Raw genomic sequence first — 576,716 nt, forward strand, 5'->3', positions numbered from 1 at the left:
ATTGTAAATGATTTTGTTTTTCCTGTAAGCCTAAAATGTGTTTGGTCCTACAAAGCCATGTGACCATGTCACTTGGTACTAGAATCCATCTTAAATTTGGTACTTTTGCATTGGGATCAAGAGAATGGAACAAAGATGCCCTTAACTGGGGAAATGTTATTGAATGGACAGGAAGCAAACAACGATGAGCAGTCTTCAGCTGGCTTTTGAAAACTACCTCCCCACCCTAAGTGGCTACACAAGAAGCTGTTAGACCCAACCCAAAGAAAAGATCAGCTCTGACTTTCTTGATTTTTCCTGAAATCAGGACTAGGCTGAGAAAAATTATCTGTAATAATCTCTGTTAGTACATTAGGCTTAGCTGGTGTGCATTACTTATCTTAGGGCTCATCTACACTAGCCCCCTCCTTCGAAGGGGGCACGTAAACAAGTCGAACTGGTGAATAGTGATGAGATGCTGTGCTGCATATGCATCACCTCGTTAGCATAATTCTCGCCACATGAACTTCGAAGCGGCTAAATTCAAAGCACCAGCAAGCCATGTAGCCACAGGCACTTCTAAGTACCCACACAACTTTGAAGTTCTCTTACTCACAAAACATTTTAGGAGCGAGGGAACTTCGGAGTTGCACAGGTATGTTGAAGAGCCCACAGCTAGACTGCTTTGCCGGCGCTTGAAAGTCATCAGCTTCAAAGTTCGCATGGCGAGCATTATGCTAATGAGGTGCTGCATATGCAGCGCAGCCCCTCCTTGCTATGCACTGGTCTGGCTCATTTACATGCCCCCTTTGAAGGAGGGGGCTAATGCAGAAGAGCCCTTACATTAGTAACTTGCTTTCATCTGTTTGTTTTCACTTGCAGCCACTTAAATCCTACCTTTTATACTTCATAAAATTCTATTCTTTACTATCAAACCCACAATAAATACTTGTTACTGGGAGGGAGGACAACAGGTGTGTATATCTCTTTCATTGATAGAGAGTGCAAATTCATAAGCTTTCCTTGGGTAACGCTTTTATAGAGAGAAAAATGGATTTATTTGGGGGTTTGGACCCTTCTATTCTTTATCTCTTTCCTAATGGTTACTAATATTCTGTTATCTTTTTAAACTGCTGGTGTAGACTGAGCAAATCTCTTCTGAGAACTTTTCTGAGGGCTCTGCTTCTGAATGCTGTCAAGTCCCTGTGGCTGAGCCCTTCCACAGCTTTTATTGGCATCTCTGTTACTCTGCTGGGGAACTGTTAGCCCAGCTCTGTGCCTTTGCTGGGAGAGACCAGAGCTCCTGCCCCAGCAGGACAGGATGGTACGGTGCCCCAGAGGGCCGATAGTAGGGTACAGTGGTATGATCAGGTGACAGTCTCAAGGGGACCTCTGTGATCCAACCCACCACAAGGGTAACTATGGACAGTTCTCAGAAAAGATTTGCTCAAACTACAGCAGCAGTTTAAAAAGATAACAGAATATTAGTAACCATTAGGAAAGAGAGAAAGAATAAAACAGAAAATATCATCGTGCCTCTGTATAAATCCATGGTGTACACACACCTGCAACAGTGTGTACAACTCTGGTCTCCTCATTTCAGAAAAAAAAGATATTAGAATCGGAAAGATGCAGTGAAGGGCAAGAAAAATAATTAAGTGTATTTAAGAGCTATGATATGAAAAAAATATTTAAAAGGCTGGGACTGTTTAGGTGAGAAAAGAGATGACTTGAAGGGCAATATAACAGAGGGCTGTCAAATCATGAATAAGGTGGGACAGATTAACAGGAAAGTATTATCTGCCCTTTCAAATAATATACTAACTGGGGTCATCTAATTAAGTTAACAGGCAGCAAATGTAGAAGGATTTGTTCATACAACTCATCATCAGCCTGTGGAACTCACTGCTGGAGGATGTTGTAAAGACCAAGCATATAAATGGGTTCAAAAAAGAATCATGCACATTCACGTTGGATAGGTCCATTGATGGCTATTAGCCTAGATGATTGGGGATGTAATCCTTTGTTTCAGGTAGCCCTAAACTGAGCTAAAGGTGTCCCATGGTGGACTTCAGTAGAACCTTGCTAAGGATGAGTCTGGTCCCATGTGGTGTCTGTACAAAATTAATCTCCCACCCAGTGATGTGCTGCCAATATTGTATGGGTCTCCAACACCCTTTGCCCCACATAGCCTGTTTCAAGAACAAACGTGTTTACAGACCGGATGGGTGAAACACAGCAGAATCTATTTCATTTCCTGTTCAAACCAAAATATTTTCCCATAAAGGAAAGGACAGAGGCAACATCCCTGGACAAATAAACACTTACCAAAGTGCATAAAAAGGTTTATGCTTTGTTCCTGAAAAAGTATGTTAAGTAAATTGACAGCGCAGCACTGTTCAATAGGGTGAGATGGAACTGGGATTTGGGGGGGTGTGGAACTTTTAGAGGTGGCAGGAGAGAATGTCAATCCCACCATTTTTTTTTTTTAATTCATGCCATTTTGGGTGCAATCAGCTGCTTAGAAAAGAGGAACTCTGTTCTTCAGAAGTATATTTCAGGACAGGCCACCTCTGCCCAGAGTGATTCAGGGTATTGAGATGGGGAGTAGAATTGCCACCTATCCAGGTTTTCCAGGATTTTCCCTGTTTTGAAGTAGCTCTCCTGGGAAATCTGTAAGGCTGCTTATTACACCCTTGCAGCTGCCCAGTTTTATGAACTTAGCCTCTTCCCAGATGTGCAGGCTTATTGCCCCTCCAAAAAGCAGTCATTCCATCACAGGCAGCCCACTTTGCTTCTTTCCTTCAGCACAATTCTTGTGGCAGTGGGCAGGTGGCTGGATTTATTTTCCCCCTCTTGTCTCTCTGTGTCAAAAGTGATTTGAATCTAACGTTCTCTTCAGTTTAGCAACAAAGCAAAGAGTGTTTAAAAGATTCCCCTATTTCAGTCTGCAGATCTCTTCCAAATTTACCCTTGTTAGTAGTGTGTGTCATTCTTTTTCACAAGATGTCAGTTTCTCCACAGGCTGATCTGCCTCACTCTTCCACCAGTATGCTCACACTCTTTCTCTCTTCTCCAGCTCCATTTTTCTTTCTCTTTCACATCCTGTTTTACTCCTCTTCCATATCTCTCATTCCAGCACTATCTCTGTCTCTAGCTGTACATGTTCTCTCCACCTCCTTTTCTCTGCTTATTTTTCTCACTCCCTTTTCATTTCTTTCCCTCACTCACTCATGCTCCATGTCTCAGTGCAAGGCTGATCCACTTGCATCTCTTCATTTTGTCAGCCCCCTGTTACTGTTTCATTTAGAGCAGCATGTCAAACAGCCCACTTAGTGTGTATGTGGCCTGCAGGGCATGTCCAGATTGTCCAGAAGGTGAAGATTAAAAGGAAAGGGAAAGGGAGGACTAGATCACACCCTGCCAAGCGGAGAACCAGAGAAAGGAGAATGAGGAAGAAAGAGAAACAAAGAGCAGGTTTGACTTCTCACCCACTAACCCCTCCATGACCATTGATCACCTGCGTCCAAAAAAGCAAAACTCTGAAGCCTTTGCTGATATGTGACTACGTAAATAAATAGCTCCAGGGAAAGCCTAGTTTCTTAGCCCTTTACTGGCATGCCACTTGACCCATACCACTAGCTGCATGCAGGGTGTAGCTTCCCTGTGTGAAACTGACTGTGATGGAGCTATTCAAAGCCAGGCCATACAGCAGCATGAAATGATTCAACTTGTTTTGGTGGCAACAGAATTTTTTAAGGTTAGTCTTTTGTTTAACTTTGCCATCCCAGCTCTTACTGACAAGGATTGTTTCCCAAGTGGAAACCCTTTACTAGGAGGCAGCAATTTGGCTGGGTTGGGGTTCCCACATAAGTCAATGCAGCAGTGCAGCTGTGTACCTATTACAGCAGAGGGAAGGCTCCGCCTTCTCCCGTGCTAACTAAACTTTTGATTCTTAAATAAGATCTTGGGTCATGAGAAAAACATCAACATTTGTGGAAATATCAAAACCACAACTCCCATAAGGTTGCAGCTCCGGGGAAGCTCCAGATTGGCCACCATAGGGTTGCCAATTCTTCAGGATTCCTGGAGCCCACCAATTAAAGATTAGTCTTTCATTCAACAGTATGTCATGCAATGAAACCACCAGAATATATCCATTCGAAACAGGCAATACTACCATGGTGCTGGGGCTTTTGGAAGAAAGAGAACTGCATAATTTGCAGCCTGTCCAAACATCCTCTGAAGCCCATGGGAGCATTCGATTGACTCATACGAGATGTGGGTCAGCACCTTATTTTGAAACTGTAACCTCACATATTGTGCCAGGCTTCTGGGGAGAGTAGGTGATACAAAGAGCTAAAGGTATTGCCTTTGGGTTATATCTTGCTCAGACATTCCTGGGTCTGAGATTAAGCTGGCTGGGAAAAGTATCATGCTTTTTTCCCTAAAAAAAAATCCTTTCCATCCCCACCAATCTCTTCCCTAAATGTTGACATTTGAAAAACTTTAAAACTTGAAACACTTCCATGGTTGGTTGGAAGATGAAAAAAGCAGTGGAAATGTTAGCCACGCTTTTGCCACTTTGTTTTCAAAGTCCAAAATTCTGAATTCTGAAAACAGTTGGAGCAGCCCCTTGTGGGGTCTGTAGAATCTCACAGGTGAGCCTGCTGGAAGCACCCAAATACCAGTGATCCCTGGGTCTCTAGCTTGCTGACAGAGGTGCATTGCCTCTACTGTACAGTCACTGCACAAGGACTTCCTAAATCACTGTGGAGGGGGACTGGTCATTACACTGAAGGATACAGGTGAAAGTGGTGGATTTAAATATCTGCCAGGGTCACCAAGGCGCTCAGGCAGGCCCCTCTTTTTAAGCTTCTTTTACAACTTGAAATAAATAAAAATATGGAATTGTATGGATTTTACTAAGCCATAAGAGAAAAAAGACAATCCTATTTTAGGCTAGCCAACCACATGCCCCTGGACGCAGGACTTGCGCTGAAGTACAGAAACAAATTAGCTTGACTCTTAATTCTATGAAATTCCATTAGCAAACAATTTGTGCACTGCCATGTATTAAAGTTCCTTTGTATATCTAGTGGCATGTACGTACAATGAACCACCCCTGCCTTAGAATAGGAAATCCCTTCTTCAGTTCTCTCATATTTATCCCACCCCACCCTGCCTCCCACTAGTCAAATAAGCAACACAGTTCAATTGTTAAAACATACACCAAAATACTGAAACATAAGAGGAGGCTGCTAAAAGCAGCAGGAAGGGTAGACCACAGGCATCAAATGTATGAGTGGGTGATACTGGCGACATAAGTTACACTGACAGTAACAGGAATCACACCCTTAAAGGCAGGACTCATGTCAGCTCAAATAATCCACTCAGTGAAGAGTGAATGAAGCAAGTGAGGGGTGAATGAAGCCACAGGCAACCAATCCAGTGGAAGTGCAGTACCCACTCTAAACGTTTTGATGGATATACTAGATACAGAGGTGGGTGAGCAAATGCTGGTCTGACTCAGGACCGTTCCTAACTGGGAATTTCTTTCATTTATTTAGTTAGAACAATGGTTCACAGCCTTGTCCATGCTCCCTTGTTGTATCAGAAAAATGTTTTGGAATATACCTTCCCCTCTTCCATTTAAATCCACAGTGCCCCATACATTGTCCATTCACCACATGAGGTGAACTGAACAGTGCAGGGTGGAGAAGCTGCTCGTTTGAGCCCCTCACGTGGAGCGGCCTCCACCCCCTGTGAGCACACCCCACCACTTGGTGGGACAAGCTTGGTGGCTGTAGTGGAGGCAGCTCCTCCTGCAACTCGCTCAGGCCGTGGGACAGCTCACATGGAGTAGTTTGGGGCTGGGTGCTGTGTGGCTTGGGGCTTGTGTGGAACAGCTCAGGGCTGGGCAGTTCAGGGCTGCAGGGTTCTGGTGGTGGCTCTGGTGAATCACCGGAAGTTTGCAGGGGGGTGGGTAGTAGAGGTGACTGGCTTGGGGCCGGGGGGAGAGAAGGGTGCTTGGCTGGGGGTAGTGCCTCGGGAGAGCAGCTCTTGGCTGTGGGGAGGGCGGGTACATATGGTGATCCATTCAATTGCTTTTGGACACCACTGATCTCAGTGTACAGAAAAGGCAAGAGTTCATGACCCCCTGAAACTTGCGATGCTCAAAAGCTACCGTGTTGAAGTGTGAAATGAGTGCTTAAGAATTAAGTGTTAGCAAGAGACATTTGTGGGACAGATGGGTGCTGTCCATGCCCCACAATTCCCATAATCGGACTGCTGCACTCCTTGGACATGTAAACAGAGGCTTTGGTATTGCTCAGCTATACAGCAGGATATGAATGAATGCTCATGTGGCTAGAAGAAGACACTGACCTCCTTTTCATTAGATTAGAACAAAATACAGTTGAACCTCTCTAATCCAGAATACTCCAGAACTTCATAATCCATCATGATTTTAGTTAGCCAGACGATCACTTACGGAAGTGGCAGAGTTTCCAAAGGTCCCATAACCCCACTTAAAACCACCAGTCCTGGATCTCAGAGTTCTGTGCTGTTATTTAGCTATAATTTACCCCTAAATGTCTTCTCAGAGCCAAGTAAGCAGTGGAAGTGTTAGTAATGTGATAGAAAATATTGACCTCCCATCGTCCCACAAATTCTCTCATCTGGCATTGGTCAGGTCCCAAGAGTGCCAGACAAGAGAGGTTCAACATGTAGGAGTTTGAATTTGGGCCTCCCAAAGTGAGCAGTCAATGACTTGACCAATAGACTCACCCAGCTGCCTGAACACTTCTGTTAGCACTTAACAAATATCCAGTGACCAAGATACACCAGTAATGGGAAAAATCTTAAAGGACTCAAATGTCATCCCCTGGTATCCCTGGGCCTTAACTTCCTGCTCTGGCTCACCCTGCTATTAGAGGTAAGAGTGGATTTCGGGCTGTTTGTTCAAGGCAGTAAAAATCCCCAATGACTGTTCAGTGCTCTGCATTAATGTGGGTGGGAAAAATATGATGTCAAGCCGTGACTTTTGTTTTCCGCTTTTGGACAAACATGGAGGAGAGAATGACGTGCCCATTTAATCTTAATAATGCAAAGCCTTCTGCACTCACATGAGGAGGTCTGTTTATTTAACCAGCAGCATTATACACAAGCTCTTGGCAGACTATGTCAAGAGACCTTTTCTTAAATAAGAAAGAGCCTGCCACGCCCTTCAATGTTCTCCAGTGGAAGTGTTGACAGGACTCATGCTGCAAGGTTATTCACCCTCCAGTGTGATAGAGCCAAGACTTCACAGGCCTTTTAGGGTTGTAAATCACTTAGAAGAGGCCCCTGCCAGGTTTATAATTGTATTTATTTAGGTTGCATTGTATTTGTTGTCTCCGCGCAGCTAGAAAGGCTGATGAATAAATAGATGAACATCTGTGCTCCTGCAGTCACACTCTTTATAGCTCACAAGTGGTTTCATTTCCAATTAATACATAATATTTTTACTACTTTCCCATCTACCCCCACCCCACCCCACTCCCAGGCCCCATATTGATTTGTGTTGATTTATTAAAACCTCTGAAATATCCTGGGTAAGTGTCTGGTCAGGATTTTGGAACTCCCTCCCAAGGTAATCCACCCCTGTTTTACCCTGAACCTGCATAAGTTAGGTTAGGCTTTGGAAGTTTTGTCAGTGGGGTGTGAATCTTCATGCGTGGCAAATAAGATCAATAGCATTTATTGTGCATGGCCATTCAGCTCACCTCAAGCGTATCTGTGCATATGCCAAACACATGTTCACAGTTTAGCAAGCCTGTGGACAGGTTTAAACTGACCTTAAGCTGTTTATTAAATGACCAAGAGCAGATATTCAACTACTTACCTATATCTGTACTGAACACGTTATTTAAATTTCCCTCTTTTGCACTGCTGTTGGTATAGCTCCACTGGTGGGACACCCACATTTTTAACCATGTCACCAAGTGCTGCTCAGAGCAAGTTTAGATGACAAGGTGGTAGAAGCTACCTTGGGAATGCCAGGGCTTCCTCTGCAGCAAACACAGGTGGGAAATTGTAAAGAAAAGCTCAGGGTAGATAAAGTTGGTATTTAAATCATGCAAGTGGTCTTAATTCAACTGAAGACAGGGCCAGAGAGATAGAGGTCTGCACCCTTAATCAGATCGAGCACTGTTGAGAGTATGGAGAAAAGCAATGAAAGAACTCTTCTCTCACTGTGCATTCAAAACAAGGGAAGAGAGGAAATAAGGTAACTCAAAAGGTGTTGGATGGAAGTTCTAATTGATTTTTTTTCTTATCTAAACCAATTTGCTCATCTTATTCAGGTCTGTAGTTGCATTTCAATTACATTTTATGTCACAATTAGCCTTGGATATAATCTGGTGCACTCGCTTAGTGAATGCTTGGTGAGATCTATGTAATACTGTGTAATTGTTAGGGGTGGTTTTGTTACAAAGCAAGTTAATCTTTTGCTGTTGAGCATTTAATATAAGAAATCCAAAAACAAATTGGGTTTTGCTGCAGATTCAGTGATCTGTTGCCAAGTGATAAATGCCTTTTTTATAAACCTTGTAAATATCCCTTTTTCTGCTTTGCTTCGGTATAATTCGATTTTATATGGTACACTTTGTAGTTTACTCAAATAATAATTTCAACAACATAAAGTTTCGCCTGCTGGACAGCAATATTATCAACGGCTGAGTTATTGAGAAAGCCAGAAGCATAATCTAATTGCATCTGAGCTTGCCCACAGGTCCCATAAATATGTTCCTAGAGATCTGAGAGCTATTAATTAATGAATGACATAAATGATTTGGAAGTTCCCAGCTTGGCTCCTTCACTCCCTGCCAATGATAATCAGTGCTTTCATGTCTGACACTGCAACAAAAGGCGACAGTCCACATTGCACAATTAAATACTTAGGCCCTGATCCCATGAATGTGCACACACAAAGCACTAGATACATTTATGGAGGATACGTCCATCAATGGCTGTTAGCCAGGATGGGCAGGGATGGTGTTCTTAGCCTGTCTTTTCCAGAAGCTGAGAATGAGCTACAGGGAAGGGATTGCTTGATGATAACCTGTTCTGTCCACTACCTGTGGGACACCTGGCACTGGCCACTCTCAAAAGACCAGGTACTCATCTATGGACCTTTGATGTGATACAATATGGCATTCCTATGTTTTTACAAGTATCTTTCTAGATGCTAGTGGTGCCATTGGCTTCAGTGATATGCATGTGTAAATTTGTAAGTTGAGACTTAGGACAAAATTCCAGCCAAATAAATGACAGGTCCCCCTCACTAAACATGACACAACAAAACAGCACACCAAGGATTTGATCCAAAGCCCACTGATGTCAGGAGTTTTTCCATTGAATTTCATGGCTTCAGACCAAGCCTAAATCAGAAGTCAAATAGTTCTGCAATCTTCAGAGCTGTTCGGAGGTTTGGATACCACTGATACCTTTTTAAAAGCACCTCCAGAGCCTACTTCCAGTCTGGAGTTTAATTCCTGGAGGGGCCCATGCATGAGTGTGCTCCCTTATCTGGGGCTTAATTGACCTCAGAGCTTTGCTAGTTCACGAGCCATCTGGCCAAGGGGCGTCATCCTGTGCACTTTCATAGAAAATTATATTAACTGGATAAACTTTCCAGAGATTGTTATTTAATCACCCAATAAACTTTAGCAGAGATTTCAGTTCCTGCTATAGAATTCGATAGGATGAGTTTAAAAAAAAAACCCACAAACACAAGTAATAAAGGCAATAACTCTGTGCTTGATAGTACAGGTGTTTTTTTCAACTGTTACAGAATTGCTTTTGTTTCATCCCTATCAACATGCATAGTGTTTCCCCACATAGGTGCTGACAGCTTCTTCATGGATCATCATTGATTCTCCTTGATTGGGGATAGAAAGACCATAGATGAGTATCATGAGCAGACCCGGACAGAACCACTGGGTAAATAATGCTTGCCCCATGAGCCACTCTGCTTCCATTTGTACACACAGACCGGTTGCTTAATGTGAGACCTCTCCTTCTGCCACATCAGCCATGCTCTGAGTGAATCCAAGTTTATTCCAATAGTCCCTCCTCTTGCTTTTGCTGCCTGTGACTCACCAGACAGAGCTTAGCTGAGGAGATTCCCTCAGCTGTAGTCCCTCAGCCCCTGCCACCCATCTTCATCAACAGGCACAGGCAGTGGCAGACCTGGGGGCTCTCTCTCTCTCCACACCATGTCAGGCTGAGCAGACCCAGGGCTGGTCGCACTTCACGACACCCAACAATACACCTGCCGTGTGGCTGAAGAGTCACCCCCTCCCCAAAGCACCAGCTTTCATTTTGTTTGGCCAGGCTGCAGCCTCAGTCCTGATTCTAGAGCCAAGTGACTGGGGATACGTAAGAGAAGGGCTTGTGCGGAAAGGAGTCGAGAGCTGGAGTCTGTGTATGCCACAGAATTTCTCACGTGTAACTGCCGGGTTCACTAGTGTTATTGAAGGGAACGATCATTGGGAGTGTTTGCCCACAAGATACTTCTCTCCCCCTTCCAGTACAAGCCCCCATCCTCTATAGGAACAGCAGGCCTGACTGGCAGGGACACATAGGTATCTGGCACACAGTCAGAATCCTACTATCACTGTGTGCACAGCATTTTCTCTATTATGGACGGGCAAATTGCCTGGGGGCTGCGTTTGGCGACCTCTTCAGATACTATTAGGGGTGTGCAGTGGTTTGGTGAAGAGCTCCGGAACTTCTTTCTGTAATAAAAAAAGAATTTTGTTTAATCCAAAGCTGATTCTTAAGAAAGTACTTTTTGATTAGGAGGTACCTGAAGGGAGCCATGGGCTGTGTGTTAAGGCAAATAGAACCACAATGTCAAATCTCAGCCAACCTAGTATGTGACTTATTTAGTTCATTTTTTGTATTAGAATTTCACTCTCTCCTACTCTGCTCCATTTTGGAATCTTGTCATACTGTGGGTTGTTGTGGGTTTTTTTGTTTTCATTTATTTTGTTGTGTTTGTTTGTTTTGTCTACTCTGCTCTTTACTGCATTTTTATTATTCCTCCAGACTCTCCCTTAATGGAAACAACTCAGTACTAAGGGTCTCTTTAGGGCTCATCATTCTAAAGGGGTCTAAAATGAGACATGATGTGGTCTGGTGTATAGTTCACTGGGTTGGGACTCAGGTGACCTGTGCTCTAATTCTGGCTTTGCCACTAACCCATTGGGTGACCTCGGGAAAGTCACAAGCCACTTCACTTCTATGAGCCTCTGTTTCCACTTCCACCATTCTCGGTCTTGACCAGAAGCTCTTCAAGGCAAAGACTATCTCCTCCCATCATTTTGTGCAGAGCACAGTGGGGCACAATCTCAGTTGGGAGGTCTCTAAGCACTACTGTAATACAAATAATAAAATCAGGCAAAATGTTTCATTCTGAATATCTATAGCGGACAGATAAAATGGGCAAAAAGCAGCCCAGGAATAAATAAGCATCTGTAGACAATGAAAGATACATCTGCTCATAGCAGGGTAGAATTATGGTCCTAGTAGAAGTTGCACCTCCCTGATCCAGCACCATCAGGACCTGACTGGCCCTGAACGAGAAAATTTGTCAGACCAGGGGAGGTTCCCTGCCACTGGCCTCTAAGCACCTGCTGCAGACTCCCTGCCTTGCCCGCCCACCCCAGCTGGGCTCCTTGCCTAGCTGCTGAACGTGTCCTTGGTGGCCCAGGTTCTGGCTCCTGCTGCCGAGCTCCAGCCTAGGCCTGCGCTCCCTGAAGCTGCTGGGGGCTCCAGTCCCACACTGTAGCGGGACTGCCACCTGGCTGTGGTCCCAGCCCTGGACTGCTATGGGGCTGCCACAGGGCCCTGGTCCAGGCCCCATGCCACCTGATGCTGCTGCAGGACTCTGGCCCTGGCCCTCTACTGAGGGACTCCAGCCCTGGCCCTGCACTGTTGCTGGCTGTCACAGGGCTCCAGCCCCTGTCCCTTGCTGCTTCCAGAGACCTGGCACTCCAACCCTTAAGCTCCTGGGCTCTGTGGTCCAGGGGCATCCATAGTCCTACTGGACCACATATGTTGCTGTACCAGAGTGCCCATTTTCTGAGGTGCAAACTGAAGTGCACTCATGCAACTCCCAGTCAGCTGTGTGCAATGACGTCCATGTATCAGCCATGAATTTGAACAAGGAACAGATTTTTTAGGAAGACTGGCTTGAATCATAACGTACATACATGTACTCAAAAAACCTCAGTACTGTGTATCCCTTCTAAAACCAAAACTGTGAAGATTAGTGAGCAAGCTAGGCATTGGCCTGCTAAACCCAGGGTTGTGAGCTCAATCCTTGAGGAGGCCACTTAGGGTTTGGGACAAATAGATGTCAGAGATGGTGCTTTGTCCTGCCAAGAGGGCAGGGGACTGGACTAGATGACCTCCAAAGGTCCCTTCCAATTCTAGGAGGTGTGTATGTGTAATTCTGCCTCCTCCCCGCTCCCCTGCACACACCTTGATAAAGAAAAAGACAAAAGAGCAGGAATTTGTAGTGAACGCCACCTGTGCCATTTCTGTACCAGGGGAGCTAAAGAGGCAGAGCCGGGGGATAGTTGTACAAACCCATTTGCTCCTTGAGTTCACCCCACACAGCCAAATGCTTCTTGTTGAAGACAAAAGTCTAGTCTCAGGGAAGCTGTACAGTAAACCCTCAATTTAACGGAGTAATAGGGGGAAGGGGCGTCTGTTAATGCTGAAAGTCCACTGTATCTGAATGGTTTTACAACATGACAATGCACTGACTTTCCCAGCCCATCACTCAGTTCTGTCCTCTGTCCCCCTCTTCCCTTCCCTCCTCCTGCCCCATTCTTCCCCCCACACCTCCAGCTCCCTCTCTCAATTACCAGGAGAGGAGCTGAATGCCGGCCTGGCTCTTTCCACCTCCTGCAGCTCTCAGTGCCGCAGCTCCTCCAGCCCCCTGGCTCTGAGCTGCCTGCTCAAAGGTAGAGCGTGGCCGCCCCCAGCCTGCCAGCAGGCAGCAGCCTCCAACACCAGGGCTGCTGCTCAGCACCAGTGCAGGCAGCGGCAGCTGGGCGCCAACATGCTCCACGCACAGGAGGCTGGGGGAAGAGAGCTCCTATGCCCCACCACACACACAAGCGCCAGCTTCTCTGGCCATGGTGGCCCCTCCAGCCCTGGCAGCCCCAGCCGCTCCAGCAGCTCCTCCAGGCCCGGCAGCAGCTCTGGTGAGTCTCCAGCATTTATTTAGGGAGGAGACGGTGGGAGGGGAGGGCTGGCAGACGGCATCCGTTATTTCCAAAGTCCTTTATATCAGCGTCCATTAAATCAACGGTTTACTGTATTTTCCGATGTGTGCTGCCATCTACAGGTGAGAGATACTAGTCCTAGAATACTCAAATGAGGAAAATACAGTACAGTATTAATTTTGCCATGTCTGATCAGACCCACGCTCTATCTAGGTCACCAGCCTGTCCCTAACAACACCAGCAGCTTCAAAAAAAGACGCAAAAGAGCTCAGAATTGTTTCCTCCTCATCCCAGGGAATTAATGGTAGTCTTTGTTCCTTAAGTATGAGGGTTTATAGCTCTTCTACAGTTTTAGCTTATCTAATGAAACTTTGGATGTTCCTATTATTCATATCAATATTTAACCACAGAGGTAGAGAAAGTATCCAAAAAGTTACTTGTCAACATGAACCTGCTTTAATTTCTGGATACTCGAGTACAATCTAGATGGGATGTGTGTGTGCCCTTGTGTGCATACTTTTTCTCAAGTAGTTTCCAGAGGGAAACTGGTGACTTGTACTTAAGCATATTCCTCCCAAAGCAGGTGTACTTTTACTCAAGTAACTTTTGAGATATTTTTTCCAGCTCTGCGTAAGCCTTTCCCTGATTACTGCTGCTGAGCTCTTCTCTTCAGTATTACCTTGTGTCAGTGATTTCCACAGGTTAATGACACTAGAGCTGTGTCTACACGTGCACGCTACTTCGAAGTAGCGGCACTAACTTCGAAATAGCACCCGTCACGGCTACACGCGCCGGGCGCTATTTCGAAGTTAACTTCGACGTTAGGCGGCGAGACGTCGAAGTCGCTAACCTCATGAGGGGATCGGAATAGCTCCCTACTTCGACGTTCAACGTCGAGGTAGGGACCGTGTAGACGATCCGCGTCCCACAACGTCGAAATTGTGGGGTCCTCCATGGCAGCCATCAGCTGGGGGGTTGAGAGACACTGTCTCTCCAGCCACTGCAGGGCTCTATGGTCACCGTGGGCAGCAGCCCTTAGCCCAGGGCTTCTGGCTGCTGCTGCTGCAGCGGGGGATTCATGCTGCATGCACAGGGTCTGCAACTCGTTGTCGGCTCTGTGTATCTTGTGCTGTTTAGTGCAAGTGTGTCTGGGAGGGGCCCTTTGAGGGAGTGGCTGGCTGTTGAGTCCGCCCTGTGACCCTCTCTGCAGCTGTGCCTGGCACCCTTATTTCGATGTGTGCTACTGTGGCGTGTAGACGTTCCCTCGCAGCGCCTATTTCGATGTGGTGCTGCGCAACGTTGATGTTGAACATCGACGTTGCCAGCCCTGGAGGACGTGTAGACGTTATTCATCGAAATAGCCTATTTCGATGTCGCCACATCGAAATAGGCTACTTCGATGTAGGCTTCACGTGTAGACGTAGCCTATTTGCGCTGATGGGTGGCCTGGAGGAGGCCCACAGGCACAGCTGCATGCACTGACTGGTTGCTTAGTTTTGGCTGTACTTCAGCATCTTAAGCAAGGCTCCCAATAAGTAGCCAGCTGCTGCTTGACTAGTAACCCTTTGCCCATCTCCTATGCGTAGGAGCTGCACACAGGTAGTTGACTTTGCACTTCAGTACAACCATATTAGAATATCATCATCAACAACAACAACCATGGGGTCAGCGTCCATTGGTGTCCAATGCCTCCCTCACTATTTCCTTCCATCTTTCCCTGTCCAGTGCGGAGTGGCTGAGTTTCTGAAGACTAGCTCTGCACCAGTCTACTATACCATCTATCCATTCTTTGTGGGGTCTGCCTCTCCTGTTCAAGCCGTCCATTATGCTGGATACTAGGGTCTTGACTTTTCATTCATCATTCATTCTGCACATATGCCCCAATAGCTGTAACTTGAGTTGTATAACCTGCTGCAGTAGGCTCTCTTTCCACTGTATCTTCCCATATAATCCCTTGTTGGTGACCTTCTCCATCCATCCTGTTCTCAGGATCTTTCTGTAACAACTCCTCTTGAACACCAATATCCCTCTCTTCAAGTCTTTCATTATCACCCATGTCTCACATCCATACAACATGCTGCTGAATACATGTTTTTAAGACACTCAGTTTCATTCCCAAGCTAATTGCTTTGCTTTTCCAGATCTTATCCATCGCCTTCAAACTTGCACTTGCTTTCACTCTTCTAGTCTCTATTTCCTTCTCACAGTCTAGCTCGTACATCATGTTGCTCCCCAGCTACGTAAACTTCTCTAAGTTCTCTAGTTGAATCCCATCTCCACTGATCCTACTTCCTATTTCCTTATCTCCAAATACCTTTGTTTTTGTTTTATTGATGTTCATAATCAGTCCGTACCGCTTCCTATCCTCTTTTAACACCTGCACCATTCTCGCTAGCTTCTCCTCACCTTCCTCAACTCTATATCATCTGCGAACCTCAAGTTGTTAATTCTCATCTCGTGCATCAGCACCCTTTCTACGTCTTCCTTGATCTTGTCCATCGCTCTCCCTAGGTGCGTGATGGAGATACGTGGCGATATCGGATTGTCTTGTCTCGTACCTCTACTCATTCTAAACCAACTTCCCAACTCCCTGCGTGTTCTCACCAGGTCCTCCACTTGACGAATGAACATCTACAATTGCTTTATCGATTTTTAGAGGGCATTTGACATCATATATCAGAAGGTGACTTGGGTGGTGTTGGAGTCATACGGAGTGGATAGCATATTAGAATAACTCTCCTATATATTCACATACTGGGAACTGCAGGCAATTGGTCCCTTGTGTACTTGCTGCAGTGGGGGTGGCACAGATAGCTGTGCTTTTGTAAGGAGGCATGTGACACTGGGGCACTCTGAGCAGCGCTCTGATCACGGAGGTTGGTGCAGTGATGGGAGGTGTTCAGGTCTAATTGGGACCAATTAAACTGCCTCTGTTGGGGATCACAAATACTTGGGTGTGACTAGCTTGACTAACGAGGCAATTGGCTCAATAACAGGCAGAATATAAGGGAGAGGAACTGAAAACAGAAGGAAGCTCAAAAAATGATCCTGGTCTGAGGAATGAGAGCACCGTGTGGCAGTCTCTGAAGAGGCCTCACCCAGACAGCCTGCAAACCATGAAGGGGGCTGATGGAGAGAGGGGAGCTCCCCAGCCAGCTTGCAGGACATAGGAGATGATACTGGAGGCCAGAGACAGACCCCAGAAGTTGGCCCTACCTGGACAGCCAGCAGGTCATGTGGGGAGCTGGCGAAGGGGGGGATCGATGGAGGGGGACAGCCCCCAGAGCCTGACCTCCCCCACACCAGACAGCCTGCAGACAATGGGGGCAGCTGGAGCAGGACAGCTGGAGGGGGCAGCCCACCAAAGCCTGCCCCCCCAAAAGAGCCTGCAGACCATGGGGAGGGTGTTCCTGGAGGGGGGACAGACAACGGAGCCTGTCCCCCACCCCTGACAGCCTGATGGGGTGCAGCTGGAGAGGAGGCAGTCCCTGGAGCCTCCTCACAGACAGCCTGTTTACTGAGGGTGGGGGCAGCTGCAAATGGTGCAGGCCCCCAGAGCCTGGCCTCCCTTAAACAGCACACAGTGGGGGGGGGCTGCTGGAGGGCTGCAGCACCCCATGCCTTCCCTCAAAGCCTGGCTCTCCCCGACTCACCAACTGGCAGGTCATGCAGGGAAGCTGGAAGGGGGCAGCTGCCGGAGCTTGGACCCTCCTCACACAGCTAACAAGCAATGGAGGCCATGTAGAGGGTGGCAGCCCCTAGAGCCTGGCCCCTCCTCAGACAGGCTGCAGGCTGTGGGGCAGTGGGGGGCTCTTGGAGGTCAAGGCTGCCCCTGGAGCCTGGATCCGACCCAGACACTCTACAGGCCAAGGGGGAGGGAGAGACCATTGGAGCCTTGCCCCCTCCCCCAACCGCAACAGCCTACAGGCAGTGGGGGTGGGGGTTCTGCAAGATGGAGGAGCAAACTCCAGAGCCTGGTCCTCTCCAGACAGCCTGTAGGCTGCCAGGGCTACAGGCAGTGGGGGCAGCCCCTGGAGCCTGCCCAGCCCACAGCATCCCTCCAAACAGGCTGTCAGATGGAGGAGGCCACTGGAGGCTGGTGGTAGCCCCCAAAGCATCACCCCCCCCCACAACCTATGCAGATCTGCGGGGAGAGGGCAGCTGGAGTCTGGGGTCACCCCACAGAGTGCTGTCCTGCCTCCAACAGGCTGGAGGATGGAGCAGCCACTACCCCAAGCAAAGACCCCTGGAGAAGCTGCAGGCTGGGGGGGGTGCAGCAACAGGCTGGGAGCTGCACCCAGAGTGCTGCCCCCTTGACATGCTGCAGGCTCAGGGGAGGAGTGGTGGCATCTGGAGGCCAGAGCCAGCCTGCAGAGCCCCAGCCCTCACCCAACGAGTGCGCAGCTCTGGCCCCCTCCTTCCCAGGAGCGGTCCCTAGCTGGGGAGCGCAGCCCCAGCCCCCTCAGGAGGAGCCGCTGGCGAAGAAGCACTGCCCTGGACCCCTGGGAGGAGCTGCTGCTGGAGCAGCATTACCCTCAGCACCACAGGCGGTCCCAGTTATGCCCCCCTACATCTGCCAGCCCCCTGTCCTGAGACCCTTGCCCTAACTTCTGGACTCCCATCCACTTCCTTGAGCCCCCCCTACTTTGAGCCCCCACCGCCCCTCCGCCCTAATCCACCCACCTCCCTGTCCCTCCTCACCCCTGAACCCTCACTCCAGCCTTCATTTTTCTTCATTTTTGTACAATACTGTCATTAAAACAAAGTGTACCTCTTCATTATTTGCCAAAACTTACTTCAGTTGGACCAAAGCAGCAGGGTCTTTTCGTAAAGCATGGAGAATGCCGCATCACTGTGCTATCCGCGAGACAGCTCTCCAGATATGGCTCTGCTGCCAAATAAGCAGCTCAAGAGACTGCTTGAGACATGTATGTTAAAATTTCAAACATTAGTGATCTGTTTGGTTTCTATCTCTTTTAAAGTAGTGTATTTCCAGTCTGGTTGATCCCACCATATCCCACATTAGCCTACTCTGCATCACTCCTTCCTGGTTCTGCTCCTCTTTTCACCAAAATCAGTATGTTGGAAGATAAAATCTCTTCTCTCCAAAACAGTCTGACTCCCACCCTTTAGAACTCCACAGGATCGCTGCCTTCCAGCTCCCCCAGCAAACAGTTCCTTAACTTGAGGGAGGGCTTTACACCTTCCAGGAGCAGGGCGGAAGTCAAGAGCAGAGGAATTCCACAGTTTTTTTCTCCCAGAAGATTACTTGTCCATCAGAGCTAAGCAAAAGGGGGAGAGGGGACGAGTGGTTTTTCCAGTGGTCATTCAAATTCAAAAGCCTGTTGTCTCCTCTCCTTCATGGTCTATTGTCTCCTGTCCTCTGTGTTTTCTTATTCACCAGTGATGCCAAACATACGTGCCGGATTGTAAGCCTATCTCATAACCAGGTCCGAGCTTTCTTCCTTACTTCTCCTTATTCATAGAACATCCTTCCCCTCTGTGCATTAATAGGAACAGAAAAATTACTAGACTGGATTAGACCCAGGTAGTCACCGTCAGTGACCAATACCAGCTACTTAAAATGGAAGTGCAAGAAGCCCGACAAGGAGCAGATCTGGCATTATCGACCACTGAGGAGTCTTTTCCTGACCCCCAGTAGTTTGAAAAATTGGCTTCTGACCCAGCAATGTGAGATTTCGCACACCTTCTAATACTTTTTTATGTTTATTATTCCCTGTATCCATACAAATAAAAACCCATTTCCTATTTGAATCTGGCAAGTTTTTTACTTCAGTGATTTCCCTGAAGCAATAAGTTCCACAGTCCAGCTGTGAAAACATTCCCTTTAATCAATTTTTGAATTTGTCACCTCTAACTTTCATTGAATGTCCCCATGTTCTTGCATTGTAATACAAGGAGAACAGACACTCTTGATCCACTGTCTCTGTCCCATGCATGATTTTGACATTCTTTTATTATGTGTCCTATTATTTGCCATCTTTCAGAAGTAAACAATGCCCGTCCTTTCTCCTACTCTTCATAGGAGAGATTGTCTGTGCCCTTAATCATTCTTATTGCACCTCTGAGCCTCTTCTAGGTCTTCAACATCCTTTTATTTTTTTTCTGAGACACTGCACTCAGTAATTCTAAGGAGGCCATTGCATTGATTTATACAGTGCATCATCATATTTTCTTCATTGTTCTCCATCCCATTCCTTATGGCTCCACATATCTATATCTTGTTTGCTTTTTTTAACCACAGTTGATCAGTGCACAGCTGTGCACAATGCCATCCAGGCCCTCCTCTTTAAGTGACAGTGTGAATATAAAAGACAGAGTAAGAAGCGGAAGTTCATTTTTTTGCTTTCCAATTTGCATGACATGGCACTCACCAATACTGAATTTCCCTTTGCATTTTGTTGGTAGATTTCACATGTAGGGATAAAATCCTTTTCTGCATCTCTGTCCTCTCGTCTCAGGATCCTCCAGTGCTTTGATGCTTACATGAAATCAGCCAGTTAACAGCTGTCTGGTTGTGTGTCATTTGGGAAGAGCTGACTTTGCCACCTCTGGAAACAATCAGCTTGTACATTAGTCACCTATGTAACCATGTGATCTTAGTGGAAGCCTCTAAGTACTACTGTAAGATAAGCAATTGTTGAAAGGCCTTTGAAATCCTTCATTACATAGTTATTCTGTGTGAGTATCCAGCAACCTGTAAACCAACTCATCATTGCATCACCCCTCTGAGGCTAGTGGGTCTCAGGGTTGTGTATTCCAATGCCTCTAAGGGGCTTCGTTATTTTACACATTGATGCATAATACTCACACCCAAAAAGATGAATAAACTAAAACGTAGTTGGAAGTACAGGAAGATCTGTATTCACCTATATCTTTATTCCATAGAAAGACAAGACTTGTATTGCAGGATGAAATTTTGCATTGATAAACAGTGAGGTTAAACTTTGAAAAGGGGACTCAATTCCTGCAGACGCAATGTTGTATATAATATGTTAACATTTACACAGTATTTCATATTTAAAAGACCATGTGTAACACTGTAAAAAAGATTATCAAAGTAATGTGTGTGTCGTTAATTCTGACAGTGAAACTGTCTGCTGCATTATAATATACTCACCACAAGGGGGAAGCTGAGTTTCATTTCTGGCTTCAGGAATCCAGGCTAAATCAGAAATACAATTACTGTACACTCTGGCCACTAGAAAAAGCTTCCCTTGTTGTGACAAGGCACCACTCCTTAAACATCTCATTCTAAGAACTGAAGGTGACAGGCACTGACTGATTGTGGGTTTAAATAAAACTGATTTCAGAACAGTATGATTTGCTCACCTTGATTCTCTTTTTCTGATTTGTCCTCCTTGCTTACTGTTTTTGGTTCTCTGTGTCTTAAATATTGAGTCTGGTCTGGTCTGGATATGGTCTGAAGAAGTGGGTCTGTCCCACGAAAGCTCACCTAATAAACTATTTTGCTAGTCTTTAAAGTGCTACTTGACTGCTTTTTGTTTTGATTTCAGAACAGCTTGCATAAGTCAGAACTTGTTAAAAAGGGAATGTGATTTTGAAGGCAAAAGAACCAACAAAGCTGTCAGCTTTCATTTTGTTTCATGGCAGTCCACCATGTCATTGCCCCTCCCACTTAACCTATTACAGTGGCACCCACCAGCTCCATGGCAATTCATTATTGGTTCATGTGTATATGTAAATGTTTGGCCGTACTGGCTGATCAGACTGATTGCAATTCCTTGCCCATGTAAAAATGTTCCCTCATTTAAAAAGAGAAGAATTGTTTGGAAGAAAAAAAATTGTCAATCTGAACTGTAGGCTGATGAATTCGCCTACAGGCTTCAGTCTAAAAGGCAAGAGGTTTTCCATAGCACCTCTTTTTTTTTTAGTTCTTTAAATAAAGGCCCTGAGACAAACAACTGAAACTCAGATGTTTTCTGAATTAGATCTTTCATTTTCTGATGCGATTCAAGAAAGTTGTTTGTCAGCAAGTATCTACCTATTCTTGCCTCCACTGCTTAAAGAGTTCTGAAAAGTGGTGAAGCCTCCACAGAGGAATCTGGGGACTTCTGTGGGATTCTACAATAGAATCTGCCTCACAGTTTCTAGATTTCTATTGAAAAGATACATCATAACCATTATTATTGTACATTACTAAATATCAATTTAAAAGCAATTTCAGGAGCAAATAAGCTCTTCTCCACAGTGTACTACATACATTGCACAATCCCTCAGCATGAAGATTGTATGAGTTAAAATATCTCTTCTGCTGTTATAAAAAGAGAAAAGAAAACCTCCCGCAGAACTGGTCAAGTTCTCATCTTCTACTCTTTCCCCTATGCTCCAAACATGTGGCTTTATGAGTAGGAAAAGCCTATAAATGGAGTAAGCCACCCTGTATGGCATTATCCTCTTCTAACTCAATGGAGATTTCCTACCATGAAACCAGCTCCCTTACTACTATCTTATCTACAAGAAATAGGTGTTTTCTGAGTTTAGTAGTAAGCTCATTGGAAAGATTGAGGCATGACTACGGAGGGAGACGTTAAGGGACAGGAGAGGCCTACAGAGTAGTATGAAAGCATTGGGTCTCTATGAGATATGCTTTAGCCAGCTGTGAAAGTCCTAAGGGTTTCCTTATTCATTGTGAGGCCTCTGCAGCTGAGAATTTTTCCCTTGCAAGTTCCCGGAGGACTCAGCCCACGTGACACAATGCTTTTAAAACCTCAGCAGGCTCCTGGCTTCAACAAGGTTGTAACTCCAGCTTCCTCTGGGGGTTTTCCACAGGAGATCATAGCTGGCCCAGTGCCAGGTTAACTCTAGCAAGTAGACATCATGTAATGGGAGCTAGAATTCTAGAACTTGCCTCCAAATGGACTTGCTGTTTAATCACGTAGAAGAAGGGAACCTTTCTCATGTCCCACTTCAAAATGGGACTGCAACTTCAATCAGGTGAGGGGCTAGAACAGTATAGAAATAAATCTGAAAACTGTACAATGCCAGATTTCCTGAAACTCTGGGGGGAGAAGGATGGTCTCAATACCTGGGATCTGATCTTGGCTCTGCCACAGTCTGTGTAGCCTTGGATAAATCATTTAACTGCTCTTTCCTATATATAAAAGAGGGATAATTTTCTGTATCTGGGGGTGTTTTATGGCTTGGGTACTATAGTCATGAGTACCACTAAAAAGCCTCTAATTAAATATAAAAATGCTAATGTCTCAGCCAGAAGTTTGAGCACTCATGCAATTCATCAGCATCTCATATTGGTTCCCACGCAAAGATGAATCATAGGAGAACAGGGATTTAGCATGCTGTATCATCAGTGTGATGGCACAAGCACTGTCACTCGCTGCAATCAAACAGCAAGGCCCAGGTTGGACAAGCAAAGACGGCAAGCTAATATCTTAATAAAAATGGAATCCTGTGCCACACAACTCTGGGCCTGCTAGGTGATTTATGGGTGTGTCTATGCTGCGCCGCTGGCCACTTGAGTAAAGAGGTTATCCCTCAGATCCTCCTGCCACAAAGGCACAGTCCTCTAACACTTGTTCTAAAGGAAAATCTCGCATAGTTGTTGGCACTATAGAGCTTCTGATTCACAACTGAACAATTCTGGTGCCAGATCATTACACTGTTATGTAATACAAGTACTGCTGGAAGATATAACTTGTTTAACTGCTGAATGCTTGTTGATGGAAAACAAGTAAAGAAGAGTGAGAGTAATCCTAATCATAAAGTATCTGAATAAGTCTTACCTACAAACACAGAAAAACAGAAGTTAAGGAACTTCACCAAGGCCTTAGAGGGACTCTGTGGCAGAGTCATGATTAGGACTGGGGAAATCTTAAGTGTTCATGCCAGAGCCTACTACGTACCCTTCATAAAATGTATCAGAACAGCATATAGTACTATAGCCTTCAAAATAAAAAACTGAGTTTAAAAACACCCATTCATCAGTCTTCTGTGACCTCTTCCCTGAATTACAAGTATATCCAGAAGTATTGGGCCAGTGTGAGCCTCCTATAAATTTGACTTTGGCGCACAGTGGGTAGATTTACAACATTTTGAAGAAAGTGGGAGTGGGTAACCCAACCCTGTCAACAGCCTAAAATCTATAACTCTAAAAATAACTGTATAGACAGCTCTTCAAAGTTGCAGCTTAGGTGCTGAAGCCCTCCCCTCCCCTCACTAGTTAATTTAACTCCTATTAAATGCATTAATAGGATGTGTTTTTAAGCTTCATTGGGTAGGCTATGCCATTTAGCAATCACTGAGCGAACAGCCCTTTTTAGTGTGTAACCTGAATGTCAGGGTCATTTCAGGCTGACATTCTCAGCCTGCAGAGTTAAATTTCCAGACTCCAGGGCCAGGTCCACCCTAGACCTTAAAGGCAATCATAGATAGGTAATTCCAGATATGGTCAATTACATAGCTGGAATCAACGTATCTACGATCGACTTACGTGGCCATCCTAACTGAGGGAGGTCGATGGGAGAAACTCTCCCGTTAACGTCCCTTACTTCTTGTGAGAATGAAGAGTACAGGGGTTGACTGTCGACCCCTGACAGTTCAATTTCATGTGTCCTCACTAGGTGCAGGAAATTGAACCCGAGAAGATCGCCTCTGACTGGGTCAATCTCCAGGACAGTGTAGGGTCACATAATCTCTCTCAGAAATTTTTAATTGTAATTACTTCTCTCCATAGTAGTTCTGTAATTCTGAACAAAGTACATGAATCTTCTAAGCCTTTCATGAAAAGATTTGCCCTGATTATCCCTATGTTCTGGGTAAACACTAAACTAAACAGAAATTTCCAAATGAGAACTAACAAAATATCTGGACAACTGGCATGAATCATATCTTCTTTGTTTTGTAGTTAATTCTTCTATCCTCCCAGGCACTTCCTCATCTCTCGCAACTAATGAGCTCTTTACTTTCAGATTCAACCCATGTCTTCAGGGAGAGTATCTCCCTAGTGTGTTTTTTATCAATCCTGGGCTTCATGCTAGCTCCAGACTAAGTGAGATGCAGAGCACCTTCCCCTCTCTGAAATCAAATGGGAGCTGAAGGAGCTCACCATCTTGAAACAGTGAGCCCTACGCCTATTTCACACATTTATTTGGGATATTAGTAATATTCGTAATTAGTAACACATGCATTTACCTAATGGTTACTCAATTTCTTTTAAAAAGTTGCTAATCCAACCCCTCCACCCATCCAATCTAGAAATACTGCATTTGTCAGGGAATGTTTGTTCCTTTGATTTTAGCAAATTGCAGTCCCATAAGCAGCTAAGATTTTTTTTAATTAAGAAAAGTATATCAGCACCGTATTTTCAAGCAAGTAGAATAAGCCACATAGCTTTTGTTTTCTGTTGCCTTTTGGTGAGGAAAACAACTGACTTCGTCCCACCACATTCTTGTAGGGATCCTAATTCTCAGTCTGTTCACCATATTTTTTTTTCCTTTTTTGCACTGTTTTCTCTTGAAATTTTCTGAATTACTGCTGGGTTGTACTGAAAAGCAATAAGGCGTCTGACAGCATGTGAACCAAAACTCTCAAAGTGTACCATGAGGTTGAAACTGAAATGACATAATTCTTTTAGATGAGACACCAAAAAGCCCCACTTTTTTCACAGCACTGAAGGCAGCTATTGGCTGATGGCATTGGTGGTAGCAGAAGTGACTTTTTGAGTTTTTAATCTGAACTGGCAATTTATTAACTCAGACTGAGGATTTAATAAATAATGGTTATTAGTAAGAGACTGAATTTGTGTGTGTGTATGTGTGTTTGCACTTGTGCATTTTCTTGTGATGGCGTCTCGATTATCTAAATTATTTGGAAACTAACCAAACATTAAGGAAAACAAACCACACAAAAGAAAAAGTAAAAAACCTTAAATAGAAATAAAAAAATAAACCTCTTAGAGCTTAATCACTTCTACCCTGCTAAGACTACTGCAAAACAGACAAATCAAAATTCACCATAAAAATCTGGCATAATAAACAGAGATACTATGGGGTAGAAAACAGGCTTGTGTTCTTGTCTTGTGATCCAAATACAAACAAACATATTATTCTAATCTGGAATATTATTCACAACATTCTGTTTCTGCATTATGAGTTTTCTTTAAGATAGCAGTTTTATATGCCCATCTGTATTTATTCCCAGTAGCAAATATCTTAGACCAGATATAAATTGATATGAAACATAAACATTTATTTATAATAGTTGAATATATGGTCTCTCTCCTTATACAAAAGGGTAAAGAATTTTTGCCTGAGGCGCTTGAGCAAAATGAATGCATTTTATTATCTAAAACACCAAAGTATATAAGGAAGAAGCTGTGATTAATGGTTAGAACAGAGAAGCATTTCAGTTTTCCATTTTACTGCTGGCTGTTGACAAATGATCTGTTCAGTATATACTTCAAGTCTTCCTGGATTCCTCACTGCGGCTAAGCTCTTGCACAATAGCATCCACAAGTAATGCTTCCTACCACCACTGGTTAGCTGGGAAACTCCTTCCCATCCTGGTGGACAATGACCTGGCCCTTTGTGCTCACCTGCCTACACTTCAGCAGGGCAATACACATGCACATGTAGACATCAAACATTAGGAAGTTCCAGCTAGTACAGAATGCATATCAGCAGCAATGGGGGCTACTGTGAGCACATCGAAGATGCCCTCTGCTCTCAAAACTGTCTTTCTGTACAGCAGCGATGGGCAACCAAGCACAGTGAGTGAGCCACATGACTAGTGATGGGCAACCTGAAGCCTTCAGGGCACTACGGTTCCACCTGTGCCCGCTGGCTTTCCTCACGTGCCTCTCAAGCACTGTGGCGCTGGAGCTGCACATTTCCTGTCTCTCCTACTCCCTCCCAGCATTTTCAGAGTCCCACAAATCTGGTAATTCATGCCTCATCCCCTCTCCTTCCCCTCCCTCTCAGAACTTGAGAAGCCACGGACAGCTGATTCATGCTGTTCCAGCTCTGAGAGAGAGGGGGGACAGAGCACAAATTGGTGGATTCATGAGGCTCCAAACAAGCTGTATGGGAGGAAAACGAATAGGAAGTGTGGTGCTCCAGTGCCCGCATGCGTGATAGGTGCCTGTAGAATTGCGGCAGACAGGGGCTCCACAGGTCACAGGTTGCTCACCACTGCTGTACATGATCAATTCAAGATGAAGACCTTGATCACTCCCTTCAAAACACCAAATGGCCTGGTCCCCAGAGATCTAAAACAATCACCTAAAGTTCTGTATTGAAGAGCATAATTGGCAACTCTGCCTCTTATGCATAGTGGAACTTTGTACTATAAAGCCATGCAGGAGATAGAGTGTTCTCAAAGTCCAGTTTGTGAAATGAACCCACCTGACAAGGTGCATTTCTTCAGTCTTTCTTCTATATTATACATATATGCTGGTCTGTGGTTACATCAAAACACTACTGCACATCCGGTTTTCTCCTTGGGGAGAAGCTAAGACAAAAATCGTGTGTGACAGATGTTAGTCACTTTGCTTAATACACTAGTGGAAGGTGCTCAGGTATTACAGTGATGAGGATGATGTATGAAATTTTATTGACTAGAAAATAGAATAGTCAGTGTGTGAACTTCTGCAAGTCACTTAATTTTTCTAGGCTTCAGTTTTTCACTGGTGAAATGGAAATTGTAACACTTTTTACCTTGAACATTATTTAACATTTGCAAGGTTAATTCAAATCCTCAGTATGCACTGAAAATATTGCAGCAGTTTATAGACTCAGAAGGATTACAGATGTGTGTAAGTACTCTACTCATATGTATTTAGTGCAATATTTCATTTGCTAAAATAAATTACACAAAAGCCTAAATAACACAAAGGGCCTGATTTAAAACACAAATCAGGAGTATAACTGTACAACCAAAACCGTGTAACTAATTTATACATGCATGACAGGCACGATCCCTGTCTGGCAACAATATATTTTGTGCACGTACACCATAGCTGTACCTGCACATGGTGCAGTTTGTCAGTTTTGAGGAGGTGCTGCCCTTAATCTGTCATAATAAAAGTCCTTTGTCCCCTTCTAATGCCTCTCATCTCAAATACTTTTGCAAAGTCCAATGCCACTTCCATATTGCTGAAATTGGATACTGTCTGCCTTCAGGTATCTTATGTCTGATTTAGAACTTAAGCCTATAAACCCTCATGACTGTAAACATTCAGGTGAGTAATCCCATTGAAACTAATGGGACCATTCTGATGTACAGAGAGACTCCCAGCCCTGAACAGTTGTAGGATCAGGCTCTTTTATTGTACAGTCCTCATCTTCTGGCTGTAACATGAAGAGTCTCTTAAGTGTGGGACATAACAAAGAGTACAACAATTAAAAGTAAATCATAGATCAAGTTCGGTTCATAATGAAGACTAAGGCCTCTGCTCTGAGATGAGGCTGCCCTCATATGGCTCACTGTCATGAAGGGTGAGTTACCCTGGGTTCCTGGCACGGGTACAGGCAGGAGGTTATCCTAGGCTGACCACGGTCCATACCACAGTGGGGATCTGCATGTGTGTGTACTGGAGAGTGATTCCCCAACTGCCTGAAGGCTTCTGGCAGTGGTAGAAACAGAGAGGGGTTGATGGTGGTAACCTGGGCTGCCCACCCTGCTTCCTATGCCAGGGTAGACATTGGGGCTGTAGTCCAAAGCAGAGGAAAGGGTGCTGGGGAATGCTGCCCCAGGCAGAGGGAGGGGCACTGAGGTGTGCTGACCCAGGGTGTTGTTCCAGGAGGGGATGCTGCCCAAGGCAGAGGGAGGGGTATTGTCCCAGGTGGGGGAGGTGCTGCCGAAGGTGGGGAAAGTGGTGCTGTGGGGTTCTGCCCAAGGCAGCACTGATGGGTCTTGTCCCAGGCAGGAGAGGCGGTGCTGGGGGTCGCTGTCCAGGGAGAGGGCACTGCCTGAAGCAGTAGTGGGGGATGCTGTAAAGGGAGGGGAGCTGGGGGGGGCGCTGTCCCAGGAGGGGACCTCTGGGGGGAGCTGCCTGAGGTGGCGCTGGGGCGCACTGTCTCAGGAGGGAGACGCCGGGGGGCGCTGCCCGAGGGTGCGCTGGGGGGCGCTGTCCCGGGAGGGGGCCTCTGGAAGGAGCTGCCCGAGGGTGCGCTGGGGGGCGCTCTCCTGGGAGGGGGCGCTGCCCGAGGCGGTACTGGGACGCACTGTCCCGGGAGGGAGGCACTGGGGGGCGCTGCCGCAGGAGGGGGCGCTGCCCGAGAGTGCGCTGGGGGTCGCTGCCCGAGGCGGAGCGAGGGCCCGGCAGGAGGTGCGGCTGTCCCCAGGTCCCTGGTCCGGGGCGGGCGACCGAGCGACCGAGCGGCCGGCAGACCCGCCCCGAGGCGGGGTGCGTGGCGAGGCCGGCCCGGCGCAGCGCGGGGGGCGGAGGCAGAGGCGGGCCCGGGCGCAGCGCTGCGGGGCGGGGCGGCCAGGGAGCAGGAGGCGCGGCGGCTCCGGAGCCATCGCGCCTGCCCGGCCGGTGGCGGAGCTCGGAGGGGAGCGGCGGGTCTCCGGGCCGGGCGGGCCCCATGGGCGGGTGTGTGGGCTCCCATCACGACTCCTCGGGCAGCCTCAACGAGAACTCGGACGGCACCGGAGGTGAGAGGCGCCGCGGCCGGGCGGGGCTCCGCGGGGTCCCTCGTTCCTCACCCCCGGCACCGCGGGACTCGGGCCTGTGGGGTCTTCCGGGGGGGCCTCCGCATGCATCGCATCCCTGTCCGCTCCCGGGGCCTTCCGTCCCCTCCCCCGCTGTGAGGGAGGGCGGCCCGGCCAGGCCCGGCCCCTCAGCGCCCCCGGGGTGCGGTCCCCGTGTCTCCCACGTGCCCTGAACCCCTCGCTCGCTGTGCCGGGTGCCGCCGTCCCGTCCCGTCCCCGGGCGCATCCCCTGGGCGAGCCTCGCCCCTAGCGCCTTTACTGCAACTTTCCCGAAGTCAGCTGCCGCCAGCTGCCTGGCCTCGGCCCTCTGCTGGGGCTTCTGAGCAGGCGGGGGCCGTGCGCTGGGGCGTGGGGAGGCAGCGGCGAGCCCCGGCCCAGGCCGCCCTCTGGCGGCTTTCCTGGCCGCTTGCGCTGCCCAGGGGCGGCGGGGGCTTTCAGAAGTGCCCCTCGGAGGCCAGTTCTGCGGGGTTGAAGAAGGCTTGGGACTGGAGTGGTCGGGACGGACCTGACCCCTCGTGCACTGTCTCGCCGCGAGGCCATCCCCGAGAACTTCAGGGGGTTTCAGAAGAGGAACATTTAAAAATCACAGAAGTGAAACATTTGTAATGTTGAAAGATTTCAGCTTTCCAGTCCACCCCATACAGAGCCATAACTAGCCTGCAAGCCAGTATCAGACCTTCAAATCTCGTCTTGATAACGTTTGTCCCTTCAATGAAGATCAGGCTTCACTCACACCAGAGGGCAGATCAAAGTGGTGCCTTGTGTTTTATTTGGCTTTTTATCCTATAAAGTAACATCTGAACTCTGTTCTCTGTATTAGTACATAGAAAATCGTTTATGTTGGGGTGTATCTCCTGATTACATTGCTTCTCTGCTTTCCAATAGGTAAACACTTTCCCTCAGTTTATATTATTGTTGTTAAATTATAATTGTAGTAAAAGTGCTGAAGCAGCATGTGTTAACTATCATGTTAGTTACCTGTCTGTTCAAAAGGCACAGATACAGAGGAAACAATTCTGCAAAGTAAATACTCTGTACTTAACCACTTCAAATTAATTTGTAGGGGAAAAGTAAGATGGAAGTATGACCTCCTAGGTCACCTAAATCATCTCCCTGTTGCCACAGCGTTGTTCTTGGTGGTATACTGTGTATTACTTTGTTTAGACTTCTTTCAAAGAACACAACTGATGAAGCATTTTATGTGTGCATAAAATATAAAAAGTACAGCTCTTAAACCAAATGAGCTGCCTGCTCATTTCGGTGGCTCTTCGAACCATGTGTCTCTTAAATCAACACCTGTTTTGAAGTTGCATAGGATTTAGTGTCACAATTCCTGTTAAAATAAAAGGGAATTACGTAGCTCTTTCTAAATCACCTTTTTTCCTGAGACTTTAGGAGGGAAGTGAATGGGCTAACATGGTTTTTCAATACCAACCTGTTGTTATGTGACCAGTTATTAAAATTTTAAGGGGGTGGAGTGAACAAGTTCGTGGCTGTCTTTCAACAATACAACTTACAAGAAAAAGAAGTTTTATAACTTTTAAAACCATTTACAAGGCTTGGATTTTTCATAACATCGATGCAGTGTGCAGCATTGTTTAGTAACTAAGCATTTTAAAGTGAGGCACAATTGCGAAAACAGCCTTGAATAAATCAGAGAGGTAGTTGAGTTAGTCTGTATCTTCAGAAACAACAAGAAGTCTCCTGTGGCACCTTATTGAATGACATATTTTGGAGCATAAACTTTCATTGCATCTGACAAAGCGGGTCTTTGCCCACGGAAGCTTATGCTTCAAAATACCGATAGCCTCGACTATGAATTTCCTCACTTTTAGCTCATCTTTGATATCTATTCGATTAAATACAGTAGCCACAAAACTGTTACAGTTCTTCAGCGGAAAGTATAATGCCCTCTTATTACACTCTCAATGGTAGTGTATAAAGCGGACAATTTCAGTAGATGGTAACAAGTATCAGAGGGGTAGCCATGTTAGTCTGTCCGCAAAAACAAAAAGAAGTCCTGTGGCACCTTATAGACTAACATATTTTGGAGCATAAGCTTTCGTGGGCAAACACCCCAAAATATCTGTTAATCTAGTAGAATGGTAAAGTTTATTGTCCCTGATTTAGCTAGTAAGGACTTGCTTCTGCTTGCATTTAGAGAGCATGTATCAGTATGTATTTTGGAGCAAATAGCCTACTGTGCATGACTGCGTTAGCACAGCAACTGGATTTGCCAAACCCACAATTACAAACTATGGGAAGGCAGGCTCAAACTCTAAGAATTATGCACTCTGACTCTGTTTCATGTAAATTACTCGATATTGCAGTTGAATTATATGGAACTGAATAAAAATATATTTACAAACTGCCTACTACTTTGTGTGTAGCCTAGTTTGAAATGTTATTTCTCTTTTTTTAAAAAGGTAGGTATAGTTCAGATGAAAATGTATCAATATACGTTTTTAATACACCATACTATCAGTCAAGATGTCAAAAACAAACTTCTGAGTCTTGGATCTAAAACTTTATAAAATGGTTGATTGTGATAAATACAAAATCTGACTCTTGATATCTCAAGAAAACTTATTACTTGAGACATCTGACACCAGACTGGCCAAAGCAGTGTAGCACATAATGTAAAGGGAATCCTAAATGAGGAAGAGGATAAGATAAATAATCTAGTAGGTCATTTCTGTTTCTAATTTAAGATTCTGTGATCTAGTACAATATATCCACCTTTCGGCCTGCTATAAGTGGATAGGGTCCTATAGTTAATTGATGAAGTAGGTTTTATCCACAAAAGTGCATGACTTAATAGATTTGTTAGTCTCAAGTGCCACAGGACTGCTTGTCATCTGGAAAAGCAGAACCAAAACATCAGTGTTAACTGCTGAATTGCCAGTGTCTGAAACGATGTAATAATTGTTTGTTGCAAAGCTTTAGACTTTCTCCTAAAGAAAGTTAAAGTTGCTTCATGAGCTAATACTAGTAATGATGAGACTGGTTAACCATGCCTGATCCTGAAGGACTCTGACCCAGATCCTGATTTCACTTGCACCGGTGTGACTCTATAACAACTCAAGGGAAATTGATGGAACTTTGTGGGATTAAATCAATATAATGCACGTGAAAATCTTCTCCTGTAATCTCGTGAGTTCAAGCAATTGCTACCACTTTACGTATCCATTGCTGCTCAGTGAAGTTGCTAAAATGGCTTAATCAAATACAGTTTCATTCTCTTCTGATTTGCTGTAGAGAAATTAGCATACTTCAGGGTCAGCAAGATATTTGCATTAGTTAGTCCTTAGGGTAATTTCATTAAGGTATGTGTATGTGTCTACACTAGGGATCAGCAACCTTTCCAAGACCAAGTGCTGAGATTAGACCTTTTGGCCTCTGTGTACAGTCTGAGTGCTGATACTGAACTTCAGTAATAGTCCTACTTAACAGCAGCTTTTTAATAAATTAAAGTGCAGATCTTTACTGTTTAGGTGGTGGTTAGTAGCATTAGCTGGTCTTCTGTTAATTCACGGGGAGCATGAGTTTGAGCAAGCTCCCAGCTGCACAGGGGAGGAGGGGTAGGGCTGAGCTCCCATCTTGCATGCCAATGAAAATTGGTTCTCATGACCTGCTTGGCACCAGTGCCGGGGATTGATGACCCCTGGTCTACACCATGATCTGGCCAGAAATATTGACACATGTCTCTTGTTTGTCATAAGTTAGTATGTAGTGCAGGCTTAAGGCCCAATCCTGCTCCCATTGGCTTCAATAGGAGGAGCAGGCTTTTACTCCATAAACCAGCAGATGCTGCTTTGCCCACCCTACTGGACAGGGAACAGTCTCTGCAGGCTGTCTCTATTTTTTTATGGTGCTATAGTGATATACAGTGCTCTATAATAGGGAAAAACAAGCGAAGTGTAAAACAGAATTGCTGCTCCAAAATGTTGCATAAAAGCCAGCAGAGGTAAACAGAGGTACCATAGTCAGTCTTCATGGAATGGGGAGTTTCAGGAGAAATGTGGAAAGAAGAGAGGAAGGATCATTCTCATATACTAATCACAATAGTCCTTCACAAAAACCCATCAAATAATTTACTCAGGTTTCCCTTTTATATGTCTTGTTAAAGATAATGGTGAGCTTTTACAACTCTGAGAAAACTGTCTTCCAGTACATTGATCTGGGGTTAAATAATGGAGGGTTTTGTGTTTTTTGTGCCTGCTTTTTGGAGTTTCATAAAGATCTGCACCACATTATGTTCAGCTTGGTTCAACATTCCATAAACATTTAAAAGAATTCTTTTTGCCAAAATGGGCTACATCTGGGTCCCATCCCCTTATGCAAGCTATTTATTTTACCTTCTGGCCTTTGAGATTTCCTTTTTATTTTCTTCTGGTAAGTCTGTTAAACTGTCTTCTGTTAGGCATTGCACAACGGTAGTTTGTGTTGTCTTGCTGAACTTTGCAAGCAATAGAAAGGCAGTTATTTGTACAGAGGGAAGAGAAGGCGAGATACCCAACTTCTTGAAATTTAGGCACCACAGGTCATTACAGATAAGTCTTTGGGCTGCAGCTGTCTCTTTGCTGCTGTTCTTTCTGACATGTAGCACTTTAAAGACTAACAAAATGATTTATTCGGTGATGAGCCTTTGTGGGACAGACCTACTTCATCAGATCAATTTCATTTCCAATACAGACTGACAAAAAGAATGTAACGAGATTACAGCGAGAGATTTGTGAGTTAGTGTTCATATTCAGATTCAACACATGGTATGAACAGAGACATCAGTTACCTCACACAGAACAAGGGCTGCTTCCCTTCCTTTGATGCTCATAATTATCTCAGACAGGACAATTACCATTCCCCCACCCTCACCCCCATCCTGCAATCCTATTTGATTTGTCAGTTTTTATTGGTCCTCTGTACTTACATATGTCAGTCTGTATTGGTAATGAAATTGATCTGATGAAGTGGGTCTGTCCCACAAAAGCTCATCACCAAATAAATCATTTTGTTAGTGTTTAAATTGCTACATTTCTGCTGCTTTGTTTTGTTGGAGTACAGACTAACACAGCTACCTGTCTGTTACTCCTTCTGATATGTTAGCCTGCCCACTGGAGTTCTCTGTTGGTAGAAAACATTCCAGTAGTTGTGTTTTCACCTTTTGGCTTTTTCTCCTGCTTCTAACTTATGATGGCATCAGGAGCAAATAGAACCGTGATTGCATGCTCAACTGGTGCTTTGGGAGAGATGATTGTTCTGAGTGCTAATTCTTATTGCAGTGCTTAATATTGTGCCCTTGGCTCAAAACAACGAAGGGCAAATTAGAGCTCTTGGTCTAAACTTTGTCCACCTTAGAAAAGATTGTGTTAAAATATCTTTATTTGATGCTAGTGTAGCACTGCAGTGAATGCTTCTGCTCTGAGGTGATAGGAACTGCTTTCATAGTGTTTGTTGAAGGTTTCGCTAAGTGGAGTTTAAGTAGGTAGCAGTCAGAGGTTAGTATCTCAGTCTGACCAATGCACTAACTCAAACCATGGGTAACGTAGGTTTTTAAAGAGAGGGCTAGTGACTGAAAGGTAAGAAGCTTTTTGGTATACACTTTTTAGATAAGAATCCATGAAAAGAGTACTCTGCGTCCATATAATGTTGCCTGTCTTGTTTCGTTTATTTAAGCTGTAAACTAGCGTGTGCCAGTACAACACATGATCATAGGCAAAGAAGAAAAAAAATGCTTGCTTCAGCATTCTCTAGTCTACAATATGTACCAGGTATATTTTTGTAAGAAATGGTCTCAAATTTGCAGTTGATGTGTACTGTTGGCTTTCATCATACTTTTTGATATGTGGTATTTTTTTGTGAATTTTGTGAAGATATAGTATAATTTGTTTTTCAAAAGCTATGTTGTAAGGAAGGTTTAAACATGGACTCACACTTTTTATAATTTGCTCCAGATCTGTCATAAGAATGTAGTGCGAAGTGTGAAGCAGTCATATGTCAGGTTTATACCAAAAGCAGTCTAATATTTCTTGTTCAGATAACCTAAAACTCCTGATTTCAAGGGGTGTGGAGTTCCGACACAACACCCGTTGAAACCAATGGCATCTGCAGTTATGTGCAGTACTTCAGAAATCAGGCCCTGAGCATTTTTTTTATTGAAGTAAAAGTGTCATTTGATCAAACTAATGGGACAGATTTAGATTTATGCAGTTGTTTCAGTGTCACTTCAGTATTGTTTTACCAAGTGAAATAAGGTGTTAATCTCTTTTGTCAACAATAGCTGACTGACGATGCAACTGATTGTTCTTTTCATTCGCTTGTTAACATTGGCCACCTCCCCCAATAATTATTTGCATTCAGACACTGGTTAGAGTGATATAGAAATAATATAAAAAAAAAAAAAAGGTTTGATTACTCTATTTGGGGTTTCCAGTGCTACAAACAGCAAAATTCTCCACCATTGACTATTAAATACAATAAATGAAACATTAGTGGTGCTTTAAAGATTTGTAACTATAGTAAATATTAAGAGACGATACTACAATTAGAATTCTGGTCTATGAATAGAATTCGCAGAAGAATTGATCTATTTTTATTACCATTTTATTACACTTTAGCTATGTGGTTTGAAGGAATTTTTGTAACCTTGATATTAATCTAATGTCCTTGTTTAAAATGGAAAGAAAAAAATACTCTTGAGTGGTGTTTGTTTTCTGAAAGCAAAGAAATATTGAAGTACTTGAAAGAGACTGAAAATTCTTTTATACAGTAAACTCTGTTTTAACTGGTATTCAAATAACTGGCATTCCATCCTGTTTGTAAGCAGCCAGCAGCTATTCCTCCCTCCCACCCAGTGCCTGCCAGGCAGAGCGGCTCCCCGCGTGGCATGCCCCCCCCCCAAGGTGCGCAGTGTGGCTATGAATGAGCTGGCCAGAGTGGCTATCCATGCGGCATGGTGCTCCTTTCCAGAGAGGTTTGCAGCCATGCACAAGCCAGCCAGAGCAGCTTCCTTCACAATGCCCCACCCAGAGAGGTGTGTGGTGCGGCCATGCGTGAGCTGCCGAGAGCGGCTCCCCACGCAGCACAGTGCCTTCACTCAGAGAGGCTCACAGCATGGACATGCATCAGCTGCCCAGAGCAAACTGGAATATCCGGTCCTGGGGCTGCCAGATATGAAAGAGTTTACATAAGATCTCTCATGAACTCAATCATGCATTGTTGTATAAAAAAATCAGTTAAGTTCTTAAGCAATTGTTTTTCATTTGTTGTCTCTACTTCTCTAAAACTCACATGGTTTTGATGTGACCACTTCAGTTTTCTCCTTAGCACTTTATAGGATGGCTCTTTGAAACCTGTGAATATATAAAGCCACAAATTAATTGTTTGCAGAAGTTTCATATCTCCAAATTGCTCTTTCATCAGATTCTGGATGGGTTTATCTATGCTTTTGTTTAAAACCTGGGCAGTGAGTCTCTCAGCCCAGGTCTGTCGACTTGGGCTTCCACTGTAGCTCTGAAAACAGTAGTGTAGATATTTCAGCTCAGACTCTGGAAGCCTATGAAAGTGAACCTCTGTGCTGCTCCTTTTAGATCCATTCTACAAGCTTGATTCAGTAAATATAGACTGAGGATTGCAGCAGTTTTAAAACACAGTGAACACAGCAAGTAACTCCTTGAGCATGACCCATTGCAATACTCTTTCCTCTTGCCGTGAGTTGTTTCCTTATGTGTAGGTTGCATATTAGTCCCGTGGATTCTTTAATAATACTCAAGCAACACTCTGCGGTTTGGAGATCAGGCCTAGAGTTGCTAGAATTACTAATAATGTGAGAATAGAAGTCACTCACTGAAGAAAAACCTTTTGGATTCGCAATGGTTTATTTAGTCAGTTAATAAAAGCACAAATGCTCTAACCCAGCAAGTAGGTAAATTACCCAAGAGAATTGTCCATCCATCCAGCATTGGACCCGTCATACATTCACTTAATAGTTGCGGAGACCAAGACTTGATGGTCTATGAATGTCATCCTCCCCTGTATCTGGGATGCTAAACGATCCCAACTGCTTAGGTTAATCCTATCAGAGAGTTGGTGACCACAGTGAATATTAATAAGAGCAGCAAACGTCTTTGGTCCATTATTAAATTTCCTCACCCTAATAATGTTGAGGTCTCTCTTAGAGTTCACTTGATAATGAGTAGGATGTCTTCATGTCTCCCTCCTATTTGTGAGTCCATTGGTGGCTGTTCAGCCCGATTGTGAAGCTGCAGGCCTTATCACAGAAGGGGCAAGTGTCACAGTAGCTGTTGGAGGGGTGCAGGACGATTTTTACTGCTCTCCTCTTCTTTTCTGCCTCACCTCATCTGCACTGCGTCAGGACCTCTCAGATTGTGCCACCCCCTCACAGATTACTGCTCTCCACTGGGGACGGTCCTGGGCAAGGTCTTCCCAAGTGTCGACACGGATGTTGCACTTCTTCAATGTGTGCCTTCAGCACGTCCTTATATCGCTTCCTCTGGCCCACAACGCTCCTCCGTCCTTCCTTCAACTTGGAAAACAGAATTGGTTTTGGGCGTTGCTGATCAAACATCTGAACCATGTGACCAGTCCAACGAAGTTGTTGATGAATGAAAATGGCTTCAATGCTGGTCATGTTCAGCTCTTCCAGGACATTAGTGTCTGTGTGTCTATCCTCCCAAGAGATATTTAGGATTCTCCTGAGGCACCATTGATGATATTATTGAAGTGCCTTCACATGACGCTTGTATGTTGTCCAGGTTTCACATGCTTACAGTAGCTTTGGAATAACCACTGAATGGTACACAAGGACCTTTGTCTTGGAATAGATGTCCTGGTTTTCGAAGTCACTTTGTCTCAGGCATGCAAAAGCAGAGCTTGCATAGCTCAGACGATGCTGGATTTCTGCATCTATGTTGAATTTAGCAGAAAGATGACTTCCAAGGTATGGGAAATGCTGCAGATTTTCCAGCAGGTTTCCATTGACCTTAATATAAGGTACACAAGATTGTCCCATTGGCAGGAGTTGGTGGAGCACCTTGGTCTTTTTAACATTCAGTGGGAGGCCGAGATTCTCATATGCTTTTGTGAAGGTGCTTAAGATGGTCTGAAGGGCTCTGTGAGAAACAGCAGCAACCTTGTGGTCACCACCACAGTAGAGGGGTGGTTCAGGAGCTCATTATAGTGCTCCCTCCAGAAGTAAGGAATTACTTCATTGTCTTGCAAGAGCTGAGTACCATCCTTTTATCTCAGGGGATCAGTTCCATGGTTCTTGGTCCATAAACAGCTTTGGTGGCTTTGAAGAAACCTCTTGTGGTGTTGACGTCTGCAAGATGCTGGAGTTCTCATGCCTTCTCAGTCCACCATTGGCTTTTCAGAGTCCTTGTTTTATGTTGGACTGCTGCCTTGGCCTTGATATGTACTCCTCTCTTCATTGTGCAGTTGCTACCACTTTGCCAAGCCCTAAAGGTTTTCCTTTTTGCCTCAATCATGTGTTCAATTTCCACATTGTTCTCATCAAACCAGTCCTGATGCTTCCTGGACTGGTAGCCAGTGGTTTCTCCATAAGCTCCAATGATGGCATTTTTTCAATTGACACCAGTGTTCTTCCACATCTTCGAGGTGTACTGCTGACAGCTTCCTTTGTAGAACTATCTGGAAGTCACTTCATCTGGTAGGGTCCTTCAAGCCTTGTACATTGACCTTTTGTCAGAGCAGTTCCCTTGGAGTTCTCCATTTGGTGACAATCCTAATTGCCATAATAGATCAAATAAGGCAGTGATCAGGCCAGAAGTCATCAGCACTAGTCATTGCTAGTTGAGGTGTTCTCATATTGTAGGTTAGTAGTTACCTCAGACTTATTGGCACATGGATCAGTGATATTAAGGCAGTCCTGCAGTTTGACTTCTGCTAATGTTCATATCCTAAAATAACAGCAGAATACCAATTTATGGGTGTTCGGTTGCATGTCAGCAGTTTAGTCATACATATCACAGCATTCTGTCTTATGCTGTCTTGCAATTTAAGATCACCATTCTTAAACTACTTATGCAAAAGCCTTCAAAGTTTTGTATCCACATGCAAAGTTGTTATATTACAGGGTCAGGTCTGTAGGGCTCTATGAGTTACCGTATTACAGTAAACCGTTGATTTAATGGACCAGTTTCAGGGGAGGGTTGTCTGTTGTTCCCAAAGGTCTCTTAAATGCAGGGTTAACTGCCTCTGCCAGGCTCCCAAATCTCCAGTTGCCCCTACCCCACCTCCCCCCCAAAGAATAATCAAAACAAAAGAAACCACTCTGACTTACCAGAGCTGTTATTGGAGAGACCATTGGACCTCCACATGGCTGGCACCCTGCTATGCGTGGCTGGCAGCACCACCGCGCCTCTTGGAGGAACCACAGCCAGAACCGCCACACGCTCCTCCCAGCAGGGTGGGCATGAGTGCTCTCTGCCCGTGTACACCCCACAACCCTGGAGGGAGGACTGCGTGGCGGCTCTGTTGGAGGGGGTGGGACCTCCTCCAGGCCATGGCAGAGGTAAGTACCTTTACTTTTGGGGGGTGGTGCGGGAGACGGGGAGAGTTAGGATTTTACTGATCCCAGCGGACTTGGGGAACAATGGGGAGACATCCGTTGTTCCCAAAGTCTGCTAAATTGGGATCCACAAAATCAAGGGTTTACTGTATATCTATATTTTAATTAAGCAAATCTCTATTATAGGCTGTAAAAGCAGCATCAGTACTCATCTGTTCCTCATAGCTTCTCCAAGCTTTACTCAGAGTGAAACTGAACAAAAAGGTTGGTTTTACTGCTTATATTAAGACACTGGCAGGGGACACTTAATAAGGGCTGGATAAGGTGTCAGGTGACAGAGGCTGCCAGTTGAGGCCTAATCAGTGTAGATTAGAGTGGAAGAATTACATCTTGTGTCTGCTGAGTCATATTTAGCTTGTGGTCACCTGTGACCATAGATCCTTTTCCACAGTACTCCTTCCTAGATAGTCATTTCCCATGTTGTATGTGGGCACGGATTGTTCCTTCCTAAATGAAGTATTTTGCATGTTCTCAATAAGTCTCCAGGCCTTGGGGAAGTTCCAGAGGATTGGAAGCTAACGTGCCCCTAGTTAAAAATGGAAAATGAAATGATCCAAGTACCTCTAGGCCTGTCAGCCTGACATCTGTTCCAGTCAAAATAACAGAGCAGCAGATAACTGGTTTCTTTTAATAAAGAATTAAAGAAGAAGAATATAATGCTAATCAATATGACTTTGCCTACAATGAGCCCTAGTGCCAACAGTATGATGCAAATTAGCAGTCTTGAAAATGCAAAAGATGGCTCATTTGCATATTTGCCTGGGTAATGTGCATATTCATGAGACTAATTTTCATACTCACACCGGAGAACAAGGGCTACGTCTACGCTTACCAAAAACTTTGAAATGGCCATGCTAATGGCCAGATCAAAGACTACTAATGAGCTGCTGAAATGCATATTCAGCGCCTCATTAGCATGTCGCCGGCCATGGCACTTCAAAATTGCCACGTTTCGCTCCTGTGTGGCTCGTGTACACAGGAGTCCTTTTCCAAGGGGATTTCAATGTTAGTGGGGTCCTTTCGAAAAGGCTCCCCCCCACCCCAGCGGCCGCGCTTCTACACGTTGTTTTGGAGTCCAGAAGAACGCCTTCTGGACTCCAAATCACGTGACCTTATGCTAATGAGGCACTGGGAATTTGCATCCGTGCCTCATTAGCATATTTCAGGCTGTTTATTAGCATGCTCCGAAAGTGGCATGTGTAGAAACAGCCACAATGTAATTATAACCAGATTAACATGGTCAAATGGATGTTTCTAGTGGGGTCTTGCAGGGTTCAGTTGTTTGCCTTATGTTATTAAATATCTTTATCAATGATCCACATGTCATCATTTCTGATAAATTTGCACGTGACTCAAATGTGGGGGACTGGTAGATAGTGAAGAGGTTTTGTATCCATATGCAAAGGTCACTGATACAGAGGAGTCTGGATTGCATGGTAAGCTGACCATAAACTACATACAGTGGACCCCGACTTACACGATTTTGACTTACATGTTTTCTTCAATAATGGCTACGTCTACACGTGCCCCAAACTTCCAAATGGCCACGCAAATGGCCATTTCGAAGTTTACTAATGAAGCGCTGAAATGCATATTCAGCGCTTCATTAGCATGCGGACTGCCGCGGCGCTTCGAAATTGATGCGCCTTGCCGCTGCGCGGCACGTCCAGACGGGGCTCCTTTTCGAAAGGACGCCGCCTACTTCGAAGTCCCCTTATTCCCATGAGTCCCATAAGGGGACTTCGAAGTAGGCGGTGTCCTTTCGAAAAGGAGCCCCGTCTGGACGCGCCGCGTGGCGGCAAGGCGCATCAATTTCGAAGCACCGCGGCAGTCCGCATGCTAATGAAGCGATGAATATTCATTTTAGCGCTTCATTAGTAAACTTCGAAATGGCCATTTGCATGGTCATTTCGAAGTTTGGGGCACGTGTAGACACGGCCAATGTGAGTCAAAATGGTGAGCGGTGGGGACCTGGGAACCAGGTGGCAGCCTGGCTCCTGGGAGTGGCAGGGATCCAGGAAGCAGGCAGCAGCCTGACTCTGGTTCCCCGCCACTTGTAAATGACCAGAACAGCAGAGCTGATCAGTTTCTCAGCTCCCGCAAGTGGAGGAAAGCTGGGAGCCAGGCGCAGCCAGGACCGGGGGACGAAGGCGGCAGGGCCCCTCTCCTACCTGGTCCTGATTTGTGTGACATTTGAATTACGCCTGGTTGCCTAGAAATGCATTTTAATATGGCCAAATATAAATTTATACATCTAGGAACAAAGAATGCAGGTCATTCCTATAAGATAGAGGACAGTGGGAAGCAATGAGTCTTAAAAAGACTTTGGGGTCGTGGTGGATGGTAAGTGCATATAAGCTGCCAGTGCCAAACGGCTAATGTAATCCTTGGATGTGTATACAAAGTCATGATTCAGTGGTGACGTTATCACTGTATTTAGTACTGGTGTGAGAACTGCTGAAACGTTGTGTCCATTCCTGGTGTCCACAAGTCAAGGATGTAGTTGGTAAATTTGGAGAGAGTTCAGACAGACCAAGGATTGAATAAAGCGGGGTTTCTCAAATGTCATTGCACTGCAATCCCCTTCTGACAAAAAAAAATTACTAAATGGTCCCAGGGAGCGCCTGAGCCCTGCTACCCTGAGTTGAGGGGTGTGGATGGAGTGCCTGTGATTGAGCCCTGCCACCCAGGGTTGAAGACAGCCTGAACCTTGATGCCCAGCGCTGAAGCCCTTGGGCTTTGGCCATGGGCATCAGAGTTCAGGCTTTTGCCCTAGGCCCCAGCTGTTCTAATGTCATCCATGACAACGCCAACAGGGATCTCTGCAACCTGCTGCCCTTTAAGGACTTCTTTGTGGCTCCCGATGCTATAATTGCAAAATCGGGGGGGGGAAAACCTCTCCCGATTATTTTCAATAAACAGGGAATGTCTAAATGTCCAAAAATGAAAACTTATGTCTAAATAGCAAACAATAAGTCATCTCAAAATGTTGGATAATTCTCCCTCAGCGTCTTCCAGAGAGAGAAGGTTCAGGAGTGAAAGTCAGGAAGACAGTGGTAAAAACACACATGCAAAGTGTGAGGAAACAGAATATGTAACAAGTTTGTGAATGTCCTTCAGTAAACATGTATTACCGTACAAATCATTGTGTGTATGCTGTTCTTAAAATAGACGCTACAAAAAGTACGGTTTGATGTTATTTTCGAAGGACTGTCTCATATTCACATGCATTGCAGCCCTTGAATTACTAAGTTCTTTACCAAATTTTTTTTTGCTATTTTGGTTGCTGACCCCTGCCCCCATTTACATGGAGTTGCAACTAGTATTCCTTTGAATTTTTTCCATCCGTGAGTGCAGAAATTTTATGTGCACCTGGGCATGTGTGGATGTGTACCACCAGTAGAGCGAGACATGCTGCCAAGTGTGGGTGGTCTGCTAATCAGCTGGGCACTTTGGTCTGAAGAAAGATAGAACAAGATCAAATGATTATAACTTGAAACTCTATGAATTCAGACTAAAATAATTATTAGTGACAGAGAGAGAGCCGTGTTCATCTGTGTTCTATCAAAACAAAAAAGCAGTCATGTAGCACTTTAAACAAAATAACAAAATAATTTATTAGGTGATGTTTTTTCGTGGGAGAGACCCACTTCTTCAGATCATAGCCTTACCAGAACAGATCCAATATATAAAGCACAGAGGTCCAAAAATTGTTATCAAGGGTAACAGATCAGAAGAACTGTTATCAAGATTGGCAAATCAGAAGAGCAGAGGGAAAGCGGGGTGACGGGAGGGTTTAAGAGTTAGATAAAACATCAAAATGTGTAAAAGAGTCTTTATAATGGCTCAGGTAATTGCTGTCCCTGTTCAAACCACGTGCTAATGTGTCAAATTTGAATATGAATGTTAGTTCTGATCATTCCCTCTGTAGACAGTTGTTTCAGTAGAACACAAACTTTCAGGTCTTTCACAAAATGTTAAATGGTTTGTTTTATTTATTTATTTATTTGTTTATTTGATACTACAGCTCTGAATTTGCACATGCTGAAAGTCATCTGACCAGAGCTATAGGTTGTTTTATGCATATATTTGGCTTTTGGAGTCCCATTTGTTTTGTATATCAAACCAAATGGTATTTAGTATAGCTGGTGAATCTGACTGTTGGGCTGACGCACAAGGAGTGTTCAGCTAAATTCTTTATGGAATTGGCTGAACCACGCAGCAGATTTTCATAGTAGTTGTCACATGACATCACTCTGCATAAAAACTCAGTGAACAAGACAGTCTTCAAAATTACCCTAAATCTAAAAGTCAAAGGCTGTAAAATGACCCACTGCATGGGCATAAGGAAGGGAAAAATACCTGGAGTCAGTTACTCTAATACTTCTGTCTTGAATGGTTGTTAAACGAGACATTTAAACTGTAACTAGAGACCTGAAAGTTTGATGAATTGGCCCTCTCTGTTATCTGGCTGAAACCTAAGACTTAGTGAGGAAAGCTACTTTCCCTGGGACATTTAGAACAATAAAATACTATTGCTGCATTTTTGTTTTGTAGTTCTATCTCAAACACATAAAAAGTATCAATCAATCGTTGAAGTTTTAATATAAATTATCAAAAATTGGCAAATGCAACAATTAAAGTTCCAATAGGACCTTTAACTCTCTTACTTTGCAAAGACTGTGTTTTTCTGGACTCTGCTTTACGATGTGCGGTGTAGTTTGATATTTGACTATCTTGAGCTCTGTACAATAAAATATTCAGGAGGTTTCATGTGGTCAACGTAATGTTCCAGCTGCAACATTAATTTTGCATTTGCTGATTTTTTGCTATCTATAGGCCTGGTCCTGCAGCCGTTACTCACTGTTGTCCTGTTTTATTCCTGACTTAATGGGACTGATGCTATTCCAGTGAATAATGGCTGAAGGATGTGGTTGTATAAGCTGAATTACAATTTTTAATTTTCTAGTTTTCTTAAACATACCTAAGGCAGTATGAATACTTAGGGTGTATCCACATGAGCCTCCTCCTTTTGGAAGGGGCATGTAAATGAGGGAGTGTGAAAGAGGCTAATGAGGCACTGTCATAAATATGCATAAATAATGGTGGCCACAGCGATTTGAAAATGCCACTTTCGAATCGTGCGCCGCCCATGTAGCTGGGGGCCTTTCAAAATGACCCCCAGGACTTCAAAAGCTCCTTGTTCCCATTTGTTTTGAGAAGGGGCTTTCGAAGACTGGGGGGTCATTTCAAAAGGCCCCCAGCTAGACAGGCAGCGTGCAATTCGAAAGTGGCACTTTTGAAATGCTGTGGCTGCAGTTATGCTAATGAGGCGCTGCATATTCGTGACACACCTCATTAGCATCTTTTGAACTCCCTCATTAACATGCCCCTTCCAAAAGGGCTCCTGTAGACATCCTTAGACTGCTCAAAATACTGAAGACACTGTCACTTTTAAAGCTACGTTATTTTCTTAGTTAAACTTGTTGAAATCTTAGTGGTGCAAAATGAAGCGGTACTGTAAATTCTGAATTAAAGTATAGAAATAGCGAATAATATCTGCCAACAAAAGTGCATTTATTAGTTTACTTGAACTGTTTTAAGACCTTATCATCATTTTAGGGCCTTCTTATAGCAGAAACTGCTCATGAACTGCAAACAGTAACTGTAAACTTTTCACTGTATATGTGTAGTAGCTAACTTTCAGTTCATACTTTTTTCCAAAATTGGGAGTGGAATTACTGACTTCTCAATGAGAGATTATCAGGAAAACATCCAAATGTGGCTGTTTCAAAGTCATCTGTGAGAGGGCCATGGGAGCAATTTGTAGCAGGTTAAAGAGTTAATGTTTCCTTCTCTTTTGCAGATGTCCAGTATGATCTGGGATTAAAAAAAAACTGCCCCAAAAGATGATCCTTTTTAAAAGAGGAATAATTACATACAGAAATTTGTAATAGAAACAGTTGTGGTTCTACAACTTACGTGCTATTAACCATTAAAGAACTAACTTTGATACTTGTTGTGTAAACTATTTTTCATTGAATACAGCCAGTAGTAGAGAATTTTTTTAACGGAGCTGATGGTTGGAGAATCCTCAATGCAAAAACTGGAATTTGAAGTCTGAATTCCCAAGCTTATGGTGTAAACAAGGAAAGGTTTTTATTGAGGAGTTAAGAGTATGTGTATGTGTGACCTCTGATTTCCCAGTGTTAAGTGTGAGAGATCAGTAACAAAGAAAAGTATTTGGAATTCTCTCAGTGAAAGTGTACAGAAAAAAAATCTTAGATTAAAATGTTAACTACCTGTGTTATGGTGTTGCATATAGTATGTATGATATCATACAGCCTTAGTAAATAGGAGAACATAGAGCTATGATATATCTCTTGGACTATTATAACTGGTGCTTAGAATTATTATGTGTAGAGAAATTGACAGATTGGCCACCATATTAAAAGGAGGACGTTTTTCACCATTGCAGGCTTCATCTACACTGTCATAAATATGCAGTGCCACCCCTTTTGGGAGGGGAATGTAAACGTGGCTGATCAGAAATGCAAATGAGGTGCTGATTTACATATCATATGCCTCCTTTGCATGATGGCAGCCACTTGCTATTCCAGAAGTGCTGTTTTGGGGGGAGGGGGGAAGCAGCGTAAACGGTGTTCATTCAAATGGGAACCCTGCTTTTGAAAGCACCGTTCTTCCTCATATTTTTCAGGAAGAAGGGTTCTTTGGAAAACGGGGTGGGACTACACATGTTCTCTTTGTGGGATCAATATCTTGCTCACTGTTACAATGAGTGTCCATAGTACCAGTGTTAGTAGGATTCCACTGTGAATCCAGAGTCAGGTCACTTTCAGCCAGGTTGAAAAGGGAAGGTGTAAGACATGACTACACAAGTACTGAAGCCTATTTCAAGACTTTTAACCTTCACTTTCATAATGGACTGTCTCCATAGGTGGAGTCTCCAGTTCTAGTAATCATGGCCCCCAGTCCTCTGTACTTCTCAGTGTTCTAAAAATAGGCCCGTATTTAACTGTTGCTCACCCTGACCCATCACTTTACAAAGATTAGTCTGACATTTAATTCGTGTTTGTCTTCATTATGTTGCTCCCATAGGCCATCTTTTTTTTTCCCCCATTCACACTTCCTTACTGCATGTTCCCTGTCCCTCATCCTCACTGAAATCTTCGTGACATCCCTTTCTTGAGAGCACTTCAACTAATATGAAATCGTTTTATTTCAGAATTTGGTGGTATGCTCTGTTAGAGATAGTACCAGAACTTCCTGCTCACTATAACAATAACAAATAATTTCCTTTGTACACTATATTGAATGCATTAAATATATTATGTATGCTGAACAGGTAGAAGTGAAGGTCCCAGCTGTGCTCTGGCACATTAGAGGAGAAAAAAAGCTGCTACTTTTTCTTAGTGCAAGCTGTCAAATATCTGTTAAAAGAAAACGTTTGTAAAAAGGTGTAGCATATTTGAGTGCCATTGCATTAGGCTTTACTTTGTTTGACATCAAATACACAGCAGTATTTGGTGATGTAGGAGGGCTTCTAAGGAATGCATATTTCTACAAATACAAAAAATAGTATTTGAACAAATTTGCCAACACTGTGTAATGAAGATTTTATGTTTGCCAATTGTGTCCTATTCCAGTGATCTTTTTCAGATGTATACCTTTCCATTTGCTGTCCAAATGCAAAATTAATTCTGTATCCAGAAGAGGTCAAAGGTGGTAGTCATAGTATTGGTTATGTATTAGCCACATCACTACTTGGTTAGCTAAGTCCCCATGATTTAAACTGGTTACATCAGCGATGGGCAGCCATGAATTGTGAGTGGGTTTAATGAGTGTCCCTCCTTCACCTCAAGTCAGATGCAGCAGCCCATATCCTACTGGGGTTCCACCTGTGGCCCCACCTGTCCGCTCTTTCCCATGCCTCTCACACACTGGGGCACTGGAACCCTGTATTTCTTACTCCCCTTCCTCCCTCTCTGCACTTTCAGAGCACTGAAAGTCACCTGATTTGCACTCCATCCATGCTTCTCCTCCCTCTAAGAGCTTGAGCAGCCATGAGTAGCTGTTGTGGCTGTTCAACGTCTGGGAGGGAGAGGGAGGAGCAGGGACAGAGAGCCAGTTAGGTCATTCACAGCACTCTAAAGCTGCGTCTACACGTGCACGCTACTTCGAAGTAGCGGCACCAACTTCGACGTTAGGCGGCGAGACGTCGAAGTCGCTAACCTCATGAGGAGATAGGAATAGCGCCCTACTTCGACGTTCAATGTCGAAGTAGGGACCGTGTAGACGATCCGCATCCCGCAACGTCGAAATTGCTGGGTCCTCCATGGCGGCCATCAGCTGGGGGGTTGAGAGATGCTCTCTCTCCAGCCCGTGCGGGGCTCTATGGTCACCGTGGGCAGCAGCCCTTAGCCCAGGGCTTCTGGCTGCTTCTGCGGCAGCTGGGGATCTATGCTGCAGGCACAGGGTCTGCAACCAGTTGTCAGCTCTGTGTATCTTGTGTTGTTTAGTGCAACTGTGTCTGGGAGGGGCCCTTTAAGGGAGCGGCTTGCTGTTGAGTCCGCCCTGTGACCCTGTCTGCAGCTGTACCTGGCATCCCTATTTCGATGTGTGCTACTTTGACGTGTAGACGTTCCCTCGCTGCGCCTATTTCGATGTTGGGCTGAGCAATGTCGAAGTTGAACATCGACGTTGCTGGCCCTGGAGGACGTGTAGACGTTATTCATTGAAATAGACTATTTCGATGTCGCAACATCGAAATAAGCTATTTCGATGTTGGCTGCACGTGTAGACATAGCCTAAAAGTGCTAGGAAGGAGAAGTAAGAAGTGTGGGATTCTGGTGCTCCAATGTGAGAGAAGTGTGCGCAGGATAGAGAGGGGCAGCCAGAGGATCTGCAGGCCTCAGGTAAACCTCCAGTGGGCCCCAGGTTGCCCACCACTGAGTTCTTCTTGTACACACTTGCACTGATGGTAAATAAGCAGCATTCCATACAACTCCTAGTCCAACTGAAATAAACAAATACATTCATTGCATGAGTCCAAAATTCTTTGAGTGCTCCCTGGTAGTCAAAACTTAAGCATAGTGCTTCAGAAATAACTGAAGATCACTCTTTTGTTTTGAATGAAATGCCTTCAGGCCTGAAAGTGGGGAAGGCATATTGCAATCTTGTAACTCTTCTAGCAATAGAATCACTTTGGCATTTCTAAAGACAGGGAATAGATATTATAATCTGATAATATATGAAAATGCTAAGAAATTAGTGCACTTTAGATTCAAATAAGCCTCTAGTTTTTATAAACATTCTCAAGTATACATTAGACACTTTAGAAGATGACTTTTTTTTAAGTGCTGAATGATTCATAAAATACACAAAAGGATTATTTTTCTGTTGAAGCCAAATTAATTACATTTCCATTTGGGGAGTGTTAGCCAATTGTCGGGTGGGATACCACCTATGCCCTTGTTTTCATCCGAGTCTTCAACTGCTAGGACAGAGTCCCTTCACAGCGGGCAGCCCGGGCAGGATGACAGATGCCCCAGGGTCCTAACACCCAAGTTTTTAACTGCTAGGACGGAGTCCCTTCACAGCGGGCAGCCAGAAAGGCTGACGGATGCCCCACAGGTTGTACTGAGAGCATCCTACACCCCTGTCTTTAACTGCTGGGATAGAGTCCCTTCGCAGCAGGCAGCCAGGAAGGCTGACACGTGCCCCAAGAGTCTGCTCCATAGAGGCAGCACAACTCAGTGCTTGGCTCTCAATGCGCCCCACCAGTGACCAGGCTGTTACAGCTGAAAAGCAGCTGGGCTCTTTGTTTTGTGTTCAGTTTGCACAGTAACAGGAGGAATCAGGTTACCACTTAATCAATTACTTGTTTATTTAACTCACGAGTTAAGCTCTTGTGGTTACAAGGTTTATACTTTGATTGTGAAGAGCTAGCACACACTTCAATTCACAGATCTGTACTTGTTAAATGCGCGCAAAAGCAAAAGGTAAAATACCTACAGGTCTTATTCTCACCCCTGCGTTGCCAGCGTGGCTTGGCCAGATTCTTCTCTCAATCCCTTGGGAAAAAGTTTTGGTTTTTTTCGAGGAAACGGGCGTCCCCTGGGACCTCAGGAAGTAAAAACTCTCCTGTCCGGCAGGCAAAGGTAATTGGAGCTCAAAAAGGGGTCTGCCAGACCCTCCTCTTATACCTCTTGGGTCACGTACGCTTCTCCCTTATCTAAAAGGTGCCAATTGAATTAAATCGTCCCGTGATGCTGGTTCTCACAGGGAGTTCAAGGACGTAGTTAGCACCTGTGTGGTGGAGACAGTTTAGGGCATTTTTTTCTTAATGGGCCGGAGATTCCTCCATCTGGGACCAAGTGAGCATATTACACTGGTACCAGTCAAGGGTAGCCGGAGGCCCTGGCGGTCTGTTAGTCCATTGTCCTTTGTTGTCTGGTTTCGGACCATTCAGGGTCAGTCTGGCTCTTGCTCTGGAGCATCAGAGACTTGTGCTCGGAGGTAAGCACATCTGCGCTCTCGGGCATTCCAAGATTGGGCTGTTCCTTTTAACCCTTTCGTGCCTGAAGCACCTAAGGAAAGCAAGATGGAGTATAGCAAAGGTGGGGGGGGGGGCTCTGTCTGGTTACAGGGAGCTTATACCCTTATCTAAATGAAGCGATTGTTGCAAATTTCTCTGCCTTTGTTTTTTCGTTTAAAAAAAAAAAAAAAAACTTTGACGGTGCTGTTGCCCAGGTCGCTTTCAGGAATGAGAGGGCATTATATGAATAATTCTCCACTCATCAGCATCCAAGCTCAGTAGTCGTCTTTGCTCTTTCTTACTCAGAAGTATGCCTTGTGTTGAAATGTGCTTTCCGTGTTTTCTGAATAGAGGTTTTAAATATAGCAGGAGGATGGTTAGGGTTTTTCTATGGAATCAAAATTTGGAAAGAATACATATAAGTATCACAAGGATATGTATGTATTTTTGTATAACTGCAAGAGTCGAATGTGTTCTGAAGGTTGATAGTTATGTGTCGCATATGCCATCTGGAGCTTCGGGCAGCACCTAGCAAAGCAGCTATAGTGGCTGTACCAGACTAAGGTTTGGTCTACGCTAGGAGATTAGTTCAAATTTAGGTGACTTAAATCTAATTTCTAAGGAATCAGTCCACACTACAGGGCCCATCCTGTCAGCTTTAAGGGCTTCTAAGGTCAACTTTTGTACTCTGCTTTTCATGAGGAATAACGCTAAATGCGACTCTGCATTACCCTAAGGTCAGCCATGCTGACAAAGTGTTGTGAAATTTGACATTCTTGGCCTCCTGGAGGTGTCCCACAGTGCCCCAACATGACCATTCTGGCCAGCACTTTCAACTCCACTGCTCTCCAGGTGAGCAGGAAGCAACACAGGAAAATTTGAATGTCATTTCCTGTTTAGCCAATGTGACAAGCAGAGCAGACAGCACATCTCAGATGCGTGTTTGGTCATGAATTTCCAGAGTTGCAGAGGAGCTCCAGGATGGTGGAGCACGCAGGAGATCTAGGACTTCATTGCTCTGTGGTGGGGAGGGATGAATCTGTGCTGGGAAAACTAAGAAGCAGTACAAGAAATTCAGACATACATGCCAAGATCTCATGGGGCATGGAGGAAGAAAGATACCTCAGGGATGTCCAGCAGTGCCACATGGAAATAAAAGTGCTCAGACAGGCATACCATAGAACAAAGGAAGCAAACAAACGTTCCAGATCATAGCCGTAAGCATGCTGCTTCTATGAGCAGCTGCATGGGATTCTAGGGAGTGATCCAACCACTACCCCAAATAGCGTGGAGACCTTCAAGGAGATTCCTCCGGAGTCCTGTGGCAACATCGAGGAGGACTTGGTAGATGAAGAAGAGGACGACGACAATGGTCATCAAGCGAACAGAGCAGCTGATCTCACTGACAGCCAGGAACTTTTTGTGTCACTAGATCTCATACCCTCTTCCCAGGACATTTCGAAGCCAGACCCTGATGGCCGGGCGGGGGGCGCCAACTCTTGTGAGGTCTCCTTTTTAATCATACTACAAATAGGCTAAGGCATAAAGCTGTTTTTCAAATCCTCCTGGATTAGCAGTGCTCTTCACTGTGTTCACCTTATTGCCCAGGTGTCTGGCTGCTCATCGTTACTGTCTAGGTGATCTGCCTCTTTCCTTCATCTTGGCATGACATTTTTCCCTTTGCTCAAGAAATTATGAAGCACACAGCAGGCTGCAGGTACAAGGGGAATGTTGCCTTTCTGGAGCTCTGACCGAGTCAGCAGGCTCCTGAGCCTGGCTTTTAAATGGCCAAATACACATTTTACAGGTTGAACCTAACTCATCCACCACCCTCAGGACCTGATTGGTGCCAGACAAGGGAATCTGCCAGATCACAGGAGGTCAATATTTTCTAGCATATTAACAACACGTTCATTGTTTACTGGGCTTTTAGAAGACATTTAGGGGCAAATTATAGCCAAACAGCACGGAACACAGAGAGCCAGGATTGGTGGCTGTAAACAAACTTTATGGGACCATGGGAAACTTGACCACACCCATGGTGAATGGTTGTCTGGCTAACTAAAATCATGCCAGATTATGGATATTGCCAAGAGTTCTGGATTAGAGAGATTCAGCCTGTACTACCATTCTGTACTTGCTCAACCTGTAGTTGAACTGCTCCTTACTGCAGTCCAGGCTGTCTGTGTATGGCTTCATGAGCCAAGGGAGAAAGGGATAAGCTGGTTAACCCAGAATTGCCATTGGTATCTCCATGTCTCCAGTGGTGATTTTTTCGGTCTGGAAAGAAAGTCCCATTCTGCACCTTTCTAACCAGACCAGAGTTCCTAAAGATGTCTGCATCTTTGCACTTTTCCTGACCATTCCACATTGCTGTCTTTGAAACAACCTTTGTGATCCAACAGCACATGCAACACCATGGAGAATTAACCCTTGTGGTTCGTGTGCTCTGAAGCCAAGTGGTCTGGTGCCCAAATAGGGATGTGAATTCCATTTATCACCCCACTGCAGTTAGGGTACTGTTAGCCGATGGCCAAGGATGTTTGGTGAGGTGCCAGCTATGCCCGTTTTACACCACCCGTGACTTTAACCCCTAGGACTCACTGTCCCTTCACGGCAGGCAGCCCGGGCCAGGCTGACGGATGCCCCAAGGTCCTAAACACCCGTGACTTTAACTGCTAGAGCTCAGAGCCCCTTCGCAGTGGGCAGTCAACACTGACTGACAGGTGCCCCAGTGGCAGCACTAAGAGCCTTTCCACACCCGTGACTTTAACCGCTAGGACGCACTGTCCCTTCCCGGCGGGCAGTCAGGATTGACTGACAGGCACCCCAAGAGTTTGCCTCGTGGAGGCAGCACAACTCAACGCTAGGCTCTTAGTACTCTCACCTAATGGCCAGGCTTTATAGCCAAAACGGCTGAGGTTCTTTAATTGTATTGGCTGCTTTACAGTAACCCAGAGGAACTAGTCAGGCTTATGCACAAACGGTTACCCAAATTTATTAAACTAGATTCTAATCATGTGGTTACAAAATTGCTAGTGCCTACGTATTTAAATGTATAGATGTTACACACACAAGTTACAAAACTGAAGCCACGATCCCAAAGAAGGAAAACAAAGTATAGAGCTCTATTTCAAAATATGTGTACACTAAAGATAGGAGATCAGGTGTGGGTGCTTCTTACCCTCCTTGCATCTCTCGATTCCAGCGGTGCCAAGCCAGGATCGGTCACTCAATTCCGCGGAAAGACGAATAAGGGACAAGGCTTAGGGACCCTTTTAGCTGCAGAAGCCTTGGGAGGGTGTCACTTATCTGACCAGCAGATAGATAGTGAAAAGCACTCAAAAATCATGGTGCTGTAGGTCCCATACTTATACCTCTGTAGTCCTTTATTCTCTTTCTCCTTTCTTATGCCAAATTGGGGCTGGTCTGTCTGGGTGACGCCAGCTCTCGCAAGAGTAGTTTACACTTGCAAGGGAGAGAATAAGTTTCGACTACTGGACATTCCTTTTATTAGGGTAAATATTTTCCCACCTAGGATGTTGGTGTGTGTGCATCACGTTATTTAGTAGGGGCTAAGAGCCATGTCTGTCACAGCTTCTCTGTCTGCTGTGAGCCTAATCGTTGTATATGTTCCCAGAGGCACATCGTAGCAGCACACCTATGCTTTCTCACAGCTTCAAAGGCTGTGCTGGAATTTATGTTAAGTGCCCTGTTGTTTTGGCTCCCTTGTTTTCCCAGCAATGCTGGTCCGAGAGGGGGCTGGCTGACTGGCTACATGTACCCCATTGCAGCAAAACCATCCACTATATCCTGCGTGTTTCCCAGAGTCAATGTCTTTCATAGCAGAAGGGTATTGATTGCCTTGGCTACGTGGGTGACAGCCACCCCCACTTCAGATTGTCCACTCTGAATGGATTGCTTGTTGACTAGAAGGTGTCTGGTGTTGCAAGCTTCCATGGAGCTAATAGACACTCACTTCTGAACTGTCAGATCTTGTCTTATTTTGGTATCACAGTGCGTCAGGGTGTGGGAAAGCAATTCAGAGTTTCATGAGTGGCCTTACGCATATGGAAGTTTTGTCGCCACTGCTGATCATCTGATGCCCGCAAAATAATGCGGTCCCACCAGTCCAGGCTTGTTTCACAGCGCCAGAACTGTGTACAAAGCATCGAGTGCAGCCAGCATCTTTCCATTCTTCCTCCTCCAGTGTCACCCATATCCTCCTCGGCATCTTCTTCACTTTCATGGTTGCTTAGGCTGCGCACATACCACAGCATAATGCCTGAGGTGCTAATAATACTTGCCACAACAGTTTTAAGCTGCATGTTAGTCTTGCAATAGCATCTGCATGGATATGCAAAAAGGGTGCAAAAATACATTTTGCTGTTTCTTTCTAAAGGGAGGAGCAGGAAAGAAGTGCACTAAGGTATACTGACGATACACACCCAGAACTCATGCAGCACGTTTTTGTCCCATCACACACTGGGACAGAAACCCTCAATGTATCGGAGCAGCAGGAACTGTGGAATAGGTACCCACAATGCATTGCTCATAAATTTGAACCTGGAAATGCTAATAGAGATACAGTCCATCAACTTTATGTACCAATGTGGATATGCACCTTTGACTCTACAAAACTGGGTGCTAGAAAATCAACGTTAAGAAATTCAACGTAATTTCCTAGTCTAGAGACATACCCTAGATATCACGCATGCAGAGTCTTTTTATTTTTATGGTTAAAAGATGCATGTTTGACACAGGTGACAATTCAGAACAATGTATGTTATGAGAAATATTGTTGAGATTAGCTGTTTTGACTGGTACGGGGTGCATAAATTAAAGTTGCTTGGGCTCACCCTGAACGCTTCCTACATTTTTCAGGATGATTGGTCCTAGCCTAAGGAAAAATCTGACGCTTGAAGTGTGAGCATCTTGCTGTTGCTCTGATAAGTAATCCTGAGTGGGCAAGATAATAATATGAGCTGGTCTGAGGTTTTACCGTCTTTGGAGTTGGACAGTGCCTCATTCCCATGTCATTGGAGACTGTCAGCTTGTATTCCTGTATCTTGATATTGTAAGTGCTCACAAGATCCCTCACAGGTAATTATATTCTAAAAAATAAAAACTGAACTTGGCCATGTTCTGTGTCACTGGAGACTGAATAATAGTGGTCAGGAACAGAAACAGTATTCTGGTATGTCTAGGGGAAAGAAGAGTGCCATTATTTCAAGCAATGGATCTGTGTAAAAGCACTTCGTTAAATGAGCGTACTAGTTGTGGTTTTGTGTTTGTGTGTGTTTGTTTTGTAGGCAGTGATGCATGATAGAATTTTTATTTGGGGTGGAGAAGTATTGAGAAGAGGGATGAATATAACAAACCGGTTTCAAATATGAGGCGTCTTTGAAAATCATTAAAACATACTGGGTTGCATTAAGAAGGAAATGATGCTTTCTTAAAGGCTGCTGCTATCTTCAGTTGCTTTAGTTTCATTAGCAGAGAATTCCAAACACAGTGTGTGTTCAGTAAGGACTTCATGCAAGCCCGGTAACAGAGATGGGGAGTGTTGCATTTGCACATGGACACAAAATGGAATGCTACCCTTTTTTGCTGAGTAGAAGCAGATGTTGAGGTCTCACTGGTTGGGTTCCTGTTAGAAGAGGGATTCCCAGTGACAGGAGTCTGGTTATGTTTGTAGTTAACTCATTTTATCTGCAGGCTTGCACCTGATCTGGAGCAGGGTACTCACAAACCGCAGGCTGGCAATCCTGTCTGTCAGAGCTCTCAGCTCAGACAGGGTTGACTAGCTGTTTTTCAGAAATCGTTTAGGGAAGTAAGGGAAAGGATACTCTCCCTTGCTGATTACCACAGCTCTACCAAGGCAATGCATTAGAAGACCAATACAATCGCTTCTTCAAAGACTGGCTTTGTTCTAACGCCAACATTTTTGAGTGGTCATCATTTCATAACTGTGAATTGTAACTTTATCAGGCTTGTGTAAGTCCTTCAGGTTTGAAACAGTGTTGCAAAGAATCGGATATTAGCATTGGAAGGGGAACCTTCTGTATTATGTAATTTAGCAATTTAGGAATTTCACTAGTTGAGTTGATCTTGACTTCAACAATCTTGAATTTGTCTAATCAGGTAGAGTCGCTTTTGATTGTTCTTCCTGCTGGCAACGTCTTCCAAATTTCCATGTTGAATTATTCTTTCATTAACATAATCGCTGCTAACCTCCAACATAGTCACGTTTCCATCATTTACACTTATTGCCCTTTCAGAATTTATATAATTATGATTTTCTTAATAAAATCTTCCCTTTACCATGAAATTTATGGTCTCAAGTGCCCATGCTATTTATCTTGCTTGTATTTTATACTTTTCTGCTGTGTTGTCTCTTGCTTGTTTGATATTAGCAAATGAGGAACACTGTTAGGGCAATTTGGAAACACTTAACATATCTTATAAATAAATAAGATGTTTACATATAGACATTTATGCAAGGTATAGGATGAACTTTATAGACTCTGCTCAAATAAAGAAGGCACTGATCAGTGTGTCTGGAACATTACTGAAATCTCCAATTCAACAAGAAAATAGATTCATGTTACAAGCTAATAAAAATGAACAAAATTAATGTTTTGTTCATGATCCAAAAATCCCCAACTTCCATACAGCATGAAATGGAACAGAAGGTTCAAAAACATATGTTCCAACTGGTCTATCTTAATTTTTAATTTGGCATTAATTGTTATGATATTGAACAACTATCCTGATGTGATTCTGGGGACTAAGGAATCAATTTTGCAGTTGCTTAGGCAGAGACTCATGGACGTCATTGGGGAGGTTTGGCCGCTTCAGTCTCGCTGTGGGACTGAGGCTTATATGTTTAATTTATTATGGACACTTCTGTTCCAAAGCACATTTTTGCTTTGCAATGTATTATGTAGCTGTGTTGCCCTTTGGCATTTTTAAGACCAACTTTATGGCCAATTATCATTATATTTAAAAGCAGCCCAGTTTGTATTCTGTTGTTCAAAACTGTTACAGCCATACACTCTCCAGAAGACAAATACTCAAGTCCTGAATGACCGATTCTGTACCATGTGTACTTACTTTACCAGTCAGGCTTTAATTTTATACATTGGTAAAACTAGTTCTTCCAAACGCATTTTCTGTGGTCACACTGTGCATTCAGTTGCTTTCATAAAGCAATAACTAGTATTAGACGCATGAGCTGTTTGGATCGACTCCTGCCATTCCAGATGTGTGTGTCTCAAATGCCACATTTTTTCAGTTTTTTTTTTTTAATTTGCATTTGATAGTTTTTCTTCTTTCTGAACAGTTATTTGGCAACCATAAGGAGTAATCCTAATCCAAAAATGTTATCAAAGGTAATATGGCTATTGTTTAAAACTGCCAGGCTAAATATTAAGAAAAATAATGGTAGTAGATTGTTTTATTTAATACGTATGAGAAGTCTCAAAATTTCAATAATCGAAATTTTGTACAAATTGACTTTCAACTTTTTTCTTGGCCACGTTCCAGACAGCTGTAGCTAGAAATCTGAAATTTAACCAATATGTGAATGTTTGCAGGAGAGCTAGCTGTCACAGGATGAGTAGCAAGTATCGCCATATCTACTTGCAACCAATTCAGTTTCATTTTACATTTTTCTGTTTATTCTTGATAAACTTGTACTGGTTGTAGTTTATGCAAGCTGCTCTGTAGTTGGAACAAATTGTTGCGGTGGAGCAGTTTTGTCCAGTTCTTGCCTAAGGAACACTTTGCAAGATGAAATTCTTCCTGGATTCTGATCCAATAACAATTAGTTTTACAGTGGGAGATGAATTTACTGCCTTAACATATTTTAAAGTTTAGGTCCGGTACATTTTGCCCCTTGTGTAATAATAGAGAAGTCCTCTGTAACTTGTCTGAAGCTTTTCAATCTAAAATGATGTACAGCACTTACATGTTCTTTGACTGAATGTTGTGTGTGATGATGTACGTAGATTGCTGAATACCAATAGTAATCAATCTTGAGGCCTGTTAATCATCACTAGATGTTTCTCTAATCTCTTGGCCACAATTTTAAAAGAATTATGTTTTGCCATTACAAAGCATTACAGCAGTGATGGGCAACTTAGGCTAATGAGTAGGCTGCATGAGTGGCCCTTCTTCACTTTAGTGGGTTGCAAGATGGTCATAACAAAGGTGGTCTCCCAGGATAGGGTAGTTTGCTAACTGTGCTCATGTATCTAGAATTTGTGGTGTGTGCCAATTGAACTGTAGCAGCTGTTTGATTGGATGAAGAGGACGGGCATGGCTGTCACAGTCAATGTTGTGTGCAGCCAGCACGCACCTTACTTCGCATATCCCTTGCTGTACATGGGTGTCACTTTAATAATACTGCAGGAGAAAACCTATGTGAATGGAAACCAGTGGAATCTTGCAACCTGGTGCATGGGCAGTAGTAAACAAATAAATGTCTTGTGGGCCACACTCAGAATCCTGATGGGCCATATATGGCCAGCAGGCTGCAGGTTGCCCAGCAGTGCATAGAGGGCTTAAAGATCACTCCAGTAAAAGTTAAGTTAAATTTACCCTTCTGAGTTATGAGAATTTTTTGAAAACCTGTACATTAAACTCAGATACTTGCTAAAGAAGTTTGGTTATTTGATATGTGTGTTTTTCGGTATAGCTGATGGCAAATTCATCCTGAAATTTACTTACATAAGAACTGCCAAAGTAAAAAAGACCAATATTTCAACTAGTCTGAAATTCTGTTTGAAGGGAATATACAGCATAAATCAGACGATGTTAACCTTCACGTGAAGCACATAGCTAGTTGTGCCCTGGGAAGGGGAGGGAATGTAACTTCTAATTTCAGGCATGAAAATAGCAGCATTCAAAGTCAAGGAAAGCATAAACGTTGACATAGTTGGAATAATTGAGAGGATTATTTTCTGTTTCATTCTAGGCTTCTACCCCACTTTTAAAGAGTTTGCATCTTTTTTTTCTTCATTTATGCATACATCAGAGAAACTTTTCTGTTGTTGGGGAGAGCAGCTATATATAATACCGGATGATTGGAAAAAGGCAAATGTCGTGCCCATCTTTAAAAAGGGAAAGGAGGAGGAGCTGGAAAATGACAGACTGGGCAGCCTAATGTCTGTACCTGGAAAAATCATGGAACAGATCCTCAAGGAATTCATTTTGAAGCATTTGGAGGCAAGGAAGGTGATCAGGCACAGTTAACATGGATTTGAGGGCAAGTCATGCGTGACCAACCTCATTGCCTTCTGTGGCAAAATAACTGTCTCTTTGGATATGGGGGACTTGATGGACATGATGTACTTTGATTTTAGAAAAGCTTTCAATAGAATCCAACAGTATTCTTGCAGGAAGTTAAAGTGGTATGGCTTGAGTGAATGGAGTATAAGGTGGATAGAAAGCTGTCTGAGTAAGGCTCAACGAGCAGTGGATTAAAGACTCAATGTCTCTTTGATAAGCAGAGTGTCCTAGAGGTCATTCTTTGGGCTGATTTCATTCAACATCTTCATTAATTATCTGGATGGTGGGATGGAGTGCACCCTCTGCAAGTTGACAGTTGACAGTCAGTTGGGGCAAGAAATTAATATAATGGAGCATAGAAATAGGGTCCAGAGTGATCCAGACAAATTGAAGGATTTGGCCAGAATACATCTGAGGTTCAACAAGGCTGTAGAATAACTGACTGAGCACCAGTTCCCCAGGAAAGGCCCTGGGGATTACAGTGGATGAGAAATTGAACACGAGTCAGTAGTGTGACCTGGTTGCCAAGAAGGCTAATTGCATGTTGGGCTGGATTAGTAGGAGCTTTGCCAGCGGATTGCAGGGAGCAATTATTCCCCTCTGTTCGGCACTGGTTAAGCCACATGTAGAATATTGCCTCAGTTTTGGACTCCCCACTTCAGTAAGAATGAGAAGAAACTGGCAAAAGTTCAGCAGAGGATGACAAGGTTGACTAGGGGGCTGGGGCAAGTGATTTACAAGGGAGATTGAGGGAAATGGGCCTATTTAGACTGCCGAAGAGAAGGAGGGGGAATTTGACAGCAGCCTTCAGCTACTTGAAAGGGATTTCAGAGGGGATAATGCTAAGCTATTTCAGTGGTGGCAGATGACAAAACAAGGGGCAGTGGTCTCCAGTTGCAGTGGGAGAGATCTCTGTTGGATATTAAGAAACACTACTTTACTAGGAGGGTGGTGAAGCACTGGAATGGGTTACTTAGGGAGGCATTGAAATCTCCATATTTAGAGGTTTTTAATACCAGGTTTGACATAACCACTTGCTGGAATGATTTAGTTGGGGTTGGTCCTGCTTGGAAGCAGGGGGTTGGACTAGATGACCTCCTGAGGTCTCTTCCAACCCTTTTTTCCACCCCTATGATTCTATGAATGCCAACAATATCTGATTATTTGGTCCTTGCTACTCTTCATATGGGTTTGATGTTCTGGTCTCTGTTCTTCTGGGTCCCAACCCCAGCCACTCCTGAGTGTTCTTGGTGGTGTTCTGATACACAAGTACTTGTCAGTGCCTCACCTGGTGCACTTCTTCCTGGCGAAAGTATCATTGGCTATTTTAAAGGAAAAAATTCTAATGACTATCTAACTCTGAAAGCAGACAGGACTCTGAATACTCACAAACCTGTCAGCGAGCATTTCAGTGGAGTGGGCCTTATTGTTAAAGACCTGAGAATATGCATCTTGCAACAGAGACTTTAACAGCAGATTACAAAGGGAAATGTGTGAACTGCAGTTTATGCTCAAATTTGATATGTTGAGGCTTGACCTTAATAGAAATAGCAGTTAACCTCACACATTACAAAGACAGCTTCCTGGTCTTTGATATTTGTAGGGATCTCAGGCAGGACACTTAATATTTTGCTCCTTTCCTCTCTACCCTTCATCCGTCCCACCCTTCAGTCCTATGTATCTGATTTGTCAGTTTTTATTTCAATTTTTTTTTTTTTTTGGATCTCTGTGTTATAAAGCCATCAGTGCTGTACTGTATATCTCCAGATCTGAAGGAGTGGGTCTGACCCACGAAAGCTCATCACCTACTAAATTATTTTGCTAGTCTTTAAGGGGCTCCATGACTGCTTGTTTGTTTTGTTAGCATACAGACTAACACTGCTATCTCTCTGTTACTCTTAACTATATAAGGTGTTCAAAACTATATTTGAGCTGTTGCTGAGTATGTAGTGGCTGATCCCGCTTCTGTCACAATCACTGTACTGCCACTTTTTATTTCACTGTGCACAGCTCTTTGACTTCTTGAGTATTAAAGGTGCTTTATTAAACCCCCCGCGGGTTCTTGGGTTAAGGGTCAGGGTCAGACCACGGCTCCTGGCCCCCCTTCACCTATGTCTGGATTGGAGGGGGGCCCAGTTTAGGCCATGGCTCCTGCTCTCCTGCCTGTTGTTGGGAGGGGTTGGTTTAGATCACACCTCCCAGACTCCCTTGCCTGTCCCCTGGTTGGGGGAATACTTTGGGCTGCAGCTCCTAGCCCCCCTCCCACCTGTGCTCAGATTGGGAGGCTGTTTGAGCTGCGGATTCCAGCCTCCCGCCACCTATCCCAGCCAGGGGGTGGGGAAGTCCTGGTCTGGCCCCAGGGCAGGGAGAGGAGTAGGCCATGTCAGCCCCAGCTTGAGTCAGGGGCCTGTGACTGGGCTGCTTTCTCCAGCCATGGCGTGAGCTCCATGCAGTGCTGGGTGCAGCCTGAATCCTTGGGGGAGGGGGCATTATCCAGAGGGGGCTGGGCTAGGCCATGGCCTGAGATTCAGGGTGACTCGGGATGGGCGGACAGCAGTGGGGACTGGAACTGCGGTGAGCCATGGGTCCCAGGCTGGGGTGCTGTGCCTAGCTTCAGCTCCCCGGGAGGTCAGGGGAGCTGTGGTGGTTGGTGCTGGGTTGTGGCACTGGGCCTGGCCCCAGCCAGAGCCTGGTGGAGGGTGGACAGGGGTCCATGGCAGCTGGGGCTGTGCCGCAGTGCTGGGCCTGGGCCTGGCCCTGGCCTGAACACTGATGTGAGCTGGGGAGTCAGGGGGAGTTGCTGCAGCCCCGAGCCAGGCCCAATTTCCAGCTCCGGAGCACCAGGGATGGCTGGTGCTCCAGTTTTGTGCCTGGTCCTAGCCAAAGCAGTCAGGAGAGGGGGAGCGTTTAACTGATTATTACATTATCACTTAAGTCCAATTAAATTTAGTGGCACTTCCTTTTAGGGGAGTAAGAAAGTGAAAGCAAGCATGTGCTAATTGCAAAAGTCGTCTTGTCTGAAGTAATTTCTTTTCATGTATATACTCTGTCATCAGTAAATATGAGACCTGTTCAGTCTACCCATTGAGTCTTCTGGCTACATCATATGATGCTTATTCTGTGCCTAAAATTTTCACTTGTCATTTCAAGTTGCAAATCTGAGATGCTGTTTCAAAGTAAGTTTTAACCTTGACAGCTGAACTCTGGCACATTTTGCTGTTGTTCCAAGATCCACATATTCCAGGATCCATGCAAGTTAGTTGATAGACAAATTAACAATTGTCATCCTGTCTGCATGGAATATAGTCCAAAGAGTACATATTGGATATAAAAGTAGCATACCGTATGATACCTTGATAACATACCTTCTCTGATATACAGCCTCTCTTAACACGTTGTAGAAGAAATTTCAAATTGTTCTTCCTTAGCACTTTTATTGTAGCAGGGTATAACTTGTGTCCTCAGCATGCTGTCAGAAACCCTAACTGCCTGACAATTCTCAATTTGAATGTGCTCTTCTTCGTCAGTTTGATTTGCCTCGATGTTTCTTAGTCCTCAGACTCAGTTCGAATAGGATTGTCCATTATCTCTCTGTTTTCAATTTTTCTTTGACTCTTTCCTTGTGCTTCCACATTTTACTACTCACTGAATTTATTGTTATCTCTAGTCAGGTTCTAGTAACTGTGGTTTCCACTGGTTAGCATTGACATTATTTTGATAAGCAAAGGTTGCTTGCCACAGATGGGTCAGAAACTGAAAATAGGCTGCTCTTTCAACTCATGGAAGCTTTGGCATTCTACCAGTACATGAAAATAAATTTAGGAAGGTCTGTGTAAGTATCCTCTATCATCCTATGTCTTAATAGCAAAACAAACCAGCAATAGCAGTAATTTGAAATCTGATACCACAGGCAGTACTGATGGCTCATACCACGCTGAGATGACTGAGAGCATTGGCAGCTGACCTCTATATTCCTTTTTACCCGTTCACCCACAGCTGTAACACTTCAATTACTGAGCTTACTCTGTTGTTAAATGTCAGATTTTCTGACACTTGAACCTCTTTAATCCAGCTACCCTGGGAAGCAGGGTTTGGCAGATTAAGGAATTTTTCAGACGATGGAGGGTGGGGGGGAGTGTGTGAGGGGAGTAGGGGTGTAGTGCTTACCTGGTGCCCCACTCCCAGGAAAATCCTTCTGTTGTTATGGGAGCAGCAGGAAAAGCCTCTGGAGGAGTGCATTGCAGCTGGAGGGTGGGGGAAGCAGCAGCACACCGAGCTGCTTCCTCCTCTTCATGTCATGGTCTATGCCATGGATCTTCCCAGATCAGGGACACCTGGAGTATGGAAGCTCACATGTTTAGAGTAACGGGCCAGAACAGCAGGTGGGAGTTTATAAAAAAAAAAAAAAAAAAATACAGTTTAAACTAGTTTTCTGTTTTCTCATTTTTATTTCTGTGGATGTGGTTGTTGGAGGATGTTGTTGGTCAACTTCACGCTTCCCTGGAGTTAACTCAGGCCAAACATTCATACCAAGGTACAAAATTTCAGATATACTAGTTGGCTATCTATTCCAGAAACATTTAGCAAGGAGAATGAAGTAAATTGATGATCTGTCTCTCTCTTCCTTCCATACATTATTATCTTTGACTTACTATGGAGATTAGAGTTGTAGCAGCTTTATTTGTGAACAGTACAATTTGGGAATGTTAAAATTATGTTCTTTTTATATATTGCTATCTGAACTACTTGGAGACACAGCAGTGACACTAGTGAACTTCTGTGTTTTCACTAGTTAGTGTCAAGTACAACTTGTTTTTTAAAGTGACTTTTTCCCTTTATAGTAAATTCAGAACAAGAAAAAATTGAAGTTCTGTTGTTTAAGTTCCACCTTCCTGAGGAAAAGAATGTCAAAAAGGTGAAGTTTGGTACTGTAGGGCAGAAATGTACCCCTACAGGACAGGCTCTGTGATTCTAAACATCTAGGTTCCCAATCCTGAGTGGAGTGTTAAATGACGCTGCAGTACCACAATCAGTTAGTAGTTAGCTTAGCATCTTAAACTTATACAACTAGTAATGGGCGCAGAACAGGTATTAGGAATCTTAATACGCATAATCCTAACAGCGGTCATGTAGCACTTTCGAGACTAACAAAATAATTTATTAGGTGATGAGCTTTTGTGGGACAGAGCATTTCAATGGTGTGGGCCATTCCATTAAAGACGTGAGAATATGCATCCTACAACAAAGAGACTTTAACAGCAGATTACAAAGGGAGATGTATGAACTGGGGTTCATACTCAAATTTGATACAATAACACTTGGTCTCAGTAGAGCAGTGGTTCCCAAACTTCTCAGCATCACTCCCCCCATCTGATTTTTGAGACACCCTCACGTCTCCCACTCTTCTTTACCATCATCCAACCCCCCCCTTAACAAAAAATTCAATTTGTAATTTAAAATGAACACAAAAACTTGACATAAAAATGTTGTTTAAAATTAAAAATAGGTACAAATAATTATTCTTGGCCCTTGTGGGTGCCTGATGCAGCCCCAGCTGCCTGAGCCCTGTGCCAGCTGCCAGAGTTCCTGCACTAGTCGTCTGCCCGCCTCAGACCTGAGCTGCCTGCCCAAGCTTTGCACCACTGGGGCCAGCCACTCACCTGCCCACCGGTTACCCGAGCCCCACACTGCCAGGACCAGCCACCTGGCAGCTGCCCGCCCAAGACCCGCACGGCCGGAACCAGCCACCAGCCCAAGCCACCCAAGTCCCGCACTGCGGGAGCTAGCCACCAGCCTGAGTTGCCTGAACCCTGTGCTGCTGGGACCAGCTGCCCGAGTCCTGCAAGGTGGCTGGCCACCCAAGCCCCTCCCTTCCCACAAACCCAGGCACCACCAGCTCCCGTCTAACCCCATCCTCCTCCTTTCAACACCCCCAACCCACACTCACACTTTTGCACATGGGTCTTCCTCAGCTGCCTGTTTTGTTTTTTTTTTAGCAGCTATGCTGGTCACCCGTGTAAAAGGCGAGGTCTGAGAGCTGGAAGCAAAAGCTGGCTCTTTCTTCGGGTGGGAGGAATGATGGGGGGGCTGGGTTGCCTCGTGCTCCCCTGGAATTTCTTTATGCCCCCCAGGGGGGCACACCCCCCAGTTTGGGAAACCATGTAAAAGAGAGAGCAGTTATCTCACGCATTGCAAGGACTGTTTCCCTTCTTTTGGTATTCTTAATGATCTCAGAAAAGATACTTGTATCTCATAACCCTCCCCACCTGATTTCTCCCCTCCCCGACCTTCAGTCCTATGTATCTGGTTTGTCAGTTTTTGTTTGTTTTTTTGGACAGCTGTACTACATAACTCTGTTTGTACTGGAAATGCTATAGATCTGAAGAAATGGGTCTGTCCCATGGAAGCTCATCACCTAATAAATTGTTTTGTTAATCTTTAAAGTGCTACATGACTGCTGGTTTGTTCTAATACAACTCAGTCAGTGTTAGTTGGCTTTCTGTCCCTGATTTACTGTTGTGCCAAGTCTCTATATTACCATGCCTTTGTTGATAGGTAAAATTGGAGAGATAGGTGATAGATTATTTCACAAAGGGAATTCTGACATTTGCGGAGAGAAAAGAGTATGTTTTGTCAGTGTATTCAAGTCTTTTTTGCAGCCTCAGTGATCAGCGTAGTTGTATGCACACCCAATTGCTGTGCAGATCTCAGTGACAGAACCATATTTCAGAAATTACAGCAGCATAGGATTAAGAAAAATGAGAGGAGCAGGTTTGAGCAAGACACTAGTGTAAAAATAGCTATGAAAAAAGCTAGAAACTTACATATTATTTCTATTAGTAATTTAAATGAGCATGAAATAGTAATTATAGTATTAAATATTGGCTTGTCAAATGGGGAGAGAATTCTCTTAATGCCTAGAAACAAGGAATTTCAATCGGATAGCCTTCTTAAGAAACAAGAGAAATAAGCACATTTACTTTCAAGTGAGCAGTTGTTTTTCTGTTTCCTTTATGGTGTGAGTGGATCTCCATTTCCAGCTATAAAATTGAATCTTTAAATTTACTATCGAGTGGATTTGTCAGGTGAAAAACCAAGTTCAGGATTTAACCAGTCTTTTAATTAACTGATGAGCTTAAGTAGCTGAAGCAGGCTGTTAACTGCATTTAGTTAATTGGCTGAGGTGAGACTTGATCCCTGCTTATAACTATCACAGTAGGATGAAACTCAAGGTGTGGAATTAACTGAAGTTACCCAATGCCATCATTGTAAAACTGCTATTGACCTTGAGGGTTGCATGTTTATTTTAGTTCATTTCTTTATGGAAGTCATGCTTCTCACGTGCTAAAAGTGTTAGTGGCTTCACAATGAATACTTGAGCTATGATATCACATTCTTCAACTGCAGTAAATGGGACCTATTTTCATATCACTTTGTTTGTCCTATGTAATGTCGTACTTATATGAAAAGTTACCAACGTTACCATAATATGCTCTGCATGGCACTACATATTGAGATCAGTTGGAAACTGAAACTAGTGTGAAAACAACAGATTTTTAATAAGCGATTTCATATCAGGAGCGCATTATATTACAAGTACTGGATCTGTGCTTGTTGAAAAGAGCTTTCCAATTAAAATTCAGGACATCAGCATTGACCCAAAAGCCCAAAATTGTTTGGGAAGTGCTTAGTTGAGAGTGTCTACCTTCCTGCCATGGTTTAGATCAGTAGAGGCATTTAAGCTGAAAACCCTTCACTGAGAGAAATGGATCTGCCAGCATCTATGAATGGGTCGCTTGACTCCCCGCCTTGCCTTTTAATTTTCTCTCTTACTTCCTTCCACTTCCCCCAATTTCCATGGAAAAGAGAAGTGAAGTTTATAGTTTGGTTGGTTTTGGGCTAACGAGTCATCTTCGTGAAACTTCAGCACTCTTGAGTCCTTAAAAGTTGCCTCATGCCTACATGTTATATATTAAATTGTATTTGGTGTTTTTATTTGTGTATGGGTTTCAGGCATGTGTACTTAAATTATGCAGGAAAATCAGCAGAATTTCTTTAAAAGAAAAGATTGTTAAATGCACTCTTCTAATTATTTTCATTTTAAAAACTGAAAAGTGTCTACACAGTGTGCTGGCTATTATAATTATTCAGTTTGTGGCGAAATATAGGCCTGATATATAACAGATGTCCCTGCCTATCACTGGATTGAATTCCTTTTGACCTTGTGTAGTGGATAGGAATCTGAGATAACTTGTTGCTCAGCCAGTATGCTGCCATTATAAGCTTTGGTCATCATAAAAGCAAAGGTTTCTTTACAATACTTCCAATTTAGCTTAATCTTATTTTCATTTTGCAAGTGCACAAGTAGGTAGCTGTTTGCATTTCCATGCACAGGAAACACCTTTGAACGTCTTGAATTGTAAGTTACTTTTAACAAAAGATATGTTTTATTTCAGATCCCAGTAAATGTCGGGTTTTTTTTTTAAAACCCTTTTCCTTGTACCTCATAAAAATGATGTGCAACAATTAAAATTCTGGGCCAGGGCAGCATTCATTTGCAACAGGAAGCGGCTTGTCTGATTCATGACTTTCAAACTACACTATTTGAACGAGCAGATGGAAGCCAGAGTATGCTGTTAGCTTTGAGTGGCAAGCAGGCAGTAGTATAACTGTTAGCATAGATTTGCTAGTTGGTGGAACTCCACCTAATATGTCTAATGCTTCTCTACAAACTGAATCTATGAGAAGATAGAAAAGCATTTAATGCTGTTTTTAATTTTTTTCTTGATAAAACTGTTAAATTTCGTTTTTGATGGAGACTGAAAGCAATATGCAGTTTTTAAGTAATGTCCGTGTAAGCTTTTTCTTGCATTCCTGAAGAGGTTACTAATTTTACTGAATGAATTGTGCTAGGTACTGTGTGGTGTTTTCTCTCTTGAAAGAACCTGCACTGGTATCAGCATATTCCTTTTTGGCTGTGATCCTAACTTTAAACCTCTCTCTCTCTCTCTCTCTCTCTCTCTCTCTCTCTCTCTCTCTCTCAAACTAAAAATGTGTATTTTCTAGCTTAAAAATGGTAGTTGTCACGTTCAGTAAGACTATGTGCTTGCCATTGATCTCAGAAGAGTTCAATTTTGGGATTTTGAGTGGTTCAAGTGAAGGTATTGTAGCAGACGCCTCATGTTTTTATCATGGACTAAGTTTTAATCTGTTCTTTTGTTCCTCAAAGGCAATGTTTTGCTGTTGCTAGTATCAGTCTAGCATGTGTATAGGTCTACCAATGGTAACAACTTTATGAGCTCTAGTGTAAGTGGTATTAAATAACACTGTTGAAAATGCCTGCACGCAATCTGTTGTAGCACTTACACCATAGGCCTGAGGCAGCTGCACTAATGGTTGAAAAATGCTGAAAGTAGCATATCCATTCAGACAAATGTTGCTATGTAGACAGTGTAGCTGAAAGCAAGCAGGTTTTTACAAATTGAATATTGTTCAGGCACTACTGGTGAGGAGATGCTGGTGCATCGTACATGTATCCTCTTCTCTATCATGGCTGAGGATGCGCTTGCTACATTTGCTGCAGGAGGAGAGGAACTGTGTGTCAACCCTGAACTTGATGTAGTGAGTCTACAAGATGCCCTGCTTGCTTTAATGATCACAGTTTTTCAGAAGGAGCTAAACTTTGTATTGTGAGTTTGGCTAAGAAGATTAGCAATGTCTTGTTCATTGTGCTGCCATTAGGCAAACAGCCAAGCAGGCAGGCTTGGAAAATAAGCCTAATACTTTTAAGTTTACAAATGAATAATAAATACTCACTCCTCCCTGGAAAAGAGGGTGTTGTTTCCCAATGCTAATTCATTAGTTTCTAGCCAAGTCACTTGGCTTTTGAACTCCTTCCTTGACAATGAGCTGTAGAATCAAGCAGAATTGCGCCCTTGCTCTCCCCCCCGCCCCCAGCTGGCCTGCTGTAATACATTTATTCAGAGAATTTTAAAAATTCACATTCTTTGTCTTACTGCAGCACTTTTGTGATGACGAGGAACTACAACTATTTTTGTTGTCCTAAAACCGTGGATGAGTAGACCATACAGAGGGACTGATCCTTTCCATTTTTATGGATACTGTCTTGCTTCCTCTTGGGAGGTGGGCTCTCTTGCTATAAAATTAATTCTACCTCTACATGTAAGTCCAGTATTACAAGCAGTTTTTCATGCTTTATACCCCTCACTTGCTTCCTTATTTCTTTGGTAGATCTTCACAAGGAGACTATAGTGGTGGTGAAGGATGAAGAATAAAATGTAATTACTGGTAACTAGTGAGTCATTTTCTTCTCTTTTCCACCACACTTACACACCTTCCACTTCCCTTGTGCTTTATTTCTTATGCCGTGAAGGAGCCCTTCAAACTGATGATGCAGTGATTCACGGCCTGGTGTGTGGAAAGAAGGAATGGAGAGGAGGAAAGGGGTGCACGCTTTCTTGACTTTTAGTTGGCTCCAGCTGCTATAATTTACTGTTTTTATTCAGCGGCTAGCAGCAACGGATTTATCATGCAGTTAATGCAACTTTTAAGGAGGAAAAGTCCAGATAAATACTGAGATTCCTTATCTTTTCCTCCTATATCTATAGTGATGCTTTGTGCCCTAGGTCTGAGAACAGGTGAGCAGCTAACCTTCTGATTGCATAGTGCCATTTACTGTGGTGGCCAACAACATAAGGATGCCACAGATGATTGATTTCCCTCCTCTGTGGAGACCGTGCACATCATTTAACACTGATACATGAAACATCTGGCAGTCTAGACTTATAGGGAGTACAAGCCTTGATTCAAGGGCACGGTGCATTGTCTTCCACTGTCTACTGCCTTCATTTCATTAGCCTGCTTTATAAAAAAATCATTTCCGGTAGTTTCTGAGTTTGCTGAGTATGGTATCTCTTACCGAGGTTTATTATTCTGAAACATTTCACTCTGTTTTCATTCCCTGGTATACTCACATTTACAACTCATCCCATCTTGTCGTTTTGTCTTTATCCTACATGCCTTACATTTTTATTACCAATTAATTGGAATGGGTCACTCAAGCTGCCATCAGAGAATGCCGTCTTGCCTATCTTCTTTGTTCCCTTGCCTCCTGCCCGACTGCCTCACACAAGACCTGTACTTAGTTTCCAAATTCATATATTAGCTTGTGCACACGTTCATAGAACTTTTGAAACATGGTGACCTCAGTAGAAAGTCTCTTGGTGTGTGCATATGTTTCTTTTCCTCCCAGGAAGCCTTCAGGAACAGGACACCTCATTGAGCCTCATAAGGTATGTCTATACTGCAGCTTAAAACAATTGGCTTGTTCGTGCCTGCTGACTCAGGCTCACAGGGCTCAGGCTTCAGAGGCTGCTTAACTTGAGGTACACATTAAGGCCTGGGCTATAAGACCTCAAGAGGTGGGAGGTCTCGCAGCTCAGGGTGCAATATGAGCCTGAATGTCCACACAACAAACACTTTCCTATCCTGAGTCCCTCAAACTTAAGTCAGTTTGGCTGTGTCTACAGTAGCTCCCTACTTTGAAAGGAGCATGGTAAATAGGGTGTTGGGAGATTATTAATGAAATGCTGTGGTGCATATGCAGCACTTCATTAAGTTAATTCTCCCCCGCAGCAACTTCAAAGCGTTGAACTTCGAAGTGCTGGCTTCAGTGTAGCCATGGCTAACCCACCGGTACTTTGAAGTGCCTTGGGGGAGAATTAGCTTAATGAAGTCCTGCATATGCACCATAGCATTTCATTAATAATCTCCCAACACCCTACTTACCACGCTCCCTTCGAAGTAGGGAGCTAGTGTAGATACAGTCTTTGAGTCTTATTTCATTGTAGATATGTGCATTGGGTATCTTCTGTTGATTGTATGTAGTAACTCTGGGTCTCGGTAAAAATAAAAATTCATTAGAAAAGTTAACAACTGAGAATAACCAGAAGTCGTGGGTCAATTTATAGACTAACGGATTTATTGGAGCATAAGCTTTTGTGTGCAAACACCCACATCTGACAAAGTGGGTCTTTGCCCACAAAAACTTACGCTCCAATAAATCTGTTAGTCTATCAAGTGCCACAGGACATCTCATTTTGTTTTTGTACAAACTAAAACGTGTACCCCTCTGATGCAGAAATGAGTAAGTTTCAGTGGTCTCCTGTTTGCATCTTCCACCCTAAACACTGCAGCTTAAAGCAATTGTCTTTTTATTAAAAAAAAAAAAATCAAATATTAGAATAAATGAACAGCTGATCTTATCAGTCAGTTCTCCACTTCTGGGAGATTCGTCTCTGTATATCATCCCTTCAAGTAGTTAAGCTGTTGATTTAATGTGGGTAAAAATATCTTTCCATTTCTCAGTCCTTTTAATTTTGTGAATTACATTTCTTTAGTGAGTCTTGGATGTTTTTTTTCTTTAACTGCAGTAGTGTAATTCATTTGGTAATAATGTAGAAACTGATGTTAATATGAGAAAATGGCCCGAATTAATAATACTCCAGATGCTGTATCAAACCTACAAAATATGTGAGGGGGAAAATGGGACGCAAATAATTTCTAAAATAAGTCTCTTTATTCCAACTCTGTTCAGTGGCAGAGAAGAAAATTTCATCGAGATTATTTCTTATTGAAATTTGGGAATAATAAATTCAGTTATCTAAAGGATTTTGAGTTGGTATTTTCGCCTTAACTTAGCAAGAAGAGAATTTTATATTCAGATCATTATTTATGTTCACAATTGTTTCAAATTCACCTTTAATGCAAAGTTAGCCTCTTCTGACCTTTCTTTACTTGAAGCAAACCATTCTTTTCTGTCTTTCAACCTCCTTATCCCCAGAGAGGATGTGGTATTTATTTCTCCAGTTATACTTGTGTGGACAGTTTAAGCAGCTAAACACTTTGGTTTCCTTGCTGTTCCCTCCCCACTAGCTCCAGTCTCCATTATTAAGTTCAGTAGATTCTCCTGCCATAAACCCAGCCTTGAAAATGAATTCCATGCTATTCTGTATAGCCAGGCATTCATAGAATGCTGGAAAGGGTCTGGAGGTTAAGTCCAGTCCCCTATTCTCATGGCAGGACCAAGCACCACCTATGTCGGGTGTGCAGTTTTGTAAGTGGGGTGCAGCATGATTGGCTGCTGGGTCTTATGCTCATCCCTCTAATTAATAATGTTAAAATAACTTGCTGTTTTTATCTATATGTATTCACATTTGTATGCTGATTAATATAGTTTTTACAGTCTACATACTTATTTTCTTACATGTGGTGAAAGGGTTTTCTTCACATGAACATAACCAAAATTTCCATTGGTTTGGATTGCTATCGATAGGTGATGCTGCCTATCCCCATTGCAGGGATGAAAAGTGGGGCCCAACATAAAAGGTTTGCTCACCCCTGTTCTGTACCCTGTTAGGTATTTATGCAAACTGTTCTCAGATATCTCCAATAATGGAGATTCTACAACCACCCTCTGCAATTTATTCTAGTACTAGTCACCCTGGCAGGAAATTTTTCCTAATGTCCAGCCTAAACCTCCCTTGCTGCAATTTAAGCCCATTGCTTCTTGTCCTGTCATCACAGGTTAAGGAGAATAGTTTTTCTTCCTCTTCCTTGTAATACCCTTTTAGGTACAGTAAACCCCCAATATGTGTCATTTCGACTTGCACTTAATTTGCGTTAATGCAAGTTAAGTGCAAGTTGAAATCCCCTCCCCACCTCTGTGCTCCAGCCTCCAGCTCCCCCAGCTGGGGGAAGCTGGTGAGAAGTCACTCTGCAATGGCTCCCCCAGCTGGGGGAAGCTGGGCGGACAGACAGCTGTCCTGCTGTGGCTTCTTCCCAGCTTCCCCCAGCTGGGAGAAGTTGTGCTGCCTCAGCTGTCTACCCGCCCAGCTTTCCCCAGCTGGGGAGAAGCCTTGCCTGGTTCCCCAAGTCACAGGGAACCAGGAAACTGACCTGCGCTGGTCAGTTTCTGGGGTTCTGCAAGTCGGGGGAGCCACCAACCAGGTCCCACAACTTGCGCGAAATTTGAGTTATGTGAGGATGTACAGGATTGCATGCCTCATGTAACTCGGGGTTCTACTGTACTTGAAAAACTACCATCATGTCTCCCCCCAGCCTTCTCTTTTTCAAACTAAACAAACTAAATTCTTTTACTGTTCTCTCATAGGTCATATTTTCTAGGCCTTTAATAATTTTAGTTGCTGTACTCTGGACCCTCTACAGTTTCTCCACATCTTTCCTAAAATTTGGTGCCCAGAACTGGACCCAGTACTCCAGCTGAGGCCTAATCAGTGCAGAAGAGAGTGAAAGAATTACTTCCTGTGTCTTGCTCACAACAATCCAGTTAATACATCCCAGAATTGTTTCCTTTTTTGCAGTAGTGTTACACTGTTGACTCATACTCAGCTTGTGTTCAGCTTTGACCCCAAGATCCCTTTCTGCAGTGTTCCATCCTATGGCATAGCTTCCCATTCTGTATGTATGAAGCTGATTGTTCCTTCCTAAGTGGAGTACTTTGTGTTTGTCTTTATTGAACTTCATCCTATTTGCCTCAGACCATTTTTCCAGTTTTACCAGATCATTTTTAATCCAGACCGTATTCTGCAAAGCACTTTCAACCCCTCCTAGCTTGGCATCATCTCTGATCATTCATTGGATCCTGTACTTGCTCCTTTAAAACATGCATTAAAATCCTCTCCTTCCCATACTAACTGCTTCCAGCTTTGTGTTCCTTGGTCATCTTTTGTCTTAACAACTGTAACGTTCTTCTGTTGGAGTATCCCATTTCCTCCCCACCCAGTCCATCCAAAATGCTGCTTCAAAATCCTGCCACCTCCAAACAGCTGTAGCAGTTTGTTCCTGTGTCATTTTTCCCCATCTCCATTGACAATGTTCCCTCTAATTTTTTCCATCTATGGGCAGAATAAATGTTATGTGCAACAAGGCATGTGTGGATGTGCACCACCAATAGAAGCACATGGTGCCAGCTATGGGGGTGCTGTTAATAAATTGGGCAGCACCTGAATCTCTCCTGGGTGGCTGCCCAAGTACTTAGCTTACAGGGAACACTGCCTGTTGATCACCCCTTCGTACACATCCTACCTTAACATGCTGCTTCTGTGAAACCTCCAGTCATATTCTTTGAAGTAAATATTGCATCCTAGAGGAAAACCCCTAAAATACGTGTTGAACCTCCCTGACCTGACTGATGCTGGATGAGAAAATTTGCTGAACCACAGGAAGTCAAAATTGTCTGGCAGCTTTACCAGCACTTTCACTTCTTACTCTCCTCTCAGAAGACATTTAAGGGTAAGTTACAGGACAAAACACTGAGAGCCAAGTCTGGTGGCTGGAAACAAACTTTATAGGTTCACAGGAAACTTGGTCACACCCATAATATGGGGTTTTCCAGCTAACTAAATTCATGCCTTATTACGCATGTTGCTGAACGACAGAGCTCTGGATTAGAGAGATTCAACGTGTAATGTTAATATGACAATATCAAGCACTCAAGTTGCAGAATGTCAGGCTGTTTTATAAAACAACAAGAAGTCCTGTGGCATCTCATAGACCAACAGATATTTTGGAGCATAAGCTTTCATGGCAAAGATCTGACGAAGTGGGTCTTTGCCCATGAAAGCTTATGCACCAAAATATCTATTAGTCTGTAAGGTGCCACAGGACTTCTTGTTGTTTTTGAAGATACAGACTAACTCGGCTACCTCTCTGAGGCTTTTTTATTTCATTCAGGATGCAAGGTACTTTGAGAGTGAATAGGGTTGGATACTGAATGCATCTATTTGTCTGACCCAGGCGTAAGTTGTTCCAGAAGGTAGAGGGGGTATAGTGAGGGAGTCAGGGGACTGCAGGAAGGAAAAAGGCAGTCTCCTAGAACAGGCAGTGGGATGTCAGACTCAATTCCCAGTCTAATCAAAAATTCACATGTTCTTCATTTTCTGGGTACCCATCTCAAAAGCCCTGTAGTCTGGTTTTGTAGAATTGCTAAACACTCCCAACTGCCAGTGAGATCAATTAAGAGATTTGCTTTGAATGTGTAATAGGATATAAAGTTCTAGATACTGTGTGAAAAATTAGGTCATGTACGTCTCAGATTGAGCTTCCAAAATATTTGACTGTTGTCAATTTTGGCTTTAATCTTTGTGCCTCTGTTTTCCAGGTTTAAAATAAAGATAGTGCACCCTCATGGAGGGGTGTGAAGATAATCTATTATGTCTTTGAAAGAGTTTGTCTGTGTTTGTTTCTCTGTTCAAGAGCTCATCCTAAACGTAAGAGCTAGGACCACAAAATTTGGTGTACAGCTTCCTCTTATAATAACTTAAACCAAGGTTAGGGTTTGGATGTTCTGGAATTGGACTGCTTTTCATAAAGCTGTACAGACAAGAGACCAAATCACCAGGGAGGTGAAAGGGGCTGGGCGAGGATGGTCCCAGCCCCAACCCACCAACCCCCACAACCTCCTGCCAGTTTGTACACAAATATTGATGGGTGTTCCTCTTCCTCACAAAGTGAGGGCAAAGTGCACAGTGTACTGCATTCCTTACTCTGGCTGGGAAGCACAGGGGATGTATGAACCTGGATCTGCCCCAGCTGGGGTGCGTGCACTGCTGCACCAGCTGTGCCTGTTAGAGCTGTAGTAGCCGTGAAGAGGCACTTCTCACCTGGCCCCAAGCTGCTGTAGTGAGAGATGCCTGAGGTAGTCCTCTCTCCCTGGGGCAGCTTACACTCTGAACCCTTCGTCCCCAGCCCCACCTCAGAGCAATGATTTAAAGTAAGGCAAAAATAAATAAATAAATAAAGATCTGGGAAACACCAGGTAAATCTTCTAGTTCATTAATATTCACAAAGAACAAATACTCAGTAATGTGAGCATCATAGAAAAGCCTAGGAGAAAATTACTAGCTTTTATTCAGTGTAGGGGAAAGGATGGGCAAAATACAGCCTGTGGGCTGGATGTGGCCTGCTCAACAACTCGCTATGGCCCACCCACCTGATAAACAGAACATGCTGATAGCGTGCCCCTCCGCACACTTTGTCTACGATCCTCCTACTAGCTCGGGGGGAAGGGGCAGGGAAGTGCTGAAGTCCGGGTGTCCTCTTGCCCCTGTATCTTATCTCCACTCTGGATGTTGGTGTGTTCTTGCACCAGCGCTTGGAGATTCTTCTACAGCTGTGGTTTCCTGCGCCACATGTGCGCAGTGGTGCCTCCTTGGGCTATTCGTGCACACGTGTGGCGTGGGCCCCTCAGTTTTTTCTCTACCATCCTCTGCAGCAGACAGAGCCCTCACTTGCACTGTCTCTTAAAGACAAAAGAGAGTTCTTGTTCTACCCTTAGCCATTCTTATCCAAGTTATCTTTCCTGTCAAACTTTAACAAAACTAAAAAAGTTATGTTTAGTGTAAGCATTTAGTTGCTGCATCATCCCCATGCCACGTTCTCCTGGCTGCGTATGATGCGCAATGTGCAGGGAAACCATGCCAGCCTGTGATGGCCACGTGTCCTGCATTATGTGCCTGGTGAAGGTCATGAAACCCAATCCTGCACCCAGTGCTCCAGCCTCCCAGTGATGGCCAGGAGAGACCAAGCCAATAGCCTCAAGACTTATCTTTACGAAAAGTCCCTCCAACCACCGGTCCCAGAGCATCCCTCTGCCAAAAACACTACCACAAGAGACCAAATGCATGGACTCTGCACATCCCTCTACTTCAGTCAGCATCCCAACCAGCAAGGTGGGCACTTTCCTCATGCATTCCTGGCCTCTGGTGCCATCTTCACAGGCCACACTACTCAAAAGGGCTGCCGTGATGCCCCTGGCACTATCGAAGCCAGCATCGCTCAAGCAGGTGCTTTTGGAGCCGAAATGTCAGCATTCAGCGCCTCCAACGCTGTCAGCACCATCGGCTCTGCCAGCTTCGGCTGCTTCTACTCCAGGCATAAGCGGTCATCAAAACTGAGAGCCCACCCTCGGTGCTGGAGACAGAGCACAGTTGGCACCGCTCGAAGTCTCCAAGCTGTTTGCACAAGGCACCAGACTTAGCACCACACACATCCAGGTCCGAGGCACCCCCTCCCTCTCACATGGCACTGGAGAAGGCACCGAAGCGCCACCGGGACACCTCTTCACCTAAGCCTATGACGTTGGAGCACAGTATGGCATCCAAATGGTGCTGCAAAGACTCTCCGCCACAGGCATACACAGAACCAACTTCAGCACCTCCCCGCTCACTATACCGTATATCCCTGGCACCGCCTCCATCTCCGTGCTCATCTAGGTGTTCGAGGTTCTCATGTGGTTCAGGATCCAAACCACCCACCGCGGGAATGGGCAGTTCTGACTGACAGTGTGTCTTTTCATTGCAGCTCTCCAGTCCCACACACTCCAACTGTGAAAGACATGCCACCAATAATGGTTTACCCACAGCCAGCCCCATCACGGTTGGCACATCACTGTCCATACCCACAAGAGCCTGCTCCTCACTGGCCACTTTGGCAGCCATGATCACCACATTCCCATGCTCCACCAGCACCATCCACTGTGTCCAGAGATACTATTGCAGCAACCCACCACATCAGTGACATATCCCCTGTCGCAGCATTCTGAAGCAGAGGACTCCCTCTTGGAGGGTGAAGACAGGTCCTTCACCCAATGATGCCGTGGGCTTTGTCTTGCCTCTCCCTACGGATGACTCTCAGGCCTTTCCGGAGTTGTTTTGGCGGGTGGCCCAAGCTCAGGAAGGAGACCTGCAGGAGGTTCAGGTCAAACAGTACAGGCTCTCCACATCCTGCAGCTTCCAACCTCCTCCAGAATTGCAGTGCCAATGCTCAATGTAATAATGAATCCCAGAAACGTCATCTGGCAGATGCTTGTGTCTGGTGTGCCCACGAACAACAGGGCAGATGATCAGTATTTTGTGGCCTTCAAGGACACAGAAGTTTTATTCACCCATCCACAACCAAATTGACTGGTGGTCGATGCAGTCTGGAGCAAGTTGTTTTGTCTTCGATTGCTTCTTCCGTTCAAGTGGGTCAGGCAGTTCTGTCGACTGTAATCGTTACTGGGCTCCAAACCCCCTCCAAAGTACGACTACATCTTCATAGTCACCCAGAGTGGAGCACCCCTTGGGACACCACTCGAAGAAGAGGAAGTTACTCACCTTGTGCAGTAACGCTGGTTCTTCAAAATGTATGCCCCTGTGGGTACTCCACTTCCCTTCCTCCTTCCCCTGCTTCTTCGACACTATCCTAATTCATACACACAAGGGCTCAAGACTATGGTTGTACAGTCAGCTTTATTTTTGGCATTGCCTACCTGTTAAGTGTTTGACTTTGAAAACTGAATACTCTCTTAACGTGTGGGATTTTTTTTTGTAAATTTTCTAGATTTTTTTTAAAAAAGCAACAGGAAAAATAAAGTGTACTTTAAGGGAACAGCAAAAGGCATGTGACACCATTACAGCACTCCACCCTGTCAAATTCTAAGTTTCTGTTGCAAAGAAAAGAGTTCCTGGGAGTAGAGCTTCTCAGTGAACTGTATTAAGAATATTTTCACATGAACAAATAGTGTTTTCTCTTCCGAATCTCCATCTGAGAAATGATCAAACATTTTTTTTTCTGGAATTTTCAGGGGCTGCTGGGGAGCATGAGACAGACATCATCAAGCATGGAAAATTGGAGCTCATCTGGTTAATATTTGGCAAAATTATAAGCAATTAAGAATGGGGTGGTGATATGGAATGCAGTGAGCAGCCGCAACCAAGGATTTACTACTTGTACTGATTCTAATGGTGAAAATATATTTTGTATATATTTTATGATTGTTTCTCCACTTAAGGACTGGTCCTCTTTTTTTTTTTTCAATAGGCTGTGTTCATAATCTGATTGGACAGTAAATTCTTAGGGCAAAACCATTGTTATTTGGTTGCGAAGTGTCTCAGACCTGTTGTGCTCTGTCAGCAAAGTTGGAAGTCAGAGCTGTACACGTGTAAAGTTGTTTCATTTTATTTGTGAAATTCACTGACACACGTTTTGGGCTTTAGTCTGGATAGGTTTATTCAAAAATCCATGATCAACAGTGCAAGCAGCTGCACTGAATGAGTCAAATTGAAGACAATAAGGGGGAAAATACCTTCATAATCATCTGCAGAGGGTTGGAAGCTTTGTCCTCCAAAAATAAGATTCTATGGCTATGTCTGCACTAGCCCAAATATTCAAAATGGCCACGCAAATGGCTGTTTCGAAGATTACTAATGAGGTGCTGAAATGCGTATCGGGCGCCTCATTAGCATGCCACCAGCCATGACTCTCTGAAATTGCCACTTTTCGCTGCCGCACAGTTCGTCCAGACAGGACTCCTTATTGAAAGAACCCCACCAACTTCAAAACCCCTTACTCCTATCAGCGGACCCACTATCAGCAGATAGGCGTAAGGGGATTTCGAAAATCTGGATGAGCTGCATGACAGTGAAAAGTGGAAATTTTGAAGAGCGGCGGCCAGCGGCATGCTAATGAGGTGCTGAACATGCATTTCAGCACCTCTATTATCTTTGAAATGGCTTATTTGCATGGCCATTTCGACGATTTGGGCTAGTGTAGACACGACCTATAACTTGCAAAAAGTAGAGTTTTAGGATTGCAGTCTTCTGAAGGGTTCACTACTGTCCAAAATATAAAGCAGACCTGATGGACTACATGTTTGTGTGGTGGTGAATTCTATTTATGGGGCTGTTTTGTCTGATGTATTCACCTTCAGCATGTTAATGATGCAGGACAATGGCTTAATATTTATAACTGAAAAACATTTTTACTGAAGAATTAACATTTTTGGTTTTGTGTGTGTTCATTTGCATGCAGATGTGGAAGAGAATATTATAGTAGCTGTATAAGCTTTTAGCCAGAAGGCTTAGAGGAAGAGATTAACATTTCACATCTGAAGTTGCCAGATGTTCCTACTATAAATCATTACTGGCACCCCGCCCCTCACTAGTTCGCATTCTAGATTTCCCAGTGTCTGGCTTACTGGTTTCCACCTCATGCTGCTTTTTGAACCCTGGGAAATTCACCACACTCTGGTAATTACTTAGAAGGGACAATATGTTTTGATGGATTTTCTGTTGGGAAAATATCCTAAACAGGATTTCAGTGTCTTTAGTAAGTGTGTGTGTGTGTGTGTGTGTATAATGTGAGAGTGGTGGGGGGTGGTTGTCAGGGTCCCCGTGATTCGTGATGTAATTGAAATATGAATGCTGGCTTTGATTCTTGTGGGAGGGGTGCATCTTGAAATGGAGCTAATGAGAGCAGATTAATACCAGAGGGTAAGGAATGCTTCTCATGTGCTTGCAGTGACTCCTCACACCATTCTAGGAACAGCATTGACAGGGTTGAAGGAAAGTCCCATCTTATCCTCCATTGAAAGAAGGCTTCTGTGACAAAGGGTCTCTGGGGAAGAGGGAGCAGTACCTGCTAGCCGTGGGGAAAGAGGACCTTTCATCCTTGAAGATGGAGTGATATACACGTGATACATTGACTGTAAGGCCATATCTACACTAGCCCAAATCTTTGAAATGGCCATGCATATGCATATGCATGGCCATTTTGAAGATTACTAATGAGGCACTGAAATACATACTCAGCGCCTCATTAGCATGCCGCTGGCCATGGCACTTCAAAATTGCCATGTTTCACTGCCGTGCGGCTCGTCCAGACAGAGTCCTTTTTGAAAGGACCCCCGCCAACTTCGAAATCCCCTTATTTCTATCAGCAGATTAAAGGTATCAAGCAGGAAGAATGGAAATCTAACATAAGTGACAGAGTTTCCAAACAGATTGTCTATTTTCTGTCTTTTGTTGTTTTAAATACCCATCTAAGTTCAACAGGGTGAAGAGAGGTCAATGTCAAATTTATACGTATTGGTCAAAATACAGTTGGCTGCACAAAGATATTTAGTCTACATCTACACTAGTCCAAATCTTCGAAATGGCCATGCGAATGGATGCAAATGGCCATTTCAAAGATTACTGATGAGGCGCAGATCGGATTAAGGGGATTTTGAAGTTGACGGGGTCCTTTTGAAAAGGACCCCCGTCTGGAAGAGCCGCATGGCAACAAAATGCGGCAATTTCGAAGTGCCGCAGCTGGCAGCATGCTAATGAGGTACTGAATATGTATTTCAGCATCTCATTAGTAGTCTTCTAAGTGTCTATTTGCATAACCATTTCGAAAATTTGGGCTAGTGTAGGCGTAGTCTAAATGTCTGTGTGCAGCAAACTCTTGACCAATGCATATAAATTTGACATTGACCTCCCTTCACCCTGTTGAACTAAGATGCATATTTTAAAAAAAATAAATAAATAAAATAAAAGACACAGAAATAGACAGTCTGTTTTGAAACCCAGTCACTTACGTTAGATTTTGTTCTTCCTGTTTGATAGCTTTAATCAGATGTAACTTCAACATAAAAATGAAAGAAGCCATGAAAGAAAGCCATGGCTAGCTCATGTTGTTTACTATGTCATGATAGTTGTGGTAGCTGTGTACGTCCAGAATATGAGGAACACAGTGGGTAAGAAGATCTTTTAGTAAACCAGCTTTTGTTGGTGGAAGCAACACAGACAAGCTGAGCTCCATTTATGTGAGAAGCTTGTATCTGTCTCTTCTGCCAACAGAATTTGGTCCGATGAAAGATCTCTACCACTTTGTCTCTGCCTATAGCTTGACTGTTCTGCTCATATAGAAGAAACTGGGCTGCCTTGTCAAGATCAACTTGTTCTAGACTGGCAGTTACTTTAGGTAGAAAGATCAGATCATCCATCCAGCGCAGACTAGTTTTGGGGCCAAGGAGGGTGGGGGGAACTTACGTGAGTAGAGGAGAGGGGGAACAGAGTGGCTGTTCCTACACTGTAATACGCTATTGGATTGTTTGCAAAGACCACCACGTATTTGCAGAAAAGGACACTGATAAAAAAAATGCAGAAGGTACTTCTAGCGTCCTTTCATAATTAATATTTGGGAGAGGAGGGAGATGGTCCCATGAGATAAATTATCATTTGTTGGTTTATATGCAAACACAGATTAGGTTAGCTAATGTTAAAGCAAACGTGTACTGACCCCAAACTGCCTGTGTCTTGCCAGAGGCCATACAGGTTGAACTTCTCTAGTCTGGCACTCTTGGGACCTGACTGGTACCAAACAAGGGAATTAGCTGAACAACTGGATGCCAATATTGTCTAGCAGGATTACCAACACTTCCCCAGCATACTGGGCCCTTAAAAGACATTTAGGGGTAAATTAGAGCTAAATAACAGCAAAGAACACTCAGAGCCAGGATTGGTGGCTGTAAAAAACTTAATGAGACCATGGGGAAACTTGGCCACACCCAGGATAAGTGGATATCTGGCTAAATAAAATCATGCCGGACTACAGATATTGCCAGACGAGAGAGTGGCAATAGAGCGGTGCAGCCACTTCTATGAAGAATCTGTGTTCCGACTACATGTCTAAAAATTACTCTTCCATTGGCCTTTTAAGTTTATCTGGTGAGATACGTTTTCATACATTGTCCGCAAACCACTTTTCAAGAAACAATTAAAGTTTTCAATTTAAGCTTGTTTATTTAGCCTTTCAGAATCTGCTGCGTAACTGAGACATGCATCTGTTTCGTCTGAACTGTGTGTGCCACCCTTTTTCCACACAGAGCCTTGGTTAGTTTTTAGCTGCACGTGCTCATAAAAACCTGGAACATTAACATCTGAGCTTTGCAAGCAAACTCAGTATTTATTCTGTAAACTGTTAAGTTTGCGGTTTTTAAAATCTGGTAGATAGCACTTCCAAATCAAATGGTACTAGTCCCATCTTAACTAAAAGCAATTAATGTATCTGGTCAATTAAACATCTGAAATAATACCCATTTTGGAACGGCAACACAACCTGTGTGCTGAACTGCGTTGGCTTTCTCCTGGTTTCATTCTTGCCATTCATTGATTCTGCATTATCTGTCTTAAGGCTTGTCTACACTGACAAGTTTTGTCATGGAAAAGTGTTTTGTTTACAAAATTGCATGACCATGCACACTGCAATGCAATTTTTGTTTGTTGCAAAAAGACCCCCATTTTTTTTTGACAAACTTCCGGTTCCATGAAGGGCTGTGTTGTTTAAAAATATGCAGTGTGGTGTTCTGTCTTGGATTCTGGCCTCCAAAATGTGGCCCACAATTTCCAAGCAGCTGCTGTGTTCAGCATTTTGGACTCAGCTGCCCTGAAGCCAAGTGACCAGCTACCTGCCCTGCTCCTCGGCAAAGTCCACAAAACTTAAATCCCATTTACTACAGCATGCGCATCTGGGCCTAATCATTGCTGGTTTCCCTAGTCCAGAAGCAACAGTCTACCCTGTATAGCTGTCTGAGTGCTAAATGCAACAGCAGGTTGCCACTGTCCCTATTGTGAACACTGTCAGGCTCCTCTGCGTCGTCTTCATCTGTGAGCAACTTCGAGATAATCTCCGCTGCCATGTGTGAGGTCTTAATGATAGTTAACAGAGCAGGCAAGGAAAGTGTGGGATCCATTCTTTTTTGCTGCAGATGCCAGAGTGCACAGCAGAGAATGGCAGTAGGAAAAAAATATAAAAGGATGCTAGAAATCCCAAACAAAGCATGGATGGAGGGTCAGGGCTGAGCTCCCACCAAGCCTGCTGATGAAAATTGGATCGCATGCCACTCTTAGCACACGTGGTGGGGTTTGTCAACCCCGGCGTACACATAACTGTAGGCACAACTCACATTTCTCCTGATTTTTTTTTTTTTTAAATCTGAAGAACATTTGCTGAACCTACATATATTATGAAATGCCACCTTGATGTCTGAAATGTTTAATTTTATGAATTAACATCTGAAAACATGAATGACATTTTGAATTCATGTTTCAAAGAGGTATGGCATTGGTGGTGTAAAGTCAAAATATAACTCTACTATCAGTTATCTTGGTGTATTTCTTCTTTTTTGAAAAATCATGTGTGGGGATATAACTCTTTCTGCAGCACCATTACAGACAGTGAGTAAATCTGCCGCCTTAAATGCATCCTGTTTGACATCTGAAGTCATTTAAACACTCTCCCTCCACCTTCTACCAGCAATGGAATGGGCATTTCATTATCATGTTTTTTGGGTTTACTTGATCAGAGGCCATTTGGCTTTCATTGTACAGATCAGAGGTAACATATTAGGTCTTTTACTGCCTGCCTAACCAGTGATGTTTTTGGTTCTTCCACAATATAGGTTGAACCTCTCTAATCTGGCACCTTCAGGACCTGAACAGTGCTGGAAGAGAGAGTTTGCCAGACTATGGGAGGTCAATATTGTCCAGCAACGTTACCAATACTTCCACTGTTTATTGGCCTCTTAGAAGATGTTTAGGGGTAAATTAGAGCTAAATAACAGCACAGAACGCTGTCAGCCATGAGTAGGGGCTGTAAACAAATTTTATGAGATCACAGGAAACTTGGCCACATCCAGAATAAATGGTTGCCCAGCTAACTGAAATCATGCCAGATTTTGGATGAGAGAACTCCAGATTAGAGAAGTTCAACCTGTACTAGAAATGTAAAGGCTGCTTCACTAAAAACATGTCAAAGGAATCTTCCCACCCTCGTAGGTACTGGTCTCCTAAACTGACTGATAGACTTGTGTAGACTAGTGCTTAGAGGACATAAACATGTAATAATCCTCACCAATCATATGCCTGAGCCCCACATCTAGAATAATGCAGTTCAGCCACAAGCATCCCTAAGTTTGGCTGGAGAACATTTGTTCCCTTTATGAACGCTGTTTTACATGCTCAAGTCTTGTGGTATTTGACCAGGATAAGGGTTCCCTTCTGTTTTTCACTGCCTTCCCAATCTGCTGTCAGGGGAAATGGTCCATTTTGACAAGGCTGCTGTTGCTGGTGATGGATTCAAATACTGCTTCTTTTGTTTTAAACTCCTACTGATACAGAGGCTTTTTCCCCCACATGAGATCATTTCCGCCAAGTTCCTGCCCTCTCTATAGTTCAGATTGTTTTACTAAAATAAATAAATAAAAACAAGATCATTACATGGTTTCACACTTGTACAATTTGTAAACAAGGCAAAAAGTCCCAAAATAACTGTCCCAGATTTTTAATATACTCTATGAAATATTTAGGAAAAAACTCTATTAACCCTAAATACTTATGTGGTCCCAACTATTGTAGTATTAGAGTGCTTAGGAAGATGGGGACATTTTTAGGCTTCCAAAACAAACAGGGTTCTTTCATGTTAGTCTTAATAACTATTCTGCTGGATCAGCTGCTTACAAACCCAAAGGGATAATTTGTTCGAGAACCATTAAAGACTATGTGGTTCACCAAAAGGCTTAAGAACTGAACAAGCAGTCCTAATATTATGTCAAGAAAAGTTTATGGTTCCTTTTTAGCAGTCTTTCTGTCAAACAAATATTGCTGTAATTAAAATGAAACGAACCTCAAATATTTCATGTAAATGAAGTATCCACTATGGGAAATCTTGTAAAGTTATACTACGTCTGTAGAGATTTTTGCCTGGACTAAGATCTTAGCTTCGGAATCATAATTTCTTAAAAAGCTGAATAAATGCAAAAAGGGAAATAAGACGTACAAAAAGGACAATAAAAATACTTTGTTTTGTAAATTCGTACAGTTAGTTAAGAAGCATAATTTGTACAGACCTCACAGCCAGCAGAATAGAAAAGAAGGTATTTCCTCTGTGGCAGTAGGATGCCATTAGTTAATATGCTTTTCTCACAGTATAGCTGCTGTAGCAGGCTGAAAGATTTCTGCTGTTTTATGAATAAGTCATGTAGGCTGTAGCAGATGGCATAAAAAGTGAAGATACAGTTACCAGGGGAGCATGGAGAAGAGTTCAAGGACACACAGGAAATCTTTAGACATTTAGAGAGGCAAGTATAATTGGACAGTGGAAGGGAACCCTCAAAAAGAATTAGAGTAATATCTGATGTGGGATAGGGGAGAATTTTGAAATGACCAGAGAGCCTTAAAAAAGGAATTACAGCTCTGTACGAATCATGTGCAGGATTGGAGAGCTTACAACGAAACAGATTTTCCAGGAAGTTGAAGCTGCTCCTAACTAAAATATAACCAAGTTGGCTTTAGTAATATGTTTGTAACTTTTTTTTTTTACAGTTGCTTTAGGTCGTAATCAGCCCTTGAAAAAAGAGAAACCAAAATGGAAAAGCGATTACCCAATGACGGATGGACAGCTGCGCAGTAAAAGAGATGAATTTTGGGACACAGCACCAGCTTTTGAAGGCCGCAAGGAGATTTGGGATGCCCTCAAGGCTGCTGCACATGCGTTTGAGAGCAATGATCATGAACTGGCACAAGCAATCATTGATGGTGCAAACATAACACTACCACATGGTAGGTTTGTCTGAGATGGACACAACCTGAGCAAGAATAGTAACAGGGTAAATGAGAATGGAAGGCTTGTGAGTATAGTTTACCATCTGGGAATAAATTTCTGAGACATGCAGTATCCTAGAAATACTTGTTTGTTGATCTGACTGTAATTATCAAGTGGTCTTTTTTTCAGTTTACAGCATGGAGCTGGAAGAAATCAGAATTTTGCTGGGATGCAAAAGGGAGCTGACAACGTGTAGATTGGGGTCAGCAACCTTTTCAAGGTGGAGTGCCCAAATTTGACCTCTGTGTAGGGTCCGAGTGCCCATGATACTTTTTAAAGTCACTAATAGTCCTACTTACAGTAGCTTTGTTAATAAATAAATAATGATGCAGAGCTTTACTGTTTAGGTGGTGGTTGGTAGCATTAGCTGGTCTTTTGCTAGTCCACGGGCTGCATGACTTTGAGCAAACTCCTGGGGGAGAAGGTGCGGGGCTGAGCTCCCACCTGGCATGCCCATAAAAATCAGCTTGCATGCCACACTTGACACTCATTCTGGTGGGTTGCTGACCCCTTATGTAGATCTTTATAATTAGCCAAGCCTTAATGGTTGCTGTTTCAAATGTGTATTGACACCTGCAATAAGATCATGACATGCAAAGGCACATTGTGTTTCCAGAGGTTACTTCAGAACACCCCCAGTTGATTCCCAGTACAATTTTATTGTACCTTCAAAAGCCACATCTTCTAGACCATCATATTTGTATTCTGGTCAACAGGATAATTGTATATAACAAATTTCATGATATTTTGATTCTTTGCTGGGGAAGAACATCATCAAAATCATCTAGTAGTGTTTGGAAACTGCTTTGAGATCTTGGATGCGCCTATTTTATTGATATTTTTTGTTTTTAAACATCTGCTTAGCTTGTAGGTTGACTTCTGATCTCCTTGTGAAGTTGTCTTCTTTCCTTACATAGAGCACTCAATATAAGAAATAAACTGCTTCTCCTGTTCATTATTTTTAGCTTACTAGGATTTTGTTGCTTGCTAGGTTTGTTTGGGTGTTTTAAGTTTTGTTGGTGGTAGATGCTTGAATACCCACTTCCAGGAAATCAGAAAGTATTTGAAGTATCTGATTGAGGATTCAGGAAATATGGAGAATAGGATCAAACTGGACCACAGACTTCGAAGTTTGCATGCTCTGGTTAGGCTCTACTTTTAGTCTCCCATGTGTAAGATGGAATGATGAAGGCAGCGTATGCAATTCTGGCCTTGTTTTCCGTGTAGTGTAAATTCACAATACAACCCAAAGGAACGGAAGTGAAAAGTGGCTATCTAGGAGCTTCACTTAACCTGGGATATTGTATATGTTACTTTTGGGAGGGATCATGTTCACACCTAATTGACTTCTTGAATCTATTTTGTTTCAAGCTTCAAGGTCCCTAGTGAAGTTCAGGTCCTCTCCTGTTATGTTTTGGGGGCTTTTTTTTTAGCTTTTTTTGGTTTTGGGCTTCTCTGAGTTTCTCCTGCTGTAACCTGCTGTATATGATGCAGCTAAAAACACTTTCCTAAATGCATCATTATGTTTGCTTCTCAAGCTCACTCTCAGCAGAATTAGTTGGATTCCTTGAAGGTTGTTGAGATTTGGAAAAAATTATTAGGTAATTTTCCCCCCCAAGATTCTCTGACTATCCATTTAATGCACCCCTCCTGGAAACAAACAAATAAAAGGGCTTTCTGTGAAAACATAACCTGTTGCTTTGATTTAAAACCCAAATGAATTAATATAGCTGTCCTTAATTATAAAGCTTAAATTCAGATTATATGTCTCTAGAAAAATCCAAAGGCAATCATTTTCAGAGTTTTTCAGTGTTATACAGGACAAAGGAGAATCCAAGTTCCCTTTTGATAGAAACATTCCACCAACCAGGTATCAGAAACCAACCAAATCTGAGACAAGAAAAATATTCCTCTCTCGTGCCTGGTACAGTGGTCCTTATTCTGTCTGCCACCGCCCTCTTTATAGAGCGTGCTTCCCTAGCAGAAGGAACTTCTTCAGCTCTAAACAGACATTTAGCAGTTCCATTAGGCAGATTTCAACTGAGCTGTGGTTGGTTATGGTTTCCAACTGTCCACATTCTTCATACCCAAGAGGAGCAGTGTTCTGAATAAGTAGTTTGTGTGAATAGGAAAGAGTCAGAACTGCCTAATGTGGTACTGATTAATATCTCAAAGGCCTCTCTATATATTTGCTTTTCATTCTGTGTCCCACTATCATAAGCAAGCTCCTGTGCTTGATTCTAAATTCTGTTGCAACGCTTCCTTGGTTTGCATGTCCATGCTGAGTTCTGTAATAGTTTCTGTTAAATTCTAAAATGGGTCATGATGAAATGAGGTGTGGTTGAACTATCTCATTTAATGTTTTGTTATCAAGTAGAATTTTACTGTGCCGCATTAATTAAACTCCAGTTTAAAAAAAGACTAAGGCCCTGAAGAATAGGGGCCCTTTCTTAATGTGTGTGTAAAACCCAGCACAATGCAGTGCTGATCCTGGTTGAAGCTTCTGGATGCTACCATGTTTTGATTAATTATTTATATTATAACAGTTTTAGAAAATGAAAGCTTAAATCCAGGAGCGCATTTCTGCAATCAGGTGGATTCTGTGTCAAATTCAGTGACTGGCTTATATAGGACACTGATCATGAGCTATTTTGACAGCATTAGGTCATATGTTTGGTTTAAATTTTGCATAAGGATGCAGATGAATTTTCACTTTCAGATGAAACTTTAGACAGCAGGCCATGCAAAAGGATGGGCTGACATGTTAGATCTTTGCCATCCTAAAAATAGGACAGAAGGCCAGAAAGTGTGGGGAAGGATTCTGTAGGGGTGGGATGGTTAGCAAGTTGCTGGGAGGGACAGGGCTGTGTGTAGATATCCATATGTGTGAATGCTTAATTGTGTATTTATACGTGTCATCATAAATCATAGATGTCCCTGTACCAGCCCAGTGCCTTGCACACAGATGGTTTGCGGGGTATATACATATTTATATGTACGCAGACACATATTTTAATACTGGCATTCAGCGGGTAATGCTGTGGAATAAAGCCTGCTATAGGGAGGCTGAAGCCTGTTTTCTGAGGCCCATACTGGAAGTGTTGCACACAGAACATTTCTGAAATGTAGGCATTAAAATTGCATCACATGCACACTGTTGCCCAAAATAGTATATAATTTTAATGCTAACTTTCAGTTACAGGTAGTCTGTAGTTACAGAAAGTTTAGCATCCATGTCACGTTTCAAGGTGAGAAGTTTTTGATCTTTACGTGGAGAGCATAGTCAATATTAGACTGTCAAGTAAACTGCTTCTCCCTCTCCCCCCGCCCCCACGTTACCCGGTTGTTTTCTGGTATGCCAAATGTCTTCCCAGGTGGTGTTTCAGTCTGTGCCTTGAACAGCTGGGAGCCTTGCTAGTTTGAATGACCTTTACATCACAAAGCAACATACTTACTTCAGAAATTAATATCTCTGCCAATTGTCAAGAACCTGGTGTCTTACATCAATAAATTATTAATGGAAATTATTTCTATTTATAGGTTTAGTAATCTGTTATTCATTAATTTAGCTGGACTAGGGGAGGGAGATCATATTTTAATTTACGAGTGCTTCAAATAACATTTTAAAAGAATGCATTACTCACAAGAAATCAACTACAAAACTCCCAAGATTAGTCTGGAAATGAGCAGTTAAGGATCGCCCCTTCTGCCGCATAATCTGCCAGCACTCTTGCCTGATTTGATTTACACTGTCCAGCCATCTTTTATCTTGCCTTCCTGGGTTTGCTTTCGGGTTCCATTCAATGCTTGGCCAGTCTACTATCTTGCAACCCGGATTCTGAAATCGGGGAGCATGGCTCTGTGCCCCTCTCCTTGTTCCTCCAAGGCTCCACTTCCTTTATTCTTTTCCTTCTACCTGTCTTTACAAATACTGTCACCACCTCCAGCCAGCAGCTTCTGCGAGACAACCTTGGATTCAGTAATAGTATATTTATAAAGTTTTATTTGTATTTTAGACGTCTCTGTACATTTAAAGAATTATGTCTGTTAGTAATTTTCCTGCACACACACGCCTTAACCCAAAAATATAAAACACTAAAAGATACTGCTCAGGAATGCCAGCATGACAGAATGGAGTTTAGTTTGTAGTATTTCACATATATAATTCAGAAAAATAGTAACATTTTTAACTCTTTAAAGCAGTATGGCCTTAATTGTGTACCATGACTATTTGAATTTAATGAACAGCACTTTTGGCATTTTTTTCATTGCTATATATAGAGAGCAAATATATAGAGAGGCCTTTGAGATATTCAAAGTATACAATAGTTAATGGAGGTCATGGGAAATTTGTGTTTATTAGAAGATTGCAATGTTGCTGTAACGGTTTTCAGTACATGTTGTGAGTATTTTGTGTGTGTGTGTGTGTAAGTGTAAGTGTAATTGAAATCTATCTTACTAGGACTACCTGAACGTTGTGGCTTGGTATTTTCTGTAGTATGGAAATTTTTTGTGTGTTTCTGTATGCAATAGACCTAAGAAGGCTGCTCTACTAAGTCCAAGAGCATTCTGTTCAGGAACAGTCCATGTGTTGTAAGAAAGTGAATTCTGCACCAGTAGTACACAGAAGGGTTATATCATCTTATCTATATATTTGCCTTGTTTTATAACACACTGTGTTAAAAATATTAGCAAAGTCAGTGCAAAGATTTGTTTATATGTTCTATATACCAAACACAAAATGTAAGTCAATATGTGTATATACTTAAAATATTTATATTCCAGTTGCTTTATTTTATAATTATAAGGTAAATGTGAGAAAATCAGTGATTTTTTTTCATTAACATTGTGTGGATTTTTTTTTTTTTGTAAATCTTATGTCTGATTTTGTAAGGAAGTAGCTTTTTAATGGACAAATCAGATTTCTGAAAAGAATATATTAGAAGGGATATAAGAGAAGATCAAGAGATACTTCCATCTACTACATAAAAACACAATTTTTGAACAAGTAGTCTTGTAGTATTTCTTTGTACAGAAGCATAACTGTCACATTTACTTACTTAACTTTTATGTTCTCTAAAAGTGGAGCTGATAATGCTAAATATGTTGATGGACCTTAGAAAGAACCAATTAAGTAAACCAGCTGAATCTTGTTGACCTTTGTAAAGAATTTTCTATCTCTTCACAAGAAAACATGTCACAGGTAATACAGACAAACATAAACTGTGTAAACAGAAAAGTGAAAGACAAAATCATAAGCGTGAAAGAAATGAAATTTTATCCATAAACATCAGAAAAAATATTAAGCACATCTAAGGAGCCTGCTCACATTCCTGGCATAATTTCCAATCTTCCAGGATCAGACTGTAGTTAAATAGTGTTTCCTACCTTTGAATTTAGTTCACTACAGTAAAGAGTAGCTTTTCATGTAGAGGCCTAAGTACTGTATCCCACTAGTGATTTTCCTTTATGCATTTTGCTTTAACCCAAGTGATTCTCTTAGAACAAGGCATTTTAGTACCTTATATAACTTGATGTGTATATGCTTTTTCAGTACTGCATTTTCTCTCAGCCTAATGGTTCCATTACAGAATATACTGAATTCCTGTTATTCTGTGACCATTGACACACGTGTTTCATATAGATGCAGATTGGCTAATGGTTTTTAGAGTATTTGAAATTTTGAAAAGTTCTACATGACAGTGCTTGTTAATGCATATTGGACACTTCACAAGCAATGTTACAGTCTATCCTGTTGTTATCTCTGCTGAAGTGGGATGTCTGAAGTGTATTAAATACAGTTCTCTGATTTGGAAGTGTACATTGCAAATGGAAAAAAGATATTCATGTAATAAGAGCAAGAATGACAGGTAAAATAGAACAGCTGACCAAACAGTATGTATCTACATAAATGGAAAGACAGTCCTTAGGGTATGACTACATGACAGTCAAAAATATTCCCTGCTGGCCTATGTCAGCTCACCAGGGTTCAAGTTACGAGGCTGTTTAATTGCAGTGTAGATTTTCTTACCCAGTTTGGAGCCTAGGTGCTGGGACCCTTCATGGTGGGATGGTACCGGAGCTCAGGCTGCAGGCTGAACCTCATTTACACCACTATTAAATCGTCCTTTAATCTAACTCATCTGGCACAGGCCAGCAAGTACTAATTGCAGCGTAGGCATCCTCTTAAAGAATGTGGATACAGTGGTAATGGGTGTTGATTTTAATGGAAAATAAAATTAGATGCTCAGTTGTTTTCTCATTGGGGATTATAATGGGCTTCCTGCAGAACTGTTCTGTCTGATACTATTATGTTATCAGTTAAAGGGGAAAAAAGTAATATATAGTTCAAATACCTTTTGCATCTCTCTTACTTATGACTGCTTAATGTTTTTCAGTGGGGTCCAGAATAGATCACAGGGAAGGGTTATGGAGCTTTCCTGGTGACTTGTCGGAGTTATTAAACAGCATCAGAGAGATATGGGGTATTAATGAAGATACTTTTGTGCAGAGGAAGTGTGTAATGCACAGTTATGTGAACTCATAACTTCTGATCAATTTAATGCATATTTTAAAACTCTGTATACCATCAGCATTTTTACTGATATTGTTCTGATGCTTAGGAGATTAGTATAGAACAGATAAGCCTTTTGATATAAATACACTGCTTTCGTCTCATACCTTTATCCTAGCTTATAAAAGCTCAGGTATCAAGAACACAACAGCGCCAGAAACCAGAATAGATAAAAATTGATTTTTTTTAAAATAATGCAGTTAGTTAGAATTTTTGAATGATGATTACAGTGTATTGAATAATTAGTCATTTAAATTTAATAAGTAATATTAAGCAGTACATGTTTGTTTTTGAAGTTTTGGTGAAAGTTAAATAACTATACTAGTGGAAATTACTAGTTCAATACGTGGCACCACAGTTTTTTGAGGTGCTAAATCAGCTTTTTAACAGCTGTAGCCTCTTGTTCAGAACGAATATTTTCTTCATGTCGTTTATTCAGTTAGTTTCTTTGGGGGACTTATTAACTCACTACTGAGAAACAGATTGAGAGTTGGAAAAGCACCTTCTGAAACCAAGTATGAGAGGATGAGATCTACTAGTTCTTAACTCCTGAAGGACGTAGTGGTCAGAAGCAATCAGTTCAGCTCACTGAGTACAGCTACTACTTCCTGAATCAGTCAGTTTAAAACAAACACGTTTTGTTGTTATCTAAAGTATTTAATAGAACATTTTAGTACTCATTTTGATGGTCTTTCAATTTCCAAATGTGGCTTGACAAAAATGAGTAAAAATGAATAATCTAGCAAGTGCATTTTCCGCTACTTTAAATATAATTAAGCATTAAGAATCTGAAAATGTCCATAAAGCTATATTATGGATTATATAAATGCAGTGCTTTAAAAAAAAAAAACAACAACAAAAAAAAGGGAACCAGTACTCAGCTTGCTCTCCCCTGCCAATCTCAGAGCTGGGGCTGCCGAGGTGAAGGTAGTCCATGCTGGCAAGTACTGGCATAAAAAAGCACTGTATAATGTGTAAGTGTATCCTTCTGGTTAGCAGAAAGTACCAACTTTTTGAGGAAGGCTAAATTTTATTAAAATCAACATGTTATAATGATTAAAATCGCTGAGAGTAATAAAAGAGCAGATGTACTAGATCAGATCAGTGGTCCTTCTGACAGTGCCCAATGCCAGGTGCTTCAAGTTATGTGTATACTTAGTATGTGTTCTAGGCACTGCGACTGATCTCTTTGGGCTCAGCTGTCGACCCTAGCACTGCATGTTATCGCATTGACTAAGGGACATTGGCGTGAACCTGAAGAGCCCCAATCTACACCAAGGAGGTAGCTAGAATTGCATATATGTGATCGACTTTGTTCCCTAGTGTAGACCAGGCTTCAGAGGGAATGAACAGCATAGGCAGTCATCAAGGGATTATCCCCTGTTGTCCATTCTCAACTTCTGGGAAACAGAGTATGGTATTGCATTACTGCTTATCGTGACTAATAGCCTTTGACAGACCTATCTTCCGTGAACTTAGGTAGTTCTTTTTTGAATCCTGTTATAGTTTTGGTCTTCACAACATCTCCAAGAATAGAATTCTACAGATTGACTGTGTATTGTATGAAGAAGAACGTCCTTTTATTTGTTTTATACTGGCTTCCTATTAGTTTCATTTGGTGATCTCTAGTTTTTGTGTTCTGTGGAAAAGTATATAACGTTTTTTCTCCATACCAGTCAAGATTTTACAGACCTCTACCATATCCACCCCTTAATTGTCTGGAAAATCCCAATCTTTTACTCTTTCCTCATTCCATACCCCTAATCGTTTTAGTTGCCTTTCTTGCTACCTTTTCTAATTAGGTTTTTTATTTTTTTTATTTTTTTATTTTTTTGCAGTGGGGCAATCAGATTTTGCAGTGGACCAATTAGATCAAGATAGTGGCATACTGTGGATTTATATAGAATCATATGATATTTTATCTTTTCTATACCTTTCCTAGTGGTTTCTAATGTTCACTTCAGGCCAGCAAAGAGGGGAAGAGCTTCCCTGCACAGCTGTTCCCAGTGCAGAGGTTCTTCCTCCCCCACCAGGCAGATCCCATGGTCCGGATGTGCCAGGCAGCTTGCCTTGATCTGGCCTATGAAGTTCGGGGCTCCTCCACAGCAGTAGGAAGCCAACACTTGTACTCCAGCCACACTGGGATGTGCTAAGGTTTGTGCCACCCCATGTGGCTAGAGCACTGGCACTGCTCACCCCGCTGTGCAGTGTTGGAGTCTGGAGCTTTATGTGCCCCATATAGTCAACTCCCATTTTTCACTGTTTTTTTGTGCATCTTTCACATAGCAACAGGAGAAGGAAGGATGCTTGAATTAAGGGCCATTCTGAAGGGGGTGCAGGGCCGGGCCCACATCCCCACAGGCCACATTCCCTTCTTCCCACCCCCTTTTTCCCTTCTCCAAGCACCACAGTCCAGAGGATGATGGGACATGATGAGGCAGTAGCAGTGGCTCCTCCACCCCTTAATCACATGGGCAATGGGAGCCGGAGTAGCCCAGCAGTCTGCTGAACTCCGGCGCCCCCTCCCCTTCTTTGGGGCAAAGGGAAGCAGAAATCCCTGGGGCCAGAGTGCTCTGCTTCCTGCCACCATTGAGAAGCCGAGCACAGTGGGACGGAAGGATGGCGCAGCAGAACAGCGTGGGCTGCCAGACTACTCTAGCTCTGGGCGTGCACATAGTGGGTGGAGGCAACCCCTGCCGTCACCACCATGCACCAGACCCTGTAATCCACTGGATGCCTCCTGTCCTTAGTACAGTTGAGTCAGCCACCACTGAGCCCCCAGAAGTGTGGACCCTGGGGCAGCCCCCCCAGTTTATCCTATGGATCAGACGGCTCTGCTTGCATTGGGAAAGAAATGAAATTACTCCAGGGAAAATTATGGAACACTAGAACTGGAAAAGACCTCAAGAGGTCATCAAGTCCAGTCCCCTGCCCTCCCAGCATGACCAAGCACCATCTATATCATCCCTGTTAGATATTTATCTAACCTGTTCTTAAATATCTCTAATGATGAAGATTCTACAACCCCAGTAGGCAATTTATTCCAATAATTAACCACCCAGACAATTAGGAAGTTTTTCCTAATGTCCAATCAAAACCTTTCTTGCTACAATTTAAACCCATTGCTTCGTGTCTTATTTTAAGAAGTTAAGGAGAATACTTTTTCTCCCCCCTCGTAATACCCTTTTAGGTACTCAAAAGTTAATTTCACATCCCCTCTCAGCCTTCTCTTTTTCCAAAATAAACAAACCCAGTTCTTTTAATCTTCTCTCATAGGTCATATTTTCTAGGTCCTTTAATCATTTTAGTTGCTCTTGTCTTTACCCCTTCCAGTTTCTCTACGCCTTTCCTAAAATGTGGGGCCCAGAACTGGACACAGTACTCCAGTTGGGGCCTAATTGGTGCAGAGTAGAGGGGAAGAATTACCTCTTGTGTCTTGCTTGTAACACTCCTATTAGTATTTCCCACAATCCTGTTTGGTTTTTTGCAACAGTGTTACACTGTTGACTCATACTCAACTTGTGGTCCACTGTGATCCCTGGATCCCTTTCTGCAGTACTCCATCCGATGGTGTCCCTTCCCATTTTGCATGTGTGAAATTGATTCGTCCTCCCTAGGTGGAGTACTTTGAATTTGTCGTTATTGAACTTCATCCTACTTTCCTCAGACCATTTCTCCAGTTTGTTCAGGCCATTTTGAATTTTGACCCTATCCTCCAGAGCACTTGCAGCTCTCCTCAACTTGATATCATCTGCAGTCATTTTTGAAGATATTGAACAGAATTGGCCCCAAAACTGATCCCCACTGGAACCTCATGTGTTATTCCCCTTCCAGCCTCACTGTGAACCATTCTCCGTGAGCAGTCGTCCAACCAGTTATGCACCCACCTGATCTGAGTCCCTTGTAGGTTGCATTTCCCTAGTTTACTGATTAATGTCGTGTGGTACTGTATCAAACATTTTGCTAATGTAACACCTAGATCTATTTTAACTCCTGTGTTTTTAAATGGACTAAGATTCAGGATGGCAGTGTCCCTTTGAGGGACTGCATGTTAGTTGGAACCAAATATCATGTAAATATCTGTGAAAGACAAGGCCTAGGTTTCTTGTTTTCCCATCAGGAAATACTTCAACTCCATAGAATAAACGACATTTTAATATCTAGCTTATGTAGCTTACTTCACAGTAAACTTTTTAAAATTATGCTATGGATTCTGGTGCTTTAAGCACTCCACCTTTTATTTTCATTCACTGCAACACTCATACATGGTAAAGCAAAAAAGATCATCTTTGATCTTCATATAGCCAAGGAACAGAGCAGCATTGGACAGACTAAATAGTATGTCCTTTAAGATACTTGATGATGTTCCCATGCAGCGTTGCCCTCCTTGATTGAAAATAGTATGGAAGGAGCCCTCTCCTGCACTGTGATACCAGATAGCATATGTCGTTTTTAGAAAATGGTTTACAATGGTTTTGTTTTTGTCGAAACCAGTCATGAAAATAACATTCAATACTTTTATTGAGCTAGAACCAGGCAGTTTTCTAGCCTGGACAGATAGTTAGCTGCAAAGTACCACCAAGCCCTTTTAAGGTTGAGCCAGCTCCACATGACAGTGCCATTTGTATACAGTAATTACTTTTTTATCCCATCACAAGCATATAAAGTAGTTAATTTTAAATCTCTACTGAGATTATAAATAGACTAGCCTTTTTTGTCAAAGCCTCTGAGGATGAAATGAGTTATTTTTTTTAATGATGAGATGAAGCAAGTCTAGTGGCTAAAGCACAAGACAGGGAATTATTATTGGCTGTACCACAGATTTCCTACATCATCTTGGGAAAGTCCTTAACACACTACATCTTAGTGTGTCAGTCTGTAAAATGGGGATACTTACACGGCTCATATTGCCTCTTAGTGGGGGCCTTCAGACGCCTCCTGATGGAAACAGAGCTCAGGTGTGCTACAAAGCTGCCACGTTTAGTTGCTACTATTTGGCAGCTGTCCTAAATAAGCCCTGTATAAGGGCCCATATGCAGCAATCTTTACTTTCCATTTAGCTAGTCATGTAATCCCTATAAAAAGCCACCCAAGAGACATGCACGCTAGAGGGAGGAAGGTGGAGAAAAATGCCTTTGTCTGGAGGCTTCGGTTGATCTATTGAGGCTAATCTGAATCAGGCAATAACCTATTTTTTCTTCTTTGATTGTTCATGTGTGTTCCATGTCGGGTGTGCGTACATGGCAGCAAAAAGATTTTTCCTCTAGCAGATATCTGTAGGGTCAGCCCAGGCTCCCCCCCCGGAGTGGTATCTTACTCTAATAGTTATGCAAGCTTATGGGTCCCTCTTTTGAGCCTTTATCCACCTTTTTCTTCCTATACCTATTTTACATGGTGGTATCATCAGTAGCTATCATTGAGAGTGTCAGAGTTTAGGGTGCTCACAGTGGATCTACCCTTGTCCTCATAGTTTTCCAAGAGGACAAGGTCAGATTGCAGCTACACCCAGCAGTTCTGCCAAAGGTTGTGTCCTCTTTCCATGTCAACCAGGACATATTCTTACTGGTCTTTTACCCTAATCAGCACACTAATACTAGGGAACAGAGTTTTCACTGTCTGGATGTGCACAGTGCCTGAGCCTTTTATGTAGATAGGACTGGGCCTTTCAGGAAATCACAACAATGAAGGGTCAACCTGGATAATGTGCATTAAGGAATGCTATAAGCTAGTAAGGGTCTCCCCACTGCGTATTGGGGCTCACTGCATAGGGTCCCGTCATTTTCTACAACCTTCTTGGCTCAAGTTCTGATACAGGATATTTGTAGGGCAGCAGCGTTTGCACTTTCACGGCCAACTGTGCAATCACTTGGCGTGCAAGAGATGATGCAACCTTTGGTACAACAGTGCTTCAGACAGTCCAAAACTCCAACCCCACCTCCTAACATCAGCTTGGTGTTCACCTATCACAGAATACACACAAACAATCACTCAAAAAAGTTGCTCACCTCCTAACTGTTGTTCAAGATCATGTTCATGTCCATTCCAATATCCTCCCCCATCTCCTCTGCTGGATTAGCCAACAAGAAGAGAATGAAGGTTGGGGAGGGTGGGTCAGCAGTGCCACAGGCTGGATTAAAAGTCTGGTGAGCCTGATCTGGCCCATGGGCTTGATCTTGCTCACCCCTACGTAGAGAATTGCCTTCCTTACTAGTGCAATGAAAAAAGCTTCCCTTATGAATGGCATACAAGCTTTTTAAATGCCAGATTGATAGTCAACAAAATCAGCCTTCGTAAGAGACATTGTGTTGTCTCTTCCCTAAAACACAAAACTGCATTCGAACAGTATCTTCATTAGGCCTTGGAACCATCAGTCATGGTTTCTAATGTGTTTCACTTCAAAATGCTGTTGAATGGTTTTTCAGTGACTGAAGATGTATCTGTGCTTAATTTTAGACTTGAGCAGCATTCTGAAAGCTCTTGGGAACTCTGGATATTAAATCATCTCCATCAGTGTCATTATCAAAAATAGCTTTGTGTTTGGCCTGTTGTCTGTAAGAAACAGGTTATGGACTCTTTCTCCATTGTAAAGGATGTGATATTCATACACAGTCAACTCTTAACATAGGTTTGTGGAAAATTAGCTTCCTATTTATTATTAAAAATCTAAAAAGGAAAACTGTAGACTGTTGGTTTAGAGCCAGGCTGCCTTATAAAAGTATCAAAGGCATGAATAGGAAAACAATACAGTTGGCAACGTTTGAAGTTCAGTGATGTACTAATCTTATAATTCAAAATTACTGCCCAAGATCTCACAAGGAATAAGATTCACCGCAATGAGCACTGGGCAAAAGAGAATTCTTTAGGACATTCTGCAGCTGTGAAGGATTGAGTTAGCCTACACTTTTTTTCCATTGCCGATACTTTTGTGTAAGATAGTACAGAAGTAGCTTACTGATGTCTGATGCTTTTAGAAAAGTTTCTTGACATATCGGGTTACTTAATCATGTTCCTTGTTACTCAGATGCTTAGCAAATAAATTAAAATCCCCATTAACGTTAATACATTTTGAATGTTTTTCCTACATTTATTTATAATTGTTACTGCTGGCTTTCCTTCTACAGCATTCAGTACCTGGACTAGTTCACTAAAATAACAGCTAAGACACCTGTCTCTTTAGACTTTGGATGTGTTGATGTTATAATTTTGTTAGCTTTAGTTTATTTACGGGTATAGCAGTAATTCAGTGCTTGACAATAAAAATAACATGACAAAAATATAGTACAGGTTGAACCTCTCTAATCTGGAACTCTCTCATCTGGCAGCATCCGTAATCCAGTGTGATTTTAGTTAACTGGATGACCACTTTATCATGGATGTGGCCAAGTTTCCATGGTCCCATAAAGTTTGTGCATAGCCACCAGTCCTGTCTCTCAGTGATCCGTTCTGTTATTTAGCTGTGGTTTACCCCTAAATGTCTTCTAAGAACCCACTAAGCAATGGAAGTGTTGGTAATGCTGCTAGACAACATTGACCTCCTGCAGTCTGGCACATTCTCTCATTTGGCATTGGTCAGGTCCTGAGGGTGCCAGATTAGAGAGGTTCAACCTGTAATCATTTCACTTCGTTTTCCTTTCAACTAAAAGGCTGTCTACATGGGCACAAATCTTCGAAATAGTTATATTTTGAAGATTACTAATGAGGCGCTGAACTGAATATTCAGCACCTCATTAGCATTAGGACACTTCTGGCAACAGCACTTCAAAAGCCCTGCTTTCGAAAGCGCATGGCTTGGCACAACTACACGGGCATCCTTTTTGAAAGGACCTGCCCCTTTTGAATCACCTTATTCCAATCAGTGATCTGGGTTAGGGGATTTCGAAAGGGACGGGGTCCTTTCCAAAAGGACCTCTGTGTAACCGCGCTGAGCCTCATACTTTCGAAAGCAGGGCTTTCGAAGTGCCGCAGCCGGAAGTGTCCTAATGCTAATGAGGCGCTGAATATTCAATTCAGCGCCTCATTAGTAATCTTCGAAATGGCTATTTCGAAGTTTTGTGCCCGTGTAGACACAGCCGAAGAGTATGCTTTATTTTTTGTTATAGAATAGAGAGAGATTGGTTGGGAGAAGCTCTTCTGGTTTCTCCAGTCTGCTTAAGAAAACTATTGCCTTCCATGTACGTTTCTCAACATATTGTTTTTGTATGAAATTTTTGGTTGGTGTTGGTTATGATCAGGCATAGTAATTGCCATTCCTTTGGGAGATTTCACCAAAATTAACATTCTCTTAGGATTTCTGTGTGTTGTACACTTTTGAAAATACTATTTTATTACTGATGAATAGAGCTTTCCTGGTCTTCAGAACTAAGAGCAAACAAAAAAGCCCCTGACTCCCTAGACTGCAGATGGCTGTGGGCTGGCAAGGTACTTTGAAATACCTTGACAAACTCCTTTTTTTTAACAGTAGGGGAATGTTTCTTTTAATTTGCAATGTTATTGGGGTCTTTTGTAAAATCTAATAACTTCATGAACTATCATACTTTCTGTCCTGTGGAAAGGGTAATATGGGCATAGCTGTAGAGTGAGTACTGTGAAAGGTTGTGTGATTTTTAAAGTAATTTCTTTTAAAAAAATCATTTTTCCATTCTATTTAATAGCATTGTCAAGTTCATAAAGCTTCAGTACATGGTATTTACTGATCTGTCTCTGCACATCCTCTTGCTACTACTGTAGAGCAGTGGTGTTCAATAATTAAATGTGAAAGAGAAAATAATTCTTCATGGCTAAAAGTATGTCATGTTAGAATCTATTAGTTCCTGGAAACTCACTTTACTTGAGCAATAAATTTCCTAAGCTTTCCACTAAAAACAGCAGGTCTACAGCAGTAGTTTATCAAAAATCAGTTTGGAGCACCTCTTTTTCTGATTAAGCAAATAGTTGGTAGTTGTGCACTTTCTGGTAACCTTCAGTTTTTCTTTTAATCTGCTGTTTGAATTTTGAATTTATTTTAATTTTTGCTAAGTATTTGTCTCTCTCAAGGTCCCTGATATGGTACCAAGCACCAGGACCTTTCCTGTCATCCTTGTGGTCTTACTGAGATCCATTGCAGGCATATAGACATGGTGCCTTCCAAAGCTCTAGCATGGCTTACCAGGAGCCAGTAAGACACCTTCCTTTGTCACTACTTCTAGAGCTTCTGTTCCAAGCTTCATGAACAGATGAGGGAGGACTAAGAGACCGATATTGAGGATGAAGTTACAACCCATGCTAACTTCTCATCTTCCTCACCAGATGAGACAGTTTTGCTGCCTCCAGGTTGTTAGACTACCTCATACTCTTCCAATTAACCCTATAAGGTGTGACAGAATTCAGCCGTAAATTACAGGACATTTTACATTTCTTTGCCTCATCCAGAGTAGCTCTCCCTAGCAATGAAGTTCTCTTGGCCCCTACCAAACTTATACAGCAGACCCCTGCATTGATCTCACCATCATGTAAGGAGACAGAGAAGAAATATCACATGCCAGTGAAAGACTTGCAATTTCTCTTCTCCCATCTGCTGCCTAATTCAATGAATGTGGGTGCAATAAACTCCAAGGTTGACTTGAAATCCACTTTGGCTCATGCCAAACTTCAAATGAGATGTTTCCAGTCGTGGTTAAGTTCAATTTACAGACCAAACAAAGACAGCCTAGACAAACCCCTGTTGCTACCCACCAAGATTAAATATTCGGTGAATTGGTGAAAGGACCCAGTAGACATCTGCACAGGGATCCTGTTTGAATAACCTACCCCACTGCTACGTCTCCCCACCAGTGCATCCCTTGTAAGATGGAGTGCACATCTCAGTGACCTTACAGTACAGGCCAAGGTTGCCTGCTGAGGCATGTATTCACATCAGCCTTCAAAAGATCCAAGTGGTTAGGAATGCCTGCATTTGATTCCTCCCATTGATTAGAGGCACACACACAAAGGTTATAATGGACAACATAGCCTAGATAGACTACATAAATTGCCAAGGGGTGTAAGATCACCCTCCCTCTATGTGGAAGCAATAAGCGTACAGAAGTGTTGCATCTTCTGGTATTAAAATATCAGCAGTCTACATTCTGGGTGTTCACAGCATGACAGTAGACATTCTCTGCTGCAAAATTCCCAGATGACCACAAATGAGAAATAGATCTGGTGAGGCTCCATGACATACTCTGAAGATCAGGGACACTGATAATAGACCTATTTGCCACTTACCAGAACAAGAAGTGTCCATGATACTACTCCAGAGTAGGCATTGTCCAAAACTCCTTGAGGGATGCTCTCCTTGCATGGGACCAAGGGTCTGTTTAATACCTTTCATCTTTCTGATTACTCCCACCGGTTGAGACAGACATGGTACCCTTACCTGTCGCAACTGGTGCTGTCTCTGCCGATGACTCTTCAACCCACCCTTACCCCCGAACAAAGGACGGACACTCCATTCCAACCCACAGGTGATATTATGGCTCAAAGCCTTACTCCTTCCCAGTCCTGAGACATCGTATTCAGAGGAGATGCAGAAAGCTTTACTGCACAGCAGGAAAGTGGCTATCCTTTGTACTTAACTAAGAAGTGGACCAGATTTCAGATGATGTGCCATTCCGGAAGAACTTCTGCAAGTACAGCCTCTCTACCAATACTCTGACTGTTTATCCGTCCTTAAGAAACCAGGAATCTCTGTTAGGTTGCTGACGGTGCACTTAGTGGTAGTTGCTACTTTCCATCAACAAATAGAAGGGTGTTCAGTTTTCTCAAAACTGATCACAAAGAGATTTCTTAACATGCATAAGGAGCCTCTTTCCCCAGTCCAGACATTCTAGTTCATAACAGAGCCTGAATCTAGAATGAAAAGGTCACACTAAGCCACACTTTGGACACTGGCCACATATTCACTATTGCATTTTTCAGTGAGGACAGAATTCTGATCACCATTAATAGGGGCTATAGCAACTCCAATGGTGCATCCTCCACCACCACCCTACAGTGTTTTTGTGACAAAGACACACACAAATCACAACCAAAATGACTTCTGCCTTTCACATGAATCAACTCATTCACCTGCTAATCTTCTACCCCAAACCTGTGTAAAATAGGGAAGAGAATAGGGAAACCAATGTACACACTTTGACATAAAAGAGATATGTGCTGTCCACATAGAATGCCAAAGGTTTGGAAGAAATCTCTTAAATGCTTCCTCCTCTTTGTGGATAGGTCTAAAGACACAGCAATTTCAGAGACTTTCTAAATGGGGTGCAAACTGCATCGAGACTGTTTATCAGGTTTGCAGTTTAACACCTCTAACTACAATCCACCCACATTCTACAAGATCAATTTCCATCAGTTTCCTTCAAGAGCATCCTCATACCAGAAATCTGCAGAGCAGGTGCTTGAACATCTCCAGTTACCTTTACAAAATACAGCCATCATGGAGAACTCTGTTGCAGATGATAAAAGATCCTGCTCTGCAGCATTATACATAACAGACTCCACTCCAAAGCCCCAGCTTCCTCTTCAGGATACTGCTTGGGAGTCACCGACAGTGCAACATACATAGAGGGACACGTTTCAAAGAATCAGTAGTACTGAACAAGATGAATGACTTTATCTTCTGCCTCTCACCCCTAAACACGTTAAGACTTGTGATTTGGGATTGAAAAGCAGGGCAATTAACTACAATAAACCATGGTCATGTCTTTAATTTTTTACAGGTCTGAAATAATTTCATTATTCAGTTTTGCTGCCAAAAACCGAGACATGCTGTTCGTTACTTAGGAATTCTTGAGTACTGTACGGCAAAGGAATCCTTAATAGTATCAGTTAAATGGGTTTACCCGTTTTTCTTCACTGTTTCCACTGTAGAGGTATAGGCAGGATTCCAACTCCCCAGCACTTGAATGGCTCCAGCTTTTATCTTATACAGTCAAGTAACTGAATCTAATGAAGGCAGTAGAAAGATGCAGAAGCAGATACTTCTCAGCTGCCCCAAAAGCACCTGATTGGTTTCTCGTTAGATATGTACTGTGCAAAGTGTGACCAAATTAAAGCCCTTATTTGTATGCTGCTTTTTACTATTTAGGAAGTTTTCTTTAAAAAAAAAAAAAAAAAAAAAAATGTGATTCCAGAGGTCTTGTGACTGAAATTAGAGAAACATGAATAAATTTGGTTATATTTAATGATCATGTTTCAGGAAGTGAGTATTTTACAATGGTTAGCACTGCTCTCACAGGTTTTTTCTTATGCTACAGTAATAACTACATGGTATGGTATTTAATTAATGCAGTTTTTCCTACATTGCAACTTGTGTATTATGTGAGTAGCAATGCTGAACAGAGAGATTGTTGTAGGTAGTTGATGTGACAGTATTATGTGTTGGGAAAATAGCAATGACTAATTCGTGGCACAGTTAGGGATAATTTTTTTAAAATGTGCTTGACATGGCAGAGGCCTGTTTCCACTGTAATCACCATGGTCATAATATTGTATCCCTTTCTCATACTTACATATTCTGTCCTTTTTAAATTCAGAGTTTACAGTGGGGAATGTCATGAATGGGGATTAGGGCCATGGACTAGAATATTTAAAGCCCTTCTGATCATTGCTTCTGTTTATCTTCGGGAACTTGTTCATGACTTCATTCCTTTCATCTTCTTTTTCCTTATTTCATCTTCATTTGTTCCCATGGATTACTGAGTACTGTGGTCGTTTTCTAGGGGAACACCCTTTTTATCCAATGTATTTGATGTAAAATGGGCAAAGTTTATTTGTCCCAGAGTCATAGCCATGTTAGTCTGTATCTGCAAAAACGAGTCCTATGGCACCTAAAGACTAATAGTTTTATTTGGGGATCAGCTTTTGTGGGTAAAAAACACTTCATCAGATGCACCCCTGAAAGCTTATCCCCAAATAAATCTGTTAGGACAGGTCCACACTAGACCTTAAAGTCGATCATAGATATGCAGTTTCAGCTAATGACAATTACGTAGCTGGAATCAACATATCTACGATCGATTTACCTGACTGTCCTCGCTGAGGGAGGTTGACGGGAGAAATTTTACCATCAATCTCATTTACACCTCACAAGAACAAGCGCAGAGCTCGACTGTCAACCCCGATAACTCAATTTCACGCATCCCCAATAAGCACATAAAATCAAAAGTGTAGGTGCACCCTTAGTCTTTAAGATGCCACAGGACTTCTCATTGTATTTAAAGTTTATTAACCATGTCTGCTGAGTAGTGTTTGCTTTCCTTATTCTTCAGCACATTGACAGCAATTAAAGTGTTTTTTGTGGTGTATTATGCAGGAGATCAGATCAGACTAGATTTTATAATGGTTCTTTTTGGTTTTGAAATCTATGAAAACTGCCTATTTCAGAGGACATACAGCATTCATTCATGCTGTTTGTTTAACTTTGCTTGTAATTGACTTGTGTACTTATTAAAATCTGTCAGACACACGACTTTCATGTTGAACATTAAATCATTATTTTTTTCTTCAAATTGGGAGACTAAGCAAAAGGCGTAAGAGGCCTGGTGTCAAATGGAATGTTTAGATATTGTCTAAAAACAAATCTAAGTTTTCTGATAAGTCCCCTCTAACTTGGTATGGTTTGAACTATTTCAGAATTCCTATATCGTTTTGCTTAGGCTCCTGTTCCCTGACGATACTGATGGGCTTTTGAGTCAATCCTCAGTCCATAAACACCGCCACCAAACATGCTTTCTGTATCTGCATATGCCTTCCTATCGCCTCTTCAGTTTCTGCTTTTGTGCTGGGAAAGACTGTGCAAGAGCTCTTTTCAAACAGAATAAATAACATGCTAGTACACGAGATGGGAAGGGCAACTAACTATCCACAAATCTTGAAAACCGCTTATATATAGTGCACGGTTAAATGCATCAAGTAAAAACTGGAAAATGTAGAGGGAAATTACTTCCTTCAGCTTCCTGTTAAGTCATCTTACAGGTCACTTGTAATACAAGATACAAAACTTTCTGATGGAATTGTTTTTATTTTTCAAGTTGACAGTGTCCCTTTGTTTAAAACATAGTCAGTAAATGATCCTTAGATGGTGAGTTAATTCATTCAATGCTGAATATTTCTAGCATTTTTTTCTTTTTTGAAAGAAGGTGAAGAAATGTTTCCATTTCCAGTCTGCTTTCTGATAGTTTTATATAATTTCTGTCATGAGTGATAGGCATGATTAAGGTGTAAGGGAGATGTTTTAAGACGCCACATCCAAGTGGAAGATATTTTCTTATAGTGAAAACCTATTTGTTTCCATCAAAACAGCAATCGGAAATATTTTGTCTTCTGAGTCATTCACAAATATTTCTATTTCAAAAGTATTTTCAAAAGTCTATTCTGCATTTAAAATATGCCTCCTTTGAGTGTTACAGTGATCCTAAGACTTCAGGTGCAATTCTATATTCTATTCTTAAATGTCCCAAAGATTACTGGGGTATTTGAAGCATGCAGTTAATCAGTAGATTTGTTCTGAATGTATTTTCTCCACTGTAGCTAGCTTATAATATGTAACAATAATAGCACTTATAACTACAACCTTTGCAACTCTTAAAATAGTGGCTGTGAAAGTGATTGTCCATATGGATTTCACTCTTGATGTGCAGGCTCACAAGATCAAACTCGTTCGATCATCAGTATCCACCAATGTTCTCAGAACCAATCACCCAAGAGCAAAAAGGCAGAGCCAACACCACTGATCCAAAGTTTCTTCTGACTTCCATGACTCCAAATTGCATTTTAAGCACTAGCAATCTGTCTTTTGTAGCCGGCTTCCTACAGTAAGTCCACTCAAGCCTGGCTTCCACAGAAGTCTGGTCTTGGACCTTCAGGGTACAATAGTTCAGTAAGGTTTTGCACTGACACCCTTTTTTTAAAAAAAACAAAAAAACAATATATTGGTTACCTGGCATAAAGAATCTGAAAGTCCATAGATCTGCCAGAGCTTCATCCAGCTGAGCTGCTGTAAAATCTCTTTTTGGTCATTTCTCCTTTCACCCCTTTTTTTAAAATCATCCCATGTCAGAGCCCTTTATATCAGAGAGCTCAGCTCTTAAAACAGCCGTGTGCCATCTTTTCCCTTTGTTTTTCAGCTCAGGGCATCTTTCCTGCACTCCTCCAAAGATGAGGGAAGTCTGCTTCCTGTTGGTTTCGGGATGTGAATACCTTTGCCATTGTGGTTTTCTTTTCTCTTAAGCTCCTCCATTCACATGGTGAGGCTTTATTCATCTCGTTGTTGGCTGCGATTTCCAGCCAGGGTGCTATGATTTACACACATCTGTGCCTTCCCTTTACACTCAGTGCATAGCAGTGAAAAGCCCAGAGGGAAATTGAGACATGCTTCAGGATCATAAAAATATTACTCAAATCCCCACATTCCTCACACAGGCATTCAGAACTCCCTGACAGATCACCACAGCAGGCGGTTCTCGGGCAACCACAAGTTGTGAGCTGAAGACTCAGTGTTTAAAACACTTTTTTCGCAAGTAGGGGCACCTGTCAAACAGAACAAGAAATGCAAAGTTTTTTGCTACTGAGAAAATTGCAGTCAGTCTTCCTGATGGATGCTTTTGTCATCCTCGTCACTTGGATTTAGATATGCCTTCCCCAGCCCTTAGATTCCCATAACACCAAGAGTCCTGTGAAAACTCAGACAAGAGGTGCGGTTGCTGATCATGATAGTCATGACATATGCCAGGCAACTCTGGGATTCAAAACTGAACTCAGTGTAACAATTTTGCTAATCCTGCCTGACAAGGTGTTATTAAACAGAAGTCAGCCAACACCTGGACCCAGCTTTATTACATCTGACAACTTCAAGGCTGTATATCCCCTTGAAAATCAATTGAGCTGAAGTTCAGAACATTCTGCTGTAAAAGAGGAAAGCTTTAACTGCAGTGATTTATGAACGCTAAGTAGAAGAGATTTTCTATTTGAGGATCTCTTACCCCAGACAGCTCCCTTGCCAACACCCTTTTCAGCCATATCCAATTACTTACTAGCCCTGAAACAGTCCGAGATTTCTGTTAACTCCATAGAGTATAACAGTAGTACCTGTCCATCGCCCTCTTATTCAGCACTCCATTATGTCTCATTATACAGCGGTTAGATTCGTTAAGGGTCTTTATCCTCATTTTTCCCCTGGTTCCACCCCCTTCAGACCATTGTATTATATTAATAGCATTGATGGGTCTGTCACTAGGAGTAGTCATTTTCAGCCAGGGGTCTGGAGCAGGTTTCAGATGCTTGTTTTGACACTAAATTTACTTCATGATGTATTTTGTTACATAGAGGTAAAGAATAGCATACTGAGACTTCAGAGTTTGTCTGATAACAAATCAGGGTCTTAAGAAGATGCTACAGATGTATTACGGCCTCGAGTAATTAACCCATCCGAAGTTTAATTATAAGTATACAGGTCCCTAAAAGTGTCCTCACTAGAAGTGTGCTGCAGAAGAAGAACTAACCTTGATCAAGACATTTCACGTAAAAATTAAGAAATATACTTAGTATAACAAAATACAGAAAGGTGAAAGGTGTAACTAAAACAGATACTTTACAACTAAGTTAATTTTAACATATAGTCCACCTCTCAGATGCATTCACCAGGAGAACAATGTTTGTTTTTTTTGTCATAAGTGAATCCCCCCCAGTTTTTTAAAACAATTGTATATTGTATCAGAAGGGTAGCTGAGTTAGTCTGTATCTTTAAAAACAAGAAGTCCTGTGGCACCTTATACACTAACGGATGTTTTGGAGTATAAGGTTTCCTGGGCAAAGACCCCCTGCATGCATCTGACGAAGCCGGTCTTTTCCCACGAAAGCTTATGCTCCAAAATATCTGTTTGTCCATAAGGTGCCACAGCACTTCTTGTTGTTTTTGTATATTGTAGATCTCTTTATATTTGTACCTAGGTAAGTGTGGGATTGTGACCATTTGTTTGGCTTCCCTGGAGTGTTGTTGATTGGTTTTTCCTTGGGTACTGTGCAAACAGGTGCATTCATCTTTCCCAGAGATGTTGCATAAATTGGTGACACACTGCTAGGAAAGATCACAGAAAGCTCATTTTAACTGAGTTTCTACATTGGAAGTAGAACAGGTAACCTAGATGTGTGCTGAAAAAAGAAAATCTCATTCTTAATGCTAATAGGTTTATGTTTTCTAAATATCATTTTGCAAACAGGCAAGCACACTTGGTACAGCTGTGCCAAATAGACTAGACACCACAGCTAGCTAATTTGATTTAATTTAAATAATGTGGGTATTCTTTATTTTGCAGCTTAAAAAAAACATGTCACTGACTACTAGATTCGTAGTATCTTCACTAACATTGAATAGTTTCGCTCCCCTTGTAGTTTCCTTGGCCTCAATGTGACTACATGTAAAATACAACATGGAGCAGGCCTGTCAGAGGCTGGTCTTGAATGTCTACTTGGTAATGTGGGCTAGTATGAGAAGACTGACACATTTGCAAGTGGGAACACACGCATGTCTGTGTTGCCAAGTTCTGCATTGTATGTGTGCCTTTCTGATCTGTTGTGTTAAGGCAGAGAGTATGCAGACAATTTTTAATGTATATGTCTTATTCTGCCAATCTTTTTCACACAGTGGCTGTTTAACACTGTATTGGGACTTCTCCTGCCCATAAAAATTCTCATTTGGTCACATGTAGTTCAAGTCTTGGTCTTCGCTTTGTTTAATGTGTACTGTGATATGAGTGTTGCTCCTAATCCAACTCCCATCCCCCTCCACACACTAGCTGAAAGTGTTGCTTTTAACTCAAGATAACTGGCCTAGGGAAATGAGAGGATTTGACGATCAAGTTTGTTCACACAAGATGGAACAGCATTGAGGATCCAGCAGCTGAAATTACAGTTCATTAACTGCTAATCCAGTCCCTCTGGGTATGTGTATACTTACCCAGCATTCAACATGCCATGATCCATCTTTCGGAGTTTGATTTTGTTGCTTGTGTGAAGACAGGGCAAATCGATCTCTCTGGGCTTGGCCATCAACACTGGTACTCCATGCAAGAGACATTGGTGCAAGCCCAAAGAGCCCCATTCTATACTAGGACATAAAGTAGATTCTGATACATCAATTCTAGCGATGCTAATGACATAGCTAGCATTACATAGCTGGGATCAACTTTCTTCTCTAGTGTAGACCAGGCCTCTGTGTTTGAATGTTTTTAAGTATTGACATACTGAGATTCTCCACTGTTGAAAAGCTTTGTTTTGGGGGAGCTAATGTGCTTTGAGAGATCCTGAGGTAAAGACGCAGTGAAGACAAGGCACTTTAGTTTGACCGAGGTAAACTATTGACTTACCTATCCAGTGGGGTATGGTGTACTACAGGGACATGAAGTCGAAAGCACGTTTATCTTGTGCATCAACTGGCTGTGTAGACTCTGCGGGTGCACTTTATGTGCCTGTGTTTACCATCAACAGACCAGTTAGTGTGCTTTAGAAATTACCCACTAATAGGCAAGTTCCAAGCTCTGCGTGAGGTCAGCCTTCAGGGAGGTATAATGCTGACCTGACCTAATTTATCTCACAGGAAAACAGAAGTGCCTGTTTTTACCTCAGCATAGCTTGTGTGTGTTTGTTTAAAGTAAGGCAGAAGTTATGCCTTTTTTCAGCAGTGAAGACAAGGCCTCGCTCGAGTGGAATAACTTGAGCTAACTGCTGTAGAGAAAGCTAGCTGCAGGTGAAACTTGATTGTATTCATGTGTATGACTAATTTGTTCATACAGTTCCACAATAGATTCTTGTCTTACCATTAATCAGGTCAGGAAGAAGCTTTTTTGTGGTCTTGTCGAGTTTCACACTGATATTCAGCCTTACTCATAAAAGGATTTTACTTTTAAGAAAATATAAGATGCAGATCTAATGTGTTTATCTTAAGTTACAGAGGGGAAATTAATACCGAAGTCATTAGAACTCAGCTTAAGCTTCTTAAATTGAGTGTCTGTTATGTTATTCTGGTTTTAGTGAGCACATAAAAATGTTGCTTTCTCTGTATTGAGCACTTGGCCTCTGTCTTGATGGGCAAAAAGATGGATGATTTAAATTGATGAAATTTACTTAATTGAACTAAAACAATTGAAAAATGCCTCTTTTGCCAATAAAGGGGCTTGGGAGTGCTGGACTCAATTCCGTGCTCTGCAGCAGACTTCCTGCGTGACCCTGAGGGAAGTCACTTCGAGCAAGTCTACACTACTGAGTTAGGACAACCAGTGTCACATCGACGTACAGCCACAACGGTAATTGAACTGGTTTTACATGTCCACTCTGTGCTCCTTGTCTTGGTGGTGTCCGTCCTCACCAGGAGCACTTGCACTGATTTAACAGCCAGTGTCAAACTTTGTGGGGACAGTTTCTGGAAGGCAACAACAGTCTGTGTAAGTTACGCAGTGTCTACACTGACATTACGTCAACTTGCAGAGGTGGGGTAAGGTCAGCTTAGTGAGCTGCTTATGCTGGTGGAAGCGACGTTTTGGTGTAAATGCTTACAGAATGAGGACAGCATGAGCTGCCTTTCATCTCCCTACCTCTGCATTATGGACCAGGACTCAGTGTCTGTTTCTTCACCTGTAAAAAGAAGCTGCTCTTAGCCTTTCCCATATACACATCCCCACTGCATTGAGCCACCCCCACCCCCTTCCTTGCCTCCCCATGCTCCTAGTAAGTTTGGAGGAGCTGTAGGAAGGTGGTTAAGTTGTAGAGCTATGAGGAGTACATGATTCTGTCAGGAACCAGGAGAGGGGAGTTGCAGAGCCCCTGACCCAAGACTAACACAACAAACTAATGTAGGCCTGAACATGGGAAAAAGAGTGCCACAACCTAAGAGGCACAGAAAGGTGTGAAACTACCCATTCATCTCAATCATCCATTCTCAGCTGCAGGGCAACATTCCATGGAAATGAATGCAACTGCTTTGAGAGGTGATCTGTTCCATCCTCCCCCACCCCATGTCAGTGCTTGTGTGAACCTGTCACACGCCAAACATACCTGTTCTCAGCTCCCCACCAAAAGGGACAGATCCCAGGACCCCAGGTCTCCCACAAAGAAAGGGGGTCGCATTCTCTTAGGAGCAGGAAGCTCAGATTCTAGCTTCCCCACCAAGGACAGGGAGAAAGATTTGGACTCCCCAGATTACAGTGCACATGGAAGGAGAGAATATGGGACTGATCATCCCACTGGCCTGAGCCATCAACCCGTATCTCCTGCTCACAGTACTGCTCCCGCACTACTTCTGTATCTGCCCTCAGCTGCCCCAACCTCCCATATTCCTCAGTTTTGCACTCAAAAAGTTATAAGAATCTAAAAAATGTGAGCACCTTCTGTTGAGTTCCATTGTTCAGAAGCATGATTACATTATCCTGTCTTTCATCTTCCCTCCGGTTAATCAATGCTAATGGATTAATGTTTGCTTGCACGCTGGTATAATAATCTCCCAAGTGGAAAAGTAGCAACATGTCCTGCAGTCATTCTCTCATATCTGCACAGAGCATGTGTCATTTGTTATCTTTCAGAAAATAACTAGACCCTTTTCTAAAGTCGCTGTGAAATGAGCAGGGCATAGTTCCCAAAAGTAAGTAAATAAAACACTTCATAGAGGCAAATAATAGCAACATGGCAACAGGTCATCCTGTTTTCTGCCACGAGTATGTCAAATTTACAGTGCATGGGAGCAACTCAAGTTCAATGATCACACTATGTCTTCTTGAGCCACAAATTTATTGTGTAAATCAGCTCCCTGAAAATCCTCTCTTTCCTAGTCTTGCTGCACAGGCTTATTCAGCCTTTGGGGTGTGTGTTTGACACACGTCTTTCTTGAGAGCTAATCTCTTCCTTTAATAATGATTTCCATAATATAAAGTTAAGAACGGTTATTCTGAGTCAGACCAAAGGGCCCACTAGCCCAGTATCCTGTCTTCTGAACAGAACATCAAGTGATCCATCCTGTCACCCATTCTCAGCTTCTAGAAAGCAGAGCCTAGACACCCTTCAAAGCATGTTTCTTCCTTGAGTGCTCATGTACATTCCAATAGAGGTGTACACAAACTGTGCACTCAGTCATCAAAAGGTTTTTCCCATAGCAGCACCTGCCAGGCCAGCTGTGGAGCCCCCTAGAGTGGCACCTGCATGGCAAGATGTATAGGGCTGAGCCAGCCCTCTTTCCTCTCGGTTCCTTTTTGCCAGCAGTGACAGTTGTTGAAGCACTTGTTCTCTTGCTCTGCAGGTCCCTAGCTGTGCTTTCCTTACAGATTTCTTCTTTATGGTTAGTTCTTGTTGTCTGAAGTTAGTTGATAGGTGTCATTGTGGGGTTCTCCCCTTGTTCATTTTTCATTTCGTGGTTGAGTTCCTCCTGGGACATGCAGCAGGGGTTTTAAGAACTGCATCACTTGTGGCAACCTGTGCCCAGAGGGGATCTGCATATTGCTTGCTGCAAGTGCTTTAGGTGAAGGACGCTTTGCTGGTAAGTACAGTATTTGCAGGAGTTTCAAGCCTCAAACTGGGAGCAAGATCAGCATTTGAAACGCCTGTTTTTGGAGTTGGCACTTCATTATGCAGTGCACCAGCATCCATGCAGAGGGCACCAACTTTGATGCCAGATACATCGGCACCTCCTAAAGAAGCAAGGGCACGCTGCTCCCTGGCCTGTAAGATTAGCTCCTCTGCCCAGCACCACTCTTCATCTCTAGTGCCACATAAGGAGACCAGGCCTATCAAGAGCTGGTCTGTAGCCAAGTAGGCCAGCAGTCACTGTCTGTTGGTGTGCCTCTTGGCAGGGCATCTAGAGGACAGTATAGCCATTGAGTCTGGTGGTCTTGGACGCCCTGGGATGGAAAGTCTTGGAAGAGGACCTGGACCTCCCCTCAAAGCCAAACACTTTTGAGGTGTCAAGGAACCTCATCAAGATGATGGAGTAGGTGTCAGTGGCTGTGATCCAGTACTCCTGTACCCCAGCCTCCAGCACAGTCCACAGTGCGGTACATTGCATTTTATCCAGTGAATCATCTTTAGGATGAATGATGAGTTTTCATTCTTCTGGGCAGAAGAAATGGGGTTCTAATTGCCTCAACACTTTCACCTTGAATGCAGGTGCAGAAACAATTTTCACCATCATTTCTCTTTTTTTCGCTAACACTTTCCACCACTACCCGAACATCCTCAGGTCCCCGTGCTGTCTTTTTTTTTTCTTCTTCTTCTTCTTCTTTTAATTATGAGAGCTATCTCTCTTTCAAACTGACTAAAGCTACTGGGTACAGTTACACTAGACAGTTTTGTCGACAAAACGGGTGGAGTGTGTTGACACACTTTCACCAGCAGTGCTCTGTCTCAGAACTTTGAGGCATAACGCTGCTGTCAACAGACTTCTGTTGACAAAACAGCTGTGTAAACGCCCCGAGGGGGCCTCCCTTTCAGATAGGGCGTCCACAACAATGGGCAGCCCCGTCTGTTGTGCTCCCAGGTGCCTGTTTCGTCAAGAGAGCAGCCAGGCAGTCTGGCTGCTCTGTTGACAGAGCAGAGCACTTTCCCAACTGGCTTTCATCTGTGCATGTGATCTGTCGACAGAGGTTTTGTCGGGAAAACTCTTCTGACAGTGAGTTCTGCGGACAGATGGCTGTAGTGTGACCGTAGCCGCTCCGAACTGTCCAGAAGGTGTTGCTGTGAGTGGAAGTGAACTCTTCTGCCTGTCAGCTTACACAGCCCTCAGAACTCCTGCTGGCTCAGAAAGTAGTTTCATTTTGTGTACTTAAGCAAGACCTGTAACGTTCTTTTAATGGTAGTGCTCTTTTCCAGTGAATTTGGAATGTGAATTATTAAATGCTTAACATTGTTGTCCACAAGCCATTGCTTCAAATTGCTTGAGTAAGTGGTTTGTACTAAAAAGAGGATAAAGACAGGATCCTTTTGGTTATTTAAGCAGTTGTGAGATTTGGATTCTCAGGAGAGCTTCATGAGCAGTTGATGAAGTAATGCAGCTTACAGTTGCTTTACAGATGTTAACATTTGCATAGCAGGGGTAGGCTTAATGTGGCTGGCAACTGAACATGAAAAGAGGATGGGGAATTCACATATTTTTATGGTAGAGTACTTCACCCACACCATTGATATTTATGGTTGGTTTTAGAGCAGCACATAGGCCTCCACAAATTTTATAATCCCCTACCTTCCAGAAAATTGAACTACAGCTTACCTTTTTAATACTGTTCCAATTACTACGTTGTATGGGTTTGACTTCAAATTAACCATGGTTTTTACTCTCCTGCTTAGAGTGACCATCTCTCCCTGTCCCATATACAGGACAGGGGGATACAGGGTGGTGGGCTCCACCCGGCTCCACTGATGCATGGGCAGCCGGGAAGTGTGTGGCAGCCCCTGGTGTTCCCCCGGCTTCCCCGAGCCTCAGGGAGACAGGAAGGAGGCAGTAGCCACGAGTGCTCCCCCAGCTTCCCAAAGGCACAGGGACCTGGGAAGTAGACAACCAACCTGCCCAATCTTTGGAGAGCCCCCTGCTGGCTCCCTCTTCCTATGGCAGGAGAGCACGTAAGTTCTCCACATGCTCTCCAGCCAGCAGCTGTGCCTGCGCCAGCCGCTGAGGGAAAAGGTCAGTTGGCGAGGCGCCAAATATGGGGCGATTAGCCCCTTTTAAAAAATAAGTCAGGATGCTTTTCTGGTGTCTGATGTATGAGGCTGTCCCGCCCAAGATGGGACGGATGGTCACCTTATTCCTTCTTTATTGTAAGGGTGGGTTTCATAAATGTAAAATATCACATACGATAGTTCAAATTTTATGTTAATAGTTCTTGCTCTCAAGGAATCCCTAACAATTGTGAACTAGAATAAGATCAAATTGCTTCACACAAGGCCCTCGAACCACTATCAGATGCTGAGGTCTTTCAGGAATTGGTAGCTGAAGCTAGTTTCAGAGCAGTAATCTATAGATGAAAGCCAATGTTTTGAGCAGTTCAGGCGTTCTTGAGTTGAATTATATACATGCTTTTGAAATGGGGATTTTTTTTTTCAGCCCAAGAATAAATGAACCAGCTGTTTCTAGGATGATTGAAATGTAAATACACAGATGCTCAAACTCTTTAGATGAACTATTTGTCCTTTGCGTGCAAGGGGGGAAAATTCTCCTCAGACAGCAAATCTGGGAGTTTTGTTTTTGTTTTTTTAAAGTCTGGTCAGGCCTAAATTTTGCGTTCTTAAAGATCTATCTTGATACTGATGAGGATCTATATGAGATTGAGCCACCATTCAGAACATCAGATCAGAGTTTGCTGCATCTTCCTGAAGTTAGTGTGTCATGGTAGGTTGAAAGAAAGGCTGTTAGAATGCCTGAAATATTCTTTCTTAGCTTTGAATAAGTGTGGGCATACAAATTTGATTCCATTAACTGTTTCAGAATTTTTTGATTCATTATGTTTTATGTTTAACACATAGAACAGGGTAGGGAATCTTTTTTTGGGCCAGGGACCACTGACCCACATAAAAATCAGTTGGGTGCCACATGAGTGAACAAGGAGAATAACCCTCAGTGACATGGTCCTGAACTGAAAAACTAAAAACCCGCTACCCTCATACTCTTCGCACACCAACTCCACAGCATAGGGGGGCCCAGACTAATATATTTTGTGGCCCCCCTCAGCACTAGGGTGGGGCCAAAATGAGGGGTCCATTGTGGGAGCAGGCTGTCCAGAAGTGCAATTGGGAGGGAAGGTGCTTGAGCAGGCTGGAGAGGTTGGGAAGGATGGTGGGGTGCAGGTCTGGGCAGGCTTGGGGCTCAGAAGCAGCTAGAAGGTGGGGGGACTGGGCAGGAGACGTGGTGCAGCAGCAGGATTGGGATATAGGTGAGGTGGGGGTTGCAGGAGCAGTTAGAGGTGTGGGTCTGGAAGCTGGGAGCAGGTGCTTACCTAGTGCAGTTCCCCAACTGCTCCCAGCACTGCACACCCTTGCTATGATTGGCTGCAATTCAGGCCAATTCTCAGCATTGCTGTTCCCCCAGCCAGGGGGAGGAGGACTGCCAGAGTCACTTCTTCCCTCTGCAAGGCAGCTTGTTTGATTGCAGCCCAAGAGGGTCAGGGCTCCACACCCTCTACCTCACAGCAGACCAGATGCTGGGGAGGGGAGCCCCAAACCTCGGGGTCTGGATTCTGACAAACTGTGGGCAAGATGCTGACTGCAGGCCAGGTGTTCCTCACTCTGACATAGAAGGACAGATACATGCAAATTCTGATAGCATTATACCTATTTAAAAAAAAGTGTCTTTTGTTCCCTAGAGTTTTCAGTTACTAGTCTAGGAAAAAGTTCTTCACATTAATAACTACTTAAGGCACCGTTTTATTGCCTATATAGTGCTTCATCTTTTTGAAAAATCCTAGTACATTGTGCTAGATATTAGCTTAGATTTTTATCAGTGTTGATTAGTTTTCTGTTTAAACCCCTAAAACTGTTGCATGTCTGTGTAATAACTAAGAAGTTTTCTGTGCTGCCTTCTGACTTTGGCCAGAATGTCCCTGCTCTCCAATAATATTTCTTCCCTTAAATAAATAGGATATTTTCCCCTTGCCAGTGTTTGTAAGCCTGTGTTGCATTTGTAAAACGTTCAGCTTTGTTTGCTAGTCTCAGTCAACTGACATGACTCAAGTTCCAAAGGTTAATGCATGTTACTGCCATATGGCAAGGTCAGTTTTCCTATGGTGCGTTCACTGTAACGTGAAATGCTCAGTCTTTGATTCATAAATGGCCCACATAACACTACTTGGTGCTCCACAAAATTCTATAAATTCTTATATGGTACTATCTTCCCTTTTCTCCACCTGTTAAATTGTATTAGAAGATAAAAATATACCGCTTGCCTAATACCGTTCCTTGGAAGCAATTGCTGTAATTGCCAGATTGATGTTAGGTGCCCAGTGGAGAAGGGATGTGATTTGCATTTTAAATAGTTTTAAAACTGCTGCTTAAGAGAAGCATGCTGCCAAAGGAAATATACGACTGATTTTTACTTCCTTCAGATAGTGACACAAAATTATAGTAGGCTATCTTGCAAGTCACTGTCTCTAATGAAGCTTCATCCACCCCTTTATTCCAGTTATTGCCATAGCCGTCTGTGTTTCCAGCCTCTTGCAGATAGTTGTATACAGGGCAGTTACCTTGCTGAGAGAGCTTCTGTTACTCCTGAAATGCTGGTTCACTGTCAGATTGTTTTAAAATAGTCTTATTACACCCTTCCCCCACTCCTAAAATACAGTATCACTTTAAATTTTTACAGCACAGGTTAATATAACTGACCAAAAGGGAGTTAAAAGTTGTAAGAGCTTTCTAGCTAGCTATTGTGATATTTTTAGACCATTGTTTCCTTGCTAACTGTACTGAAATACCTTGATCATTTTTCTATATACCTTTCATGTAAAATTCTCTCCTTTTCCTTATGTCACAATCATCCTTCCTTGGTTTAATGTCCTTATAAAACAATCCCTTCTCCAGACCCTCTTGGGAGTGACTCAAACCAAAAACATATCCTTCAAATTTTCAGAATTGTCAGTTGAGTCCTCTTTTGTTCTTTACATCTGTCCTCCGGTGTTGCCTAGTCTGTCTTTGGTGAACAATACTAGACTTTTCGGGCCATGACTGTGTCTGAGAGTTCCAGCTTTGAGCATACAGTTGGTACTCAGTTAATAATGTTATTAGTGGAAAAAACTTTTAACGGAGTTGTCTGACTTTGAAATTTCTGTTTGTGTTGCTGTATGTCACAAGTTTAAGGATGTACATAAGGTTTTGGAGGTACTTTTGCTGGCCCCCACTTCTGCATTTGTCTTGCTAGAGTGGGGAAGGAGCCATGACACAGTGTTCTTAGTGTATCCAAATCGGAATCCCCTTAACTGGTTTGTTACACTCCATGTTACCTAGTTGATGAATTGTCCTCTTCTTTTTCTGCTGAGAACTTAAAATTTCATCAATGCCACCTCTTGTTAGTTGTCGTTGGGTAGATCTACACAGCAAAGCTATTTCAAAATAACTATCTGAGCATCTACATAATGCATCTGCTATTTTGAAAAAGTAGTTGGCTTATTTTGAAATAGGCAAACCTCGTTTCATGAGGAATGGTGCCTATTCTGAAGTAAGCAATAGTGCATCCAATGGCTCTATTTTGAAATAGCTAAGTCCTATTTTGAAATGCATTTTGTGCGTAACATCATTCTTTCAAAATAAGAGCTATTCTGGAAGAGCTTATTTTGAAATAAAACTGCTATGTAAACATACCCTTTGTGGCCTAAACCAGTGTTTGTCAGCCTGTGGTTTGAGGAACCCGGGGTCCACAGACTATGTCTATGATTTCCAAAGAGCTCTGCACTTCCATCTGAAATTTTTTATGGGCCCACAGATGAAAAAAGGTTGAAAACTGCTGGCCTAATCATAACAAAACGACCTTTTAGTATGGACCAGTAACAGAGTTTTCTATTGTAACAGCAAAAATAAGTTCTGAGCAATGAAAAATGTATTAAGTTCTCTATTTATTTATTTATTTATTTTATTTGCATCTGATGAAGCGGGTCTTGGCCCACGAAAGCTTATGCTCCAAAATATCTGTTAATCTATAAGGTGCCACAGGACTTCTTGTTGTTCTCTATTTAGTTACTATAGATAATCAAAATACACACTGCCAGGAGTCTGAAAAGTATCCACCCATTCTTAGTAAGATGGGCTTTGTAATGATAGCTGATGTATAAAATCATTTGAATTTCACTGCATTTTCTTGAGGGGGGAAAAAAAAAGAATTCACCTGCTTCTAGTAGTGAATATAATCAAATATTATTTCAGTTTTGAACTCAAGCAGATAATGATGCTTTTATATTGACTTGCAGTACAGTGTGTAACTTTTTTTAGTGCAGCGCTGCTGGAGGGATTGTTCTTTGGGATTTGAACCTAGCATTCTGAGATATAAATCTATGAACATCTACCATCTTAGCTAGAGAACCTAGTTTCCTTAGTCCAAAGACTACATTTGTTTCATAAATATCTGTGTAGATTAGATGCTTAAATGGGATCAGAACTACACTGAAAATGTGGTTTCTAGTTTCTAAGGCTATGTCTACACTACAAAATAGTAAAATTTGTTCACATGAAATCTATACCACTAGATTTTATGAAGTTGAAGATGGCACAAATGTCCAGAAAGTCTAGTGCAGGTCCATTGCCTTATCTAGGTTTGACTGTGTCAGCAATGCATTGTGGGTACCTGATCCACTGTGCCAGCAGCCCCTTTGCATTCTGGGGTTTTGTGCCATTGTGTTATGAGAAAAAATGCACCGCAATTGCTTGTGGGTGTCTGATGTCATCATCCCAGAGTGCAATTGCCCCCCTTCCCCTGCCATGGGAAAACAAATGGCCCAAGGAATTTTGCATCATTTTTGGGGCCATTTTTCCAAAGTCTGTGCTGCCTCACATCGCTGCACAGAGATAGCATGGATCCTGAACAGCTTAGAGTTGTTGTATGGTGTGTTATGACTACTTCCCAAAGTGTTGTGCAGTATTTTATTAGACATAGCCAATGGAAGGATGAAGTGGATGCAGATGATTTGGATGATGATGATGATGATATTGCAGAACTGGAGGCCAGGAATGCAGAGCTGCTGGCTGCCTTGAATGCATTGCTTGCAGTGGAGTGCTGATTCTGGAGACATGAAACCAGCACACACTAGTGGAACTGCGTTGTTTTGGAGGTCTGGGACAACCAGCAGTGGCTGCAGAATTTCCACATGAGCAAGTCCACTTTCATGGAACTTTGTGATTTGCTGTCTCCTTCCCTGAAGCACAGCAGTACCAGAATGAGACCTGCTTTGACAGCTTACAAGTGAGTGGCAATTGCTTTGTGGAAGTTGGCAATGCCTGACAGCTACTGGTCAGTAGAAAATCAGTTTGGGGTGGACAGATCTATAGTGAGGGCCACAGTGATCCAGGTAACCAAGACAATCTGTGCCTGTCTGAAGCAAAAGACCATGACTCTGGGAAATGTGCAGGACATAGTGAATGGCTTTGTTGCCATAGGGTTTCCTAACTGTGGTGGGGTGATAGAAGGAATGCACATCTCCATCCAGGTCCCAGACCACCTGGCACCAGAGTACATAAACAGCAAGGGGTGCAGGCACTGGTGGATCACCAAGGTTGTTTCACCAACATCTACATGGGATAGTTGGGAAGGGTGCCTTTGGGAAAGTTGGGAAAGTGCCTTTGGATACTTAAAAGCCAGATTCAGATGCCTTTTGGACCTCTGCCAAAGCCAACATCTCCCCCTGCCCCCATGGTTGCAGCGTACTGCAGTCTCCATATTTGTGACTCAAAGGGGCAAATTTTCATGCCAACCTAGATTGCAGAGGATTATGCCCTAGGCTAGGCAGTGCTTATGCATAGCCAGGCACAAGGGCATTCAGCAATGCAGAAGCAATGGCGATCAGGGAGGCTTTGAAAAATAGCTTTGTGAATGAGCAGACAGACACATGAATCTGCTGCCTTTAGCTATTGCAATACCAGCCCCACACACAATTACCTGTGCTTGACCTTTGTGAAATCACTTCCAATTGCACCCCACCCCATGTGAACCAGAAAACAACAATATGGTTCGTTTTATTTAGGGGTTGAGGGTTAGAGAGTAGGAAAAAGAAGGGAATCTTGACATCACAGGTGGTAGAAAGTCAGACTTTTGCAGTGTGGAGAGGTTCTTGGAGTGGACTGCAAGACCATCCTTGCCCTCTTCCCCACACCCTTACATTTGGGGCCAGTGACATAGGGGTTGGGGGGGCCTAGCAATATCAAGGGGAGGCTGATAACTGAGAGTGCTGTGGTGGTTGTCCCTCCGCAGTGCTAGCATGGACTGCAGGTTGTCTGTTTCCTCCTTGACAGTTGTCAGGAGTGCTAGAGTCCTTGTTCCTGCACTGGAGCATGCTGTCACCACTGCTGGGTCTGCTTTCTGTCACCACTGCTGGGTCCACTTTCTGTCAGCAGCAGCTTTGGCTCACTCCCTCTCTGCCTTTTCAAGCTGCTGCAGGATGGCGACCTGTTTGGATCTTTCCCTGTGGTACATTGCACCAACTTCATCTCCCCAACTCACACTGCCTGTTGAAGACAGTCAAGGTCAAAATTTAGATACAGTTTTTAAATGCAACACAGCACACTGACCCATACAATTAATGGGTCTCTGTTTGACAATCACTGCCACTTTTGTTTTCGAAGACCACTTTTGGCTTCTTCAGGATGACAGTGAATCAGCCTTTGCAGAACAGAAGCTGTTAGTTATCCAGACGATTTCATTGTGGACATGGTAAGATCCTGGTGGCTTATGGATGGCGGGGGGCGGGGGCGGGGCGGTATTGAAATAAAGCCCTGTAAAAAGTAAAGCCTGGAAAAAAGACTTCCTTGGCAGCTCCTCATAAATATTTCATAGCCTTGTGGTTGTGGGGGGGAGCCAGGGAGCCTTCCAGCAGGGTGATGGAAGGGGAGAAGACCCGTGTAGCTGCAAGGAGGTGCAATAATGTTCAGGGGACAATCTTTAATGAAACTTCCCATGCTGCTTCTAGGTTGCAATAAGAGACATCAGCCTCCTAAGAATAACAGAGTGAAAAAGAAAATGTGTGTGTGAGCTGTGAGCACAGGGTTGGAAAATTTGCCGGAATGCTGTGTGGTGCCATGATGCCAGGTTACTTACTGATTGCTTGGTATGGCAAGGTGTGCTATTGTGGAAGCCAGAATAAATCACACCTCCCCAAAAACCTCATGTGAAAAATAAGAGTACGTGGCTGAGACCTTTGTGGATATCTCCAGAAAGAATAAGTGTTCCATTCCCAGAAATATTAACAAGCTGTTCTAAGAAGCATAGATCTGCCAGACCTAACCCACAACCCACTTGTATCAGTTTAGAAAATATGCCCAACAGAAGAGCCCTCTCTAGCACTGCTGGACTCTGGAGTATCAGGTGCCAATTAGGGGACTGTCTGCAGGGAGACAAAGAGCTCTGAGTTGGCAGGATCAGCTTCCTTGGGCTTCTTCTGTGTGGTGGCATCTTCCTCGTCATTGGCCTCCACCTCTTCCTCAACCTCTTGGGTCTCACCAGAGACCTGAGGATGGTCTCCTCAGGAGTCCATTCTGCCCTCGAGAAGCATGGTTGAGTCCCTCCCAAGAATGGCATCAAACTGCCCATGATAGAGGCATGTTCTGGGCAAGGTCCCAGATCACCTGTTGCCTTCTCTCACCTTCTGATAATTCTGCCTGAAATCCTTGATTTTGGCCAGGTGTTGCTGAACATCCCTGGCATACACTTTCTCCATCATGCCCTGGGAAATCTTCCCATAAATGCTCACGTTTCTTTTGCTGATTCGCAGTCTGCTCATCACAGATTCGTCATCCCACACAAAGTGAGATCCAGAATCTCATTACGGCTCCATGTTGGGGCTCTTTTGTGACCCTGAGAACTCAGATCAGACCTAGGACCCTGAGAACTCATGATGGCTAGATGTGATGGCTCCTGAGGTGCACCATCCACACTGGGTCAGAAAGAAAAAGAATTCAAATTCCCAGGCTTCCTGTTACCTACTTGCTGCACACCTAGAGAGCAGCAGAGGTGAAAGCTGCCAGAACGGACACGTGGGACATTGTGGGATACCTCTGGAGGCCAATAAAATTGATTTAAAGTAATGCTGTTTCCACGCTAACATTAATTTGACCTTTTAAAAATTTGAACTTGGCATTACGCTGCATGGGGACAAGAAAGTCAGCCTAATGGTATTTGCAGTTAAGACAGTTGCATTGTAAAATCAAGCTAAATTACTTAAAATCAACTTTATGATGTAGTGTAGACATTGACATAGTTCTGTTTTTTTTTATTTGAGCAGACTGAAAGCTCCTTGTAACAAAGACACATGCTGTCTTCTGTTATTTATTATGCTAAGTATTTGTGGCATTCAGCAAATAATGTTAAATGCATAACACTCTAAGTATATTGTGTGATGGATTGTATTACAGAAATCCTCTTGGGGTTGTCTCCCAGTGTGGTAATCAAGCTGTTGATGCCCCCCTTCCTGCCTTCTTGGGCTCCCCACCACCCTGTCTTGCTGGGCCAGAAGCTCTGGTCTCCCCCCAGCCAACACAGAATTGGGGTAACTGCCTCCCCCCCCCCCCCCCCAGCAGAGCTGCACGGACAGTGAACCTGCTCAGATCTGGGAGTACTCTTCTATAAGTCTCTTAACAGCATCCAGGAAACCAAACCCACAAAAGGAACCAAAATCTCAAATAAATCCGCCTTACTCTATGTAAAAGGCTTTACACAGAGAAGGCTCATAAAGATGTCCACTCCCTTTATCAATGAAAGAGAAAGGTGTACAGTGGTTGCCCCCCACAAATTATTTACACTGTGCTTCATAACAAACACAAGTGTTTTAAATGTAAAAAGTAGGATTTAAGTGCTTGGAAGTGAAAACAGATCAAGGTAAGTTCCTAAATTAAAATCAACAAAAGACACCAACTAATTTTAAGAAACTTGATAGATGCAAATTCTTACCCTAAACAATTATTCTTATTTCAGTTCAGAGTTGATTCTTTTCGACCTGGGCCCTCTCTATGCAAAAATGCTAGATTCAAGATGGATTCCAGTATCAGGTGACTTGGTCACACAACTTTCTAGAACCAACCACATTTTGGACTTAAAGGAAAAAACAAAACTATTCACAGGTCATTGGTTTGAGTAATTAGCTATTAAGTTCCTAAAGTATCACTAATGGCCCTTGTTAGCACATTTTAGAATTAAAAGCAGGGTCATACTTCATATTTCTAACTTCACATACAAGAATTATATATGCACAAAAATAGGATAAACAAACTCAGTATATTGTAATTTTAAAAGTGATATATGATGCATTTTGCATAAATCATCTTTAATTATTCATATTCATAAGTCAGTTTTCATAAAGTCTGGAGTGGGCCTATGACAATGAACTTCCATCCGATGACAACCAGCTTTGTCAGAGGATGCTTCAGTTGTATCTGTTGCATCTGACAAAGCAGGTCTTTGCCCACAAAAGCTTATGCTCCAAAATATCTTTTAGTCTATAAAGTGACACAGGACTTCTTGTTGTTTTTGAAGATACAGACTAACTCGGCTACCTCTCTGATATTTGTCAGAGGATACTTCAGTTTTATCTAATCTGCTTTCATGTTGATTTGTTCCTAGTTAAATAAATATTTCTGTGCTACAGCCTGTGTCCGCAAAATTTACAGCATTCGGAGTGTGAATAAACCACACCCTTAAACTACGTGAGTAGCAGCAATTATAAGTGCCTATAACACTGTGTCAGTGGGTGAGTTTTCTCCTGCTGTCATAGCCTCTGTCGTTCACTAAAGCGGTGTTTTCATATGAACAGGAGAGCTCTCTCTCCCATCGGCAGAACATCTTTACCAGAGGTGCTGGCTTGGCGCAGCTGCATTGGCACATTTAAAGATTTCCAAGAATCTTAAAAATGTCACAATGGTGAAGGAGAATTAAAAGTTTTCAGGTCGGGGTTCCAAATAAATTGCTTTATACTTAGTTTCTCTTAAACCAGGGGTTGGCAACCTGCAGCTGTTTAAGGAGGAACTTGCAGCTCCAAGAGGGGCCGCCACTGCCTCCTCTTGCAACTCTGGAGGCAACTGCTGTTTTAAACAGAATTTATTTATTTAAAATAAATTCCGTTTAAGCAGTGGCAGCTCTGGAGCTGCTGAGCAGTCAGGCAGCAGGGAGCCAGGAAGTGAAAGCCGCCCAGCAGGGGGACACCCCACATGGGCAGAAGTCAGCCAGCAGGAGTGTCGGGGCAGTTGAGTCTGCCCCTACGGGAGCTGCACAACCCACCAAGAAGGTAGTGGGGAGCAGCAGAGAAGCTGCACACGCTGAGGCAAGTTAGTCCTGGGGGTAGAGGAGGGAGGATGGGGCTCAGTGGGGTTAATCCTGGGGCTGGGGGGAGGCTGGGGATGAGAGGAGTTAAGCCTGGCTGCGAGGTGGGGAGTGTGATGGGGGGGTAAAGCCTGGGGAGTGGGGGCAGATTTGGGGGCTGAGGCAGGTAAAGCGTGGAGATGGGGGTAACTCACCTTTCTAATTGGTACACTAATTGTGTGCATGCTGTTATTAAAATAGGGGTGTTAAAAAAGCACAGTTTGATGTTATTTATTAAGGACTGTCTCATATTTATGTCCATTGCAGCTCTTGCAGGATTGATATTGTAACTGAATTTGACACACTGGTTTTTCTCGCAGTTTCACTTGCAGACCCGTCTTAAGCCATTCCAAACCCTAGCATGAGACTGCAATTTTCAGCACAAGATGGCAACTTCAGATACCTCTTTCAAAGAATTGAGTGCATATTCCAAGAAAAGTATTCCAAGTTACCTGTAGTTAGTTTTTAATATTGTTTACTTGACTATGATTAAGCAACTTGCTGTTTATAGAATATGTGTTGGCATTGGTGTTGGTTCAAATGAAGAAGGAATGTGACTCATGAAGAAATCTATGGGCAAGCCTTTTCAATTGTATGCTACCATTGTGTTTCATGCTAACCCCTTGATGCCCCTGTCCTGCCACAGACTGAAATAGCTTACTTTTAGGGCAATTTTTTAAACTGAGAATGGTAAATAGTTTGGCTTTCTTGGGCCCACACAACTTGTTTGGTTGTGTGTAGCAAAGCACTCAAAAATAAATGTATTGTTCCCAGGGAAAATTAACCTTGCAGTGTTGGATATTTGCTACACTTGATTAGTTACTCGAAATAAAAATGTATACTTTTTCAAGGCAATAAAAAGAACAAAAACCCCAGCTTTGGGCCATGAGAACTGAAAGAGTTTTTCCTGTCATACTTTCATACAAAGCACCAGCAGAGCTATAGATAAAGTCGTAGTTAGTCCTGCTTGGTTTAGTGTAGGATATGTGGCAGTGCAAGATTAGAATGGATAGTGTAGCCATTTATCTTCCTTCATCTAGTGGAGCTGCCCTTCTGAACGTTTTAGGGGGAAGAAATCTACTACAGGCGAAAACGCAGTTTGGGGAGACAGCTATCACCTACAAGTTCAGTACAACTTTGCCAATGACTAGAAGTGCTTCATTTCTCATAGAAGTTTGTCTAATCAAAATACCATTCTTTCATGTTTTGTTTGCTTTTTTAAAACATACATTGCTGTTGGAAAGTCATATTCCAGTGGATTTCTTCTGAAACCCACAGAACAGGTTGAACCTCTCTACTCTGGAACTCTCTTGTCTAGCAACAGCCATAATCTGGCATGCTTGAAATTAGCTGGATAATCACTTATCATGAGTGTGGCCAAGTTTCCCATGGTCCCATAAAATTTGTTCCAGGCACAATTCCTTGCTCTCTTTGTTTCCTCTAAATGATTTCTAAGAGCCCAGTAAGCAGTGGAAGTGTTGATAATGCTGATAGGCAATATCGCCCTCCCATGGCCCAGCAAATTCTCGCATCCAGCAAGTCCCAAGGGTGCCGGATTAGAGAGGTCCAACCTGTATAATGATTGGTGCTGTTCATGCAAATAGAGATGAAAGTCCTGAAATGTGACAGCTCTTGGAAAAACTGCATTTTAATGAGTCCATGCTCATTGTGTGGTTAACTTATGTTGGTGAGGAAAGAGCTAAAAATATCTTTAAAAAACAATCTTTAAAAAGACTGTGTAGGTTTCCGTTTCAAAGAAAGTAGTTCACAGCATCAGATGTGACTGTTAGAATGAAAGGAAAGAACTATGCAATATGTCCCCAAGTTGTAATTTCATGTTGCAATGATTTTTGCTGATCAACCAAACAGGGATGTTTAAAACAACTCAGTGACAGCATGGAAAAAAGCCTCCAACTAAAAAAGGCCTAATTTCTAATGGGGAACAGTTGGGGTGGTGTGTGAAGAACTGCAGAGTCAAAGAGTTTTTAAAATATTCTGTAGCTCAGGGACTTGGCTCATCTTCAAACATTTGTAACTACAAAAAGATGGATAATCTTCCAAGTGCATGTGCCCCATCTATGGGCAAGAATGAGAAATTTCATTACAATCAGGTCAGTCAGCATATCCCAAACAGTGTTGCATGCAATGTGAATAGATGTTCAGGGAAAAAATTTCAATGCTAGGGTTATTTTTTCTTCTAAAATAAGAAATTGTGGATATCAAAATACTAAGGTATTTGAATAGTATTTAGATTGTGTGTATGTTAATATTTATAACACATTCATAATAGTACATTTGTCATACAACTCTTGCCAAAAAACAGATGCGAAAAACACTTCCCATTTTAAAAAACTCTCGAATGTTATTTATTTTAATTTTCCTGTAGTTTTATGTAAAAATAACAAACTTATAAAAATGAAAAACGTAAAAATATTTGTCCATACCGAATTTGTTTTGCATTTCTTTTTCCTAAAAATGTTTTTAAGCTTTAAGGAAAGGCAGTTCTTTTTTGACCGATATTGTGCTAAAGAATGACACTAACCATCCTTCTTTCGGCTGTTATATTGATTTTTTGTTTTGGGTTTGTACTGCATTTTTAATTTTTATACTTAATTGCTAACCATCCTCCTGTCAGAAGAACCTTAGTTATTCATTCAGATGATTTTCTTTTGTTGTTTTTTATTCTTTGTAAAATAAAACACATTTTAAAAACCTAACTCTTTTAAATGAACTTTTGAGCGTTACGTGTGGCAATTTTTCGATATGAACCACCAGATCCCCCAGACCATCATGTATGTGTTCTGTCAATATATTCCAAGTCCAAAAGTGTTCCATGAGCAAATTAGTTTAGGAAACACTGAAGTAAATGCAAGACAAAGTAGTAGTATTTCCTTTGTGTGCAAATGTATGCTTTTTTGACTCCAGTAACTGAGAGGATTTCTGCTCCAGTTTAGGAAACCAAAAGCTGGTTTCTGCTGTATTTCATTTTCCTAACTAACTGCATGAATGTGATATATGACATAAGTAATCAAATTTGAATTCTGGCTGTAATTTACTTTAAATGAAAACATAAGTGCTAAAAATGTAGCTTTGCCATATTTTTCTCATGTAATTCTCTAAAGTCCCATGGTGAGGAGCATGTCTTGCAATATACAGACTATAATTCATATTAATAACTTTGTAAATGTAAGTTATAGTTTCTGAGTTGTCTGTTGAACCTCATTTACAACCTCAATAGTGAGGGAATGCCATATCCAAGACTGCAAACAAGTTTCCTTTCTGCTTTAACAGTGAATGCTGAAAGGTATTTTTGTTCTCATTGTGGTGGGCACTATCCAGAGGTTTTGGAGAAAAAGGATTCTAACTCTGGGCATTTCAGACAATATAGGCTAAGTCTACACTTAGGAAAAGCTTCGAAATGGCCGTGCTAATGGCCAAATGGAAGAACACTAATGAGGCGCTGAAACAACTATTTAGCGCCTCATCAGCATGCTGCTGGCCACAGCACTTCCGAAGTGCCGCATTTTGCTCACGTGCGGCTTGTCTAGATGGGACCCTGTTTGAAAGGACCCTGCAAACGTTGAAATCCCCTTATTCCGTAGGAATAGGAATATTTTGATGTTTGCAAGGTCCTTTTGAAATGGGGCCCCATGTAGATGAGCTGCATGTGAGCGAAACACGGCACTTTCAAAGTGCTGCGGCCAGCAGCGTGCTAATGAGGCGCTGAATATTCATTTCAGTGCTTCATTAGTATTCTTAGATATGGCCATTTTGAAGCTTTTCCTGCAGTGTAAACTTACATCCAAAACTTTGTCATTTTAATCACACTCATATAATGCAGTCTACCATTTTTCTATTAACAGAAACAAATGTTTTAGAGATCGCCTCTAGTTTGATTTCAGTGTAAAATGCATCTGTTTATACAAATTTTTTCTGTTTCCCAAAGGTGCTCTTACAGAGTGCTATGATGAACTGGGCAACAGATACCAGCTTCCAGTCTACTGCCTGGCCCCACCTATTAACATGATAGAGGAGAAGGGAGACCTGGAGACTCTAGATATTCCTGATCCACCGCCCAATTCTGGACATGAATGCCAGCTTCGCTTGCGCCTCTCTACAGGCAAAGACCTCAAACTTATGGTCCGCAGCATGGACACAGTGTATCACATGAAGAGGCGATTGTATACGGTGGAAGGAGTGGAGCCCAGCAGCCAGCGCTGGTTCTTCTCAGGCAGGCCACTCGCTGACAAAATGAAACTGGAGGAGCTGAAAATTCCGAAGGATTATGTAGTGCAAGTCATTGTGAGCCAGCCCTTAGCAAATCCAACCCCAGTGGAAAACTGATTCTGCTTGTTTGTTGATTCTCCATTCCTTCTCCTCTAAACACGTGGGATTTATTTTCACTGCTCTTATTTTTACTGATTACGGATTGGCTCCAAGAAATGACAAGCAAAAGTTCCATCTGTGATGGAGATCTGCAGAAACAAAACACAAATGTAAACTGTCCCTTGGGATTTGCCTGATCTGATATTTCTCTAACGTCACAAATAGAAACACGTGGCAAAGGCAATGAAGTTTGTGTGTAAGGCAGAAGTCTGTCATTTTAAACAATGAAAACCTGTAATGATGCTTAGAACTATAAGTGGAGCATTGATCCATGGAGAAAGCACTTTTAAAAAAAAAAAAAAAAAGAGAGAGAGAGAGAGAAAGAAAGAAAGGAAAAAAAATAATTAAACCAAGTTGTAGTACTCCATGAAACCGGCACCACTTACAGTTCATCGGAGAAGTGTATCTGCTCTAGTAGATCCACCTTGCTAGGTATTTATGGTGATTGTTTCTGTTTTGATTTAATTCTTGTGCTGTATCAGATTACTCCTGAGGCCTAGTGAATCTCATCCAGAGAGAGATGGACTGAAGATCAGATTTTTGTGTTCCAACCCAAATGTGGCTCCTCTTAATGTTCAGACCAACCAGTTTTAGCACATTCCAAGATGGTGATAAATGGGTTTGTAGCATTTTGAGGCTTCAGCGTTTGGTAAATACTGCCTTCTGAAGCATTAGGCAATAATTTAGGAAATCTATACACATTTTAAAAAATCTTTTATGTACTGTACTGTAAAGATATTTGCTATGTGGTTGACTTTTGCTGCCATTTTCTGACTCCTTGGTACCTGTGTGTGCCTACTAAATTACTGTACCCATCTTGATCTATAAAACAGACTATTAACAAAAGGCTAGCTAATTACAAGAGAGACACTGATACAGGATTAAAAAAAATAAATGCACGACCTTTTCCAACTGACATTGGTGTACTAGCCTAGACTATTTCCGGATAAAACACAAAATTACGCCCTTATATGATTGAATGCAATTTTTCCCTTGCTGAATTCTGAGGGCACACGCTATGGAAAATCATAAAAAGAATGTAAATCGCACTACATCATTGTTCATGTGCCTAACAGTAGTAACAAAAGCTACTTCCTGCCTCTGTGTTGGAGGACTTGATCACTTTAAACATGTTTACTGTAATGCATCAGGAGCTTAAAGTCTGGTCACCAGGTTTAATATCTGGCACTTTCCCTTCAGAATGTAGAAGGGTCTTTTTTTCAGGGACCAGACACCTTTGCTTCAATGTGTTTTGGATAGTTTTTCACCTAAGGAAAGAAATTAGTAGGGTAAGCTTGAAAAAAAAGTAATGTAATTATTGAGTAGTTGTTCCCATGATAAAAGAAACTGGTCTAGTTCCTTTGGAGACAGCCTCTCTCTGAGTCTGAGGTGTACGACACATCCTTCGCTGAAACTATGTACCTCATTCCTACGATAAACACAGTTGTTTTTAGTTTTTCAGTCCTCATTCACTCAAATGACTTAATTCCCATGAAACCCCTGTTTTGCCTATTCAGATGTGGTTTGCTGTATCGCTAGATTGCTCTTTCTGTCTTCCACACCTACATGTAAAATAACCCAATGTGGTTTTTATTCCGAAGTGAGTCTGTGCTCATGAAAGCTCATGCTCAAAACTTTTCTGTTAGTCTATAAGGTGCCACAGGACCCTTCGTTGCTATTTTAGGACCGACACTCTTACATTTGAGTGAAGACAGCTACGTTACTTGTGTACAACTTAATGGGGGGTTGTTTACTTAACGAATAGCAGTATAAAATTGGAACTCGCACAGGTCACTTGAAATTGCCAGCTCCTGAGGTTTTCCATGTTACTTTAACCTTTTATCTGTTTATCTGTTTACTTTTGGAAACTGAAGTTCATATTTGATACCAAATCACTCATGGGCATGAGCTTTAGTTTTGTCATAGTTCCCATGTTGTATGTCTCAAAAAGCCACAATGCTTCTTGATACATCTCACTGTCAGATTTACTCAAAGTAGGTTGAAGCATAATAACACAAGTGAAGTGAAATGACAGCATTATATGGGGGAAGCCATATCATTTAGTACCTTGGTTTTGCAAGCATCAAATGGACTTTTACATTGTTTTGTTTAAAAAAAAAAAAGAAGAAAAATGTGACTTAATCCCTGACTTGCACAAATCCTTTGGATTCTTGTTTTTAAACAAAGGATGTTAAATTCACAACAGTCAGATTTTTAAGACAAAATCGAGCTAATATGTAGTGATTGTTTTGCATCTTCCAGAGGGAAATAATACTGGATTTCTGCACTACACCTTAAACATCTCAAGGATTTTCACTGTTCAAATGGTGCCTGGTAAGACTAGATTGTTTCATAAAATAAATGTTATATTATACTTTATCTCTAGCAACAGAGAGTCATTTCATATCTGGGGCAGCATGACTTGTAAAACACATTTTTTAATCACTTTTTATGATGGAGTATGTCTAGAATCAATTCTGGAAAAAGGGAAATTATAACTGTAAAGAAACAAAGCTGTAAGCAGGATAATGAATTGGTAATTCAGTGTCCTTTTGTAGAGGCATTTTCAGAGCTCATTTCAGGTGATAGACTAAATATTTTTGTATTACAGCTTTGTGACAATTGCAGTGCATTTTTACACTGACTTTGTAAAAGCATTAGCTGTAGTATATTGTGCTGCAACATATCACAAAGTTTTATGTTAAGTATGCTGGTGTGGGAAGGTAATGTGAGGGAAGTCTGTGCAATTTTGAATGGGCCCTCATGTATGTAATGGTGGATGACCATTGCTGGATTTGATCACCCATGGGGCTATTGCATAGAAAACACGCTCTTCCCATCTCCCTTCCTCTAAGTGCAAATCTCAAAAACAGGCAATCTGATGGCAAACCTTTTTTTCAAAGGTGAAAATGAATACTAGCCCTGATCGCCATCTTGATAAACTGATAAATCGTGACCATACAGCTTCATTTTTGAATATCGAAATATAACTGGAAACAGAGAAATTTCATAAGATCCATATTAATGAAAAAATGCTTCAAACGAGATCATTTCAGAAAATGTGCATGTGTCTGTATTCATATGCTGATGAACATGTTGCATATGGCTAATTCGTTCACGGAATCCCATACTTCCACTTATCTGTAAGATGACCCAGTTTTATTTTCCTATAAAAATCAGAAATAGGACAAGGATCTGCCCCATGCAAACTTACACCCTTTCCACTCGACTCAGTGAGAACTGGATGCTTGCATTCCAGAGGAAAATCAGGGCCCATATGTAGCATTAGGAAATAGACTGGCATGGGACTCCTTTCTGAGGCAAGGAGGAGGAAAAGTAGAATTTCATGGGTTGATTTTTGGCTTCCCAAAGTCTAAGTAGTGATAGCAGCTTCCTGCCTTGCTATGCTCACGCTGCAGTTGTAGTAAGAAAGCCTATCTGGCTGAATTACTGATGGCCACAAACTCCAAGCAGTTTCTGTTCAGAACTCAATGAAAGTAGTATGAGCATATGCTGTTACGTGCATTCTTAGTTGAAAAGGTATGCTCAGATTCAAGATGGCCTTTGTGCTCCTGACACGTTTCCTATGTGGCCGCCTTGTCTTGCAGATTGGGCACTCCAGTAAATGTGCATTAACCTCAAACAAGAATGTACAATTTGGGAGATTTTCTAGACCATATACTCAAAAGCTCACATAACCAAGTGAGGAGGAATAGGATCAAGTTTTCATTAGGCCTATGGGCCTTGTATGTGTCACTCTTGATTAGCTATGGCCAGGAAGTGGTGGAAGTAAATTATATCTTTACTTTGTCAGTGACAGGTCTATTTAACACAGAGCCTGAACTTTTGTGCTTGTTATTGTAAAAGTGTCCCTGGTACCTGACCCATAATTAATGGATTGACTGAAGTCTACACCCTCAAATAGCTTGAATGGCAGAGGATCATTATACACTACGTATGGTCTGATGAAAAATATTACCAGCTCTGGGACATACTGGATGTGTATTGCTAACTGTTGCAGAAGATTTTGTTTTACAAAAGGAACAAGTGGTCACATTTTTCATAGTATATAAATTTGAATTTTGTTTCCACTATGTTAACCTTTTGCACATTGCATTTTGTGAATATCATCTACAGAAAACTCTATTTGTGACTATAATATTGTGAAAATTTTCAATTTCCTACTTAAAACCATCAACCTCTACTTTTCTGGATCTGGGAAGCATTTGGAAAACTTGTGAAAGTGTAGTGTAACATTTTTTAATAGTCATTGGGTGGCAAAGGGTACAATGTAAAAATAAAACCACTTCCCTTTGTGTTTCTCAGAAAGCCGCCTCCGTTGATTTAGTAGAGGGGGAAAAAGCAATTAGAATTAATATTGATGTGACAAAGCCACACATTCAATTTACATCATAATTTTTTTAATAAAGTGAATGGCCTATTGATAAAACATCACTATTATATCAGACTTGCTTCTGCACAGATATGCCTTTTTAGCAAAAATATTTTTGTTTGATGCAATGGTGGGCTGCTTTTTAACAATCAAATTTTGAAAGCATTTTAGCTGCTTAAATATTGACAAATTAAGTGCTACAGATTTGTTCGTTATTCTGTTCATAAACATGCTGAAGTAACATTGATAATTCTGATTTGAATTTTTTGCAGAATCTTTCATACATCATTGTAAATATTCCCAAAGACCCTACATCTTATGCAAAGATGTTTGTTTTTAATCTTTCATAAAGAAAATGTCACTTTTTTGTAACCTGTCCGCTTCATAGATCCATGACAAGTGTTTGAAATGGAAATAATTTCCATTCACCAAAAAAGTTTCCTTTGTTTTCCATTGTCACAGATTGCAGGCCTGTTTGTGAATATTTGACATAAGGTGTTCTTTTGGATTGGATACAGGCCGTCCGACAGTCGGGGGACAAAGGGGCACTGCCCCAGGCCATTTAAATTCTGCCAGAGCCCTGCACATTGTGATCTGGGAGGCTCTGAGGGCTGGCAGGGTTGTGGGGGAGGGTAGTGTGGTCCAGGATGTTCTGACAGCTGGCTTCTAGCCCATCCTCTTTTGAGAGCATGGAGCAAGGCACCCCACCTGGCCCAGGAACCCGGCAATTCAAATGTATGTTTAAAAAGAGAGGCCCAAAGAACTTGCTTTGGGAAACTGGGTGAATTCCATGCGCTTGGCATACTTTTCTTTTCTTTTTTTCAAAAAAAAGAAAAAGGGGAGGGAAGACATCAATTTTGGGCCATATCAGTGCCTCTTAAAACTTCTTTAATATCCCAGGAAGTCCAATGAGTTAAAACAAGCCATCTTGTTAATAACCTTGCTTCTCTCTTCTCCCACAGTAGATATCATACTATTGCAATTGCAGTTACAAAATTGTCAATATAAATTCACTCATTTAAAACTGTTCCATTTTCATAAAGCATTTTTAGTTGGTTCACTGTGCACCTGACTTTTCTCCTTTCACATTTCCTCAGGTTCAACAAATATTCCCTAGTGGTGTGGATTCCACTTCCTGTCCATAGACGTAGTATACCATCCATGATAACGCTAGAGCTATAGTTCTCCTTCAAAGGGAGAAGTGAAATAGTTTATACCACTGAGGCTACAAAAGTTTGAAGAGTTTTTTTTTAATAAGCTGAGCTTTTTACTATGGACTTTGAAACACTTATTAAATATGGCCATTGGATTATCCATGAAGAAGTGTGTTCCTATCCTTTTGGGCAGGGCCATTTGTTAGGTATCTGCCTAATGGAATGCTGTCTTTTTACATTTAAATATGAAGACCAATGAATCTGAACCATTTGGCAAACTGGGAACTTAAAACCCTGACTCTTGCCTTAAATTTTGTTCACCTGGAACCCCAAAGAATCCAGTTTTGTTACCTTTAATTCTGCTTTTTCCCCTGCCGCCACCCACCCGTTCCCCCCCTCCCCCCAGCCAATTTGAAACTAGCCAAAGACTGGGAACAGGTTAAGGAAATTTAAAGTAAATAAAATCTCAGTTGATGTGGCTTTATTAAAATAATCAAAGGGTTTCATATCATTGATCCTATTTGTGCCTCTCTTCTCCAAGGCCAGAGAATGTCGACAAACCCAGGTGGACTAGAGCAATGAGTGCAATCTTGTGCACCAGACAGTCGGAGGAGTGTAAGACGCTTCTGTCTCTTATCTTATCTGCAAGGGACTTGCATTTATGTTCTCTTTGCCTCATGGTAGTGACTTCCACAGATGGCTGGTACCATCAAATTTGTACTTCTTGAAATATCTTCACTTTTATGATAAAATCTTTTTTACTCAGTTTGTGTGCCATGTATCAAAGAATTATTCATAATATGTAGGATAAGGTGCTAGATCATTTGGTACTGATGCAGACAAATATGATTCCAACAGCTATTGAGAGAAGGATGAGGTGATTACAGTGATGTGACTTTTTCCCTGTGCCCCTCTAACTTTTATAAGATGAAATCTTTTAGAACTGAACACACTGGTTGTGTGAAGCAGGCTTTTTCCTCCCGGGCTAGTTCAATCCAAATGATGAATTCTTGGCCTATCTGGAGATGCTGTGAACATTGGCTTACATTAAGATGCATTGTGTATTATTATGTTGTATCGCTCTTATTTGGTTGACATATCATAGTAGTGTGCGCACATTTTTTAATCAATTACAAAGCACAAGTAGGCTGTCTTTAAACTTAAATTATGTGAATTTTTTTACATAGTTAAACATCTATAACATTGAGAGCAAAACGTCATGAATTTCTGAGTCAAAGTTCTGTACAAAACTTCTTGTATTAAAAAAGCAAAAAAAAAAAACAATTTTTTTTCTGGATTTGAAAATAAAATGAATACTGGAAACATCATGCCTTAAGAAACAAACTGAGTGTTGTTTTTCTCTAAGTTACTTGAATATGACTTAACTCCCAGCTGGATTTCTACAGTCTTTTTATTGTATTTTTGCCCGTAGGAGGTTCAGAGGCTCAGCTTATGAAAACAATGTGTATCATTCAGCAGCATCTCACACAATTGTCTGTCAGGAATACTGGAAAATAGAGTATGCAATCAGTGGAAAGATCCAGATCCCCAGGGAGCAGGGTGGGGAAGCAAAGGTCATATTTCTCCCAACACCCCCAATGAGCAGTGTGGAAAATTACACACACATTCTGGTATTGTGGAATTTATGGACCAGGGAGAGGGGGAGCATTACATATTTTTTTCTGTAATGTTGCCATTTAATATGGCAGTGAAATGGAGCTCTGACTTTGGACATGTCTATGTGAGGCTTTAGCCCACATCAGAAGGGAGTCAATTTGAATATGAAACATCATGTCATGCACTAGCTGCCTGTGTGGAGCCACTGGCGCTGTTTCCTAACGCGTATTAATGTAGTTTCGTTTCAAATAGTACTCCACAGTGTGCACCGGTGGGGGCTGCACAAGCCAGTTAATGCACACAAGCAGTTGCGCCCCTCTAGTGTGAACTATTACGCCACGTACACAAGCCTCTGGTTTGGCTCCTTTATAGCCTTAACTGCCTACACGTCAAAAGAGCTTAAATGATCTTGGTTAGGTTGCTTTGCTCCCTTTAGCCTCGCTTGTTTTCATTTCCTTTGCAGAAAGCGTTTTCATATCAGAACAGAGTAAAAGGAATGCAAGAGCTAAATATAAGGAAATGAACGTGAGGATTTTTCTGTGTCCTTCCTGACTCATTCCTGTTTTCTTTTTCTTTGGGTAAGGAAAGATTAAGAGCATGATCTGTTGCCACCCACCTTTCAAGAGCTGGCAGAGTTCCTATTCCTCCTCTGGAAGGGGCAGGTGTTCCCTTGGTGCCCAGCAAAGGTAGCTTCTTTTGGCCTTGTTAACATGTTGAGACAACACGATCTCACCTTTTGGCCATGCCCTTCATTCCAGTAACATATGGTCTCTTGTAAAATGACAAACGCGCAACCTGTCATTAGCATCTAAAAGCCCAGTGTGAGAAATGGGTTTTAGACTATATTTACAACTGATGTACCACTCAGTAGGACACTGAATTTCAAGGCAGAGGTGCACAGAAGTTGAAATTGCTCAGATGTTGTTGCCAAAAGACACCAACAGACACAGAACAGTGGGCTCTGTGCTCATTTACTCTGAGCATTTAGTTTTTGTGTATAAGACTGTACCAATGCAAACCACTGGCTAGTTACAACGGCTCTGACTTTATGGTCCATGTGTCAAAGAGTCTGCCCACACTCCTAATGAGTATGGAATAAGTGTACTATTTGTATTCATGAACGTGTGTTCCTTTTTGTTTAACTCTTCAGCTCTCTCTCACCCTATTGGGTTACATAATTTACTACCAATGACACAGCACTGCTTAACTGCAGCAGGCGAAACCCTACTGACCTGGATGAATTCCAAAAGGGTAATTACATTCTGCTTGCCAGCACTCCTCGCAAGCTTTGGCTATTGTATTCCCTTCTGCTTCTGAGCTCTTGTGTAGCGAGACAGTGTGTTGTGTCAAAGGCAGACAGAGTTTGGTCTAAATGGGTCATGTTACAGTGGTAAGTGAATTCCTATGTTGAGGGCTTGATTCTGTTTCTTGTCGATGGGGCTGATCAAGAAAATTTTAACAAGTGTTTTTCTTGGGAAATTCTGTTTCTGCACAGAGTTTCTGTTTCAATCAATCAATAAAGGTGAAATGTCCATCACATTTGGCAGACATGGGCTGGAGTTCCTAGTCAGAGAGGCATTCATCCCAGAATCACCACTAGCCTGATGGTTAGGGTACTCACTGGAATGTGGCAGACCCAAGCGCAAGGTCTGGCTGGGAATCACACAAGCCAAAGTGGAAACCACCATTCCTGCAAAGTGGAATTCTTGTTTTCTGGCAACCCATTGGTCTTGCATTTGGAGTAATTCTATTGCAGCCCATGCAGTCTGACTCCAATTTAAACCAGTGTGTACAGGAGAGGAATCTGGCTAAAAGTTCAGAGTCTGAAGGCCCCTCAGGATCTTTGGAGCAAAAGTGATAAACACAAAGGTAACTTACGAAAAGGCACCAGTTTCACAACAGCCATTTATCTTTGTCAGTTCTGAAAACATGATGTGATCTCTCTGAATAACCTCAAAGCTTGGGCTTCTGCAGTTTCATTGTCTTGATTCCTGGGAATAAAGCCGTGGGAGTAGGGAAATAAAGGGATAGGGTCCTAATTCTTGTTACATGTTCCTCTGCCACTATTAAAGTAACAACACTGGACCACAGTGGCAATTCCTCGGTTCAGAAACTGGGGCTTTATATTTAAAGCAACCTTGTTATAGCCTGGCAGCCTGTAAACATCAGTTGGCAGGGCCTACAGCCACATTTGAGTATGTGGTTAAGAAGGTAAGGGGTGAGGTGGTCATCTTTGGTGCCCCAGACTTACATATAAGGTGGAAGGGAACTGGCTTTAGTAAACTGCTCCATTTAGGGTGTAACCAGTCAATATTTAAGAAGAGAGACTGCCCATCCCTTCTGTTCTCTCCACAGATGGATTTAATTTGAGGGTTTATTTTGACAAAGACAAAAGCATTGCCTTTGGCTCGATTCACCACAACAACAGTAATGAGCTGAGCTAAATCTTATTCCTTCCCCCGCCCCGCCCACCAATTTTTAATAGAAACAGTTTAATACTGACACAAATCAGCAGGGCAGGGAGGGGAAGCCAACAGACATGACTGAATGCAGTATCAGAGGGGATGGATGAGCCTGTTGGGTATCGTATTAAACTTTATTTCCTCTGCCTCTTTAAAGGTGATAAAACAGTTGTATCCGGAGGACCGCTCTGTCTCAAGGAAGCTGTAATGTAAATAAAGGGCGGGGCAGAGTTGCTGCCCTAAAATACTTGAGCAATGGGCTACAACAAGGAGGGGTGACGTGAATAATGATAACTGGCAAGGGATGAAGTCCAAGTTGCATCAGCTATTCCACGTGGAATGACATCAGAGCCAATTATGGACTTTCATACAGTGTCTGAGATTGGATCTGGGGATAAAATTATCTAGCAGCAATTAGCTGGGCCATTGTTTGTGTGACATGTTTCTTAAAAGTTGGACTTTTAAGCTAAGCTAAATTTTCTGTGGCTGGGGCCTGGGTTATACTTGTTTTGGGGTGAATCAAACTATTGTTTTACAAGTGTAGCTGTTGCATGTTCAGCTCGGTGAGGTCTGGTCCCGATGATTCTGGAATCTCTTCATGCAGCCTCCTCTTCATTCTCTCCCTTTTCTTTTTCTGTTGTCTATCAATGCAGAAGATGGTAAACATCTTGAACTCCTTGTAGTTCAGTTGCTAGTGTTGCGGGGAGAAACGAAATAGCAGCCTTAACAAGACAGCACTGTGTGGTGCCACTTAAATGTCTGGGAGAAGACTGGCCCGAGATGTGGGATCTGAAAGAGACAGCCCAGGCCTACACACCCTGCTCCTTCCACCCAAACTTTGGAGATATGTAGATTTGAACTTCACAGGCTGGGCTACTCTGAAGGAACATACTGCAGCCTGGAAGGGCATCACCCTACTATTCTGCAATAGTTCCAGATGTCATGATGCTCCTGCGTTGCAAATCTCAGTGCTTTTAGAATTACAGTAGAAGCCCAATTATCCGACCTAAACGGAGCTGACGGATGGTCAGATAACCGGAAATACTGGATAATGCAGGGCCAGCTGGCAGAGCAGGGCCACTTGCTGTGTGGCTGGGACCAGTTGCTGTGAGGCTGTTGGATTGGGCCAATTGCTGTGGGGTTGATGGAGCATGTGGGATAACATGGAATGTTGGATAACCGAAGGTCAGATAATTGTAATTCTACTGTACATCAGGCATTACCACACAAGCAAGCTCTTACAAAATGCCCTCTAACCAAACAGCCCACTCATCTGCAAAACAGAAATAAGGAGAGGACCTGCAAGTGCTAGCCAAAAAAAGATTCTAGGGGAAAACTGGGTTCAGCTCCATTATATACATTATTGTGCCCCAAACACTGTTGGAGTCTCACTACTGGTCCCTGTTTGCAGTTATCTGAAGGGCAGGCTCTGCATCACCCCCCTTCGCTCCTCTAGGACAGGATAACAGGGCACCGAGCTGGCAATAGAAAGCATCTCTGCGGGGAGCTGGAGCCAAGAGAGTTTTTCTGCTGAGCTGTGTGGCCAGTCAGTGGGACTCACTCACCCTGAGATCAAGGGCAGCCCTGCTGTGTGGCCCTGGAACAGTCTTTAATCTTTCAGCCTCTTTCCCCTGCCACGTAGTGTTTTTCTTGTCTATTTTCACTGTGCGCTCCAGCTAGGAACTGTCCACGGGCAGTTACAGTGGGGCTGATTTCAGATGGAGCCTCTGAATGCTAATAAATGAAAAGTGGCATTGTTAAGGGCTTGTGAACTGCTTACTGCTCTAACCTCACCTCATCTCCGGAAACATCAAAGTCCTTGAATATCTTCTCAAGCTCTTGCTTCTTGATGTTAAAGAGGAAGCGAGTGGCTTGGAACTCCCGCGGGCTAACTGTGTGTCCTCCATCCATATCCAGCAGTTCAAATACAGCCCCGGAGTGTTGATAAATGAACTGCTTTTCCAAGTGGTTCTGTTTCAGAAGAGAAATGCTTAAGTGCAAATAATGTGCAGAGATGCGCTGCTTTGGAAAACACTCTTCATGTCAAACACCGCTCAGGCCGAGAGGGTAAACAATGGGGTCACGTTCCTTGTCCCAGTTCTTTTCCTGTTTTGTTGCAAACTGGGATTAAGAAGGTGACCCTGGCTTTTAACACAAAGAGAGAAGAGCTCAGTGCTTCCTTGCGCACACACACCTGTATCCAGGTTTGCTTGCCCCAGGGCTTCAGCCCCTGCCAGTGTTGTGAAATAATTTTGAGCAGGTTGGCCAGAGAATGAACAGAGCATCCTACTTTGCTCCATGTAACCAGCGAAGCCACCGGTTGCTCTTGAAATGAATCTGTTTACTCAGCCCAGTTGTTGACTCTTGGATGATCTTTGCCCTCTAAGCAGTGCTTAACTGTGCCAGGGTTGAGCCCTGGCACCTCCGGGTTGGGCAGTTCATGGCTCTCACACCACTAGCTTTGCCACATCAATTATTAAAGTTTTTTTTTAAAAATAAAAAAAAAAACTGCCTGAGTCCTGGCACCTATTGTTTGAGCTCCTGCACCTCTTATGCCTGCCCAAGATGACACGCAAGTAGCCTGCCCAACAAAGGTGAAGGTTGGGTACACTGTCTGAATCCTGAAAAGTGGGGAGCTGTGTATAACTCTGGTTTGCGTTAACATCCTCTCTCCCCACCCCACACCCCTTTAATTCCCACCCCACACTGCTGGCTTCTTTCTGAACAGGTCTGACTTCCAACAAGCATCACGAAGACAGAACTGCAGTATGTAAATTGAAGGAGCCTCGTGTTCTATTGCACAACAGGGAGTGCCAATGTGTGAGGGGCAAAAATGGTCACGTGCCTCTACCCAGCTGTCTGTTGCAGGGGGGAACTGCAGTGATGAAAGGAGCAAAGCATGGGGCTGACAGATGACTCCATGCCAGCAGGTCCCATGGCGCAACTGTCCCACTCCCAGCCCTTCCACACAGCAGCATCTCGGGGGTCTGTTCAGCTCTGCTGGAGGACAGGGCTGCAATCAGTACAGCCATGCCTGAGGAGCTGCTGGTGTGTGGCCAAGAGGTGGCCATATGTTCCGCTCCTTTCACTGCTGTGGCTCCTGAAAAATCCCTGCATCTCAATTCCTCCCTGCCCCCAGCCCCGATCTCCCATGAGGCTGTACAGACCCAGGAGATGCAGCTAAGTGGAAGGGCAGGGGCAGTGTAGCCATGAGAGAGGAGCTACTGGTGTGGAGCCACCAGGCAGCCTGACGTTCTGCTCCTTTGGCCACTAGAGTTCCTGGGAGTGCTGAGCTGAACTGCAGGCCTCTCTTGGGAACCACAGCGACCAAAGGACCAGAACGTGAGGCTGCTGTTCCCAGGGACCACGGGTGTTACAGTGCTGTCACCGGCCTTGTTCTCCAGCAGGGCTGTGCAGGCTAGGGGCAGTACAGCCTCACTGGAGCTGCCAACATGAGCCACCTGACAACCCCATGTTCTGCTTCTTTTGCCACCATGGTTCCAGACAGCCCTGCAGATCAGCTGGCTGTACCTGGCACAGTGGGAGGACAGAGCCCCTGCCTGCGCCTCCAGCCTCCAGGTTATGTGAGACGTGGAGGGAATGGGTAGACAGTGAGAGTCCTGGCACCTATTGTTTGAGCTCCCCCACCTCTTGGGCCTGCGTAGGAGGACACTGCAAGTAACCTGCCCAACAAAGGCAAAGGTTGAGTCACCCAGTCTGACCCCTGAGAAGTGGGGAGCTGTGTATAACTCTGGTTTGCGTTCACATCCTCTCCACCCACACGCCACCTGTAGGGGTGGGGTGGGACAGAGCAGACTCACATGCAGGGTCAAATGCCTCCTTTAGCTGGTGCCCCCCCTTGTGCCCCTCCCATGCATCACTTACCCAGTTCCAGTCTCTTTCCCTGGCTATTTTGAAAACAGAAGCAGGTGCCTCCAGCTCATCTTGTGAGCTGAGGTTTTTATTTTATTGAGCTGCCTCCAAACATATGAGCAGTTAGACCAGGTGTGGAAAGTTCCCTTGTGCTTCCCATGCTAAGGGCAGCTGCGACTCCCAGCCAGCTGATTCGATTACTGCAGGCTCTGCTACACCAACAGGGCCCCCAGGCTACCTGCCTCATGAGCCATCAGAATGCACACCAGCATGTAGAACTCATCGAAGCCGAGCTCCCCGGTGGCATTCCAGTCCAGCAAGTCAAACACCAGCATGATCTGCTGCTTTGTCAGGTCAGTCACATGGTGGAGAAAGTGATAAACCTGGAGGTCTGGAAAACAGTGAGTCGTTAGGCCAACTCGCGGAAAGCTGCTGGTAATAATTAACAGGGTTTGTAATGCACCCACTGCCCCAAGGTGCTCAGGTTACTGTACAGCTACATAAAATACAGTGGTCAATCATAATACACCCCGGTGACTTCAGTTGAGTGACAGAAGCGGGGTGTGTGTGCGCGCGCACACATGCACACACGCACCCATGCAACAAGGGCCAGTGGGGCAAGGTTCCTACAGCAGCCAGTGTTAAAATGCTGGTTAGAAGTATTCCATCGCTATTTCATCCAAAGGGAAATTACTGTTTTATTAAATGTTAGCAACAAACTTTCAAATGTCTGGGGGCTTGAAAATGATTTTCTGATGTTGTGTCTGTTTGTTCAGTGCCCAGACCTGGCATTGTTCCTTTTCAGGCGTTTGAAATGACGCCCCAGAAATTTGCTCAAATGTTGTCATTTTTCCACTTAGAAGTAATTTCATATACACTGACTAGAAGATCTTTGCAGGTGTTCTTTTCTTAACAGGATGGGCCAGCAGGTGCCACATCTTCGAGGCAACTGCAGCAAAGATTCAGTCGTGTGGTCTCCTGAGCTGTGCTGCTGGAGTCCCTGCAAAGGAATCTCATCTACCCTGAGGAGGTACCAGGCCATGGATTTGTACTCTTTAGGGTTTTATGGAAGAGAAACAGTAACCGTTTTGTTCTGAGTGATACTTTCCATGGTTTATAGTTTTGGAAACCTGTGAGATGCTAAGTACACTCAGCTCCCATTGACATCAGCCGTATTTAGGGGCACTCTGCATATCTCAGGATTGGCGCCTGTGTGTCACTCCATGCTGATTTTGAGCCAGAATTGCATGTGCATATTATGAGGCCAGAATTCACACTTTACATGGCAACTAGCCCCACTAATTCCTTGGCTGCTGTCTGGGCTTTTTTTTCCTTGTATTTTGTCATTATCATGGGGTGCTGGTTCCAGCAAAGTTCTGGGAAATGAGGTTCAACATCAACATCACGTTAGTTCAACCACGGCCATTTCACACGCAATGAGGGAACTCTCGGCGCTTGTTTCTTTGGTGGAGTCTGATTCTTTTGCTTTCTTTTAAAAGACACTTAGGCTCCAAGCCCTGTTCTTCATCAGATGAAAATGACAGCTGAATCCCAGGCATGAAACCTACATCCAAACATTCCCTTTACAGAGTAAAAGAATTTAAGCTTCTGATTTGTGTCCCTTGAACAGGTGTGAATTTGGATCAAAATTTCCACAAAGTTTTTTTAGGGATTTCAGTTTGATCCCATTGCTCATTTTAACAGTCTTCAGTCAAGCCAAAAACTGGGCTTACGCTTCCTGCAGGTACTGCTTATTTTTTTAACGACTGAATCATTGTTTTAAACAATATTTAGCTTGACAGTGATTTAGTTCAAGCATAACGTGCACCTGAAAAGCAGGGAAATATCCAACTTTTGCAATGCCTGTCAGTGCTCAGCATGGATTTGTCCCAAAGAGTTTCAGAACAAATAAGACTGTCACCCATTGACCCCATCACCCTGCGTGTCTGACCCCTCCTTTTGCCTGAGCCTCCAACTGCCATGTTGGTTTAGATGAGTGATGCTCAGGCTGACGCTCAGGAGCCGCAAGTGGCTCTTTAACGTGGCTCCAGCAGCTCTTTGTAGCGCAAGATATTAAAACACTCGGTGGATGAGTTAATTATTAACTACTCTACGTTATTTACCAATCAATGCTTTTATGCTTTTACAATGTTACTAACCAATTATAGTTGATAAAATAATAAAACTTGGTCAGAACAACCCAGATTTTTGCCTATATATATAAAAATGAGAGAGCGAGACAATGTGTGCATATAAAACAATGAATTTACACTCTGTTTTGGGTAATGCTGCTCACTAATTTGGCTCCTGAACCAATCAGGTCTGACACCAGTGGTTTACACTGTAAGCTCATTTGCTGCAGACGCTGTTTTTGTTGTGTTTGTACAGTGCCCAGCACACTGAAGCCTTGGTCCAGATTTGGGGCTTTTTATTGCTACTAGAGTGCTAATGATAAATAATAATGATGATTGGTGATGACGCCACAGAGTAATTTGAATTGCAAGGCTTTTAGCTTTAAGAGGAACCAGGTACAAGGAGGAAAAAAAAACTTAACCTCTTAGGCAAGAGCTGAACACATTTCAGCTACAGTAGCATGCTACTAAGTTGGGCCATCTTCTGCATCAGATGTTACTAGTCAGGCCATATAACCTTTCAGAATAGCTGGCCAATGCTATATTAGTCGAGACACGGTGATGTTTGCTCACACTGAAAGCCACCTATTCCAAACTCCCCTGATGTGATCCTGATGAAGGTTCACAGAGGTGTGATCCCAGGAGGCAGAGGAGCTTAACCTCCAAGAGAAAGTGGACCCCTGAGAAAGGGATGTCGCAATGAAGGGGGTTCCCCATGGGGACTGTACAGGCCAAGTATGAGTGTGACCTCTGAGTCTGATCGATATAGAGATTAACAGATCTGCTTTTGCCAGCCTCAGATAAAGGGTCTTCAAGAACCGGGACGTCTATCCCAAGACAAAGCTCCTTGTATACATTGCAGTGGTTGTTCTAACGCTACTGTGCACATGTGAAACCTGGACAACATACAAGCATCATTTGAAGGCACCTGAACAATATTATTAATGCTGCCTCAGCAGAATCCTAAATATCTTTTGGGAGGATAGGCGCACGAACACTAGCGTCCTGGAAAAGTTGAACATGACCAGCATTGAAGCCATTTTCATTCATCAACAACTTCGTTGGACTGGTCATGTGGTTTGGATGTCTGATCAACGCCTCCGAAAACAGATTCTGTTTTCCAAGTTGGAGGAAGGACAGAGGAGTGTTGAGGGCCAGCAGAAATGATATAAGGACATATTGAAGGCACACATGAAAAAGTGCAGCATTGGTATCAACACACGAGAGAACCTTGCCCAAGACCATGCCCAGTGGAGAATGGTAATCCTCGAAAGGGTGGTGCAATTTGAGAGGTCCCACCACAAGGTGAGGCGGAGAAGAAGAGTGACAAAAACTGCCCTGTGCCCATCCCAACAGCTCCCACAGCTACCAACACCTGCCCCTTCTGTGGTAAGACCTGCAGCTCCAGAACTGGGCTGATCAGCCATCAATGGACTCACAAATAGGAGGGTGACATGAAGGGATTCTACTCATTATTGAATGATCACCAAGAATCTTAGTGATAGCAGATTCCAGGGCCTATAGAAAGTACTTACCATTCAGAGTATTCTTTTTATGAACATCAAGGAGTTGAAAATACTCTGCCAGTGCCCTAGCATTTCTCACTGATAACAAACAGTATATTTTATCTAAATCCAGAAACTGCAAAAAACATCCAGGTTTCAGCCTCATCTTGACAGTGACTAATTCTCTTTATCTATGAACATTCCCACTTATCTGAGGCGATGCCTACATCACAGTCAAGGAATTCCATCATGGAAGCTGAACACAACCGTATGCCCTCTTGATTATTTGGTTGGGGTTTTACTTGTTTGCTTGGGTTGATTTGTTTGTTGGTTTGTTTTGCCAAGCATCATTAAAATGTGCATGTGGTCTTAGAGGCTGTGCTTTTTAGGGGCTGAACTTTTCAGGCAAACAGACTGGGTGAGTTGGAGCGAAGGTTTTGTTTTCCATGCACCATCACCCAGCTAGAACAGGGCAATGAACAGAGCGGAGCTCTTCCAAGTGCCTTAGGGATTGAGTGGTCCACTGAACAACATGGAGAAAATGGCTCTCTAGCATGGAAGAGGCAAGGTACGCATTAAAATCGAGCATCAGGAATGAGCCTTTCATCGAATGTTTAAAAAATGCATTCTAGAACATCAGAATGAGAGTGAAACTCACATTTGCGAGGAAAGGTGGATTTCAGGCCTCAGTTCAGCAAGATATGTAAGTGCATGTGAGTTTACTGAGTCCATTGTGACTCCAGAGGGACTGACCACCCCTACGCTGAAATTCCATATGTGCTTAAGCACCTTGCAGAATCAGGGCCCTAAGGTCTTGTCTACGCTGGAAAGTTGTAGCACTATAACAAGCCCGGTGCGAGAACCCACAAACTGTCCTGTGCCACCTTAGAGACTAACACATTTATGAAGTTGATGGATTTCCACTTCATACGGTTAAATGCGGTGCCTTGCATGGTAAAAAGTGTCAGTGGGATAGCCCTGTAACTTCAAAAACAGCAAGCAGCCCTGTGGCTCCTTAGAAACTAACTACACCAGTCTAAATTTCTTAAGAGAGCGATACTGCCCCTATGGTAGAGCCGGTCACATTAGTATAACAGTGCTTTATACCTGTACAGGAAGGGGGACTGCTATGCTAGTGTAAGGCATTGTTATACCAGTATAACTGCAGCTATGCCAGGGATTGTATTGATATAACTCTATCAGTAAACAATCCCACTGTTCACCCATCCTTGATTCCTGGAAGTACCTATTGCTGAGAGTAGTACTTTCTACTGTGAGTAGTTTTGCTGAAGTACTGTACACAGAACCACTCATAATAATAAGACCCATGACTTCAGGATCAGTCTTGTGAATCTAAGGCAGCTTTTCAATGCTTTTTGAAGTTTTTTTGTGGCCTACTTCTTTGTCAGTGTTTTTAAAAGACAATAAAAAAACCATTCCTGGACTGGTATGGCAGATTTCCCAATATGGATTTAGATTTGCAGATTCCAGGAAATAAGTGAGTCTGAGGAGGTGAGTGTATAGCTATTTTATTTTATATTTAAATTGTAAGGACTTTTAAGTGTCTGTTTGTTCAAAATTAGCATACTGGGGTCCTAGACCAGGGCTGAGCTCCTGGGTACTACAGGTTGAACCTCTCTAATCTGGAACTCTATTGTCTGGGAACATCCGTAATCCAGGATGATTTAACTCAGCCAGATGACCACTTATGATGGGTGCAGCTAAATTTCCCAGGGTCGCACAATGTTTGTTTACAGCCCCCGGTCCTGGCTCTCATTGTTCTGTGCTGTTATGTAGCTGTAATTTACCCCTAAATGTCTTCTAAGAGCCCAGTAAGCAGTGGAAGTGTTTTTAATGTGCTAGACATATTGACCTTCCACGGTCTGGCAAATTCTTTCGTGTGGCACCAGTCAGGTCCCAAGGGTGCTGGATGAGAGAGATTCAACTCATACTGCAATATGAATAATAGTTAATAATAATGAATGGGTAGGCACATGGCATGCTGGGAAGAGATGTAGATTACCTGATATAAAATTCTGAAAACAATTGGTGGCCTAATTCTCATCTCACTCCAGGATTGCCGAACTCAAACATTGTATCAGCCCACCAAAATCATGAGAGTAGCTGAAAAATAATGAGCTCATAAAAACAAATCAATGTTGGGTAATATTCATTTGCCTTTTGCTTTCACAAGTGTGCTCTGGTCACTTTTGCAAGCTTTTCTCCACAAGCCTGAGGGCTAGAAACTCATTTTTTCCTTTAGTGAAACCGAAATCCTCAGATGAGCACTTTTTTCCAGCAGTTGGGTGGTTACATAAAGCATCAACTATCATGAGGTTCCAGATAATCATAACAGCTGACTACATCAGTATAAGTCCAGAATCACATCAAGAAACTGAGTGTGACAGGAGATTCAGACTCGGTATTCTAGGACGGAACTGTTCCAATAAACAAGAAAAAAAGAGACACACAATGTGGATGAGGTTAGGTAATCTCTTTCATTGGACCGGACTTCTGCTGGTGAGCGCATAAGGCCTCCTCCCTCGCCAACAGAAGCTGAGCCAATAAAAGACACCTTCCTGACCTTTTGCCTCTAATATCCTGGGACCGACATGGCTGCAACAGAAAGTCCTGTGGTACCTTATAGACTAGCAGATATTTATGCTTCAAAATATCTGTTAGTCTATAAGGTGCCACAGGACTTCTTCTTGTTCTCCAAGATACAGACTAACATGGCTACCTCTCTGATACATGGCTACAACAGTGTGCTATAAATTTAAAACCTGTTGGGTCAAGACAGGTTAAGGTTATTACTGTAATACCAAGTAATTCCTCTAGATGCCCCCATTTTATACCAATTTTAAATGCGCTGTAGCTAATGTAAAGTCTGTGGCCTATTAAGACTTTAAACAAGTTCATTTGTTTTAAAAAAAAAAAAAAAAAAAAAAAAACACCCAGAAGTTAAATATTTAGAGTCTATATTTCAGAGCTGAGCCTGAGGAAGGAGAAGTGACTTTCACTGGTGACAACAGTTTTAGATACATTTTTTCAATCAGATGATTTAAAAAAAATCTTCATTTTACAACTTCTAACCTGTGCTCTGATCCTATATAAGCACTTATGCAGATTAGTACATAACCTGTGTTCAGCTCGTCTGGTCACCTATGTAAAATTCCTTACCTGCACAAGTGCTGGCAGAATTGGACCCATGATAAGTAGCCATGGATTAGACTAGATAGCTGTGACTTATCTGACGTTGTTTTAACTACAGTTTATTTTATTTTTATAAAGTATGAAGCACAGACACATTTTAGGAAAGGAGTGGGAGTGAAGCCTAAAGTTTAGAGTAAACGGTGAGTCCTGGATTCTATCTCCCATTCTGCCCTGGACTTGAGACAAGTGACTTTAATCACCTGTGCCTCAATCCCTTCCCATCTGGGAAATGCTTGCTTCAGAGCAGTACTTTCTTGCATCACAGGACTAGTGTGAGGCTAAGATAATTAGATGAAATATTTGGGTAAAAGCTATATAAAAGAGAGGAACAAAAATGTCACTCTTCTAAAAAGACACAATGGTACAAATTTTGCAAAGACTTATGCATGTGAATAAGCCCACTTAAGTCAAATAGGTCTCTGTGGGATCACGGCTTATATAAAAAAATTACTTAGACCTCAGTAGTTGTAATACAATAAATGAAAAGTGTTATGTGCTTGGAAGCAGATTGCTAACCTACTCAAAATGTTTTGGTAATTATGATTTTCCCCTGCACTGTGTCTTCAAAAGTTTGTTTTCCATATACTATTCCTCTTACCCCAAGACATCTTTGCAGACTCAGGAAGAAGAACAGTGCTTAATCAATTTTCACTTTGATGGCATATATAATGTTTTTATGAGTCCATCACGTAATCAGTTTTGTGCAGCAGCACTTCTTGTGTAGGTTATGGTGGATTTCCTCCGCTCTACTTCTTTTAGCCATGGGCACTGATCAAGCTTCCTAGGTGCACATAAGATGTGACCTCTATTGCATTTCAACCCTTTACCTATTGTCCTGTTTCCAAGGTGCACTTGTTTGGTATTCTTGGCATTTGTTTTAAGTACATGTCAGCTGCACCAGTTTTCCAAGGTAGCGATGAGTATCATCCCTCTACACTTAATCAAATGCCTCTGTGAGGCCAATAACAGCAATGCATATATTTAATCCCCATTCTTGTTATTTTTCCTCAGCTATCAGAGCGTCAATATCTGATCAAAGCAACTTGAACCTGGTGTGAACTCACAGTGTTCATCACCTACCACTTCCTCTAAAACTTGTCCTAATCTTTCATTATCATTTCCCACTACTGATAATAAGCAGACACCTTTATAATTATTCAGATTGGTAGTATGTGCTTCCTCTTGCTCCCATATCTTCTTATATCATTTTTCCTAACAGTTTGATTGCATTCTCCTGCTGGCTAGTAGCAGCTCAGCTGTTAGATTGTCTGTTCCTGGCAGTTGCTTTCCCATTTTTTAATTGTTTCACTGCTCTGTTTTTCTTTTCTTCTGATTGTGGATCTGTGCTGATAATCTGCCCTGTTCATCTATCACGCTGAGAATGCTTGTATCCTGAACATTACAGCAATAGTTCAGATTTTGTCAGAACGCTCCTTCCGTTCTTGTATGCACCTCATCAGCATTGATATCCCCAGAAGTCTTCCTTATGGCTTGCAGCACTGCTTCCATACAACTTACTCTTTTGGTATGTCATTTTTACATCTTGTTTTCTTCATGCTTCATTTAGTTGTGGAACCCCATCTTTCCAGAATTTTTGTGTCCCCAATTGTAATTTCTTCACACTTTGATACAATTTTCACTTTCCCAGTAGTCTTGACTCGTTCACACTTTTCCTGGAGCAACATTCTTTCACCGATTGTCCAGATCTTCCCCCTTTTTGCTTCTACCTTCAAATAACTTCCTCTGCTGTGCTCTACTTTGTTTTCTTGAATATTTCTGATCCAGACTGGTGTGCAGTTTCTTCATCATTGCACATTAATGCCTTGAAAGGACCTCCAAGTCTCACCTTGCATGCCCTCCCCACATAGAGACCACTGAATTTATAAGATCAAATTGGGCTTCAGTTGCCCCCATCTTTTTCTTGGAATTTAACTTGAATATTCATCTTTCCCTTTAGCAGTTCAAGGTAACTTCATACGTCTATAGACATATCACTATCTACAGACATCACTTATCCATCATTGATCATCTTTGCCTTTTACTGATAATATTATAAGGTCAATCTGTTTTTTTTTATATGACCATCTACAGAATTCCAGGTAAACTCGTATATATCTTTGTAAGAAAACAAAGTACTGCCAATAATCAGATTATACATTTTACAGCAAGTTCTTAACCTTTCTCCCTTATCTGCTATCTCAATGCCCCATTATGCACTACTATTCATTTTCTGACCATGTCCATTACCCACAAACATCATATTATGATTTACAGTGCTACCCAATCTTGGATACAGTCCATCTTTCTTTTCTTCTATTGATGCATAACAGTAGTTCACAGTTATGCATAGTCTATAGCTACCTTGGTATGACAGTGTCCTTGGACACCGGCTCCCAGCAAGCTGTTCACTAAAGTAACTGTTCCTTGTTCACTGCTATAGCAACTCCATCTCTATGCTTCACTTGTCCATAATGAAGAAAAATAACATTTCAACTGTGACCGGTCCTGGGTACCCAGCCAGCAAAGGAGACCTGCACCTCTGAATGCCTCTGCTATCAGCTCCGTCTGGCTGAGAGTGAATGGAATTCTAACGTTCCAACATACAAGATATGTCATATATTTAACCATTATCTGAAATCCAAGTTTATTTGCATTTACTAGGTTTGTGTCTGAATCCATACATCAGTTTGGCTTGCTTTATGGTTTCTGAAACTAAGCAAGCTCTGGCTGTAATTTCTTGTGAGGCCAGTTCATTCCTACCCACCACCCAGAATAGTTGCTGGCCTGTTAGGAACAGGTATCAGCAATTTCACACTAGCCCAGTTACATTAGAAAGCAGTGTTTTATTTCTCTGAGCTGCACTTTATGGAAAAGGAGCCCAGTCTAAATGAAGCCCATTTCCCTTCTCCTCCGTGCAGTTGGTTCACTGAATCTGATTCTATAACATCTGATGTAACCCTTCCAGGTTTCTGCAAGACAGGCAACCTTTGTGCCTCCACTCTGGGCTAAGCCTTACTATAGTATCCCAGTACCAAGGGTGAGAGAAAAACACCCTCACTCCCCAGCTCAATGGTTCACAGGCTGCTGCTGCTTCTGTAGCTACTATGGAAAAGCAATTCTTCAAATCGTTATTTCTATGGCCAAGAAGCGAAGACCAAAAAAAACTACACCTCCCAGGGTCCACTGCGAAGGGGCGGGGCCGTGCAGCTAGATGGCAGGGGATACCCAATGGTCTTTAGGGTAAACGCCAGCTGGGGCGGGGCCAGCACACTATAAAGTTATCCGGCGGGCTAGGGGCGGGGATAGTAGAACTCTGGGTGTATCCAATGGGCGGGCGCCGGCGAAGCTCCGGCAGGTGGAGCGGTGTTGGCTCCATGTGCGCGGGGTGAGGCTGCGCCGCCCTCCCGCGTGTATTGGTGCTGGGGAAACTCCGCGGCGTACGGGGCGGGCAGCAGCTCCGGCTGCTCTGAACGCCGCGGGCAGGCGCCGGCCGCCGCTTCCCCTTTGGGAGCCCTGTGCCCGGCGGCACCACGCCCAGGTCCTAGCAGCGGCTGCGTGTTGTCCCGCCCCGCAGGCAGCGCCCCGAGGGGTATCTGCCGGGTGCTAGGATCCCTTCTGCCCGGGTCACGGTACTTTCCTCAGCGGCTCAGCAGCTCTCCCGGCTTGTGCGGGGATCCTGGATCTGGACGCGCCTGCGGCTCCTCAACTGCTCCCTGTCTGCGCCCATCTCCCGCGGCGGCCCCTGCTCCGCCAGCCCCAAGCGCGCCCCGGGGGTGCAGGCGCCGAGCCTCCCCGCCTGTTGTGTGCTCGGGGGCGCCCAGGCGGCCACCATGGCTTTCGCCAACTTCCGCCGCATCCTGCGCCTCTCCACCTTCGAGAAGAGGCGCTCCAAGGAGTACGAGCACGTCCGCCGGGACCTGGACCCCAACGAGGTGTGGGAGATCGTCGGGGAGCTGGGGGACGGCGCCTTCGGCAAAGTGTACAAGGTGGGTCCGGCGGGCTCCGGCCGAGGGACGTGCGTGGCCCCGGGCTGTGTGCGCTGCTGGCCGCCCCGGGCACGTGGGTGGGTGTCCCGGCCTGGGAGGGGATTACAGCCCGAGCGGTGCGGCGCAGCCTGGCGGACGGGCGGGGAAGGAGGTTACAGCCTGGCTGGGGGGCCCCACGTGCTGCCCGCACTACAGCTGGGTCGCTCTGGGCGGGCGAGGGGCGCTAGGCTGGCGCTAGGGCGAAAGCTGTAGCTGCCGTTTGTTCACAGGGTGCTTTGGCAGACCTCTGACAGCCCCTGGCCCGCAGGTCCCCGAGGACTGTGCGTGCAGCCTGGGGAAGCTGGAAAAAAGACCGAGTCACTTTGTGCAGGCGGCCCGAGGGGGCGTGTTGGGCCTGAGCCTGGAGCAAACACGGGGGAGATGCAGGTCCTTCGGCCTGGGTGGGCCCCCATGGCATTGTGCTGGGCAGCAGCTGGCTGGGAGCAGGCAGGTACTGGTGCCCTGGAGTGCTTTGGGGTGTTGGGGATGATACGTACAGATACAGAGAGAAGATGTATATTCCTCTTTGTTTTTGCCATATTTTCCACTTCCTCCCGCCCTTCCCAAACTCTCTCCTCCTGCAGCATGTGTCATCTGAGGTAAAGGTGTGTCCTGCTAAATGCAGGAGGTGACTGAGGAGCGGTAAATCATCTGAGGAAGCTGTCTCACAGCAAATCACCTTTGGTGCTTTCCTCTTCTGTCCTACTTTTGCAACAGCGCGGGCTGAAAGTGCTCATGTCTCTGTCCTTTCTTGTCCAGGGCTTGTCGGCAGTTTGTCTCCTTACGTGCTAAACAAACATAGAGCTGTATGAGGAGTTAGGCTCCCAAAAGCATTTTTCCTCTGAGTCAGCTCTGCAGAGCCTCTTTCTGTCTAGAAACTAACAAAAAGCTACATACTTTGCATTAGAGGTGCGAGAAAGGAAGCGTCCCTGTGGGTAGGTGCATGGAGAAGTGAAATGCTGTTTCCTGAGTGATACTGTGTAGTGCTGCTAGGCTTTCCTTGTCCAACTGCTAGATCAGGGGTCAGCAACCAAAAGAGTGACAAGGGCCTTTTTTTTTTTTTTTTTTTTTCCAAATTCGGTAAAAACCTCAATAATTCGAGAGCCCCAGTGCATGTGAATACAAGATAGTCCTTAATAAATAACATAAAAACATACTCTTTGTACCCCTATTTTAAGAACAGTGCACACACCCATCCTGCAATGCACTGCACCCATTAAAGTGGGAGTTATCTGAAGTTTTGGCATCGCATATCATTAGCTGTTTAGATATGAGTTGTTCATTGTTGGGATGTTAGACATTCACTGAAATATTGAAAATAATCAGAGGTATTTTCTTACTTTGCAATTATAGCTTCAGGAGTCACAAAGAAGTCCTTAAAGAGCCACATGTGGCCTCGGAGCCAGAGGTTGTAGACCTCTGCACTAGATAATATGAATTAAGAGATCTTATTTAGAAGTCCACCCTCAAAGATTGTGTGCAACTTTTGTATGCTTCCAGCATTAACACACTCCTGATCCACAAACCGGTCAGTGACCACTTTAATGGAGTGGGGCATTCTGCTGATGACCTGAAAGTCTGTGTCTTACTGAAGAGGAATTTTCACAACACTTTGGAAAGAGAGGCTGCTGAACTCTTTTATGTTAAAATTCGACACATTAACACGTGGCTTGAAGCGGGATGGGAATGTTTTAGGTCATTATAGGGGTGCTCTTGCACACTTGGCTTAATCTAATTCTTGACTCTCCCCTTGCCCCTCTATTCTCTGATTTGCTCACCTTGATAATATTTTTCTATTTGTCAGTGTTGATTACTATTTTTGGTTCTCTGTGCCTTAAATATTGAGTCTGTTCTGGTATGGCTATGGTCTGAAGAAGTGCGTCGATCCCACGAAAGCTCATCACCTAATAAATTATTTTTAGTCTTTAGAGTGCTACTGGACTGCTTTTTTGTTTTGATAGCATTAACACAATTCATGTTACAATGGTCTTTGGTTAACCTTTTTGTTAAGGGACCATGTTTTCAAAGGCCAGGTACTCAGTTGTGCTTTCTAGTGCATGTCAAACAGCAGACTTGTGCGATATGGTTAGTAGGCAGACAAGCCTGTGTGGGTGACACTTAAGAGAGTAGATGATGAGATGGGGTTGCTCCAATCATATTACAAGACCTGGCTTGAAATGGTGATCACAGGAGTCAGAAAGAATGAACTTAGGAATCTTATTGAATCTACTCCAAGTCATTAGTGCCTGCTGCAAAACTGCCAAAGAATTTGGTGGTTAAGTAAATGCTGCTGAAGAATCAGTCAAAACCTGTAAGTGTGAAGGAAGCAGGTGGGCTACAGGTCAGGACTGAGTGTTTTGCCAGAGCTGCTGTCTGTATCGTGTTGTTAGCAGAGCCTAATTTTCTTAAGCACTAGCAATTACCTAATAGGGCACAACATGTGCAGAAAGCTGTCCCATCTTAACAATTACCCTTATGGATTTTTCCTTTGCTGCTGTTACCCGAGGATAGAAAGATAGTTGAATGTTTTTCTCTGGTGTCATCTTGCTTTGTGTATTGGAAAACATTTGTTCAGATTCAGTAACTTTTTGCCTTATATAACCAGTTGTCCCTGTTTTGAGAGTCTTTCAGACAAAGAGGAGGGGAAAAAATGTTTTCAAAATAGGAAAAATATGATTGTGGGGAGAATAGCAATAAACTGGAACAGGGTCTCTGAAGCAGGCATTATTGCTTTGAATCTAGCTGACTTGAGAGAGAGAGAGCCCTTTTAGAAAAAGGACAACACATTCACCACTCTTGAATGCCATTGTCATACAATAAAATATGGACTCAAATTATAAAATTGCTATACTCAAACAGGCTGGCTGTAGCTGAAGTCATTACATGCCTAATCGTGAAATCAAACCTTACCCCAAATACATCTGACCCTTTCACTTAACTTGTCTTGATGTCCCTCCCATAGTATAGGCTGCCATACTGAAGTGCGCATTAAAGTTAAACCCTCTACCACTAGAGTATTTGACCAAGTGTATCAGCTCCCAGTATTTAAGATGTATCTCTTTTTATGTATGTTTCATTTTTAAACATGGGCTTCTGAACTGGAGCAGTGGTCCAAGAACTTTTTCAGTCTCCACCCAAACTTTTTCGCTGCCTATCTTTTCTCTCTTTGGGTTTGCCCTCCTTCATGGTAGAAAAGCACATTGTGGGGGTATAAATTGTTGGTATTGAAGTATTTTAGATTCAGGTGCAGGCAGTATTGGATATTTTTAATGGAAGGTTTCAAAAATAGTCACTTTTAGAAACTAGACGGCAACATTGTTATAAAGATGCAGCCTGTGTGCCACTAAGCAGAATTTAATCCCTCTGTTCTCTTCCTTTTCCCATCTTCTAAATCAACAGTAAAATCCAGAGCCAAGAGCCATGGGTGTGTGTAAGCAAAATGGCCTTGCATAGGATGTTGATGTGAAATGTTCAGGCATCTTATTGTTCCTGTTCATTTGTGTAAGTACATATGTGTACAAACACAGAAAAACTGAAGGTAGTGAAGATACAGAAAACAGTTGAAATCAATCTCTGCTGAGACCACTTCAGACACATCTTGCTATGTACACCAAAGGGGATGTTTAAAGTCTTGTAAAACTTCTTGTTCAAGCAACACGTTTATTATGAGGAAAATGGGACATTTGCCTTAAGTTTGTGTACAAAGTCTTGTACTTGGCCCCTGCCTGGCTGCAGTCATGGTCTTCTGCTCTCTCAATTCTGATACTGTGCCCATCATCAGGATATCTGATTATAATGTGTGGGGTGATTTAAATGCCTCAGCATCTTACTCCAGACTGAAACTTAACTAGCAAGGTTCAACTCAGGAGCAAACTTTGGGTAAAAGAAAAAAAGTGGGCAACGTTCACATTTTGGTTTTACAGGTTGAACCTCTCTGGTCTGGCAGCATCTCTGTTCCAGGACGACTTTAGCTGGCCAGATATCCACTTATCATGGATATTGCCAAATTTCCCATGGTCCCCGAAAGTTTGTTTACAGCACCAGTCCTGGTTCTCAGTGTTCTGTGCTGTTTAGCTCTAATTTACCCCTAAATGTCATCTAAGAGCCCAGTAAGCAGTGGAAGTGCTGGTAGTACTGCTAGCCAATATTGACCTCTGGTGGTTCAGCAAATTCTCTGGTTTGGCACCAGACAGGTCCCCGGGGGTGCTGGACTAGAGAGGTTCAACCTGTAGTTAGCAGTGTTCCCACTAATTTTTTCCATCCATTGGCAGAATAATTTTTTTTATGTGCATCACCAGTAGAAAGACATGCTGCAGCCCATGAGCGCTCCGCTAATCAGCGAGGCAGCTGCTTAATGGCTTAGTTTACAGGGAAAACTGGTAATAAGGTTTTATGTTGTTGTAGTAGACTGGGGGGCGGGACGGACCTCAGCTGTGTGCTAGCTTCATTGAGTGCTCTTAAAGTGTAAAATACAAATCTTCATTTGTCACTTTCCTACCTGCACAGCTGAACAGCTTTAAATTAGTTTGATACAATTTTGACAAAAATAGGAGTAACTCTAAGGGCCCCTGACTGCTTGATTATTTTAAATGATTCCTTTTTAAAAAAGTTTGACGGAGCCCTTCTAAATAGCATGTGTTGATTTATAAAGACTTCTCTAGTCAAATGAAGTATGATGGGGGTGCTCTTGCTCATTATGCCTTGAGAAAATTCTGCAGCAGAGGAGAACCCGGCTGCAAAGGGGAAACAGGGAAACACTGCACCCAATAATAAGGTTGAAAAGTGGCAGGGGAGGATGAAGGCTGAGAAGCAGTTTCCCCTCTAACTTTCAGTTGTAATAATCTCTGGTATTAAAAGTAACCAGCACGGTTAATGCATTGTCAGAGGGAAATGTGACTTTTCAAACATGCTTTGCTATTGGCCTGATCCAAAATCCACTGCAGTCAACGGGAGCCTTCTGTCTTTTGGATCTGGCAGTATAGAAGCAGGCCTGATCAACAGGAAGTCTTCATTAGCTGTGAATGCTATTCAGTTTATTTTAACGGGTCTTTGAAGCCTGCAGTAACTCTAGATTTGGAGACCTTTAAACACAAAGGATAATTGTGCAGTTTTAAAATCATAGCCCTTTTACAGAGGAAATGATTGCTAGAGAAAAAAGCCTGGTGGTGATCATGGTTTATTCACATTCTTCACTCTGGCTGCACTAAGACAAGTCTTGTAAAACTTACAGCTATGGCTCCATTGACTTGGTTTCCTGGAGTGAAGGTAGTTGCTTCAACTTCAGGCAGCTGAGCTGGCTCCTCTATATACTAATCTCGGGGGCACTATATTCACATTGTATTAAATCATCAGTAGAGTTGAATAGGGAAGCCCTTTTTGCTTTGATCCAGCAGTTCCATCTTGCAGATACTATTAGGTATAGCGCTTTCTATGCCAAGCAACTGCACTAATATCAACAGGACTAGTTACAATAGTATAGCGCATGTATAAGCGGTCAGGCACGCCTCTAACGACTCCATCTATTAGAACTTGCTGTATTTAATCATGTATTGTTTATGCTGCTTACGAAATGCTATCGCTGTGCTCCAGTATGCACAGAGGACACCTACGCCCCGATAACGCTTGCTGTGGCAGGGTGTGGACAGGATGTCCCCTTCAGTGTTGTGGTCTCTCCTGCTACTTGCAGTGCCAGTTCTGCAGCAAGCGGAATGCACTCATTAGAATTCCTGAGTGAAAGGCTTTCAGTAAAAGCTTCTACGTAGATATTACTGTGCCGTAGCCAACCCCAGAGGCCATCTGATTGCAACTTTAGGAACACACCTTAGTGTCTCCTTTTATAAAGAGATTGTTACGTTTCCTCTTTCTTCCTCTCCACCTCAGTTTTTCTTAAATAAATAAAATCCATTTTGATAACGTAGTCTGGTTGACAGTAGGGTGTGTAATACTGTGTAACTGGTAGAATGTGCCTAATGTTTTAAACTTGGTATGAGAAAAGACAATGAAAATAAAGCATCATTTTTACTTTGCGGCATACACCAGTAGGTTGTGCCTGTATGGTGTGGTGAGAGGTATGTGAGAAGTGCTTAGACCGGGAACAATATAATCAGGTCTGGGGGCTGGATCCAGCCTGCTAAGCATTTCTCTCCAGCTCACCCAGCTGATTAGCAGAGCAGCCAGCAGCATGTGTTCACCTCCCCACTCCCCCCACCATGTTCCATCTGCAGCCGAGCTTCTCCTGGGATCCTCCTGCTAACTGTGGAGGGGAGAGGGCTGTGCTGAAGTCAGTGTTCCCTCCCCCAGCACCTCATCTCTGCAGAGCAGGGATCCTGGAGAAACACAGTGGAGCCACTCCAGTCTGAAGTGTGGTGGTAAGTGGTTTGGTGCAGAGCAGAGGAGGTGGGGAGACAACGGAGCAGGACAGATTCCCTGTAGAGACAGAGAGGTGGCTTCTCTGAGACTTATCCCGCAGCAGCCAGCGCGCGCGCACAGTCACTGTCACACACACCTGTCAGCATGCACACAGTCCATCAGACTCTGTCTCTCGCTCCTCATAAATGACGGCTCCCACAATAACCCCAAGCCCAGCTCTCCACCCCAGCTCTGCACCCAGCAGCCAGCCCAATCCTGGAATGTATAGTGCAGAGGGGGCCGGCCCAGGCCAATCAGGAGTGCGCAGGCTGCGGGGAAGGCTTGCTGCTGAGACAGCAGCCACACCCAGCAGGCTGGACTGGCCTTTTAGTGGCCTTGGGCAACTGCCCGACTCACAGGCCCCTACGAATGGCTCTGCTGTCCCTGGCTTGGACTGTTTCCTCTCTGCCTGCCTCAATGCTCTCTTATTAATACTGCAGCTCACTGACTTTGGTGTGGGTTTGGGTGATTCAAGCTCTGCTCTTGCCATTTGATTCCACTAGTACCTTTCCATGCTGTTGTGCATGTAAATTTCAAAGTTACTGGCTGTCCTAAAAACCCTATTTGTTTTCCAGCTGAACCACAAAGCATTCACAATATATCTGCATGTTTTGTAAGGTCATGTTTTGGCCTTGTCTCTTCATGCATCATGGGGGCTATTTTCTATTTAAAATAGGGGATGGGAAGAAGCTGCTTCTTTGCTACTAAATGGATGTTGTCATCCTAGTGGCCCTACAATAACAAAGCACTATGGGTGCTATTCTGGTCCCAGTAAGTTCAAAGGGAAAACTCACTTTGGCTTTAGTAAGACCAGAGTCCCCACGTAAGGCTCTGAGTACTGCCCATAGAGCTCTCTGTGGTGTAGGGTCCCAAATCCCTTGCACAGTTTTGTAACTGAAGGTGCGGATTAACATATTGATACAGTAGTCAAACCTAAGTGATTTAGGCACCTATGAATTTTCAGTGAATTTTAAATTCCTAAGTGTCTGTCATTTCTCGAACTTTAGCCCAGGTATTTTAACCTTTTGTGGCAAGTTGCAGCTGGTATTTCTCATAAAGTGATGCAGCATTGGCATGCTTAAAGTAATGGAGGGCTTAAAGGGTGAAACACTTTTGGTATTAAACTAGCAAAGGCCCCTGCTTAACTGACTGTATCATTCACACTATAGTTGGTCTGGCCTGACACCAAGTATTCTGGCTTTGCTTAGTTCTCCCTCCCTCTGAAGTGATGCCTCAGCATTGTGTCTCAGGGCAAACGCAGCGGTGTGGGGTCATGGAGGGACGGTCTGTCATTTGTGAGGAGAATACTGATGGAACTTCTTCTGCTTAGAAAAAGTCTGCCAGACCATCTTCTTATTTTTCTATTGCCTTAATTACAGGAAAAACAACTCCCAGAGTGTCTACCTCACAAAATGCAAAGGCCATAAATCATCTCTGTCAGCTGTAATAGAATGCTATTTCCTGTGCATTCACTTCCTCAGTAGCTACCTGTGACCTTGTGCAAAATTAGTTGGTTAACCTAATTTGAGCTACTTCTGCCTTCCATTCCTGTAGGTTGGAAGTAGCTACTGAAATTGCACACACAGGAAGTCTTGAAGGACCTGCTGGGCAAAATGTGTGTGTGCTGGAACTTGTAACAGCCTACATTGCTGTCTCTGGAATTTCATGTAACATTTGCAAACAGATTCAAGCATGCCACCGCAGTCTCCGTCTCCAAAGTCCTTCAAGAGGATCTGTGCTGTGGAACAGAAGCAATGTGCAAGCCCAGTTCACCAGCAGGGGTTGTTGGGGTTTTTACTGTGGAGGTATGGAAGTGAAGGTCTGATCTTTCTCCTACAAGGGCCTAGTTTGATCAGACACCTATCTGGCACATTACAAAAAGGCTGAACAAAACATGCACAAAATACTGCAGCCTTGGCTGCCTAAGCCCCATTCCCTGGCACCGATTCACAGCAGCTATTCAACCTGCTGCTCAGCTCTGCGCTTTCTCTGCACCAAGCTCAACGTAGAAAGTTGCTAGGAAACCTCCAAGAAGTGGTCACACTTTTTTTTTTTTTTTTTTCCCCTTTAGCCTCTAAGGCTTTTTGACAAAATAACGGCTGAGGGTTGGGCGTGAAGCAGGCAGGCTTGAAAGGGGGTAACAGTGAGCAGGCCTGACAGCTGAAGGGCCTGGTAGGTTGGGAAAGTTTCCTGTTAAAAAGCTCTTGGGTCTAGGCTGACTGAGCATCTCCAGGAGACTTGTGGGATTCTTGTTTAGTAGATCCTTGCCTCTTAAATCTCCCTTCACTCCGCTTCAGAGCGAGGAGCAGATGCAATATCAGATAAAGCCATTTGCTAGTGATGCTTCTCCCCAACCCACTCAAAAATACGTCCACAGCAGAATGGACACCTGCAGATGCTGCAGTGCTACTCTTTAAAAGTACCAACAAAGAAAAACCTGCTTGTCTTTTCCCTTGCACTCAGCCCCCCAGTACCTGGGAATGATCTGCTGAGCAAGAACCAATACTGAACTAGCCTCTAAAGGCCTGCAACTGCCACTCCTCTTTGTCTGATGTACCATTGCTGTTATCTTTTTCATAGCTCCTCCACTCTCTGGGAGTCATGATGTCGGGATCTCCTTCATCCCTCAGTGAGGAAACTCTTGTGTGTTGGGATCTGACTTTTGGTGCTTTGAAGCTGGGAGAGTCATAGCCATTGCGGGGGGTGTCTCTGTGTGACTTCCCATTGCACCTAGGCTGCAAAGCTGGGGGAAGCATTTCTGCTTCTCATTAAGATTTCCATGCTTTGTTTTCCGAACCACTTCTAATCCTTCCAAAAAGTTTCCATGGTTGCCGGAGTAACTGATCCTGGTGCAACTCATTAAGAGTTGGACAGTGGTTTTTCTAATCCTGGCTGAAATTACATTCATGGGACAGAACCCAATATGTTGCACCATATTTACCAGAAGACTAAATAGTTTAGAGAACAGAAGGCTTTTGCTTATGCATTTTGTGCAGGAGGGTACCTGAGCTAGTGCTTAAGGTCCAGGACTCCTGAGCCGAAGACCTGCACTCCTTTGTCTCAGAAGTGCTATGTGGCTTTCTTGCTTGCTCCAGTTTCTTTATTTTACAGACAACACCCGGGGTTGTCAGTCTGGGAGGACTGATGAACTGTGGCTAAGCAGTGCTATTGAAAAGTAGAGCATCGCTAGCTCTCTTCAGCTCCTCTTGCATCCCAGCTCCTCCCCTTCCCTTAGAACAGTTTCCCAAATGGTGTTTGAGGTTCCATGAAGTGAAAATAAGGGTTCTGTGAGAAAATCCCATTACAACGGGTGACTCCTCTGCAGGTCCCTGCCCTGCTGCCACTCAAACGTTTCCCTCCATCCAGCAGAGCACTCGTGCAGAGCTTTTTTACGCACGCACACACTGTGACATACATTCAAAATATCTGTTCCTGAAAGGCCCTATAGCAAGATAGGCCCTGAAAACAGGCCACGCTCCTTTACTGATAGCCTGGAAACTGGAACAGTCTGTGGCTGTGATTTATGGTGTGCTCAGTTTCTCACCCAGTGAGCCTACTGCCAAATAAAGCACTGCAGGACTTGGCATAAGTAAACAAGGAGGGAAACGTGCTAAGGAGACTAAGGAAAGAGTTGAACAGAGGGAGTCTTAAATTCAAATGTTGTGTTCAGCTGTCAGCCTGATGCTTGTTTAGAGAGGCAGAGTTGGGCAGATTAGTGATGGTCACCATAACTTAATACAGTGGTTCAGTAAGTGGGGGGGGCTTTCCATAAGAACACGTGAACAGGAATGAAAGCGCACTCACATTGCAGCAGCAGTGGCTGCTGAGTAGAATAAGGTTTCCTCCCTCTGATTTGGGTTAAAGCTTTGCCAGAACTAGCCTGCTAGTGGTTCAGGGTGGTGGTTTTGGAGCTAGGGAGGAATATAAGGAAAGCTGGTGAGCGTATTTATGTAGGCCTCGCTTCCGGTAGGCTAAAAATAGCAAGGGGCATGTTGAACCTCAGAGCTGATTGGCATTAGAAGAAGGGTAGGAAGGAAGTAGAAATCAGGCCTGCTATTGCCAGTCTGCCTGGTTATCCTTGGGTAGATTCTAGCCAGTGCTATTAATCTTCCTTTCATGTGCAGGGTGAACGACTGGGCATTTGCTCCTGAATTCCTATCATCTTTTGTATATAATCTTCGTAGGGAAGCACTCCCCTTTTCCTTCCTGTGTCTGGGGAACAGCTCTTTGCAAAATTTATCCGCCAGCTCCTGTAGTCATGCTCTCAAGCCCTTGTGGTACATCTGATGTCGGGTAAGAACCTAACACACGCAGGCTACCGGGGATCCCCTTGGGCTCACAGGCCAGCTCTCTCCGCATAGCCAGCATGTTGCTGGCAGAGGTAGTGAGGTTAGAAGGATGGTGACCAGTGTTCCTTCTAACCTTTTCCATCTGTGGGCAGATCACATTTCATGCGCCCCCGCCATCACGCACAGATGTCCACCACTAGTAGGAAGACCTGCTGCTGGCTTTGGGTGTTGGAGGGGCTCTGCCAATCAGCTGGGCAGCGTTTGAATCTCTCCTGGGGGTTCCCGAGCACTCAACTTACAGGGAACACTGATGGGGTCTTGAGGGGAAAAACCTGAGACTGTTGAGGTCACGTGAGGTTTTCTCATTGATTGGGACAGCCAGGATTTTCACCTCCCTTGTACAAATGAGTTCATAGTCCCCTGGCAGCACAGCTCTGTCCATCGCTCCACGTGCCTTATATAAACACAGTAAAATTCCTTTAATCCAGCCTCTGATGAGTAGGAAATCCTGGTGGTCTGGCATCTGGCAAAAATAGTCCCATTTGCAGAGAGAATCTGGCAAAATCTGATGGTCTGGCATACAGTAGTCCCCCTCGCATACCTCAAAATTCACATAAGTCGGGGGGGGGCGGGGCTCGGGTGGTGGGTTGTGGCCATGGGAGGGGGTTAAGTCTGGGGTTGGTTAGGGCACCAGGGGTGTGGTTGAGCCAGGGCATTGGGAGGTTGGAGCCTGGGCCTGCGGGAGTAGCGAAGAAGCAGGAGGAGCCGGGGGTGGAAAGCCACAGCTGGGTGCTGGAGGGGTGATCTGAGATAGTGGGGTTTGAACTAGGGCATGGGGGTTATGGTGACATCCAGTAATCTGAGAAATTTGGTAATCCAGCACCTGTCTGGTCCCAGATGTGCTGGATTAAAGGCCGGGGGGTGGGGAGTGTGCGCGCACATACACATATATCATAGAACTGGAAGGGACCTTGAAAGGTCATTGAGTCCAGTCCCCTGCCCTTTTGGCAAGACCAAGCACTCTCCCTGACCGATTTTATTTTTTTAAATCTAACTGCCTCCGACCCCTAAATGGCCACCTCAAAGATTGTATTCATGACCCTGGGTTTGTAAGGCCAATGCTCAAACCACTGAGCTTGGAACTGATGAAGGACATGAATAACCAGTGTCATTGTATGCAGAGAGCTGCATAAGGGCAGTCAAGGTCTCATTCTGCTTCCAGGTGCTGACAAGTGTTAATTCCAATGCACTGTGGAGCTTGCTGGGAATTCCACTTAAAAAAACAGCTAATGGGCATTGGCATACATCTCTTCTCCCCTGCAAAGGGTCAACGAGTTCTTGTGGAGTTCACCAGTTCACTCATCGGGGCCAACCTCTCCACCTTCCCAGCATGAGTTTAGGTTTACCTGTGCCCTGGTGCGCGCCCGCCCCCCCCCCGCCCCAGGTAGCAGGCTGAGAGCCTGGGATGCTGTGTCCCGCAAGTTTCTTTTACCTTCAGCAATCCGCAGCATGACCTTTGTTGTATTTCTATCTCTTCCTGCTTCTCCTAGTTCTTTCTGCTGGGTGGTCCCAAGCACTGAGGTCAGAGGGTATCGAAGCACGTTGTTTATTGTGACAAATCTAAGTGTCTCTAGGGGGCTTGTCAGCTAGGAAACTAATTTCAGCTCTCATTGATTATTTGATTGTTACACGAACATTACATCTGCCTTCTCCATAGCGCATTTATTTATTGATGCGGACAGCCCAGGCTAAGTTCATTTGAAAGCAGTTAACCATTGTATTGTCCCTGAGAAATATTTGCGCGAGCAGTTACTGGATTTATACAATGTGACCATACTGCATGCCAAGTCTGATTATCGAGACTATCAACCCTGAAATGCTGCTTTTGATGAAGGGAGGTTATTTTAAAAAAAGTTTGTTTAAACAAAGTAAGTGGTTTTCGAGTTCAGAGACTTAACAACATCCTACTTCTCTTGACACCGAGACAAGGCTTTTGGGGTAGAGGGAGGAAGCACTAGAGAATGCTGGCGTCACCCTGAAAATGGTGTGATATTATTCCAATAACGCTTCGAACTGTGGTGTCCTGCACACTAGCCGCTTACTGCCAGCTGCGTGTAGCGACATGGCCAGTTGAATGTGGCTAGTTGGTTTGAACAATAAATATGTTTTTTCAAAATAAAGTGGCTTGTTCGCTCTAGCAGTAGCTGCTGTGGTGGTTACTGCTTCAGAACTGAATGGACACCACTGTCTTAGAAAGATCAGCTTTTGCTTTTGAGCGGGGAGGGGCAGGAATAAGTGGGTCATATGGCAGTGCTGACAGGCAAAAGGAAGAAGATGCCATAGTACTGGTAAAGCTTTGTTCTAAAAAGACACTCTCCATAGTGAGCAGCCCTTTATCATGGAAAAAAATAACTTCCCTTGGAGCCTTATGTTTATATCACCTCCACACCTACAACTCCCTTGTTTTTCAGAAGAGCATCAGACCTAGCCTCTGGTAGAATATTTGTTAATGTTTTGGGTCAAGATGGGCTTGTCAGCCTCTGAATTTTGCAATAGCTGAGGAGGTGATTCAGAAACAAAGATGACTTCTTTGGTCTTTCACTTGAATGAGGGTTTGTGCAATCCAGTATTTCTACTTCTGCATTCTTTTAATACAAGGTTTTACTGGAATCCAGACAAACCTTTTGCCATGGTTGATAGTGACGGTATGTGTAAGAAGATAGGATCTCTACCAATGACTTTCTTCTACAACAGGGGTCAGCAACCTTTCTGAGGGGGAGTGCTGAAATCTGACCTTTTGACCTCTGTGTATTGAGAGTGCCAGTGATACTTCTAAAAGTCACTAATAGTCCTACTTACAATAGCTTCATTAATAAATTAAGATTCAGAGCTTTACCGATTAGATGGTGGTTGGTAGCATTAGCTGGTGTTTTGTTAATCTCCAGGCAGCATGGCTTTGAGCAGATTCCCAGCTGCATGGGGCATAAGGGGTAGGGCTGAGTTCCTGCCTCACATGCTGATGAAAATCAGCTTGTGTGCCGCTCTTGGTACCAGTGCTGGGGGGTTGCTGATCATCTATGGTCTTTATTCTTATATCCTTAATACGAGCAATAAACTTTTTGTCTCTGCCTGTAATGCTATAAACGTGCTCTGTTGCTCTGGGTGTTCTCGGTGTCTTCAGCTGTAACATGCCAAGCAGCCATGTCTCTCTACAACTAAAACTAAATTCTCTTCTTGCCTTGCGATCTTATGTGCTGATCCTTTGTTTGGTTCTCTAAATGCGCTACAGCGGATGACTTCTTGTTGATAAATTTTTCCCATGTTTGGTACAGGCTCCTGTCATCTGTCTTTTGCATATGTGTGTGGTTTTTTTTTTTTTTTTTAAAAGGTGTCAGTCTTATCTGTTTAGTGAGTTAATTTTGAGAATGGTGGGTGCTGGTCATAAAGCATTTAGGATTTCAAATACCCACGGGCGCAGTTCTATCCGTGGCTCATTAATACAATCTGGTTCCTTGCCAGCAGCTTGCTGCCTTTTTCCATGTAAAGGAACAGTCTAGGGATAAATTTACCTTGGTATTAAAATGACCAGGGGTCTGGGCTTATAGATGCACTTTGAAATAAGTTCCATGGTTAGTAATCAGATTGGTATCTGGCAGTTTATGTTCTTGGCATCTGGGCATTCTTGGTGATCTCTGATGTCGGTGAACTTCAGTGGAAAAACTGACTGCCTCTGGAATGATGCTAGCTCTTCAAGGGTTGCACAGCTGAGAGTATTTTACCTGAATGCAAGAACGGTTTTCAGTTTCCTACTTTGCCAGCTTTTTTCCTGGCTGGACAGCTGGCTGATAGTGCTTCCCTGGAGTTCCTGCAGTTGGAGAGAGCCATGCTAAGGAGAATGGACTTGGGGGGAGGGGGGGTTGTAGGGTGAACCCCAAATTGTTCCGCTGTTTAACAAATTTGCCTTGAAGAGAGCAACAGTAGGTCACCATCATCCAGGGTGCTTTCCTCATCAATACTAATGCATGAGTCAAGCAATAAATGCATATACAGTGCTTTACCATCACTGATCCTTCCCATTCTGCCCTCCACCCCTGAAAACAAACTCCCTATGATATAAGTGCTGTTCCCATTTTACAGAAGAAAGCTGTGAGGCAGAACATCGTGCTTGCCCAATGCTGCAGAGGGATCCAGGACTGGTGCCAGGTTATACGCAACGCACAGCTGTAGAGAATGTCCCTTGCAATAAGCAGCTCATAGAGTGATTGAGTAGAGCTTTAGTTCCTTGGCCTGGAGAGGTGCTGAAAGAGCTCACTATTGTGAGGAGTAGTGTCAAACACAGGACACAAATTCCTTAAATGTCACTGGTGGCTTGGTGTTCAGGTCACCTTCACATGATTTCTCTCCTCTGGGGCAGTGTCTGGTCTATTATATGGAATTTGAGTCAGAAGCTGGATTGACACTTAAGTTATCTCTGGCCTGTCTTGTACATCTGAAATGTACTTCCATGGATAGCAGTCCGAGCCTGTGACCCACTTAAAACCAAGCTGCCTGAATGATTGTCCACGTTGTATTGCAGAGGGCCTAGCAAAGCTCCAGCAAGCGGAGTTTAGGGTAATTGCACTAGTCACAAGTAACAGAAATGGTGCATAGGAGACCACAGCCCAAGTCTGATGCTGTGGTAAGCATGTCTCTGACATCCTCAAAGCTACTTTTTTAGGTAGCAGGGTAGGTTGATACAGGCAATGGCTGTCAGACTGCATCGATAGAGCTGTGGTGTTCGTCGCAGTCTGGGTGAGGGTGGCAGGTAATAGTGGTTCTAACTTCAGTGATACAAAGGGATGGTCTAAATGTAAAATAGTCATATAAAGGTGACTGGAAACAATTGGCACGAATTCCAAACCCTATAGAATAGCGGCTGTCATGTGGAGGATCAAGACCCCAATTCAGTGGGATCACCAGGACTGGCATTAAATTGTTTGGAACTCATGCTTCAGCTTCAGCTCTGGGCCATGGAGCTGAGTCCTTGGGGTCCTTCTGTCCTCTCCACTACTAGCCCCAAGGTTGTATACTGACTTTTGTTGTCAGAAGCGGGTCGTGATGCAGTGAAGATTGAGTATTGCTTCAGTAGAGGAATAGTGAATGTGACAGATATAGTGTAATTTTGAAGTGTCTGCTACAGCACTTTCTTGGACACATTTTTCCAGGGCCAGACTGAGATCCGGCGTGAGCACAGGGCCTTCAACCAAAGAGAACTCACCTCAGAGTATTTAGATTTGGCCGCTGCGTTGCGTTTGCTTGGGGAAGGCAGCAGAAGTCAGTGTGTAGGGCTTTGACTCCCTGTCCAGAAACCTGAATTCAGTTCCCAATTCTACGTCTGACCTGTGTGATCTTGGATAAATCACGTCACCTCTGTGCCTCAGTTCCATTCGCCCCTGGAAAATGGAGGGAGGGAGTGTCCTTTTGTGAAGCTCTTTGAAACCCTCTTAAAAACTGTAAGAGCTGCTTGTTCATACCTCTGCTGTCCTGTGGGCTTGTTGCTTTCGACATAGAGTCCCTTTCTTGAGTTCCTGGTTCGCTGGCTTTGAAATGGGAGCAACAGGTGCTCTGATTATTGGCTCAAAAAGTTCTGCTCCTCTGCTGACTTCCCCTGAGATGTGATTTCCTAACTTCCTCTGGCAGTGTGCAGTAAATCTGCCCTCTGGCCCCAGCTGGCCTGCAGGCTGTGGAGGAGGGAAGACTCTCTGCTTGTCTGTCTCTGAGGCTGAGCAGCTCCCAGTACTAATACCAGTAGTCTCCTTCCTGTGTTGATCAGGAGACTAGAAGAGGAAGCTAAGATGTCAGAAATGTAACTGCTTCAGGGATGCCTGCAGTCCTGCACCTGGTGGGAAAGTTACCAGTTCCCATGCTGTTAACCGCTTTGGGGACAGCTTTAAAGTCTCATTGGGTGCATTTGCAGTGCCCTTACAAATCAGCAGTAGGCTAAGGGGCGATTCAGTTATATCGACACCATGATTAAATAGCCCTTAAGCGTGAGCCTCGCAAGCAGTTTCCTTTAGTTCAGTGGCGCTCAGGCTGCAGTCTGTGGACCCCCGCCTTACAGGGGGAGGGCACCCTCCTTGCATCCTCCAGCAGCAGGCAGCCTGCCCCGCTGCCCCTTTCTGCTCACCCCCCTGCAAAGCTGGCGTGTCGGTGCCAGCTGGCAGCCCCGTGGGCCAGATCGAGCTCATGAGGGGAAGAAGCAGATGTGCCCACTGCCGCTCCCTCCGCCCTAGCTGGCGAAACAGTACAAGAAACTGCTTGTGAGAAGCTTTCCCTGCTGCTCTGATTGGCCAGCCAGTGGGGGCGGCAGGGGGTAGTGCCTGGGAGGGGTGAGAAGCGTGGAGCCAGGTAAGCACCTCCGTCTGCTTCGTGCCCAGGCCCTGCACTGTCATCCCCCTCATGTGCCCAGACCCGTACCCTCAGCTCACTCCTGCACCCTACCTCCAGGCCAGACCTCCAACCCCAGCCCTCTGCTGCACCCCATCTCTATCCAGTTTCTTAGCAGCTTTCTCCCCTGCACTGAACCCCTCATCTTTAGCCACGCTCCTTACCTTAGGGGAGTCCACAAAATCTGCTCACCCCAGGATCCCAGAAAAGTTAATCTGGCCTCTGGGAAGCCCTGAACCTTGGTCGTCCACCCCCCACCCACCCTCTCAGGGGCTGGAGTGCAAGGGGCATGATGTGGCTAACGCATCATAAGGTTTGGTGGGGTTTTTGTGTTTTCTTCTGTCATTTGTGTGGCCACCAACTGATTGTATTTTCCCCCCCATGGCTCAGTGACGACCCCCCCCCCCCACACACACCCAAAAAAGGTTCCCTGCCCCGCTATAAATAAAGAGATGCTGAAACGTTTGGCGTATGACATAAATTACTATTTTACTTTATTTAAAAAGAAATTTGGTAAATGATTGTAATATACACAATAAGATCTAAATATATGCCTCCATACACTATAGCTTCATATTTACATTTTTATGCTCCAGTAGCCTAATATAAATAATTTTACAAGCCATACCACAGTACCTGAAGGACTAACTAACTTATTTATTAAATAAGGAGCTTCCATGGCTAAGACCCACTCCCTCAGATTTAAAAAATTGAAAATTAAAAGTAACTTGGTGTTTTGTTACTTGGAGAGAAGCAAGTGCATTTTGCCGTCATGGGTGGTTGCCTGGTCGTCTGCGGAAAAGCTTCCGCTGAGCAGGAAGCCCCACAGGTCAAAAAGTTTGAGAACTGCTGCTCTCGTGTTTGCCATCCCTGAGTGGAATTAACTCGGTGTGCACCAGTGTGGAAGGAATGTGTGGCATGGAGGTGCTGTGCGACATCACCTTTATATTGGTGCATGTAAAAAAAAAATTAATGTGGCAGGGTGGGACCAAAGGGTTCTGAGTGCAGGAGCGTGGTCAGGCTGGGGCAGATGGCTGGGGTGCAGGAGTGAGGGGCGCTGCCTAGGGGTGTGAGGTTTGGGAGCTTAGGTCACAAGCCCAAATCAGCTGGCACAGCCAAGGTTTTGAATTATACGCGAGACATACCCACCCAGCCGTGCTCTGCAACTGGTGTACCGTGGCACTTGGTGTGCTTCCAAGCTACATGCTGGGAGTGTCATCCGGTACTTTGCACACGCACCCCAGCGCCTGTGGAGGCATGAGATGGTGGTGGCTCTGGTGAGTTGCTGACATCGAATTAGAGTGGTGGGGAAAGAAGCCTGGGGATGCCTGGCTCTGGGGAAGGGGAGGGGGATTGGTTAGAGTGAAGAGCTGGGAGTGGCTGGCTCTAGAGGAGGGAGATGGACTGGCTTAGAGCAGGGAGCTGGGTGTGCCTGGTTCTGGAAGAGGGGAGATGGATTGGGTGTATATATTGGGTGTGCCATGAAATTATGATAAGTGTGGCACGAGGTGACAGAGGTTGCTGAGCACTGCCATAGAGGACAGGTCTCTCTATGGAGAGGCTAAAATCAAATTAGGGTTATGTATAATAGATATTAAGGCTGAGCTTTATACTCTATCCTTGGCAATAGGCCTATGCACTTTGAGTCTTAGGCAATTGCATGTTTGTGTCTTAGCACTGACTGGCTTTGGCTAGATACATGTAAGGTGAGAAGTCCCTGCCCACACGCTTACTTCAGTAAGTATTCAGTTTAAACAGATACATGTGCATAAGGTTTCCTAAAACACCCTGTTTCCTGAGAATTGCTCATACACAGCAGGAGACTAACAGATGAGGGAGTTGCTCTGTTGTTACTCAGCATGTTAGTCATAGTAACACACCTTGCTGGCATGGAGACTGTTCCTCTCTGGGTTTTCCCTGTTTTCATATGGGCTGGCAATCTTTCACTGTTGGGCAAACACAGGCAGAGAAGGAAGCGGCCTGCCCAGGCTTCGCATACGCTACCAAGCCAGGAGCAGACCTGCTCAGAGCTGCTTGATCTCCAGCTCTGGAGCTGTTCTCTGACTTGGGCTGGTGGCGTGAAGCTTTTCGCGTGACCTGATTGAAGTCTACCTCATGAGGTGTCCTTCGGGTCTCTGCTAGCAAGTTCCTGGTGGCATCTCAGCCAGTCTTGTAAAATTGGGCTCTTGGGTCCCTGCTCTGAGATTTTCCCCGTGAATCTGAGCCCAGGTGCTCTGAGCATGGTCACTTTCTGCCAGTGGGATGTGTCACCATGTGCAAGATGATCAGCAAGGCTGTGTCAGTCCATTCCTTGGGGGAGAATTGTGCTCCAGAGTTAAAACTTTGAGCAAGATCCCAGCAGCTTCTCCTGGGTTGTTCTGCATTTTCAATGCCATGTTCTACCTCACTGTTCTTAGTTGTCAATGTGAAATAAAGCTGGTGTAATGGCTCATGTTCCTCATTAGGGTAGTGAATATAGTTAAGTCAATAATCTCAGTGTACAGAAAAAAAAATCCCCCCCGCCCCAGGTGACAGAATGACATCAGCATGCAAATGTCTGTCTGCTGCCCTGGGGCTGGGGAGAGGGACCAGGCTGGGTTGGGAGGAGGAGATGTTGGGCCTGGCCATGCAGCCCCCGAGCCCTACCTGGGAAAGCCAGGTCTGACCATGTGGCTCCCCAGCTCCCCTGCCTCTTCCCCCCATGGGAAGAGAGGAGGGGGAGGGGGGAGGAGCTTGACAGCTAGCACCTAGCAGAGGTGCCTTCTCGGCGCTGCATGTGGCACCTCAGGGCGAGTGTGAAACTAGAGGGGATGCTGCGCTGCAAATGCACCTTCTAAACATCTCCCAAAAGGGACAGCGGTGGCCCTCCAAAAAAAAAAAAAAAGAGAGAGAGAGAGAGAGAGAGAAACCTGGTAGGAAGGCAGAGCTTTCCCCCTGGTGCTTCTGGTGTCTTGCACAAGTGAAACTGTTCTCTGAACTAATTGCAGAAGGCAGCAGTGTGGCTCAGGGATGGCAGCTGTGCAGCAGCTACATCTCCCTGGAGTTGTCTGTGGGGAAAAACACCTCTGCCCTACCTCTTGTGGGCAGGCTTTCCTCACACCGGCTGAATGCTCACTATCTGATGAAGCAGGTCTTTGCCCACAAAAGCTGATGCTCTAAAATATTGGCCTATCAGCTGCCACAGGGCTTCCTGTTTTTGAAGAGACAGACTAACTCGGCTATCTCTCGGATACCTCCTTGCTCTGACATCGGCCTGTTGCACTCTGAAAGTGAATGTTAGAATTACGTGATGGTCTCAGTGCTTACTGGTGGGGCTTTCTGCTGCTGCTTATGTGACTGTAGTACAGTCCTATAAACGTACTCTGGCTTCCATTTTGGTGTGGGGGGAGAGGAGGGTTTGGTTTCATCAAGTTGGGAAGCTCTGAATTGCGTAGAGGGAGGGTGGACAGGAATTAGTCTTTTGATGTGAGACACACATGGACCAGTGCTGATTAATCAGCATAGATTTACAGAAATGTGGGGCTGGATTGGGTCTAACCCCCTCATGGAAGAGAGGCAATGGTACTAGAGATGCAGCAGGAATCTCTTGCCTTGGATCTGAACTAAGATGATCCTTCAGAACATTGTGAGTTTGATTCAGGCTCATTATTAAAATAGTTTGATCACTGTGCATCTCATCCAATGTACCGTTTTGCCCAGGAGAACCTACCTAGCATTCAAAGACAATAGCTGTGTGCAGCGCCTTTGCTGCAGACAGCTGAGTTCTGTGTCTCTGAGTGTTTCTCAAGTGCAGGGCACTGGATTGCCTGGAGGATGTGAAGTCTGACTGGCCTTGATCTCAGGGGAAGTGTATGCATGGTGGTATAACCACAAAGGGAAGCCCCACCTTTTCTCATAGCACAGACTTCCTCTCTAGCTCTCCGCCAGCCTCTAGCATGCACAGAGGGTCTAGGAGGTTGTTTGTTCTTGTTCTGGACTGTAATTATTGTCCATTCTTTTGAACTTTTCGATTTGGAAGGCTGCACTTCCTTACATCTCCCACAGATCCCTCCCATTGCTTTTCAGTGGCTTGGTGGTGATTCATTATTTAAAACAAAAGAGGGGAAAATAGAGGCACCCTGGTAAAACTAGCTTGAGCTGGGAACAATTTCATGACCTAGTAGAAATGGAGTCACCACCCACTTCATCCTCTTAGGGTGTATTTGGGTCTACAAGTGCTGGATTCTTCTAAAACCACTAGAGCTCAAGTTTGTCCAGCTTGGAAAGAGAAGACTTAATTTAGTCTGTGGTAAACTCTCTTCCCTGCTTCATGCTGTTTCCCCTCCTTTCTTACACCCTCTACCAAGACTTTTTCTCATTACATGGCAGTATCATCTAAACACTTAATATGGATTCAGCTGGAGCTTGTATGTCTATGCTGGGAACTAATCCATTTCCAAGCTTCCTGCACAGGCCTTTCAAAGATACATAAAAAGAGAAAGCAACAAGGTGGATCATAAATGAAGCCTGCCAGCCTTTCCTCCTCAGACAGAAATTTCAGATTTATTAAGTCATGAGCTATTGTGGATTTAAAAAAAACCCACTTCACCAGATGGGTTGGAGTGACATGGTATATATAAAGAGAGAGGTACGTATCTCCAATCTATTGTGGAAAATGATCCTTCACTCTCTGACATAGGGAGACTGACAAGTCCTTACCTACAGACAGCCCCCAACCTGAAGCATGCTATCGTACCTAAAAGAGGCTTACAAAGAGGAGAGAGATAAATTGTTGTTCTTGGTCTCTGAGACTAGGATAAGAAGCAATGGGCCTAAATGCAGCAAGTAAGTGTAGGTTGGACATTAGGAAAAACTTCATAACTGTCAGGGTGGTTAAACACTGAAATAAATTGCTTAAGGAGGTTGTGGAATCTCCATCACTGGCGATATTTAAGAGCAGGTCAGATAGACACCTACCGGGGATGGTCTAGACAGTGCTTGGTCCTGCCATGATGGCAGTGGACTGGACTCTATGTCCTCCCAAGGTCCCTTCCAGCTCTAGTGTTCTGTGAGTCTACATATACCCTGGATTCTGCTGTTTCTACTCATGCCTATCTGATGAAGTGGGTTTTAATCACAAAAGCTCATGGCCTAACAAACGTGTTAGTCTCTAAGGTGCCACAAGGGCTGCTTGTTGGTTTTTGAAGTTAGACTAGCAAGGCTACTCCAAGACAGAAATGTGACTTTCCTTCTATCTCAGGTCATGGCTGAATGCCTCATGCCAAACTCTTGTATGAAAACAAATACATGCCTGCCTAGGATACTCTGCACCACGTTCCCCTGCTTGTTAAGATGGGAGGATAAACCTACAATATACACAGGATGCTTTAAAAATAAAGTGGGCAGAACACCAAAAAAATGCACAATGGGGAGAGCTTTTGGCTCAGTAGGGAAATAGACTGAAAGGGTGACCTAGGAGGGATTTGTATTACCCCTCAGTCTGCTGATTCTGAGAAATTGTGAAAACAGTCTTTGTGCAGGGTGAGACTTCATGAGTCTGATAGCCCAGGGCTAGTCTCATGCCCTCGGGTAGAGAATCATAGCAGCCCTCTCTAGGGAAGCTTTATCTATGGACTTGCTTACCTTCGCTTTAGTTTGCTCTGAGTGCTGCCAGCCCGTGACATTGACTAACCTGCTGATCTGACACACCCCACACTGCACTGCAGAAGGTGAGACTCTGCAGATCATGGAGCTGCTGCTGTGAGCACTCTAGCTTCTGGGAAGGGAAGGGCCTGTAAGAGGAGGAATGATTGTCTCAGGGAGCAGGAGCAAGCTGCAATTGGGGGTGTGAGCAGAAAAATGCATGATCAGACTCCTACCCTCACGTGCATTCTGTGCCCAGCTTTTTGCCCCATGTATTGGACACATCAGTCAGGCAGATGTTAAAGCACGTGGTATGTTACTGCTGCCATTGGCTTTTCAGGGTTGGCTGGGAGACCAATGTCTGTCAACTGTTAACAACTGGATTATGTTAGTTAAGCCACTTGTTGGCTTCAGCCTCTCAAATTATTTCTGGGGGCTTGGGAAAGGTGAGATAATAAGAAAAATAACGTTTAAGAAGCCCACTGCTGGCATGGCATGGCTGCAAATGGAGGAACCACCCTGCACCTCTCAGTAACCTCCTTAGGAAGCAGCACCATGGTTTGGCTTCAGCAGCTGAAATGCATCCACTGCTCAGACCCCTCCTCATTATCGTTTTCCTAGAGAACAGAGCTCAGAACACAAATTTAAAAAATCTCTTTGGGAGTCTGTAGTAGTGTGAGAGGGAGGCCAGGCAAGGCAGGGGTTAAACAAGGCCTGTTATCCCCACCCTGGTTCACCTGCGGCCAGTGTCAGGCCTGGAGGGGTATAAAGGGAGGGAAGCCAGCTCAGTTTGAGGCTGACCAGCAAAGAGGCAGGAGGTCCCAGGCCAGAGCTGCCACCTGGTTAGCTGCTGGAGGGCGCAGCCCAGGACCCTCCCCGAGGTACTGAGGGGAGCGGGAGCCCCTCCCAGGGAAACCCTTCTCCCGCCAAAAGGGGGAACCAGATTCTTGAGGCCATGCCCCAAACTCAACTCATAGACTCTTGGGTGGGGGCTGCAGACCCACACAACAGGCCCTGGCCAGGGGGCCGACCCACTCAGCTGCCCAGGCCCAGATGTGAACTGCTCACAGAGCCCGATATGGAAGGGGTCACTCCCTTTTTTCCTACCCCTTCCTCTCTAAAACGTAAGTTGAGCCTAGTCACTTGCACTTGGGCAAAGCCAGCAGATCTGTCTCAACACACCCCTGAGCGGTTTGTCAGCTGGGGGCACAGAACCAGTACACAGGCAGTAGGGTACCGGAGCCAGGGTAGGTCCAGTCTCAAATGCAAGTGTGAGGGAGGCTGATCTCTGTGAAAGGAGAAGAGCGTACTGCCCATCTGAGTGTGTTGGCATTTCCCCTTGCATGTAGCCAGGATAATGGATGAAAGCACAGATCAGGGCTTGTTCTTCTTGACTGATGATGATGATGGTTTGAGTGCCCAGCCCAGTGAGATAGTTATTGAACTGACTTCTGCTGGTGAGAGACAAGCCTGCAATCTGAGTGTTGGGCTGCCTTCAGTGCCTTGCATGCTGATCTGACCTAAGAAAACACGGGGAGGAACACCCCTTTCTTCAGCTGATGGGCTGCAGCTTGAGATAAACAACGCTGTTGCTAGTCTATCTGTCCTTTATCATTGGTTAAGCCTGCTGGAGGATGTGGGCAAGGGAGCATATGTCAGGTTTTCCCCAACTTGCTCTGTGGGTTCTCCCAGAAGTGCCATTGAAGCACAGATCCATAAAACATAAGGTGCTGGTGTTTCAAGGAAAGTTAGATTTAACTTCTGTTGCTGCTTTGCCTCATTCTTGCCTGCCACACAGCTGCCTGCTGTTCCCATCTCCCTCATCCACAGCTACCTTGGTGAATGCTAAACATGTTTGTGGGCAGCGGAAAAACTCCAAGGCTGGTGCTGGTTCAGAGTTGTACCACAGGATGCCCTGCTTTGTAACCATATACAGTGTGAGTGTTTTCAGAGACGCCCAGCACTGCAGCTCTCACCAAAACACGGGATTTGTGAATCCCTTAGGACTTCTGAAAATCATACCATTGCCTTTTATGCTATGGGACCACCTTAGCTTCCAGCTTCTTCTGATAACGTTGATGAGGTCTGTCTCTTGACTGCTTTAAAAGCATCCTCCCTCCTGCAGTGAAGTGGCAGGGGCCAAGCAACTGCAGAAAGGTAAGGGATTTTTGTCATCATACATCAGTAATCCTGCCCAGTGTGTCTCAGGAGCAAGGATGGATCTGCAGGTTCTCCTCACTTGCATAGTTAGCACTTCCTAAAGGAGCAGAGAGTGAGAAGTGGGAGAATGGAGATCAAGGTCTCGTCTTGTTCTTCCCTTAACTCTGTGCACTTACTATGGGTTTTGCATTACAGGCCAAGAATAAGGAGACAGGAGCCTTAGCTGCTGCGAAAGTCATCGAGACTAAGAGCGAAGAGGAACTGGAGGATTACATGGTGGAGATTGAAATCCTGGCATCCTGTGATCACCCGTACATTGTCAAGCTCCTGGGAGCCTTTTACCATGACAGCAAACTGTGGGTAAGAGGCTACCCCTGCATTCCATCCCTTTTTTGTACCTTCTTCATTCTCTCCTTGCTGTGAAGGGAGAACACCTTAACCTCATGGCAAAGTGACTTGTTTAGCATATGGCACAAGTCTCGAAGTGTCAGAGGCTTGTGAGCAAGACACAAATTGTGCACTAGGCACCTTTCTCAGACACCGAGTCTCCATCATTTCTTCTCACTGGACAATCTGCTTAGAAACACCCCAGACCAGTTCCCAAAATCCTCCTCAGGACAGACACTGCAGTGGCTGGATGTTCTATCCATCCACTGGTGTTTTTATATAGCGTAAGAGCCTATTTGGAGTTTACAGAAAGGTTAAAAGGCCTGATTTTTTTTTTTCTTTTCCCCACCCATAGCCCAATTCCCCACCTAACCTCTCTTAGTATGATAGCCAGATTCCTCTTAAATCAGGTAACACAGGCTTCTATGTGGCATGGGTCGTTATTGCAGATTAGGCTGCTGCAGTACACAAAGAATTGCTGCTAAGAGTTGAGCTCTAGGAAATGTGGGAAACCCTCCCCTGGAATAGGCCACCTTGCATGTATGCTTATAACATCTAGGCATTTGTTGCTGTGACATAAAATGCCATCAAACTGGTTTCTTCAATAGCTAGTTACTGTAAAACTGGAAGAACAGCTTCATAGTGGTACCTTTCTCTCTTCCTTCTCCCTTCCCCGTCCATTCTTTGACAACAGACACTCTTTAGTAATTGGTCCTCTTATGCTAGAGGAAATCACTCTGCTGTTAGCATTTTGCCGTGGGGAGGCTCAGAGGTGTTGTGGTACTACAGAAGGACTTCTCCCACACTACCCACATTTCTCCTGGATTCAGACTGTGGTATATGAGTCAGTGAGGATGCCTGCATGGGGCTCCAGAAATGGAGGTATATGTAGAACTTTTCCTCTTTGTTCACATCTGCCAATACAGCTGTCCCTTCTTGTAACTGTGTCCAGGTACCCCTAGTACCTTCATACTTATGGTTTGACATTACATTCTTGGAAGATGCTGGGTTTGAGAGCAGTCTTAATGCCTTTCATGGCTATGCCATCTTCATGATCTCCCAGCAGATTCTGAAAATCTCTTTATGGTCCTAGATTCTACACCAGAAGGGACCTCTGAGCTAATCTGACCTCCAGCATATCATGAGCTATGCCAGAGCATGTCCTTTGAGAAACATCCAATCTTGATTTTAAAATTGCCCCCAACGGAGAAGTCACCACAGCCATGGGAGAGTTGTTCCACTGATTGATTACCCTCACTGTTAAAGGTAAACAGGTGGCACCTGGAATCTGAATGTAGGACTCTGCTAGCTGGTACAGTAGCAAGTCCTCCTTCCCACAACCACCGCAGCTCTGGAGGGAAGGCAGTTTGCACATTGTCTTGAGAACTAGCATTCCAATGACAACTGATCTCCTTTTAAGTGTCTGTTTAGGTTCAGAGTAAATCTGTAACATTCCAGCAAAGTGAAAGGCAAACATCCTTCTCAGGAGGGAACTCAGGGACTGGAAGGTTCCTTGAACATTGCAACTTCGGCAGAAATCAAAAGGCCAAATAAACTAACAAGCTCAGCACTGAAGGCCAGACGTGTCCTATTCTACAACATCCTCGCTCCAGTTCTACCTCCTGCAGCTTCCCCTCACTTGAACTAGTCTGTCTGATTTATGTATTGACCCCTGCTTTCCAAAACATCAGCCTGTTCTCTGTCCCCTCCCCACACCCGCCTGCCATCTCTGTAGGAAGCTTTCTTTCCTTCCTGTAGGAAATTCTGCAATTCCCCTTTGCTCTGCCTTTCTCTGGACAGCATTATGTGCCTGCTGATCTACTAAAATTAAACAGTCCTTTAGAAACTAATGAAACAAGATGCCCTTGTGTCAGAACCTCCCAGTAGGGGAAATCTTATTATATTTCATTCCATTGTTAGTGTTTGTGGCTGGTGTCCTATTTTCGGTTATGTGCAAATGGCTTTTGTCTTCTGCCATTTATGCTGTTCATTTAAATACTCCTGTGTTTCATGGGGCTTGGAGCAAGTAAACAGGCCAATCAGGGAGCTACATGTACATTGCTGCTAGGAGATGTAAGTCCCTGCATGGACAGGCCGGTGTCAGTTCTGATTGAGCTGGTGCACCAAAAATAGCAGTGTGGCCGCAACTCAGGCTAATTGCCCAAGTACAACCCCACCCAAAATCAACAACGCTTCCGAGGTTCTTTTGCAGCAAGTACAAGGCTGCCGCTTTTGGGTTGCAAACTTTGCAGAGAAATGTTGGCATCCAAATAGGGGAGGTGACGGGTGGTTTTAAAACCATAAACTTCTGTTGAAATAGTATTGTGTGTGTGTTTAAAAAAAAAAAAAAACCAAAAAAAAAACCAAAAAAAAAAACCCTTTTTTCCTAGAGGTGTTCAGAAGCCAGAGGGGGCAGATCCTATGACATTTTTGTCTGTCAGTCAGTGCAGGAGCAAAGCCCTGTTAAAACTGCTCTTGGGATGCTTCAGCAGAAAAAGTCTGCAAGCTGTGTCCTATTGGAAAGGCAGCGAGGTTCCCCAGGGTTCTGAGTGGTGTATGAAAGAGTGCCCCAAGTGCGGGGATACTGTGAGGCTTCACCAAGCCCATGAGGATGTCAGAACTTGCTTCTCCTCCCTGACAGTGTCACGTGCAGCTTCCAACACCATATCGTGGCAGCCTGCATGATAGTGAATGCTCAATAGGCTGAACTATGTATTCCAATACTGGCCTCAGTACAGAGGGGTTGTGCCCCCTTTTTGGTAGGGAGCTAAGTGCAGCGTTTGTGGAGCTAACGTCTGCCTGGGAAAAGGTGGATAATATGTTCCTGACCCTGAAGAAGCTTCACTGAAACTAAGTACTCATCCTTATTTTGGTCCTTGGCAACCAGCTCTCCACCTGCCCTATTAAGACATTGTGTGAAAAGAAGGCCCTGCAGCCTCGAGTGAGAGGTGAAAAGCCTGCTGCAGGCCCAGGTAAACACAGTGCTGTGTTTAGAGACCCCACTGACTTTAGGGGGTGGAGTTGGCCTTATTACAGCATGCAACTAAAAATTCCTCTGGGTGGAAGTACATCACCCTGATGCTGTGCTTCATGCCAGTAGTTACTGGCTCACCCTACTTCTGCTCTAGCAAGGGCAAAGCAGTCTTGTGCTATTTGTAAACCATCCCAAGAAGTTCCTCAGTGTTGCCAACTCTCATGATTTACATTGGGACCTTGGTGGTGATTAGCCTGTTTCTTAAAGCCCAGGTGCTGGAATTAGGACACTACATCAGGATGGACAATCCTCATGCAAGTTTCTAGCCCTTGTGATTGGGGAGACCAGCTTTCAAACATGACCACAGTGCAGCCTTTGGGCTCAGGAACCTGGAGGCAGTTCCTGTACCTGACCCCCAGTATTTATTACTAGCAATCATCTCAAACAACTCTTTTGGGGCCTGACCCTGGTGATTGTTGAATGCCTGGGGGTGGCACTACTGAAATTACTCTCATTGGGCAGAGAATATAGCAGCTGTTGGATGCTCTGTCTCCCCGCTGGCTTAATGACTTCTAGATATCTTTAGGAGCTATAGAAATGCTTGGCGCAGATAAGGGATAGCCCTGAGCCAGGAGCTTGCAGGCTTCTGCTTTCAGATGTGTCCACCTGTTTGTGTTCTCTCTGGGGCTGGAGTGGGGGAATAAAAGATCTTTGGGGGAAGTCTCTTGGACTGTCTCTCCACCAGTCTTTATTCGGAGTGCCTGACTTGACCTCCAGAGAGGGAGTCTGGCTTACACCACATGACAGTCTATTTTAACAGTAGAAAATTCTTTTGAACGTAATACAGAATTAGAACCTGTATGTGAAATCCTGAGCCCGTTGAAGTGGGTGGGAATTTCCACTTTTTTTTTAGTGAAATCAGAATTGAATCTATAGTTCTTCTTCGAGTGGTCCCCGTGGGTGCTCCACAATAGGTGTCGGGCTCGACCCAGTGCCACAGATTGGAAATTTTTAGCAGTCTCCGTCGGGTCACGCATGCGCCGATGCGCGCCGGTCCTTCACGCGCCTTCGGTCACATGCGCGATCCGGTCCCTGCCAGTCCCTTCTCAACCACCAATGGCTGCAGACGGATTCCACTGCAGCTCCAATGCCTGAGAAAGATTAAAAACTGTTTTTATTTTGTTAATCTTGTTAATAGTTATTAGTTTGATAGTTTAGTTCGCATTGTTAAAGTTGTTCTGTTAAATGTAGATATAGTTTTTAAAAAAAAAAAAAAAAAAAAAGAGGGGGGAGAGAGAAGAGTGGAGGCGGCTGCCTTAAGCGGTCTGCTATCCTAAAAGCCGCGAACGTTAAGTGCCCTATCAACATTCAAAGACTTAAATGCCTGGGCTGAGATGCCCTCGCTGGGGTTTAAGAAATGTGCGTCATGCTGCGAGGCCTTGCCTGCCTCAGATGGGCATAGCGAGTGCATTTGTTGCCTCGGGGAGACCCACGTTCCACAAGTGTCCTCGCTGCTCCAAGCTCACGGCCAGAGCCAGAAAGGACAGGGAAACGAGGCTGAAAATGATTTTATTTGATAAGGCCCTCCAACCTGAACCATCGGAGAAGCCCCATGAAGAGGGGCCCTCAGGGTTGCACAAGAGAAAGGCGGCTTCCCTAACCTCCTCTGTACAAAAGAAAAGGAAGCTTTCTCCAGCTCGATCCTCGCCAGTAACTCCTGCGAGCAGGATGAGCGGAGCACAGGACTCTAACCTGCAGGCTGCTCAAAGTGGGATAGCTATAGTGCACACAGCTGCACCGGGGCCTCCGACCATTAAGCAGTTGGCACCAGCGGTGCCAACTCCTACGGCACCGAGCCCTGCGGCACTGACAGCACCAGCCTGGCACAGGACCCAGCGGTGCTGGAGGAAGCTACCCGCGTGGTGCCATGCACAGGGCCACCGAGCGCAGCACCCACAATGGCACCAAGGTCCCCGGCACAGGAGGGGGCGGTGCCTGCTTCACAGGGATGGGGAAGAGTAAAAGCTAAAACTCAGCACCGCAGCCCATCCCCAGAGGCTGCCACGTTGCCACTATCGCCTAGCTCCCCCCTAGAAATACATCGGGCAGCAACTCCAATGGCCTGCTTCAGGCATCCATCCCCATTCCTTCAACCACCATCCCCCTGGCTCAGATAGCCTTCACCAATCTCCAGTAGGGACTCCTCTGAATACTATCACAGAGCATCTCCACCCCTCTGTGTCATCGCGCAGGTCGCTCTTGTCTAGACCCCATACGTACGTTTTCCAATCATGGTCTAGATCCCCATCACCGGGCCCTTGCCCCTGCTGTTATGGCCGTCCCTACCATACTGAACACCGGCACAGGGGGTCCAGGTCCAGGGGTAGATCCCCACCCACATGTCATCAACACCCCTTCACACAGTCTCCCCAGGCGGACGTTGGTCCACAGGCCCTGGACCTCCCCTCTGAATCCTCAAAAGGGCAAGCTTATGAACAAATCCAGGAATCGGAGGAATTAAGGGGGGTATATCATAGCGATGCCTCTTCGTCTTCCCCAGATGAGGGGATTGTCCCCAGGGATATATCTCCCCCACCCCCGGACGACCTTAGGCAATTCCAAGAACTATTCAAGAGTAGCACAAACACAGGACATTCACATAGTGCAGGTGCAGGAGAAACATCATAAACTCCTGAAAAATTTAAGACCCCCGACTTCATCTAAGATCGCCATCCCACTAGATGAAGTGATTATGGAATCAGCCCCCAATATATGGCAGACTCCAGCCACTACCCCTCCCACAAATAAGAGGGTGGATAAGAAATACTTCGTTCGAGCCAAGGGCATGGAATTCCTGTTTAGCTACCCCCAACCAAATTCCCTGGTGGTCGAATCATCACAGCAGAGATCCAAGACACCTCAATATAAATCAGGAGGGTCAGAAAAAGATGTGAGGAAATTAGACATGTTTGGTAGGAAGGTCTATTCCTCCTCTACTTTACTACTCAGAATGGCAAACTATGCAGCACACCTGTCAAACCACAACTTTGACAATTATTCCAGACTTGCTTCCCTCATGGATTTCCTTCCAGAGGATAAGAAACCGGTGCTGAAAGTGATCGTCCAGGAGGGCTACATGGCCTCACGAACAGGAGTCCAGGTTGCCCTGGATGTGGCAGACATGGCAGCATGCTCCACAGCCACAGCAGTGGTAATGCTAGGGAATCGTGGCTCCAGACGTCCAGCATTCCCAGAGATCTGCAAACAAAAATCATAGACCTTCCATTTGATAAACAGAAGTTATTCGCAGATTCAGCTGACTCGGTCCTACACGCCAGCAAGGACTCGAGAACCACGCTTAGGACCCTGGGTATATATACCCCTCTACAGGAGGAAGAAGTTTTACACCCAGCAAAGGCGCTACACTTATCAACCTCAGCGTACACAATACCAACGGAGATATGACCAGGGACGCCACCACCAGCAGCAACAGTATAGGGCCCCCAGATGACGCCCCCAGAGGGGTCGCGCACCCTCAGGGCAAGCCCTGAGGCAGCAAGTGCAACGGGTATGTTGAGGACTGCAATATCAACACCATCCCTCAATGCCAATCCCAGCACATGTTCCATCATCGGCTCAAACAGTTCAGTTCTACTCTCGATGGCAAAACATCACCACAGACAAATAGGTTCTGGAGATTATAGCCACAGGATACACGATCCCCTTCCAATCGCTACCTCCACCAAAACCACCCACCCAGCCCTTCTTCAAGGACCCCTCCCACGAGACAAGGTTAAAACAGGAGGTAGACCATCTCATGTTCATAGGGGCGGTGGAGAGTGTCCCGGAACAATTCCAAGAGAAAGGGTTCTACTCACGGTACTTCCCAACAGAGAAGAAGGCTGGAGGCCAATCCTGGACCTACAGGCCCTCAACCAGCATCTGCGCAAACAGCGTTTCAGGATGATTACAATTGCCTCCATACTTACAGCATTGGACGATGGAGCCCTCGACTTGCAGGACGCGTATTTTGATAACTATTCACCCAGCACACAGACGTTTCCTCTGCTTCACAGTAGGCAGGGAGCACTTCCAATACAGAGTTCTTCTGTTCGGTCTCTCTTCAGCACCCAGAGTGTTCACCAAAACCCTGGCGGTAGTATCAGCTTACCTACACAGACAGGGTGTGTTCATTTTTCCATACCTGGACGACTGTCTACTTAAAGGGGCCTCAAAGGCAGAGGTCCTACGCATGATACACGTCACTACAAACACATTTGCCTCATTGGGCCTAGTTATCAACCTCTCGAAATCAAAGACTGAGCCTACGCAGAATATAGAGTTCATAGGGGCACGCATAGACTCTACTACATCAAGAGGATACCTGCCCGAGGCCTGTTTCCGCACCATCAAATCCCTGGTACAAGTGATGACCCACAGTGCCAATCCTAACATGTCTACAACTGTTGGGGCACATGACGACTACCATGTTTGTGGTACGGAATGCCAGGCTGCATATGCAGGGCCTGCAGCATTGGCTGGCGAGTGTTTACAAACCAATAGTCCATACCATCCACAGGGCAGTATCGCCCACAGTGGAGGTGTGCAGGTCACTGACATGGTGGGCAGATCCCAAGAACTTACTAGTAGGGGTGCCCTTCCACCAACCACAAATCACAATTTTTCTTACGACAGACACATCCCACATAGGATGGGGAGCGCACATCAGCAACAAAGTAACTCGGGGGCGATGGTCCCCCGCGGAAAAGACATTGCACATAAACATACTAGAACTCAAAGCTGTGTTCAATGCGTGCAGACGCTTTCGGAAATAACTGCACGGCAAAATAGACGAGATAAATACCTACAACACCACCACCATGTTTTATATCAACCGGCAAGGAGGGGCCAGATCCTATGCGCAGAGGCAGTTCAGTTGTGGACCTGGTGCATTGTCAACAGTGTAACGCTGAAAGCCTCATACCTACCCGGTGTCCACAATGTGAAGGCGGACAAGTTAAGCAGGCGATTTGCTCTCACACACATGGCAGATCCGTGCCGATCTGCTCCGACAAGTTTTTCCACAAATGGGGGGTTCCCCAAATCGATCTGTTTGCCACTTACAACAACAAACCAATGCCCTCAGTACCGCTCCAGAGCAGGCATAGGACAGGGATCCCTGGGGGATGCATTCACGGTGCCATGGAAGGGCCCTCTACTCTATGCGTTCCCTCCCACGTCACTCATTCACAAGGTTCTAGAGAGAGTATGCATAATACTGATAGTCCCAACCTGGGACCAACAGCAATGGTTTCCTCTGCTTCTGCGCATGTCATGCTGCCCGCCACTCCCCCTACCAGTAGTGCCAGGCCTTCTCACGCAGGCTCAGGGATCCATAGTGCACCCACATCCTCAAGGACTCCGCCTACAGGCGTGGCTAATCCATGGCTCAGCGCCTTAGAGGGCACATGTTCGGAGGGAGTGAGACACGTCTTGGAGTCCAGTCGAAGGACTTCCACCAGAAGGACTTACATGCAGAAGTGGAAACGATTCATCTCCTGGTGCTCTTCCAAGCAGTTGGCTCCTCAGGGCGTCCCTATAACTGAAATTCTAGAATACCTGCTGGAGCTAAAACAAGACGGACTCTCTCTATCCTCTCTAAAGGTCCATCTTGCAGCTATATCAGCGTTTCAACCTAAAGAGGAAGGGCCAACCATATTTGCCCATCCTATGGTCACACAGTTCCTAAAGGGGCTGGTAAACCTGTACCCCCCTCGGAAACCGCTATTGCCATCATGGAGTTTGGACTTGGCCCTCCACACACTGTCGGGACCACCCTTTGAACCATTGGCCACGGTACCCCTCTGGCTACTTACCCTGAAAACAACCTTCCTTCTCGCCATCACGTCAGTCCGCAGGGTGAGCAAACTCGCAGCAATAATGGCAACGCCACCCTGCACAGTATTCTCAAAAGAAGCGGTGATCTTACAGTATACACCCGGCTTTCCTTCCAAAGGTTTCCTTAGAGTTCCACATTTAACGAACCAATAGTACTACCCTCATTTTATCCTAAGCCTCACAACTCTAGCAAAGAGGCGCAGCTGCACCTGCTAGATGTAAGGAGGGCGTTGGCCTTTTACATAGATGGAACTAAGCACTTCTGGAAAACGGACAGACTCCTGGTGTCTCTCGCACCCAGGTCGAAAGGGGCAGGCCTATCCTCACAAAGAATTTCAAATAACATCGTATCCTGTATAAGACTGTGTTATGAGCTGAGTAAGACCCCTCTGCTAGTTCCGCCCAGGGCTCACTCCACCAGACAGCCTTCTTCAAAGGCATCGCGTTAAAAGACATCTGCAGAGCAGCGACTTGGTCATCTTATGACACCCTTGCCAAGCATGATGCCATGCACCGGGTGTTCGATGAGGATACACGCCTATCAACAGCAGCCCTATCAAGGGCAAGCTGCACATAAGCGGACATCCACCTCCTTAATTGGGGTCACTGCTGGGTAGTCACCTACTGTGAAGCACCCACGGGGACCACTTGAAGAAGGAAGAGAAGTTACTCACCTGTGTAGTAAAACGATGGTTCTTCAAGATGTGTCCCCGTAGGTGCTCCACTACCCGCCCATCCTCCCTGCTTCGGAGCTCTGTTTTTCGTGTTTTTCAGAAGCATCCGGGGCAGTTGGTCAAGGAACTGGTGGGGACCGGATTGCGCATGTGACCGAAGGACCGGCGCGCATCGGTGCACGTGTGACCTGACAGACTGCCCAAAATTTCCGATCTGCGGCTCCGGGACGAGCCCGACACCTACTGCGGAGCACCCGTGGGGACACATCTCGAAGAACCATTGTTACTACACAGGTGAGTAACTTCTCTTTTTTTCTAGGACTATTCTGTAGAGTGGAAAGAGGATCACCTCTCCCTGCTGTGGATTTTACAGGTGGATTGAAAAACCTAAGTCAGATAAATAGGCTTTTAGGGTAATATGTACAAAACCCTATTTCTCTAGTACCTAGTAACATGTGCAAAGCTCTTCCATAAAGTGTGATGCTCTAATTGAAGTAAGCTGTCACTGGGATACTTTTTTCTGCTTTGCTATAAATTGTGGTTGCTTAAAGTAAGCCAATGATCATATAAATGGGCTTTTTCCTGAAACCAAAGCAAAACCCTCATGCCCCAGCCTAGTAATTTACCTTTGCCAGAGCACATCTGTAGGCCATCAGTGTTCATTTAGCTAGTGGTTTGGCTTGGAGGCTCAGTGTATGGAATTGGCCTAGTTTGCTTGCTCTCTATGTATAAGTACCTAACTCAAGTAGATGGAGAAATGGACTCTCACTTTTGCACTTTGAATTTTCAGTGGGCAGATAAACACGTCTTTGATCATTGTGCATATTGCAAGGACATTGTGTGGGCTTCCTGCATTCCAGTTGCATGTTAACTAGCCATATGGCACCATCAGTTTCCCTGTTCTCTTGCCCATGAGAATAAATCATGTCTGTGTCTTTGCACTGTAGACACGATGCAGGGTAAGGGAGGGAAAGAACATTGGGTGAAAGTCTGTCCTAGACATGCAAGGGGGAAGTGGGATTGGGGCAGGAAAGCGTGGGCAAGAACCAAACCAATGTAGCTAAAGATGAGAACTGAAGTCCCAGATAAGAAACTAACCTTTTCACACTAGCATCTCCTGTTGCTTCTATTTTTAGTGATGGCCTGTGCTCTGGGGACACCCAACTTCCAAACTCTTTATCAAACACAGATGGCTCAGAGATGGAGCATTCAGCAGGTTTCTAATCAGTTTCCCTTTCCTAGTTCATATTGGACATGCTTAAAAATCCTGCATCGTAATAAAAAGTGTTTTACTGCTGCCCCAGGACACTGAGCGGTATGAGGTGTGGAGTGGGTTTTAATTTATTTGCATTGGAAATGAAATGGTTTATTTAAAGCTGACTCTCTGAAGTGGAAGAATTGCAATGTTAAACTCAGGTGGAACAATTTTAAATGCCAGGAAAATATTATCCCTTTCACAGTAAGTTTTGGTCACAGAAAGGTGTTTTCCTCCAATACAAGGTGTGTGAGATTTTCCCAGGATGTCTCACTTTGGTCCAGCCTTGCTCTTCTACTGTCCTTTCCCTAGGAGACTAATTTGTTTTTGTTTTAATATGTAACATCTCACTTAGCAGTAGCATTGGAGGTTTAAATCAGTGCTTTATGCACTGCCTTGTGCTTTTATAGCAAACCTTTCTTCTCCCTGAAAGTGCTCTGAGCATATATACTGTGATGGGCAATAAAACTGAAGTGCGGCACAGGAGAGACAGCACAGTCCCCCCCCCCACCTTTTTTTAGATCTCTCATCAACCCATACTTGTACCTATGTTGCTAAAATTCACCCCAGAGTTGGACTAACCAGAGAGCCACTGCATAAGCACAGCAGAAGATTCATTAACTGCTCTGTTCCTACATACTTACCCATACCCTAGAATGCAGATGTGACTGGTACATGATGCAGCGTCTCTCTGGCTGTCACGCATTAGCGCATCCTCAGCTTGTCACAGGATGCTTCCCTGTGACATCCTCTGAGGCCGCTGCTTGGAAACAGAGTAGCAGAAATTGGCCCCTGGAGCTTGCTTAAATGAGTGAGTGAATGGCTTTTTGCTCAATGTGAAATTGCCAAGGCCTGGGAGCTTATCCTCAGCTGGTGTTGAAATCAGTAGAGCCAGGACAGTTAATAGAAGCTGAGGATCTGCCCCTTGTACTCCGCTACCACAAGCATACTGATCCGGTGAGTCTAGTTGCTTCTTCTAATGCTGGTTACTGTCTCTGGTATGTCACCAGAAAATAATACATTCCAAGGTATTGACAAACTCACAGAAACAGGTGGAGCAGGATTATTTATCTTTGAGGTGGGGTGCTTCTGCCTTATCTAGGTCAACTAGTGAATGTCAGTTTTTATTGTTGTGGAGGGAGACTGTTTTATGAACTTGCACAGGAAAATAGAGGAGAGACACACCCCATCACGTGTGGCTGAACATGTCACAAAGGGATCACTCGGTCTGACCTACATGCCCTCATCCATAAAGAAAACCTGCATCACGTTGTCCGAAGACTAGCTTGGGAGTCTAATTTCATTACCCACAAAAATGAGAAAGGGAGCTACACTGGGACGGGGGGGAGGGGTAGATCCCGTCCCACCCCACTCCATTGCTTCCCTGACAGCACCATCGCTGGTTTTATTAAATGAAATGCCAAGAACACATTTGCATATAAACCGATAACGAATGAAAGTACTTCCAGATGGGGACATCACAGTGACTCAAAACTGCATGGTGAGCCTGTCCTGGCTGGTGTGGTAAATTGCGCAGCATTCCTCAGCGTTCTTACAGCTTTTTAAACACTTGTTTAAGGGGCTGTGATGCTTGTGGAAGGTGCCTAAAGGTCAGTCCGTGCCCAAGAGTGTCAATACAGAGTGCTGCCAATGCCTCGCTCACCAGTGTGCTTCAGTGCCCTTTGAAGGGCCCACCTGGCAGTGCAGTGATGGGGAAGGACCATCCTGTGGGGCTGTAGAGCCTGAGGCAACCCACCTCCTCAGGCCCAGGGCCTAGAGCATGCCCCACCCCCACCTTGTTTCACCACTACTCCACCTGTGCCTAACCCCTGCTCGGCCCTCCTCCATCATGAGGTGGGATTACATGGCCTGGCATGGGGCCGTAGCATGCTCTCACCGTGGTGGTAGGGAACCATTGTGAGCCCCCCAGCCTTCTTCCCAGTGCCCCCCCTTTCTCCATGGCAGTGGGAAGCAAGCACACCCCAGAGCCGAGACACTCTGTTTCCTACTGCTGAGCATAGCAGGCTGGGAAAAGGCAGCAAAGCGGAGCAGGCTGCTGTACCTCTCCAGCTCTTGCTGTTGTGGGGGTGGGGAGGGGTGCTGCTGCTGCTGCATATGCCCTACCCATAGGATGGATGAGGCAACTGCTCTATGAATGAGACAGCTTTGTGGAGGGACATTGGCTCTTTATTCGAGCTGACCTGGGGCAGGAGAGCAGAGTGCAGGGTCTGGACAGGGGAAAGGGTGGGAGGGAGCAGAGTTGCAGGAGGGAAAGGATGGGCTGCCAGAGGCAGGTTCTGGATAGGAGGTGCTGACTTGCAGCCTTCATAGAAGCACACATGCCCCTACAATCAGCTTCTCTGAGCACCTGATCGGGGGTGCCAGCAAGGAGCCGGCAGCTTGGCAGTCTGGATTCGGCCTGCAGGCTGTGTTTTGCCCATCCATGGCATTGAGGCTCTGTCTCCCTTGTGCTAGGCACTGTGCAGAGATTTAACGGGCAGGGGGGGTTTTAAAAGTGCTTTTACAAAGTCCCAAGAGCCTGAGAATTATATCAGCTGACAAAAAAAAATTCTATAGAACCAGTTCAGAAGTAGGGCCCAAGCATGACTTTTTCAGGCCAGTGCAAATTTGTAACATGGGCCTCCACAGATGCCACAATTTGCAGCCTGGGCCAAGCCCCAGTAAAGTGTACTCCTCTTCCCACCTCTATTCCCCTACAGGCAGAACTGGAAAAAGTACCTCAAAAGTTACCTGAGTAAAAGTGCAGCTGCTTTCACTTCTGGATATATTTGAGTACAATCTAGATGTGAAGCGTACTTTCCCTCAAGGCGTTTTCCAGAAGGACACTAGTAACTTGTACTCAAGTACTCCCCCATCCCCCTCCAGGCAGCACTTTTACTCAGGTAACTTTGGGGGGCGGGGGTGGATTTTCCCACCTCTGCCTGTAGGGTCGCAGTTCAGAAATGCTGACAAATATTTCCCCTTGCATCTTCTAACCTTAGAACTGTGATCACTTAGGGGAATCCAAGAATAAAATTGACTAGAAACAAAAGAGAAACCGAGTAGTGGTTTTCCAGTGTGAAATGCTAATAGATATGAGTTTTAAAAAAAAAAAAAAAAAAAAAAAAAAAAAAAGTCAGTATCCTAATTTTTTAATTCAGTTGTAATTTGTGGTTACAAACGTGCTTGATGTTATTTGGGCCAGCTTAAACTGTGACTCCTTTAAAAACCCACCCACCAGCTTGCAGGCACAAACCTTGGACAGTTCAAATGTGTAATTCTTAACCAAAATTGACTGGCTCCTCCTGAGTGAGCTGTTAAAACTTCCGTCCTCACCCCCTCAGACAAAAGCCTGCAGGGTAGGGGGGCTTAAACCATTCCTTGCAGCCTGTCAACTCTAGCCATATCAGATCAGTAACAGAGGGGTTGCTGTGCTAGTCTGTACTCCAACAAAACAAAGCAACAGACGTGTAGCATGTTAATGACTAACAAAATGATTTATTGGATGAGTTTTTGTGGATTTGATGAAGTGGGTCTGTCCCACGAAAGCTCATCACTGAATAAGTCATTGTTAATCTTTAAAGTGCTACACGTCTGCTGCTTTGTTTCAGATCAGCGTGGGAGCAAATTCCAGTTGAAAGCCCTCCAGCAGTATAGGGTTGTCCCAGGTGGTCAGAGTAGCCTTGTTAGCACGGCTGAGCCTGGTTATTAGGGCACAATTAAGAGGGAGAGGTCCTTTCTTGCCAACCAGCCTCTGGTCTGCATAGATCAGCTCAGTGAGGAAGTACCACAGTGGCAAAGGCTGCAGCTGTGTATTTAAAGGCCAGAGCACAATCTTACCAGCGCTTGTTTAGTAGGATTGGCCACACAGAAGGAAGGGGGAGGCTGAAGAATAAACAGTCAGACCTTGTATTAACCTGTCCTCTGAGGATCTTGGGACAGTGGTGGGCAATCTGCATCCCACGGTCCCTTATCCGCTCCGCTCCCCCACGCGCCTCTCACACACTGGAGCCTTGCACTTAAAACTCCTCCCCCTCTCTCCCAGCACTTCAAATGAGGTGATTTGCTCCTGTCCTTTTTCATGCCCTCTTCCCCCCCCCCCCCCCCAGCTGTTCGATCTCTGGGACAGAGGGGGAGGGAGGGGAGGGGGAGTCTGCAAGCTGCGGGTGGAACCTCAGTGGGCTGCTGCAGCCCGCTGACTCTGCCTGGTTGCCTGTTGCTGCCTTGGAACAAAGCAGGTCTAAGCAGCTCTGTCCCTTTTTGAGAACAGGGTGCTGTAATTTTCTTGCCTGTGGCGTGAGGTAACACAAGTGACCCTCCCTTTCACAAATACAGAGGCTTCCAAAGCCGTGGGCCTGCCGGGTATTGGAATCTGTTGCCTGATGGTATTTTTGAACTCTTCTTCCCGTGGGGAAGCTGAGTAAAGACACTAATCCAACTGACAGGTCAGAAAATTGAAACACCGATGGGCTGGAGGTTGAGCTTTCTGTTCGGGGCAAAGGTGTCTGAAGAAACCTGAACGCGGCTCATCAGGGGAAAGAACTTGTCTTTGCTTTTTGAACCCATTTGATTAGATGGGCCGTGTTTCAACCTGTTTCATGCTAGGGTTTGAACTCCAATAGGAATGTCTCTCCCCAGCCCTGTCATTAGTTCAAGGAAGTGTTTTGCCACCTCAGAGTGTGGCTGAATCGAAGAACTGTGGATCTGTGGCTCACACAGCTAAAAGGATGGGACTTTTTTTTTTTTTTAATTCTGACAGTGTGAGGAAGGGAACTTTCACAATTTACTAAACCAGGTCGCCGAGCAGGGACTGGCTATTTGTGCTCAGATTCTCAGAAGAACTTTTTAAAACATTTCCTTATGAGGCTACAATGCTTGTGGAAGGTACCTAAAGGCCTGTCTGCACCCAAGAGCAGCAATACTGAGTGCTTGGCAGTGCCTCGCTCTGCTAGTGTTTTCAGTGCCCTCTGAGGGGCCTGCTTTGCAGTGGGGGTGGGGAATTGGTTCTTCATTGTGTTGTGACAGGAGCTAGAGGCCCCAGCCTACTTGTGCTAAGCATTGTGCAGGTATGTAATAGAAGTGGCCTGTGCCAGGAAGAACTTGGTCTCAGGGCAAGTCCATGCTACAGTCTGGCTGGACCTATGTTGGGTTGACTCTCAGACTGCAGGGGCTGAGGCCCACGTTACTCTTCTGTTGGTGCGAGTGCTCCTGGAGAGGAGACACCACCATCTGAAGAGGGGCAGTGTGAGGCCCTGTAAGTCAGGGCCCTCCACTACGTACAGCTCCCCACCGGGAGCCCAGCTCTTAGAAGGGTCGACCAAGGCTCAGGCTGCAGTTCAGCTGCCATATACAACTGACTGGGGAACACACAGTAATGATGAGCCTGCTTAAGTGGTAGTGTTCACAGCCTCACTTCTATGGCCCCCTTATTTTTTTTGCCCTCTCTGCTGCGAGAGCCAAGGGGGGGGTGCTGTGGTGGTGGTGGTCTGCAATGTAGCTGCAAAGGCCAGGACTGGGATAACAAATTTATTTTGGAGGGTATCTTCGTGTGCTGGTGACTGGGAGCTGCTGCCAGCATGGAGTGTTTGCAGTGGTTTCTTAGCAATAAAAAGAATCCATTCCAGTCCCTCAGGAATTCTGCCTTTCAGCATATCTCCAACATGGGAATGAGGGCAGCTGAATGAGAGGCAGTGTGGTCTAGGGGCTGGGGTACCAGACTGGGAATCAGAAAAGATATGTTCCATTCCTGGCTCTGTCATTGAGATGTACTGTGGCCTTGGGCAAGTGGTTTGAGCATTGGCCTGCTAAACCCAGAGTTGTTAGTTCAGCCCTTGAGGGGCCGTTTAGGGGCCTAGGGCAAATGAAGTAAAAAAAAAAAAAAACCTCTCGGGGATGGTGCTTGGTCCTGCCAAGAGGGCGGAGGACTGAGGTCACTTCCAGTTGTACGAGGGGTGTGTGTGTGTGTGTGTGTGTGTGTCTCAATTGTTTACCCATTCTGTGCCTCCATTTCACCAACTGTGAAAATGAGGGTAATGATGCTAATCACCTTTGTAAACCACAAAAAGAAGTCGTCCTGTGGCGCCTTATGGACTAACAAATGTTTTGGATCATAAGTTTTCTGGGTGCTCTGGAATTTCCACTACCTGCACCTGACAAAGTGGGTCTTTGCCTACAGAAACTTATGCTCCATAAAATCTGTTAGTCTATAAGGTGCTACAGGTCTTCTGGTTGTTTTTGCAGACACAGACTGACCTGGCTACCCCCTGAAACTTTGTAAGCCATGTTGAGATCTGATAAACAGAGGTTGGTGGTGGTGGTATGCGTATTTTTTATTATTTTTGTCCTCATGCTTTATTATCAATTAAAATCTCCATTGTGAAGCCCAAAAATTGTAGGGTGAGTTGGATGTGGGTTTTTTTTTTTTTTGTTTGGGGGGGAGGGTGCCTTGGGGGGACCACACTATTGTCTTGCTGCCTTTTTCCCACTGGCAGGAATTGGTCTCTCTTATTTCAAACATTTCTCCTTTTGTTCAGGGAAAATGATCTATTTATGCTTCAAGTCCTTGGTAAATAGTGTCCTTGTCTTGTAAAGAATATTGGCAATCTTATAGCTGCCTGTCTTACAGAGCGCTAATTATTTCTTTTCCACCTACAGAATATTTGCCATGTCAGACAAGCTGTTGACATTTGTGCTTTAGCATTGAAGGCTTCTCTTTATTTTATGGGGTGATTAGAGATCTTTAGTCTGCACAAGGGCCCACTGGTGCCTAGAGGGGAGGGTGCAACTGATGGTTTGTTGACCTTTAGTGCACTTCTGTGTTGGTGCAATGCTGATCTTGCATGGCTCCATGAAATGAAGAGTTTATGAAAGACTCTCTCAAACCCTGTGCCATCTGGAGGGAATCCTGTGGGGGCACAGGGCTGTGCATGCAAATTCATAGCGGTTAAGTCCAAAAGGGAGCATTATGGTCATTTCGTTTGACCTCTTGCATAAAATAGGCCATACATTGACTGCTAATTTACTGTTGAGCTACAGCATAAGAGCAAAAGAACAGCCATACTGGGTCAGACCAAAGGTCGATGTAGCCTAGTATCTTGTCTCCCAACAGTGCCTAGCGCCTGATGCCCCAGAGAGTGAACAGAACAGATAATCATTGAGTAATCCCTCTCCTGACAGCCATTTCCAGACTGCTAGGGACATCTTTCCTACCTAACCTGTCTAATAGATATTGATGGATCTAACCTCCATGAATTTATCCCCTTCTCTTTTTAAACCCTGATAACTTCTGGTCTTCACAACATCCTCTGGCAAGGAGTTCCACAGGCGTAACATGCACTGCATGAAGAAAAATTTCCTTTTGTTAGTTTTAAACTTGCAACCCATTCATTTCATGTAATGGCCCCTACTTCTTTTGTTATGGGAACAAGTAAATAACTTTTCCTTCATTTTTTTCCATGCCAGTAATGATGTTATAGACCTCTGTAATAGTCATTCTTAGTCTCCTCTTTTCTAATCTGAAAAGTCCTAGTTTTTTTCTTTCTTCATATGACACCTGTTCCAAATCCCTAATCATTTTGTTGCCCTTTTCTGAACCTTGTCCAGTGCCAATATATCTTTTTTGAGATGAGGTGACCACCGCATCTGTATGCAGTAGACAAGATGTGGGCGAACCATGGATTTATATAGAGGCAATAAGAGATGTTCTCTATCCCATTTTTTTTAAAGGATTCCTAACATTGTTTGCCTTTTTTGACTGACTGCTGCTGCACGGTGAGTGGGTGTTTTCAGAAAAGTATCCACAGGCTACTTCCACACTCTAATAAGGCAATTCGAAGCAAGCTAATGGGGCACTTATTTCAAATCTGTCCCCATCTGCAATTTGAAGTCGGCCACTATTTCGAAGTCTATGAAATTTGCACAGCTGCTATTATGCTAACGAGGCACTGAATATACATGTTAGCACCTCATTAGCCTGCTTCGAATTGCCTCATTACTATGCCTCCTCCCATGGGAGAGTGAGAGTGTAGAAGCAGCCATAATGACTCCAAGCTCTCTCTCAAGTAGTAATGGCTAAATTAGTTCTCATCATTTTGTCTGAATAGCTGGGATTATTTTTTCCAGTGTGCATTACTTTACTTTACATTATCAACATTAAATTTCATTTTACTGTTTGTTACCCAATCTTAGTTTTGTGAGATGTTTTAGAATCTCTAAAGTCTGCTTTGTTCTTGCCTATCTTGAGCAGTTTAGTATCTGCAAATTTTGCCACCTCACTGTTTACCCCTTTCTCCAGATCATTTTATAAATAGGTTGAAAAGGAACGGTCCCAGTATGGACTCTTGGCGGGGTGCCACTAGTTACCACTCTCCATTCTGAAAACTTAGTTATTCCTACCCTTTTGTTTTCTGTCTTTTAATGAGTTACCAAGCCATGAGAGGACCTTCCCTCTTATCCCATGACAACTTATTTACATAAGAACCTTTGCTGAGGAACTTTACCAAAGGCTTTCTGGAAATCTAAGTATAGTATATCCATTAGATCCCCTTGTCGACATGCTTATTGACCCCCTCAAAGAACTCTATTAGATTAGTGAGATCACATTTCTCTTTACAGAAAGCATATTGACTTCCCCCCAACAAATTATGTTCTTCTACATGTCTGACAGTTTTATTCTTTACTATAGTTTCAATTTATTTGCCTGGTACTGACTTTAGACTTACATGTTTGTAATTGCCAGGATCACCGTTGGAGCCCGTTTTAAATATTGGTATCACATTAGTGATCTTCCTAGTCCATGAAATACAGAAGCTGATTTAAAGGATAAGTTACAAACCACAGTTAATAGTTCCACAATTTCACATTTGAGGCACATTGGTTATCCGTTTGTTCCAGAACTTCCTCTGATACCTCAATCTGGGACAGTTATCAGATTTGTCACCTAAAAAGAATGGCTCATGTTTGGGAATCTCCCTAACATACTCAGCCATGAGGACCATAGCTTAGTTTCTCTGCAGTGGTCTTATCTTTGATTGCTCCCTTAGCGTCTTGATCATCTAGAGGCCCCACCGTCTGTATAGCCAGCTTCTTTCTTCTGATGTATTTTGAAACATTTTGCTATTACTTTTTGAGTGTTTGGTTAGCTCTTCAAACTCCTTTCTGGCTTTTCCTGTTTGTTTTTACACTTGACATATTTTAATTTGGAGTATACATTGAAGTTGGGCCTCTATTTTGGGTGTCTTTGAAAAGTTTCGATGTACTTGCCGGGATTTTACTTTTACTTTGTACCTTTTTAATTTCTGTTTTAACTTCCTAATTTTTGTGAAGTTCCCCTTTCTGAAATTAAATGCTACAGTAGTGGGCTGCTGGGATGTTTTCCCCACCACAGGGATGTTTTATTTTATTACATTGTGGTCACTATCTGGGATGTTAAGTGTGCGAGCTGCTCTGAGGTCGCCAACAGCTCACAAGCACTTTATGGACTAAATTCAGGTCCTGGAAGCATTGGAATTGGTGTCCCTGTCCTCCAGCCCGCAGGGTGTATTAAACAAGCCGCTAATCAGGAGGGCACGGATGAAGGGTGCCAAGTGAAGTACGTGTAGGAATGTGATGTTCTGCCTAGTCATTTGCCTTTAGATGGGAGTTTAACCCTTGGACTTTAGACTCCCTGAGAGGAGGAATGTGAATTAAGATACCAGGGATATCCCCTGGACTTCGTACCAAACAAAACTGAAACTGACTTTCACTTATCAGTTCAATGCTTAGGTGTTTAAAATGAAAAAATCCAGAGTAGATCCAGTCAGACTTGGGGCCAGTTCACCAGAGCAGTAGATAATGAAACCAAAGCCTGATAGCTTTGTACTCCGCGCTAATCTGTGTGTCTGAAGTAGGTAGTCAGGGGAAGAGGGAAGTTTAACTTGTATGACCTGTAGCGCTGTGAAGCAGGTTGGCTTTCAGTCAATGTGCAGAGAGAAAGGGTCCCTTAAGTTACCTGCAGCCCTTCCAGTGGGGAATGATTTTTTTGTTGTAAATTGGCATGTTTCCCCTTACAGCTGACATTACTACCCAGCTTTGTATTCTACATTGGAACTCAGTTGTGCTTCTGGGGAGAGCAGCTATTGGCTTCCTTTAGTCTTCTTCTTGTTCTGTATTATAATATGAATGTTACTTTGGTCCTCTCATTTTATCAGTGGTGAATCTTTTTCTTCCCCCAGAAATAGTTCTTCCTCTCGTAACTCTGGAGACCATTGTTAAGCTCTTGTTCACAAAAGCTGTAGTCTTGACTGTGATCTTCTCATTTGTCCATGTTCGTGGCCATTTCTTCCAGGTTTCACTTGCAGACATCCTTGGAATGCAGTTCTGGACATCCTTAGGGTCTGGTTCTAGGTGCCAGTTCGCCATAGACGATGCCCTTTGCGATGTGCCTATCATTCATTCAGCACACATGCCAAAGCCAGTGGAGGCATCTGTTAGATGAGTGTTTGCATGGGTGGGGGTTGCATTTCTGTATGTAGACAGTAGAAAGGGAGAGGCCTGATCTGGGTGAAAAGAGCATTGGGAGGCCATGAGGAGGGCTGAACCAAACTCCTGCTATGTACAGTAGTCTGGGATTTCGGATGAGCCTGAATCAGCTTGTTCTGCCTCTTCCTGCACAAAAAGTTGAAGAAAGCACAATACTTCTTTTGATGGCTCATTCTAGTATATGCTCCACTGCTGATGTTACCTACCACTGCCATGTTCTAGCCAGGCTCAGCCAGTGTTAAGCCTCTTAAAACTAATACTTGGGGTTGAATGCTGTTTTCTGTGTATTTTTGAGACAGGAGAATGTCAGGCTTTGCTAATCTTTGACTGTTTGTTTGGTGATGTTCACACCATTGTCTAGGCCCTGCTAGGGAGCCTAGATTACAGAAGTAGCTTGCTATTAAAGTCCTACAGGGATGTTCAGTGATGGGAACAGAAGAAGCACATTGAAAGAGTACATCAGCTCCAGTGAACAGAACTGGTCTTGACCTACCTTGATGTACAAGCTTGGAAGAACCAGTGTGGTCCAATGAGTAAGGCAGTAGTCTAGACCTTAGGAGCCCTGGATTCTGTTTCCAGGTCTGCCACCAATGTGATGAGCAGCTTTGACCAAGTCCCTATTTCTCTGTTTCCTCCTCACCTTGTGATTTTTGTCTCATCAGTTTAGTTCAGGGTAGTTAAAGTTTAGCTTGCAGAGCCACCCATTCTCTGCCTGCCAGACTTTAGGGAGCTTGGGGCGTCTGCTTGGCAGAGAGGGGGAGTCTCAGGGCTTCAGCACCACTGGAGCCATCTGACAAGGTTATGGGACTTGGCCCCTGGCCCCACCACCACCCCCTACCTCTGAAACTTCGGAAGATTATCATATGCGACTCAAAGGATCAGTGAATTTGGCTGTTCTGGGTTTAGACATGAGCTGTGGGGTAGGGAATGTGCCTTACTCCGTTTTTGTATGTGACCTAGGATAATATGGCCCTGATCTGGGGTGAGGACTCTAATGCGCCTGTAATACAAATACATGAAGTGCTGTATATGCTCTTCACCCTTCTGTCCTGTGCAAACCTTGCTTTAGGCACAAAAAGTAACTGTGGAAACTCCCAGGGCTATTGCAGCTGCTCTTGCATCTCAGTGAAACCTGGTGTGCTAAAATTAGAAGAGAGCTGGAGTTTATCAAGGCAGTAAGATTGTCCTAGTCTCCTATGGTGGATTTTTCACACTGCTTACTCTGTTCTGGCATCAATACCACAAACCCAGGGAAGAAGCTTCCCTGAAATACTATTTAATCCCTGCAGGCAAGTCCAGAGTGATATAGAGATGGCTTGAACTCTCCTAGATTGTAGGCCAACCTGTTTCCCATCACTCCAGGGCTGCCAGCCTCTACCAATAGATGCTGGGTTAAGGAAAGACGCTCATTCGTGTCTGTGCAGAGTCTGAGTCAGAGCAGCCTGCAGGAGATGGCTCTGAGCTGAACCACAGCTTCCACCTCTGCCAACCTCAATACCTCGAGTCAATTTAAGCAGTGAAGTGATGCCAGCAATTTCTGTGTAACGATCTTGCCAGGAAGCATGATCCTTTCCTGAGCTGGGTGCTACGAAGGAAGATTCTGTGTTGCACCTAAGGCAGGAAATGATTTCAGTGGGTTGGGATAGTTCAGACAGAGGATACTGGTCTAACGGGGGATTCCTCCTGCTTCATTTATAGCTGGGAAGAGTGGGAGGGGAAGACATGCTGCACCCAGCAAGTTTTAGGGATGCTTGTGGTCTGAAGTGTTCTGCATTGCAGGATGCCTGGATGGAGGGGAGAAGGAGTGGACCAAAGGTCAAGACTCTTTAGCAGAGGCAGGGGGGTGCCTGTAAGGTTGACAGCTGAAATCTCTTGCACTTTTTCTGTAGTTTAATTACAGTGCCAAATAACTCAGTCTCCACCTAGAAAGGAATTGAATGGATTTTATCACTCTGAATCTACTTTCCACTCTTTCACTGGTGCTGGTGGGGTGACTTTGTTAATCATGGATGACGCAATTCGAGGAACTGGGTTGTTAGAAATGAAAAAGGGCCGACTTCACCCATGATGGGGATGATTATTACCAAGGCAACCAATCGGCTGTTACCTAATGCAAGTGGGCTGTTGAAATAGAATCCACGGAGACTGACCTGTGGTTTTCACCCAAGCTAACACGCTTAAGTGTGTTTTCCCTGGTATGTTACCAGCCCTCCTGCTTTCTACCTCCTTACAGAGGGTGACCTGGACCATCTCTTTATAGTTAAACCAGACCCTGCCCTCATGTTGCTTAGAGGTTGCGGTCAGAAGAGTGACACCGCATAACACTGTCATGTGGAGTTTTCTCATTTCTCAGAATGTGCTCAGTTTTGTACGTGAAAATGTCACCACCATCCCTGCAAAAATGCCCCCTGAAGTCTGAGCGTTAATCTGGGTTCTGTCCATCCAATAGATCATGGCAGTAAGTAGGGAGCTGGGGTTACACAGACATTACTATGTTCTCAGTGAGCCACAGGGTATAATTCTTCATAAATCTGTGTTCAGTCAGTCTGATGTACACAAGGAGGAGGGAATCCTGCTCTTGGCTTTGCTGGCTCTGCCACGCTAATGAGCGTGAAGGGCTGCAGACGGTAGTGGCTGTGGTTGGCAGAGAGAGAGGCTGACACATGCATCTTGGAAGCTGCTTTTCGGAGCAGCACCATACGGGAAAGCTGAACTCCAAGGCCCCCTGGTTATTAAGCTTGTCCATGGGCAGAATCCCTCCCGAGCACCAGCACAGCAGGAAGAGCGGGGGATGTTCTGTCAGTGGCATTCCTGACACTTAGGCATCCGAAAGGCTCTTTTTATTTAGCTGATGGAAATCCCAGTTGATTCTCCAGGTCCTCCTCCTGCCACCGTGCTCTCTCTCATCTAGGGCTCAGTTATCTGCCCCCCCACCCCCTGCAACACGAGAAGCTCTTGAGGTAGTCTGGGTCCCCTTGTACTCCCAAGAAAATCCCATCTACCTTTTTGTCCTGCTGTAAAGTATAAGTGCTGCATCTGAAGCTGTGTTCTCTGTGAGCTGAGCGTGTGGGCCACTGCCCAGGAAAGATTCAGGTGCCGCCCAGCTGATTCACAGATCCCCCCACAGCTGGCAGTGTGTGTTTCTGTTGGTGAGGCACAGCCGCTTGTGTCTTGGGGCACATAACAATTTGTTCCACTCAGGGATGGAAAAAATCAGAGGCAACCCTGATACAGATTCATTAATCAGGCCCCACCAACTCAGTGTTGCATAGTCCTTTTGAATCACAGGGCCTGTGTTGCTGTTTGCTGTGCGGCTTCTGTGCTGCGGGGGTGATGTGTGCCAGGAAACCTCAGCTCTTGCTGAGATCTGCAACACCGAACACGTCTTGCTGCTAAAGCACCTCAGTACCACGTGCTCCTGAACCCCCGCCCCACCCGTCTTCAGATCAGCTAGTAGCGTTCTACCTCAGTGCACTGTGGTGGTAAGAATGATCATCTCACTCTCTGCTGCTGCATGGCCACTTTTCTCTTGACAGCCAAGCTTCTAACTGTGGAAGAGTGGAAACTACTGCTGCTGCTAAGTGGCTATTGCAAGGCCTAGTGATGCAGACACTGAATCAGAAAAGTCTCTGGCTGGTTCAGAAGGCAGCAGCCTGCTTGGCTGGACAGCCCTCTGAGGGCAGCCTGGCCTCCTCATTAACATGGGAGAGTTTTTTGTCCTTTCTGCCATAGGCAGGGACCTCCTGGAAAGTCCTGTGTTTATAGGGGTGACTTGGGAAAGGTGGGGGAGGAGATGGACTCCTCTCCTGGGCTGAGGTGGCAGCTCCCCAGTTGAAGAAACACTGCCGTAGCCTGTAATTAAATTGTACTTTCAGGGGAGACATGGTCAGGGAAGCAGATAAACCCCCTGATCTCCCCCTTCCCCCCAATAGACACCTGCCAAGATTGCTGCTGCTCATACAGATCAGTCCATCTGCCTGTGAACATCAGTGGCTGCTGCTTTTCAAGGCACAACAGGAAATACGGGTGAATGCCTTCCAGGCTGAGCTGAGCTGTAGGTCATATTTCTCTCTCTCTCACACTCACACTCACACACGGCGTTTGTCATTCCATGTGTGTCCCTTCCTCTCCCCTGCTACTCACCATCCCTGCTACTCAGTTTCCTTTTTTTAAGTCTTCATCTGCTGCTGCAGCAGCACAGTCACGTCAAGGATGGCTGCTCCCATGTGAAAAATGCCAACAAAGAGCCAGGCTGGGAGAGGGGAGGCTGTAGTGGGAACAAGCCTAAAAATGAGCGCTGACTGCTCGCTGCTAGGGAGTTAGGGGCAGGCTCAGTGGGGATTCATAAGAAGCAGGAAGGCTGAAAGTATATGAATATTTTAGTCCAATTTCTGTATTGCTATAAACGAAGCACATACTGCTGCACATGGGGCAGGTCCTTGTTTTAACAGCAGGAGCTTGTAGATGAAGAAAAATTCAGAACCTGCATCTTGCCTACTGCTACCAAATGTAGCATCAGTGTGTTTACTTAGAAGGCTGTGCTCATGCTATGCTGGGGTAATGAATCTGCGCTAGCTACACCCCATGACTTTCTGCACTGCACTGTACCCCTCCCCCCCATCAAGGGGTTTCCCCTTTCCCTAAATATTAGCCCTTGGAATGCTGGCACTTTTCAGCCTTTCAGATAAATGAGTTTGACAGTCTCCCACCAGGATGGATAATGTGGTGGGATGGTGCCCAAAGCACTTCCTGCTTGTGTGATACAGGGAGATTGTAGGTATCCCACATAGGCCTGGTAGAAGTTAGCAGAATGCATGGGGCAAGGCACTGAAAGGTGGCTGTGGCACAGAGGCACAGACTTCTGCATCACCCCCTGCCCTCCCAGCGCGCACAGCTACAGGATGCTGCTGCTTTTTGTTTAGGTGTAGTCGAACAGTGCGAAAAGCAGCCAGCTCCTAGCAGTAACAGTTAAAACCTCAGCACAGCTCGGGAGAGGAGGTTACTTACTGCTGATCAGCCAGCGAGGCTGGGGACAAGGAGAATTCCTGCCTGGAGTTGCATACAATCTAGCACTCAGGAGTGGTGAACAGCTCAATAATGTTAAATCAAGAGAGGTGACTTGGAACTTTGAAACACCGTCACTTTGCCTAGCACAGTTTGTCTCCTCTGCTAGTCTTGACGCTCCGGAAGCTGTAGTTTAATGTTCAGCACAAAGATAACTTATCTGATAAACCGAGCATCATAGCAGGGCAGAAACTTCTGCTCACCCTGGGTTCCCTACTTAAATGACCACCGTGGCTCATCCATGGCCCAGAGAGGCCCATCCTTTTGAGGCAGAGATGTTCAGTCCATAAGCTAATATGATCTTTCATGACTCCTGGCTCGTCAAGAAGAGGACTTGGTTAAGAGGTGCATTTAAACCAACTTGAATTGCTACAACTAGTGGTAGTTCAAAGACATCAGCAGCCCCTTGCCATGCAAACTTTCAGTGTACAGGTAAAATAAATGCAAATACACCTAGAATAAAGTTATGCTTGGGTGAAATGGGCTTCCTAAGTATGAAAGATGTAAGCCATTTATGCAGAAATATACTTCCTACTCTGTTGGATGATGGGGAGGCGGGGAGGAGAGAGCTCTGGGAAAGGAGGAGGATGAATCTGAAACCAGAAGCGATGCAAAAATCTGATGACTTGCAGGTTTGGATCTTTGCATTGTAAGCCCTTTAAGAGGCTTCCTCTCGTCCCCCAACTTTTTCCATCAAATATTTTCCATGCCCGTTCTGTATGGACAAATGCAGTGGCTGATGGGTGAGAGAAAAGACTACTTGCTCTTTGCTCTTAGCCGTGATGTTGCTTTGGGGGAGTGCCCAGCCTTCACAGTGGCTCAAAGCAAGCAGAACAGTTTTAAAATGTTTGTCAGGGCCCCGGCAAAGCTTCTAGTAGAATCATGGTAAAGACGGAAAGTCAGACTTGCCCTCTGGGGATGTTTATTGTTCAGAGCACTCCTGGTGACTTCGGAAAACACCCTAAATCCCTCTGTTAAAAATTTAACTAACTCCCACATATGTGCGAGTGTGAGCAAGTCACTGGGCTTTGTGAACTCATCAGCTTGGCCAGAAAATTGGGAAGGCCCGCTTTTTGTGAGCTTGGGGAAGGAGGATCGTTCTGGCTGCTTTGTTACCAAATCGGCAGAGCCCTCGTGAGGCTGTAGACAGAATGAAAGCCCAAGTGGTCCTTCTTTACGTGCTGAGAGTTACTTGTAAAGAGCAAATCAGTAACTAGTTACAAGCTCTCTGGTGGCTGACTCTGGACCAGTCCTGACATTAAAAGTGGAGACTTTTTTTGTGGAGGGGAGATAGATGAGCTTTGCTTTTACCATCCAGGAAATGCATGTGCAGGCTGTACCTCATCTGGCACCTTCAGGACCTGAGTGGCCCAGATAAAGGGGAATTTGCTGGACAAGGGGCAGTCAACCCTCCTGGATGCCCTGCGAGGGGTGGGTGGGGGGAGCTGCTGCTTCAGGCTCCCTGGTCCCTGACTGCTTCAAGCTCCCTGCCCCCAGGCTGCCTGCCAGGCCAGTGGGGGAAGTTTACTCTCCTGCAGGGCTTTCCTATGGGACTGCCAGGCTCCTCCACCCTGGCTGGGTTCCCAGCTGCTGAGGGGCTGCCAGTGGGATCCGTGCTCATGTGGCTCCCCTACAAAGGGCTGCCAGGCACACCCACCCCCACCCCAGCCAGGAGCCCAGCAGTTGTGAGGCTGCTGCCAGGACTCATGTGCCCCAGCCAGGCTCCTCACTGGCTCCCTGCTGCAGGGCTCCCTGATCCGGGCTGGGCTCCCTGAATTGGGGCTCCCCAACCTAGCTCCCTACCCCCCCCCCCAGGGCTCCCCCAAGTGGGTTGCTAACAGGGCTCCTTGCCACCAGGAGGGCTTCTCTGTAGTCTAGCAGCTGGAGCTCTCTTGGCTAGGAGCTTGCTGCCCCAGCAATATCTATGGTCCTGCCAGGTGAGAAAGTTTCAACCTGTACCTCTTGTGGCCCTTTCTGTATGAACACCTCGGCTGTCAGGCTGCCCGGGTGATCTGCGGTAGTTTGAAAAATACGGTTCTCTTGAATTCTCGTAACAATCCCTTTCTGCTGCTTCACTGGAGCTTTCCAGAGGCACAGGAGAAGGTAAGGGAAGGCCCTTGTCCAGCACCAGCAAATACAGTGAGAGGATCTCCTACCATAAACGGAGCCCGGCTGTTGTCACAAGGTCTGGGAGCTCGAGTCTGTTCTCCTGTGTGATCATTAAAAGGTGGGTTCATTCTGGGGGGCAAAATTAACTCCTCTGGTGCAGCTCAGGACTTCCTATTAAATGAAAGCTACATCAGTGTCGGGAGCATCTCACTTGAATGTCCCGTACAGGCCTGTACAATTGGCTGCAACCGATCAACATCTGTAGTGACTACAAGCATGTGAATTGTTCCTCCCTGCAGGGGTGTGTGTAAGTAATTTAGGGGTGAAGGTGGTGGGCACAAAGATTTCATCATAGGACGTTGGTGCCAGGGTTACACAAGAGGCTGTGTTTGTTGCACTTTGAGTAACTTGAGCTCTCTGGGCTCAGTGTCCATGTGATTTTTGGTGCCATTAGAGCAGGTGTGGGCCATAATTTTTGATGGGAGCCACTCCCAAGGTTTTGGCCAATGGTTAAGGGCCACACTTCTCTGTGGAGGGGATGCAGGGTCTGGGATGGAGGTTGGATACAGATGTGGGAGCTTGGGGTAGGTGGCTGGGGTTAAGGAGAAAGTGTGGGGGCTGGGAGGGAGTTTGGGTGAAGGAGGGGGTTGCGACCTGGGGCGCAGGGTATTGGGGTGCAGGGTCTGAGAGCGGGTATGGGTGCAGGAGAGGAGCCTGGCCTGGGAGAGGGGGTGGAGGGAGGTGTATTGAAGTGGGTCTGGGGTGGCGTTGGGTTATAGGAAGGGGTGGGATGGCAGAAGCAGGCTCTGGCTGTGAGGCACTTACCTAAGCAGCTCTAGGCCAGCAGGGCCCTCAGGCTGGCTTCCCTCCCTGCCAGCAGCCTCAGACTGCTGAAAAGAGCTGACTTAGATGTAGCTCTCTGCACTGCAGCAGAGGGTTTCAGGCATTGTCTTAGCTCCTATTGGCTGGCTTCCTCAGTGCAGAGAGCTACAAGGAGCAGCCAGCTGCGTTGAGCGGCCCTGCTCCGGGCCACAGGCTGGATGAAAAGGCTTGCGGGCCTGGGTGCTGGCCCGCTAACTGGATCTTGCCCACCCCAGCAGTACAGTATGTGGCTGGGTGCCACTGCGCCAGCAGCATACAACGTGTTGACTTCTGCAGAGTGTAAGCCAGAGGACGTGTGACTGCTGTAACAATCTGAGAGAGAAGGGGGGTGGGAAGCTATTGTTGAGGCTAAACTTCCTCTTCTGGAGGTGCAACCGTAGAGGGCTCAGCAGGCCTGGCTAAGGAAGTCCTGAACTTGTTGCACTGAGCACATTATTATAAACAGGATGTTTTTTTGCCAGAGGCCCCCCCCCCCCCCCCAAACTGCTCCCAAGAGGGCCAGCCCAGACTCTGGCTCTTATGGCTCAGGTGAGACTCCTGGCTGGGGGAGAAGGGAGGGAGCTGGGCTGCCTTGGCTCCATCTTCCAACTCACTCCTGTGCAGCTTTGAGGTAGCTTCTCGAGAAGGCAGTGCAAGTTGCATCCTAGGTGCGTTAGGATCCGGGCTTGCCAATCATTCTAAACACAGAGCGACCGCGGTGCAGAATACGGTTCTGCTTCACCCCGTGCATCGTGCCTTTTGCAATGCCCTGTTGCTGAGGGCATGGGCAGTGGGTAGCAAAGGCAGGGGAAGGCAATGGCCCTCCCAGACTGCCAGGCATGGCCATGCCCATGCTCTGCCCCCATTTTCCTCCCTTTAGCACAACCCCCTCTGATCCCATGGGTTTGCCGCAGAGAGGTCCGCTCACCCTCCCCTTGCCCAGGGGCTGCGTACTACCTGCCTCCCCTGGGCTCTGCTCTTCCTCTCTCTGCTGTGGGGCTGAGGGGGTGGGGCTGGGCTGGGGGCCTGCCCCGTTTGAGGGAGGAGGGGCCTGGCTCCCACAGGGATCCTTGGGCAGAAGGGCTGGGGCTCCCTGCCCCAATCCCAAGGCCTGCAGAGTTAAGTGTGGGGCGGGGGCAGTGTTTGTTAGTGAGCAAGGATATGGAAGGCAGGATACCTGGAGGGGTTGGCATGGCACAGTGCAGGGAAGAGCAGATGGGAACAAGCAGAGTACTGACATTGGCATTGTTCCCAGAGTGAGGTGGGATCAGGCTACTGTGAGTTGCAGGGTGATAACTGGCAGAAAATACAGGTCAGTTAAACTGGCTTCTCAAAGGGGTGAGAGTAGGACTGAGCAAAGGGTTAATCTGTAGCCAAAGCCTTTTAATGAGTTACAGGCACAATCAGCATGCAGAAACATGGACTCTTGTCAACAATTCTTTTTACGAGTGTCTAAACTTGCCCAGAACCTCACTTAAAGCAGACCGCCCGGGTGCCTGCCCTGTGGCATGTGAATGACTAAGAGATCATTACCCTGTGCGGTTTAAATCCCCAGAGGTTGCTTGTCTAATGTCCAAATCCTGCTTTTTGCCACCTTTCTCAACCCTCTCTTATTTCATGGCTTCACATCCAAGAGTCGTTGCTGCTGCCGATATCCAGGACTGGCTTATGTTGTGGTTTCGAGTGACGCATGGGCTTTTTATTTTGTGTCAGGCTGGCCCTGGCTGATGTGTGCGCGCTGCGTTCTGTGCGATGGAATGCGTGTGGTAGTGCAACCAGCACGGAAGGATGAACTCAGGTCATTGGACTTCTTGTGTTTGGGACTGAGGGCTGGGTTGTTTAAACTCTGATTTCAGGGCTGAAAGGAGCGGAACTGCGTTCTAGATTGGAGTGGGGAACCTTTTTGGGCTTGGGCGCTGCTGAGCCACAGAAAAATTGAGTAAACCCTCGGTTTAACAGACTAATGGGGGGAAGGGGTGTCCGTTAATGCTCAAAGGCCGTTATAGCCAAATGCTTTTACTGTTTTACGATGCACTGACCTTCCCAGCCCATCGTTCGCTCCTGTGCTCCCTTCCTGCCCCCTTCTTCCCCTCACACCTGTATCTCCCTCTCCTCAGGGGAGGAGCTGCTCATAGGCCTGACTCCTTCCACCTCCTGTAGCTCTCCATGCACTCAGCTCTGCAGTTCCTCCAGCCCTGGTGGCTCCAGCGAGTCACTGGCATTTATGGGGTGTGGAGGGGAGGCCTGGCAGATACCATCCTTTATTTCCAAAGTCTGTTAAATTGGGGTGTGTTAAATCCAGGGTTAGCTATGAGTCAGAGACTATGTGGAAGTGAGAAGTAAATAAATAAATAAACACTCACAGATGTAGCTCCCCCCCCCTGCTGAAAAGAGAAGATAAGAGACATTTACCTTGCTCCCCTCAGGTTCCACCACAAAGCCTGGGGAGATTAGGGCCAGTAAGTATTGTGGGGACCCCCAGGCTCAGGGGTGGGGCCAGAATAAGGCGTTCAGTGCACACGAGGGGGCTGCCAGGGAGTGGGCTGGGGTGGGGGTATGAAGTCTGGGCAGGAGGTAGGATGCAGGAGTGGGCTGGGGGTGGGGTGTAGGCAGGGCAGAAGGTGCAGGAGTGGACTAAGGGAGTGGGGTCTGAAGGGGTACAGGAGTAGGCTGGGGATGAGGAGTCTAGGGAGGTGCAGGAGGGAAGTAGGGGGTGCAGGGGGGGGTTGGTGCAGGGTCTGGAAGGGAGGAGGAGCAGGGTCTGGGTGCAGGGTGAAGGGAGGGGATGTGTGCTCAGCCTGAGGGAGCGGGGAGCATATGGCTGTTCACGCTTGAGGAAAGCCAGCTGCCTGGTGCCGCCCCGCCTCTCCCACTGGCTGTGATTTAGCCCAGGGGAGCAATGGGGTCAGTGGGGTGGTGGGGGCGTGAGAAAGCAGTGCCTGCATGGAGCACTTCCCTGTAGCTCGGGGGGTACTTCTCCCCGCCAGGCAGAGCCCACAGGTCTGCTCAGGCTCTCCTCTTCCACACAGCAGCACAGGGTGGCCAGTGCTGGCACTCCAGCTGTGGTGCCCCTGTGTGGCTGGAGTGCTGGGGGCTGAGGTGAGGGGTTGGACCCTGAGCCTTGTGAGCTTGGACCCGGACAAACCGTGGGCTGGATCATATGTTTCGTCCAGCCAGCCCCAAACCTCAGCTATTCATTAGCCTCTGTGCCTGGTTGAAAAGACGCTTTTTGAACCCTGCAGATTCCCATTGTCTGGGGCTCTTCCTCCCCACACTCCCTGCTCTCTGCTGTGTTCCAGTTGTATCCACCTTCCTGCTTCCTCTGCCTTCTCGCCTCCTTAGGCTGTAAACCAGACTGAGGTTTTGCAAAGATCTAACACGTCAAATATTGATCCAAACAAAGCTGGGTTTGTCCCCACTCCTGTTCCCCGGGCAAACCCTTAATCTCTCTCCAGACCAAAGCTGCAGAGCAACCTCCACGCGCTGTGCTGGGGAACGCAAGTACAAGTGTCCGTTTCCAGGGCACAGCGGGAAGCTGCACAAGAGCCAGCCCTTACCCCACCATCTTCCCGCCTGTGTCCACTGACTGGCTCTGTGGCACACCACTTTCAAGAGAGACTGCATTTGTTGGGGGGGTGCTTTATTTTGGCCTTAAATGTTACAGCGTGAGGAGTAACACAGTGGGAAGGTGGTCTTGCAACCAGCCCAACATCCACCCGTCTAGGGCTATGCCTGAAAAGCAAAGGAGAACCTGTGGCTGGCCCTGTGGAGCACAGGATGTAGGGCTGTTTTATTGTAGCCACTGGGGCTGGAATCCAGGCTCCTAGATCCTCCTACCCCACGGGGGCCTAGAACCAGGGCTCCACCCTGAGCCTAGAAGTCTCTGCTGCAGTGAAATGGCCTTTCAATCCCAGCTGGCTGGTACACGTCGGTGCATGTACCCGCTGAAGAGCTGTTTATGAGGTGCTCAGAATTGGCTCTGCCCATTAAAGTCAGTGGGACTGGGTACAAGCGTAAGTGCCTCCGTGCTGGGATTTGAGTTCCCATCTCTTTTTGGAGCTCTGCCCCGCTGCCCTTTACAGCTTCAGAGAATTCAAGGTGACACAGTGAATGAGGATGTGCCCAAGCCGGGGCCTGGAGAGACTTGCATGTGGCTGGAACACTGGGGCACAGGACAGAGAGTATGTTGATTGCTACTCACTGGGAGTCCAGTCTGAACTGGCCCTGTCCAAAGAGCATGTGGGACTAACTTCTCCTGGGCTTGTGAGCCCTGGGGCGAAGGTAAGCTCAAGAACTGAACCCAGCTGTGTTGTCAGGTGGGACAAGGAACAACTGGCAGCTTCTGGCTGGGCTTTCTTCATGTAAGTGGTGCTGAGCTGTGTGACTGGTAGTGCTGACGCTGCTACTCCTGGAAGAGCAGAGGGGGATTCTCATATTTCAATAGTCGTAGCATCTTCTCCAGGCTCATTACCAGTCTGCGTGTGCTGCTTCTGCAAAGCTCCATGCTGGTCTCCATCTTGGGTTGTTTTGCCCTCTAATAATCTGACCAGAGGAAGTGGTTTTTCCCCCCCTTTGGCACTTTACCCTCACTGGCGGTTAGATGTAGCCGGGGAATCCCGTGTGAAGAACTGGCTTGTAGATGTGTGGAGTTGCATCTGCTTGTTCTGACGGATGGAGTGAAGAATGCCACTTACTGTAACTGGTTTAATTAGGGCAGCCCCGGCCTCACTTGGCATATCCACATAATGAACCACGCAGGTAGGTGGGGTACAGCACTGAGGTGAGCAGATCAATCCCTTCATTTTTACTCTCCTGTTACACTGGGGATGCCCCAATTTTAAACACCCCTCGAGGTAATGCCAGTGTTGCATTCTTCTCTCCCACCACCATGTGGGGTGTATTGACCCAGCTCCTTCACCTCCCATGGCTTCTGAGACTCAGATGTTCTGCTAGTTTTGAGACTCTCAGGACTTGTTCCATACCACACCTTCTATCCACCTGCTCCCCAGCCCACCCTCTTGCAAGTGTTCTTCCAGCCTCGGCCTCTGTCTCATTGCTTGCACGTCCTCAGAAAACGCCTTTGTCTAGTGCTGCTGCATCTGCCTTGGATCTCTCTACCCCATCCAGTGTAGTCTCCTTGCTGATTCCTGAGTGCCAGCTGGCTCTCCACAGCATGATTGGAAGGGGCACAGTCATACACTGCTCTTCTATAGGGCAAAGAAAGGGCAATGCAAACATTCAGAAGGCTGGAACAACTTCTCTAAGAGGAGAGATTAATAACATTGGGACTTGGCAACCTGAAAAAACGCGTTGGGGTGGGGATGGTGGGGTGGATATGACAGAGGTCTATAAAATCCTAACTGACGTGGAGAAAGTAAATAGGGAAGTGTTGTTATTTACTCCTTCTTATACTACAAGAATTAGGGCTGCCCAAATTAAATTGCTAGGCAACAGGTTTAGAATTAACCAAAGGAAGTGTTTCTTCACACACCACACAATCAGCCTGAGGAACTCTTTGCTGCAGGATGTTGTGAAGGCAGACACTAACAGGGTTAAAAAATAAAGACACCAATGGCCATTAACCAGGGACGGGATCTCTGGCCTCTGTCAGAAGCTGGGAATGGGTGATGGGGATGGATCACTTGATGGTTAACTGTTTTGTTCTTTCCTTCCGAGGCACCTGGCATTAGCCACTGCTGGAAGCCATGATGCTGGCTTAGGTAAATCTTTGGTCTGACCCAACATGACTGCTGTTATGTTCTGCAGCACTTGCAGTCTGAGGACCTCAAGGCATTGTAGAGACTAATGAATTATACCTCGTGCCATCTTGGAAAGTAAGAAGTGGTGTTTCCCTGTTTCACACCTGCGCAAGCTGAGGCGAAAGGAGGGGGGATGTGACTTGACCCAACTTGCACAGTGCATCAGCTGGAAACCTGGGAATTAAATCCAAATCTTCTCATTCTCAGTCCTGTGCTTTTTACCACAAGTATGGATTAGTGCTACCTGTGTGAACTGCCTGGCTCCTCACAGAGCTGTAGTTCATCCTCAGTAGCCCTGTCTAAAAGAGGACTTAGCTTATTTGGTCATTGTCCTCAAAATAAATTCTGGCCTTTGAACCTCTCTGACAAGTTGCCCTGTATGTTAGTGGGACATGGAAAGACCCCTCAGTTAGGTGGTTTATAGTGCAAGGTATTTTTCCATACCCATATTTAAGCCCCTGAAAGCTTGGAAACAGACTTTGCTCACTTGAGCCCCCTTGTGTCCTGTGAATGCATGCTGTGGTGGTTGGGCTCTGGGCTGCTGGGAGAAGCAGGAGCTGGACTAGTGGTGCAGAGCTGCTCTTTTCAAAGGAAGGGGCTTGAAGCATTCTCACTGAGATGGACATGGAAACCCAGGCGGGCTGGGGTTGCCCAACTTTGGACCCACGAACCTGGCTGAGAGCCCCCTCTAACATACGGCAAAGTAGCCTTATGTAATTCAGTAGAGTCTCCAGAAAATGCTGCAGCCTCTTTGCCTGGGATCTCTGGAAAGGGGCAGCTGTGTGGTCCGTTAGCACTGTAATCTCACACTTCACTAATCCGTTACTATGCCTAATTCTGTTAAGTCGAGGCTTTTGCTCTTCAGTGAGGAGTAAATCACTAGTCAGGCTGCAATCACATTAGCATTTGCCAGTCAGTTTGGAAAGCCTCTTAACCTCATGCGTGGCAATACGGCATCCGCCTGGCTTCTGCTGGCACTTTCCACCAGCACCATCTGCAGCACAGCAAGGAGAGCCAGCCTGGTGGCTGCAGCATTGAATCCCATGTGGGAGATTTGTCATGTCTCACACCAGTGGGCTATTTGGGCCAGGGCTTGGCTCTTCAGCAGTGGTTATACCAACCGGTTACAAAGCAGTACTGGCTGCAGGGATGCCAGAAGATTAGTCACTGTGGCTGTATTTATGCCAGAAATTTTGCAGCGACAGAAAATTTTCTTCCACTGTTGGAATAAGTCCACCTCTCCAAGAGGCAGTAGCTTGATGGAGGAAAGAATTCTTCCAGAAACTCAGTGCTACAACAAGGGCCTAGGCCAACTTATCAACATTTCCGAGGGGTGTGAATTTTTCATGTTCTTGTGCAATGTAGCTCAGTTGACTAACTTTCTTGGACTCAGCCTTGAGAAATAGTGATGATCATGCAGGAGGATGCTAGGATACCAGCAGATACATAGTAAATCCTCTACAGTGAGGGTAATGAAGATCTGGCAGTTGACTACAGTTCTGGACTGAAATGTTTTTCCTCAAGTCACTTACAAAATCAGGAGACAGATGCTAACTATGGAGCAACCAAACCTAAAAAAGCCCCTTTAAAAAAAAAAAATTGCATAGAAATTCCAGCCACGTCAGCTCTCTGCTATGACAGCTATGTCTTCCTGTTGGCAAGTCCACGGCCCTAGAACAGCCCCTGCTACCAGCTGCAGTCAAAAGCTGTAAACAAACAGGAAGACAGAGCTGAAACTTTAAGGTCTCTCCAGATGGGCCTCCAGGTATGAGGGCCTTGGCTGGCTTCGATTCTCTTGCATGTCAGTGTAATAATAGAGGAAAACTTCCCATTCGCTGCAGACATGTAAGGCTCTTTCCTGCTGCCTGAGATTGTAGGCCCTGGCTGCAGGGAAGCTCTCAGAGGGATGCACTTAGTGTGCGTGTGCCCTTTCTGTCAGGAACAACATAGTGCCAGGTGGATTCTGCCCCATGATCATGCGCAAGAGCTCACTCCCATGGCATGTGGCACATACGGAATTTGCAGTTTTGTAGGCTCAGGAATGATGCTCTGGTTATCGAAAGCTACTGAGTCTCTCTGTGCTGCTGTGAGAATGGTGAATAACCCTGAGCAGTGTGGAGAGTTCCTGAGAGCTCGTCTTGTTTGAGCTGGAGGGGAGAAGTTTGACTTCAACACCAGCCCTTTTGCTCTCCTTACCTCTTCTTGTGGGCTGTACTCAAACAGGCAGGTTTCAAATCTCTGTAGCTGATTTTAACTCCGTTCTCTTTATTTTGCTAGATCATGATTGAGTTCTGTCCTGGAGGGGCAGTGGATGCAGTCATGCTAGGTAAGTGCAGCAAATCAGTCTCTTTACCTTGACCAGGGACATGTTAGAGACTGAAAAAGCAGCAGCCCAGGAATGGCCGGGCAGCCCCTCCTCTGCATGTTTTGTTCCTATGCTCCTCAGCAGCAGACTTGACATCCTCTACCACCCTGTGGCTTCTTGCCTGGATATTGTAGGGGGTGGAACATGCTTCTCTGTGCAGCTCTAAATAGAAACCCCACTGCAGCTTTAACTGTGGTGCCTCAGCCTCTCCTTCATAATCTGCCTGCAGGCTGGCTTTAAGTATTAAGTTGTGGTGACCTCTGGGCATCTTCCTCGTGACTTGTGGCATTCTGCTGTGTAGTCTATAGATTGCTCATTGTTTTGCAGGCATAGACTAACACAGCCACCCCTGCGATACTAAAAGTCACCCCCGCCCCAGCCCCATGACTTGCAAAAACTGAGCAATCACGGGGCAGCTTAAATACTAATAGACTTACTTGGGCATCAGCCTTCATGCATCTGATGAAGTGGGTCTTTTCCCATGAAAGCTGATGTCCAAATAAGTCCATCAAAGCAGCTAGTGTAAGAGTACACTGAGACTTATATTACTGCCATGAAGCCACCATTTTAACTCCTCCCTGCCACATGTGGGCCCTGCCTCCAGTCAAAGGCCAGCTCCTCTCAGGTGCTGCATGGCCTATCGATCTGACTAGAATAGCACAGTTGCAGCCAGAAGCCCCAAATGATGGCACAGCCCTGTTGTGCTAGGCACTCTACAAACTATATGAAGACAGTCTCTCTGCAAAAAGTGCTACTGGTCTCTGCTCATCTGGACTCAAGCTCATCTCTGCTTGAGAAATTATCGGTCTTTTTTTGGGATGCTGCACTGGTGGGGCCGTGGGGTGGATTTATTATGGTCAACTTTCCAGCTGAGTGCTGGGCCCCAGCAGGACAGGAAAGCTCCAGGCCACTTCATGGGTACCACAGATGCTAAGTCTCTTAGGGTGCTAGTCTCCTGTCAGGTCAGGCTTGGTGTCTCCTGTTTCAGAGGCAGCTAGCCCTGCAGAGGAGGGGAAAAGCTGGTATTACGAGCTACTGACTGACTGGGCTGGCCGTACGAACCAGGCAATCATGATGTTGCCATAATCTCCTGATTCCTTTGTTCCTAGTATCAGGGTACTTTAAATAGCTGGTTGGGGCTCGGGAAAGGCTGCTGCCCCGCTGGTAAATCACTCGTAAGAGTAGGGGTGGGCAATGTCTTTTTAATGGGGGGCTACTCCATGGGTTGCACTCTTCCACGAGATCAAGGGAAGGGGTGTGGGATCTGGGGTGCAGAATGGAGGCAGGAGGGAGATCAGGACAGGGAGTTGAGGAGTGGGATCAGGAGAGTAGTGTAGGGTCTGGGGGAAGGGAAGGTAGGTGAAGGAGGGAGTTGTGACCTAGGGCAGAGGATTGGGATTGGCATGCCAGTGGGGGTGCAAGGTCCAGGAGGGGGAGGGGTATGGGGAGGATTCCAACCTGGAGGAGAGGGGCAGGATGGGGTACGGATGCAGGAGTGGGGATACGGAAGGTTTGGGTTGTGACCTGGGGCAGGAATGTAAAAGGGCAGAGGATGGAGGGGAGGGAGGGTGGTGAAGTCAGTGTCCTCTAATTTTTCCATCTATGCTCTGAATAAATTTTGTTATATTCACCGAGGCATATGCAGATGTGCTCCGTCCATTGAAACACAGGCTGCCAGCTGTGGGCGCTCTGCTAATCACCTGGGCAGTGTTTTTATCTCTCCTGGGTGGCTGACCAAGTGCTCAGCTTCCAAATTACAGAGGGTGGGTGCCAGATGCAGGTGCCGGCCAGGAGACACTTACTGAAGTAGCTCCTGCCCAGCAGGGACCCTCAGGCAGGCTCCTTACCTTTAACGCCCCTGCATGCATGCCGCTCAAAGCAGCCAGCTGCAGGGACCATGTGCTTCTCTGGGCACTTCCTGAGCTGCAAGCACAGCCCAGACAGCACCCACTGGCCAGCTTCCAGCCAATGGGAGCTGTGAGATTGTGCATGTGGAGAAAGCAATGTGCAAAGCCCCCAGCTCTTGGTGCTCCCAGAGGTACATGACTGCTGCATATGACTGCCTTGAGGAGTAAGTGGGGTGTGGAAGGCAGAGAACCTGCCTTGCATTATAGTGGGCTGGATTGGGTGGCTTGGCAGCTGGATCTGGTCTGAAGGCTATATTTTGCCCAACCCTGCCCAGGAGAGCCTTGGTTATTTACCCATAGTGCTGATCTAGGAAACAAGGCAGGAGAGGAAATCATGACCACTTACATTTGACTGATGTCTTGATAGCACACTTCTGAACAGCTGTAGAATGGGAGCCTTGCTTTGGCCATACCCTCAGCTGAGGGTCACTGAAAATTGCCAGCGTTGAGTTACCAAAGGGAAGAGGAGGTGGAAAAGCAAAGCAGCCAAGTCGATATCTTTTCTCTGGTTCTGCCATTTAAGTTCCTTTGCTTCAAACAAATGGCTGTCCTACTTAACACGAGTGTCCTTCGGTCCTTCTCTCTGCCCCCTCCTGTGATGTGCATTAGGCCGTTCTAGCTTCCAGGAGCACATCTACATCACTAGGGCTGCCTGGATCTGCTGGTCCCAGCGTTGTCCTTTTTTTATGTTTTTTAAATTAAATGTTGGGCACAGAGGGAAGATTTAATATGAGGAAGCTGGGTGGGGAGAGACGGGTGAAGGCCTGATTCTTCTTGGCCATCTCAAGGTAGATGGCTTGCAGAGATGGAAGTTTGGTAAAAAGGCCCTAGAGTGGGGATCTGCCTGATGGGTGCAGGAGACCTTTGCTCCTTGGGAATCCCTATGAGCTGCAGAAAAAGAAGGCTGCTGTAGTCAGTTAGGCCACCAGATATATATGAATTGTGCCCATGCCTGGTTACTAGGTCTAGGATCGCTCAGTTCATGTTTCTCCCTGTGCCCACACGGCCTTGTGGCCAACTTCACGCGGATTGCATTCCCCTGGACTTTGTGTGTAAACCTATATCCCAGCACATGTTTTTTGTTTCCTGCCTTAAGGTTTCAGAAACATGTCCTGAATGTCCTGTCTGTTCTCTCTATGGTGCCCCAGCATTGAATACTTGTGTCCAGCCTTACAGGTGGGAAATCCAACTCTCTGCTTGGATTCCAAGAGGGACCAATCGAGAGCCTGCCCTCGGAGGCTGAGCCCCTAGCCCAAAAGCCTTGCTGAGAAATGTGTCATCTGCAGTGCTCCTGTGCCAGCTGACTCTCAGTTGTTCTCTGGGGAGAGGGTTCTGCAGAAGACCAGTTCTGAAACCATATGGGAATATTGTGCTGTGAGCTCAGGCAATTCTCTTTTTCATACTAGAGTGATTTGTGTTGGTGTCCTGCTGGCCTAACAGATGGCTAGTGGTCATACACAGTCTGCTGCATAGGCTCTGGGTCACAGGCTGCATCTGTTGCTCACATGAAGCCTCTCTAATCCTCTTTTGCTTTAACTGGTCTCTGCAGAGTTGGATCGAGGCCTGACAGAACCCCAGATTCAAGTGATTTGCCGTCAGATGTTAGAGGCGCTCGTCTACCTCCACAGTAAAAAGATCATCCATCGTGACTTAAAGGCAGGCAACGTGCTACTGACCCAGGATGGAGATATCAAACTCGGTGAGCTTTTAGTCGGGGCGCTGGGGGGAGAGAGGCTGGGGGCATGCTTGTTAGGTGTATAATTCTGAATTGGTCGTGATTCCGTCTCCCCCTGAGCAGCTTTGCTGTACTTGCGACTCTATTGTAATAAACTCTTAGCAACTGTCTTACAAGCCACATTTTAAGAACGCTTGGTTATCTGAATGTCCAAAACAAAACTTCAGGTTGATGGTTTTTTCAAAGACAAAATCTCCCTTGGATGTGAATTGGGGAGAAGGGTAATGTGCAGTGGCTTGTAAGGTCTCCTGCCATGTAGCCTTGGGTATGGATATTGGTGGAAGGACTCAGTAGAATACACACTTAAAATGCAAAATGTGTTGTGAAACTATCCAGAATGTTACATGAGTTGATTTAATACCCGGTGGCAGTGAAGATGCTGAGAAGTTTTCTACTGGCAACTGGGGCAGAGGAGTTGAACAGAAGAAAGGGAGTTGGAAGCAATACAAAGGCTGCTGTTTGAGCAATGCCAGCTGGCTGCGCCTCCACTTCAGAAACTAGCTGCTCTGTAGATTTCCTTGACCTGACGTTCAGGTTTGGCAGCTGAGCAAATGGAAGATGGAAATGAAGAAGGGGATCAAGCTTCTCTCTTTCCCATCAGCCCTCGTATAAGGGGACTTCCTACAGAGAGGCAGTATTGGTCCAACTTGCACATCCTTCAGGAAATTGCTTCACGAGACCTTCTGCCTGAATTTCTTTAGCAAGCCAGTGTGTTACAGCCCCACTGAACAGTCAGTCAAGGTCAAGCAGTGGTTTTGGGTCATGCATGATGAATTCTCCAACACTCTGGTTCCAACATGTGTCTGAAAGAGATGCTGAATGTCCCTGCTGTTCCACAGTCCTGGTTACAGCAGGGAAAGGAACAGGGTTGTGTTTATGGTTAGGGCATCTCTCTTCCGTCCAGTCCTTCATTGCAGTGATGTTTCTTCTGGTAACTTAATTACCGTGTTCCAGTTTTGTTTCACGTCTTGTAGGATGCCTGGAAATGGGGTGCGAAATGTGTGCAAAACATAATAGGTGGGATTGTACAGACTCCCCTTTTCCAGGAGAATATCAGTGTTGCACTGAGGTGCCAGATGGACAACTCTGGAGACTGACCTGTGGACACAAGCATTAGAGCAGCCCTGGCACAAGGCAGGGGAAGCTTCCCTGAAGTGTGTTCTGCCAATGTGCTGGGAGGTTGAGTTCAATTGATGTTTCTCTACTGCCTACAGCTGAGAGGCAGTTCAACCTCTGCAGCCCATCCCATATTGTTGAGAGGCCTCTCTTGAGGCGGCCAGCAGGGATGATGGGGTGGGCAGCAAATGGTTGAGTTTTTTATGATGTGTCAGGGAACAGAACTGAGGTCTGGTCTAGTTCATTACATGGGAACCAGTGAACAGGCAGCAAGTGACCATTTACATTTTCTAGTGGCCTTGGACCACCTTCAGATCAGCAGCCCAGAGTCACTTGGTCCGTCTAAGTTAGTTCCTGTAATGGATGGATCATGGGATTGGAGGAAGGAATCTTCCTAAGAAAATAAGAAGTGCAGCGATAGGGCTGGGCTGGAGTGAGACCAAAAATGGTGATCTGCGTCATGAGTGGCCACATTGGGTTACACCAATGGGCTCTTACCCCAGGGCAATGTTTTCTTCTACCCCTGTCATCCACTGCCAGCTTCTGGCAGTTAGGGACACCTGGGCATGAGGTTGCTCAGAGTCCTAATGGATTGGTTGTTGCTGGCCAAAGTTTCTTTTGTAGCAGGCACAGAGTCTTTCATGTTACCCAGACGGGAGATGGCTAATGTCATTCAATTACCATTTACTGGGTTGGCGGGAGAGAGAGGAGATAATTTTGAGTCTTTGCTTATTAATATCTCAAAGGTAAAACTTCTTGTTAACAAATTGTGCCTCTAAGAGACTTGGCAAAATGGCTTGTATGACATATCTGCTCTTCCATGTCTTGCAAAGAGGTCCTTTTAATTTGGAGAAATATTTGTAGGGTCTCATGTTTGGAAAGAACTTCATCCTCATAGGTATGTTTATTTCCCAATATTTGGTATAAAGAGGACACATATTTGCACTGCATAGTACTTGTGCCTTTGCTTCACAATTCTGAAAGGCCTTTTGGCCCTTGTAGAGTATCTAATGGGCTTAATTTCTTTGCAGCTGACTTTGGAGTGTCTGCCAAAAACATGAAAACCTTACAGAGACGAGATTCCTTCATCGGGACTCCTTACTGGTGAGTGAACTGACTTGGTGAGCAACCTTATGTTGGGAAGTGAAGTCACTGAGAGCTGTGCATTCTTAGCATCTTTTGGATATCAGGCCAGAAATCTAGAGTGTAATGTTGTTGTGCTAGGGAGAAGGATGTGATGCACTCAGAGTCCATGAACCATGTTCCCTTATGGAGCATGAGTAGGAGGATGTTGGCATATATTCAGAAAGCTTAATGCAAAATAACTAAAATACAAGTCCAGTATCTTCTGCTTTCAAGAGTCTCACCAACTGTGCTTATCAGAAAGGGGTTGCAAGGAGTATACTGGTGCAGCTGAAGAGGAGCAGGAATGCCCTTCAGAATACTCTCCTGTGGGAATGTCCCCCCCTCCAACCCAGAGCAATTCCTACCACTTGGAAGTGGGTAGACTCTGGGACATGTGCTCTCCCCTTCCTCCCCCACCACACATGGAGGAATGCTCTTTGAAGCAGATCCAAGTGCATGGGAGCCACAACTCACTCCAGGAATTTAATCTTTAAATCACCCTTTGCTGAAGGAACGGGATCAATGAGGCTTAATTTATTGTCTGAAGCGGCATCTGTGCCAGATGTCACTGTCTTGGAGGTTTTCACAAACTGCCTAGACTGTCTCAGCGGCTCCGGGAATGGGGGAGGAGAAGGGAAAATAAGGGTGTTTTTAAGCCTTGGGAAAGCTGCTGTTGCCCTTAAGCCAGCTATGATGTCCTGCTTCAGGAGAAGGTGCAGTGCTGCAGATCAATGAGATGGTTCAAATACGGACTCCATGGGGCATGTGTGGTGCAAGCTCCTCTCTGATACAGGCTTGCGTTGGTAGCAGGATGCCTCAGACAGTCCCACTCTCCCTTGTGCTCTCCCTCGCAGGATGGCGCCTGAGGTGGTGATGTGTGAAACCATGAAGGACACTCCCTATGACTACAAGGCCGACATCTGGTCCCTAGGTATAACGCTGATAGAAATGGCCCAGATAGAGCCCCCTCACCATGAACTCAACCCCATGCGAGTCCTGCTGAAGATTGCCAAGTCTGACCCTCCCACACTCAACTGCCCTTCTAAATGGTAAGAAAGCCAATGGCTAAAGTCATGTAGGAGATCAGGGAAGCTCTTTGCTTTGGCTCCTCAGTGATGCTGGGCTCAGCTCTTTGCACCGTGTGCTGTGCAGCCTCCCTTCAGGGAGCTCCTTGCCAATCATGATGTGTTTTCAGGTCTCCGGAGTTCAGAGACTTTCTGAAGACAGCCCTTGATAAGAACCCTGAGACTCGGCCGAGTGCAGCACAGCTTCTGGAGGTAGGCAGGTGTTCCAGGCGGCTGAGCCCTTCAGATTAGCCTTGGGGTTGCATGTTCAGCTTGTCTTGGAATCATCCAAGCACTCCACATGTCTAGATGATGGTTGGGACTTGCACAGGTTACTTGAAGTGAAACTTACTGGTCTTCTCAGTCCCCTTGTACTTTTGCACAGTTTCTTCTGCTTGCCGGAAGGCTGTGTCTAGACAAACTCTCCCATATGTCCAGAATGCTCTGCACACTTGTGCCACTGACAGTAATTTAGACTAATGCTTGGGGGCTCTTCATAGCCAGAGATCAGCAAGGAGTGGGAGTGAGTTACTGAACATTTGGGGTAGAGGCTGAAAGTTGTGAAGCTCCCACTACTGACTAATTTATGCACTGCCTTTGGAGTTGGCTTCTCACAAGACTGCACTGTCTGGAGGAGGGGAGAAATGTTGTGGTAATTGTTGCCAGGTGAGGTAAGTTGGCAGGGTGAAGTGGGAGAGGGGGACTGTCCAGGGAGAAGCTTCTGCCATAAAATGGAAAAGGAAAAATAGCTTGAATGCTTTAATACCAGCAGCCAGAGCCTGGGTCTGATCAGCAACCGGCAAGTTCACGCTCCATCTCAGGATGGCTGCAGGATCCTGCAGAGGAAATGGCATTGGGTTGCACAGTGTTTATTTCCATAGTGTGATGCTGTTGCAAAAAAAGCAAACATGATTCTGGGTGCATTAACAGGAGTGTTGAGCGCAAGACATGGGAAGTCATTCACGCGCTCTACTCTGCGCTGATTAGGCCTCAGTTGGAGTATTGTGCCCAGTTCTGGGCACCACGTTGCAAGGAAGATTGGAGAAAACTGGAGAAGGTGCAGAGAAGAGCAACAAGAATGATTAAAGGTCTACAGAATATGACCTATGAGGGAAGACTGAAAGAGCTGGGCTTGTTTAGTTTAGAAAAGAGAAGACAGAGAGGGGACATGACAGTGGCTTTCAAGGACCTAAAAGAGAGCCACAAAGAGGAGGGAGAAAAATTGTTCTCCTTGGCCTCTGTGGATAGGAAAAGGAGAAATGGGCTTAAACTGCAGCAAGGGAGGCTTAGGTTTGACATTAGGAGAAACTTTCTAACTGTCAGGGTGGTTAAACGCTGGAAAAGCTACCTAGGGAGGTTGTACAATCTCCAGCACTGGAGATATTTAAGAGCAGGTTAGACAGACATCTGTCAGGAATGGTCTAGATGGTGCTCGTTCCTGTCATGAACGTGGACTGGACTTGATGACCTCTGGAGGTTCCTTCCACTTCTAGTGTCTGTGATTCTGTGGTGTAAACACCGTGTTAAGATTGCACAGGCCATCTTATTCTGTCGCTTCCTAGCTGCTTTGCTCAGAAGCCTTGGCCTTTTGTGTGGAATATCCATAACTAAGTCTACCAATCTTACTTGTGTGCCTGTTGGCATCTGTCTTTTAGACTGTGTGCTCCAGGGCAGACACAATCTCTTCCTTTGCTGGGAAAGTACCTGCTGTGTTTCGGGCACTACAGCACTGGAAAGAATGATGGTAGTTCTGCTGCCGTTGAAGCCAATGACAAAACTGCAATTGGCTGGCTCCAGTGAGACCAGGGACGGGCTCTGGTTTGCAAGAGGTGCCAAAGTGGCAGCTGCTTTTGAAGTTCAATTCGCATTCCCACCATTCCCCTTTTAAACCATGAAGTGCTAGAGACTTTATACTGCCTCTTTTGAATGCTCTGAATAACTCACATGTGTTCGCTTCTGTCTTCGCACTAGACACAGTGGTCAGTTGTGTGGTTTTGTTTGGCTGATGCGTATTTCATTTGGCATGTAGTGTGCCTCTTTAAATCAGCTTCTTATGTGGAAAATTGATCGCCCTGGCCTGATACCCCTGAGTTGGAGGAGCGAGTGCTCTAGCCTGTGGCTTGCCACCCAGAAAAGTTCAACTAGGGGTGTGTTTACCTTAGTCAATAACAGGAAGCATACAGTACACTCCACAATCCAGCTGGATGCCCTGGCCTCCGGATGAAACTTAGTAAAGAGAGAGAGAGAGAGAGTGTGTGTGTGTCGTGCGCACAACTTCAATTACATTTCCTTCCAGTCTGTTTACACATGTGGCTCTTACAGATGCCACTCACCTTCACCTGAGACCCACACCATGCACTTATCATGGAGACTGGGCTTCTGGTCCTGAGTTGGTCAAGCTCAGGACAACGCTATTGTACCAGATTGCTATTCCAGCAAGTGCTTTTATTGCTCTGTTTAGTAACTGTTAATTCTGTATTTTGTTAGGCTGTGCAGTGTTTAGAACTTTTGTATCTCCTGGGAGTCCCTTGTACCACATAAAACCTGTGTTCAAAGCTACATAAGCTCTAGTTGTATACCCACAAAGAGGCATAGCTAATGGCTGAAACTGTCCTGAATGGCTAAGCTTTCTAATCCTCGGTGGCACATCTGAATCCACTGCACCAACAAGGGCAATTGGGCTTATTTCAACATAGGAAAGGTAGGGCTATGTCTACAGTAGACTGAGTTGATCACAGATACCCAATTCTGGCTCTCCAGTTGTGTAGCCAAGCACAGATATGCTGAGTTTTGCTAACTTGTTTGTCTATCCAGGGGAGAGCTTCTCCCATCAACCGCTTTCTCTTCACCTCTTGCAAGGAACACCAGGGTCAGCTGCAACCCCTGAGAGGTTGATTTCACATATCCAGGCTAGACATGTGAAATCGAACCCCGGAAGTTCGACCTGCTCTAGGGTAGTGCAGGCGTAGCCTGGGAATGCTTAGAAATTGGAAATGAATTGAGTCTGTTTGTCCCAGTGTGCTCTGGTAGGGCCTGTTCAGTGGAGGATGTCTTTCTAACACGTGTCATTGGGTTTTCAGCACTCCTTTGTTAACAAGGTCACCAGCAACCGAGCTCTGCGTGAGCTGGTGGCAGAGGCAAAGGCCGAAGTGATGGAAGAAATTGAAGACAATCGGGAGGAAGGAGAAGACGATGACTCATCAGAACTTGTATCTGTAAGTTCTGTTCTCTTCCCCACCCCACTCAGCCTCTCCTTTTTCTTAGAAGGGGGAAAGTTCCTGGAACGGTAAAGATGGTGAGAGCTGCAGGACAGAGTTGCTGCAGGCCACTGTGGGGATTGAAAGCAATGACTTTCCTCAACAGGATTCTGAGGCAATGATGGTTAAAGGCTGCTGCCTTGTTAAGTCCATTTGGATAGATGGGGAGGGGGCTGCCCAGGGTATTGGAACATAATGAGCTGCAGAGATGCCAAACGTTCCCTTCAGAGGAGGAACCCGCAATTGCTGCTGCTGCTGGTAATGCCTTTAAAATAGCCTCAGGAGAGCTCTGCCAGTGCAGCTGTACAGCTCTTCCAGATCTCCTACAGTGGTGGTTGTTGGTGGGCCATAAGCTCTGTCAACTGAGCCCTGGAGTACTACATTGACATCAGGACTCAGACCATCACTCGTCCCCTGAATGCAGCCTCTTCCTATGGACTGTTTACTGGATGGCATTGTGGCAGCGTTCAACATAAGTCTTCATTAGAACTGGGGGCAGGGGTTCTCCTGAACTTCTGACCCTCAACCCCAAGTTGGTTACCATCCGACTGGTACAAACCAAACCTGTGCATGCCACTCACCCAATGTGTGAATCTTGCTGCATCTCAGGGCCCAGGCGCAGCCCCAGAGTCCTTAAAGTGAGGACACTTTAAGTCAGATGAAGGAATGAAAACACTGTACAAGGCTAGTTGACTGCCTGGTCTTATCAGCTGTTGATAGTGGCCAGTACCACGAGCCTTGGGGGCTGGGATGTGCAGGGGGTGTTAACCTCCCGTGGAGAACAATAATGCTATGGTACAGACACCTTTCTTCCTAAGCATCGTGCAGCCAGCGCCTTGAGTCCTAAAGCAGATTGTAGGTCTTGGGAGCGTACATTAATATCAAGAGATGGGGTGACAGGTTGACAGGAAGAATGCCAGTTGAATGCCTTAGCAAGAGGAGTGGGCATGGGTCTTTCACTAAGAAGCACCCACAGCTCTTTTGTTGCTGGAGTGTTCAGTTGCGTCTCTTGACTTACGTGATCTGCGTTTCGCTCTGACTCTGTGCCTCAGCCCTCTCCCCTCTATCTCCTCTCTCCTTTCAGCTCCCTGGGACTCACAAGCGAGGCCCCTCAGAGGTAAGCCAGCTGAGTTTTGAGGGAGAGAAACCTCCAGAATCCCCCACCCCACTGGAGATGAATGGCCCCAAATTGTCTGTGGAGCTGAACAAGAAGACTGAAGACAGACACAGAGACAGACTCTCAGATGAAGGGATCAGCAGCGAGAACTCCCTGAAAACTACCAGCAGCTCTGAGTCATCTGGGACAGACTGTGGCAGAACTGTCCCCAGCACCCAGGAAAAGCCCATCATCAACCTCCAGTTGGATGATAAGGTTAATCCCGTGGAGGAGAGAAGCCATCAAAGCAAACAGCCAGAGCTAGTGAACAAAGAGCAAAAGAGCATTGGGCCAGAGAACAGTCACCTGGAAAATGCTGCCGGGGAAGAACTTGCCAATGGGGATTTGGATTCTCCCAGTCAGTTTGCCAGCACTAGGTCCAAGCGGGATTCGGATTCTGGCAGCACTTCTGCTTCGGAAAGCATGGACCTCACCATCTCTCTGTCTGCCGATCTGTCCCTTAACAGGGAGAGTGGATCGCTGTCTCTGAAGGTAAAGTTGGGGGCCCTTTATCAGATTAAAAGGTGATTTGAGTTCCACCTGCCAGATTAACTATTCAGACTTGGCATTGAGACACCCATTAGACTTCCCTGACTCCTTCCAGGAAGCCACTTTTCCTGATGCATCTGACAAATTTTGTGTGGGCGGGGAGGGTGTTTTCTCAGATGGTGTTTGTCTTTTGTCCTGGAAGAAAAAAGATAGATGTCTGAGTACATACAATTAGTGGAGGGTACAGATTCTCTGGTGATGGGTGGGGTAGGTAAGGATGAATAGTGCAGGAATTCATTTTTGCTTCATGTTTAAATGCTGAACACCATAGTAAGGCTCAGCAATTATCATCCAGCGGAAGCAACTACCTAAAACCCTCAAGGTGACTTGAAATAATTCCAGACTCCATCCAAAGCTTCCAGGAGTAGTTTGAAATGGACATCAACTTCATAGGCATGGAGTGGCTTTGTTTTAAGTGCAGATAATACACCTGGAAGCAACAGGTGTTTGGTATATAGTGGTTATTAATCTGTGATACGGGCAGTTAGCCTAACCACTGGTTCCTTTAATCATGTACTTTCTCCATGTTGTCACTGTATGTTGCATGTTTTTTTTTCCTTGACAGTTGCAGATTCCAAGACAGTGAAAGCTATTTAAGGTTTTACATTTTGCAGCTAGTTATGTAGTCTTTGGTAAATCAGTAGGAAACCTGAAGCTGATATAACTTGTCCAGTCTTCTCCCTTGCAGGACCTTAACGGAGTCTGGGAACAAGTCCCAGCTGGAAAAGCAAAATCACTAAATTTAACCTTTGTACAGTGTTGGTTAGCCCATTTTCTCTCTCCTAAACACTGATAGACAGCTTAGTTTGGAGATCACTTGTGATTTCTCAGGTGTGCCATATGTCTGGCCTACTTGGTGTCAGAGATTGAACAGCTCTTTTCATCAAGATCTTTGAGCAGTCTCTGCTTTTATGCAAGTTGATGAGGACAGTTGCAAAGCCGAGCATGGGAGGTCGGGGTGTATTACTTTGATTAAGGAAGCAAAATAAACGAGTGACTTTTGTTGCTGAGCCCTGGAAGGAGAAGCGAGATGCTTTGTGATTTTTGGAGGGCCACGGGCATATGTACTGCACAAGATCATTGTCCAATTTTCTGTGCGAGTGATGGTTTCCAGGTGTAGCAACATGCCCAAAGAACATTCCTAATAAAATTCCATCTCCGCTCTGCCCTCCTGCTGGGAGAGGAGTAGTTAGCATCTTCCCCTGGAGTCTACAGCTCTGCTAGTGGGAGCTCTTGTGTGTCAGTTTCATTCCTTCTCTTCAATCTCCCTGTGATAAATGATCAACTTACAGAGGCCAGCCAAGACATATCACATATGTTAATCGTTCTCCCTAACTGATTCCCTCTCTTGGGGGAGGAAGGCTGTAGACAGAGAAGTAACTTGAGCTGCCATTGGATTATAGTTAGATGTGATGCTAATTATTGTTAGCACCCTCAAAATAAAGCTGAGAACATTTAGCACTCGGGGAGAGCTTTGGATCCCACGCTGTGCTCTAGGAGAAGCAGTAACATTGTCTGAAAGGTCCACAGGACAGTAGATTCTGATTGCTGTCTTTCATACCCCATGTTTGGGAGTCTGGCACTATTTGAGTTAAATTAATCTAATGTGAAGTTTTGTGCTGTTTTTCCCTTAACTAGTAATATCTGATGCAGCCTATGACCCATTTAGAGCACAGTGTGAACATTCATTCTCGCCATGGTCCCATAAAGTAGGGCAGTATCATTATCCCCATCTAGAAAATCCAGCCTGTATACTTGAGGTGAGGTGACTTGGCCAACTCCAGAGAGGGGGACCTCTGCCTGAGCCAAAGTTAAGGCTCTAGCATTCTTAGCTCCCAGCCCTCTGACTGGATCCTCCAGACCGTGCTGACCGTTGCTTGTAATAGCAGCATTCCCCATTTGTTGGCTTTTAAATCTTACTGGGCTGAGGACATTTTGCAACAAACTCATAGAATTTTCCTGTTTTGGCCTATTACACAACCGAGCACAAGTGTGGGTCTTAGTGGCTCTTTTAAAAGATCTCTTGTGAAAGCAAAGCCTAGGCACAAACTTCCTCTCTCTGCCCTGATTCTGAAAGGCACTGAGCCCCATGTTCACATCCTCGGTCCTTTTGAAACAAAAAAGCAGTAAAGTAGCACTTTAAAGACTAACAAAATAATTTATTAGGTGATGAGCTTTCGTGGGACGGACCCACTTCTTCAGACCATAGCCATACCAGAACAGACTCAATATTTAAGGCATAGAGAACCAAAAACAGTAATCAAGGTTGACAAATCAGGACAAAATTATCAAGGTGAGCAAATCAGAGAGCAGAGGGGTGGGGAGAGAGCCAAGAATTAGATAGTATATAGACTAGCACAGCTTTCTCTCTGTTACTAATCAGTCCTTTTGGATTGAGATCTGTGTGCTAAATTCCCTTCCTCCCAGCTGGGGAGGGTCTCAGTTAGCCCATGCTCTGCAGACAATGTTTTTGGCATGCTTTGGGATTTCCAAGGGGCTCCTGTTTACATTCAGGGGAAATGGCTGTGCTTGTCTGTTTATTTCATACGCTGAACAAATGTTGGGGGCAGGTAAGGGACAAAGGGGGTCTTCTCTGCCTGCTCATCATTCTCCAGATGGAATCTCAACACTTATGTCTGCTCTTGCGAGATGGAGCCCCCAGGTACATTTCATTGAATCGTACAGGACCAAGGACTTGTGTGTGTGGAAAGTTGCATTGAAATAATGTTGGGTGTAAATTAAACCTGTATCACTGAGCTTGTGCAGGTGATTGTGTATGGATGCCTTTATAATCTGAGCTGTAGAGACACTTAGGAATTAGTTGCCTAACGCTTTCCACTATAAGACCTTGATCTTAGTTGTTTATAACTCTTTGCCAAACAAACCATTTTGGCTGCAGTTTTCCATTCTGGATGTCTGCCTTGGGTTGACTCTTTTTCGGAAACAGCAGCAAAAATGGTTCAGTTAGTTGATACTGAGATTGGGGACCAGGCATGTGGGGCTGGGACTGGGTTAGGAAACTAGGACAAGGCGCCTAGAGATTTTGGAGAGAAGACTGGGATGAGGACAGAGGTTAGAGAATATAAGGACAGAAAGGTCTGTGACCACTACGGGGAGTACACTCCCTTTCAGAACCTAGAACAGAACCCGAGATTCCTGAATCTCCATATTCCTCAGCTGTCAGTAAATACCTGCACAATTGGATTCTGCCCCTGCTGCAGTTTCTGTGTAGTATGGTGCAACTTGGTTAAAATGGAATTTTCACAGGTGCCACTAACTGTGTGTCTCACTTTCTGAATGCTTGGCATGTTGCTCTGAGGGCTGAGTGAACTCAACAAATTAAGCCAACGGGAGTTGTGCTCTGAACTTATAAAGCTAATTACAATGAAGAATCAAACCCAGGCATCTCTCAATGGGCATCTAAAATTAGGTGACAATTTACCTTAATGTCTGTCTCAGTTCATCGTCCAGAGAATGGAGTGGTGGTGATAGTTGGTGCGTGCAGAGCACTTTTCATCATTAGATCTCAAAGGTCTTTACACAGAAGAATCATTCCCATTTTATGATTGGGGAACAGAAGCACAGAGAGGTAAAGTGACATGCCTATGGTCATGTAGCAAGCCAGTGGCAGAGCCAAGGCAAGACCCTAGACTGGTGCCATAGAACCTGGAGACAAATGAATGAATCCCAGTTCAGTGGTATGTCTACTAGGTCATGCTGCCTCCCTGAAGTAGTATGAAAATAAGCTCACTAATCTTTGGAAAGCACACAGGTATTGCAGCGCTGAGTACTGCAGAAATGCCCTTGAGGAAATTCATAATTCTGTCTTAGAGCAGGAGTTTGAATGCTGTGCGGGTAGTCAGGCGTGAGACCACACTGAGAGAACTGCTCAGGAACTGAGCACACTGCATTCTGGGCACTGAGGAAAGTGGAGAAATAGTATGTGACCATCTGATCAAAGACTGCAGCATAGTATATATGCAGAAATGGACTAAATGGAGGTAGCGTGGCCAGCTTCTGAAAGTCTGGCTCTGCAACCGTCATGTGCTCTAAACAGCTATTTGCTGTAATTTAGGATAGGCTGCCTCTCCATTTTTTAGCTAAAATACTTTCCTGGTTTGCTTGGACTACGTGAAGCTAGTCTTAAACGAGACTATCCATGCAGCTTTTTGCTCCTATTTATTGGTCTGAAAGCAGATTGAAGCTCTACTGGTGCAGCTCCCTCATTTCAACAGATCCTTTGATTGTTCCCTTCATTGCGCAATAAGCTCTTCATGGGCCCAGTGAACTCCTGGGCTTCTCAGGCTCACTGGATGTTCCTGCAGCCTTTTCTGCCCCTAGGAGAGTTGTTACTGCTGGGGAAGGTACAAGAACTGACTTGGACTAGCCTTCCCCTCTTCTTTCTCTTCACCCTCCTGCCATCATAGTAGCCACCAACGAAAATGCCATTTGGTTTAGTCCCCAGCCTAAACTTGTTCAGCTCCTGTGTGAGAACAGATGGCAACTACAGCCTATTGCACCACTGAGCGAGAGGACAAAAATGCTTGTTCCTACCTGGACTTGTGCAAGTGACCTGAAGACTGGCTTGTCTGCTCCTCTCCTGTAAGAAGCTTAGAGCTGCAGTGATTAGCAAAGGAGAAGTCCCTAGCGGTACAAGGACCCAACTTCCAATCTAGCAGACAAAGCTGAATGTTGTTCTAAATACACCAGTTAGGAATTTACATCCTGACTTTTGAAGTTGCTGAGCACTCACAACTTCTGTTGTATTTGCTGGGAGCAGCAGTGGCTCAGGGTATGTCTTGACCACAGTTAAAAACCATGGCTAGCTGGTGCCAGCAGGTTTGGGCTAAGGGGCTGCTTCACTGTGGCATAGATGTTTGGGCCTGGGCTCTGGGGCCCTGGAAAGCAGGGGAGGGTCCCAGAGTTCGGGCTGCAGTCTGAGCCAAAACATCTAGATGGCAGTTAAACAGCCCTAGAGCCTGAGCCTAACAAGTCAGTCAGCTGACACAGCCCCACAGCAGGTGTCTAATTGCAGTAGAGACTTACCCCTGGCACCTTCAGCCTGCTTAAAAAGGGAAGGGTGGCACATGTCATCTACATTAATAGATTCTGAGGCCAGAAAGAAACACTGTGATCCCTTAGGCTGACCTCCAGTGTAATACAGGCCAGAGAATGTCCCAAACGTAATTCCTACAGCACATCTTCAAGATCAGATGGTTTTCTGGATCTAAAAATTCTGAGGGGTGGAGACTCCCCCACAGTCTTTGGTGGTTCCAGTGGTTGATTACTCCCACTCTAAAAGTTTACACCTTACTCTGATGATAGGAGCGAGCGGGACCCTGACATCAACTCCTATATATGGCTAGACATGGAGAAGAGAGTTCTACAGTTGCTGAATTGCTTCTCTTTTCCTTCTCAGTAGTGCTTTTGTTTCAAGGGTGCTGACTGTCCTAATGCAATCACAGTATTTCATGTTAGCAGTAGATGAGAACACAGTGTGGATTGGCAGGGTAAATGAGACAAAGCTGTTTACCCAATGTTGAGTGAGTTTCATTTATGCTGTTTGGGGGGCAGGTGTTTTTCATTAGAAATGCTAATGGAATCATTCTGAGCTCTCTGGCCACAGTGCGTGGCTGTCATAGGCTGCTGGCATTACTTCAGCTCATAGGGTGAATTAAGCCGTCACCTAGAATTTCATTTCATGATCTCTCTTGATTTTTCTTCTCTCTTGCTGCCTCGTTAGGACTCCAGGTTGCACAACAAGACTCTGAAACGGACCCGGAAGTTTGTGGTGGATGGCGTGGAAGTGAGTGTCACCACCTCCAAGATCATCAGTGAGGATGAGAAGAAAGACGAAGAGATGAGATTCCTCAGGCAAGTTGGAAGTTGGTTACTAGGAAACTGGGAGGGTTGACTTAGCTGGCTCCAAGGACCAGCAATGGGCCAAGGACCAGCAATGGGCCACAGACCCTGTCAAGCCCAGCTCAGGATGGGCAGCTGTCCACAACATGTAAACCACCTCATTGACGCCCTCAATGGCAGTCCCAGTAGAGGCTAAAGACTGGACATTGGCAATAAGCTGCCCACTTGCTTACGGCCATGCTGAGGCTTAGCAGTGACACTCTGGGGGAAGCTTGCACTGCCCCAGTCTTGGCTAAGCCCTGTTGTGTGGCTAAACTTACTTCCATTTCCAGAGCCTTCGGTGTTGACACATCAGCTCACCTAAAATAAGCCAATAAAACCTCTCGAGGTGCTTTTGTTCTCTGGCTTTCGTGATAGACTTTTATTAATGGAACAACTAAGAGGAATTGTGAAACTCTGAGCGTTGCTTAATATTCAGCAGGTCTGGGCCCTGGGATGCTCTGATTCTGCTACAAAAACAAAAAGCAGGCAAGTAGCACTTTAAAGACTGGCAAAATAGTTTTTGAGGTGAGCTTTCGTGGGACAGAGCCACTTCTTCAGACCATAGCCATTGTGTTACGTTTTTGTAGCCTTCAAGCCTCTAGGAGCCCAGTGCAGGGAGAGGGCTGCTTCTGGCTTGTTTGTTGTTCATGGTGACAGTGAAATGAAAGACTTACAAAAATCCTGGGGCCTGGTTCTTTGTTACACCATGCCCTTTGCCGCTGCTCTGGAACACCACCTGAGGATGCCCTTTGCTTGATGACAAGTCTCTGAGCAATCCCTGTTCCCATACGGTACGTTCCTTTTCAATTGCAGGTTGAAACCTCTCTCATCCAGTAACACCCCTCGTCCAGCAGGACCACGGACCAGAGAGCACCTGGACCTGGGAGCTCCAGCTGTGCAGGGCTGAGTGGAGCCCTGCTGGTTGCAAGGAGTCCCCCTGGCAGCTCCAGAGCAGGAAGCCCCACTAAGGGAGCCCAGCTGGTGTTGGGGAGACCCACTATGGGTAGCCCAGCCCCAGTCAGGAGTCCTGCAGTGGGGAGCCAGCCCCATCGACCCTGGCCAGGGAGCCAGCTGGGATGGGGAGCCGCAGCTGCTGGGACCCTGGCCAGGGTGGGGGAGCCCAGCAGCCCCACAGGAGAGCCCTGGTAGGAGTGAGGGACCCCCGTCCAGGCAGCCTGTGGGCCTGACCTCCCCTCACTTGGCAGCTTGCCTCGTTCGGGACCGCTCAAGTCCTAAGGGTGCAGGATGAAAGAGGTGCAACCTGGGGTCAGTTTCTCAAGGGCTGTGGGAAACTTAGTCTAAGTTGGAACAGTCCTGAGGCCACTTCTAATGAGCACTGAGGGCCAGGCAGGTGCCAACTGACCCTAGAATGCAGGGAATGCAAAGATGGCTTAAAGCCAAACTTACACCCTTTTCTTCCTGCCCGAGTAGCGGGAGGGAGTAACTCATGAGTCCCTGTGTTCCCAACTGGCCAGCTCTACCCACCCTATGGAATGTGAGGGGGGTGCAAGTGGGACAGAGGGGGCTGAAAGCTCAGAGGTCACTGTGCAGACACGTGTTTGGGGAAAGCTGCCAGTTGAGAGAGCCTGCCCAGCAGGTGGAGTGCATTTGCTTTGCACAGCTTTCCCCACTTGCCAGTTTCATAGCCAGGTGGTTTTCCTGCTGCTTGTTGGAGTATGCCAAGATATTGATTTTTAAGGCTGGAGTGGAGAGGAGCAGATCTTGTTGGGCCAATTGAATTAAGCGGGTGAGTGTGTGTTGATAAGCGGAACGGCTCTAAAGTGGTTTTCCCAGCAGGATCCCCATGCTGTGTGTGGTGTGCTGAAGGGCACAATGCTATGCACTGTAGTGGAGTGCAGATTTCACTTAAAAACATTACTCTCCTTGCTCCCCCCTAGTGTATCACAAATTTCCAGCTGAGCCAATCTGAAAACCTGGCACATGGGAATGGATGTGACACTCGGACCAGGCTAGGATTCCCTAATAGATGCTTTAGGGTAAGGGAGATGAGTAGGTCAGAGCTGAGATGTAACCTGCTGGAGCAGGTTCAGCGGAGGGCAACAAAAATCGTTTAAGGGGCTGGAGCACAAGACCTATGAGGATAGACTGAGGGATTTGGGTTTGTTTAGTTTACAGAAGAGAAGATTTAGGGGTGATTTAATAGCAGCCTTCCCCTTCCTGAAGGGGAGCTCTAAAGAGGAGGGTGAGAAGCTGTTCTCAGTGGCGTCAGATGGCAGAACCAGGAGTAATGGTCTGAAGTTAGAGGGAGAGGTGTAGGTTAGATATTAGGAAAAACTACTTCACCAGGAGGGTGGCGAATCATTGGACTGCGTTGCCTAGAGAGGTGGTGGATTCTCCATCCCTTGAGGTTTTTAAGTCCCGGCTGGACAAGGTCCTGGCTGTAATGACTTAGTGGGGGTTGATCCTGCTCGAAGTAGGGGGCTCAACTAGATGACGACCTGAGGTCCCTTCTAGCCCTGTGATTGTGTGAACATCTCCTTGGCTCGCATGGCAAACTTATCCTTCCTGCCATCTGTGTTATGAGTGAAGGCAGTCCCTAAAATTGCAGGATGGGCAGGGAAACCCTATCTCAGGCTGAATTCTATTGCAAAGATGACTGCGATGTAAGATTGGGTGGGATGTAATAGGCTAGTTTTGTGCTGCTGGGTATGAGAGACTTGTTTCCTACAAGTAGATCTTCATGGGGTTTCTCTAGACAAATTTTAACTCCCCAAGCAATGGGGCTTCCACTTTTGTTCTGCTGGCTACTAGATCTTGCTGTAAGATTTGATCTCTCACCCTTGCTACCATTATCAACATTCTGCCTTCCTACAGAAAGAGAACTGGTGCTATGGAGGCAAATCAATGAGTCTCTGGGAATTCAAAGTAGTAACCCTTTCCTGATCATTAGGGAGATGTGTGTGGTTGGCTGGTTTGCACTGTGGTGGGATATTCATTAATTATATCAGCTCCCATGTTATTCCCCTTACAAATTCTGCCTTTCAGTTTTTTTTTTCAACACCCCCTTCAGGCGCCAGGAGTTGCGGGAGCTGCGTCTGCTTCAGAAGGAGGAACATCGGAACCAGACCCAACTGAACAACAAACACCACCTGCAGCTGGAGCAAATGCTGAGGCGCTTTGAACAAGAAATGACGGTAAGCGAGAAGGGGAAGGTGAACCTAAATGCCCAGGCTGGTTTGACTTCAACTTTGCAGCTGTCCTGCACACGTACAAAGTGAGAGATCTCACGTGCTCTAACAATAAGCATTGAATACCCTACTGAGCAGTCTATGTAGCACAGGGAGCCAGCAGCCCTATGGTGGTTTGCCAGAACCCATTGCTTTGGGTCACAACTTCCTGTATAACTTGTGGAAACACGTCCTAGCTAATAGCATGGAGGTGGTACTGGACCAGCTCTGCATCCTCGTACTCTGGTGGGTCAGAGTCAAGCCTGTAGGTGACACTTTGGGTATAAACCAAATGCAGGTGAATTGCACTGTAGTGACTTACAGATGGTGTGCCCGGCTGAGCCTGGTCAAGGGGAGCAGTCAGCATGTGCTGACATGAATGGATGTTTTCATAGCCAAGTCAGGTTTGCTGAAAAGCCTTTCAAGAGCTAGCAGGTAAGTGTACCCTATGTCCTGTCAGCAGTCCCAAGTTCTGTTTGGAAGCCAAAAGGGACACTGTGCATGTCGCATGTTTCCTTAAATGTATAGATAGTCGGGACTGCTTATTGAATCCCTCCTTAAAAAGAAGTAACTGCTCACTAAGTTTTTTGCCAACATCGTGGTGCGACACTATGGGACAAAAATACACTTCCCTCTGCAGTTCTCCCAGGGCACTTATCAATCAAAGCACATTCCACAGTGACCCATGTTCCTGCTGATGCTGGTGCAGCTCGGGAGGAGAGAGAAGACATATATCAGTATCAGAGTGAAATGTAGCAGACGGCAATAACGTCCTTCAGTGGTTTGCATATACAGGGATGTGAAGCAAGAAGTCTTACGTTTGGGCTTCTCCTAGCACCAGCCTCTGCCCTGGACTGTGGCTGCCAGCAGGATATTGCACATGAGGAATAAAGTTCACCTGCTGATCTGTGGGAGGCCAGAGACAGAATGAGGGGGCTTCTTCAACTCAGGATTGCAGTGCATTGGCAAAATTGGATGCGCGAGGTTGCCCAGCACCTGCCCATGCCAGCGTTGATTCTACCCAGTATAATTAGTGTCTAGTTTTCATAAACTTCTTACATCAACTCATTAAAGAGGCTGAAACTCTTTCAGCGCTCACTGTTTTTTGATTATGTGAAAATTCTAGCCCAGAGGGGGTTTAGTGTGAACCTCATTTCTCCCCTCCACCACCAGGCAAAAAAGAGATTCTATGACACTGAGCTGGAAAACCTAGAACGTCAACAGAAGCAGCAGATAGAGAAGATGGAACAGGATCACTCATTACGCCGGCGGGAAGAGGCAAAGCGCATCCGTGCTGAGCAGGAGAGAGACTACAACAAATTCCAGGAGCAGCTTAAGCAGAAGAAGAGGGAGGTAAAAATGGGAAGGAGACGAGGTTTCTTCTTAGGGGTTTGCTCTATTTGTTAGGGGCTTTCCTTCCAGGAGTGGATCGCTGCATCCTTACACCAGGGGTACCTTGAGGAGGAGAGGCAGCAATAATAGCAGTTTTCAACGGGAGGTTTCTCCTCTTCTCTTCTGCCCTGATTGCTGCTGTGGCCCAGCTCCTCAGGTGGACCATCAGCTTAAGCCACCCACTGAGAAATCTTTCCCTTCTTATAGGTCAAGAATGAGGTTGAGAAGCTTCCCCGGCATGTGCGCAAGGAGAGCGTGAAGGTGAAGATGGAGGAATTGGCACGGAAGAAGCAGGTCTTGGTAAGCCCCATTAAGGATTAGCGCCCCCCACCCCCCAACTAAAGAACAGAGACGATACAGGGGAGAGAGGCCCATGGTGACTTGGCTTCTTACTTCTCAGTGCCTCAGGGCTTAAAATCCCAAAGGTGCGCACAAAGTTACAGCAGGAAAACCTCTCGCTCTATTGGCTTCTTCCCCCAGGAGCAGGAGTTTGTAGCCAAGCAGAAAGAGGATCTGGAGCAGGCAATGAATGACATCACTGCGCAGAACAGGAAGGAGATCTGCGACAAGGAGCGTGAGTTCCTGAGCAAAAAGCAGCAACTCATGAGAGGTGAGTGAGCTGTAGGAGGAGGGAGAAGACAAAGGCTGGAGTGATGGATTTCTCCCATGCTGGCTCTTTCTACAGCACAGATGCTGACATGGCTGCAAGCTGGCAGGATAAGGACTTAGCAATAAAAGCCTTGCCAGAGCTCCCTGAATGTTTAATAATAGTAATACTTAGCAGTTTAATCACCAGTGCTCTTTAAAATATGAACCAATTAGGCCTCATAATTACAAGACAATTCACAGATACAGCTTGCAACCAGGGCCTCTTGTAAAACAGGGAAAAGTGTGTGGCTGCTCCTTCATCTGCTTGACTTCTCCCAAGCAATGGGATCACTAGGGCTCAGGAAGAGAGGGCATGTGCACGCATGTTAATATTTCTCCTCTTCCGTAGACAGGGAAGCCGCCATCTGGGAGCTAGAAGAGCACCACCTGCAGGAGAAACACCAGCTTATCAAGCAGCAGTTGAAGGACCAGTATTTCCTCCAGAGACATGAGCTGGTCCGAAAGCATGACAAGGTAGCATAATGTTCCAGCCCTTCCTGACCTTGACTCCTCCTGCCACCCAGTAAGACAGTGAGCTTCTGCCTAGAACCTGCCCCTGTTGGGCCTGCAAGGGGTCATCTTTTCCACTCTGCCTGAAAGCAAAGGGAACGGGGAAAGAGGGATGGTGGCTGTCACAGGTGGATGATTGTCTAGAAGGGCTAGGCACGAACATCAGTCTCTTTTGTTACTACTGTCTGGCATCGCTTCCTTGTGTTGTGTGTGTGTTACCATAGGAGAAACGAGTGTGTCTGGAGACCTTACACAATGAGCTATTTCCAAAACATCTCCAGTGCATATCTTGTTTACAGGATGACAGGGGAGTTGCAAGTATACAACAGTTGCATGAAAGTGACTTTGGGCTTTGTGGTTAACTGGCCTCACTTAACATCCTTCAGTAAGATGTCAGGATAACAAGGGTGGCTAAATGAAGATCCAGCCTGTTTTGTGGAGAAGATTTGGTAGCGGCCCAGTTCCAAGCCCTGAGGGACAGCATTTCACCCATGTTTCTGTTACCTTGACCCCAGTTACCTGAGGAATCATCTGCTGCATTCACTCAGATTCTGTCTTTTGTATTTTGCCTATGTTCAGTTGTCTTCATTTCTCCCTTTGTGGTGGGAGTTGCCTCTCTCCCATCTGGAGCATGGGGAGTCTTTGCCTACAGGATTAGAAGGGAGGGCATGGAAGCTCAGACAGGTCTCAGGTCCTGTTTGTGGGCTGCATTTGCTAACCTCCAGCACTCCTTGTCCTGTGACCCCTTTGACAGCCTCCCTGGCACTGTTTTTTCATACAGCCCTAGTGAGAGGCTTTGTTCTGGTCACCAGTGTGGTGGTGGTCTCCATCTTCCCCCCACTCCCATCACCCTGCTGCTCTGACAGCCTGACTTGTCTTTTCTCACTACTGACCCTGCTTTCTTTACCTGTGGGCTTTAATGTTCCAGGAGCGGGAGCAAATGCAGCGGTATAACCAGCGAATGGTAGAGCAGCTGAGGATTCGGCAGCAGCAGGAGAAAGCCCGTCTCCCCAAAATCCAGAGGAGTGAAGGGAAGACCCGCATGGCCATGTACAAGAAGAGCCTCCACATAAACTCCAGTGGGAGCGTGTCAGAACAAAGGGAGAAGATAAAACAGGTCAGGATCACTGAGTTGTGTGGTAATGCTACAGGACACGTGGGCTCTGGAGACTTCCCCTTGGGTGTAGCACTGGGCTGCTTTTCAGGAGAGGTAGAAGTGCTAGAGGGAAATGCCAGCCATCTTTCAACAGCAGCCCCCTGTGGGAATCTAAGGGGCAGTGTTAGTGTTCTCTGTAGGACAAAGGCTGTGGTAAAACTTGTCAGTTCTCCCATATCCCATGAAAGCCTGTATCAAAGCACAGTGAAAGCCCGAGTTACACAGAGGTTGCGTTCCTTGCAACCCCTGAGTAACTCAAATTCCACATAAGTTGGGGGAGGAGGGCCCCTCCCTCCCTGCTCCTCTGCGCCCCTGGGAGCCTAGAGCCAGGTGTAGAAGCACCTGGTCAATTTCCCAGCCCCCCCCCCCCCCCCCCCCCCCCGCTGCTTGCAGGAGCTGGGAAACTGACCAGACACTGCTGTGCCTAGCTCCCCAGTGCTGAAGGGCTTCCTTCTTCCCCCATCCCTCCTCCAAGCCCCTGCGAGCCAGGCACAGCAGTGCCTGATCAAATTTCCTGGCTCCCTGCTGCTTGCAGGAGCCAGGAAACTGACCAGGCTGCTGCTTCCAGCTCCCTGGGGCTGTGAGGAGTTTCCCCCTCCTTCCAGCAGCAGCATCTCCCTGGCTTCCCGCCAGCTGAGGGAAGCCAGGGGAAGCTGCAGGGGCTGCTCCTTTCAGCACTCCATGGCCGGCTCCAGTGCTTGGGGCAGCCCTGCACCTTCCTCTGGCTTCCCCCAGTTGTGGGAAGCCATGGGGAAAGCCGTGCCACCACCCCCTGCAGGCTCCAGCCAACTGCAAGGGGAAGTGGGTGGCTGGAGCCTGGGATTTCGACATTGGCGGTAATACAATTTAATGCATACGTTGAACTTGCATAAAGTGGGTGTTTGCTGTAGTGCGGAGTCCTGCACTCAGGGAGGGTTTTCCAAAGGCACCTAAGTCACACAGAACACAGTGGTCCTCCAGAGCCCAGCCATGTCATTGTAGTGTGTGGAATGCTGCCAATCTCATTCTGAGGGGTAAGGGAAATGGTTTTTATCTCCTGTTAACATTCATTGACCATATTAGTTAGCGTTAGCCCCAGAGGCATAAACTGTCCCTTTTGATCCGGGGGTTGCTCTTGCATTCCCCCAGCTCATGCAGACACTCAGTGGAATAACAGCAGTGTAAGAGGTCTGCTGCAGACCCAGCAGCTTAACAAAGAAGTGGATCTCTTTCAGGATGAGCTCTTAATCATATGACAGTACCTGCGCACGGGTACTGTCACAGGTCTGTGTGGACATGTGTTCTGGGACAGCCAAGGAAAGTGTCAGCACCTGCTGTATTTATGTTTATTTTTCAGGCTAGAGGTAGAGCCTAATTTTAACTTCAATGAAAAGAGCATCTGTTTTCTTCCCTGGCTCTTGCCTGACTCCGGAGTTGGGATAGAGTTTTGCCCGGGTTGCATATGGATGTGACTGTGGAACTGAGCATTTAGGTGTTCCCCACCTGGGCTCTTTCATCCTTTTGATGTCGGCTCATTAGCTTCTCAGCCCTCTTCTGCATGTGGGTCACTGAGGGTTTTGGGGCCTGCTTTGTGTTCCAGTTTGCTCAGCAGGAAGAGAAGCGGCAGAAAGCAGAGCGACTGCAGCAGCAGCAGAAACACGAGTTCCAGATGAAGGAAATGACTGCCCAATGTGAAAGCAATGCGAATGAACTGCAGCAGCTGCAGGTAACATCACACACAGGCCGAGCTGCATGTGTGCAGTGAGTTGTTTAGGCTTGGGGGAGGGGAAGAACATCATTCCACTTGGATGGCCCATGTAGAGGAAGGGTCTTGGCTGCAGTGCCAAACAGAGTTCTGGGAACTAGCAGTTAAGTTTGATTAAAGGGGCAGTCTCCCATCTCTTCCTGTGAGGGGGTTCCTTTAAATGCATAGTCATGCGTTAGAGCTCTGCACTGGCTAACATTCAGCAGAAGTGATGTAAAACTATAAGATGAGCATGGATTCGAGGGGTCTCCATTTCTTTTGGGGCATGTAGCCTGTCAGGAGGGGATGGTTCAAGTCTATCCTCAGGACAGACTCCTTACAACTTTTGGCTGTTTTATTTAGAACGAGAAGTGTCACCTCTTGGTTGAACATGAGACCCAGAAGCTGAAGGCCCTCGATGAAAACCACAATCAGCATCTGAAGGAGTGGCGGGATATGCTGAGGCCAAGGAAGAAGGTAACACCTGCACACATGCCGCTGGAGCCGGGTTCGCTAGCAGGGCCTGTCAATGGAGTGACAGCATGACTGCAAGTGCAACTCTTGTTTGTTGTTTTCTGCATTAAGGTGCTGGAGGATGAGTTGAACCAGAAGAAGAGGGAGCAGGAGATGTTCTTCAAACTGAGTGAGGAGGCAGATGGTCAGACTGCAGCACCTCCAAACAAACCTGCCAAGTTCTTTCCCTTCACCTCTGCAGAGTGCTCGTAACGCCTGGGCCAGGTGGGCCCACAAGCTGTCTGGTGCTCACTCTACTTCGATTAGCTGTGGAAAACAATTCAGGACTTCTGGGGCCCTCTGACTACCCACCAGCCTCCCTCGGGGCAGTGCCCTCCGGTCCTTCTGCTCTGTCTGAGACAAATATGGCTACTTCTCATTTGCATTGTGGGAGATCAGTTTGATTGTGAGCAGAGGTGGCATTTCTTGGGGCTGGCTCACTCTACCAGGAGAACTGCAGTGATGCTCCCTGCCAGGTGTGCTGGCTGGGCTGTGCCAGTGATCCTGCTTGTGCCAACTCTTTATCCTGTGGATGTCTGTGCTGGGTTTGATCCTAGATCAGAGCAATAAATGCTATGAACTTGAGAGGTGTTTGGGGGCTCTGAAACTGCGTTCAAGGTGGTTGTTTAAAAATTCCTATTTTCCATGGCTACCTCCTTCCTCTCTCTGAGGCTAAGGCAGTGACTGGGTGCAGATTGTTAGCACTGTGGGATGCTACCTCTGTGGATCTGTGAGGCCTGCAAAGGTTCAGGTGGCTTTCTTACAAAACACAAAGCAGAGAGAGCTGCATTTTACTGTGGTCTCATCTCTCCTGGTTTTCCTCCAAATTTAAACCCTAGGGGATTAGCTAGGTTTCTCCCCACTGAAATATCTCTGCTTCTCCTTTTGCCCTGGGAGTTGCTCTTAAATGGCACAGCTTCTCTTCAGGTTCCTAGTCACTCTGTCGCTTGCTGTCCCCACAGGACTGTGTGGGGTTTACTGTCCAAGAATCAAATCTGGCTTTCCCACGTGGCAGTATGCAGCATCACAGCTAAGCTACAGGCCCGCCTAAAACTCATGCCTCTTAAGAGAGGTTATGGTTGGAAGAAGGAGTGGGAAGAGGTTAATGGTTTTATTCAGTTCTGCAGTTTAACACACCGAGGTATCAGTAGTGATCATCTGGCCACTGTTTGCGGGGCTACTGCATCCAGACAACACTTGTATCAGCCCTATTTTGCTGAGCGCAAAAGTAGGTTTGGAAAGTGCTATGCATTTCTGGAGCATGTCAATTACCAAGGCGAATCTTTGCAACACAAATTACTTGCTGCAAAGCTTGTTTGCAAAGACCCAGACAGTTTGGTGATGGGAAGATGTAACTGACAGCCCATGCTGGCTTGTAGCCATGTAAAGTAACTTCCTCCAGAAAACATGCCTAAGCTTCTTAAGCAAAGACCTTGCAAAGACTTGTCATGAATGATCTCACATTCTCCTGGCTTTCAGCCTAGAGCTGGGTCAGGCAAAACTAGATAGAGCAGTTGTAGCTCAAGTTCTGACTAACTTTTTTTTGCTCGTGTCCATATGATGCTGTGAATCAGATTCATTCTCTCTCTCTCTCTCTCTCTCTCCATCCCCAATACACGTAGATTGGCATCTTTGTGGTCTACGGTCCGCATATTTAATTGTCACAAATGCATTTTTCCAATAGTGCCTGGGTAGGAGTTAAGATTCCTTTGTCCAAGCCTGGGCACTGTCAATCTTGGGCAGGCCCAGGGTTTCCGTACTGCAGACAGTCTCCTCCTACAGTTCCAATCAGTAGAGTAGCAAGTGACTGTCGTTTCTGATTTGTACAAGAGCACAGAGCTGCCATGGGGTCTGGGCATCTCGGTATGTAGCATCCTATCCCTCATGGGACTATCTGATCATAAACCAGCACATGGTAGCAGTTAGCTTTTGTTTCCTTTGGTCTGTGTGCCACATTGGAAGAGACAATCTAAGCACAAAATAAGTCATGGGATCCTTATAAAAAGTACTTCATCTAAGAGCAATAGTCATCAACTCAGGTATCCTGAGAGACATGTTAACTCTGCTAGGTTTCATCAGCTCAAGGAGAATCCCAGACACATGGGAAGCTGAAAGACTCTGTAGCTCAAAGGTGTAAGTTTTGAAACACCTTTGTACCAAAGAGGGGATGATATTTCCTATCCCCTTAGAATTTTTTAAAAGTACCTTTCAGTTCCCTGAAAGCTGTGTCCTCTGGGCTATTCTGACTTCCCTATGAAATTAAAGTTATTACTGTTTTATTTTTTAGCTCACAATAGCTCAGACTGACTGAGCTGGGCAATAATCCCTACATAGTGGAAGCTTGACTGATACCTCAGCTGAGAAGGAAATGTGCACAGGAAAACTGTGTATCCTCTTCCACCATCTCAGAGCACTGTGTGTTCTGAGACCTGGGGTCCTTTTTTTTTTTTTTTTTTTTAAACACACTATGAAGCACCTTTTCTGAAATGGCTGGTTTCCTTCTATCTTTATTATATCTGGTCTACTTCCCCTTTAAGTATCAGCTGTGCCTTCATGGTGTATCATCCTGCATGGTGATGGCACCTGAAAAGGGACCAGGTTGACTTGAGCTTTATGATCATATTAGAAATGTCTTACAGTAGCCCTGGGGCCACTTGTTCAGCCTTGCTGCTTTAAATTTAGAGGAACCATGTGAAACCACTAGTGTCACTGAAATTGGAATCTGCCTCATCTTTAATGTGTGTGACTGATATGTTGAAGGACTTTTTGCTTTAGGTATTTCAGAGATACTTCCAATTTAAATCTTTATCTGCAAAATACAGAAAGGAGGAAATATCAAAGCATGAACTTGATGTTCCAGCCAGATGCTGCTTAGAACTCCAGTGCTGAAGAGTCAGTCAAATTTAGATATACTCCTAACTTGGGAAAGAATTTGATTTGTGTGCTACATAGCAGCAGTGATAGGAACAATTGAAGGTTTCCAGCTTAACTGGGATGTGCCAGCTCTTTGTAAATCAGCAGTCATTCAATCATCTATTTATTTGTAGCTGGGAACTTGTAACTTGGTAACCATTTTCTTAACCTGGCCTTGGAAACTTTCCGATGCCATTTTCTGCCTCTTGATTGCTGTGCGGGCGCACGATAGCTTTACAGAAGTGCAATACTGATTACTAAAAAGAGAGCAGAGAAGCATGTTTTACAGTTGCAACATCTAAGGGAAGCTTCTTGTTCTTCCTTTGTAGGGCCAGATTTTTTTCCTCTTTGGAAGTAACTTTTTTTTATGGCTGTGGCGAGCGGCTGTCATTTGTATGTGGCTTTGAATAAAAGATTTTTTTGAAATATTTTGTAACGTGTTTACAGGGGTCAGCCACTCTGTGAACAGTAATCCAATAAAGTAATGTATTGAGATACTGGGCTCGTGTCTAACGTTCGGAGTACTCTCTGAGCTCGGCTTCAGATTGGCAGCATTAGCATTCCGTGTGTGAGGGGGCGCTGTGATATGTTCTGGGATATGAACCTTGCGAGGCAGAATTTTCATGGTTTGGATGGTGCTGGCTGCTCTGAAAATGCTTTCCCTGCATGTTGAGACTTTGTATTGAGGGATCCTTGCAGAGAAGACTGGATCCTTGTGGACCTCGGCTTCAAGCTGTAGCTCTTCTAAAGTCCGTGCTGGTGTTAATCTAAAAACAGTTGAAGAGTGACACTGTTTGGCACAGCGAGGAACTACACTTTCAATGGGACTTGTGTTCTGCCTGGAACTCAGCAGTGCAGTGGTACCTTCAGTTTGAGGAGCTTAAAACCCTTTACAGACATCTGAACCGGCAGTGCCAGTTTGTGGTTACCTTTCTACTACCCAGAGGGTAAGTGATTATTCCAAAGTCAAAGAGCTGGAATAGAACTCACATTGACTAATGCCCATTTCTGTGCCTTTAACCACCAATATATGGTTTCCTCTTTGGTTTGGGTGAATTCGGGCTGTGGGAACACCATAAGACTGTGCTACTACTTTTGTTTTGGAGCCCAACCCACTCGTCTGCCCCGTGGCAGCTGGTGGGTTGAGCAGGGGCCAGAGCCCTGGAAGAGGGAAGTTAGCAACTGCAGTAGGACTGGGACACACGACTGCCTGCATGCAGAAACCCTGGAGCTCCCCTGGTGCATGAAATTCTCTTGTTCAGGACTGGTCTGGTCCTGAGCGTGCCCATTTAGGAGAGGAGCAACCTGTATGTGCTTCTCCAGCCTGCTCTGTCCAAATGTCTGTAACAGGCCATAGGACCTGTATAAACTTCATTTTTAAAAGACACATTTGCTATAAATTCAAATTGTAAACCAGTTTCTATGATTCCTTCGGTCCTTAAACTCTGGCGGCATGTGGGAGAAGGGCTCTTGGCAGAGACTGTGTGGTTTTGTAACAGGACCATGTGTTCCAATACAATAGAGTAGGTGGTGGAAACAGAAAATAAAGCTACTTTGGAAAAACTGCCTGTGCATTGATGTGTGAATAAGAGTTGGGAATAAATGGCCCCAGCAGAATAATGAAGAGATCAGGCACTTTGCAGTACGTGTATTTAGTCTGTCTGTGACAGGTCTAAGAATGGAAAGGCAGGAGTTACTCCTCTGCTATCCTGGTCTGCAGGACGGGAATCCGGGCAGGGGTTACAAGAAGTGAGAAAGAAGGGGTAGCCCTGCTGTCAGAAACAGAGCTGCTGCTTTTCGAAGGGGTCCAGGGAGCAGCTCTCTTCTAAGTGGGTGCAGTCAGAACTCCCCTTCTTGTTTCAATCTACTTCAGCCATTGGGCCCAGGATTCAAACAGCTGTGTGCACACAGGTGATGGAAGCATTTGATCCAAGTGTCCGCTCAAATCCCTCTGGTCCCTTGCACTGAAAGAAACCACAAAACAAATGCAACTCGGAGCTGATTGGTGATAAAATGTCTAGCTGGAATGTACAATGTTGCACTCTTGTCTGCTCAACTTTAGAGAGGGGAATTGGCAAGCCTTCAGCCAACATGACCAACTCCTGCTTTACACCCACAATGGCATGTCAAGAAAAAATGTAATCACAAATAAGACTCCCTGGCTCTCCCTTTCATAAAATATAGCTACCGCTAGCAGGCAAATCTCAAGTAATGATGTGACAAGTATCAGAGTAGAAGAAACTAGCAAATCATCTTATTTTTAGCTGCACCTCCCCACCAGGGTTGACAGTCTGCTGCACACTTCTCAGAAATAATTTTTTTTTTAATCAGCTTTCAGGTTATGCCCGTATGGAATGGATGAGCCTATAAGCTCATCCTCACCTGAACGGTACCTCCTGTACAAACACCTGGGTCAGAATGAAACATCCAGAGCCAGTTATTTTTTATGAAAATGTTGAAAGATCTAGTGGATTGTTGAAAAATATCCTTATCTTCCTCCTTCCAAAGCAAGAACTAACCTCTTGCCTGGGTGGAGAAGATACAGCTATTACTCTGAGGCTATGTCTACGCTAGCCAAAAACTTCGAAATGGCCATTTTGAAGTTTACTAATGAAGCGCTAAAATGCATATTCAGCGCTTCATTAGCATGCGGGCGGCTGTGGCTCTTCGAAATTGACGCGGCTCGTCCCGACGGGGCTCCTTTTCGAAAGGACCCTGCCTACTTCGAAGTCCCCTTATTCCTATGAGCAGATGGGAATTAGGAGACTTCGAAGTAGGCGGGGTCCTTTCGAAAAGGAGCCCTGTCGAGACGAGCCGCACGGCGGTGTGGCGCATCAATTTCGAAGTGCCGCAGCCGCCCGCATGCTAATGAAGCGCTGAATATGCATTTCAGCGTTTCATTAGTAAACTTCAAAATGGCCATTTGCGTGGCTGTTTCGAAGTTTATGGCTAATGTAGACATAGCTTGAATAGGTTATCTTCTGTCAAGCTCCTACCAGGCTTGAAATGTTGTTTAGTAATTGTCCTTACAGGGACAGGGTGTCTGAATTTTGTACCTATCATTTACGCAATTGCTGCCTCTCCTTCAGCTGTTCTTGAAGGATATCCTAAGAACAATGGCGCTGTTGGCATTTGCTTCTGGAATAACCTAGATCGCCCTTCTGAATGCTTAAGGCTTTTGTATGTAAACGATCCTATTTACAATGCAGGTTGAATTGCTGTAGTCAGGGCCATTCTCTGCACTGGCAACATCTTCAGTGTGGCATGGTCAGGGACCCTGTGGGAGTTCTGGGATTGGAGCACTTGGGGTTAAAAACAGCAGAGCAGGACCAAAGGTGTTGCTGGACCAGAGAGCAGGGCTGTGAGCAGAGCAGAAGGGCCAACAGCTGGGGGCTGGGTGCAGAACTCAGCAACTGTGCTGGGGATTAAAGCCCGGATAGGAGTGGAACCCAGAGGGAGCCAGGCTGGAGCCTGGCAGCTGGGGGCTGAGCTGGAGGCCAGCAGAGAGGGGCCAGCGCTGACCTCACCTAATACAGCAAACTCCTGGGTTTGGGACTGGTCAGGTTCTGAAGATCCTAGAGCAGGGAGATCCAATCTGTACCTGCATTATTGCATTGGGCAAGGCAGACCCAGACTGCAACTCTAGCTCACATCCTGGTGTGTGGGAAATGTAAAGAATGTTTTTCCTGTTTCTTGATCATCTCATCTCATCCACAAAAATCTCCAAAACTGCTTTTGCTTTGAGCCTCTGTGTTGCTTCTCACAGACCACAGGGAATGCCGGATGTTACCTTCCTCCATTACTGCTGTCAGTGGGGTTGCAATGATTTCCAGTCTGGTAAAGGACAAGATATTAGTGCCAAAGTGCCTGCTGCTCCAGGGCCACTCCTCTTGTGCCATCACACTCATGCAAAGCGGGTGTGGTGTGTCACTGTTCTCACTTGGCACTCAGTTACACCCACTCTCCTCAGATAAACATGATAAGCCAAGAGTTCAAGGCAATGGATATCAGTCCTCAGGTCTGGGCTTGACTCTGCATTTCTTAGTAATTTGAGAGTAACAGATAATCAGCGTGCAGGGCAATTTATGGGGACCCAGCCCTGTTGGTATGCTCTGTGTTGAGTGGGAGGTGGAGGGAAGGAACTGCCTTGGTGTTGCCTTTAGTAAGAAGGACCCAGGGGCCCTTAAGCTCTTAGAATGTGCCTGTAGCTCTGCAATCCCTACAACAGTGGTGGAAGAGGGTTCAAGGGTTCCCAGGCTCTACACCCCTCCATAGCCAGGAGTGACTCACTCAGCAGGTGGAACAGAAGGATTATTAGGCAACAGAGAGACAGTGTGGTACAAACCTTGTCAGTACAGCAACCAGAAACAGTCAGTCATCCATTTTGGGGAGAGGAGGCCCTGGGGTGGGCAGGATGGTCCCCGAGCTGGGGCCTTGGCCATCCTTTGTCTCCCCCAGCCCAGGCTCACTGCCTTTCAACTTTCAGTTCTAATTCAAATGGGCTGAGCCATGCCTACCCCCTTTGTCCTCTTTCCAGGGAACAAAGGTGTCGCCTGAGAGCTCATATTCCCACTAGTGATGCTGCCTAGTGAAACTGAGAGGGGAACTACAGGGCACTGGGGGACACAGGCAACCCACCCAGAGAATAAAATCCCCACTTTGTCACAAGTGGATAGTTGGAAAAGTACCTGGTGCCCTGCCAGCCAGCCCAGCTGCTGTTCCACTGCAGTATAGAGCTGAATATGGAGTACTGGTTTCTGCTTCTAGTAAACCACTGACCCTTGATATGTGTTGGGGAATGAGGAAGATGGGGGGGGGGGGGCCTACAACACTAATGGGCCTCATGACCCATTTGCTATGTTCCTGTTGGAGTAATAGTATATCAAGAATCTCTCATCTTATTCCATAGTACTGGGCGCTTCTCCTCAGAAGAAAGGATGGAGGTTGAGGAGCCTCTGCATTTTTCAGACCAACTAGTGCAGAGGCGTTTTGCGTGGTGATTCCATCTAACTTGACAAACTGTGTCACCTTCCCTCAAGCATGTGAGATGTGATCTGCTCCTAAATACTGATTGCGAAACTTTTTTATCAGGCTCTCCTGCTCCAATTCTCCTGATGTCTCTGCAAAGGTTTAGGACAGAGGTGGGAGACTCCTGGTTTCTAACTCTTACTCATGCCTTTGTTTGTCCCTTTTATCAATGAGCAATACTTGCCTACTTTGTACCAGGGCTGGGAGAGGTAATGGCTAGCTGTTTGGAAGTAGTTTAATACTACCTGGCATTTATCATGCTGAACCACTTCTTCTTCTCTCGTTTAGTTCCTGAGGAAGAGGAAGAGGGTGTCATTTTATACAAAAAGTGAACTTCCCATATACTGCCTTAAACTAATTTCTCACCAGAGAAATGCTGGTTTTGCCCACACCTGAGCTCCTTTCTGTTCTCCATCCCAAGGCAGATGGAAAACTTTACTAGATGGTGACTTTGAATCCTGGTAGGTTACTAAATAGAGCTCAGATGAGTGCTCTCTACTCAGCTTCCAGACTCCTCTGCCCTAGAAGCAATCTGCTCTACCTTTCTCTCCCTATCTCCAGGATAGTTAATTATAACACAGGTGCAGCTTTACAGCATTAGCTGTAATTGTCTCTCACCCAGCCTCTTGTAGCCAGTAAAAATACAGTATGTGCCTTGTGTTCTTCTGGACCTATGTTGCTAGAGCCTCCAAGAATCAACTGGCAAAGAGCATCCCCTACAGACTAACCTGTGCTGTGCAGTACTCCTGCAACTGAGTGCTTCCTATTGATCTGACGCAGTTTCTTGGCCTCCTGCCAGCATTCATGTGCCTTTAAGTGGTGTGCTGGAGTGGGTTTATGATGGAGTGCAGAGATATATGCACGAGTTTATTTTGACAAGCTCCTATGTGGATAAATGTTTACCTTAATTAGTAAAAGAATAAACTGAAGTAGCTGGCTGTGTGTGTTTTGGGGAAAGCTCACCAATGGAAGAGCATCCCAGGTAGATATTTGTATGCATCTGAGAAAGAAGGGGCTGCAGTGTATGGTAAGGCATAAGACCACAGCTGCGTGATTCCCTTAGCTGCTAGCTCCCCACTGCCTTGTTTTTAATAGCTCAGTATTAGGCACCTTTATGCTGGGAGCCTGTGGAATCCAAGAAGGATGGTGTCAGCCCAGACCTGAAAGAGACTTTTGTGCCCTCCTTGGAAGGGGGCAGATGAAAAGATCGGCCATAGTGCACTTCCCCCATGCCGGCCTTTTCCTAAACAAAACTCCTTTTGTGAACTCTGGCTCCCTTCAAGCTGACAAATGAGATTTCCCTCACCCAGTGCCTTTGTCAGTTAGGCCTGCTCTGCTTTTCCTGAGGCTCTGTCTCTCAGACGTTCTGTTCGTGCGCTCTCTCTCCTCAGCAACAAGATGGGATGAGATTAATGGAGTTGGCACAGTACCGAGTACGGTAGCCATTAGTGATGGCTGTGAGCCTGCACAGAGGGGGCAGGGGAGTGAATCTGCTCCAGAATCAATCAGCATTAGACCACCTGGGGAGAGAGTGTGTGCAAAAATTCCTTAACCACAAATTCTACGGTGTTGCAAGAAGCAGAACCCTGCTGCCCGCAAAAGACCATTCCCTAGTAAAAATGCCATCCTGGCACTGGTTTTACAGCTTCTGAAGGCTGCGGCCGCTAGAGGGCAACAGGAATGCACAGTTGAGCAGTACTGGTAAGCCACTCAGGAATGTCAGCCCTCCATAATGGATTGGTAGGCCTCTGTGGCTGGAGAAAGGCCTGAGGGGGCCCTGTGGAGCTCTTTGGTATTCTCTTTTTATATATATATAATATATGAAGTATTCTGTTGGGGTTCCAACTTTGTGCAATGTGGAAAGGAGTTTGAAACTGCCTTTCCTCCCTTTACATGCACTGTTTCATTAATAATACATGATGCAGTGCACTTGAGAGTTGCAGGAAATAATGCTGTTCAATGTCTACTTGGAGATGAGTGTTACCTGCTGAGGCTCTACAATTTTTCTATCAGCCACTTGGTCGCCACCAATATGCCTCCGCCTTCTGGGCCCTCACCAGACTAGGGGTCACCCGCTGTTGCTATCTGAGTCATGGTGACTCTTCAGAATTTCCACACACCATTTGCCCAGTTTCCCAGTACTTGTGCTATCAAGTCACTCAGGGAAAGTCAGCCACACCCCTAGGCCTCAGCGACAGAGCAAAGCAAAGCTTAGCCTCCCTTACAAATGATAGGTGGAAACAACTACCAAGAGAGAGGGGCCAGTATCCCCTTTGGTTGATTTTCATCCCTTTCTGCAGTTAGCTTGGCTAGGGTACACATCCCCTAACTCTCTGAGGAGAGAGACTGACGGGCAGCTGAGGCCAATAGAGGGGTAAAAGACACTTGGCAATCCATTCTGTCCTTTAAGAAACACAACTCACTCCAGCAGGGCCAGTGTAGCAGAATTGAGAATGTAAAAGGGGCCCTATTTGAAGAGCGAGATGTTTTGTCAAGTAACTCAATTCATTTGGAAGCTAATGATGTTTCAGCACTACATCTTGGGTAACTTTATAAGGTAATTACAATGCCCTGTGGCTAAGAGCAGCTTGGTTACATCAGATACTCAGGAGCTGTCTGAGATACAGGCTGCGGGTGGCACGGAGAAAATGGTTCACATTCCTTGCTGGTCATGGAGAATCCTGGGCAGGCAACACCCCTGTGGTGCTTCCAGTGTGCAAACAGCAGGGCCTGGGCCAACTCAGAGGCACGTGGCTGTGATTGGTTCAAAGGCCACAGGCTGCACAGCCAGGAGAATTGTGGCCCAACCACTTTGGAAGTTGGTCCAAAACTGCGTGGGGTCAATGCCACTGAAACTTGACCCCGCTGCCCCTTTGTAGAGTGAGTGGCCGAAGGGTTTTGTGATGTGGCACGTGGGGAGTCGTGGAGGACGTGATGCTTGACAGCATAGGCTGTGAGAGAGAGAGAGAGAGAGAGAGAAGGGAAACTCCTTGGCTGAGGGAAACCTGGGGCTCCTGCAATAGGGGAGATGAGGACACCAGAACCATTGGGGAAGAGACTGGAATTTGCCTCTGACACCCCAAGAAATATCTGAAATGGCATGACTAGCTCTGTTCCCATGGCCCCCATTTTGGGGACCCAAAAAAGCCAGGGTTAACTTTGTAGTGTCTCTGTGGAAAAGGGAAAGTCTTGTTCCAGCATTAAGAACTCTGCATGTTCTCTTAGTGCCAATGTCTCTCTTGCAAAAACAGCCTTTACAATCGCAAATTGATCATGAAAGTTGCAAATTTACACTCTTCCTACAGGTGATGGTCTCCCCCTCTGCTCCTAGCTGTCAAGAGCTGACCTTAGGGCTCAGTAAAATCTGGGGACATGGGTCCTTCAGTATTCTGCAGGCCGACCCCAGTTCAATCACTTAATTGCTCTTATTGCCTCCACCCACAGCCATTACCTCCCTCCTAATTTCCTCCCTGCTTGTGTGATGGCTGCTTATGTGTGCAGCCAGCAGGACTTCTGCCCATGAGGAGGGGCAGCTCACTAAGTTGAGAGGAACTTCTGCTGCAGAGGTTCTCTAATTGTGGTCTGTGTAGCACTTCATGGGGGCTTGTGAAGAGGTGGGTGGTCACGTGATGCCAGCCAAGGTGTTTCACCTTTCTGAATACTGGCTTGCATGAAAAGACTGATACTAATACATTGCATACTTTTGTAATGCTATTTTCCTGTAGGAACAGGAGATTGTGCTGTGGGCACCTCTTTGCCCTTTGGCAGGCTGTTGGTATGAGTCACCCTGCAGGGAAGTTTACAATCCTTTATCCATTGGATTAAATGTGGTGCTGAAAGCAAGAGCCTCCTCCAATTTGCGTCTGGCTCCAGGCCTTTGGCAAGTCACTTAGGACCAGGCATGTAAATGTTTTTAACTCCCACAGTAAGTTTGGTGTCTAGCCTCATTTTTTAGATGAGGCCCTAATTTTGGGTGTACCCAAGTGTGTGGAGTTGTTTTCAGAAGCAACCTGAATCCAAGGGTTCCCCCGAATCCCTGCCAGCACCCCATGCCTGCAGGCCACTCTGCACTACCTTCCATCCACAGAGTGGGCACAGTGCAGTTCTCCTGCCTTGCTGGGGCGTGAGAGATGTTGCACTTCCTCAACACGTGCTCCCTGACACAAGTGCAGTGAATTGGTGCTGGCTGGCAGGGAATATGCCCCTGCTGTTGGGCACCCTCCTCCCCCATGAAGAGACTGAGATCAGAGCAGTCCCGAGCTGGGAGTCTGGGTGGAGACACAAATTACTGGGCGAATAGCGCACAGGGTGGAGTAAGCACATGAAACATGGACAGGGCAGAAGATGGAGTCGGACGGGCACAGAGACAAGGGATAACACCTTTTGTCAACTTTCATGATTTTTGCATGCTCCTTGTCAATTATTCACTAAAGCTATGATGACTACTACTACTTAACCCTTGTACTTCACATAGAGCGTAGGTCATCTACAAGTCTCCTCCACTTCACTCTGTCTTGGGACGAAACTTTTAGCTGGCTCCAAGAGAGCCCAGTTGTTGTTGTTCTTCAGTCTCAGTAGAGCTTCTCCACGTTGTCTGAGGTCTTCCTCTTTTGTGTTTTCCTTGTGGGTTCCATGTGAGAGCTTGATGGACTATGCTGGATGATGGTCTTCTGAGAGTGTGGCCTAGCCATCCCCACCTTCTTCTCTTGATTTCAATGTTAATTTGTTCTTGTCCTGCTCTGATCCACAGCTCCTCATTTGTGATGAAGTCTTGCCATTTGATGTGAAGGATGTACCTCAGGCATCTGTTTATGAATGTCTGTAGCTTGTGATTTGAAGACTTTTTAGTATGTCAGGTCTCACACCCATAGAAGAGCACACTCTTCACATTTGTGTTGAAGATTCACAGTTTTGTCTTTGCAGATATTATCTGTGAACTCCATATGGGACCAAGAGTCTTGAATGCAGCTGTTTCTTTCTCTATCCTGGCATTGATATCCTTATCTGTTCTTCCATCATGCCCATAATACTCCTCAAGTAGGTGAACTGCTCCACATATTCCAGGTCATCCCCTGCCAGTGTGATGGTGGTGGTGTTAGACTGGTTGATCCTCATTGTCTTGGTCTTTCCCTTGTTAATGCTCAGTCCAGTCACTGAGGCAGTTTTGTCTAGTGATGTGACCCTTTTCTTTCATGCTTTCATGTTGGTGTGAGAGGAGGGTGACATCATCAGCAAAATCAATGTCCTCTAGCTGTTTTAAAAGTGTCCACTGAATGCCTCATTGATGGCCAACTGTTGTCCTGTTCATAATCCAGTCCACTGTGATCAAAAATAGGAAAGGTGACAATAAACACCAACAGTATGCTGAAGCATTCTGTCAAGACACTATTGTGAACAACTTGGCACATGGAGGGTTCATACACTGAACAAATCAAATTAATAATTTTGGATGGGATTCCATAGTGTTGCAGCAATTTCCACGAAGCATCTCTATCAATGCTATCAAAGGTTACGTCTATGCTACAGTTATTTTAAAATAAGATATTTTGAAACAGCTATTTCAAAATCTTATTTGGAAATAACACTGCTACACCCAAAATGTATTTTGAAATAGCATTTCCAGACACACTGCACTATTTTGAAATGGGGCCACTGGATGCCATTATGGCTAAGTTCCATGTCTTAACAGTGCCTATTTTGAATTAGGTGTTTTTCCTCCTGCAGTTAGGTTTCATCATCATCAATAACCGTGGGCTCAGTGCCTGTTTGTGTCTGATGCCTCTCGCACTATTTCCTTCCATCTTTCCCTGTCCAGTGCAGAGTGGCTTAGTTTCTGTAGACTAGCTCCACACCAGTCTACTATATCATCTATCCATTCTCTGTGGGGTCTGCCTCTCCCATTCGAGCCATCCATTATGCCGAATACCAGGGTCTTGATTTTTCATTCATTGTGCAAATATGCCCGAATAGCTGTAGCCTCTGTTTTATAACCTTCTGCAGCAGGTTCTCTTTTGGCTGTATCTTTCTATATAATTCCTCACTGGTGACCACCTGCATCCATCCTATTCTCAGAATCTTTCTATAACAACTCCTTTCAAACACCAATATTCTTCTTTTCGAACCTTTTGCTATCACCCATGTCTCACATCTGTACAACATGCTGCTGAATACACGTATTTTCAAGACACTCAGCTTCGTTCTTAAGCTAATTGCTTTGCTTTTCCAGATCTTATCCATTGCCTTCAAACTCACTCTTGCTTTTGCTATTCTAGTCGCTATTTCCTTCTTACAGTCTAGATCATACGTTATGTTGCTCCCCAGATACGTGAACTTCTCTACATTTTCTAGTTCAATACCATTGACACTGATCCATCTTCCTTCCTATTTCCTTATCTCCAAATACCATTGTTTTTGTTTTATCTGTGTTCATAATCAGTCTGTACTGCTTCCCTTCTTCGTTTAACACCGGTTCCATTTTCGCTAGCTTCTCCTCATCTTCCTCAGTGATAACTATATCATCTGCGAACCTCAAGTTGTTAATTCTTTTCCCGTGCACAGATACCCCTTCTACCTCTTCCTTGATCTTGCCATCATTCTCTCAAGCTGTGAGATGAAGATACTTGGCAATATTGGATCTCCTTGTCTTGTACCTCTACTTTGTTTTAAACCAACTTCCCAACTCCCCGCATGTTCGCACTGCTGCCTCTGCATTGTCACTGATTATCCTTTAACAACCGTATCAGTCTGCTATCCACTCCATATGACTCCAACACCGCCTAAGTCACTTTCTGATCTATATTGTCAAATGCCTTTTGACATCGACGAAGCAAGTGTATACGTTCTTGTTCTTTTGTCAAGCTTTTTCCTTTATCAGTCTGAGTGCCAATATCTGCTGTATGGTACTTAATCTTTTCTGAACCCAGCTTGCTTGTCTGCTATATGTTCTATCTGTGATGTTAGTCTCTCAGTCAGTATCCTCATCAGCACCTTGCCTAGATGACTCGTTAGGTTTACTGATTTCAAACTAATGCAGCTGCTATCCTTGAATTTATTTCAAAATAGCATGTGTAGTAAAGATGCTCACAAAGTTATTTCAAAATTACAGCTGTTATGTCGAAATAACTCTGTATGGCAGATGTGGCCTAACTCCCCACTTCTGGGGGTAGGTGATTCCCCTGAGTCTCTGCTTTTGTTTTCAAAGTTCAGTGCTAGTCTTCAGAGTTATGGAGGAAAGATAACAGTGCCCCTACCCTCACACAGCAGCAAGCACAAAATGTGTCTTTTAAAAGGTGGTAATTTGGCAAGCCCAGCCTGTGATGTGTAGGATCCTGACAAGCATAGTTGGTGGGCAATACAGGTACAGAGAGTGGAGGGGGAAAGAAAATGGCAGGGAGCTACCCCCCTACATGTAGGATAGTATTTGTGCATCTAAAGAGGCTGGAGTGAGGCTGTTCTGTCCTGAAAGATGGCCGAACAAGGAGCAATGGTCTCAAGTTACAGGGGGAGAAGAGTAGGCTGGATATTAGGAGAAACTCTTTCACCAGGAGGGTGGTGAAGCACGGGAATGGGTGACTAAAGAGGTGGTGGAATACCCATCCCTAGAGGTTTTTAAGTCCCAGCTGACAAAATCCTGGCTGGGATGATTTAGTTGGGTCTGAGCCTGCTTTGAGCAGGGGGCTGGACCTGAGGATCTCCTGCGCTCCCTTCCAGCCCTAGGATCCTGTGATCTCTAAGCAGGGGCCAGGGGCTTGCAAAAGGAGCTGCACAGCCAGCGCCTCCAGCTTCTGTCACTGCGCCCCTGCCCCGCCAAACCAGCCCAGTGGGGGCGTTGTACCTCTGAGCTGCTCACGCCCTGCGGCCCCGGCCTGTCTCCCGGTCGCAGCAGCTGCGCCTCGGCCCTGCCCTCTAGGGGCCAGCCAAGGAGCTGCCGGGGCGCAATTCCCCTGAACAAGGCAGGGGCTGCCAGGGAGGGGCCGTCCGGGCGGGATGAGCACAAAGGCCGCGCGGCTCTGCCCCATGCGCTATGGAGATGAAGCCGCTTGGCTCTTGACCTCTGGGTGGCTTTGAGCTGCCCAGCTCCCTTCGCCCCTCCCTCTGGGGCAGCCCGGGCCGCAGGAGACCGGGGGGGGGCTGCAAGGATGGGGGGGCGGGGGGAAAAGCTATCGTGTTAAGAGGAAAAGTGGAACATCCCCCCGCAGAGTTCAGTCTCCCCGGGGCTCCCGGCCCCGTCCCCTGCGGCTGGGACGGGGCAAGGTGGTGAGCGTCGCTCGCAACCTGCTAGCGGCGGGTCCCCGCGGCCCGCAGACGCGCTAAAATTTCCCCCGCCATTGCACAGTTGTTGGGGGGCTGCCTGCACGTGGGAGAAGGTTGCAACCACTGCGCCGGGGGCGGCTGCTCCCCGGGCTCTGCGGGCGGTGGGGGCTGAGAGCCAGCCAGGGAGCCGCGAAGGCAGCACAGCTCCCCGGCGCTCGCCGCCCCGCGGGGGGACAGAGCTGGGAGAGGCGCTCCTGTGTCCTCAGTATCTCCCGCGCTTGGAAAGCGAGCGGTGCTGCGCGGCCAGCGCGCGGACGCTGCGCCCCCGGTGCTCGTCGCCCTTTAAGAGCCCCGCGAGCTGGGCTGGGTCTGAGCGCGTAACTCACTGCCCGTGCCTGGGCGGGATAGGCTGCTCCAGCGGGGGTGGGCTGGCAGAGGGAGGCCTCCATCTGCAAACTCCGGCGAGCGGGGTGGCAGAGGCGCGGCTGTCCCGGCTGAGCGCTTCTCCGAGCGGGCGGTGGGCATTGCTTTCTCAGCCCCTTCCGCTCTCCGCGGGCACCCGCTCCCAGGTCTGGCAGCTGTCCGGGTGGCAGGAGCCGCGCCGCGCCACGCCGGCCCGGGCTCTTGCTCTGCCCGCTCTTTGCTGTGTAGCCCGGAGGATTGTTTGCACGTTTGCCTTGGTTTTTGGGGGGCCGGACTGCAAGGACAGAGCCATGCCCCGGAGGAGCATCTTGGAGGTGAAGGTGCTGGACGTGCAGAAAAGGCGAACCCCCAACAAACACTATGTGAGTGTCTAACCTTCCCCACTCCCCCCCCCCGCCGCGGTGCATACAGCACCCGGCCCCCAGCCCAGCCCAGCCCCTCGGGGAGGGCGTCTGAGGACTTTCAGGCGTCCGATCTCCAGAACAGAACAAACCCAGCCGTGGTGCCACGGGGCTGCAAACCCCTTTCCTTGCGGGACTCGGCAAAGTCCCGAAGCAAATGCTGGGTGCAGCGCCAGCTCCCCTTGGCAGAGGAGGTCTGATTAGGAGCGGGGTCGCTTTTCAAGTTTCGCTGTGTGTGGTATCCTCCTTCCCTCCCTCCGGTTTCGCCCCCTCCCCCTGCTGTGTGACCCGGGAATTCATGGCGATTGCAATCGGCTGGTAGTTGTATGTACGGCAATTTCTAACTGGTTAGAAACTCTTTGTGCCTCCGCAGGCGGCCTGGCCTCCTGGGCTGTTGGGGTCCTGCAGGGGCTCCCCCCACCTCCTCCATGTGTGCTGCCTTAACTAAACAAAGGCAGGGCGCAGTGTGTCTCTTCTCGCAGAGCTATTGTGGAGCCTGTGTTCCCGTCATCCCTCCTCCAGTTGGGAAGGGAAGGGGTTACATGTTTCTCGCCACAGGGACCTCCTCTCTGGAGAAGTTTGACTCCTTGATTGCCGAAGCACTGACCCAGCGTGGGAGGAGGAGATTCCTGGCACAGAACTGTAGCAGGCATTTTTTTTTTTAAAGTTTGTTTTAAATCATAGTTGCTGGAGCAAGTCTTGGTTGCAGCTGCCTCCTTGGCTAGCCAGCGGATTCTGTGAGCCCGTAAAGGAAAGTGATGGCTGTTCAGCCCATTCTGCTGTCTCAGCTGTGGCCTGAATCGCCAGGCAGCAAGCGTCTGCTGCAGAGCTTCGTGCGTATGTGAAACTATCATTTAAAAATGTATGTTGGATTTCCATAGCCCGAGAAAGGCAAAGGCAGGGAGTCTTTTCCTATTCACGTGTCCCTTACCCACTGCCTGCCTTGCTGGCTTTGTGACTCCTTGTCCTAATGTATCATGACCAGCTCACAGCAGCACTGAGCTGTCAGTTTCTGTCTGGAGAACAAGCCTATTGGGAGCCTTTGCAGTCCCACTTCTGCCTGATGTCATCAGATATGTCTGTGAATGGACCTTTTGCTGTCTCGTGTCTATTTCCCCTACCATGTGGCAAAGGCCTGCTGTTACTATTTATTTAGCTCAGCAAACGTGCAGGGCAGACCCTGTCAAAAGAAACCCTTTCCCCACGCTAAGGAGGGCTGCATGAAGAGGCTTTGAAAAAGAGGAAGTCAGGTGTATGTTGCAGTTGTGAAGAACATCACACAAGAGAGCAAGGCAGGGCAGGGCTAGCTCAGTGGTTTGCATATTGGCCTGCTAAACTCAGGGTTGTGAGTTCAATCCTTGAGGGGGCCGCTTAGTGACCTGGAACAAATAGGTGCTTTAAGGAAAAAAGTGGTGCTTGGCACTGCTAAGAGAGCAGAGGGGATGAGGTCGCTTCCAGCTCCATGTGATGTGTATCCCCATATATCATAAGTAGATGGGAAACTGCATAGTCTGAGACCAGAGAACTAATATGAAAAACAGGGGAGGGGGAAAAGGATCATAGGTACCCATTAGCAGAGAGAGCCCCAAACATCAGTACTATCCCTGTAAAATTGGGACAGCAGGTCAGCCTAGAACTGTAGGATCCCAGGAGAGTGGGGGTGCAGACCAGGGCAGCAGCTTTCAAGACCCTTGTGGGTTGTGCAAGGGGCATCAGCAGTGCTGGATTTGGCAGGCTGCAGATACAAGCTGCTTTTGGGGAGCCATGTTGTATTTACAGAATGGGGAAGATTATTTCACTTTTAGCAGTCTTGATCCCTGATCCATGTGTCTGTTCTACTGTCTGCATGGACTGTGGCTTTTTTCATCAGTGAGATTACAAATGGAAGAAATGATGCCCACTGGATAATGGCCTACATGGAGTTTCTCCAGTGCCAATTTTAGGTGTATTCCTGCTAAACTTCTCTGTGGGCAGGGATCATCTCTGCCTTTGTGTCTTCTTCAGTGTTGTGCATGTCCCTGCTGAACAGTAATTGGGAATGAATTGTCTGACCTGATGTACGATTAGGGTACAAGGGATCATTGAATTGTAGAGCTGGAAGGGACCTCAGGAGGTCATCTAGTTCAGCCCCTTGCCTAAAGCAGAACCAACCCCAAATAAATCATCCCAGCCAGGACTTTGTCAAGCTGGGACTTAGAAACCTCTAGGGAGGAGAATTCCACCTCCTCTCTAGGTAACGTGTTCCAGTGCTTCACCACCCTCCTGGTGAAACAGTTTTTCCTAATAGCCAACCTACACCTCTTCCTCTGTAACTTGAGACCATTGCTCCTTGTTCTGCCATCTTTCACCAGTGAGAACAATCTCTCTCCATCCTCTTTAGAGCCCCCTTTCAGGAAGTTGAAGGCTGCTATCAAATCGCCCCTCAGGTCTTCTCTTCTGCAAACTAAATAAGCCCAAATCTCTCCACCTCTCCTCATGGGTCCTGTGCTCCAGCCCCTTAGTCATTTTCATTGCCCTCTGCTAGACCAGCTACAACACATTCACATTTTTTCTATACTGGCAGGCCCAGAACTGGACACAATACTCCAGATGTGGCCTCACCAGTGCTGAGTAGAGGGGAATAACTTATTTAGATCTGCTGGAAATGCTTCTCCTAATGCACCCCAATATGCCCTTTAGCCTTCTTGGCTACAAGAGCACACTGCTGACTCATATCCAGCTTCTCATCCACTGTAACCCCCACGTCCTTGTCTGCTGCACTGCTATTTAGCCAGTCATTCCCCAGCCCGTAATAATGGTTGGGATTCTTCCGTCCCAAGTAAAGGACTCTGCAGTTCTCCTTGTTGAACCTCATCAGATTTCTTTTGGCCCAATCCTCCAATTTGGCTAGGTCACTCTGGACCCTATCCCTACCCTCCAGTGTATCTACCTGTTTCATCTTCCTCTGTTGCCTCTAATATTATCCTCTGCTGGAGACGGGGTGCTGCCAGCCTTAGTCCAAGCCAGTGTGGGAAAGACCTCAAGGCATGCCCCTTGCAGACACAGCTATGATTAATGGTGGGAACTTGCATTCCTGGGGTCTGTGATTTGCAACCCTGTTCCTCTCACAATGAAAGGATGACAATGCTGGAAAAACAGTAAACCTCTCAGGCACACAAGAATCCTAGAAACTGCCATTACTACGTCCTCTGTTTTCTAGTGGGACGTTGATGCTGCTAGTAACAAGGTCTTTAAAATCCACCAGTTGCAGAGTTCAGAGTTGCTGGGTTCCAGTCATTTGTTTGGAAACTGGGACTGTTTTCTAGATAGCAATCAAGGTGCTCATTTACACCTGCTTGCTCAGTCTGTCTCCACCCACATGTGACTGTGAAAGGCAGCTAGAGGAGTTTTCCCCTGGATTTACTTTGAGGTATTTATTCACTATAAAATACAGACCCTAGGACCTCCACAGTACCCTGCGGACACTTCATGGAAGAAAGGCTTCAATATGATACAGCTAACAAAACTGGCTTCTCCCCTTGGCATAATCTTAACTTGGGACAGCCCAGTGCTGCTCTGTTAATTCTTCATCACATATGGCCCTTCCTATATGATCTAGGCTATGAGCTTAGGAATTTGAGTGAGTCTCTCCTTCCACTAATGTGCACTTTAATGGTGACTGACACCCTTTAAAAGGGTGCCTCTCTGGTTACTCTGACCTATGCTTTGCTTCATTTCTTCTGTTTTGTTATGCTTTGCTAGTGAAGCTACCATGTGGCAGTGAGCAAACAGCAAGGGGAAACCAGAATTCTGTAATGTAATTATAACCAGGTGAGCTTTCATCCCCTGTCCTCAAGTAGGCAGGCCCAAATCTGATTGAACTCACAAACTTGGGTTTAGTAGGCCAATGCTCAAACCACTAAGCTATCTCTGCTTTGCCTTGACTGCACTTGCTCATCTTTCTTAGGTGATGCATTGTCATTCCTGCAAACTATATATCTGAGGGAACTTCAGTTTCCTATGATTTCTGTATTTTGTACTAGGAGACTAGGTAACTATTGAACTGTTCTCAGTGTTTTGTAATCACACGTGGAGGGTACTTGCAAGCAGGGGTAAAAGTAACTTAAGTTTCTTACAGCTACTGTCATATTGCAGCCCCCCTTTGCAGGGTCTCGGTGCAGGGGCATTTGGGAAGGGATTATCATACAACAATGCCTGTAAGAAATATGTGTGGGGTAATATGCCGGTGGAGAGGGGACTTTGGGCTGTGGAGGAGGGGTGCAAGAATCAAGGAAGGGGATTGAGTTGCGGGGAACTGGGGCTGGGACAGTCCTGTTGGGTGAGCCTTTACCCTGCTGCTGCTGCTGCTTCCCCCCAGGCCCCAAGCTGGTACTGCCAGTCCCAGGCACCCGGGTTCCCAGCTGCCAGCCTCAGCTTGGGCTGAGGGGAAGGACCATGGTAAGGGGGCTGGACCTCAGCTAGCCACTTTCTTACTGATGCACTGGCTTACTTTCACCTGTGCCTGCAAGAGTATCTAATTCCTCATTCACCTAGCTTCTGTACCTGGGGGCGGGAGTGGATTCTCCATGTCTTTTAGACTCTCTGCCTCCCTTCCATGCTTCTTGTGTGATTGCAAGCAATCAACCCTTCCAGCCAAGGAGCGCTTGACAGGGCTTCTTCTGGAACTCATCCACTCTGTTCTCCAGTCAGTCAGAGATGTCATTTTGCTGCCTGCTGTAGACGTCCACAAAGGGAAAGTGCGAGGGGATCTGATGGAATCAGGAGCACTAGTAACATGGACAATCTAATCACGGAGAAAAATCTTTTGTGAATTACTGGGATGGGAATGGAAAGGGGCCCCTTTTACTGGGATTCGGATTGGCTTTGTGGTATGGCTAATTCCTATCCCTACTCTACACCTGTGCCATTGGAGCATAAACACCTTAAATGTGGTGGAACATCCTGCTCTGAAACCTTCTGGTTTGTGCAGAAGGTGTGTTTTTTAACTGGTTACTGGCAATTAACTGTGTGCTGCTCCTCCGCTGATTGCTTCCCCTCATTGAACCCAAGTCCTAAACATCCTGTCTTATTCCTCCACAGTAGTTCTCTTGGGATTGCGTTAAGAAACAGCATAAGCCCAGGGAACCCAAAACTGGATCAGAGCCTCGGAAGTGGCTAGAATCAGCCACAAAGGAGCGCCTCAGAGAGCTGAGCTGGTGCTCGAACGAATGGGGAAAGAGCTGTCCCCATTTGATGAGATCAATAGGAACCAGATGGATTGACAAAACCAGTTAATTGTATAGAATCAAACTTTTTTTTTTTTTTTTTTCTTTCCCTAGCAAAGGAGAAGGGAATGAACGCAGCTGAGTCGTTTTGCTTTTGACTGTGTCTGTTGGCACACAGCAAATCAGACCCAACCACAAAGTATGCCACTACACCGCTGCTTCCAAGTGCCTCACTTCTGGTCATAAACCTGCTCTTTTATGCCCCCTAAAGGGCACTTAGTATCACACAGGAACCCTTCACCCCCTTCCCAGCACTGTGACTTGGCCTGCAAATGACCAGTGACATTTAATTTATATCCCCTCTTAGACCAAAGACTCCTTTGCATGGACAAAGGATCAGTTGTATTACCTGCACCCAGACTACTCTGAGAAACTGGGGATGTGACTCTCCCCAATAAAATTGGCTCAAGGAAGGACTCAGCTGGTCTCACTCCGTAGCTTTTGGGGTCAGGAAAGACCTGTTCTCTTTGGGTTCCTATGTAGTTTCCATTGCAGTAGTATTGGGGCACAATACAGTGGAGGTGCAGTGCCAACTAACCACACCCTCCACTCTGTTTCCCATTTGGCAGAAATATGGTGCCTTCTGTTTTAAAGGGATTCCCTTTTTGAAGGGAGAGTCTGTGTTATCTCGGCAGTGGGAGTTAAATAATACCATGTGGCCCTGCGGGCATGTGTTCCATGTGGGTGGGTGTTCTACATGTCCCTCTACCTTTATCTTAAGCATAGATGTGGGAGTTGTTCTCTTGGAAATTTTGCAACCCTCCATCTGCTGTTAGGAATGTTACACGCAATAGTTTCCAGGGAGAAGGGCTCAGGATCCCTTAGAGCATAAGAACATAAGAATGGCCATTACTGGGTCAGACCAAAGGTCCATCTAGCCCAGTATCCCGTCTGCAGACAGTGGCCTGTGCCAGGTGCCCCAGAGGGGGTGGACTGAAGACCATGATCGGCGACTTGTCTTCTGCCATCCATCTCCAGCCTCCAGAGACACCATTCCTACCCCCTGGCTTAATAGCCTTTTATGGACCTAACCTCCATGAATTTATCTCTCTGTTCTAGTCCTAGCCTTCACAGCTTCCTCTTGCAAGGAGTTCCACAGGCTGACTGTGCACTGTGTGAAAAAGAACTTTCTTTTATTCGTTTTAAACCTGCTATGCATTAATTTCTTTTGACGTCCTCTAGTTCTTATATTACAGGAACAAGTAAATAACTTTTCTCTATTCAGCCTCTCTACACTGCTCATGATTTTATATACCTCTATCATATCCCCCCTCAGTCTTCTCTGTTCTAAACTGAAAAGTCCCAGTCTCTTTATATGAAACCTCTCCTCATATGGGACCTGTTCCAAACCCGTCATCATTTCAGTTGCCCTTTTCTGAACCTTTTCTAATGCCAAAATGTCTTTTTTGTGGTAAGGAGGCCACATCTGTACACAGTATTCAAGATGTGAGGCAGTATTCTCGTTTTGTTAGTCTTTAAAGTGCTACATGACTGCTTTTTGGTTTTGGTAGAATACAGATTAACACGGCTATCTCTCTGTCAGTATTCAAGGGAGTATTCATTAGGGAGCCTTTATATTTCCATCTACTTCTGATCCCATATCTTAGCTGACTGCTGCCTTTCTGTCTACGGAGAAACGTTCAAAAATCACTTCAGAGGCCATCACAGAGTTGGAAAGGTCACTGGGTGATATCCGGCATTTCTCGGTCTCTTCCCCAGGCGACTGAGGATATGAAAAGAACAAAAGCCCTTTTGGCACATGTATGAAAATAAGTCTGTAGAATGTAAAAACTTTATTAATCGGTGTATAAATGTGAATACACAGACATAAAAACGGAATAATTTCAACATTTTTAATTAGATGGTAGAGACTGAGACCCACTGCTGAGTCCCCCCCTTTATGATATTTCATGACCCACCCCCCATGGGGGTCCACCCTCCCACTTTGCTCACCCCTGCTCTATCAGACAGGAGAGAGCTTCTCCCACTGGCATAATAAAATTACCCCTGCAATCGGTAGAAGCTATGTCAGCTGGAGAAGCTCTCCCACCGGGAAGCCACTGTGCATGAGTGCTTATGTTGGTGAGATTTATGTTGCTCGGGGGTGGGGGTGTTTTTTCTTTTTCACACTCTGGAGTAAGATGAGTTGCACCAACATAGTCTGTAATGTAAACGTGGCCTTACTTCCTGCTCCAGGAATTTGAGCCCTCACATGCGTTTTGCCAGCTGTAAAATGGTAATGTAGTGCTGGCATACCAAATTCTTTAAACCAGATATCCCTGTGTGGTGTTATAATCAGACTATTCAGTTGGCTAAGCATGCCTAATATTCACCCCTCTGTGCATGGGAATGGAGGGGAAGTAGCAAAAACGAGATCGTTTTGCAGAGATTCTTGAGGTTAATTTTCTGGAAGTTGCAGAGTCCAGTCTCAGATCTTCAGGCTGGGTTGTCTGGGTTTACAGTTCTGTAGCCCAGATTTCAAGTAAGCAGCCCCCTTTCATTTATGGCGTGGGATAGTAACCCTGTAGTAACACTTCCATTCCAGCAGTGTTGTAAAGACTGATCAGCTCTGTTTCAGGACACTGCTAGTGTGGGATATTGCCAGTGAGCGTGCAAACTGTAAGAGGCAAAGTCCAAGAGCAGTTTAAAAACAATCATTACAAATGACCAAATTGCAGATTGTTATCCTGCTCTGCTCTACTCTGGCAAAGCTTGAGTTCTGATAAATGACTTTTTTTAATCTGTAGTTTGCTAGTTGAAATAGACTAAATTTTCCTTTAAAGGATATTATCCAGTTTCTTTTTATAGTTCCATTGTTTGTAATACCCTCCTAGAAGTCTGAAAGTAAATTTTCCCAGCCAAATCTATTTTTTTTTCTGTTAAACAAACAGAGATTTTCATGTGAATGCAGCAGCAGTTAACATGTTTTATGATTTTTTTTTTTTGTGAATAACGTCTATCATCACCTCACTGCTTCTCTGTTTTTACAACCCCATTCTCTTCAGTTCTGTTAGAACTCCTCTGAGGTTCTAGTTTTTAAAGAATAAATTGCTGCTGCTGAGCACAGAACAGAACTGTGCATCCTACAGAGATGGTGTAGGAGGGGAGGGGGGTTGATTTTCCTCAACATCACTGTAGCATAATGATATTTAGGATCTGTGTGCCTGGGAAGAATTGCAAAAGAGTATAGTCTAGATTGTGTGTATATAGTTGCAAATTATACATGCGCATTGTGTGGTCACAAGTGCAGTTACCATGACTACTGCTGTGAACAGGGTAAATGACCATGCAGATGTCTGTAACTAGATGATTTGCATATGTAGTTACCTAGGTACTTTCAAAAAGTACTGAGTGTACATGTGTTCTGCATGCCAAAATTTGCCTGAAAGTCTGGCCTCGATGTTTAGATTTGGTAGGACATTTTTTTTCCCCCGTGTTTGTACTAAAAATTATTTTTAAGGTCAATTTACATCTGGGTCTAAAGCCTGGACTCTTACGTTTTAGTAGGTATCGTTTCTGTATGGCAGCCACAGGGCTTCTACTGCGTATACTGAACCAGCTTCACTTGTGGCTTCATTTGTCAAAGAAAATGTGAATAGCGCCAATCTGAAGCCAAATCTGGAATACTGAAAGAAGAAATTACTACTTTGAACAAGAAGACTGCTGATCTAAAGAACCACAAGAACTTATTGGCTGTTCCAGCATCTTGAAAGAAGATGCCACCTGCAGACATAGAAGTGGGAGTCTGGAGATCACGTGCTCATGAGCTTTGAAAGAAAGAGTTTGTGGTTCAGACTCAGTCAGTTGGACAGCATCCATGGTCACCATTATCCATAGTCATTGTTGGACTATTTTTGAATCCTATTGACTGCATGGCTTTAAAAGGACATGGGAAGTCTTAGAATCCACTAGAGAATTATCATATTTTGGGTATGGCTGGAATGGCTTATGAGGAAAGATCTTGGGAGATGGATATGCTTAGTCTGGGAAAATGTTGAACAATGCCGTTAGGTAAAAAATCCACCCATAGGCCACACAGGAAACTAGGACTTTTGTGACAGGAAAAAAAACCTGGTTCAGTCTTCCATGTTAGGAAAAGCTTCTTCACTCCAGGGATTTCTGCTGGCAAGCAGGCTGATCCTGGTAAAGGGCAAGAGGTGGTTCAAAGGTCTTTCCATCACAACTTCCTAGAAAGCTTGTAGTAACTTCAGCTATGGTGGCACTGGAAAATATGGCATTTCTTTTCAATTGGCTGTAACGCTGCTCTTTTCTTGTGAGAAGTGAGTGCAAGCCAAAACATTTAGAACATTATCTGAGTGGAGCACAGGCTTTCCTCAGAGTTTAGGGAGGTTTGGACCCATATTTTCATTCTGTCCTAGCCCATATGTGATGTTAAATAGCTGCTGTATACCCCATTGCCGTGATCTCTTCTGCCTCTGCCTCCCTATACTGACTGAGTCCAATATTTGTGAAGTGCTTTTGGGTCCTTGGACATCATAGACCTGCAAAGTGCTACTTATTTTTATCCCTGCTTGTGTATCTTAACACTGGCAACCAAAATACCCCAGCACACCAAAACTGTAAAGGACCGAATTCTGTCTCTGGTTACGTAGTGTGTGTGTGTGTGTGTGTGTGTGTGTGTGTGACAGCTCACTCCCTCGCATGCATTATGAGAATTGGCGTGTGAATATGAATATGCGTAACTCAAAGATGCTTTATGCAAAATAGGTCATATAATCCATCAATTTTAATGTTACAGTCTGCTGAATCTGTGTATCCTATTTTTGTACATGTCATTCTTGTATATGACGTTAGACATAGGAAGTGTGAAACTCTTAGAATTATAAGTGTGTTAATGTGGACTGTTAGTGGTACTTCTGATATTTAATGGTTCAGTGATCAACTCAACAGCTTGATTGTTCTGTAAGCCCAGACCGTGGTTGGTCTAGTTTCGGAAAGACATGTGACCATACCACTTGGTACTGGAATCCCATTTTGAACCTGGTATTTTTCCATGGGAAGAGGGGGATGACAAACAAAGGGCTGCCACCCTGGGGGAATGTCTGTTCAAGCAATGGCACACAGTCAGCAGTGTCCTCAGCTGGCTTTAGATACATGTCTTATAGAGATGGAAAGGAACTTGAGGTCATCGAGTCCAGTCCCTTGCCTTCTGGCAGGATCAAACACCATCCCTTTATTTTATTTTTGCCCCAGACCCCTTAATGGCCCTCTCCAGGCTTGTGAGTTCCATCCTTGGTTTAGCAGGCCAATGCTCAAACCACTGAGAGATCCCTCTGCCCAGCTTTGAAACTGCCTGACATACCCTAAGAGGATACAAAAGAACTTTGAGTGAAGCTGTAGACCGAAATCAGAGTAAAAGATCAGCTCTGATTTTTGAAGTTTTTTACCTGAAATAAGAACAGCTGTTTAGGTTAAGAATTTATACTTCCTGCATGGATCAGAACTAGTTATGCATTTTCTATCCATTTTAATTTAGTAACTTACTTTGATTTGTCTTTTCACGCACAATGGCTTAAATCCGGCTTTTTGTACTCAATAAAAACACTTTTGTTTATTACTGGACCCAGTGTAAGTAATTGTTAATGGGAAGCAACCACTGTACCCATCTGTCTTTCTTTCATAAAGAGCATGGACATCCTCATGAGCTTTTCCTAAGATGGCTTTGTTGTGGGGGAGGGTGTTGGTTCCATGTGAGTGGATGCTGAGAACTGAGTCCTCCCAAAACCGAAGTGGTTCTGAGTGTGCATTGCTGTGCAAGGGGTAGGAGTAACCCCAACTCTATGCCTTGTCTGGGGGAAATGAGAGGATCTGGCTCAGAAGGACAGGGAGCACCAGAGAGCAAGAAGGAAGGCGTCAGTTGCATGATCAGCGCACTGGGGAACAATCCCATATGACATACTGAGATTGGAAAAGGTTCAGAAAAGGGCAACAAAAATGATTAAGGGGTTTGGAATGGGTGCCATGTGAAGAGAAATTAAAAAGACTCAGACTTTCAGCTTAGAAAAGAAGAGACAAAGTGGTGGGGCATTATAGAGGTCTATAAAATCATGACAGAGTCTGGAGAAAGTGAATAAGGAAAAGTTACTTATTACCATAACATATGAACTAAGGGTTACCAAACAAACCAAAGGAAGTTTTTTCTGGACACAGTCAACCTGTGGAACTCCTTGCCAGAGGATGTTGTGAAGACCAGGACTTTCTCAGGATTCAGAAAAGAACTAGATGCATTCACAGAGGTTAGTTCCATCAATATCTATTAGTGAGGATGGGTAGGAATGGCATCCCTAGCCTCTGTTTATCAGAAACTGGAAATAGATGACAGGAGAGGGACCACTCAGTGATTTCTTGTTCTCTTCACTCGCTCAGGAGCACCTGCATTGCTCACTGTCATAAGACAGGATACTGGGCTAAATTGACCTTGGGTTTGACATAGTACAGCCATTGTTATGACTTCTGTGGTCACACCCCACGATAGCATGTCTATGCTGCAACCAGGAGGTATAATTGCAACACGTGTAGGAATGCTCATGCTAGCTCTGATCAAATATAGCAGTGCAGCTACAGCATTATGGGCTAGTTTCCTGCATGTCTGTGCTCGAGTGGCTAGTTCATGCTGCTGCTTGAGTCTCTGCAGCCGGTCAGCTCAGACATACCCTTTGGAAGTTAATGGGAAAGTTCTGTCCTCAGGACCAAAAACAGAATTAGCCCAGGGTTTTCATGTTACATTGCAATTATGAAATTATTTGAAAGGGGGAAGGATATTAGATCTTAGGATCAAGGGTCTTGCACGGTGTCTTTTGAGAGCATCTTTATCTTTCATCTGCTTTATGAAGCATGGGGAAACAAGAGACTTTCAGAGTGGCACATAGCAAACAAACCAGTGCATCTGTCTTCGGACTGAGGTGTCTTTGCCAAAAGGGTGAGGGAGCCCAGGAAGCAAGGTGTCTGATCACAGTGGGCATGCGTGTGCTTTTCTGATCAGCTGTTTGCTTTCCTTTCATTCAGACAATGGGTTACCCCATCTGGTTTATAAAGCAGCAAAATGTGGAGACCAGGTTGTCCTGGGGAGTTAGAACAGGGTATTGGAAGGTGGAAGGGGTGAATCTAAGTAATTTAAAGTGTTTGATTTATAGTCCAGCAGGCTCCTAGACAAGTTGACAGATTGCATTTGTTGGCATGATGTGCTACTCTAGCCAGGTTCATCTCACTGACTCCTCCTGCTTCTTACCCTTCTGTGCTCATCTTCATCCCATCTCCTGACTGTTCCCCCACCTCACTGTCCTGCAGCATTAATGCTGCTCCTTCCCTGTCTTATCTATTTCTAAATTAAACATGGGCATTGAGGATTAAGGTGCCATGAAGTTGTGGCTGGAAGGCATTCTTCTCCTCTCCTCCCTCCCTTCTGCTGCCTTTGCAGCCTGCACCAGAACATCTCTGCTTCTCACTTACTTGGCTCAAGAAACAGGCTGTGCAGGAGCAAGGGAATAGCGAAGCTTCCAAAGGCAGCCAAGCATGCCAGTAAATGGAGCTGTCAGATTGCCTCCCTTCTCCTGATCTAACGCGAGCCCAGAGAGGGCCGTGATGGGCTTCTCAACTGCCCTGCTACATGAAAGCTTGAGAGATCTCTGCTTTCCCCTCCACAGCCCTGCACTCCTGCTGTGGAAAAGGGCTCAGAGACCAGTGGACAGGGGCCAAAAGCAAGTGGCAAGCAGCCAAGACATTTTTTGTTTCCAGTTACCTCCCTTCTCCTTTTTTCCCTTTTATTATTTTCCTGCTCCTTCATCTTTTCAGTTAACCCTTGCTCAGTGATGGTTCCTCAGTCTCTCTGGATTATTTCTGCCCAGTGCTTTCTAGGCGTGCAGGACAAGTCAGCATTCCCGTTGATAAGACTGCACCACTGTCTCCCTGGGTTTGGGGTAAGGCTGCAAAGCTGTGGAGGAGGATCTGATCCCTTTTCCATCTGCTGACAGAACAGATGTGGATTTTTTTGCAAGGAATTTATTGTACGTAGTGTCTCTCTGGCCCTAGGACCCCACAGGCTCAAACCCTCTCTGATGGAGGCTATGACTGGTTGGCTGTGTGTTAATAATCATACCAAATGCCTGTAGACCTACATTGGCATATATAGCAGCGAAGAGTCAGCAACACCAAACTTTCAAGGAGCCCAACCCGAGGAATTGTATCCCGGTTTTCAATAGCGTTTTCCTGGTATATGGTGTAAATGATTCCTATGCCTCTTGAGTAGCATGCAGTGAGTTTGGAGGGGCTTTCTGCAGACTAGACTGTGACAATTTTGCAGCAACTTGTGATTTCACAGTATACAGCACAGTACAGAGGGTGGCCATTCAGACTTTCACAGCAGCCGTAAGCTGAGAACATTCTATCCCCTGCTTGAAACACACAGACCCCTATCACTTGACTTCAGGGAGAATCTCCACTAGCAGCGTAAGGGCTATGGCACTGTGGTGAGCAGTAATGGTTCTGTGCAGTAGAGGGCAAAAGCTAGTTTGCACACTGGGCAGTTTGTTACAGTAAGGAGGCATGGTGTTGATAGGGGAGTTAGTTCACTCAAGATACTCCATTCAAATTAGCTACTGGGAAAGCAATGACATTGAGAAACTGCTTGGGAGCTACTCGCTGATAGCTTGTAACGCAAGCTGCTGCATCCCTACTGCATTACTTGCTCCAGCCTCAGCATCAGCCCCTTTTCAGACACCCCGCCCCCCATGGGCTGGTTAGCTCTAGCTAGAGATGGGGAGTTAGGTTAGGGACACAACTAGAGTGCTACCTTGAGCCAACAGTGCACTGAAGATAAGCCCTAAATGTGTTGGTGCCCTAAACCTCTCTAAGGCTGCATCTCCACTTGCCACTTCTTCCAGAAGTGGCACGCTAATGAGCTAACTGGAAGGTGCTACTGAGGCGTGGATGCAAATTTTCTGCGCCTCATTAGCATAGCGGCACGTGGTTCAGGGTCGGGAAGAAGCTCTTCCAGACTCCGAAGTACGTGTGGAGATGTGCAGCCTGCGTCTCAGTTGCTGTGTGATGCTACCTCTGGTGGGTACCATTTCCAGCAGAAAGGCTTTCCTCATTCTTGCTGTATGCTCCCATGTGGGGGGAGGGCAGGGGCAGATCTCCCTGTAGGCTGAAGGAAGGCACTTAACTCACTGTAACTAGACAGCATGTTTCCTCTCCAATTGCCAGAGTAATTTCGAACGTGATAGTTGACTGGCAGCTTTCATTGACAGCTTTGTTATGTTTGGCCAAATGCCATTTGTATCTCTCTAGTAACTTGTCATTTTTGGCAGTTCTCATCTTGATTTTTTTTTTGTTTGTTTTTTGTTTGTTTTTTGGGTCCCACTTTCCACTGGCGTGTTATTGTTTTGAGCTCCATCTGGAGAAGTGCAGAGGGGTGGAAGGGCTTGAGTGTGATATACAGGAGGTCACATAAGAGAGTCTCTGCAGGGAGCAATTCCACACAAGTCAGCAGGATGCACAAAATGACCTAATAGGCCTTTTTCCATCTCTCACTACTTTGAGTTGGAGCAGACTTGATATATGCAGAAATATATTGGCTGGAAATACTGCCTCAGGGGTTTTGGTTGGCATAATGAACTTCTTGCCAGTCTTACTCAGTAACTTTTAAGAAGTTGGTACCCATAACTCTACTCAGTGTGAGGTTTGGGAGAGCCAAGTTGCAGGTGGTGTTTGTCAGAGGGACCAGAATCTTGGCTCTGTCTCGTACCACTTTGTGTAAAGCATCATTTAGAGTTCAGCACACAAAGGAGTAAGAGCAAGTGGAAGGTTGGATTAGTTAGGCAAGGGTTTAACTGAACTCTGTTCTACAAGGCACACATCAGCTGTGCTACTGAATGACTGACATATACAGTGTTCCTTTGCTTCTGTATTTAAACAAGTCCTGTGGTAGCTGCCATTTGGACTTCTGAATCCTGTCCAGCCCAGCAAAATCAACATGGAGCTAGAGGGGGAAAGACCTATCCCTGTCTTTGAAATTGGTATGGTCTCTGAAAAGACAGAGTCCAGGTGGGTTCTTCCTCTACGCCAAAATGGATCTGAGACCATGAACCATCTTGATCTTAATGTCTCTTCTTTATTCACGTGTAGCTTGTGAGGCATGCATGATGCTGTGCAGGCAAAATAAAAAGATGAGGAGTTTACAATCTGGGGAGAGATGCTTTGGGGGCCTAGGTGTGGTACAACTGTGCAATTGTAAAAGAAGTCACACTCTTAAAATCCAAAGAAGTGCTTATCTGCACCTTCAGGCTACTGCCTACCTTTAGATATCTGGCATTAAGTCCCCTTGGCTTTCAAAGGAGACTTGTAGCAGCAACGAAGGGTCCTGTGGCACCTTATAGACTAACAGAAAAGTTTAGAGCATGAGCTTTCGTGAGTTAACTCACTTCTTCAGATGCTGCATCCAGCATCTGAAGAAGTGAGTTAACTTACGAAAGCTCATGCTCTAAACTTTTCTGTTAGTCTATAAGGTGCCACAGGACCCTTCGTTGCTGCTACAGACCCAGACTAACACGGCTACCCCTCTGATAAAGGAGACTTGGGTGCCTTTGGAAGAAGTTGCTTCACACCATCTGTTCCTTCTGGTAGGAGAGTTTGCCATAACTGGCGTTTTGGAAATCTCAGGAGCATGGCCTAGCTGTTCCTTTTCTCTCTTGTGGGCTTTGGGGTCCATGTACGTGGTGGTATAAGAAAGCACAACTCTCAAAGTCATGCTTGCTTATGCTGAGGCTAGATTTTTGAATCTGAGCATCAGACTTGAACTTTAATACAGCAGTAGCAGCCTCGGTGTATGCAGCAGCCTGGATGGGGCAGGAGGGTGGGACTGTCAGGGCTTTCTAGCAATACTGGGATAGGAGTGAAGAAGAAGAAGAAGGAATCCTTTTCTAAAATCTGTCAGTTCCCAGATTTCACAGCATCAGGTAGTTTCCCTCTCCTGTGCACACCCTTCCGTTAAATATTTAGATCACTGGAGTCGTTAGTCTTGGCTGCTGGCCATGGCACATGATGGTGTCACAGCCCCCTTCTGGCTTCCTTGCTGTTTCCTCTAGTCTCTCCTTCCCTTTAAGAAATGAGCAAGCTGGAATTGAACTCTGACTCATCATCCCCCTCACCCCACTTCTCTGTTATTTAGCCCACCTATGCTTGTCAGCCTGGGATGGAGCATTTGGGTGGGTACAGAGAGGTAGGGGAGAGCTGGTTGCAGGGCCAGTAAGACCACTCCATGAAGAGCCTCTGTTTCCATTGGAAGAAAATGTGATGATAGTTTTGATGTCCTCTTTTCATAGGATCCTAGAAACTGGGTCTGGAAAAGCCCTGTTAAGTAATTCTGTCCACATCTGCAAGCCTGGGCAAGGTGATCCCTACAGCATATTGTCCACTGAATTGAGTCGTCCATTTCCCTGTCTTCTGTTCCTTGTATGATGCTGTTGCAACTAGTCCCAAAATGACCTCGCTATGCGTGAGATTGAATCTGGTCAGGCTTTTCCTTGTGGAACCTGGGTTAATGAGCTCTGTGAACCTAAAACTTGCATCCCCTGTCCAGCACCAGACACCCTCTGTTACAAAAAGCATTTCCAGCTGGATAATGAGCGCTGGGCAGGGGGGTGGAGAGGTGCCACACCAGCAACATTTAGCCCTAAACGATGGGTTTTAGGGTGAGATTTCTTTTTTCAAAGGCTGGTTTCTGGCCAATAGGATCCCAGAGATTTTTCTGGGTTCTGGAGCAGAGCGCTACATGAAGCAGGAAGCTGCTTAAAGCAGTGTGGGGCAGCCCCATGCTGCTATAAGAAGCTTCATCCTGCGTGCCTGAGTGTCTCAGCAGGGTGGTCTGTGGGCCGGATCCAGTGGCTTGGCAGTGTGGATGCAGCCTGTGGGCTGTGTCTTGGCCACCAGTGGAGTAGGCTGTGAAGGGAATAACATGGATGTCCCAGCTCAAAGAATGTCAGCAACATATGGCCGTTGGCATGAAGGGGACAATATTCACAAGGGAAGAGCACTAAACCATCTCCCTTATGGGCAGCTGATGAAGCAGCATTTTCCACAGATATTCAGAATTTTCTTTTACTGAAAATTACTGGTTGAGGTGGGGGCAGGGTCCCTTCTGTAGGACTGTCCTGCTATTAAATGGAATATGTAAATTTCCGCTGCCCAGGTATTCCGGTCAGATTGACTAGTACATGAGTGAAGTGGGGAGTAATGGAAAATATTCCTACTTTCTTAACTGCAAAGGCTTCAGCACCCAAACCCCTCTGATCACCCTCTCAGGTTTTAAATCTCAGTGTTATAAACTGTTGACTCCAAAATAAAGGCAGCATAGGAATAAACAATAGAGGAGAAACTGGCTTTTCTCTTGCCCCACTGGCAGGCTTTCTCCAGGCAGGCAGCCAACTGTGATATAAGGCAGTGAAATGCTATGGAATGGATGTGAGCTGGGATATCATCAGCACTTCAGCCCTTAATGATGTCATACTGGCTGCTTTGCAGACCCTGTGGGAAGCTGAAAGCAGCTTGGACGTGCTCTGGAGGAGGCTTAACGCTTTATTGACCAGAGAGATGCAGGCTGTGTGTTTATTTTGTTCCTGTTGGCTGGCACTGACCAGTGAAAAGTGCTCACTGCAAGGTACTGGCAGGTAGGCTGGGGAGGTGAGAGTTGTGTGGGGCACTGAGAGCTGTGCACTCTTTTCCTTGGATGTGGGGAGAGACCTGTACAAAGATTACCTAGATTTAGGTCAACATAGATGTATAATCTGTGTCCATCAAGGTCTTTATAGCTGCTCCACGTGCACCGAATGGTGCTCAAATGCAGCTTTGTGATAGCAGCAGAAGTGAAACTTGGTCACTCTAAGACATTGGTTCTCGAACAGGCATGCATGTACTTCTGGGGATACACACAATACACTGCATAAAAAAGCACCAGGGAAGTCAAGCACAAACTAAAATTTCATACTGACAATGACTTACGTTATACTGCTTGATATGCTTAACCAACTGACTTACTTTATAATTCTGTGGTAAAAACTAGAGAGTCAGCAAACTTTCAGTAACAGTGTGCCATGACCTTTTGTGTCTGATTTTGTAAGGATGTAGTTTTTGAAGTGAGAAAAATGTTGGGGGTACAAATCAGACCTCCTGAAAGGGATACAACAGTGAGGAAAGGTGGAGAGGCACTGCTAGAGTAGTCCATAAATTTAGGAGTTATTTGCAGTTCTGGTACCAGCCAGTAAAGGGCAGTGGTACACATAACACTAACCAGTTCATTGCAGTGTATGAATTAAGGAGTGAAGGAGAAGTAGGTTAAATTTTGAGATGACGCTTTGTGCCTTTTCTTTGAAATTTGCTGGATTGATGCTACTGAGGAGTGAAGTCCAGAGGAAAGGAAGGAGATTCCTTACATATCCTTAATCTTTATGTTGAAGAGATCACCCTGAAGAATAATGAGCTCCCCTCAGAGCCCATTTTGATCTCTTAGCTTTGGCTAGTCTTACATTGACAGTCCATCTGAGATGCTGGATGAATTTTGTTCCCATACTTTGGGCACCATAGTATCTGGCCACCTAAACATATCTGATGGACCAAATAGTTTGGTGTTTCTCTTTCTCCAGGTTCTAATAATGATGCTGGATGCTGATCAGATTGCATTCTGGAGAAATGGACGGTTGTCTCTGCAGTGAAACATTTCAAATGTAATGCGTCATATTTTAATTCATTTATACTTGAGCCCTATTCTTGTCAGAGCATCATCTAAAGTTTTATTGCTCCTGTTAACTTTGACCTTCCAAAGTTGTCCTCATCTTTTGTTGGGTAGACTCTTGAATTTCTGGCAGCACAATGTGAGTATGTGTTGAACTGAGTGGGGAGGGCAAAGTGAACTTGCTTTTGGCTTCAGCATCCCAAACTTTGCAATGCCAGGAGCTACTGGCACTTTGTCAGGAGTCCAAAGGAGCCCCTTGATTTTTGTGAAATATATGAAGTCCTAAGTATCATATAAAGTACTAAATAACAATTCCATTATTTGTCTGCCTTCAGCTATATCAGATGAATCAAAACTGCTTAGTTTTGCATTCACTACCAGTTGAAAACCCATGGCTCATCAGATGCCTTGAATAACCTGGAGTTACGGGAATTAATTACAGATTGCTTTATAGAGCTGGAAGATAAACTGACCTAAAACAAGTTAAAAGTAAGCCACACCTCAAGGCATTCAGAGTCACTAGAGGAAATGCAGAAAGATCTCTGAATGTGGTGGGATCATGAGAACTCAACAGATTACAACTCTGTGTTGTATCATCTAGTACACTAGGAATATTTCTACATATCATTTTGGAGCCCTGGGAACAAGCCTTCCACCCTGGATCAGGTGGCTTGGGCTAGTGAGGTTTGTGCTAGTGCACTAAAAATAACGGTGTAAACAGCCCTTTGGAAATGGCTGGGGCGGGAACTCTGGCTCCAAAACCTAGGGAGGTGGCTGTAGACATATCCTAAGTGTCCACAGTTCGAGTCTCTACAGGCCCTTTGACGATACTTGGGGGGGTGGGGGGGTGTAGCTACAAATTGTTCATCTGTCTGGGGGGTGGCATGGCATTTTGTTTTGTGTTTGATATTTAGATGCTCTTCAGTGACTAATGTGTACAGCTACGGACCATCTGGGTCACAACTATTAACTGAACATTTTGTTCTCAGTGGTGTCACTTGGCTAAATATTCATTCAGCTCCATTGCAGGGAAGGACTTGAAGCACACACTTTAGTGCCACTGAAAAGTAAAAAGTAGAGTCCTATATTAACAGAGGTATTGCTTTGCTGCATTGGCATCTATCAGAGGCACTTACTTCCAATATTGTAGGGGTGGTGCAGGTTGTTCTACTGATGTCACTCTTTTCTCTAATCTCCTTCTCTGCCCTCCACAGGTGTATATAATCAAAGTCACCTGGTCCAATGGTTCCACAGAAGTCATTTATCGACGGTACAGCAAATTTTTTGACCTGCAGGTAAGTGTCTTGCTGTCCCTTGAGTTTTTTAGTTTTGAGGTTCCCATAGAAGAACACGTAGCTTAGTTTACATTAAGGATTTCATTCCTTTTGTGTATCCTACATTTGTCATGTTTTAATGTAGGAGGTTGATATGTGTCTTGTGTAAATATTACATTTAAAAAATTACCTTGAAAACCAAGGCATTGGCTAAATTCTTACAGCTGTACTGTACAGTGTTGGTTATGTGCAGTTTTGTCAGTTCATGAAAGTGGCTAAGAAACAACAAATACAGGGTTAGGACGATACTCCTCATTTAATGACAGGCACCTTGGGGCTTTTGTGTGTAACGGTTTTGTCGTTCTGCTGTAACCCTCATAAGATTGTCTGATGATCAAAGATGATACATGTTGAACCTCTCTAATCTGGCACCCTCATTATCTGTTTGGTGCCTAATGAGACAATTTGCTGGACCACAGGTCAATATGGTCTGGACAGTACTTGGTCCTGCCATGAGAGCAGGGGGCTGGACTCAATGACCTCTGAAGGTCCCTCCCAGTCCTAGTATTCTATGATTATCTAGCAGCATTACTGATGTTTCCACTTCTTACTGGCCTCTTAGACACTTGGGGTAAATTACAGCTAAATAACAGCACAGAAGACTGAGAGTCAGGAGTGGTGGCTGGAAGCAAACTTTATGGGACCACTGGAAACTTGGCCACATCCATGAGAAGTGATCATTCTGGATTACAGATGTTTCTGGAAGAGAGTGCCAGACTAGAGAGGTTCAGCCTTTAGTACCTCCCTGGTCTGGACGCTGAGCAGTCCTGCATGAGGAAATTTGCCAGACCAGTGGAGGTCAGGCCTCTGGGCTAGCCTGGGGAGCCACCAGGCTGCTGGCAGGGCTCCCTTCCAGGCTGCTGCTCCCTGCTGGCAGGGATACCCGCTGCCACAGGGCTGCTGGCAGAGCTCCCCAGCCTGGCAGGGACTTCCTGCAGCCGAGGTCCCTGCTGGGGGACTGCCAGCAGGGCCTCCCTTCTCTGACTGGCTCCCCGCTGCAGTGATGCCATCTGAGCTCCCGCCCCAACTCCCCACAGCTCCTTGTCCCCAACCCAACTCCCTGCCACCAGGCTGCCAGAAGATCTTCCCAGCCCGAGCTGCTGGATGAGAGAGTGCCATGTGAGAGGTTCAACCTATAGTTCTTACCTACACAGCTCCATCTAATGTTGTTCAGCCAGGGAACATCATTCTTTCTGTATTTAAACTGCAGGTTTAGACACTCTAAAACACTCTAGCAGCTATTTGGGGGGAGTTAAAATCACTCACTGAAATTTATCAGCAACCAGATCTTAAAGGGAGAACATTCCGAAGACTGAAGTTGCTTTCCAGTGCCTTTTCAGGACCGGGCATTGAGACAGTAGCCTGTGCCATCATTGCCCAGGTTGACCATTCCCACTGGCTGGGTGGAATACTCATGTCTTTACTGCCTTGGTGTCCTTCGTTGGCCAACTAAACACCTAAACACCTCTCTTCATAACCTGTGGCTGTCTCCTTGTGGCTTGGCCCATGAGGTCTCGGTCCTTTTTATTTTTATTTTTTTTGATGATGCAATGTTTTCCCATAGAAATTGTTACCTTATCTAAATGCGGACTTTGTGGGGATGGGACTAAATTATAAGGTGTGTTTGCAGTGGAGCTGGGAAGTGTGATTTCCAGGTAGATACCCACACAAGCTCTGATTTGGTGCTTTACAAAGAGTAGTGTAGCTGTGACAGTATTGGTGACAGAGCAGTTAACCTGTTCTGAACTGCCACAGCTACACTGCTGTTTTTGGCCTACTACTTCAGTCATCACTGGAAATAGACTGTGTGTGAACTGGGAGCAGGAAAATGATTCTGAAGTGGCATTTTTTTTTTTTTTTTTTTTGGTTCTAACTTTTGTTATATATTTAACCATGGGAAAATGTTGGGACCACGATTTGGAAATGGTAGAACTGAGGAGAATTAAGATAAGAATTGTTGTACTGGATAGGACCCTTGGTCTATCTCAACCACTATTCTGTCTTCTAAAGTGGCCAGTGCCAGACGCTTCGGGGAGAATGAACAGAGCAGGTAATCAAGTGATTTGTCCCTGCTCCCAGATTCTGGCATTTGGAAGGTGCATCTCTGACCATCTTGGCTAATAGCCACTGAGGAACTTTATCTAATTCTTTTCTGAACCCTATTATAGTTCTGGCCTCAGTAACATCCCATGGCAATGATTTCCAAAGGTTGATTACACACTGTACGAAGAAGTACTTCCTTTTTTTTTTAAATTGCCTATCTATTAATTTCTCTGGGTCAAAGAAGTGAATGAGTAAATAAACTTCCTAATTTGCTTTCTCCACACCAGTCATGATTGTGCAGGTCTGTGCATGTCCTCTCTTAGTCATTGCTTGTCCAAGCTGAGAAGTACCAGTCTGTTTAATCTCTCCTCATACAGATGTTGTTCCATAACCCTAGTTATTTGTTGCCCTTCTCTATACCTTTTCCAGTTCTAATATATCTTTTTGTTTTTAAACACATTGACTAGAACTGCATGTAGTATTCAAGGTGTGACTGTAACATTGATATTTCTCTGATTTATTATCTATCTTCTTCCTAAATATTCCTAAAATTCTATTAGCTTTTTTAACTGCCATTGCATATTGAGCAGATGCTTGCTGAGAGCTATCCACAGAGACTCCAAGATGTCTTTCTTGAGTGTAACAGCTGATTTATACCCCATTGTTTTTGTATGCCTAGTTGAGGCAATGTTTTCCAGTATTCATTGCTTTGCATTTATCAATGTTGAATTTCATCTGCCCAGTCATCCAGTAAGTGAGATCTCTTCTTAATTGTTCACAGTCTGCTTTGGACTTAACTTTCTTGATTAATTTTGTATGGTTTGCTAATTTTGCCACCTCATTGTTTACCTTTTTCCAGATCATTTATGAATGGGTTGAATAGCACTGGTTCCAGTACAGAGTCCTGGGGGGACTCCACTATTACCTCTCTGCATTCTGAAAACTGATAATTTATCCCTACCCTTTCTTTCTTATAGATCCATATGTGGACCTTTTCTATTATCCCATGACCATGTACTTTAAAGGGCCTTTGGTGAGGGACCTTGTCAAATGTCTGAATGTACTACATCCAGTTCACTCTTGTCCACATGTTTGTTGGCTCTCTCAAAAAATTCTGATTGGTGAAGTGTGATCTCCCTTTGGAAAGACCAGGTTGACTCTTGATCAGCAAATCGTGTTAATCTGTATATCTGACAAGTCTGTTCTTTACTATGGTTTCAACCAATTTGCCTGGCACTGAAGTTAGGCTTATTAGCCTGTAATGAATGGGATCATCTCTAGAGCCTTTTTTAAAAGTTGGCATCACATTAGCTGTCTTCCAGTCATCTGGTGCAGAAGTTGATTTAAATGTTAGGTCACATACAGTAGTTAGTAGTTCAGCATTTTGATATTTGAGTTCCATCAGAGCTCTTGGAATCCATCTGGTCCTGGTGGTTTATTTCTGCAAGTTTAATCAGTTTTTTTCCACAACCACCTTTAATGGCACCTCAGTCTGTTTTGTGTTTGTATGCATAATTTTGTTTTAGGACCTGCCCTCCACATCTAATGTGGTGTCTCTGTATATTTAAGATTTCAGCAGGTATGTCACCCTGTTTCTTTAATGCACCTTAGGTGCTTGTGTTGAATCCTCTTCCCAAGCAGTCATTCTGGGGATGATATAGCCTCAAGAGTAGTAGATATTACAGACTATGTTCCCTTATACATTCTATCTGATGGGGATGGGGAGAAGGACGGGGTTCCCCAAAGCTTCCAGCAAAACTTCCATGTTCAGATCCCATCCTTCCCATAGCGGCACATTATCATGCATCTTCCTAGATTCCCAAGATTTTTTCCTCCCGAAGTCCTGTGATACTACCGTGTTAGATATAGGGTGTTCCTGTGCCAGACTTATCATGCAGCTAAGATATTGTTGGAATGCTTCCAAGAAAATATCTCAGCACAAGTCCTAGATCAGGGCAGGCAAGGTATGGCCTGGGGGCCACACCTGTCCCACCCAGACTTTAAATCCAGTTGCTTCTGTGCTTGGACCAGTTCCACTGAAAGTGTTGTGCTGTGGAGGAGGAGGGAAGAGGCCCACCTCCAGCAAAATCTCTTGTTACCATTGACCCATTTCCATCCAATAGGAGCTGAGAGATTTTGCTGAGAATGCGGAAAGCGCAGCACAATTTTTCAAGTTCCCATTGGCCATTTTTTGACCAACAGGAGCTAAGAGATTTTGTGGGGGCTGGGGGCAGTATACAAAGACTCCTCTGCAACACAGAGAGCCCCGTGGAGTGGTCTTGGGCTGCTAGCAAGCCTGGAAGCCGGCCTGAGAGTGCTGCTGGCCAGGAGCTGCTGAGGTAAGCACTTCCCAGTCACAGCCTGTTTCTAACACACCCCAACTCACTCCCAGACCTTGCACCCCAAGGTCTTTGGCTCAGGTCACCATCCAAAGCCTCTGCATCTTCCTCTCCCTGGCCCCAGGTCACAGTTCTCTTCCAGACCTTGTACGCCCTCCTCTGTCCCTCCTCTAGGGCAGAATCCTCTTTAGCACCCATACCCCCTCCCAGACCCTGTACCCCAATGCCCTGCCACAGGTTACACCCCCTACTTCAACCAAACTGCCTCTTGAACTGCCCCCCACTCTCTCCTGCATCCCAGTCCCTTACTCAAGTTCTCTTCTGCACCCAACCTCTGTGCCTGACCCCATGGCCCTTGACCACTTACCACAATCTTAGAGTGGCCTCCCGTCAAAAATCACTACCCATCGCTGGTCTAGATTTACGGATATTCTTTATTCTACCTCTCTGTCACTTCCCCCCACCTTTTCTGGTGTCCCTGTAGTAAAGCCAGTTGTAAATTATTCTTACTGCTGAAGGGCAGGGGCAGCTGGAAAGATCACGTTGCTGAAGCTGGGCTTTGTCCCACAATCCAATCCACCCCCAGTGCCCAAACTCTGTAAAGCTGATTCTGTTGCTTGGAATTTATTTGAGGGGGGGTAAGAACTGGACAGCTGGGGATGGGGGTGGACTACATCGTTGCTCCTCTTTGCCTAGTTTTGCTCTGAGGGAGAGCGAGTCAGAAATTTTAAGAGTTCTCAGACGAGGCTTCATGAGAAGTCTACTGGATTGGACCAAAGGTCCATCTAGCCCAGTATCCTGTCTTCCAAGAGGGGCTACTGCCAGGTGCCCCAGAGGGACTGAACACAATAGGTAATCATCAAGTGATCCCTCCCTTGTTACTTATTCTCAGCTTCTGGCAAACAGAAGCAAGGGACGCCACCTCTGCCCAGCCTGGATAATAGCCATTGATAAATTTGTCCTCCATGAATCTATGCAGCTCTCTTGAACCCTGTTATAGTATTGGCCTTTACAACATCCTCTGGAAGGACTTTCACAGGTTGTGCATTTGTGTGACATTTTTTTTCTGTTCCTTAGATTATGGTTAACAACTTTCTGTGCCCAGCACGTTGCTGTAGCATGGCTGGTGCTAAATTCTTTAAAACTGGCTCTTGATATTGTGGCCATCCAAGCTGTCTGGGAGTCAGTGTTCTCTAGTATATTCAACATTCAGGATTGGGAGCTAGGAAGTCCTGAGTTCTGAGACCAGCTTTGCAGCCTAACTCCTCTTCTGTCTGAGCTTTATGAGCCAAAACGCAAACTGAGCTGCTGGAGCTGGTTCTGTGCAGTTAAGAAGGGAAGACCTATACAATGACCCAGGCAGTTGTATGACTGCAAGAAGACTCATTGACTTAGCTCCTCCTTGGCTTGTGCATGGGAGCGGAGCAGAGCTTGGCAGTCCCCACCCCTGCTGACTTGCTTAAAAGCAAAATACATTTGTAAACTCATTACTCAAGTCTGCTTGGTGGGGCCCAGGACGATGAGAGATCCAAATGGCTAAGTATTAGAGAGGTAGCCGAGTTAGTCTTTGTCTTCAAAAACAACAAGAAGTCCTGTGGCATCTTACAGACTAACAGATCATTTGGATCATAAGCTTTTGTGAACAAAGACCCACCTTGTTGGATGTGTGACTGGGAGGGTTTCAGAGGAGGGTATAAAGAGGGAGTCTCAGTCAAGGAGAGGGCCAGGGCTGATGAGACAAATGACTAAGTAAGCTCAGAATGGCTAGCGTGTTTCAAGTTTGCTTGGCAGCTCTCCTGCTTTTCGTGGGGCAACGCCTACGTCATTTGCTCATTTAAGGGCGGCGTGGTTTACCTTGGGTGAGACAGCTGCTGCTGTTTTGGATCCAAAGGCTTGTGTTCTTGGGTCTGTACCTTATTCAGAGCCATTATCTTGCAGATGGATGGCAACTTGCTGCATAGATCTGAAAGGGAGCACGCACTACGATCTCCAGACGCTGAGAGCAATGGGGATGGTAGAGATTAAAATCTGCGAGAAGGCCAGTAGGAGGAAATGCAAGTAACAATCAGTGTCATGGCTCATATGGGTGCTCAGGATCAAGACCCAGGGGGCCCAACAATGAACTGCTGGAGGAAGACCTTAGAGGTCTTGTGCTCAGCTCGCTGTGTCCCGATAGCTGCATTTCGCGGCATCCCAGCAGAATTAGAGACAAGCCATGCAAATAAGCAGCCCCTGTTGCAGGCAGGGGTTAAACTGTGGGCTGCTGTTGGCGTAACCAAGGAAATATCAAAGTAAATAAACAGGGAACAGCTGTTAGGCAGGAAACCAAGCGCAGGAGCTCAGTCACTTCCTTCATTTCACCCTCTCGTCTTTCACTGATGCTCGAAGACCCAGCTCCCTGCCAAAGGCAAGCAGATGTGGCCATCTCCTCCACCCATGTGTGGGCATAGAGTGGTCTAAGAGAAGTGCAGTGTCTTTAGCGTTCTCATTGATCAGTCTGTCACAGCCACACACCTTGTTCCCTTCTCTTTCGGAGCCTTCCTTCCTTTCTGGGTGCAGAACAGGGCAGTTACAAAGAGTCTGAGGTGGGGATAAAAGCCTTGGCCTGAAAAGAGAATTGTGAAACATTTTGGGACCTCTAAGGTAAAGTGTTCTTAGTAAATGTGAATAAAGAGAAGTTATTTACTTGTGCCCATAATACAAGAACTAGAGAATACCAAATTAAATTAATGGGTAGCAGGTTTAAAACTAATAAAAGAAAGTTCTTCTTCACTCAGCACATAGTTAACCTGTGGAACTCCTTGCCAGAGGAGACTGTGAAGGCTGAGACTATAACAGAATTTAAGAAAGAGCTAGATAAATTTATGGAGGTTAGGTCCATAAAAGGCTATTAGTCAAGGGTAGGAATGGAGTCCCTGGCCTCTGTCAGAGGCTGGAGATGAATGGCAGGAGACAAACTGCTTGATCATGGTCTTCAGTCCACCCCCTCTAGGGCACCTGCCACTGGCCACTGTTGGCAGACAGGGTGCTGGGCTGGATGGACCTTTGGTCTGACCCAGTATGGCCATTCTTATGTTCTAAATGTAAGGTAACGTTAAGGGGGTGTGGGGACAAAAAATCATGTTTATTTTTGCTGAATGAAGCTGGGGATTTCCGTCCTTCCTACTAGCACATGTACTTCCTGCCGTTCTTATTTTAAACCCATGGTGCTGTGGTAATTTGGCTTTAAGGGAGAGGAGTGGAAGACACTGGTTTATGTATTATAAGTGGTCTTGGTAGCAATGCGCATTATGAAAGGTTCCTGACCCATCCCCTCGTAAGGCCTGTGTCCATTCTTTGTAACTTTGGCAAATGTTTGGGCAGAAATGTTGTTTGCTGGGTATCTAGATCAGTCTGGCTTTTTTTTTATTGCTTTTGTTTAAAATGTCAGCAAAGTAGTTCAGCTGTTCCTGCAAATGGGTTTAGGGGAAAGTGTTGTTTTGTCCATACTAAAAACTGTGGCAACCTTTTCTTTTGAAAAGTTGTAGCTCCACTTCCCCATCTTCCCGTCTACAATTCTTTGAGCAGCAACTTGAAATTTGGCTGGGGAGAGAGGTAGCCTTGATGCCAGGGATGTGCCCTTTGCTATCCCCATGAAAATCCGCTCGGATGTTGGCCAAAGGATAAGCCTTTGAAAAAAATAGGTTTGCACATGTTCTGTGGACACTTGCTGTAGTTGGAGAGGCTCAGCTGGAGTATTGTGTCCGGTTCTGGGCATCACACTTCAGGCAATATATCAAGGTAAAGAGTCCTGACGAGAGCAATGAAAATGATAAAAGGGTGAGAAAAACTGACCTCTGAGGAATGATTTTTTAATGTACGAGGCATATTTAGTCTTGAGAGGAAAAGGGACTGATAAGCCTTCAGATATGTCTAGGATTGTTATAAAGGGGATGGTGATCAGTTGTTCTCTGTGTTCACTAATGAGAACAACTCATAGGAATGGGGCAGCTACCCTGTGGTGGAGCTCGAAGATAGAGGGGCCTGCGCTATGGTGTGCCAGGGAATGGGGCAGCTGCCCCATGGAGGAGCTCCCCTGCAGCAGGAGCTGTTGCCCCAAGGCACCAGGGAACAAGAAGTACTAAGTACAAGAAGTAATGGGCTTCATCTGCTGCAAGATATTAGGGAAAACTTTGTAGCACTAAGGGTGCATTTACACTAGGAACTAACTTTGAGGTTAACTTTGAAGTTGAGCTATTTCGAAGTAGCCAGCAGGGAGTCTACACATATTTTCCCTTACTTCCCCAACTTCAAAGTCCTTACGTCATTCCCGGGGATGGAGTAGTGCCCTACTTCGAAGTTTTATAGGGTGTGTGTAGACACTCAACTTCGAAGCTGCTTACTTCAAAGTAAGCAACTCTGAAGTTATTTTTGTAGTGTAACCACGGCCGAAGAGTAGTTAAGCACTGGAATATTCTCCCAACAGACGTGGTGGAATCCACATCACTGAAGGTTTTCGTGAGCAGGTTGGACGCACCCATGTCAGGATGGTCCAGGGTTGCTTTGCCCTGCCTCAGAGCAAGGGTCTGGACTTGAATTCTCAAGAGCCCTTCCAGCTCTCCATTTCTTTGCGGATGAAATCTCTGGGGGATCTCAGGGCATGCTGCAGCTCAGAGCCAACCAAGACTTTTCCACCTGTAGTTGCAACTGTGGACTGCTGCAGATCCCGGCGCCCAAACTGAGAGCCCAGAGGTTTTCTCTCCTGCTCTTTCAATAATGGCTTGTCTCGTGCCCAGGCAACGTGGAGGAAGCTGTTCGATTTGAGCACAGAGGAGACAAGAACCAGACTGGGGCTGCTGTGCGGGGAGGGAGGGGAATGAAAATGAAGGGAGTACATTGGGACAAGTTGGGAGATGGTGGGGTTATTGGAACTGAGGGGTGGTAGGGTGGGGGTGAAGGGAAACTGGGAGCTGGAATGAGGGAGAGTGAGACTGGAGTTCAGTAGGCATCAGGGAGACTGGTGAGGAGCCAAGGGAGATGGACTGGCTGGGCAAGGGGAGCAGGAGCCAATGGGATGGGTGGAAGGAGCTGAGGAAGGGAGGAGAGCTCTGGCAAGGGGAAGGCCTGTGAAGGAACACTGGCGCTACTGGCTGAGCAGGGGGAGAGGAGCTGAGGTGGATGTAGAGCCTAGGGCAGTGTCCCACTAACGTTTCCCACCCAAGAGCAGAATGAATTGTGTTCTACGCACTGGTGAGAGGCGTTGTGTTGCGCAGTACGTCCCCTTCTTGTTGGTTCAGGTAACAAAATACAGCGGGTGGCAAAGGGGCTCTCAGTGAGAGAGGATGCTCAGGGTTTGGACCATAGGCTGGGATACAGGAATGTGAGGGCTCTGACTAGGGACGCAGGCTCTGGGATGGAGATGAGAAGTTTGGGATGCAGGAGGGGGGGCCTGAGGTTTGGGGAGGGGATCTGAGCTGGGGACTGGTGTGCAGGAGGTGGTACAGGCTCTGGGCTGGGGGTCGGGATGCAAGAGGGGATCAGGTTCTGGGCTGGGGGTGTGGGCCTTGGGGTGGGAAGAGGGATGAGGGCTTTGAGGGGCTGGAGGGTGGCTCAAGGTGAGCTCCGTGTTGGGGCCCTGGTTTATCTGGGTGTGTTTGTGCGGGGGGTGGCGGAGAGGGGCATCCCCCCTCTGTTCCTGGCATCCTCAGGGCTTGGGGAGAGATTTCTCTCCACTGCAGCTGGGAGCCCCGGAGCAGGGCTTAATGGGAGCCTTCATGGCTGCACAGCTTGGGGGAATTTAGGCCTGGGGAGGAAAATTATTAATCAGAGCTAATGAGAATGTCCATGGGGTGCAGCAACTGGAGGCCAGCTCTAGGGGAGAGATGGATCGGCTAAAGAGCCGGAGGCAGGGGAAGGAGAAGCACGAGGAGTGGGACTGGGACAAGGAGTTGGGATTAGGACAGGTGGGACTGAAAGGGGTTGTGCTTGGGTGGGGAGATGGGTAGAAGTGTCTGTGCCCATTAGATGACCTCCCCTTCAGAGCCTGGCTGGGAACCCAGAGTTCCTGACTCATCGTTTCTCTGCTGGTGTCCGTGGAACCCACTTGTAAATACGTCTCATGGCTCTCCCATGCTGGCCTCCAGAGGATGGCACCCTGCTGCTGCTACGGATATTCTGTGCGATGAATGTAAACATTCAGAATAAGCTGATGCGTGAGTGAGGCCTTGAATGAAACTTCTGGTCCGGTCTGTCTTCCCATCTCAACACCACCCATTTTAGTGCTCTCACTTCCTGATTCCTGGAAACGAATTTCCACTGTGGGGACTTTAGCAGCATGAATTATTGAGAAACGCTCAAGTTTATTTTCCCACCCATGAGTACAGCACGTCTTGTTCTCTTCTCCTCCCTGCCAGTAACATGCACCACAACAAGATGCTTTGACAAATGATGATTGTAATGTATCCTTGGGTTACTGATAACTGCAAGGATTGGTGGTTTGGTTGAGTATCTCTGTCTTCCAGAATCCCCTCCCAGAAAACACCACAGCACTGCATGAAAACTTTCTAAAAGAAGCTGACAAAGCAGAAGCCTCTTGAACTTCTAGTGACGCTATCTGAATTCCTCATGTAACTTGAGGGAGACCAGTTTTGCCAAACCTCCTTTTAGGAACGCCTTGAAGTGTTGTGCTAAGTAGGAACACTTTCCTGAATCAGTGCTCGGGTACCCAGGAGTAATTACGTGGCTATCTGCTTGGAGACTAGAAGGTTTCTGTCGTAGGGTAGCTGGAGGGTTACATGGGAAATGGTACCTCTTTTCCAGTGTGCTGATCTACATGCTGTCTGCTAGCTCTGAGGACAGGATATGGGTTGAACGCTCACTGCATGTGTGGGTGGGGGGAGTTTTGTTTTTGTCGTCTTCTTTTCTTGACAGCTTTTTCATTAGTCACGTAGCCCATTGATCCACATTTACATTCTGTATCTATGAAATTACAACTTAACTAGAATTCCCTATCGTCTCAAATCTGCCTGCTTCAGCTGGAGGAATGTTTTGTTAGAACAGGTTTGAGCACTTGATACGCCAGATGTGAGCTGTTAGAGGCCACAACACAGATGCTTGTGATGGTGCCAGTCTTATTCGGGACGTTAAATTAGGGTTGGCAGACATGGTGGAGACTTTACCAGGCATGACGACTGGTAATCAGGCACCTAAGCGGCTGTCTTTTGTGTACCAAGGCGAAGGATTTCTATTGGAATGTGCCATTGAGAACTTCCTCTAACACTGCATTCTGGAGAAGCTCCAGCCCACCCTTTCTGCTCCTCCCCACTCCCCAGTTATCAGAGCATTGGCATTAGATGTTGAATTAGGAAGAGCCCCAGGAAAATGTCACAGATCCTTTTTCAAGAACCTTGTAGAAACGGCTGCTCCCTAGATGATGTAGGAGGCAAGTTCACCAGTTTGAAAATGAGTTTGGTTGGCATCTTGTTTCTGAGAAAGTCAAGCAACTTCGCTAGGGTGACCACATTGCCCTATGGCAAATATGGGACACCAGCCTCGGGGCATGGGGGGCTGCTGTCCCATGTCAGGGCTCCTTTGTGATGGAGGCTACTGCCCCGTGCTGAGGCACTGGAGAAGGGGGCTCCAAAGGCTTTTGGTGAGAGGGAGTGAAGGATGGGGGCTCCACAAGCTCCTAGTGGGGTTTGTTCAAACAACAGGGACTCTGCAGCCTCCTGACGGGGGGAGGTGGTGGTGGTGGTGGTGGTGCAGGGAATGTGGCAGCTACTCTGTGGCAGGGATCCCTGGCAGCAGGGCTTCCATGCTGGGGAACAGGGTAGCTGCCCACAGAGGAGCTTCCCCAAGGCATGGGATGCCAAGGAATGAGACAGCTACCTTGTGGTGGAGCTCGAAGATAGAGGGGCCTGCTGCTATGATGTGCCAGGAAATGGGGAAGCTGCCCCAGGGAGGAGCTCCCCTGCAGCAGGGAACCGGGAAGCTGCATGCAGTGGAGGCTGCTGCCCCAAGACACCGGGTGCCAGGGAACAGGAGCCCTGCAAAATACAGGATGATTTGCCCATTTCCTTAAAGTTGGGACACCTGTGAGAGAGCTTAAATAAGGGACTGTCTCAGTAAAAATGGGATAGGTGGTCGCCCTAAACTTTGCTCTCCCTAGATTATGGTTTTATGAGCACATCTGGGCAATCACTGGACTTTGATTTTTCTACTCTAATCCTACTTAGGATAGCGCCTCCCTTAACTAGGTAAGATGGCAGTTCAGTATCCTGGCTTTCTAGCACTGAAGCAGTAGCATTTCCTGGCATACATTGAAATGCCATGAGAAGCTAATTAGTAATTATTGGGCATAGGAAGTATATTCTCTAGGGGCATATGATCCCGTAACTTCCTGCTGCAGGGATCTTGATACCTCAGAAGAAGCAGCTCCTACTTGTCACTGGCAGAGACATTATGTGCTTGCTGTAAAATGAAAATTGTAGGGCAAGAGTGGATAAAACTGGAAGATTTAGGCAAGTTTTAAAAATCTTTTTGGCTCCAATACTCACTCCATGTTCAAGCATTTTTCCTGGTTTGCCATGTGTCCGTACACTTCAATCCTTTTTGGGCTAGCAACTGGAAACTTGCAAAACTGACCCACCTGGAACTATTTCAGTTTGGAGCAAGTACTGCAGTCTGCAGGCCAACAGATTCACTTTTTTTTTTTAAATAAAAGAGGTGGTTTAGGTGATGCCTGTGCTTATGAAAGGGTTGGCTACTGTCAAGGGACCCGCACAAGCCCCCTGTATGGAAAGGCCAGATCAGTCTCCCAAGAGACTTCTTCAGGCGTGGCTCCACAGTTAAGTTATTTCGGAATAATGACCTACTATTTTGAAATAATTTTGAAATAGTGGATGGTTTATTTCAAATTCTGTAAACTTCATTCTAAGAGGAATAGCACCTATTCTGAAACAGATATTTTGGAATAAAGGCTGTGTAGACTAGAAATAGGGGCTGTTTTGAAATAAGGTGTTCTGGAATAGTTTATTCCAAAATAACACTTCTGTGTAGACATAGCAATAGAGTGTGTCTGGAGGCTCTAATCTGAAATAGGCTCAATTGTGTGTGGGCAGTCTATTTTGGAATACGTTTTGCTTTTTTGGGGCTTCCCTGTAGTGTGGACGTATTATTCCGGAATATCGTTTTTTTGGAATAGTAACTCTGGAAGAAGCTATTCTGGAGTAAATCTGTAGTGTAGGCATTCTCTTCAGCTACATGTAGACAAAACAAAGGGGGGAGGGTGAAGTATATGACATCTTTGAAAATGCATCTGCTACATTTGAATAAAATGTTATACTGAACGTGGCACAGAGATATACACTGGCATGGGAGGAGGGTTGTCCTCATCCACTACCATCAGGGACTGCAGCCTGACTCACTGCACTAACCTGAGACACGGTCAACTTGATTGCACATACCTCAAGGGGTTACTGTACATTACACAGTTTGAGTAAATATTATCCCCCTTTTCCAGCTCTAGAAACTGAGGAGCATGAGTATGAAGGAATGTGCCTGAAGTCCAGCAAGTCTTTATCTGTCAGAAATGAAACCAGTTCTTCCCAGATTTCCTGCTCTACCCACTAGACCATGCCATCACAGCCATTTGAACAAGCAGGAGATGGGGGTGGCAGTTTATACTGGGCTTTGGCTGAGCAGTCTTAGATGCTTCACATTGGTAGGGTTCTCTTGTGGGAATGGGGAGAGAGAGATGTTCTCATGCCTTGAAACTGCTGTTAGATGCTTTCAGTAGCATTGTTTGAAAGGAGGAAAAGAATTTTGTATTTCAACAGTTCGTTTCTTCCCTCCTGCCAAAGGGGGAAAAAAAAAGGTTTCTTGAATTCAACTAAATTGCAGACTGTTCAGTCCAGCTAGTGCTAGTTGTGCAGTGGGTGATTTATCCCAGCCACACAAATAAATCCACAGGCTATTTCCTGTGAGGTGGCAGATCATAAAAACCAAGCAATGAAGTGACCTGACTCAAGAGAATCCCAATTATATCATACAGTTACATCCTGTTACCAAGATAGAGGAAGGGAGCTGACTCACTTCTGGCTCCTGCTGCACCCATGGGTCTCTCTCTTCAATGAGAATTGCAAAAAATGATGAATTTCCAAAATTGATATTGTGTGTAGCCAACCTGTTCTTGAAAACTTCTAGTAATGGGGATTCCACAACCTCTGTTGGAAGCCTATTCCGGTGCTTAACTACGCCTAGGGTTAGAAAGGTTTTCCCTAACATCTTGTGTAGGTTGAACCTCTCTAATCCAGTACCCCTGGGACCTGACTGATGCTGAACAAGAGAATTTGCCAGACCACGGGAGGTCAATATGTCTAGCACATGACCAACACTTCCACTGCTTTCTGGGCTCTTAGAAGACATTTAAGGGTAATTTACAGATAAATAACAGCACAGAACATGGAGAGACAGAACTGTGGCTATAAACAAACTGCATGGGATTGCAGGAAGCTTGGCCGCACCATTATAAGTGGTCATCTGGCTAAGTAGAAGCATGCCAGACTACGGATGTTGCCAGACAAGAGAGTGCTGGATTAGAGAGGTTCAACCTGTAGCAGATGAATCCTAGAACACAATCGGGCTCTGTAAAAACAACCATTCCAATAATTTTTGAATTGCAGAAAAAAGATCCTAGTTAGTTATTATTTTTCTCTATCCCTCCACAAAGTGCTCCTACTCCAGTGTATTTCAGTCCAGTTAAAAGCTGGCTGCCTGTTTTTTTTCTCTCAAAATCTCCATTTATAGTTTTCCAGCATTGGCAGCTCAGAGAGGGAGCACGCCTTCTATCAGTCTATCAGCGCCAAGGCAGGTCACTGGAAACATAATTGGCTTTCTGGCATTCTGGCTAGCGGCCGTGTTCTCTGCCTGCAGCCAAGTGGGGCTCTGAGCTGTGTGAGTAATGCCTACCTCGGGGAAACATCAGAGAGATTCCTGGAAACCAAGAAGCTGTCATAAGCAGCACAATAAACCCCCATATCTGCGATTTTGACACTCTTAACTTGTGTTAATGCGAGTTAAGCACAAGTCAAAATCCTGGGGTTCCTGGGGGCTGGCATGAACACAGCTCCTCCGCCAGCTACCTGCTCCAGCACCCAGCTCCCGCAGCTGGGAGAAGCCACACCACCCCAGAATTCTGCCCGCCTGGCTCCCCAGTGCAGGTCAGTTTCCTGGCTCCCGCCAGCAGATGGGAGCTGGGACCGCTCTCCACCACCACCAACAGGTGCAAAATTTGAGTTATGTGAGAGTGTGCAGGAGCACAACCCTTGCATAACTTAGAGGTCTTCTGTATGCACAGGGGCTGAATATAGCCAGAGCTTTATTTGTGCCGGTACTTGCTGGTACCGAGTACTAGCACCTCAGCAGCTCCAGCCATGGGATTGACTGGGGGGAGGGGCAGGGAGCCAGCTGAGTACCATCTCCTTTTTTTTTTTGTTAAAAAAAGAAAAAAAAAAAGCCACAGGATACAGCAGCACTGGAGGGAAGTGGCTTTGGAGGAAGTAATGTTTAATCCATGCATCTGAATGATCACAAGCAACCGTTCAAACAAGTCTCAATTTCTCCTCTCAACCGACCGCCTGCTACAATTTCTTTGCACACAAATGTAACAGCTCCCAGAGGGATCTATCTAATATCTGAATGAGTGGCTCTGGTATCCTTTGTGGGCTCTATCTTGCCTCAGCCTGGCCCATGCTGTGCTCTCTCTTCCTTTTAATAGGTATTATTGGGAGATGCTACGTTAACTGTGGGACAGGGCTGGATTCTGCAGCCGTACTCTATCCAGTCTCCTTTCAACCTCCCCTGTGAAAATCCAGAAGAGCAGCAGCAGGAGATAGTGGGAGTGACTTTATGTATCTGTTTTCCTTCCAGCCCTGTGGGTAACATGGTACAAGTTCAAAGTTGTTCAATGGATGTGAGCCTGAGAGGAGCCTGTGTTGGTGTAATGTACATAGAGAGGTGCTGCCTTGACGCATAGCTGCAGCTTTCTGGAAAGCCTAACTTTCTCAGGCTTGGGGCCAGCAGAGGCCAGCTGCATTCAGCCTATGTGTCTGCACTGTCTCCTGGATTCAAGGGAGAGTTTGTTGGGAAGATGTGTGTTGGATCTGTCCCTTCTTCCGTGATTCATGCATTCCAGCAGGCTGGCAATAGGCAGAGTGGAAGGAGAGGCTAATTAAACATAAAGGCATGGGGAAAATGTGAGGAGGTGCCAAAGAGCTTTGGCAGCAGTCTTTCCTCTCTCTGGTCCCCTGTCCACTCCTTCTTGCCTTGCCAGTTGAGGCCAGCTTTGCAACTTCTGTGCTGCAGTGCTAATGTGGATTATACATGGAACCCATTCTGCTGTCCCTTCCCATTGACCAGTTGCTTTACCACAAGAGCATCCTCAAATCTAAGGGGTGTAGCATCTTGGTACAGCCAATGAAAGCTAGGATTGCAGATCATGTACTAGACCTACAGGTGGGCATGTGGGCATCCATTGCTTAGAGGCTGTCCCTAAGAGTACGTCTACACTTGCATTCCTCTTTTGAAAGAGGAATGCAAATGAGGGAAATCAGAAATGCAAATGAGACACTGATTTACCTATCTTGCACTTCATTTACATAATCTCTTTTTGGAAGAGAATCTTTTGGGGAAAAAAAAAGCAGTGTAGACAGGGCTCTTTCAAAAATAAACCCCACCTTCCAAAGAACCCTGCTTCCTATTTTGTTTCAAATGTTTCAAAGATAAGTAAATCAGGGCCTCATTTACATTTTTGATTTCCCTCATTTGCATTCCTCTTTCAAAAGAGGAATGCAAGTGTAGACGTAGCCTGAGAGGAGCCAAGGCTTGTCCCTGTTGTAATTCCCATTCCTTGAACCAAGGAGCTGCAGATAAACACGAGGTCGCCGGCACCATATCTGATTGTTCAATGCAAAGTGGTTCTCGGGGGAGATGAAGTCTGGATGTCTTGTCCTGCTTCTCCTGTAAAGGATGGGTGTGCTGCCGCAGCACGTCTAATGCAGATGCTATGTGCCAGAGGCAGGCAAACTTTTTGGCCCGAGGGTTCCATCTAGTTAGGAAAATTGTAAGGTGGGCCATGAATGTAGGGCTTGGGCTCTAGTGTTCACTTTCATTGCAGCCTTGAAGAAAAACCATCATTATGGAGTCATCCCTGTGACTGCCAACAGGCAAGTTTCCTAGGCCCTCTGATTCTTTGTTACTGATCTGCAGTGAGTGGGATCTCCATGTGCTGTAGCTTTTATGAAAGTTTCAGAGGCAAATACAAAGAACTCATTTCTGCCACTTTGTTTTCGTAGCTTTATTGGGAAGCAATAAACTCTGAAATTGGGACATACACCAGAAGTTGTGGAAGCTCTGTTTTAGATTAAATGTTGCTTTTATTCTACCTTCGTTGGTTTGTGTCGTCCCACTCAGATTCTAATCTAATATGATCTTCACCCTAGAGGTGTCTGTGTTTCAGAGATGGGTGAAGAGAACTTCATGTAAAATGTGTGGGGATTTTTTAAATAAAGCTTTTGGATTTTTCAGGCTGAAAAGCAGGGTGGATAAAAATAGATTTAAAAGTTTTAAAAATGGATTTTTTATTTAAATCATTTTTGATTTTTTGAAATAATAAATATTAAATGTCTCGTTTAAAAATAGGTTACAATTAAGTCTCATCACAGACATACTGCACATACACTTATAGTTGCCTAAAAATGAATTAATGGGTCTAGTTTGTCCAGCCTAAGTATTTACTAGCTCTTGCTTCTTGAAAATTCAGGGCTTTCATTTTCTGTTTATCAGCAGACTAAAAATTAACATATTTAAAGAAAAATACAAGCTGGGTAGGTTTCTTTCTTGCTCTATGCTTATGTGGTGGTAGACCTTGGCCAAGCACGACAGAGGAGCTGGTGAGACATTAGCTTAAAGACAGAGACAATATACTGGAAAAGACAGAGACAGCATAGAAAGGAACAGTGGAATGTACTTGGCAGAAAAAGGGAAGATATTATTTATCACACACAACGCTTCCTATATTCCCTCACAGTTTTGCCACAAAAAACTGTCATGGCTTCTGGGCATAAGAGAAAGACCTTATCTAGGCATATTTTGAAGAAATGTGTTCCCTGGGTAAAAAAGGAAAATATGACAAGTGTAGCTGTGCGAAAAGAAGATGTAGAGCCTAGCTGCAAGAATGAAGCATCATAAGGAAAACTGCTTGTTGGGAGAAAATGATGCAGATGAAGATGTGGGTATGAGCTGAGCGGATTAACTGGTTAGTAACTTAAATAATTCACTTTGCAGTGCATCATTCTTTAAGACTCTATGCCTTTTAGTTAAGTGTGATTTGATAAGTAAATTCCCAAGCTGCGTTGGATGTTGCTAGAAAAAAAAGCTTTTAGTTTAGCTAATCCTTATGGATAGTCTTAATTAGATAAATTCTAAACCTAGTTATCACTAGTATATAATAAGGACAGCTAAGTAAGAGAAATCTGGAGTTGCAGTTGCCAGTGTGTCGTTTTGTGTTACAAAATGCATGCCCCTTATTTTAGAACGTCATGGCTAGAGACTATAATGGTGATGTTAAAAATCTATTCCCTACAACAGTATAACTCAGTTTTTCTAAAGAAACCCCATTCTGTACCTTTTTCTCTCAAAAAATAAAAAAAACAACAACTCAGAAGTGCCAATGAGTTCAACAAGACACTGGCAAATCACCACTTAAATCCATGGCACAGAACTCTAAGCCAGGTTACTTATCTGTTAAGCCTAAAAATACCCAGATACAAAGGAATGTTGTTTCGTTGGGTCATCTTGTTTTGGAAAATCTCTGCTGCCTTTTTGAATAGGGGGCTGATGGGGACTAATCTGCCATCTCAATATTAAACCTCCCTGAAGTCCTCACGGGTGTTGCATTCTTTACATTCTAAGGCCCCTAGAGCTGATGTTCGGAGTAATTTTTCTGTTCTCTAACACTTGTGTGCTTCAAGGAATCCATACCTCAGGCTGGGCTCTATTATCTTGCTTTTCCTGTGAGTCCCAGTTACTTTGGTCAGTATCCGGACCTGTGGACTGTCTGACCACCTTATGGCCCAGGTCTGCTCAGAATGAGCGTTGTATAATCTATTATTGTGCTGTAAATCTTTTCAAACACAGGTCAGGCTGTATCAGATGTCCCTTAGTGGCAGTGTACTGGCTTTACAGTAAGCTGAATATCCTGCCTATCTCTTCTTTTGGCAGAGATCATCAGATATAGAAATCAAAACTGCAGAGGCCCAAGAATTGCTGTTTGTTTTTAGTTTTTTAAAAGGGTGTTTGGGAAGTGGCAGGGCTGGACTGTGGAGCTCTCCATGTGGTATGAGCAAAGCAGACAGTTCTTTGGATGATCAACCGTATGTATCCACTGTCTGCAGACAGACTTCCTTCTGTGGCTGTTTTTTTGGGTTTGCTCAGCACAGCGCTTTTTTTTTATCCCACTCGTTCTGTAAACACTGGAATACAAGTGCAGCTTGTGGCGATCCTGACCACCCATCCAGGCTCTCCTGATGAGAGCTCTTGGTGCTAAGGCAAGGAATTAAAGAGATTTGAGGTTCTCAGTGGGACCATTAAGTTTTTCTATGGCTGAGAAAAAGCACGATCATTAAAAAACGTAACTAAGGCTCCTTCATTTGTAACTCTTGAATATCTTAGACTGAGCAAAAGATTTAGGAATAAATAGCTGCTGGAGCAGCCCAGGATGCTAGCATCTGTTGGATGGACTCACAGAAACTCATCTAGGTTGTCTTCAAAATGAAAGACTTTCTGCTTTTGGGCTGCCGCTGTTAAGGTCTTATATTGTCAAGCCTTTTTTTTTTTCCTCAATAGAAAAAAAACCCTATGCTGTCAGGTTATGCGAGCAGCATTCCACGCTCTCAGGTTAAAGAGCTAGTCACAAAGATGGAATGTCTGTCTCGCCTGGAGCAGGTGCTTCTTCCAGTCCTGCTAGTCAAATCTCCCAGGCCTGATTGCTTTTTTTTATGCCAGTGCAACTTCATTGACTTCTGTGGAATTAGTCTCAACTTTACACCCACATGTGGTCTGAATCAGCCTCTCTTCTGACACTTCCAGCCAATGTGAGGGTACAAGACTTCTTTTTTAACAGTCTTGCTTTGTCAGTGGCTGGGGTGTTGGGAAGAGGAGACTGACTCAACTGTTGTTGCTGGCCATCTGTGCTCCTCTAGCTTACGTGATGGAACTTCTGCTTCCCAGTCTGCGGCTCGGCCTTCCCCCTCCTTCCACCAGGAAATCTGATGTGCTCAATAGCTGCTGTGTGTCTGCACACTTGAGCCTGCCCTCAGGGTAAAGCTGTGAATAATGAATTTTGGGGAAAGAATGTGAGCGGGCCTTGAGATGCACTGGAATGGGGAAGATATTTGTGAGGGCAGAGAAATGGGATGGAGGCAGAAGGATGAGCTATCTGGAAAGAAAATGGAGTAATTGTGCTTCCTAAGGGTGCCTGTCACGCATGGGGGCCAGCAGTGAAGTGCTTTGTTTAGAAGTACTTGTGTGAGTGAGAAGACTCTGAGCTTGTCTACATGGGGTGTTGGAACAATTTGTGTGGGAGGGAAGGGAGTTCCAGAGCTCTGGGTCAAACGGTAAACCCTGTATATGATGGAAACGACTTCAAGCCAGGAGGTGTACAGCACCACCAGCATTGCCTAGGAACTTGGGAAAGGTAGGAACAAGAAGAAGTCCTGTGGCACCTTATAGACTAGCATATTTTGGAGCGTAAGCTTTCGTGGGCAAAGACCTGCTTCGTCAGATGCATCTGATGAAGCGGGTCTTTGCCCACGAAAGCTTACGCTCCCAAATATCTGTTAGTCTATAAGGTGCCTCAAGAGTTCTTGTTGTTTTTGAAGATACAGACTAACTCAGCTACCTCTCAGATATGTGTAAACACTTTCACTGTTCACTTCAACCTGAGATTTGAACTGAGACCTAGAATACACCTTTTACGCCTGCCCGTCAACGTAAATTGAAGATGACCTACTTACCGTAGTTTCCTCCATGTAGCAAGGCCGGCGGTTGATTCTTTCCCTGCCACTCCACCAACTCTTCTCGTCCTGTTGGAGTAACGCAGTTGACAGGAGAGCCCTCGGAGTTTGATTTATTGCATCTCACACGATAAATCAACTACCAGTGGATCGATTGCTGCAGTCCAAAGAGTGGCCTTGTGTTTAAAATACAGATTCAGAAGTAAATATGGGTTCTGTTTCTAATTTTGTCTGATGTTTCTCTGAGATCTTGTTCCCCATGTCATATCCCTGCTTGGAGCCTGCATTTCCCTGTATGTAAAAAGTGAAGCATACCCAAAACAATCAGATAATGAAATTCTGTTTCCATTATTGAAATAATTTCCTTACTCTAAATTATGCTCAGAGAGCAGCTTCTTCTGCTTCATTTGCGCCTTTTAAAAAAGCGTTGAGATCCCTGTATTGTTACCACTAATACTGCTGCTGTCACAGACAATTAAAGCAAGCTGAACTTCTGCCACGAATTTTTGGTTCAAATCCCCAGCAGGCCCAGACAATTGATTTTTTTTTTTGCTACATTGAGAGATGCAGTTCTTTCCTGTTCAGCTAGCCCTGGGACCCTCTAGTTTAGGGAAATACTTGATGACAGAATGGCATTGGGGAAATGAAGCAAACCAGAGTTGAATAATCTTAATGAGTCACTCCAGTACCTTGCTCCTTCATTCCCAAGCATCTCTTCCAGTGAGTCTCTTCCAATGGGAGTCATTTCCCATGGCTTGGATGTGATGCTGAATTATGCATGGCTTATAGATTATTCTGTATGCAGTATTTTAATGCCTGTAAGGAGCATGTGTGTGTAGATCTCCAATATTCAATAGCCATTTGTACAGTCTGGGACCTCCACAGAGTGCCCAGATCCATGTGGAAGCTGCAGTGCAATTATTGGATGCAGGATGGATTACTAACACTGTACTTCCAGAGTTTATTCTCCAGCGTCCCCTAAACCGAATATAAATACCATAAATTTAAATTTTCCAAAAAACTTTAAAACGAGAAAGAGGCAGTGAAACTAGCAGATCTCATTGCTGCTGCATAATTGGCTGCAAGCAGATGGAATGCTTGTTTCTCAGAATCATGAGTACTCCAGGAGTCTCTGAGAAGTGCTGAAGTTGCTCTCTTAATGTATGAAGTGGATACAATGTGCAAAGGCGGAGGGAACATGCTTTGATTTAAGGCTATGCATTTGGGCCTAAATTCTCAAAAGAAGCAAGTGATTTTGGGTGCCTCCACTTCTGGATGCCCAGCTTGATACCTAAATGGGTGTAGATTTTCAGAAAGTGCTGAGCACTTCCCTCTGAAAATTGGGTTTTGCTAAGATGTGTTGGCCACCCAAAATTGTTAGTTGCTCTTGAAAACTTAGAACTCTAGTTTTTTTTTTTTTTTTTTTAAAATAATCTTTAAAAATGATTTTTAATCCTCCTGAAATGTGCTCTGTTGATGTATTTGCTTTGTGATTCTTTATCGTTGTTGGCAGCTTTTCAACAACTTGTCTCCTGGCCTGATCTGGAGGATGACGGAACTTCCGTTTCTACTTCTTTGACCCTTTCAGTCTTTGGCCTCTTTGCTGAAGTTGTTGAATCAGTCTTTCTGATTAGGCACATCTCTCCCATCAGAAACCCATGTAGACAAGCTCGGAGTCTTCTCACTCACACAAACACTTCTAAAGAGCTGTTGGCTGGTCCTAACCTGTCATCACTACTAACTTGAGTCAGACACACTAGAAGTGAGTGAAAGTCTGACCACTGGTGACTAGGTTTCAGGTCAGGGTGCCAAAGGAGGAGATTCCTTGTCAACTTTTTATGCTTAGGATGGACTCCACCACCACCAAATGTCTCAACTTTTGAAGCTTCTGTCTGTTTGTGGGTAGCCCAGGTGAACGCTGACAGTAGTTCAGAAGGCTGTCGTCTCTTTGTTGCTGAACTCGATGAATGGCTTTGGCAGGCATTTTTGAGAATTGTACTAAAGGAATTTGTAGGGGTGCTAGCCGTAGGAGTCCCTGGTACTCTAATAGTCTGACACCACCAGACAGAGTAACATCTACATAGAACTCATAACTGAACATCAGCAATACCAGGACAGATGAGCAGGAACACCAATGGGAGATGCAGCCAGGAAAGTAACTTAAGTATTTCCCTAGTGGACTATATTTTCCAACATACAACATACCCTAAATTCTGACTTGCTGAGGAACAATCTCCAATCACTGATGTATCTGCTTTACACTGCCACTCTCTGTAAAACTTTCCATGAGTGAAGTACCTGAATACTTAATTGCTAGTATCCAAACAGTATTGTTAACTTCCACACCTAAATCTTGTTATTGCTGATTGTATAACTCCTAAGCAGAACTATTATTAATAGGTAATCTAAGCATGACACCCTCATGTACAGAACCTCTTTTTCTCAACTGATGTGTTACATACATTTTTTTGACATTAGCTTCCATAAAATATAGACGCTCCTTTCTTGGCTGCTGTTGGAAGATCCTGTGTTGTAGCCAGTTCTCAGACTCAAAATGGAAGGGCGAAAGGAGGGGGAAGTTTGTATGATGTCAGCTCTTCCTCCCCACACTCTCCATTGAGTCCTGCCAGCAGGGTAGGAAATCGGCCCTTGTTGGTCTGGAGAACGTGTGTGTCTGTGCATTTTTTACTCTCTCTACGGGAGGGGTTGGGCTAAGCTAGTGCACCCACATACCACAGGAATGGGAAGCCTGATTCCCAGACAGAATCGGTACCCTTCTGTGGATTGCAGCGAAAGGTGGGTCATGTGGAGAGGACTGAACAAAAGACAAGCCTCAGAAAGAATAACCCTGTGAAATATGGGGACAAGGAGAAAGCGCAGGGCTTATGCGTTGCAAGTTCATATTGTTAATCAGTTGTCTCATGTTCATTGTAGTAGCGATGCCCGGAGGGGTCAGTCAGCAGTGGGCCTCTATTTCACGCACGTTATGAGACCAACTCTCCCCTGAGGAGTGTACAATGCAAGCTGTCCTTTCGCCTAGTGAGAGGATGACGGCACTAGGGCACAACCTCTTCCACATCACACTGCTCTGTGCATGCAGGGACTGTATAGCTGTCCTTACCAGGCAGCTCAGGCTGTTTCTCAGCATTGGGGAATCTCCCTGGCAGATGCAGGGTTGGCAGATTCAGCCTGGGAAGAGACTCCAGGACAGGGGTGGGCAAGATATGGCCCAGCAAGCCTTCTAATTGGGCCTGCAGCTAGTCTCCACAGCTGTGGAGGGGAAGAGCTGTGGGTGCTGCCCTCAGCATCAGCAGAATCTCTCAGTTCCCGTTTGTCTGTTTTCATGCATTGCCACCTCCCCATGCAAAATCTCTCAGCTTCTATTAGCCAGAAACTGGCCAATTGGAGCTGAGAGATACTGGTGAGGGCAGGGGCAGCAACTGAAAACTTCCCCACAGCACGGAGAGCCACATGGATGGTCTAGGGCTGCTAGCAAGCCTGGAAGCTTGCCTCAGAGTGCTGCTAGCTGAGAGCTGCTTAGATAAGTGTCTCTCAGCCAGAACCTGCCTCTAGCACCTTCTCCCCTGCACACCAGCTTCCTCCCAGACCCTGCACCCCCTTCATCACCCCTTCCCCAGGCCAGAATCTTCTCCTGCATCCATATCCCCACCTGGATCCTAATCCCCTCCCCCAGGTCACAACCTCCTCTTGCACTCAGACTCCCTCTCAGACTTCACACCCTATTCCACACCCAGCCTCCATCCAGACCCCACATCCCCACCATAGAGAAGTGTCACATGAAGGTGTGTAGTATGTGCATCCATACCAGAAATGCAGACCCAATGGCTTGAAGACTGTGGGAACCTCAGGCTAGTGGAATTTATTTATAAGGCACTGAAGAGGTTGGGGAAATGTCTGTCAATTTGTACAGAACTGGATGTTGTGTTTTTGCCTAGCTGTTTAGCCAGCGTATTTCCAGAGATTGCTACCTAGGGCCAACACAGCCCTTGCGCTGGGCCACTTTCTGTGAAGGACATGAAGCCTTTCCTTAGCCAGACTGGCTTTTTAGAACAGCTGTTACTTCCACAGGTATATGTTGTCTTACAACTTCATAGGAAGTTCCTTCCACAGCAGAAACTGCTGCCGGTTTATAGCCTTCATTTCCAACCTCACTTACCTCCTATTCATCTCTTGCTGAGCAATGCTTAAAGTTTCCCATCAATTTTCACAGTCCTGGGCAGAATGGGTTGGGGTTGCTGCCTCCAGGTTGTAAATTAGAATTTTTGCGTGTTGAAAAATGGAGTTGGAGAGAAACATACTGCTCTAATAACTGATAAATTGTGCTCTTTGGATACATCGCTGATAGGATAAATATCTGCTCTGATTATTTTAGAGGATTACTGTGTTTATAAAGTGCCTAGTATGATGAAAGAGTCCTTGTAGCAAGTACTGAAATAATAAAAATAATTTGGCTCACCACCCACAAAATGGCTCAAATGATCTTATCCTCCTGTTTGCAGAGCCGCTGTGCTTTCATTGTGCTGCTTTTCATGAGCAGTCCTGATGAACTGAGGGTGCTTGTGACAAGCAGGAGAAAAGACTAAATATCAGTAGAATCTGAGCCATTGCCAAATGTCATTCACTCCCACAGAGTGTCTGGGTGACAGATGCTTGCAAGGCTGCATGCTCTGGAATGGGAAGTCTCTTGACAGGGATGCATTGGCAAAGGGTTTGGTCCTCAGTGCCCTGCAATTGTTTTGCAGCACACCTGTCCTGGGCACTCAAATCCCAGACTATAAGGACAGTGTCATAATGATAAACCTGTAAGACGAGCATCCTCTTCCCACTCATTTTGGTACCTATGGGACATCTTACAATGATTCATAGTGGAATGGGTTTGCATGCTGGAAAATATCATCTTCTTCTCACAGCAAGTATGGATGTGACTAGTGCACTGGATTCACCACATAGTAATATTTGGGTTGCCAGGCAGGAGCTTCCCAAATTGAGATGTTTTTCTTTGTGTTTAAGTCCCCTTATTTGGCCCTAATGACAACTCAATATTGTCATGTTCTGCATGATATCTCTCAAGGGGACTTCTCTGGAAAGGAGAAGTGAAGGATGAAGCGGTGACCGTTCTGTCTGGGTGCGTCAGATTAGATGCAAGAATAGAAGTCTGGGACACAACCTATGGGAGAGATGTTAAGCTGAAATCCCTTCCATGCATCCCTAGGGAGCTGCCGAGATGGAAGAACCCAGGGCACTGCAAAGGAAAGAGGAAGAACATCCATGCCTGAGTGTGTTTTCTATATTAGGGGCCACGGAAGAAAGGAAAACATGAGCTCATGCTGAGCAGGGAGTGACTGCAATATTGGCCCAGGCACCACTGTCTGGGCCGGTATAACTGAGTATGCAAGAAAATTTTACCTCTTTCTGCATCCCTCCTCTTCTTCACTGGATAGAGCTTAGAGTGTGGAGTTCAGAATTCAAAACAAAAGCTGGTTTGACTTAGATCCATCTTTTGTCTTCTCCACCCTGAGCTCCCCACTTCCCCTTTCCCTTCTTCAGGGGAGAGGATGTTACTTGCACAAAGGGCTTCCTGTGACTCTGCTGCAGCTCACTGAACTGGACAGTGCATCCTTTTGTTGAACTTTTTATTAGTGTCGGAATTTGACTGCTCCAAGTGACGTGCCTGCAGCACAGGCATGCGTTGCGTCAGCTGCTGCCCAGGGCTATGATAGGCCTCCATTATGTTAGAGCAGCCCCGGATGTAGATGGTTCTTAACTCAGGCCAGGGGAGTTATCTTGCAGATGGAAACATCTCCTTTGCCCTGGCCCTTCCCCTCTTGCGGGTTATGCCTTCCTGTATATGCATACCCAGCATTCTTGCATCTTTAATGAAGCATTTCTTTTGCCCTAACTTCCAGAATGGCACCGAGGACTTGCCCACATTCTGTATGTTAATGTGTGGGTGATAGTACGCTCCCTGCCCTGAGGATCTCCTTGACATCAACCTCCCCTGCTGCTACCGTGAGGATTCTCATTGTTGAGCTACAAGAGGCGTTCCCTTATCCAGCAGGGTTGTTTCTGCCACAGTCCCAGTTTGGGTGGCCAAGCACAGCATGGTTATCTGGTCTGGGTCTGCTACAAGGCTGCCTGAAGCATTTCCAGCCTGGTGAACATGAGATATTGGGACCAGCAATAGTTTGCCTTGTGGGCATAAATAACATTATTAGGCATTGCCGGCCAATGCTGTGAACAAAGGGACCCTATTTGGTAATTTCCTGAGTTTGTGTCTCCGGGAAGTCAGTGCTGAGAGCACCTTCTTAGGCCAGTAACTATGTATGTTGTGAATCAAATCTCCTGTACAAGTGTCTTATCAACATTATGTAGCGTTGGTCCACGTGAATGTTAGGTTTAAGGCAAAGACTTGCAGGGTGATCAGAGCCTGAGCTTTGGAGTATGATGATACTGCAGTAACATAATGTGATTGCGGCTCATGTGGACTTCAATCTAGCTGGCTCAGGTACCAGAGCAATGATGCTGCACAAGCCTTCTGGGGACCCTGGATTATTATCCACACTATTAGTCCAGGCCTAAGCACATGCTGCTGCAATTCTTGGATTAAAGCTAGCTCACCTGTGTCAACACAAGCTGTAGCTGTACTCCCTAACTGCAGTGTAGACAGACGCGACAAAATTGAACTCTGGAAAGTCGATCTTCCCACGGTTGATCTTTGTGTGAGAATAGATTAGCCCTAAGCATGTGATAATTTTTCTTTACATAACTTGGAGGAAGCCTGGAGTGATGAAACATTTGCATGAGTCTTTTCATGCTGAATCTTCAGTCCAAAATTTCTTCCTTCCTCAGCAAAATCTGCTGAGGCCCAGGAGGGGGGGCACTCTGTGCTACCTTCTCAGATCTGGAAACTAACCAAAGTTCCTCTTCTAACATCTTTCACCGCAACCCTCAAGGCTTTGGAGCAGAGCATAATTACATTGCAGTAACAGAATGTGATTACAGCTCATGTGTACTTTAGGGGAGCCTGGATTATTATCTACACTGTTAGTCCTCTGCAGAATTCTTGCTCTTGAGCTTGGGTACCGGAAAAGAATAACTTAACCCAAGATCCACGGATGGCAGTTTGGGGCTTCTTTGCTGTAAACCAGCATCCTAATGTAGGCTAGCTAATATTTGGGTCAGATGAGATTCATGGGAGGGGTGTTGGAAGACAGGGGCTTTAAAACACGCTGCTTTTGTAACTAACCAACTTGATTCCATCTGGAGTCTAAGGGCAGCTGCCAGCTGTGCAGTTTATTTCTCTTCCGTCCTTGTTAAATTTTTTCTTCTCCTTGCTGTGGAGGCTGGAAGGCTTTGTGTTCTAAAGGATGATCTGTCAGCCTGTGACTGAAAGACTTTGGATCTCTGTAAACATGCACCCTCATATCTGCTAACACAAACCACCTGCTGTGGTTAGAGACAGCTCTGGGGTTGTTTTCCTTGGAATGAGTTTTTAGTTTTTCTTCAGCCACAGGCGTATATCTTGTAAACTGCTGAACAGGTCTTTGCCGACATCTCGAGAACTGTGTGATGTGGCAGATGGGCTGGAAGTGACTTCATGTGACCCTACCCTCTGACTTACACCCCTCCACGCACACACCTTTTCTTCCCTTCTTCAATGGTTTCCTGGCCTTACCCCGCCTATCCAGAGACTGGGCTTTTCCATGTCTGTTCTTGTGACTAGTTAGCGCTCATTACTCTAGGAGGTGTGGAACGCTGGCCAGAATCAGGAGTAGTGCAGTCAGGCAACATAGAGGCTTCTCTTCTACACCAATCTCTGGCACAGTGGAAGATCCCTGCCCACGCCATGTCCATATAGTTCTTCCAGCACTGCCATGTTCTGTCCATTTGCCCAGGTAGTCCTTGCTTTTCTGAGCAGAGACTTTGAGAGGATGCCTTGGGTGGCCTGGACAGATACCCTCTAGGGATTTGAAGTTGACTTAAAATCTGTGGGATGATGATCTCTGAAACGCCCTAGTTGGGCACATCCAGAAATCAGCCATGGGATATGGGACAAATTGCAATAGTGGCAGCTTTTGTTTGGGACCCTTGTGTGGAATATCAGGGCATTCTGTAAGGCGGACAGGACAGAGGAGTTGCAGCTGATCCGAATGGGATCTCAAGATTGGAAGAGCAAAAGGCACTGCAGTAATGCTAGAGGGCCTGCCTGCAGCATGCCTGGCTCTGGCACTATTAGTATCTTTCTTTCAGGAGCACTCTGCTCGCTCTCAGCAGTGCTAGATGAGAAGGCTTTGAGAGAGTTGAGTGTTCTATTACTTAACTGTAATCAGATGTGCTGGGCTGGTGGCTTGATTTGTGTCACTTACTTGTGTCACTCATAAACTTAATAGCCCTTCCAAACAGGAAAAATAAGGTTAGAGTCATTTGGTTTCTTTCTGGATAAATGGTGACACAACGAGGATTTAATCTGGGCTAATGGAGCCGCTGTGTGATCCTTTATTTGCAAGGGCAGAAGGAACAACAGGAGGGTGTTACGTGCTCATGGAAAGGCACTCATTGCGACAGCCCTGTGGTCACTCTGCATTGAGGAAATGAATCCACATGCAGCCCTGCTCATTTTGTGGCTTCTGCTGGTAACGTCAGAGCAATCTCTCGAGTATTACTGTGTTGGCTAACTCATAAAGTCCAAACTTGGAAAGAGGCTTAAAGCATTTCCCTTTCTTGATTAACATGTTTCTGTGTCCGGTATCTGCAGCTCAAAGGGAGCACTCAAATACTTTTATGTTTTTTTAATTGTTTTAGTTTGCTTTTGGTTTTTCTGCCAGGCTTTTTGTCCTTTTTTTTTTCCTATGGATTGCAGTGTCCATATGTGTGTGTGTGTGTTACTTCATGGAGCATGTAATAAATCTCATTTTTGTTTGTGTTTTGTGTTAACTCATGTCCTCAAGTAATGATACCACAAGCTAATGCTCATGTCTCCCCTTCTGTGCTTACAGCAGCCCAGTTGCACCAATGTATAGCGTGTGGTAGAGACACTCCCACTGATGGGAGAGAGAACTCTCCTCTTGGCTTAACTTCTGCCTACACAAGAGATGGTAGCTACACAGAGCTGTCTACACTAGTGTTTAGGGCAGTATAACTTGTGTCTCTCGGGGTCCTGGGTTATTCGCACCTCTGGGTGACCTGATCTGTAGTGTACAAATAAGGAGTTAAGAAAATGTTTGTGAGCTGCTGCTGTTGCTTATAAAAGCAGCAGAAGAACATGGTATTGTTTTTGTGTAGGACCAATATTCCCTCCAACATTTTCCATCTGTGGGCAGAATAAATTTTGTTATGTGCACTAAGGAATGTGCAGATGCAGCTGACAGGGAACACTGTGTAGGAGCTGCAGAAAATCACAGATTTAGTATTATTTCACAGTGACTAATGTGCTGCGTGTAGTTATAAAAATATACTAACAACTCTGTCTTAAAACACTTACATGGTCACCCTTATTGGACAGTCTTAGCACCTTACAATCTTTAATCTGCTGCAGCATTCCTGCAGAGTAGGGAAGCGTTATTCCCGTTTTACAGAGGGGATAATAGAGCGAAGAGACTGTGACTAGTGTAATATCATACAGGAAGCCTGTGATACAGCAGGTAACTAAACCAGTGTTTGCCATCAGCTCATCTTTCCTTTCTGTTTCTCTTTACGTGTGTTACTATGAATAGATCCTTATTTGGAATCCGTGAAAGCAACACTTGGATTATTCTGTTGTGTTCATCCTGGGCCATTGGAGTTTAATTGATACATAAAACTCAATATTTCATCATATGCTTTGTTAACCTTTGGTACCAAGTTATGGTGCTTTAATAAAAGATGGATCAGGGCCCAGAACCCCCTGGTGGAGAACTGCTGCTTTGTTGATATTGTCTGTGTGGTTTGCCTTTGGAAGTAGGCCATTGATTGTTGCAATGGAGTTGAATTCTACATGGATACCACCAGCAGGATGCCCATTTGAGAGTCCAGAGGTGGCACTGCATTTTGGGACACTGCTGTTAGACTCTCAAATGGAATGGCAGGGAAAATAGTAATGCATTTCTGCATACATAGATGGGGAATCCAACTCACAGGGAAGGTAAATAACATGCCTAAGTCTCAACCTCAGAGCCAGGATTGGAGCTCTGGATCACCGGACTGCCAAACCTGTGCTCATTCCTCTGCTTTATGCAGGTTTGCCTAGCAGCGCGTCTGTGTTTTTAGCTGCATCCTGGCCCTCAGTGTTTAACTCACAAGTTTCATCTTATAATTAATATTTGTGCCAATTATAATACTTTAGTGAAAGATGGATCTTGAAAATAAAAGGACTTTAGATTTTTATGTGGAAGTTGGCGGTAGGTTTCCTTCTTGCGGAATTGAACAGTGGCTGTCAGCTGCATTTGTAGCCAAAAATCTGTGATATTAATAGAAGAATCAAGGGAATTCGATCTGTTTTTTTGCCCCATTGTGCATACAGTGTGTGTGCTTATGCACACCCCAAACTGCTTATTTTTGCAGTGTTGAGAACAATGGTGCACCTCCATCCAGAGGACTTCAAAATCCACGCCTAGAAGGAGAGACAAAAAAAAAGAAAAACAGTCAGTGAGCCCTTGGTGAGCACTCTCTCACTGATGTCCCTATGGTGTGCTGGAGAAATCCAGGCTCAAATTGCCTAAAGATGATCTAAATGAAAGACCAAAGAGAATCCTGTTCTTACTCTTAAACTGCCACAGATTACGACACAGCCCAGGGAGGCTGTGATGCACTCAGAACCCTTTTTGCAAGATGACCAGATCTGCCATGAGAAACTGAGTATCTTCCACTCCCATTGGTGTACCTGGAGGATGCTCAATGTTCTGTGCTGTATTTAAAAAAAAAAAAAAAAAGTCATCCTAGGGTTCAGACACCTTTATAATGAAGTAGAGGGAGGAGGGGTGAATCTTAATCCTGGTCTCTCCCTCCTCGCTGTGCCATCCAGTAATTGCAAACCTTTTGGCTCTTTGAACCAAGTCCTTTTCGGTAAATCTCCTATAGGTTGAGAGTATGCCAGATTGGAGAGGTTCATCTGGCAACATCCATAATCCAGCAGGATTTTAATAGCCAGAAGACAACTTATCATTGGAGTGGCCACTTTTCACATGGTTACATAAAGTTTGTTTACAGCCACCAGTCCTGGCTTTCAGTGTTCAGTGCAGTTGAAATGTTGATAATGTGCCAGATTTTGGTCTCTCATGGTCTGGCAAATTCTCTCATCCAGCATCAGTCAGGTTCTGAGGTTGATTGGATGAGAGAGGTTCAACCTGTAGAAGGCTTTCAAAGTAGTTGGTAGACCTGTGGGATGTTGTCAGTAGTTTTAAGTGCAGTGTATGTGTGTAAATTACTCTGAGATCCTTCTGGATGGAGGCTATTTGCTTAAAAAAGAAAAGAACAATGCAGGTGCACTTCCCTGTTCATGCTGAGTGAAAGGCAAGCTGCAAATAAGCTCATAAATGTTGAAACTTCAACTGGACCTGGGACATAAAGGAAAACTAGAAAATGGTGAGAGGGCCCATCTGAACCCAGGTGTTGCAGGAGCTCCTTGTAATATTTAGCCTCTTTTTTCTCATTACTGTGGAGACCTGGGGTTAGCCCTACCCTCTTGCCTGACTGGAGGTAATGTGGTTATGTGAAGACACCCCAGACTCATGTTAACATGGAGAACTGGCTTCATTTCAGTCTCTCCTTCTGCTTAGTAGTTATTTGTTACTTTAATGTTTGTTTTAAAAGCCATCTTGTGTCCCCCTCTCTCCTTTTCTTTAGATGCAGATGTTGGACAAGTTCCCAATGGAAGGAGGGCAGAAGGACCCCAAACAGAGGATCATCCCCTTTCTGCCAGGTGGGTAGGATGGACTCCATTGAAGGCAAATGTGGGTTTTGACAGAACAAATTCAAGTGGGGCTAGACTAAGAAAAGGTCTTGTTACACCCATTGATGACTTGAGGGTTGGAGTATTGGACAATAGATGAATTTGGAACTTAAGATGCGTGTATCCTCCCCATTCAGATGAATGTGGGAGTCTTTGTAGTAATATGCAAAGTAAGTACGAAACTCCTCAGCTCCCAGGGCTGCAGCTCACCATCTGCTTTGACCTCTGACTCTCTGCAGTATTTTGGCATTGGATGCTGCCTGTCCTGACTGGCAAATACATAGCCACAGCCCTCAGGAGATACCCGTGCTTTAGGTCAGGAATTCTGTCTGCACAAGCTCTGTTGATAGCTCCTAGGACACAGCAGTGTGTTTCAGTATTTGCACACCTAACAGAGCCCAGGGTTAGCTAGGGGTGTAAGCAGTTAGGAATTGAGTGTAACTCCAGCTAAACTGCAGAGATACCTTGAAAACAATCCCACATAAATATAGTACTGAAACAGGCTGGCAGCTGTAAATTTCTCCTGCGGTCTTAAGGGCCAGTTTTCCAGTTAGAGATGTTTATAGAGAAGCAGTTGCATCACAAATCCAACTTGCAACTGTGCATCCATGTGTCTGAACTAGCCTGTATAGTTGCCCCTTTTGGCCCTAATGGGTGCATATGGTTGCTTTGTATATGGTATTGCTGCTGATTTTGAAAGTGTAGCCCAAAGGTTGCCAGGGTGCTCCCGAGAGTCTTTCACACACCCACTGCCAATAGATTTGACTGTGTAAACTTTTTTCCAAGTGGCTAATGAAAAGGGATGATACTGCAAACACTTCCAGAGAATACAGCAAGTATATTTTAGTGCGTACCATTATGATGTCTTTTGGAAGTGCAGATGTTGAAGGACTATGTGACTATGGCATGGGATGATGTTCCTGCACGGGCTTTAATCTAGGTAGTGTGAAGGTGCAGTGTCAGAGGTTTCAGCGTGGGCTGTTCCAGCACACTGGAATTGCTGGGTATCTTCAAACCATGCTGTGGTCCATGCTGCCATGTTTTGACTGCCACTTTAGCCCTGCTAGGTTGATTAAAGCTAGCGTGGGCATGCCAGCAATCACACCTCCTGTTGCAGTGTAAACATGGGGTTCTTTTCTCCAAGCAGCATGAAGACTTTGTTTTGTTCCTGTTTATAAAGGCAGGACATATTCGTAGTTATGAAACTGTATTTGGGTTATCCAGGGAGACGTTTCTGTTTCTGGCTTCTTCCTGGATTGTAACGTCAGCAAAACCAGAGCAAGTCTGACATTAATAGAGAGGAAAAGGCATTGCTGTGCAACTTTTTTCTGCCAGCGGGGGAAGCCAAATTGGCAGAGGGCACAACTTGGAAAAACAGGGAGTGCAATGTGACTGCTCTCCATTTGTGAGGAATCTCTGCTTATTCCCACCAAACCGCTGCTATTTTTGAAAGATAGGGACAGGGCTCCAGAGAGGCTGCCCCGAGCATATTGCATTTCCCAGCTTCACTTGTTGATTTCTTTGCTGCTCATTCAAACTGAAAAAGTTCTCCTCTTTTAAATCCCTCTTGACTGGGATTTTGACTGGAGAAAAGGGTTGAAGCTATCAGGAGGTGGAGCTTGAGCTCTATTGACGCACCTCCATGGGCTGTGTGCGCCCTTATTTTGACTTTATAAATGGCATTAACTGGTGTCCAACCCAGTGCTCTAGCACCCTGAGCAATAGACTAAAACTGTCTGCCTCCAGGCACAGCCAAACAGCCTGCCTGATGTTGCCCAACAAGAAAATCCATCCAAGTCCGTAACATGAATGCATTGGTCCTCAAGGCTGTGCCAGGCAGGTGGGCCTTGCAGTGCATCCAGAAGGCTTTTAGGTGCTTCACCTCTCTCGCTCCCAAGCTCCATAGGACTGAGTTGCCAGGGCTAATGGGGGAGCATGGGAGCACGCAGGTTGTATGCTGGAGACAGGCCCCATCTGTTGATTCAGGATTGAATAGCCTCTGCCTTGAACTGCACCCCTTACTCCTATGCCCGTGCCCTTCCCAGGCTTCTCTACATGTTGCAGTCACTCTCAGTCCATACTCCTGCTACAGACTTACCTTGTCACCAGTGTTCCCTGTAAGCTGAGCATTTGGAAGAGATTCAGGTGCCACCCAGCCGATGAGCAGAGCACCCACAGCCAGCAGCCTACGTTTCTACTGGTGGTGCACCTCCACACATGCATCAGGGCACATAGCAAAATTCATTTTGCACATGGATGGAAGACATTAGTGGGAACTTTGCTTGTCACTTGCAATGCCCGTCACAGAAGCAGATTGAAAAGGGTTGATGGGTAATGAGCATCTTTAGATTTCACCTCTCCTGCTTTCACACATTGGCCAAGAGAAATGGGCAGTTGTGGTGTGAACATCTTGCAATGGGACATTCTGCTGGCTGGCTCCTGCGGTGTAGAGTAGGTATAGCAGACTCTTCTCTGTCTAACCATACAGGGCTGCTTAATCCTTTCACTTGAGGGTAGCTGCTGTTAACTTGTGGGAGGTCTGTCCCTTCTGGAGTGCTTCATTTGCCATCTTTGGCATGTATAGCAAGGAGACAACGGCTGTCTGTTGAATAGCCTTAGGGAATTAGTCACCTGGTCATTATGTACCTGGCGAGGTGGCTTATTGGCTGGGTCTGCCTCTGTAGAGAGCAGGGGTATTGGCTTGGAAAAGTCTCTTCGTAAAGGATGGACCTCCCTGGTCTGGCATCCTTGGGATCTGAGGGGTCCCATACTAGGAAGTTTGCTGGACCAGGGAAAGTCAGTGCTACCCTGCTGGCCCCCAGCTCCCACTCACAGGGTCCCCTCTGGGCCATCAGGTTGCTCCTGGTTGCCAGCCCCAGCCACTGGGCTCTGCTCCTGGTCCAGCAGGGCTCCTAGCCACTAGCCTAGCTGTGGCTTCCCAGATACAGTTCCCCGGCTGCTGTCAGCTTCCCAGCTGCCAGTCCAGCACCAGCTGGGGCTCCCAGCTGCAACTCCCCCGCCACTGCTAACCTCCTGGCTGCCGCTGGCCTAGCTGGGGTTTCCCTGCCACCTCCAGCTTCCCTGACATCAGCCTGGCCCTAGCTGCAGCACCCTGGCTACCACCAGGTTCTTGGCCACTGCTGTGCCCCACCCCCCCCACCCTTCGCTGCTGGCCTGGTTGGGATTTCTGGGCTTCCATTTATTGGACTTCCATTTGGACCCCACTCCTGGGCATCACCAAATTCTCAGCCACCTCTGGCCCACTACCACTGGCCACATTGGGACTCCCTAGCTGCTGCTGTCTTCCCTGTCACTGTCTCTGCCCCGTCTGTGGCTCCCCAGCCACTGCCAGACCCTCCAACCCCTGCAGCTCGCCTGCCTGAGACTCCTTGGCTCCCAGCCATTGGACCCCAGCTGAATCCTGCTCTTAGCCACCAGGACTCTCTGGTCCTGCAACATCCCCTGGTCCCATCAGACCACAGATGTAGCTGGCCCAGAGTGTCCCAGATTTCAGAAGTTCAGTCTTTAGCTGGTAGAATTACAAGATACAAGAATTGTGCTGTAGTCCTTCTGGTTCAGGGTTCCTCTTTCCCAGCTTGAGATGGCAACATGTTCTTCTGCTGATTGCAAGCCTACAGCTTTTGTGCTGGCTGCAACAGGGCACATAATCAGAATGGGACGAGTGTGAGGTAGAGCAGGGTCTGTTCATCTGCAACTTTTGCATACAAGATATGGTGAAATTTAGGCTCACTGGGTTTTTGTCTTGTTTCAAGCCTGAGAAACTGGTGCCATTTGTACCTCCCTTTCCTTCCCTCTCCCATTGGAGGAGCATTTTAGCATCTGAGTTTCATTACTAGGGGCGATTTGGCTCCAACAGTCTGACTGAAATACTCTGCTTTCTGGGAAGCCGCCTATGGTAATGTTAGATGTGTGGCCTCCAAAGTTCTGAAAATATCTCCAGCTCTCCTATTCATCCAGCTGCCTGTAGCATTCTTAGCAAACCTGCAGTCGCCTCGAACTCATGGTCACCCACAGGACCCGGGGAGACTCCCATCTTTTGGTATCTGTCAGAATGTTTGCCTGGTAGGGGAAGTGGTCCCAATTATTAATGCTTATTTTACAGCTGCCAACCCGAGGTATTTTGTTCTGCTGGTGACACTGCTTTTGCTTTTCGTTTAACTTCATTTTCCTTGTGGTGTCTGACCCATTCTTGGAAGTTGCTAGAGGTGATTTTGGGCCTTCAGACTTAAAGTAGCTCATCGCAGAGAATATCCTCGTGAGGGATATGGTTCCTGCCCCCTCTCCTCCTCACCCACCACCCCACTCTGAAACAGATGGAACAACAACAAAGATGAGTTGTAGAGAGAAGTGGATGGGAAAAATAGGCGGGGCTCTGGGCTGTCTGGAGGAGGGATTCTGTCTGGCTGTAAATCTGGACAGAACTTGACTGTAGGGTGTCCTGGGTGCCACTGTGATACTACTTGTAGGATAAGAAGAATATGGTCTCCAGGGCCTTATCAGTTGTTGAGCCTGCCGGCTTTCGGGCAGTGTGCTGAAAATTCCATTTGCTGCCGTGCAGCAGAACTGGGAGGTGGGCCCCTGGCTGCTTGCGTGCTGGCCTCGAGTCTTTCATATCATTCTTGTGTTAAGGTGTGCTGCCTCCATGGCCCCACGACACACCTCTGTCTAGTCCTGGCTCACAGAACGCTGGAATTGTTAACGTGGATGCTCATGGCAGGAGGAATGGAGTAGCATTGACTAACGAACGTGAAGACTCATGGGAGGATTGTGCAACGCTTTGGATAGCTATCAGAACCTAGCTTGGAGACAAAGTCCCCAGTGAGCAGGTGCTGGTCGCTGAATATCTATTTTGCGCTGTGCGTTATGCGCACAGAAGCCCAATCCCTGCCGGGAGAAGTTCACATGCTAAGGGTTACGCATTTGCTGGCTGAAGGATGACGAGATGGGGACCCCAGGAAAGAATTAACTAAGAAAACAAATGAGCTCAGTTGGGCCCGTTGTGTAAAGAATATGCCAGATCTTTCAGGAAATGGTTCTTACAAGAACATGGAGCCTTCCAAGCACCACACAACCCAAGTGGCCCAGAGCCTGTTCCAGCCAGGCTGCTTTCCTGGAAACGTGAATCTCTGCAAGGAGGGGTAGCTTGAGGCTCAGCTAACTTTGGCTGTGAAATTACTTTTCAGGAAGTTTAAGCAAGAGAGGGCAGCAAACTTCAACGGAAGAAAAGGATTTAATAGGCTAAATTTTTAGAAAGAAGAATGTTCTCGTCTTTCAAAGCCCCACCCCATCCCTCTGTGACCTCCCAACACTTGCACTTTGGGAACTTTTTATCTGCAAATGCTAACAGTTCCCTACAGTGGCTGTCTGAGTTGGGTGGCTGAATGAGGTTGTTCCCCATTTCTAAGCAATGTTAAGTGACTACCCTCGGCCCTACGGAGCACTTTGGTTTCAAAGTCCTACTCCTCTGATCAGATGACTGTTTGTTTGCATCTGTCTCAGACATTCAGACCTAGCCTAATAACTAAGAAGAAATGATCACATCAGTGTTTTGCTGCCTTAGTGCAGCTGGTGAGCTCTTCAGTGAAGAGGAGGTCCTGGGTGGGGTTGAGTACGTCTCCTCTCCACCCGGTTCCACTTCTGAGTTTTGGGAGTAAGGGCACGTTGAGGTTGCGTGAGTAAGCTTTGAAGTGCCTGTGGCTACACAGCTTGCCGGCGCTTCGAAGTTGTCGATTTCAAAGTTTGCATGGTGAAAATTAGCTTACTGAGGTGCTGCCCGTGCATCACAGCCCCTCATTGCTATTCCCCGCTCGGGCTGATTACCATGCCCCCTTGGAAGAAGGGGGCTATTGTAGACCCAGCCAGGAAGTCCTATCATCTCTGTTCCGTGCATCTGACAATGGTAGAGGCAGTACACCTGATCATAGGTCCCAACTTCCCCTCTAGCTGGAGAGTGTGTGATGGCCCCCTCTGCCCCAGGCCCTGCCCCCATTCTGCCCTGCCCACCCAGCCGTTGCTACTGCCCTGCCTCTTTGTTAGTTCCTCCCCCATGTGTTCTCTGTCCCCACTCCCCCAAGCTTCCTGATTGCCAAGAATCAAATCTTTGTGGTGCTCTGGAAAAGCTGATGGTGGGGGAGCTAGACAGCGGAGCCACCAGCAGGAGAGGTGGTGGGGCAGGAGGGCACAGGGATAGGAAGAGGGAGGGAGCATGGATGCTGGTGGTGCTCAGCACCCACTAATTTTTCCCCGTAGGTGCTCCGTCCCTGGAGCATCAATGAGTTGGTGCCTATGTCCCGAGTGAATCCCGCCTCAGTGCCCAGGAAGCAGAGATACTGAGGTGTGTCTCCTGGAATTCGCAAAAGTGAAATGCATTTCCTGAGCCACACTAAATAATGAATTTTATTGTGTCTCCATCCTGCTACTGTCCTGAAACCCTTCTCCTCCAGTCCCACCGATTAGTCAGTGTGTCTGCTGGAACCTAGAGAGCGTCCCTCCTCACTCACTCCCGCTCTTTCTGTGCTGGCCTCCCGCCTCCAGCCCCAGCCTCCTGGCTGAGGGGAGGAGCCTTCTTCCCTTTGTCTCACAGAATGGCTGGATGGTGCTGCTGATTTCTCCGCCTTTGTAGGCTCTAACTCGTGAGAGGAGGAGTAGGACTGAACTCCCTCCAGTACGATGCTTTAACCACCAGCATGCTAGGAATTGCAGTTGGCCCTGTTCTGAGCCACGTTGAGACCCTTCGGTGTGCTCCTATGCATCAAGTCATAGCACACCTCCCTGTAAGCCTCCAAGGTTAAGGCATGCCGCTGAAGTCATACAGGAAGGGAGCCTACCCTGTGCAAAGTTATCCCTCTGTTACTGCAGGGCCAATGCATCCACTTGCTTCAGAGGTTTGCCAGCCCACTTCTGAGTTCCAGGCTTCTATGGAGGCTGTGCGAAGTGTTATTCAACTCTCCCCCACCATGTGCCTGCCTGTTAGTGGAGTGGAACTAGGATCAGACCTCTTCTGGGGACTGACAGTGCATGGTTTTTCGAGCCTAAATTGGATCCTTTGCTGGAGGAAATCTGGATGTGATTTGAAAGGTGTGGGGAAGCAAATTCTTTCCGTATTGGAGGGAGTCCTATAGGGTAAAACGAGAATCAGATTTTTTCCGCTCTCAAAATATCTGGCTTCTTTAATGGCTGTGATGGGCTTTTGTGATGCATTTATGATTCTCTGCCTTTCCCAGTCGCACAGGATCGAGTAACAACCTTCAGCTCAATGGAAGCCACAGCCTTGTGGCTGGCTAAAGTGCCTCTGCAACTTTCTTTTCCCTCCACTCTCTCGCCTCCAGTCTGGCTCTGACCTTGACTTGAGAATGCCAGTAGGATGGAACAGAATACACTGTGCCCTTTGCTTGACTGGCATTTCTTATATGCCAATTTCTCTCGTGTGAGGTATTCTTTTACCCCCAGGGTGTTTCCTGCACAGCTGTCAACCTCTCCCTTGACGCTGCCCAATCCCTGAGCTGGGTACCCGCAGTTTACATCTCCCCTGCCCATTCTAAACCTACTAGAGTACAACCTGCACTATAAATCAGTTGATCCCATAAGAGTGAGGGGACATTTTCTCCAGTCGTTTTCAGTGGCAAGGCCTCTGGCCACTGGGTTATAAAGCAGAGAGAGAGACTCCAGGAGAGGTTTTAAAGGCAAACTCTGTCTTTGGTCTCTCGGGGTCTTCGGCTGCCGGGAATGAAGCTTCTCTGGTGCTCTTTATGCCAGTCACTGGTGGCTCACTGGCAGTGCCCATTCTGCCAGCTCTGCTTGTGTTGCCACTGTTGAAGTTGTAGTATAGACAGGGCTCAGGCCCTGCAGACGTGGTGAAAGATGTGTCCCATTTTTGTGTCGGCTTCTTTACCCTGTCTGACCTGTGCATGCTGCGAACGCCCCATTGCCCAGCAGTCATTTGGAAGGGCAGGCAGGCGACTGTCTCTCTTCCTGCAGGTGCCTTCTTTTGTTATCAGGCAGTCTTTGTCCCCCCGGCTTGAGCGTGTGTGTCTTTACTTGGGTCTTAGGTCAGGCAGCTCATGTTAAATAATGACTCAGCAGCTCCATCAGTTAGCAGCATCTGAAAACACTTGCATAATTAGGAACAGAAGAGCCGCTTGTCTGCTGTCCCCTCCAGCATGGAGGAAAGGGCTATGGGTATTCTCAGGCCGTTGTTAGCTGGACAGGCAGGGAAGAGAAGAGGTGGGCACAGTGTTTGGAGAATGTCCTCTGAGGCAGATTTTGATCCTTCTGTGTAGGTCTCTGACAGTTCTGCCAATGTATCTCCATTGTGACCTGCAGCGACTCCAGCCAACTCATTTAGATTCTTACAACATAGGTGCCTCCTCCTCCTCTGTCCAGGTGGTGCTGAGCCTCCCCCTTTTCCCCGGGGGTGGGGTAGGTCAGTGGGTGGCAGAACATTCGGGGGAGGGAGGGTGGTTGGGGAGCTGGCTAAGCACCCACTAATTTTTCTCCTTGGTGTTATGCCACACACATGCTCTACCTGTGCCATCTCTCCTGTCTCTCTGCAGTGCCCAGCCTCAGGGTTCTGCAGATGTCCCTCACTCCTTCCTGCCAGCGTGATCTCTAGTCTGAGAGAGCGGATGGTCAGCATGGATGGGTTGTTGGCAACCGAAGGATTGGTTGTTGAGTGGCAAACAAAATGATTAGGGGGCTGGGGTACATGACCTGTGAGGAGAGGGTGAGGGATTTGGGCTTATCTGTTTTGCAGAAGAGATAAGTGAGGGTTGATTTGACAGCAGCCCTCACCTTCCTGAAGGGGGTCTCTAAAGAGGATGGAGAGAGGCTGTTCTCAGTAGAGACTGATGGCAAAACAAGGAGCAGTGGTCTCAGGTTACAGGGGGCGGGGGGTGGCCTCAGGTTGGAGGGGGCGGGCTAGGTTGGGTGTTACGAAAAACTATTTCACTAGGAGGGTGGTGAAGCGCTGGAATGCATCACTGAGAGAGGTGGTGGAATCTCCATCCCTAGAGGTTTTTAAGTCCCAGCTTGACAAAGTCCTGGCGGGGATGACTTAGTTGGGATTGGTCCTGCTTTAGGCAGGGGGCTGGACTTGATGACCTCCCAAGGTCCCTTCCAGCCCTACGATTCTATGACTCTGTGGGAGGGAGTGGCCTATGGTCTGCTCTCCAGGGCCACCTATTGGATGAAGACTCCGCAGGTGCATGTGCACTCATGGGGATTTGCAGGGATGTGGCAGCCAGCGGATAAACAAAGCAGTTCATGTGTCAGCCCTGATTCTTCTTCGAGTGGTCCCCGTGGGTGCTCCACAGTAGGTGTTGGGCTCGCCCCGGCGCCGCAGCTCGGAAAATTTTCAGCAGTCTCTGTCTGGTCGCGCATGCGCCGATGCGCGTCGGCTCTTCGCGCGCTTACGGTCACGTGCGCGATCCGGTCCCTGCCAGTTCCTTCTCAACCGCTAACGGCTGCAGACGGAATCCTCTCCAGCTCCAACGCCTGAGACAGATAAATCTTATTTTTTTCTCGTGTTAATAGTTTTTAACAGTTCATAGTTAGCAGTTCTATAGTTATTATAGTTAGTTACTCTGTTAAAAGTTGTTAAAAGTTAAAGACTATCTTAAAACTGCAGCGGCCGCCTCTGGGCGGGCCCGCTGCTTTTGTTTGTCGGCCTTCAAAGGCCAACGGTTATTAACATCACCTAACAGACTGTTAAGTGTGCTATTAGCACCTAAGGACTCAGAGTTAAGTTTTAACAATGCCATCCCCTGGCTTTAAGAAGTGTGAATCTTGCCGGGAGGCCATGCCTGCTTCGGATGGCCATAGCTGATGCATACAGTGCCTTGGGGAGACGCACGTTCCCCAGAAGTGCTCCCATTGTTCCAAGTTGACTAATAGAGCTAGAAAAGATAGAGAAATGAGGCTGAAGATGCTGCTAATTGACAAAGCACTTCAGCCTGCCTCATCGGAGGCAACGCATGCGGAGGGCTCTTCAGGACCGCACAAGAGGAAGGCTGCCTCTTTGACCTCCTCTGCGCAGAAGAAAAGAAGAGCCTCGCCTACTCAATCCCTGCCCCTTACTGTTGGGAGCGGGACGAGTGTAACAAAGGGCCCGCGCACGCTGGCTTCCTTCACTGGTAAATCCGCGGCGCATGCAACCACTCAAGGCCCTGCAGCTACCGGGGAGACGGCACCGAGAGCTGTGCGGGCACTGGTCAGTCCGGCACCGGCTACTGCGGCACCGATCGAGACTTCCCCAGAGGCACCGGGATCGACTGCACCGAGGACATCGGCACCGAGGACGATGGCACTGGGATCGACAGCACCGAGGACGACGGCACCGGCAACAATGGCACCTGGAGCAGTGGAAATCATCATGACACCTGCTCCGGTACCAAGTTCACCGACAAGACCACCCGAGAGGGTAAAGGCTAAAACGAAGGCCAGGCACCGCAGCCCCTCTCCTGAGGTAATTGCGCTGCCTCTGTCACCATGATCACCACCAGAGATTCCACGGGCAGCAACACCTTCAGCCTGCCACAGACGTCCTTCTCCTTTTCTTCGGAGTCCATCCCAGGGGTCTGCACGCTTTTCTCCATCATCTAGCAGAGATCCCTACGAGTCTTCTCACAGAGGCTCTCCTCGTACGTCGGTATCATCTCGGAGGTCTTGACATTCCAGGCACCACCCTTACATCCTTGGGTCATGGTCCAGGTCTCCATCGCCAGTCCCCTGTCCCTGTTGCTACGACCGCCATCATTATGCGGGGCGTCAGCATAGGAGGTCGACGTCTCACTATGGATCCCCGTCGACCACCCCTCAACGCCACAGTGTTCTGCTTCCACCTGGGGGAACACCACAAGTTCCCCAATCAGAGGCTGGGTCTAAAGGCATTGAACCCCACCTCGAAATTCCACAAAGGCAATCACATCAATACAGCCAGGATCCAGAGGAATTGGAGGAGACATACCATAGTGATGCCTCCTCATCCTTGCCAGACGAGGCCGTGGTCCCTGGAGACATTTCTCCCCCAGATGACCTGAAACAGTTCCAGGAGCTGTTCAAACGAGTAACTCAATCCCAAGATATTCAAGTGACAGAGGTGCAGGAGAAACACCACAGACTCCTTAAAAACCTTAGGCCTCCATCTTCTTCTAAAATTGCTATTCCTCTGGACGATGCAATCATGGAGGCAGCCACTAATATATGGCAGACTCCAGCATCCGCTCCTCCTACCAACAAAAGAGCGGACAAAAAGTACTTCGTCCCTGCAAAAGGTATGGAATTTCTATTTAGTCATCCACAGCCAAACTCGCTAGTGGTTGAATCGTCCCAACACAGGTCCAAATCGTCCCAGTACAAATCTGGGGGATTGGACAAGGACGTAAAGAAGCTGGATCTTCTGGGTAGAAAGGCCTACTCCTCCTCTACACTGTTGCTCCGCATGGCCAACTATGCCGCTCATTTGTCGAATCACAATTTTGACAACTATTCCAAGCTTACTGCCCTCATGGACTTCCTTCCGGAGGATAAAAGGCCAATTCTTAAGGCAATTGTGCAAGAGGGCTATGCGGCTTCTCGAGCGGGCATGCAGATTGCACTGGATGTGGCGGACACAGCGGCCCGCGCCGTGGCCACTGCAGTGGTAATGCGGAGAGAGTCATGGCTTCACACATCTGGCATTCCAAAGGAGTTACAGGTCAAAATTGCAGACCTCCCCTTCGACAAAATAAAATTGTTTGCTGAATCGACCGACTCAGTCCTACACTCAAGCAAAGATTCCAGAGCGACACTTCGGACTTTGGGGATATATACCCCACCATTCAGAAGGAAGAAATTTTATCCTCAGCAACGCCGTTATGATTACCAACAGCAACGTACCCAATTTCAACGGGGGTATGATCAGGGACGTCATCAACAAACACGTTATAAGGGCCCTAGGCCCCGGCCTCAGCAGGACAACACCTCCTCAGGGCAAAGTGCAAGACAGCAAGTTTGACGGGTATGTCGAGGGCCGCGAAGCCAAGACCGTACCTCAGTGCCAATCTCAGTACATGTTCCATCACCGACTCAAGCCATTTTACCCACAATGGAAAAGCATCACGTCAGACAAGTGGGTATTGGAGATTGTAAACACGGGATACACGATCCCCTTCCAGTCTTTTCCTCCACCAAATCCTCCCACCGCACCCCTTCTCAGAGACCCCTCTCACCTACCGGAATTAAGGCGGGAGGTGGACCACCTCCTATTCATAGGGGCGGTGGAGAGAGTACCGGAACAATTTCAAGGCAAAGGGTTCTACTCCAGGTATTTCCTGACGGAAAAGAAGACAGGAGGGTGGAGACCCATTTTGGATCTACGCGCACTGAACCAGTACCTACGCAAACAGCGCTTCAAAATGACTACGATGGCTTCAATAATCACGGCACTAGACCATGGCGATTAGTTTGCAGCCCTCAGCTTACAGGATGCGTATTTTCATATCGCAATTCATCCAGCCCACAGGCGTTTCCTCCGGTTCCTTGTGGGCACAGATCATTTCCAGTACAGAGTCCTCCCATTCGGACTCTCTTCAGCACCCAGAGTCTTCACCAAGACCTTAGCGGTGGTGTCAGCATACCTACACAGACAGGGAGTTTTCATTTTCCCGTACCTGGACAATTGCCTGCTAAAGGGAACTTCCCGGGCGGAGGTATTATGGATGATACACATCACCACAAAAACATTTACCTCACTGGGCCTCATCATCAATTTCTCAAAGTCAAAGACCGACCCCACGCAAAATATAGAGCTTATAGGGGCTCGGATAGACTCAGTCACATCAAGGGTGTATTTACCCGAGGCTCGTTTTCATGCCATCGAATCTCTCGTACAACTACTAACGTACAGCCCCACTGTTCCAGTTCTCACATGCTTACAACTGTTGGGGCATATGGCAACCACCACGTTTGTGGTGCAAAACGCCAGGCTGCATATGCGATGATTGCAGCATTGGTTGGCAACCGTATACAAACCCTCAATCCACACTGTCCACAAGAGGGTGTCACTTACAACAGAGGCACGAAGCTCGCTAACATGGTGGGGAAACCCCAAGAATCTCCTAACAGGGGTGCCCTTCCGCCAACAGCAAATTACTGTGTTCGTTACAACAGATGCCTCCCATATGGGATGAGGGGCTCACATGGACAACAAAACCACTCAAGGATTATGGTCCCCCGCAGAGAAGACACTGCACATAAACATATTAGAGCTCAGGGCAGTGTTCAATGCGTGCAGGCATTTTCACAATTATCTGCGCGGAAAAATAGTCAGCGTGAATACCGACAACACCACCACCATGTTTTATATAAACCGACAGGGGGGAGCCAGGTCTCGTACGCTTTGTGCGGAGGCAGTCTGACTCTGGAACTGGTGCATCGCCAACAATATAATCATAAAGGCTTCATACCTACCGGGGGTCCACAACGTCAAGGCGGACCAACTCAGCAGACACTTTGTGCCCACTCACGAGTGGCAGATCCGTTCAGACCTACTTCACCAATGGGGTTTTCCCCAAATCGACTTGTTCGCCACCCGAGAAAACAAGAAATGTCCCCAATACTGCTCCAGAGCAGGCAGGGGACAGGAGTCTTTGGGGGACGCCTTCATGATCCCATGGAAGGGCCCTCTACTTTATGCGTTCCCTCCCACAACACTTATACACAAGGTCTTGGAGAAGGCCAGAAGGGAGAGAGCACGCATGATACTCATAGTCCCAACCTGGGACCGGCAACAGTGGTTCCCATTGCTCTTGTGCATGGCTCAACATCGGCCATTTCCCCTACCAACAGTACCGGACATTCTCACTCAGGCTCGGGGGTCAATACTGCACCCGCACCCGAAGAGACTTCGGCTACAAGCATGGCTAATCCATGGCTAAGCGCCTTAGAGACTACATGCTCAGAGGGAGTACAAGAAGTCCTTGAATGTAGTCGGAGAACTTCCACCAGCAAGACTTATCAGCACAAATGGTTGCGTTTTTCCGAATGGTGTTCCTCCAGGCAACTAATACCCCAGGACGCCACCATACCTACGATTCTGGATTATTTGCTACATCTCAAACAAAACGGATTTTCGCTATCCTCTGTAAAGGTGCATCTGGTGGCTATATCAGCGTTTCGGCATGAAGAGGATGGATCAACCACATTTGCCCATCCTGTTGTCTTGCGTTTCCTAAAGGGGTTGGTGAATCTGTATCCCCCTCGGAAACCAATACCGCCGTCATGGAATTTAGACCTAGTTCTACACACCCTCTCGGGACCGCCCTTTGAACCATTGGCTACGGTCCCCCTTCGACTACTTACTATTAAAACGACTTTCCTCCTGGCAATCACGTCAGCTCACAGAGTGAGCGAACTCGTGGCCATAATGTCCACACCACCCTGCACGATCTTCTCAAAAGAAGCGGTGGTCTTACGATTACACCCAGCCTTCGTTCCGAAGGTCTCTTCAGACTTTCATATCAACGAACAAATAGTGCTGCCCTCGTTCTATCCTAAGCCTCACAACTCAAATGAAGAGGCACGGTTGCACTTACTTGACGTAAGAAGGGCACTGGCCTTCTACATCGACAGAACTAAACCTTTCCGGAAAACGGACAGCCTACTGGTGTCCATTGCATCCAGGTCAAAAGGAGAAGCACTGTCTTCACAGAGGATTTCAAATCACATTGTGTCTTGCATAAGACTGTGTTACGAGATTTGCAAGACTCCTCTGCCAGTTCCGCCAAGAGCCCACTCTACTAGGGCGATGGCAGCGTCAACGGCCTTCTTCAAAGGCATCACGCTGAGAGATATCTGCAGAGCGGCAACATGGTCTTCCTATGACACCTTCGCCAAGCACTACGCCATGCACAGGATGCTTGATGAGGATACACGCCTGTCGACAGCAGTCCTTTCACGGGCAAGCTGCGCATAAATCGGGTACCCACCTCCTTTTTCGGGGGGGGGTTACTGCTGGGTAGTCACCTACTGTGGAGCACCCACGGGGACCACTCGAAGAAGAAAGAGAAGTTACTCACCTGTGTAGTAACGATGGTTCTTCGAGATGTGTCCCCGTGAGTGCTCCATTACCCACCCGTTCCTCTCCACTTTGGAGCTCTGTTTGTGTGTTTTTCAGGGGCATCCGGATCAGTTGATCAGGAACTGGCGGGGACCGGATCACGCACGTGACCGTAAGCGCGCGAAGAGCCGACGCACATCGGCACATGCACGACCCGACAAAGACTGCTGAAGATTTTCCGAGCTGCAGCGCCGGGGTGAGCCCGACACCTACTGTGGAGCACCCACGGGGACACATCTCGAAGAACCATCGTTACTACACAGGTGAGTAACTTCTCTTTCTCAGAGCAGCCCAAGGTGCAGAATTCCTGCTTGGGTATCTGCCAGGGCCCTGGTCTGTGTGTGTGCATGACCACTGGGGAGAGAGGTGAGTGGTAGAGCTGTGAGCTTTCGGATGGACGCCTGGTTCTGGATGAGATGGCAGGATGGGAGCCATTCGGATGAAAGAAGCAACTGGAGCATAGGAGAGGGATGAAAGGAGCATTCTTGTTGAAAGGACTTTGTGAGCTGTGTCCAATGGAAGGTGTTTGTTTGACGAGAGGGAGATGACTAGACTACAGCTGCCTTTGAGGTACAGCTCAGAGTGGTGCCCTCCTGTAATTTTACGGGCTATTCACATCCCTGTTGGGCAAACAGTTGTAAAGTTTCCCTCCTTTTATTTTCAGTAGCTCATGGTTGTTAAAGGAAGGAAATGGAAGGAAGCTTCTGAGGCTAGTTGGATCGTATCAAATAGCCCAGGGGTAATAGCTGTGTGGCCAGAGCAGTGATTCCAATCCAACAGAGTCTGTATAAGCTCAAAAGCCACCACTGCCCTCTGCTGAGCTGCAGACAGGCTACTTTGGGCTTGCGTAGGAGATCTATGGATATGGCCCAGTGATAGACTTTGTGGTGGGGTTTGTGCATAGCAGAGCTGCGCCCATCCCCAGGCCCCCACTTTGAGAAGTTGCTGTTTGCCCAATCATTCTGACCGACCATCCTTAGCTCTGTGGGGATAAATGCATGGTGCCCAGTAGCTGGGAAATGCAGACCCAAGGAGCTGCTTTACCTCTGCATGTGTGTTTTTCCCCCCCCACCCTTTTTTTTTTTTTGCCTTGACTGTGTAGAAAATCCTCAGAAGACCATTCTGCTCCTTTTCTCTTTGAAGTCATCTTTTCTTCAGGTAGCCAAAAGCTTCATTTGTTTTGGCAGAAACCCCTTTCATCTTTGAGTAGTCCAGGTAATTTTTGGCAGCAGTTGGAGCTGGAATGGCAGCTCTTGGCAGCTGGGTGCTGTATAATGCATGAAAGTTACAGTACTTAAGCCTTCATTTGAAAAGGCTGGGGGGAGAACAGCATGATGACGATTTGCATAGACTGCCCTTCAAACACCTTCTGTGTCTATCCTAAATAGTGTGTAGCTGCCAACTTTCCCATTTCTCTGACTGCTTTTCTCTTCACATGGTAATGGGTATGGGGAGAGGTGCGCTGTGAATTGGTATTGCAGCTCTCGCTGGGTTATTTATACTGCCTGCTTGGAGATGCCTGGTAAAGTCTGTATAGAAGTAAAGTATTTATTGCATTGTTTTGGGGTTATTGTTTGAAAATATTGGGTTTAGTCTGAAGAAGGTTGGGGGCGGGGAAGTCTTCCAAGTATATGAAAGGTCGTTAAAAGAGGAGGGTGATGAATCGTTCTCCCTAACAACTGCAGGTAGAACGTGAAGTAATGGCTTTAAATGCAGAAAGGAAATTTATGTGAGACATTCTTAGACTCATAGGGACCTCGAGAGGTCATCGGGTCCAGTCCCCTGCCCTCACAGCAGGACTAAGCACCATCTAGACTATCCCCAATACATGTCTGTCTAACCTGCTCTTAAGTATCTCCGGTGCTGGAGATTCCACAACCTCCCTAGGCAATTTATTCCAGTGTTTAATCTCCCTGACAGTTAGGAAGTTTTTCCAAATGTCCAGCCTAAACCTCCCTTGGTGCAGTTGAAGCCCAGTGCTCCTTGTCCTATCCTCAGAGGCCAAGAACAATTTTCTCCCTCCTCCTAGTAACCCTCTTTTAGGTACTTGAAAACAGCTGTCATGTCCTCTCTAAGGCTATGTCTGCACTAGCCCAAAACTTTGAAATGGCCATTTCGAAGTTTACTAATGAAGTGCTGAAATACATATTCAGCGCCTCATTAGAATGCCGGCAGCCGTGGCACTTCGAAATTGGCGCAGCTCTCGCAGATGGGGCTCCTTTGCAAAAGAACCCCAGCAACATTGAAATCCCCTTATTCCTATCTGCTGTTAGGAATAAGGGTATTTCAAAGTTGCTGGGTTCCTTTTGAAAAGGAGCCCTGTCTGGACAAACCGTGCAGCAGTGAGCCGCATCCATTTCAAAGTGCTGCAGCTGCCGGCATTCTTATGAGGCACTGAATATGTATTTCAGCACTTCATTAGTAAACTTCGAAAGAGTTTTGGGCTCGTGTAGACACAGCCTAAGTGTTCTCTTTTCTAAAGTAAACAATCCCATTTCTTTCAGTCTTCCCTCATAGCTGATGTTCTCTAGACCTTTAATCATTCTTGTTGCTCTTCTCTGGACTTTCTCCAGTTTGTCCACCTCTCTTTTTTCGAAGTGTGGTGCCCAGAACTAGACACAGTGCTCCAGTTGAGGCCCAATGAGTGATTGAGTAGAGCGGAAGAATGACTTCTCATGTCTTGCTCTCAACACTTGTTAGTGCATCCCACAATCATGTTTGCTTTTTATTTTATTTTATTTTATTTGCAACAGCATCATACTGTTGACTCATATTTAGCTTGTGGTCCACTATGATCCCTAAATCCCTTTCCACAGAACTTCTTCTTGGACAGTCACTTCTGATTTCATATGTATGAAGCTGATTGTTTCTTCCTAAGTGGAGTACTTTGCATTTGTCCTTAGTAAGCTTCATCCTGTTTAGCTCAGACTCTTTCTCCAGTTTGTCCAGACCATTTTGAATTCTGACCTTTATCCTCCAAAGCAGTTGCAACCCCCCTCAGTTTGGTATCGTCTGCAAACTTAATAAGGGTACTTTGTTGTGCCAGTATCAATAAATTGTTGATGAAGATATTGAATAGAACTGATCCCAAAACAGACTCTGCAGAACCCTACTTGTTACACCCTTCCAGCATAACTGCAACCCATTAAGAACTACTCTCTGAAAATGATTATCCAGCCAGTTATGCACCCACCTTATAGTAGCCCCATCTAAGTTGTATTTGCCTAGCTTATTGATAAGACGATCATGCAAGACCATATCATATGCCTTAATAAATTCTAGGTATGCCACATCCACTCTCCCTAGCTAGAGACACAAAGGATAATAAGAAGACATTCTGTAAATGTATTAGAAGCCAGAGGAAAACCAAGGACAGGATAGGTCCACTGCTCACTGAGGAGGGAGAAACAATATCTGGAAACTGGAAATGGCAGAGGTGCTTAATGACTTCTTTGTTTCAGTCTTCACCAAGAAGTTTGATATAGAAATGCCTAATGTGGTGAATGCTAGTGGGAGGGGTGGGGGCTTAGAGGATAAAATAAAAAAAAGAGCAAGTTAAAAATTACTTAGAAGAATTAGGTGTCTGCAAGTCACCAGTGCCTGATGAAATGCATTCTTGAATACTCAAAAAGCTGATAGAGGAGGTATTGGAACCTTTAGCTATCATCTTTAAAAAGTCAGGAAGTCGGGAGAGATTCCAAAAGACTGGAAAAGGGCAAATATAGTGCCCAGCTATAAAAAAGGGAAAAAAAGAACAACCTAGGAAACTACAGACCAGTCAGTTTAACTTCTGTGCTGGGTCTCCAGGATTTTTACTTACCTGAGGGCTTTGGTCACTTGTCCCTGTCGAATCTAGTTTACATACATGCATTAGGAAAAGGTTCCTAACTTTAAGGGTAGTTAAACACTGGCACAAATTGAGTCGGGAGTTTTGGGAACTTTTGTGGATCGAGATTAGACAGGTTAGACAAATGCCTGTCAGAGCTGGCCTGGGTAATTTGTTGTTCTGCATCAGTGCATGGGACAGGACCTAGGCAAGTCCCTTCCAGTCCTCCATTTTACTGATTCTACATAGTTCTGTCCTGCAGTGGAAACTTGTTACTTGCTGTTACTCTACCAGCCGTCGCCTTAACTGATTCGAGCCAGTAGACGTCCTCCAAAGGCTAACCCAGTAATCATGCCTTTTTCAGCAGTGTACCTTTGTCTGTGTCTACCTTTTGCATTCTACTTATCGCTCTTCTGGCTCTATTCCAACACAACAATGTTTTCATCAATGCTAATTTCCCTTTCGTCTTGGACCATCTCCCTGTTTCTCTCCAGCTTCATTTCATAGAGAAGCTAATCTCACACTCTCATACCTATTGCAGCCCTGCTGCTCCTCTGGGCACGAAGGAATCTGGTACAAGGGGGGAAGAAATAAACCACCCAGAAGATCCGTAGGATAGGGAAGTGAGTCATGTTAGGTTTTCTTAAAAACACTGAGGCAGCCAAATAACTTCCAGGTGTAGATGGGATGGAAAATGATGGGCTTGTCTACACTACCGCCCTCCTTGGAAGGAAGGATGGTAATTAGGGTGTTGGGAGTTTACTAATGAAGTGCTGTGCTGCATATGCAGCACTTCATTAAGCAAATTCCCCCCCCCCGCCCCCCGTGGCAATTTCAAAGTTTTAAACTTTGAAGCACCAGCTTGCGTCTAGCTGTGGCTCACCAGCCGGTACTTCGAAGTGCCCGAGCAACTTCAAAGTCCCTTTACTCCTCAAAAGTGTTAAAGTTTAAAAAGTTTAAAACTTCGAAGTTGCCACGGGGGTGAAATTTGCTTAATGAAGTGCTGCGTATGCACTGCAGCACTTCATTAGTAAACTCCCAGCGCCCTAATGACCATCCTTCCTTCCAAGGAGGGTGGTAGTGGAGACACAGCCAATGTGGAGTATGTTGATTTGCTTTGTTCACACTGGGGATTTCTCTGGCCTCTGAGGACCTCATACCACTTAATTAAGTTTCACAGGTTCACATTGTTACCACTATTTTAGGGTAGGTCAACACAGCAGCATTATTCCAAAATAAGATATCCTGGAAGAGGTTTTCTGGTATAGTTTGTTTTGAAATAACTCTGCTACACACAGAATGCATTTCAGAATAGCACTTGGCTATTTTGAAATGCAGCATTTATATACGCAGAGCTTATTTTGAAACAGAGCCGTTGGATGCACTAAGGCTTATTTTGAAATAGGCTCTATTTCCTGTCTAAACAGCTTTTTCAAAATAAGCACTATTCCTCATAGAGGTTGTATCTACCTAAGTATTGTGCTTTCAAAAGAGGCATGCAAATGAGGAAATCAAAAATGCAAATCAGATACAAATTTACGTATCTGGTACCTCATTTGCATATTCTCCTTTCAAAAGAGCTTTTGAAAGGAGAATATGCAACTGAGGTACCAGATACGTAAATTTGTATCTGATATGCATTTTTTGCACTGTTTTTTGAAAGAACCTTATTCCTAAATGTTTAGGAAAAAAGTTCTTTTGAAAACGGGGTTTATTCTCAAAAGCTGCATTTACACTGCTTTTTTCTTTCAAAAGAGCTTCTTTTCGAAGAAAAAAGCAGTGTAGATGCAGCTCTTTTGAGAATAAACCCCGTTTTCAAAAGAACTTTTTTCCTAAACATTTAGGAATAAGGTTTACTTTTGAAAGAGCTGCGTCTACATGACCTTTTTGTTCGAAAAGAGAATATGCACCAGATATGTAAATCTGCACTCAATTTCGAAAAAGGCCATCCACTATTTTGAAATTATTTCAAAATAGCAGTTGCATTGTGCAAACACTAGGAAAGTGTTATTTCAAAATAACTTTGCTGTGTAGACCTACCCATACAGTGGGGATAAGTGATGTGTATCCAAGGCCTTGGTGAAAAATCCTGAACCCAGGTCTTCTAGCTCCTATCCCACCAATTTAACCATAAGCGCATCATTTCTCTCCAGGCCAGTGGAGTAGTGGGACTGGATTATGATGGAACAGTGCTTTTGCCGCTTAGAGGATACCATTTTAGAACAAAATGCTGTCCTCCGTATAATGTGACTGCCACGCACGAGCTGACAGCCTCGGCAGGCCCCAGTGGTCTAGGCATGGTTGGGAGGGCAGCTCTGCTCCCTTGGAAGGGGTGGGGACTCAGGCATCAGGGGCAGAGCCAAGGCAGCTGGCCCTTGTCATCCCCCAGACCATGCCTCTTTCCTCCTCCCCCTCAGCACTGCCAGGGACTCCAGGGCCAATTTAAAGGATCCAGGACTCTGGCCACTGCTGTTGTAGCAGCGGTGGCAGCTTGGAGCAGGCTCTGAGGCAACTGCCCCCTTTATCACCCCTGCCCCTCTTCCCCACTTCCTGTCATCAGCAGCTGTCGACCTCCAGGAGATGCCCATTCTGGACTATATCACTTCTTCAGGTCAGGCAATAGCAAGACACATTGTGTGTGTGTGTGTGTGTGTGTGTGTGTCTGTCTCTCTGTCCAAAAATCAGGGAATTATAGTACTTCTTGGCAGCACGAAGAGATTCTGTTGTTTTTTGCTAATTAGACATTTTGAGGTAAATCAACTTTTTATTAAAAAAATCAATTTTCTGTTGGGGAAACATCAGACCTGAGAGAAATGCAAATGCAAGAAGGGAAGGGAATATGCTGGAGGATAGTGTATTCAGTCACTGGAAGAATTTTTAAATCTCCATGTATTTGTTTGTTAAACATTTAAAATGTTTCTCATAGAGGTTGGTTTGTTTTAGAACTTTATAATGTATCCATCAGCAATTACCTCACAGCACAGGGGCAAGTTACAGCTGAAGTTCTGATTTCTACTGACTGACAAAAAACCTTTTTGACCCATTCAGCTTTGTGAAATCATTAAAATAAGAATCCAGGTAAAAAATCTACTTACCATTTTTTTACCTGGATCCATTGATAGTTTACTTGTCTGTCGGGGGAAAAACAGTTCTTATCCATGGCTAGGAAATTCCCTAGACACTAACATTTCCTGTTACTACGCTCCCTGGTACCTTAGTGATAAATACTTTCCAAGCTAGAATAGTGCAGGTTGGAGTCATCCTGCTGCAGCTGAGAGCTGTGTAAGCCTCTTTACTACTGTTTGGTTTCTCTAGTCTGGTTCAGGAATAACAGCTGCACCACAAACAGTCAGGTGAAAATGTGCATGCATGAAGGGGGCGTGCTGTTACTCCATGGAGGGATGATCATAGCCCCTTGGAAGGGAGAGTATTTCAAGCTGTTTAACTGTAATCAGTCTAAGGTAGCCATTCTTCTACGAAAGAATTTTACTGTAAGATTAGAGAGGTAGACATCTGAATTTGGAATTATTTTGCAAATATGATACATTAAACCTCATTCTTAAGAGATCTCAACTATCTTATGCATTGCAAGGACAATTTCCCCACCTTTGGTATTCACAGAAATGGAACACATCCTGCTTAATTTGTTTCATCAACTTGTCTTATTAGTGACAGGTAACCCTCCTTTTCCCCCCTTCCCTCCTGCTGTGTAAACCCTGGATTCCATTTTTTTCTGTTCCAATGATCTGAAGAAGTGGGTTTTACCCATGAAAACTCATGACTTAATAAATCTGCTCGTCTCTAAAGTGCTACAGGACTGCTTGTTCTGAGCAATCAATCTGGTCAGTGAAGGACTAGCATTGGTAAGCATCCAGTCGACCTCTGCTGGTACGGTGGTGGCCTTGTGGTTGGGGAATGAAAAGAATAGGTAACTCCCAGTCCAAGGTATGTGTGGAGGTGGTGGAGAGAGATTCATGGAAACAGGTGTTCCAGTGTTGGGGCTAAATCTTCTGGGGCTTGAGAATGAATTCAAATGGCAGCTCATATCACAGGTGTTCACAATGCTGATCTAAATTCAGTCTCAGTTGGATGCTAAGGTACAATTCTTACAAACCAGTCCTACTGCTTCATCATTGCATGAGGGATGGAGGTGGAGACGGAGGGCGACCATGACTGAGGTGCATCAGCAGAGCTGGGGAGGGGAACTATCAAGTTGTTTGCTTTTCTCAAGCACTAAAACTCATCCTATCTAGGGGTAGCACAGTCGGCTTTTGCTTGGTGATTATATTGCCATCAAATGTGAAAGCTTCAGTTCCCTTGAAGGCTGGAAATTATGAGACCTGTTTTATTGTACCAGCTATTGGGCAAGAGCTGCACTGGTTTAAATTACAATATGAAAGCTAACAGCTGGGATTTAAAAGACTTTGATAGTGCAGTCTTGAGCTATGACACTACGAATTGGGATTTGTGTCTGTTCCAGCTCTGTGGGGGCAGGTTTCTCGCTCCTATGTATATATGTATCTCTTTCATGATCTATGTGCCAGTGGCCGTGGTCTCTTCAAACACTGGAAAAGTTGTGCTCAGCAAAGGCAGCTTGAAGCTTTTAGGGCTCATTAGACTTCAAAGAAAAATGGCCTGGGCTGCAAGTGAGAGGGGAAGAAATGGTGTAGCTGAAGGATTCCTTAAAGGAGAATAAAATAAATCCCAGACAGGAGGAAAAGCTGATACAGTATACATCTGATCTGCGGTCCCACCATTGTGGCTCTGAGAGCCCTCTCCATTCAAAAGCTACAAAGAGAAACGCACTCAGTCTAAGGTGTTGTCTACATTACGCGTTCTAGCCTCCAGTTGGGATCTTGGGTAATATGCAAAAGTTAGAAGGCTGGAGCAAACATCTGGGGCGTACCCTTGCTTGCCTTTATAGTGAGATTAACTGTGGAGTGGTCTAAGGAAGGTCAATGTTGTTACAGTTCTCAGAGATGTGAAAAATCCACGCTGCTGAGTGACCTAGGTTTGTCGACCTAACCTACAGTGTCAACACAGCTAGGTCGATGGAAGAATGCTTCTCTCAATCTAGCTAGCATTGTCCAGGCTAGTGCTGTTTATACGCCACGGGGAAAGCCCCCTTATGTCATTGTGGGCTGTATCTACACTGTGGAGTAGTTCTGGCACACTTATGACCTCCTAGCTATATGTACTGTAGACACAACCTGACTGTTGAACAAAGGTTATATCTCGCTACAGAGCTGATACCACCAGAGCCCTCTAACGTAGAAGCGCTGTAAGTGGGCAGGAGTTTTTCTGTTGGTGTAGGAGCACCACATCTCTGGACTATGTTAGCTCCTTCAACAGAAGAGCTCTTTAAGAGCAGGTTAGATAGAAGTCTGCCAGGGATGCTCTAGATGGTGCTTGGTGCTGCCCTGAGTGCAGGGGACTGGACTCTTGCGGTCCCTTTCTGTTCTAGTATGATATGATTCAGTCACCTAGCTGCATCTGCATGGGGGTTTTGCTGACATAACTATGGTGGCTGCTTTTCCCCCCTCCCCCCCAATCTTCTGCCTGGATATTAGGTCTGCTTTTCCCCACTTCCCACAAATTGAAATCCATTCCTACTCTCTCCACTCCCCTTCTTTTTGCTATCACACACACATTTCTAGGTCTGAGTCCAGGGTAGTGGCAGGAATTGATTATTGACAACTCAAACAAACTAACATCTGCTGTTCCTTCTTTCTACTCTCTTGCCCACCCCCATTGCTATCTCCTCCCCATTGCAATGCCTCAGCTTTTGTGTGCTTGCAGGGTCTCATGCTCCCCTTCAGCTCACAGGCCACTCCAGGACCTTTGCATCCTTTCTGTTTTTCACCCTTCAGATAACACTTTCTAATGTTTTACATGTGGGTTGGGATTTTCAAAGGAACCGGCGACTCCCACTGACATTCATGTGTATTGGGTGCTTAATTCTATTAAGTTATTTTGAAAATCCAAGCAACAATTTTTTTTATCCAGTGCTGGAGGAGGGTAAAAACTAGAAATCCAAAGCAAGCTTCTCCGGTCTGGCTCACGAGTTTTGATGAGAGCAACACATGATCAGCAAAAACTCCCGCTTGCCTCCAGCCATGGCTGTGCACTCCCTAACATGCAGTATGAGGCCAGCTTGGGTGTCTGTGGTTTATAAACATTGGGTAGGCATTTGCAAATGGCATAATAGCAAATTACTGAGTCTGATGCCTTGGCTTAAAATACACCTGACTTGCCTCTGATCTTAATAATTGTGTGGGAATTGAACCCTCAGTCTTTCTTCTTCTACTTCTTTGCTGCAGGTTAAAACAGAGATTAGGGGGTGGGCAAGGAGAACATCTGGAAGACCTCTGACCAGGACTATGTTCTGAGGCTGCCATGTCCGTTGCAGTCTGGTGAGAGTGGACCACCCTCTTGGGAGTGAAGAAACAAACCAAAAACCCATGGCTGCATGTATGCAGCTCTTGTTTTGCAGCTAAACTATGCAGATGAGATTTGGAGACAGAACCAGCATGTTAATCTCCAAAACCACAGTGGCTGTTTATGCCTTTTGATTTTGCCTGGGAGGGTTGGTGCTCCATGTGTGTTCTGATGCAAGTCATTCCACCACCTCCTGGGCACATACAGCAGCACCCTGGATAAGTGAAGAGAAATGAGGATACATCTGATTGGGAATTCAGTGTGATTTTTTTTCTGTCTGGCAGAAGTGTGGAAAAACACACCCGCTGAGTGCTGTACCTGTGTTGACACAATGTCAAGTCAGCTATGTCAATGGAAGCATGCTTCCATCAACGTAGCTGCCATCGCTCAAGGAGGTGGTTTGGGCTGCTTCTGTGCTGTGGGGACATACTGGCATGACTGTGGTAACCTAGCTGTGCCATGTTGTTTTCATTGTGTAGATGTGCCCTCATTGATTTCAAACGTGCCTCTCTCCAGAAGTGTGCTTGGTAGTTGTGGAGACGTTCTTCTGTCTGGACGAGACCAGTCTTTACTTACATTGTGAACAGAATAATAGGGTCATAGACATGTAGTGTTGGAAGAGACCTCAGGAGGTCATACAGTCTAACCCCCTGCTCAATGCAGGACCAAACCCAGCTAAATTATTCCAGCCAGAGCTTTGTCAAGCCTACCCCTAAAAACCTCTAAGGATGAAAATTACACCACCTCCCTGTGCAACCCTTTCCAGTGCTTCTCCACCCTCCAAGTGAAATAGTTTTTTTCCTAATATGTAACCTAGATCTATATTGTTACATCTGGATTGTCATAAGTGTGCCAGAATAACTCTGTAGTGCAGATACAGCCTATGCTGACAGACAGGGGTTTTCCTGGTGGTGTATGACCACCACTTTCCTGAGCAACACAAGGGAAGTAGTGTTTGCACACCAGTGGTGGACTGTGATCTTAAGGGGATTAGGGATAGAGTCTAATAATTTGATTTGAGGGGAATAGTGATGGCTGATGGAACTGCCTGGATGACTTGCGCTGCTCTTGTTCCTCTTTCTCACTGCAGGGAAGATCCTCTTCCGCAGAAGCCACATCCGGGATGTTGCTGTCAAGCGTCTGATACCTATTGACGAATACTGCAAGGTAAAGGAGGTTTTCAAGGTCAAAGGGAAGATTTCTAGCCTGTGATACTGGCATGATTTGAGTTGGCCCCTCTCCGTTGGTGGTGTTGCTTCTGCTTCTGGGAGGGGGCAGCACATGGTGTTTGTTTTATAAAACCTCCATTGTGCACTTCCACTAGCAGTGACTTCTGCTAACATACCACTTTCTGCCTGGAGATCAGCTGTGGCCTTGAATATGGTGTAGCACGTCCACCCCATGCAGATGTAAGAACACCACATTGGTTCCATGTCAGAAAGAGGGGTCAGTGCTATGGTTTTGCAGGCCTAGCGATTGCGGTGTGGTCATGACCCAGTTTCTTTGTACTTTCCACTCAGGTTGTCTTTAATTTTTTTTTTTAAATCCCTTCTCAGACTACAAGTCAGAAGCAGATGTCCTGGTGAGGGCTGTGATGACCAGAAGTTAAAGTCGCTAGCTTGCCTGTTCTGTTGGGTTTACATGTGATCACCACTGAGCAGAGTCTAGTGCTTGTCCTTAGCAGATGGGCCTTCTTCTCAGAACTTGCACTTCCTCTGGCTTGGTGGATATTAGGGTTTTGTGTCACGGACTGAGATGTGCTGGCAGACCAGAATGGGGTACCCAAAAACAGAGCACTTTGCTTCTAGGGCACCATGGAACTTCATGCAATAATGTTAAAACTCATCTGTGCGTGAAGAGGAGTTTTCACAGGCATCAGCCAAAGACCCAAAAACAAACCTGCAAAGGAACTAAAGATCTTCTGCCTTAAGATGAGACCAAACACAAATAGCTTTGCTTAACGCCCTCCTTCTTGGCACTCAGGTGGTGTGGGATTGAGCACAGCTTAAAAACCTGATTGGAGTAGAATTTCAGGGGAAAATGCAGGTCAAAACTCAGGTGCATATACCAAACCTCTAAGGGAGGAGCCCTGGGACTGGAATTGCAAGCGGTGTTGAAGGCCAAGACCAAGACGCATCGTCAAACTTGTCTGGAGGGGCACTGCAGGGGAACAGGCAGGTTGGAATAGCAAAGATGAAGTGCAGGGAAGCTTGAGGCACATTGTCAAAGCTGGGGAGGAAGCTTACACAGCAGCTGGCTCTGGCTGGTTCTTCCCAGGGTGATCAGTCCCCTGTTTTCAGGGACACCGAAATGTGCCAGCTACGCAGACCCCCCGCCCCCCCCCCCCCCCGGCCCATAATTCTAACCTCAGGGAGAAGTCGTCCCTATGTGTGAAGAGGCTGCAGCTGTCTGGAATGATGCTGTTATGACATAAAATATAATGAATCCATTTGACTTAATAACTGGAACATAATGGCTTGTGTTATATCAGCCACTTAGACAACTGCTTTCTCCTACTCCAGTTAATGCATTAGCAAGTAATAAAATGTGCACTGTGCCTGTTCTTACAGCTCATGCTACCTAACTGTGAAGCTTCCAGTGCGATGAGGGACTAAACCACCGTTCAGATGTGCATGGCAGAGTCAGCACATGATATTCCCTGGAGGGCAGCCTGCTTTGCATCTCAGGCACAGTCCCGACTGTCCCTGGCCTTTCTGTTATTTTGGGTTCGTTTGTCATGCATCGCCAGAGTAGGAGTATAATAAACAGTGTCAGCAAAAAAAAAATGAAGAATTAAAAAAACACCACAACCACCCTGAGTTTGCTGTGGTTAGGGAGGTGGCCAGTAAGGGCTGAGCATTATAGGAACACAACATAATCAGATCCCCCACAAAATACTAGATAAATATCTTGTCCTTTGTTTTGTCTGTCCTGGGAAAGAGGTGATGGGGCGTCTTTCCCTGAGAAAGTTTTGCAAATTCTCTTTTCATGGTTGCAAAGAAGGCTGGTGAAATCTGGGACTGAAAACATGCAAAGGCATCGTCCCACCAAGCAGAGAGAATAGTCCCCTCTTTATAAAGCCGTAGTCTAGCTGCACCCAGAATACTCTGTCATCGACAGAAAGAGCTTGACAGATTGGAGGGAGGTTAAAGAATAGCTGTAAAAATGATCAACGAGCTTGGTGAGATTTAAATTTGACTTTAGGAGTCAGTGAAAGAGCTAAATACGATGCATTTTCATCCCATTTCTCCCAAGTTCCCCCTCCCCCCCGTGTACTATTTCCTCAGGCTAGTAATAGTATTGGTAGAGCTGAGAGAGAAAATGTGGGCTGAATATCTGGTAAAAGAGTTGCGATTGTGAGATCCTCTCCCAAGCCCAGTCACTTGGGATTCTCAGAAATGAGACAGGACAGAGCTCTGGAGAATGCCTTGAAGAGTGCATTCCTGCCTCAGCTCTGGGAAAATGGCTCATCTGGCCAAATTAGATCATTCCCATCTGCCTTCTAAAATTAACCTTTCCCTGCCATGCTCCTTTCCCCAGCTGCCACGCTTCAAGCCAGACAAGATTGGATGAGCTTCTTTGGAGCCTGTTCTTCAAATTGCTATTAAGAATATATCATGGTTGAATACATCACCGTAGCAGTGTTCTCAGTCCCTCCTAGGCTAGTGGAGAGCAGTGAACCCTCTTGGTCCCCTACATGGCAGGGCCACACACCAACTGCAAGGCAAATAGCCCTTGATTTCCATCATCCGAGGACAGGGGTGTCCAACCTTTTTTCATTGGGAGCCACATGGCAATTTTTTACATGTTCTGGAGGCCGAACACAATATGGCCCCAAACTCGCACCCCGCATCTTAAACTCCTCGCAGCCCCAGCCCTCACATCCCCAGGCTTAACCCCACACTGCCCGAAACCACCCCCAGGCTTAACCCCTCTCAGCCACAAACTGCCTCCCCACCCCCAGGCTTAACAGCAACATAAAGCATCAAACAAGTCACTTTGCAATAATATGCGTGGATTTAATTTTCTCCACATACACATTTTTCAAGCATCATTGTTCAATTAATATTTCATGCTGTAAAAAAGTACCCAAGCCACCCTCTGACTTACACCTCTCCACAGCCCCAAGCCACCCTCCTGCCCTGCCCTGGCTAAACCCTCCTGCAGCCCCAACCCCCCTACCAACCAGGATTCACTTACCTTGCACAGGATCTCCATGTTCCGCTGCCCTCCACTGCTCCTTCATCGTTTCCTCTTCACTGCAGCTGTGCAGCTCACCAGCCCTCTGGCTCCCCACACGTAGCGCCCGGCAGGGGTAGCTCTCAGCAGCACCCTGATGGGCTGAAATAATATGGCTTAATTTGATTGGTTTAATGATCGTTAAACCAATTAAATCAAGTGCTACACTTTCAGCATGGGCTGGATTCTGGCTTGTGGGCCATGGGTTGGCCACTCCTGTCCTAGGATAAGCTGAGGTTTTTCTGCCATCATTTCCAATGGTTTACGGGTGGGACCTTCTCTGGGCTAGGGGTGGTCACTTTTTACCAGCCTTGACGCGAGTCCGCATAGGTCACTGGAACAGAGTCCTCTGAACAGCACCTCGTTGGAAATGTTGCCAGCGGGAAACCTGACTAGTCACCTGTGCCCACAGTTTCCTGAGCGGGAAGTTGTTTCTATATCCCGTTTCTTATGATGGTTAACATTCTCAGTTCCTTGTCAGTCTCTTAACCCTGCCGCTTGATGGCCCTGTCTGTCCCTGCTGTCTTGGTAATCTGGGTGATGGCAGACCTGTTTTTGGAAAGGCTGTGGGTACGCAGCAGGTTGGGCAATAAAGACTCAGTTCCACTGTGTTCCTGATGCAGGGGCTAGCTCAGATTCTTATGGCTTTGCTAATATTCGTGGCTCAAGTCCTGTGCTGTGATGGGTGTGGCTGAGGGAGGGATTGTAGGTATGATGCTGAGGATGGTCTGTCAGTCATATATCAGAGCTGGCCCTGTTTTCAACACTTTCTGTGACACCATGTCATTTTCCTGGCCTCTCACTCCCAAACTATGAGCACGGTGAGCCCACGCGTCCCCTGTGCCTAGCTGTGTAGTACAGAGCCTCAGCCAAACCTGCCATTCCTCCAGCCTCAACTGGGCTGAGATGGTAAAGGAAACGATAGCTCTGGCCCAAAAGAAATGGTGGCATTCCAGGCACCAGCTCCTCCGCCTTCTATAGTCTACGTCTACACTAGCCCGGAAGATCAACCCACTTGGTGTCAATCATCCAGGGTTCGATTTTTGCATGTCTAGTAGGGACTCATGAAATTGACCTCTCAGGGGTTGCAATTGACACCTGTATTCCTCGTGAGATGCAAGGAGTAAGGGAGGTTGACCTTATTCAGTAGGGTTGGCCAAGTAAGCCAAGCGCAGATAGCTAGAATCAACCTATGCAGTTGGTTGACCTACTTTGGCTAGTGTAGTCATAGGCGCAGAGACTATTACATTATTGTGTAGTATCCTCCTCTCTCTCACTAGGTGAGTCCCACATCTAAAATCTGTCTTGCAGCAGAAGGTTTCCTGGGAGAGAGGGGGAAGGATGAGGTACAGCCCTTTAACTTCAGCCTCTAAGGGTGTTGTTTGATAATAACACTAAGTAAAGCTCTCCGGACCCTGCATATGGTGTTTGTAGGCTCCTCTGCTGCACTCACAACCTCTTCTTGAGTAGTAGTTGCTCAGTGGGGGATTTCTGAGAGACGGAGAACTCTGCAGATCTCTAAAGCACTGGTGGGCCTAGGATCCCAGGGCCCTGAACCTAACCAGAAGCATTAAAGCCAGGCCCTATTGTTTTGAAAGGCATGAACTGCTTGAGAGGCTGTGGCTCCCTGTATACAGGGAAGTGATGAGCTTTGGGGTGTCTCAGCCAGGCCTTAGCTAGAAGGATGACTATTTTGATGGGGAGTTAAGAACTCTAAGGATACCCTGGATATTAGAGGTGGAAAGTTAAAAATGGCAGAGAGAGCCTGGATTGCTGGTCAACTTCTGTTTTGTTCCCCTTTACACCCTGTCGTCTTACCCAGAGATGCAGCAGCTGAAACCTTGGGCTGTTAGTGACTTACTCCATTCTGGTGCACCATGACAGTCACTACAGCTCAGTGCATGGAGCAGCCTTTCCTGTCTGTGTCTGCCTGTCCACATGCACTGAAGGCCACTCCTTCCAAATCCTTTCAGATCCTGGGACTAGTCTCCAGCTTCATATTCTCAATCTCTTTTTTTCATGCACAGGCTCTGATCCGGCTGCCACCCTACATCTCTCAGTGTGAGGAGGTTCTTCAGTTCTTCGAGATGAGACCTGAAGACCTGAATCCCCCCAAAGAGTAAGTTGTCTACAACAAGCTAGTGGAGCTGCTTGGCAGAACTGCTGTGGTGATGGTCGCATCCCCTCCCACAGATAAAATCCCCTTGAGAACTATGACCTTCAGAAGAGGCTCTGAGATCCATGAATAAATCCCCACATTGCTGGTGAATGTTATGTTTATGAAGGATGCTGGTTTGAGATCAGTCAGAGAGTGAAGTTCTTTAAGTCACAGACCCAGGGCCACGCAATGTCCTCTGCTAACAATGAGGTGGAAGCCCTTTCTCCAGGAGCCACTGAATCTTTGGCTTTGTTGCTGAGCTTGCCAGCCCAGGTGTGGCTTTATGCTCATAGTGGAGCTAGTTTTTGTGATATAGTCACCTGGGAAACCCAAACTCTTGTCTTTTAGAAACTGCCAAGCAGGCAGCAGATCGGAGTGACTCACAGTCACTAATAATCTCTGTGTAGAGTGAAAGACTCTCTCTTTGCCAGTTCCACAACAGTGCCTGACTCTTGCTTTCCTTTGGAAACAAAGAACATGTGCTGGGACTCTTGCATATCTTACGCAAGAGTGTAGTTTCTAGTCTTGTGACTATGAGCTACGTGTTCCAGCCCCTATTAATCACCCAGAGCATAAATACAAACTCAAGTTTCCCTCTCCTGTTTGGAGGGCTGTGTGTCCTTAGACTGTGCATTCAGCTCTACCTAAGGTTGAGCAATTGAGGAATATTGACCAATTTTGCAAGAAAAGGCAGCAAAACAATTTGATATTGTTTTGCAGTGCATGGGGGGAGGGTTAAAAAGATGGGTTTTTTTTCTCAGTGAAGGAACATTTAGTTTTCATGTCTCCTGTTAAGTGTGATGCTCGTTCCTTTTGTAAACTCCCTTGCCCCGCAACACTTAGCCTATTCGTTTATTTTTCTCCTTGGTCTCCTATGTTTATGTGCTTGTCCTGTTCCATTCCGTCCCTTAGCCAACCGTCACTTAATTACATTGGTCTGTGGTCCCCAGAGTCCATTAACTAATCGCTTTCTGTCAGCTGCCATTCTCATCCATCCTGCCTGAGCTCGTGTTCACCAGTTAACCTTTCACCCCTTGGGTCATCCTTCGGCTGATGGAGCAGCAGGGGAGGGAGGGAGAAGGCTAATTTGCACGGAGTGTCTCCAGATGTGTAAACATCTAGGAGTCTGCTGGGGCAAGAGGCTTGGGGTGCCCAGTGTTTTGGGCATTCCCGTTCCTGGTATTGGGGGGTCAGAGCCCCAGTCATGCTGTGTACAGAAGTGGGGGAGGATTACCTGGGGTGGGGTGGTGGGGGGCTGAGCCAGGGACCACTGGGGCTTGGCAGCAGCGGCAATAGTGTGTTGCTTCCACACAGCCCCTTTCCCCTCCTGCCCTTGCACTCACTGTTTAGAAGGCAGGAGCTTGGCAGCCTGCTCTGCTCCACCACCCTCCCGGCGCTGCATGTAGCTTCTCTGCAGAGGTGGTCAATGCAGTGGGCTGCTGAGCTCCCGCTACCCTTGTGGCAAGTGCAGGGGAGGGGTGGGAGTCAACCCCCTGCTGCTGCTACCACAGCTTTGCACAACCCCCTGGCCCAGGTAATCCCTTGACCCCGCTGCTGGGGGAGGATGAGGCAGGGGAGGCAGGGCCCAGGGTGCAGAGGGGTAGTTACCCCACCTGGGGCCCTGGTGGGGGGTTGCGTCCGGCCCCACTTCCCCTAGGAAGGTGAATGGACAAGAGAAGGGTGTTAAGCCATTTTTAGTATGGTAAAAGGTCTCCTCTCCTCCCCATGAAGGGACAGCAGGTAGGGATAAGCGACCATGCTGCATTGATTAATGCTATAACAGCTGAAATACAGCACAGCTGTACCCTTGACGTGGCAACAAAAGCAGTTAATCTTGCCACACTGACAGACTCTCTTAAGACAGTTTGCCAGTAAAGGTAGGACTGTCTGGATGGGGCTGAATGTCAGATCCACCCAGTGAACCTGCTGGTGAAATATGTTCACACATGGTGCCATGGGGTGCGTTTGGGGCTGTCATCTGCTTTTTTCCTGCTGTGCAGCTCTTGCCTTGTTCTGTGGGGTGTGAATTTGATGTAGGGTACAGAGGCTGCTGCAGAAGCAGGGGGTCTGTTTGAAAGGATAGAGCTGCAGGACACTGAAACAGTGCAGGATAGCAGCTCCTTTGAACGGACCTTTGTGTTCCATGTTAGGGCTCCCCACTGACTCTACTCTAAAGAAATCACTCCTCCAGACCTGGCATGTAAAGGGCTCTCCCCTTCTCCAAATTCTCTTCTCTGCGCCTGATTTGTGCCCATTTGAGGGTGCTAAAGAGGAAGAAAAATAAAGGCACTGACCTGATGTGAACAAAGCTGTGTGTTTTGTTGTTGGGGCCATGCTAAGACTGTACAGCTGGGACTTCCAAAAAAAAAAAAAAGGAAAAAAGTGGAGCGTTCACACTGCCACGCATGAGAAGTTGAGGGAATAGGGCTTTCCCGTCAAAATAATAACTCCAGCTCTGTGAATGATTTTCCCACCCTCCCTTTTAGGTAGAAAGTGGATGCATGTGAACAGAGCATGGCTATTATTGGCTTACGTGAACTCCTCTTTTGCAATGCTGTGGCTGAAAATGAGAGTGCTCCATTTCACAGTGTTGTGTCTGTGTGAATGCAATTTTTTGACCATTTCTTATTTTGACCTTTTGAAAAAAAGTACTGTTGAAAGAAAAATAACATGCAATGTAGACATAGCCTTGGAGTGTTCCTTGCAAGGTTTTGGCTTGTGTGCATCTCTCAGTGACTATCCACGCCCCATTCACATGTGGTGCACTCTGCATATGTTTTCTTTGCATTTGTAAAGGTATGGATGCTGCAGCAAGTGCCAGATTAACTGCTCTTGTTGCCACGCAGTTTGGGAGGGAAGTTAGCATTGTGCTGTATTTGAGCTATTATACAATTAGCTGATGCAACATTGTCACTTGTCCCTACGTGCTGCCTTTTCCTGGGGAGGAGAGGAAGATTTTTACCATACTAAAAATGGCTTAACAGACATCTCCTGTCCGTTTGCCTCCAGCAGGGAGCCGCTGTGGTGTCTCAAGGACATCTCAGTTGTGTTTCATATCCCAGCCTTTATGCTTCATGGTTATTTATTAGCTACAATGCTAAAGGTTAATGAATTAAAGTCCTCGAGGCTGTTCTCTGGTGAGATTGGTGGGAGCCATTTTCCCAGCCCCACGTGGACAGGCTGCCAATGGCGATGTGAAACCAGTGACAGACGGCTGGGGTGGATCCGCTGCAGTGGTGTGCTTGGGGTTTGGCTGGATGTCATCTTTCATAAAAGAGATAAATGCTTTCCCTGGGAAGCTGAAAGGGAGCCAGGCCATGAAAGGAATAAGAAGGCGGCTTTTGATGCAGTGGTGGCTGAGAGGAGAAAAATGGATAGCTCAGCACGCTCTGTGCCAAGCAAAGCAGTCATTCTGATGGCACTACTGGCCTTCTGACTTTCTCCCTGCTCCCTTTGCAGCCTCTAGGGAGAGTCCCCTTTTCCTCTCTCTAATGGCGCCTGTTCCTGCTCCCCAGCAAAACTTGCATTTACTTCTGTGGGAGCAAGGCCTGATCCTTGGTGAGAGGAGATGTTTTAGGGTCTGCGTGGTTAACTTCTGGCTCTCTGTGCAGGGATAGAGATCCACCCGCTTCATATCACCCACAGACCTGAAGTCAAGCGGTGTCGGCAGGTACAGTTCATGGAGCCGGATCTCCTTGAGCTAGTGGAGAGTTTGGTCACTGCAGAGTGCAGCCCTTTGGGGTGGAAGGAGGCTGTGTGACGGTCCTTCCATCCATCTGTTGTAGCCTCTTGTAGTTTGTGCTTCTCTTGCTGCTGCCATTGGTGAGTCTGTTGTTGCTCCTGAATCCCCTTAGGCCTCTTCCACACAAGATACTCCGTACACTTTCCCACATTTGCTACCAGTGATGCAGCCCCAGCAGAGGCACCTGTGATGGTTCTATTAATGTTGACTGGTCCTGGTGGCTACCGTTTAGAATTAACCTTCCTTAAGCTGTGTCAAACCCCAACACCTGCTGTACACATATGATCCCCACACTGGGACAAAGCTAACTGGAGTCTTGGTGAAGTCTGGTACATCTTTAACGGTTTGGAGGAGGTGAAAAGATTGAGGTTTTACCCTATATGTGCTGCCCCCTCTTTCCATATCGTGGCGGGACCACATGTAATGGTGAGATGGGAGTTGAGTCACCATTACCCATTTAGAACTTGAATCTTCTGGACTGAGACCCACCCTACTCATTTTGCACACAGTTCTGCCCAGTGAAACGAGTGAGGGTGGCTGTAATTCGGGGTCCCGAGAGATTGGTTGAGGGCTGAGAGGATGAGCCAGTCAGGACAGAAGGAACTCAACTGTCAGGCAAGAAGAAACACTTTACAGACCCAACACCGCTTTGGTGGTAGAGAACCATTTTCTTCCAGTTGTTAGGATGAAAATCCTTTTAAAACTGCAGCCCTTGAAAGAGCCAAGTCATTGGATTCTTGTTCCTGGCATGTGCCGTGAGAACTGCCGTGTGCCTATGGGGTGGATAGGTGGGGAATGTGAAAGGTGCAGGTAACTTTCCTGTGAGCTAGTCTGTCCCCGTTTGAAAGAGCTTTCTGGTGGCAGAAGAGAGCTCCTTCAAGGGAGGCTGCGGGATGGCCGGGCAAGAAGCCATTGCTGAATTAAGGCATTGGCTGCTAACGATCCTCACCAGCTGAATCTCAAGGCTCCAATGTGCAGGATCTGGTTAACTCTGCAGTGAAGAAATATCCCAAGGGATTATTAAAATAATCCCTTTCCCTACAAGGAGAAAGCATCAGGGGAAAAGATTAATCACCCTGCCAGCTTTCCATCCACAATCTTCAGAGCTGCCTGACTGCTGACACACCTAATACACAAGCAAGGGGGCCTACACAGTGGGGGGCTGTTCTCTTGGGTGCTCTGATATCCGGGTAGTGTTCATGAGGCTCTCAGTCTTAGAGATGCCATCCATCGTAATGGACATGAAGTGATGCTTTTCCTCCACTCCTCCCTCTAGTCCTTGGGGGCTAAAGAGGATTTTCCCCTTTTCACCATGTCTGTCGGTCTTCAACAGATTTGCAGTGTTGTTGTAGCCTTACTGGCCCCAGACTCAGAGAGAGAGACAAGATAGGAGAGGCTGGAGTGGACTAACTTCTGTTGGTTGTAAGTGGGCAAACTTTCAAGCTTCACACAGCTCTTCTTCAGGACTGAGAGAGGTTATTGGAGTGTCTAAGCTAAGTACAAGTCAAGCCAGACAACCTGCAGAAGAGCTCTGTTAAACCTGAAAGCTTGTTCTTCTTTCACCAACAGAAGCTGATCCAGTAAAAGATATTTTCTTACCGACCTTATCTTCAGCCTGACTTCTGAAGTGGAGAGTTGAAAGGCTGGTTTATTCTTCCCTATATCTGCAATCCTTTGTTAATGAAAAAAAACCCACAGATCTTAGAACAGGACCTGCAGTGGTCAAGGCAGGTCCATTCTTTAAGTAGCCTTTAATGACTTAGTCTCTTAAGAAATAAGAGACTGAAGTGGAATATGCCTTGCTCAAAAACGTGAAGTATTTACCTGCATCTGCTGTGCAAACACAGCTCCTTCCTCTTTTGTGTAAGGTCTTTGAGGAGGAGAGGTGCTCTGGACCTGCAAATAGAACCTGGACATTTCGATAATTTGATCAAATCTATGCCTGTTCCATTTTGGGACTGGACATCCAGAACTCCAGATACCGGAGCCCTGATCCAGGACCGTGACTGGCACGCTGAGTTCTGAGGTCCTTGCATAAGCTATTTGTCTTTCTCAGGCTCCACCATCTGTTTGTAGGCACCATCCTGACTTGAGTTTGTGGTATCAGAGAACCAAAGTCCTTTTAGCCTAGTGGGCTATAAGTGGATGTGGATGTGGTGGCAAGCAAAGAAACCTCAGATATGATGCACCTACTTCACATGCAGAAGAAAAGCATCCCTCCCCTGCTGCTGAGCAAACAACGTCCTTTAGGGAAAGCACTGTGCAAATTGTTTAGGCCACAGGCTGTTGGTCATTCTAATCTGCAAAGCCATTTGCTGTAATCAAGATCTCTGTGCATGAATATTAGCCCTTGGATGCAGAGATTCCTTGGGAGTAGTTCTGGACAACTTGTGTTTGCATTTCTGAAGATTATCCACTGGTTACAGCTCTGTTATCATTTGCCTACTTCTTACACTGGTGTAAATTATGTTGCACATGGGTGTGAATAAGCCACCCTGCAAGTTATAGTGACCTAAATGCCAGTGTGGACAGCGGTATCTCAGTGGGAAAGCTGCACCTACTAACATAGCTACTGCTGCTCTTGGAGGCTGGAGTAGTTAAGTTGTGGGGGGAGGGGTTCTGTCCCATCTGGTTAGAACATCTGTTGTAGCAGCTGCTGTCTATGTAGCGTAGCCGTAGCCTGAGTGGTACTTCCACTGCCAGTGGGGTGCTTGAGGGCATTTAAAGCCCAGGACAGATATTTTATCTTCTTTCTACCTTTCCTGAATACCAGAACCCCCCGTACTCAAGGCCCTGGTGAATGGCTCCTGCTTTTGCCCACAAGTCACCCTGTGGCTGTTAATTTCCATGTGAGTGTTGAGCTGGAGAAGAACAGCTCATCTCTGAGCATGTGGTTTGTCTCCTTGCTGGTGTGGTGCACACGGTACAGAGGGGAAACAAGCTAATGGTGAGCAGAGCCGTATTGTCCATAGAAGAAGGTGGGGTGGCCACCCCATGCCCTGCAGTTTTGGTGGCCCCCAGCAACCATCTTCCCCATCCTATGGACAGGACAGGGGGAGGCTTGCCAGGGGCAGGTGGCAGCAATGACAGTCACAGGGGATTGCCTCCCCTCGTCCTCCCCCTCTCATCCACAGTCACCATGCAGCAGTCTGATGTGCGCCTCCTGTCCCGCTGAGCCCTGCTTCTCCAGCCTCTGAGAGAGAAGCAGGCCAGAGGGTAGCATCAGAGCACTGCACTGCAGGGAGGGAGGTCTGTGGGAAGGGACCTTCTGCAGCTGCTGTCTCCCTCCCGCCCTATGTCCCATGTAATCCCCACCCACACTGGCTGGGGATGGGGCCAGTGGTCAGGGTGGGGGAAGGAGTGAGGTAGGAGTGGGGCCTGTGATTTGAAGAGTGGATTACCTGGGTGATTGCCCTGGAGCCTCCACGTCGTCTGGCCCTTGGAATGGCTCTGCATCACCTGTCCACCCATGGCTTCTTCCAAGCCCGAGTGCAGGGAGGTCCATACGGAGAGAGCTTGGAGCTGAAATTTCTGAGGCAGCTGCTCTGAAATAACATAGCACTGCAGTTGGTGGGTGTTGCCTGCACCAGCCCAAGACAGAAGGAGCATGGTAATGAGCGGTGGTCCGACCATATGATGAAGGTCTGGTCCACTAACAAGGTTATTCCTGATGGCGACTTCAGCAGCCCTTTGTTATTTTATTAATCCAGAAGCTCTGGCGCTGCGTGGTCTGACAGAGGCTGGAATGATAATCACAGTAAGTGATTGCTTCCTGCAGCCAGCCCGACAGGGAGAACAAGCACTAAACAGCGCCAATAAATCAGAGGTGGGAGAGCCAGCACCAGATTGGGGCCACAACACAAGACAGAGCGGCTATGAGCTGGATGCACAAAGCTTGTTTTATACAGTGGGCTCGAGAGCTGCTGTACTGGGAGCAGTCAGCAGGTAAAGCCAGAATATTCGAGCTCTCTCCAAAGGAGCAGGAAGGACAGACGCAGACACAGCACTGCACACGTAGAACAGGGAACCAAAACATTTCCTGCTCCCCACTGAACCTCAGCAGCAAACACAGCTAGTTTGTCTTGGCAGCATGTGCCTGCTCTTTCTCCCTTCTTACAGGGTCTCATGTGCTCGTCTGCCTCTGTGGAAACGCTAGGGCTGTACTGCACCCCTCAGGCATAAGCCCTGCTTGTCTGCCCTGCCTTAGCATTGGGGGGCATGTAGGATTTGACAGGCATCTGGCTTTCTACCAGAACACCAGTCAAAAAGGCACCTTGGTGGCGCCTGTCAGCACCGTTCAGTCCAGTCAGCTCCAGGCAGGCTGGGTTGTGGGAGGTGCCTCAGGATGGGGACTCCAATGTGCCAGTCGGGAAGCAGCAACTGGTTCCGGTGACTACAAGGCACAGGGTAGCCAGGGAGGATCTGTGTGCTGCCTCAAGGGCCTGCTTCCACCCCCACACCTCCCATTGGCCACGGTTTTGAGGCAGTGGGTACTCTGGAGCTGGTGTCTATGGATCCGCGCCTTCCTGCATGTTCTGTCCCCGCATTTCCCATTGGCTGCAGTTCCAACCAGTGGGAGCTGTGGAGGCAGTGCTCAGGAACTCTGTGCCATCCCCCTATCTCCGCCCCTACAGCTCCCATTGGTTGTGGTTCCTGGCCAATGGTGCTGTGGATCTGGCATGGGAGTTGCCCTGGCTGTCGCTGCATGTAGGAGCCACAGATATGTCTCTGCGTTATGGGGGGAGGTGGCCTGAGGTGAGCACCACTGGAGCCCCCAGCCCTGAGCCCAAACTTCCCCCTCCTAACACACACTCTTTCCTGAACTCCCTGTCCCTGCTGAGCTATCTTGCACCTAAATGCCCCATCCCTGGCCCTGGCCCTACCCCAGAGTCTGCACACCCCAGCCTGAGCCCAGCCCCCTCCCACACCTTGAACTTTTCATTTCTGGCCCCACACTGGAGCCTCCACCCCTCAACCACAGCCTGTACCCCCTCCCACACCTCAGCTTCCAGTCCTAGCTCAGCAGCCTGGGGCCCACACCCCAAATCCTGCCCTGCAACCCAACCCCCTGCACCAGCCCAGTGAAAATGTGCAAGTGAGAGAAGATGGGGAAGAGCGGCAACAGAAGGAGGGGAGATGGAATGAGTGGGGTGGGGAAGGACAAGGGAGTTTGGTTTTCTGCAAATAGGAAGTCGGCAGCCCTAGCGGTAGGTTGGGTGTAATGTCTCAGGCCAGATTCCAGTGGATGCAAGTGTAGGAAGGGAGGGATCCTAGGGTTTTTGAAGGATGCTGTGATCCTTCTTGCAAGGTGTGGTGCAGAGTGTTGTGGAAGAGGTCGTCTTGGTCGACTTGTACCCTTATCAATGTGGTACAATTCATTCCATTGTTAAATACAATTGGTTTGGCTAAGTACTCTTGTTGGCCACTTGGACCTATTCAGAGGCATCTGAGACATGGACTGCTACCCAGAGAGGTCAAAGCTGTTGCAGTGAAGGATTCTGCTGCAGACAGACAGTAGTGCTGGGGTGTAGGTGTGTGTGCTCCAGGAGCAGGGACTGGCAACTGCCAACTCCAAAACCACAAGTTTCCACCATTTCATCACAAGATGATCTCCCCTAGATGGCAGTGGTCCCAGTAAGGTCAAGTCCCTTTTGGGACAGAGGCCAACATCCCTCCTTTCTACCCCTGCAGACAATGCTGCAGTGGGATCTCAGCACTGAAACTAAAGACCTGGAAATAACTGCAGGGTGATCCCTGTTCTAACAGGGCAGGCACTTAGAGCTGAAATAGAGTTTGGTTAAACCGAGTCTGCAGTGGGAGCAGAACTGTGTTACCTGTTCCTCTGGTTAAACATGGGAGCAGCTTGCAGGATTGTAGCACAGATTTATTTATTTATTTAAATCTGGTATGGACATGGATTCTGTTTTTTCTCGGAGGAGCTCTTAGACCAGCTTCCTTAGGCATGCCCAGGAGCTCTGTCTGCCCTCGTTAGGGTTGTCACAATATTTACCTGTTCACCCCAGCCATGCTTGGACAGGTTAACAAATGAACCATGTCTGTGCATCTGTTTTTAGGACACTTGTATTACAGAATGACGCCATTTAAAAAGTTCTGATTTTTCCGTAGAACTGAGTCTTCTAGTGGAATGAATGATGCTTAGAAATCCTTTCCCCCCTAAATTGGGGGTCGGCGTAAATTGAAAACTAATTAGTAATCGGGGAAAACAAAGTTCTCTATTAGTAGCACATGGATTCCAGGGTGCGTGTTCTGGTTCACAGCATGTTTGCGATGTGAGAAGCACAGAGAACTGAACAGAGCACACCCAACCCCAGATAATGCATCCCTGTTGGCCTACAACAGAAAGTGAAGGGAGCTACCCATGTTATCCCACGGACATTCCTCACATATTTTTGCCCAGGGCCTTGGAGCAGCCAAAGAAACCCGAAGAAACTAGAAAATCCATCTTGGGAGAGGGCTTGGGAGTTCAGTCCGTGCTGCCTGGAAGCCCGTGCAGTGCAGACATTAATGCTATGTCTAGACTACAAAGAAATTGCACACCGCAATTTGTGTATCTTTTCCCTCTTTTCTGTTGGGAGTGGCTTGTCTGAAATTTGGCCCATCTACATGGCGCCAAACTTCAGTAAATCCTCTACTATTGGGACATCCCTTCTTTCTTGTAGAATGAGGCGTACAGGGATGGTGACAGAACACGTCCACTTGTCTGAAGGTGTTCTTGGACACAGCAGACCTTCTCCAGGAAACCTCCGGTATCCCAGAAAAGGGCTTTACTCAAGCCGTAGCCTTAAGAGTAAAGCCCATACTCAAGTACCTCACTATTGTCGCTCAGTGTATCACTTGAAAGAGCTCCTGGGGGCCTGTGTGACAGCCCTGATTGCTGGATCAAGTCAACCCTGCTGTGTGGCCATTGCACAGCGGTGGCAAAACAAGTTTCCCCTTTCCCTGATTAGAAGAACCTCTGCCCTTCCAGGAGTTCTGCATGTATGCTAGTGCCTGCCTTTCCCATTAGTGGGGGCAGGGGAGATGCTGCGAGCTGCTGGGAGCTTATTGCTGTTTCCTGTCTTGTCTGAGCTCTTGTTCTCTTGAAGCGATGGGCTGGGATCTGCTCGGGTTCAAACTGGCTGCTCTTTGCATTCATGCCAAAGACATTACAACAGCAAAGTGAAATTGCAGTGCTCCTTCTCCCTCCCACCCCCACCCATGCAGAGTAGCTAGTGGCGAGACGGAGGAGGTTGAGTTAGGGTTAGCAGACAATGGTGATGGAAAAGGTAATAACTCTCTCTCCCAGTTCTGGCTGGTCAGAGGAAGTGCACATCACTCTGCTGCAAAGCCTGACTGAGATGCATTCACAGCAACGCCATGTGGGCCTCACCTCCCTCCCTTCTCCCCACAGCGCCATCCTGAGCACACTGAGCAGCTCCCAGGGAAGAAGGGGAGCAGCCAATGGTAGGGAGGCTGCTGGGGTTCACCTGGCCTTGTCTTGGACAGTGACACAGCCTGAAAAGCCTAGAAACCGGGAGGTAACTTGGCACCTTGGCACGGATGTTGATTAAGAAACTGGAGGTGGGCAGGGAGCAGCAGCCTGTCTTTCTGTGGCCAAAACGGCACCAGGCAGGTGCTAAGAAGAAATTTGAATATGGCTGTTGATGAGTGTTGGTTTCAGGTTGCCCAGTCTGGCCTCTAAACCAGCTGTCCCATCCCCAGAGGGTGAGGGTAACATTTTCTCACGGGAAAGGCGACCTCTTTGTTCTCTGCCTAGGGCCAAAAAGAGGGTTAATCCCAGATGGTCTGAGAATAGTAGAGAGAGACGGTAGGAGGGATGAGTTGAGCAATGAAGCTTTTGTTGTGTGATTGTGGGAGCAGCAACAAGGGAGGAGGCCTAAGGATATATGACCCTGTGCATTCCTCTTCCACCAGCACAAGTGTGGAACAGGGGAAGTGGTTCTGGAGTGGGGAGGAAGGTGTAGACGTCATATCCAGAGTAAGGAAACAGAGCAAACCGTGTCTTGTGGGGTGGAAGGCGAGCTCGAGCTTTCCCATCATGTTAAGACTTTGGACCAGTGGTTCTCAACCAGGGGTACGTGTAGCCGTGGGGGTACTCAGAGCTCTTCCAGACAGTACATTAACGCAGTGTTTCTCCACCTTTTTATGACTAAAAGTGGATTTAGTGTATGTTCATTTAATTTCTTTGTGTCCTTTTTTGCACAGTCATAAGTACGGTGGCAAGTTCATTGCCTATAGACAATTTCTGCCAACCAAACAGTTACGATTAAGTTGTTTAAACAAATGTGTGTTGCAATGGGAGGGGTGGGTTGGAGGCAGAACAGGCAGAGCAGAGAGGTTGGGTGGAACAGGAGGGGGTGTGGTTTTGCAGGAGCAGGAGGAGAGGGTGGGTGAAGGTGGAGCATGTGGTTAGGTGGGCCAGGGTGAGGTGAGGGTAGAGCAGGAAGGCTCAGGGGCTTGGGGGCAAGGGAGTGGGGCCGGGTGAAGCAGGGCTGATCACTGCTTTGCTAGAGGGAAAGTTAGTGCCTATCTATCGGGTTCTGGCTTAGGAAGGGTTAAAAAGTAGGAATTCCTTGTTGGTGCTTGGTGGTTTGGCTGAGGGCAGTGTCTACAGCCCCCCTCTCCTTCCTATCACCTGTTTCCCTTTAAGGCTGGGACAGGCGAGGCTGAGTGGAGGGCAGGGTCAGAGAGAGTTCCTCTGGAGCTGTGACGTGGGCTCTGCCTTTGCTCAGCAGATTGGAAACACATGTTAACGGGATGAAAGGCTGGTCTCTGAAGGCAGCTGACTGAATACCAGAATCACCCCAGCGCTCCAGGGAGTAAAATTTTACATTTGCAGTAATGAAGTTCTTAAAATGCTGGTAGGCTTGATAGAAAACTCAGCAGACCCTGCCCTGGCTCCGTTTGTCACTGATCCTGGAACTGCCGCGTCAGCTGGCCTTAGACCTTGTTGGAGGGGAGCTTTTTTTTGCCAGTGGACTTTACAGGCAAAGGAAGTGGCTGATTGGCTGCCCTATTCTTCTGGGAGCCCCAGCTTCTCAGGCCAATTCAATAACCCTTGGGCCTGCTGAAACTCACTTTCCAGCAAGAAACTGCAAGCAGCTGGGGAAGGTCCTCTGTATTGCAAAGTTGGCCTTGCACCTGTTGTCATCCTTGGACACAAATGCGTGCGTGTGGAGGCGTGTGTGTCCTACTCCTGCTCTAGGACAGGACTGATATGGCGTGTGCATTTCTTCCTCTGGGCTAGGAGTCACCTGTGGATTGGGAAAAGGGACGGCCACAATGGGAGGGGGATTACTGGCACATGAATTAATAGTAGTGTCTAGAGGCCCCAGTGGGGGATCAGGGTTCCACTGTGCTAAGTGATATGCAACTGTCTGTCCCTGTCAGGTACCGTGTTGCCCTCCTGGAAATACGGTAAGACAAGTAGCAGTTGATGGAGAGGCTGGCAAATTTGCTTAGAGTTGCAGCTGCCCAGGTGTCCCAGGGTATTGGGAACATACTATTTTTGGGCCTGCTGTGGCCTCCTGGGTGTTTTTTTAAATGCTGAAATGGCCTTGACTTTGTTGTACTACTGGAGGATTTGTGTACGGGCCCAATGGCTGAGTTAGCAGGACTCCAAGTTCCTTCGTACAGTTAAAACCATGTAAGAGAAGCTAGAAAGCCAGAGGATGTGTGACTTCACTCTCCTCTTCCTACCCCCGTCCCCACCATGCTGCCAATCCCTTCCGCAACTCTGGGACAAGCAATCCTGATGCCTTATTTCCCACCCCCTTCCCCTCTTTCAGCCTTAATAAAATGCACTCCTGTCATCTGCTCCCATAACCCTGGAGTACACCCCCCTTCTTCCTAGAGTGGTGTCTAGAAAGGTGCTGAGGTCTGGCAGTCAACCATCTGATTCACTCAATATGCTCCCAACCTCTGTCTCTTGTTCCCCGAAGGAATGCCATCAGCCTGAGAATTTGCAGTGCTCCCTCTCCAGGGCTGCGTCCACACTACAAAAATAACTTCAAAGTTGCTTACTTCGAAGTAACCAACTTCAAAGTTGAGTGTCTGCACACACCCTACATCGAAGTTAAACTTCGAAGTAGGGCACTACGCCATTCCGGGGAATGGAGTAAGGACTTTGAAGTTGGGCTCCCTACTTCCAAGTTAACTTTGAAGTAAGGGAAAACTGTGTGTAGACTCTCTGCTGGCTACTTCGAAGTAGTGCCTAACTTCAATGTTAATGTCTAATGTAGACACAGCCCAGGAGTATACAGTAAACATAACACTTCCCTCCCCAGAACCATTCAGTAAATATTTCTGTTCTGTATGTAAGTGGGGGGACCCAGGCTGTAGTTCCATCGTATGACAGTAACACTCTTTCCATTCTACTGGTATCTCAAAAGGACGTTAAGCAGCAGCTACTAGAGCTAGACATATTTAAATCAGCAGGTCCAGGTAATGTGCATCCAAGAGCTTGAAGGTGGCAGAAAAACTCTGTGGATCATTAATGTTGATTTTCAGTAAGTTGTAGAAATCGTTCCAAATGACTGGAAGAAAGCTAGAATTGTGCCAGTATTTAATGGGGTGACTTGTATAATTATAGGCCTGTCAGTCTGACATCGATCACAGGCCAGATAATGGAGCGGGCTGATAGAAGACCTGATTAATAAAGAATTAAAGGAAGGGCATATAATTAACACCAAGCAATATGGGTTTATGGAAAATGGATTCCATCAGATTAGTTGTATTTTTGTAATGAGATTACAAACTTGTTTGGTAAAGGTAATAATGTAGATGGAGTATACGTAGGCTTCTCTAAGGTGTTTCATTTGGTGCTGTGTAACATTTAGATTTAGAAAACTAGATTGCGAGAAAATTAATATGACCCTTATTGAATAATTTAAAAAGGCCCTAACACATAATTATAAATGCCAAACAGCCATGGAGCAAATGTATTTCTAGTGGCATCCTGGTTGGATCAGTTCTCGGCTCTACACTATTTAACATTTTTATCAGTGACCTGGAAGGAAACATAAAATGGTCACTGATAAAAATTAACAAGGTTGGCTGATGACACACAAATTGGGACAGTGGTAAACAATGAAGAAAACAGGTCGCTAATTCAGAGTGGTCTGGATTATTTGGTTAACTGGACATAAGCAAGTCATATGTACTTTCATATGACTAAATGTGTATACCTTGAGGACTGAGGAATGTAGACCATATTTGCAAGATGAGAAGCTTTGTCCTGAGAAGCAGAGGTTCTGAAAAAGATGGGGGGACATTGCGGTGGCTAATCAGGTGAACATGGGCTCCCAATATAATGCTGGGGTCAAAAGGGCTAAGCCTTGGATGCAGAACTGGGAGAATCTCTAGGAGCTGAGAGGTCACTTACCGCTCCACGTGGATCTGGCGTGCCCATTGCTGGAACACGGTATGTACTTCTGGCATCCCCAGTTTAAGCAGGTTGTTCGTATATTGGAGAAGTTCAGATAAGAGCCACGCAGATGACTAAGGGATTAGAGAGCTGCCTGATGGTTGAGGCTGTGAGTCTGTTACGGATTCCTTGATTTTCCATGAGCTCTGTGACTTCTGCAGCAGCCGGGGCCTCTGGCCTGAGGAGCACCTGAGCAGCTTGGGCAGCCTCTGCGCTGGTGCATTCTCAGGCTACCATGGCTCTCCCTCTCCAGCAGCAGGGCGTATCTTGGGCCACTGTGGTCCTCACTGCCACCCCGGGCGCAATGGAGGTCGCGAGCCATGCATCGTGGCCCCAAAGTACCTGTGGCATCCCTGGACTGCCTGTCCAGTACCCTGAGTGCTCCCCTGTCCCCTCCAAGCAGGATCACCCTCTGACCCAGAGCACCTACAGCATCTACGGTTGCCAACTCTGACAGAAGGTGTTTTTTACCCAATACGAGGTAATGTCGTCATCTTAAAATATCCAATTAAAATCTTCAGAATTGCTCTCCGTGGTCACTGGGAGAGAGATACTAATTTCAGAAGACTCCAGGCCAATCCTGGAGAGTGGGCAACCAGGGTGGCAAGATTTAGGTAGGGCTACATGGTACAATAAGTGAACAGGTCACAGACTGTGAATTTGTTTCCTGGCAGGACTTGTCCATGACTTTTACTAAAAATACCCATGACTAAAACATAGCCTTACGTAAAATGTTGTACTCAAGGAGCTGAAATCTATTTAGTTTAAGAAAGAGATGATTACAGGTGATTTGATAACGAGCTATAAGTACCTACACAGGGAAAAATATTTAATAATGGGTTCTTCAGTCTAGCAGAGAGCTGCATAGCATGATCTAATGGCTGGAATTTGGAATTCGTCAAATTCATATGAGAAGTAAGGTGTACATTATTAACAGTAAGAATAATTAACTATTGGAACAACTTACTGAGGGTTATGGTGGATTGTCCTTTACTGGTAATTTATTCATTTGAAATGGGATGCTTTTTCCCCTCCATGATCAGTTCTAGGAGCTATCTGGGGAAAGTTATGTGGCCAGTGTTACAAAGGAGGTCACATGTAGAATCCATGAGCCTCCATCTGTTTTCACAACAGGGTTGTGTTTGGCAAGAGTATTGGGTCACTGCTGACCTATAAGCTGGACCCCCACTGTTGGAAAGATCTTGGTCAGAGCATACTAGTTTCTGTCCCATTCTTTCAAGCCACCATGTCAGAGCTGTGGCTCCCTGGCCTGGCCACTAGGGAGGACAGGTGGGGAACCGTTCAAGACCTGAACTTCACTGTGTTAGAAGACCCCTGGAAAGGGATGCACATCAGTGGGAAAACCAGCCTGTTAGGAAGGTTGATCATGAGAGGTGACTTGCATAAGATCATGTGGTGAGTCAGTAGCAAAATCGGGAACAGAACCCAGGACACCGTCTTGAGTCTTCTGCTCTAACCACTAAACCACACTGGTAGCTCAACTTCAGATGTCTCAGTGTGTCCCCTTTCTTTGCTGATCTCCCCCTTTTCTCTCCTTTTCAGGGAACCCATTGGAAAGAAGAAGTCAGGTAAGGACAATTTTCTTCCTTTGTTTTGGTGGTGGTGTTGTAGTAACCCTGCCGTGCAGCACACGTTTTGGAGGGTGAGGGAAAGAGTGCATGACACTAGCTTGTACAGATCCATTGATCAGCTGCTGCACCAATAAATGGAGAGGGATTGGCCATCATCATCTTAAGGGCACCACCTGGAGCCGCAGAAGTGAAGTGAGTCTCTCTGCTGGGATGCTTCCCTTCCTCAGCTCCCTAACCAGGTTACTGCCTCACTCCGGATGCGGGTGGGAGAGATTAGGAAAGGGGTGAATGTGAGCAAAGCATTCATTTCCCAGCAGCCTGTCCATCTGTTTCATTGCAAATTGTTGTAAGCTCCAATTCTAGGCTCCTCTCTGTCTCCTGCATGGTTCGAAATTGATTAGGGGCCTCCAGAGATAATAGACCTCCCCTGTTCTTCCAGAGCATATGCCTGTTCGGGGCAGAAGAAGTCCTTGAGCATCATAGGGACAGTGGAAGAAAGCTCCGCAGACCTCAGCATGGGGATGTGCTGGGGAAGTTGGGGTGAGGGTACGGAGAAGGGGAACAGCTGGAACATGTTCTTCACCTATTCTGGACAAGAGTATTGTTTGTTGTTAATCTGACCATTCCCACCATCCACTCCATGTTCATTTCCCCCTTACCTCACGCTTTCTTTCTCCATCATTTTGTTCCTTCATCAGGGTTTATCCAGAGAACGGCTTCTTTCCTTCAGAGAGGTAGTAACAGCCACTCCCTGCTTGGGCCTTGCTCTTGCTTTGCCTTTCCGCTGGGTGACCCCGGCTGTTTCTGTGTGGGGGAAATTGGGGACCCTTGCAAGAAGCTGTCTCACTCCCTGCAGCTCTGTTTGGTTGCTGGTTGACTAGAGGATTGGTGAGGGACTGAGAAAAGAATGGCCTGCTGGGTTTGGTGATTGCCCGCTCGGGATGTACCAGGCCTGACAAGAGTCTCCTGCTGAACACTGAGCCCTAACGTCTGAGCAGCTCAGTGCAGTGTGTGCTGATGAGAGGGATTACCCTATAGTTCTTCAGGCAGAGGACAGAAGCTTTGTTTTGGGCTGGAAATATGGGGCTGCAGGACTGGACTGAGGCTGGAGCAACCATGGGAAAAAATGATGGTGCCGAGCACCCACCACAGCTTTCCTATCACTCCTCCCTCCTCCCCCCAGTAACTCCTGCCTGGGGAAAGGAGTGGAGCAGGGGCACTGAAGGGAGGGGGCAGAACTGGGTTGGAAGAGGTGGAGTGGAGCAGGAGATGGGATGGGGTGAGGTGGGCCCTTGGGGGAGGGGTGTGACAGGGTAGGGCCTGGGGCAGTGCCAGGGCTGAGCATCTTCCAGCACATTAGAAAATTGGCTGCTGTGTGCCAGTCAATCCCTACTCCTGGGGAACTGGCCTGGGCATGTGATATATCAGGTGAGCTGACAGAAGTTCACTGTGGATTGGCACTTTCTGCCCCCACCCCCATCCAAGGCCCTGGAGAACCATAGCGAGATTACTCAGCGGGGGTGGCAGAGCTGTGTCTTCATCCCAGGCCTCCTCACAGGAGCAGAGGAGGAAATATACCCCTGGGAAAGATCCAGATTCTTTCTTCAGGAGAGCGTCTGAGTTTTTGTCTAGGGTTCCAGGAAACTTAGGAAGTCTTCAATTGGCGAGCGACTGAACCAAGTTTCCTCTCCACCAACACAGGTTGGATGGGAATCTTTGACTATCTCAGTGTCCTAAGCAGCATAAACTGGGCTCACAGGTAGATGCATTGGATTAATTTTCAGGGGAAAAGAAAACATGCAAGGGAGAACAGCAAACAGTACAGCTACGCAAAAGCTGGGAGTGTGTGTCTCATCTTGGGTACGCAGTCAAGATAGCTCTGCCCAATGAGCATACTGAAAATAAGTATAACTGTAGAGTCATGGGGAGAAGCTTGGGGTAGTCACCCAAGCATAATATACCCTTGATTCTGGGCGTTGGTGTTTTGCACCTGTCGTTCCTTTTCTGCCTCTTGGTACTTGTGCAGCTCGTGCCCTTTTGGAATATTCACAGCATCAGTTCAGCTGAAGAAAGCTTCTGAAAGCCTGTTGAGAACTTTCCAGTCAATTGTTGTCCTGCCCCATGGAAGCAGAGGGAATGATGACACCCCCCTGCCCTGAGAGGACAAGGCTTGCTTTGTTCTCAGCTCACATAATGTTGTGTTCGATATATTATTGCCTGGCCGGATTTTAGCTACGTAACATTGCTGCGTGAGTAATGGTTTCTCGTTTCCCTGGCTCTCATTGCCACAAGGCAGTTCTCCCTAAACCAAGCCCTACAGCACGGCTTATACAAATTCTCAAGTGCCAACAGAAGAAGCTCTTTATTGTCAGGCCTTGCCTGATTCTCCTGTGCCCAAACAATGCAAGGTGCACAAACTTTGTGCAGAGATTAGATTAGGCTGTGGTGCAAGCGTAGCTGATTCTGTGAGTGGCAGATATGGAAGCTGAGAAGATACACACTGGTTGGAAACAAGTGTAGCCTGAAACTGTGGTTTTCTCTTTTGATTTCCCCCGCCCCTTTTTAGCTGAAGTAGAACTGATAATCCTCTCAAGCTTGCAAAATCCTTTTGCAGGACTGAGAGAGATCTGCTCGGCAACTAATTGAGTGAGGAGTTGATATTGGGCAAGAGGAACTGTTTGGTTTTGGGGTGTATCTGCACAGCATCTGGAAGTGGGCAGTCAAAGCAGCCACCCTATCAGAGCAGCCAGTAGCTTTTCAGCAAGCTGCATTAGCAGTTTTGCTCCCCCTTCCGACTCCTACAAACCCACCAGCAGGGCAGGTATATAGGCAATGCTGTTATGGTCCATGAATTAGACGGTGGTCTTACAGTCATCATTAACCTCTTGAATGCTACTTGCTGTGCATCATCGGAATGGGAAGCCAGTGACTATTTGTTGTGGCAGCTGCTGGGTCATGGCCAAACAGTGATGCAACAGGATAAATCTGATTGCCCCCATGTGGATGTAATCCCATCACCATTTCTGAAGGCTGGAGGGCTCCTAGGTAATGTACTGGAACAAACAGGGGAAAGATGCTTCTGTAACTGTACCTTTAATGCCCAGATATGCCTCATGGTAAGGTTCTTTTTGCAGACCTTTCTTGGTACTCCACATCTTCTGGCAGGGGATGGGTCTTTCCTTTGTCTCTGTTTTAAGGGATTGCTTAAAGCAGTGGTGGGCATCTTGCAGTCTGTGGGTTGCATGCAGCTTGTCAAGGTAAGCTGCTGGCGGGCGGCTGGGCAGTTTGTTTACCTTGCAGCCCTAGGTGTGACTGCCTGCAATGCCCATTGGCTGCAATTTATCACTCCAGGCCAATGGGAGGCGCAGGAAGTGGTGGCTTCAGGCAGCTGTATCTGCGGATGCAAGGTAAACAACCAATCTGACAGCCTGCAAGTAGCTTACCTTGATGAGCCACATGTGTGCTGTAGGTTGCCTATCACTGGTTTGCTCTTCAGATCCATTAGCTCTTGCTGACTCTCCCTTTCCTACGCTGATCCTGACTCCAGACAGGGAACACAGCAAGAAGGAAAGGTGTTGCTTTAATGCACACTTTTCCTAAGTGAGTAACAAGCTGCTGGTGATAAATTCTCCTGAGTAGAATTGTTTTCCAATTGCATATTCCTCGGAGGGTAGTCAAAAGGTGTCAGCTGCTCTTTAAAGTAACATTAAGAACCACTCCAGCGCAGGAATAATCCTTGTTTGTAAATTGGATTTTCATGGATATAAACAAATGTGCTGTAAAATGGCCGTGGGTGATGTGCTGAATCCCGTTAGCCTTGTTGGATGAAAAATGAAAAAAGTGAGTCGCAAATCAATGAGAGACCCCTTTGAAAATCTGTTTGAAGGCCCATGTGCTTCTGGGGCACCCGGCGGGTGCCTAAGTCTGATTACCCCTCATTTGTTAGGGTTTAAAGCTAACTGTTTTACAAACCCCTAACGCTCATTTTTAAAACTTCCAATAAAAATATTTAAACAAATTCACATTAACCTGTAAGTTATGTACAACCCTTACAGTGAAGCACTGGGCTAGCTAGTGACTGAGAATTGGAAAGTGAAATAGCCTTTGTACATGTTTTACATGTAGAATACATATACCTGCACATGCACACACAAGGTGGAACTCATCTGACAGATTCTCAGCGGGTTAGCAATGTAGACATTGGCATATGGATGTGGGTTTTCTTTCTCAATTATTCTTACCCTGGTCGTGTATCTTTCATTGGCTACGTCTACACGTGAAGACAACATCGAAATAGCTTATTTCGATGTAGAAACATCGAAATAGGCTATTTCGATGAATAACGTCTACACGTCCTCCAGGGCTGGCAACGTCGACGTTCAACTTCGACGTTGTGCGGCACCACATCGAAATAGGCGCTGCGAGGGTACGTCTACACGCCAAAGTAGCACACATCTAAATAAGGGTGCCAGGCACAGCTGCAGACAGGGTCACAGGGCGGACTCAACAGCAAGCCGCTCCCTTAAAGGGCCCCTCCCACACACAATTGCACTAAACAACACAAGATACACAGAGCCAACAACTGGTTGCAGACCCTGTGCCTGCAGCATGGATCCCCAGCTGCCGCAGCAGCAGCCAGAAGCCCTGGGCTAAGGGCTGCTGCCCACGGTGACCATAGAGCCCCGCAGGGGCTGGAGAGAGAGCATCTCTCAACCCCCCAGCTGATGGCCGCCATGGAGGACCCAGCAATTTCGACGTTGCGGGACGCAGATCGTCTACACGGTCCCTACTTCGATGTTGAACGTCGAAGTAGGGCGCTATTCCGATCCCCTCATGAGGTTAGCAACTTCGATGTCTCGCTGCCTAACGTCGAAGTTAACTTCGAAATAGCGCCCGACGCGTGTAGCCGCGACGGGCGCTATTTCGAAGTTAGTGCTGCTACTTCGAAGTAGCGTGCACGTGTAGACACAGCTATTGTGCTCTATGTTGTTGTATTTTGAAACTGCCTTGAGATCCTAGCCAGGATCAGGGCTAGTGCTGTTCAACAGGAAGAGAAAGTCACTGCATCAGGAGCCTCCATCACAATAGGCAAAACAGAGACAAAGAGCAACAGAGAGGAAGAAGAAGCCAAGCCTTGGCGTGTCTGCAGTGGAGACTTTTCAAGGCTGTTGATAAATGGCAATTCCGTGTGATTTTTTTTTTTTCCCCCATTTCTAGCCCTGATGAAGTTGCTGAAGAAATAAGAGGAACTTCAAAGAGGGGCTGTACCTTCAGCATCTCTAATGTGCAAGAGGAGGAAGAACTCACCACTGGAATAGCCATGGCATTGATAGACTCATAGATATTTAAAGTTGGAAGGAAGCTCTGTGACCATTTAGTCTAATCTACACAGCGTGGGCCAGAGAACTGATCGAATGACATTTGCACACAGAGAAGCTAGAGGTTTTTTTCAGGAGAGCCGGGAAAAGAGTTTTACAAAAATGCCTGTTTTTCCCTTCGTGTTTCCTCTTTCTGTTTGGAGGTGGAAGTGTCAAAACGCAATGCAATAGAGTCTGTTCTCAGTTATGACATCTCAGGGCCACACTGGGGATGGGCTGGGACTCTCTCTAGCAAATCGGTTCCCATGAAACTTGCAGGCTGCATTGGCAGGCCTCAGTGGCTCAGGTGAGTATCCAAACTTCCAGCTGAACTAACCTGCCAGAGCTTTTGAGGTTGATTTTTTCACACTTATACAGTAAATGGTGCTGTGCCTGGTTGTTGGTGGCCTGTCATTGGAGTGGACTTACCCATTTAGCAGTTCCTAAAATGGTAGCTGGTTTGCTGTGTGTTTGCATCCTGTGCTGAACATAGTTGGGACTTGAGCTAGGTGAAGACAACAGGCAGTCCCCTACAAGAGGCAGCTTCTGCCTGGCGCACATGAGAGGAGTTGTACTTATTTTCCTTAGAATTCATCTTCATGGCTTGTCTTTAAATGTGAGCGTCACAAGTCTGACTGAAAGTTTCAGAGAGGTAGCCGTGTTAGTCTGTATCTGCCAAAACAACAAGGAGTCCCATGGCACCTTAAAGACAAACATATTTATTTGAGTATAAGCTTTTGTGTGCAAAGACCTGCTTCATCAGATGCATGATGAAGTGGGCCTTTGCTCATGAAAGCTTATGCCCGAAGTAGCATGATCCAAAGACTTCACTGGGCTCTGGATGAGGGTGCACTGACCCACTGAGCACTCACTCACTGAACCCCAAGCTTGCAGCCGTAAATGCATCAGAGGCTGTTTATGCAACACTTGGAAAGTCTCTTTGCTTCTGGTTACAGTTATTTGGCCCACTGCTCTTTTGCAAAAAAAGTTTACCTTAATCTTTTGCCTCAGGCTTACACTTCTGGGTGCTGCTCCCCCATCTTAAGCCATAGATCTACTGCAAGGTTATTTCTTTCTGAGACCTAAGCTTAGCCATAAATAAGATGTTTTATTTTTGTGGTTGTGGATAATTACCCCAAGAGAAACAGCTGCTAGAATTAACTCCTACCTCTTCCGCCAGTAGCTGTTTACTGTGCTCTATTCCTGGTTTAAGAGGTATGGTGCAGGTGCCAGAACTGCCTCTTGAAGCTGCAAATAGCCCCAGAACAACAGATGTCTGGGGAAACAATATTCTTCCCTCTCCTGTGTGTTTGTCCTCATTGGGTGGGTACATCTCCCATTCAGTTTAAAGCAGGAACCCTTCAAAGGGGCAGTCAGAGTAGGAGACGTCCTGGAGACACAACGCAAAACATTCAAGTTCACTTTGGAGGCTTATTTTTAACTCCCTGCAGCAATTGCCTCCCATTTTTGGTGTGGAGGAAGCTCTACTTAACGGTAACTGAACTTCCACTCTGCCCTGCTCGCCTGGAACACTGCAGAGAGCTGTTTATAGCATGACACATGGAACACCTTTTGTGCCTTTGAATAGGACTTTACTAAAAATACATCTTCCATTTAAACTTTTACTGTGACTTCCCAGTGCAAGCTTTGCATGTTCAGAACCTGGCACAGAGAAGTGGCTCACCTGGTGATCATAGTCCCCTCCACCCTCCTCGCAAAAACTGGGATACACTACACTTAATAGACCTTCACCATCTCCACCTTCACCCCACCCCATCTTAGCCCATCGCAGGATTCTTCCCTACAGCATGTTCTCTCTAAAGGGTAGTCTCCAAGCTCCAAATTGTGTTTTATTTGTTTCAGATGATGTGTTTCCCATCACTTCCTTTGGGAGGTAATTTCAGTTGAATTCCTGGTCTCGCAAAGGGGAAGACCTGTTATACAGCCTGAATATTTTGGTGGCATTTTATCCCAGTCCCTGTTAAGGTCCTAATTGTGACCTTAAGTCCTTTTCCTCATGGGATTACAATGCCCTCTTGAGATTTCAGGTGGTCCTCCCTAGCTCCTTGTAATGTCATAGTTGCTCTGCTGAGGCACTGGGCAGCTAGGAGTTACGCCTGTGGAAGAATCATTCATCTGAGACTTACGGACATGAGCTGGGCCATATGCATAGTCCCTCAGCAAACTGAATCTACATTCTATGACAAGACCACTGCTTTTAGCAACAGTGCAGCTATAATAAATACTTACATGGCAGAGTTCCCATTCCCTGACTCTCGGCAAATATTAGTTAACCCTCACCTCATCCTGGAGAGATAGGAAGTATTATCTTACAGGTGGGGAAGCTGAGACACAGAGAGGTTAACTGATTTGTCTGAGGCTGCAAAATGAGTTTCTGGCAGAACCAGGAGTAGCATTCAGGAGCTCTGAGCTTGGCTCCTTTTTTCAGGTCTCTCAACCACAGTGTGTCACTCATTATAACTGTCTCCACTGGAACAACACACAGGCAAATGGCAGTGCCATTTATGTGGGGCAGGGGGGATTTTATCTGTAAAAGGACACGCTGAGTTAGTAGAAAACTCCATTTCCGAAATGCATCTGATTTTGCACCAAGCCTGCATTCTGCAGAAGCAAATCTATGCTGGCCATAAATACCAAGCAATGGCAATGGATCTGTATCCGTTTTAAGAGCATTTTAATAAATGAAAAAGTGTTTAAAAAATTCAATAGAGCCCTGCGCTCTCTTGCCACTTGTAGTTACATTTTTTTTGCTCACATGAGGCATTCCAGCCTCCATCTGCTGGACAGACTCAAACGTCTTAGTTTATACTGCCCCCTAGAGGCTGAGACTATTCTGAGCAAGACCAAACTGTCCCCATTTGTTTTTCTGCAAGGGGTGGGCATGGCAGATTTGGGTTTTAATTCTTTTGGTGGTAACTTTTATTAATATTTCATTCTATAGGGCTATGTTTACACTGCAGAGCTATTTCGAGATACTTCGGTATCACAAAATAGCTACTCCATGTCTGTGAAACATGCCCAGTATTTTGAAATAGTTTTTGAAATACCAGGCATGCCCTTTTGGCATCCCTCTACACCTTGTTACAGGAAGAGTAAGGGATGCCTCAAAATAGCGGAGTATCTTGACATTTGGTGCTGTGTGGACAGTGCCAATGCCGAAATAGCCTATTTTGTAATTAACTCGACTAGGATACGCAAATTGTGTATCTTATTTTGAGTTAAGGGCTCAGTGTAAACGTCGCTTAGCTGTCAGGCGTTTTCTCACCATCATGACCGTTGTGCTCTCTCTTTTGCCTGCCTGTATTTGTCCTATGTCCAAGAGGGCAGGAAGACGCTTTGCAACATGTGTGAGCCGACACGTGCTAAACTGCAAGGCCAGCTGAATTTTCTCCTTTTTTAAAAAATTCCTGTTTGCTTAAACTTCGTCCTCCAGAAGTGCAAGCTCAGAACTCTTGTGGTGCCAGATGTAGTTACCACAGGAAATAACTTCACATATTTTACTTTGGCCAAAGGCCACAAAGGACAGCAGCAGAGACCCTGCCTCAGGGTCCACTCTATCTGTACTCTGACAACATGCAGGGCATTAGTAGTAGTTCAATGTCTCCTGCAGGCCTTGCATTCCCTAGGCGTACTGATCACACTTGGCAGCATTTTCCCTGTCCAGCATGGAGAGTTGAAACTCAGACTGAGTTTTCATTTGAACCACAGAAGTGCTTGGCATTTTATGGACATGCAAGGCAACAGGGTCCCTGCCCATGAAGTTTTGCTTTAAGGGAATGATCCTACAAGTCTTCAATGAGTGAGTCCTCTGGCAGTTATGTGCAGAGAGGGTTGACTAATCAGGCCCTAAAGGAAAGAGCTGCTCGCACATGACATCACAAAGGGGAAACAACGGGAAATGAGCTGATGGGATGGACAGAATGAGACACAGAGGAGTGGGAATACTTTTTCTCCTTTCTTTTTCTCTGCCACTGAGTTGCCGTCACTGCATTGTCTTCCATTATTTATGTATCTCTTAAATAAGGATCTACCACATGCACAGGGCAGAACTGGGCAGTGGGAACTGGCGGTGAAAAGCGAACAAGGAGACTCAATCTGTGGAGGGATTTTATGTGGGGGAGGCACGAAGCTGTCTCAGAAATGTAAAAGGTTAGACAGCAAAGCAAAATAAGGGGGAAGTCTGGTTTGTCTTGTGGATGCTTATGAAGCTATAATATCCAAAACCCTAGGTCAAGACTTTTCAAAGTGAGTTGTGAGTTTGGATAGCCAACCTCTGGCACTTTTAGGGGGCCTCATTTTCAGAGGAGAGTTGCTCATACGCTCTGAAAAATGAGCCTTTTGGCAAATATCTCAGCTCTCCACTTCCCCCCCGAATTACTAGTCAATTTTGAAAATCTTGGCCTGTAGGTGTGCAGAACTGGACAGGGTGCCCCATCAGAAGAGTCTCTCCTGGGATACTTTGGCATTTCTACTTGGACAGGCAGCAGCAGTGAGAAAATAACCAGATTTTTAAGTTGCTTTATTCTCTTTTGCTTTGCCCAACTTTTAAGAAGCTTGGGTTGAGTTTCAGGGTGATTCGCAGTTCATTGGAACCAGTTTTTCTGTCCATCACAAATCCGTCCACCAGTTAAAGCCTGCCTTATTGTTTTCCTGCAAAGACATTCCTACCGGAGACCAGGCAACTATTTACTTCTGTGGTGGTGGGACTGCTTGTGCACCTCTGGAGAGCAGGCAGGAGGTGGTGAGCAGGTTCAGAGGCCTCACTTGGCTGCATGGATCTCACCTGGCCACTCATTTTCTCCTCCTCTGCACTCTGACTGTTTGATTCACTTTTTCACGCTGGGGTCCAAATGAGGACCTGCTCCTGTAGCTTCTTGCAGGGCAGCGGTAGCTATGGAGCAGGTGGGTGATATGAGCTGTCATGAGCCACTGGTGACTGGGTGCACAGAGTGTGTTTTATTCCCCATGTATAGGCGGTGACTTGGCATCGGTAGATCCCCTGGTCCTGGAGCAGTATGTGGTGGTGGCAGATTACCAGAAGCAGGAGAGTTCTGAGATCAGCTTGTGCGTGGGTCAGGTGGTGGATATCATTGAGAAGAATGAATCAGGTAAGGGGAGCCCAAGTGTCTGTGGACCAAACACATGGCCTTAAAAATGCTTCAATCCATCCCATCCTAGCAGAGCATCTGCCCACGCCACTGTGGGTGATAGTCCCATAATACTGTAGTGAAAGTAAAAATAACTTGATACAACTGGCCTCTAGACACCTCCAAGACATCTCCTAAGGATGCCCTCTCAACTTGCCCATGTCAGTAGCGATTGCTAGTGTTGCCATCTGATGACTATTGGGGACATATAAGAAATGGTTGCTCCTGGTGGATGTAGTCAAGGTTCAGACCCCTAAAATATGAGCCAGATTATCCACAGTGCTGAGCACCGAGCAGGTTCAGTTGACCTCTGTTGGAATTGTGGGTGCTCAGCACATCTGAGAATTGTGCTACTTACTTTTCATCTTGGAAGAGAGATGGAAGATGGGGGAGATTCCAGAAGACTGAAAAAGGACAAATATAGTGCCCATCTGTAAAAAGGGAAATAAGGACAATCCAGGAAACTGCAAACCAGTCATCTGAACTTCTGTGCCAGGAATGGAAATAGAGCAAATAATTACAATCTTCTTACATCTGGAAGTTAACAAGGTGATAAGTAACAGTCAGCATGGGTTTGTCAAAACAAATCATGTAAAGTGAACCAGATAGCTTTCTTTGATAGGACAACAAACCTTGTGGATAAGGGGGAAGTGGTAGATATGGTATATCTAGACTTTAGTAAAGCATTTGAGACAGTTCTGCGTGAACTTCTTATTGATAAATTAGGGAGATACAACATAGATGTGACTACTATAAGGTGGGTGCATAACTGGTTGGATAACTGTTGTCAGAGAGCTATCCATGGTTCACAGTCATGCTGGAAGAGCATGAACAAGTGGTGTCCTACAAGTATCAGTTTGTGGACCAGTTTTGTTCAGTATATTTGTAAAGAATTTAGATAATGATGTGAGTACGCTTATAAAGTTTGCAGATGGTACCAAGCTGGGAGATATTGCAGGTGTTTTAGAGGATAGGGTTATGATTCAAAATGCTCTGGACAAACTGGAGAAATGGTCTGAGCTTAGTAGTATGAAGTTCAATATGGACAAATGCAAAGTACTCCACTTAGGAAAGAATAATCAGTTTCACACATACAAAATGGAAAGTGACTGACGAGGAACCAGTACTGCAAAAACGGATCTAGAGGTCATAGTGGTCAAGCTACATATGAAGAAGTGAGTCTTGTCCACAAAACATCATTACCTAATAAATGTGTTAGTTTTTGAGGTGCTACAGGACTGCTTGTTGTTTGTGAAGCTAAATAAGAGTCAGCGGTGTAAGACAATTGCAGAAAAAAGGAAATATGATTCTGGGATGCATTAACAATAGTGTCATAAGCAAGACACAAGAAGTGATTCTTCCATTCTACTCTGCACTGAGTAGTTCTCAACTGGAGTATGGCGGTGTCCAGTTCTGGGTAACACATTTTAAGAGAGAAGTGGAGAAATTTGAGAAGGTCCAAAGAAGAGCAACTAAAATAATTAAAGGTCTTGAAAACATGACCTATGAGGGACAACTGGAAGAACTAGGTTTGCTTAGCTTGGGAAAAAGAGGGCTGAGAGGGCACATGATAGCAGCTTTCAAGTACCTAAAAGGTTGTTTCAAGGAGGAGGGAGAAAAAAAATATTCTCTTTAACCTTCTACAGTAGGACGAGAAGCAGAGGGCTTACACTGCAAGGGAGCAATGCCATCCAATGCATCTCCACCAGTCCAAGTGTATTTCACTAGTATCTCTCCATCTCCTTTTGAAGTAGCTCTGACTTTCCAGTTGCGCAAAGTGTTCGGCTATTCCACATTCCAATTGATAGTATATGGGTTAGTTGTAACTTTCTTTCAGTAGCCAACTTACTGATCCTACCCTGATCACTTGATTGGTATCATGGACCTTGTTTATCTGGGTGACATCTGAGCCAGCATTTGTCATACTGGTATCAGATTTCATTCATATTGTTGTTTTACGATCAGTGCATGGAAACGCATCTGACCAACCTTCCTCCTTTATCCAGGCTTGGGACAGGCTAAGGAACAAAGTTGAGCATCTTGAAAACATGTGTATGTAGCAGCATATTGTACAGATGTGAGACATGGGTGATATTAAAATATTCAAAGAGAAGGATATTGGCGTTGGAGGGGAGTTATAGAAAGACTGTGAGAATAGGACAGATGCAGAAGGTCACCAACGAGGAATTATGTAGGAAGATGCAGCCAAAAGAGAACCTGCTGCAGAAGGTTATACGACTCAAGTTACAGCCGTTTGGACTTATCTGCTGAATGAACGATGAATGAGAAGTCAAGACCCTGGTATTCGGCACAATGGACTATTCAAATAGGAGAGGCAGACCCCACAGAGGATGGATAGATGATGTAGTAGATTGGTGCGGAGCTAGTCTACAGAACTTAAGTCACTCTGCACTGGATAGGGAATAGTGGAAAGAAATAGCAAGGGAGGCATCAGACATCAATGGGTGCTAAGCCTATCATTGGCATTGATGATGATGATGATGAAGGGAGGTTTAGGCTGGACATTAGTAAGAGCTTCCTAACTGTCAGAGTGGTTAAGCACTGCAACAAATTACCTAGGGGGATTGTGGAATCTCCATCATTAGAGGTATTTTAAGAGCTGGTTAAATAATCACCTGTCCGTCATGATTTAGATGGTGCTTGGTCCTGCCAAGAGTGCAGGGGACTGGCCTCGATAAGCTTTTGAAGTTCCTTCCACTTCTAGTATTCTATGATTTAGGAGCCTAACCGTGCATTTAACCGTCTAACTTCAGGCTCCTGTTTCCAAATATATTGGCCCGTGTGTAAGCATGACAAAATATCACCTTCAGGGACTTGTTGATGACCTCATCTGAAAAGGACAGGGGTGGAATGAGGAATGAAGTGCTAGTCCAGAAAGGTGATCAGCACAGGAGGAGCTCCAGTGAAGTCAATAGAACAGCCAACCTACTTCAAGTGAACCATGTACTTAGTTACTTTTGAAGAGACAGTGTTAGTGGTTTACGCGCAGTTTTGGGGATTTGTTTAGAGAGAATTAACCTATAGATCAATAGAAATTACTTCACAAATTTAACAAACAAATCAGAAAGTAGCTTTGTTTGATTTTTAATATTCTAGAAACTCAAACAAGAGAAGCTTAATTGTATTAGCTTCTAATTTTTAGAACCGGAAAGATGACATTGCAGCAAAAGTTAAACTAATGATGACAATCGAATTTTTTACAAACACACACACACACACACACACACACACACACACACACACACACACACACACACACAGAATTATACACTGCTTTTCATTTAGAAGGCTGTACATGAGCAACTGCAGATTTTTCTTTCAAATATTCTTCACAGATTTGGCTTTACAAACAATGTTTAGTTTTTAGATTATTTCCTGAACAAGTGGTTGTGTGTTTGATAATAGAGTGGGGATTGATTCATTTTGATTAGACATACTAAGTCACTTGGTCCTGTTTGTGATCTCTGGATATTTAGGTTTCTTGTAAGAATACTCATCTTTGAGTTCTGAATTTGCTCTCCTCAGATTGTTTTAAATTGGTCTGTTTTCATGAATATTTTCGTGTTGGGAGCCACTGGAGTATTTTTTTTTTTTTTTGTTATTTGCAGCCAAATTCACCGATATCTGCTAATTAGATGAATCTTGAATAATAAACCAAGGGGAGTGCAGAAAGAAACCAGGGAACATAAAGAAGAAAAGTAAATTAGATGTTAAAGTCCCATTTTATGACTTTGCTCCTGCTAACAATGCCTAGGAGGGAATCACTCCCCTGTCAAACTTTCCCTTCAGACTGTAAATTCCTGTAAGGCGATCCATGCTGCTCCTGCAGCTTTTTGCCCTGTAACTGTGGATTCACCTGGGTGTAGACCCACTTTCCAGCCTGTGGCCGACAGACCAGGCAAGGAGCACAGTTGAGCAGACTCCTGACTGGTTGTGGAGACCTCTTGTCAGCTGCTCTGCGTGCGTGCGTGCATGCGTGCATGTGTGTGTGCAAATGGATGCACCCAGCCAGTTTTCCCTCTATTTTTTTCCATCTACGCGTAGAATAAAAGTTGTTATGTGCAACACATAGAAACAGAGGCTGCCAGCTGTGGGTGTCTGTGGGTGTTCTGATAATCAGCTGGGTGAAGCCTGAATCTTTCCTGGGCAGCCACCCAAGGGCACAGCTTGCAGGGAACACTTCCCCCAGCTAAAGGGTCTGTTGCTTGTTTTCAGGCTGGTGGTTTGTGAGCACGTCTGACGAGCAAGGCTGGGTCCCAGCTACATGCCTGGAAGCTCAGGATGGTGTCCAGGATGAATTTTCAATGCAGCCTGAAGAAGGTAAGACACCAGTTTGAGAAGAGCTGATGTACCATCCTATCCCAGTTTGCCTGGGTCTTCTTGGACTGCTTAGATCTTTTACATGTGGCAGGCTGGCACCCAGGGTAACAGACCCACAAGTGACCTTGGATCAGGTCATTTAACAAGGCTTGGCCTTAATCTCCCTATTTTCCCAGCATGAGTCAAGATGAGACCTGCAGCCAGCTGTTCTAGTGCCACTAGCAGAGCAGTTGGAGGCTGATGGATTTGAATGAGTGATTTTTCTGCTCCCTGTCTGCCCGGAAGGGGCTGTGCTCCATCCACAAAACATCCAGTGCTGCAACCGAGGAGGGAGCCACTAGCCGCAGTTTGGATCCCCTTATCTGGGTAGCTGTGCACTTGCTATTAGTAAGAAGAACAGGGTCTGGGCTCTGGCCTCATCCTATTTTTCATGGGCTGTGGCCTTACACTTATTAGAGTGTTCTGTGAGGCAGGTAGGAGAAAGGAAACGCAGTGGCACGTGTGGTTGGAATAACCAGGGTACGAGCTTTACTTAAGGTATCCCAGAAGTGCCCGGGGATTTACCCAGTTTCCCATCCTGACCTCTGTAAGAAATGGAGCTCCAAGAAGTCTGGGCTTAATTTAGCTCCATAGTTAGATCTATCCCACAGCCTGGGGACCTGGTGGAGTGGGGAGGACCGGTGACCTGAAAGCCGGATGATTACAAGCTGTCAGCTCCATGGTGTCATCCCTGTCTTCTGTCTAAAACTATAAGGTCTGGTGCTGCCTCTTTACATCCTCTCTTGTCCCTCTCCTGCTTCCCTGACGTGCTTCTCCCAGTGCCTTGGAGATACTGGTCTCTGCCCAGGCATGTTGGCCGCCGTCGGACTCTTGGGGACTTGTATACCAGTGGATGGGGTCAAGGTGGATGATGTAGAGACGTCTGCTGTCTGCTTGGAGCTGCGCCTGTGTTTGTCTGCACGTGCTGGAGCCTGTGGTATTTGTATGCTTTGCATGTGGTGAACTCTGCTTGTGTCAGCCTTTTGCCTTCCATCTGTGTTCGTCTGTGCACTGCTGCCTGTATTGTCAAACCTGCTCACATCAACGACCGTTCCTTCTCCTGGCTACTTCTTTAACTTGCTAGGTAGTTGAAGGCTGGAGTTTCTGCTCCCTGATGTCATATATGCAGAGCTTGTTCACTGGGCTGTGAACCTGGACCTTGGCACTTCAGCAGGGGGTTTAGGAGGTGAGGGCTCAGCTCAGAGCCCCTGGATGCCACAGGATTTTTCTTAGCTTTGACTCATTATGCAGAGTGGGTGGAGAGTCAGTTGTAAAATCGGCTCCCAACTCTTCAGTGGGCAGTTCTGCACTTGGGTGTAGACGTAGGGAGAACTGTAGGAGGGAGAAATATGATGCTGCAGCATCTCCGGGGTTTAAGGTTTTGCCCAGGTGGCCTGCGTCCTATTCCAGCACTGGCTAGGCCCCACAAAAGCAGGGACAGGGTGGGGAGAGAGGAGGAAATAAGGGACAGCTGGTTGATCTAAAAGCATCTTGTCTGCAAAGTGGGCATAGCTAGCAGGGTGTTCGTCCTTGCCTCTCCTTCTCCTTTGGAAATGAAACCTCCCTATCTCTGCCCTTATTCGTTCAGTCCAGGAGATAGGGCACCAGGCTAGGAGTTCTGTTCCCAGCTCTGCCTCTCACTCATTAGCTGGGTCTACACGTGAGCGCCCTTTCGAAAGGGCGAAAATCAAAGTTCGGCAATCGAAATATTGGCCGTCGAAAGGGAGCACCTGCTGCCATTATTGGATCGGCATTTAGATCCACTCTTTGGATGTGCGGCCACAGGCCTTTCGAAAGAGAGCGTCCACACGGCTCCAAGTCCTTTTTCAAAAGAAGGGAGGCAGGAAGCGCCGCGGACGGGGTCCCATGGGCGATAAGCCCTTCCAGAGCCGCAGCCAGCCAGCCACCCCCTTTAAAGGGCCCCTCCCTCCGCCCTCCCCTCCGCACGAGCTGAGTGCTGCCCAGCCTTTCCCAGCCCAGCAGAGCCCACCTGGGCCCACGATGGAGGCCCAGCAACAGCTCCTGCAGGAGGACACCCTCATTATGGACACCCTGTTGGCAGTGCTGTGCACCATCGCCACAGCTGCACCCTATCTCATTGGGTGGTTGGGTGGTCCCCCTGGGGCTTTGGGGCTCTCCCACCTGGGGCACCGCTGGGTGCCCACCCTGGTCCCTCTGGACCCACCCTAGCAGCACCAGCTGGTGGGAGCTCCTGGTGCTAGGGGAGTGGGGCAAGGAAAGGTGGCTGTGGAACTTCCACATGTCGAGGCAGACCTTCAACGAGCTCTGTCACGGGCTCGCCCCCACACTCCGGCACTGGGACACCTGCATGCGGCCAGCCCTCACGCTGGAGAAATGGGTCACGATTGCCATCTGGAAGCTGGCCATTCCGGATGCCTATCGCTTCGTGGGACAGCTGGTCAGGGTGGGCAAGGCCACCGTCGGGGCTGTACTTATGGAGGTAAGGTGGGGCTGTGTGGGTGGGGGGTTTGGGGCAAGGGGAACCCTCTGCTGCAAGGGGCTGGATGGGGCAGGGGCTGGCTGGATGGGGGGGCAGGGGGCTAGATGGAGTGGGCGCTGGATGGGAGGGGACAGAGGCTGGATGGGAGTGGGGCAGAATGGGCCTGAGGTGAGGGGAGACAGCCGCCACACCTGTACTAGAGCATGTGTCCTCCTTGCCCCCCCCCGCAGGTCGTCAGAGCCATCAATGCGATGCTGCTCCATAAAGTCGTTTGCCTGGGGGTGCTGGACAACGCCGTCACTGGCTTCCAGGACCTGGGCTTTTCGAACTGCGTCGGCGGTTTGGATGGCGCACACATCCCCATCTGCGTCCCGCCACACAGCGCCGGCCAGTGCGTCAACAGGAAGGGCGACCACTGGCGGTGCTCCAGGCCCTGGTGGACGTGAGGGGCTGGTTCACCAACATCTATGTGGGCTGGGCCGGTCACACCCACGATGCCCAGGTCTTCTGGAACTCCGGCCTCTGCAGGCGCATGGGGGCCCAGCACCTTCATCCCCCAGTGGGAGATCCCGGTGGCGGAGGACGTCACCGTGCCGCTGTGCATGGTGGCAGATGTGACGTACCCCCTGCAGCCGTGGCTCATGAGGCCGTACATGGGACACCTCGACCCCAGCCAGGAGGCATTCAGTCAGCGCCTCAACCACGCCTGCATCGTTGTGGAGCGGGGCCTTCGGGCGCCTAAAGGGGCAGTGGAGGTGCCTCTTCACTCGGCTGGAGGTCGGGGTCCTCAACGTGCCCCAGGTGGTGGGCGTCTGTTGCGTCCTCCACGATGTTGTGGGGGGAAAGGGGGGCACCTATGTCCCCTGGGGGGCCCTCCGGCCAGTTCCGGCTAAGAGCAGCGGGGCACTGCCCCCATCCTCCAGGCCCACTAGGATGGCCACTGCATCCAGGAGGTCCTCAGGCAGGCCTTTGCCGATGGCCATCTCTGACCCGCATGCACACCCACATCCCACGCACATCTGCCACCCACCGTCCATGCACCCCCACCAGCACCACACCCGCATATCCACCCCCGCCCCCCGAGGAGCACAGCACGGAGTGGTGAAAATAAACGTTTATCTACACTGTTCTTGTTAACGATGCACAGGGGGTGGGAACCTAACTTGGAGAGGGGCGAGGCACTCATTCCGGGGCAGGCGTGGTGGGCTGCGAGCTCCATCGGCCCCTGAAGCCCCTGTTTCCGTGGGTGCAGGTTTCCCTGTGGGGAGGAGAGGGGGCGGATAGCACCAGCAGATACTTCTGGTGAGTGGGCCTGGTGGGGGCAGAGGGTGCGGGCTCAGCGGGGGGTGGGCAGGCTCGGTGTTGCGGGGGGCCAGGAGATGGGCAACGGTGGCTGTATGGTCCCGGAGGGTGTGGCCAATGTCCTGCGGGATGGTCAGCAGCCTCTCCCAGGCTGCTCTCCTCCACTCCATGTCGGCCTGGGTGAGCCTCAGGTGCTGCTCGGCCACCTCGGCCTGGTGCTGGCTGGCTGGGTCCTCCTCGGCCCAGCAGGAGGCCCTCCAGCCAAGGCCCCGGCAGCACACTGCCTGGGGTGGCGTTTCGGTGCCTCCAAGGGCTGCGGGGGGGGGGGGGGGCTCTTGGGGACGAGGGACGGCACAGGGCTCTCCCAGCCCACGGATGGTGCGGCTGTGTGGAGAGGAGGACAGCACGTCAGTAATGTGCCCCGAACAGAGGGGACCTGGCTGTGGCCCACCCACCCGAGCCCACCCCGTGGGGCCCCCATCCCCACAAAAGGACACTGATCCCCCAAGGGGCACTGACCCCCCCCCTCCCCCCCAGGCTGGGCCTCCTGGCCCGGGAGTGCATCTGGGGGTCTCTCTTACAGGTGGCCCTTCCCAGGCTGCAGTGCGCAGGCCCCATGTGCTGTCCAGCACTGACCGGCCACTGCCCCTGTGCGGCTTGCAGAGCTGTCCACTGAAGGCGGGTGCTGGGCATCGCTAGTGGGCCACCGTGGGGAGCCGCATCCCATTTGCGGGGTGGCCTGTGTGTGGCCCAGGACCACCGGTCCTGTGTGCGGGCAACTAGCCAGTGCATCGCCCCCACCCTGTGGAACAGGTGTGCGCCCCTCCCTGTACGTACCGGAGGGTCCCTTGACGACGTCCAGGGATGTTCAGCTCCCGGTCGCCTGGCTGGAGGAGCAGGAGGGGATGACAATGGGGAGGTCCCCCTCCTCTATCGACCACTTCGTGGTCCCCTCACCTTCCTGGGTCCCCGGTCCGGGCTCCTTCTCCTCCTCCTCTGGCTGCAGCTCCTCAGCTGATGTGTCCAGGAATGCCAGGGGTGGGGAGCTGTCCTGGGGCCCCAGGATGCCCTGGAGCTCCTGGAAAAAGGGCCAAGTGGCTGGAGCTGCCCCGGAGCAGCCAGCCTGGTCCCTGGCCCGGGCATAGCCCTGCTGCAGCTCCTTGATCTTGCAGCGTACCCGCTCTGCGGTACGCTCCGGGTGGCCCCTGGTGTGGAGGCCCTGCGCCAGGCAGGTGAAGGCAGCAGCATTGTGCCGTTTCACTCCTATCTCATGCAGGACCCCCTCGTCCTTCCAGAGGCCGGGGAGGTTCCACAGCTCCCACTCCATCCAGGAGGGGGCCCTTTTTTTTTTCCTCCCCTGGGAGGCCAGCTGCGGCTCGGCGGCGGGGAAGGGGCGTAGGGCTCACAGGTGGGGCTGGGTGCTGGCTATGTTGCGGCGCTGGAGTGTGCGGCTGGAGCATGTCCAGAGGCTGCTCCTAGCACGCTCTCAGCTTCCTGCCACAGGTTTCCTGCGTGTGTGCGGCTTTAAGGCAGCCGAACGCAGGGACCACAGAGCCCCGCTGCTGCCGGCTTGCGTGACCCTGCACTCCAGCTGACCGGCACCATGGCGGACCCGTCTTTCGAAAAAGCAGCCTGTAGAGCATCTACGCCTGTACTCTTTCGATTTAGTGTTTCTAAAGCAGCCGATCCTCCTGATGGGGGTTCGGATTTCGAAGTCTGTGCCCCATTCTTTCGATTTTCTTGCGAAAGACGGGTTTACACGTGGTGGATGCTCCTCCAGCTCTTTTGAAAAAGGCCATTTATTTCGATTTTTTTGTGCACGTGTGGACACAGCTATTGTGTGGTATTGGCCAAATTACTTCGCTCCCTTGTGCCTGAGCTGCTCCTCTGCAAAGGATGTTTGTAGAGGGAGTTGAGATCTCTGCATAACAAGTTGTTTCTATGGGTGCTTCTTAATTATTGTTCCGTAGTGCCCCCTGTCTGATCGGTGGCTAACACAGCGTCGGCTGGCCCAGTGATGGGGTGGACATGAGAGGTGGGGTGAACACCCTGAAGCACTATCCCCAGGTTGGCTATGGGCTAAAGGGGTGGTAAGAGAGCTGGGTTTCTGAAAGGAGTCTTGTCCAGTCCTGCTTGTCTAGAAGAATAGTGGTTGTAATATAGGGATTCAAGGCAGTGAGGACTGCGGTAGATCATCGAGGCTTTAGGAATTGCAGGTTGAACCTCTCTAATCCAGCACCCTTGGGACCTGACTGGTGCTGGCCGAGAGAATTTGCCAGACCACCAGAGATCAATATTGTCTAGCACATCACCGACACTTCCACTGCTTACTGGTGCTTAGAAGACATTTAGGGGTAAATTACAGATAAATAACAGCACAGAACACTGAGAGCCAGGACTGGTGGCTGTAAACAAACTTTATGGGACTGCAGGAAACTTGGCCACACCAGTGATAAGTGGTCATCCAGCTAACTGAAATCATACCTGATTACAGATGTTGCTGGACAAGGGAGTTCCAGACTAGAGAGGTTCAACCTTTACAAAGGACACAACCCCAAGGCAAAAAGGGAACTGTGGAGTGGGCTGAGCCAGCCTTGCCTGAGCCAGATTTGTTACACTGTATGAAATGCCGATTGGGACTGTATGGCCCTGCCCAGTGTCTTGGTGAACTGCTGCGCGCGTACATTTCAAAGCAGATCCCATTGGCATTTGGAAAAATGTCATGACCGATAAGTCTGTTCCAAATGCATGTGTGTGCGCGCACTGAGTGTGATTCCTGTTCTTGTGCATTTCGGTTTTCCTAAAATGGTCCATTTGTGACACTGTTTTTGTGCTCAACAGAGGAGAAGTACACAGTCATTTACCCGTATACGGCTAGAGACGAGGACGAAATGAACCTCGACAAAGGGGCTATGGTAGAGGTGATCCAGAAAAACCTGGAGGGCTGGTGGAAAATCAGGTACTTTCCTCCCTCCGCTATTGCCATAGGATGCAGGTGGCATTTGTATGAAGGGGGAGGGGATCACTGACTGTGTGGGGGGAATACTTGGAACAATATATTTAAGGCGTGAGTCAGAGTTGGGCGTTCCCAGAGTCTGGGAGGGTTCCATCCTTTAGCTCAGTGTACTGGGGAAACAGCATGGACCAGGAGAAAGAAAGCAAGACTGGGAGTTGGCGCCTCTAGGTTCTGTTCCCAGCCCTGCTGCTAACTCACTATGTGGCATGGGGTTCATAGAAGATTAGGGTTGGAAGAGACCACAGGAAGTCATCTAATCCAACCCCCTGCTCAAAGCAGAACTAACCCCAACTAAATGATCCCAACCAGGTCTTTGTCAGGCCTGGCCTTAAAAACCCATAGGGATGGAGGCATCTACGCAGGCAACCCATTCCAGTGCTTCACCACCCTCATAATGATGTAGTTGTTCCTAGTATGTTACTTAGCCCTCCCTTACTGCAGCTTGTGACCATTACTCCTTATTCTGTCATCTGCCACCACTGAGAATAGCCTGGCTCCATCCTCTTTGGAACCCCACTTCAGGCAGATGAAGGCTGCCATCAAATCACTCTTCTCTTCTACAGACTAAATAAGCCCAGGTCTTTGAGTGCTTGCTCATGTCTGTTTCACAATAGGTGTGTGTGTGTGTGTGTGTGTGTGTGTGTTCACCATGTGCACCATGATGGAAGATTTTCCCCTAGAAATCTCTACAGGGGAGCAGCTCTAGTGACTCCCTGGAGTGGTGCCTCTCTGGCCCATTATGGGGGGTGCTGCCTGCTCCCTGCCATCCCTCAGTTCCTTCTTGCTGCCAGAGATGGTGCTTCGGAACAGCTCGTCCCCAGCTTTAGCTGTTGTCTTCTTCCCATTGTTAAGTCATCTTTGTAGTTAGTTCACCTGTGGTATAGTATAGAGCACATCCTGCCCTAAGGATGTTGAGGATTGACCGTTGGAGTCAACGGCAAGAAGGAAAGGAGGGTACGGGGAGAGTGCAGTGCTCCTTACACCGTGCCAGAGAAGCGCCACTGCAGTGGTCGGTAGAGGTGCTCCCCTGCAGGTACTGCTATGGGAAACACCTCTGGCACCACTGCATGTAGCGAGCACACCCATCTGTTGTGGAATGGACGTGAGCAATGCGCCCTGAAGAACACTAGCTATGGAACAGGCAATTGTCTTTTCCCTCGGCCTCGGCTCATAAGTCATGTGCCCCAGCTCCCAGTGATTTGTGTTGCCCTCTGCTAAACACTCTCCAATTTGTCCGTGTCCTTTCTGTGGTGGGGGGCCCCAAACTGGATGCAGTACTCCAGATGGGGCTTTACTCACGCTGAACGGAGGGCAGTAATCGCTTTCCTTTACGTGCTGGCAGTACTCCTACTAATGCAGCCCAATGGCCTGTTAGTCTTCTTGGCAGCCCGGGCACACTGGCTGCGTCTACGCTGCCCCACCCTTTTGGAAGGGCCATGGCGGTACAGTGGATCGAAAATGCTCATGAGGCGCTGATATGAATATTCAACACCCGATATGCATAATGACAGCCACCCGCCAAGTCGAAAGTGTTGCTTTCGAAATGCAAACTAGCCGTGTGGCTGGGGTTCCTTTGAAAAGAAGTCCTGCTTTCGAAAGCACCCTTCTTCCTAATTTTTTTTTTTTTTTTCAGGAAAAGAGGTGCTTTCAAAACCAGGACTTCCTTTCGAAGGAGCCCCATCTACATAGCTAGTTGGCATTTCAAAAGCAGCACTTTCAACATGGCGAGTGGCCACTGTCATGCAAATGAGGCACTTCATATCAGCACTTTATTAGCATTTTCTATCTGCTGCATTTACATGTCCCTTCTGAAAGTCCGGGGGGAGTGTAGACACAGCCACTGCTGGCTCACATTCAGCTTCTCATCCCTCAGGTTCTTTTCTGCAGGATTACCACATAGCCAGTCGGACCCCACCCTGTACCAGCGCTTTGGATTTTTCCATCCTAACGGCAGGACTCTGCACTTGCCCTCATTGAAGCTCACATTTGTTTTGCCCCACTACTCCAATTTGTCTAGGTCACTCTGGACCTCATCTCTACCCTCTAGCGTATCTAGTTCTCCCCTTAGTTTAGTGTCATCTGCAAACTAGCTGAGGGCACAATCCTTCCCATTATCCAGATCATTAGTGAAGATGTTGAACAAAACTGGCCTCAGGACTGATGCCTGTGGCCTTCCGCTTGATACCGATGGCCGAGTAATCATCAAGCCATTGATCGCTACTCTTTGAGCCTGATGATCTAGCCAGCTGTCTGTCCACATGGCAGTCCATTCATCCGATCCATATTTCTGGCAAGAATACTGTGGGAGATGGTATCAAACACTTTGCAAAAACCTCTGCCACTTTCATCATAATCACAGAGCCAGTTTTCGTCTCACAGAAGGCAATCAGGTTAGTCAGGTGAGACTTGCCCTTGGTGAATACATGTTGACTGTTACTGGTCACTTTCCTCTCTTCCAATTGTTTCAAAATGGATTCCTTGAGACCTTGCTCCATGATTTTTCCAGGGACTGAGGTGACGCTGACTGGTCCGTAATTCACCAGATCCTCCACCTTCCTTTTTTTTAAAAGTTGGGCACTGCATTAGTCTTTTTCCAATCATCTGGAACATATGCTGATCACCACAAGTCATATCAGCCAACTCTCACAGCACCCTCGAATGCATTAGATCCAGCCCCATGTACTTGTGCAAGTCCAGCTTTTCTAAATAGTCGTTAACCTGCTCTTTCATCACAGTTATCTCCTTCCCATACAGTCCCGCCCAGTGCAGCAGCCTGGGAGCTGACCTTGTCTGTGGAAACAGAGGCAAACAAAGTATTGAGTACTTAGCTTTTTGCACATCGCCTGTCACTGAATTGCCTTCCCCATTCAGTAAGGGTCCCACACTTTCCACACCTTCTTTCAGGTTGCTAATCTAGCTTTGTGGTTAGTGCCATGGCCTTGTAAATACAGAGTTGTGAGCTCAATCCTTTCAAGGCCCTGGGGTAGGTTGCATCTTTTTCAAAAATAAATAAAGCACAATCTGTCAGGGATGCTGATAGGTCCTGCTGTGAGTGCAGGGGGCTAGACTCAATGACCTCTTAAAGTCCCTTCCAGTTCTATGAGATATGATAACATACCTGTAGGAACACTTTTTATTATCCGTCACATCCCTTGCTAGCCACAACTCCAACCATACTTTGGTCTTCCTGATTGACTCCTGCATGCTCAAGCAATGTCTTTTTATATTCCTCCCTAGTCATCTGTCCAAGATTCCACCTCTTGTAAGCTTCCTTTTTGTGTTTTAAGATCACCAAAGATTCCTGTGTTTAAACCAAACAAGTCACTGGCCATATTTGCTATTCCTTTGGGGATTGGTATGTTCCTGCGCCCTCAATAAGTTTGTGTTAACATATGCCCAGGTCTCTTGGACTCCTTTCCCCCTCATAGTAGCCTTCTAGGGTATCCTGCCCACCAATTCTCTAAGGGAGTCAAAATCTACTTTGCTGATGTCTAAAGTCTTTATTCCATTGCTCTCCTTTCTTTGTCTTGTCAGGATTCTGAATTCAACCATCTTATGATCACTGCTGCCCAGGTTGCCCCTACTTCTGCTTCCCCTACCAGTTCTTCCCCATTTGTGAACAGTAGGTCAAGAGGTGCGTAATCCCTAGCTGTTTCCTCCAGCACTTGCACCAGAAAGTTGTTCTCAACACTCTCCACAAACTTCTCAGATCACCTATGCCCTGTTGTTTTGCTCTTCCAGCAGATGTCAGGGTGTTTGAAGCCCCCATGAGAACCAAGGCCTGTGATCTGGAAACTTCTGTTAGTTGTTCAGAGAGAGCCTCATCTATCTCATCCTCCTGGTCCGGCAGTCTGCAGCAGATGCCTACAATGACATCACCCTTGTTGCTCTTATCTCTAATTTTAATTCAGCCTCTCAACAGGCTTTTCCCCAGTGTCATACCAGAAATCTGAGCAAACATACTGATCTTTTACTTGCAGTGCAACTCCTCCACCTTTTCTCCCCTGCCTGTCCCTCCTGAACAGTTTATACGTATCCCTCTATCCATGACAGTGCTCCTGTCATGTGAGTCATCCCCCCAAGTTTCTGGATGATGGGTATCCAAGCTGGAAAGTGAGCGCAATGATCATGATCCTTGCCATCTTTCATGCTTAGATCTCAGAGCACTTCAGGAAAGTCCAAGATAAAGGCGCAGTATTATTACTACAGCTCAAATGCTAAAGGCATTAACAGTAAAGCAAGCCGGAAGAGATGCCCATGTGGACGCCTTGTTCTGCCTGAAGATTTTTGGGAATTATTGGAAAGGGAAAAGAGTGGTGGTTAAGGGCCCAGTCTGCACTATAGAAGCAATTTTGTACTCCAGAGGACCTTAGTACGTGGTGGTCTCTGACACAGGTCTGTCTTCTCACTTGACTTTTCTGTCTCATGTATCTGTCCGAGTCCTTACATGACCCAAATCAGTGTGGTGTGCTGTTGCAGTGCAGAAGGAACTGAACCTTACCTCTTTCCCAAGCCACTACAGCCCTGCTCAGGTCCCAGACCCCAGCCCAGCTCAGGTTAGTTAAAATACAGAACGGTCCCATCTTGCTGCAAATGTGAACTGTGCTGGAAGACGCAACGAGACCACAGTAGTACCTCAACAACAAAGGGAAGACCTTTATTAGTCCCTTAATGTTACTGCATGCCTCATTTTCCTGGAAATGCCGGCATACTGGTGGCTACATTCTCCTGTATAATGAGGCTTCTTCTGAAAAATGTTATTATCCAGGCCAGAACTGCTGCCCTCAGCCTGTTTCACAGGCCAAAATTGTCTGGGCATCCAAAGCTGAAGCTCCGAGGCTGGGTGGGTATTTGCGGACTGGCAAAGGGCATGTGCAGAGATGGGTGGGAGGTGCTTTAATTTTCTTAACCTTGGACTGAACCTGCAGCATTGGCAGCAGCCATGCCACAAAATGCCCATTGACTTTTTAAACTGGAAAAACCTGCTGTGAAAAGCCCAAGCCAATTACAAGCTTAGCAGCTGTTGCCATCTGAGCCCAGTGACTTCACCCCTGGCCAGCAGGCCGAGGTCTTCTAAGCTTGGCACGAGACCCGTGCACATGGCAGAGATACTCTGTGGATGTGTTTTTTCAATCAGGGTTCTCCACCAAGTGAGTGTAGTGCAGGGAAAGGAGCCAGACAGACAGCCCTGCTCACTGAACGCCTGCATTTTAATCCAAGCTCAGTACATGGTGGACAGCAGCAGCTGTTCACCTCCCTCTGCACTGCCCCACCCCTTGGCCTCACTCCAGAGCTGAGCCGTTCCTGAAGGAGAAGAGATTGCATTGCCCACTCGGCCCCGGAGGCTCTGTGGAGGCTACCGGCAAAGGGGAGCCGGAGAGTAGTGGAGCTTTCTGAGATGTACATGCCCAGCCCCTGGAAATAGACTGACACCAAAGAGGCTCATTTTACACTGAGACCTGTGTTGATGGGCCTTGTTCAGCACCTCTCAATCCACCAGCTAGCACTGTATGTCTCTGTGGCTGAACAGCAATCCCTTGGCCCAGCCGTTCCCCCACCCAACACAGCTGCTCTGTCTTGTGGGCTGGTGCAGCAGCACAGGGTAGAGAGGTGCCAGAGTAAGAGAGGTTGGTGCTAGCCTGAGCCCCCTGTGATGGGGCTGAAGGGAGGATCCTGTTGTTTACAGGTATCAGGGTCAAGAGGGCTGGGCCCCAGCATCCTATTTGAAGAAAGGAAGTGGGGAGATATTTACACAGAAACTGGGATCTGGCTCATCCACCCACTCATGTGCTCTGGATCTGGATGGCTTTCCCCGGCAGCAGAACTCAACAGGCCGAGAGAAGGATGGGCCCAACAGCCAAAGAGATGGCAGGTTTGATGGCCGACCTTTACCGCAGGCCGACATTCGACGCAGTAAGTGGGCAGGGGGAGAGAGTCTAAAGGTTGGGTGTTTGGTGTAGCCCCTCCAGTACAGTTGTGTTGCTGAACAGTGCAGCCAGGCAGAGCGGGGGAAGCCAGCTGTCCCTCCGAGGGATCCTGGGCACTTTGCCTCTGCATGTAGACATGGCTGTGTTAAGAGCAAGGTTCTTAATGGAGATCAGCAAGACTGGCCTGGGAGTCAGTGAGGATGGATCTGTACAATTACCTGCTCGATCTTTAGATCTCGGTAATGGGGCAGAGGCGGATGTGGTCTGTGCTCTCCCTTTAGCAAGTCTTCCCATTCTCTTTTGTCATGAGTGCGCATTGGGGGGGTGAGTGCTTCTGGGTTATCTCTGCAAGGTTACTCACTGAGAATGGGTTGGACTACCAGTTGCTGTGTGGGTAAGACAACTGCAATGAAGTGCTGCCTGGCTTCTCCTTTCCTATGTGTGTCCCCTTGTGCCCTGTGGTTTCTCCTGGCTAGGCTCCACTAGCATCTGTGTAAAGAGCTGAGTGAGCTGGAAAGGCTCTAGGTCTCTGTTGTTCCTGAACAGATAAGTGTGAGCCGCTTTGCTTTAGGAGAAGTGAGGAGCTAGGCAGCAGCCTGGCTAATAGGAGGAAAGGGCAAAAGACAGCTCCCACAGCTGGGTTTCCATGCGGGGTTCACTGCTGCTCTCCTCTGAAATGGGTCCTTTTGGGCACATGTCTGGACATTGCACCTTGAACCTCAGTGGAATCTGGAATTGTTTCTCCACAGAATCACCAAAGATGAGGCAGAGGCCCCCTCCTCGCCGAGATCTGACTATAGTAAGTGTCCTCCTGGACCCAGCTGTCCCCTTGCCGTCCCCACCACCGCTCCAGGGGAAAACCCCCTCTGCCCAAGATGATTCTCTCCTCCTTGGTTCTGGATCCAGGAGAGCAAAGCGTCTGGGGCAGAAGGAACAGGAGATTGCTCTCAGCTATAGCTCCGGTCCTTTCACATTCTCTGCTTGAGATCTGTCTGTGTGTGATGGCTCTGTTGCATGCAGGTGGATCTAATGCAGGGCCTCCAGCTGTCATAAAACTCTTCTGGTCATATTTGTTCTCAAAGTAAAACGTAGTGGCTTTGTTTTTTAAGGTAAGGGGATGGTTGTGTAGTACACAGAAGCACTGAGACCTCATACTAGGGTGGGTGAAGTCTCTCCTTTACAGCCTTGGCTCAGAGCCAGCGGGCCTTTGCTCATGCAGTAGAGCACAAGGATTTAGCTCCTATGATTGCAGGTTCAATCCCTGGTGGTGGTAACCTAGGTCTGTCAGCATTACACCTGGATTGAAGCAATTGTTCATCCCACAAGCCACAGACTTGCAAACTCCCTTCCTTACCGTGGGGCCTCTGTGTGCCATTGAAAGCAAGCTGGATGACTTTGCATTCAGCCTGAAGGTAGGGTTAGTGTCTATGTATGAGGGTTTTCTGTGTGATAAGTGGATCAAGCTGTGGTCCTGTCTGGTAGCTGCCTTCTCTTCAACTAGGTCGCTGATGTGAGCTATTTGTGCAAGCGTTTGAAATGTCTTCCCAAGAGGAGCTGAATGATTGTCTGCTTTTTATTGCAATAGCCACGTGGTTTGAACCTGCCTAAACCTCCCGTCCCTCCCCAAGTGGAAGAAGAATATTACACCATTGCTGACTTCCAGACCACCATCCCCGATGGCATCAGCTTCCAAGCAGGAATGAAAGTGGAGGTGAGACCATACGCCATCTTTGCTCCCTTCCTCTCACTTCATCTCTGAGTCACCCACTCAGGTGACGCTGGAGTCATCCTCTCTTCAACCCCCATTGGGATCTTCTGTGGGTGGGGTGGATTCCAGCTCTGGTGGGGTGTATGCTGCACCACTCCTAAATCATGTTAGCCCTGGAGTGGGTTTCCAGACCTGGAATCCATTGCTAGTCCCATAGTTCCCTTCTCATTCCAGCGATGGGACTTTGTTTACTTAGCTGCTGTTTGAGCTACACTTAAAATTTTTGCCAGCATACCTGTATCTGTTAAGAGTGTTAAAAAAATCACTCACACTCTGGCTAGCATAGCTGTGCTGGCAAAAACCCTAACATAGATGTTCTTATACTGACAAAAGAGTCCTGCTATAGATTATTCCAGCAAAAGGAATCTCTTGCCCATATAAAAGTTGTGTCTCCACTTGGATAGTTTGCTGGAATAGCTACACTGGCAAACCATGTCTAGTGTAGACACAGGACAATCAAATTCCCAATGCCTTCAGTGGGTGGGGATTTTGATGATCTGTGTGTGACAATTGTCTTAGGTGGATGGCTCAGCAGTGTCACCTAGTGGCCAGTTACATTATATGTGGTTTATAGTCTGCCCTCCTTGCCCATGGTTTCGGGAAAAAATTCACTGTCCTTGTCTTCTATCCAGGGCCAGGGAGAGCTGAAGGGTGGTTTTGAACCCAGAGAGCCTCCTTTATGGGCTGTTGTGCTTGTGTTTTTTTTTTTCTTTTGGAAAATACTGTGAATTTGATGCTCATGAAAGCTGAGACTGTATGGAAGCCTGTATGTCCGAGTGGGTGTGTGGGTTTAAAAATGTGGGCCAAAAACTAGCCAAATCCAGGCAGAGTGCAGGCCTTGAGACAGATTCCTGCCACATACATACGGCAGGACAGCTCTGTACTGACCTGCAGCCTTTCTGCTATTCCCCACTGCTATGCCACTCCACCTCTCTCCTGACCTGATCCACCCTCTGCAGTGAGAGGCAACAAACAGCAGCTCAGTCCTTCCTGGGTGCACTCCTGGCAGTTCCAGCCTCAACTTGTCTGCTCGTGCAGTGACAGTCATGTGTGACTGAGCAGAATCTTCTAACATAGGCCAATGTGTACTAGTGAGAACAAGAAACCATCACACTCGCTTCCCCTGTGACTAAATCAAGTTTTGATACTGCCCTTGTGGAGGTGACAACAGAGTTGTCTAATACCTGGTACACTGGACTGGGACTCAGGAAAACCCGAGCTGTTCTTCAAGTGATTGCTTACATCCATTCAACACAGGCATATGTGCTCGCCACATGCGCCGGTGCCCTGCTGAATGAACTTGGGTGATCTCACATCACTTTGCTGTGCCTCAGCTGCCCCATCTGTAAAATGAGGATAATGACAATTCTTTCTTTCACGAAGTGCTTTGAGATCTAGAGATGAAAAGCTATTTCGAAGTTGGGTGCACGTGTAGACGTAGCCCTAGAGATGAAAAGCCCTACAGAAGAGCTAGGTGGTTTTATTATTTGCATTATTGTTATTTGTTGGTCTGTGGTTCCTGCTGTGTCTCTTACATGCTTATTGTCTGAGCTCCCATTTCTAGGCCACACTTTTTTGTAGTCCTTTGGTTCCTAGGTAGCTGTTGTGCAGAGAGGCCTGGTTATGTATTTCCAGACCTGTGATGGCTGTTTTTTTTCTTCCAGGTAATTGAGAAGAACCTGAGTGGCTGGTGGTACATTCAGATAGAAGAGAAGGAAGGCTGGGCACCAGCTACCTTTATTGATAAATACAAGAAAACTAGCAATGCTTCTAGACCTAACTTTCTAGCACCATTGCCTAATGAGATGGCCCAGCTCCAGCTTGGTGAGGCAACTGGAGAGAGCAAAACCAGTGAAGAAGCCACTGGGCCATCCAGGCCTCTGCCTGAAGCTCCAACTAATGGTATGGACAGTGGAATGAAATGGGCCAAAGACTGGAAGGGGAAGGAGGCTCTCAAGAGTGCCCCCTCAGAGAGCAGTGATGCAGCTGCTGGGTATGAGGAGATCTCTGATCAAGATACAGAGGAGAAGCCCAGCCTACCACCTAGGAAGGAGTCCATCATTAAATCTGAAGGGGAATTAATGGAGAGGCAGAGGCCTCCACCCAAGCCCCCAGGCATGATTTTGCCAATGATCCCTCCAAAGCAGACAGCCGCCCCTAAAGACAACAAGAAGCCAGAGCTGAAAACAGAAAAGGGCAAATTGTTCCAGCTGAAAAATGAAATGGGCCTGGAGTGTGGGCACAAAGTGTCGGCCAAGGAAGTGAAGAAACCAAACCTCAGACCTACTGTCAAGCCAGCCAAGCCAAAAGTTGAGGTCCCAGAAGATAAGTCTGAGCCAGTGACCCAGAATCCCTTCTTGAAATCAAAACCTCAGATCAGACCAAAACCAGTTGCAGCTCCTAGAATGGACCCACCTCAGACAGATGATAAACTGGACATTTGCAACCTGAGAAGCAAACTCAGACCAGCAAAGTCTCAAGAGAAACCCTCTGAGCAGGACCCTATGGCTAGTGAAAATTTCTTCAGTAACAATGCACTCCTAGTAGACACTGCTGGAAGGCCTCAGGAACAACTGAGTATGGAGAACCGACCCCCAGCCAAACAGGACAGCCAGACGCCAAAGGAGATGCCACTTAGAGCTCCCTTCGGCTTGCCAAAGATGGCTGACAGCGAGCCCAAGAGTGGCTCCCCAACTCCCAAAGAGCCACCACTTCAGCGGCCAGTGGTGCCACCCAGGAGACCACCTCCTCCAAAGAAAGTGGTGTCCTCCTCTCCTGGCCCCACTTCAGAGTTGAAAGCCCCACAGAGGGAAGTGCCTGAAATCAGAGCTGCCTCGGTACCTGGCCGGCCTATGCTGGTTCCACCAAAGGCCAAACCATTCTTGCCTGCTGTATGCCAAGATGAAGCCAAAGGGAAAAGCAGCTTAGACCCAAAGGCAATAGCCAAGCAAGTGGAGAGAGGGGAAGCCAGGGAGAGGACAGCTGCCCCCTTCACCAATCCAGACATCTCCAAGGAAGCCCTCTATGTGGCTCTGGCAGATTTTGAGGGAGATGAAGAGACCAGCAGCTTTAAAGAAGGGACCTTATTTGAAGTACGTGAGAAGAACAGCAGTGGCTGGTGGTTTTGCAAGGTCCTAACTGAGGGACCTTGTTGGGAGGGCTGGATTCCCTCCAATTATCTAAGGAAGAAGCCATAGTCTGCCCTCAGTTTACACAGTTGAAGGTTCCTGTTCTTTCATCTGAGTATTTAATTAGCTTATTAATTTATAGTTTTCCATAATGCTGGCTTTGAAATATGTGGGATACTGTACATTCCAGTTTGTGCCATTCCTGAGGCTGAATTCAAGAAGCAGGCTTGACATAATACAGCTCGGCCTTCATTCTTGCTCTTTCTGTTCGCCCACCCCTTCACAGGAAATGCTTTCCTCCTTTGTCCATTTATGGTAGCCCAGCCCCTGTAGGTGGACCATGAAGTGGTTTCTTGACAAGATTCTCGGTGTGTTTTGGTAAAGGCTATTTTCTGCCCATCCTAGAAAAATTATTGGTGCCTACTAGGCTTTATGAAGAGCTAGGGGGAAGCCAGAAGAAATTCAGCCATTGTCCAGGTAAAGAAAAGATGCTAAACCCACTCCCCAGATTGAATCTGGAATAACAAAAGGAGTTGCTTTTCCTGGTGGCTTGGGTTCACTGTCAGATGTTAAATACTGCACAGGTTGAACCTCTCTAATGTGGAACTCTTCTCATTTAGCAACATCTAGCTGGATGACCACTTATCATGGGTGCGGTGAAGTTTCCCGTGGTCCCATGAAGTTTGTTTACAGCCTGCAGTCCTGGTTCTCAGTGTTCTGTGCCGTTATGTAGCTGTAATTTACCCCTAAATGTCTTCTAAGAGCCCAGTAAGCAGTGCAAGTGTTGGTAGTGTTGCTAGACAGTACTAACCTCCCGTGGTCAGCAAATTCTCTCATTCGGCACCGGTCAGGTCCCCAGGGTGCTGAATTAGAAAAGTTCAACCTGTATTACCAAGTTCAGCTGTAGATGGGAGCCATAGGAAGCCATGGGGACAAGAAGAAACAGTTCTGCAAAATCAGGCCCACGTTACTGTTTGCATTTACACGCTCCTTCATGGCCAGGTGTCATGGTCCGTTTGAGTTTGTGCATTGCTTGCTAGTACCATCAAACAGTCCTTTTGCCTCTTTTTGTTCCCTCTAAAATGATGGGTATTAATTTAAATTATCATTTACATTTTTTTAAAAAAATATGCTAATGGAATGGAGATTTCTCTGTGCTGGGCCACAGCCCTTCTCAGCCCAATGGTGCTTCAAGCTTCATACTTCATTCCAGTGGCTGGTGAGAACTACACAGCCCGTGCCACAGCGGGCTTGGCAAAGAGAACTTGAATGATCCTGGGAGAAAAGGGTGCCAGGGGAACGCTTGCCCCTCTCTTCTATCACAGAATGCACCTCAGCATTTCCTACTAGACTGCGCAGGGAAATGGTTTCCTTGGCCCTTGTTCCCATGGTGCCTTAGGGGTGGCAGGCAGCAGCCAAGAGATAGCTGTACTATAACAGGTAGCTGGTATCTAGTACAATCTGGAGTGTGCACTTAATCCCTGGAGATGGAGGAGGATGGGAGTATGTGTGTTTTTTGTGATACTCAGGTGTTTCTGTTTCTCTTAGGCTTGGCTGTCCCTTGTTTTACTCTCCTTTGGGGTGGGAGAATACAGTGCCTTTTGTTAACACCTTGCTTCCCATTTAAAGAGCTCTCGCCCCTTAACCTTGCTGGGCCCGTTAAACCCTCTCTGAAATGGCTTATCTGCCTGTTTCTTCCCAGCTGTTCTTGAGATACTACCACTTTGTTCCCCATGTCTGTGCCCATCGGAGTGCTTAGATGTTTCTCTTTTAAAAAAAAAAAAAAAAAGTACATTTCAGTGTGTTCACCCTCCTGCCTGCCTGGCCTAACCCCACTTGCTTCCAGTGTTGCTGGTTCCAGGAGGAAAGTAGCTTTCATCTGGTTGGCCATAACTCCCTCACGTCCCTCTTTTCTTTTGTACTCAGCTCCCTGTGGCTTCAGGGCAGTGCCTTCTCTATGCAAGTAGAATTATAAATCCCACTCCTGAGGATTACCCCAGCTGTGTCAGAGCTCCATCCCACCTCCACCCTCGGAAGGTGGCAATCAGGTCTGCAGAGGTGACTCCACAGATACAGCTTCCATTGGTGGATTCCATCTACAGCACAGTTCCACAGAAGCAACCACAGGCAACCTTATTGATGCAGCAGGACATCAGGTTATTTTCTTCCCGTGCACATAGTCCCATCCCCTGGACAACTATTTGATTAGTTCCAGCCTGTTCATCAAATCTTCCTTACAAAGGCATACATAGGATTATTAGGCTTAGTTTATAGGGCACAAACTTAATGAAAACATGCCAGTACTTGCTGTTTTTCTCTCTCGCCCCCTTTCTTCTCCTTGTCCTGCGCTTTATAAGATTGCAGATTTAGGGTCGTGGTAATTAACAATCTCATTGCTTTAGGGGACATGTGGTAAATCCTTTATAAATAGGATCCAGCGGTGCAAGGTGACTCGTGTAATATTTGTGATGTGGTTCTATGCCCCCAGCAGAATCAGGTAGCAATTTAACACTATAACACTGCTGCCTTCACCCCTTTGCTTAGTTAAAATGCCTCCATTGTGTAAATATTGATGTGGGTGATTGTGAGAGACAAGCGGGCTGTGCCACACTAAAACGTTGTTCAGGTCTTCTTTGGGTTGTGAAGGACTAGATAGGATTGCGTTCCTTCTCTTCCAGTCCGCTTGGGCTGTTCCTGTTCTAGCCATGGAAGAGTGTGAGTCCCAGTTCACACACACATGCTCTCTCAGGTACAGATGGTGGTTTGGTCATGGTAAGATGGGCAGCAGCAGCATGGCTTAACTATTCTGCATATGTACCTACAGGGGTCAGGTGGGTTTGTACTTGAACCAGCAAATACAGGAAGTGTGCATGCTTTCCCTGTTAGTATTTCATCTCTCCCTGTCACAGTGAGCTTTAATTTACCTTTGTTCCATTTCAGTGATACAATGCCAATTTCATTGCTTTCATGCCAAATTAGGGTTATTACCACCCCCCCCCAGTTAAATGCTGAGATGTGAGTATTAATGAATGCATTGGGCCAACTACAGTGATAATTACAGGACTGATCTGTGGTTACTGCACGAGCAGCATGTAGGTATGGGTTAATTACCATCCTCCACTGCATAAATGGTGGTAACACGTCAAGGGACCACAAGTCCTGTAAACTAGCTGCCTTGGAGTACACAAATAACCACCTAATGCTCCTACCACCTAGCACTTCCCAGACCAGTATGGCACCACCCTCCCCTTGCCATGTTTGAAATCGGCAAGGGCCTCAGACTGGCAAAGAGGATCCCAATGTAGAAGAGGTTGAGAACTTCACTACATAACGCCCTACCTTTTATCTGGGACGTATAAAACTCCTTATGCAAACACTAGGGCTTAGTGCTCAGAGCCAGAAGCAGGGAGGAGGATGACACACAACAACAATCTTCTGGTTCTCTCCCTGTCTGTGCTTCTGAAGATCTCTCACCAAGGGGTGGGCATGTCACTTCTCTGCCTTGTTTACCTGTCTATAAAACGAGGCCAGTTCTCCTGACCTACCTTGCTGGGGGGGGCTGGGAGGCTCAGTTCACTAATGCTTGCAAAGAACTTTGACCGTATGCCAGAAAGCACCTGGGAAGGGCAGAGTTTCATTTTAACTGTGATTCCCTGGTACCTTCACATTGAACTCCCCCATTGTTATAAAGTATCTGCCTTCCATGGAATCACCTTGCCCTGCATTTCAGCTATTAGCATTTCTTGCGTGGGTGAACAATATTGTATTTTGTGTATAACTAACCCAGCTTAGCGGCCCTATAGCTTGGCCTATCACAGGCAGGCTGGAGGCCACAACTGCAAACCATAGAAGACTGTTTGTTCGTCTCCTTATGCTATGTAACACGTATAAATCTCTGCATTACTGTGGGCGGGTGGGCGGGGGTGCCTGAGGACGGTAGATATGGCCTATGTAGATGCCATACTATACTTTCACCATTAAGGTTGTTTGGTATTTGGGAATGGGGGTGGGGTGGAATTTTTGCTTTTTTTTTTTTTTAAATAAAAAATTGCTTGACTGGTTTCAAGCAAAATTGTGACCCTCTCTGTGGTTGGTGTGTGTTTGTGCTGCTACCAACTGGCTGACCTGCAAGCTGAGGTTCTGCACTGCTGAGCTACTCAGCTAGCGGGCTGCAATGCAGTTTTATTTTGGAAAGTGGGTTGCATCCACTTTACAGCATGACCGCAAATACCATAAGGTACTTGGTTCTTATGTTTGCTACCTGTTCTCATTGGTGAGCTAAAGGGATCTCTCTCACCCGTAGAGATGGATGAAATGCCCAAATGGCCTTTCTCCTGCTGATCAGAGCTCATCTTGTACAGTAAGCCCTGGAGGATCATGACAGAATAGGAAGGAGCAGCTTCTCTGCCCATCAAGGCCTCTACTGCAGATAGTAACAAAAGAGGAAAAGGTCACTAATATGGAGAGGTAAAGAGAAGGAGGAGCAGTAAGTCTGATGTTCTTATTGCTTTGTATAAAGCTTAATATGATGCTGTATATATAGTATATTATGGGGTGAGATGGGTGCATACATATTTGTCCCATAACAAGTTCGTTCAAGGGGACATGGGTCTCAGAGCCAGCCCTGCATATGTATACTTTATTACAAGACTCTGACATGGGCTGAGTGCTTTCGTTCTGGGAGAAAGCTTATGTGGGGGCGGGGGGCAGCGTGATCTGCTCTTTCATGCATTGAATGCTTTTCTGTTCATTTTAGCCCTGTAAAAATAGGGAGCCTGACCCCAGAGATCCCCACAGGTTCATAAGCACAGACCCATCATTTCTCCTGATCCAAACAATAGTCCTGTGGTGTTTTGCTGCTCATTTCTTTGGCCTGGTTGGTGACCTCCACACATAGTTGGGATGGCTGGGGGGTGGGGGCTGGATATGTGTGCCATGTCCTGTAAACAAAGGCCAAATTGGTCTTATGCAGACTATTTGGACCTAACCGAAATCAATCACCTATCTGTTATCATTCTACCTATCCATCAAGCATTTATACTAGACCCTATTTGCTGAGAGAGATGAGCTGGCATACCAGATGCTCTTAGTCCTCACCCATGTATTGTGACCCTGGCCCACAAATTGCATTGTGATAGAGTCACATAGAGGTAGCCGTGTTAGTCTGTATCTTGACAAAGCAAAAAAGCCATCCTGTTGCACTTTAACAAAATAATTTATTCGGTGATGAGCTTTCATGGGACAAACCCACTTCTTCAGATCTGGAAATTCTGATCATTTCATAACTTCCGGATCTGAAGAAGTGGGTTTGTCCCACAAAAGCTCATCATCGAATTAAAGATGAACAAAATAATTTAAATGCTACATGGCTGCTTTTGTTTATTGTGAAGGGGTGCAATATTTGGATCTGGAGCCAAAAATTATGACAATATCACTCATGATTGGAATGTTGAAGTGTTTTGGACCCAAAGCACTTCTAAGGGTGCGTTGGGAAATGTATATGTGGAAATCAGTGCTTTCTCCATCATGCAAGATGAGACTAGTAAGCATACAGTTTTGAAGTGAAGGTTTTCTGCTGGAGAACGCCCTTCTCTATCCTCAGGGCAAACATGCCATGGGCTTCCCCCAGACTCTTCCCCCATCAGTTTCTAACCATTTCTGGGGCGACAATCTAGTAGATAGGACTCTGGATTAATAATCAGAAGAACTGGGATCTGTTTCTGCTGGACCATCTCTCGGAACCTCTGCTTCCCCTCTCATGCTAGGGCCTGTCTGCTTAGATTGTAAGCTCTTCAGGGCAGGCTGCTCTGCTTAAAACCTCAGTTGCTGTGCTATGCTGAGTGCTTGAAGCAATTGGAAGAGAGGGGTCAGAATGACCCACTTCAACATCTATGCCTTGGTTGGTGAGAGGAACACACAACATCATCCTGGCCAGATAAGCAAAAATAAAAGGCTGCCTTGTAGCTGCAGTTAAAAGAAAGCTCCACTCCTCTTGCTTATCTTAGGAATCTGGCAACACTACAGTGTGAACAATTGCCCCCATCATAAAGTCCACCACTTCCAATGGCACTGACTTGACTTTCTTGACTTGACTCTTGTACTCTGCATGGCACATAAGTCATCTACAAGTCTCCTCCACTTTACTCTGTCTTGGGGCAAAGCTTCTAGCTGGCTCCAAGAGTACTCCAGTTGTTGTCCTTCGGTCTCAGTAGATCTTTTCCAGGTTGTCCGAGGTCTTCCTCTTCTGCGTTTTCCTTGTGGGTTCCATGTGAGAGCTTGATGGACTATGCTGGATGATGGTTTTCCAAGAGTGTGGCCTATCCATGCCCACTTTCTTCTCTTGATTTGAACATCAAGTGGTTCTTGTCCTGCTCTGTTCCAAAGCTCCTCATTTGTGACAGACAATGGCACTGAATGGCTGTTTTATCAGCTATCCCCAGAGGGAGAATGAAGACTCACCAGGCATACACGTCTACTCAGGAGATGCATGCACTGCTTTGTTATTCTTTGTTTGCATTACTGTATCCTCAGTCGTAGACTAGTACTCTATTTTGCTGGGTCTTATATATACTAGAACAAAAAGATCATGCCTGGCCCAGGGAACCTCCAATTTACATAGATAAGAAACAAGAGGTTGGTACCGACAGACAGAAGGGTACAAGGAAACAATAAGACAGTATTGATTTGCACAATAGGCAATGGTTTCAGAGCAGCAGCAGCCTCACTGCTGTAAAGGTTTTTGTAGGCATCATGGCAACGGAGAGTTTGGAGACAGACAGTATTGGAAGGTGGATAGAATCATAGGACTGGAGGGTACCTCGTGAGCTCATCAAGTCCAGTCGCTTGCACTCATGGCAGGAGTAAGTATTATCTAATTGCTTTACTTATGCTTGTGGGAGCTCTTCCAAAGCACGTAGGGCAACATGAGAGAAAGCATAAAGGTGTTTGAAATTGTAACAAGCGGTGATGGAGGCTGGCAGCATGGGCTGATTGGAAGTGAGGGTTGACAGCTCTGTAATGAATGACAGATGATGGGGATTGATAGTGAAGGGCCTTGAAAGTGAAGAGGATACAGTTGTCTGATGCATTTGACATGCCCGTGGGGAGAGATGCAAGGCAATGGGATTGAATAAGAGAATGATCTTAGACACGTTGGTCTAGGCCAGAGAAAACTGCTGCAGTAAAAAAGGATGTTACTCTTGATTAAGACTAACGAGGAGGAATTGGTCACAGATCTGAGGGGAGAAGGCAGCTTGGATGAAAGTGATCATGAACTGATAAGCAATGTGGATTTGAGGAACCAAGGCACGAGGAAAGCAAAACCAAGGACAATACACTTAAAAACAGACTTTTGCAGACTCAGAGAACAAGTGGGAAAGTATAAGGGAAGAAGATGTTCAGGAGATCTGACAGTTTCTCAAAAGAGTAAATACTGGTTATGACAGCAGACTCTTGAGATGCAAAGAATGCTAAGAGGTCAAGATGACTGCACCAGGAACTCTTTACCTGAAAAGTCAAAAGGGAGGCTTAAAATAAAGCACAAGCATATAGGGACAACATCAGAAAAGCTAAGTCACAAGGTAAGGTACACCTAGCAAGGAACATAAAAGGCAATGAGAAGAGATCCTGTGAATACATTAGAAGCAAGATAAAGATGAAGGAAAGTATAGATCCATTACTGAGCAGGGAGTAGAGTTAATTGTAGATGACTCCCAGCAGACTGATGTGTTTATGCCTATTCTGCTTCCGTCTTCACTAAGAAAGTTAATTATGACAAGATGTTCAACATAATATTAACAAGGAGGACAGAACACAAGCCATAACAGGGAAAGAACAGATTAAATAGATGTGAGATGTATTCACATCAGTAGGGCCTGACATAGTTCACCCTTGGATGAAATAGCTGACAGAGTTTTGGAACCATTGGTAATCGTCTTCAAGAACTCTGGTTATCTGGTGGAGACCCAGAGAACTGGTGGAAGACAAATCTAGTACTTATATTTTAAAAGGGGAACAAAGAGGACACAGAGGCTATGTCTACATGACAGCCTAAACCCAAAATAAGCAACGCAATTTGCACTATGCAAATTGTGTAGCTTATTTCGAGTGCAGTTTGAAATAGGCTATTTTGACATTTAGCACTGTCTAAATAGTGCCAAACTGCAAAATAATGGGCTATTTTGAGGTATCTCTTTCTCCTCCTGCAACAAGGACTACAGGGATGCAGAAATAGCACACCCATTATTTCAAAAAATATTTTGAAATAACAGGCATGTTTCACAGACAGGCTATGTCTACACTAACCCCTTCCTTTCGGAAGAGGCATGGTAACAAACATGTTGGGAAGATGCTAATAAGGCACTGCTATGCATATGCAGTGTCTCATTAACCTAATGGCGGCCTCATGCGATTTGAAAGCACCGCTTTTGAATTGCGTGCTGCCCATGTAGCCGGGGGGACCTTTCAAAAGGACTCCCCCTGGGCTTCGAAAGCCCTTTCCTCCTAATACCAAATAGGAAGAAGGGGCGTTCGAAGTCCGGGGGCGGGGGGGAGGGAATCTTTTCAAAAGACCCCCGTCTACACAGGCAGCATGCAATTTGAAAGCAGCGCTTTCAAATTCCACACAGCCACCATTACACTAATGAGGCACTTCATATTCATGGTAGCACCTCAATAGCAGCTTCCCAACTCACTCATTACCATGCCCCTTCCAAAAGGAAGGGGCTAATGTAGCCGCAGCCAGACTGTATTCCAAAATAGCTCCATCGTGTAAACATAGCCAGAGCTATAAACCAATCAGCCTAACTTCAATCTGTTTAAAGATACTAACGCAAATTAGTAAACAATCCGTTTGTAAGCACCTGGGGAATAACAGGGTTATACATTAACACCAACATGGATTTATCAAGAATAAATGCCAAACAGATCTAATTTACTTTGACAAGGTTGCTGGCCCAGCTGATGGGGCGGGGAGGTGAAGCAATAGACTTGATATATCTTATTTTAGTGAAGCTTTTCATGTAGGCCCATGTGACATTCTCTTAAGCTAACTAGAGAAATGTGCTCTAGATGAAACTACTCTAAAGTGGATGCACAACTCATTGAAAAAACTAACCCACAGAGTAGTTCACTCTCAAACTGGGAAGGTGTATCCACTGGGTCCCACAGGAGGCTGTCCTGGGTCCAACAGTGTTCAGAATTTTCATTAATAACTTGGATAAGGGAATGGAAAGTATGCTGATAAAATTTGTGAGTGACGCCAAGTCAGAAGGGCTCACAAGCACTTTGGAGGGCAGGATTAAAATTCAAAATGTCCTTAATATACTGGAGAATGGCAATAAGTTCAACACATAAATTAAAGAAAAATAAATTCAAATTACTGCACTTAGGAATGAAAATTCAAGTGCACTGCTACATAATGGGGAGTGACTAGCAACGAAAAGATCTGGGAGCTGCAGTGGATCACAAATTGAATATGAAGCACCAATATGACGCAGTTGCATGCATCATTCTTGGATGCATTAGCAGGAGTGTCTTGTAGATGATGTACAAGGTAATTGTTATGCTTGACACTCAGATGGAATATTGTGTACCACTTGGGGTGTCACACTTCTAGAAAGATGCAGATATATTGGAGAGAATTCAAAAGAGAGCAGCAATAATGATGAAAAAAAGGCTTTGATAACTTGACCTATGAAGCACTTGGAAGGGAGGAAAGTGATCAGGAATAGTCCACATGGATTCAACAAAGGCAAGTCACGCCTGACCAATCTGATTGCCTTCTGGTGAAGTAACTGGCTCTGCGGATATGAGCATGTGATATACCTGGACTTTAGCAAAGCTTTTGTTACAGTATCTCACAATATTCTTGCCAGCAAGTTAAAGAACTATGGATTGGATAGTAAACTGGAATCCCAACTATGCACACCCACCTCAGGCAGCGTCTACTCCGCTGGCTTGGCCACGTCCACAGGATGAATGATGGAAGGATTCCAAAAGACATCCTGTATGGTGAGCTAGCCTCTGGCAAAAGACCTCCCCGACGCCCCCAGTTGCGCTACAAAGATGTCTGCAAGAGAGACCTCAGAGAGGTAGACATCGAGCTGGACAACTGGAAAGAACTAGCAGATGACCGCAGCAGATGGAGGCAGGGGTTACACGAGGGCCTTCAGAAGGGCGAGATGAAGATCAGACAGCTAGCAGAGGAGAAGCAAGCGCACAGAAAGCACAATAAGAACTTGCCAGACACCCACTACATCTGCAAGAGATGCAGCAAGGACTGTCACTCTTGTGTGGGTCTTCATAGTCACAATAGACGCTGTAAATGAAGTCCTCAATTGAAACTTTAAAGGGCGCGATCCATAGTCTATGCAGACTGAAGGATGCCTACTACTAACGTGGATAGAAAGCTGGTTAGAATGTCACGCTCAGTGGGTTGTGATCATCGGCTCTATGGTTGGCTATTGGTACCAAGTGGAGTACCCCGAGGGTGGGCCCTGGGGCTGGTTTTGTTCAATGTCTTCATTAATTACTTGGACCAGGAGTGGATTGCACCCTCAGCAAGTTTACGGATAACACTATGCTAGGGGGAGAGGTAGATATGTTGGAGGAAAGGGATAAGGTCCAAAGTGATCTAGGCAAATAGAAGGATTGTGCCAAAAGAAATCTGATGAGGTTTAACAAATGATAAGTGCAGAGTCCTGCACTTCAGACAGAAGAATCCCAAACACTGCTACAGGCTGGGGACCAAGTGCCTAAGCAGCAGTTCTGCAGAAAAGGACCTGGGCATTACAGTGGATGAGCGCTGGATATGAATCAACAATGTGACTTTGTAGCCAAGAAGGCTAATGGCGTATTAGGAGCATAATAGTAGGAGCACTGTCCAGCAGATCTAGGGAAGTGATTAATCTCCTTCATTTGGCACTGGTATTGCCACATCTGGAATATTTTGTCCAATTATGCCCCCCGCATTACAGAAAGGATGTGCGTGTATCAGAGAGAGTCCATCAGAGGGCAACAAAAATGATTAGATGGCTGGAGCACGTGGCTTATGAGGAGAGGCTGAGGGATTTTTGGCTTATTTAGGCTATAGAAGAGAAGAGTGAGGGGGGATTTGGTAGCAGCCTTCAACTACCTGAAACGAGGTGTTACAAAGAGGATTGAGAGTGGCTGTCTTCAGTGGTTACAGATGACAGAATGAGGACTAATGGTCTCGAGTTGCAGTGGGACGGTGTAGGTTAGATATTAGGAATAACCATGTCACTAGGAGGGTGGTGAAGCATTGGAATAGGTTATCCAGAGAGGTGATGGAATCTCCACCCCTAGTGGTTTTTAAGTCCCAGCTTGACAAAGCCCTGGCTGGGCTGATTTAGTTGGGATTGGTCCTGCTTTACACAGGGGTTTGGACTTGAGGATCTTCTGAGGTCCCTTCTGACCCTATGATTCTATGTACCTGCCCCATATCTGCACCCCAGAAGGGGCAGGGCCAAGCACAGAAGGGCTGGGGCCTGGAGTATTAGGCCCTCAACACTGCCCAGACCATTGTGCTGGGGTGTCGTCCTCCTCCCACACAGCCAAGTTCAGTGATGCAGCAACACTGCCACAGCAATTCAAAAGAGCCCAGAGCTGTCACTGGAGCCAAAGTAGCGGTGTCTGGAACTCTAAACCCCTTTGAAATGCCAGGCCCAGAGCTATTGCCACCTTTGTTCCTCCCACCCACCCACCCCAGTGGGTGGGCCAGGGCAGGTGGCATATGTATGCGTTCAGTGCAAGGAGCTCCTGGTCTTTGGGGACTGTGTACAGGATTTGGAGACAAGGGTGGCTGAACTGGAGGAGCTAAGGGAGGAAGAGAAGAACAGAGATGAAACTTGCTCAGGCATAGTGGAGTGGTTCAACCTCACATCAGACAGCCCCTGTACTATTGAGGAGGATGAAAGTCTCATGGAAGGAAAACATTCAACTGGAGCAGAGGGAGATGATCCCATAGCTGGGACCCTCTTTCCAGATGATGTCACGGTATCGTCTTGGGGATGAACCCTCTCTGGGGGAGGAAACTGCAGTTATTAAGAGAAGAAAAGTGTTAGTAATGGAAGATTTGGTCATCAGAAACATAGATAGCTGGGTTTGTGATGACCAAGTGAACTACAATGTACTTGCCTGCCTGGTGTTGATCCAGGTCTGTGGATTTCTTGAGGCAGCTAGATTGTCTTATGTGTAGTGATGGAGAGGAGCCAGTGATAATGGTCCATGTAGGTACCGGTAACATAGGGAAGGCTAGGAGAGAAATCCTGAAGTGCCAATTCAGGCCGTTAGGTTAGAGATTGAAATCCAGGATCTCCATGGCTACGTCTATACGTGAAGCCTACATCGAAATAGGCTATTTCGATGAATAACGTCTACACGTCCTCCAGGGCTGGCAATGTCGACGTTCAACTTCGACGTTGCGCAGCACCACATCGAAATAGGCGCTACGAGGGAACGTCTAGACGCCAAAGTAGCACACATCGAAATAAGGGTGCCAGGCACAGCTGCAGACAGGGTCACAGGGCGGACTCAACAGCAAGCCGCTCCCTTAAAGGGCCCCTCCCAGACACAGTTGCACTAAACAACACAAGATCCACAGAGCCGACAACTGGTTGCAGACCCTGTGCATGCAGCATGGATCCACAGCTGCAGCAGCAGCAGCCAGAAGCCCTGGGCTAAGGGCTGCTGCCCACGGTGACCATAGAGCCCCGCAGGGGCTGGAGAGAGAGCGTCTCTCTCAACCCCTCAGCTGATGGCCGCCAGGGCGGACCCCACTATTTCGATGTTGCGGGACGCGGATCGTCTACACGTGCCCTACTTCGACGTTCAACTTCGAAGTAGGGCGCTATTCCCATCCCCTCATGGGGTTAGCGACTTCGACGTCTCGCCACCTAACGTCGATTTCAACTTCGAAATAGCGCCCAACACGTGTAGCCGTGACGGGCGCTATTTCGAAGTTAGTGCCGCTACTTCGAAGTAGCGTGCACGTGTAGACGCAGCTCATGGCAGCATTCGCTGAAGTGCTTCCAGTTCCCCACAGAGGACCAGTTAGACAGGCAAGTCTCAATGCATGGATTTATTAAGAACTGAGAAAAGGGAGCCTATACAGGAAGGATGGGCTCCACCTAAACCAAAACAGAACCAAATTGCTAGCACTTCAATTTAAAAGCTTTGTAGAGCAGTTTTGAAACTAGGGCCTAAGGCAAAGCTGACAGGTTTGGAGGAACACCTAGAGTGGCCAGAGATATCCCTTAGGGGAGGGACTATTAATGGAGATTCTCTATTTTCTAGTAAAGAGGAGAGGATGGAAGATCATAAAATACAGGAAAGAGCTGGTAAAAAAACAGTCAGATGAAAAATAGTCCCATTCAGTCCCATCATGTAATGGTAGACAGCTAAAAAGTGTAAGTTTTTAAAGTGCTTATATACAAACTCTAGAAATCTTAGATAATAAGGTGGGTGAAATAAAGTGCCTCATATTAAAGGAGATTGTTGATATAATAGGCATCACAGAAACATGTTGGAATAGGTATAATCGATGTGACACAGTGACACCAGGGTACAAAATATATTCGAAGGACAAAACAGGTCATGCTGATGGAGTGGCAGTGTGTGTGAAAGAAAACAGAATCAAATGAAGCAAAAATTTTAAATAAGCCAAACTGTATCATAGAATATCTCGGGATAATAATGTCATGCTCTAATACAAAGAATATAACAGTAGGCATATATTACTGACCAGCTGGCCAGGATAGTGGACATTAGAGAGTGACTCTAAAAATAAAAAAAAACCTCACTAATAATAGGGGATTTAGCGTATCCCAGTATTAACTGGGTGCATTTCACCTCAGGATGGGGTGCAGAGGTAAAGTTTCTTGAAACCTTAAGTGTCTGCTTCTTGGCGCAGTTGGTTCTAGAACTTGCAAAAGGAGAGACAAGTTTTGATTTAGTTCCAAGTGGAACAAAGGATGCAGTCCAGGAAGTGAATATACGTGGACTACTTGTAAATAGCAAATTAATTAAATTTAACAGCTCAGTGGTGGGGAAAAACCACAACAGCAGCCTGATGCCATGGCATTTAATTTCAGAAGGGGAAACTACACAAAACAAGGAAGTTAGTTAAACAGAAATTTAAGAGTATAGTGTTAAAAGTGAAATCCCGACAAGCTGCACAGAAACTTTTCATAGACACCATAACAGAGGTTCACCTTAAATGTATGCCCCAAATTAAAAAAAAGTGTGCGTGTGATCGAGATCTGTGCTCCTCAACCAGTGTGCTCTCTGCTGCTCTGCAAACATGCCACGCTTGATGGGAGAAGCACGAGCCAGCAGCTCTGGGTTGGTGGCCGCAATGGTGAGTCGCCAGCGTCAAGTCACAGTGGAGGGAGACTGAGGTTGCCTGGCTCTTGGGGAGGGGTGGGAGATGGGGTATAGTGGGGAGTAGGGGTGCCTGGCTCTGGAGGAGGGGGTGAGGGGTTGGGTTAATGTATTGGGTGCTCTGTGAAACTATAACAAGTGCTGAAGTGTGCCACAAGCTGATAAAGGTAGGTATCTGAGAGGTAGGTATCACCTAGGTAGCTCAGAGGCTAAGCCAGAACTGTTTCTCCAATCCTGGCCCCACTCTAGGGTGTGGAGAAAGGGGCTAGTGAGGAAATGAGGCCTGGCTCTTTACCTTGCGTCATCTTCCAGAACCAGAACTTTCTGCCTTACACAATCACAGGTTTTGGGCCCTCTCCACTATTATTAGTAGGGCAACCGTGTCTCCTTGTGCCAAATAGGGAACAGGGAGATATGGGGGGTAGGGGCAGCTCCTCCTTGCTCCATCAAGCCTCAAGGAAGTGGCAGGGACATGGCAGCTGCCCACGCCCCCCCCCCCCCCGCCCCATCTTGGGGAAGTGACACCTGCCCGCAGTTGCGGCTGCACAGCTGCTGGCAGAAAAGGTCTCAGGGGACAGCCCAATTATGGGACAATTGGTCTCTTTTTAAAACTAAGTCAGGATGCCTTTTTGGTATCCCAAATATGGGACCATCCTGCTCAATACGGGATGGATGGTCACCCTAATTATTAGAGTGACTGGGGTTTCCCCTTCCCAACCTGCCAAGGCGTAGAGGTGAACTTAACTGAGAACTAATGGCAAGACACGAGTAGCTATCCATCACAGAGGCCCTTGCGTGGGAATGGCTATGATGATAAGCAGGAGGTGATAGCATAGAATCTCAGCAGCCTATGTCGTTTTTCCTTTTATAAGGTTTCGGTGAAAGAGGAAGACCCTGGTCTGAGTGTTGGCTGAACTTTCCTTGTTCTATACTTCAAGTGCCCACAATGTGGTGCTGTTGCTGCATCGGGTTGGCAGGCCAGAGCAGAAAAAGCATTAGCCTTTTTTAATCGTGGCCCAGCAGGCGCAGGGACAGCAGAGCTCCGCCAAGGCACCAATCCACTGAGTGCTTTAGGGCCGTGGTCTGAGCCAGGGTACAGACAAGTGAGACAAAGCCCTGTTGGGAAGCAGTAGTCCCTCACCCCAGCAGCAGGTTGGAGGTGTGGGGTGGGGAGGCAAGTGTCCGCATGCTTTTTAAGGATCCAAACAGGGAACCAGGGCTACTAAATTCCACCACTCCATATAAGTGAGAGGTTAGCTGAGGAGCTTCAAGGGAGTTCAAGGCCTGTGGCTATTGAGTCCTTGCTGCCAATTACCTTCCCTCTTGCACCAATCTTGCTTCCAGGCCCATGCTGTGCAGAGAAGGTGGTTCTGCTCTTTGGGGTAGTGGCCACCATTGGGGTCTGTGTTTGCACAGTGGTGTCCTACTGCAGGACAGGGGTGCTTCCGTGGTCATAATTAGGACTGTTTACTAGCCGAGGCACAGCATTCGCCTTGCCCACCTTGTAGAGTGAGAGCAACAATGGAAGAAAAGCTGCTGCTTGTTGCGGTGCCTGTCAAAGCAACCCTGCTCCTGTCCGAGCCGAATAGGGCTGGGTGGCTCTTCCCTCAGTCTGGGGCCTGGTGCTAATTATTGCTCTTAATCAAGCCAGGGATTGGCTGTGATTACAGCGCATGCCAAGAAAGCAACAGCCCAGCTCATTTCCCGCTGGAGTCCCCTGGCATAAATGGCAGGTGGGGATGCCATGTTCCACTAGCTTCTGCTGCTGTGTCAGTCCCTCGCACCCAAGCTGCTGTTGGCAACAATCCTGGCCACAATTGCTTGGCTCCCTGACCAAGGGCAAGCCACGTGGCCCAGTACGCTGCCCACCCCCCCGCCAGCTCTGCCGGATGCCTGCAGAACTCTGAGCTTGTTTGGGAGATTTTTTTTTAAAAAACGGCCCCAAAAGCATTTGCCCTCAGATGCTGTTGGCAAAGGATGAACTCAACAGGGCTGAGCCTTTGAACCTAGATGATTTCAGGACAGCTTAGTGAGGGGTGGTAGATTAAATGTGAAGCAAAGCCCACCCACCCCCCGCCCCCCATTGCAGGAGACCTAGGTAAGAGAAGGGCCCACTGTGATCTTCCAGTCTGACCACCTGACAAAGCAGGCCTGAGAGTGAGATCAAACCCAGGCTGGAATGGATCTTCTAGCAAAGAGCCAGTGGTGAAGAATTGACCTCACCCTTTGGAAAACTGGTCTAAAATTAAAACAAAAACCAGACAAGTAGCACTTTAAAGAGTAGCAAAATAGTTTATTAGGTGAGCTTTCGTGAGACAGACCCACGTCTTCAGACCATAGCCAGACCAGACCAGACTCAATATTTAAGGCACAGAGAACCAAAAACAGTAGTTAAGGAGGACAAATCAGAAAAAATTATCCAGTTGAGCAAATCAGAGAGTGGAGGGGTGGGGGGGGGGGAAGGTCAAGCATTAGATTAAGCCAAGTATGCAAACGAGCCTCTACAGTGACTCAGAAAATGCCCATCCGGAAACCGGGAGTCACTATAGGGGCTCATTTGCATACTTGACTTAATCTAATTCTTGACCTCCCCACTCCTCTACTCTCTGATTCACTCACCTTGATCCTTTTTTTCTGATTTGTCCTCCTTGATTACTGTTTTTGGTTCTCTGTGTCTTAAATATTGAGTCTGTTCTGATCTGGATATGGTCTGAAGAAGTGGGTCTGTCCCACGAAAGCTCACCTAATAAATTATTTTGCTCAAGTGCTACTTGACTGTTCTTTTGTTTTGATAGTATATAGACTAGCCCGTCTCTCTCTCACTCTTTCTGTTATTGTTCTAAAAATTGGTGGTCATCATTAGGAATGTATACGTTAGTACAGTGTTTTTCAGCCCAGCGTATGAGTACCCTTAGGGCAGGGTTTTCCAATTGGTGGTCTACGGAACCCTGGGGTTCCGTAAAGTGAAAATAAGGGTTCCATGGGAAAAGTCCGTTGGGGTTCCAGAGCTGCATGAGGCTCTTCAAGGAGTCATTTGCAGCTTTGGACACTGCTGCCACTGACTCCTCTGCGGCGCCCGGCCCTGCCAATGCTGAAACAGGAAAACTAAATTCAGTTAGTTTAAAGGCCGCAGGTGGCTGGAGGGCTCCAGCTTGTTCAACCAATTACATCTAGTTCCATTGTTTGAGTGGTAGCAGGGCAGGGAGCTGCAAAGAGCCCCTCACTTGACCTGCTACTCATCCCTCCCTCCAAGCTGCACAGCTTCTGCAAACGAAGCTGCCACAGCCATGGTAGCTCCATGCTGGGCCAGTTCTGCTTCTCCTTGGCCTCAGTGCAGGGCTAGATTCAAAGAGGGGTTTTGGAGCCACAGCCCAGGGGTGCAAGAGCTCCTGGATGTTGCTGGTACAGCCCTTCTGCGGGGGTGGGGGAGGCAGCTCAGCGTGCTGCTGTTCTCTCCCCGTCAGTGGAGCCATGTCCCCAAGGAGGGACACTCCCCTTACCCAAATTTTCACACCCCCCTCCAGTGGGCGTGGCTCTACTCACCGCGCCCCCCCCCCCCCCCAACAGAACTCCTCCACGCTAGCCTGCCTTTCTCTGGGCATACATGGCAGCCCGGCGTCGTGTCCTCAGCCAGTGCCACAGAGGGGTTTGGGACTAAGGTGCATTAATCCTGGCGATGGGGAGATGGGTTTGGGGCTGAGACGGGTTCACAGTGGGGATTGGGGGTGGGGGGGGTGCAGAGTTGTAGGATGGGTGTTAAAGATTGGAGATGGGGGGGGGCAGATTTGAGGGCTGAGGTGGGTAAAGCCTGGAGATGGGGGGGGGGCATAAATCCGGGGAATGGGATTCCACAAAATTCATTCTGGTTTTAAGGCGTTCTGTAGCCAAATAAAATTGGGAAACACTGTCTTAGGGGTACACTAAGGGGGTGCATAAGCTCCTAGATATTTGCCTAGTTTATGTAAAACACACTAATGAAGGCAGTTCAATGTAAAACATCATTTAGCCAATGACTTGGGTCTACGGGTTCATGTGCCCTTTGCTGAAATGTAAGTACCATAGTGCTGTTCCAGTGCATTTATTTGATCACAAGAGGGTAGGAATTCAGCCCATTTTTCAGTAGGAATCTTCTGTGATATTTTTTGCTCGTTTTTAAGTAACTTGGTGCTGTGCGAAACACATCTGACTTCTGCAAAGGGTACAGTCCTCTGGACAGGTTGAATGACACTTGTTTCAAGACCTCAGGACCATGTATCTCAGCCAGGGATACACCTACCCTTAGAGTAAGTGAGAGAAGTCCAGCGGGTACTTATACATTTTTAAAAGGGGTATTGTATAAAAAAAAGATTGAAAAACACTCTTAGTCAGTTAAAATATTGCTTCCACAGTCTGGCCGAGTCTCGTTATGCTGCCTCTGAGATGTTTCAAAGTGATTCTCGCTTTGCCACCTTTCTCTCACACTTCCAAAGGGAACATATAGGTGAGGGCTGGAGAGTGTTTCAAATACAGTAAACTCCTTCATATTGGGCAGCCCCAGGACTGGGCGGTTGCCAGATAGTCGTATTCTGGATAATAGCTAGCAATGCATAATACCAAAGGAAAAACAAGAGCAGTTATTAAGAATCAAACAAATGGGTGCAGACTACGTTACTTACCAACAATAATACTATTGTATACGGTAAACTGTTGGCTACAGTTATACCAGTGAGGTTTTACCAGCAAAACTCTAGTTTTTGTGAATAAAACCAATGGAACATCTGCACAAAAACTCTGGTTTTGTTTTTTTTGTTGTTTTTTTTTTTTTTGGTCAGCAGTTTGTGGACAACACTTTGGCCAGCAGTATTCTGCTTCAAAGCCATGAGGCATAACTCGGCTGTTGACACAGTCTGTTGATTAAAAAAAGGGGTGTGGGCGCTGTCTTGCCGGAGAGGGCAGCCAGAACCAGGGGCAACCCTGTGTGCTGTGTTTCTAGGTGCTTGTTTTGGCAAGAGAGCAGCTGGGCAGTCAGGCTGCTCTGGCGCCAGAGCCAAGAGCTCCTCCGCTTGGCTTTTGTGTGCGGTTGCATTCTGGCGACAGACGTTTTGTTGGGACCTCTCGCCTGGCGCCAGAGGGGGGCATAGTGTAGCTGTAGCCATCCTGTAATCGCTGGATTTATTTGTATTCACGTTCACTACACATGGAAACCTGAATTAAAATTTACTGATGGTTAAAAATGCTGGATCATTGACTGGTCTGGCTGATAGCATCCTGGCTATGAAACAGGGGCAGCTGCTTCAAGCCTAACGACCAGTGACTGGGCACCAAGGTGACACAGCCTTTACGCATCAGCTTGGGGCTTAAGCCTCACCCAGCTATTGCAGAGCAGGGAGGAGGGCGAAAGCAATACAAGCTGCTTTTGGTGGCATTATCCCAACGGCCCAGCCAGGCTGCCCTGTTAGGGCACAAGTGGGGTAGTGGCAGAAGCCAGCCAACGCTCAGGGTGGCCCTGCCTGGGCAGGTGCAGCAGTAGCCCAGTGCTACAGGCCTCAGCTGTGGGCCTGACAGTGTTAGGCATGAATTCCTCTGCTCTTGGCTGAGCTACCGCTAAGGCTACCCACTCAGGGATTGGGGGGGGGGGGGGGGGGGGGGGGGCATGCACGGTACAGGGCTCCTTTTGGGGTGCAGCAGAGGCAATGCCCTGTGTGCTATAGGCTTGTTCAAGGCATTGCACCAATGAGACTGATGGCACAACTTGGTGAAAGGGTCTGTGCCTCACAGCTGCCTGGTGCTGCAAACTGCCCCCCGCCCTCCTCCTCCCCCGGCCCCAGCCTCCCCCAACCATCACCTTGCCTGGTTCAAATGGTCACTGATTGTGGCTCAACCGGAGCCTTGCCATGTTACAGGCCAAGGGTGTTAGCCAGTCCTGTGTGGGCCCCAGCCCTGCAACACGAGGGCTGCACAGGTTTTTTTTGCTTTGTCTGTCTGTGCCAGTTCCACACAGCTGTGGATTGGCAAATATTCTGATGCCAGACAGCACGTTGGCTGTGCCGCCTGTGGATTTGGGGGCTAGCTGCCCTAGCCAGAGGTGCTCAGTACCAAGCGCAATACTGTCAAGGCCCAAACTAGTTTGCTGCATCAAACTGCTCATTAGTGGTTTCATGGGGCCCTAGGAGGTGAGCCCTGCACCCTTTTTTTTTTTTTTTTTTTTTTTTTGCTGCCTCTGTGTGTGTGTGTGTGTGAGTGAGTGAGTGAACTCCTGGCTTACACAGGCTTCAGGGGATCCTAATCCCGCAGGCACTGCCCATCCCATGCTGCTGCCGGGCATGTCCCCAGGCTCCTAGATATCTGGGCTTCTGCGTCATTGGGGGGGGGGGGGGGGGGGGGGGGGGGGCGGGGCAGGTAGCGGTGCATGTGCAAAGCTGCATAAGAGCTGATGCTTTGCCTCATGCCCTAGAAGCTGTCTGACAGCAGTCAGGTGCTTGGATGGGGGGGTTGCCCCCCCCCAGTATTGCCTACAATGCTTGGTGCAGGGTGGGGGGGGCAGTCACTGCAGAGCCCTAAAAGCCAGCTGGGATGAACAGGTACGGTTGGGGCAGCCTGTGAGCTGTGCCCTACTAGCTCTCAGCTGGGCTAGCCTGGGTGTGGAGCCATGACCCACCTGATCTGGAGCAAATGCTTGAACCTGGGCTGCCAGTGGGCAGGCACATGCCCTAACTGAGTGGAGGAGGGAGCTGGGGGCGGGTGCAGCATGACTGGGGATCAGGCTCAGCCAGCCCAGTTAAAGTATTGCCCGGTGGTACTGTTTTTAATATATGTGTCAGCACAGTAACAGCCCAATTAATGACACCTTTTTTTTTGTAAAACATGTGACCATAACTGAAATTTTCATTGTTTGCATTCCATTAGCTAGTTGCTTTTATTTGGGGGGGGGGGGCTGCTCATTGCAGGGATGAAGCATGCTGGGGTGGGTGGATGGGGGCGGGGGGCGTGGGTGCTGGCCTTAAAAAGTTTGTGCAGCCCCCTTCCCTGCTCATTGGGCTGTTGCATGTACTGGGTTGGCACTGGCTCAGCTACTGACAATGTTTTTTTTAAATGGCAGGGATTTAGCCCCCGGGTCTCCCACACTGCCAGGATTTTTCCCTAAACCAACCCCCCCACCGCCCATTTCATAACCTTTTGGTTCCATTTCTTTTGTGTAAGGCTCATGCTAGTAGCCTTTGGCCTATGCGATTGGCAGGGGCTGCCTATTTTCCAGTGCTCAGCCACTCTGCGAGGCCATTTTTCCTAATGTCAGCCCTGAACCTCCCTTCTTGCAGTTGAAATACATTCCATCTTGGCCTGTCAAAGAATAATTTTTTTTACTCTCCTCACACTCTTTTGAAAGCTGCTGTCCTGTCTTTTCTCAGGCTTCCCTTTTCCAGATTAAACAAACCCAAGTCTTTCCCTTATAGGTCAGGTATTCTAGCCCCTTAATCATTTTTGTTGCTTGTCGCTGGAGATTTTCTGTTTTGTCCACCGCTTTCCCTGAAATGTGGTGCCCACCACTGGACACAACAGCCTGGTTGAGGCCAACCCAGCATGGCGTTAAGCAGAAGAATTATGTCTTGTTTCTTACAATACTCCTGCTAAAAATTGTGTTTTGTTTTTTTTTTTGCAGTACTACCACTCAGGTCACTCATATTTAGTTTGTCATCTGCACTGACCCACTTTAAATCCCTTTCGGTAGCAATGCTTCCCAGGCTGGCTTTTTGTGTGCGTGTGTGTGTGAAAGTAATTGGGCCTTCCGAAGGCCAACCAGTTATGCAGCTACCTGATAGTAGCTCCAGACCTTATCGTGCCCTCATTTGTTACTGAGCAGGCAAGCCTGTATAAAGTCTAGCTATGCCACAGCTACCACTTTGCCTTGTTTTGAAGGCGTGGGGCGCTTCCAAAGACAGCCATCCAGTTGGTTTGACCCCCATTTGTTCTTGACATGCTGTTACTTTTCACCTTAATAGCCTCTAGGGCGACATCTATACCACAGTGCTCGTTCAACAGCCCGTCTTCTGGAGGAGCTCATCCAAATAAATAAATAAAATCACACCTTATTTTGAAAGCGTGCAGTCGCACACCAGAAAAAAAAAACCCACACACCTTTAAAAATAAAGCTCTTTTGCTAGAGCGCAGCCACACAGCCCCCATCTCCCCGCCCCCGACTTTTGAAAGACTGGGGGGGGCGGGGAAGTAAAAAAGTGCGCGCGCACGCACAGAGTGCCTCTATCCACTTTCTGAATGAATTATTCAGCAAAAGGTGCTCTTCCTCACCTGGGAGAGGAAGCAGGTTGCTGGAAAAAGTGCTGTGGGCACGTTCAGCTCGAACGAGCACCTTTTGTGTGCAGATGCGCCACAGGTTCTGTTGGAAAAGGCCTGCTCCCCCCCCCCCCACAACAGAATTTGCTAATGTAACTGCAGCCTAAGTGTTTGCAAATTGACCCAGTGATGGTGCTGAGCAACTCATTAGCTGTGTGTGGAAAGCAGAACCTTGCCCGTGCCTATTGGTAGAAGCACAGGGACCTACAGGACTAGGCAGAAGCTAAGAAGTGATGGTGAGGTTGTCAGGGATACTTTTTTTTTGTGACACTAGTGCTGGGAGAGAGGGGGTTGGCTAGGCTCGGTCCCACACACCACTGAGGAGCGGTGTGAGGCTGATGTGAACGGGCAGCTCTCTCTCTCTCTCTCTCTCAAGCCCAAACACTGCCCTCCTAAAGGAGGCCTGAAGATAAAAGGACAGGCATAGGTCTGGGTGTGGCAAGGGACATGCTCCAGTCACACCAGAGGAGTGCGTATCGCAGTAACTGCCCCAGGGGATGAGGTGGTTCAGGCAAAACGAAGAAGGTAGCTATGGCTCATTCTTGCTGCCATGGGACGCGCATGCTCTAAGTAACGTCTAGGCCTCCAACTGTTGTGTCGTCCGCTTTCCTGCTCATCTTGGAGCTGCTCCACTACCTCACTTGCTGTGGTTCTGTGGCTGCTGGAGATTTGGCGAACTAGAAATCACCCAGCCGTGCCGCTCCTTGCCTCAGCACGCCCTCATTGCTGTGGGTGCCTGCAATGAAGCAGAGCCCACATAGGCAGCTTTGCACCTGCTAGGGAACGCCCCTGGGGAAGCATTTCCTTGCCTCATTGCAGCCTACCCCTAACTTGTTCCTCTTGAAATCCATGGCAGAACTCCTATTGATTTCAGTGAGTGAAGGCTCAAATCCTGCCCTTTTTTGCATGAAAACCACACTCCTTCAGTGTAACCCCTTGATAAACGTCTAGCTTAGATTAGGTGGAATGAACCACAGTGTCCTTTACTCAAGTCCACTCTTGCCCCTGTATTTCAGAGCAGAGACAGAGTCCTTCCCAGTGCTGTGTATTCCCAAATGTACTTGGAAGCCCTTCCACACTGGGCTGTATGGTGACCCCTTGAAGCCTCTCCTTTTGTGATGTATGCTGGCTCTGCCTCAGAACACCCAACTGGCTTCCAAGCCTGGTGTGGCCCTTGAAGATAGGTCGCTCAGTTGGGCATTAGCTGGCTGTTACTACTGCACTTCGGAACTGAGATGTGCCAAGAAGTTCTTCACACTTCCTCAGAAGTCAGAGGAGAAGGAAATATTGACTCATTCATGGTGACCCACGCCAGATGGTATTGACAGGGCAGTTGAAGCACTTCTCTGCCATTTTAAAACACTGTACCCACTCTCCAGTCAGAGCCTTAGGGCCAAATGATACACCAAGTGCACACCTTGGGATTTTACTCTGAACAGGAACCATGTGGCTGCAGCTGAAACAAGCTCATGGTCCCATATGTCTCCTGTGTGCTTATAGATAGTAGGGAAGAGCCCCAGCTGCTGTAAATAAGAGGAGCAGCGCCACTTTACACAGGCCGGCAAGGTGGCCCAGCCTTTTGACCAAACAGCATTTTTAAAACAAAATTCCTTTCCCCCAATGCACAGTTAAACATTCTTCAAAACCAGGGAGCACCTGTACAAGACAGTGTTTTATTTGTTTCATAAACAGGTAAAATTATATTAATGTAAAACAGGTAAACGGACAAAAATAAAACACAGTTCAGCGCACTAGGCTATAGAATATAGACACGGAGAAGTGCAAACCCCTCCCCCACACCCTTTCCCCAACCAGCTTTAAAAGTAACAATACAAGATTAACCATGGTAGAACTTGGGAAAAATACACTCTTGCTTCTTTTTTTCCCCCCCAAACAGAGGTGGGGGGGGAGGGGAAGCCATAGAAAGAATTTTCACTGCAATGTCAAAAATGCAGGATTTTTTGTGAACACAAAATTCTATAAAATTGATCTGTTGGGGTTTTTTTTTTTCGTTTTTTTTTTTCAATTTTTAAAGTTGCTTTAAAAAGGATAAAAAGTGCACAGACACCCTTATAAGGCACAAACAGATCTTCTGTACAAATCATATCAGACTAAAAAAAATATATAGCAATACAAGTACAAACAATTAAATTCCTATGAGGCCACCTTTTTCCTGGGAATCTTAGCGGCCTGTCTGGATTGCCTTTAGAAATCCTCAACAACCTGGAATAGGTAGGGTTACATGTCCACTAATGCTCATTTCACAATCCACGAGACAGCCACGGTCTGGACATGAAACTAGCTGAATTAACCCTGAATGACTGAGTCCTCTGTCTCTGCTGGATGCTGCCCTTTTGGAAATCAGTTTGCAGCCACAACACTGAAAATTTCACTCTCTCATCCCAACTCCGTCCCCCTGCATTGACCCCATCATCCAAAAGACGATGAATCCCAAAAACACAATTGGTGGCACGAGTGAATTAAAGAACAGGTTTGGGAGACCTGCTTGGGAACAACAAAGCAGGGAACATTCAGCTGTGTTTTGCACCATTTTGCCAAATTATAGCACACAATGAAGGTGGCTGGGTTAGTGGCTTTAGCTACACCTTGGCTCTGTCACAGCAAGCCATACCACTATGGCAAAGATAACACACCATTTTTCAAGTCAATGGGGCCAAAACCTCCTTTGGTGTGAAGTATCAGAGCACCATTAACTTAATAGTACTACAACAGCTGATACCAGCTAAAGATCTGGCCCAAATCTATTTAGGTCTCTGTCTCTCTCCCTCATCCTGTTGCTGCTGGAGCTTTGATTTTTGAATCAGTATCAGGCCCCCCCTAAAAGTAGTTGCTCACAGGGCAGATTCCCAAGAAATGGCATCAAGCCTGACTTAGAGCCATCCCCTGTTCTTCCCTCTCTTCTCAGCTGAACAGCAGTGACAAGGCTGGGAAGCTGCAACTGGAGACCAGCTGAACCAGACACAGCAAGGTCTGGCAAATATTCCCACCATTAACCCACAGTCAGACACAACAGCTTCCGGGACATCGTCTTGGCCCTAACTATTGTGCTGTGAAGGGGGTATTCTTCTGCTGGACTTAGGCATCAGACTTGCAACCTCCTATAGAGGTCTTCCAAATCCAGAGACCTCAGAATCCAGCCCAACTAATGGTTTTCAGAGCTCCTAGTGTGGAGTCTAATGTATTTGGCCTATCTTTGATCAGAAACCCCTCTACCATACACCTGCTGAACTAGTGCTCATTAGCACACAGAGGAAGATGCAAACTTACTTAGGCCCACTACACCTGAATCCACAGACAAAACTATTTTTTTTCCTGTTGTTGGGGTTCAAGAATTCATTTTGTGCTGCAAAACACACAGGGACTCCAGGCTCAGCTGCTGGTATGAGAACTCGGAAGCCTCTGAAGAGGTAATGCAATTGGTCATTCTCTATTGCAATGTTTAATGTGAAGTCCTAGGGAAGGGGCAGGTCTTCAGCTGTTGTACATTGTCATTAGCTCAGTCCCTCCAGAGATGATTTACACCAGGTCCCTGCCCGTTTCTATCGCTATGCTGTACCTGAAGTCTTGCTGTTGGTTGATTACTTACAGGTTTCCATTTGTTTTATGAAGTTTATAGTGCAGCATAGTAAGACAGCCAGAATCTATAAATGAATCCTCTGTAGACATCTCAAAGCACGTCAGCCAGGTGCCAGTACAGCACAGCCGTGCCAGAGACCTGAGCTAAAGCTGCTGCAGCTTCTCTAATATTTTTCAAGAAAAGAAAGTTTTCTTCTTCTCCCTGTTTAGCTATTTTCAGCAGCTACACATCAGGAAAACCCCAAAAGAGAGAGAGGACATTTCCATCCCTTTGAAGCATTTCTCATTATGTAACAAGTAGCCATATTGTAAATCCATTTGGGCTCTTATTCCACCACCAGCATCCAAAGTATCAGCTGGACAGCTCAACGCAAGTTTGTGGATGCCAGTCAACTATGATGTGCTACTGTTAAAGCATCCAGGTCAAGAACAGCCAAAGACTGAGCAATAAAGTTGAGGTGGAGAAAAAAACAGCCCAGAGGAGGACACCCACAGAAAGAAACCACCACACATGGTTTGTTACGGTTCAGCTGCTCTAGCATATGACTGCTCTGTTTTCACTTTGAGATTGATAAATGCAGCTCTGTGGAGAAAGCAGCTATTTACAGAACTGTAAATGAGCACTCTGCTGGGACCAGGCATGCCTCATTTCCAGCTCAACCCTCATCCTTTCTTTGTGTACATGAGCAGAGTTGAGTAAATATCACCCTCAGTCTTGTTCTATCAGCTGTGGGAAAGAAAAGCTTGGTCCATTCTGGGATACAACCACCATAGCCAATGGGAAGTAAGCAAGCTACAGCTAACCTCATCTCACTTCATTTTAGCAGCAAGTTTAACATGCCAGGAAGAATTCCATAGTTTGTAGCTGTCTAATATGACAACTAATATCCATTTTTCTTTTAAGTCCCAGCATCTAATAGTAGATTCAATCCTTTTTCCAAGAGGTAATGCCAAGTGAGATGCTTGTTAATTTCAATTAGATGCCCTCAATGGCTCAGTAAAATAACAGGATTTCCGGCCAGGGCAGAGAGAGCCTGGCCCATTGCATGCTTTGTGCATAAAGCCTTGAGCAGAGGAGAACACAAGTTAGATTTTACTTTTACACCACACTCTATAGGTACAAAAAAGAAAAACTTTCTAGAACTTCAAAATAGTGACTTTTGCACTGTCAGCCTCTGACTAGATTAGGTCTTTGCTGCCACTTCTCTCAGACAACAGCTTACAGTCTCCACTCCATTTAGGGACTTCAGCTCCACAAGGTTTCTGCAAGACATTTTATTACCAGTGGGGAAAGATGCCAAGGTGCAGGCTGCAAAGAAGGGGTTAAAAGTGACCTAAATCACACACAACTTTGGGTGCTCAGCAGCTTTGAGATGACCCATGGAGATACTGCTTTTTCGAGGAAGAGCAATGTCATCTATTTTATCAATTACAACAGTTACAATATTATAACTGTCTCTCCTTCCTTCCTGTGCAGACAGTGTTAGCTGCAGGTACAGATTGCCTCCTCATTTCCTTTCCTTTAGGCTGAGATGATAATGTAGGTGTGTGTCTGTCCCTCTCTTTCGTGATATAAGGCTAGGTGGTAACAGACTACCACAAAAATATCTCCGGTAAATGCATTAAAAGGCCTAGTAGCTGCATTACTACTTTGCTTGTATGAGGATCCAAAAGAGATTGTATTAGTTCCAGCTCTTGCTAGTACCAAGGTTTGGCTTCCGCCAGTCTACAGCTATACTGAGTCTTCGGAAGTGGGATGCTCTTAGGTCTCCTGCCTCCACTTGCCTGCCAATTCCTGTAAGAAGGTGAATGCCAAAGGTGCGCTGCATTTCCGCATGCTCAGGGTTCTGTTCCCACTGGAAGAACCAGTGACAATACAGACCCTTCAGACTGCTCAGGCCCACTTGAAATATTTGCACCCTCACTAACCTGGAACAGTTGTTGACGACACAGAACTCAGATCTTGGGTAAGAAAATGAAGCTCTGGGTTTCTAAACGACTTGGTTCTGCAGTGTGATTTGTAGCCTACACCTATCTTCAGTCCCTGACTCGAGATTTAAAAAACTGTATTCCTTTTCCGATATAAAAAGCATTCCGTTCCACCTATAGCTACTGCCCCAGGGCTGGTTCTGACTCTGGTCTGTTACTTGGTGCTGGCTGGACAAGCACTATCCCCAGCAACTACAGTGGCAGTGAAAGGTTTTCACTCCCTGGGTGTGAAAGCGGCACCCCTGACCCAGTAACATCCCAAAGGTTAATAAACTCCGTTCCCTGCACCAGGGCACCCTCCCTACGAAAAAGCCACTGCACAAGAAATCTCTCTTTTGCATTTGGAATGGGCTCACAACAGTGATTTGCGGGCTGGCTTCATAGGGCGGCATCTTTTTGAAGTCTTGCCTTCAGGCCCCATTCAGGCCACAGAGCTCCTCCGTTCAGTTATATCCCTGATTTGTTCTACCAGTCAAATATGCAAAACACAGACAAGGAGCCACTTGGTAACAACTGAGCAGCAGGATAACCCATCAGCGGGGACTGAGCGGCAGGGTTACTGCTAGCAGAGTTCGTCCCTCCCGCGCCCGGAGGGAAAGCGAGGTCAGGGGCGGTATATTTTAATCACATCTTTGATGACTCGCCGGCAGATTGGGCAGCACGCATTGAGTTGCTTCTTCAGCTTAAGACCACAGGTGTTGCACAGGCACATGTGTCCGCAGGTGTAGATCACAGTGTCCACCTCACTGTCGAAGCAGACAGTGCACTCCCCATTCTTGCTGCACAAGGGCTCTGGAGGAGGGAAGACAGGGGAGACCGGGGGACTCAGCGGGGAACTTGGAGCGGTCACTGCAGAAGAGGAGGGAGAAAAACGTTATTCAATGGCGAGAACAGCTCACACAGGAGGGTTTGATCGTAGCACTAGCCACACGCTCACTTTTATCAGTTTTTCCAACCTCCATCCTCAAACGCTTGTTCAAAAAGAATCAGATTCTAGTTTCTGCATGTGGCTACCAGCCCGGTAGGTGTATAGCCATCCACCGGCTGCTGTGAACTTCCCGCAGCAAAACGTTATGTTCACAGGTTACATCTGGGGTGGGGCACAGCCCCTGGTTCCTTCAGAAAGCCCTACTCTCCACAACAGTGGTGGGCAAAGTCGGGGCAGGCCCCCTCCGGCGGGCGAGGTGACATTTCGTAAGGTGGGGGTGCAGCATGATCGGATGCTGGGTCTCAGGCTCGTCCATCTCACTTGAAACGTTAAAATGTTACTGGTTTTTTGTCTATGTAGTTGCATTTATATACCAATTAATAACGTTTTTACATTCTATGTACCTATTTTCTTACATGGGTCAAAAGTTTTTTTTTTTTTCATATGAACATAACCCAAATTTCCATTGGTTTGGACGACATTCGACAGGTCAGGAGCCCCTGCTAACTACAGGGACAAAAAGTGGGGCCTGACATAAAAAATTTCTTCCCCCCACTCTGGAAAGAACATGGCAGTGAGTTAACTCTCATGCAGCGATGAGACGTACTGCAGTAGTGGCATTTCTGTCTGAGAATGCAGCACTGTACTTTGAGCCACAAGTATTTGCCTGTGGCAGTGCTGGATGAGAAATACTTAGGAACCTGGCTGAGCTCAGGACAACAGCAGTGTGCTGAAGGTATAAAGTACTATCCACACACTGGCTAGTCCTCACCCTGGGCAGTGGCCAGGAGTTTGTATTTCTGTTCATAGTATGGTGAACAGGAGAGTTTACATGGTTTACAGGGTCACAGAGATGGGAGACCTGGGATCAGAACTTCCCAGCTCCCAGTTCCACTAAGCCACACTGAAAATGCCATGTTCTCGCTATTTTGTATGTGCTTTCAGAGACTTGCCCTTTCCCCTTTGCTACCCCCTAGGCTGTTGCATATAAGCACTAATATGTGTCGTGCCAGTTAGTTGCCATGAGAAACCCATGTCTAGATGCTGGATTTCCACACACTGTGCAGAGAGCAGCAATTCTAAGACAACTTGCTGAGTTCTTCTAGTGTATTTCCTGCTTAGGACAATGACTGTGTGTCTTCCAAGCTGCAGGGGCAGGCTGCAAAGGCCTCCCTTACCTAGCGATGACTCCGAAGCAGACGAGGACCTGTTCACGCTGAAGGCCATATCGGAGTCACTGTCATACTGTGAGCCTCCAGGGGATCCTGAGGGAGAGACAGTTACTGGACTGGACTGGACAGTGCCTGCAAGTACAAATTATTTTGTTAGTCTTTAAAGTGCTACTGGAGTGCTTTTTTGTTTTGATAGTATATAGACTAGCCCGGCTCCCTCTCTGTTACTATTCAACAGACTTCAGTCATTGACAGGGGAAGTGGACCTCCCAAGCATCATCAGTGCTAAATAGTCTCAACAGCAGCATCTCTGCTTCACTACGTACTATGCAGCAGACCTTGCTTTGTAAATAAATAAACTCAGTTTCTGCATTTGGTGTCATTACTTAGCAATTCTAATTTTATTGATTGAAAAGATGAACCTCTGCCTTGGCCCAGAGTGTGCTGGCCATGCTGTTGACCACAGTATCTGTTCCTATTTCATTCAGGCTGTTTGCTACCCTCCTGATCTGAGGAGGAAAACCAGGCCTGAGAAGGCAGGCAGTAATCATCTCCCTATTTACTTTAGTAGGAACATCTTTTCAAGCAAAGACAACTAAGCCACCAATGGCAGGTAACATGACATGAACCCAGTTCCTCACCAGCTTGGAAATCGAGAGGGAAATCTTCAAAGCTACATCCAACACCAACTAAGCAAAAATTTAAATTACAGCTTGGAGGTCTTTACATAGCAGGTGCTTTCAAATAATATTCAAAATGCAATCCAATACACAGAGTGACTGGGATGTTACTTCCACTTAAGTTTAAAATAATGAGTCTGCTTCGGGCAGCAAGGGATATTGCTGTTCAGCTACGAACATTTTGCATTATGTCACTGGAAGAAAAACTTGAGAATTCTCCATTGAAGATGCTCTAGAAAACTGGAATTAACCATATTCTGATGATGACTCACTTGAGGCCCTGGGCAACTTTGACTATTCTGTGCTTCTAAATGGAGTAACTACAGGCCACATACTGTGCTCATAGATCATTCCCAGTGAAGCTACCGGGACTTGCATGCACCTATAGCTGAGGGTGAAACTCAGCACTCGGTTACTAAAAATGCATAGAACATATTTTTACAAAGGTAATTTTTAATTGAGGACAAGGCTAGATTCTCTTTTCATACAAGCTGGTATAAATCATAAGTAATAAATGAAGTCCTGGTGATGTTTCAAGATATGTGTACATGGCACTGTTAGCCTGGGAGACGGTCATCTGGTTCTGTGTGAATCTCAGGTTCACCTAGCCATAATGTGAACATCCTCACTCAAAACCCTATCTTGTTATTTCTTCACTGGCTGATGTAGGTTTAAGGGCATAACTTAGGGGGCTTTCTGCAGTGATACTTTATGATTCTTTCCCAGTCAATTGCAGGAGACCGGGTCTGTCCCACAAATGAAACTGTGGGAAGGGCAATGGAGGACTACCAGCACTCAAATGATTTTGCCTGAAACGTTATTGAAAAGTGAGGGAGTTCCAGTCCAAGCTAAAATATAGCTTGGGCTTTAACGCACTTTGCAAGCAAACATAGGTTCAAAGCAAAAGCAAAAACACTTTGAAGTTTTATGTCCAGATGGTGGTCAGTGGCAAAAACACAGGTTCAGACTGCAGTGCAGTCACACCTTTAGAAGCACCTGCTCTAGCTGCAGAATAATAAACTAAAAAGTCACCTTCTTCTGCCTCACACACCCAACCTGAAACAGCCCCAAAATTCTGGCTCAGAAATCACTGTGGATGGCAACAGGGCAGACAGAAGAAACAGCAGAGGTAGGTGTGTAAAGGAAAGAGTAAGTTTGTAGTGCTGACAATCAGAAAAACCTCGATTTAACTGAGCAAACTGCATCTCAATGGAGTAGAAAGATGTGGCCTCCAAAGCATTTTTTCATAAGCCTGACATTTGGCAATGAGTGACTGGAATGTTTGGGGAGATACCCTCTGACTGTGTGATGTGCACTAAGCTGTTGATGATTTATTTAAAAAAACATCTGTGCAAGTGAGTTTAGAGTTTAGCTGTTGACAGGACTAGCAGGTTATTTAAGATGCTCTTGGGCAAAGTATTAAAATACTAAATAGCTTAACATTAGCCTATGCAATATCAAAAGTCTCATCCAATGGTCTTATAAGTGACAGATATATCTATGTTATACTTACTGTCACTTCTTTCCCTTTATAAACACAATCACCCATCTTATTACATGCTTGCCAGAGCTGACTTCCCTCACTAGGGGCCAGATCATGAGCTGCTAATTCACAGAAGGCCCCACCTACTCATGTGGGCATTGCTATTGAAGCCAATGTTACTAGTGTGAGCGAGAGGCTCACGGTCTGGTGAAATTTCACAAGACGTGTCCCTTGCCATTATTTTTAGGCTGTCCACTTACCTAATATTTTGAGCTGGTTGATTACACCATGGATTGTGAAAAACACCCACAGAGACTGCGAGGTGTCCACACACATGAGCATCCCTCGGCTGACACCGTTCATCCCATGATGCACTTCTCCGCTCGGCAAGACCACAAAGGTGAGGATGTCACCACTGCTGAGGGCTGGGAATGCTCGGTAAACGACCCAGTACTCCTTGCGGTCCAAGAGAAAATCGGGATCTGCTGGGAGCTCATTTGTCCGTAAAGTACCTGGATCACAAGAAGTGATGCCAAACGAAAGGGCTCCATGATATGGCAGCCCCAAGTGTCCTATTTCCACAAAGAGGCTCTCTCCAATGTGCAAAGGTCGGTCAGAAAACACCAAAGTCCTATTGCTTTCTTGCCAATTGGTGCATGCCACTGTGCGGTCCTGAGAGAAGGTGACATCAGGCCCGCGGGTGGGATGGAAATGCAGATCCGTATCCAGGAAGGCAGGCACACCCGGGGCACGTTGCCGCCTGTTTGGGCAGCAGGGGATTATGTGGTTATCCATCGAAAGCCCCGGCACCCGGCTCAAATTGAGGTTAGCAATTTTGGCCACCACCTGGTTGTTCTCCAGTTCGTTGTTATTGAAGTTAGCAGAATCGTGACTGCTTTGAGGAAGGCAAGTGCTCAGTCGTGTACTACTCAGGTGGGCGGAGGTCATGGTCTCTGCAAACGTGCTATCTGTGAGACAATGATGAAAATAAGCTTCATTAGATTCAAGTGCAATTTTGTTCCCTTCCCCGAGCAAACACTTTTTCCCCCACCCAATCTTCCCTACAGGTCAGCTATGCTTAGTGCTCGTGCAGACTTCTGCAAAATGACCATCAATAAAAGAGAGATTTTGTTCGGCCACAGATTTTTGATGGAGCTTGTAAGAGAAATTTATCTGCAACCACTTTAAGGATAGAAATCAGCTGTCAGCTGCATGGCTGTATCCCTGGGTTAGCTCAAGAGTAGCAAGTGCTATAAACCTTATTAACTGAAGTTGAAATGCTTCCAGTGGTAAAACCAGGGTGAAGCACAGAGAAGTAGACAGGCAGCTGCTAAAAGGGAGAGTTATAAAGGGTTGAAACCACTCCATAAAATAAGACACTTAAGACATATCCCATTAAAGTGGATAGAAGTGAACATTCTGCCTTGTATTCCCTCCCCCACAAAAACCCCAGCTCTGTATTGACTGAAGGGAGATGAGAAAGGCAATGCAAGCCCAATACATTAACTTCAAAAATACATGTGTATGCATACTACCCAAAAATGTAGTAGTTTTTAAAAATAAATACGTTTACATTAACAAAGTTGTCACTGTGCTTTGAAACACCTGAGCAAGTCACTGCTTCTGTCAGACGACCACTTCCATTTGCTGTCCTATCAAGGAGGCTGACTGTAACAGCTGTTTAATGCCCCAGAAACACTCAGACTCAGATAATATTCAAAGCTGATATTACACATAGATTCCTGTCAAAAGCTGGTCATGACAGTTGCAGCTAACATAAAAAGGGTGGAAACTCGGGCTGTCAAGCAATTTAAAAAATTAATCATGGGGCAGCTGGGGTCTCCGCGCCCCAAGTGGCTCCCAGCTGCAGGGCTGCCATCAGCCAGGGTCGTCGTGGCTGAAGGCTGCTCCCAGCCAGGGTCCCTGCAACTATGTGGCTACTCCTGGGGCTCTGTGCCTCAACTGGGGCTGGATCAGCCCCAGCAGCCCCAGGGCCGGGAGCTCTCCTGGCAGCTCTAGCCCCTGGGACCCAGCTGGGGCCACCCCAGCAGCCCTGGGGCTGGGAGCCGGCTAGGTGCAGATCCCCACCAGCATGCACATTTAAAGTATGGCAGTCAATTAACACTATTAAGGCCAGCGATTAACGTGCGTTAATTTTGAAATGCATCAAATCTGCCCTGCGTTAATCACAAGCGCTGAAGCACATTAACAACATCCCTAGTGGAAATTATTTTTATTTTCAAGCTGTCTTCTTACAAAGCAGGGTGAAATCACTGCTCATCCAATAAACTGACCGCACACTTCAGCCATACACAGCTCCCTGCTGCCTGTGTACATATTTAATTCTTAAGCAATTATATTAAAATAGAGACTAAATCCAACATATAAGGCATCAAGACAGTGGGTGCGAACCATCATTCAGTTTGTTCTCAGAGACGGAAAAGCATCAGCATCATCTGTGCTCTCTGCTACTTATGGGAGATCTATTGGGTTTTTACCAAAGAAGGCAAACACACAAGCCAGTTCAGCAGTTGGAAAGAACAGGACGCCTCGGCTCAGATGCATGATTTCTTTGAGTGCCCAAGCAGCAAAGCCTCAAGTGTAATCTTAATGGCGGGACTAGCTACTTCCAGAAAGGACAGGGAATCAGGTGATAAGTCAAGCTCAGATACAGGATGGATTACACTTCAGAGCTTCATACCACCAACACAGAAGGATAAATTCTACATAGGGGCTACAGTGCAGCTGCTATAATTGGGCTGTAGTCCCAGCTTCCCCCATTCCTGCAGTTTTAGAATGGAAATCTGGTGAGACTGGCATACCTAGTTAATAGACCAAAGCAGCCAAACTAAACAAACCAGCATACCATGCAAAGCAAGCTGACAAGTAAGACTGGGATAACAAAGTTTCTCATTTTTGTCCCTTTGGCATCTGAAACCTTCATTTACGCTCTGTGCATGTTCAGACAGGCCTTTGAGAGAGGCTTTTTACAATGGGAAGAATTGAGAAGAAACAGAAACACACTTACACCCAAAGCAAATCTCCCACTCCAGTCCCCAGCATACAGGAGCCAAGTGAGTTAGGGCTGGAATTGAGAATCTGCCTTTCCAAGATCTGGAATGTCCACTGTTCCCATCAACTACAAGGGGATTTGTGGGCACCCCGTACTTGAGAAAAATCAGATCAGTGGAGTCCCAACGTTGAGACTTTGTTCCGTCCACTCTACCACTCCAGAATGGAACTGGTGAACAAAATATACTACAGACTGTACTTCCCTCATCCAGCACCCTCAGGACTGGACTGGTCCTGTGTGAGGGGATCTGCCAGATGAGGGGAGGTCAGACTGGCTGCCTGGAGGGGCAGCCCCGACTCCTGCAAGGCTTCCCCCCAGGGCTAATGGGCTCCACGCTGTGCACCAGGGCTGCTGGTAGGGCTCTCTATCCAGATGGCTCCCTGCCACAGGGCTTTCAGGTTTCCTGCAGCTAGGGCTGCCAGTGGGGCTCCGCACCCCAACTGGCTCTCAGCCACAAGACTGCTGGGATTGCCAACAGGCTCTGACCCCGAGCTAGCTTCCTGATGCAGGGTTGCCAAGGTTACCCTGGTTGGGGTCCTGCAGTTACCCTCTGGTCCAGCTACACCCACTGTCCTTCCGGATGAGGATGTTGCCGGATGAGAGAGTGCTAGATAAGAGTTTTAACCTGTATAACAAAGTAAAGGGGTTTGTTTTTTCTAACAAGAACAATGAGGAAGAAACCTGTCAGTGGAGAAATAGATTTGCTATCCGATATATTAGAATGCTACCGTAGATTGCAGCTATAATTAAGGAATAAGTGAATAATACTGCTTAACAACATGTCAGGCAATCACTGCTCACAGTAGCCCTGTGTACAGTCTTATTTATAATTTAGCGTTTGCTATAATTCATCAAAAAGAATCTCAATCATAGCTGAATGTCTGGTGAACTAGTCACTTTGGACAAATCTAAAATCCTCTATTTTGTGCCCATTAAACACGTCAGAGGGACCCTCTTAGGAAAAAAACCAGAAGCTGTGGATATTACGATTATATTATCTAATCCGTAGGGAAAAGGTATGTAGATTTCAAGTTCATTTCAGTTTTGGTGTGTGCTAGCTTGAAATATGATGCCAAAATTCACTCCAATCTTGAATGCCTTTTTTAAAAATCCCACAAAAGTTACACACATCATTTCTATGGAGCTTCATTTAAGACTGTTTTTAAAACAACCAAATAATCTTTTAAAACAAAAAGCAGTCAAGTAGCACTTTAAAGACTAGCAAAATAGTTTATTAGGTGAACTTTCGTGGGACAGACCCACTTCTTCAGACCATAGCCAGACCAGAACAGACTCAATATTTAAGGCACAGAGAACCAAAAACAGCAAGCAAGGAGGACAAATCAGAAAAAGATAATCGAGGTGAGCAAATCAGAGAGTGGAGGGGTGGAGGGGGAGGTCAAGAATTAGATTAAGCCAAGTATGCAGATGAGCCCCTATAGCGACTCAGAAAGTTCCCATCCCGATTTAAACCACGTGTTAATGTGACGAATTTGAATATAAAAGCCAGCTTGGCTGTTTCTCTTCGAAGAATGGTGCGAAAGTTCTTTTTTGGACAGACTTCTAACTCCCTTACACAAAGGGTTAATGGGCACAAAAAAGACATCAAAACACTCCAGATCCACAAATCAGTTAGTAAACATTTTAATGGAATGGGGCATTCTATTAATGACCTAAAGGTATGTGTGTTACTGAAAAAGAACTTTGACAGTGTTCTTCAAAGAACAGAATTTAGCTGTTCTTCAAAGAACAGAAATTAGCTCTCAGCACCTCCTGGGCCAACGTGCTGGGTCCCCTGCCCACTCCTTCAGAGCTGGAGCAGTGCTGCTGCCTCATTTCAAAGGGGCCCGGAGCTCCAATCAATGCTACAGCCATAGTGGTAGTGGTAGCTGGAGCTCTGGGCCCCTTTGAAGTGCCAGGGCTGGGGGCACCTGCCCCCTTTGCTCCTCTATGTCAGTGGGCCTGAGCGGGTGGGGGGAAGGGACCCAAAGTTTAGAACAAATTTCCAAACCCTTAGAAAGAGGATGAGGACACTGCTGTCCCCTGTCTGATAAGCCTGGAAGCTGGACGCTCTCCTGTTTAGGTGCTGTGCTTTCTAAAAACTCCTTGATAGCACTGGAATGTAACGTGAGAGGCTCTAAGTGGCCCTTATAGGAGATAATATATAAACTGCAGCCTCAGACACAGGGGCTGGGGAAGGGGGACTAGGACACGGTTGGAGGATGAGTCATAGCATTTCACTGGACCACTACAACTGAGTGCCTGAAACATGAACAGAGGAAGCCTGATTCAATTTGACTTTGTCTCTTCAGTCACTGTCATATGCTCCTCCAAAGCAGCATCCTATTTCACTTCAGCGCAGCACATCCGAGCATGCTGAAAATAAATATTTCATTCTCCTGGTTCAGTGTACTCAAGAGAAACTTGCTATGACAGGTGCTGCAATATACAAATGAGCAAATAAACAGAAGGGACAGTAAAAATTTTACTGTGGTCCTGCATGGATGGAGATTGAGTACAAACTAGTCATGCAGAACTGAGTGTGTAAAGAGAAGGTAAAAAACAAATTTCTAAAGCAAAAGTTTTCAAACTGTGCCCATGGATGACCAGTGGACCACAAGCTCCATTCAGGTGGGCCGCAGATAGTTCTCTCTCAGGTGCGCACCTGTGACTGCATGTAAGAGAATGAAAGTTCGCCCGCCTAATTTGTGGCTTGCAGACATGGCTCCACTCATTAGATTCCTGGACTGTCACATATAAGGTGAGGGGGTAGCTTTGGGGGAAATCGGAGTGGATGGGAGGGGCAGTGAGGTGAGGTAGGGGAAATAAGAGGTAGGTGGTGGGGCAGCCGGTGAGAAGAGAGGGTGGGAGGAAATTGGGATACGTGGGCTGCAGTGGCCAGAGAAAGAGGTGAGTTTCCCCAGTTCTAGGGCTGGGACTGCTGAGGTGAGAGGGCCCATCTTCCCAGCCCCAGCTCTGTGGTGAGGGAGAGACCCCACCCAATATTAAAATGAGTTGTGTGCTTTTATTTGCAGCATAAAAAAGCATTGGTTATTATTAAGGTGTGTTTTTTTTTTTAAATAAAGCGCTTTTATCCAAAGCGCTATCCAACAGTTAGTGAATGGTACAAACAACATTTGGAAAGATCAGTAAGTGCTCTGCCGAGAGCCTCAGCAATTTCCATGTGATCTGTGATTTAAAAAAAAAAAAAAAAAAGTGGAGAACCACTGTTCTAGAGGAAATGTTATTTTGAAATTAAATCATTAGAGGAGTTGAAGGAAAGATGAATACAAGTATACGTGTTTTACTTGATTAGAGGTCAACTATTTACTAAGGAACATGATCGCCATTGATATATACTAACAGAGAGAAAGCCATGATAGTCTATATACTATCAAAACAAAAAAGCAGTCCAGTAGCACTTTAAAGACTAACAGAATAATTTATTAGGTGATGCACCTGTTGACTGAGGTGACTGAGTCTCTTCTGGTATGGCTATGAGCTGAAGAAGTGGGTCCGTCCCATGAAAGCTCATCACCTCATAAGTTATTCTGTTAGTCTTTAAGTGCTACTGGACTGCTTTTTTGCCATTGATATATGTATCTGTAAGGATCTATACTCCACAGAAGAAATGCAATTGTTTAGGGTGGCATAAAGAATGATACAACACAGAGAGATGGATGGTAACACATGTAGGAACAGGGAATATGGGTGATGATTCTAAGATGGGGGCTGCATTCTAGAAAGCAGAGAATTTGAAAAAAGGCTTGGTGGTAACGGGCAGATAATCAACTGAACACGAGTGCCCAGTGTTGCTGCAGCTAAGAGGGTGACTATTTCCTTGGAAAACATAATCAGGGGAATCTCAAGTAGGATGTGGTTATACTTCTGTACAGTATCAGACTATGAGAATATTGTGTCCAGTTCTGAGGTCCATTTTTCAAAAAAACGGTTTAAAAATTGGAAATGTTTCAGAAAAGAGCTAAAAGAACAATTGATTTGTGTTCTGAAAAACATGCCTTGTTGTGAGAGCTAAAGAAGCTTAATACACTTAATTTACCCAAGTGAAGGTGTAGAGTGGAGTCGACTATATTCTACAAGTACCTACATGAGAAAGAGATATTTTATAGCGAACAACAATATTCAGTGATTGGAAGCCAAAGTTTAACTAAAAATAAAACAGTGTATGTTAACCTTGAGGTTAATTAAACACGGTAACGACTTACCTACAGCTGTAGTGAATTGTCTCAAGTCTTTAACTAGAAACTATGGGTCTTCTAAAAGATAAGCTATAGCTCAAAAATAAGTGACGGGTTTGCTGAAAAAATTACTGGGTGGGGATCTTGGCCCTGTGTTATGCTGAAGGTTAGCCTACATGGTCATAAGGGTCCCTTCTGGCCTTAATACCTCTGAAATCTATGAATGATAGAATTAAATACCAAAAGAAAAATTGAGACTGGATATCAGGGACAGGGGGTGGGAAGAATTACGGCATAAGCAGTGATATCTATTAGATTGCAGAATAGCTTTCCAAGAGAAATTCTGGACACGCCATTACTCGAGAGCTCCCTAGATCCCTGCTAGGCACAATATAGAAATGTTCATGGTGCCATTCACTAACTGTTCATGCTTAAGCCTATTTTAGGAGCATCAGGCGAGACATGTCATGTTTGCTTCCTCCATGAAGACGCAGCTGGCTTTACAGAACACATGGTCAATAGGAGCAACCCCATGAAGAGAACGTACACTCACCTAGTATCTGCACCTCATGAGTAATTCCATAGACATCTATCAGTGCCCAGAGAGGCCCAGAGACTTTAATGCCACAGTGAAACAATATTGGCTCCTCATCGTTAATGCTATAGAAGACTCTCCCATGGCGGTCGACCCAGAATGCCAGGATATTGTCCCTCAGTGCGAACCTCTCTGGCAAAGCTTTCGCCCAGTATCCAGGGCGAGTCACCAAGTCGGGGCAGGCATACTTTGGTATGTCATCAGAGCTCATCTGTGATGGGTCGTGGGTGGTGAAGCCAAAGCGCAGTGCCCCACTCCACCCATGGTGCACGGCCACAAGTTTGAGCCGCACCTTCTCATAGAGGTGGATGGGCCGGTTGGTGAAAGTGACCCCATTGCAGAAGCTATTCCTCCGGGTGGCCTTGCGGGAGTGGGCGTCCAGACGGACATTCTTGCCCTTGGCTTGGGAGTGGAAACGCGGGGGCTCAGCGATGGCGAGGACAGAGCGTCTCTCCTGGCTGCTGTTGGGCAACGTATAGTGAGGTCTGCTGGACAGAGAGCGAGCCTGGTGACTTGTGTCTGCAAAAGGAAATAAGAACACCACCATTAGCCACATTTAGCCAGAGTAACCCGCATATGTTCAGTTGAGGAAAGTAGGTGAGCAGCTTTACACTCACACTGTGTGCATGGGGGAAGGGGATCTGTAGCTTCTGGGCTTAAAATGTTGCATTGCCAGCTGCAACTGGCTCTACTTTCTGCCAACCAGGCGTCTAACTTTTTTGCAAATATAATGCAAATCATAGACTCATAGAACACTAGAACTGGAAGGGACCTCGAGAGGTCATCAAATCCAGTCCCCTGCCCTCATGGCAGGACCGAACACCGTCTATATCATCCCTGTGAGATATTTATATAAACTGTTCTTAAATATCTCCAGTGACAGAGATTCCACAATCTCCACAGGCAATTTATTCCAGTGCTTTACCATCCTGATAGTCAGGAATTTTTTCCTAATGTCCAACCTAAACCTCCCTTGCTGTAATTTAAGCCCACTGCTGCTTCTCCTATCATCAGAAGCTAAGGAGAATAATTTTTCTCCCTTCTCTTTGTACCACACTTCTAGATACTTGAAAGTTGTGATTATGTCCCCTTCTCAGCCTTCTCTTTTCCAGACTAAAAAAACCCAATTCTTTTAATCTTCTCTCATTGGTCATATAAATCTGACTCTGGCAGCCTGCACTTGAGCAAATTTGGTTTTATACCCGAGGAAGTTTTAAAAAATAACACTCTTGTATACCTACTAGATTTCTCTCCATCCATTCAGAACACAGGAGAACATTTGGCTGAGCTTCAAACACAGCACCAAGTAAACACATAGTCAATCCCTCAGCTGATCTGCACTGCGTCAAAGAATCATGCTGGTAGGATCAGCTGCTGGACAGGGTGCACAAAGACATGCACATACAAACAATTTCTTAGCTGTGGAGTTGAACCTTGTGAAAAAAATACACCAATGCATTTACAATCCAGTGTACAATCCCTACATCAGCACAGAGTTTTTCCAGAACATTAAAAGCTCTGCATGAAAATTTACATAGACTCAGACATCAGATGTGACTGGAACATCAAGAAGCCCATGTGTCTTTCACAGAATAAGAAAACAATTATGAGATGTTGCATTTATGCTTCCACTCTCCCGTGTAGATCTCAAAGTGCTTTGCAAGCCTTCCAGAACCCCTATGTGGTACGGAAGTATCATCAGCCACGTTTTACAGGTAGGTTAATGGAGGCCCAGAAATTATGGGCTCAGTACTACATCATTGAAGTCCATGGGAATTCTGACATTGATTTGAATGAGAACCTGTTCAGGCCCTCAGAGAAGATTACACAGTGAATCTGGGACAGAAATGGGACTAGAACTCAAATTTTGCTTCCGGACTTGAGCTTTAACTGCAAGTTTTTGTGGGCAGAGACTGTCTTGTTCTGCATTTGTACAGCATCTGGTCCATATCTGGGGCTTCTAGGTGTTACTACAAACACAAGAATAAAGGAAAAGAAGAAGAATCAAAGACAACAGCAAAGCTACCTATAGGATCATCTGTTCTTCCCAGCTCCCCAGTCCTTTTTGTTCTTGTTGTAAATGTAATACATATTTCAAACACCTTTTTAACATATACAAAAAGGAAACAAAGAAAAATGCTGGAGAGTTGGTGCCAGCTGTATTAACTATAAATGCTACATGCACATTTATTTTGAAATATTTTGCCATATATGACATTTAAAAAAATAATTGGGCTTTGCCTCAAGCTGTTTCCTCACAGTCTAAATTATGGCTTCTTCTCATGTCAGGAAGAGTGTCATGGGTTGTACTCACTAATGGCTTCCTTTGTTTTCAAGAGAACACCAGATGATGCTAAAAACTCAATTCGGAAGAGCTGACAGAAGATCTGCAATCATGATACCTTTTTCCAAGTGAAAATATAATGGGCACTGCCATGACAGCCTGGGACTTTCATTCTCTTCTTGAGCAAACACATGCTCTACACAGTAACAGAATGGCAGTCCAGGGAAGCAACAGGGCTTAGATGGAAGAAAAAGGGCAGAAGCCAATATGAGAAAAGATTACAGCTCAAAGAGAGGAATCTACAACAGGCATAGTTCAGCTCCTGTGGCACAAAGATGCCAAAGATCAGAGATTGCAAACCAAAAGATAAAAGAATGGTCTTTGGCTATCTTGTTTTCTTCAGTGGTTCTGCATAAACTCTGCCTGCCAATCCCCTGAGCTCCAATTATGACACACCTGTGAATTTCCTGCACTGGACAGACACACACAGACATTCTGGGAAAGACATTTTTCATGGACCTCAACAGGGACCAGTCAGTAGTCATTAGCATCTGCAAGAGCATGAGGCAGCCCCCAAGTGAGATCAAGAGTACAAACCACAATACACCCTGTTCGAAATCAGTTAGATGGCTTTGTGCACCTTGGCTCACTTGACCGCAATTTGTTAGCAGTTACGTCTGCTGGTGTATGGAGCCATGCTCAAAATGAGCTGAGTTCTTGGCTTGTGATTAGGACATAGCAGATTCCTTAACCTCCCATGAAGTCAGATGCTGCAATGCTGTACGTTGTCAGACAACCCTCCAAAGGGAATTCTGTGTAACAATGGTGGCTCAGTCCCCTGTGTAACTTAAGATGCACCCACCAATTAATTCATTCCACGTTAAAAGCCCAGATACAGAAGACAGCCGCTTCTGGCACTGACCCAACTGTTCTAACATTTCGTGCGTGCAGCGAGAAATGGTCTAACACACCTCTTGGCTGCAGAGAGAATGTGATTTTGGTTCTTTCAGCAAAGTCAGGATCACTGATACAAACATGCGCAGACCAGCATCTAGCATGCAAAAATGCAGCTACGAATAGCAGTTGGATAACTTTAACATCCTGACTAAGAAGGTGGAATTGGATCTTTAGCATCTTCAAAAGGTACCTTTGAGCGACCGTGCAGTCAACCCCACCCGACAGGTACCATCCCACCCTGAGGCTGGCAAAAACATTTTCGAAACTAATGTTAAATATAGCCTATAGCCCTCTGATCTATACAGTAAACTCCTTCTTATCTGGTATTCGTTATAGCGGAACTCTTAATTAACCAGCCTCAGCCCCTGCCGGCTCCAGCCTCGGCCTCGAGCTGGAGCTGCCGGCTCTCAGCCCTGGGCTGCTGGAGTTCCTCTGGAACTGGCAGAGTTCCGCTTCCCAGCCCGGCTCCTGGCATGCGCCACACTCCAGGGCTGCCAGCAGAGCCTGGTGCCCGGGCAGAGCCCTGCACACCAGCAGAGCCTGAGGCCGCTGGCAGAGCCCCACACCCAAGGCCACTGGCACAGTCCCATGCACTGGCACAGCCCAGGGCTGCCAGCAGCACCCCATGCGCTGGCACTGCCCTGCACTACAGCAGAGCCCTGGCCTGCCGGTACAGTCCCATGCCTTGGGCCCCACCGGCAGAGCCCTGCAAACCTGCACAGTTCTCCTACCCTGCAGCTGCTGGAATTCCCCCTAACCCAGTGCCCCCGCCAGCCCCCTACTGGGGATCCTGCAGCCACTTCTCTGTTAAGCTGTACTTTTTAATATCCAGCAACCTGCCATCCCAGGGTTGCTGAATATGAAAGAGTTCACTGTATTTTCCCAAACATCTGAAAATAAAATCCAGGGGAAACAGTGTATTGCCCTCAGTTTAGGATTACTTTGGTAGGGAATGGGGACTATAGCTTTTGCTCACCCCCTCCTATCCAGCCCTACAAAAAGCCACAGATTTTTCCTACAAACTTTAACATCAGCTTTCCTAGTGCATAGACTTGGTGAACAAAGGAAACACTAAAAGAAACGGAGACCCGGGACAGCATTTTGACAAGTGATTTCTCTGCCAGAATTTGTTCCACCCAAAAGCAGCAACAGAACAAAAGGGGAGTGTCTGTTCTGCCAATGCAAGGGATGGAAAAGCAATTACAACTCCACCCACTTCAAATGCTTTCCTCATTCCAGCCCGCCACAGGCCACAGCCTAGGGTTATTTTTTTGTTTGTTTGCTTGTCTGAAATTGTTTTTGAAACACAGGAGAGAACAATGTGACTGCACACGAGGAAACTCCCGAAGGAAATGAATGGATAGTTTATTTATAAGGTCATTCTTTCCTACCATGAACACCTGTCGGTTGCCATTTTGAATAAAACACCATTTACCAGGCGACTGAGCCAGAAGAGGCATCATTTACACAGCAAATGACTTCAGCTGTTGAGCTTGGTTATGGTTTTGGTTTTTTGCAAGTGGTCCTGGCAATCTGATTAGTGTCAATCCCAGCAACTGCCATTTCTTGATCATTTTTGTTGTAATTTCTCAGCTGATTCCTTGTATTGCTTTTCTAACCTTTGCCTCCTCTTTCTATACTTGACATCAAGAGTCATCCTCAAAGTGAAGGAAGCAGGGATCATGTTTGCAATTCCATTACTGTCCTGGGCAGCTTCCTCACTGCAGTTTTCACATTTTCATTCTAGAATAAAAGTCTTAAGATCCTTCTACACTAGAGAGTTTCTTCGACAAACCTCGGGGAGCATCCCCACTAAAAATGCGTCTGGTGACATAACTCGGCACTTTTGTTGACACCTTTCTGCCTCTCTCCCCACAAGGCACAACACCTCTCAATGGAATCTGTCAACCAAAAAGCTGGGTGGATGCTCTAGGGGGCCCTGTCGACAGACAGGACTTCCAGGTCACCGGGAATCCCTGTCTGCTGTGCTGATTGTCCATTCTGCTGAGAAAAAGTGGCCAGGCAGTCCAGCCACACTCTGCTGATAGAGCAGACTGACAGGGCAATCCGCTTTCATGTGTGGCTGCAATCTTTTGACAGCAGTTTTATTGGAAGATATCTTTCAACGGCAACCTCTGTCAACAGATTGCTGTAGTGCAGACATAACCTTACAGTAAATAACAATGGGCAGAACAAACTTCAGTTTCCTGAACTACCAAAATCTCCAAGGTGACCTAGAGCAAGTCACTTTTAGTCTCTGGGCTTCAGTTTCTCATCTGTAAAGTGCCCTATCTGTGGCCAGAATTAATTAGGTGCCATAAACAGAACAGATTAAACGAAAGGTAGGCAAAAGGCCCACAAAACCCGTACTGCACTCTCTTCACATTATAACACTTGCCATTCTCTGCCTTTCTTCCCCAGTGGAATCAACATCATAATGCTTACATTCGTCCCTTGAACACTGAAGATTTGACAGCAGTACACACGGATTAAGAGAACATGGAAATAAACTAGGCACATCAAAGCGAGCTAAAATTAAGAGAAAATAATTTGTAGGTAGACAATTCTCACTGAAAATACACAGCAAGAAATGGCATCTGACCAAGTCACTATTTCAACAAACCTATTCTGCAGAGCTACATCAACTGGGCTAAAACAAGACAAAATTTACCTAACAGATAAGTCAATATGTACTTTTACCTCATCTAAAACCTCAGTCTATTTTTGAAATTCTAGTAAATTTCTTAAGTTAAATTGACCTTTAGAGGGTATTATACTCAAGACAAGTTTTGTATTGCAAACACGTACTGCAGACAGACACTGAGCAGTTTCCGTGTATTTCTCATGGTTTTAATCTGAAAAATAAAACCTTTCCAGCTCATTTAGGAAGAACACTGGGGATTCCTAGCATATCACAGCCACACCTTCCTCACCACTCATATGATTGCATTGTTTATCAAAAGCTGCTGCTGTTCAACATTCCAGCCAAAGGTAGACACTGGCCTGATGAACTGCAGTTGTGCTGATGCCTTGAGTCCTGACTCTCCCTTCTCTCACATAGAGGTAGGACACCTGAAGTAATTACACTGAAATTATTAAAGCGAGGAAGAAGAGAAGTAGGTCTGGGAAATCAAACTTAACTGTAGATTTACTGGAGACCAGTGACTGAGAGTAATCAAAGTGATGCTTTAAGGCTGAGGTGGAAAGAAATCAGAGATGCTGCGTAAGGCACTACTCCGTTATATTATTATTATTTGTATTGCCAGATTACCTGGGAGCCTCAGTCATGGACCAAGGCCCCTTTCTGATAGAACAGGAGTCTGCAACCTGTGACTCAGGAGATGCACGCAGCTCTTTAAGTGCTTCTTCGTGGCTCCCAACTCTATAATTGCAAAGTGTCTAAAACAAAACAAAAAAAAAAACCCTCCTGATTATTGATAAATGGTGAACATCTAAAAGCCCAGCAATGAACAACTCATATATAAAGAGCAAACGACATGCAATCTCAAAATGTTGGATAACTCCCACTTTAATATGTGAAGTGCATTGTGGGAAATAATACTGTATCTGTATTTTGATCATATTGCTAATAAATTTTTGATTTTGAAAAGGAAAAGGAAGCTTGCGGCATTCCTGCTGTGAAGGGCAACACACATTTTAAGAAAGAAAACTGAAATTAAATGTGAAGTAAAATTGGCATAATTAAAGTGGATCTGGGAGTGAAAGTCAGGAAGACAGTGGTATAAACAGACACGGAAGGTGTGAGGAAATAGAATATGTAACAAGTTTGTGAACATCCTGCAGTAAAAACATGTAGAGCAAATAATTGTGTTGGTGCTGTTTTTAAAATAGGGGTTAACAAAACTATGGTTCGATGTTATTTATTAAGGAACATGCACTGCAGCTCTTGAATTATTGAGTTTTTTATCAAGTTTGAAAAATGGTTCTTCTTGCTATTGTGGTTGCCAACTGCTGTGCTAGGGACTTCACGAACACAGAGCACAAAGAGGGTCCCTGCTCAGGAAGCGTAGCTGAGGAATGGCCAAAGCATGCACCTGTGACTGTGTAGCTGCAAAATGAGCCGGACACCAAACAGAAGCAGGTTCTTATTGCTGGCACTACCCCCACAGAAAACAGCACAGCACATACTGCAAGAGTAAAGGGAAATGATGGATTATTAACAGTGCCCAGCCTGATAAGTGGCACTAAAAGGGCTAACAGCTCATTGTGACAATGGAATTTGGCCTTCCCATTGCTCAGAGAACAAACACTAAGGATGATTGCAGCAAGCAATCTGACCATTAATATTCACTAGGCAAGAAACATAGCTATCATTCCGCTTTATCTTTATGGGCACGGCTTTATCAAACAGGTTTACCAGAAACATTAGAAATTTTTCTTTTTACAGTAAACGGTTAGACAGCTGCTGCCACGGCCCAGTTTAATAATAAAGGAGCCTTCCAAAGGGCATTGCACAATATTTTACGGGTGGCCAGGTGGCCTCTTATCAGGATCCCTCACAAACCCCAACCGACAGGAAGATTGGGACAATGCCTACTTCATGAGGGATGTTTAACACACCACTCAAAAGTTAATTTATTTCTGCGGTCAAATGGAAACATAGCAGCCCTCCAAAGCCATTTACTATAGAATATTCACCCATGGAGGACATGCGTGATGCTGCTACACGTACATGCATCTTGCAACTTACCTTAGAGTGGAAGGGAAGCTTTTTATTGTTTGCATAAGCAGAAATGAAATAAAACGTTCTAATCATGCAACAGGACTTTATGTAAATAGTTGTTAAATCTTGATTGTATCTTTATTATTTAGTCTTCTGGGACCATGGGAGGCAATCTTCAATAACTTTTTAGTGCACTGCTTCAACATTCATTATAAAGGGAATATAATAGCAGTCTCTGGGGAAGTGTTAATTTCACATATTTAACACATGGGTAAGCCAAATTCTTCGTCAGTTCCCAAAGTTAGACCCCTCAATCTATATTTAGGGACCTAAATAAGCGTGACTTTATTTCTACAGGTGTTAAGGATGTGCCATTTCTTTATGACATCAACTACCACTGAGGGTCTACTGCATCTCTCAAAAAATTTAGGTCACTTTTAATGGGGTAAAATTGGTCTGAAGAGCAGCTCTGCAGCGGTAAGTGCCGGTCATAGACTACAAAAAGAAAGAAAAGGGTAGGGAAGATATAAAAAAGCCACAAGTTCATGCCTGGATGCAAAGTAACATATGAACTCCTCACAGCAATAATGTTATAATTGAAGTTTTGAATTTGTAAGTCATTTTGCAAGTGTAAGAGCTAGAACTATAATACAGTAGAACATGTTCATTGCACAGCAGAGGATCATGTGAAGGTTTTCTTCATCTCCAATTCAGGTGGGTTTGCAGCAAATGCACTGCACAATTTCTTCTAAAAACAGACACGATTTGCTTGAAGCTTCTGCTTGCCAGTCTACTGATGTAGGAAGAGTTTCCCATTAGCAGACAAAACTACAACACAAACCAGTGAGGGGACCCATGGGCAGTTCTGGTAACAATATGTGCAGCTCTTGCAAATGAATATATATTGCACTCATAATGGAACCAAGAAAATGTGAAATTTTTGCTGTGGGACTGAACTTCTTTATGAATCGTTAGGGAATGTGGGATGATGTCATTTAGCACAGCAACAAGATTAAGGAAAATTAATTAGTCAAACTGCCTTGAAATTCTTATTGCGTGCACAAGCCACACACACACACACACACACACGATGATGTTTTTACTGCAAAAAAGATGTATGTTACAATGAGATAACTTTCTTAGTGGAGATAATGAAGTATAATTTTTACCTTAATGTAATAAATAAGTCAAGGTAAATCCCAGGTGGGGAATACGGAGGTGAGCACAGATAGCCATGCCAAGGCAAAAATTACATAGGCTTTTTCTTCATTGGCATTTTACATTGAGATTGTCAACTCCGGTTCTCTCTCTCATTGTAAAATCATACTTCTTCCCCCTCCTCAGAAATCCCATTTAGGCTCTGTCCATACCACTGCTTACGTTGGCAAAATGTATGTTGCTCAACGGCGTGAAAAAAACCACATTGAAAACCAAGTGGCAGTGTGCACAATTAAATGTTGACAGGAGAGCGTCCCCACTGGCATAGCTGCCACTGAGCACTGAGGTAGGATTTTTATGTTGACTGTGGCGCTCTCTCCCATCGGCACAAACCCGCTATCCAAGTCATCTTACAGCAGGTCAGCTGCATCAGTGCAGCTATAGCACAAAAAGCTCACTAATATAGACACGACCTTTCTTCAAATCAAAGGCCAAGAACAAATCTCTCATGGTCTTACAAAAGTTTCTCTTCTTTACCAAGACGCTACTTGCTAATGGCAATGATGACAAAACTACTTCTGTAGAGCACTATCAATCTAGCATATTTCAGCAGTTTCACTTGTGACATGCTCTTTTTCCCCCACCAGTTTATTCCCTTATCTCCACGTGTCCTGCTGTAATGAACTTGCACATGGCTGTTCCTCTAAAATTAAAACAATTTCTCTGTAGTAATGAGAAATACAAGTGCACAGTTCAGACATATCATTAAAAAAAGTACACAAAAGAATAGCTGCCTTGAAGGGAAAACCCCAGGCCCAAGTTATCATGGTTAATTGAATTTTTTTTTTTTTGGACACAAGAGCATCAGCAGCTGAAATACAGAAAATAATGAGTAAAGAGAGACTATTCTAAGGGTGAAAAACAGCCATACCAAAGAAGTCTTTCATGAACCAACACCCTCCTGCAGCATCCCAAAGCACCTAGGACAACCAGTCTACCTCCCAATTCAGTGTGCAGAGACCTTTTTTCAAAATTCAGGTGCTGTGATGTTTTATGCAAATAGACTTGCTTTTTTTGTCAGAGGGCGGGAAGGGGAGCCTCAAGTCCTCCTCTCTTCTTTGAACATGGTAACTCACCTTGTAACCCCTGCCCCACTACCCTGAAAGGGGCTAGAGTGATACCAACCAAAAGTGGCTTCTTCATCATCAACACAGGCTCCAACAGCCTGGGGTGAGCTGCATAACCCGCTGTTGCACAAAACATCACCAACTCTCTTTACCCTACCCAGGAACAGAAGGTTGCCATGGTAGTTAATGAACACCATGAAAAGCTGGCATTAGGCAGTGCAGCTCCCTTGCATGAGAAGTCACTCAGAAATTAATAAAGACCTACAGATGAGCTCTGCATTCAAATATGCAGTGGCCCAAACTGTTTAACTTTGTGTCAATGCATGGCCACCCATTTTTAGGGTTATTTTTTCATCCTGCCAGTTTGAAAAATCTGAGCTTTGTATAATGGGGGTAATGCTGACAGACCCATAATCATGTCTTTATCCTTCAGAGCCTACGTTTTGCCATTGCATTCTTGGATCTCAACACCCTTTTGTCTTCATGCATAACCAGCAGAACACATTGGACAGTTTTCCTCTGCTTTGTCCCATGTCCCTATTATCAACTCTGAGCTCAAAATGTTTTACCCTAGCCCCAGCAACTCTTCAAGATAAAGTATTTTTAATTCAACCACTTTGGTTCTGTCACCTGAAAGTGGGATATCATTTCAACTTAAAGCAGTTTATTGGCATTTCCTGGTCCTAAAGCTGAGGAGCAAATTCTTCACTCAACAAACTTTATTACTTTGCATTGCTGAGGTAAGCAAAAAGAAAAAAAAAGTGAGCCCATGTAGGATTTTGAAATGGGGAGGCTGCATTTCCATAATAAGGGATAGACCAGGAGGGGAGGAAATATGGTCTCATGAGCAGGGCAGGATTGAGAACCAGAAGAGGTGAGTTTCTACTCCTGTTTCCATGACTTCATTTACCCTTGCCTCCCGTTTCCACTCTTACCTTTTGCCTGTTCTGACTGAAAGTTCTTTGGGACAGGCACTGCCTCTCACTATACCTACATGTACACTACAGCAATCTGTCGACAGAAGTTACTGCCGGGAGAGATCTTCCAACAAAACTTCTGTGGATAGATCGCAGCTTCACACGAAAGCGAATCACTCTGTTGATCAGCTCTGTCGACAGAGAGTGGCTGGACTGCCTGGCTGCTATCTCGACAGAACACCCAACTAGAAGCACAGCAGAGTGCCCCCCCGGAGTGTCCACATGGCTTTTTTGTCGACAGATTCTGTTGAGAAGAAAGGTGTTCTGCCTCGTGGGGGAGAGGCAGAAGGCTATCAACAAAGGTGGTGAGTTCTATTGACAGAACGCATTTTTAGTTGACAAAACTCTCTAGTGTAGACGTAGCTTGTGTGTTTGCACAATGCCTACCACAATGGGGCCCCAAAGAGCTACTGTAATATAAGTAAGCACAAACTGAACTCATTTGAAATGGATGGAAACACCCACCCACTCAAGCTGATAAAATAGTATGTATGAGTAGCAATTTCTTGGACTCAATGAGACAGAGAGATGGACAAAAGGCAGGGTCTATGGGATAATGCTCTTCTCAAGTCTTCTTGTGTGCAAGTGAGGAAAGCATCCACATGATAGATGGAAGCCTTGAAAAGCGCTCAGCTTGTCATAATTTATCATGATTTGTTGACACCCTTGTCCATTGGCTCATGTTGTTTCAGAAGGCCATGCTCATGAGCTGGAATGCTTTGAAAGATGGCCTGCCTGCCAGGTTTTGAAAGTAATGAAATAAGGAATGCAAAACTGGATGAAGTATTTGGCTACTAGCTAAAAAAAAGTCTTAACAATAGTCAGCCAGCTAATCATACTATAAATAAAGCTGCCCAGCAATTTTTGGACTATGTGCTCATTAATATGCTATAGCCAAGGCATATTAGTTTTCATACAAGGCCTGCATAGGAAAGCTATACATCACCTAAGTCTGTTAAAACAACATCAACAACAACAAAACAGTCATGTAGCACTTTAAAGACTAACAAAATAATTTATAAGGTGATAAGATTTTGTGGGGCAGACCCACTTCTTCAGATCTGGAAATAGTGCTGAAAATGACCTGGCACAGCAAATATGCAACAGATAGAAAACAAAACAAAAGAAATGAAAACTGACAAATCAGCTGGGGGAGCGATGCAGGGCGAAGGGTTGGGAGGAACTGCAAGTGTCTATTAAGTTAAGTGACTTGCCTGAGATGTATCAAAGATGGGGAAACTGTCTTTGTAACGTGTAAGGTAATTGCTATCTCTACTGAGGCCAAGAAACGAAAGTACCACATTTCATAATGTCTTTGATATTTGTAGTGATCTCAGGCAAGTCACTTAACTTAGACGCTTGCAGAAAGTAATTTTCTCCCGACCCTTCACACACTCCTCCACCCCCAGCTGATTTGTCAGTTTTCATTTCATAGTTTTGTTTTCTCTCTCTCCGTTATACATTTGTCATGCTGGTTCATTTTCAGCACTATTTCCAGATCTGAAGAACTAGGCCTGCCCCATGAAAGCTCATCACCTACTAAATTATTTTGCTAGTCTTTAAAGTGCTACAAAACTGTTTTTCTGTTTTGTGAAGATACAGACTAACACGGCTTTGTTTGTTAGTTGTGATGACTTCTTTTCTGTATGTTATGACTCAACTGTTGCCTTTTTTTTAGTTCACAATATTTTTTTTAAATTTGCATTATTCTCTCTTCCTAAACTGGGAGGCAAAGAGGCAGTTTTTCACAGTAATCAAAAGTGTGACCTGTGCAAGACTGGAATAACTTACTATTGTTTCTTTTATCAGTTCCATGTACCAGTCCCAAAGGCTGCTGGGATAGAAGGTAAACAGTCAGTGATAAATACTGTGAACACTGAATAAATTCTAACTATTAATGCTCAGGTTCGCAGCCAGTCATTTAACTATATTAAGAACTGTTAGAATGTAAGTATTTTTCACAGATTTTAAAAACCACTTTCCTCCTTGCCATTTTCAGCCATCCCTCATCAACTTTCCTTTCCTTCTGGAGCAAAAAAGCGAAGTTGATGGTGGCAATACAGTCAATTGATTGTTTCTCAAACTACGGCTTTATACTTCGATTTATTTAAAAAAATTAAAGATTGCACTGAAGTATTTGGTCTGAACGAGCAAATAGTTACACTGATTTTGCAAAGAGTTAGAATCAAGGTAGGAAACCACAATTCTGATGAACTTGTTAGCATTTAAATAGTCTGTTCTCTTGCCCTTTTGCCTCAGAGTTACTTCCATTACCCTCTGGTGAAGTCTTGTTTTCTAGTAAAGCACCTTTATTCTTACCAACTGTACTAAGCTGTGTGCACTGAAGACTTATAGCTGGTGATCATGTCATTCCACTGTTAATGGGTTTTAATACAACTGGAGATTGAAATACACTCCCTTTTATTAGCCTCGAAGCAGCAGTTCTAATTCTGTTCCATAATTTAGAGGAAGAGGCCCATGGAAAGCGTGCTGTTGGTTGCACATCAAATTCAATTAGTCTACTGGTACATGGCTTCCAGTACAGACAGGAATAGGAACAGGGAAAGAATTTTATTCTCCATCGGACACAGGAAATCCAACCCATCCCCTACAGACACAAATCATCACTACACTGCACCAGGAGAATAGCCAGGAAAACAAAACAAAACAACAAAAAAAGACTTAAAAAATAAAAGTTGTAATTCAGCATGGCTTACATTTCTATTGTTCTATGGAAACTCTATAAAACTCAGTGCCTGTGATGAACTCTTATTGCTATACAATTTCTTTTAATTCTTTTTCCAACCCCAGAAAGTATACTTGGGCAAAGCCATGCTCAGCAGTCACACTGCCAAATCTCTGCATGGAGCTGTGCACGCACCATCACATTTTTATGGCGGAACTGTACTGTGCTTGCCTAATTTGGGTTATAAGATGCGTGGGACAAGAAGAGCCTTACCTTCATTGTATTGCGTGCCTCTCCACACAGCAGAAGGCAACAGCACTTTCAATATTAGCTGCTAAACTGTTGAGAGTGGTTTGTGGAAAGCAAGAACAGCATTCGACTCCAAAGCGACATCAAAAAAGCCGAACAGCATGTGCAACAGCCCATTCGTGCTTTAACCTCTTCCAAGAAAGCACTACATTGAATGGAACGACCTTGCTATTTGTCTTTGCTGCTGAAACTTTACTCCTTGTTATAAGTCGCTTCACTCTGAGTCATTTTTCATATAAGTCGTTAATTAATTCAGGAAAGCAGATTCATCATAAGTCGCACTGATCCGCACTGATGTCATTTAGGGGCCAAGGGACCAAAAGCCAGGAACACAGGTGAGCTTTGTGGCGGCCAGGTGGGAGGTGCTGTAATGCAGGGGCCCTGGAAGTGAGCCCTGAAGTCATGGGGGACAGGTTGGGAGCTGTGGGGAGCTGGGAGGGCTCAGGGTGGAGCTCGCAGATAGCTGGGAAAGCTGCGGGGAGCTGGCAGGGACCAGCAGGGTACTGCAGGGAGCTGGTGAGGGATCAGTGAGGAACTGCAGAGAGCTGGTGGGGACCAGCAGGGAACCAGCAGAGACAGGCAGGGAGGCAGCAGGGAATTGCAGGGAGATGGTGGGGACTGGCGGGGAGCTGACTTATCTTTTTCTATTTATTTATTTATTTATTTATTTATTCTGTTTGTTTATTTCTATTCTATTTTTATTTATTGCTCTTTGTGCTAATTACCTATTCCTTATGGATATTAATTCCCCTTTATAAGTCATTTCACTATCAGTTGCATTATTTAGGAGCATAACCTGGACTTACAACGTGGAACCCTGTGCTACCATCTTTCTACTAATTATAACTGTAGTGTAGTCAGAGACCATGAAGGAGTCCAGTGCTGGCTTCCGCCCCCCTCCCCCCCAACAGACATAGCACTATTTTCGTCCAAAAGACTGGGATGGGTCACTAGATCATCATGCTTCAAAATGCAAAGCTTCTGATATGTCTTTAGAAAGCCACAAAACCCACAGTGGATGAGTAAATGAAGCCTCTAGGAAGACGTTCCATCCAGAGGCCCAGCTCCCAACATGGCACAGGATTTTAAAACTTCGTCCATTTGTATTTACACACAGTTTAAACAGTGCTCTGGCAAAGACAGGGGAAAATGCTTTGGGAAGAACACAGTGGAGGAAGCTAAATAAAGCTGTGACCAGGTCTTCAATCATCTTATTCTTTATGTACACAAAGGCTGCAATCTCACTACATTTTTTCAGAAACAATATTTAAGGAATCCAGGGGGTGTGAGTGAAGAGATATGACTAACGGTTCACAGCTAAATTAATGGTAAGGATAGAGCTTTCCTACTTACTGGTTTATCTCACGGTTTGCAAGAAGGTTCTTTTACTGTAAAAGATTTAACGATAAAGGGATTTTGGAGGCGGGGGGGGGACACAAATGAATCCTAAACAGTTGCAGTGCAACTTCTTCAGAACTGACAGATTCCATGTGCCGCAAAGATAGGGGAAGACTTATCAATCCACAACAGTGTGTGTTGCGTAGGGACACTGGACTGTTGAACATGACTGAGGCAGAGACAGGCTACATCACAGCATATCTTCCTTTGACGTGTACTGTGCCATCAATGGGGCAGAAAGGGTTAAATCTGCCTTAGACAGAAGTAGAAGCCATGTGGCTAAATGTCCCCACTGGAAAAATTTGTCCCAAACAGTCACCATCTACGGGGTTGCACAAACCGAGACCCCATCTGTTTAAGCAGGCCAGAAACAGGAGCAGTCCAGCAGCTTCTCCTTCACTTTGGTCCAAAATAACCCATGTCTCTTGAGTCTCTAAGTAAACCAAAAGGCCTATTTACTTACTAGTATGGAAGTGCTTAATGAGGGTCAATAGTTTTACATGAGGGGAGATATTATGGGGGCTGCAAGTGGGTTAGCTACTGGTTTATGTTAAGTTTTTTGTGCATCTCTCAAAAGTGGCTCCTTTGTTTATGTAGGAACAGAAATTCTAAGTCATAAAATCTTTATAGCAAGAGGAGGGGAGGGAAAACCACCATTTAAAACGTAAAACCAGACTCCGTTGTTAGCAAAACACAAATCTGGATGCAATTTCACATACAAAAAATGGATTCCTTGAAGAAAGCTGTTCACAGTAAGAATAGACAGACGGATATACCAGCCACAGAATGGAGTGCTGTACCTGGTTTGAACTGTGGATGGTTTAAGTCAAAGGCTTCAAAGTGTCATACCAGTAAGGCACAAGCTGTGGTTCTCTCTCCAAGTACAGATCATTCTTTACTGCTAAATTCCTGTTTTAACGTAAGACAAGACAACTCACTTCTCAGAATGTATGCAATCAGAAACCATATAAACCGCAAATGAAGTAATATAAACAGATGTCTGAAAAGCCCAGCTTCCAACTCAACTGATGGACTGAAACTTTAATTCAAAGTGAATTATTTGCCTTGTTTAGACATACTTGGGAAAATAAACATAAAAATCACATGTAGAAAATAGTGCAAAAACAAACCCCCATCCCCAAAATCTCCTGAGCAGGATTTTATCATCAGGCAACGTTTTTTTAATTGTATGCCCAGAGTTTAGAGTCTCTTGTGATCCTGTGTGTTTCCGCCTATTTGAAGCAAGTGGCCCCAAGCGTCCTCCATTCCATTTTGTGATACTGGTGTTCTTCAGCAGAGAACAGGCATGTGGGAGCAGACAATAGGCAGGAAGCAGCATAAGTTGACAAGAATAACTGAATCGATCCAAAAGAGTCTGGGATGGGGGTTCTTCCCGCATGCACGCTTTCAAATTATTACTATTTTTTTTAACTTCAGAGTGGTGTGTAACAGGTGAGCAGTTTAGCAGCTGTGCTGAGTTGGTCATTTCTAACAATCTCCTACCTTTGATAGCATTAAAGTGGGGAGATAAACTTTCCCTGACTGTCTCCAGTGTGAGCATCTCTTTCCCAGATGCACATTTCTTCCTCTACATTAAGCCATTTATTGTATTTCCCTGGTGGTAGCTGAAGACAATTACATTTAATCTATCGAATAACTTACATTAAAACGTGCACTGGAATAACCAACATCCGCACTCAAACATCCCTTTTTAGCAGGAAAGGGATTTATTTGCCATGATTGGCCAGTTAGTTTTTTTAATCACCTTGTGGATCACTCTCCATTTGGAGTTCCCACCATTAAATCGTAAGCGCTGCGCTGTGCTCTTTACATAAATGCCAGGTGTGCCCAAGGCACTTTACAGACAGGCAAGAGCACCAGGTCCCTGCCTAAAAAGCATACAGAATAAAATCTAATTCAGTGCACTTATGATTAGAAGTAAGTTTGTAAATGGGAATTCATTTGAATGAGACAATGGCAATGCACCACAAATTAACCGGCAAATTTCACAGAAACACATGTAATCCTAATATACTTAACAGAAGCTAGTTACATACACAAAAAAGGAAGTACTGCATCTCTGTCTGCTACCAGTAAGTCCATTCCTCGGCTTTCATTCATTCCTTTAGATGAAAAAAACTGGGCCACAAAATGATTTTCCAAACTTTGCCCTGCCTCTGAGCAGCATAGGACAGAAGCGAAAGGTATGAATGGTTAACAGTTATCTGCACATTAAGCTGATTATTCCACAGAATTGGTTAAGGGCTATATTCTGTGAAACCTGTCTTTTCAGTAATATAGTCAATAATTCATAGCATCACAGAACACCAATGGAGAGAGCCCAGTATTCGAACTGCAGCCTATCTGTGGTGTGCATGGCAAGAGCTATTGCACTCTTAGTAAAGATTAAAACTAGGAAAGAATTGTTAGAGCTTATATTCCATCTTTTCTCAAGGCTTTCACTTTGGATATAACCACTTTGTCTCTGGTTTATATTTAGGAATCCTGAATTTACTTTACTAGCTGGTTTCTAGTGATAAAGACACCCATTCATTACTATTGCCTCTCTTTCTGAAGATAAATCAAAGACAGATACCTGTTTGGAAAGACACCTCAGCACCATGACCATCAGCTGTTCACATTAAAATGAGCAAGAGAGATGGACTCTCCAGTTTGTCTTTCTACACAAGACAAGCACAAAGAGTTAAGAGAAGAAATAAGTCATCCCTATGCCTTCCACACATTTTCAAGGAAATATTAGTTTAGACCAGGTATAGTATACTAGCACCAGGTTTTAGTATAATGTTCGCTAAGAGTGTCTCTTTTTTAGAACTACATTACTCTTTTAACAAAAGTTGCAGATTCTGTTATACTGGAATTAGCTATACCAGCAAAGACAGACATTCTTATTTTGCTTGAGGTACCATGATTAAGCTAAAAAAGCAATTTTTTGCTGTGATAACCAATGTCCACACTAGGTGGGTTTGCTGGTACAAGTTGAACCCCTCTAGTCCAGCACACTCAACATCTGTGGTCTGGCATGATTTTAGTTAGCACTTATCATGGGTGTGCCCAAGCTTCCCATGGTCCCATGAAGTTTGTACATCGCCACCAGTCCTGGCTCTCAGCATCCTGTGCTGTCATTTAGCTACAATTTACCCCTAAATGCCTTCCAAGAGTCCAGTAAGCAATGGAACTATTGGTAATACTGCTAGACAATACTGACCTTCCGTAATGACAATATTGACCTTCCGTAACCTGGCAACTTCTCTTGTTTGGCACCGATCAGGTCCTGAAGTGCTGGACTAGAGATGTTCAACCTGTTTAGCTATACCAGCATGGCTATACTAGCAAACCTTTTCTACTGTAGACCTAACTTTAATATTGACTAGTTTAAGCCACATACACAAGGTCAGAGAGCCTCCCCACATGTACTGTCTGAAGTCTCCATGTATCAGACTGAACAGCATCTCTTGTGTGCTGCCTAAACTATCTGTTTGTGTCGAAAGACGCACCTTATTCTACGTGGAATACCTTTCTTGTTTCCCTTTCCCAAGCCAAACTTTCTATTTTCCATGGCACAGGTATCCAAACACAAGCTCCCTCTCTCTCTGTGACTCCCAAATGTGTCACTACAACTGGCCCACCACATTGAAAAAGACCATCTGGAGAGAAAGGGATGGTGTGTGGCTTTCATACACCCATGCCCGAGCCAACATTTCTTCCTTGGTGAACTTCGTCGTGCCCAGCTTCACACCTCACACAAACCATCACACAGCATACGCGACAAGAACGGCGCAACCTCCAATGACTGAATGGGGCCAACAACCTTGAAGCTCCCTGACAGCACAAACAGTGCTCACTCTAATGGATGAAGCAAGAACGTCAACATGAAACCCCACCCAAGATACTTCTCTAGTGCCTCAACATCTACAGCTGTGGTTGATGCTCTGCCTCATGTGAAGCAGGAAGCACATTCGAGGAGAATTCACTGAACTGAAGTCTCCTCCCTGGCAGCAAAAAGGAACAGCCACTGTACTGTCAGAGCAGCATCACTCCCTTTAGCTCATTCTCTGTTTATACGGAAAGAGACAAGTCTCAACATGAGCTACAAGTGCTGTTACTGGCCTTGGAACAAAACAGAGGAATGAAACTAGAGAGGGGCATCGGAAGAGTCTCAGCTGCCTGAGGTAGCAGCTCAGCCGTTACTTATGACTGCAGGGATAACCATAAATAGACAGACACTGATGCAGCTCCATGAGAGAAGTGAGGCTCTGTGCTCATGAAAGAAATAGAGATGAACTGCTCAAAATCTGTGCCCATCACTGTTACTGTATTTTAAAGACATAGGCAATAAATTGTTACAAGCATGCTGAGTTCAAGAAAAGGCAAGAAGGATCAGTGAACAGGCCAACTGGGAGCTACATGGCCCAGATAAAGAGGCATGCGAACAAACTATCTTAGATATTTTGCCTGTATTTTTGATAACCTTTTACTGTCACATGCGGCTTTAAGCTCATCTTTCCAGGGGAAAAAAGCCCAGCAACCAGCAAAAATACTTTAGCATCTCACATTCAAGTCAATGGTGTCAGCTCCTATTAGTATTAATGGGTGTCGCACTATGACTGTCAATAGTTAAATAAGTATTTTTCGAAATAGAAAAATATTTTAAAAGAAAATTTGAATAAATTTTTTTGTATCAGAGCTATTTGGAGCTCTTCTACTGCCTCATGTTAGGGATTGCCAACTGAGAGATTTAGATAGCCGGAAAACAATGAACATTTTCCATGAACACTTTCTGAAATGAACTTTAACAATTTAAATTTGTTGCTTTTTTTAAAAAACACTGGAAGGTAAAATATAAAATCTATGGCAATTTTCACTTTGAAAAAGAAACCATTTTTCATTGAAAAAACAAAAATTAAATATGAACAAACAAAACTTTAAATGGAACATTTTGTGTAGCTCTATTAATGAGCTCTTTACGAGTTCCACCTATGGCCTCCATCCCAATGACAGGACGGCAACAGAAACAGTAATGAATTTGAGAACCCGGGATGGCAAACAGGATAGAAACACAATCTCCTCTGCAAACTTTAGCCAATCAAGCCTCACAACATGCTTGTAAAGCGGGCAAGACCTATCTAGTATACACATGGGGAACCTGAGGCAGAGAGGGAAAGTGACTTGCCCAAGGTCACATGAGAGGTCTCTGGCAGAGCTACAAAGAGAACCAAACACTCCTGAGCTTCTGGCTACATGTCTTAACCACACAACTATTACCCTTGGAAGGCAGGACTGAAAGAATTTGCTTTCCTACTAGAAAACACTGTAAATCACTGAATTTCTCTCTTTGTGGGTGAAGAAGGGTTAAACTTAAAACACTATGTACCAGTTACATATATAAATGTATAATTATACTACTTCACAACTACTTTAACTTCCAGTGCTACCCTACTCCACATAATCAAACTGCCAAGATAGTGGTTTTCAGTCCCATCATCCTAAATAGCAATGCAACAACTAAACAAAAACACAGGTCTTCTCCCACTCACACACAAGAATTATTTGTTCTTTCTAATTAGTTGCATTGTGAGAATCTCTTTTCTACTTGCTGAAGTCCTCCCTTCAAGGCTTGGCTGGTCAAATTAAACCACAGCACAGAAAAAAAGATATAACAGAAGAGCAAGCTGGTTCATTACTAGAGGAAGTCCCTTAGAGTCATTCTCCAGCAAATGCCAATTTAAGAACACACGCAATCTCAACAAATTGTGGATTTCTCCCTTCTTTAGTTACACAACAGGCATCCCCGAAGCTTCACTTCTAGCACTTTTACATTCACAACCTTAATTATGATGCAGAAGCAAAACTAAGAGTCCATGGCTGACTAAGAAACAAAGGTCCTGATTCTGCACTGAAAACCATACGGCTTCACGTGTTCTTCTACTCACATCTCAGTGCATGATGTGGGCCAAAGTCCTAGAAAGGAAGAGCCAGTGGATAGAATGCTAGCCTGGGCAGAGGCTAATGAGGGTTCAGCCCCCTACTCTACTGCAAAACCCCTGTGCAATTCAAGGTAACTCACTCTAGCCTCAGTTCCCCATCTGCAGTGTGAACGTAACAGTGGTTTCCTGTCTTGGACGGCTGCTGTAAGACTGAACATGTTAAAGATGGTGAGGCACTCAGATATGATGGCAAAATGAGCCATGTAAGTAGGAAAGATAAAAGGCAGGTTTTGCACTTGGAGGCAGTTATTGAGTGGCCAAAGCAGGTGGTGGTGTTATTGATCTGATAATACTGATGTACATGGCTCCCGATTAGGGCCCAAGTAGAGCCTCTCAACTGTCCGTGCCCTCCCATTACTGTCCATAGATAGTTCTTACCAAGATCTTGCTGGGTGATTTACAAATCTATCAGAAGAGACAGGCCTCGCTTGATGGAGTTCACAGTCCAAACAAAACAGAACTGGACATGTTGCATATGAGTACTAAGAAAACGGGAGGTGGGAAAATCTAGCAGAGCTTAAAGCCCCATTACACATGGAACTATACAACTCACATGAAGAGAGAGGCACTGCCCTGACTGCTTTCCCTCCAAAATAGACAAGACAAAGATGGGGAGGGGAAACAGAGATGGGAGAAGTGATTTGCTCAGGGCTCACACAGCACTGTCAGCAGTAGAGCCAGGAACAGAACTCAGGTCTCCTGAAGTCACACTACCCAGTGACATAGCCACTCAGCCACATGGCCTCCAAAAGGAACCTCTAGTTCAGTGGATTTACTGCCATTTTGTTCTCATGGGTCTTTGGCTCCTTTGATGATAACCAGAAGGCTGCTTGCATGTGCGTTTAATTATATGGGACCAATAATCTCAGCAGACCTCACAAGGTTCCCCAAAGACCACAGACCTGATAAGGATCTAAGGCACCTGGCAAGGGTTTACTGCCAAGCAAGGTACAAACAACAGTTGTCAAGTATCGTATATTGTACTGATACACTGTACAGATGTACCTGTAGCAATGGACTGACACAGCCCGGTAGGCATTCCACTGCTCCCCTAGGTCAGAGAAAGATGGTCCCCAAGACATTACGTTATATATAGGTACAAACAAAGTGCACCTCACTGCTGATGTATCAGGTTACCACCTTCTGACACTACTTAGATATGACCCATCATCCTATACCTCATGGTTTGTTTAGATCATCTCTATCCACCATGCTGTTATTTTAGACCCTTTCCTGAACCTGGGTCTGTATCTGTAAGGAGTAGGTATCAAGTCTTTTTTAATGAGCTGGTGAGATCTTGTGATCTTAAGGTATACCAATTATTGTTCTGCACCTGGACCAATTAACAATTGGTGTTTTGTACTCTCAGCACTGTCTGTGCCAAGTTCTGTCAGCAGAGGCCTGCCTCTTGCTCACAGCCTAGCTTTACTTTAAGCCACGTTTTGTTCATTGTTGCTACGCCTCAGGCCTCAAACCAGGCCCGTGCTGTATGGGCTTAGGTCTTCCATCTAACTACAGAACCTCCCCTCAGAAGCTGAAGATCTGAAACATGTGCCCAAAATTAGAGGAATAAATATGGTTTTAAGTTACTAAATAAATGGCTTGTTTTTCAGAGGGATTAAGCACCTACAGCTCTAAGACTCGAGGTGTTTATATAGCTGCCTAAATATGAATTTGGTTGTTTAAATTCAGACACCTACTTCTGCAAATGTTGAGGTTTTATCGCTGCATGAAAACCCGCTCAAAACATCCTCAAAAATCAACAGTTCTCATCAGCATTTATAAGGACAACGGAAGTGAGGGAATCTGCCAGGCTGCACAACAGATGCAGTAAGAACAGACTAGAAGAGACTAAGACTGTGTATACACTATGGTTTATGTCGGTATAAACCATGTCACCCAGGTCTGTGAACTGAGTGATGTAAATTACACCAACCTAAGTGCCAGTGTGGACAGTGGAAGTGTTTCTCCTGCCAGCACAGCTACTGTCACTCAGCAGAACTAGAGTAATTAAGCTCTCTCCCACCAGCTTATAGCATCTGCTTTAGCAGTGCCATGCTGCTGTGAGCTCTGTAGTGTAACCATAGCCTAAGATGCTAAAGAACACTTTAGTACCATAACTGCTTATGTCAGTTCTCAAACGCTGGTAGTAACCTCAAGGAAGACAAGTCTTTGTATTTTCAATAATCTAAAAATATACAATCAATCACAGACAGAAACAATAGCTCCTTTGGTTCTGCCGCAGTTCTCCAAGAGGGAAGAAAGACAGGAAAACGACCTTGTTTTAGGCCCATTCTTGGGGTCATGAAACACTAACTTTGTTATGTGTAGGACTTAAGTACTAAATCCCCGAAAAACAGGATCTAACATGAAAGTGCTACTCCCCTTCAGAAAGCCTCCCCAAAACACACGCACATGCACACACCATTTGCACAAATGTTGTGTGAATGTCTCAGAAATAAGGATCCCGAAGAAATCTTGGGACTCCTCTCTCCCACTGAGGAAATCCGAGTTCCTTGGATTGCACGCTGGTTAACACTGAAGTCTTCCTAAGCAAGGGAGATGACAAGAGCAAACCCAAGAATCCTTGAAGCTTTTCAAGTATGAACAACTTGTAGTCCTTCAACAGCTTAACTCCAAAGATAGCATTTAAAAAGGTGTGTAAGTGATTTTTGGAAGCTAAATCTTATTGAAAGTCTATGGGTTTTAGGGTTCTAAGAGTCTGAGTCACTTACAGCTTTTGAAAATGTCACCCAGAATCAGCATATTACCTCAGGTGGCCATGGGAATAAGACTCTTAAGGAGACTTTTTTTTTTTTGGGCGTATTTTCCCCAAACCTTGTCATATCCTGCTTCAACATTACATATCAAGGCATGACTCAGTAAAACAACCTCTATTTAGGGCTCTGGTATTAATACCTGCATATGTAAATCCCTTGGTTGAGTTTTTATAACCTTCACCCAAGATCTGTTTGCTTGAAATTCTCACTTGTAAACATCTCTCTTGTTCACTTTGTTCCTCTGATCATGGAGACAGTGCAATCAGAACCTGGTTATGAATTATAGGTGAATTATACAGTAATTGATATTTAAAACTTATAAATCACATTCAGGTATGAAGATCTGCCCTAGAATCTTAATAAGACACCCTTTCTAGGAAATGTCAACTTTTGTACATAACTTTTTTAGATGTTTGTAGGATTTCTTCAATGGAATCACTGTGAACTTGTGATTACAGTATGAAGAGACAAAGATATACTGGGTTTAAAAAAAAAGAAAAAGAAAGTTACTCTGGCAGAAAATACAGTGATCTCTGCTTTCAAAAGGATGAAGAAATCAAAGGAGCTAGGATTTGAGCCTGGGAAGAAAGGAGGCAAAGACTATTGTGTATCCAGCACACAGCAGTCTAGGTTCATCAACTTTGGTAGTCTCTCCATTGCTGGCCCAATTCTACAGAACAATGAACCTTTGACACATAAGCCTGAGAAGAGAAAGGTGCAGGAGTTTCCCTCCGCCTAAACATGCGGCAAAAGGTAACATTCTGCATTTAAGAAAATCTGTTTCTTTGTAGAACAGGGACATCTACCCCAACATGCAAGAACTGGCCAGCGAGGGAAGGCAGAAGGAAATCTGCATGACCTGAAACACTGATGAGACCTCAGCTCACAGAAAGGGTGAGATTAGACCAGAAGAGCTGCTTTCTGGACTTCGTTATTTTGCAAGATCTGTAACTCTCCACACCTTTTTAAGAATAAAGCGACTGCCAGTGTTCTTTGTTTTCCTGCCATGTAGTCTACAAAAGATCCCAGAGAGACCACAAGCTACTGGAACTCTGAAGAATCATGTGTAAGCAGCTAGGGGTACCCAAAAGGTCTCAAATATTGAAGCAGACAGATAGTGGAGTCCCAAGAGCATTCAGAGTCTGAGTTTGGAGATGTGCCTTACGGACTGGGCGCTAGGGACAGGGACCAGGTTCTGACCAGAAGCAGGTAGCATAGATGTGCATGGGATGCAGCAGCTGGGTCCACTCACAATTAATTAATGTCTATCCAGACGGAACTAGTCTTTGGCCCGTCTCTGCACGTACTCAGCTTTCAGCCCTCTGGGGTTCCAGTTACTCCCTTCTTTCCTGCCTTACCAGCAGGGGTTGCTGGACCCTTTGACATGGTGGTAGCACAGTGGAAACTCAGAGTCAAACTCTCATATAGGATCCCAGGACTGGGAACCCCTTAATAATGGTATTGTACATGTTATTACTTTAAGTAAAATAATAGTTCAACTCAACATTGTCATATCCAGGACCCAAGAAATGGTAATTTTCCCTCTTTAAGAAATACACTCTCGAATTTAGCATTGCTAGAGGAGAGAGAGCTTTGTAACTACTCTCTAAGTTATAGATGCATTAAGATGAGAGCCATATACCAAAACTGATCATAAGCTAAGAAAAGCAGCTGTCAAAATGTTATTTAAATCTGAGACTGAAAAAGTAAGCCCCCAAACATTTCATCATTAATCTCAGGTTTGTCAGGCAGGGTTAGGTGCTTAATGTTCTAGGGCTATTAGGAAGAGCTACTCCAGAAACTTTCCATTCTGAGGACCCAATGGAATAGAACTATGTCTACAGACAATTTCACCAAGAGATTGTACTTTCTTCCAATAAAGACTTCAAGCAGCAGCACAGTCAGCAATGTTAGGAACATTGTGCCAATTTGTGATCAAACAAGATCCCTCTCAGGCCACAAATAACAATCAGTCCTGTAGCATCTTAAAGACCAATACATTTATTTATTAGGCAATGAGCATTCACGGGTAAGACCCACTTCCTCACATCTGGAGTAGATTTGCTGGTTGAAATCTTCATTGGGAGAAAATAAATCTCTTTGTGAGAGAAATCTACTCCAAATGTGAGGAAGCGGGTCTTACCCATGAACGTTCATTACTTAATAAATGTTTTAGTCTTTCAGGTGATAAAGGACTGCTTGTGATTTGTGAAACTGCAAACTACCGTGGCTATATCTCTGAGTCTCTTCGACCAGTATCCTATTGCACTAGCTGCTGGACTTATGGTAGGAACATCTCTGCGTGGTTCAAAGAGCAGACAATGGGAAGGATCGGTCGATGACTGGAGAAGTCAATGGAACCACAGACATGGTCTCTTTTCAACAAGTTCAGGGGTGGGGAGGTTCAGGGCAGCCTACGCAGAGAAGCCACACTGCAACCAGAAAGCTGCCTTCTGGTAGAATGATCCTGGATAACCAAAGAAGGCAACGCTACAGCAGCAGGGACGACTTCCTAGAGTGTTCCAGCAAGACCAAAGCCGCTGCCTACTCCCAACAGAGTGGTTGGGGGAGGCCCAAAGGAATCTGCTGAATGATAAGAAGCAATAGCCAAAACATCTTCTGCTGGCTGAGTAGACTGATTACCTCTCACTAATACAGATAAACACCATGTAGGATCATAGAGCCAACTCCCTTTGAAAAAAGCATCTTCCTCCTCCCCCCACTCCCACCCCTCCAAATCCGTCTGTACATAGGTAAATTTACTTCTTCCATCTGGTGTGGCACTGAGCAGGACTGGGAAATGGTACCTTGGGCGAGCTATCACCAGCATTCAAAAGGAGTGTCACAAATCAGAGTTCATGGGAGGTAGAAAAGGCGTGAGTAACCAGTGAAAGATGTTGTCTGGCTGCCATAACAGGTAGAATTAGCAGATGGAGATGAAAAGCTGCCAAAAACAAGGGAGACAAAAAACCAAAAGGTGTGCACACATGGAGGAGAGGTGGGGGAGCAACACAACTATCAGAAAGCCACAGAAAGAGTCCTTTAAATGAAGAACCTTCAATGTCATTTGATATAGAAGCTTGCAACAGATCTGCCAAGGGGCAAATAAGCTAGATACAAGTAAGAGGCTGCCCACTCATGCTCAAACACAGCAGAAGGACAAGAGAAAGAGGCAGGGGATGGGAAGCCCTGGGGAAGAATGGCTGGCTGTCATCATCAGAAGAGAGATGGACAAGAGGAGAAGTAGAAGTCCAGAAAGCAAGCAGCTCAGCAATGTAGAACTACAAAGCAGCCAGATTCCAGACTGTGAAAAGGGCTAACTTTAGAAACATGCTCACTGTCACGGGGACCACCCAAGCTTTGTGCAAATTGGCTTATGAATATCAATATGAATATTTCAAAGACATTTTAGGCAAAATGCATCATGTAACATATAATTTGTAAAGTTACAATCTACTGAATGTGTATATCCTATTTCTGTGCATACATCATTCTTGTCTGTGAAGTTAGAAATATGAAGTGTGAATCTATTTATAAATCTAGATGGGCTAATGAGGGCCATTAGTGATACTCCAGAAACATAACAACTCAGTGTTCAAACCAACAACCTCAGAATAGTCATGTTTTTCCTGTTAACCCTAACTGCGGTTGGTTCTGCCAGGACATGTGGCAAGGCCCCCTGATGTTGAAACCCATTTTGAACTGAACACAAAGAATTCCTGCCTTGGGCAGAGGCGATATAAAGGTGGAAAACAAACAACAGGGGCCATCGCCAACACCAGGAGACTCTCAGTTCCACCCAAGATGCTTCTGAAAACATCTAAGACCACTACTTTTTTTTGTACTGGTACTGAGTACCAGCAATGGGATTGGATAGGGAGGAGGGTGGGGAGTTGGCTGAGTCCCATCTCCTCCTTTAAAAAAAATAATACAAAAAAAAAAAGCACTGGCTAAGACTAAATAGGGAAAGGATTGGGCCCAAGCTAGGAGGCAGCCTAGCTTGTGAAAATGATTATTAGAACTACTGTTAAGAATTTGCATGTAGCAAGCCTTTTAATGTATTAGGCTTAGATGGTGTGTTTCGTTTTATTTTTATTTTTCTTAGTAACTTAGTTTGATCTGTCTGTTATCCTTTGCAATCACTTAAATTCTAATTTTCATACTATATAAAATCACTTTTATTATTAAAACCAGAACAAATAATTCTTACCTGGGGAGAGCCACCACTGTGAATCTCTCTTTTGCATTGATAAAGAGGGCAGATCTTATGAGCCTCATCCGTGTAAAACTTTTACCGAGAATAAAATGCATTTATTTGGGGTTTCATTCCTTTTCAGGCCAGTGCTCCTCTATGTTGTCAGGGCCCTATAGCTAAGCAGGGTCAGCATCTGTGTAGCTCTTCTGGGGGGGCTGCTATCCCAACTCTGTGCATTTGCTTGGGGAGATAAGAGCTTCTAACCCAACAGGACCGTGTAGTGGGGAGCCCCACAGTGCAGCTAGATGGGCTTAATGGTACGATCAGCACACCAGGTGACAGGCCCAAAGGGACCTCTCTACTGGATGCAACACTTGGCTAAGCTGCTCTTTCACTTCCTATCTCTTTTCCAAGACAGAGACAAGGTGGGTAGAGTAATCTCTTATTGGACCTACTTCTGTTGGCTATAGAGACAAGCTTCCAAGGTTACACAGGCCCAAAGAACAGCTCTGTAAGCTCAAAATGTGTCTCTCAACATCAGAAGTTGGTCCAACAATAGAGATCACCTCACCAAACTTGTCTCTAATACTTTGGGACCAGCATGACAACAATACCCCATGTACCAGCTTTTTGTGTCACCTCAGCAATCTCTCCCTCTCCACCCCTTACCTGTGTCATTAATCTTCTTCCTTCCTTCCTCTCCTGTCCTCAGTGGGGCTGACAGCTACCACGGCCCCAGGCAAGGTGGGAGGAAGGCCCAGTTCCGCACCCAGGGAGGGGGAGGGACAACAGTGGAAGGGGCGGGGCATAGGGCAGTGAGCCCCTAGCGTTCCCAGACCACAGCGCTGGGCTCCCTCCCCTCACAGCCATGCAGAGCAGTGCTGCTGAGTCACTTCAAAGGGGGCCAGAGCCCTGACCACCACTGCTCACAAAGTAGCAGCCATAAGGGCAAGAGTTCTGGGCCCCTTTGAAATGTCAGACCCAGGGACACAACTGTTCCCTTTGCCCCTACCCTTCTCCCCTTGGCAGGTCTGCCTGTCTTTAGAACCCAACAACATCCGTCGTTGAGACACATGCATATACCATGTTGTGAAAGCTTATTTAAGTTACAAACCCATAAAGACAGGTTCTCTGACAATTTGACAGAAAAACACAAGACTTCCTTTCAAGGCAAGCCATGCAGCAGGCATTGCCTAACCAAAAGTGTACCTGGAAAACAGAACTGGCTTAACACTAAATCTACTGGTGCTGACGAAAAGCAATATGCTTATCTCCACTCTTGACTGAAGCCAATGCAAATTAGATGCAAGAGGATCCTAGATGGAATGAGACCATAACTGTTACCTAAACTTCAAAGTGAATCACTTATCAATTCAAATAAACACCAATGCTACCATTTTCAAATTTGAATGCTTAAAGTTAGGCACCTAAATCCATATTTATGTTCCCATGCAAGTGGTCCAATTTTCAAAGGGGCTAACAACTTCAAATTCCTTTGTCTTCACGGGGAGCTCTGCATGTTCAACATCTTTGAAAGTCATGCCACTCTAACGAAGTATCTAAACACACCCCTTAGGTTTCTGACTTTGAGCTTCTCTACTTGAAAAGCTGGGCCCAAGTGAACAAAGGTGATTCGTGTACACCTGCCTTCAGAGTGAACAACCCCCTGAAGTGCAGCAATGTTCCAAATATCACACAATGCAAAGTTGTGTGTTTAATACAGACAGCAGTTTACCAGCTAGTAAAACAAAACCACCCCCTAAAAAGCAAACAGTAAACAGAATGCAAGGTAACTGACTTGCAGAAGTCAAGAATGCCCTATATAATTTAGCAGCAGAGAGTAACCAAAAAGTGCTCTGACTATAATAATATCCTTGGAAAAGGGCTGTGTGGTTGTCTGAGCAGGCAGAGGGCACTGAGGCCAGCATGGTGGTTCCAAACAGCTGCAGTCTTAATAGGTGCCATCTTCCTGGATGTGTATATAGTTGGTTGCTCAGGCTTTGCTTACACTACACAGCTTTAGCAACGTGGCCATCTCTCTCAACCTGTAGCAGTGTGAATGCTGTTTGTTGGCACTTTTGCTGACAAAGAGCTACTCACAGTGCCACTTACTGAAGCAAAACATTTGTTTTGGGATGGGATGGGATGGGATGGGATGGGATGGGAGGTGGCTTTTTTAAGCACCTGTAAATGGCAAAAGTTTTGTCATTCTATTAGTAATGCAGACAAACTCATATGAATAATCCAAATTTTGATAGTAGCACCTGACTTTACCAAACCAATTGGATGCAATGAATTTCTGAATTTATAGGCTATCTACAGTTCTCAGTATATGAATCAGATTATGATGGAGCTTTGACTCCCTCTACAATCTGTTAAAGGTTACAGGTTTTCTTCAGTGGAATATAAATGCAAAAGCTACGAAATACACATGATAATCTCATTTTGCACTTCTATGGCTTCTTTTATTAGACGATTTCATGGTCTGCATATGTTAATTAGCTCTTACAATTCCCTTTGGCAACACAACAATATTTACATCCAAAAATGACACACATCATGATAAAGTGACTTGGTAACAGCCCATAGCAAGTGTGATGTAGGGGAGGGCTACTACTCCCTTTTCTAGACATTCCAGTATTTAGTTAACTAAATTGCCTATAAAGTGTTAAACCAAAACTAGTGGCTCCTGTGAGTCAGGTGAGCCAACAGAGAGAGAGATGGATTTCTAAATTGAAGCAGTTACCCACCTGGGGGAGTCTCTACCTTGATGTGCTGCTTTGGGAACAGAGGTTGCTTCAGTACTACTCTGCCTGACTACAAATTAATGCACTGGCTGCTTCCCTGCCCTATTCTAGTCTAGCTAGCTATCCAGTTGCCCCAAAACTCTAGGGGAAAAAAAAACTGTTTGGTTTGAGCTTTCTGGATCTGCAGTTTGAGCCTTCTGCGTGCCTTTTCCCTCTCTGGCAGCAAAAGGGAAGAAAAGAAAAAAAACCCTGAACTTCCATACAGCCAAAAGGAAAAGAAAAAAAAAAGCGTTCTTTTAAAATCCTGAGGTCTGTGCTCCTTGTTCAAAATTATCCTACCAGTGCTGCCACCATGCCAATGCTGCTCCCCACTCTGGCACTCTGAGTGCAGAAGGTGGGAGCCAGCAAGAGACTTTAAATTGTTCTGTCTATAGGCTTCTGCTTAAAAGCTTCCCAAGGTTACAGACTGGCCACCACCCAAGTGAGAGAACCTCTTTTTAGACCTCAAGAAAGCAAACTTGGAATGCCTCCCTGTGAGATAACCCCAGGCTCTTAACCCTCCTGCAGGAGAGAGCTTGAAAACAAAGAGAAAGCAAACTGCACTCTCTGATAGCTGACCTCTCTGTCTCAGGCCAGGTCTACACTAGTCCTTAAAGTTGATTGTAGACACACAATTCCAGCTATGGCAATTGTGTAGCTAAACTTGACTTCTCTACAATCGACTTACCTGGTGGTCCTCACTGAGGGAGGTCCATGGGGGAGAAACTCCCCCATCGACCTCCCTTATTCCCTTCAAGGTTAAGGAGGACTGGGGATGACCGTCAACCCCCTCATAGTTCAATTTCATGCGTCCCCACTAGGCGTGCAAAATCGAACCCCAGCAGATTAATCCTGACTGGTCGATCTTCCAAGTAATGAAGACATACCCTCAGGCATGCATACATGCAGACCCTTATTTGGGACACAGGAATCAAAACATTGCCTTAAAAAAGGTGATTTTATTAACAAAACAAAGAAATACTTATTGAGTACACTTGGTTGCTAGGTATTACAAAGCAATTAAACAGGTAGATTTAAACACAGAGAATTATTTCCCTGGGATTCAGTTTATAAGTTACAGTGTACAACGGGTACATCAGCCAGCCTCAGAAGTCCGACACCAAACCCAAAATTAAAATAAAAACAAAAATGCTAAAAAACGCATCTCACTGAACATTTCCTTTTTCTCTCATATTTATTCTTCCAAGGCTGCTGCTGAGGCACGGCTAGTACTAAAATCTTCTAAGCCTGGTTTCATACTTAAGCCATCTCTAAGAACATAAGAACATAAGAACATAAGAATGGCCATACTGGGTCAGACCAAAGGTCCATCAAGCCCAGCATCCCATCTGCCGACGGTGGCCAATGCCAGGTGCCCCAGAGAAGGAGAACAGAAGACAAGTGATTTATCTCCTGCCATCCATCTCCTGCCCTTGTTATGAAGGCTAGGGCACCATACTTTATCCCTGGCTAATAGCCATTTATGGACCTGACCTGCAAAAATTTATCAAGCTCTTTTTTAAACCCTAATAGAGTCCTGGCCTTCACAGCCTCCTCGGGCAAGGAGTTCCACAGGTTGACTGTGCGCTGTGTGAAGAAAAATTTCCTTTTATTAGTTTTGAACCTACTACCCATCAATTTCATTTGGTGTCCCCTAGTTCTTGTATTATGGGAAAAGGTAAATAATTTTTCTATATTCACTTTCTCCACACCATTCATGATTTTATATACCTCTATCATATCGCCCCTCAATCGCCTCTTTTCCAAACTGAAAAGTCCCAGTCTCTCTAGCCTCTCCCCATATGGGACCCTTTCCAAGCCCCTAATCATCTTAGTCGCCCTTTTCTGAACCTTTTCTAATGCCAATATATCTTTTTTGAGGTGAGGAGACCACATCTGCACGCAGTACTCGAGATGTGGGCGTACCATAGTTTTATATAGGGGAAGTATGATATCTTTTGTCTTATTATCGATCCCTTTTTTAATAATTCCTAACATCCTATTTGCCTTACTAACTGCCGCTGCACACTGCGTGGATGTCTTCAGAGAACTATCCACTATAACTCCAAGATCCCTTTCCTGATCTGTCGTAGCTAAATTTGACCCCATCATGTAGTACGTGTAATTTGGGTTATTTTTTCCAACATGCATTACCTTACACTTACCCACATTAAATTTCATTTGCCATTTTGCTGCCCAATCACTCAGTTTGCTGAGATCTCCTTGTAGTTCTTCACAATCCCTTTTGCTTTTGACTGTCCTGAACAACTTGGTGTCATCTGCAAACTTTGCCACCTCACTGCTTACCTCATTTTCTAGATCATTGATGAACAAGTTGAACAGGATCGGTCCCAGGACTGAGCCCTGGGGAACACCACTAGTTACCCCCTTCCATTGTGAAAATTTACCATTTATTCCAACCCTTTGTTTTCTGTCTTTTAACCAATTTCCGATCCATGAAAGGACCTTTCCTCCTATCCCATGACCACCTAATTTACATAAAAGCCTTTGGTGTGGGACCGTGTCAAAGGCTTTCTGGAAATCTAGGTATATTATGTCCACTGGGTGCCCCTTGTCCGCATGTTTATTAACCCCTTCAAAGAATTCTAATAGATTAGACAGACACGACTTCCCTCTGCAGAAACCATGCTGACTTTTGCCCAACAATTCGTGCTCTTCTATGTGCCTTGCAATTTTACTCTTTACTAGTGTTTCTACTAATTTACCTGGTACTGATGTTAAACTTATCGGTCTATAATTGCCAGGATCTCCTCTAGAGCCTTTTTTAAATATTGGTGTTATATTGGCCGTCTTCCAGTCATTTGGTACCAAAGTGGATTTAAAGGATAGGTTACAAACCACTGTTAATAACTCCGCAATTTCACATTTGAGTTCTTTCAGAACCCTTGGGTGAATACCGTCTGGTCCTGGAGACTTGTTACTATTCAGCTTATCAATTAATTCCAAAACCTCCTCTAATGTCACTTCAATCTGAGTGAGTTCCTCAGATTTGTCGCCTAAAAAGGCTGGCTCAGATTTAGGAACCTCTGTAACATCTTCAGCCGTGAAGACTGAAGCAAAGAAATCATTTAATCGCTCCGCAATGGCACTGTCTTCCTTGATCGCTCCTTTTATATCTTTATCATCCAAGGGCCCCACTGCTTTTTTAGCAGGCTTCCTCCTGCTTCTAATGTATTTAAAAAACATTTTACTATTGTTTTTTGAATTTTTGGCTAGCTGTTCCTCAAACTCTTTTTTGGCTTTTCTTACTACATTATGACAGTTAATTTGGGAGTGTTTATGTTCCTTTCTATTTTCCTCACTAGGATTTGACTTCCACTTTTTAAAAGCTGCCCTTTTCTCTCTCACTGCCTTTTTAACATGGCTGTTTAGCCATGGTGGTTCTTTGTTAGGTCTCTTACTGTGTTTTTTTATTTGGGGTATACATTTAAGTTGGGCCTCTAGTATGGTGTCTTTAAACAGTTTCCATGCAGCTTCCAGGGATTTTAGTTTAATTACTCTACCTTTTAGTTTCTGTTTAACTAGCTTCCTCATTTTAGTGTAATTCCCCTTTTTGAAATTAAATGCCAGAGTGTTTGACCGCTGCGGTGTTCTTCCCAACACAGGAATATTAAAAGTTATTATATTGTGGTCACTATTTCCAAGCGGTCCAGTAACAGTTACCTCTTGGACCAGATCCTGCGTTCCAGTTAAGACTAGATCGAGAACCGACTCTCCCCTTGTGGGTTCCTGTACTAGCTGCTCCAAGAAGCAGTCATTTAAGGCATCAAGAAATTTAATCTCTGAATCCCGTCCTGAGGTGACATGCACCCAATCAATATGGGGATAATTGAAATCTCCTATTATTACTGTGTTTTTTATTTTGATAGCCTCTCTAATCTCCCTTAACATTTCAGCATCACTATCACTGTCCTGGTTAGGTGGTCGGTAATATATTCCTAATGCCATATTCATATTAGAGAAATGAATTGTTATCCATAATGATTCTATGGAACATTTTGATTCCTTTAGGATTTTTACTTCATTTGATTCTATATTATCCTTCACATATAGTACCACTCCGCCACCCGCACGACCTGTTCTGTCTTTCCGATATAATTTATATCCCGGTATGATAGTGTCCCACTGATTGTCCTCATTCCACCATGTTTCTGAGATGCCTATTATGTCAACTTCCTCCTTTGATATGAGGTACTCCAGTTCACCCATCTTATTAGACAGACTCCTAGCATTAGTGTAAAAGCATGTTAGAAAACTACCACTATTTATATGTCCGCCTTTCACAGACACGGTGGATTTTTTTATGCATGATTGTTTTACATCTGATCTTGCCCATATATTATTTCCCACGTTCCCTATCTGACTAACTTCTAGGGAATCCCTGTCTATGGAGCCTCGTGTAAGAGAAGTCTCCGTCCGATCCAGGTGCTCCCCCGCACCAATCGGCTTTCCCCCACCTCTTAGTTTAAAAACTGCTCTATGTCCTTTTTAATGTTTAATGCCAGCAGTCTGGATCCACCTTGATTTAGGTGGAGCCCATCCTTCCTGTATAGGCTCCCCCTACCCCAAAAGTGTCCCCAGTTCCTAATAAATCTAAACCCCTCTTCCCTACACCATCGTCTCATCCACGCATTGAGACTCTGAAGTTCCGCCTGTCTATCTGGCCCTGCGCGTGGAACTGGAAGCATTTCAGAGAATGCCACCAAAGATGTTCTGGATTTCAGTCTCTTTCCTAGTAACCTAAATTTGGCCTCCAGAACATCTCTTCTACCCTTCCCTATGTCATTGGTACCAACATGTACCACGACGACCGGCTCCTCCCCAGCACTGCCCATAAGTCTGTCTAGATGCCTCGAGAGATCCGCAACCTTCGCACCAGGCAGGCAAGTCACCATACGGTTCTCCCGGTCATCACAAACCCAACTATCTATATTTCTAATGATCGAATCCCCCACTACTAAAACCTGCTTCTTCCTAACAGCTGGCGCTCCCTCCCCCGGAGAAGTATCCTCGGCACGAGAGGATACAACATCACCCTCTGGAAGGAGGGTCCCAACTACGGGATGGTTTCCCTCTGCTCCCCTTGACTGCTCTCCTTCCCTGAGCCTTTCATCCTCCGTAACAGCCTCAGGACTGTCAGATTGGAGGTGGGACAACCCTACTATGTCCCGGAAAGTCTCATCCACAAACACCTCTGCCTTCCTTAGCTCCTCCAGTTCAGCCACCCTGGCCTCCAAAGCAAGCACTCGGTCTCTGAGGGCCAGGAGCTCCTTGCATCGAGCGCACACATACGCCACCCGCCCACAGGGTAGGTAGTCATACATACTGCACTCGACACAATAAACAGGATAGCCCCCACTCTGCTGCTGGGCTTCTGCCTCCATTTCCTACTCTAGTTATATATGAGGGTTAATTAAATGTTTCAGATAGAGGTTGTTATAAAGGATTTAGTTTAAGGGCAACAGAAGTCACTGGCTCCCTCCAAGCTCCCCCTCTCAACTCCCCTCTCCAAACTCCCTCCTGTTAGCACACACCCTGTTTGCCAGCACCCGGTCGCAAAGCTCCCTGGTCGCTTACTAGCAGGGTTTAAGTGCTCGGCCTCCCTGATAGCTCCTCCCTCTGCCTACAGCTCAGCCAATCAGCACACGGTGTTTCAATTCAAACCTAATCAGCTTCCAACTGCCTGCCTGCCTGCCTGCCTGAGCACACGGCCTTTCAAACAAACAAACACACACACTCAGCTCAGCACTCCAAACAAACTCCAAACTCCAAACTCCAAACAAACACACAAGCCCAAAACCTCCAAATATAAGCAGCCACTTACCCCAAGGTGCTTTAGTTTGCTCCTTCCTTCTCCTCCTCCAGGAGAGCCTCTCCAAACTCCCTCCTGTTAGCACACACCCTGTTTGCCAGCACCCGGTCGCAAAGCTCCCTGGTCGCTTACTAGCAGGGTTTAAGTGCTCGGCCTCCCTGATAGCTCCTCCCTCTGCCTACAGCTCAGCCAATCAGCACACGGTGTTTCAATTCAAACCTAATCAGCTTCCAACTGCCTGCCTGCCTGAGCACACGGCCTTTCAAACAAACAAACACACACACTCAGCTCAGCACTCCAAACAAACTCCAAACTCCAAACAAACACACAAGCCCAAAACCTCCAAATATAAGCAGCCACTTACCCCAAGGTGCTTTAGTTTGCTCCTTCCTTCTCCTCCTCCAGGAGAGCCTCTCCAAACTCCCTCCTGTTAGCACACACCCTGTTTGCCAGCACCCGGTCGCAAAAGCCTTTTCTTTCTTTTCTGGCCACACCAGAAACTCCACCCTGCAGGTACCTGCTTCAGCTCAAAAATCCCCCTCTCTCTTCCATTGGCTCACCTGGTTGCTTGCCAACACAGGACCCACTTGCTCTGGGTTCATCTCTTTACAGGTAGTTTTGTTATAAATACTGGGATGTTTAGAAAAGGAGTATTTAGATTGTAGACAAGCCTCATGGTCTTCCATCCAACACAGCAAGCCAGAAGCTGAGACAATAAGAGACCCCAGAAACCCTCACTCCCAAACTCTGCTTTACTAATAAAGAAAGAAGAATAAAGAGTCATATATAAGGTTGTTTGGATAAAAATGACAGCTTCTCCTACCCAGTAAATTCTTTCCACCCAGACAAAACAACAAAAGAGGAAACGAATTACATTTAAACAATTAACACCAAAAACCGTAAGCCAAGCTGAGTTTTTACTGTGGAAAAGGATAAAGGTCAGAGGCTCCAGGAAATCCACCAGGGACTTCAATAGTGTTATTGATTTTTCACAGAGGCTGATGGGCAGAAGCATAAAACAGAGGGACGTGTTTGTTCATCCCACCTTTACCCATTAGGATCCTCCCTTACCAACATTTTAAAAAATAAGCTCCTGGACGGAAACATCAGGTGTGTGAAGGGGACTTTTTCTGTGGCAAAAGGGTTTTTTTTCCTCCTTATTTTCATTATAGGAAGGATATTTTCTCTGCACAAAACATCCTGACTCTGAATGTGCCAGTAAAGGACCAATGGGAAAGAAAAGTTACTCACCGTAGTAACGGTGGTTCTTCGAGATGTGTCCCCATGGGTGCTCCACAATAGGTGTCGGGCTTGCCCAGCGCTGCAGATCGGATCTTCCAAGCAGTTTCTGCCGGACCGCGCATGCGCCGGCGCGTGCCGCTCCCTTGCGCACTCCTGGCCATGTGCGCGATCCGGTCCCCGCCAGTTCCTCGACCAACCGCCTCGGGTGCCCCTGCAAAACACTAACAGAGATCCGAAGCGGGGAGGATGGGCGGGTAGTGGAGGACCCACGGGGACACATCTCGAAGAACCACCGTTACTACGGTGAGTAACTTTTCTTTCTTCTTCGAGTGTCCCCGTGGGTGCTCCACAATAGGTGACTACCCAGCAGTAACCCAAGATAGGAGGTGGGTAATCGGATTATGTGCAGCTTGTCCCCGAGAGGACCGCTGCAGAGAGAGGGGTATCCTCTTGGAATACCCTGTGAAGGGCGTAATGTTTGGCGAAGGTGTCGTAGGATGACCAGGTCGCCGCTCTGCAAATGTCTTTTAACGCAACGCCCTTGAAAAAGGCTGTTGATGCCGCCACCGCCCTAGCGGAATGAGCCCTGGGAGTGGCCGATAAAGGAGTCTTTTTGAGCTCGTAGCACATTTTTATGCAGGATACAATGTGCTGTGAGATTCTCTGCGAGGAGAGACCTTCTCCTTTCGATTTGGGAGGGAGGGAGACTAGGAGTCTATCCATTTTCCGGAAGGACTTGGTCCTGTCTATGTAGAAGGCTAGCGCCCTCCTCACGTCCAGGAGGTGTAGGCGCGCCTCTTCGTTGGAGTTATGAGGCTTTGGATAAAACGAGGGTAGAACAATAGGTTCGTTAATGTGAAACTCAGAAGAAACTTTGGGAACAAAGGCTGGATGCAGCCGTATGGTTACCGCCTCCTTGGAAAAAACAGTGCAGGGTGGCGTTGCCATGACTGCCGCGAGCTCGCTCACCCTACGAGCTGACGTAATTGCAAGAAGAAAGGTCGTCTTTACTGTAAGGAGGCGGAGGGGAACCGTGGCCAAGGGCTCGAACGGTGGTCCCATTAGCGTGGTAAGCACCAGGTCCAAGTTCCACGAAGGTGGAATCGGTTTCCGAGGGGGGTAAAGGTTTACCAACCCTTTGAGGAACCTGGTAACCATAGGGTGGGCGAACACCGTGTGCCCTTCCTCCTCATGTCTAAACACCGAGATGGCGGCAAGGTGGACCTTCAACGAGGATAGCGAGAGTCCTCCTCTCTTGAGGTCCAGTAAATACTCTAGTATTGTAGGTATAGGCACCAAAAGGGGGGCCAGCTGTTTGGTAGAACACCAAGCCGTGAAGCGAGTCCATTTTTGCTTGTAGGTCTTCCTGGTGGAAGTCCTCCTGCTACTTTCTAGGACTTGCTGTACTTCCACTGTGCATGTGCTCTCTAGGGAGCTGAGCCATGGATTAACCACGCTTGCAGTCGCAGGCTTTGGGGGTGCGGGTGCACTATGGACCCCCGGGCTTGCGTGAGCAGATCCGGCGCCACCGGAAGAGGCATCGGTGGACAGTCCGACATGCGCAGGAGTAGGGGGAACCATTGTTGTCGATCCCACGTTGGGACTATCAGGATCATCCGGGCCCTTTCCCTCCTGGCTTTCTGCAAGACTTTGTGGATCAGCACTGTGGGAGGAAACGCATAAAGCAGGGGGCCCCTCCACGGGATCGCGAACGCGTCCCCCAGGGACCCCCGTCCCAGTCCTGCCCTGGAGCAGAATCGTGGGCACTTCTTGTTGTGCTGAGTGGCAAACAGGTCTATTTGGGGAAAACCCCATGCGTGGAAAATTGGCCGTAGCAGATCGGGACGGATCTGCCACTCGTGTGTGAGTGCAAAACGCCTGCTCAGCTGGTCTGCCTTCACATTGTGCGCACCCGGCAAGTATGAGGCTTTCAAGATTATATTGTTGGCGATGCACCAGTTCCATAAGCGGATTGCTTCCGCGCATAAGGCACGGGATCGAGCTCCTCCTTGCCTGTTTATATAAAACATGGTGGAGGTATAGTCTGTACTGATCCCGACGACTTTGCCTTGTATGTGGTCTCGAAAGTGTCTGCAGGCATTGAACACTGCTCTGAGCTCCAGTATATTTATGTGTAGTGACTGTTCCGTGGGTGACCACAGTCCTTGAGTCACCTCTTCGCCCATGTGCGCTCCCCACCCTATGAGGGAGGCATCTGTAGTGAGAAAAACCGATATTTGCGGCTGGTGGAAGGGTACCCCTGTTAGCAGGTTCCTGGGGTTTACCCACCATTGTAGGGATTTGCGCACCCCGGCTGTGGGCGACACCACCCTGTGAACGGTGTGTACTGCCGGTTTGTATACACTCGCCAGCCAGTGCTGCATGCTGCGCATGTGTAACCTGGCGTTCTGTACTACGAACGTCGCCGCTGCCATGTGGCCCAGCAGCTGCAAGCACGTCAAGACCGGCACCGTAGGGCTGAAGGTGATGACCTCCACGAGGGAACCGATGGCCCGAAAGCGAGCCTCTGGTAGATATACTCTCGCTGTAACCGAGTTTACGCGAGCCCCTATGAACTCTATGTCCTGTGTGGGGTCTATTTTCGATTTTGCCAAATTGATAACCAGGCCGAGTGAAGAGAATGTGTTTGCTGTGACGCGTATCATGTGCAGAACCTCCCCCTTCGAGCAGGCAGTTGTCCAGATACAGGAAAATAAATACCCCCTGTCTGTGCAGGTAGGCTGACACCACTGCCAAGGTCTTGGTGAAGACTCTGGGGGCCAAGGAGAGGCCAAACGGTAGGACCTTGTATTGGAAGTGTTCGTTGCCTACCATGAACCGGAGGAATCGCCGGTGAGCCGGATGGATAGTTATGTGGAAGTACGCGTCTTGTAAATCGAGGGCTGCGAACCAGTCTCCATCGTCCAGTGCTGTAAGGATGGAGGCGATTGTGGTCATCCGAAAACGTTGCTTGCGCAGGTACCTGTTGAGGCCGCGAAGGTCTAAGATGGGCCTCCAGCCTCCTGTCTTTTTCTCCGTGAGGAAGTACCTGGAGTAGAACCCTTTCCCTTGCAGTTGCTCCGGCACTCTTTCCACTGCCCCTATGAGCATGAGATGGTCCACCTCCTGCCTGAGCCTCGCTACATGGGAGGCCTCCTGGAGGTGGGGCTTGGGTGGAGATCGTGACAGTGGGAGCGACTGGAAGGGGATGGCGTACCCCGTGGCTATGATCTCCAGCACCCATTTGTCTGTGGTGATCCTTTGCCACTGGTCGTAGAATGGTCGGAGGCGATGGTGGAATAGTCGCTTCGGATGACCTTGTGCGATGGTAGTGATGGCGCAGCCCTGGACCTGTATGTCAAACTTGTGGCCTTTGGCCCTGCCCCGAGGACGCACGGCTCTGTTGTGAACGTCGCCTGGGAGTTCTGTACTGCTGGTGCTGTTGAAGTCGCCCTTGCTCGTAACCCCTGTGGTACTGGGGGCGCTGTTGCTGGTACCGTCTTTGTTGAGGTTAGTACCTTTTCTTTGTGTATGGAGGGGCGTTGCTGTGGAACGTGCTGCTGTGTCCGCAACGTCCAGGGCGATCTGAACTCCCGTCCTCGAGGCCGCGTAGCCTTCTTGCACTATGGCCTTGAGCACCGGCTTTTTGTCCTCTGGAAGCGAGTCCATGAGGGAGGTTAACCTGGAATAGTTGTCGAAATTATGGTTCGCTAAGTGTGCTGCGTAATTTGCCATTCGCAATGTTAAAGTGGAGGAGGAGTAGACCTTCCTGCCGAACAGCTCTAGCTTCTTGGCATCTTTGTCTGTCCCCCTGTCCTGAATTGAGATGTCTTTGATCTTTGTTGCGACAACTCCACCACCAAGGAATTTGGCTGTGGGTGGCTGAACAGGAACTCCATGCCCTTCGCCGGCACAAAGTATTTCTTATCCGCTCTCTTTTGGACAGGCGGAATAGTCGCAGGGGTCTGCCATATCGTAGTGGCGGACTCTAAGATCGCTTCATCAAGCAGTATTGCTACTCTGGAGGAGGCCGGAGGTCTCAAATTTTTGAGGAGTTTATGGTGTTTCTCTTGCACCTCTGCTGTCTGGATGCCTTGCGTGAAGGCCACCCTCTTAAACAGCTCTTGAAACTGTTTGAGATCGTCCGGAGGATGGACGTCCCCCGGGGCCGTAGCCTCGTCCGGGGAGGAGAGCGAGGAACTGCTGGGGTACGTCTCTCTGGACCCTTCCGGTTCCTGCTGGTGATGGTACACCCTCTCACTAGAGGTTTGCGAGGGAAAATCTCGGGGTTCCATAACCAGTCCCCCCTGAGATGCTTGAGTCTCTGTCCCCGGTCGCAATTGCCCTCGGGGGTACGAGATCGTCTGTGGGGATCTTTCCCTAGTAGATTGCCGATGGTGTCTATGCCCCGCGTGGTAGGGGCGACCATGGCAGTATAGGCACTGTTCTTGGGAAGGTGACCTAGACCACTCCCTTGGTGCATACCCTCTGCGCCTGGGGGAGGGAGATCGTCGAGACACTGGAGAGAGCGATTTTGCATAATAGTCCAGCGGTTCAAACCCCAGGAAGGGTGAAGGTGGTCCCAGCCAGGGTGAGGCTGGTTGCAAAAATGGAGAAGGGGGCTCCGGGTAGGCTAGGGGGGACCCCTGTCTTCTGGTTGGAGTCTGCAACATAAGCGGAGGGCTGTGAGAAAGCAACTCCACAGCCCTGTCCGGAGAGGGGCTGCAATGCCTCCTCTTGTGTGCAGCCTTCCCCCTCCCTGGAGGAGGTAACTCCGCCCCCTGATGCACAGGGGATCCCGGCCCCGTCCGCACCGTGCTCGGCACGCTCGAAGGCGGTGCCGCACGTGCGGTGTCCTTCGGTGCCTGCAGGCTGCGTGTCTGCGCGCTCTGCACCGCCGGTTCCCCGGGGGTCGGTGCCGCTGCCTGCGGTGCCACCGGCACCGGCGCTTGTTTAGCCGCCGCCCTGCCTGCGGTGCGAGGCGGCTGGCTGATTATCGGAGGCTGAGCCGCTTCCACGTGGCTCTCCGTGCCGCCGCCGATCAGCTGTTGCTGCGGCTGGGGGCTGCTCGCTCCTCCCGTCCCGCTCGCTGTTGCTGCCGGCAGGGATCGGGCTGGGGAGGCTTTCCTCCGTTTCTGCGCTGATGGGGTGAGGGAGGCAGCTTTCCTTTTATGGGCCCCGGAGGGTCCCTCCTGCTGCGGCCGCTCCGGCACGTCTGGCTGGAGGGCCTTATCAAAAAGCAGCATTTTAAGCCGCATCTCCCTGTCTCTCCTTGCTCTGGCTGTTAATTTAGCACAGAAGGAGCATTTCTGTGCAACATGGGACTCCCCAAGGCACCTTATGCATAGACTGTGCCCATCGGACACTGGCATCGCCTCTCGGCAGGACTCACATTTTTTAAATCCTGAAGAGGACATTGTTGGTGAGTCTTTCAGTTGTTAAACGGGTACTTAGCACCTTCTCTGTGCTGTTTTCCCCTTCCGATGGCCTGCCGCAGCAGGAGGGCTGATGGCCCTATGCTCCTGGCCTCCGGCGCTTGTTACTAGGACTGGATTGAAGCTGTCCCGCTTGTAGTTTGTTTGTTGCTTTTGTTTTTTTTGTTTTTTTTGTTTTTTGCAAAAATAACAACCGGCTAACTTGCAGTAGCCTAAGTACTTGAAAAACTTTAAAGAAAAACAGTTAAAGTCATTGAATACGCTACTTGGCCTTAGCCTAGTTCGGATTCCGTCTGCAGCCGATGGCGGTTTAGAGGAACTGGCGGGGACCGGATCGCGCACATGGCCAGGAGCGCGCAAGGGAGCGGCGCGCGCCAGCGCATGCGCGGTCCGGCAGAAACTGCTTGGAAGATCCGATCTGCGGTGCCGGGCAAGCCCGACACCTATTGTGGAGCACCCACGGGGACACTCGAAGAAGAATCTGTGTTCTCAAGCAAGTTTCAGTTTAAGGTGTAAGTACTCTCACTTTCCAGGTAAACTAGGGCTCAGCAGCTCCCATGACTGAGTCATAACAACTAAATAAAACAATACAGTGCTCACAACGAAAGGTGTAGAGCAGAGAGGGATTTCTGGTTGGAAAGAAGCTGCTATTCAAAGAGCGTGCATGTCCTGATGGAATTCTCATACGTGGTGTGAAAGGACAGAGGAAAGTATGGTGTGGATCTGAAGGGAGTGCAGACACATGAAAGGATGAAGATCAGCCATGGCACTAGGATGTGAAGAGTGCAAAAGGGGAGGAGGCATGTGCTGCTCTTATGCACACAGAAGAGACCCTGAAGCTGAGAAGATCCATTTTTCTAGAACAAGCCACATTATCTCTCATGTTTACCAAACACAAATGCCAGCCATACCTGATACTCTCTGCAGTTGTGTGTAGGGCTGGGAAAGCTGCTTGGCAATCAAACCCAAGCCAGATTCTTAAAGGGGAGACTGGTTTCTTTGTTAAATATCAGGGGCCCTATTTGGGCCAGGATCACCAACTGGGAACCCAACTGGTACATTCTTTGCTAGTATGCGGGTCAGATACTCTGATTCTGCCTACTGCATTCCTGCCCTCCTGCTGGAACAGCTGTCAGTGCTTCTCTCCCAGTCTGGCTAATGCTTCCCCTGCTTCTTTCAGCCGAATCTCTCCTTGCATGGTAATCATTGCAGCCTTCTGTTACACCCCGATTCAATGTAAAGATTCCCCCAAGTCACGAGGAACACATCAGCTCTCTTCAGTACTCCATCTCTTAGCCTCTCTAAGCTGGTCTGATGACCTCTGCATTTTCTGCAGGCACTTACACATTCACTGCTCCCTTAGAGCAACACCATCTACCACACCTCAGCTCCCTGCTAGCCTATTAGGAGCATGGGGAAGCCCAGCACCCACACAGCCAGTTTGAGAAGAAACAGCCAGAACCGTGTAACAGGATGAGAAAGAGACGAGAGAGGGTAGAAGCCAGAACGGGGGTTAGACTGAAGGAGCAAGAGAAGATGGGAACAGTTAGAGATTTTATGGTTGGCAACTGAGAAGGATGAAAGGGCATTGGCAGCGTGTGTGTGGTGGGTGGTGGTGGGGAGCTGCAGTGCATCCTGGGGACAGAAGAAAAACTGAAGTGTGGCCACAGGAGGATGTGACACGGGAAGAAATGGTGATGACTTACAGGATTCGTGTTGGTGAGCAGGAGTAAGAGTGAATGAGGAGGAGGGCAGTTAAAAAAGAGCAAGGACAATGAGAGAGGATGAGAGGAAACAATCAGGCAGAGGAGAGATGAAATCAAAGCTAAGGGGGAGCAACAGCATAGACTAGGGAGGTGAAAAGAGCCGGTGGGGAAAGCAAGGCAGTCAGCAAAAGCAGACCAGAAGAAAATAGCTTCAAAACCAAAAGGGGGATTACCACCTACAACTCCACTTCACTGTCATAAAGTTAGTCCTTGGTATGTTACATCATCCTCCAACAACTTCCACTTGACCACTCAGCCAGCTTTGCAAATCTGAAAAAGTTCTACCTATTAACTCCAACTAAGTTATCACCTACAGGAGAAAGAAAAGTGATGAGGTTGAATGATGAAGTCTTCACTCCTTCTTAACCACCTGGCCACAAATCATTTTAAACAACATGCAGCAGGAGGGTGAGGCAAAGGATGCATATCCAAACACGGACTGCATTCCTCCAGGCACTACTCCCACTGCGTCAGAGTATGCATTGCAGGTCTGGGCCCACATATCAGGCAAGAAGGAAGGCGTTGTGTGATAATTTAAGTCCCCAGAGTTTTTCCAAAGAGGACATATCTTGCACATCATACATGACAAAGACTCAGTATTAGCAGGTTACTAAGGAGTTCTGCGCACCTATTAGTGTCTGAGACCAATAACAAGAGGGAAAGCTTATTCTGCTGGTGTGCATCATCAAGCTATCACCACATTAATTTCCACTACCTAGATCTCCACCTTTGTTAAACATATTTGACACAACTCAGCTCTTTTTATTCAGTGCCTCCTTAACCAGCTCAAATATAGAAACTGGCCATCATCGACTCTGCTGTATTACTCATTTCAGTACCACTCAATTTATAAATTTTGCTATTAAATTGTCAGCAAATCTGTTTTAATCTATTTAATCTACTGTGTTAACCACCAAAAGACTTGGCAAGCAGAAGTTAACCAAGCTCCTGATACAAGTTTCTTCAGTATCAGTGGAATGGTTGCCTTCCATCATTAAATGAAGATGCCCTGATAAGAGACATAAGGAGGATTAATGTTTTGAGTAGTAATAAGCAGCTGAAGTTCAATCATGTGAAATTTATAAATACAAGGGAATAAACAATGCAAAAGGGAGGGTTCATATTGCCTTTTAGCATCTGAGACAAAAATTACACAAATTTATATGTAAATCCAAAAACAGTTTGCTTGATTGGCTTTTCTATGAAGCAAATGCATAAGATCTCTGATTTTCTCTGCATCTAGTCAGAAGGGAAATCATTATTCCATCTTCAACTGTTTTTTTTATGTTGGTTCTTTTAAAAAAGAAGCCACACTGTAATTGTCTATGTTTAGCAAAGGGTTTAACAGACACATTGGGCTAGTCTTAGGTGGTTTTTCTTCTTTCTTCAGATAACTTCTACTGCCTCTGAAGCAGGAGAGAAATTCCTCTGTGAGCTAAAATGAGAACTGTGTTGTTCATTCTGTTGGGTGTAAAGGAAGAATTCTTTAAACATATGCAGGAAAGGAGATGAAAGGCTTAAAGATTGTAGGACAGATTTAAGTAATTATAAATAGTCATGGCCTTTGTAAATAGGAATTCACCAAAGAATTCAGGCTGCAGGAAGGACTTTCCAATTTTCAAACAAATGCCCTGAAACAAAATATTCAACACCTGCTTCTGTCTGGAATGACTATTTGATAACAAGTGCTTGCTCTACTACAAACTATGGACCCACTATGGCAAAAACTCCCTTTTAACCAATTAATGGAAGTTAGAAACATAAATACCTCTGAGGTTCAGAGCCTTAGTACCCAGGAATTCAATAAATTAGTAGAGATTTACAGAATTTGATCCTAAACTTGAAATATATGTTTTAAGGGGAAAAAGCCTGATTTTCCTTCATCTTTTTTATGCAGCACTATGTTACCTGCTTCTTTTACCTGTTATTTTAAAAAAAGGAAGCAAACTTTCAGAAGTAGCACATTCTCAGAATCTTCCAGCACAATTTTAAAAACATTCAAGCATCATCAATGTTTTTGCCTGGCTTAATTTGAAAACATTTACAAGACAATATTCCCAACCAACTGGTATTCTGCAGAAAATCTCAATCTAGGGGTACAATATAAAATAAAGTTTAATAAGAACAGTGACAAAGTGAGGAATTTTATATTGTCTGAAGAAAAGACTTTTTTTAAACCCCATGAGGAAAAACAAAAGAATCTTTCACCACCAATTATTGCTCAACCACAGAACACAACTGACTTCACCAAGGATTTAACTCCTAGCTATTAGGTTATGTACATGTAGGCTGCTTACTAAAAGCTGTTCCAACAAGTAGTTCTCATAACCCTTTACATGGCATATAAAAGTGCTTCTAGCTGCATCCTACATCTCAGCAGGCAAAAAGCTTTTCTCTCCATGAATTTCTGTCTTGAACAATGTATTCCTCCTCCGTTACACCAAGAATCTTTTAGTGGCTCTCTCCTATGTTTGGGAGCCCTGATATTGCCTCTCTCCGTACTGACTACTGATTGGATGGATTTTCTCCAGTGGCAAGAACTCCCTGGGACTCTTTTATTGGTTGATTCATCAGGTATTACATAAATCAGCCATGATATCTTTTAGGGTGAGAAAAGGTCATTTCCTATACAGGTGTAATATCTGCAGGAGAGAGGTACAAGTGCAAATGGAGATAAGATATATCTGTTTTCCTCTAAAAAATTGTTACTAGGTTCATCACTAATCACAAACAACCACCTAAAAGCTCTTTTTCTGAGTCATGCTCTCCTTTCACAGAAAATATAAGGGTGAGTCCAAGTGTAAGTCTTCTATATTCAAACTGTGGGCTGATTACTGGGAGGCATGTGTGAATTCAATAGGTCCTTCTGCTTCTTTAAACAAGTTTAATAATACCCTTTTTATTCAAGGGTGCCCAAAGTACAAAGTATGAAATGCAGGATGGCTGCAAAAAAACAGCTTAAGATAGCGACTCACGAGGGTTCCGTAATTCAGTGCTATTGATTCTGTAAAGACCCAAGCTTCTATTATCCACTGATTCTCTATGGGCGGAAATGTGCAATTATGGGCTTGCATGAAAAAGAAGATCTGCTTCTCTTATATAAGAGCAACAGTCAATGAAAAGGCATTTTAAAACGAAGGCAATCCACCAGACATTTCAGATCTGCCTTCCCATCACTTCCCTCTTGTATCACTGAACAGCTGAAAAAGTTGTGCACAATTACAAACAAAAAGTCCTTTTTAAAAAAATGAAATGTGTTTCCATTGAAAGCCAGGCTCTCTCCATCTCAGCTGCAAGAATAGCACCAATTCACCCTTTTTCGTTGCCTTTGCAGGGTTCACAATAAAGCCCCGCAACCCAGCTGCTAAAGGTCCATGCTCTTTAGTCCCATTGGCCTGGAGGTCCCTGGAGCAGCCTCAAGTTTTCAAAGCTTATTCTGGTTGCAAACACAGGAACTGGGGTTAAAAGGAAGGAATATATACAAATCCTAACCGGTCCCTAACGCCAACATCTCTTCTGTCAACCCACCGCTTGGCAACGGAACAAAAGCTATTAGTTTCAGCATCTGTCCCTTCCCACAGCTATTCGTGCCCCATGTGTTCACTGGAAAGAAGCGCCGTCCCCCACCTCCCACACACACCCTGGGCCCCAACTTCTCAGGGACAGCAGAGAACTAGCTACCCCCCTCCCCAAGGGCTGCCAGCCTGAGCTGCTGTACCCAGGGAGCTTCCCAGAGACCAGGACAGCACTGTGCAGTTTGGATGCCTGGTTGCTAGATGAGGTCTCCTTCCTGCCAGAGGCGGCAAAGGGGACTTCCCAGCTCCCCGCGTCGAAAAACGAACCGGCCCTTCTCCCCTCTGCACCCACCATCCTGCCCCCTTTGGGCTGTGGCCGGGAGACAGAAGGGAACTGGCCTTCCCCTGCGGCGCCCCCTTCTGGGCCCAGCACAGCCGGGGACCGGGAGCAGCAGGGGCAGCGCCCAGCTTGTCCCGAGGGCTCCGCGACAGCGGGAGGGCGGCAGGGCCCCCGGAGCGCACAGCGCCAAGCTGCCCGCTCGCACCCAACCAGCCGCTTCCGAGGGGGCGGAGCAGCTCTGCTGAGGAGTGGGGGGAAGGGGCTCCCCGGCGCAGCCCCTACCTGGCAGACTCTTGTGCGCCGTGTTGCCCATCACTCCGCGCGGCGGGGGGCGGCCGGTCTGCGGGCCCGAAGCTGCACCGCGCTCCCAAGGGCCATTGGCCGGGGGCGGGGAGGGGAGCGGGCTGCGCTCTGCGAGGCTCCCCGCGCCGCAGCCCGAGCCGCACTGAGCCAGCCCCGCAGCCCGCAGCTCCCCCAGCTCCCCGCGGCCGGGCCGCCTCCCGGGGGCTGGCGCGGGGCGGAGCCGGCAGCTGCACGAGCCGGGCAGATGGGCGGCAGGGGACGCGCCAGGGCGCGGCGGGCGGAGTCCGCGGCTGCAGCAGCTTGGGAGTGGGGCAGCGCCGCTGGGGGGCGGCATACAGGGCCTGCGCGCCCTACCCTGTCAACAGACTGGCCTGGGTCTCACGTGGGAGCGGCCCTGCTGCGCCTGCATGGGGAAGGTGAGCCTAGCTCCAGGTAAAGCGAGCTACCCAAGGAAGCTCCGTTTGTGGCATGAGGCAGGGGACAGCGGAGAGGGTGTGTACCATTGCCAACACTCCTGGATTTAACGCAATTGCATGTGATGAAACCTGCAGGAGTTGGTGCAACCCAAGCTGGTAACCCTGCATGCATGCGGGCTCCTCCACTACTGTCAGAAATGCAATAAACCAGCCCCCACAGCCTCCCGCCCCCAGGCCCTGGCCCACAGCAGGTTCAGCTTGATGGCTCAAGAAATGGCCCTTTATACCTGTCTGCCTGAGAATCACTGTCATTTTTACACAGCTTCCCCCATGCTCCTACCTCCCCCTTATACCTGACCCCTCCCCCCCCCCAGTTACCAATAAAAACCTTTCTAACAAGTTTCATTTGAGGAACATGGTCCTGGGGCTAAAGAGGAAGCCACTTAGTTGCTGTATGGTGGCTTTGAGACTCAGTTTCCCCCTCTGAGATATCAAGGGCAATACCCTTCCCTTAGGGCATGGAGGTTTCCTTTTGGTAAACTCAGTGCCAGATATCATGATGATAAAAGCCCCAGCGATACTCAGCTACTCACATTGCCATCGGGATTTTTACACTTTTCTGGCTGAAATAGGAGGGTCTATTTCTGAACTAAGTTATCTCTAACTGTTGTGTTTGTACAGAAAACCTCACAACTGTGAGCCTAGTGTAACCGGTGCAGAGCTGCCTGAGCCCACACATAGTCTGGAACTAGCTCTGAGGTGTTAACTCAGATCACCAGTGACCATACGTTGGATACCACAATTGTTAACTGTTTCATTCCTCCTGCAAGAAGGGAGACACAACCACAGATCTGCACAATCTACTGTGAGCAATAAATAGCTTGTATTGGTGCCACACGATAGTGACAAGTAGGCGCTACCATGACTTACTCTTGTCCCCTCTCCCAAGGAGTCGAGCTCAAAGAGCCCTGGGTACACTGATGCCTCATTGCTAGGGAACCACACTCAAGAGTGCTGGAATAATTCTGTAGGGGGAGCTGGGGGGAGGGAACTATAAATCTTGCATATGAGAGAAACCACTTCAAGACAAAGGGTGCAACTGCACCACCAGCACAGCTAGTTCCAGCATCTGTAGCCAAGCTCAAGGAGCCCAGAGTGCATATACAACCATATTGTGAACATCTACACCCAGAGGCACCTAACCTGTGAGATTCACAAGAGTGGCACTTATGGTGGTGGAGGTCAGCCAATACCACTGCCTCATCCCCCACTGCACGCACACACCATTCAAGCCCTGTTGAGATGGGCAAGTTAAACCTACTGAGTCATATTTTTATTTAATATACACATGTAGAAATCTGGAGCAAGAGCAATGAAATGACAGTGGATTTACAGTCACCGGTCTGGCTACCTGTACACTGCAGCACTATTTCAAAATAGGATATTTGAAAACAGCTATTTTCAAAATGCATTTTGAAATAGCACCAAGCTATTTTAAAATATCATTTCCAGGTCCATAGCCCTATTTTGAAATAATACCACTGAAGCCCATTTTGGTTTATTTTGAAATAGTGCAAAACCGCCTATTTCAAAATAGCAATGTCAAAATAGGCATTATTCCTACACTAGCCACCTCCTTTTGAAATGGAGACGTTAGAAAAGCCTCCGTCTACATGGGCAGTATGCATTTCAAAAGCAGCACTTTCAAATCACACGTGGTCACCATTATGCTAATAAGGCGCTGCACATTCATGGCAGCGTCTCACTAGCATCTGCCGAAATCCCTCATTACCATGCCCCTCTTGAAAGGAGGGGGCTAGTGTAAACGTGGCCACTATGTCTCCACGTACCCCTCCCTTTCAGAAGGGGCATGTAAATGAAATAGGTTGAAAATGTCAATGAGGAGCTGATATGAATATAAGGTGCCTCATTTGCATAATGATGGCTACCTGGAGCATCTAAAGTGCTACCTTCAAATTGCAAACTAGCCATGTAGACAGGTTTCCTGCGAAAGGAAACCCCGCTTTCGAAAACACCCTTCAGTCTAAAAATATTCATATCAGCACCGTGGTAGCATTTTCGACCCTCTTCATTTACATGCCCCTTCCGAAAGGGAGGGGCATGTGTAGACATAGCCTTTGAGGGTTACCAATTTCTGAATAATGCTATTTCAAAAATTATTTCAAAATGGTGTGTGCATAGCCTAGACAACAGCTGTTATTTCAAAATAACTCCTGTTATTTTGGAATACGTAGGTAGTGGAGCTGTAGCCCCTGAGAGCAGAGTCTGGCCCATTGTATACAGAAGCTGAAAAGACAAGTCTAAAGGCTAAGGCACAGAGAACTTGTTCAGCCAAGGCTCTGGAGAGCTGAGGGGACAGAGAGATCTAATTCCCAGTATATTATGCCATGATACAGATTTGTTACAAAATGCCTTATCAAATGAGACACCAGCAGCTGTTCTCAAAAGAGCTTGCACCCATCTGCTGTCTCAGGTTAGCATATGTTGTACCAAGGGGGCTTGGTTGCCCTGAGCTGCAAAGACAGATGCAGAAATTGTCAAAGGACAAGAGTCCACTTATCAAAGCAGTATGCCCCTTCAGGGGGAGGAAAAGCACAGTCATGTTTATCTACACTGAGTGAAAGTCCCTGGATCACTACAGAGCACTAAAGGTGAAGATTGAGCTAATACAAACAACTCCCCGTGCACAGAGAGGCAATTATTTCACAACTTAATATCCTCAGCTTGCTAGGGGAGCTGCAGAGGGGCTGTTCTGGGGTTGGGTTTCTTGCACTGCGTGTAGGCTACAGCGACACCTCCTCTGTGCCTTCCAACATGTCTCCTGTGGACACTAATCCTGAGGGGCACCAGGTGGGGAGAATGCTCCAACACACCTGCAGTGCAACAGGCACAGTTCTTCCCAACGTGTCTTCCAAGCCACCCAAAACCAGATACCAACAGAATAAAGTCAATGGAAATTTACATCCTGGTGAGACAGCTACAGCTGAGGAAACACAAGTAAGTTTCCTAACTTTAATGTTTCGTTAAACAGCTTCTTCCAATGTGATCTAACTAGCATGAGAAATACTCAAGGAATGTGATTCCTTCTCCTCTCCTAAACAACCCCAAAGCCACCACAGTAGGCAAGTGCAAGAGAACCTGACACTGACACTGATTGATTTGGAAACAAAGTGAAATTGAGCAGCACCAGCTCATTTTGCAAGCTTGGAAAAATGCAAAAAGGAAACTCTCAGAGTAGTGAAAAACCAATGCAAGCCCAGGAGAATTTTAAAAATATTTTAGCTTCAGTGATTGGAGGTGTTATTGATAACACATTTCAAGAATATTGTTCCAAGTGATTTCCAAGACCAGCATCTGATGAAGTCTGTGCTCACGAAAGCTCATGCTCAAAACGTTTCTGTTAGTCTATAAGGTGCCACAGGACCCTTCGTTGCTGTTACAGATCCAGACTAACACAGCTACCCCTCCGATAGCCTGTCGTTTTGCTGTGTGGACATAGCTCAAGATACAGAGCAGTATCATAAGGGCTGAGCGGTGCAAAGAAAGGCAGGGATGCAACTTAAAAGGTGCCTGATCAGCGTGGGCGCACAAGAATTTCTATTAGATGCCCTGGGATGTATTTGGCTTCTAAGCCACAAGGGGGCAATCATAAAAGTAATCTTTCAGGAGATGGGAATAATTTACCAGGTACAGCTAAATCTCCTCCACTGACACCAGACTGACACAAAGTATCAAATGACTCCTGTGCTCTCTGTCACTTGCCTTGGGATGGGAGATTGGGGTGGAGCGATGAAAGGTGCTATGGAAATGTAAAGGATTATTATTACCAGTCAGCTTCCTTACGTTTCTAAAGGGAGTCAGTAAATATTACCGGCTTACCTAACAGCCACACCAAGTGTTAAGTTGTAGGCCGTTTCTGTTTTGGGGGGACAACCTGCAGTGCTTTTTGAGAGGAATAATTTCTTCCTCTTTTGGATCATCATGTACATTAGCCATTGAACCTTCACCTTCCACAAAACAGAGCTCTGTAGGTAGATGGATTTTCTGGCTGAAGGGCAACGCTCCTGTTTATTCTTGTGCTGCTGCATACAGTCAGAATCAATTCCCCTTTCCTTTGACCCTGCCTCTGCTGAACTCCCATCTGACCTCTTCTTGCTCCTCTCTCTTTTCTGGCCTCAAAATTTCAAGGAGTCCAGACAGCTGTCATGAGACACCTCTCACTCTGGGATTTACGGGCTTAATATCACACTCATGGGCTTCTTACCCCTCTTGAAATCAGATTCAGTATTTGCCCTGTTGGCTTTCATACTGCCCATGCGCTCTCCTATGTGCTTCTTTCTAAGTGGGCTCTCCACTCACCTCCCATTTTCCACTCACTCATTCCAGCCTTGGTCTCCTGCCCCATCACCCTACATTTGGTTTGCAAGTAAAACAGTGGTTCCCCAACTGGGGGGCTCACCGCCCTCAGGTGGAGTGAGAGGGTTCTGAGGAGGCAGGTGAGGCCATGAGAAAAAAAATGAATGTCAAAATCAGCTGAAATACTCCATTTTTTAGTCACGGAAAGGTAGCCGTGTTCGTCTGTATTTTCACAAAACAAACAAGCAGTCCTGTCACACTCTAAAGATTAACAAAATTTATTAGGTGATGAGCATTCATGGGACAGACCCACCTCTTCAGATCTGCATTTAATTATGTCTTCTGTAAGCACCTGTCACACGTGTTAATCCATTCCAAATATTAGAAAAAATTAGAGTGGTTAGATTTCAACATTTGTCAGCGTTATACATTGCTAAATAAAGAACACGGTGCAGCATCCCTGCCTGTTCTTAAAAGAAGAAAAAATTATTTTTAACAAAGGGACGGCTGAAGCATGTAACGCTAACTTTTTTGTGTCATAGATATTTCTACAAATTCCAATGTTCCCTGCCTTTGAATTGCATTCTTGGACAATCATTCACATCTCTTCAAGCCACATGTTCTGCTCAGTTTGTTCATATTCACTGTCAGGACAGTGTCTGTGTTATTTACTATTTCCTGTAGCAAAAGGTAAATTCTATTATTTTTAAATCATGATCATAGGCCTATAATAGTTCACCATGTCTGTCTTTGTGCATGTAATACTTTTCAGTCATTGATAACCATTTAATTAAACATGGATATTCATCAAAGTTGGCAAAAAAGGATTACTTATTCATTCTTTTTATATATATTGAGCTTGTTAATTAGAATTTTTAAATAAAAAAATAATGGCCTTTCATGGGAAAAGCTTGTCAGCCATTGGACTGACAGTGCCCCAGTGATGCTTGGCTCTCACTCTGGATTCATGACATCAGTCAAAGAAAAGAATCCAACTATAACTGGGACTCACTGTATCATCCACAGACAATCCTTGACTGCTAAGATCCTTCTAGATGACATGGTAATTTGCTGAATCTGGCAAGGTTGTCAATTTTGTGAAGAAGAGCACTTTGAATACAAAGCTTTTTGCACCTCTTTGCGCAGATTTGGGTGCTGATCATAAAGTTCTCATTTCACACAGAAGTCCACCGACTCTCCAAAGGAAATACGCTAAGCTGACTCTACCAACTCAAGAATGAAGCGGAAATCTTTCTCCAAGGTCAGAAAAAAAAAAAGAGTTGTATAGTGTTTTCACAGACAAAATGTTTCATCTTTCACTGGTGTACCTTGAGGACATTTTTGAGGCTATAAACAATCTCAATTTCAAGCTGCAAGGAAGAAACATAAATATGGTTGCCCACTATGATGCAGTCAGAGCTGTCATGGAGAAAATTCAGCTTTGGAAGCACTGACTTCAAATTGGAAACTTTCTATCATTACGTCATCTCAACGAATGCCAACCTGAAAAGGAAGGCCTTGATTAGCATTACCTGGATCAAAAGAATAAAACTGCGTCTTATTTGGATTGCTTAACTAAGGAGGTCATGCACTATTTTCCAGATGCCACCTTAAATAATCCTGTTTGGAAAATTGGTGCAAAATCCATTCAACACCGATATGGATTGGTCGCTGGACACTTTGCAAGAACAAGCCATCAAATTGAAGTGTGACTCAAGTGCAAAGGATAATTTTGAAACCATGAGTCTGGAAGAGTTTTGGGTAAAGCTGGAGAAGTACAGCTGCATTTGATCATTCCCTTTTCTTCCACTTACCCTTGCGCTGCTGGATTTTCAACTCTCATTGTTTTAAAAACAAAACAGCGCAATCGGCCACAAGCAGAAAGTGACTTGTGTTGTGCTCTTTCATCCCTCAAATCTAGAATTTTTGAGCTTGTAAGGAGGGGAAAAAACAGTATAATCTGTCTCATTAAATTAATTTAATCCAAATTGCTTTTATGTGCTTAAATTTCTGATTTTCAACTTTGTTTTATTTTCATAAGTAAATTACTGGAAAAAAGTCACAACTACTGGTATGTTGCTGTCTCATTCTGTTTACTTCAGTTTAGTTAATTTTAGTTAGTTTTGAAATAGTTTGAATTTGAAATGTTTTTGTGATGAATTACATTAAAAGTATTAATTAAAATATATACACTGACATTTTTGTTCATTTGGAAATTTTCAGTAAAAATAATTTGCAATGTTTTATACATATTTTTCAATCTTCCCCATATGTATCAGATAAATGGGTAAAACAATGACGAGTTAGTTCATCATGAACAATATAAATATGAGTGCAAAGGGTTAAATTTATTTCAATCCAAACTGAGGGAGACGTGAGGGTTTAGTGAAAACCAAAAGGGGTGGGGAGTTGTCATGTCAAAAATTTTGGGAACCACTGATGTAAAAGCATTAATCCCTCTTTTACACTTCTGGGTCTGATTGAAACTCTGTCCTGGCAAGCTACTTCTCTGTAAACCTGCCCTTCCTGCCTATCAGTTAGGACTGGCAATTTGAGAAAAATGTCTTCAGATGCTGTTCATGAAAGATGCTCTATAAAAATAAATCAACCCAGCGTATAGCCTAGTCTACACTAGGGATCAAAGTTCATCCCAGATACGCAATTCTAGCCATGGCATTTGCATAGATAGAATCAACGTCTCAGGATCAACTTTCTTCCCTGGTGTAGACCAGGGATCTTTGGGCTTGCGCTGACATCCCTTACTCTACGCATCAGCCTGGAGTACCAGGATCAACAGCTGAGCCTGATAGCTCTATTTTGCCATGTCTTCACGCACACACACACACACGGCAAAAATCGATCCCTGGAAGATCGATCGCGGAGCACCAAACCCTGCCTTGCCCGTAAGTAGAGCTATACCCTGCTTCTAGAACTCTAGCAAGCAATTCAGGAATGGGGATGCTAACTTGGGCACCACACCACATAAAAAGGAATAGAAATAGATGAATAATGTTCCCTGAGATATGAGACAGCAGAGACATACTTCATCTCCGGGAACAAATATACTGAAGCCAACATATCTATTGCAGTATAATAGAACTCATTCCTTTTATACTGAAAACACACAGAGAAAGGCTTTCTTCTGCAGCAGTTCTGGTTGATGATGGATGAGTTTACTAATAGAGAATAGGTGCTTACTGGCAGCCAGTGCTTTTTTCCCCATGAACTAGCTAAGTGAACCAATGCTGTTTCGGCAGAGGGAGGGTCATTAGAGAAGGGATTCGCTCATTTGATTTAAATATCAAAGGAAAGATAAAGCAAGAGCATCTTCACTCATCTTGCAACTTTCTAATCTTCCTGCGTCCAGGAGCTCTGAAGGCTGAGAGCACTGAGAATAACAGCTGCTGGTCACAGAAGATCAGTGTGAAAGCTGTTTCTTCACTTCCCATACTACACAATTAAGAGGTATTTGCTTAGGAAGGGCTCATTGTACATCACGGCCTCTGCTGCTGTGCAGAGCAACTCTGCCACCCACACATTCCAAATGCTGAAAGCAATTACCTCCCTCTCCTGTTCTTAAGTGGTAACAGAGAGGGAGCCGTCCTAGTCAATATACTATCAAAACAAAAAGCAGTCAAGTAGCACTTTAAAGACTAGCAAAATAATTTATTAGGTGAGCTTTCGTGGGACAGACCCACTTCTTGAGACCATAGCCAGACCAGAACAGACTCAATATTTAAGGCACAGAGAACCAAAAACAATTCAAATTCAACACATTAATACATGGTTTGAACCGGGATGGGAACTTCCTGAGTCACTATAGGGGCTCGTCTGCAAACTTGGCTTAATCTAATTCTTGACCTCCCCCCCACCTCCACTCTTTGATTTGCTCACCTTGATCATTTTTTTCTGATTTGTCCTCCTTGATCACTGTTTTGGGTTCTCTGTGCCTTAAATATCGAGTCTGTTCTGGTCTGGCTATGGTCTGAAGAATTGGGTCTGTCCCATGAAAGCTCACCTAATAAACTATTTTGCTAGTCTTTAAAGTGCTACTTGACTGCTTTTTGTTCTTAAGTGCTGTTCACAGGACACTTACAGTCATGCAAAGAAACTTTTTTTTTTTCAAATCAAGTGAAGCAGGAGCTTCCAATGCAGCACTAGGAAAATCTACACATTATCCAAAGAACTTCTTGAACTGGCCTTGACTGCTGAGGGCTTGAAGCTGTTTCCTGCCTGGAATCTCTTCGCCTTCCAGAAGTTTTGGCATTGGGGAAGAGGCTTTTTTGTTTATCTCCATCTGCTGGGTGGTCAGGGCAGGATGGAGGAGTGAGTAAGGTGGCCACAGAGCTCTGACATGTAGCCCTGAGCCACCCTCATCTGACTATGCAAGTGCAGCCAACCATGATGAGAAATCCTTGCTGACGCTGCTGTGATTGGAGCCAAGTGATTCTATTTTGATGGTGAAGGAGCAATGCACATTTGCACAGGCCACATCCCTATATTACAAACAACGGCAGCTGCTCTGTCTGACACAATACAGGGGAAACACTAGGACTCTCGGCAAGTTGCCTGCAAAAACCTCAACTGGCCACAGGGCTGGGAGGGGTTCACGTGAAAGGGGACAAGGAGATAGCAAAACAATACTGCTTATCAATACATTTGATTGAGTACAGTGCTGCTAATACCAGCTCTGTCTCAAAATGTCTCACAGGGTGAAATAATACATTGACAGAGACAAATGTTAAATAAATGCAGAGGAGAAGGTACTTGCTCCAAAAACGGGGAAGCTGTGTGGAAACACAGAACAAAAGGTGGAGGTAGATGAGTAAAGACAGCAGGGAGCGGTGAAGAGAGAACAGAGGCATCAGTTTAAGGGACGGCCCACATACATTTGGTTTCAAGTTTGGTTTTATGATAATTTTGGCCCTTTTTAGAAGGGTCAGTACCTGCTGCACTGAGAGCAAATGGGAATGCATCGCCTCATGTTATTTTCTCCCTCCAACCTAGACATTTTAGATGTGAAAGAGAGAGGAGCTCACAACAATGACTTAGCACAAGGTTTGAAGCCTTGTTTCCAAAGGCAGTAGACTGGTGCATCATTATGCGAAGATGTTTATTTATAAATTAGTGGTAAATACCCTTTCTTTGGGGAGGGCTTAGAGATTTTCATGCCATTTGGACACAGACATGAGCAAGTCCCCTTGTCGTTAATGGGATGTCACCATCTATCTGCTGTCAGCACCACTATCAACACACAAATGTACAAGCACTCTTTAGCATCAGCCCAAGAAAGCATTTAAAAGAAAGCATATGTAGCTCAGCATTCAGTAGCTGCATAACATGTCCTCCCTTTTCTTTTTTAAAATCAAATGTTGCCCATGTAATTCTACAACAAAGGACTCAGTTGTAGGCTGTTATCAAATGAGTCATCTTTTTATATGACAAAACAATATGATTTGAATAATTCTTGGCACACATGTATAGATTATAAATTGCATTTTGTACATCCAGACTTTGGTACTTTGGTCAAATGGGCTCAAGCAGGGAGACAGAGTCAGGTTTTCTGGGTCGTCAGCCACTACCTTGTTAGGTGACCTTGGGAGATCACTCATCCACTCTGACTCATTTTCCTCCCCTGCAAAATAGCAATAATAAATCCCTGCATCTCACAGGAGGCTGTAAGGCATCTTTAGTTAGAGTTTGTAAAAAGGGCTTTGATAGACTTGAATGAAAGATGTTACGTAAGTGCAAATTATTTTAAAAAGTGGAGGAAAAAAGGCAGACACACACCACTGTTCCTTCATCTGATGGATCACAGTCATCTTCTATGCACTAGGCTAATATAGAGCTAACAAAAATTCCCAGGACACAGATCTTGCCTGGGTTTCATTCCAAACACAGGTTAATTCAAAGTAATAGACAATGGTCAGAAATATTGGTAGCGGCAGGCAATCAGAGGAGAGGGCAGGAGACTTTTGAAGTGTGAACCTGGTGGGTAATTTCTGATTAATATTCACTCAAAGAGGACTAAAAGTACCAGATTCAGATTCCATAGGACAACTCAGAGTGGAACAATTTTTAATCACAATATTGCTTGAGGTGGATTCAAACAAGCAACCCAGAGCTGAACACCTGAAAGTCTTACTGCTAATGCCCCAACTCACCCAACTTCCTGTGTTTTTGTTAAATTTGAGCAAACCCATATTTGGAAAGAGGCCCTCAGCCAGTGAGAAGTCCTGATGTTCACTTTAAAACCACCTGCCATTTTGTTAGCTTCATGCTTACTGAATCCATGGAGCTTGGCTCTATTTGTCTAAAAGCAATCAACATATTGGTGTTGGAATATGGCAGCCTCCGTGCAGACAAGGAAGATGGGTTCATGGGATGCAAACTCCTGGGGAAGAATTCTGGTAGCATAAGAAATCCCCAGAGGGTGAAATGGGGTCAGAGGAAATTAAAAAAACAGGATCTATATTTCCCAGCATAAGAGTTTCTTCTAACCCCTTGATAAACTGTGACTGCTTGCCAAGAGAAATCTGTTGTAATTGGAACACAGCTGAGATGGATAATTGGTCAATGCTGGAACTGACTGCAAATGGGCTTTTCCCCAAACACCAGTAAGGAAAGCGAGGCTGGTCCTGTAGAGCACAGCTAGCCAGGCTGTCAGCAGTTGTGGTAGACCATCCTTTATGAGGGCAGGGGGGGAAGGGAGAGGCAGGAAGACTGCCTATGCTTTGAGATCTCTCAGCTGTTATTTGCTTCTGTGCCAGGCAGAGTTTACAAGGGGCATTTTAAAAAAGGCCTGTGGCAGTGATTTTCAGAGCCTGAGTTTACTGACTTGGGCTCCCACTGCAACAAAAAACCTAGCAGTGTAGACCCTGGAGTTTAGCCTGGACTCTGAGATCCTTCTCTCATGCAGGGTTTCAGACCTCAGGTCCAAACAATCCACCTGGCTAATTTAAATAGGCAGCACAAGCCCCACAAGCCAGAGTCAGCGGACCTGGGCTCAGACTTGCTGCTCCTGATCTTTTTTTTTGTTTTCTGTTGTATAGACAGACCTTGAGGAGCTTTGGGGAGGACACAAAAGACGTGGTCTCTGCCTCAAGGCTTTGCCAGGGCAGAGCCAATGTGTGCAGCTGTTACACAGGCATTACTTCCTGCAAATCACATGGGAACAGCAATATCTGTGTGCTCAGTCCACTAAATATTTAAAATAAAAATAGGTAATGGGAAGGCTGAAAGAGATGGAATAGGTATGGGGACACAGAACTTTTAGGTCACAAGTTCAAATCCATCCATGGTCAACTGCGGTAAAAGGCGGTTCCCCTCTGATGGCTCTCAGAGCATTTACGTACAGCAAGTTCCATCCTCAGTGAAAAAGTGTCCACATCACAATTGGCACAAACAGTCACCCTTGCTGGTGGGCTGAGAAGACAGCCAGGATCCGAAAGGGCCAAGAGCAGGCCCCTAGAAGTGACCAGTCCAGGGCAGGGGTGTGAGGAAAGCTTACATGCTTGCTAGCAGCTGTGCCTGTTGTATAGCTCCACTGAAGACTGGCAATCTGTGAATGCAGAACTTACATATGCGCAACATCTATGGAGGAAAAAAACCCATCTGCCAGCACTTAAACGCAAGCTTAATTTAAAAACCAAATTCTTTGTTCTTACAACCTTGTGTTCTCTATTAAATGCATCAGACAAACTGGGAGAGCGATGACTCAAAGCTGCACCACGCATCTCATGGGCTCTGGATAAATATCTTAAACCATTTGCCTGCGGTTCTTGTGGTTACCATGATTTCACAGGGCGCCCCAGACACATGTGTCTTTCTATTGTATCTATGACGCATTTGCCCCCAGTGTCCCTGCGTTCCACGTGATTAGGAAAGGAATTGAGAGCTCAAGGCCTGGGACTCCACTTCACTGTCAGCTGTCAGTGGAGAATGGATTAATCATGATGCTCGCTGAAGATTTGCAGAACAATCCACAGGGATTTGAAAAGAATAAGAATCCGGGCAAGAGATTTCAGTACCCCACCACCCATTCCTCTCTTTCCCCATCTTCAGAAAGTAATTGCTTCTAGCTGTGCAAAAAATAGCAGGCACAGCCCAGCACTTGTCAGCTACACAGATAGGTCAGATGAAAGTCCTAAGGGCACAAATGACTTCTGTGAACAGCAAGACTCCACTGTCCATGGGCAGGTTCTGAGCCTTATTTACCATACCAGGTATAATTCTGCACGGACATGAGATGGACCAATCAAGTAACAGGGCTCCGCAAATACAAGCCCCCACTGCTAATACGTGCACCCATGCAGGGATTTCTTTGTCCTGGGTGGACGAAGTGATAGTGTCAGTGTTTTCTACAGCTGCCTTCCTTGTCCACTGGCGAGGGCCCCTTGGTGGGGGTCAGGATCCAGATTATCTTACACTGATGCTATGGAAAGTGCCCTCTGGGGTTGCTTTAACTCTTCTGCAGTGCCCTTTCCACATGGGAGACCCAGAGGAAACCCCTCCGGCCTCTGATAGAGAAATTCTCCTCTCAGGGCAGTTCTGAGCTATTCCATTGATTTGAGCCTAGGACAGGGTGATCCAGACTGTGGTTTCTTTGATCTCTGGGAAGGACAGCAAGTATGGACAGTGGAGCCTTGCTATTCACAGAAGTCATTTGTGCCATTAGGGCTTGTGAACAACTTCCATCCGACCTACCTGTGTAGCTGACAAGTATTGGGCTGTGCAATGCTACATTTTGCACAGCTCGAAGCAATTACTTTCCGAAAATGGGGGAAAAGAGAGAAATGGGCATTGGGGTACTGAAAAATTCAGGTAGCCAAAATTGCAAACATTGCATTGCCATCCTTAGAACCAGCCAGTCCTAAAACACAATACACATCCTGCCCAAACCAGTATCTCATTGTATGCAAACCTCCCTCCCATGATCTGAACTAATGGCATCTGACATTATCACATCATAGCAACCCTAAAGCCTGAGCCTTTCAGCCCTTTCTCGTGTGGGTAACCCTTACCTAATAGGTCCAGTAGACATTAGAGAAAAGGGGGACTCAGGTAAATAAAGGATTTGCAGAATGAGATTTTTAGGCTGTGAACTCCTCAGGACCTGGATTGCGTCCACTTTCTTTGACTGTGTCTACCCTAGAGGGTTTTATCTGCAAAACTGGCATTTTGTCAGCAAAACACACACAGCAGCCACACTAAAAATGCGTTCGGTCAACATACTGTCGAGAGAACTCTGCACCTCTGTCGACAGCTTTCTGCTTTGCCCCCACAAGTCAGAACGCCTTTTGCAACAGACTGTTGACAAAAAAGCCCGATGGACACTCCAGGGGGCCCTCTTTCCACAGACAGGGCTTTCAAGTCACCAGGCTGCCCTTTCTGCTGTGCTTCCAGTTGGCCATTCTGTTGAGAGAGGGCTGGACAGTCCGGCCACTCACTGTCGACAGAGTGGATCATTTTTTTTCAAATACGCTTTTGTGTGTGGACCCACTCTGTCCACAGAAGTTTTGTTGGAATATCTCTTCTGACAGTACCATCTGTCGACAGATCACTGTAGCGTAGACGTAGCCTTTGTGAAGCACCATGTAGAGTCCCCGCGCTAGATGTCAATGTTAAATCTTTTCTTCCAGAGATTGTCCCTCCATCATTTCAACACTTAGCTCCAACCTTGTTTGTGGCATGCTATCCTCCTTACTACAGCCCAGACGAATTCAAGTGGTAAAGGATCCAAACTGCCCTGTTCTCCTCAGAGTACATTGCATAATTCTTAAAACATGGTTTATAGATGTATTTATATACACACACTACCATTTGTTCACATCTTAGCAAACAGGCCACAAAAGCATGGCTTAAACATTTTTGAATTGTGCAATTCTCTGCTCAGACAATCAGTCTCTAGCTGACAGCCTTCAAGGAAAGACATCATGTTGCAGGAATGCTACAGAAACTGTTGCAAATAGTGTTGCCTTTGTTGAGAAGAGCATCTTGGATTTTTTTTTACCCTTCCCCTTTCAATTTCATAAAGCAGGGCCCAGTTCCAGAAAGCAAGCAGAACGTACTTAGATTTTGCTTTTACTTTACTGGAAGGCTGAGAAACCAGATTTTAAAAATGTGCTCAGTGGGCATTTAGTGGGATGAATTCTGTCTCACCACTCACTGTTTTTGAGAGCAAGAGAAATGAACTAGTTCTGCTACATATGGTAGATGCCCCTTTTCTTTTTAAGCATGTAGCCTATGTGGTTCTAGCTTTCCTTGCAGTTGGAGGAGGACAGTAGCTGTTTTTAATTCAAACATTTCTGCAAGAGGTTGCACATTTATCCTTTTCCAGAAGGGCTTGCACAGAAATTCACAGGCATTTATCCAAATTGTGCAGTAAATGAAAAATAAAGAGGTTTGCTACTCTGAAGAATTGCATATGTGAACTCTTTGGGGCAGGAGCTGTTTCTTTGTTCTGCACCTATGCAGCACTAGATCAATGGGGCCCTGGGTTAGTGACGGGGGCTCCTAGGTGCTACCCCAATACAGATAAAGAATAGTAATGAGAATGCTTTCTGCAAAGGATGGCTGTTAATGGATCAAATTAATCCTGCTGGCTTTAGTATCCCTAGTCTAGAGACGAACATGGCCCATTATATTTAAAGACATTGAACAAGTGATCCTTGATTTACGTGGGAATAAGTGAATGAAAACAGCATCAGGGCTAGGGTCTCCACTCTTTCCAAATGCTTGTACAACTTTTAGAGCCCCATTCAGTATTGCCTTTTACGGCCACTGTGTTTGCTAATCTGGGCCCAAGAGGCCACAGGGCAGATACGAGCCAGCCCTACTTTGGGAACGCCACACCGTACAGCAGGATTCTCTGGTAGGTGCAGAAGCAGCTCCTCCCCAGCAGCTCAGTAGGGGTGTATGGGTGTATTCCTTGCTAAGGTGAAAGGAGAGCCAGGCTGATCTTACACCCTGGTGACCCAGCAACACTGCAGTGACCAGTAATGGCTACTGCAACAGAGGAGCAAGTTGGGCTGCCCTAGAGTGTACCCTGAATGAGATCAATTCAGTCTGCCTCCCCTCTGGCCTTAGGCTGGCACCTATAATAGCACAGGGACAAAACTGGCTCTGAGGGCTGGCCTACATGGCACATTTACATTAGTGTAGCTGTAGCTAGATCTCTCAGGAGTCTGAAGAACCCACACCCCTAGGAGATGTAGCTATGCCAGCCTAACCCTGGTGTAGACAATGCTTAATCATCAGAAGAATTCTCCCATTGACTATGTGACTGCCTCTTGGGGTGGTGGATGACTAAGCTCATGGGAGAACCCCATACCTCTCACAGTTACACCAGTGAAAATTAGGCATGCTTAAAGTGAAGTTAATGAGGTTACATCAGCGTAACTATTTGGCCTACTATAGGCTTTGCCCGACGTCCTAATTCTCTCTACGGGACAGCACAATAGTTTCTTTCTACCATCAGAAGCAGAGGATTCTGAGTTTAGGTAGGAAAACAGCAGGTAGGGAACAATAAGAAAACATGACTAAAGGTCCTGTTTTCTTCTGTATGATCTTAACGGTTCAAAAACAGGGGAGGGGATGACCAAACAATTAACAAAATCTGCGGCACTAACAGGATTATCTCGAAATTAATATTGCCATTTTCCATAAAACATCAGCGATTCTTTAAAAGCCTATTGTGTAGATGTTGTTTTTAGAAGCTAATATTAAAATCTTCCCCAGGGAGACAATGGCCTAACCAGCTATCACAGCTGTTAAGTACAGGATATGTAAAAAAACAAAAGCACCACCACCCCTTCCAAGGGTCAGCAACTTAAGGATGGAGATAACAGCCTTGCAGCTTGTGGAAGATGGTGTTGAAGGCCCATGTCCAATAGCTTTGGCTTCTGAAGTTTGCCTGAAAAACTGCTTATGTTGGGCAAAATTTCGTTTCCATTCCACAGTTCAGCACTCTTACCTACAAAAGTATGCATTTGGGGGGGGGGCGGGGGGTGTCCACACTGCAGCTGGCAGCATGCAGTCCAGCCCAGGCAAAACAGACTCATGCCAGCTCTCACTGTGCTAAACATAGCCACATGGCCATGATGGCAGCACAGGTTAGCTGCCCAACCTCCTGAGTGTCTGCCTGAGCCACTCTGGCTGGCCACACTGCTCTTTCTTGCAGCAGCTCAGTCACCGGTAATGCACCTACCTGGGCTGGTAGTCATGGACATAACCTAGGTCATACTCTTCACTGGAATCAGTGGGCTGCTCTGGTTAAAAACCAGTGGCATGATGCCCCCTGTGCCAATATCCCTTGGTGACACAAGCCTTTGTTCTGCTGAGTCACCCCAGCTCTTCAGTAAACCGAGTGGTAAATTCCTGCCATTCTGCTGTCACAGATAACCCTTCTGCCAGCAGCAATAAGGGCCAGGAACAATGCGTTGGGGGTCCTTCTCATAACCACAAAGCAAAACCAGCTCCAGAAACTCAGGGAAACTAGCTACCTCCCTGCCCCCCCACCACAGGCAATACTTCCCAAATCACCAGACTGAAGTCTGTGAAAGTTAATAGTAAGAAAGGGTAGATGGGGTGGGCAGGTGAATAGAGTGGATGGGTGGGGGCGGGAATGATGGTAGTGTATTTATTGAACTCAACTACCTTCCTTGTCCTTAGTTACCTGCCTATTGATTTTTTAACAGGCAGCCCTAGAGATGCCTTTTTTGACTCTCCCTTGCACTGTAGGCAAGTCACACTGGGCCAGATTCTGATCTCATCTACACCTGTCTAAATCCAGAGAGAGGCGAATGGTAATCAGCCGTACCCTTTATGCAGCACTGTATGCTAGCACTGAAAGGAGTATTTGCACACATTACATTCTACCTGTAGCAAGTTATAGTCAAATGGACACTCAATCCATTAATCTTGCACCAGCGGGGCAGAAGGTTATTTTCTATTCATTGCTGTCCGATTGCCAATCAGCTCATTGCAGGGGTCGCTTGCACTGATTCAAGGAGATCAATCACTACTCGCCCTGGGAAACTTTCCCTCACATAGACAATTGTTAAGATAAGAATCTGGCACCCTACTCCTCTGCCAAATGGGAACAGTGATCCAGATCCTGCTTTGAGAAGCAAGTTGTACAGGTGAGAAGCATTGATACAGGTGCCAGCTATTATTAGGATGTTGAGATGTTTAGAAAATTGGCTCATATGCCAAAAAACACCTGCAAAAGTATGTCCAGAAAGCAAAACTCTGATAAACAAACCATGTCAAATATACAACCCCAAATTAGATTTGGCTTTAAGGAGCTTTTAAAAAAGAAGGAGGGGCTGCTGCAAAACGCAATTGAACATTTTGTTCTTTATTTTGTAATTTCAATGAGAACAGCCTTTTGGTTTGGAATTTAACTTTTCATGTGCAGTGCTGTGAACCCAACCACAGGATCATTGTGCTTGTGCAGCAGAACGAGGTGCAAAAAAAAAAAATCCAAAAACTTAACGATTTGCTTACAATGTCCAAGCCCTGTGAAGCACACACTGTAAATAAACAGCATAAATGATAAGGACAAAGTTAAGAGGCCAAGATTTCCACCAACTAATGATTCTGAGTGCCTCATTTTTTGACACTTGACATGCATTAAAGGGGTTGATTTTCAAAGGATGTATGTTCAGGACTTTCTGAAGCTCAGGCTTCTATTTGACCTCCTAAAAATTAAAGCAGCCAGGATCCTTAGTTACTTTTGAAAACCTTGGACTGATTTTGATCAATTTTCCAATTTTAATAGTCACAAAAGTATTCATTTCAGGAATGATTTTACCATATACAAAGGTGAAATCTTGGCCCTAGTGAAGCGTGTGGGATCTTTACCATTAACTTCAGTAAGTTTGGAATTTCGTTGGTAAGACTCAGTTCAGTCCCTAACCCAGGTTGGGAGATCCAGGTCCATGCAAGGTACCTGCAACCTATTGGGGTCAATGATCAAGTGCCTCTCATACACTGTCCACCAGTCAGATCTTCTCTTAAAGAACTCCTGGAACCTGAAGGTGACTTCTTCCCCATTTCTTCACCAGTGACTTCCCCTGGATTCACTGTGATACCCCTACAGCTCTTCGTGCAGGGGATGTACATTCCCTATAGAGTTGAATCCAGCCCAGACTGTTGTTCCTTGCAGGAGCCCAACAATACTGGACAGATGAAGGAGTCTATGTATTGGGTAATATTTGAACAGGAGAAACTGGTCTGCCTTCAAGTCCGATCTCTGATTGCCCCTTCACAGCCTTATTAGCACCATGTCTGGATAGCTCCCCCTCAGTGCGCCCACTGTGTTAGCCATCCATTGGGTGCAATGCACATCTGTTTTGGGAGAGTCTGGGAAGGATTCTGGAATAATAGACCAGCCAGTGTGTGTACAGCCATTGCACTGCTAGCTTGGCACAGGCAGACATCACAAGGTAGCCAGAAAAAAAAGAAGCTGATCACACCAGAAATTTGACTCCAGCATGAACTCTCAGACTCCAAGGATTGTGGTTATGCTGGAGCAGCCAACACAGAATGGAACCACTAGTCATAGCGAAATCTAAAATAGGAAACCATATGGAGGTCTGACAGACTTAAACAGTGGGTGATATTGGGGTCGCTATTTTTGGGAGCTCAAACAAGCAACAATGGTCCAACCACTTTACCTACGGTGTCTTGTCCATGTGAAATATGGATACGAGTCTCCATTCTTCCCAGCCAGGGTCAGAAAGTCTGAGAACAGCACACACAGATGCCTTTGACTCCCTGGCTATGTCTAGATTGGAATGATTTGTCGACAGAACTTTCTGTTGGAAGAGATGGTCCAACAAAACTTCAGTGGATAGATTGTGGGCAAACTGCCAAGCAGATCGCAAGAACAATCTGCACTATCAGAGAGCGGCCAGATTGCCTGGTCACTTGGTCAGCAAAATAGCAGACAGAGTTGTCTGGCATTCCAGAAGCCCTGTCAGTTGACAGAAGACGACCTCCTAGAATGTCCAGACCGGGTTTCTGTCGATAGATCTCAGTTGACAGAGGCATTATTCCTCATGGAGACCAGGATGAGGCTGTCGACAAAAGTGTTGCATGCTGTCCATTTACTGTTGGCAGAACACCTTGGGAACCTGGATGCTCCCAAGTTTTGTCAACAAAACCCTCTAGTGCAGACACAGGTCTCTGATTATGAAAACAGCCCAAAGTGAAAAATTGACCACAGCAAGTAACACTGCAACTCTTATAATATTGGTTTTAAATCCTGTGTCTACAGCCAGCTGATTTGTTTTAAAACAGAATAAAATATGTGCTTTCCTAAAACCTCTAAATTCTAGTAGGACTTTAAGATAAAGCTCTGTGCATTCCAGAGAGTAAATCCTCTTAATTTCTCTAGTATTTTTATCTAAGGATTTCAAAGCACTTTATAAGCAAAGATTTTGCCTCATCACATCACTGGGAGAGAGGTGAGCTTGCAACTGCAGTCGTACAGATGAAGAACAGAAGCATAGAAAAGTTAAGGGCTCGTTTCAAAACCCACTAATGTCAGTAAACAAGTCTTCCACTGACTTCTGTGGAGTTAAGGCTTTCTTTCTCTATGCAGGGAAACAGACTGCATAGCTTTTCCAGAATAATTTATTCCACAATGTCTGTAAGAATAACTCCCAGTGCGGATGCTCTGATTTGGAACACAAGCACTTTTATTTCAGAATAATTGCTCCATTTTGGCTCTCTAGAGCAGCAGGTTATTAAAAACTAAGTGGACAAAATCCACCCAGATCAGAAGGCTTTCATTTCTAAAGGTACAAGTGCTCGACTGGCTGTTGCACTGTAAATGTAGACACTGTAGCAGTGGAAGGGAATTTTCAACCCCAATACTTAATCCAATTTTCCAAGAGGCAGGAGCAAGAGTTTCTAAAGCCCCTGGTTTAGGTCAACAAAACTGTCACACAGGATGCAATTATTTTCACTGCTCTGAGCAATACAGCTAGGCCCATCTACACTTAGGATCTTCCGAGGTATTGAAGGATGCTTTAGGACTGGGTCTACACCTAATTTCCATTTCTTTAATGGCTATTTTGTCTCAATAAGGCTAAATCTACACTAGCCCTCACCTTTCAAAAGGGGGATGCTAATGAGACTCTTCAGCAGATGCTAATGAGGTACTCCATGGTATGCCATATTAGCATAATGCCGGACACAGCTGGGTATTATGCAAATGAGGCACTGCATATTCATAGAGGGCCTCATTAGCATCTGCCAAAGTGTGTCATAAGCAACCCCCTTTCGAAAGGCGGGGGCCAGTGTAGACAGCCTAAATGTCAGTTCTCTGGGACACCCATTCTCAGTCGGGGCAAACTGAGTGATTGGGCAGCAAAATGGCAAATGAAATTTAATGTGGGTAAGTGTAAGGTAATGCATGTTGGAAAAAATAACCCAAATTACACGTACTACATGATGGGGTCAAATTTAGCTACGACAGATCAGGAAAGGGATCTTGGAGTTATAGTGGATAGTTCTCTGAAGACATCCACGCAGTGTGCAGCGGCAGTTAGTAAGGCAAATAGGATGTTAGGAATTATTAAAAAAGGGATCGATAATAAGACAAAAGATATCATACTTCCCCTATATAAAACTATGGTACGCCCACATCTCGAGTACTGCGTGCAGATGTGGTCTCCTCACCTCAAAAAAGATATATTGGCATTAGAAAAGGTTCAGAAAAGGGCGACTAAGATGATTAGGGGCTTGGAAAGGGTCCCATATGGGGAGAGGCTAGAGAGACTGGGACTTTTCAGTTTGGAAAAGAGGCGATTGAGGGGCGATATGATAGAGGTATATAAAATCATGAATGGTGTGGAGAAAGTGAATATAGAAAAATTATTTACCTTTTCCCATAATACAAGAACTAGGGGACACCAAATGAAATTGATGGGTAGTAGGTTCAAAACTAATAAAAGGAAATTTTTCTTCACACAGCGCACAGTCAACCTGTGGAACTCCTTGCCCGAGGAGGCTGTGAAGGCCAGGACTCTATTAGGGTTTAAAAAAGAGCTTGATAAATTTTTGCAGGTCAGGTCCATAAATGGCTATTAGCCAGGGATAAAGTATGGTGCCCTAGCCTTCATAACAAGGGCAGGAGATGGATGGCAGGAGATAAATCACTTGTCTTCTGTTCTCCTTCTCTGGGGCACCTGGCATTGGCCACCGTCGGCAGATGGGATGCTGGGCTTGATGGACCTTTGGTCTGACCCAGTATGGCCATTCTTATGTTCTTATGGGGCCAGGCTGCTTATTTTAAAAAGGTGTTAAACTCCACATAATACAGAGTTTGAGGCACGCCAGTTAAAACATATTTGTGGACACACACTTGAACAAAGCCTATTTTCATAGGAACACTTGGGCTATAACCACACTGCAGATCTTACAGAGGCACATGGCAGTGCTGCATCCGCACTGCTGTCCGCTCTCCCATGGAGCTGCTCTGTGCAGCTTAGAGACAGCATTCACACCAGAATAATAAATCATCTCCAATGAATGGCAACAGCTATGTTGGTGAGAGATGCTCTCCTGCTCATCACTGGTTATTTTGTTAGTGAAACTCATGCTGCCCAGGTTGTGTTTTTTCCACACCCTTGACTGACAAAAGTGCTAGTTTAAGTTTGCAGCTAATCTACCCTGGCCTAGCCTGACATGCATTAAGGATATGTGCATGTCTACCCAGCAAAGAAAACCTCTGCACCAAATCTCACAGCCCAGCCGGCTCTGGCTTATAGGGCTGGGTTGTGAAGCCAAAAATACACATGGGTTATGTCTACACTAAAGGGTTTTGCCAACAAAACGCACAGAGCATCTACACATAAAATGCATTTTGTTGACCGAAATGGTCAACAAAAACACTATGTAGACGCTCCAGGGAGCCCTTTTCTCAAGAGAGCAGATCAAAAGATTGATCCACTTTTATGTGTAGATGCGATCTGTCGAAAGAAGTTTTGTGGGAACATATCTTCCGACAGTAACTTCTGTTGACAGATGTTTCTAGTGTAGACATAGCCATGTAGATATTCAGGCTAGGGCTGGAGCCCAACTCTGAAACTTGACAAGAGAAGTGGGTCCCTGAACCCAGGCTCCAGGTTGAGCCCAAACATCTGCTCTGCTTTTGTTAGCCTTCACAGTGCAAGCCCTGCAAGCTCAGTTCAATCAACCCGGATCTGAAACTCAGTGCCCTGGATTTTTCTCTGAAGTGTAGACAAACCTAGTTGTTCTTGTGGACTTGATGCTGCACACTCAAAGTCCCATCATGCACTTAGATCAATTCCTGTTGTTTCACAGTGGCTTAGTGAGCATTGTTTAAAACCTTGTGGATAAATGTAATGTCCATGAAACATGAGCAATCTTCTCTGTGGTGTACAAAACAGCCTACGGCACCCTCCCAGCTACTTCTGAAGACGCACAGTTCTGCCAACGCAATGAACTGCAGATCCCCTGCAATTCCAGTCCTATAACCCCCGCCCAGGATTGTGAAGAACTCTGCAGTGCCTCAGAATTGTGGCTAAGTCTCCAGTGGAGCCTCAGATGAGACCATGTAACTCATTCTTACTTGTGGTCCACATCAGAACTGGACGCCGAGAGTCCAAAGGCAACATGCCAGACCATGAACCCAGTGCACTAACTCACTCCCTCATTATGCAGTTCAATAACAAATGGTAACTATGTGTTCGCAGCCATTTAAAGACTCCATCAGTTAAGTGGAAAAGTCCTGAATAGCTGTCTGTAACAAGGTGAATATGCTGATTAATGAAAATGGAACAATGAAAACAGGACATTTGTTTACCTTCCTTATTTCTTTAGCTGTAATTGTTCCAGATCTGTGCTAGGGAAGCATCCCTCAGGGCTTATCAGAGCAACCACCACAAAAGGAGAACAAAAGAAACACCAATCATTTCAAGTAAATTACAAAGATGACAAGCCACCACCTTCAAGGAGAGTGTGGATTCCTGCAAAGGGCTTGGCTGCTGCAGCCTTCACATTTCCTTTTCCCTGCATCCTGGTTTCCTAGCACATGTTCCCTCAAACAATAGAAACTGGCATCAAAGAAACTAAACCTCTCCTCTCACCACTCGAGCAAACAGACTTAAACAGAAACTGATTCCTGCAACTCCCTGACAGCAGCTCAGTCACTGTACTTTATTATTTGACCAGCAGCAATGCCTAGGAGCCCATGATGGCAAGACCTCTAAGTGCTAGGTGCTGTAAAAACACAGAGACCAAAAGGGTTACGGTCTAAGTAAAGGGACCACAAGGTTAGCTTAACTGACATCTCAGACATGCCCCAAAATAGCATTCACCAGAGAAGATGTGTGCTAAGGAAACGTTCAGAATGCTATCCACTCTGGCTCTTCTTGTATGCGAGATTCTCAAAGGTACAAAAGTTGCCTGGTCCCCTGTGCTGTGCCTGTGGCACCAGAAACTCAAAGGAGAATGCATGACATTATACAGTAAAACAGCTCCCTCAAAATCAGACTTTTAGATTTCAGCAACATTTTTTTATATCATGGCACATTATAAACTTCTGAAATTCAGCCACCTCTGGGGTGGAACATGGCAGCTGTTTAACAGTACAGGACACCACCAGATGGAAGGTGAAATCTATGCAGATTACAACAGAAAGGGAAAGAAAATAGTGTATGCAATTCTCAAAATTCAAGGAAATTTTAGGCAGCCAGAATGTAGTTGTTATCTGAGGTGGGTTTTAGAGGGGAACCAGAATTCACATTCCTCACCTTACAAAAAAACACCATGGGATCTTCAGTGAACACAAAGAGTCAGGATGCACTGCTCAAACAAATATTCACAGACGTTAGTGATGACCTAAGGATCTATTGTTTTAATAAGATAACTTCATACAAAGCATAAGTAAAATCCCCACGCACCAGCCAAGAGGAACACTCATGAGGTCAGTGAATGAACAGATTTATTATTAATCATAGAAGATAGACGGCTATAAACCACATAATTGACGAGGCTTCTGCAATTTTCATGTGAACAAGATAGTTTGCTCCAAATTCTCTTCCCTCCTATGTCTTTCCCCCACAGAGAGCACTAAGAGCACTGTGTACATGTGTGTTTACACCCTGACAACTTTGGTTCAGATGCAACATCCCTGTTTCACTGAGGGTACTACTTCATTATTCTGCTGGCCACTTAATCTGCTCCCTCAGCAGCTCTGGTCAATGGATGCAGGTTTCCAGGCAGATCCAGTAAGGGAGTGATGGTTCAGCAAACCCATGAATTTCTTTGCAAATACCTTCTTGCCTGTCAAACCAAATCAGGTATGGCCCTGCTTTTCTCCTGCTAAAGCGTAAACTAAAAACTCATTTGTTTTCACCCCTTTTAGCCTAGCTGGTCAGTAGCTCTGAATGAGACTCCTTTTTCACTTGACCTGTACTGGGAACATGCCTTGGGAGACTGCAGCAAGTCTGAGTGCCATAAAAGACTGAATTGTTGTTACTAAGAATGCGCACCAACCTGAGTAACAGGCTATTTGCTAACCTTTTCTGAGACACCCAGATTTCAAACTGCTCAGATGGCTTTAGCATTGCAGAGACACACAGTTCTCACACACAGGGCAGCCTGGTGTGCTGAACGGAGAGAGTGGTCAATGGAGGAAAGGGCGCAGGACATCAGACAACCTCCAACCCTTCATCCTCCTGTCTCCACTCCTCTTACCCTACTGTCTACTTCCATCTGGGGACACTACAGCCCAGGGAAGTCAGCTGACTTCCCTTAGTTCCTGCAGAGTGCCAGTGGCTCAAGCACGCTCCAAAAAGCTCCTCAGATTTTCAGTGCCCTGCACTCAGACATTCATACATAAGTTTCCCCAAGGGAGGAGTACAACTACACTAAAATTTGTGCTCACATAAACGTGTACTTGTTCCCCTTTAGTCCCTAGATAATATATGTAGAGCTGATGCATCATAATGACAATATCTTCAGCAGTGCTGAGAGCTAGATACATGGGTTAGCACTCTGCTTTAAAAAATGACTCACTAACATACTATCATATTATTACACTGTGGCCTCTGCTTTGCTAACGCTTTTGAAACCTGCTCTAGCATAAAATGTGCCCTCTTGCTCAGGACCTGGCTCTCTGATGCACGCAGAGTTGTCTGGGTTATTTTGCCTGACTTTCGCTTACTGTGTGCACACTTTTCTTGTTGGTGAAAGAATCCAGCACTATGCCAGAGATGTCAATTTAGTTTTTCCCAGCACTTCCCCACACCTGACTAGGAGGCACCTTTTATGGCAAAAAGATACTTTGACCACCACAATTTATTCCATTGCTGGTATCTTTGCCAAGTTTGCACCAAGACTGCACAGTTATTGCACCAATCAAGGTGAATTGTAGGTTCGGGGTTTGTGATCTGGACAGCCATCCATTGGTGATTGGAGTGATACCAACTGAAATGATCACCTACCAGTCACCAAACAGCTCTCAGATGGTAACAACCTGAAGATGAGCTCTGTGTAAGCTCACAAGCATGTCTTGCTCTCCAGCAGAATGTGATCTAATAAAAGAAATTACCTCACCCACCTTGTCTTGGTAACACCCTTGATGTTACCAAACTTGGGTTGCATTACAATGCCTGCACTTCATCAACTCAAACTTTTGTGAGTAATTCCAAAGCCTAAACTCCTGAGACCAAAGGTTACTTCCAGCAGCACAGAAGGGACACCAGTTCATAGGCTGTCTGCAGCAAGGCAGGGATTTACAAGAAAGGGGCTTGCTTTTTTCTGAAGTTGTTATCCTAACACATCACTTGAACCCTGTGGCATATATGGGCGGCGCTTTTTATGGCTTCCAATTCTGTACTACATGAAACAGATTTGCAAGAACAGAACTTCATTCACAAGAACAGAATCTTTTATATTATTTATAGGCTCTCAGGGTAGCAAAAAATCAACCTCCACAGCTTTCAATATTTAGCAGCTGAAAGACATCCAAGGGGTACAGCGTTAACAATTTAGGGCTGAATCCTGGTGACCCAACTCAAGAATCTAGAGATTCTGCAACCTTGATTCTTGTTCACATGAACAGTCCCATTGATATCGTTGAGGCTGTTTGCACTAAATCAGTGCTGTACCATACTATACGGGCTGCAGAATTAAGCCCTCAATTAATACACTATCCAATTCCTCACTCGGACGGACTTCTTTGAGGTGTCCTGCATTGAAGTCAATGGGGAGTTTTGCCTGACTAAAAATGAAGTAAACACTGAACAAATTACTTGGGATTTCGACTGAGAGTAATTAGCTAAAAATTGCAAAGCAGAGAGGGACCATTCCATCTGCTGCTACCTTCATTCTTCTAACGATAGGGGCACAACTCACCTGTCTCCTCTCCCCCTATTCTTTTGCTCTCCTTGTTATTTTTTCCACCAGAGATGTGACGTGAAAATTTCGGTGAAACTGAGGAAAGCCCCTTTTGTTAAAATTTTCCATGGAAAATAATTGGTCAAAAACCCAATGGCTGTGTCTACACGTGCACGCTACTTCGAAGTAGCGGCACTAACTTCGAAATAGCACTCGTCGCGGCTACACGCGTCGGGCGCTATTTCGAAGTTAACTTCGACGTTAGGCGGCGAGACGTCGAAGTCGCTAACCTCATGAGGGGATCGGAATAGCGCCCTACTTCGACGTTCAACGTCGAAGTAGGGACCGTGTAGACGATCCGCGTCCCGCAACGTCGAAATTGTGGGGTCCTCCATGGCAGCCATCAGCTGGGGGGTTGAGAGACGCTGTCTCTCCAGCCCGTGCGGGGCTCTATGGTCACCGTGTGCAGCAGCCTTTAGCCCAGGGCTTCTGGCTGCTGCTGCTGCAGCGGGGGATTCATGCTGCATGCACAGGGTCTGCAACTTGTTGTCGGCTCTGTGGATCTTGTGCTGTTTAGTGCAAGTGTGTCTGGGAGGGGCCCTTTAAGGGAGCGGCTGGCTGTTGAGTCCGCCCTGTGACCCTGTCTGCAGCTGTGCCTGGCACCCTTATTTCGATGTGTGCTACTGTGGCGTGTAGACGTTCCCTCGCTGCGCCTATTTCGATGTGGTGCTGCGCAACGTCGATGTTGAACATCGACGTTGCCAGCCCTGGAGGACGTGTAGACGTTATTCATCGAAATAGCCTATTTCGATGTGGCGACATCGAAATAGGCTACTTCGATGTAGGCTTCACGTGTAGACGTAGCCAATGTGTTGTTAAAAAATCTCCACAGAAAAATTTTCAGACATCCCTAATTTTAATCCACTCAGAGCAGAGTTAATTAGAACAACAAGGAGCCAATGTTCATGAAGGGCTTCCTTGAGCCCGTCCATTTTCAAGTCCATGGAGCCTTACCAGATTTTCGTCACAAGAACTGTCCTGTGTTAACATTAGCTGCTTAATTACTATAGCATCCCCCAAAAACCAAAACCACAAGAAACCTGGCCTGTGTGTGCATTAGTACCTCAGGGCTTAACTCAGTTATCTATGTGAAGTAGTAATTCACTCTGTGAACAGATCCACTTAAATACAGAAAAAGATATTCTCTGTGTGGCAGAATTTGGCCCTAACCAAGAGCATCCTCTTATTGTTTCAAACAGCATCCTCCTCTCATTGTCTCTTCACTTTCTCTTGTATTCATTTGTTAAATCGTGTGTATTTATATGGTACAGGTTGGACCTCCCTGCTCTGGCACCCATGGGACTTGTTTGGCCCCAAACAAGGGAGTTTGCTAGAGCTGGTGATGTCAGTCCTGGCCCCTTTGCTGCTGGACTCCAGGTTCTCCTGGGGTGCCTCCAGCTTACCAGCTGCTGACTCTGCTCCTGGCAGCTGGCCCAGTTGTGTTCCCAACCCCATGCTCCCTGCTGGCCAGGCTCCCCTGCACTGCCAGACTATGGTGGGCTCCCAGCCGCCATGGCTCTCTGGTCCAGCAACATCCTTGGTCCTGCTGGATCAGGGATGTTGCCACACCAGAAAGTCTCAGACTAGACAGGTTCAACTTGTACAGTAAACCCTTCAGGACAGAAACCTCCTTTGTGTATTGTGAGTTGCCTAGCACAATTTTTGGGTACTGTAACACAAAAAAAATCAAAAACAATTTTTAAACTAAAGAAAACAGGCCTAGTTCTGATCAGATTTACTCTGCTGTAAGTCTAGAGCAGGGGTTTTCAAACTTCATTGCATGGCAACCCCCTTTTGACAACAAAAATTCCTATTCACCTCCAGGAGAGGGGTCCAAAACCCAAGCCCACCTGAGCCCCACCACTCTGGGTGGAAGCTGAGGGGCAATGCCACAACCCAAGGGCTTCAGTCCTACACGGGGCGCGGGGGCTGTAATATGAGCCCCACCTCCCAGGACTGAAGCCCTCAGACCACACAGTCTACACCAGTCCTAGTGACCCTATTCAGAGTTTGAGACCTGCTGATCTAGACCATCTCCATTGAAGCCATGAGGCCTTATATTCTACTGCCTTGTGCAATCATTTACACCAAAAAAGAATTGTAGCGGGTGGCACTGACTTGTGACAGAACGAGGTACAGGTCCATAAACAATCAGGTCCATGGGGTTCACTCCAGATTTACATCAGTACAAGAGCAAAATTGTCCCCCTAATTTTAGTCAGTGTTGACTGAGACATTGAAAACTGCTCACCAGGGGAGCTTTGCTTGTCCGAAAGATCTGAGCAGGATATACAATACCTGCCTTTCCCTTCTTTGTGGTCAGCCTTTCTGAGTTCCCACAAAGAGAACTGGTGGCAGGAAAGAAAGAGTTTGCCTCCCCTGCATGGTGCTGGCACAGTACGTTCAGCTAATAAGTTAATAATAATTATGCTTTTTTTTAAATACACATGCATCCACACCAGTAGATTTCAAAGCGCGTTATGCCTTTAATGTAATTACCTTCACAACACCACTGCGAGGCTGGGAAGCATAATGATCCTTGTTTCACAGCTAGAAATCCGGGGCTCAGAGAGGCTAACTGACTTACCCACGGTTACAAAGGAAGTCTATGGCAAAATAGGGAAGTGAAGCAGGCAAGTCCATCGGGAGAAAAGACCTGGGAAAACAGGACCCCAGGGACACCCCCACACAATGCAGGCCCTGACCCTTCCCTACTCTGACCCCCCCCACTGAATAGCCTGGCAGAGGCAGAGTGTGGACAGTAGCGCCAGCAGAGGGTCATCTCCCCTTGGCTCCCTTCCCTCCCCCCACGCTCACCTTGCAGTGCAAGAGGCAGCCTGCTTCACTCTGCCATGCCCCCTCAGCCTGCGGAGCCCCAGTTTGCCGTGGGCTGCTGCTCGCACTGCATAGCAAGTGCAGGGGGAGGGGGTGAGGCAAGGCAACCCCCTGCTGCTGCTGCCACCTTCCCCTGTCACTCTGGTAATCCTCCCCGCTCCCGTCAATAGGATGACTAGGGCAGCTGCTGCTAGGCCTCCAAAAGCACAAGGCCTGGGACAGCTGTCCCACATCGTCCTATGGATGAGACAGCACTGGAACGAACTAGGCTTCCCATGTTCTAGGCCAGTACTTTAACCTCTGAACCATCGATGCTCAGACTATCCCTCATTCTCTTCCCACACGCATGCTTCTTTCATACATCCTGCAGGGAGGGGCAGAAGCATGGAATGTGTCACCCATCTAGCCAGCCTTAACTCATTCTTGAACTTCCAAATGGGCCAATTATGAGAAAAGGTCCCCATTAAGAAAATGTTAATTAGGATAAAGCAAAAATACTGCTCTCTAACAGAGAGAGAAAGCTTTTTTTTTTTCCCCTCTATAGTTGGAGCTTCATATGACAAGAGGTTTCCAAATGTCACCCACAGAATTATTAGCTCTGGTCTATTAGATCTCTGGTCTATTAGCTCTGTGGCAGTTTTTTCCCCTACCATATTATTCATGTGGTAAAGTTGTTCTCTGATTTATTCCAGCCTGATTTTTTCCTCAAATATTGCCTTTTAAGGCATGAGATTTTTGGCAGACGCTAGGTCAGAGAAAGGTTGCATCTGTAGTAAAAAGAAAATGCAAGTCTGCAGAAAGCAACATCAGAATGGAGCTCAAAGCGTGAGGACAGAACACTTGTGCCCTTTATAGACAGCAGACCCCAGAAACATGTGCTGGCTGCTTTTATGTCCCCTGAACATTTCAGATAGGGTCAAATCCAAGAAAGGAAGGCTAGGGAAGCTGCCAGGTTTATGATTTCTAGGATGAGGATGGCATCCAAGAATAAACCACTTGTTCTCTGAAGATCATCAGATGAAATCTAAATGAGAGAGAGAGACTGGAATGCAAAGACTATTTAAACAGCCAAACAAAGGCCCAAAAGTATGCAGGCAGGCCTCTGCACACATCCCAGGGAAGGGCAGATGTTTTAACATCTTATTGTTTGTTCAGTGTCTGTGCTGCAACTAGATTTACTTGGTTAAGATTCACTATTTGCATAAAGACACCAGCTTAAGAACAAAAAGACTGCAGATTGCTCAGTTCCGTTCTCACCAGTGCCATTCACTGGTTTTGTGATTCCTACTGAGAGAAAAATAGAGAACATCTAACTATGCAACTGTTAACTAGAAGTGACGGTCTTACATGAACACAATCCTTAATGCCACTACTTATGAGACGGGAACCTAAAAATCTAGTTATCCCCTCCAAGAATGAGGAAGAGTTGGAGATGGTTCAAAAACACCCTAGCCCCGTGCACAGTTCTCCTTCCAACTCAGCACTTTTTGCATCCCACAAATGCAGCACTCACACAGTCACCAAAGCCAAAGTACAGAAACCCACATGATGAGTTGCTGCCTATTATGAATGTGCTGATGGTCACCGTACTGGGTTCCAGTTCACAGGCTACTTGTGACTACCTGTGATGGAGTGGGGGGAGTGCCTGTGTGAGTCAGGCTGGATGTCTGAGGCAAGCAGCAGCTCCCAGTGGCTAAGGATGACCCTGGGGCTACAACTGGCAGGTAACGCCTCTGCCTGAACAAAGAGCAGGGAGGAGCTGAGAGGGGTTTTGAATCGGGGGTGGCAGTTAGAGGCTAGGAAAAGGGAGAGCTGGAAGGCAGCCAGCCTGAGGAGGGGGAAGCTACACCCCAGAGGGGCACCCCTCGGGGTCTTCTCCCCAGGACAGGTTGGAAGGACTGTCTCTGGCTGCTATGCTGTTGCTTCTGTGAGAAACTGGACATCTGTTGCCTAATAAACCTGCTGTTGTACCTGCTGAGTGAGTCTCTCCTGCCAGCGGACGGGGTGCAGTGCAGGGGGACCCCTGAACCCCATCACACTACCTATGGTACAGAAATTTCAAATCATTCTGATTTATTTGCTTTCTGATTATTGAGAGGATGGGCATGCATGGCCTGGAGGGAGGCTGTAACATTCAGCATGCTCATCATCCAAAGCTATGCTTCCAGCTCCCACCTCCCCCTTGGCAGGGCAGGTGTCTGAGCTCCTAGACTCACCTGGACTCTGCTTATGAGCACACATCATTCTTTTCTCTGTGTTTTGCAAAGTACAACCTTGGAAAGCTGTTCCCTTCCTGATCTGGTCTAAGGACAGTGAAAATATTATGAGTGTTTCAATGACTCAAAGATTCCTAAAAGTCCAGAAGGCAGAATTCATCGTTATTCAGCCTCAATAGATGCAGCAAAACAAGTGAGGTTAGCTCTCTGGAGCGTTTTTCTTCAGGTAGGCATGTTTGTTAGTTACGCCACGCGGGCTGTGTCTACATTACAAAAACAAGTTCGAAGTTGAGTGTCTACACACACCCTACTTTGAAGTTAAACTTCGAAGTATGGCACTACTCCATTCCCAGGAATGGAGTAAGGACTTCAAAGTTGGGCTCCCTAAGTTAACTTCAAAGTAAGGGAAAAATGTGCATAGACTCTGCTGGCTACTTTGAAGTAGTGCCTAACTTCGAAGCTGGTTCCTAATGTAGACGCACCACAGACAAGGTCCCTGTCACCAATATTGTTCTAAGACTAGCCTGTAGGTTCACAGTGAAGGAAGAATGACACAGCTTCTGGGCTAATGAGCTTCACCAAAAACATTGGCAGCATGTAATCCCCAATGGAACTCAAATGACCATGTCCCAAAACTGTTCCAATCGTTTCACTATTGATGTAGGAAGTCAAACCCATGGCGGATTATAACTAACCCAACATTCATGATAGCTATGAGTATAATCCATTCCTGACACCAGCAGGCCTGCCTGTGCTTTCGGGTGACTGACGCTGTCTACAGCCTCCAACTGAAGGCAGCTAGACTGGCAGCAGCATTCCAGCAACAGTGAACAGAAGCAGATCCTCGAAAGATAGTCTGTCATTTTGCAAAGGCCCTTTTCAGCCTTGCGAAAGGTGCTATACGGGGCAGTCAACCAACTATACATAGAGAGATGGATCAGCTACAAATACATGATACAGATTAGCTCTAGTCTGCTTGTCTAAGAAGTGATGCATCCTATATCTTAGAGGAACGCAAGCTCCACCTCCGCCCTCCCGCAATGTCTTTCCCTTGACCCAACCAAAACCCAGGAGTGCTGGCAATGGAGTAAAAATTCTCATTTCCGTCTTCCCACCTGATTAGTTGAAAAGCATCCAAGCTGCTACAGCAAGTGCCAAACAACAGTCTTTGAGTAGTACTGTCACTAATTCACACCTGCAACAATCTGCCTTTTTCTCCTTGCCTGTTAACAAAATCCACAACACCAGCTGTTCAAAGGCATAATAACAAGGGCCAATGCCAATGCCTTCCTTTATATTTCTTCTTTATATCAATTACACCTCTCAGTGTGTAATCAAGCTATTCAATGAATGACTGGACAGCCTGTATCCCTTGGGAGATCCATTAGCACAAGATTTAGGGGCATACTAACAATATTTCTGCATAGCTATTAGACACTGTTAGATAGATTGCCAAGATAGGGAGACCCAAGTCAGAGCAGTGAATCTGCTGGAAGCCAAAAGTGCATAGATAGAAGCTCCAGCAATGGCATAATGGGTGTGTAATATTGCCGTAGTGCAAGTTGTCAGGTTTTCAACAGGAAATCTATTTTGGAACCCGAGAGGAGGATGACTTAACTTCCACTCTTGTAAAGAACTATTATTGATCATCGCATTGTGTAGCTCTGGGTGTCTTGAGTTGGGTACTTCATTCTCGGACTTCTGATCAGCTAACAAGGGAGATGCGTGCACTAAAAAGCAGTGTCTTATGTTTTGTACTTTTTACAGGTCCCTGTGCAGGAGCTGGCACATGACACCTCATGAGCTGATGTTCGTCCACTGTGAGCTAAGGTGAAAGAAACATTTATGGCACACTCTCTTGGGGGAAAGAGATTTCACACTTCATGGCAGTTTCAACATTAGAAAAACAGATTAGAGGCTCACCGGACTATAGCTGCAAGACATATTACAAAAAGAAACAGATCCCTTTTTGGCTAAAAGCAAGTGTTGAAGCTATTAAGTACCTGAGATATCACCTTCCAAGGACTTGTAGGGGGACAGATTAAAAGAATTGGTTCAGTAGGCCTTTTCTATCTCTAATTGCTGCTTTGAACCTATAACACATTCCAGAGATGATTGGATACACAACCAAGCTGCTCTCAGGGGAGTGAAAGGGGGGCTGTTTGATGCACTCAAGTAATAAACACCATTTTTAAAATATAGGAGACTTCCATCTGAGTCTGAAAAATCTCCACCAACTCCCTTTCCTCAGTTAGATATTAACCAGCTAAGCATGCAGCAAGGCCATCTTCACTAACAACAAACATGTCCAGCCATCAGGACAAAATTGCAGACCAATCTGCAAGACATATGTGGATGGCAGCTACACCTTCTTACTGTGCTTATGCAAATATGGATCTTAAATCCAGCACATCCTCTTAACTCCTGCCGTTCCCAAAGGCAGGTCCTGGACTTGTGTTCTTTAAAGATGCTATTACAGGCAGTGACTATCCTTTGGTGACACAGTAACAAGCACTCCTGCCAAGCCAGAGATAGACAGCTAAATTAAATAATATTCCCCAATTTAAGACTTTGCCTAATACCCACAACTGGGAAATTTATTTGACCTAGAAGAATGTGTAATATTTCCTTTTCTTATCACTAAAAGGCACTTATAATGCCAGGTGGGAGGGGAGGAGCATATCAACATTAGCAATAGGTACAACAAGGCAAATGCTAGAAAGGTCAGTGGGTGCATCTACACTAGGAACTAACTTCAAAGTTAACTTCAAAATTAGGCACTACTTTGAAGCAGACAGCAGAGAGTCTATACACATTTTCCCTTACTTCGATGTTAACTTCGAAGTAGGGAGCCCAACTTCGGAGTCCTTACTCCATTCCCGGGAATGGAGTAGTGCCCTACTTCAAAGTTTAACTTCAAAGTAGGGTGTGTGCAGACATTCAACTCTGAATTTTCTTACTTCGAAGTTGTACATTGAAGTAAGCAACTTCGAAGTTATTTTTGTAGTGTAGACAAAGCTAGTGACCAGGAAATGGTACAATGTTCTCATACAGCCCCACCCCTCGGTCCCAATTCTAGAGCTGTTAAACACCCTCACAATTCAGACATCAGGCCAGACTTAGCTTCATTCTGACCTTCCTCGCTGACCTAGCCCTCTAGCCCAAATCTAGCAACCTGAGCTGGAAGGCTTACAGCAAAATGCTATGTACAAATACCCCAAATGGTTATGTGATTTGTTGCGGTCCACAAAGAGAATTCTTGATAGAGCCTGGACTAAAACTGGCACATCCTGATTCCTAGCTGTGTGCCGTAATCACAAAACCATCTCTTTCATATTAAGTATCCTCCATTAAAATAACAGGTGAACACTCACCCTGATTCTCCTCCCCCTCCTGCAGCCTCTATGTCATTAACATAAAAAGAGCCATACATGTCGCAAAATGGCTCCCAGATAACGTCTCTGCATAACGGGATTTCCCTAGTGGCGTAGAGCTGGTGACGTGGTTCTGTCCTGTTTCACAGGTTCTGGGGGAGGAGCCAGCTGGGTGTTCGGTGCTCGAACACAGCGTTCTGGCTACTCCAGGGCTGCAGAGCAATCCATCTGCATTTGTTCTTGGAGTCCAGGATGCATAAAAGCACCTTAAAGATACTTTTATACCTGGCTTGTGTCTGTCTGATGCACTCAGAACCAGGATTAACCTCCAAGTTTGAATGACTGAGGAGAGGCACAGCACTGTGCCTTGGCAGGCATTAGGACTGCTTACATTTTAAGCTAAATGTTGAGTTTTTAATATTAAGGGACATACTTATCCAAACAGGGAACACGGGGAGCACCAGCAAAAAGGTAGGGCTAGCCACCTGGCACAGCCAGCCTGTGTGCGCACACACATACTCTTCGGCATGCCTCGGTCAGGGAAAGATAGTCCATTAGCCACCATGCAAGCACATCTTTACCAAGCTGCTGATGCAAGTCACAGGGTTGTGGGCACACAGCAAAAGGTCACACAAACTTCTTCAGACTGTCCCCTCAACATCCCACACGGCGTGGTTTGGAAATGGGAGCGCGCGAGCGGCACGTGGAATGGGAATGCCTTGCTGGGATTACGAAATCTTCTTAAACAGAGGGAGAGCAGCCCAAGCCTTCCAGCTCCTGTGTGTTAGGAACCCTCATTTAGCCAGGCTGCTGGCAGTCTAAGCAGGACTTGACATGCTGCTTACATCACCAGTGGTAGCCACCCATGCAAGTAACTGGAGTGCACAGCCAACAGTGGGAAAATTTCCCTGATGCAGGCAAATCATTCTCTCCTCCTTTTGCAGTCTCAGCTTGGTGCCTCCTTCCCCCCACCAAGCACTCTCCCTCGCCCAGGAGAGCTCAGCAGGCAACAGGCATAACCACCCATGTGCGCTTTCCCAAGTGCAGTCAGGCTCTTACTGCTTCATTTTTCTTCTCCACTAGCCTCTCCGCACTCTCCCACGCTGACAGATTGTTACTACGTAAGATTATAAAGTGCTGCCCTGTATCTTGTTTTGCATTTGTTGGTCTTACTGAGCTGACATTGCTAGCACTTGGAGACACAAATCATGGCTTATTTCAGTGTTTGCAAACCACTGTGTGCACTTAAGATATTACATAAATGATTGTGAGTTATAATCTGCAACTCCTTTTGTGTGCAATGGCAAAGACTTGAAGGATGGAGGAGATAAACTCTCCCCCCAGAGCTGCCTTCCTGTATTTTTCTGGATGTGACCATCTCTGTCTAGGGAAACGTTCCCTAAGGTCAGGGTCCATGGAGAAGAATGAATCATGCTGAACCAGACAATGTAACCAATTGTCTTCTAGTTGCATGTTCTGTACTGTATTTATTAAATGGGTGGAGAGGGATGGGGAAAAACTGAATGCAATTTGTTTATTATGTGGCACATACTTCTATAAAGCAGAGGCAGAATTAGAGTGACAGCTTGACAGCTCCTTGGGGTAATGACAATGCACATGACTCTAGAAGGTCTGTGCTTCCATTAAAAGAATGGAGTAAGTTTGTAAGTTGGGGGTAACCAGGTCAGTAGCACTGTCTTGTGATGTAGAAAGCAACCATCACTGTGCTGACTGACATAAGCTATCCAGCTCTTTACTATTTGCCTCTCCAGTCTCAGCTTGTATGTATACCAGTTACCCAAGGGGGCAGAAATTATGGATGACATGCTGCCAGCTAATAAGCTATCATCTTCAAAAGATTTTGTGAAGGCAAGTCCTAGCTAGCATGCAAAATCTGGTTGTGGTTTCCTCCCTAAAAAATTCCATCAATGCTGAATTTTAGCCAGCCACAGCAGATTTCTGTAGCTGAAAAAGTGAATTCACCCAGGTTGCATTGTGGCTGAAATCTGAAAGAACCACACTTTAAGGGTCCATCAGATTTCCCAGGCAAACCATCAAACTCAGACAGGCAATGAGAATAGGTTAGGTCCCAGCTGGACGAGGTGATTGGACCGGGACAAAGATGTTTGCGGGGTCTGATGGAGCCTTTATACCAGAGGTGGGAAAAGTACAGTAGATCCCCGACTTACGTGGAGATCGCGTTCTTGGCAACGTCCACATAAGCTGAATTTTTGCATCACTCAGGAGCCAGGAAACTGGCCAGCGCAGCTGTGCTGGTCAGTTTCTAGTCTCCTGTAAGTGCAGGGAGCTGGGAGCCAGGCTCCAGCTCCTGCTGCTCACAGGAGACAGGAAAATGCCCATTACTGGTGCTGGTCAGTTCCCTGGCTCCCAATGGCTACATCTACACGTGAAGCCAACATCGAAATAGGCTATTTCGATGAATAACGTCTACAAGTCCTCCAGGGCTGGCAACGTTGATGTTCAACTTCGACGTTGCGCGGCACCACATCGAAATAGGCGCTGCGAGGGTACGTCTACACGCCAAAGTAGCACACATCGAAATAAGGGTGCCAGGCACAGCTGCAGACAGGGTCACAGGGCGGACTCAACAGCAAGCCGCTCCCTTAAAGGGCCCCTCCCAGACACAGTTGCACTAAACAACACAAGATACACAGAGCTGACAACTGGTTGCAGACCCTGTGCCTGCAGCATAGATCCCCAGCTGCCGCAGAAGCAGCCAGAAGCCCTGGGCTAAGGGCTGCTGCCCACGGTGACCATAGAGCCCCGCAGGGGCTGGAGAGAGAGCATCTCTCAACCCCCCAGCTGATGGCCGCCATGGAGGACCCAGCAATTTCGACGTTGCGGGACGCGGATCGTCTACACGGTCCCTACTTCGACGTTGAACGTCAAAGTAGGGCGCTATTCCGATCCCCTCATGAGGTTAGCGACTTCGACGTCTCGCCGCCTAACGTCGAAGTTAACTTCGAAATAGCGCCCGACGCGTGTAGCCGTGACGGGCGCTATTTCGAAGTTGGTGCCGCTACTTCGAAGTAGCGTGCACGTGTAGACACAGCTATAGTGAGGCAGGGAGCTGAGAACCAAGCACTGGTCAATTTCCTGGCTCCCTATGGGAGCCGGGGAAAAAAATGGTGCAGCTGCAGCTGCCTGCCCAGCTTCCCCCAACTCGAAATCATGCATTTTGGGGGTGTAAATTACTGTACACAAGGAATTATTTGAGTGAAAGTACAGCTGCTGGGGAGTATGGGGAGGAAACGTTCTTAAATACAAGTCACCGGTGTCCCTCTGGAAAACTACTTGAGTAAAAGTAGACACACACACCTGTGCATGTGCACACATCACATCTCAGTTGTACTCAAGTATCCAATAGCGAAAATAGCTGCACCTTTACACAAGTAACTTTTTGGGTCCTTTTTCCATCTCTGCTTTATACCACCAAGAGTCTTTCGTTCCCCAGGGTTGACTTTTTGCCAGTAGCTATTTTGAATGCAAGATTATAATAGGATTCAAAAAAGAACTAAATGAGTTCACAGATCCAATCAACTGCTATTAGCCAAGATGGGCAGAGATGGTATCCCTAGCCTCTGTTTGCCAGATGCTGGGAATGAGCAACAAGGAATGGCACACTTGATGTTTACTTGGTCTGTTCATTCCCTCTGGAGTACCTGCTATTTGTCATTGTCAGAAGACAGGGTACTAGCCTAGCTGGAGCTCTGGTCTGACCCAGGATAGCCACTCATATTCTTAATAATCTGATCCCACAATTCACAATCCAAGTAATAATGTTCAAGCAAGTCTATTGTGAGGAAGAAGCACCTCTTCAGGTCAAGGCAAGTGAAAAAAGTACAGTTATAGTCACTCTGCATTTTTAACAAGTGAAAATGGATATTACTCTCCATTGTCTGTGACAACCTTCTTCGGAACCTGAAACTACCATTCTTTTCTCAGCTGATTTCAACCTTTTCCATTTGGAAAATATTGAATTTTTCCACCTCCTGTCTTGCTGATAGAACAAGGCCATTTTGGTTTGTGACCTATTTCTTTCCTTCTCTCTCAGAGGCCTCATGAATAATTTCATCAAAGATTCCAGCACAACTCTGGGAGGAGGTTTACTTAATTAGTTTATGCACCCTCTGCTGGTCAGCTGGCTCTACAGATGCAGAGCAAAATACTGTAGAGTCACAAAAAGTCATGGCTGGGTTTGTTTGTTTTCTCTTAATGCCACCCAATTAAATTTTCTGTGTTTCCAAGCCAATCAAAACTGGGCCTAATTGCAGGCACTACAAAGTTATGAGCTCCAGCTGTGCTCTTCCTGCCTCTGACATCATCCCCTATATAAAGATTCTGCAATCAGAATTTAGTTCACAACATTGTTGTGGATCCATGAGGCAGAATGAAGGCTCACCAGTTCAGTCAAAAGACATGTGCTGACACACACAGGAAGGGAGTGAAGTGGTTGAATAAGTCAATGCCATCTTTACAGGGTCACTCTTCTCATCAATTACCAGATTTTCTATGTTGTATACCCTCTGGTTTTTGTATTATGTTCCAAATTACTACATCTCTTCCACATTCTGGTCTGTCTCCTCAATATTTTATGGATACTTGCATGAAACCACTAGATCCAACTCAACATTTCTTTATTTGTTTAAAAACATTCATGTGCCAGCTGTATCTGAATCTCATTCATTTGCACACGTCGCACATTTGTATGAGAGGCTTCCAGTTCTTTCTGGGCCAAATTCATGCCTTGTTTTAGTGAATTTGTACCTGAATATGGGCTAAATAGGTCTGAAGAATGCATATCACGTGTACATGGTGAGGACACCAACAGCTGAATATTCTGAAGTCCAGAGGAATCAGTGGTTTCCCAGGAACTGTCAGTTTGTTGCAATGAGCCTGAGAAATGGCAGATGATGTTTGAGTCCATGCATGAGAACACAGGACCTGGCATATGACAATAGGCCAATGGTCCATTTAATAGGTGCCTTGAGTCGTCAACAGTGGACATCAGCAAACCCTTCAGAGAGGGTACTTACCTATCTACCCACACTTCACCTCTTGCAAGACAAATAGCTGCCTGGCCACAGCTGGTGCCCTGAAGTGTCCATCAACGTAACATAATTTTAGCTAGTGTAACTGTGACTATTATTCCTTGTGCAAATTATGCTCTTAGTCATACCTATGCAATCTCATTGACAAAACTGCCTGTGCTTGGGTGTAGTGAGGATCAGAATTTGAATATCTACTATTTTAAATGATTCCTTTTAAGCTCTTGGCATCAATATCTTTCAACGGCAAGTCCCAGAGGATAATTACATGCTGTGTAAAGCAGGAATTCCTTTTATCCTCTACGTTTCTTGCTTTTTAAATTTCCCTGAATGCCCTCTTGTTCTTATATCATAGGAGAAGCATCCGTCCTACTCTAGGCTTCTTCTCTAGGCCATTTATTAGTCTTTTTCATTTAGTTTTAACAGAGTAACTAATAGTATCTTCCAGTTACCCATTCTATAAAGCTGAACGGTCCTGAATGATTTTGCAGATCAAAACCCTTTTCCTCAAAAATGTATCTACCATTACATTTACTCATCTCTATTCTCTCATGGAGCTGAGTGGCATTATATTAGACATCAGCCTGTCCTAAAATGACTTATCTAGGCACAGACGGAGAGAAGGAAAAGACACATACACACAATGTACGTTAACAGCAGATGTCCACTTTGATAGATCCCTCTCCATTGCTGGCTGTTGCTCATTTGGTTTATGGTGATACCAGCCCTATACGTTATAACATTTCCGTCCTCCTGTTCACTTGTAATACTTCGGAACAGTTAGTTTTCTCATTGGACAATAGTGAAAACTATCTGGAGCTTACACAATGGATGGCTTTAAAAGGTACAAGGAACTTGAATTCCTCAGCAGAAAGGTATTGGGTGGAGTGGGCATAGATGTGGGAGAGGGGACAGGAGCTGTGTGAGTGTTTATGGCAAATGACACCAGCAGGTGTCTTCCATAACCTTTGAAGCCTCACAGCTTCTTAAGATAGTCCAGCAAACAAGAGCTGAGAAACCCCATGTGACCAGATTCTGCTCCCAGTTTGAACAGCGTATGAAATTTTGCTATGGTAATCAATAGAATTATCCTGAATTTATGTCAGTAAAAAAAGAAAGAAAAATCTAACACTATCTCAGTGAATTCTTAGCTTTTCTCCTGAAGACGGTTCAGGATTCATTCCTGCACATGCCTTTAAAAAGAAAACAAGATAGGAGACAATCTGAAGACACAGACGGGGCACCAGAGAAGGGCCTGACCAATCCATGCATCTAGTGAGCTTGTTCTCATACTGCATTCATAGCTGTGGGATCAGACTGCCTATTTGGATCAGTCCTCAGCTAAATTTGAGAGCATGAGATCTGCTATGAGAAAGACTACCAGGTCTTTCCTGGCACTGACAAAGTCAGCATTAAGGTACTGAGAATGGACAGCTGTTGAGCCACAGAAGACAGAATCTGCAAAAGCAGGAGATATTTCTCTTCTTTCATTCAAAAGGGCTTTCAGCTGCACAAGGGAACACTCTACTCAAGGATTTCAAACATTTGAGACAAGTGGAAGACAGATCACTGAGGATGCTAATCCATACATTGCCCTAGCCACTGATATACCCTATAAAACAGAACACAGTTTACTAGGAAGTGAGATTAAGCAAAGGAAAATCTCAAGGATCTACAGCTGGAAAGTTTCTGAACTATCCTGGTTTCTTTACAGGGAGGAGAGTTCACCTGGTGATTGCTCTGACTCAGCTGCATGCGTGACAATGCTCAAGAGCCTTATAGCACTTATAGGTAAACCTTATCCTCTCTTTAAAATGTACTTACTGCTGACAGTCTTAGTCACTCCCAGACAGCAAACTGTTGAAATGACAAGAGATTGGGTTTATAGTTCTTTATCAGAGGGATTGTGCAAGGTTTGCAAAGATATTTTGGGAGCAGTCCTGGGGCTCAGTTTGCACTACTGTAAGTAGGTTATAAAACACAAAATAATAAATCACACAAGAAATGGCATTCCAGTATTCACCCATACAAGCAGACATCCATCTAGCCATATATAAAAAGATAAAGCAGATAATAAAAACCTGCCCCTTGGTATTTAAGGCAATACTGTTGTTTCATTTGTTATATAGAACAAAAATCTCTCTGGAGACACTATGAGAATGGTGCACAAAGACTCCAAACACCAGTGAGAGGTTACTCATTCAGATGACAGGCACATGTGGCTATTCCCAATAAGGATGCAAATCCCACTAGGTCAGCTAAGTCAAACTAAGATCCCCTAGAGACTTACTTACTTCAGGCAAACCAGGTGGCAGGTAACTTGTCCTATGAAAAAGTAATAGGTTAGCAGGTCCAGGTGCTCATATGCAAGAGAAACATTTTAAATGACAGTACTCAGGGACTATATCAAGAGACCAGAGCTGGGATCAGAGCTCACTTACCACTTCAGGTATTCAGATGCTGTGATAAGCTGGATAAATCACTTATTATTTGTGTCTTGGTCCACATACTTTAGAATACTTTAGCCATGTGGGGTACCCTTTTCTCTGTCAATGATATCCTCCCCAGTCCCTGCCCAGGCCCCACCACTGTAATACTGCTGCGGGGGGCCAAGAAAATACCCAGCAGAACTCTGACCAAAGTGACTGGAGGACAGACTGGCCTAACTTCTCAGGGCGTAGGAGGAAGCATTTTCCAGCATCTGTTCCATCACACTCTCTCCAAATCCCTAGAACAGCCCAACCTTTCCTTCCAGCTGAGCCACCTTGGATGCAGCCTCACAAAACTGCAGTGGGTTGGCTGGGCAGAGGAGAGGTAAGCTTTGGCTGAAGCACACAATGTGTGTGGGTAACATAATTAATTATGTGTATTGTTACTGTAGTGCCTCCCAATTGTGCGAGGTACCGTAGAAACCATAAAAGAAGAGCAAAAGTCCCACTCCAGAGGCTTACGCTCTAAAGCAACAGCAGAGTGTTCACCAGTGCATACTGCTTCTTGGGGAGGGGAATAAAAGAACCAGCATTATTCACAGAATATGCTACTACACTTTTGTGGTTATACTCCTTTGTTAACCCTCTCTACTCCAGAAGGTCTGCTCAAGAAGAAAGAGTTCAGCCCAGGAGAATGAAGTGCTATATCTATACGCAGAACAGGTACAGCGTGGACAGCCACAGGGCAAGCTCGGCTCATCTATATACCTCATCCCTGAACTAGGGAGACCACCTCTAGGAGAATCTCTATGTCCTAGTCAGTCCTTAGTCCTTCTGCGAAGACTACCACAAGAGGGCCAGCTAGTGCCAGCTGTGATGCAGATATCCGATCCAACTGCTGGTGGGAATAGATTCATGCATTCAGTTCACACAGGCCACCCAACATAGCCAGATATTTTTCAATTAGCCTTTTTTCCCCTCCTCTCAAACAGTTTCTCGGGTCCATGGTGGAATTTCTGGTCAGAGAGTGAAAGACAGCAGGAAACCTCCACCTGGAACAGCTAACAGCCCAATGGTGAGGGCACTCACCTGACACAGGGGAGATCCAAGTTTAAGTCCTTCCTCTGAATATAGCAGTGCAAGGACTTGGACCTTGGTCTCCTGCATTCTGGGTGGCTGTTCTCTGAGGTCTCTATTGTTTTCATTGTATATTGGAAGAGAAAATAGTTTAGAATCTCAAGATTTATCTTAAAGTTCAACTATTCCCATTTGTTAACAAGGTACATAGAAGGTTACAGGGAACTGACTCCTGAGGGAAGGAATAAGCAGGACTTCACTGCAGCAAGGATCCACTTTCATGCAACTGTTTTAGTAGCAAGTGTCACAAAAGAGGAAATCGCCCCAGAAAAAATAATGAAGAAAGCAGTTATCTTAGCCAGCAGCATCTTTCTAGGGGCACCCCTAGGACTGGGTTGGGCACCCTCTAAAGCTTGGAGCCTGTTCATGTTATCATGAATTGAGATCTGCAGCATTAAGGGCTCTAGTATTGTTTGAATTAAGTAATTGAATTTCAGAACATAGAAACAGGGGCTTGGTCTAAAATGCCCAAGATGTAACCTACACAGAAAAAATGACCAGCTGCAGTCCCTCCCCATTACCTTTTCTGCGGAAGTGCAGCCCAGAGAAACCATGGGTCTTTGAGTAGCATGACCCAGCTTCAGCTGAGAGAGTCCTTCTGCTCAAGATGGAACACTGCAAAAATGGGACTCGTCGCATGGGTGAACTGCATCTTCCTGTTTACCACGAGGACAGCTGCTACCAGCTCCATTTTATTACAAGAAGCCCTTGGACTCCCCACAAGTGCAGAAAGTTTGGGGTTCCCCTTTCTTAGGTCACTAATACATTTCAGAGCTGACTCAGTAGGGGTGAGATACTGCATCCTGCCATTGTTACAAAAATCAAATTTCAAGAAGTCAAAAATATTTGTAAATTGACTCACCGGCTTTGAAATTCCAGGACCTGCTTATAGCTATTTAGTAAGCTGACCAAATACACTATTATATTATTGCTCATTGTGAAATCCAGCTCCCTAAAGGGTAAATACCTAGGACTTAGCCATGCACTGCACTATTCACAATCCCACTGGAAAGTCACATTAAGCTATCATAACCTTTGGGGCAAGTCAGTGAGAACATATCTGCAGACTCCGGGGATTCTTTTACTTCCTAAGAAAACTGCACCACAGCTCCCACCTCACTGAACTGGTTCACGTGCCACTACCTATCCCTGCTCTCTGAGTCAGTGGGAGACTGAGCTGGTGACTGGAAGGCCAGGGTGGGAAAAGCCTCTGAGGGCGTGCTTGGCAGGTGATCAGGCCAGGATCACTCCTTTCCCTAGGCAAAGGTCTCCCAGAATTGCAATGCCCCCCTTCAAGCTGCACCACCACAAAGCAGGATCAGCACATAGGAAGGGAGAATATGCTGTACTTTATGAAAGGCTGGACCAGTGAATTTAGTGCCCCTGCACCAAGGAAGTATTCCGCCGTCCAGATCTCACCCTGCAGCAGTGCACTCTCTGCACCATCCCCTACCCAACAAGCATGATAGAATCCTAAATCTTTTAAGAGCATTAAGTTATCAAATCCTTATTCCATTGCTCCGGGGAACTTCACTGATGCACAAGGTGCAAAAGATTATCCATACTCTGTGCTAAATCATGCATGGGTAACTCGAGGGGCCTGGAATCATCAGTCCATGCTGCAGAATAGATGGACATGTGTGTAACACTAGGATATCTATCCCTGATTCCCAGCCATGACACCATATGAGTCCAAAATATAATACCGTTACCTCAGCAAGAGCCGTTTCTACAGACGCTTTCTACAGAGCTAGGGACACAATCAGCAACTGAATGATTTACATCTGTATTGATATGGGCACCCCTTCCACTACTAATTTTTCTCCTCAGTCACAGGCCCTGCAGAGACTATCACCCCAGGTGGACTCCGTGTGACCTCTTTCTTAAACTTTCTCCAGCACAGGTGGGGAGAAAGTGTATCAAGCTGTAATCCTCCTGCTGAAAGATATGGCAACTTTTTGGTCCTGTGTATCTCTATTCTTGCCTACACCTTAGCTCTCATACCCTCCACCCCTTGTTCTGCCCAAGACTGATGACTAGTTGCTTCCTTTGTGTTCTTCTGCTTTGCTATTCACAGCTTCATCCATGCTACTCTGACATCCTGGGTCTTCCCCTCTACACAGCTAACTGTGATTTCAAGTGCACAGCCAGGCTGAGGAAAAGATTCTCAATTCCAGCCAGATGGAAAGATCCAATATAGCCGCCTCTGCTGGTAAGGCCCCTGGAGCACTGTCCCATCTTGGGCTGGGAAGCAAAACACATCAGGGGCCTGTGTCCATGAAAGAAAGGATCAGGAAAGTCAGCCTCCCCCACCCCATGCTCAAACCTACCACCTTGTTTTAATTTCATCCCTCACTCCCTATACATGTCTTTCCATGAAACCTTTTACTAATAAACCAGCACTAAGCCAACAAAAGATCGGCTCCTCTTTGCTACTGGCCTTGTGGACCTGGATGGCCAGCCATCCAATGGGTCTCCACTGCACTGCTTAGATGTTGAGCTTCTTGTGGAAAGGACTGTGCCACTTCTAGGCAATAAAGAAGGGAGCACGCGCTTGGCACTCCACAGATAGATATCAGAGCTGCTCTGGTGTCTCTATGGGTATGTCTACATGGCAAGTGAAGATGCAACTGCAGCGGGAGTCAACCTACCTATGCTAGCTTTAGCCTACCAGAGTAGTGTAGATGGCACATGCTCCAGCATGGACTAACTGCCCACGTACATACCCAGGCTCACCAGAGGCCTTGTAGTCAGGCGATTAGGCTGTGATGACACCCCCGTGCTGCCGTGCATTCACTACTAGCTAGATAAAAGTGAACACTGGTATGCTGCTTGTGCTACAGTAACACCTTCCCCTTCGGAGGGGATGTGCCCTATGCCTGCTTGCTGGCCTTGAACACTAATCCCCCTTCAGCCAATGAATGCACTCCATGTGCGTGACTATCTCCTGACCTAGATCCCTCTTCAGGGCTGCCCCAAATCAGGGATGGGGTGACCTCCCCCAGTGTCCCAGGCACGAGGCACTGGGCAATCCCACCCCCAACACCACAGGCTCCACCCCTTCCTCACTCTCCCCCAGCCTGACCAGGGATTACCTGGGGCAAGGCAGCAGGGGTTTGCTTCCTCTTGTTCCCCTACCTACCACGTGGTATGAGCAGGATCCTGGTCCACTCTGCCGTGCCCTCCCAGCCTGCTGAGCCCCACTACTGTTTGGGTGGTGGGGAGCACAGGCTGTTTCCCACTGCCACGGAGAAGCAGGGCTCAGGGGGCCGGGAGGCCAGGGCATGGAGGAGCACAGCTGGCTGCCGCTTGCACCCTGTGGTGAGTGCAGGGAGTTGGGAATGAAGGGAGGTGACACTGCTTCTGCCTTCACCTGCCCCTGGTAATCCTCCCCCTCCCATTCATAAGATGGGTGTGGTAGCTGCCATGGGGGCCCCAAAATGCAGGGCTTGGGGAAGCCACCCCACCTCATCCTATGTATGAGATGGCTCTGCCCCTCTTGCCTGAGCATGGTATGGGTCCTGACAGGGCATCTGCTGCTGTTGTAGCTTTCCCTTCTCCTGTGGCAGTGACTCACTCCCAGAACAGCCAAACGGGCCCAAGCCCCAAAGTGATTAGGTTCTATTAAGTACAACACCTCAAGTTCCTTTCTTCTGATGGGATGGCCTGAGTTCATCTCTAATATAGCTCTGCTGATTTCACTAAGGTTGCAGGGAATGAATGGGAACCACTCCAACACTACAGTAGGGGGAATGGTGTGATTGGGTAACGGCCCTGGTCTGAACTGAAGCTAGTGATCACACTTGATTCCTTTGGCACCCGGAGTATTTGCTTACACCAGAATCTTACCCAGTCTTTGTGACACACTTTTGCCAGTGAAGGGTAGAAAAGGGAGGCCCATAGCTCCCTGAGCCACTGGCACTCACAAATCAATCTTACGTCCAAAAACGAACAGTGTAAAATCTCTACCCTGGGCCCTACTCCCCGACAATGTGACCTGATGTATCCCATCCCAGAGAGAGGGCCCCTTCTCTCACAACTCACCCACATCCAAGCCTCCTGCAAAGGCATTTCTTCCTGTGTATTCACTACGGTTAACCATGCAAATGCTTCAAACACAAACGGATCCTATTGCTTCCTGTGAGCCGCTGACATTCCATCCACCTCAATGACAGAAACTCGAAAGCTTCAAGGAGACCCCTTCTAGCAAGTAACCAAACTCTCCTACCCCCTGTGAGCCTCCCTCTTAGGGGATAAACAAACGTTTCTGCACACCACCTTCCAAACTGCTTTTATTTTAAAGCTGAGGATATACCGTCATTGCCCTCCGCAAAAACAAGGGAGGGTCCCTTCAGTGCACAGAGCACGGAACCATTCATTAACTGTCCTCCCCTCTCCACAAGTAGGACAGGGAAGCAGGACACCCCAAGGGAGAAGCTGAGGGAAAAAGGCATCAATCACAGCAAACAAGCCCTGGATTGCTGATTATTTTTGAATCCGCGAACCTAAAAGCCAGGATCTGACCTGTCCTGTCAGGAACAGGGAATAGACATGAGATTGTCTTGTTCTCTCAGTCCACAACCTAAAAATGACGACACACTTTCTCTCTATATTTAGAGGCCTCATTGTCTGGCGCTAATGCATGCCTGTCAGCAAGTGTTTTTATTAGATGACTGAACAATAGATACGTCAAACCATTTTTTTTTTTATTTGGCCCCCACACCCCTCACAATTTTTTTTTTTTTCGCAAATAATCTGAAGTAATTCCTAAGATCCACAGCTGGCACCTGAAGTGACTTGCATACAGCATGATGCATTTCTACCTTAGCTATGTAAGTTAATGATGCCGTGCAACTTTCTTCCAGGCCATTAAAACCTCTTAAGATGCTTTGCATGTATTTCTATTGGTCATTAGATCCAATTTCAATAATATAATGCCACTATTTAGTTCTTACATCACAACTTACTTCCACAGATCACAGCGTACGTTGTAAAGGTGGGCTTGTGATACACCACCATAGGGAAAACCAGACTGCAGAGAACTCAGGGACTTTCCAAAGCTAGTCTAGTGAACCAGTAATAAAAAATGGTACAAAAATGGCAAACCTCTTAATGTGGCATTTGTGACAAACCCGCGACTGTCCCTTTAGGGGTCCTGCACTTCCAGGTGGCTTCTTGTGTGCCTCAGAGAGGCCCTTTTGTTGACCTGGAGCTTCCCAAGGGCAAGGGTCTCCCTTTACCAACCCATTTTCATCACAGGCCAGTCTCGAGCAAGGGCAGATTATGAACCCCTTCACCCAATTTGCGCTACCCCAGTCTGGCCTGAGTTGGGTACCCCTCCAGGAGAAGGGTTGGTGGAGTCCAGTCCCACCCACTGCCCTGGACTCTGACCCAAGCACTCTAGAAGGGAAGGGAGCTAGCAGGGCTTTTGCCCCTGTGCCACAGCAGCACCCCTTCCCTGGGTCTCTGCACCCACCACTTCCCTCCAGCACCTGATGTCTAGCGTCCCTTGGCTTCACTCAGCCTGTCCTGCTCCATACCTCTCTTGGCCCTTCAGCTTCCTTTTCTCTGGGCACTGCTCCTCACCCTGCTGTCTGGGGAAACCTTTTAGAGAGAGCCTGGAGGCCTTAACTGGTGGCAGGTGCTCGATTGCAAAACAGCCGCTGGCTGACTCCTAACAAGTCCCAGCTGCCTATCCAGCCTGCAGGTCTGCATCGTCTGGGGACTTAGGAGGGGAACAAAAAGGCATTCCTCCAGCTGCCAAAAACGTTCGGCCTCTATTAGACCTTTGCTGGTAGCCGCTTCTGGTCTCCCACATGTTATAGCCACTAGAGCAAGAGAAGTGGAGCTCAGGGGCCCAGGAAGGTGCTATGCTCACACAGAGAGTTGTTGAGTGCAGGGGATGGGGTTACAGGAGGTGCCCCTGCTGCTGCTGCTGCTGTCACCTTCTGTCCCAGGTACTCCCCAGTCCAGTTGGTGGGGGGGTGATAAGGAGGCAGAGTGGAGAAGGAGGAGCCTCCAGCATGGGGAGGCAAACGGGTCAGGTTTCAAGAGACTTGACCCGGCTCCTTTTCTATTATCAAGCCTTCTCCTGATACTTCAGTGAAGGCTGTCTGCATTATGGGAGTTCCAATAAAAACTCCCAGCAGCCCAGAGCCAAATAACCAGGGGTGACACCTGGGGGGCGGGGAGTTGCTGTGTGTTGCCCTCTCCAGGTAGAGCAACACAGCCTGAGTGGTATCTGAGGTGAATTCACAGTCTGGGGGCTGCACAGCCTTTGCGGTAGGGAGTTGGTTAATAAACAGAGGCAGGGTGATTAAAACAAGAACAGGCGCGCCATGAAAATGAGCTAGGGATCATTCTTTAAACTAAAACCAAAATCACCTGATTTAAAGAAAAAAAAAAATCGAGAAAGAAATAAGCTCTAAGAGTAAAAGGAGAATGCAGACAAAAGGTCCAGCAACAGAGTGGTGGCTATCCGGTTTATTGCAGCCAATGTAATATGTATGATTACCTCTGCCCTATGGGCAGGTGGCTTGTGTGTGTTTTCACTGCCAAGCACCCCTGGCCCTCACAGACTACGCATGAGCTTTGGAGACCAGGGTGGTTGAACTGGAGGAGCAAAGAGAAGCAGAGAGGTCCTCAGATGACAATTTCCTTAACACAGTAGAATGGTCCTACCTCTAGTTAGACAGTCCCTGTGCTGTTGAGGAAGGTGAAAGTCTCAGGGAAGGAGACCGTCCAAGAGTAGCAGAGGGAAATGAACCCATAGTTGGGACCCTCCATCCAGATGATGATGTGATATCCTCTTGCACTGAGGATACCTCTCCAGGGGAGAGAACTCCAGTTATTAGGAAAAGACAGGTGTTAATAATGGAGGTTTCAATCATTAGAAACACAGACAGCTGGGTTTGTGATCACCAGGAGAACTGTATGGTGACTTTACTGTCAGGCACAAGGGTTGAGGCTCTCTCGAGACACTGAGATAGACTTACATGTAGTGCTGGGGAGGATTCAGTGGCCAGGGCACATGCAGGCACCAATGACATAGGGAAGGATAAGAGAGAGATCCTGGAGGCCAGATACAGGCTGCTAGGTAAGAGACTGAAATCCAGGATCTCTATGGTAGCATTCTCTGAAATGCTTCCAGTTCCACACACAGGGCCAGGTAGACTGGTAGAACTACAAGGTCTCAATGTGTGGATAAGATGATGGTATAGGAAGGAAGGGTTTTGAAGTATTAGGAACTAGGGAAACTTTTGGTAAAGGGAGAACCTGTATGGTAAGAATGGGCCCTACCTAAACCAAAATGACACCAGATTGTGCACTTAAATAGGTCATAGGGCAGCTTTTAAACTAAGGGCTGAAGCAGAGCTGATGGGTGCAGAGAAGCACATGAATCGGACAGAGATATCCTTTAAGGGAGGGTCTATTAATAGAGATTCTCTGTGTTGCAGTAAAGAGGAGAAGAAAGAAGATGATAAAATACAGGTAAGATCTTGTAAGAAACAGTCAGATGAAAAAGTCCCATTCAATTGTATCACATAATGGCAGACAACTAAACAGTAACAAGATTTAAAGTGCCTATACACAAACACTAGAAGTCTAAATAATAAGATGGGTGAATTACAGTGCCTCATATTATAAGAGGATATTGATATACTAGACATCACAAAAATGTAGTAGAATGAGGACAATCAATGGGACACAGTAATACCAGGGTACAAAATATATTGGAAGGACAGAAGAGGTCATGCTGCTGGGGGAGTGGCACTATTTGTGAAAGAAAGCATAGACTCAAATGAAGAAAGAATCTTAAATGAAACAAACTGTACCACAGATTCTCTAGGGACAGTAATTCCATGCCCTAATAAGACTACAGCAGTAGGGATATATTACCAACTACATGACCAGGAAGGTGACAAAAAAAGTGATTGTGAAATGCTAAGGGAGATTAGAGAGTCTATAAAAATATGTGTCTCGATAATAATAGGGTATTTCAACTATCCCCATATTGACAGGACACGTTACCTCATGACAGGATGCACAGAAAGTTTCTTGATTCATTGAATGACTGCTTCTTGGAGCACAGGATGTGGACCAAAAGGTGACTATACCTGCACTGCTTGGAAATATTGACTAAAATATAATTAAATTTAACATCCCTGTGGAGGGAGAAACACCTCAGCAGCCCAACACTGAGGCATTTAATTTCAGAAAGGGGAACTACACAAATAAGGAGGTTAGTTAAAGAGAAATTAAAAGGTGCAGTGCAAAAAGTAAAATACCTGCAAGCTGCATGGAAACCTTTTAAAGACACCAACCTAAATGTATACCCCCAAATTAAAAAAGAAAAATGTAATAAGAAAACCAAAGAAGTGCCACTGTGTCTTAACAGCCAAGTAAAAGAAGCAGTGAGAAATGAAGAGGCATTGTTTAAAAAGTGGGAGTTAAATTCCAGTGAAGAAACTGGAAAAGAGCATAAAACACAGTGTGGCAAAGCCAGAGCGGAGGGAACGGAAACAAGCAGAAGGGCCTGCAGAGCACCAGCACAGCAATCACAGGCAGGGGAGCGGGAGATGGCTCAGCCTAACTGGGGCCAGCTGACTCATGACTGGGCTAATAAGAAGCCTTTAAAAGACCTTCACAGTGGGAAGAGCAGGGAGAGAGTGAGAGAGATGAGTGGAAAGCAGTAAGGAGACCTGAGTAGTATGAGAGAGGAGCAGAGAGGACCAGGAACATCAGCAACCAGAGGGAGAGTGAGGAACTTCAGCAGATCAAGAGGGGAGACTCACTACTGCTGTGACCTGGAGAAGGTACCAGGGGAATTGTCTGGGGAAATGGCCCAGGGAGAAGAGCTGCTGCACCAAGAGCTAAGGGAGTCAGCCCTTCCCACCAGCAGCTGCATAGGGTCACTGGGCCAGAACCCAGTATGAGTGGGTGGGGGATGAGTTCCCCCCAGACCATCCGTCACCCCAGCAAGGGCAATGGGCCCTTAAGTGGGACCAGTAGACTGAACAGAGGCCAGAAACCCAGGAACAAGACTGACCATCACAGCAGTCAAATGAAGTATAAAAATGTAATCAGGAAGGCTAGTAAAGAATTTGCAGAACAGCTAGCCACAAAATAATTAAAAAAACCCAGTAAAAATGTGTTTTAAGTACATAAGCAAGACTCCTGCTAAACAACCAGTGGGATCACTGAGCTATCAAGATCCTAAAGGAGCAATCCAGGATGAAAGGTTATTGCGGAGAAACTGACTCCTTCGCATCAGTCCTCATGGATGAGGATGTGAAGGAGATTCCCAAATCTGAGTCATTCTTCCTGGGTGACAAATCTGAGGAACTGTCCCAGACTCAGGTGTTATTAGAGGAGGTTTTGGAACAAACTGATAAACTAATCAGTAATAAGTCCACATGATCAGATGGTATTCACTCAAGAGTTCTGAACGAACTCAAAAGTGAAGTTGCAGAACTACTAACTGTGATTTCTAACCTGCCCGTTTTAAACCAGTTTCGGTGGCAAATGACTGGAGGATAGCTAATATGATGCTAATTTTTAAGAAGGGCTCTTAAGGAGGTGCTGGCAATTACAGGCTGATAAGTCTTAACTTCAGTACCAGGTAATCTGGTTAAAATTATAGTAAAGAACAGAGTTGTCAGACACTTAGATGTACATAAATTTGTTGGAGAAGTCAATGAGCTTTCTGCAGAGGGAAATTATTCCTTCCCAATCTACTAGAATTCTTTGAGAGGGTCAACAAACACTCGAACAACCAGGTCCAATGGATGTAGTGTAGTTAAAGTTCCAGAAAGTCTTTGACAAGGTCCCTCACCAAAGGCTCCTAAATAATGTAAGCTGTCATGGGATAGGAGGGAAGGTCCTCTCACGGACTGGTAACTTGTTAAAAAGTAGGAAACAAAGGGTAGAAGTAAATGGCTGGTTTTCAGAACGGAGAGCTGCAGCTAGTGATATGTCTGCGGCTTTGGTAGTGAAACCAATCCCATTCAACATGTTAATTATGTTCTGGAGAAAGGGATAAACAATGAGATGGCAAAAGTTGCACATGAAACGAAACAGTTCAACATGGTTAAGCCTAAAGCAGATTCTCTCCGGAGTTAGTAACAAACAATATATATTAAAATATTAAACCTAACAGTGTCCCCTAAGTGATTTGCCACATAATGTCAGAACATGTTCTTCTTGTTATTGCTGAGTAGGTCTAAATTATCTGCCAGAAAACTAGAGTTTTCAAGTGCCTAATGAGCTCCTGGAATCATGGTTAAAGACCCACCCCTCCATCAAAATCTGAAGGTGTCCCCACAAAGAACCTCCTCGGTCCTTGCATGGAATTCCGTCTTATGTATTTAGCTCCAGAAGGGCAATGACGGATGATTTTTCCTGCTTTAGGACATGTGGTCCCAGCTGCCTCATTTATAGAGGAGTGAGAAGGATGCAAGTAATTCATGCACCTTTCCTCCCCCACAAGAGAGGGCCTTCATTTTGGCCTTTGCTGGAAAGTGCTCTCTCTCGCTCAGCCCTCTACATGCAGTCCCATAACCTCATGCCCTCTAAGCTTGTCAATATAAAGTGAAGTAGAGGTGATGGGTACAGGGATTCTAAGAGGGGGCACTGGCCCCACCCTACCTCTTCCCTGCCCCTGGTCCCACCTCTGCCCTGCCCATGTCCAAGCTCCACCCTGACCTCTCTCTCCCTGCAGAAGTGCCATGCCACTGCCGGTGGATGTGGGGGTAGTTCTCCCCGCACCCCTAGAGGGACACTTTCAGCCCACTCTGCTGCATGGGAGGGGCAGGACTGCCCCCACACTCATCAGAAGAGATGCAGCACTCATAGTGAGTACATGGGGGTGATGTAGGGGTGCCTCTCAGCGAAGCCCAAATAAACACAGAACCAAAGTACGGTTTTCCTCACCTGCAGGCCTCATGGAGTCCTCCAGAACGTATTGCTTAACCCCAGTCGAGACCTGGATAAAGCTAGCTGCACGTTTGGGTTTCTCTGACTCACTACATAGGTGCCTCCTTGTGGTTGACTATCTCCACATATAGGACCTCCTGTCTGTGCAAATGAATGACACAATGGTGAGAGCGTGTGTGTTTAAACTCAGCCCAGACCAGTAGTTTGCCATGAATCAGGGTTCCAGTGGAAAAAAAAAAATGCAACACCACCAAGGTGAACGAGACCTTTGCTCAATGCTGGCTGCACATTTTGGATGATTGTTTGCTCCCCAATCCCTGTTCTTTGGCTTCTCAGCCCTGCGTGAAAATGCCCCATTAGCTGCATTTTCCAAATCTAGGCACTGTAACCATTGCCCAGTTTTTAAAAGGTGCTGAGCATCCACACTTTCTGTTAAAGTCAACAAGTACTTCAGGGGCTCAGCTTGGAACAGTTTGAGTGTGTGGCAGAATCACACACGAGAGCAGAGCAGGAGACTCGGACAGCTCAAGAGATATTTCACTTTGGAGCAGCAAGTAATTCACATGGGAGCCAGAGTCTGCCAGGACTGGTTTCTTCGTATGCGAGAACTTTAAAACATGAAGGCTAATCTCAGCCTTCATTTCAAAGAGAATGTAGGTTTCCAGCTCTTTTAACTGGGAAAATAACTTTCCAAACAACTTCCAGGGCATCAGCCTTCCTTGTAGCCACCGACGATGCGGACACAATGACAGATAGACACTTGGTATTTCAGGGATCTCTAAAAAAGAGAGGATAACTCTTTCCACTTTATATAGGCATGGTGTATCACTGCTTCACCTGAAAGCACTTCCTGTCAGGCTGGCCTAGTGTTGTTATCCCCATTACCCAGAGAACTGAGGAACAGATCAGCCATCTTACTTATTTAATTAAGGCAGCAAAGTGAGTCAGCAACAGAGCCCAGAACAGAACCTGCCACCTAGAGTCGAGCCCTGTCTACCACACTCTCCCTGAACACTCAGGACATCACCATAACTAACAAGAGACTGCAAAAGAGGACATAGCGAAAAGAGCTTGATGTGAATACAAGCAATGGGGGACATACATTACAGGAAGGCAAAAGCACTGGTCATACAGATGGACAGAACAAGACCCGCTAACCCAGTCACCTTCCTTTCCTATGGTTGTCACAATGAGCTCAACAGTGAGCAATTCAGAGAGCCTATTTAAAGGATCAGCCAAGGTCCAACCTGCTGTTGCAGTCCTGCCTGGTGGGGAATGCATCTGAAAGGACTGGAATAGCAGGTATGAAGAGAGGGTACAATCCTCTCCAGACTCACACGTAGCAACAGAGGAAGTTTCTATAGCAACATGGGGATTATTTTTAGAAATCATCATATTTTAACATTAACAAGCCCATCACAGGTCTGTGAGGGAGGGCTGATTTTTCTCCCTCTTCGTTCCTCTCTTGTGGTGTAGGAACTGTGAATATGCGAGACAGAGAGAGTGAGACAGACAGACAGACAGACAGACAGACACACCTGCAATGAAAACCAGAAGTAGAATGATGCACACATGGGGCTGTTTTTTCCTCCCACTCTCTTCACAATCCTTTGTTGCCATTTCTTTGGCTGAGAAACAGTGCTCCCTGAGCTGCTGGGAACCGAATGCTCCCAGACAAAAGAGGAACGAACTATTGGCTCCCTCCTGGGGGCTGGGCACACAAGCCTTGGGACAGCAACGTACAGTGACCACAATGCCCTATGGCAAGTATGGGACACCGGCCTCTGGGGGTAGGAGGGCTGGTGTTCCAGGTCAGGGCTCCTCAGTGATGCGGGCAGCTGCCCCACAGTGAGGCACTGGGATAGGGGTTCTTCAAGCTTCCAATGAGGGGAGTGGAGGATGGGGGCCCCACAACCTCCCAGCAGGGGGATGCCAGGGAACGAAGAGGCTGCCCCATTGCAGAACTTACCAGCAGTGGGGGCTGCCTCCATGAGGTGCCAAAGAATGGGGCAGCCATCCAGTGGAGGAGCTCCCTGGCAGTGGGGGATGCTGCCTTGAGACATCAGGTGCCAGGGAACAGGAGTCCCACAAAATATGGGACAATTTGCCCATTTTCTTAAAATGTCTGTGAGACAGCTTAAATAGGGGACTGTCCTGGGGAAAACAGGGCAGATGGTCACGTGGAAGCAATGTGTTGGTTTTTCTCTGGATTTTTCTTTATAGTCTAAATATATATATACATAGAAAAAAACCTGCCTGTGACATCTCGGCCTAAAGCAGAGGGCAAACCTGAGTCACGGGAACAGATTAGGGGCTAAATTCAGGTCACTGCAGATGAGATGCACAGAGATGGAGTGCAAGTGCACCACTGGATAGCGGAAACGTATTACCACAGGCCAAAGACAGTTTCCCTGCACCAGCCTTGCCGCAGCATGAGGGAAAAGGAGAGGAGACAGCCACATGGCCAAGGAATCCAGTCACACCTCTCTTGAAATGAGCACTGCCATGCTCTACTGTGGTTGCCTTCTGGATACTGAACAGAAGAGAAGTTTTGACCCTGTCCTTGAGCACCTTCAGAGGGCCAGACAACACTTGGTGCTGAACATCTACCCTTGCCAGGATAACGGACAAACAGGCCAAAGGTTTACATAAAAATCAAATATCAGAGCACTTACCAGCAGTAAGGGCCCAACTCTGACTCACCGTCAATGGTGCCCAATTCCCCTAAACCATTCAAACCACCCACCTTCTGTGACTAATTCTTTATTACAAGGTAAAACAGAATGGTTCTGCATTCAAATCATTTCCGTACTTAAACAGGAGAGTGACACATGCTGCGCAGAGCTGAGGCAGTCTGGGCGAAGTTGGAACAGGGATACAAACGGCAGCATCCATTATCCGCCCATATGCCAACCAACATCCTGACGCCCCTCAGCCTCATGCAGTTCCTATTTCTGCATGAAATAACCCAAAGCAGTACAAATAAAAGTCACTGTAATATTAAATCTTTCCTTTGTGTGTAGGCCCTTTAATCCAAAAGAAACACAAAGGTGTTTCACAAATGACGTATCTACAGCTCCCTGGAAATGCTGCCTGCTCTGGGGAAAAGGGGTGGAACAGGCTGCTTAATAGGAGAGGTGGAGGAAAATTCTGAGCACAGAGACCAAAGAAAATCCCAATCCTATAAAAAGTGACCTGGGATCTGTAACTCAGGATCTCTAAAAACATACATATCCACATCTCACCCTAGCCTCCAGGCATGATTACAGTCCCTCTGGAAGGCTAACAATCAGAGAGAGAGAGCGCCAATGGGATGCCAAATCAGTGAACTGTTTCTCTCCCCGCTCATCAGTGGGCTAACCTCTCTTTTCTAGGCAGGTCTCTACAGCCCCCGCCTCCATCACAGCAGTATCTGAGGGCCTCAGCATTAGCCCTCTGCTGTGCTTTTTACTAATCCACTGCTAAGATTCCATTGAAGCCAACAGAGGCAGCAAGCATATACATGGGACCTGTCAACACCAGCCACTTATTTAGGGGCCTATATACAGATACAGGTGTCTGCAGGCCCCCACATTTGAAAATTATGGCCCAACTGCTTTCATTCTACCTGGGCATATTTGCTGCATTCAGCACCAGAGAAGGTGTGTTTAGTAACAAGTCCGAGCCATGCAGGAGCACAGCATGGAGTAATCAGAGGCTTGGCAAGCAAGTTCTGCATGGACCTGTTGCCCTCAACAGCAGCAGCAGAAGTGGGGGCTAGATGGCTGTGCTTGGGGTGTTCAGCAACACAGCCAGTGTGGTCTCCTTAGTCCTCTATATTGCATGTAATAGCACAGCAGGTACACTGATTTAGCTGTAGACTGAATGCTTGGCTATAGCCAGGCTAAAGAACATTAACAGCAACTTCCTCCTTCCTCACTGTACAGGACTTTGAAGACTTCACATCCTTAACCAAAGTTTTAAAGGACCACAGTAGGCCAGTCAAATTCCTCCTACCGGTCTGGACTGTATTATATTCAGGGACAAATACAATCAGCTGTTCGAACAGCAAAATGTGTCCTTTCAGGAAGCAACATCTGAACCCAGCACAGTGTGAACTTTTTTTTTTTTTTGTATAAAGTACCACGTTTAAAAAAATTATAAGTACCCCCCAGACTTCTCTCACATACCCTTACGGTTACGCATACCACTGGTTAAGAAACACGGTCCTAAAATAATCTGAGGTCTTGAAACAAGTGCCATTCAATCTCTCCAGATCACTGTACCCTTTTCAGAAGTCAGATTTGTTTTGCATAGCACCCAGTTACACTTAACTTAAAAACAACTTACTCACAAAAACATGCAAAAATATCACAGGAGATGACTGCTGAAAACCTGCTGACTTTCTACCATCTTACCAAATAAATGAATTGGACCAGGATTATGGTACTGACATTTCAGCGTAAGGCATATGAAGCAGTAGAAGTCACTGTCCGAATGAACTTCTTTAGCTTGTACTGACTTTACTAGCGTTTTTATGTAGCCTATTGTAAAACTAGGCAAATATGTAGATGAGTTGCTGTACCCTCTGGAAGACCTCTGTGTACCCTCAAGGGTACACATACACCTGGCTGAGAAACACTGACCTGGCGGGGGGGGGCGGGTATTGCTCTATTTGCTTCTAGCCCTAACATCTTCCTTAGAGCGTGAATCCAGTGAAATACTGAGTAATAAGAATTAGATACAAGGAGAGGCTGTTCTGTTCTCCACTGACACTTTGGCTTGTTTTATCCTATCCACTCCTGCCTACTGCCACCACCTTTTAACCCACATCATGTCCATCACTGAACCCTGCTCAGGCAGGCAGGTGACACCACATGGAAATGGCTGAATGGACCATTTGGGGAAGGTACAGATTTTCACACTCCAGGTGGAATTTAGATTCTCATTTCTTTTCATATTTGCCCAGCACAGCAACATGTTGGCACAGCAATCCTAGGGCAGCACGTCACACTGGTGCTTGTTAGGATTGTGCCTTGGGGATATAGTGACTGCGAGGTGGGTAGCCACATCAAAGCCAGCTAGAACATTGTTGCACCAGTCAGTCATTGCACAATTCTGAACAGGCCAGATCTCCTTTAAGGTTACTACGGAAATAAGAAAGACGTGTGGTTAGAGCAGGGACGGGCAATAAGCAGCCCGCAGGCAGGACACAGTTCATCAGGGTTAGACCCGGCAGGCTGCTGGATGCTCTATTTATCTGTGCCTGCACAGGTACAGCCACACACAGTTCCGGATGGCAGTGGATCGCCATTCTCAGCCAGTGCAAGCTGTGGAAAGTGACATGGGAATACTCCGCACTATCTGAGAAATATACGGAGTTTGGATGCAATTTGGCTCAAATAAAAATAAACAAAAACCTCTCTCGTGCTAGATACACACAATTTAATCAGAGAAGAAATGAAAAACACCACCACAAGTAATGCCATGTATGTGCTGAGCCATAATGAAAAGGCTATAAGCCAAATCAAGGAAAGGAATAGCACCTTTTTTTTTTTTTTTTTTTTTTTTTTTTAAAATCAACAGCACAACTTCACTACTCAAAGTAACAGCTCAGTCCAGAATCTACTGGGTCCCTTTTTCCAAAGAGTTACATATTTCTAATATGTGCTAGTCACAACTGTATTATTCACCTATATGGACATATACTGACTTTCTACTTGAGCTCTGAGCACTGATTTCCTCACCAAATACCCTCTACTGAATTCTCAATTGGCCATCTTTGGCCATATAACATCCACTTTGTGTCACTTTCACAGCACAAAGTGGGCTGAGAAGACCAGAGTAGCTGGCCTGTGGCCTTGGTTACAAATCAGTCCAACCTCTTCCATGCCAATAGCGCGGTAGTAATAGCCAGATCCCGGAGAAGCCATAAAGAGAACAGCTTATGTCAAGTGGTAATTTTTGTACTTTTATAATGAGGTGAGTTTGACCAAGTGCTGGGGGTAGGAGGGGTGGAGGTAGAAAAAAAAGCGTGTGCACGCCTGTATACGCACGCAAGCATGATTAGCAGAGATCTGTACCAAAACCCCCATTGTCTGTAGCCAGACAGCAGCTTTTAACCCATGAGCCAAAAAGTAACTTCCATTCCCTGCACCCAGGCAGAGAAAGTGGGGGGAGCCTTCCTCAGGAGACTGCCTCAGTGGACAGTCCCTTTGTAAGAGATTTTAAACTACTAAACATTTGGAGAGTTAAGGGTGTCAAAATTGTGAAATATAAATATTGGAGCATATCCCCTCCGATGCTGAAAAGTTACTTCATTAATAATACAAAGGAGATGCACATGCCAGCATCTTGGGTCTGAGCCCACAGCAAAAGATGTGCAGTGTGAGCGTGTTTCAGTTACAGAATCTGCATACAAACTGGTCCCTCCACAGTCTCTCCCTATCCTGCTAGGATAGGTCTAACACTGCAGCTGGAAGGGTGTGTCCCAGCAGGGCACATGTGCCAGCTCTGCTAGTATGCCAAAAATCAAGTGCAGCTGAGAGTAGCACAAGTGGCCAGGGGATCTAAACAGGTTGCATTCAGGTGTCTAGCCTGAGCTGTCATTCATGCTGCATTGCTCTTTTTGGCATGTTAACTCGAGCACAGATAATGCGCGTCTCAGCTACCCACATGCTCCAGGGCAGCAGACATATATCCTGAGTGTGAGCCAGCTGGAAGGGGCTGGAAATTGACAAGTCTCATGTAACAGAGCTCAGTGCACAAAATTCTCACCAGCTGCTGCTTTTCCTGATGCACTTTATGCTGGCTTCAGTTAGGATTGGGAAGAGGTACTAATAATGGAACATGGCCTTTCTTAAATGCCTTCTGATCAGTGATCTCAAAGCACTTCACAACTATTAACAGATTAACCCTCTGAGTGCCCTGGTGAGTGAGGGGTCTGAGAATAGGAGACAGGATGATAATGGGTAGACATGATGGAGTAGCACGACCAGAAGAAAGGAGGAGGGTACTAATGCTGCTGAACAGCGACCCCTGCCTTTCGGATCAGGGCAGCCTTAAAAAGCAGAACTTTCTACATCCTGCTGGGATTTTCTTTACCACATAAATGCACGTAAATCGGTGAGAGGCAGATACAAAACTGCATTCAGAAAAGCAGATATTATTAGCCTAGCTAAGAAAAGAAGAAAAACAAACCCAGAAACAGCAGGAGCTAAGGACTCCATATGGTGACGGCAGCCACTCTGCTGAATGCCTTTCAATCAAGGGCGTTGCAGGTCTTTCTGATTTTCATTGTAACAGAGTCTGAAAATAGCTCCTGAATAAATGCCTTTCCAAAGCAAGACGATACACAGGGATGGGGACTGTGAGCTGGAGCGTCAGGCACAGCATTGAAGCCAGTGTGGGAGCAGACAAAACCGCCCACTCTGACTTCATTCCCAGAGGCTAATATTAGCTCACCTGTGGGTATGACAGGCTTTGTGGCAGACAGCCATGGCGTCCTGATTTTCTCCCTGCTCCTTCACCGCAGCAGAAGCCCAATTAATGGAGCTTTTCCCTTCTCTGTCGTTCGTGTTGACAAGAGTCATGCTGAAGGGTGTGAGGGGAAGAAGCAGCGCGTTTAAGCAGATGGATGACGGCTGAGGAGCAAATTGTTTTAATAAGTCCCCTGACCCCACCACTCCGTATTTTAGACCTCCAAGCCTGAGAAACTGATGAAGCAGCTTCAGGGATTTTACTGGATATGGGATCACGAGATCTACTCTTCTGCTGGACTTTGCAGGTTTCCCTTGCATGTGGCTTGGATGTGGACAATGAATAGAAACGTGCTGAAGTTTTTTGAGTCTGTGAAAAGCACCAGGTCACTCAGTCTCTTGTTCCCAGAACATCTTTCAAAATAGGTGAGATGGCCCTGTTTTGTACAGCTCTGTATCCTGCACAGGCCCATGGTACAAAGCAAAAAGTCACTCTGTGGCCATGCAGCCTCCAGAACAGGGGCAGAGGAGGCGACTGTGTACTTTGGTGTTCCATTGGTATGTGGTGACAGCAGAGACTGTATTATCCCAATACGGTAGCACAGGTTTCCAACCCTTCAAGACTGCCACAGAGTTTCCAGGAATTACAATTATGTCATATGGTGAAGCCTCCAAGAATACATCCAGCCAAAACTGGCAACCCTACCATTAAATCCCCCCTTTTGCACATCCTGCTGGTGAAGCAAGGGACTTTGTGATCTTTCTGATCTGAGCTGAATTTCCCATGGACTGCCGCGGAACACAGTCAAACCAGGGAGTCGTTGGCATGCTCCCAGGCTTAGTAGATTTCACTGATCCCTAAAGTGATGGAGTATTTTTCTAATTATAACCAAAAAAGATTCTGAATGTTGTGTTGAATGTAAATCCAGACGGCTGAATGGAGCTTCAGAAAGTTATGGAGACACTGACTAGCAGATCAGGAAATGTCCCATCTCAGAGATGGCAGTTCCTGGTTTAGAAAGACCACAAAAGACCCTCTCTGTAAAACTGTGAGATTGAGATTTTGGGACCAAATGTTCACCTGTAACTTCTATAATATATCTGCAGGGTGGCTGAAATCAGGGGAAAGAGGTATTAGTTGCTTAATTACCAGGCTGCAGGTGGAAATGCAGGCTGTAATAAGGAGGCACGCTGACAACATGACCTTTCAGGTTAGGTTTTCTAGATATTCATGGGACCTAAGTAATAATCTCAGCCCCGAAAAATGTACAGGCAGACAGCAACCTGTGCAACTGCAGCACCTAGTTGGAACTGCACAGTTATATTTCACCATCACAGCTCTGGCACCTATATTTCCAACACTTTAAGGAGCTTGCTGGAATGCATGGCTATCATTCAGGCATTGTGGCAGCCAACTTGCAAGCCAACACAGGCCAGTGTCAGGCAACATAGCAACATGCACCTTCTCGCTATGTAGAAATCACAAATTATTTTTTGACAATAAACATATTCTACTCCCACCGTGGCCCCAGTGAGACTGGGAAAAGGAGGGTTCCCAACAGACACTCTAGCTAGCTTCAATTGCTGAAGTTAAATACTATGAAATAACCAGGTAAATACTGTCAATGTTCATCTAGTCAGGGATGCTGGACCACATCACTTGCAAGAGGAGGCTAATGAGTCACTCAGTTATCTAGGCAGGAGGACTCTAATTTGCAGCACAAGGAACCTGGGATTGCTTCTTATTTCTTTAACTGCATACCATGCTCTCCACTGATGTGTCCTGAACAGGACCAAGACAGTCTGAAGGATAGCAGTAGTTTTTTTATTAAAACAAAAGCAGCCATGTAGCACTTTAAAGACTAACAAAATAATTTACTAGGTGATGAGCTTTCATGGGACAGACCCACTTCTTCAGATCATAGCCATACCAGAAAAGACTCAATATACAAAGCACAGAGGTCCAAAAATTGTCATCAAGGTTGACAAATCAGAAAAAACTGTTGTCAGGGTTGGCAAATCAGAAGAGCAGAGGGTGTATGTATGGGGTGGGGGTGAGTTCAGAGTTAGATAAAACATCGAAGTATGTAAAAGAGTACTTATAATAGGTAAGGTAATTGGTGTCCCAGTTCAAACCATGTGTTACTGTGTCAAATTTGACTATGACACATTAACACGTGGTTTGATCAGGGAGAGCAATTACCTGACCCATTATGACTCTTCTACATACTTTGATGTTTTATCTAACTCTTAACCCCCCCCCACATTTCCCCCCCCCCCGCATTCTTCTGATTGGCCAACCTTGATAATTTTTGGACCTCCGTGCTTTATATATTGAGTCTGTTCTGGTAAGGCTATGATCTGAAGAAGTGGATCTGTCCCACAAAAGGTCATCACCTAATAAATTATTTTGTTAGTCTTTAAAGTACCACATGACTGCTTTTTTTGTTTTGATAGAATACAGACTAACATGGTTACCTCTCTGTCACTATTCAAGTTTTTTTTATTAGTTTTTATAGAGAAGGATGGGAGCCCCACAATGGTACCATTTAGAGAAGGCTGGCCCACAGACAAGGCAAGAAACAGAGCACAGGGCTCCACTTGGTTTACTGCAGACCACACTCTTGGAGGAAACACTCAGGAGAAGGCAGCACAGTGCAGGTGGCTGGACTCAATTAGATATGCTGACTGAAGTGAGAAGCAAGCAGCCCACACAACAAGGCTTTCCCTTCCTAGTGGGTGTAAAACTGCCAGAGACAATATGTTCTTGAAGGAGAGACTCGAGCGTTCAGGAAACACTACATAGGAGAGAAAAGAAGCCCTTTGTTATTATTGGCCAGCATCTCTGAGATGGACATTTCAGTACTTGCGTATACTTTGGCTCTGTGACGAGACCTGAGCCTCCTTCTGCAGCAGGATTCCTCTGCTTAACAGAGCCCATGCACCTGGCAGGATGTGGAGCGGAGGGCGGTGTATTGGGGGCTAGTGATTTAGCACCTCAGTTTACTCTCTTTTCTGCACTTTAATAATAAACTTCCCCAGTAGGACCAGTGTGCAAAATCCATGTGGGAATTCAGGGCTATGTTCACAAGTCAAATATCCCTATTTTTGCCCCATCTGTTGGCATCCAATTCTGTGGATTTGGTGGAGAAGGGTGTGGGAAGAACAGACATTAAAAAAGTGCGGTGAAAAAAAATCACAAACTGTCCAGGCAAGTGTAGAAAACTTCCCCCTCCCCTCTTTCCATTTCCGTTTCCCACCTATTCTTGTATTTGTTCCCCCGCCTTCCCAGTCACTTAAAGGGGGAAGTCCTCTAAGCCAAGTGTCCAACTCCCATCATGTCTGTCCTCCAAAACAGATAAATCTTTGCATTCTGTATAAAATGTCACGTAATACTATTTCAAGCCCTGATGGAATCCAGGTTTGCCTTCCTAAGATGGCAGATGGAGTGAAATGAAAGCTGGAGAGATGAGAACTGTCCCCGCTCACAGCAATAGTGCACTAAGCTTTCAGGCTAATGATATATTGAATGACAGATTTTTCACACATTTTAGGTGCACAATTATCACCATGTCATGCACAAATCAGGCAAATGCACCCACAAACAGTCACACAAAGGGCAAAAAAAAACCCAGTGGTCTGAACATTGCCTGGTAACATTTTCTACCCCACTCAGTACTGATTAATTCCACAATTGCTGAAGTTAAGTGGTACACAATAGCTTCCTTGAACCACAGTCCCTCACCTCAAGCAGCAGCAGTTGCCTTACAGATCAAGGAGTGTACCTGGCTTTGATTTTTGTGGCCCAGCCTCCAGATCATCCTTAACTATAATTGGCTTTACGCCCAACAGCCTGCGGGGCCCATGCCATACCAGATCACTTTCTGATACGCTCACTCTAGCTCATTCAAACCAGGAAAGGGATGGACTTTCCCAGACTGCCTTTGGGGAAAGGAGCTTACAATCTTGTTAGTAGGGTAAGGTCATATGCACAACATTCTTACAATCACTGGATCACAGTCTCTGATGGGAGGAGGAGTGCAGCAAGCTGTGTACATTATCTTCCTACAGTAGATGACCTTCTGTGACCCATGTAATTTGTGCCCTATTTAAGTTAATCTCTGAAAATCCTAGGCTATAACCTAAAGACCTGCCTGAAACACACTGCACTAAAATTAAACCAGAGACTTTCTAATGAAGTTTGCAGACCTTGGACTTCTTATTTCCCTCTTCAATAGGTTTACTGTTCAGCCATTCCCACTTCAGAGATTTAGCAGCCTCATGGATAGGCCTGCAGTATGTACGCGCCTATATTTGCAGTGGGGAGAGAGAGGGCATCTAACGCCAGGGCTGTAGCCAGCAGTTGAAGGATGGATCAACCTCCAAAGTTTTGAAGGTTTAGTTTGGTTTCGTTAAAGAACCAAAACTTGGATGCAAGACCCTGTGCCCCAGTTTTCCCATCTGAAAAATAAGGAAAACTAACTCCACCTTTCAAAGGTGCTTTTGAGTCCTCAAAGGAAAGGTGTTGGGCAGGGGCTGAGTATTATTACTAATCTTAAAAATAATAACATATGGAGATACACACCTCAAAGAACTGGAAGGGACCTCGGGAGGTCATCAAGTCCAGTCCCCTGCCCTCTTGGAAGGACCAAGCATCATGCCCCCCCACCCTTTTTTTTTTTTTTTTTAAATCTATTTGCCCCTGGTCCCTAAATGGCCCCCTCGGGGACTTGAGCTCACAACCCTGGGTTTAGCAGGCCAATGCTCAAGCCATAACTTAACAACAGGACCGTAGATGGCATAGTCATCTAGAAAAGGCAGAGACCATCTGAGACTAGTTGTTTCATTCATGGATATTATGGCCATATCTGCTCATTCCTAGTCCACCTGACAGCTTGTGGCTTTCATCTCTGCTCTTCTCGGGGACAAAGGCTATGCCCCTTTGACTGACCACAGGATTTTACCCCACCCCAATGTTCCTGAAGCAGGAACCACGAGCAACAAAAGAAGAGTGGGTGGTTCTCTCAATCAACTGCAGAACTGGGAGCCAAGTCCCAGGATGAAAAGATTTGTTCCTAAGAGCACACGCTGCACCTTTCCTTAAGCTTTGATGATACGATGTGCCATAGTGCTGAGAGCCTGTCCTGCTGTGCATCCCTATCTCTGCTGCTGTGATGGAGGCTAGAGCGCTGTCTGATGGCAGCACTTTCATGCCCTTAAGTGCAGCTGGCTTTCGTTCTTCTTTGCTACACTTGCAACAATAGCTAAGACAGGAGAGCTATACACAAGGTTGTCCCCTCCCCCTCCTCTGCCAGCTGCATTTAAAAGCACTGGACGCAGCTTGATCAGGAAGGACAGCAGGAAAGCAGAACTTTGCTCATTTACACTCAGCTCAGGAATATTCTCTCACGTCTGCCCACTGCCTCTCTCCGCTTCCCAGAAACACTTTAAGCTAAGCTTTAATTACATCTGTAGAAAATGCATTTGTAATGGCTGAGACTGAGATACAAGCAATTGTTGCAGTGCCATAGTGTAGACAGAAGGGCTGACAGGCACCATCGGCCCAGGGGCAAGGTAGGATGGGGGTCAGATGCTGGCTCCTGGAAGGGGTAGGGCCAAGGATAGAAGGGGTGTGGCTTAGGGTGGTCAGCCCTGCCTCTACCCTACACGCATCCTCAGCGCTGAGCGCAATGCAGCGACACAGTACTGCTGCAGCATTTCAAAGGGGCCTGGTGCTCCAGTTACCGGCTGTGGTGGCACCCAGAGCTCTGGGACCCTTTGAAAAACCAGGCCCTGGGGCAACTGCCCCCTTTGCCCTACCTTGTCAGCGGGCCTGAATGTAGACCTACCCTTCATCGATGGAGGTAGGTCAGCCTGCCTATGGCCCTCAGTGTATGTTTTCCACAGCTCTGTACAATGCAGATAGCTCAACCTAAGTTAGGTGTAAACCAACGGTCCCTAGTTTTTTCTTCCATCCATGTGTGACATCAATTGTGTTGTGTGTCCTGAGGCATGTGTCAGTGTGCAGTAGTAGTAGTAGCATCCTTCAATCTACGTAGACTATGGATCATGCCCTTCGTAGTTCCGTTTCGCATCCTCATTTGCGGCATCGGCTGTGACTGTGAAGACCCACACGAGAGTGACAGTCCTTGCTGAATCTGTTGCATATGTAATGGGTGTCTGGCAGGTCCTTGCTGTGCTTTCTGTGGGCTCGCTTCTCCTTTGCTAGCTGTCTGATCCCCAACTCACCCTTCTGAAGGCCCTTGTATAGCTCCTGCCTCCATCTGCTGCGATCGTCTGCCAGCTGCTCCCAGCTGTCTGGCTTGATGTCTACTTCCCTGAGGTCTCTCTTGCAAACATCTTTGTAGCGCAGCTGGGGGCATCTGGGAGGTCTTTTGCTGGAGGCTAGCTCGCCATACAGGATGTCTTTTGGGATCCTTCCATTATTCATCCTGTGGACATGGCCAAGCCAGCGGAGTCGACGCTGCCTGAGGAGGGTGCGCATAGTTGGGATTCCAGCTTGCTCGAGGATGGTAGTGTTGGACACACTGTCCTTCCACGACATTCCAAGGATGCGCCTGAGGCAGCGCAAGTGGAAGACGTTTAGCCTCTTTTCCTGGCGGGCGTACAGGGTCCAAGTCTCGCTGCCATAAAGGAGGGTGCTGAGGATGCAGGCTCTGTAGACTTGCATTTTGGTGTGAGTGTACAGCTTGTTGTTATTCCACACACTCTCACTGAGTCTGGACAGAGTTGTGGCTGCTTTACCGATCCTCCTATTTAGCTCAGTCTCCAAGGACAGGGTGTCAGTGATGGTGGACCCGAGGTAAACGAACTCGTGGACGACCTCCAACGTATAGTTGTCAATGCTGATTGATGGAGAAACAGCAACGTCCTGAGCAAGTACATTTGTCTTCTTTAGGCTGCTGGAGAGCTCAAAGTCCTTGCATGCTTTGGAGAACCGATTCAGCAGCTTCTGAAGCTGGTCTTCTATGTGTGACACGACAGCAGCATCATCTGCGAACAGCATGTCTCTGATGAGGACTTTCCGCACCTTAGATTTAGCTTTCAGCCTTGCAAGATTAAACAGTTTCCCGTCAGATCTTGTGTGCAAAAAGATGCCCTCTGTTGAAGATCCAAAGGCGTGTTTAAGGAGGAGTGCGAAGAAGATCCCGAACAATGTCGGAGCAAGGACACATCCTTGTTTGACGCCGCACCTGATGCTGAAAGCATCCGATAATGTGCCATCTATTGGACGGTTCCTCTCATGTCTTCGTGGAAAGACTGGATCATCTTGAGTAACCGTGGTGGACATCCTATCTTGTGGAGCAAGATTTGAACAGTCCATCGCTGCTGACCAAGTCGAAGGCCTTGGTTAGGTCGATGAAGGCAATATTGAGTGGCTTCCTCTGCTCCCTGCATTTCTCCTGCAGCTGCCTCAGAGAGAAGACCATGTTGATGGTAGCTCTCTCTGCACGGAATCCGCACTGTGATTCAGGATACACCCTCTCAGCAATCTTCTGGAGTCTGCCAAGGATAATGCGAGTGAACAGTTTACCAGGGATGCTTAAGAGGGAGATTCCACGGTAATTGTCGCAGCCACTTCTGTCTCCTTTGTTCTTATACAAGGTTACGATGTTAGCATCACGCATGTCCTGTGGAACCTCTCCCTCTCTCCAGCACAGGCACAGTAGCTCATGTAGGGATTCCAGGAGAGTGTCTGTGGCACACTTGATTACCTCTGGTGGTATACCATCCTGGCCCGGGGCCTTTCCTACTGCAATGTTGTCGATGGCTTTCTTCAGTTCATCCACAGTTGGTTCCTGATCCAGTTCGTCTATTACTGGTAGGAGTTCGACGGCATCGAGAGCTGAGTTGACCACAATGTTCTCGCGTGAGTACAGCTCAGAGTAGTACTCGACCCAGCGCTCCATCTGTTTGGCTTTGTCAGTGATGACTTCACCAGATTTGGATTTCAGAGGTGCCATCTTGTTCTGGGTGGGTCCTAATGCCTTCTTGATGCTCTTGTACATTCCCCTGAGGTTACCAAAGTCAGCACTGGTTGGATGCTGCTGCATAGCTCGAGCCAATAGTTGTTGGCACAGCACCTGGCCGTCTGCTGTACTGTTTTTCTGGCTGCTGTGAGCGCTTGCAGGGTACTCTGGCTTGGCAAACATTTGTACTCCAGCAGCACAGCGCACTTTTTTCGATGGCTGGAATCATCTCATCAGAGTTAGCTTCGAACCAGTCATTTGTGGTTCTAGCTCTTCTTCCACACACCGACAAGGCAGTGTTGTAAATTGTATTCCTCAGATGCTGCCATCTGGATGTCACATCGGCACCCCCAGGGTTGCTGTGCAGATTCTCCTCGAGGGTCACTCTGAACTTTTCAGCTCTCTCTGAGTTAGCTATCTTTCTGGCATCAATGTGGGGCCTTCCAGTTGGTTTAGAGCGGTGCAGCTTCTTGGGAATCACCTTGAGTTTGGAGCAAACTTGGGAGTGATCTGTATCGCAGTCAGCACTATGATAGCTGCAGAAACGAGCTGCCAGGTGTGGATGCTGTGGGCACTCTGTTAATCAGATGGGTGATATTTGAATCTCTCCTGGGTGGCTGACCTAATGGTCAGCTTACAGGGGACCCTGGTGTAACTAGGCCTAAGACTTCACGAACTATATTGCTCTATGATACTAGTGTAATCATATACAATTTCAAGTGGAAATGCATGAACCAAGCACATTTTGTGAGGAATTCTTGTGTTTCTTCCTTTTCAAATAGTGTGCTTTCACTTGCTTTGAGTTTGCAAAATTCTATCACTTGTAATGGGTCTGCCAGTTATACACGTTACACATTAAAGGGCCTCTGCTATATATTGATGCAAAACAGAACTGTTCTTGAACAAGGACAGCAGGTTTGTTTGAATGTGATTGACAAGGAGAGAAATCCACATTTTCTATTCATCCGCCATTCACTAGCAGTGGCTTAGCAAGGGCTGTTGGACAGTAAAGAGAAGTTACCCACCTGGATGGTTCTTCAAGGTGTTTCCCCGTGGCTGCTCCTTATCAGGTGTCAGGCCAGCCCTGGTGCCACAGATCAGAGATTTGCAGAACAGTTGCCTCTAGGATTGCACATGCACAGAAGCGCACCGGGCTCTTTGTGTGCTTCTAGTCATGTGTGCGATCTGATCTGAGCCAGTTCCTTGAAATCACCTCAGAAGTATGCATCTCAAAGACAATGAGACAAACTCTGAAGCAGGGAGGACATGTGAGTAGTGGAACACCCACAGGGACACATCTCGAAGAAACATCATTACTGACCAGTTGGGTAACTTCTCTTTCTTCTTCGAGAAGTCCTTGTGAGTGCTCCATATCAGGTGACTACATAGCAGTGACCCACCCAAAAACATGGAGGTGGGTACTAGAGTTAGATGCCAGTAGCCACTGAGAGCACAGCTGTTGACAGACTTGTGTCTCCAGCCATCTGGCAATGTACGGCATAATGCTTGGCAAAAGTGTCATAAGACGACCATGTTGCTGCTCGGCAAATGTCCTTCAAAGGGACACCCTAGAAGAAGGCCATGGATGCTGCCATCGCCCTAGTAGAGTGACCTTTAGGAGGGAGAGGTAATGTCTTCTGCAAAGAATAATACGTGGTTATGCATGACGTGATGATGTTCAAGATACTTTGTGACAAAAGCACCCCGCCCTTAGATCTCTGTGCAAGAGACAGTAATTGTCTGTCTGTTTTTCAGAAGGGCTTTGTTCTTTCTAGGCAGAACACTAAAGCTCTTCTCACACCCAGAGAATGCAGTCTCATCTCCCTACTGGAAGTAAGCGGTGTCAGGTAAAAAGATGGAAGTGTGATTGGCTCATTCAAGCGGAACTCTGAAGCGACCTTTGGAACAAAGGCAGGGTGAAATCAATGTGTCACTGCCTCCTTGATAAATATTGTATATGGTGGAGATGTCATGAAGGCAGCCAGCTCACTAACTTGACAAGTGGATGTGATAGCCAAAAGGAACACTGTTTTTAAGGTAAGGAGATGTAATGGAATAGTCACTAATGATTCAAATGGAGGTCTGGATATTGTATCCAGAACTAGGTCTAGACTCCAAGGAGGTGATATAGGTTTACAAAGAGGGTACAGCTTGGCAAGACCTTTTAGGAAACATACCGTAGTCAGGGGCACAAATACCAACACCCCATCTGTCGTGCGTCTAAAAGCCGAGATGGCTGCTAGATGCACTTTTAATGATGGCAGAGCAGGTCCCTCTTGTTTAAGATAAAGTAAGTAGTTCAGAATGGATTGTATGGGGGCTTCTTCTGGATGCTCGCCCTGTGCAGAGCACCATGCCGCAAAGCGTTTCCACTTGCATGTATAAGTCTCTCTCTTGGATGTTTGTTAGCTGTGCATCAGAACGCCTCTGAGGCATCAAACCAATCATCAGCCAAGCCATGAGTTGAAGCATGTGCAGCTGTGGGTGCATCAATAACCCGTGGTTCTGAGTGAGCAGGTTTGGAACAATAGGGATCGACTGTGGAGGATGTGCCGACAGGCATTGCAGGATCAGGAACCAATGTTGCTGAGCCCATGCCACAGCTATGAGAATCAGATTGGCTCTCTCCAGTCTGGCTTTCTCCATTGGCACCACATGCAGTGCCGGACAAACTGGTGTGGGCAGCTCTGGTGCCATGGCTCTGTACCAAGACCGTCGGTGCCACTGGCTCAGGTGCCGCCAGCACAGTATTCGGTGCTGGTACTTCTGGTGACAAATCAATCTTTATGCATCAGCAACGGTGAGCTCCATGAACCTGTCAGCTCCGAGCAGGATTCTTGCATCGGCCCTGGTGGAGCCAGTTTCTTAGGCTTAGGAGGCTTGTCCTCCTTAGTGATGAAGCTCAGCTCTCTGTACGACTCATCTTCTCACTAGATAAAATGGGCAAAGATCAAGTTGGAAATAATTTCTTTTTCTTATGGCCTTCTGGGGAGACCAATGAGGCCGCTCAGTGTTTTTGACCTGCTACCATGCCTTCAGGTGTTTGGCTGGTCCGCGGTATCGGGCTGGATTGCTTTTTCAAAGAGAATCATTCTCAGTCTCATCTCTGTCTTTTCTAGCTCTCACTGTAAGCTTAGAGCAGCGTGGGCATTTGTGAGGCACATGAGACTCTCCTAAACAGCGTATACATTGAGAGTGGCCATGGCTGTCTGAGGCTGGCATTGCCTCCCGGAAAGGGTCACACTTTTTAAAACCTGATGCAGTCATTTCAACAGAACAATAGATGCGTTAATAGCTTAGCTCTTGGAATAGCAAACAAGGCGATAACACAACTTACTAGCTACTAGAGAATTGGTTATACAACGCTAACTTTTTTTTTAAACTATGAAACTACTACTATTAGAAAAACTGGTTAAGAACTATGAACAATAAATAAAGATCAAAAATTGCTTTTCAGACGTGCTGCTGAGGAGCGCAGGGGAAATCCATTTGCAGCCAAGAGTGATTGAGAGGAACTGGCTCAGACCGGATCACGCACATGACTAGGAGGGTGTGAAGGACCTGGAGCGCTTCTATGCATGTGTGATCCAAGCGGCAACTGCTTTGCAAATCTCTGATCTGCAAGGCCAGGGCTGGCCCGACACCTGATGTGGACATAGTAGGCATCCTTCAGTCTGCACAGACTATGGATTGCGCCCTTTAAAGTTTCAATTTAAGACTTCATTTACAGCGTCTATTGTGACTATAAAGACCCACACGAGAGTGACAGTCCTTGCTGCATCTCTTGCAGATGTAGTGGGTGTCTGGCAAGTCCTTATTGTGCTTTCTGTGTGCTCGCTTCTCCTCTGCTAGCTGTCTGATCTTCAACTCGCCCTTCTGAAGGCCTTGTGTAACCCCTGCCTCCATCTGCTGCAGTCACCTGCTAGTTCTTCCCAGTTGTCCAGCTCGATGTCTACCTCTCTGAGGTGTCTCTTGCAGACATCTTTGTAACGCAACTGGGGGTATCCGGGGGGTCTTTTGCCAGAGGCTAGCTCACCATACATGATGTCTTTTGGAATCCTTCCATCGTTCATCCTGTGGACGTGGCCAAGCCAGCAGAGCCGACGCTGCCTGAGGAGGGTGTGCATGGTTGGGATTCCAGCTTGCTCGAGGACGGCTGTGTTAGTAACTCTGTCCTTCCATGATATTCCAAGGATGCGCCTGAGGCAGCGCAAGTGGAAGACGTTCAGCCTCTTTTCCTGGCGGGCATACAGGGTCCAAGTCTCGCTGCCATAAAGGAGGGTGCTGAGGATGCAGGCTCTGTAGACTTGCATTTTGGTGTGAGTGTACAGCTTGTTGTTATTCCACACACTCTTGCTGAGTCTGGACAGAGTTGTGGCCGCTTTTCCGATCCTCCTATTTAGCTCAGTGTCCAACGACAGGGTGTCAGTGATGGTGGACCCGAGGTAAACGAACTCATGGACAACCTCTAACGTATAGTTGTCAATGCTGATTGATGGGGATTCAGCAACATCTTGACCAAGTACATTTGTCTTCTTTAGGCTGATGGTAAGCCCAAAGTCCTTGCACGCTTTGGAAAACCGATCCAGCAGTTTTTGAAGCTGGTCTTCTGTGTGAGACACTACAGCAGCATCGTCTGCGAACAGCATGTCTCTGATGAGGACTTCTCGCACCTTAGTCTTAGCTCTCAGCCTTGCAAGGTTAAACAGTTTCCCACCAGATCTTGTGTGCAGCAAGATGCCCTCTGTTGAAGATCCAAAGGCATGCTTCAGGAGGAGTGCGAAGAAGATCCCGAACAATGTCGGAGCAAGCACGCATCCTTGTTTGACGCCACTCCTGATTCTGAAAGCATCCGATAATGCGCCGTCATATTGGATGGTTCCTCTCATGTTTTCGTGGAACGACTGGATCATCTTGAGTAACCGTGGAGGACAGCCTATCTTGTGGAGCAGTTTGAACAGACCATCCCTGCTGACCAAGTCAAAAGCCTTGGTCAAGTCGATGAAGGCTATGTAGAGTGGCTTTCTCTGCTCCCTGCACTTCTCCTGCAGCTGCCTTTAGAGAGAAGACCATGTCAACGGTAGACCTCTCTGCACGGAATCCGCACTGCGATTCGGGGTACACCCTCTCAGCAATCTTCTGGAGTCTGCCAAGGATGATGCGAGCGAACAGTTTACCAGTGACGCTTAGGAGGGAGATTCCACGGTAGTTGTTGCAGTCGCTTCTGTCTCCTTTGTTCTTATACAACGTTACAATGTTAGCGTCACGCATATCCTGTGGAACCTCACCCTCTTTCCAGCACAGGCACAGCAGCTCATGCAGGGGTTCCAGGAGTGTGTCCGCGGCACATTTGATTACCTCTGGTGGTATACCATCCTGACCAGGGGCCTTTCCTGCTGCAATGCTGTCGATGGCTGTCTTCAGTTCATCCACAGTCGGTTCTTGATCCAGTTTGTCCATTACTGGTAGGAGCTCGATGGCATCGAGGGCTGCGTCAACCACAACATTCTCGCGTGAGTACAGCTCGGAGTAGTGCTCGACCCAGCGCTCCATCTGTTTGGCTTTGTCAGCGATGACTTCACCAGATTTGGATTTCAGAGGTGCCATCTTGTTCTGGGTGGGTCCTAATGCCTTCTTCATACCCTCGTACATTCCTCTGAGATTACCAAAGTCGGCACACGTCTGGATGCTGCTGCATAACTGGAGCCAGTGGTTGTTGGCACAGCGCCTGGCTGTCTGCTGTACTGTTCTTCTGGCCTCTCTAAGTGCTTGCTGGGTACTCTGGCTCGGTGAGCGTTTGTACTCCAGGAGTGCAGCACGCTTCTTTTCAATGACTGGAATCATCTCATCAGAGTTAGCTTCGAACCAGTCGTTCGTGTTTCTAGCTCTTCTTCCAAACACCGACAAGGCCGTGTTGTAAACTGTATCCCTCAGATGTTGCCATTTGGATGTCGCATCGACGCCCCCATGGCCGCTGCGCAGATTTTCCTGGAGGGCCTCTCTGAACTTTTCAGCTTCCTCCGAGTTTGCCGTCTTTCTGGCGTCAATGCGGGGCCTTCCAGCAGGTTTACAGCGGTACAGCTTCTTGGGTCTCAGCTTGAGCTTGGACCTGGAGGACCTGGAGCACTTCTATGCATGTGTGATCCAAGCGGCAACCGCTTTGCAAATCTCTGATCTGCAAGGCCAGGGCTGGCCTGACACCTGATGTGGACCACCCACGGAAACCACTCAAAGAACTACTCCTTTTTTTATATTCTGATGCTACCCAGGTGTGTAATTCCTTAATGACAAATATAAAACAGCTTGGAAAAAGGACCTGATCAGTCAGTTGAACTTGATGGGATGCTGAAGGTAGGTGGAGCCTGGCTAATTTACTTGCACTAGCTCTTCTTTGTAAATCTAAAAAACCAGGCATACCGTGGGTCTGGAGTACACTGGATGCCTTGGGACATGCTATATATTTGGAATTACTACTACTGGTTGAAGCTCCATAGTCTGGCATCCTGGGGACCTGACCAGTGCCAAATCAGAGAATTTGTAGGAACACAGGAGGGTCAATTTTGTCTAGCAGCATTATCACCATTTCCACAACTTGCTGGACTCAGAAGATATTTAGGGGTGAAGTACAGCTAAACAACAGCACAAAACGCTGAAAGCCAGGACTGGTGGCTGTAAACAAACTTTATTTGACCACAGGAAACTTAGCCACACTCATGATAAGCGGATATCCAGCTAACTAAAATCATGCTGGACCATGGATGTTGCCAGACCAGAGAGTGCTGGACTAAAAAGTTTCAACCTGTACATGTGTTCAGGGGCGCTGTAAGCTTTCAGTGTTCCCTAGTGCCCCGGGTGAATTTGCACAACGTACTTTGTGACATGCCGCATGTATTGGGATATGCTGCATGTTTTGGGGTATGCTCTACATACTGAGGCAAGTTGCAGTTTTGGTGCATGCTGCTTCACTGGGGAGCCAATGTTTGGAAGCTGTCTCACATACTCCACAATAATCCCCATGACAATGTTCTTCTGAACTTTGGGGTTTGATTTCTTTGAATACCCCATCCCTTTGTGTTTTTTACCCAGGTATCTAGTAGCCCTACTGGGGACTTGCCAGGGAATGTGCCAACTTACCTGGAGCTGCCCAGTACACCTGTCAGTCATGGATATGCTCACACCATGTTTACACCTCAGGCCGGTTTCCCACATGCCTGGAAGCTGTACATTTTATTACTTCACCAAAACAGTCGCTTTACAACTCCAGAGTAAAGGCCACAACCAGTTTTCAGAGGGGAACTTATTATAAAATAATATCCTCCCTCAATGACCCTATACTGGATTGACACTTGTACCCAAAGCATCTTTTGTAGCCCATTAATGGGGGAACAGAAGGGAGTGATTAGGTACCTCACAGCAATAACTGTGCTGCCCATTCAAGCAAGTCCCTGGGTATTAGGGCACTTTCAGATTTTGTGGACACATTTTCTGCCCCAGTTGAACTAAAATGCCTTTTACAGGAACATTTTCCCCACTTCTCCACCTTCCAACAAAGTGTTTTGTGCCTGCATTATCAGCCACTTCAATATCCACGGCCTGACTGCACCTACAAATGACAGAGTTAGACTCCAAGGACATCTAAACTGGTAGTACAAAAGGAGAGGAGCCATTTAAGGGTGGTTGAAGCAGTTTAGCAATAGAACGCATTGAAAAAAAATCTAAGTTTAGATATTTAGAAAAAATTCACCAGACCAAGTGGCTGTCTCAGGTGGCTCACAATGGTGAATGCAATCTCACGCCAGACAGTCAAAAAGCAGGGCAAAAACCCCAGACTGATTGCATGTGCTATAAATTTGATGTCACCAACCCCATAACATGTGTGACCTCCTGAAGCACTGTACCAGCCTTACCATGGGTGTCACAGGCATTCTCCTTGGGCATTCCAGTCTATCTTGCCACCTGGGCAAGCTGGATGTGTTAGATGGTTGCTTACACCAAAAAAAATCACAGCAATATTCAGGTTACTCCCAGGCCCAAAGGACTAACCATATAGCCCAGGCCACCTGTGCTCAGATCACAAACTGAAGACAACTCCTGTTGTTAATGTGATTTTGTAAAAGCCTCTGTAAGTAGTTGAATTGTTTTGTTACTCGAGTATGGGTTCGCCATTTTGTTTTGTTTTAACATCGAGCTACCTCCATTTTGAAGAGGGTCTGTTCTGTTCTTCCTTTTCCAAGAGTAAAGGTGGGAAAAAACAGAGAAAGAGCGGAAAATTGTTGCTTGGCAACCATACTCCACAAATAGAGAGTTCTCGCAGCTTGGGGCTTGCTGTCTCTCACCTGGTCACTGGTAGGATGCAGTGAGTGCTGCTCCCCAGAATGACAGGATCTCTCAGAAGGCAAGGTACTGGCTTGAAATGACAGTTCACTGATCTGCCTAAGGAACATCAGAAAGGTCGTCCTCAAAGAGATGCATACCCACAGTCACGAATCATTCCATTAGACAGAGTTAAGATCCGCGCATGCGGAGGCACAGGAGTCAGGGCAAGTATCTAGATACAAACCAGCCTGGCTTCCTGCTGCCATCCAGTTCTTCCTAATCATCAACATCTAAACACCTTGTGGCGAGATAAGGTAGAAGTACGACACCAATTCCCTTGTCCTGCTGTGTTTGTTTGTTGTGAGCTTAGCAATTTCCATACCCACTTTTTCCATCCTTTCGCAGCCCGTTTACCTTTCCCACCTTATAGTTAATAATGTATCATTTGGTTATACTGTGTGTGGACTCCACATTTGAGTACCCTGAACAGACGGGTGAAAGGGGGAACTTGGTGCAAAGTTGGGTAGAGCTTTTAGAGTCATTTCTGTTGCACTGTAACTAATCCTGCAATAAAGGTATTAAAGGTTTAGTAACCAGGAAAAAAGAGTTGTGTATAGGGTTAAAACAGGAAACAAACACACAAATGAGTCAAAACTGTAATATAATGTTCTATAACAAGCAGCTCGCTCTGTCCTTTATGGCAGACACCTGCCAAGCAACATGCAATTTCTTGCTTATGTTTAGGACTCTTTGGCCCTCAGATACCAGACAGCAGAGAGACACCTGGTTTCTTCTGCTCAGAAATGTTTATCCCCTTTACCCCAGAATCCAAGTTGATAGGAAGAATTCATGCTGGAGTTAAGAATGCATTCAACAAGGTCTCTGTTCTTTGATGCTAACAGTGCTTCATTTGCCTTCAGTGGGCCATTTGGGTGCAAGACTAGCCCTTTACCTTAATTAATGCTTTTTTTCCAATGTGGAGAGTTACATAACTACAGGAAGTGCAGAGGTGACTGGTGAGGAAGGACACGGGGGCAGGGACCCAACCATGTGACGTTGCCTTGACTCCTCTCTACGCCACTCCTAACCTAAGGGTGGGCTGGGACCTCCCTCCAACTCCACTCCACATCCCATCCCTGCTCTGTAGACTCCCCATCTTTGCTCCACCCCCGCCCCTTCCCCCAGTCTTGCCCCAGCGATGCAGCCCAGAGAACTAATGGGGGCCTGGCGCTGGCAGCAGAGGGTGGTGCCCTGCGCTCACTGGCTGCTCGGGGGGCCAGAAAAGTGGAGCTTTGCAGCCACAGCTCACTCCACTTGTCAGCTGCTGGTCACGATGCTCTGCTCACCACCTGTGGGGGTGCGGCAGTCCCACCCTCTCTCAGGTGACACAGCTGAGAGTTCTGCCTCCCCCTCAACTGCTGCCGGTGAGTGCATGGGGGGCCTGACCCCTGCTTCAGGGACCAATCCCTCTGCTAGTCCCCCACCCCCAGCCACCCATCAGCTCTGGCCTTTTGCCTCTCCAACCAATGGTGTGTGGGGTGTCACATGCCCCCCCTCGGCGGTCTTCCCTACAGAGGTGTGTAATGCAAACATGCCCAATAACTTTGCAACATGCGATACAGATATTATAAGTAGGAACAATAGATGTAGCATCTTCCAAACAATCTATAAAGTCTAAGCACATTTTAGCCAGACAGGTATCTATTTTCGCTATCTTAATCCACATCTGAGTCAGACTGGTTTCCATGTGTTAGTGTTTGGAGCGCTCCTGGGTCTTTAGCATGAGCAGGCACCTAGTCTCCCAGCATCACACTGAAGTCAACTAGAAGACAGACAGAAATTTGCTAAAGAAGGCGGCTGATAGACTAGCTGATCCAATGCAGATGAGAGAATGCACGTACAGAGTCACAGTGGCTGCTCCTGCTCTCGAGGTAGTTGGGCTAGAGATGACCCAGCAATTACTTCCCAACCTCAGCATCTAGTATGCCATCCAAATCAGGTTCATCTCACTTTTCTGACCAAGCCTATGTTGCCTAACACACATCCTCTCACACATGCAGCGCCTAATGGAACACATTCTCCAGACAGGAAAGATTCCTTTGTCAAAGCAACTAGAACACAAGGGCCTTGACTGTATCTTTTACAATGCACCTGGGAAATAATCCCTTTTCAACCTAGTCCCCAGTAACATCGGGCTTAATCAGTCACATCTGTGGCTGCAGAAGTTACTAAAACAGACCAAGCCCTTTTAAAAAAAGTCCAGACACGGTATTTTTCCTCAATGACATCAGGCAGCAACAAATGCGCTCCAAGACTATGACTCCATGTCCTTTAAATAGGAGCTGCAAAAGGAAGGCAAATTGATAGCCCTGGTTCTCCTCTCACTCACACATTGCTTTTACCTGGGTGTCATTCCTTTGCTTACACTGGAATCAATCCTGATACACACCAGAGGGGAGAATCGGGACCTTTTCTTCATTTTCATTACAGAATATCAGACTTTGTCAGCCCAGATCCTGCTGGGGGGATTCCTTAGAGAACTGAGGAAAGTCAGCGGAGTGCACAAGAGGCAGGAGGTAGAGCAATAAAGAGAGGAAATGACTGTTTTAAAGCCACTTATTTTGTTGTTGTTGACACCTGTCTGGACAAAACAGCTGAAAGGAAGTATTTCATTGCCAGAGATTTAACACCCACTTCAATTATAGGTGGGAAATACCCTGGTTCATTCCTCAAAACAAAAACACAGTGAAGATAAGCTTGATTCTTCTTCTTCCATAATCAAGCAGAAAAGAAAAAAAAAAAGATCTAAAATATTTTTCAGAACTTCTTACATACCATAGAGAAGGGAACATGCTCAGGTCACTTCCAACATGGTGTGTGCTTGTGGGAAGGAGTCGGGGGGGGGGGGGGGGGGGGGTCAGACGCCATCTTCTCAGGCACTAGGGGAATGAAAGCAAGACTGATTGATGGGGTTGCTTGTAAGCCAGCTATAGCCAGACCCTTTCTGTCAGCCATCCTTCTGTTTATACAGGCAGGAAGTGCTTCTTCTGTGCTTTGTTGTGTTTGGCAGCATCTTTGGGGCTGCTAAGTCAAGCTGATTGCCTCTTGGGCATGGGAAGATCTTGACTAAAGCCATAAATAGTGTGTCTTCAGCCTCTGTTAATACTGAATTTAGCAGCTTATAAACAAAGTGAGCTAAAGTGCATGAAGGCAGCCAATAGTCTGAAAAGACTTCTTCCTCTGGGACCTATGCTAGCTCATGAACAGCATGCAACAACGGGAGGCCCTGCTGGAAGGGCTGTTACAAGCCACAAGCTTCAGAGTCCAGATAGAAAAGGCAGGTCTCTCCAGGGATGTAGATGTGTTATTTCTTTCATTGTTATTTCTTCAGCATACCTGGTAACTGCTCAATACCTGCATAATCCACATAGTTCCCATTTAAACTAGCTTTCCAGAAAATCAGCATTATTTCAACACCAGCATTAATATGCTCTCAATGTCTCCATTTTTCCTCTCATGTTAGTAAAGTGAAAAAAGTGATCATGTGAGGTCAGAAGTCTTGAATACGTTTCAGGCCACATAATCCTCTTGGCTAGTTCTAAAGAAGTTTAGCACCCCGATACTTGCTGTGACTTGCGTAGATAATGACCACCTGCCACTCCTAGTTGTCCTGGTTATTTATGGACTTCAGAGTCCGGATAGAGCTCCATGTCAACAGAGATGTAGTGGCACTCTCAGCAAAGCAAAGGATGCACTGACGGTGGCAACAGGAGTGCAATCCCTAGGCTACTTTTTCAGCCAGAGGGCTCCCACCCACCAACCCTTCTCCCTGTGGCATGGATAGCTCATATCCTCACTGCGCATATGCTCCTGTTAAAGCTGCTGCTTAAGTAGAAGTCAAATCAGATCTGATTTTAGGTGGGTAGACAGGAAGCTCAGGAAGGAAAATGACACCAACAGGCAAGGATGAGATAGGAACTGGTGGTAAATGAGGGAAGGCTGGAAGGCTAATATGACCAGGATGGTCTAAATTCAGACCTGGAATAAGCATGCACAGCATTTCTGAGCCCACTGCAATTTTACCATAATTATCCAGGTCTGAATTTAGTCCCATCCTCCTTGAAAGCCCTTAGAAACAAAAAAGACTCATGATTTGAAGTATAGGAACTGTAAGTAGCTCTGAGCCCTGGAGTATGTTACGAAGCTCCTAGCCCATATAGCAAGGCACTATAAAAAGTACTGCACTGCTTGGACATCATCAGTGGTATTGTTTACACCTTGCACTTTTGGTACACTGTAACAATTTTCCTCCTAGCAGCAGCCATAACATTTAATTTGCCTTTTATAGATCTCTAGCTGTGTCTCCTGGCATTTCTTCCCCTGGCTACGACGACAGCACACTCGGCTACAGACACAGCGAAGTTATCTTGAGATAACAGCCATTATTTCAAAATAACTTTGCAAGCATATACACTACGCACACGCTATCATGAAATAAATTCTAAATAGTGGGCACATTACTTCGAATTTCATAAATCTCATTGCAGGAGGAAGAGAGCCTATTTCAAAACAGCTATTTCGAAGTCTGAGCAGTTAAAGGACAGAATAGCGCTATTTTTAATTAAGTCATAATGGCTTCCAATGGCACTATTTCGAAATAGCTCTACGTGTCTGGACATGCTATTGTAAAACAGCTGGGTGCTATTTCAAAATGCATTCTTGTGTGTAGCTGTGTTATTTTGAAATAAGCTATTTCAGAATAGCTATTCCAGAAAGAAAGGTTACTCACCGTAGTAACGGTGGTTCTTCGAGATGTGTCCCCGTGGGTGCTCCACATTAGGTGTCGGGCTCGCCCGGCGCCGCAGATCGGATCCTCCAAGCACTTTCTGCCGGACCGCGCATGCGCCGGTGCGCACCGCTCCCTTGCGCGCTCCTGGCCACGTGCACGATCCGGTCCCCGCCAGTTCCTTGACCAACTGCCTCGGATGCTCCTGCAAAACACTAAACAGAGATCCGAAGCGGGGAGGATGGGCGGGTGGTGGAGCACCCACGGGGACACATCTCGAAGAACCACCGTTACTACGGTGAGTAACCTTTCCTTCTTCTTCGAGTGTCCCTGTGGGTGCTCCACATTAGGTGCCTAGCCAGCAGTAACCCAAGATAGGAGGTGGGTAATCGGATTATGTGCAGCTTGTCCCCGAGAGGACCGCTGTCGAGAGCTGGGTATCCTCTTGGAATACCCTGTGAAGGACGTAATGTTTGGCGAAGGTGTCGTAGGATGACCAGGTCGCCGCTCTGCAAATGTCTTAGCGCAACGCCCTTGAAAAAGGCTGTTGATGCCGCCACCGCCCTAGTGGAATGAGCCCTGGGAGTGGCCGATAAAGGAGTCTTTTTGAGCTCGTAGCACATTTTTATGCAGGATACGATGTGCTTCGAGATTCTCTGCGAAGAGAGACCTTCTCCTTTCGATTTGGGAGCGATAGAGACTAGGAGTCTATCCGTTTTCCGGAAGGACTTGGTCCTGTCTATATAGAAGGCTAGAGCCCTCCTCACGTCCAGGAGGTGTACGCGCCTCTTTGTTAGAGTTATGAGGCTTTGGATAAAACGAGGGTAAAACGATAGGTTCGTTAATATGAAACTCAGAAGAAACTTTGGGAACAAAGGCTGGATGCAGCCGTATGGTTACCGCCTCCTTGGGAAAAACAGTGCAGGGTGGCGTTGCCATAACTGCCGCAAGCTCGCTCACCCTGCGAGCTGACGTGATTGCAAGAAGAAAGGTTGTCTTTATCGTAAGGAGGCGGAGGAAAACCGTGGCCAAAGGCTCAAACGGTGGTCCCGTTATCGCATTAAGCACCAGGTCCAAGTTCCACGAAGGTGGAAGCGGTTTCCGAGGGGGGTATAGGTTTACCAACCCTTTGAGGAACCTGGTAACCATGGGATGGGCGAACACCGTGTGCCCTTCCTCTTCGTGTCTGAACGCCGAAATGGCAGCAAGGTGGACCTTTAACGAGGATAGTGAGAGTCCTCCTCTCTTAAGGTCCAGTAAATACTCTAATATCACAGGTATAGGCACTGAAAGGGGGGCTAGCTGTTTGGTAGAACACCATGCTGTGAAGCGAGTCCATTTCTGCTTGTAGGTCTTCCTGGTGGAAGTCCTCCTGCTACTTTCTAGGACTTGCTGCACTTCCTCCATACATGTGCTCTCTAGGGAGCTGAGCCATGGATTAACCACGCTTGTAGTCGCAGGCCTTGGGGGTGCGGATGCACTATGGACCCCTGGGCTTGCGTGAGCAGATCCGGCGCCACCGGAAGAGGCATCGGTGGACGGTCCGACATGCGCAGGAGTAGGGGGAACCATTGCTGTCGATCCCATGTTGGGACTATCAGGATCAGTCGGGCTCCTTCCCTCCTGGCTTTCTGCAAGACTTTGTGGATGAGCACTGTTGGAGGGGAAGCGTAAAGCAGGGGGCCCCTCCAGGAGATCGCGAATGCGTACCCCAAGGACCCCCGTCCCAGTCCTGCCCTGGAGCAGAATCGTGGGCACTTCTTGTCGTGTTGAGTAGCAAACAGGTCTATCTGGGGAAAACCCCATGCGTGAAAAATCGGTCGTAGCAGATCGGGACGGATCTGCCACTCGTGCGTGAATGCTAAACGCCTGCTCAGCTGGTCTGCCTTCACATTGTGAGCGCCTGGTAAGTACGAGGCTTTCAAGGTTATATTGTTGGCAATGCACCAGTTACACAACCGGACTGCTTCCGCACATAAGGCACGGGACCGAGCTCCTCCTTGCCGATTTATATAAAACATGGTGGAGGTATTGTCTGTACTGATCCCGACTACTTTGCCTTGTATATGGTCTCGAAAGTGTCTGCAGGCGTTGAACACTGCTCTGAGCTCCAGTATATTTATGTGCAGTGATTGCTCCGTGGAGGACCACAGCCCTTGCGTCACCTCTTTGCCCATGTGTGCTCCCCACCCTATGAGGGAGGCATCTGTAGTAAGAAAAACCGATATTTGTGGTTGGTGGAAGGGTACCCCTGTTAGCAGGTTCTCGGGGTTTACCCACCATTGCAGGGATTTGCGCACCTCTGTTGTGGGCGACACCACCCTGGGAACAGTGTGTGCTGCCGGTTTGTATATGCTCGCCAGCCAGTGCTGCATGCTGCGCATGTGTAACCTGGCGTTCTGTACTACGAACGTCGCCGCTGCCATGTGGCCCAGCAGCTGTAAGCACGTCAGAACCGGCACCGTAGGGCTGAAGGTGATGACTTGCACGAGGGAGCCGATGGCCCGAAAGAGAGTCTCTGGTAGATACACTCTCGCTGTAATAGAATTTATGCGTGCCCCTATGAACTCTATGTCCTGTGTGGGGTCTATCTTTGATTTTGCCAGATTGATAACCAGGCCGAGCGAAAAGAACGTGCCTGCTGTGACGCGTATCATGCGTAGTACCTCCTCCTTCGAGGCCCCTTTGAGTAGGCAGTCGTCCAGATACTGGAATATAAATACCCCCTGTCTGTGCAGGTAGGCTGACACCACTGCCAACGTCTTGGTGAAGACTCTGGGGGCCGAGGAGAGGCCAAACGGTAGGACCTTGTATTGAAAATGTTCTTTGCCTGCCATGAAACCGGAGGAATCATCGGTGAAGCAGATGGATAGTTATGTGAAAATACGCGTCTTGTAAGTAGAGGGTTGCGAACCAATCTCCATCGTCTAGTGCCGTAAGGATGGAGGCGATTGTGATCATCCGAAAGCGTTGCTTGCGTAGGTACCGGTTGAGGCCTCGAAGATCTAAGATGGGCCTCCAGCCTCCTGTCTTTCTCCATGAGGAAGTACCTCGAGTAGGACCCTCTCCCTTCCAGTTGCTCCGGCACTCTTTCCACTGCCCCTATGAGCATGAGATGGTCTACCTCCTGCTTGAGCCTCGCTACGTGGGGGGCCTCCTGGAGGTGGGGCCTGGGTGGAGGTCGTGGAGGTGGGAGTGACTGGAAGGGGATGGTGTACCCCGTGGCTATGATCTCCAGCACCCATTTGTCTGTGGTGATCCTTTGCCACTGGTCGTAGAATGGTCGGAGGCGATGGTGGAATAACCGCTTCAGATGACCTTGTACGATGGTAGTGATGGCGCAGCCCTGGATCTGTGTGTCAAACTTGTGGCCTTTGGCCCCGCCCCGAGGACGCACGGCTCTGTTGGGAACGTCGCCTGGGAGTTCTGTACTGCTGGTGCTGTTGATGTCGCCCTTGCTCGTAACCCCTGTGGTACTGGGGACACTGTTGCTGGTACTGGTACCGTCTTTATTGAGGGTAGTACTTTTTCTTTCTGTATGGAGGGGTGTAAATCCCCAGGGTCCTAAGTGTGGCTCTTGAGTCTTTACTGCAATGAAGGACCGAGTCAGTTGATTCAGCAAACAGCTTCTGCGAGTCGAAGGGAAGATCGACTATCTTTGCCTGCAGGTCCCTCGGTATACCCGAAGTCTGGAGCCAGGACTCCCTTCGCATCACCACTACCATAGCTGTGGAGCGTGCTGCTGTGTCCGCAACATCCAGGGCGATCTGAACTCCCGTCCTCGAGGCCGCGTAGCCTTCTTGCACAATGGCCTTGAGCACCGGTTTCTTGCCCTCTGGAAGCGAGTCCATGAGCGAGGTTAACCTAGTGTAGTTGTCGAAATTATGGTTCGCTAGATGCGCTGCATAATTTGCCATTCGCAACAGTAGAGTGGAGGAGGAGTAGACCTTTCTGCCCAACAGCTCTAGCTTCTTGGCATATTTGTCTGTTCCCCTTGTCTTGAATTGAGATGTCTTTGATCTTTGTTGCGACGACTCCACCACCAAGGAATTTGGTTGTGGGTGGCTGAACAGGAACTCCATGCCCTTCGCCGGCATGAAGTATTTTTTTTTTTTTTTTTTTTAATCCGCTCTCTTGTGGACAGGCGGAATAGTCGCAGGGGTCTGGCATATCATAGTGGCAGACTCCAAGATTGCGTCATCAAGCGGTATTGCTATTTTGGAGGAGGCCGGAGGTCTCAGATTTTTGAGGAGCTTATGGTGTTTCTCTTGCACCTCTGCTGTCTGGATGCCTTGCGTGAAGGCCACCCTCGTAAAACAGCTCTTGAAACTGTTTGAGATCGTCCGGAGGATGGACGTCCCCCGGGGCCGTAGCCTCGTCCGGGGAAGAGAGCGAGGAACCACTAGGGTACGCCTCTCTGGACCCTTCCGGTTCCTGTTGGTGATGGTACATCCGCTCTCTGGAAGCTTGCAAGGGAAAATCTCGGGGTTCCATAACCAGTTCCCCCTGAGATACTTGAGTCTCTGTCCCCGTTCGCAATTGCCCTTGGGGATACGGGACTGTCTGTGGGGATCTTTCCCTGGTAGATTGCCGGTGGTGTCTATGCCTCGCGTGATAGGGGCGACCATGGCAGCATGGGCACTGTTCTGGGGAAGGTGACCTAGACCACTCCCTTGGTGCATACCCTCTGCGTCTGGGGGAGCGAGATCGTCGAGAGATCTGGGACACTGGAGAGAGCGATTTGTGATAGTACTCCAGCGGCTCAAACCCCAGGAAAGGTGAAGGTGGTCCCAGCCAGGGTGAGGCTGGTTGTAAAAATGGAGACAGGGGCTCCGGGTAGGCTAGGGGGGACCCCTGCCTTCTAGTTGGAGTCTGCAGCATGAGCGGAGGGCTGAGAG

At 46.0% G+C, this 576,716-nt stretch overlaps 5 protein-coding genes across 9 annotated transcripts; 3 read left to right on the forward strand and 2 right to left on the reverse strand.

The window, feature by feature from the left end:
• Positions 1 to 28,742: 28,742 nt before the first annotated feature.
• UBTD2 (ubiquitin domain containing 2) lies at positions 28,743 to 138,791 on the forward strand. The gene is made up of 3 exons (XM_075009672.1): positions 28,743 to 28,919; positions 86,665 to 86,901; positions 131,489 to 138,791. Exons 1-3 carry the CDS (start codon positions 28,850 to 28,852, stop codon positions 131,884 to 131,886), a joined length of 705 nt encoding a protein of 234 aa, XP_074865773.1. The 5' UTR covers positions 28,743 to 28,849; the 3' UTR covers positions 131,887 to 138,791.
• Positions 138,792 to 141,738: 2,947 nt separating this feature from the next.
• On the reverse strand, positions 141,739 to 149,230 carry EFCAB9 (EF-hand calcium binding domain 9). Its single transcript, XM_075009938.1, has 4 exons — positions 149,095 to 149,230; positions 145,670 to 145,818; positions 143,349 to 143,525; positions 141,739 to 142,245 (listed from the first exon to the last, which is right to left on the reverse strand). Exons 1-4 carry the CDS (start codon positions 149,228 to 149,230, stop codon positions 142,087 to 142,089), a joined length of 621 nt encoding a protein of 206 aa, XP_074866039.1. The 3' UTR covers positions 141,739 to 142,086.
• Positions 149,231 to 155,664: 6,434 nt separating this feature from the next.
• Positions 155,665 to 250,343, forward strand: STK10 (serine/threonine kinase 10). Of its 4 annotated transcripts, XM_075009951.1 has the most exons (19): positions 155,667 to 156,263; positions 181,403 to 181,567; positions 218,984 to 219,032; positions 222,528 to 222,677; positions 224,861 to 224,933; positions 225,809 to 226,003; positions 226,150 to 226,231; positions 229,099 to 229,233; positions 230,360 to 230,923; positions 236,724 to 236,854; positions 239,916 to 240,039; positions 241,246 to 241,425; positions 241,672 to 241,764; positions 241,945 to 242,074; positions 242,462 to 242,586; positions 243,551 to 243,739; positions 245,358 to 245,483; positions 245,865 to 245,978; positions 246,087 to 250,343. In XM_075009951.1, the coding sequence occupies exons 1-19, from the start codon at positions 156,108 to 156,110 to the stop codon at positions 246,225 to 246,227; spliced, it is 2,922 nt and encodes a 973-aa protein (XP_074866052.1). In that variant the 5' UTR covers positions 155,667 to 156,107; the 3' UTR covers positions 246,228 to 250,343. The 4 variants fall into 4 exon arrangements, with proteins under 4 accessions (XP_074866054.1, XP_074866052.1, XP_074866053.1 ...); XM_075009953.1 differs by lacking the exon at positions 241,246 to 241,425 and having other exon boundaries at positions 155,665 to 156,263; XM_075009952.1 differs by lacking the exon at positions 181,403 to 181,567.
• Positions 250,344 to 262,674: 12,331 nt separating this feature from the next.
• Positions 262,675 to 401,712, forward strand: SH3PXD2B (SH3 and PX domains 2B). 2 transcript variants are annotated; one of them, XM_075009955.1, is made up of 14 exons: positions 262,675 to 262,993; positions 283,255 to 283,335; positions 316,649 to 316,724; positions 343,224 to 343,300; positions 348,400 to 348,491; positions 365,282 to 365,307; positions 366,009 to 366,044; positions 375,662 to 375,796; positions 380,072 to 380,176; positions 386,820 to 386,937; positions 392,681 to 392,907; positions 393,671 to 393,720; positions 394,507 to 394,632; positions 396,354 to 401,712. In XM_075009955.1, exons 1-14 carry the CDS (start codon positions 262,922 to 262,924, stop codon positions 397,884 to 397,886), a joined length of 2,754 nt encoding a protein of 917 aa, XP_074866056.1. In that variant the 5' UTR covers positions 262,675 to 262,921; the 3' UTR covers positions 397,887 to 401,712. The 2 variants fall into 2 exon arrangements, with proteins under 2 accessions (XP_074866056.1, XP_074866057.1); XM_075009956.1 differs by lacking the exon at positions 366,009 to 366,044 and having other exon boundaries at positions 262,676 to 262,993.
• A 20,485-nt stretch (positions 401,713 to 422,197) lies between these two features.
• NEURL1B (neuralized E3 ubiquitin protein ligase 1B) lies at positions 422,198 to 488,215 on the reverse strand. The gene is made up of 5 exons (XM_075009357.1): positions 488,021 to 488,215; positions 438,220 to 438,780; positions 430,655 to 431,362; positions 428,238 to 428,363; positions 422,198 to 426,980 (listed from the first exon to the last, which is right to left on the reverse strand). The coding sequence occupies exons 1-5, from the start codon at positions 488,049 to 488,051 to the stop codon at positions 426,736 to 426,738; spliced, it is 1,671 nt and encodes a 556-aa protein (XP_074865458.1). The 5' UTR covers positions 488,052 to 488,215; the 3' UTR covers positions 422,198 to 426,735.
• Between the last annotated feature and the right edge of the window lie 88,501 nt (positions 488,216 to 576,716).

Source organism: Carettochelys insculpta, chromosome 15 (assembly GCF_033958435.1).
Source record: "Carettochelys insculpta isolate YL-2023 chromosome 15, ASM3395843v1, whole genome shotgun sequence".
In the NCBI taxonomy this organism is placed as follows: domain Eukaryota; kingdom Metazoa; phylum Chordata; order Testudines; family Carettochelyidae; genus Carettochelys; species Carettochelys insculpta.

What these genes read in the sequence shown, in the direction of transcription:
- NEURL1B (XM_075009357.1), bottom strand. Translation starts at nt 488,051, where the DNA reads ATGGGCAACACGGCGCACAAGAGTCTGCCAG. An exon ending in TCATGAGGTGCAGATACTAG is followed by an intron (nt 431,363 to 438,219) that starts GTGAGTGTACGT and finishes ATTGTCTCACAG; the next exon opens with ATAGCACGTTTGCAGAGACC. An exon ending in CAACCAGCTCAAAATATTAG is followed by an intron (nt 428,364 to 430,654) that starts GTAAGTGGACAG and finishes TTGTACTTGCAG; the next exon opens with GCACTGTCCAGTCCAGTCCA.
- SH3PXD2B (XM_075009955.1), top strand. Translation starts at nt 262,922, where the DNA reads ATGCCCCGGAGGAGCATCTTGGAGGTGAAGGTGCTGGACGTGCAGAAA. An exon ending in TTCAATGCAGCCTGAAGAAG is followed by an intron (nt 380,177 to 386,819) that starts GTAAGACACCAG and finishes TGTGCTCAACAG; the next exon opens with AGGAGAAGTACACAGTCATT. An exon ending in AAGCAGGAATGAAAGTGGAG is followed by an intron (nt 394,633 to 396,353) that starts GTGAGACCATAC and finishes TTTTTCTTCCAG; the next exon opens with GTAATTGAGAAGAACCTGAG.
- UBTD2 (XM_075009672.1), top strand. Translation starts at nt 28,850, where the DNA reads ATGGGCGGGTGTGTGGGCTCCCATCACGACTCCTCGGGCAGCCTCAAC. An exon ending in GAACTCGGACGGCACCGGAG is followed by an intron (nt 28,920 to 86,664) that starts GTGAGAGGCGCC and finishes TTTTTTTTACAG; the next exon opens with TTGCTTTAGGTCGTAATCAG. An exon ending in AAACATAACACTACCACATG is followed by an intron (nt 86,902 to 131,488) that starts GTAGGTTTGTCT and finishes TGTTTCCCAAAG; the next exon opens with GTGCTCTTACAGAGTGCTAT.
- STK10 (XM_075009951.1), top strand. Translation starts at nt 156,108, where the DNA reads ATGGCTTTCGCCAACTTCCGCCGCATCCTGCGCCTCTCCACCTTCGAG. An exon ending in ACCATGACAGCAAACTGTGG is followed by an intron (nt 181,568 to 218,983) that starts GTAAGAGGCTAC and finishes TTATTTTGCTAG; the next exon opens with ATCATGATTGAGTTCTGTCC. An exon ending in ACTCATCAGAACTTGTATCT is followed by an intron (nt 229,234 to 230,359) that starts GTAAGTTCTGTT and finishes CTCTCCTTTCAG; the next exon opens with CTCCCTGGGACTCACAAGCG.
- EFCAB9 (XM_075009938.1), bottom strand. Translation starts at nt 149,230, where the DNA reads ATGAGGCTGAAACCTGGATGTTTTTTGCAGTTTCTGGATTTAGATAAA. An exon ending in TAAAAAGAATACTCTGAATG is followed by an intron (nt 145,819 to 149,094) that starts GTAAGTACTTTC and finishes ACTGTTTTCCAG; the next exon opens with ACCTCCAGGTTTATCACTTT. An exon ending in GCATTCTGATGGCTCATGAG is followed by an intron (nt 143,526 to 145,669) that starts GCAGGTAGCCTG and finishes CTTCTGAAACAG; the next exon opens with AACCACTTGGAAAAGCAGTT.